The 492,657-nt window shown below is 49.9% G+C and overlaps 10 protein-coding genes and 3 pseudogenes across 19 annotated transcripts; 8 read left to right on the top strand and 5 right to left on the bottom strand.

Moving 5' to 3' along the window:
• Window positions 1–16,789: 16,789 nt before the first annotated feature.
• Window positions 16,790–18,756, top strand: LOC115831806 (translation initiation factor IF-2-like). Its single transcript, XM_030801110.1, has 3 exons — window positions 16,790–16,821; window positions 16,971–17,746; window positions 18,567–18,756. Exons 1-3 carry the CDS (start codon window positions 16,790–16,792, stop codon window positions 18,728–18,730), a joined length of 972 nt encoding a protein of 323 aa, XP_030656970.1. The 3' UTR covers window positions 18,731–18,756.
• On the top strand, window positions 18,673–20,770 carry C20H4orf48 (chromosome 20 C4orf48 homolog). Its single transcript, XM_030801367.1, has 4 exons — window positions 18,673–18,882; window positions 19,132–19,286; window positions 19,538–19,626; window positions 20,661–20,770. The coding sequence occupies exons 1-4, from the start codon at window positions 18,776–18,778 to the stop codon at window positions 20,724–20,726; spliced, it is 417 nt and encodes a 138-aa protein (XP_030657227.1). The 5' UTR covers window positions 18,673–18,775; the 3' UTR covers window positions 20,727–20,770.
• A 15,611-nt stretch (window positions 20,771–36,381) lies between these two features.
• NAT8L (N-acetyltransferase 8 like) lies at window positions 36,382–46,132 on the top strand. The gene is made up of 3 exons (XM_030801190.1): window positions 36,382–36,949; window positions 38,057–38,221; window positions 40,779–46,132. The coding sequence occupies exons 1-3, from the start codon at window positions 36,574–36,576 to the stop codon at window positions 41,144–41,146; spliced, it is 909 nt and encodes a 302-aa protein (XP_030657050.1). The 5' UTR covers window positions 36,382–36,573; the 3' UTR covers window positions 41,147–46,132.
• Window positions 46,133–48,945: 2,813 nt separating this feature from the next.
• Window positions 48,946–213,289, bottom strand: POLN (DNA polymerase nu). The gene is made up of 24 exons (XM_030801238.1): window positions 213,140–213,289; window positions 196,828–196,907; window positions 191,543–192,043; window positions 180,509–180,702; window positions 175,180–175,292; window positions 161,282–161,439; window positions 158,287–158,355; window positions 156,711–156,771; window positions 155,976–156,040; window positions 153,141–153,224; window positions 152,722–152,817; window positions 136,192–136,248; window positions 134,890–134,943; window positions 133,827–133,892; window positions 108,328–108,385; window positions 106,267–106,344; window positions 105,193–105,307; window positions 72,514–72,596; window positions 62,144–62,275; window positions 58,158–58,268; window positions 57,490–57,568; window positions 52,471–52,538; window positions 49,970–50,031; window positions 48,946–49,285 (listed from the first exon to the last, which is right to left on the bottom strand). The coding sequence occupies exons 1-24, from the start codon at window positions 213,270–213,272 to the stop codon at window positions 49,100–49,102; spliced, it is 2,703 nt and encodes a 900-aa protein (XP_030657098.1). The 5' UTR covers window positions 213,273–213,289; the 3' UTR covers window positions 48,946–49,099.
• LOC105738301 lies at window positions 65,339–67,261 on the bottom strand (annotated as a pseudogene).
• HAUS3 (HAUS augmin like complex subunit 3) lies at window positions 212,411–226,126 on the bottom strand. Its single transcript, XM_030801239.1, has 6 exons — window positions 226,056–226,126; window positions 225,526–225,787; window positions 224,041–225,095; window positions 222,604–223,043; window positions 220,235–220,463; window positions 212,411–216,208 (listed from the first exon to the last, which is right to left on the bottom strand). Exons 3-6 carry the CDS (start codon window positions 224,947–224,949, stop codon window positions 215,975–215,977), a joined length of 1,812 nt encoding a protein of 603 aa, XP_030657099.1. The 5' UTR covers window positions 224,950–225,095; window positions 225,526–225,787; window positions 226,056–226,126; the 3' UTR covers window positions 212,411–215,974.
• On the top strand, window positions 218,302–218,549 carry LOC115831852 (annotated as a pseudogene).
• A 5,264-nt stretch (window positions 226,127–231,390) lies between the features above and the next one.
• On the bottom strand, window positions 231,391–246,058 carry MXD4 (MAX dimerization protein 4). Its single transcript, XM_030801023.1, has 6 exons — window positions 245,833–246,058; window positions 245,641–245,740; window positions 241,891–241,920; window positions 236,328–236,442; window positions 235,000–235,162; window positions 231,391–234,640 (listed from the first exon to the last, which is right to left on the bottom strand). Exons 1-6 carry the CDS (start codon window positions 245,894–245,896, stop codon window positions 234,483–234,485), a joined length of 630 nt encoding a protein of 209 aa, XP_030656883.1. The 5' UTR covers window positions 245,897–246,058; the 3' UTR covers window positions 231,391–234,482.
• Window positions 246,059–253,510: 7,452 nt separating this feature from the next.
• Window positions 253,511–393,484, bottom strand: ZFYVE28 (zinc finger FYVE-type containing 28). 6 transcript variants are annotated; one of them, XM_030801015.1, is made up of 13 exons: window positions 393,111–393,484; window positions 336,392–336,532; window positions 324,303–324,440; window positions 322,286–322,488; window positions 320,207–320,296; window positions 318,842–318,931; window positions 303,677–303,778; window positions 287,839–289,086; window positions 257,981–258,135; window positions 257,089–257,205; window positions 255,587–255,691; window positions 255,224–255,327; window positions 253,511–254,769 (listed from the first exon to the last, which is right to left on the bottom strand). In XM_030801015.1, the coding sequence occupies exons 1-13, from the start codon at window positions 393,147–393,149 to the stop codon at window positions 254,638–254,640; spliced, it is 2,664 nt and encodes an 887-aa protein (XP_030656875.1). In that variant the 5' UTR covers window positions 393,150–393,484; the 3' UTR covers window positions 253,511–254,637. The 6 variants fall into 6 exon arrangements, 5 of the variants coding, with proteins under 5 accessions (XP_030656875.1, XP_030656876.1, XP_030656877.1 ...); XM_030801016.1 differs by lacking the exon at window positions 336,392–336,532; XR_004027268.1 differs by lacking the exons at window positions 253,511–254,769; window positions 255,224–255,327; window positions 255,587–255,691; window positions 257,089–257,205 and adding an exon at window positions 259,146–260,396 and having other exon boundaries at window positions 258,097–258,684; window positions 393,111–393,171.
• On the top strand, window positions 307,216–308,828 carry LOC115831773 (annotated as a pseudogene).
• A 317-nt stretch (window positions 393,485–393,801) lies between the features above and the next one.
• Window positions 393,802–437,805, top strand: CFAP99 (cilia and flagella associated protein 99). Of its 2 annotated transcripts, XM_030801020.1 has the most exons (16): window positions 393,802–393,910; window positions 401,133–401,260; window positions 411,294–411,438; window positions 412,489–412,583; window positions 417,161–417,273; window positions 419,168–419,345; window positions 423,098–423,178; window positions 423,362–423,433; window positions 424,374–424,445; window positions 424,691–424,779; window positions 425,569–425,773; window positions 432,220–432,361; window positions 432,604–432,755; window positions 433,521–433,726; window positions 435,883–436,045; window positions 436,304–437,805. In XM_030801020.1, exons 2-16 carry the CDS (start codon window positions 401,150–401,152, stop codon window positions 436,418–436,420), a joined length of 1,941 nt encoding a protein of 646 aa, XP_030656880.1. In that variant the 5' UTR covers window positions 393,802–393,910; window positions 401,133–401,149; the 3' UTR covers window positions 436,421–437,805. The 2 variants fall into 2 exon arrangements, 1 of the variants encoding a protein (XP_030656880.1); XR_004027270.1 differs by lacking the exons at window positions 424,374–424,445; window positions 436,304–437,805 and having other exon boundaries at window positions 432,220–432,755; window positions 435,883–435,968.
• RNF4 (ring finger protein 4) lies at window positions 435,883–487,331 on the top strand. Of its 4 annotated transcripts, none has more exons than XM_030801021.1 (8): window positions 435,883–436,045; window positions 462,073–462,238; window positions 469,355–469,469; window positions 472,979–473,058; window positions 483,539–483,548; window positions 484,021–484,180; window positions 484,614–484,662; window positions 485,197–487,331. In XM_030801021.1, the coding sequence occupies exons 2-8, from the start codon at window positions 462,230–462,232 to the stop codon at window positions 485,344–485,346; spliced, it is 573 nt and encodes a 190-aa protein (XP_030656881.1). In that variant the 5' UTR covers window positions 435,883–436,045; window positions 462,073–462,229; the 3' UTR covers window positions 485,347–487,331. The 4 variants fall into 4 exon arrangements, with proteins under 4 accessions (XP_030656881.1, XP_012355229.1, XP_012355230.1 ...); XM_012499775.2 differs by lacking the exon at window positions 435,883–436,045 and adding an exon at window positions 442,453–442,699; XM_012499776.2 differs by lacking the exon at window positions 435,883–436,045 and adding an exon at window positions 442,538–442,670.
• Window positions 452,925–457,652, top strand: LOC105738283. Its single transcript, XM_030801109.1, has 3 exons — window positions 452,925–453,034; window positions 455,943–455,983; window positions 457,308–457,652. Exons 1-3 carry the CDS (start codon window positions 452,925–452,927, stop codon window positions 457,583–457,585), a joined length of 429 nt encoding a protein of 142 aa, XP_030656969.1. The 3' UTR covers window positions 457,586–457,652.
• Window positions 487,332–492,657: the final 5,326 nt, after the last annotated feature.

Genomic DNA, 492,657 nt, shown 5'->3' with positions numbered 1-492,657 from the left:
AGACTTCTGCCTGGACATCCAGGTGTTTCTGCACATCCTCTGATATCTAGGTGGAGGCTCCCAAGCCTCAACTCTTGCCGTCTATGCACCTGCAGGCTTAACACCACATGGAAACCTTGGTGGCTTCTGGCTTGCACTCTCTGGAGCAGCAGCCCGAGATGTATCTTGGCCCATTTTAGCCATAGCTGGGGCTGGAGTGGCTAGGATGCAGGGTGCTGCGTCCTGAGGCTGCACAGAGCAGTGGGGCCCTGGGCATGGCCAACAAAACCATTTTTCCCTTCTAGGCCTCCAGACCTGTGATGGGAGGGGCTGCCATAAGGATCTCTAAATGCTTTGGAGACATATTCTCTATTTTCTTGACCATTAACATTCGGCTCCTCTTATGCAAATTTTTGCAGCAGACTTGCTTTAATTCCTCCCCCAGAAAATGGGTTTTTCTTTTCTTTCATATGGTCAGGCTGCAAATTTTCCAAACTTTTATGCTCTGCTTCTCTTTTTTTTCCTTTTTCTTTTATTTTAGGTTCTGGGGTACATGTGCAGGATGTTCATGTTTTTTACGTAAGTAAATGTGTGCCATGGTGGTTTGCTGCACCTATCAACCCATCATCTAGGTATTAAGCCCAGCATGCGTTAGCTATTTTTCCTGATGCTCTAAACACCCCCCCCTCCCCCAGCAGGCCCCAGTGTGTGTTTTTCCCCTTCCCGTGTCCATGTGTTCTCATTGTTTGGCTCCCACTTCTAAGTCAGAACATGCGGTGTTTGGTTTTTGTTCCTGCATTAGTTTGCTGAGGATAATGGCTTCCAGCTTCATCCACATCCCTGCAAATGACATGCTCTCATTCCTTTTTATGACTGTGTAGTATTTCATGGTGTACATGTACCACATTTTCTTTATCATGTCTATCATTGATGGGCATTTGGGTTGATTCCATATCTTTGCTATTGTGAATAGTGCTGCAATGAACATACACGTGCATGTATCTTTATAACAGAATGATTCATATTCCTTTGGGTATATACCCAGTAATGGGATTGCTGGGTCAAATGGTATTTCCCATTCTAAATCTTTGAGGAATTGCCACACTGTCTTCCACAATGGTTGAACTAATTTACATTCCCACCAACAGTGTAAAAAGTGTTCCCATTTCTCTGCAACCTTGCCAGCATCTGTTGTTTGTTGACTTTTTAATAATCGCCATTCTGACTAGCATGAAATGGTATCTCATTGTGGTTTTGATTTGCATTTCTCTGATGATCAGTGATGTTGAGTTTTTTTCATGTTTGTTGGCTGCTTGTGTGTCTTCTTTTGAGAAGTGTCTGTTCATGTCTTTTGCCCACTTTTTAACTTTTTTTTTTCTTGTAAATTTGCTTAAGCTCGTTGTAGATTCTGGATATTAGACTTTCGTCAGACTGATAGATTGCAAAATTTTTCTCCCATTCTGTAGATTGTCTGTTTGCTCTGATGATAGTTACTTTTGCTGTGCAGAAGTGCTTTAGTTTGATTAGATCCCATTTGTCAATTTTCCTTTTGTTGTAATTGCTTTTGGCAATTTCATCATAAAATCTTTGCCTGTGCCTATGTCCTGAATGATATTGCCTAGATTTCCTTCTAAGGTTTTTACAGTTTGGGTCTTACATTTCAGTCTTAAATCCATCTTGAATTAATTTTTATATAAGGTGTAAGGAAGGGTCCAGTTTCAATTTCTGCATATGTCTACCCAGTTCTCCCAGCACCATTTATTAAATAGGGAATCCTTTCCCCATTGCTTATTTCTGTCAGGTTTGTCAAAGATCAAATGGTTGTAGATGTGCCGTTTTATTTCTGAGTTTTCTATTCTGTTCCATTGGTCTATGTGCCTGTTTTTGTACCAGTACCATGCTGTTTTGGCTACTGTAGCCTTGTAGAATAGTTTGAAGCCGGGTAGTGTGATGCCTCCAGCTTTGTTCTCTTTGCTTAGAATTGTCCTGGCTCTACAAGCTCTTTTATGGTTCCACATGAATTTTAAAATAGTTATTTCTAATTCTGTGAGCAATGTCAATGGTAGTTTAATGGGAATAGCATTAAATATATAAATTGCTTTGGGCAATATGGCCATTTTCATGATATTGATTCTTCCTATCCATGAACATACAATGTTTTTACATCTATGTCCTCTCTGATTTCCTTGAGCAGTGGTTTGTAGTTCTCCTTGAAGAGGTCCTTCACATCCCTTGTTAGCTGTATTCCTAGGTATTTTACTATCTTTGAGGCAATTGTAAATGGAAATTCATTCATGATTTGGCTCTCTGCTTGTCTGTTGTTGATGTATAAGAATGCTTGTGATTTATGCACATTGATTTTGTATCTTGAGACTTTGCTGAAGTTGTTCATCAGCTTAAGAAGCTTTTGAGCTGAATCAAGGGGGTTTTCTAGATATAAGATCATGTCATCTGCAAACAAAGACAATTTGACTTCCTCTCTTTCTATTTGAATATGCTTTATTTCTTTCTCTTGCCTGATTGCCCTGTCCAGAACTTCCAATTCTATGTTGAATAAGAGTGATGAGAGAGGGCATCCTTGTCTTGTGCCAGTTTTCAAGGGGAATGCTTCCAGCTTTTGCCCATTCAGTATGATATTGGTTGTGGGTTTGTCATAAACGGCTCTTATTATTTTGAGGTATGTTCCTTCAATTCCTAGTTTATTACATTTTTTACATGAAGGGATGTTGAATTTTACTGAAGGCCTTTTCTGTATCTGTTGAGATAATCATGTGATTTTTGTCTTTAGTTCTGTTTATGTGATGAATTACATTTATTGACTTGTGTATGTTGAACCAGCTTTGCACCCCGGAGATGAAGCTGACTTGATCATGGTGGACAAGCTTTTTGATGTGCTCCTAGATTCGGTTTGCCAGTATTTTATTGAGGGTATTTGCATTGATGTTCATCAGGGATGTTGTCCTGAAGTTTTCTTTTTTTGTTTTATCTCTGCCAGGTTTTGGTATCAGTATGATGCTGGCCCCATAAAATTAGTTAGGGAGGAGTCCCTCCCTTTCCATTGTTTGGAATAGCTTCAGAAAAAATGGTACCAGCTCCTCTTTGTACCTCCAGTAGAATTCAGCTGTGAATCCACCTGGTCCTGGGCTTTTTTTGGTTGGTAGACTATTTATTTATTTATTTGAGATGGAGTTTCACCCTTGTCGCCCAGGCTGGAGTGCAATGGCACAATCTTGGCTCACTGCAACCTCTGCCTCCCAGGTTCAGGCGATTCTCCTGCCTCAGCCTCCCAAGTAGCTGGGATTACAGGCACCCGCCACCACGCCCAGCTAATTTTTGTGTTTTTGGTAGAGATGGGGTTTCACCATGTTGGCCAGGCTGGTCTGGAACTCCTGACCTCAGGTCATCCGCCTGCCTCAGCCTCCCAAAGTGCTGGGATTACAGGTGTGAGGCACTGTACCCGGCCAGCAGGGTATTTATTACTGCCTCAATTTCAGAACTTGTTATTGGTCTATTCAGGGATTCAACTTCTTCCTGGTTCAGTCTTGGGATGGTGTATGTGTTCAGGAATTTATCCATTTCTTCTAGATTTTATAGTTTATTTGCATAGAGGTGTTGATAGTATTCTCTGATGGTTGTTTGTATTTCTGTGGGGTCAGTGGTAGTATCTCCCTTATCATTTCTGATTGTGTTTACTTGAATCTTCTCTCTTTTCTTCTTTATTAGTCTAGCGAGCAGTCTATCTATTTTATTGATTAAAAAAATCCAGCTCCTGGATTCGTTGATATTTTGAAGGGTTTTCCGTGTCTCTATCTCCTTCAGTTCCATTCTGAGCTTGGTTATTTCTTGTCTTCTGCTAGCTCTGAGGTTTGTTTTGTACCTAGGAATACAGCTAACAAGGGATGTGAAGGACCTCTTCAAGGAGAACTACAAACCACTGCTCAAAGAAATCAGAGAGGACACAAACAGATGTAAAAACATTTTATGTTCATGGATAGGAAGAATCAATATCACGAAAATGGCCATACTGCCCAAAGCAACTTATATATTTAATGCTCTTGGTTCTTTAGTTCTTCTAGTTGTGATGTTAGTAGGTTGATTTGAAATCTTTCTTGGTTTTTGATGTGGTAATTTAGTGCTATAACTTTCCCTCCTAACATTGCTTTAGCTGCATCCCAGAGATTCTGGTAAGTTGTCTCTTTGTTCTCATTAGTTTCAAAGAACTTCTTGATTTTTGCTTTAATTTCATTATTTGCCCAGAAGTCATTCAGGAGCAGGTTGTTCAATTTCCATGTAGTTGCATGGTTTTGAGTGAATTTCTTAATCTTGAGCTCTAATTTGATTATGTTATGGTCTGAGAGACTGTTATAATGTCTGTTCTTTTGCATTTGCTGAGGGGGTATTTTACTTCCAATTATATGCTCAATTTTAGAGTAAGTTCCATGTGGCACCAGGAAAAATGTATGTTCTGTTTTTTGGGGGGTGGAGAGTTCCTTAGGTATCTACCAGGTCCACTTGATTCAGAGCTGAGTTCAAGTCATGAATATCTTTGTTAATTTTCAGTCTTGATGATCTGTCTAATATTGACAGTGAGGTATTAAACTGTTCTACTATTATTGTATGAGTGTCTAAGTGTCTTTGTAGGTCTTTAAGAATGTATTGCCAGGTGCGGTGGCTCACGCCTGTAATCCCAGCACTTTGGGAGGCCAAGGCGGGTGGATCATGAAGTCAAGAGATCGGGACCATCCTGGCCAATATGATGAAACCCGTCTCTACTAAAAATACAAACATTAGCTGGGCGTGGTGATGCGCACCTGTAGTCCCAGCTACTCAGGAGGCTGAGGCAGAAGAATTGCTTGAGCCAGGAGGCAGAGGTTGCAGTGAGCCAAGATTGCGCCACTGCACTTCAGCCTGGGTGACAGAGCAAGACTCTGTCTCAAAAAAAAAAAAAAAAAAACCCACAAAAAACAAAAAACCGTGTTTTATGAATCTGGGTGCTCCTGTATTGGGTGCATATATATTTAGAATAGTTAGGTCTTCTTGTTGAATTGAACCCTTTACCATCATGTAATTCCCATCTTTGTCTTTTTTGACCTGTGTTGGTTTAAAGTCTATTTTGTCAGAAACTAGGATTGCAACTCCTGCTTTTCTCTGCTTTCCATTTGCTTGGTAAATATTCCTCCATCCCTTTATTTCTAGCCTATGTGTGTCTTTGCATATGAGTTGTGACTCTAGAATACAGCACACTGATGGATTTTGTCTTTTTATCTAGCTTCCCATTCTGTGTCTTTTAATTGGGGCATTTAGCCCATTTACGATTAAGGTTGATATTGGTATGTGTGAATTTGATCCTGTCATCGTGATGCTGGCTGGTTAATTTTGCAGACTTGTTAATGTAGTTGCTTCATAGTGTCATTGGTCTGTGTACTTCAGTGTGTTTTTACAGTGGCTTGTAACAGTTTTTCCTTTCCATGTTCAGTGCTTCCTTCAGGAGCTCTTGCAAGGCAGGCCTGGTGGTGATGAAATCCTTCAGCATTTCATTGTCTGAAAAGGATTTTATTTCTCCTTCACCTATGAAGCTTAGTTTGGCCAGATTTGAAATTCTGGGTTGGAAAATTTTTTTTTTTGAGATGGAGTCTCGCTCTGTAGCCCAGGCTGGAGTGCAGTGGCGTGATCTCAGCTCACTGCAACCTCCGCCTCCTGAGTCCCAGTTCAACCAGTTCTCCTGCCTCAGCCTCCCAGGCAGCTGGGATTACAGGCACGCACCACCCTGTCCAGCTAATTTTTGTATTTTTAGTAAAGACAGGGTTTCACCATGTTGGCCATGCTGTTCTTGAACTCCTGATCTTGTGATCCACCCACCTCGGCCTCCCAAAGTGCTGGGATTACAGGTGTGAGCTACTGCACCTGGCCTGGAAATTCTTTAAGAATATTGAATATTGGCCGGGTGCGGTGGCTCACAGCACTTTGGGAGGCCAAGGCAGGTGGATCACGAGGTCAGGAGATCAAGACCATCTTGGCCAACATGGTGAAACCCCATCTCTACTAAAATACAAAAAATTATCCAGTCGTGGTTGCATGTGCCTATAATCCCAGCTACTTGGGAGGCTGAGGTTGCAGCGAGCTGAGATTGCACCACTGCACTCCAGCCTGGCGACAGAGCAAGACTCTGTCTCAAAAAAAAAAAAAAAAAAAAAGAATGTTGAATATTGGCCCCCAATCTCTTCTGTCTTGAAGGGCTTCCACTGAGAGGTCCACTGTTAGTCTAATGGGCTTCCCTTTGTAGGTGACCTGGCCTTTCTCTCTGGCTGCCCTTAACATTTTTTACTTCATTTTAACCTTAGAGAATCTGATGATTATGTGCCTTAGGGTTGACCTTCTCATGGAGTATCTTATTGGGGTTCTCTGGATTTCCTGGATTTGAATGTTGGCCTGTCCTGCTAGGTTGGGGAAGTTCTCCTGGATGATATCCTGAAGTGTATTTTCCAACTTGGCTCCATTCTCCCCGTCTCTTTCAGGTACTCCAATCAGTTGTAGGTTCAATCTTTTTACATAGTCCGATAGTTCTCGGAGGTTTTGTTCATTCCTCTTCATTATTTTTTCTCTAATCTTGTCTGCCTGCCTTATTTCAGCAAGATAGTCTTCAAGCTCTGATATTCTTTCTTCTGTTTGGTTGATTTGGCTATTGATACTTGTGTTTGCCTCGTGAAGTTCTTGTGCTGTGTTTTTCAGCTCCATCAGGTCATTTATGTTTCTCTCTAAACTGGTTATTCTAGTTAACACCATCTGTAATGTTTTATCCTGGTTCTTAGCTTCTTTACATTGGGTTAAAACATAATCCTTTAGCTCAGTGAAGTATATTGCTACCCACTTTCTGAAGCCTACTTCTGTCAGTTCATCCATCTCAGCTTCAGCTCACTGCTGTGCCCTTGATGGAGAGGTATTTTGATCATTCGGAGGAGAAGAGGCTTTCTGGCTTTCGGAAGTTTCAGCATTTTTGCATTGGTTTTTCCTCATCGTGGATTTATCTACCTTTCATCTTTGAGGCTGTTGACCTTTAGATGAAGTTTTTGTGGGGTCTTTTTTGTTGATGTTGTTGTTGTTGCTTTCTGTTTGTTTTTCTTTTTTTTTGAGATGGAGTCTCGCTTTGTCACCAAGGCTGGAGTGCAGTGGCGTGATCTTGGCTCACTCACTGCAACCTCCATCTTCCGGGTTCAAGCGATTCTCCTGCAGCCTCCCAAGTAGCTGGAACTACAGGCGTCCACCACCACGCCTGGATAATTTTTGTATTTTTAGTAGAGACAGGGTTTCACCATATTGGCCAGGCTGGTCTCGAACTCCTGACCTCGTGATCTGCCCTCCTCAGCCTCCCAAAGTGCTGGGATTACAGGCGTGAGCCACTGCGCCCGGCTGTTTTTCTTTTAACAGTCAGGACTCTCTTCTGCAGGTCTGCTGCAGTTTGCTGGGGGTCCACTCCATACCCTGTTTGCCTGGGTATCACCAGTGAAGGCTGCAGAACAGCCAAGATTGCTGCCTGCTCCTTCCTCTGGAAGCTTTGTCTCAGAGGGGCACTGACCTGATGCCAGCCGCAGCTCTCCTGAATGAAGTGTCTGGTGGCCCCTGTTGGGAGGTCTCACCTAGTCAGGAGGCACGGGATCAGGGACCTGCTTAAGGAAGCAGTCTGGCTGTCCCTTACCAGTGCGGGTGTGCTGTGCTGGGGGGATCCCTCCTTGTCCAGGTCACTGGGACTCTTGGGAGCCAGCAGGCAGGAAAGATTAAGTCTGCCCAACCTGAGACTGCGGCCACCGCTCTCCCCGGGTGCTCTGACCCAGGGAGATGAAAGTTCTGTCTGTAAACCCCTGGCTGGAGTTGCTGGAACTCCTGCAGGGAGGCACTGCCCGGGTGAGAAGGGATGGGTCTGGTTCCCAGCTAAAGAGGCAGTCTGGCCATGATCTGCCACAGCTGCTGTGCTGCGCTGTGGGGAATTCTGCCCAGTCCAAACTTCACAATCTCCCTAGCACTGGCCAAGGAAAACCGCCTCCCAGGTTCAAACGATTCTCCTCTCTCAGCCTCTCAAGTATCCAGGATTACAGGCACGCACCACCACACCTGGCTAATTTCTTTTTCTATTTTTAGTAGAGATGGAGTTTTACTGTGTTAGCTAGGCTGGTCTTGAACTCCCGAACTCGTGATCCACCCACCTCAGCCTCCCAAAGTGCTGGGATTACAAGTGTGAGCCACCACGCCCGGCCTTGTAAGCCCATCTGTTCTGCGCATTTACTTTCCTCAGGAGTATAGTAGGGTGCTGCTGGCATGGATGCAGTACCCGGCGTTAGTCCGTGGCCTGGAGCACTGGTGTTCTTTACCTGTGGCTTTGGCTGTTCTGTCCATCAGGGCATTTCCTCTGGGATAACAGAGGTGTCCCCCTTTTGGTGTCCCCTGCAGTGAGTAACTGCCACCTCCCTTGGGAGCTGGACAGCATCTATAATTCCAAGATCTCAGAGCAATGCTGTATGGGGGATTCCTTGGCTGTTAGTGGTCCCTTTTCTTTCCATATGGCGTCATGAGCATGGAGCACCAGGCACCCATATTTGGAATCAGTAAATATGTTGATTCTTTAGTCTTTTCTCAGTTGGAGGACCCTGATTAGACCAATTAATTCCACTTTTTGAGCAGATGTCTGCGGAGGTCAAGCTTTGGCCTCAGTGCCTTCTTGTTGGCTAACTACTGCATAACCTATCTTTCTTTCTCCCTTATGAATAAAACCACTTCCATCTCTGAGCCACTCAACGTCGGGGTTATGCAGGGGCTCAGGGGCTCAACTTTGAGGTCAGGCCTGCTAGAGTAGGTCTGTTCTATGGTTTTTACACAGGAGTGAATGAGTTGGGGATCTGTTTCCTGGGACATGAAGTCCAGCAACAAGGGAGCAGAGTTTAAAACTCACATACTTTCAGGGTAGTGTCCGGGGTGTCATGCAGAGGGGCCTGATATTCAAGTAACAAGCCCTTGTTAGCTATTGGTGTCCCTTTGCCTCTAGGACTCCCTATACTTCATGGGGGGATCATGACATCTGATGGTTGTCCCAAGGTAAACTTACTGGCTTCTGTCAATAGAGTGGTGGCGGCTACAGCTCGCAAGTGTCCTGGCCACCCAGCCACCACCTGGTCTAGTTTAGAAAAGTAAGCCACTGGTATAGGGTCATTCCTGAGCCTCTGGTTAGGATGCCCAAAGCTACCCTTTGTTTTTCAGCCAAGGGGAAAGGGTGGAGCTGGACAGCATCTAAAAGTTCATCTAAAGGGTGAAAAGTTTTTCTTTTTTTTTTTTTTTTGAGACAGAGTCTCGCTCTGTCGCCTAGGCTGGAGTGCAATGGCATGATCTTGGCTCACTGCAAGCTCTGCCTCCCGGGTTCACACCATTCTCCTGCCTCAGCCTCCCGAGTAGCTGGGACTACAAGCGCCCACCACCACGCCCGGCTAATTTTTTGTATTTTTAGTAGAGACGGGTTTCACCGTGTTAGCCAGGATGGTCTCGATCTCCTGACCTCGTGATCCGCCCACCTCGGACTCCCAAAGTGCTGGGATTACAGGCGTGAGACACCGCACCCGGCCTAAAGGGTGAAAAGTTTTTCTATGTTTGGGAGTCCCAAAGTAGGGGCTGTTCCCAGCTTTTCTTCCAATGTTAGGAATACCTGTTGGCAGGTTCCATCCCAATTTAAAGGCTCGTGATCACGTCCTTTCAGAGCTTCATAAAGTAGTTCTGCTATGAGCCCAAACCCAGTAGAATCCAGCCATTCCCTCAAAGGCCTGTTTCTTAGTCTGAGGGGACTGGAGTGCCAGGGTGGCCTCTTTTCACTCCTGAGTCAAAGTTCTGTCCCAGGAGTGAGCACATACCCCAAATACTTAGCCTTCTGTACAGAGAGCTGGGCCTTGCTGGGGATACCTGATACCCTCGTTTTTCCAGAAAATTAAGGGGCTGGATTGTGTTCCTGTCAGAGCCTTCCCTAGAAGGGCTGGGAATTAATAGGTCATCACATATTACAAAAGGGACCCACAGTTAACGGTAGCTCCTTTAACTCTTTTGCCAGAGACGGGGAGTGTCTCTAAAACCTTGAGAAAGGATGGTTCAGTTAAGCTAAGAGGCAGCATGAGTGTCTGGATGAGTTCATTCAAAAGCGAAAATACGCTGGGAGTCCAGGTGTAAAGGCATACACAAGAAAACATCCTTAATCAGGCATTAAGTCTAATACTGTGAACCAATGAGCATCTTTAGGGACTTAGCTCCATATTGTGTAAGGATTAGGAACTATTAGGAGGATTGAGGTAACTGCCTAAGAGTCTGAGCTGACCACTATATGTCAGGCTCCCCCCCAGCTTGGCCATCAGGAACTCTTTTGCTACAATACAGTTGATGGGCTGATACAGGCTGATACGGTTCGCATGGATCTGATGTTCGGTTCTATGTCGCCACTCAAATCTCGTGTGGAGCTCTGATCCCCAGTGTTGGAGGAGGGGGCCTGGTGGGAGGCGACTGGATCACGGAGGCCGACTTCCCCCTTGCTGTTCTCATGATAGTGATGAGTTCTCGCGAGATCTTGTTTAAAAGTGTGTAGCACTTCCCCCTTTGCTGTCTTTCTCCTGCTCTGCCATATGAAGAAGGTGCTTGCTTGCCCTTTGCCCTTCTGCCATGATTGTAAGTTTCCTGAAGCTCCCCAACTATGATTATGTATGTCCTGCAGAACTGTGAGTCAAGGAAACCTCTTTCTTCATAAATTACCCAGTCTTAGTAGAGATGGGGTTTCGCCATGTTGGTCAGGCCGGTCTTGAACTCCTGACCTCAAGTGATCCACCTGCCTCGGCCTCCCAAAGTGCTGGGATTGCAGGCTTGAGCCACTGCGCTCAGCCAAGACACTTCTAAATAACTTCTTAATCAAGGAAGAATCACAGTAAAATTAGAAAGCATTTTGAAATAAATTAAGATGAGAACTCATCAATATTTGTGTGATGCATTGAAAACATTAAATGCTTATATTAGAATATAAGAAAGGTATCTTCTAGAAGTGTTTCTTCATATGAAAAAAATAAATAAAAATAGTTAATCAGGAAATAACTTGATGACTTCTAATATCTCAGTTTTCATAAATCATCTAGGTGAATTGTTAAAAATAAATTAGGTAAATGTAAATAGGATGAACATTTATAAATTAACTTTTCATGTAATTTGAAATCTTAAAGTTATGATAAATTAAATGATATTCATAAATGTCTGGTTCATTTCCAAATAAGAAAAAATTGAAACAAATTGCTGAACATAAATATGTTTGTTCTTGGTTTCCTACATTTCACAAAAGACTACATATATTTAGGTCTATTAATACACATAAAAATTATGTTATGCATTCTTTTGATACATAAGTTTTCAGCATTTTTACATTTATAATTATATTACACTATAAATTTTACTACAAATACTATTTTACCATTATATTGCAAGTTTTATAGGATGCTATTTTTGTTATCATTCTAATTCTAAATATTTTATAATTTCCCTTGCGATTTATTTGACCTATGTGTTATTAAATTTGTGCATTTAAATTTCCAAACATATGGAAGTTTTCACTTATATTTTTGTTGTTATAAGTAATAATTACATTGATTTGTAGTTAAAAAAGATCTGTATGATTATTTGACATGTTTAAATTATTTGACATGTTTAAAGACTTTATTAAGTTATCAGTGTATATATATATGTATATATATAAAAAACATTAAAATTTTTTTTTCTAGAGACAGGATCTCACTCTGTTGCCCAGGCTGGAGTGCAGTGGCACAACCATGACTCACTGCAGCCTCGAACTCCTAGGCTAAAGGGATTGATCCTCCTGCCTCAGCCTCCCAACTAGATGGGATTACAGGCATGCACCACCACATTCAGATACTTTTTAAAATTTTCAAATATTTTGTAGAGTTAGGGTCTTGCTATGTTGTCCAGGCTGGTTTCAAATTCCTGGCCTCAAGTGATCCTCTCATCTCTTATAAGCACAAGCCACTGTGCCTGGCCTAATTTTTTAAAAATAAAATATTCTGCATATGCTTAAACAGAATGCATTCTGAGGATACAGTGTTCAATATGTGTACTCAATTAGATAATGTTTTGTGAAGTGTTCAAATCTATATCCTTACCAACTTATTTTCTGTTTGAATAATTATCAGAAAAAGCACGTTAAAATATTACACTATAATGGTAAAATTAATTATTTCTTCTGTACTTCTGTCAACTGTTGCTTTCAATATTTTGAAGCTTTGTTATTTAGTGTCTTGCTATATCATAACCCCTTTTGACATCAGTACCTAGAACTGAGTTAAAATATTTGCCTGGATTAGGGTTAATTTTCAATGAAAAATCCTCAGCTCTGTCAATGATCTTTTCATCGCCTAGGAGTTTATATCAACATACAGTTTTAGTATCAAAATCAAAGAAAGCATTAAATAAGTGAAATGTGTGAATAACACAAGTGAGATTTGTGCAAATTCTCTTTTTTTTTTATGATGGGGAGCGTTATGCTTGTCCTCTTGTTGGATTCACAAAATAGAGTCACTATGAAAAAAATACATTATGGCTGAGCTCGGTGGCTCACGCCTGTAGTCCCAGTACTTCGGGAGGCCGAGGCGGGTGGATCGCTTAAGGTCAGGAGTTCGAGACCAGCCTGACCAACATGGTGAAACCCTGTGTCTACTAAAAATACAAAAATCAGCTGGGTGTGGTGGTGGGCACCTGTAATCTCAGCTACTCGGGAGGCTGAGGCAGGGGAATCGCTTGAACCAGGGAAACAGAGGTTGCAGTGAGCCAAGGTTGCACCACTGCACTCTAGCCTGGGCGACAGAGCAAGATTGCGTCTCAAAAAAAAAAAAAAAAAAAAAAAAAACTTACGGAGAGAACTGTTTCTAAAAATTACAAAATCGTTCTCATCTATAAAATACTGACATGATAGTTCAAAACTGCTTGCTAGAAATTAAAATTACTAAGAGTTAAACTTAGGCCGGGTGCAGTGGCTCATGCCTGGATTCCCAACACTTTGGGAGGCTGAGGCAAGTGGATCACTTGAGGTCAGGAGTTCGAGACCAGCCTGCCCAACATGGCAAACCCTGTCTCTACCAAAGAAAAAAATACAAAAATTAGCCAGGTGTGGTGGCACGCACCTGTAGTCCCAGCTACTGGGGAGGCTGAGACAGGAGAATCACTTGAACCCGGGAGATAGAGGTCGCAGTGAGCCTAGATCATGCCACTGCACTCCAGACTGGGTGACAGAGTAAGACTGTCTGAAAAAAAGAGTTAAACTTCTAATTAATATATATAATTCTGTACATAAAGTGCACCAGAAAGATGTGTTTTATGAGAAAAATTATAAGAAAGGCACAAATATGTGTTATTTATTGAGAAAAAGGAATAATTTTAAGGTTATTTCAAAATATGGATTTAGGAAGGAAACAGAAACAAGATAAAAAGGAACCAGCAAGTATGAGAGAGAGAGAGAGAGAGAGAGACATGAAGAGAGTCATGGGAGTGAAGGTGAAGATGCATTTTTGGTAAGAAAGATTTTTTTTGTTTTGAGATGGAATCTCACTCTGTGGCCCAGGCTGGAGTGCAGTGGTGTGATCTCAGCTCACTGCAACCTCCGCTTCCTGGGTTCAAACGATTCTCCTGCCTCAGCCTCCCCAGTAGCTGGGATTACAGGTGCGTGCCACCATACCCGGCTAATTTTTGTATTTTTAGTAGACACGGGGTTTTGCCATGTTGGCCAGGCTGGTCTTGAACTCCTGATCCCAGGTGATCCACCAGCCTCGGCCTCCCAAAGTGCTGGGATTACGGGCATGAGCCACTGCGCCTGGTCCGTAAGAAAGATTTTTAAAAGAGAATAATTTTGCATGAGAAAGAATCTGATATGTTCATTTTTGTCCTAAAGTAGAATCACTGGTTATTTAAGAAAGAGAGGCTGGGCATGGTGGCTCATGCCTGTAGTCTCAGCTGCTTGGGAGGCTGAGGAGGGAGGATTGCTTGAGCCTGCAAGGTCCAGGCTGCAGTGAGCCATGATCCCACCACTGCACTCCAGCCTGGGTGACAGAGCGAGACCTGTTTAAAAAAAGAAAAAAAGGAACAAAATAAAAGAAAAAGAAAGACAAGGCAGAAAGTTGCAGGATGTCATCAAGGCTCTCAGAAGTCGTGATAAGGTTCATAAGGGATGAATTTATGAAAGGAATTTGTGTGTGTTCCAGTTGGATATAATTAAGAGAATTATTTCTAAGTTTTTCTGAAGATTGAGCTTTTCATCCCCTATGTTATTTATTTTTATTTACTTTTTAATTTTGTTTGAGATGGAGTCTCACTCTGTCGCCCAGTGGAGTGGAGTGAAGTGGCATGATCTAGGTTCACTGCAACCTCCGCCTCCCAGGTTCAAGTGATTCTCCTGCCTCAGCCTCTCGAGTAGCTGGGACTACAGGCATGCACCACGACTCCTGGCTAATTTTTTAAATTTATTATTATTTTTAAATTTTTTTTATTTTTAGTAGAGATGGGGTTTCACCACGTTGGCCAGGCTGGTCTATAACTCCTGACCGCAAATGATCTGCCCACCTCATCCTTTCAAAGTGCTGGGATTATAGGCGTGAGCCACCGTGCCTGGGCACATACCCTATGGTATTTATTTGTTTATTAAATTTTTAAAAGTTGGCTGAAGTGCCTGGGCTTCAGTGATCCTCTCGCCTCAGCCTCCTGAGTAGCTGGGATTACAGGCACACGCCACCACATCTGGCTTGGTCCCCTGCGTTAGAACAAAGTTTTCTTGAGCTAATGGTCTGCTCATAGTGAAACTGCAAGAGGTTTAGATTTTTAATTCTCCACAGCACTTTTCTGTTTTATTTTCTCCACTGAATTTCCCTTGTTTCAGGTCAGAAATGCTGTCTTCTTCATTTAGAGGGAAATTTCATTCCCTGAGGCAGAGCTTTCCTCTTAGAGCGTCTCAGACTCGTGTTTCAGAAGTTCAGCTTTTACTACGTCTTGCAGCCTGTGATTCTCAGGACATGCACCACTGCCTCCAGCTCTTTCTCCCCATCAGAAGGCCTGGGATTATAATGCTGTCCTTCAGCCTTTTTGTCAGCTCCTGTATTTCTCTGCCCTCTGGTTCTAACTCTGTCGTTATGAGCTGATGCTAAAATGTCTGTCTTGAAGACCTGGAAAAACAATGTTTTCTTCCCGTGTAATTTCACCCGTATTCCTGGCTTTTCTTGATGTGACTGAATTGTCCGTGTAACCAGGAAACTTCTCACGCTTTTGCTGTTCCCAAGAGCCACGTATTCTCCTGCTCAAGCTACTAACTGTCTCGTTTACATTCCTCTCTAATATGGTGTGTGCTCAAAACCTTGGACACACACACACTCTTCCCGTGTCTGGTTAAATCAAGTACCTTTTCATCAGGTTTGACTTTCAGGTAAACTAAATGGGGGTCCCATAAGCAGAAGAAATCACACGGCAGGAGGTTCTTCTTTACCTTTTGGTAATTGGCTTAAAAAACCAAAGATTTTAAAAATATTTTATCAAGATAATTTCCTGAGTTGCCTTTCTTTTTTTAATTACTTAGGAAAACTGAGCTTTGAAAGGGTTAAGTTTTTTTAATCCATATATCTTTCTGTATTGCTTTTGAAGTCTTTGACTATCACTCTGGTTAAATAAATGACTGTTACTTCACAGTGACTTGTGATCCTGTTTTGATGAAGTGTTTTGAACCTTTTGACATCTTTGGCAGCTGGAGGACTCAGGGTGGGAAGAAGCGAGCCGGGAGGTGGAGAGAAGCCCTGGCTATCTGCAGAACAGGGCAGGTCTCAGCTGAGGGAGGCTCGTGGCCCAGCAGGAGGCCTAGCAGCTGGCGGGAGTGGGCAGGGGAATGGGTAGGGGAAGTTGGGAGGGGGACAGGGGACCTTGAGGGCCTCAGCTGCATCAGGACTTGCACTTCCATTGGAGGTGAGACGGGAGCTGTGAATCCTCATGCGTGGCGGCAGCGTCTGATGTGATCCCAAAGGCCCCTCTGCCACTCATAGCTGCCAGGAGGCTCATCCACAGCCCAGTGGTGCCTGTGCTGCCCACAGAGGCAGGAGGATTGCTCGAGTCCAGGAGTTCGAGACCAGCCTGGGCAACATAGAGAGACCCTGTCTCTAAAAAAATCTAAAAATTAGCCAGGCATGGGGGCACGTACCTATAGTCCTAGCTATGTGGGAGGCCAAGGCACCCTGTCTCTCCAAAAAACAAACAAACACACAAACAAAAACCAAGGAGAGGACACTAAGCTAAGTGAAATAGGCCAGTCGAGCCACAAAAGGACAAACATTGTGAGATCCCACTTAAGTGAGGCCCCAGAGTGGCCACATTCATAGAGAGAGAAAGTAGAGGCTGTGGTAAGCGGAGGGACGACTGGGGAGTTACTGCTTAAATGAGAACATTTTACCAACATTTTAAAGTAAAGTTCCCTCTGACTGCCTTGTGGAGACTGGACCACAGGGAGCTGGAGACAGGGAGACAGTGATGAGGCGATTGATTCTCCAAGCCCAGGTGAGGGGCTGGGACCAGGGGCAGAGAGGCGTGGGGTGGAGAGAAGAATTCCCAGGGCTCTGGGGATGGAGCTGACAGGATTTCTGGAAGGATTGTTGTGGGGTTAGGGAAGGGGACATGGAAAGGTGGGGGACAGGTATCGCCTAGCAACACCCAGGAGCAGGAGCAGGCAAAAATGAGAGGGAGGGGACCCAGACCCGACAGGAGCGGGCTCCAGATGGAAAGGGTAGGCACTGGACGGGTGGAGAGGTGCGGGCCGCCGGGGGCAGGGCGCCAGGTTTGTTTGTTTGGATCTGAGGGAATCTCAGCCTGTTTGCTGGAGAGAACCCTAGGGTGGGGAGGCTAGGAGGCAGCGAAGGTGCAAGGGCGGCCTGAGGGCGCAGCGAGGTCCCCATTAGAGGAGGGGGAGAGGGAGTGTGGCCAGATTGGATCGTGGGACGAAATTGGTCCTCAGGCCCTGGGTGCCCGGGACGTGGGAGAGGGTGCTCGAGGGGTGTACGTGGAGGGGGGTGCGGTGAGGCCGAAGGCAGCCAGGGGCCATCCAGACCCTGGGGGCGCAGCAAGCCCGAGACTCCTGGCGACCCAACGGCACCGCCGACCGAAGCCCAGCCCACCTCGCTTCTGGGGAGGCGTTTCCCTTCCCCGCATGGACGCGGCTGTCTGTGGGCGCTAGGGGCAGGGGTGACAAGAGCAGGTCGCGAGCCGGCGCAGCGTGGGACCGAAGGGGAGAAGGACGCCTGCGGCCCGGCGCGTCCCCGGAGGCACGTTCCCCGCCAGGGCTCCGCGGCCCCGGCGACCGCGCGGGGCTCCCCCTCTACGGCTCCCGCCCCACTGGGGGACCGCGACGGCCTGCTCCCGGGCTCGGGGCTCCGGGTGGAGAAGAGCGCGGAAGTGCGCACTAGCCCGACACGGGAGGGCCGCTGCCTCCCCAGGCGCCTGAGACACCGGCCCGCAGCCCCCACCCGGGCCCTCGGGCCCCGCCTGCGTTTCAGCGCGCTGAGGATGCAGCACCCCCGAGGCGCGACCAGGTCCCCGAAGCCCGGCGTCGGCCCAACCCGGAGGAGGCAGCAGCAGTCACGGGCACGCTTCCCCAACCCACACTCCCACTCCAGCTCAGGGTCAGGACACCCACGTCCGGCCGGGGCAGGGGCGGCTCCGACCACGGGAGAAGCAGGTGCGTCCGCAGTCCCAGCTTGTGCCGGGAAGACCACTGGCCAGAAGCCCAGGGGTTGGGAGTAGAGGTCGGCTAGACTGGGGAGGGGGGTGCCCGAGGCTGGGGGTCCTGCACGGCGAGCGGGGCGTCCTCCAGGTAGGGGTGCGGCTCCGCCCACCAAGAAGAGGGTCTGGCGGGAGGTGTGGTTCGTCCCTGAGCTCCCGGCCACAGCGCGGGCTGCTGGGTGGGTGGGGGTGGGGGGCGCCAGCACCCACGTGGGCCTGGGGCGCCTTCTGCGGAGGCCACGGCCTGTGTCGGTGTCGGCGTGGGGGCCTGGCTCCGACGGCTGGGACCATCCCTCCCAGGGCGTCCGCGGCCCAGATTCGCACTTGCCGGGCGCCCCCGGGGGCCACTGGCTGCACCGCGCTCTTTAAGGCCAACAGCCCTGAGTTCACCGGGCTGAAATCGGCACAGAGAGGCCGGGAACCTGTGGTCGGAGCTTCCCGCAAGCGGTTCTCCGGGCTCCGAGGACACCGAGAGGCGGAGAGGAGGACCCTGGGGAGGGGGTGGGTAGCCGGGAGGGACCGAGCAGGCTGGTGCCCACCCTGACGCCCGAGGAGAGGCTGGGCCAGGGAAAGGCCGGGCGAGGGCGGATCCCCCAAGCTGATCCCCCAGGCCAGCTCTCTCCGGGAGGTGCGATCCCACACTGGACCCCACCCGCCCGGGGTCGGAGGCCAAGCGTTTGCATGCACCACTCCCCGCGCCTCGCGAGCATCGAGCGGCTCCCTCAGGATCGCCCCTGACCTGCTGAGCTCCAGCCACAGATTTCCCACTTCCTCAGCTTTTCTTCCGCCGGCGGTGCTCTCTGGAGGTCTCGCCCCGGCGCCGCCTCCTCCAGGCAGTCCTCTAGATTGCATTGGCCGTGGGCCTGGACGCTGCTCCCGGGGGCAGCCCCCGGCCAGGGCCAGGCACACCCGATTCCTGGAGCTTCCTAGGTGCCTCTAAGCCCGCGGCCAGCGCACTCTCGGGTTTCCATGACGACGACGTCGGATGGGGAACCCGGGCGGGGTCGGGTCGGAGCGCATGCGCGGTGCGCGCCGGACGCGGAACATCTGCGGGTGTCCCCGCGCTGCTGGTCCCGGGGTCCCTGAACCGCGGTAAGGGCGGGGGTGCGGGCGCCCGAATGGGGGTTTTCTAGATATGGGGCGCGGACTAGAGGCTCGCTGGGCCCGGGGACGGGCGGACTGGAGTCGGGGAGCCGGAGGTGGGGCGGGGGCTCCCGGGCCCGGGGTGGGTGGGTCCAGGGCTCCCGGGCCTGGGGCGTGGACAAGGGTAGTGGGGCCCGCGGGAGGGGACGGGGGCTCACCGGCCCGGGGCGGGCGCCGCTGACCCCTCGCTGGCTTCAGGGCGGCTCCGCTCCCTTCGCTGGCCATGGCCCCCCCGCCCGCGTGCCCGTCCCCGATGTCACCGCCGCCGCCGCTGCTGCTGCTGCTGCTGAGTCTGGCGCTGCTGGGCGCCCGGGCCCGCGCCGAGCCCGCCGGGAGTGCCGTCCCCGCGCAGAGTAGGTGCCGGGGGCCGGGTTCCGGGGAGCGGGGCGGGGCTGGCTCCAGGGGCGTGCGGGGCCGAGGCTCTGCGGGGAGGACCGCGCCTCGCCTTTGTTCCCGGGAGCGGGTCCTCCCCTTCGCGGGAGATGGTGGCGTGGGGAGTGGGGACGTGCGCTCTTTGGCACTGGGTGGACGGGCCTAGAGTGCGTGGGGGCCTTGCGGGTGACCCCCCCTGCGCCCCCTCCACACTGACCCGCGCCCCCCGCAGGCCGCCCATGCGTGGACTGCCACGCCTTCGAGTTCATGCAGCGCGCCCTGCAGGACCTGCGGAAGACAGCCTACAGCCTGGACGCGCGGGTGAGCGCCCGCGGCGCGACGGTCCTCCCGGGCTTCCCAGGGGGTGGGGAGGGCACGGAGGATGAGGAAGAGGCCCCCCGGGGGAGAGGAGAGTCCCTCATCCTTCACCCCTGATTTAAGACGCCGCACCTACGCCCCCTTCCTCTGGCTCCAGTCATCCAAGGGACATTCTGGGCACCCGTCTCACCTATGAGACGCCCCTCTCTCCAGCATGCTGTGTTTCTAGCCCCTCCCCCAGAAGGCCCTCACTGGGCACTTTGTCCTGTGACCGCCACTCCTGAGGGCTGTGACAGACGTGGACCCTGGGGAAGGACTGTCAGCCCAATCCAGGATCCCCTAGGTGGCCGGGAAGGCCCCAGGGCAGAGGAGAAACTGAGGCCAGAGGATGTGGCGAAAGTGTCAGGAATGGGGGGTCAGGCTGGGCAGGGTGGTCTGGATCCTGGGTGGATGCACAGGTTGGTTAAGGCCCCTCCAAGCCTGGGTGAACAGGGAGCCCCCAGGCCATGGGGTGCAGCCAAGGAGTTTTTGTTTGTGCCGGGGCTCAAGCTTCTTCCTGGAAAGGGAGAATTCTAGGAAGGAGAAGGCAGAGAAGAACCTGCCTGGTCCCACCCCCCACCAGCCCTAGTGTCCTTCTTGGGAACACTCCAAAGGGCTCGGACTAAGACCTGGAGCCCTCTCCCCACTCACAGAGCCTGGAGCTGAGCTTTTGGGAGGAGCAGCCCCCATCTATCCTTAGGCATGAGGGTGGGAGTGGGGGACAGTGGACCCCTGCGGGTGGTGTGGGAGGTGGAAGAAGGCAGGTGGGCACTCTGGCATGGCGTGGGCACCAGCAGACCCCAGGCAGGCCCCACCAGTGGGAGCAACTGCAGAGGGAAGAGACGAGTCGGAGGCTCTGGGTGTGGGGGTTAGAGCCAGGGCCTGACCTTGTCTGTCTCAGGAGCCAGTGGAGATAGGGCTGCCTTGGGTAGGTGGAGGCCCAGGGGAATGCCAGTGGGCAGCTGGGCTGCACCCTCACGTCTCTTGTTGCTTTGCAGACGGAGACCCTACTGCTGCAGGCAGAGCGCCGTGCCCTGTGTGCCTGCTGGCCGGCGGGGCACTGAGGACCGTGCTGCTCCGTGTCAATAAATGCCCAGTGGCAAGTCTGTGTCCTGTCTCCCTGTTCTGGCCACCAGAGCCCCTGCGTCGCCCCTGGCAGTCCTGGGTTGGGCCCCTCTCTGGGCTTGGGTTTCCCCAGCTGTTCCACCTGGGTAAGCCCTCTTGGCTGCTGTCCCATACCAGTGCCCGTGTGGAGAGGTGGACACACACGTCCGACCTCAGTGACCTGTGCTTCCTTGGAACTGCTCCCCTGCCTGCCTGCCCTTGTTTTGAGGCTGGGGAAATGCAGAAATCGGCCTGACCCCCCTGAGTCCCCAGAGCAGCTGCACCAGGGCTGAGCCCCTCCAGGCTCCTGCACCACTGAACTGGTGGACCAGCTGCCTGAGACTGCGGGAGACAGAGGGTCCCAGGGAGAGAGGGCAGGGCCACCCCGCACAGCATCAGCTCCCCTGCCGGCTCCCACCTGCAGCCCTGAGCCTGGCCCCTGGTCACCAGGGAGCTCTGGATGGGAATTTGAGGCCGTACTGCCATCCATACACCTGTGCACCAGCGCCCAACAAGTGACCTCCAGCTGAAGTGGGCCCCTCCCTCTTTTCATTCATTCTGTAAATGCTTTTTCAGTAAAATTAGAGCCTTTTATCAAAGTAAGGCAGGAACATGGTTAGGAACAAATCCAGGTGAACAGTAGGCTGGAGGTGACTGCCAGGTGCCCTAGGTGGGACTCGGCCTCTGGGGCTTTGGTTCCCTGGCCCTGGGGCCTCAAGCCCCGCCCTGCCTCGGGCGGGTGGAGCTGGATGTGCGTGGTATCCAGTGAACAGAGTCCTCCTTTGGAGCTGGCACACGTGGAGAGACTGAGTCAGGTGTCCAGCTGGGAGGATGTCTGCGCCCTCTAATGCAGGCCAGGGAGAGCAGGGGCCTGAGGTCACTGCAGGCCCAGGCAAGGCAGGGTGTGGGGCAGGAACCAGTGCCAGCCAGCAGCACCTGCTCAGAGGCTGGGAGGCTGGGCCATGTCTTTGGGGGCATGGCCTGGGTGGTGCTCATGTCCCACTGGTAGGCCTTCCTCACGCCGCCTTTCTAGCTGCAAGGGAGGCCAGGAACGTAGCCGTATTTCTAGGCTTATATTGACAGATTTAGCCAATCAAGTCCAGGAACGGCCAGATTCTTGTTTATTCCTGCAGTGTTAGGGATTCCTCACACTAAATATTGTTTATCCAAAATTCAGATATAACTCAGTGTCCTGTGTTATGGGCAGCTGTGTGCCCTGGCATAGGGTGAGGTCTCCATTACTATAAAAGACGGGGTCTGGAGCACACTTGTCACAGAGCCCTGGGGAGGTGCCCTCTGGGATACAGTGGGGGCGTGAGCCAGGCTCGGCTGTTGGACACTGAGTGGAGAGGCCTCCTCCTAGGCCTTGCAGGGCTGGGGCAAGGACAAGGTTTGGTGACAGGAGCTTCTGGCTGCCGGTAGGGAAGGGACTCACGGGGCTTGTGAGGTGACGGCAGACTGAGGAGAACGGCCCCACGGCAGCAGAGGGTAAGAGACCACTGGATTCCAAGTGTGTTTGCAAGTAGAGCCTGTGGGATTTGGGTGGGGGTGGGAGTGGTCACGGGGGTCCGGGAGGCCACTGGGCAGGTATGCCTGTAAAAGGAGCTGGAGAGAGAAGCCTGGGATCCCCTGTGGCCTGTTTGGGGGCAGAGGAGAGAAGAGGGCCCCTAGGGATGATGAGCAGCTGAGGCAGGAAGAGAACCGAGCTGCGTCCCAGGCAGCCACAGGTGTGTCTCATGCCACCAAGGCCAAGCAAGTCTCCATGAGGAGCAGGGAAGGCCTGGGAGGAGCAGAGCGGAGGGAGCTTAGCCATAAGCGTGGGCAAGGTCCAGTGGCATTCACTCAGTCCTGGAGCCATGGCGCAGCTTTCCTGCCAGGGGCGCAGCAACTCAGGGATGAGTCAACCCTGGCATGGCCGAGCAGTGACCTGGCACTGCAGTCTCTTTCTGGGACACCTCTTTTCCTGGACCTGCTATTTCCCTGATCTTCCCTGTATTCCGCCCTTATATCTGTAGCTTCTCCAGCGTCAGGGCATCCCCTTGGTCCAGGGCCTCTCCCTGTGTTCCCTGTGGGCCCTGCCTTGTTCCCTGCCAGTTGGCATCCTCACTGCCCACCTGCACTCCAGCCCAGAGCCGCCTTTCTCTGGATCCTATGCCCTCCTCTCCCTGCTGCTGTGTAGAAAAGCGTGTGGGAGGGACACTCGTCCGCTTGTCTGGAAGGCGGCTGCTGCCACAGTCCGTCTGCAGGTCACCCTTCCCACCGCAGGGCCTGTGCACACGCCCTCTTCACTGAACGCACCCCTTGCCCCGGGACCGGCCTCACTTTGCAGCCCTGTGTCCCTCCTTAATTAATTTTCAAGAGAGGGCCTTGCTCTGTCGCCTAGGCTGGAATGCAGTGGCCCCATCACAGCTCCCTGCAGCCTCAACCTCCCAGGCTCAAGCAATCCTCCTCACTGGGCCTCCTGAGTAGCGGGGGCCACAGCGTGGGTACCAGCCCACAGAGCCCAGAGCCTGTAGCTGGGTCCCGAGCGCATGCCAACACACCCAGCGCTGCCTTTTCTTCTGAAGCGTTTGTCCCTAAGGGGTCCCGGGGTGTTTGTCTCTGTTTCTTTCCTGACACCCCGCCACCCCACACTGGATTGTGAAGCCCAGGAGGGTGAGATCTGCTCTTCCCAGGGGCCCCTGCAGGCCGCGCGCTCCCCCAGTGGAAGCTGCAGGGAGGCTGCCTGGGCCAGGGCTCTGGGAGGGCTCTCCCTTCCTCCTCTGGGGGTCGTTGGGACGCAGGGCTGCATGGGGTGTGGTTTTGGGCCATCTTCCCAAGGAAGATGCCGGGTAGGGCGAGCCGGGGGCCTGGGGCGCTTTTCTGCCACTCCCACCTCCCGGCCTCCTGTGGAGCCCCCGTTAGGCGCCCTGTGGGCCCGGGGACCGTTTTGCTTTTTCTCCTCCTCCTTCTGGCCTCTTGGTCTGTAGTTCTACTTCCTAAGAGACCCTGGCCCGCCCCCCGCCCCGTCTCACCCGCAGCTCCGTTCCACCCCGTCCTGCTCCCTCCCACCGTGGCCAGACCTGCGCCGTCCTGGGGTTCCCCTGGGCTGCTCGGCGGCTCCCCGCGCCCCTGTTCTTCCTCCCCAAGGACTCGGGCTCGGGGTGGCCGCGGCGGGATAGGAGCGCCCCGACGGCCTTGGAGGAGACCCCGCAAGTCCAGCCCGGGCGTGGGTTCGCGGGTCCCAGCTCCGCTGTGGGTGGGGCTGCACTGCCAATGTCCGCTGTGTTTGGTGTGCCCTCCTTGAACCTGAGTATCCAAGCGGCGGAGGCCGGGGTGCCTCTCATCTTGGCATCTGAAATCTGGACGGTCTCGGCCACCGCACTCCCAGGAAGGCGAGGCCAGCATGGGCCAGGCGGGGTGCGGGGGGAGCTGGGGCAGGGGTCTCCGGTGAGGAGGGCGCTCAGGGAAGCAGGAGCCACAGGCGGAGGTGGGCGGCCAGGGAGGACCCACAGGTCTGGGTTTCCGCTCTTGCCGCACAGGCTGACCTGACCAAGCCTCAGTTTCCTCCTCTGTAAAATGGGCCCTTGGCGCCAACCTGGGGCTGATATAAGCACTCTGCTGCTGGCCCTGGAAGTGTGTCTGGAATTGGTGGGTTCTTGGTCTCACTAACTTCAAGAACGAAGCTGCGGACCCTCGCGGTGAGTGTTACAGCTCTTAAAGTGACGCGTCTGGAGTTGTTGGTTCCTTCTGATGTTCAGATGTGTTCGGAGTTTCTTCCTTCTGGTGGGTTCGTGGTCTCGCTGGCTTCAGGAGTGAAGCTGCAGACCTTCATGGTGAGTGTTACAGCTCATAAAGGCAGTAAGGACCCAAACAGCAAAAGAACAAAGCCCTCACGGTGTGGAAGTGGACCAGAGCGGGTTGCCACTGCTGGCTCGGGCAGCCTGCTTTTATTCTCTTATCTGGCCCTCCCACATCCTGCTGATTGGTACTGCCGAGTGGTCTGTTTTGACAGGGCGCTGATTGGTGCATTTACAATCCCTGAGCTAGACGCAAAGGTTCTCCACATCCCCACCAGAGTAGCTAGATACAGAATGTCAATTGGTGCGTTCACAAACCCTGAGCTAGACACAGGGTGCTGATTGGTGTGTTTACAATCCCTGAGCTAGACATAAAGGCTCTCCACGTCTCCACCAGACTCAGGAGCCCAGCTGGCTTCACCCAGTGGATCCCGCACTGGGGCTGCAGGTGGAGCTGCCTGCCACTCCCGCGCCGTGCACCCGCACTCCTCAGCCCTTGGGTGGTCGATGGGACTGGGCGCCGTGGAGCAGGGGGCGGTGCTCATCTGGGAGGCTCGGGCCGCACAGGAGCCCACAGAGGGGGTGGGAGGCTCAGGCATGGCGGGCTGCGGGTCCCGAGCCCTGCCCCGCGGGAAGGCAGCTAAGCCCCGGTGAGAAATCAAGCGCAGTGCCGGTGGGCTGGCACTGCTGGGGGACCCAGTACACCCTCCGCAGCCGCTGGCCTGGGCGCTATGCCCCTCATTGCCCGGGGGCAGGGCCGGCCCGCTGCTCCGAGTACGGCCCGCCAAGCCCAGGCCCACTCGGAACTCCAGCTGGCCCGCAAGTGCCACGGGCAGCTCCACTTCCCAATCGTGCCTCTCCCTCCACACCTCCCTGCAAGCTGAGGGAGCTGGGTCCGGCCTTGGCCAGCCCAGAAAGGGGCTCCCACAGTGCAGCAGTGGGCTGAAGGGCTCCTCAAGTGCGGCCAAAGTGGGAGCCCAGGCAGAGGAGGCACCGAGAGCGAGCGAGGGCTGTGAGGACTGCCAGCACGCTGTCACCTCTCAGAAGCACCTTGTTGCCTACGGGGTTCTCCCTTTGTCATGGGGAGGGGGCTCTAGGCCCCCCAGCCCCCACCTAGAGCACGTGCCATGGCTCCCAGACCTTCCAGGCTGCTGCCTGGAGCCCAGCCCTGACCCTTCCAAGCTGACGGTGTTCTGGTGCCTTCCAGGTACCTGTGAACCCGGGGCTGGAGCACAGGCCTCAGCGGACCATCATGGCCACTGGGGGTCACATGGCCACAGGCTTTGGGTGACTTGTAGGGGGCTGGAGGGTGAGGCCAGGCAGGCTGCTGGGCGGGAGTCTGCAGATGCAGACTGGAGGGAACACCAAGGCCCTGCTGAGCAGGAGCCCAGGCCTGGCCTCTCCCTTAGGCCTGGTTGCTGGGGCCCAGCAGTGGCAGGCTCAGGCTCAGGCTGTGCGGATGAGGTGGAGAGAGCAGGGGCCAGCAGAGGCTGTGGCCCTGTAAGGGCTGGACCACTCTCCTCAGAGGTCACTAAGGCCTTGGGGTCTGGGTGGCGACACTGCTCAGGAGCTCCTGGACAGTGGCCATGGCTTCTCCCCTCTCCTGGCCCCCATCAGAAGCATGACAGCCTGTTCCCCCAGTCTCTGCTCTGGAGCCCCAGGCCCCCATTCAAAGCCCAGCCTCACCTTCCTCCAGCCCCCTGGCTCTCCAGGCACACCAGCCCCTCATTTGCCTCCAATGCCTGGTTTTTCCTGCCCAGACCCCTTGTGTGCTGATCCCTCTGCTGGGACGCTCTTCCTGCCGTCCACGTGGCCGCCCTTGGGAGGATACTGCGGAGCTGCCCCTGTGGCTGGGCGGGGACCCTGGTCAGCGCATGAGCGCTGGGTGCAGGGGTTGTTGAATGGATCAGCGAGTTCCTTCGAGATTTTCCATGACCCACGTTGCCTCCCTGGAAGGTGTGAACCTAAAGGGGTGCCCTGACCCTGTGCCCCAGGGCTGCAGTCCTCAAACCCGGCTCCAATAAACTCTCTACTTCACATTAACTTTGCCTCAGTTTTTTCCTTTAGGTCAACATATCTGGCGTAAGTCAGTGGCTTCAGCGACCCTCTTCCCTGACCACCCGGGGCTCCTTCCAGGACTTGGGGGTGGGATGACCAGGAACCCACCGTGCTCCCCTCACTCCAGAGGTTTCCTGGGTGCACAGGGGTGAGTCCTCCTGAATTCAGAGCTTTGTTTTCTTTTTGGTTGACATCTAGATTTTATTTGGAGTGTTTTTTAAACCTGCTTTTAACAGAAAGAGGGCTTCAGTCTCTGTCTTTGGACAGGGGACTCAGATAAAGAGAGAACTCTGCCTTCTGTGCCACTGCCTCAGGGCAACGGGTTTAGGGCATGGTATGGGCACCAGTCTGGCACTGGTGGTTTCACATCTTTGGGCCTGAAGTTACACAGCAAGCTTTAAAAATTGCAACTGTTGGGCTGGGCGCGGTGGCTCATGCCTATAATCCCAGCACTTTGAGAGGCCAAGGTGGATGAATCACCTGAGGTCAGGAGTTCAAGACCAGCCTAGCCAATATGGCGAAACCCCATCTTACCCAAAATAAAAAAATTAGCTAGGCACAGTGGCACGCACCTGTAATTCCAGCTATTCGGGAGGCTGAGACACGAGAATTGCTTCAACTCAGGAGGCAGAGGTTGCAGTGAGCCAAGATGGCACCATCGCACCCTAGCCCGGGCAACAGAGCAAGACTCCATCTCAAAATAATAATAATAATAATAATAACAACAATTTCAACTGCTCCCCATTGCCTGTAGTTTGGACTTGTCTTTTCATTTGGGGCCAGTTCCTGTCCATCCTACGTGGGAAGGTGCATGAGGGTGAGTTCCCTCACCCTGAAGAGAAGAGTCAGTTGCTCTCTGTGACCCATGCAGGTGCTCTGGGCAACTAGAGACTTTGCAGAGATGTCAGAACTGTTGTCCTGGGTGTGCAGTGGCCTCACAGGACACCCCTCACAGGAGAACATTTCTGGAACTCTCACTTACCTGGAAAGGTATAAATAAGGGACCGGTCACCCCACTACCTGGAGTACCTCTCAGTTGACACCCTGAGGAGTGGCTCATTAGCAGCACACTTCACCCCGAAACACATCCCCAGCCTTGGTCACTTTTGAAAAGTTCCTAAATTATGGGAAACCAAGCTTCAAAATCTGAGCATTCTTTTTCTTTTTTAAAACAATTTTTTTTTTTTTTTTGAGACAAGGTCTGGCTGTATCACCCAGGCTGGAGTGCAGTGGCACGATCTCAGCTCACTGCAACTTCCACCTTCCAGGCTCAAGCCATCCTCTCACCTGAGTAGCTGGGGCTACAGGCATGCGCCACCACACCTGGCTAATTTTTGTACTTTTTGTAGAGATGGGGTTTCGCCATGTTGCCCCGACTGGTCTTGAACTTGTGAGCTCAAGCGAGCTGCCCACTTTGGCCTCTCAAAGGGCTGGAATTCCAGGCATGAGCCACGGCGCCTGACCAAAAGCTGAGCACTGTTTTAAGGGACAACTGCCTTGAGAAACAGCAGCTGGTTTTATGTACAACACCTGTGAGGAATCCTTTTGTAACTATCTAGGGAAATGGACCCACCTAGCCCGGGACGGTGTCATCAGTAGTAATGGCTGAAACGGGGGTCCTTTGAAATGGCTAAAATAATTTATTTGTGTGCACAGCTGGAAAAGCTGATTTTAGAACCAGACTGATGGAAGACCTACTTTCTGTTTATCCTGACTGAAATCTGATAATAAGAGGTTTGAAGGAATTTTTTTTAAGAGCTCTATGGTCAGAAGTCAGCCTAATTAAAAGCTAATATTCAGCCACGTGGGCAATATAGCAAGACCCTGTCTCTACAAAAAATTTTTTAAAAGTTAGCCAGGCATGGTAGCACATGCCTGTCGTCTTGGCTACTCCGGGGGCGGAGGCAGGAGGACCACTTGAACCCAGAAGTTGGAGGCTGCGGTGAGTTATGTTTGTGCCACTGCACTCCAGCCTGGGCAACAGAGTGAGAGCCCATCTCTTAAAAAAATAATATTTGAGCTACACACACACACACACACATACACATTTTTAAAGGCCTTTCTGTATTTTTGTTTTGTTTTGTTTTGTTTTGGTAGACACAGAGTCTTGCTATGTTACCTAAGCTGGTCTCAAATTCTTCGGCTCAAGTGATCCTTCTGCCTCAGCTTCCCTAAGTGCTGACTCTTCTTTTCTGGATCCTGCTGCTGGGATTTTTTCAGTCGACTGAAACCCCTTTTAAAATGAGTTTGGTCCCTTTGTTTGCTTTTCTTGTCGGCATGATTTTGCTGCGAAAAATGTAAAACATCACTGACCTTTTAGAAAGCCTAAAATCTCTGAGAACCAGCTCCTCTGTGACGCCTTCCGTTTTCCTCCGCTTGTGCTTCTCCTGCCTTTTACCGTCTTCAGTACCACATAGGAGACTTCTGGCAACCTGAGACCTCTTGAGGAACACAGAAAACGGCCACGCACACCCCGTTTTGGGGGCCTTCTGCCTTTCTCACAGAGTCTCAAGAGTCCTGGGCAGGCCCCTCTCAGGCCGAAAGCTCTGCTGTCTTTTGCATTGCGTTACCTGACTTCTTTGGCTTTGCGGGTTCCAGGGATTACTTCGTACCATGAGAGAGAACTTGACCTTGGTGTGTGCCATGGCTGACAAGTCACTGGTGAAAGCCCATCCCCAAAGTCACTGGGAGGTAGCTGGCCGCGGCTGCAGTCAATGGTTATTATGGCAGGGGCTACTTGTTTCTCTGTGCATTTAGATAAGAAAGGTGCAGTTTGGGCCCCTGGAGGCTATGGGAAGGCTTGCCACCAAGGGGTAAGACTCCTGGGGGTGACGGGCTGATCACAGGCTGGGCTGATTGGTGTTGGGTCACCCGCCAGCCTTGGGAGAATGTCTTCGTAGCGCGGCACGCTGTGGAAACACCGTGTGACCCGGTCCCATAGGGTTTCTTCTCTTGGGGGACCGGGGATTTGGTGTAAAGATGGGATCCTGGATTCTTAAAGATCTGGATGCCTTCCAGCTGTGCCTGCTCTTCGCATATTTAAACATCAGGTCCTGAACACTGCAAATGCTTTCTGTGCCCTGTTCACTAAAGGGCTCTACCAGAATGCAACTCTCTGACGTTTAGCTGGCTATTTGGAGACTCTTCGTAAAAGACACGGACATCCATGAAGGAAACCTCCATTTCTAACGACATCTCTTTCTCTAAACCACTAGAAACTCTGAGGATGAGAAAGATGTTGACTTAACATTTACAGTTACATAACAAGTCTTACTTTTGTTTAAGATACTTTTCCTGGCATTTTTTAATTTTTTATTTCATTTTATTTTTTTTTTTTTGAGAGAGAGACGGGGCTTCACTCTGTCATGCAGGCTGGAGTGCAGTGGCACGATCATAGCTCACTGCAGCTTTGAACATGTAGGCTCAAGGGATCCTCCCACCTCAGCCTCCTGAGTAGCTACATACATGTGCCACCACACCTGGCTAATTAAAAACAAATTGTATTTTTTAGAGATGGGGTTTCACAATGTTGCCCAGGCTGGTCTCGAACTCCTGGCCTCAAGCAATGCAGTCTTGTCTTGACCTAATTATCTGTGCCCTTTTTTGTCTCAGGAAATAACAGTGTTTAGCTCTAAGTTCTGTGCCTTTGAGATATAAATTTTCTACCTTGTTTCACCTAAGAATCATGTCTGTGGAAATACAGGTTGAGGGTTTCTTAGCTAACAATTGTCAAGGGTAGTGGAACAGGTAATCAAGAGACTGATAGTCTAAAGGGGGGCGAGAAACAATTCGACAACTGGCAGATGAAGAATCTTATACCCCTACAGGATCTGCTTCTGTCTGTGTGTCTCTATGTCTCCATGTTTATGTGTCATATGCATGTGATATTTCACTACCAACAGGTATGAAGTTGCTCTAGTTAATTAACCAATTCACCAATTAGTTACTCAGTTTAAAGAAAAAGTAGGTGTTAAATAAAATATTTTATCAGAAAAATAGAAACCAACTCAACTGCCTTTGAGTTCACATGACTTGAGGAAATCTCTGGTAGGTAAGACTAGTTTGATATTGTTAGTTAGATGAAAATAATGGTGTCTTCTGATTGCTGAGATGCCTGTGTTTGAAACTTTGGGGTTCTCACTTATGTGGTCACTGCCTCACATTTTCAGGCTGTAAAAATTATTAACAAGGAAATGAGATGATGGCTAGCTTTGTTTAATGGACAAATCAAGCATAATTGGTAAGAATGAGTAAAGTTGGCCGGGCACGGTGGCTCACGCCTGTAATCCCAGCACTTTGGGAGGCCAAGGTGGGCGGATCACCTGAGGTAGGGAGTTCGAGACCAGCCTGACCAACATGGAGAAACCCCATCTCTACTAAAAATACAAAATTAGCTGGGTGTGGTGGCACATGCCTGTAACCCCAGCTACTCGGGAGGCTGAGGCAGGAGAATTTCTGGAACCCAGAAGGCAGAGGTTGCGGTGAGCTGAGATTGCACCATTGCACTCCAGACTGGGCAATAAGAGCGAAGCTCCGTGTCAAAAAAAAAAAAAATTTATAAATGAACTTTTCATAGTTACAAAAGTATTTTTACTTTTTTTTTTTTTTTTTTTTTGAGATGGAGTCTCGCTCTGTTGCCTAGGCTGCAGTGCAGTGGCACGATCTCAGCTCACTGCAAGCTCCGCCTCCCAGGTTCAGGACATTCTCCTGCCTCAGCCTCCCAAGTAGCTGGGACTACAGGTGTCCGCCACCACACCTGGCTAATTTTTTGTATTTTTAGTAGAGATGGGGTTTCACCATGTTAGCCAGGATGGTCTCGATCTCCTGACCTCATGATCCACCTGCCTCGGCCTCCCAAAGTGCTGGAATTACAGGTGTGAGCCACCGCGCCCAGCAGTATTTTTACTTTTTAAAAAATAGGATCTTGTGCTGTTGTCTAGGTTCGAAAGCAGTGGCGCAATCATAGCTCATTGCAGCCTTGAACTCCTGGGCTCAAGTGATCCTCCTGCCTCAGCCTTCTAAGTTGCCAGATTCGCAGGTCCCATTGCACCTGGCTTAAAAATCTTTTTCAGTAACTTAATATTAAAATCAGGTTATGTTAAATTAATAGGTAATAATTGTATTAGTCTGTTTTCACACTGCTGTAAAGAACTACCTGAGAATGGGAAATTTATGAAGAAAAGGGGTTTAATGGACTCACAGTTGTGCAGGCTGTACAGGAAGCATGACTGGGAGGCCTCAGGAAACTTACACTCATGGCAGAAGGTGAAGGGGAAGCAAGGCACATCTTCCCATGGCAGAGCGGGGGAGAGAGAGAGAGAGTGTGAAGGGGGAAGCACCATACACTTTAAACCAGCAGATCTCGTGAGAACTCCCTCACTATTGTGAGAACACCAACAGGGAAATCCACCCCCATGATCCAGTCACCTCCCACCAGGCCCCTCCTCTGACACATGCGGATCACAATTGAACATAAGATTTGGGTGGGGACACAGAGCCAAACCGTATCAATCACATGTCTGAGGATATTTTTTATTTTTATTTTATTTTTTGAGACAGTCTCACCAGGTTGGAGTGTAGTGGCACGATCTCGGCTCACTGCAATCTCTGCCTCCCAGGTTCAAGCGATTCTCCTTCCTCAGCCTCCTGGGTAGATGGTACTACAGGCGCACGCCACGACGCCCAGCTAATTTTTGTAGTTTTAGTAGAGACAGGGTTTCACCATGTTGGCCAGGATGGTCTCGAACTCCTGACCTCATGATCCGCCCGCCTCGGCCCCCCAAAGTGCTGGGATTACAGGCGTGAGCCACTGCGACCAGCCACAACATGTCTGAGGTTATTTTTAAGTGAGTTAAAATACTGAAACAATCATTAAACACAATTTTAAATTGATATACTTTGGCATTGTATTTTTACATGGTATAGAAAAGTTAAAAATATTTAGATCTGTTAATAAACAAAAAATTGAGGAAACATCTTCCTAAAAAGTTATTAAATGGGCCGGCCGCGGTGGCTCACGCCTGTAATCCCAGCACTTTGGGAGGCTGAGGTGGGCAGATCACGAGGTCAGGAGATTGAGACCATCCTGGCTAACACACTGAAACCCCATCTCTACTAAAAATACAAAAAAATTAGCCGGGTGTGGTGGCGGGCGCCTGTAGTCCCAGCTACTCAGGAGTCTGAGGCAGGAGAATGGTGTAAACCCGGGAGGCGGAGCTTGCAGTGAGCTGAGATCGTGCCACTGCACTCCAGCCTGGGTGACAGAGAGAGACTCTGTCTAAAAAAAAAAAAAAAAAAAAAATTATGAAATGGTTTTCATCTAAAAATACTGATATAAACAGTTCAAAACTCCTTCCTAGGTTTTTCACTAAACTTGAGGTTACCGACTTACAACTGTAGTTAATGCACTTTGGGAGACCAAGGCAGACAGATCACTTGAATTCAGGAGTTGGAGACCAGCCTGCGCAACGTGGTGAAACCCTGTCTCTACACAAAATACAAAAATTAGCCAGGCATGGTGGTGCAGGTCTGTAGTCCCATCTACTTGGGAGGCTGAGGCAGGAGGATTATTTGAGCTTGGGAGGCAGAGGCTGCAGTGAGCCAAGATCACACCGTTGCACTCCAGCCTGAGCAACAAGAGGGAGACCTTGTCGCAAAAAAAAAAAAAAAAAAAAAAAAAAAAGAAAAAGATTTATTGGCCGGGCATGGTGCCTCATGCCTGTAATCCCAGCACTTTTGGAGGCCGAGATAGGAGAGTCGCTTGTGGGACTTCCAGATCAGGAGTTCCAGATCAGCCTGGACAACATGAAGAAACCTCGTCTCTCTCTGAAAAAGAAAAAAGAAAAAAAGATTGATGGACATCTTACCTTGCATAGTGAAAGCTGGTTGAGATCGGAGGGATTGGCATTCCCATTGTGCTCGCAGCCCTCCTCCATCTTCCAGACTGTGGAATGCACAGGTGGGATAATAGAAAACCCATCTGCAAAGCTGAAACCAGCTTCTAACACTCCCTGGCCTAAGGTGTTTCCACTGTGGTGCTGAACTGGGGTTCTGCCCTGTTTGGAAAACATGAGCTTTCTCTCTTTGAAATAATACCAGCAAGGCCCTGTGCCTGGATGAAGGAGCCTCCAAACCAGCTCCCCTTAAAGGCAATATTCTTCATTATTGCCAAGACCCTAGCTTCTCACTGCACATTCTAAATTAATTAAGGATCCTGTTAACAGCAAGTTCTCAGGAGATGAAGACATGAAAGATCAAGGTCTCCAACCTGGAGATTTTATGAGAAAAGCATCAAATATAGGACTTCCTCCAACCACAATAGATGGGACCACACCCTGCAGCCTCGCCAGAGAGGACGTTTTCATCACTGGAGAACTTCAACATCTTGTTCTTCAGGCCAGGACCAGAAGGGGACAAAATAGGTACCTGGTTACCTTCAGAAATAGAAGCACTCTTCAGTTCTAGATTTCAAATTGTTAATACTTGCCCTTATTTGTGTCATATTTTTTCTTTTTTTTTTTTTTTTGAGGCAGAGTCTCGCTCTGTTGCCAGGCTGGAGTACAGTGGCACGATCTCAGCTCACTGCAACCTCCACCTCCCGAGTTCAAGCGATTCTCCTGCTTCAGCCTCCCAAGTAGCTGGGATTACAGGTGCCTGCCACCACACCCGGCTAATTTTTGTATTTTTAGTAGAGGTGCAGTTTCACGATGTTGCCCAGGCTGGTCTCAAACTCCTGACCTCAACGTGATCCACGCGCCTCGGCCTCCCAAAGTGCTGGGATTACAGGCATGAGCCACCACACCCGGCCCATATTTTTCATTCTTAAATTGATTAGACTTTGTGTTTCTAGATGTCCAAAGTCAACCAAAAAACCCCGAGGATGCTAGCTAGATGCTCAGAAGCCATCCGGCATGTGTGGCTCCTTCGTAGCAGACGGCCTGACAGACCCCGTGCCAATCAACCTTGGCCTTGAGGCCTCATGAAGTTCTTAAGCGCCCACCGCACCTGTCCTCTTTCCCCCTATGCGGGGTGAGATGGCCCGGGAATGAGCCTTCCCAGCAGAAAAACTTGCATCTAGAATGTCGATCATCACTGCTTTGAGAAGAGAAAGATTTTGATCAAACACGAGAAATGAGAAAAGAAAAACAGCCTAGAGCAGCCTGAGCTACGTGGGATACTCAAAGATTACCTCTGGCCCAGAGACACCTGAGTACGGGGCCTCAGTCCCGTCTCCCCACCCGCGCCCGGGGCAACTGCTGGAAGGCATTTTGTTCTTTCTTTTCTTTCCTATACTGTCCGCCTGGCCGCCTCAGCATCATCCTCATGTTCCTGGAATTTGTGACACAAATAATGTACACCGATCAATAGCTTATGCTATTTTAATGCAAATTCTTGGTGAATTTAGGAGCTGCGTCTTCATTTTTCCTTTAAAAACGCACTTGTACCTGCTGCGAATGACAGCGCATGTATTCAGACCAACCTGAGTCTGTGCTTCCACGCTGCAATCCTCAAACTTGGCCCCAACAAACTCTATTTCTATTCGTTTTGCCTGTTTTCTCCTTTAGGTTGAAAAGCTGACAGCGGGCCCCCGACACTGAGGGGGCGCCTTCTCATCTTGGCTTCCCCCACCCCACGCCCCCACCCCGTCCCCTGCCCCTCTCCAGGGCCCGTTCTCTGGCGGACGGGGCTGTGGACCAGTTCAGCCGCCCCTCCCCACCCTACCAGGGCGCTGTGGCCTCACGTTCCCACGTCCACGGGAAGGCCCAACACCTCCTGGCCTCCAGGTGACCTCAGCTGCCCGACTGGCCCCAACTCCACCGCACAACGCAGACTGCGGGTCCCCAGGCCTGGACCCCTGGCCCCGTCCCGCCCGCGCAGATCGTGGGAGCTCCGCTCGGGCAGCCCTCGGGGTGGTGCTGGGAGGTCGCGCAGAACTGAAGGGGGCTAGGTTCGAGACGCGCCGAGGGTAGGGTCTGCGACCTCCTCCCCGCACCTGAGCTCCTCCGCCCCAGCCTGCCGCGTCTGCAGGTCCTGCACGGCGCGGAGCCCTCGCTGCACCTGCACCGAGGCCACGGGGCGCATGCGCGGCCGCGGGGGGCGGGGGCCGGGCCGGGAGGGGTCCTTCGGGCCCCGCATCCCCGTGCCCACTGTGGGGCTCGGACAGGGGGGCGCCGCGCCAGGCCGCAGACCCCGCCCTTCCGCGTCCCCACTCCGGCTGCCCGTGCGGCTCCGGACGAGGCTTCCCGGGGGCTCCGGGCCGGGGCAGCCGCGGCGCCCCCACCCCAGGTCCACCGCGGGCGCTGCTTTCAGACAAAAGCAGGAGACGGAGCGGGAGACGCTGCCGTTACTGCTCCAGGCGGCCGCGGAGGAGGAGGAGGAGGAGGAGGAGGAGGACGTCGCGCCGCGGACGCCGGCGGCCGGGCCCGGGGTCGGGGCGCTCCCAGGCGCGCGGCGTGGGAGCGGGGGGGCGGGGCGGGCGGCGCCCATCACGCGCTCCGCGGCCGGATCCCGAGCCCCGCCGGGCGCCCCCGGGGCCAGGAGCCCCCGCCCGCGCCGCCGCCCCCGCCCGTGCCCGGCCCCTCGCGCTGCCCGGCCGCCCCGTCGCGCCCAGCGAGCCACCCGGCGGGGCGGGGGCGGTGTCTCCCCCACCCCCGCGATCACATGGTGACCCCCGGCAGCCAATGCAGTGGACGCTAGGACCCTGCGGGCCGCGGGCGCCGCGACTGCACCGGCGCCGCCGCATTATAAATACTTCTCCAAAATGCGGCGCAGCTCCCTGCGCGCGCCCCGGCCGCCCGCCGCCTCCGCCCCGCGCCCCTGAACCGCCGCCGCCGCCGCTGCTGCCGCCGCCGCCGCCGCCGCCGCCGCCGCCGCCGCCGCGGGTCCGAGGGCGCCGCGCCCTTGCCCTGGGCCCGGCCGTGCCCGCCGCCGCCCGGCCGCGTCCCCGCTGCCGCGCCGCCCGGCCGGGTGCATGCATTGTGGGCCTCCCGACATGGTCTGCGAGACGAAGATCGTGGCCGCCGAGGACCATGAGGCGCTGCCGGGGGCCAAGAAGGACGCGCTGCTCGCCGCCGCCGGCGCCATGTGGCCCCCGCTGCCCGCCGCGCCCGGGCCGGCCGCCGCGCCCCCCGCGCCCCCACCTGCCCCGGTGGCTCAGCCTCACGGCGGGGCGGGGGGCGCGGGGCCGCCGGGGGGGCGCGGCGTGTGCATCCGCGAGTTCCGTGCGGCCGAGCAGGAGGCGGCGCGCCGCATCTTCTACGACGGCATCATGGAGCGCATCCCTAACACGGCCTTCCGCGGCCTGCGGCAGCACCCGCGCGCGCAGCTGCTCTACGCCCTGCTGGCGGGTCAGTGCGCCGGGCCCCCGGCTGCCGCAGTCCCTCGGGCCGGCGCGGATCTCCCCCGCCCCGGCGTCCACGCGGACCCCGCGCCCGGCTCCCGGGGACCAGCCTGGGAAGCCTCCGCTTTCTGCCGCGCCGGGCCCCGCGCAGGGCTGGCCAGGGGCATGGGGATGGGCGCAGGGCCCCGAGCGGGCCGGAGCCGGGGAGGGTCCGGGGTCCGCACCTGCGTCCCCGCCGCGCATCCCCCCACCCCCACCGCCTCCCCTGTCCCCTCCTGGGCATCCTGGGTGGGGGCGGGTGCCAGGGCAGGTAGCGCCCGCCGCGGCTGGGCCCCGGCGAGTGCCTAAATATAATCTGCGGGCGGGGGAGGCCGCCTCCCGCTCGGTGCTAATTTATGAGGGGAAGACAGCCGGCGCCGCGGGGGGTGCGCGCGCCTGGCACAGCCGGGGCGGTCGCAGAGGGCGGCCCCTGCAGGGTCTTTGGGTGCCCTTCCCCTCGGAGCTTCCTGCCGGGGTGGGGGGTTCGCTCCCATTTTACAGATGAGGAGCCTGAGGCCGTGTGGGGAGGACGCGACTCCCCCAAGGTCATGGTAGCCGAAATGCGGCTGGAAGCAGTGTGGGGCCTCCCTGCCCTGTCCCTGCCCTCAGAACTCCCGGACGCTGTTCAGGAAGGGCTCTTGCTGGGGCTCTGGGAAGAGGGGGGCCTGGGGCCCGGCGCTGGAACGTGGGACCCCCCTCTCCCCCCTCCCCCTCCCCCTCCCCCGCGCGGGGCCTGGTCTGCGGGGCAGCTCCCTGGCAGGATCTGCCCACCTTGGCTTCAGTAGGCCAGCGTGAGCAGAGCTCTTCCCGGTCCGGCCATCCCGAGGGTGCCCTGCCGTGTTTGGAAGCTCAGAGAGCCGCCGAGGCTCGTTCCAGGCGGTGGGGGTGGGTGGGGTGGCTGTCTCTACCGCAGGAAGCTTGGAAATAGGGAGAAGTAGAAAGCACCCGAGATGACCCCGGCTCCTCCACCCGGAGCGCGGCCGGGCGCGGCGTCCCTAGCGGGCTTCGCCGGGGTGGTGTCTTCCGGGGCCTGGGGACCCCCGCCGCGCCGCTGACCCGCGCCCTCTGCCCGCAGCGCTGTGCTTCGCCGTGAGCCGCTCGCTGCTGCTGACGTGCCTGGTGCCGGCCGCGCTGCTGGGCCTGCGCTACTACTACAGCCGCAAGGTGATCCGCGCCTACCTGGAGTGCGCGCTGCACACGGACATGGCGGACATCGAGCAGTACTACATGAAGCCGCCTGGTGAGTCCCGCTCCTGCCCCTCCCCGACCTGCGCCCCAGACAGCCCTCGGGGGCACCCACTCCAGCAACCTCAGGGCAGGTCTGGCGAGGGCCAGCGTGGGTGGGCCTGGGCCGGGGCCCCTGTGACCTGAGCCTTCTGGGTGACCGAGGTCTCCGGTGTCAGCGGGGCTGGGGGAGGCAGAGCCGGCTCCTCCCGCCCGCTGAGTGACCTGAGCTGGCCCTGCGACGCAGTGGCTCCACCGTTCCCTGCTCTGGATGCATCTCCCTGGCGCCTGCTGTGGTGGGGCGAGGGCTGCTGGGCTCTGTGGGTCCCATCTGGTGTGCCTTGCGGGGCTGGGGTTGCCTGCAGTGCCAGGGCCCTGGGGGGAGAGGGCTTGTGTGGCAGGGGCCAGGGATCCTATTGGGGCACAGAGGATGGGGTGGGGGCAGGGGACCTGACCGTGAGCCTTGGCCTTCGCTTCTGGCCTGATCTCTGGGCTGCTTAGCTGGAGGGTTTTGTCCCAGCCCCTGTGGCCTTCTGTAGCTGGAGGAGCTGGGTCTGGGCTGTAGGGGGGCTGGGGGTTGCTCTCCACCCTCGGGCTGGCCCCCAGCCGCTGAGCCACACCGGTTCTCCATGCCGGATGCCGCAGGGGCGAAGACTCTGCTCTCTGGGGTAGGAGGCTCTCTGCGATCCTGGAGGGTGTGTAGGCCAATGAGAGGGACAGAGGGTGGCTCAAAGGGTTGGGCAGGGTCTGTCAGGAGCCCAGTCAGTGTCAGGGGAGGGACAGTGTCTGGCATCAATGGCTGCCATGCTCCACCCCCGCCCCACGGCCTTGGCGCCTGCTGCTCTCCTTGACCCTTTCCTAAACCCAAACAGAGCATCTGAGCAGCCCCTGAGTCCTGGCCAACCTCTGCTTGGGAGTGGAAACGGGCCACGAGGAAGCAGAGGCCACAGCAACAAAGGGGGCTCTGGTGGGCACACGGGGCATGGCCCTGCTCCCTCTGGGCCGTGGCCTCCCTGGTGTGAGGGAGTGGAGGGGTAGCTGGCAGGGCTGCAGGAACACCCCACGAGGGCAGAGGCTGGATAGCTGCTGACGGCCCATGCTGGATTCCTGGGAGCTGCTTGTGCACGTGGGGAAACCGAGTCCTGGGAGGAGTGAGGTGTGCCCAGGGTCACATGGTGCTGGGGTTGCTACTCCTGGGATGGCCCTGACCTCTGGTCTTGCCTGGGTGGGTAGAGGCAGAACCCCTGGGTGGTTGGCAGGCCAGCTGGTGGGAGGGGTACTGGTCCAGGATCCTCTCCTTGGAGGTGGAGAGGCTGTGTGGGTAGGGAGATGGGAGGTTGGGTGTGGGAGACCCCAGGGGCTCCAGGACGGGGGGCCGAGGAGGGGCAGCCCCCCTGGGAACCCTGGAGCTGCACGGAGCTTGGAGGGTCCAGCTGCTCGGGGCTGTGGCGCTGGCAGCGGTGCCCGGTGGCTCCCCCCTGGGCTGCTTCTCCTTGAAAGGCCCTCAGTACCCCCTCAGCCACTTGCCAGGCCTCAGCATCCAGCACTGAAGGAGACAAGAGGTCCTGCTCATGGAGCCAGCAGGCTGATGGCTGTGCAGAGGGGCAATGGGGAGGGATGGGAGGGCTTCCCGGGGCTCGGGGCAGGTGCAGAGCCTCCTTGAGGAGGAGGCTGGAGGGGCCACAGGCAGGCTGTGTGGCCCTCCACTGGCCAACCCCTTGGTCTTCAGAGAGGTCTCTGGGTGCCACCTCTGCCTTTGGCTGCTGGAGGTGGCTGGGCTTCCCCTGTGGCCGGTGCCTGCAGGTTCCCTCCCACAACCACCCCCACCTGCCCCTGCACCTCTCCTCCTCCCCTGCCGGTTCCCCTCCCCCGTGACCACCACCTCCTGGCTTCATGCCTGACTTGAGCCAAGAATTGGGCCGTGCTGTGGATGGGGTGGTGGCCTGGCCACTTGGCCCACTGCCAGGAGAGTCCGGGGCCAGAGGGGCCATCCCCTGTCCCCCACATGGATTTATAGGAAAGCTCCTCCTGGGCTGCAAGGAGCCTTCTGGATGCACTTTGCTGACCCCTGCCCTTCGCAGCTGTTTGGTGTGGGTGTTGGAGTTTGCCGTGATGGCCTGGGTGACTCTGGGTGGCCAGGAGCCACAGCAGCTTGGCTGTACCATGGCCTGTTCAGGGTGGCCCGGGCCATGGAGGCATTTGGTCTGGGAGTAGCTGGGCAGGTCAGGGGCCTGACTGGGCAAACCCTGCCTCAGCTCTTAGTCTCAGAGGAGGGACTCAGGCCTTTGACCTCCACTCTGAGCAACGCAGCCTCCAGGCTTGAGTGGGTTCTGGCTGTTGGCCTTTTGGGTAACAGGTATTGGGCTGGCTTTCTCCCTTGGCTCCAGCAGAGCTGGTAGCTAGGCCCCAGGGGCTGCCGGGATTGGGTGTCCCACTGCCCTGGCTTGGTGTCCGGCTGGAGGGGGCAGTGCCAAGGGGACCCCTACAAGCCCCTGGCCCTGTCTCACCCCAGAGGTGGAGGGGTCTCCCCAGCCTTCCTCACCGGGTATCCCTGACCGCCCTGTCCCCTGCAGGCTCCTGCTTCTGGGTGGCCGTGCTGGATGGCAACGTGGTGGGCATTGTGGCCGCGCGGGCCCACGAGGAGGACAACACGGTGGAGCTGCTGCGGATGTCTGTGGACTCACGTTTCCGAGGCAAGGGCATCGCCAAGGCGCTGGGCCGGAAGGTGCTGGAGTTCGCCGTGGTGCACAACTACTCCGCGGTGGTGCTGGGCACGACGGCCGTCAAGGTGGCCGCCCACAAGCTCTACGAGTCGCTGGGCTTCAGACACATGGGCGCCAGTGACCACTACGTGCTGCCTGGCATGACCCTCTCGCTGGCTGAGCGCCTCTTCTTCCAGGTCCGCTACCACCGCTACCGCCTGCAGCTGCGCGAGGAGTGACCGCCACCGCTCACCCGCCCGCCCCCCCGGCCGCCCTGTCCGCCTTGCCCGCCTGCCCGCCGCCCGGCGCGGCCCGCTTTCCGACGCTGACTTGGCGTTTGTGTTGGGTTTCCCCTTTTCAACATCCTGCGGTTGTCTGGCTGGTTCCCGGGGGGTGCGGGGCTGTTGCTCTTCGGGGACACTTTGGTGGGGGTGGGTTGTTTGTCGCCACAGCCCCTCGCCCTTCCCCACCTGCCCGGGCGGCTTGCCACCTGAAGAGTGGCATCTTGGACCACCGCGGCTGTCCACGACGCTGCCCTGCCCGCCGCCACTGGGGAAGGCCCAGCCTTGCTCACCAAGCACAGAACCTCTGCAACAGAGCCCGGGGCCAGGCTCCGGCCCCGCCTGCGGCCCCAGCGCCACTGCCCGTGGAGGCCCCGGCTGGCCACGGCGCTGCTTTGCTCCGCGCATGCCGAGGGTGTGGCCCGGCTGAGCATGCCGCATGCACACAGCCCCGCCCTGCTGCCCTGCCCAGACTGGACCCGGAGACCCGGGCTGGTGAGCGCCCCTGTCCCCGGCCCCGAGCTGGCCATGGGAGGGCCTGCCCCTGCCCCTGCCCCTGCCCCTGCCCCCACCCCCTGGAGGGCCTGGTCTGCCCTGCGCCGCCCGGCTCTGTCCACGCCTGCTTTGCTCTGACGTCCTCGTTTTCTCTGGCTCCGGCTCCTCCCCTGCCTGGGCTGGGCTGACTGGTGTCATCACCCAGGTGGCTCCCATGGCGTCCGTGGCACAGCCGGGGTGGGGGTCCATGGGACCTCTCTCCCCAGTGCCCACTGGTTCGCGGTGGCCTCTCCCAGACGTCCCCGGGGACCTCCTGCCTCTGGCTGACGGTCCACCTTGTGAATCTTACCAGCCCAGGCTGCTGCCAACAGCGCCCAGCCTACAGCTTCTCCCAGCCTGAAACCAACCCATTTTCTAATAAGTTATTTAGACAGAATAGCACTCTGCATGACTTTAATTCTTGGGACAAAACGGTAGTTTGTACCCTAAGACACAGTTTCTGGCCCAGTGTGATGGGGGTGGGTGGCCGGGTGGGTGGAGCATTTTGCTGTTGGAACCCTGGAGGGAAACCCTGATTGGGTGTCATTTCCCGCCATGGAGCACGCCTCCCAGCCCCGGCCTGCAGGGTGGGCAGGGTGGGGGGCAAGGGAGTCCGCAGCCTCCAGGAGGAGGGGCAGGGTGCTGCCTTGGGCTGGGTGGGAAGAGGGGTGGCCGCCTTGGCTCCCGCTGGCCATGCTCCTGGTCTCTCCTTCCTGAGGTCACAGGCAGGGGCTGCCCTGGACGGGGTGGGGGGGGGTGGCCTGGAAGGGGAGACAGAGGCGGAGGGTGGCACAGGCTGCACATTCAGCCTAGAGGTGCACCTGGCTTTGGTGGCAGGAGAAGAATAAACACTTGCCCAGATCCCTTTGTGTGGGGAATTGGGGAGGGGTCGTGGCAGGCAGGGTGGGCCATGGAACTGGGTCCCGGGCACCAAGGCCACGTGCAGGGCCATGGAGGGATGGTCCTCACGAGGCGCTTCAGAAGCGAGCAAGCGGACGGAGAAGCCCTGCGTCCAAGGGCCTTTTGTCCTATTAGCAATTGAGGTGTGCAGAGCACTGTACAAACCCCACTCCCCTGTACATTCCTCCCTGGAGGTGCCCGGACCCCGCTCGGGGATGAGAGTTTTGTAGACTGTACAGAAATCGGCACCCTATTTTCTTGCAGCTCAGATTTTGTTAATCTGGAATATACAGACAGACGTAAAGTGTTTTAGCAAAATGGAAACAAACAGTTGTGCCTTTTTCCTCTTTTGGTTTGGTTTGGGTTTGGCTTGGGGCTGGTCCCAGTTGGTGCGGGGCATGCTGGGGGCAGGAGGGGCAGGGCGGGCCAGGTGGAGTCAGGTCTTGGGGGTGTCGTGTTGGGGTGCCGCCAGCTTCCCTTGGTCCTGTGCCTTTGGAGCCTCGGGCTCCTGGGGTGCAGGGTGCTTGGGGGTGGCTGTTAGAGCCCACCGACGCCAGGGCGGGGCCTGGAGGCCCAGGGACTGCCAGTGTCCCCTTTATACTGATCCTAGCAGATCCCCTTCCTGGGGGTTCTGAGAGTCCTGGGCAGTGTGGCCTTCTCCCATTCTGGTGGCACCTGTGCCCATGAGTGACCTCTTCCCTGGCTGCACTGCCCTGTGGGTGGTGGGACGCTTGGCCTTTCTTTGTTGCTGCCAGGACTTGGTAGAGATGGCAGGAAGGGTGTGCGGGGTGGTTGTGTGCAGAACCCTGCCGCCCCTGAGGTGAGCGGAGTCACTGGTGTGCCTGCCAGGCTGGGGCGGAGCTGCCCGGAACCCTCGCCAGGCCAATGTGTAGCTTGGTGGGGCCCTTGAAGGCCACTGGGCGACAGGTGTATCCTCCCCCCCGGGCTGGAGGCCGGGTGCACTGGTGGGTGGGCCTGCCCTGGCCCGCCTCATCCCTCCAGCCTAGGATCTCACTGCTCTGCACATGTGCACTGACGTGAATTTTATACGTTTGTAGAAACTCTGATGTAACTTCTTCTACCTCTGAAGCGCCCTCCTGGGCCCTGCTGTCACGTGGCTGGTGCAGCTTCCCTGAGTGCTGGCCCCCTGTCCGCTCCGCATGGGCACCCACCACTCAGACTCTGCGTGGTGAGGCCCGGGGAAAGCCAGGCTGGGGCCTGGCACTGCCCAAGCGCCTGGGGCTCCTGGGATTTCTGTGTGTTTGGAAGCCTCTGTTTTTGGAGTGGGGGGCGTGGAAGGCAGGAGGGGCTGACAGTGCCCGGGGCCAGAGCTGGGCGAAGGAGGACATGCAGTGCAGGCCTGACGAGAGGCACCGGGCAAGTGAGGGCTGAGGCGCCTCGGGATGCCCCGCACTGCCCAGAGCCACGGGTCTTGCTGTGCCGGGGGTGGGGTGGCCCCGGGCAGCTGCCACTGCCCAGGTGTGAGTCGCTGCAGACCTGGCCCCTGAGAGTGGGAGGCCTGCTTGTGCTGAAGCTGCGGTCTGGCCCCCGGAAGGGCTCCTGAGCTTAGGGAGTTGAGCCCCGCAGCCATGGCGGCATCTCCTTCTCCTTCCTCCACCTCATGCCCAGCCTTGCTTCCAGCTGGTGTCATGCCTTGGGGCTGGGCAGCAGCTGAGAAGCTGCCCCCGGAGGGAGGGGCCGAGGGCTGGGTCAGTCTGGCCTGAGGGGTGGATGGCTGGCCCTGGGGGAAAGCTGGGCCTGGGAGGCCCTGTGGACAGCAGGCCTGAGGCCACGAGGTCCTAGGGCCACCCCTCTCCTGCTCTGGGTGTCCTTCTCAAAGATGGCAGAAGGCTGCAGGCCCTAGAGGGGACGGGCTGGGGATGCTCTGAGCTTCCTGGCTGTGTGGCAGGTGCTGAGGAAGCTCTGTGGGCCATAAGGACCTGGCTCCCCTCTGAGAGGCCCGCCTGCCCCAGGGCACCTAGGGCTGTGCCTGTGGCCTGAGGCCAGGAACTTGGGTTCCTGGGCTCTGCTGGCGCCTGGGCTTTGTGGGGGCCAAAGGTGGTTGCCCCGCCAGGCAGGGGGCTGTGTGGGCCCTCGTGGGGCCACCTTCCTGTCAGTGCCCGAGGGATGGTGGGACAGTTGCCCCTGCGCCGAGGGAGCCCACTGCCATCCCCCATGGGCTGGCACTGCAGCCGCGCACCCTGTATTGCCTGCTGACTTTCTTGTGTCTGTTTGGAAGCTGCTTCTGTTTGGCCACAGGCCTGTGTTCCCGGGCTGATGGCCACACAGCTGACACTTGGGGTTTGAGTTCCAGACTTGGCAGACCCTGGGATCCGCTTACTCCTCGGCGCCACGGCTGCTGTGCTTCCAGAGGTGGCACGATGCCTCCCGGGGCCACAGCGGGGTGAAGGAGGGCGAGCCGGACATACCATTGTTGGATGTATTTTTTTTAAAACAGCAATAATTAGCCATTTTAAAGGAGGGGTGTAGCTGTGTGCGTGCATGTGCACGTGTTTGAGCATGTGTGTGTGTGCAAGTGGGTTCTTGGATATGTGTAGTGTGAGCATGTGTGCATGTGTGAGTGCGTGCATGTGTGAGCGTGTGCACGTGTGAGTGCATGTTGTAGGTGCATAAGCATGTACACACGTGAGCATACATGTGCATGTGAGTACGTGTGTACAGGTGTACATGTGCATTTATTGTGTACATGCGTGAGCATGTGTATGGATGTAGGGTGTGTGTGCACATGCGTGAGTGTACATGTGTTTGTGTCTTGGGTATGCATAAGCATGCACGTGTATATGAATGTCCATGTGTATGCATGAGCACGTATGCATGTGTGATGCACATGTTCTTGTGTACTTCTCTGGGGGCACATATGTATGAATGTATGAGTGCATATGTATGCATATGGTGTACATGTGTGTACTTGTGTGTGTGTGGGCATGTATGCGTATGAGTACTTGTCTGTGGCTGGTGTATGGGTGAGCATGCACAGGTGTATGGATGTATATGTGAGCTGTACATGTAGAGTGTACATGTGTGTTGCATGAGCATGCATGTGTGTGAGTGCCTGTGTGTGTACTTGCATATATGTGGCTGTGCAGGTACCCGGCGGTGGTGGGCTGGCAGTGCCTGGGGAAGCAGATCCTGCCCACGGCTTCCCTGCTGGGCCCCTGGCCCCGGCCCGAGCCTCCCTGGCCCCTCTTGCCCCTCAGTGGGGCAGGGCCTGGGTGGAGGGCCTGGGCAGCTCCAGGGCAGGTCCAGGGAGGCCAGGCTTGGGGAGCACAGGGGGTGGGGTTCACCTGCTGCTGTTTGTTCCCGAAACTGTACTGTGAGCCCACAGCGGGGGCAGATTGTTCTGAGGCCCCAGATGTGCCAAAACAGCCCCCAGAGTGGGGGCGAGTGAGTTCTGAGGAGAGGGGCTGCGGGGGCCTGGGGTGGGTGTGCGCCCCTCCCCTGAATGGCCCCCAATGCTGCTGTTTTTCAATAAAACCAGAGTTGAAGGCACCTGGCTCCCGTGCTCTCTTGAGGCGCTTCCTGCCCACTGTGTGGCAGGGCTGGCTTTCAGGGATGTGGGCCCCCACCCTTGGTTGCCCAGTTTGGCCCCCGTCGCCTCCCTCTTCTCCCCTGGCCACCCCCTTTCCCCACCTCGGCTCCCCTACACCTGGCCAGGCTGCCCTGCAGCCAGCACTGCCCCCTGGAGGGAGTGTAATCTAGGAGGTGGGGCAGGGGGGCTTGGTGGCCCCATGGGCTGAGGCCCCTCCCCCAGCAGGCACCCAGCCGGGTGGGCTCTGCCCATTCACTCTCAGGCCTGGGATCCCCCTGAGCAGCTCCTGGGCCCTGCCCTCCCCCAGCTCTGTGCTTGGCCCTGGGCACTCTAACTCCTGGCAGAGAGCTTGTCCCCCAGCCCTTGCCCCCGCCCCATTTTTGCCACCCCAATGGGACCAGGCCCTGCTGCCCTGTCCTCCTGGGTCTGGGGTTCCCAGTTCCAGTGGTTATGTCGGCCCTTGCCCTGGCAGCCCTGGTGCCTGCCTGCCTGGCCCCTCGGAGGAACAGCAGTGCTGAGGGAGGGTGTGAGGCGAGTGGGCATTAGAGCCCACCAGGATGGGGGTGGACCCCCAGAGTCTGTGAGGGAGGATACCAGGTCTGGGGTCCAGGCCGAGGGTGCTGCAGCTCAGGGCTGTGGTGGGGAGCAGGGTGTTGGGGGGAGTCTCACAGACAGACATGGGGTGGACACAGATCCCTGCCCTGGCAGGTCCCCGTCAGGATGCCAGTCTTTTTTGGCAGAGGAACTCCTGGAGTCTGGGGGTCCCCCAGCTCCACAGCCCGGTCCCCTGGGCCGCTTTCCTGGTAGGGTTTCCTTGGCCCGGCTTCTGCCTTTCCCACCCTCCCAACCCGTGCTGCCAGGCCCTCCAGCCAGGACCCTGAAGGAACCCCAGGCTGCGAGTATCTTTCCAATGGCAAGGGGTTACGAACAGCAAAGCCCATAGGGGACATCCCACTGAAACTGCGGCAGGATGGAGGCCTGGGTGCGGTGGGTACATCAAGGCCTGGCGGGGCCTGTTTGGGCTCAGAGTGCTGCCCAGGAATGCAGGCAGGGGCAGCACTGTGCTGGCAGGAGGGCCCAGCAGTGGCTACAGGCAGCTCCCTGGATCACTGGGACGTCCCATCACACTGGGAGCAGGCCCGGCCACGCAGGACCCACACACATGGGAGGCGGTGAAAATGTTTTTGAAGCCAGGAGAAAATCAGGCCGTCTCGGCCAGAGTGGGTGTCCTCTTCCTGGGGAGAAACCAAATGCTTCCTTGAGCCACAGTATGGGCATCTGGCTCCCCCAGGGGGCAGGAAGCACCAAGAGGGGTGAGGCTGGTGTGGCATAGCAGCAGGACTGTGATCTGGACCCAGCTGTCCCTGCCTCCCCAGCACCGCACACGCTGTCAGGCAAATGCTGCCTAATTGAAGGGAAGAAGGAACAGACTTCCAGCACCCGCAGACCACAGCAGCAAGGTCCTGACCAATTCATTGTGATGACCCAGGTCACCCAGAAAAGATGAGCCATGTTCAATGGGCACAGGCAAGCCGCGTGGGTGACACAGCCACCATTTGAAAGAGGGCAGGGTGGCACACACGGTGGTGGGAGCCCACTGCTCAAACCCACAGCACCATCTGCACCCCATATACTCACCCCCCGCCGGCCTCCTGCAGTGGCACCAGGTGTCCCCACGAGCAGCCAGCACCTTGATGGTGAGCCTGAGTGCTGGCCGCTCAGTAGGTGGCAGCCAGAGGTGACAACTCTGAAGGGTGCAGGGGGCCCTGTGCCCCACTTGAAGGGGCGCTCTTGGAGCCCAGACCCAGACCCGGGTAAGGAAGTACATGGGAGGGGCTGAGGTACCGGGGTGGGGGGTGGCCTGAAAGCAGGACCCCGGGAGCACATTTCCAGGGGCCACCACAGAGACAGGGAACCATGGTACAGGGTGAGGATGCGGCTGAAATCCTGGCTGGCGCGCTTTTGAGCCCTGTGACCTTTTGGTGCCTCAGTTTCCTCACATGCAAAGGGGCGATGGTATTGGTGCCTCTGTCGCAGCCTGCTGTGAGGTGGAGGCGAGTCACAGGTGTCCTGCTGGGCTGGCAGTGAGGCCACTGTGCATGAGGGAAGGCAGAGGGGCACGTGGGACGGGAAGAGTCTAGAGGGGCTGCTTGGAGCACTGGCTGTCTCAGGGGAGCCAGCCTGTTTGCAGCCACTGGTCACTAGCCTGCAGGAGGCTCATGGGAGAGACCTTGTGGCCTGAGAGCATATGATCCCAGATGCCCGCGGGTCCTCGGTGGCCCCTAGGCTGCATCCATGGCGAAGGCCTGCAGTGGGTGGGCAGGTCTTCTCATAGAGGGGCCCCTCCGGTCCTCCTGAGGCATCAGTCGGGAACACAAGCTCCAGGGGCCTCAGTGCCTGCGGGGAGGCTGTGTTCTCTCCATCTCAGTACAGGGCTGCACGCTGGGCTGTCCTGGGAGGACGGTGCATGCCCTGGGCCATGGCTTCCTAAAGCGAAGGGAGCCAGCAGGGGGTGACACCATAGGGCATCAGAGCTGGTGGCTTCTTGGACACCTGCCAGGGGGGAGCAGCTGCTGAGCCATGAGGGAGCCCCCTCCCCTGGAATCCATGGGAGAGGGAGCCGGGAGTGCCTATACACTCTGGAGTGTCTGGCCCAGACCCAGCCTGGGTCACTCCCAACTGGGGGCACTCAGCCCTGCCCCAGCCAAGTGGCTGGGGATTGTGGACGGGGCACTTCCCACTCACAGGAAGAATTCACTCAGACAAGGATGAGGAGGGCTTTGTACAGGCATTTACTCCAGGGGATGACGGGCCATCCCAGCCCCAAAGGGTTAATGCGTCCTGGGGCGTACAGAGCTGGTGACCTTGGGGAAGGCCACACAATGGACTGTTGGAAACCAGTTCTCTCCTCCCACTGTTGCCTGGGGCTACAGACAAAATGAAGGCGAAAAATGCGGGGCTGGGGGGTGGGTGCTGACAGGGGCCCCGGGGGTAGCCAGGCTGTTGCTGGGAGACTCAGTGCGACATGGGCCTGGCGGAGGGCCCCAGGCCTCCTGCAGTGGCACCAGGTGTCCCCATGAGCGGCCGACACTCAGGCTCACCTTGAGGGGTACCTGCAGGTGGCAGCCAGAGGTGAGCCCCAGGCCTGGGCCAGCCACCCCCAGCCACCTCCCAGACCCCACACAGGGGGACAGGGCCTACAGCACACAGGTGCACACATCCAGACACATGATCAGACAGCCACACGCACACATGTGCATACACATGCACACTCACCACACTCGCCCAATAACAGGCTTATGCCACATCCACCTCCCAGTCACGACACCTCCATCTTGGCGGAGGTTCCCCCCCCTGCCAGGGCCTCTGTGCCAGTGGGTAGGCTACGGCCGGTAGACAAGGTGCCCTTGGGCAGGTGGGTGTGTCCTGGGGCATCCTGTGCTTGCCCCTCAGGGTCCTGCCCCAGGAGGATTGGTGGCTCCTAGAGGCCAGGAGAGCCCTCCCGGGGGTCCCTGACCTTGAGTGGACCAAACCTTCACAGCTCTTGACAGGGAGGGAGGGGTCCAACCCTGGCTGCCGTCCCTGTTCACTGAAGTGAGCGGAGTCGGGTGGGGCTTCCCGGGCTTCAGGGACCGCCCAGCCTCCACTGCTGTGCCTGCTGTGGAGTGGCCATCTCCGGGCCAAGGCCATCTCGGGGCTGGGGCTGCACCCTTTGGCCTGGCTCTTCTGCCCTGGGAGTGCTGGCCTCCCCTCACCCTGGGCTCCGGGAGACTGGGCAGGGTTAGGTGTCCCCTCACCTGAAGCCGCAGCTCCAATGCCTGCACCTGTTCCAAGGACTCCATGGTCCTCCTGACGAGAGCTAGAGTGCGGAAGAGAGAGGAGGCCCGGCTGTTCTCTTGGCCTTGGGGCCTGGGAGCCGAAGACAAGAGAACGCTCAGGCCCGAGTCCTGCCCCAGCCCCTGAGCCCCCTTGTTTCCTGTGTCCACTCGGTCACCTGAACCAGCTGTGGGACCTTAATGCCCACAAGCAGCCCCTGAGTGCCCAGCCCCTGAGGCTGAGTCCAGCTCCCCCTGGCCCTGTCCACAGTCCAGGATGCCTCTCGCAGGCCCCTTGGCCCTCACTGCAGCCACTCCTCCTGGCCTGGCCCACCACGCTGCACTGGCCCTCACCCCTACCCCTCCGGCTCTGCTCACCCCAGCTGGGGGCTGTGGGGTGGGGCAGGCGTCATGCCAGCTCTGTTCCAGAGCCACTGGGGCTGGGAGGATGGGGGAGACACAGGGAGCCCCCACCAGCCAGAGCCACCAGGCACACAAGAACCCCCCATTCCCACTACTGCCCAGTGAAGTTTGAGGCAACAGTGGCTTTGTGCCATGGGCAGGCTGGCCCCGTTGTGGGGGCCTGGATCACCATGCAGCAGTGGGGCTCAGAGCCCTACGAAAGGGAAGGCCTGGGCAGGGGCCGTGGGCGGGACCCGCAAGCTCAGGCTTTCTCAGGGCTTGCTCTGAACCCTCGAGCCCCTGGATAAACCATTCGTTCAGTCCTTTTGTGCTGTGTCACACCGCAATGCAAAGATGGCGGCAGGAGCCCCAAGCCGTGGTGGGCGCCACCTTACTTTCCAGCCCTAATGGCCCCAGCAGAGCGAGGGTCTCCCTGGGGACCTGTCCCTGGTGTGTTCTGATCAGGGCCAGCGGCCACTCAAGCTCTGTGGCCCTCAATGTCTTCTGTGCAGGAGCTGGTCACTGTCTGCAGGGAGCTGTCGGCCAGCAAGCAGGTGGGCACACGGCCCACGTGCATGGTGGGGAGCCCTGCAGAAGCACCTGGGCCTCCCTGGGGACCTTCTTATGGGGGCAAGGCTGGAGAGCCAGCCCAGGCCAAGCTGGACCGTTGGCTCCTCATGCTGGCTGGGGCTACCCTGAGTGTGCAGAGAACTGGTCCCTCTTCTGTGCCTGGTGGGGTGGTGCTGTTGACTGAGCACGTGATCCCAAGCAACTGCTGCTCAGAGAGGGGCAGCAAGCGTGGGACTGAGTTGGCACTCAGCTGGGGTGCTCCCTGTGGGACCCTCAGGAGGGCAGGCAGGGCAGAGATGCTGGGCGCTACACGCCGCCTGGGAGACATGACCTGACCCCCAGCCCTTCAGGGATGGTGCAGGCCCCACCTGACCCCCAGTTCCCCAGGCCCTGCAGTCCCTGGCCCCGAGTGCTCCTGAGAAAGCAGTGCACAGGCTGCAGCCTGCCTCAGGAGCTGCCAGGCCAGCTGGAGGAAGCTGCTCCCGGGAACAAGGCCGTTTGAGAACGTTTTCTTTCCTTTTTTAACCTACAGCTGAGCACACGTTATACTTGTTAAATGGTCACGTAAGATGGGTGTGTTTTCAAATGAGTGGCTGGACACAGTTTTCAAGTGGCAGAGCCCTGCTTTAGGATGGAGCAGGCTGGGTGGGCCCCACGGATGGGAGCCTCACACCCCTAAGAGTAAGGCCTGGAGAGGGTGGGGTCAGGAGGGCATGATGACCATCACTTGAGAGTTGGTGCCTGAAGCTTCCAGCCCTGACGCCCCCGTGCCTCTTCTCCCAACGCGTGAAGCTGCTCTGGCTGTTTACAGACCTGGCCTGGAGAACTGGGGGCACAGGTCCACATGGGCACCTGCTCTCACCTCTCCCCTGTGAGGCCAGAACGGGAGCCTCCATGGGACCAATGGCTGGGTGCTGTGGGGAGGTCCTGGCCCTCCCAAGGGAGAGAGAAAGAACCCCTTGGGCTGACCGCTGGCGGTGATTCTGCCTGAGCTCACTCATCTATGGGCCGTGTAGCTCAGCAGAGAGGGGTGGCCTGTGGGACAGGATGGGACCCAGGCCTGAAGTCTGTGCTGAGCCTAGGGGGCCTCAGTGACTCCAACACCCCAACAAGAACACCTGCTGCCAGCTCCGCAGCCCCCAGTCAGCCCAGGTGGCCCCAGTGCCCACTCCCCATCTTTCTAGACTCCCAAGACATAGAGGCCTTGGGCCTCAGACAAAGCAGCCTTGGGTGTCTGCAGCTGCTGTCCGGACTTCCAGTCAGCTAGAACACTTGGAGCTCTCTGAGGGGCTGGTGGCCCAGGGTGGAGCCCACTTGGGCCTTTCAAGGGTCCCCAAACCCAGGCTGGCCCCTATGCCTGCCAGGACCCAGGTGACACAGCAGCATGAGGTGGGGCAGGGGCCACAAAAGGGAAGACAGCTGGGGGGCTTTCCTGGGCTGTGCCCATGGGGCATGGAGCCTCCTCTTAGCTGTCTGTGACGTCCAAGCAACCCTGTGTTGCCCCAGGCTACCTGCACACTCCGGGATCTGCGGATCTTCCACTTCAAATAGCAGCTCATCATGGATCTGGGCCACCAGCCTGGCAGGGAGGGAAGGAGTCACCCTGGGAGGCCAGGACTGTGAGGGGGGGGCTCAGGGGCGCATGCAGAGGGGGGGCCCATCCCCAAGGTTTCTGAAAGGTGGTTCTGGCACTGCGGCCCAAGAGGATGTGGTTCCGTGAGGCATGGGGAGGACCCAGCCCATGGGCACCACGGCCTGAGGTCACCCACTGTCACCAGGACAGCTCTGGGGAGCTGGGAGAAGGGGCAATAGGGAGACAGGCTGGTTGGAAGTGACTGGTCAGCTGTGAGGAAGCAGGTGGCACAACCAGCAGGAGGGGCTGTGTCCGCCCCACGCAGGTTGGTCCCATCTGAAGTCCGGCCAGGGCTGGAAAAACAGCCCCTCGTGAACTGTTATGGGGGCCCTGACATGGGCCAAGCCTCGAACAACATCACAGGTTCTTGCGCCCTCAGGGCTTCTCGGAGACCTCGCTTTGGTGAGCATCCAGACAGCCCCAGCCAGGCTCCAGCCAAGCCCCACCCTTCCCCAGCCTCCTTCATGGAGCCCCTCAGGTGCCCCTCCCAGGGCGTCAGCAGGGAGAGCAAGTGGAACCTGAGTGGAGGAGATTCAGGGGAAATGCACTGCCAGGGGCAGGTCGCTGGGGCGGAGCTTACAGATTCAAGTGCAAGTGCAAGCATGCACAGGCGGATGGGTCACGGCTCCGGGCGATCATCTCTTAAGGGCCCGCGTCACGCTGGCCACACAGACCCCGCCGGGGCTGGATTCGGCCAGGGCGCTGCAGCTTCACATGCTCCTTGGAAATGGGTGACACACACCTTGGACAGATGATGCCTCAAATCTTGGTGATGTGAGACCTCTGCTGAGGCCTGCTGCCCCCAGACCTACTGCCAGCCTCTCCTGTGGGGTGGACACAGGCAGCTCACCTTGTGCCCTCGGGAGGGGACGTGCGGTGTGGGTAACTCACAGGATGAGCTGCTGGGAAGGATGGGGTGTCAGCGGGTCCCACACACTCTATCCTCTGTGTGACCTTGGCTCTGTCTCCTGGATCGAGCCTTCAGGGGCAGGGGTCATGTCCTATCTTCGCCCCTGCTGCCTGTCCTTGGCTGGCACAGACGGGCACAGTGGGCCCAGGGCCCTAGGGAGCTGGGCTGCATGGGAGCCCTCGCCAGGCAGTAGTCACGGGCATGTGACGGAGAGCCCCAGCTGGGATGAGGGGCAGCCTTCAAGCCCCAGGGTACAGGTGGGCTGTGCTGGCACTTTCCACAGGGGATGTGGACTTTGCAACAGAGATTTCCGGTGATCTGCCCCAATCTGCCCTTCCTCTCTTTCTTCATGTTGGCCCCTTTGTTGCTGGGTGGGGTGGAGATGGGGCTGTGTCCTCAGCTACAAAGGACATTTCCCAGGCTGTCTCTCAGGCAGGGTGGCCCAGGACTGCATTCCCTTCAACGTCCAAGGAGGCTATTTTTTTTTTTTTTTTCCCTTAGCAGGGAGCGAGGTAAGGAGTGGGATGGAAAAGGAGACTCCAGGAAAGCTCCTAAAAGGGAAGGCTCTTCAAAGGGCTGACTGTAAAGGGCTGCCAGGGGCAGATGCTCTTCTGACCGCCACTACTTTCTCCTTTTGCCTGCAAGGTGTGAGGGCTGGAGCAGCAACCTCCATCATAGCACCAGGAGGGAATGGCCAGGGAGCCAGAGGGACTTTGGTCCTGCTGCTTTGAGCCTCTGAAACAAAGCAACCACTGTTCTCTGGACTTCTCATGATGGGAGAAAAATCTGCTTTCTGGAGTCTGAGCTGCCGTAGCTTGGGCCTGTGTCCCTGATGACCAAGTGCGCGTCCTTCTGGGTGTACATCCACAGGACACTACGTGGGCCCAGACAGCAGTACAGTGGTGCTCACACCCTCAAGCAGGCTGCCCCCAGGGAGGGGGAGGTGGGCCTATGCTTTATGTGCAGCCTCTGGCTAGGGGCCGTGGGCACTGCCCTTCCAGAAGTCAGAGAGGAGACAGAGCCCCAGGCTGTCAGCACCAGCAAGCTTGTCTTAAACTAACTTCAAGGCCTCGGGCAGAAGTCTTTGTCTCCCAAGAGGACTTACTTTTCAAATGGGCAGAAACCTCAGAAAAGGCACTTGTAACTTTTTCCAGATTTAGCAGAAGCAGTTTTCACACTTCTTGAAATTACATTGTGAAATTCTGAGCTGCTGGTGTGGCAGAAACCTAAGAATAGGTGTAGTTGTCAGTCACTCACACATCATTCTTGCAGCCACTGAGACATGACCGTGCTTCTAACTGGGAAATGGGGCACAGGTGAAAGAAGAAGGACGTCTGTCGTCGTCTCCGTGTGGGGTGGATGAATGCAGGGCCTTGGATCCTGTTGTGTTCCGGAAGGGACTGGACCTCTGGTGCAACTTCTCATCCCTGTCCCTGAGAGGGGTCGGCCACAGAGCTGCCGTGTTCTGCATCTGGATGGCCTGAGATCACTGCACCAGTAGGAGAATGTTCCAGAAGAGCCTCACCGCGTTGCCTGTCTGGAGCCTGCAGGGGCAGCTCCCTTGCAAGGGATGGCCCCAGCCCTGCTGAACTGCTCTGTGGACTCATCCTGAGAGTGGGCGCATGGTGGCCTCATGCAGACCCGCCTTGAGAAGGCCCATGGGAGGGACCGTCACAGCACTGACACGTTCTGAAACCCAGGAAGGCCTTTTCATAAAGGGCCTGCATCAGAAGAGACAGACAGGACAGCCGAGCCATGGCACAGAGGCCTATGAACACTGGCCACCGGCCTCCTGCTCTGAGCCCGACCTCTCTGGTCTTTTTAGGATCTGCAGCAAGAGGCACGAATGAACGCCATTTCCCTGTCACAGGGACTGCAGGTGGTGAATGCGTACCGTCCTGTGGCCCCAGCCCACCTGGGCAGACCCTTGGGGTGGCCAGATGAATCTTCTTCTTCTTTTTTTTTTTTTTTGTTAGACAGAGTCTCGCTGTCGCCCAGGCTGGAGTGCAGTGGTGCGATCTCGGCTCACTGCAACCTCCACCTCCTGGGTTCATGCGATCCTCCTGCCTCAGCCTCCTGAGTAGCTGGGATTACAGGTGTGCGCCACCACACCTGGCTAATTTTTGTATTTTTAGTAGAGACGACGTTTGCCATGTTGGCCAGGTTGGTCTCAAACTCCTGACCTCAGGTGATCCACCCACCTGGGCCTCCCAAAGTGCTGGGATTACAGGCGTGAGCCACCGTGCCCAGCCAAGAGTGAATCTTCGAATGCCCCACTCCTGCCTCCTGACCACTTCAGTTACTGCAGAAAGCAGCACTGAGAGCCCACAGCCCAGTGAAGCTGTAAGCAGAACCCCTGGGGCAGTGCTTAGACCCCGTGGCTGGGGCAGCGCTTAGACCCTGTGGCTGGGGCAGCGCTCAGACCCCGTGGCTGGGGCAGCGCTCAGACCCCGTGGCTGGGGCAGCGCTCAGACCCCGTGGCTGGGGCAGCGCTCAGACCCCGTGGCTGGGGCAGCGCTTAGACCCCGTGGCTGGGGCGGGGCTTAGACCCTGTGGCTGGGGCGGGGCTTAGACCCCGTGAGGTCTCAGGTACCCTCCCTCTCTGGGATGACAGCCTGAGCTTCGGCCTGCTTCTGGGCTTCTTTTTCCTGAAGGTTTTGGGTGATTGTGGGCCAGAGGAAGTACCTAGAGGGGCTGCAAGGGGAGGAGCCAGCTGGGATTCGGTGGACTTAGGGACTACCCCCTCCTCTCCGTTGCTGGGCGTCACACCTTGGCCTGGGCAGGGCCATTGCTGGGGACACAGTTCTGCACAAAGTCGCAGAAATCATTGGAAGGGCACAGGCTTGAAAGCCACAGTGACAGGAGGGAGTTCGTGAAGACATCAGGAGGCCACTTTTAAAGAGAGATGAGGGATCTCTGATAAGGCAAAAAATCATGCCTTGAGAATGTAAAATAACATCAAAAGCCAAGAGAAAGTTGTAAAAGCTCAGATGGAAAAGAGCGGCCACCTGTAGGCAGGACCCACAACCCAAAGGCAGGGGCGTGCACACTGGGGAGGCCTGAGCCACATCTTCTAGAAGCCTCTGCCTCAGCCCACCCTGGGCTCCCCTCCTGGATGCATCTGCAGTGGCAGGTGCACCCTGGTCTGCAGAGGCTGCCCCCACGGGACTGGCGCCAAGAGCTTGAGGGCTCTTAGGGTGGGGGTAGGAAAACGTTCATGGTACGTCACAGGGCGAGAGGCCCTTCGAGGGCTGACACTGCGGGGGGCTGGGGCAGGTTAGCTCCCAGAAGGGGCTCCGGGACTCCTGAGGGGATCCCGCACAAGGAGAATGAGGAGAGGAGGTGTCTGGGTCACCACTTGCAGCACCCCCAGGCCTTGGCTGGCAAGGGGGAGGTGGCTGGGCGAGGGTTGCTTGTCCCCTGGCCACCCACACTCTTGAGGTATGTGCCCTGGGGGAATAACTGAGGCAGGAACAGAGGCCTGAGACAGCTGTGTCCTGGGGGGCAGCCACAGCAGAGCCCCCACCACCAAGGCACGTCTGAATGTTGGCTCTGGGCTCGGGGCTGCAGCCAGAGCTGGACGTGGGGCACACTGCCTGGCATTGGTGGCAGCAGCAGGTAGGAGTGGGGGCAGTTTGGAGTCCCCAGGGTCCTGCTCAAGGGGCTGAGGGGTTCGCCTGCCTCTGGGGTGGGCAGCCCCAAGGGGTGCCCCTGTGCTGTGCAGACACCCTGAGGAGGAGGGGTCTAGGGGAGACAGCATTTCTGTCTGGAGAGGCCTCATCTGCGCCCCACACGGGTGGATGGATAGTTGTTGTCTGCATGCCTGCTGTGAGTAGCTCCCAGGGCGTTCCACGGGCTGAGAGCCTCGGGAGGGGATGGGGGCCCGATAAACAGATGGTAAGCAGTCAGAATCGTGAGCCCCCAGGGGGTCTTCCCACAGAACACTAACCCTCCCATCCAAACCCTGGGAGACCACCACCCACTGACCTGGCTGTCAAGGTGCCGGAAGCAGCCACTGCAGTGAAGACATGGATCATGGCCAGCTTGCAGAGGTCAGCAGCGGAGCCTATGGGGCACGTGGGTGCTGTCTTGAGGTCCCATGGCATGCAGTTCATGGTGCACTCAGCATTTTGCACCATCGCCACAGCTCTCATGGTGCCTCCACACAGAGGTGCTGGCTCTGAGCTGTCTGAGTGCCAGGGCCACAGACGACTGCAGGCAGACACTTCGTCCTTGCTCCTCCCGCCCTCTTGCTTCTGCAGCGCACCTGGGTTTTGGGTGCCTTATTCCCGGAGGCCTCACCCCTGCCAGGCATGCATAGGGAGGATGGAAGGGCCTAGGCCAAGTGCCAAGGAACTGAGCTCCAGGTCTGCTAAACCCTTGAAGCCTCAGTTTCCCACCGCAGAGATATGGGGAACCGTAATGCCTGGGCCCAGCTCTTGCGGGAATCATCCTAGCTACAAAGATGACCATGTCCCGTCACGCCCCATAACAGTAACTGCCAGGCAGGACATGGGTAGTGTAAGCTCCTGCAAGGAGGTTTGTGATGAGCAGGAAATACCACAACAGTGATCGGTGGGTGCCACCCAGCCCTGCAGCTGCTAAAACCCAAGAAGCAAATGGACACAGAACTACAGGTAAAAGGCTTCTGGTACCTTGCACCACGAAGTTCACTGCCTGTCGCTCTGCTTGTGCCCGGAGTTGCTGGTCATGAGCGTGAATCCTTGGCAGGGGTCTCCTTCTGCCCATGATGGACACCACATAGCCTGAGTCACACACAGCAAAAGCAGATGAGGGACAGAAACAGGCACCACAGCAGGTGCAGCTCCCTCGGGCCAGGTCCAGAGGCCCCAGAGGGACAGCCGCACTGCAGTGCAGACTCCGAGCCTCTCCTGGGCCCTTCGGGTCTATCGCGGGGGCAAGTGGGCTCTGCAGTGGGAAAATGAGGGTCTGCTGCTGGGCACTCTGCGCTTTTTTTTTTTTTTTTTTTGAGACAGAGTGAGACTCTGTCACCTAGGCTGGAGTGCAGTGGTGCGATCTCGGCTCACTGCAGCCTCCTCCTTCTGGGTTTAAGCAATTCTCCTGCCTCAGCCTCCTGAGTAGCTGGGATTACAAGCACCTGCCACCATGCCCAGCTAATTTTTTGCATTTGTAGTAGAGATGGGGTTCCACCAAGTTGGCCAGGCTGGTCTTGAACTCCTGACCTCAGGTGATCCACCTGCCTCAGCCTCCAAAGCGCTGAGATTACAGTGGGGAGCCACTGCCCCTGGCCACACTCTGCACTCTCAGCTCTGCACTCTCCTGGTTTCCAGCTGCACCTGGATCTCACATAGGACGAGGGAGGGCAGCTTTTGCAAAGCCATGTGGGGGCCTTGGGCCCAGGAGTAACTCTGGACTGTGTGGGATGGAGGAGAAAGTGGTCAGCCCACATCCTCAAGGAGGAGGATGAGTCAGGTCCAGACTCTGCACTGGGCAGATCCAATCTTGAGTGGCCTGAAGTGTATGCAATTTGGGGGCTCTTTTAAAGAAAATGAACACAAACACACTGTGTTAGCTGACTATATTCCTGACCAGTGAGGACTTCTGCTTTAACTAGATGTGGGTGGGAAATAAATCCTCCACTTGTGACTGAGGATGAGAAGAATTTCCCACATCTATAATAATCATGAAAGTGACAAGGGATTGAGTACCTACTACATGCCAGGCAATATACAAGATTCTTAAGAGGGACTGGCAGTGAGGACACGAGAGATCTTCTGCTCTGACTTGGTCCCTTTCAGCTCCTGGTGCTTTGTCGGTCTAGTGACTTTTGACCGGATGCTGGGCATTGTGAATTTTATGTTGTTGAATGCTGGGGTGTGCTGTCTTCCTTTTGAGGGTGTTTTGGCAGGCTTAAGTTACTTGTCAATCATCTTGATCCTTTTGAGGTTTGCTTCTAAGCTCTGTTAGAGTGGATTTGGAATAGCCGTAATCTAGGGCTAGTCTAGAGCTGCCTCTGAAGTGTGGCCCTTCTGAGGCCTCTGCTGAATATCCCAGGTGTCTAACAAGGACTCTCTGTTCTGGATGGTCAGAACTCAAACATCTCCTAGTGCCACGTGAGCTCTGGAATCATCCAGATTACTGCTCCCAGCAGTTTTTGTGCCGAGTCCTGCAGTGTTTCACTCAATGTATGCATATCTTAGTGTTCAAAAACAGACACAAGGGGGAACTCCTTGAAGATTTACAAAGCACTCTCTCTCTCTAGCTCCCTCCTCTCTGACACTCTGGCTTGCAAAATCCAGCTGCATCTGCCTCCCAAGTCTGGATCCATGTCTCCTCCACTCATCGAGACCACTCTGCAGTCTGCTTGGCTCCCCCTCCACACGTGGGCTGTGCCTCCAGACACCGGGCATTCTTAGGACTCAGCTCATTTGCCTCTTTTCTTTCAGAGACAAGAGTAATACGCTACCCACTATCTAGTGTTGGAAACGGCTGCTCCAGATATTTTGCCCGGTTTTCTGGTTCTTCATGGTGGGTGCAAACCCTGAAGCCAGTGACTCCCTTGTGGCCTAAGGCAGAGGTCTCCTGACTCCATACATTTCAAACCTCATTTCTCCTCCACCCAGTGCTTCCAGTGCCAGTGCCTGTAGCTCCTGTTCATACTCGAGATGCCCTCCGGCCCTGGCCCTTTGTGGTGATGCTCGCATGGCACCAGTGCTCCTGGAAGCCACTCCTGTGCCAGGATGGCTAGCACGACACCACACAGAGAGAAAGCCGGGGGCCACAGGAACACTGGCAGGAAAATCCGCATTAAGTGAGCTGCCAGCTCAACTGGCTGCGGCCCCACTGATGCCACCTGGCATAGAAAGGTGTGTGGTGGAGAAAGAGTGGTGGAGGCAGCAGTCCTAGCCGAATGAAGCTGAAACACTTTGCTTTTGACATGTTTACAAAATGTAGAAGGACATGAGCACATTGCAGGGCCTCTCCCAGGGCCTTGGGACGGCCAGCACGAGTGAGTCTGCTCCAGCCGGGGCAGCCAAGTGCCCTGTGGAGAGCACTGACCCCTGAGGGCTGTGGCCAGAGGGGCATCTGAGATCCCAGCTGGCTCCTGAGCTTTTGATGCTTCCTTGACATCTCTTACCTGCCATTCTCTCTCCACCCCTCCTCAGTTACTGTATGAATGCCTGCATGCTTCTAGACTATTCTCAGGGGTGGCTTTGACTGCATCTCAAATCTCTTTCCCACATCGTGACTGGAATCATTTTTGAAGGACAAAGCTCGGGTTCTTTCTCTGTGGAGTGTCATGCATGGTCTGGGCTTACCCAGCCCTCCCTGTTCTCTGGCCCACCTGCCCATGCTGGCACTCCTCCTGGCCCTGTCTCTGCTCAGGTCGCCAGTTCCATGAGGTGGAGGCTGGCACAGCTCCCTTGGGGCCTCTGCTGCGGCTCTGTTCCTCTCACGCCTGGACGCCACCTTCCTGTCCTCGTCTGGATGCTTATGGGTTTACCATGTCCCCCAAGGACTGTAAGCTCCATGGGAGCAAGTGGCTTGTGTCTCAGGCGCTGTGGAGGCTCCCCTTCTGGGCTAGCGTGGGCTGTGGCACAGATGCTGCCCACCTGCCTGTCTGCTGTCAGACCAACAAGGAGCCTGTAGCAGGGCTGCCCGGAGCTCACGGGGCTTGGGCATGGGCCCCAGAGTGAAAAGTCATCAACAAGTCACTGGGAGAGGCTCACGGAGAGGGTCCACAAGGCTGCCACACAGACACTGCCGGCACCCAGAGGAAACAGGCCACAGCATCTAAGATGCTGGTCCTGCTGAGGCCAACTCTCCGGCTGATTTCCTCACTCACAGTGAGTGCTGAGTGCCGTGAGTGCTCTTCCTGTGCCTGTCATTCATCCTCCTCTTTGTTGTTTATTTCATTAATTTCTGCTGTCCCACTGATTTCTTCCCTTTTTTCCCTGCTGCTCTTTTCCAGATTTCTTGTGTAGCACACAACTCATTTATGCCCACAACCTCCTCTTTCTTTAAGAAATACTCCTTTAAAATATTCCTTTACTTCTAAGTGAGGCGTCAGCTTAGCCACATCCCAGTTTGTGATGAGATACTTTTACTGTAATTTATTTCTAATATTTTTTGTCATTTTATTAGGATTTCTTTTTTTAATCCTAAATTATCAGGAGTATAATCAATTTCCAAATAGGTAGGTGGGAGGATGGCTACATATACTCAGACATACATGTATGAAACCACCTTTTCATTGCACTGTGGTCACAGACTATGTCATACTTGATATTCTTTGAAATTTGTTTGGGTTTCCTTCGTGACCTGATTGTGGTGATATTTGTAAATATTCCAGTGCTTTTCATAAGAACCCATGTTTTCCCTTTCCAGGTGCAGGCTTGTATCTGTTTTTACCTATCTGCCCATCCACCATCTAGTCACTCAAGTTTGTTCACTGTGTTGCTTCAAGCCGCCCAGACTCTTGTCCCTTCTTGTGTGGAACCTTCAGCCCTATTTGTTCAACAAGAGCTGAGGATTCACCCAGGCCCCCAAAACAACCTCAGGACCCAGGGCCCGCCCGCACACCAACCACGCAGCTGTCCCCCCATCCTCCCACAGAGGGTGGGCAGGGAGCAGGGAGCTCTGGTTGTGGCCAACTCACCTGTCTGGTGACACTGGGCAATAGCTGCTCGGGCAAAGTCCTTGATTTTCTTGTACTTCTGCAAAAAACTCTCCAAAAACTGGGCAGCTTCCTGAACAGGAATTCCAAGGCAAGCAGCAAGCCGCTCCTTCCCTGTCAGTCAGAGAGACACATGTCAAAGCCTCACTCACACCAGCCATGACTGTGTGCATGGGCTCAGTGAGTCAGGTCCAGCTGGCAGCACTGGTCTTTTCTGATGAGTTGGGATGGAGTTGGCATTGGCTTTACAAGCCGGGTGCTAGGTGCCAATCAATCAGGACTGGGGCCTGTGAAACATGTATTTATTCAGTGATACTGACTCAGTGCCTGCCAGGAGTTTCAGGTGATGTGGTGATGAAGTAGACACGGTCCCTCCTCCCAGTGCGGCCAGTGGGAGACCCAGTTCCAGAACTGCGGAGGTTAGAGTGGGGCACAGAGGAAAAGAGGAAGGGGAAGTTCCATGGCCAAAGCACGAGAAAATGGTGCTCAGGAGTTCAGTATTTTGTTCTAGAAGATGCAGGTGATCTTGTGACGCTGCTGGTAGAAATGTCTCTGGTTGGGGCCAGGCATGGTGGCTCATGCCTATAATCCCAGCACTTTAGGAGGCTGAGGCAGGTGGATCACTTGAGGCCAGGAGTTCAAGATCAGCCTGGGCAACAAGTGAGGCCTAGTTTCTATTTATTAACAAGAAAAGAAAAGAAAAGAAAAAAAGGACTTTGGCTGGGCAGTGGCTGAGTTCCACAAGCATGTGAGCAGGTTCAATGACCACAGAAGCCTGGGTCTGGGCCCAGTCCCATCAGGAGGTTCTGTGTGGCACTAGGGATGTTGCCTGACCCACAGTAAAGCCCGTTTCTTCACTGTATATTAGGAACAAGAGCCCTATCCCCAGCTGGGAGCCCCATTAGCTAAGGCATGGGAAGCTCTAAACAGTGCGTGGTTCCTACTTGGTACTCAATATACACTCATTCCCTCCCATTTTCCTCCAGAAGAGAATAATAATGTAAGTAGAGAATGAGGAATCCATGAGGACATCACCCCTTGCTTGACAGTGGGATCCCAGGGAAGGCCTTGGCCCTGGGGAGTGCTGTATCCTTGGAAGGAACCCCAGGGAGACAAGCAGCCTGAGGACCTGCCTTCCTGGGGGAGCATGCCTGGGACCAGCAGTGGTCTTGGCTGTCCTCTGTGATAGGTAAACTCTGGGGTTGTACTAGAGGGTGCTCCAGGGACCTTTGGACAGGATGGTGCAGAAATATGGCCTGGGGGTGAATGTGTGGGGTCTGTGAAGACCAGGGAAGAACCCTCTGGAGGAATGGGACCAACCGGCCTCTCTGATCCAGCTCTCCTTTCAGCCAGGCCACTCCTGGCCCTGGCCAGCTGATGGCGCAGCAGCTCTGGACAGAGAATATTCAAGTCTTAGGAGAGTGAAGGGGCAGGTGTTTGCTTCCACTGCTTTGCCAGCAAGAGTGGGAAGGTCTGGGGTGCCCTGTTCTCCCAAAGTTTATCCCGGCAGAGAGGGATAAAGTCATAGTCCTTCTATGCCCAGGACTGCCTGATGAATTGGCACCATTTGGCTGGAAATGAAAAATCTCCAATATCTCTTTTAGGGCTTAAGACCTATTATTGCGATATCTTCATAAATAAGTTATGTGTTTTGCTACACTTTACTGAAATAATTCATCTATGACTCTTTCTTTCTGTCAAATTCCAACCACCACCCTCACCTAGTGCCTCAGCTATGGCACTGCAATGGAAAATTCCATTGGCTCTCAGAAAGAAATCAGATGGTGGCTAGATATACAAGGTTGGCCAGATGGGACTCTCTTTGAGTATCTTCTTAGACAAGTCTTTTCTCACCTCCAATCTGCTGTTAAGCCCATCTGGTGAATTTTTTATTTCGGATATACAGTTTTCAGTTCTAGAAATTCCATTTTAGAATTTTATTTCTTGAAGTTTTCTTTTTTTCATTTATTATGAGCATATTTTCTTTTACTTCCTTGAGCTTAGTTATTAATAGCAAGTTTAAAATCCTTGTCTGCTAATTTCAACATCTGGGTCATCTCGGGATCTGTTTCCATGATTGCCTTTTCTCTTGATTATGGTTAAGCTATTCTGTTTCTTCCTGTTAAGGAATTTGGGGTTATATGCTGGATATCATGTATGATATATGTAGAGTTTTCGATCCTATTATGTTCTTCTAAGGGGTGCTATTTTTTTTTTTTCTTTTGAGACAGTGTCTTACTCTGTTACCCAGGCTGGAGGGCAATGGTATGATCATAGCTCACTGCAGCTTTCAATTCCTGGGCTCAAGCAATCCTCCTGCCTCAGCCTTCTGAGTAGCTGGGACTATAGATGTATGCCCACCATGCCTCGTTAAGGAGTACTAATTTTTTGTTTACACTTTTTATATATTTATTTTGAAGTGTTTATTTAGGACAAATGGTTTTAAAAATGTATAAAAATAATTCACATATAAATCCAACTTCTGTATTTACATGGTCCCTTAAAAGATTTTCATTTTATTATCATTAAAAATGTATTTCAACAATCTCCACAGTACTCTCAAAAGTCAGGAATTTTAAGATTTTCTAATAGAAAAATTTTAGTATTTATCTACAGAAAATAATAAAACTAGGAATTATATCATATTTTAAAATATAATGTCTCAACTGTGCTGTGCCACATAAGAATAATCTTCACACTAAAGTATAATAATTCCAAGTGCTGGCATTTTTGTTTACGAACAAAGCACAAAAATATTTCATAGAAAAAAATATTTCATCATAAAAAACATAGAAAGTTGAATGCTTCAAACAAAAATATCTGAGGTCTGATTTCACAACATCCAATTTCCATATCCACTTTGTAAACATATACTCAGTATAGGTTACCAACTTAAATAAAGCCAGTTATCACTGAAAGAAGACATAGTTGGGAGCTGCTGTGGCTCAGGCCGGTTGACCTGGCACTCGGGGAGGTGAGGCTACACATTCGAGGCCAACCTGGTCAACATTGATTAAAAAAACAGAAAGAAGACATAGTTAAAAAAAAATTAAGTTCAAAAATATGCATCAACTAATCAACTGATCTACAACAACTTTCATGAAAACCACAATTTGAATCCCATAATGTAAAGTGATCCTCTGAAGACTTTAAAAATAAAAAGCTCTACAACAATAATCAAGTTTTCCTTTTGTTACTATTCTCTAGTAAATGCTTTTTTTGATTAGCTTTTACAATGTCATCAGGTGATGCTGATTTGAAGTCAAATGGTATTATCGCTACAAGAGGACTTATTTCTTTGTCCTTTACATCTTGAACTTGTCTACTATAAAGAAAAGTCTTATAGAGGTCAAGGGTGCGTCGCTTGCAGCTTTTCGGTGGGTAACGAGGACACAGTGTTGAGGCAAAAGCTGAAGGTCTAGCAGCAAGGGCCTTGGTCCAAGACAGAGAAAAAGGTGGTTTCCTAGTCAGACAGCCTTTATTCTTTTTCTTATTATCCTTAGCAAAATTGGAATTCTTCCCTAGCTTTGAACTTAAAACTTTAGTTCGTGATGATGGAGCAATGGATTGGTCTATTATAGGCTTTGGAACAAAATCTGGGTTTTTTTATAAGGACACTAAGATCAATATTTGAATCTACTCCAGGAGACCTCACTTCAGATAAACTGACCTCACAGGACTCTTTATTAATCTGAGAGTTGTCTACATCAATTGTTTCTGCAATCAATTCGGAAAGTGACAAATTCTCAAGGTCTCTTGTGGGAGAAGCTTTAGGAAATGCCAGTGACAACAGAGATCCTGTTATTCTGATATTCCGGGTGAAGACTGACAGCGATTTGCTAATTGTGACAGGGGAAAGGATCCCAAACTTAGATCTGTGAAACTGACACATGACTGGTTACAAAGGTCAGACAAAGTAAAGCACTGGTTTATATTGTTTTCTTTGTGTTCCTAAAACAGTTCAGTTAGGGATGGACTTTCACACTGAGAAAACTGCAAATTATCATTTTAAAAAATGTAATTCTTGGCACTTTGTTCAACTAAAGAAACACTTCCAACTTCAGTTTCTTTACTAGCATTTAAATTATCAACAGTCATATTTTCCGGCGAGCTAGTTAAGCCCAAAGGATTATCTGAACTTCCTAAACTGTCCTGTACTGGAATGTTTTAAAAATCAGATAGTGAATTACTTTAAATATATAAAGAATTATTCGGTGTTGTACTCTTTATCATTATGGACTTTAAATCTGGTATTTCTTTGAATGCAGAATCATCTTTGGAAGCACATTCAGATGCATGAAGTCTCAACAAATTAGCATCTAGCTTCTTTGAAAGTAGACTTTCCAGACTGTCTATAGATGATAATCTGACTGATGGCTGACTTTCACAGGAATCTCTTGACATATCATGAATTAGGTCAGCTAGTGAAAGTTCTTTTGTTAACCTACATGATTCTAGTTTCTTTTCACTTTTAAGTCTGTCAAGTTTCTTTTTCCTATGGAGTAAACAGTGACTTGGAACTGAAGAATTATAAGATAATCCATATTTTCCTACTGAGCTGGAAAAATCAAAGGGTTTGCTACTATAATCCAAACGATTTGCTGACTGAGGATAAGAACTTTGAACATTATCAGCTGAAACTTCAGAAGAAGAAAATAAGACTCCTTACCTTTTGCTATCTTTCCTGTAGATACTCTTCCCTCATTCTTGTCCTTCAAACTCTGCATGCTATCTTATTCCAGAACCTCTGACAAAGCCTTCTGCACATCAAACTTGTTCTTCAGAACTGATTCAATTAATATTTCATCTGGCACAGCATCTCCAATTACCTTCTCTCATGTGATCGAGGCATGAATAAAAACGAGCTTGATCAAATCCACTGAGCTGATGGTTCGAAACATAATTAAAAGATTCTTTCAGATCGTCATGATCATATTCTTCTACAGACTCAACGGAAGGTTTGTCACACTGTGAATAAATAAACTGAGCAGCTGTTGATGGCGAAATACAATAATCATCCTCTACAGACTGGCCATAGAGATCATCATCTTCAAAATCTTCATCGTAGGCATAGCCTCAAACATTCCGATGCCGGGCCATGACGGCAGAGAGGGCATTTGCTACAGCCCCTTAACTCCTTCCAAAACACTCCACCTAGATACTGATAAGGCACCAGCTCGGGAGTACTATTTTTGAAGGGGCACTGAGTTTGGCTAAAATCAAACTCTGTCTCCCTGCAGTGGGAAAACACTGAAATCTCAGGTCAGTCCTTTTTGCCTTGGCTTCTGGGTTGTTTGAAGTCTGTCCCATTCATGCATAGTTAGGGGTCAGCGAAGGATCTGAGCAGAGTTCAAACCTAGAATTTGGCCTCATTTCCTGGCTCTCTTCTTTCTAGAATTTCTCCTTTCACTTTCCAGATCCTCTGGTTGTCCAGAACTCTGTCCTCCTGTTCTTCAAGCTAGTAGGATTGTATGTTCCTAGCAGAGTTTCTGTCCCCATAGCATCAACTGAGGTTTGCCTTCAGGTGAGGGTCTATAGAATGAGAAATTCACCAGTGGCATTCCTTTCTTCCAAGTGTCAGCTGACCTCCAATTTCTGTTGCTCTGGTCACTTCCCAGTGCCTCTGGGTAGTTGTCTTTTTATACATTTTCCACAGTTTATAGTTAATCCCTGCGGGAGGGCTGCTCCAATGGGAGTGACTTGGCCATCACCAGAAGTCATGCCTTGCATTCTAAATACTTATGGCCAGGGAGAATCCCTTTCCTTTCTTCTATGGAGCTGTCAGGATCTCTGAAGGGCAGCAGGTGGCCCCGGTCCCCAGGCATAAAGAAAGCCCATCCACAAGAGAGTGGACGGTGTGGTGGCTCCACAAGCAGCAGGGACGAGAGACTGAGATGGAGCCTGAGGGTCTGGGAGGCCTTCCAGGCCCTGGATCCTTGCTCCTCACTCCTTGGACACCCTTAGCAGTGGGACTGTCACACTCAAAGGCCACTGTCCCTTCCCCAAGCAGGATAGCTTTTGGCTCTGTGGGGACTTCTCTGTCCCATGCTTCCTGTGGACTGCTCCTTCTTTTCATAGAACTTGTCCCCACACTGTGATTCCGTTGATCCTGTTTCACACACAGGCCCTGAGAGATCTGCATGCTGGGGGCACTAAGTACTCCCTACCTCTGAAATCCTACACAAACACACAATTTGACTCTTCCCACAGACAGCTAATCCTATCCAGTGGGTACGCGTGTGAGTCTATGTGTGTGTGTGTGTGTGTGTGTGTGTGTGCTACAATTTGACGTTTAGCAGGGACAATCTTCACTCCCTTTTCTCCAAGTGCTCTTCTGCCCCACTCATATTGCTAACAGGCTTTCACTCCTGTTTATGTCTCTAGGGCTGAGCAAGTGCCTGCACATAGTGGGCTTGTGGGAACGTGGGCTGGTCTAGCTGGAACAGACCTGACATTGACTCCTACACTGCTTTCAAAACTCAGCTCGGGTGTTGCTGCTCTGGGCCGGCTCCTGGACTCTCCCAACTCTCCCTGGGCTGGGTCCCTCCCCTGGCTCCCTTGACACCAGGGACTCCTGCAGATGTACTGATGGCACAGTGCTGTGTGCCCAGGCCTGCTCCTGTGTCTCCTCTGACAGGTGCGAGCCCCTTGGGAGCAGGCACTGAGCCAGGTGGCGTGCCCTCAGCACAGGCCTGTGGGTCACATGATGACTGGATGTGGAGGCAAGCTTCAGAGTCATGGAGTCATCTGAGAAGACTCAAGGGTTTGACTCTAGGAGCAATAAGCGCTCAGAGCAAGACCCGAGGAGTCAGGAGCTGCTTCCAGAAGAAGGCAGGCTCCTGCTGGGCTCAGCACCGGCTGTGAGCGGGGCTGTCAGGCTGGGGACGGACATTTGAATTCAGTTGACTGATGGAGGAGCAGTGAGCCTGTGAGCCAGCCTCTGGGGTCAAGGCTCCCGGACAGTGGCTGCTCTGTTACACCATGTGTTCCCTGCCAGCTCCCCCACAGTGGCTGCGGGGACTGAGCGCACAGACCCTGCACCCTCTGGGGCATCTCCCCTGCCTCTCACACAGTCCTGTCGCTTCCTCTGCTGTATTCATCACAGTCTTCACAACAGTCATGTCGCCGATTTCTCAAGAATGTGTAGGAATCATGCCTTTCCCCACACCCTCAGCGTTTGTGGGCCATTCGGAGGTGTGTTATGTGGAAACACATCACTACAATCCGCTGAAAGCTGGTAGGTGCAAAGCTCCTCTATGGAATTTTCACAGCGTCCCCAGCAGCCCGGGAGGCCTGGCAAGTTCCCTGACTTCCTCAGTCCCAGCTCATGTGACAAAGTTTCAAACACAAGGAGAACAGAGACCAGCCTAAGCCCACAGCAGCGGATACACAGTAATTCCAGCTGTCAAGCCAGACCGGAACAATGGGAACAGCAGAGCCGGAGGCTCAGGGTGGGAACTCGTGCCACTGTCACAGCTAAAAGCAGCCAAATTACCCTTTTCAACATTATGGCTAATGACTCAGTGCTTATTTACAAAATGTAGCTCTTTACAGAAAAAAAAAAAAAGTGAATCTTCCAGAAGGAGCCAAACGGGTGGCAGAGAAGCCCACCTTTTTCTGGGTAGGTGGGGGCATCCATCCTGCCGGAGCACAGCTGCCCCACGGCAGGTGCTCGGCACTCTCATTCTCCATTCCTCCCTCCTAGCTGGATTTGGGGTGGCTGCCCCAGCTTGGGACAAGGCCGGGGCTGCCACAGGAGACCTACAGAATCTGCTCAGTCACTTGGAGGCATTTATTGACATGGCACAGAAGTGAAGTAGGACTCAGACGTAATGGCAGATGACAGAGATGAGAGCTGACTGTGTGCCAGGTATGGCCCCATCCACCCTATGAAAGCATTTTCCCAGGAGCAGATGGCACAGGGAGGCAGAGGGCCTTGCACAAGGCCACACAGTCAGGAGGTGATAGGGTTGGGGATCAAGCCCAGGCTGCCTGGCCCAGGATTGGGGAGGTGATGTCCTGCCGGCAGAGCAGAAGCAAATGTTATGTTTGCAACACAAGATGCTGGAGCAGGATGCAAGGCAACAAACTCTCATATAATTTGGCAGAGTGATGCCTTCCCCGCAAGACAGAGGCCCCAGGGAGGTTCAGGGGTGCAGCACAGAAGAGGCTGAGAGGAGGAAGTGGACCAAGCAACTCTGAGGAGAATCCATCCAATGTCACACTACTGTCACTCACAGAATTTAGTTCTTTAAAACAAAGTTTCTCAGTCTATTTTCCAAAAACCATGTATACAATCAAAATGTTTTCAAAAGTGGAGCTGAGACCACCAAGTCCACTAATTTGTTCCTGTGTCTTCTCTGTGCCAGGCAGTGAGCTAAAGTGATGAGCTCCTATCTTTGAGGTACCCATGTTCGAGCTGGGGCATGAGACCATGAATAGGCGAGTGGGTACAGAGCTGGGGTCTCTTGCTCCTTTGCTGGTTTGAATAGCAGAGCTGCCAAGATGTAGGCTCTGCCCAAGGCGTGAGGCCCACGTGGCAAGGAGCTGAGACCATCTCTGGCTGACAGCCAGCAAGAAACAGAAGCCAGCCAGATGCAGTGGCTCACGCCTGTAATCCCAGCACTTTGGGAGGCCAAGACGGGCAGATCACTTGAGGTCGGGAGTTCAAGACCAGCCTGGCCAACATAGTGAAACCCCATCTCTACTAAAAATACAAAAACTAGCCGAATGTGGTAGCAGGTGCCTGTCATCCCAGCTACTCAGGAGGCTGAGGCAGGAGGCTTGAGCCCGGGAGGTGGAGGTTGCAGTGAGCTGAGATTGTGCCACTGCATTTCATCCTGGGGGACAGAGCAAGACTCTGTGTCCAAAAAAAAAAAAAAAAAAAGAAAGAGAAGCCAACAAAGTGGATCCTTCCCCAGTCAAGCCACAGATGCAATCACAGCCCCAGCCAACACCTTGACTGCAGCCCTGCACGGGACCCAGCTATGGCATGCCCACGCCCAGAGAAACTGTGAGATAATGTGTATTATTTTAAGTTACTACGTTTGTGGCAATTCGTTACCTAGAAATAGGTAACAAATACTGTGGTTGAGGAAGGTTGCAGAGGGGATAGTTGAGTGCAGGTCTGCAGAAGTGAGGGATGGGCTCTGGTGGTGCAGGGGCAGGCATTCCCGTAGAGGGAAGAGCAGTGCACAGCTCTGAGGTTGGAGCTGGCCTGGCTGATTGGCTGTGGTTCTAGACAAGCCAGCCATCCACAGTTTCAGGGTGGGGCACTCTGGACGCTTGTTCAACAGCACCACAGTCTCAATGCAGACTGTAGGGCAGCTCTTAGGGACAATCTACTATGTGCTTGCCCCGTTATTCTTCCACTGAAGCTTGTTTGGTTTTGCTGCCTTTCTGTGAATAAACAAAGGGTTTCCATGGCAGGATGGTGAATCTTCTTTTCAGGGTCTTTGCACAAGCCCTGCTGCTCAAAGAAGAACTGATCACAGGGAAAAGGAGGTCTGAACAGGCTTAAGAAGGAGCTGGCTGGCTGGGGAAATTAGGCCACACTGATTCAGCATGACCCAGGGCCAGAAAAGAATTAAAAAATCCCAGACAGCCCATGTCAGGGAGTCCAACGGAGAGGAGAAGAAGGGCGAGTGGAAGAGAGCAGAAGGCCTGCTCTGACATGGGTGTTGGGGCTGGGGGGTAGGGGGAAGGAGGGAGAGGAGCAGAAGCAGGAAAGGAAGCAAAAAGGGGAGGGGAGGGAGAGGCTTGCAGAAGAGGCCCCAGGCAGCCCAAACCTCCGGCCTCCAGTCCTTCCTAGCCTAGCTCCGCTTTCTTCCATCTGCTACCCCTGAGATTGGACCCCTACTGCTCTGCTCCCAGCCCAAGGCCTGGCTCTGCCCTCTGTGGGGTGCTCTGGCTGCATGGCCCAGCTGGGTGAGCTCTGCCCTAGGGAGATGGGGTGCATGTTGAGATGTGACAACAAGTCCAAGCGCTGCACACCTTGAGGCTGTCTAACTTTTTAATGCCCTGGTGTGTGTGTGGACGAGGGTCTCCTCGAAGGTTTCCAAGCACAGCAGTGGTGCCTAGCACAGTGGTATGGTGTAGGGGTGGAGCCAACGGCTTGGTCACACTTGACCTGCCCACCTCCATGACCTCCCCTGAGAGGCTGGATGTGACTCTGAGCAGGTCAAGACATGGGGTGGTCTGGCCAGTGTCTGGTGACTGCAGGTGTCATCAGAGCATAAACAACATCCAGGGACTCACAGATGATTTCTGAGGCACAGCCACATTTAAACACAGGCACACAGCTGCCAGCTTACAGGTGACCCTGAGACCCCAGCTCCCGGCCCACAGCCTACCTGCTCCATAGACCACCGCGTACACCACCTTCTTGGTTTGCTCTCTGTCTGCGTGTGTCACCTGTTCCACAGGCACGTCCTTCCTGCATGGAGAGACCATGTGTGTTCAGGCACAGGAGGCACTGTCAGTGCAGGGCAGACAGTCCAACCACACACCCCACCACTGTGCTTCCTCTGGAAATTCTTTACGGTTTCATGGTGGCCAGCACACAGGCAGGGAAGATATTCCATACCTGCGGTGTCAGCTTGGCAAGGGCCCCAGGCAGATGCCTTCGGCAGGGCGGCAGCAGCTGCTGCCAGCCAAGCACCACCCCACATTCCCAGGTGTCCACAAATCAAAACCCAAAACTGCTTTCACCAAAGGCATGCCCATCCAACTTCAGGAAAGCCCGTTCCCCACATTGGGGTGCCTGGGCCTGGGCCACATCTGTGTCTGCTGCAGTGGGGGAGCTGGTTTCCAGGCCTATCTAGTCCCACTGCTTGACTGGATGAGCAACTCTGTCCTGGCCTCCCACAGACAGAGGCCATGGGGGTGAGCCCTACCCTGGAGCTATAGCATTCTGATAGAATAAGGATCAACTCAGCATCTGACCGGCATCTGAACCACAGCAATCTCCAGAGATTAAAGCTGAGACATCTGAGTAGCACAGGAGCTCCAGGGCACTCCCAGCACCACCAAGAGTCCCTCCTCCTCCAAGAGCAACCCCAAAGGACAGGCAGCCTGTCATGTGCCCTGGGTGCCACCTCCTGCCTGCTGCTTTTATAAACATCCTTATCATCTACACCAGGCCTCCCTGATGGAGTGGGCATCTCAGATTCAGAAGCCGAGAGACAGAGAGAGAGAGAGAGAAACAGAGAGACACACAGAGAGAGAAACAGAAAAAGTAACAGAAACTTCTCCCAATCTGTTTTGTGGATGGCTTTGTGCTGGAGCCTCCTTCATTAGCCAGGTTGTTTCCAGCTCTACCTTAGCCTTCACTTCCTACTTGCACTGAGCATAGAGACCAGCCCCAGGTGAAAGCTCAGGTCTTCTTAGACCTTTTCTGAGCATGCAAGCTCCCTGCGCATGTATGGGGCTTTCTACATTTCCCGGTATCCACAGGTACTTTTGAATGCCCTAATTTCCAAAAGCATCTCTCTCCTCAGTTTTTTTCCAGAGCTTTCAGTGCTTCATTGTTTGCTTCAACTATAATTTTTAGCTCCAGGAAGCTGCAAGTTATTTGCCTTACAATGTTTCCAAGCAATGTCTGCCACTCTTCTGCAGCAAGTGGGTTCTGAGTTAGGTGAAACAAAGACAAGTGCCTGTGTCAGCCCTTCAGGCAGCCACCAGACTGGTGAGAATAAATACCCATTTCTTTTCAAGTAAGGTGTGCTCTGCCTCCAGAAGCAGGGACCAGGTCCCATGCTAGGAACATGCTGCTGCCTTCAAGATTGCAGGGGCGGGAGGAGGGCAAACAGAGTCATCACCAGGCTCTCCTACCATTTTTTTTTTTTTTTTGAGACAGAGTCTCACTCTGTCGCCCAGGCTGGAGGGCAGTGGTGTGATCTCGACTCACTGCAATCTCCGCCTTTTGGGGTCAAGTGATTCTCCTGTCTCGGCCTCCTGAGTAGCTGGGATTACAGGCACCTGCCACCACACCCAGCTAATTTTTGTATTTTTAGTAGAGACGGGGTTTTATCATGTTGGCCAGGCTGGTCTCAAACTCCTGACCTTGTGATCAGCCCACCTTGGCCTCCCAAAGTGCTGGGATTACAGGCGTGAGCCACCGCACCAGGCTCTCCTACCATTTTTAAGTTTTTTCTTATTTTTCTTTTTTTAGAGGTAGGGTCTTGCTTGTTCCCCAGACTGGTCTTGAACTCTTGGTCTCAAGGGATCCTTCTGCTTCAGCCTCTCAAAGTTGAAAAGCTGGGATTACAAGCGTGAGTCACCATACCCCACCTGCCTTTTTCTTGATTCAGCATTTGCTTGGTTGCTGTAAACCTTTGGCTATTTTTTCAAAGTTTTGATGAAGTTGGTTGAGACAGTTTTGTTAGATTTTTCAATGTTTCTTTGGGGAACGGGCCCATGGGGCTGTGTACCCCACCATTCTTGCTGACATCCCAGACTTCACTGATTTTTGCCACCTAATTTCTAAGTACCAATGCATTTCCAGTTTTCCCCCTTTTCCTGCTGTGTTAAGCTATTTTGCCACCTTGCTTAGCTACCCTTAAACTTGGCATTGTTAACAGCTATATTTAGATAAGAAGCAAAAAGCCAAAATGGGCTGGGTGCAGTGGCTCATGCCTGTAATCTTAGCACTTTGGGGGCCCAAGGTGGAAGGATCATTTGAGGCCAGGAATTCGAAACCAGCCTGGGCAACATAGCAAGACCCCATCTCTACAAAAATGAAAAATAAAAAATTAGTTGGGCATGATGATATGCCCCTGTGGTCCCAGCTACATGGGAGGCTGAGGTGGGAGGACTGCTTGAGCCTGGGAGGTTGAGGCTGCAGTGAGCCATGAGTTTGCCACTGCACTCCAGCCTGGGCAACAGAGTAAGACCCTGTCTAAATGAATAAACAACTACATGACATTTTTGTAGACTATTTTATAAAATATTTTTAAACTTAACCAAATGAAAACGTATCATAGAGGTCTTGGTAAGTTTAGATTGATGCCAGGTACATAAGCAAGAGAAGGAGCTAGAATGATCCACGGGTAATGGGTTAGCACTGGCGACATCAGTATGAACTCATGATAAGCTCCATGTTGATGCACATGGTTACACAGAGAAATATCTAAAGATGTGTGTATACACACAGGTTGGCATGCATGCACAACTTCTTGTTCTCTCAGCTGAGAGGGCCTAGAAGCAACCTGCTCAGTAGTAAAGAGCACCTAGCACCAGAACTTGGCCTTTAGTACCATTCTCCAATAAAAAATGGGGCTCCTTGGAGAAATGGCTGATTCCAGGACTGGGGCAGGAAACATACAAGATTAACCTGGAATATCTTTTAGTGCCAGAAAGTAAGGAAGTGATAAATGTGTGTGCACGTGCACACACACACACACACTGAAGAGGTTAAGTCAAGAGACACAGGAGCCAACTGAAAGAGGTCCCAATGGCCGAAGCTGGAACAATTTAAGCAAGAAAACAAAAAATAAATTGGATTATAGCCCAAAGTAAAAAATAAATATTCATGAATCCATACGAATTTGGATTCAAAGGATTAAATAAATAAATGGGGGAGAACACAGATCTCCCACACAGAAGAAATCCAAATAATGTATATAGATACCCTGTTCTTAGAAGACAAAGCGTAACCCCCAACTCCTTAATTAGAGGCTATGCTTAGTGACTTGCTCTCAAAGGGTACCATGTGGAATCGGAGTAGAAGAGAGTATCTTTATAGGAGAGAAACCTGACAAACACACCCTCAGCCAGGTGACCCAGGTCAGCATCAGCAGGGGTAAGTCCTATTGACAGTGCGTGTCCCTGATTCAGTGTGATGGGAACGGCCCTGCACCTCTGTGCTCTTCCTCCCTCAAACCCCAAATCCCAGTCTAGTCATGAGAAAAACATCGGACAAACACCAGCTGAGGGACATTCTACAAAACACCTGACCAGTCCTCCTCAAAACTGTCAGCGTCATTGAAAACAGGGCAAGTCCAAGAAAGTGTCGCCATCAAAAGGAGCCTATGGAGACTGTGACTAAAGGCAGTGTGGTGTCATGGAGGGGGTCCTAGAGCAGAAAGGGGACAGCAGGGAAAGACTGAGGAAATCCAAGTCATGTGTGGACTTCAGTTTATAATAACATACCAGTATTGGGTTCATTCATGTGACAAATGTACCATATTAATGGAAAACATTCATAACAGGGAAGCAGGGATGGGATATATGAGAACTCTTTGTACTATCCTTGCCATTTTTATGTCAATTTAAAACTGTTCTAAAATAAAAAGTTTATTTAAAAAAGTGACCCAGTTCAAGACCTGGGCAACATGATGAAATCTTGTCTCTACTAAAAATACAAAAAAATTAGCCAGATATGGTGATGTACACCTGTAGTCTCAGCTATATGGTAGGCTGAGGCAGGAGGATCACTGGAGCCTAGGAGGCTGAGGCTGCAGTGAGCTAAGATTGTGCCACTGCACTCTGTGACAAAGTGAGACCCTATCTCAAAAAAAACAAAAAAACAAAAGAGAGAGAGAGAGATCCAAAAATTATGGTAGGTTGCAAATCGTTTATATGGTATGACTCGATTTTAAGTCATAAAATTGCAGATAAATATGTGGGGGAAAGCCCACAAGTAAGTCTAGTGGGCTTATGGAAATTTGGTTTTTGTTATTTTGATAACTGGTATTTAAATATTTTCTAACCAATGAAAATTATAAAGAAAAAATTAGCCATAAAAAATTCCACAGTAAATACAGGAGAGTCAATAGCTTTCCTACTAGTAATAAACAGAAACTATAATAAAAGAAAAGGACCACACTCACAATAGCAATAAAAACCTCAACATACCTGACAATAAGTTTAAGAAATGCACCAGACTTTCATCAAGGAAGGGGGCATTAAAGGACACAGTGGAAGATGTGCTGTGCTCCTGGACAGGAGAAAACAACAGTGAAAAGACATCAACTTTGCCATATCCAGTTTTACCTTAGCACACTTTCAATTAAGGTATTGGGAGGACTGGGTGGTGAAAACTTAAGAAAGAAATTCTAAATTTCATCTGAAAAACAAAACAAATGAGAACAGTCAGGCCAAAGCTAAAAAGGGCGAGTAATGAGGAAGAACAGGGAAAGGTACACAAAGCTCAATACTGATGCAGGAGTAAAAACAGATAAATCAGGGGAAGCGAAGAAAAAGCCCCAAACAGGCTGTAGTATATTTTAAAATATGATTTGGCATTTTAAATCTACACTGGGTTGGAATTGACTAATTATTTGGGAAACTATGAAGTTAAATGCCTACTTCCTATCATATACAAAAATAAATTAGAAGCTCATTAATGTAAAAACAGTCGTGAAAGGATGATGTTGAAATACATATACAGAGTAGAACAGAGATCCCAGTGGCAGTGCTGGGGCTCATGGGCCTTGGTGTGTTGCAGAGGTGAAACACTGGACGTGGCCCCATGCATTGACCTGGGACAACTGGCTCACCATGGTGGAAAAAATCAAATTAGATCTTTGTTGCCACACAAATCACAAAAATGGGGTCCAGATTGAGTGCATGCCTAAACATGAAAAAAAATCAAAACTGAAATAAGGCTGAAGAAAACAAAGGAGAATACATAAGTCTCATAAATAGGAGTGTGTTGAAAAGAAACACAAACAATACAAACCATACTAAGAAATGTCTTTTTTTTCAAGGCAGCTGATTAGATGCATTTCAAGCATGCCTCATCCACTTAAAAGAACCAAAATGCTATGTAGACAATCACACTTTGAATACATCATCCAAGACGGAACACAGCAGTTCAACAGAAAAGCAAAAGAAAACTCCACAATCTAGGAAGAAGGAAAACAGGCAGCCTGCATGGCCAGGACGGGCTGGGAACCAGAGTGACTCCTCAGTACCGGAGGGGGTGATAGTCTTTCTGTGGTCCACTTTCCCACTGGGGGATCATACAATCCAGGCCATAGGAGAGCACCTTAACCCTCCCCAGTCCTGCTCCAGGGAGGGAACACGCCCTGGGTCCCACATCCTTCCTATGACCTAAGCAGCTACAGTAAGATGTCATTCTTGGTCCTAGCTTTTAACAGACTGTGTGGTGCCATGAAACAATGGCGTTAGGCCTAGGCATTAGGAAAACTTGGGCTGCTGCTTGTGGAACAAGGGTGTGAGCAGAGTGTGAGCTCCCACAACTAGAACTGGGAAGCAAGCATGGCATGGGCTGCAGCCACCAGCATTGAAAGTAGGCACTTCCCCTGGGAACTCAGCAGGACGAGAGTAGCTGTGGAGGCTTGGTCTTGAGCTGGGTAGGGGCTCTTATGGCTCAGGGCTGAGTTGTGGGTTAGGTGTGAGCCGCCAGGTCTGACTGAACAGTGAGTCAGCTGTGACAGCTGGGATGGGGGAGGATGCCTGGATTGGACTGGGGTGTGAGAGGGACACAAGTTGCCCACTCTCCAGCCAAGGCTGTGATCACTGGAACAGGCCCTAACTCCCATAGCAGGACCTCAGCATAGTGGCTATTGCCCTTCACTCAAACATTTCACCAGGGGCCTGGGGATTGCCATGCCCTCCCTAGCCCTTCACCAAGGCAGGTGCATGCACTTTCCACTGGGGGGCACTTAACACTGGGGGTCCAGCACAAGTTCACCTGGTCCGGCTGTGCCTGCCTTCATCCCCAACAGAGTGCAGGATCCAGGGTCCTGGGGGTTCCACAACCCAATTCACCACCTGGGACACTCAAGCACTTTTCCAGGGGGGCAGAGGTCAGGCATAAACACCCTACCACTACCATCTCAGCTGGCTCCTACCTGCAAGTGCTGCCTGCTGGCCTGGGGGCTGGCCTGCACAGCCCATTGCAACCACTGCCAACACAAATGCACAGCACTTGGGACCCAACAGAGCATCTCACAACCACTGCTACTACCATCACTCAAACCATCCTGGCTGCCCAGGAGCTCGAGAGCCCACTCACCCAACCAGGGCATCACTAGTACAAATAGCATCTGAGAAAGCCAACCAGAGGCCCAAGAACTGGTCTGCCTGGAACCGCCAATACAGGTGCCAGGGCACAAAGACAGACATGCTTAGCCCACAAAGAGAGAGTGGCTGAAACTGAAGAGAGGCCCATCTGGCATTTTAGTCCCCACACAACTTTACTACAGCCTCCACCAATACCTACACCCTAACATCCCAAAGAAACCACAAATGCCACTAATGCTATTCACAGCCAAAGAAATCATACAGAGTCATCACTACTGCATGCACTCAGAAACAAAGCCAAAGGGTCCTACCCAACCAACAGAGAGTCACATCTTCAGGAACCCCCACACCCAAATGAAAGTAAATTAAAAAATAAGAAGCAGCAACTGTTACACCAGATGTGCAGAAATCAATGTAAGGACACAGGAAACATGAAAAAGCAAAGTAATATGACACCCTCAAAGGAACACAATAATTCTCCAGCAATAGATCTTAACCAAAAAAGAAATCCTCAAAATCCCAGATAAATAATTCAAAACGCTGATTTTTAAAGAAGCTCAATGAGATGCAAGAGAAATCTGGAAATCAATACAAAGAACTCAGAAAATTAATTCAGGATGAATTAAAATTAATTCACAAACGAGAAACTTACCAAAGAGATAGATATCTCTAAAAACAAAACCAAAAAAACCAACTAAACAGACTTTCTGGAACTAAAAAATTCATTGAAAGGAATGTAAGATACATTTGAAAGCTCCAACAACAGACTGGGCCAAGCAGAAGAAAAAATTTCAGAACTTGAAGGCAGGTCTTTTGGAATCCAGTAGGAAAAATTAAAGAAAAAAGAATAAAAAGAATGAACAAAGCCTTTGAGAAGTTTGGGACTACATAAAACAGCCAAATTTATAAATTATTGGTATTCCTGAGGTTGAAGAGAGATCAAAAGGCTTAGAAAACCTATTTAATAAAATAGTATATGAAAAATTCCTGCCTAGCAAGAGATTTTGACATCCAAATACAGGAGGCTCAGCAATCCCCAGGAAAAAACAATGCAAAAAGGACTTTGCCACAGCACATTATAATCAGACTGTCTAAAGTTAAAGTTAAAGAGCAAATTCTAAAATCCACAAGAGAGAAGCGTCTAGTCATCTATAAAGGAAATCCCATTAGACTAACAGTAGACTTTTCAGCAGAAACCTTACAAGCCAGAAGAGAATGGGATGACATATTCAAAGTGCTGAAAGAAAAAGCAAACAAACAAAAATGCAGCCAGTCAAGAATTCTATATCCAGCCACACAACCTTCATAAATGAAGGAGAAATAAAGTTTTTCCCAGACAAGTAAATGATGACTGTATTTGTCACCACTAGACTGGCCCTTCAAGAAATGCTCAAGGGAGTCCTAAACTTGGAAGCAAAAGATGACATTCACCATCATGGAAACATACAAAAGTATAAAACTCACTGGTAAAGCAATCACACAAAGGAGGAAGTGAAAGCAATCAAATGGCACCACTACAGAATTTCACCAAACTACAACGACAAACAGAGAAAATGAAAGAAACAAATAATTTATAAAACAACTAGGAAACAATTAGCAATACGACAGGAACAGAACCTCACATATCAACATTAACCTTAAAGGTAAATGGATTAAATGTCTATGGCAGAATAACAATCCACTGTATGGATAGACCATATCTTGCTTACTTGTTCTGCTGATAGACAGTTAGGTGTTTCCACCTTTTGGCTATTATGACTAATACCACTATGAATGTCATGTACGAGTTTTTGTGTAGACATGTTTCCATTTCTCTTGGGTATGTACTAGGAGTGGAATTGCTGGGTCACATGGTAACTCTGTGTTTAACTTTTTGAAGAACTGCCAGACTGTTTTTCACAGTGGCTGCACCACCTACCAATGGCAATGTATGAGGCTTGATTACTTTTATTTTGTAGAAAAGCAGGAAAGAAGATCAGTCTTTGAGCTCTTTACCCAAACCTCCCCCAGTAAACACAACCCTGGAGCCCTTAACAAATAAATAAAACTCTCTGGAGGGATATTTGACTGAGCAACATGGGCCTATGCTGTCTCTGCACCCAGCAGAGAGCCTCACTTGCAAGTGGCGTCTCCCTCTTATAGTAAAAGCTGTCCCAGTCAGACCACGTGAGCCATGACAGCTGTATCCATGGCTGAAAGAGGAAGAGCCCCATGAATAGAGCCTCAGGTCATGGATCAGAGCTGTCCACTTCTCAATGTGAGTTTCTGCAAAGGTGTGCTGTTGCAGTCACTCACCCTCCAAGTGCTGCACACCTATCAGGGTGGCAGGGAATCAGACTGGCTCCCTTCAGAAGCGTGCACAGGTGGGGGGCACACACATGCACACAGTCATGTGCAGCCCAAGAGCAATCACGACAGCAGCTACCCTTTGTTGAGATCTGCCCCCCACCATCCCATCCGAGCTCCAGTCTCAACAACCTGTCTGTTTGTCCTCTCCACATGGGTGCAGCAGAGATGTCCCAGGCTCAACACGTTTGTGACTGAACTCTCGTTCTGACCTCCCCTCACATCTTGTGAAAGCACACCACCCACCCTGCTGCTGGCCCTCAATTGCCCCACTGGCACTCCCACGTCCAGTCCATCTCCAAACCTCATCACTTCCACTTCCTAATATTGCTGGAGCCTGGACCTTTTTATCATCTCTACTGATTGTTCCCTGGCCGTCATCTGGATGGCAGCAATAGTCTCCTCTGCCTTTTTTTCCCCTACAACCCATTCTCTGCTCAGCACCATGCAATTTGAAAACTTTCTTGCTGAAAACCATTCGACAGGCATCCAGTTAAAGGTGGCACATCTGTTTCTCTCTGCTCCTTACCAAGAACCCACTAAAATAAAGCAAAGGAATTAAGAGGAATAAATCTATAAGAAAAAAGAGATCAGGAGAGGGATTATCATCAGGCAAGAGAGCTCCATGTATTTATTAAAGTTCGGGAAGAGCTGGTGGTGAGAGGAGCTATGACACAGAAGACCCAAGAATGTGAGCTCAGAAATAGGGAGCACCTGGTATAACGCAAGGCAGAGAGGGGGAGCTGAAAGCAGGGAGGTGACACGAATCCAACACATGTACACAGAATGGTCAAGCATCCTCTCTGACTCACCACCCATCACTCCCTACCCCAAACATTCCACACAAGTCTGTCCAGGAGCCCACTCTCCCAGACAAATAGTGATGACGATGATGATGATGGTGATGATAAAATGGACCATGGGATTCTCTCTACAGAATCTGATGGTCTTGGCAAGCTCTCCAACACCCTCCATATTGCTGAACTTGACAGTCACTCCCTAGTCTTTGGCCTTCTTAAGACGCCCTTGAAGAAGAAAACCTGTTCTGCTTCACTCCACTCTTATTGAGCAAACTCAGGAAGAGTTTACTCAGGTACTTTTTTTTTTTCTAGCAAAAATGATCTCTATGGGCCTACTACATTTATAATGCTAGCTAATGAAATTCCAGAGTCTGTCTTTAAAATGCAAGTCTTCATAATGAAAAAAAAATGAATCTAAGAAAGAAATGAAGATGTTCTCTCTGTCCAGCAGCTGTGGAGAAAGAAACATCATTCACAGATCTAATCTGAAAAGTGTTAAATGGGGAACTTTCACGTGAATAGCCATCCTGGTTTCCTGGGAACTGCAAAAACTGGCATGAATATCCTTAACTACTGCACTCTTCTGTCTTCTGTTACCATAAAATTGCCTTTGGAGGTCTTGCAAGACTCCTAGACTTTAGAATGTATTGCCATGTCCTGTGACAATCATCTTGAGGAAGTCTTGTAATTTTGATAGACTGTCTTACTTGATATTTTTTTTGCTCAGGGAATAATGCTAAAATTGGCATGTGTGAATTCCTAACCCACATAAATACTTATAAAACTTAGCTGTTGAATAAGAAGAGTGTCACTGGCTGTCCCCTTTCAGCACACATAGGATCAGTAAACAGAAAGCCCAGGGCTCTTCCAGATGATTATTTAACAGATCCTTTGAGAGAGTTTTTCAGTTAAATTGCATTTATCTTTTATCATATACTAAATGCTTATACATATCCCAGTAGGTCTTTTTATGGACTTCATTTTTTTTCCATTGATCTTTTCTGGTTTTTATTCATACCACTGTGTTTTAGCAACTGTGACTTTAACATTAATATATTTTAGTGTCTGGCAGGACTTGGTCTTTTTTAGTGCTCCTCTTAAAAATTTTTAGGATTATTATGCATTATTTTTCCATCATAAACTGCAGATTAGTTTGTCTAATTACTAAAAAAACCTTATTAGTATTTTTTGGCATATTTGTTAGGACATTTCTATATTTACATATTAATGTAAGGAGAAGTAACATCTTCATAAAATTGAAGTTTCCAATCTGTCTTTTCTGTGCTGTTCTATTTTTCACATTTCTCAGATCTTGCACATTATCCATTATATTATTATATATATTTTCTTTTTCATTGCACCTTTTCTTCCAATACATTTTCTAACTGGTTGTTTATATTTAGGGAGGTAATTTCTGTATATTAATCTGTGCCTAGTCTTCTTCCAGGTCCTAGTTTTAATCGTTTTTACAAGTTTCCTTTTAGTTGATTCGCTTGGTTTCACAGGCAGATAATCATACCATCTTCACCAAATGATGGGTTTGCTTCCTCCTTTCCAGTTTTTAAGCTTGTTTCATTATTTCATCAACTAGAGTAACCATACATACTAGCAGCAATAGTATCTTTTCTCATCTCTGAGTCTCACAGGGGTGCTTTGGTGTTTCATGTGTGATCTTGCTGTTGTTTGTTGGCTTGCGGTGGGTAAATACTGTCAGCCATTGAAGGCTTGGAGGGGTTGCATGATCTGACTGAATCTTAGAGAGATAACGGGGGTATCATTAGGGCATGGATTGGGGTTGGGGAGTGGGGGACCAGCCAGGAAGTTATTACAAAGGTAGATGTGGGAGATAACAAAGGCCTGATCTGAGGCTGTGGAAACGTGAAGAGAGAAAAGGCCTAAGGCCAGGGGGACCACTGGCCTGGCTGGGATGTGAGGTGGGAGAGAGGAAGAGGGGAGGCAGGACCGCTGCCTGCAGGTACTGGCCATGGCACTGAGCTCCCTCCAGACCCACTGAGTTTGAAGTGTTTGTGGGACAGCCAGGGAAAACCACCGCTGGGGCCTGGAATGCTCGCCTGAGCTCAGGACAGAGAGGAGCTATAATGACCACAACAGCCACATATTGCCAACGATGGACACATCAACCACTCCTGAGGTCTTGCCATGAGCCAGGCACTGTGCCATTGCTTCTCCTCTGAGTGTCATCTGATCCCATGACACCTTTGCGATGGTCTTCATCTGAGCGCTTTGCACCTTTGCTCCTTTTGCCTGGTGAGCATTCCTTCCCTTCTTCTGCTGGATTTCTTCTGACTCCCAAACACTCAATCTCTCCTAACTTCTTCAAAGTAGCCTTCCTGACTCCAAGCAATCCCAGCTGAGGGGCCCTTCTATTTCCGGCCAGGGCTTGATTGTGATGATTCTAAACACAGGAGGCTAAGAGAAAGGTGCGAGGCACTGACTTGCCAAGACCCAAGGGCTCAGATCAAAGCTCCAGAATCAGACTACATGGGTAAGGAAGGCGGCTGCTTGCTCTTGCTGGACAACTGTGCCCCTCAGGCATGTTTCTTAAAGGCCCCAGGCCTCAGTTTCCTAATCCATAAGACAGGGACAATAGCAGCATCCTAAGTGTTGGTATTCAATCAGATGTGCTTAGACAAACCTAGACATATAGTAAGAACTCGATAAATATTAGCTATTTTTATTGTTAAAGGGATAGAATGCAGAATAAAAAGAGGGAGAGAACCCTTCTGGGTACAGAAAGGAGGATATCCACAAGGTGGTCAGAACAAAAGTGTAAATTTGGTGAATTTTTCTTCTAACTCTCGATTACAGCTCCAAATTAAGCATGCATTGCATCACATGTATTGATGCCCATTAAAATTGAAGAATACTTTTAGGGTAATTTTGTCGCAATTATTTTCTTCTTGCTTTCTCCCTGTAAAGCATGCAGTGTGATTCTTTGTGTGTTGCTCAAGCTCTGGAACTTGGCTGCAGCTAACCAGAGACACCCCAGACAGTGCCAGAAGTCTGTGGCTGACATTCACCCCTTCCCCCACAGGTGCCCCCTCAGTATGGCACACTAATCTTCAAAACCTTGATGGGAAATGACAAAATGGCCGTGGTCCTCAGGCATGCAAAGACACTTTCCTCATGGGCAATGAGGAAACAGTTAACCACGCTTTTCCACCGAGAGTGGTGGTTCTGCTCATTCACAGGAGTGGGCGTCTGCTCTGCCTGCTAAGCAGAGCTGCTGCTTTGGAGGGTTTGTAGCGCTAGGAGGCTTTGAGGGCTTGAGAAACACTAAATCATTAAAAATCATCAATGATTTATAGAAATATTGGAAGGAATTAGATGTGCCAGGGATCTGGCAAATTTTTTAGTAGAAGAATCTGAAAGATTAAGCAATATCATGTAGGAGGAAATGATTGAATATGAAAAACAAATGGAGCCTCTGAAGCAGAGTTAATCATGGGAGGAGTCCTTTGCTGTAATTAATCGTTATGGCATAACTTTCTTAAGGAAGCACCACACAGGGTCTAGGAAAAAATAATGTATGGTAATCAATGTTTAACAATGCAGACAGCCTGAAATCAGCAACATAAATTGTATCCTAAAAGACCAATAATCAAAATAACACAATATGGCATCTTAATTGCACATTTATTAAACTTTATTTAAATAGAAATTCCCCTTCTGAGAAAAGCAATGAGACTTTTTCAGGGAATGAATGATTGAATGAAATGTAAATTTGATTTCACTCTTTAGTTCTGTCAATTTTTGCTTTAGGTATTTTAAAGTTGTTTTAATAGGTGTATTAAAAATTTAGGATTACTATATCTTCTTGATGAATTGGCCCTTTTATCATTATGAAATGTCCCTTTTTATCCAGCAACATTTTCGTTTACACTGATAGTAATCTAGTAATCGGCTTTCTTATGCTTAGTGTTTGCATGGCGTATTTTTCCTTATCCTTTTATTTTCAACCTGTCTACACATGTATATTGATCAGTGTCTTATAAACAGCATTATAATTGGGTCTTGCCTCCATGTTGTTATTTAACTTTTATTTATCCCATCTGTATTTTGTTCTGTTTCTCTTTTCTTGGTTATTTTGGGAAAATCACATATTGTTATTAAATATCCGATTTTTTCTCCTTCATGGATATTTTAGCTTGACTTCTTTTGGTATTGTTTTAGAGGTTACCTTAGAAATTATAATATGCATCTTACTCTTCAGCAAATGTAAAAGAACAGAAATTATAACAAACTGTCTCTCAGACCACAGTGCAATCAAACTAGAACTCAGGATTAAGAAACTCACTCAAAACCACTCAACTACATGGAAACTGAACAACCTGCTCCTGAATGACTACCGGGTACATAACGAAATGAAGGCAGAAATAAAGATGTTCTTTGAAACCAATGAGAACAAAGACACAACATACCAGAATCTCTGGGACACATTCAAAGCAGTGTATAGAGGAAAATTTATACCACTAAATTCCCACAAGAGAAAGCAGGAAAGATCTAAAATTGACACCCTAACATCACAATTAAAAGAACTAGAGAAGCAAGAGCAAACACATTCAAAAGCTAGCAGAAGGCAAGAAATAACTAAGATCAGAGCAGAAATGAAGGCGATAGAGACAAAAAAACCCTTCAAAAAATCAATGAATCCAGGAGCTGGTTTTTTGAAAAGATCAACAAAATTGATAGACTGCTAGCAAGACTAATAAAGAAGAAAAGAGAGAAGAATCAAATAGACGCAATAAAAAATGACAAAGGGGATATCACCACTGATCCCACAGAAATACAAACTACCATCAGAGAATACCATAAACACCTCTATGCAAATAAACTAGAAAATCTATAAGAAATGGATAAATTCCTCGACACATACACTCTCCCAAGACTAAACCAGGAAGAAGTTGAATCTCTGAATAGACGAACAACAGGCTCTGAAATTGAGGCAATAATTAACAGCTTACCAACCAAAAAAAGTCCAGGACCAGATGGATTCACAGCCGAATTCTACCAGAGGTACAAGAAGGAGCTGGTACCATTCCTTCTGAAACTATTCCAATCGACAGAAAAAGAGGGAATCCTCCCTGACTCATTTTATGAGGCCAGCATCATCCTGATACCAAAGCCTGGCAGAGACACAACAAAAAAAGAGAATTTTAGACCAATATCCTTGATGAACATTGATGCAAAAATCCTCAATAAAATACTGGCAAACTGAATCCAGCAACACATCAAAAAGCTTATCCACCATGATCAAGTGGGCTTCATCCCTGGGATGCAAGGCTGGTTCAACATATGAAAATCAATAAACATTCAGCATATAAACAGAACCAAAGACAAAAACCACATGATTATCTCAATAGATGCAGAAAAGGCCTTTGACAAAATTCAACAACCCTTCATGCTAAAAACTCTCAATAAATTAGGTATTGATGGGACGTATCTCAAAATAATAACTATCTATGACAAACCCACAGCCAATATACTGAATGGACAAAAACTGGAAGCATTCCCTTTGAAAACTGGCACAAGACAGGGATGCCCTCTCTCACCACTCCTATTCAACATAGTGTTGGAAGTTCTGGCCAGGGCAATCAGGCAGGAGAAGGAAATAAAGGGCATTCAATTAGGAAAAGAGGAAGTCAAATTGTCCCTGTTTGCAGATGACATGATTGTGTATCTAGAAAACCCCACCATCTCAGCCCAAAATCTCCCTAAGCTGATAAGCAACTTCAGCAAAGTCTCAGGATAAATCAATGTGCAAAAATCACAGCATTCTTATACACTAATAACAGACAAACACAGAGCCAAATCATGAGTGAACTCCCATTCACAATTGCTTCAAACAGAATAAAATACCTAGGAATCCAACTTACAAGGAATGTGAAGGACCTCTTCAAGGAGAACTACAAACCATGGCTCAATGAAATAAAAGAGGATACAAACAAATGGAAGAACATTCCATGCTCATGGGTAGGAAGAATCAATATCATGAAAATGGCCCTACTGCCCAAGGTAATTTACAGATTCAGTCCCATCCCCATCAAGCTACCAATGACTTGCTTCACAGAATTGGAAAAAACTACTTTAAAGTTCATATGGAACCAAAAAAGAGCCCGCATCACCAAGTCAATCCTAAGCCAAAAGAACAAAGCTGGAGGCATCATGCTACTTGACTTCAAACTATACTACAAGGCTACAGTAACCAAAACAGCATGGTACTGGTACCAAAACAGAGATATAGACCAATGGAACAGAACAGAGCCCTCAGAACTAATGCTGCATATCTACAACTATCTGATCTTTGACAAACCTGACAAAAACAAGCAATGGGGAAAGGATTCCCTATTTAATAAATGGTGCTGGGAAAACTGGCTAGCCATATGTAGAAAGCTGAAACTGGATCCCTTCCTTACACCTTATACAAAAATTAATTCAAGATGGATTAAAGACTTACATGTTAGACCTAAAAACACAAAAACCCTAGAAGAAAACCTAGACAATACCATTCAGGACATAGGCATGGACAAGGACTTCATGTCTAAAACACCAAAAGCAATGGCAACAAAAGCCAAAATTGACAAATGGGATGTAATTAAACTAAAGAGCTTCTGCATAGCAAAAGAAACCACCATCAGAGTCAGCAGGCAACCTACAGAATAGGAGAAAATTTCTGCAACCTACTCATCTGACAAAAGGCTAATATCCAGAATCTACAATGAACTCAAACAAATTTACAAGGAAAAAACAAACAACCCCATCAAAAAGTGGGTGAAGGATATGAACAGACACTTCTCAAAAGAAAACATTTATGCAGCCAAAAAACACATGAAAAAAATGCTCATCATCACTGTCCATCAGAGAAATGCAAATCAAAACCACAATGAGATACCATCTCACACCAGTTAGAATGGCGATCATTAAAAAGTCAGGAAACAACAGGTGCTGGAGAGGATGCGGAGAAATAGGAACACTTTTACACTGTTGGTGGGACTGTAAACTAGTTCAACCATGGTGGAAGTCAGTGTGGCGATTCCTCAGGGATCTAGAACTAGAAATACCATTTGACCCAGCCATCCCATTACTGGGTATATACCCAAAGGATTATAAATCATGCTGCTATAAAGACACATGCGCACATATGTTTATTGTGGCACTATTCACAATAGCAAAGACTTGGAACCAACCCAAACATCCAACAATGATAGACTGGATTAAGAAAATGTGGCATATATACACCATGGAATACTATGCAGCCATAAAAAATGATGAGTTCATGTCCTTTGTAGGGACATGGATGAAGCTGGGAACCATCATTCTCAGCAAACTATAGCAAGGACAAAAAACCAAACACCACATGTTCTCACTCATGGGTGGGAATTGAACAAAGAGAACACATGGACACAGGAAGGGGAACATCACACACCGGGGACTGTTGTGGGATGGGGGGAGGGGGAGGGGGGAGGGATAGCATTAGGAGATATACCTAATGCTAAATGACGAGTTAATGGGTGCAGCACACCAACATGGCACATGTATACATATGTAACAAACCTGCACGTTGTGCACATGTACCCTAAAACTTAAAGTATAATAATAAAAAATAAATTATAATATGCATCTTTAAGTCATCACAATCTATCTTTACATGCCATTATAATATTTCAAGGACAGCATAAGTACTTTATAATAGTATAATTCCCCTTTCCCCTCTGTACTTTTGATGTCTTACATTTTACTTCTATCTATGCTATAAACCTTTTTTAAAAAAAAAAATGTCTAGGCATGGTGGTTCATGCCTGTAATCCCAGTACTTTGGGAGGCCGAGGCAGGTACATCACCTGAGGTCAGGAGTTTGAGGCCAGCCTGGCCAACATGGTGAAACCCCATCTCTACTAAAAATCCAAATATTAGCCAGGCGTGGCGGCACATGCCTGTAATCCCAGCTACTCGAGAGGCTGAGGCAGGATAATCGCTTGAACCCAGGAGGTGGAGGTTGTAGTGAGCTGAGATTGTGCCTCTGTGTGCTGGCCTGGGTGACAGAGCAGGACTCCACTTCAAAATAATAATAATAATAATAATGTCTTTTTTTTTTGAGACAGATTCTCACTCTGTCACCCAGTCTGGAGTGCAGTGGTGCGATCACAGCTCACTGCAGCCTCAACCTCCTGGGCTCAGGTGATCCTCCCACATCAGCCTCCCAAGTAGCCTGCACTACAGGCACACACATCACGCTCAGCTAATTTTTGTATTTTTTGTAGAGATGGTGTTTCTTCATGTTTCCAAGGCAAGTCTTGAACTCCTGGACTCAAGTGATCCTCCCACCTTGGCCTCTGAAAGTGCTGGGATTACAGGCATGAGCCACCATGCCCAGCCTGCTAATAGTCTTTTGAATAATTCAGAACTATATATAAACTACATACAGAACTATATAAAAATATATAAAATAAACTATGTAAAATAAAGATAAAATTAAAAAAAATTTACCCTGATATTTACCCATTGTGGTGCTCTTCCTTCCTGAAGATCCAGGGTTTTATGTGGTATAATTTCTCTTCAGCCTGAAGAACCTCTTTTACCATTTCTAGTAGTGCAGGTCTACTAAGACACATTCCTGTGGATTTTATATATCTGAAAATGTCTCTTTTGCATTAATTTTTGAAAGACAACTTTCTGGATACAGAGTTCTATATTCTACATTCTCTTAAGTGTTTCAGCACTTGAAGGAAGTTATTCCATCATCTTCTGGCCTCCACTGTGCCTGGTAAAAAGTCAGCTTTAATTTGTATTGTTATTCCTTTGTATACACGATGTGTCTTTTGTCCTCAGATGGCTTTCAAGATTTTATCTTTGGTTTTCATTAGCTTGATTTTACATTGTCTAATGTGTTGTGTTCTTTGCATTTAACCCATTTGGGATTTGGTGAGCTTTTTGGCTATGTAGATTGATATCTTTAATCAATTTTGGAAAATTCTCAGCCATCATACCTTCCAATATTTCTTTTACCTTATTCTTTCTCTTCTGCTTGTGAGATGCCAAATATACATAGGTTAGTCCATCTGATATTGTTGCATAGATCTTGGATTCTTTTGGGGGAGGGCTTCCACTTTTTTTTTTCCTTTGTATCTCATTTTGGACACTTTCTGTTGGCCTGTCTTCAGGTTCATGGATTCTTTCCTATGGTGAAATCTTGTCTCCTGTGAAGCTGATCTAATGAGTTCTTTAGTTTTTGTTTGTTTTTTGAGATGGAGTCTCACTCTGTAGCTCAGGCTGGAGTGCAATGGTGTGATCTTGGCTCACTGCAACCCCTCCACCTCCCGGGTTCCAGCAATTCTCCTGCCTCAGCCTCCCCAGTAGCTGGGATTACAGGTGTCTACCACCACAGCTATATATATATATATATATATATTTTTTTTTTTTTTTGTAGTTTTAGTAGAGATGGGGTTTCACCATGTTGGCCAGGCTGGTTTCAAACTCCTAACCTCAAGTGATCTGCCTGCCTCAGCCTCCCAAAGTGTTAGGATTACAGGCATGAGCCACTGTGCCTGGCCTCTTTTTTTTTTTTTTTTTTTTTTGAGATGGAGTCTCGCTCTGTCGCCCAGGCTGGAGTGCAGTGGCGCAATCTCGGCTCACTGCAAGCTCCACCTCCCGGGTTCACGCCATTCTCCTGCCTCAGCCTCTCCGAGTAGCTGGGACTACAGGCGCCCGCCACCACGCCCGGCTAATTTTTTGTATTTTTAGTAGAGACGGGGTTTCACCGTGGTCTTGATCTCCTGACCTCGTGATCCGCCCGCCTCGGCCTCCCAAAGTGCTGGGATTACAAGCGTGAGCCACCGCGCCCGGCCTCCTGGCCTCTTTTTTGATGTGGTATTTTTCATCTCTTTCAATCTATTTGATTCCTCTATGTAGTTTTCACTTGTCTATTGAAATTTATCAACTCTTAATACATATTATCTATTCATCTAAGACATATTAGCATTTTAATCCTAATTTTTGAAAGTCTCTTCTGAAAGTCCCAATACCTGGGCCATCTGTTTTGTTGATTTCCATTGGCTACTTACTCTCTTGGTCACAGTCACATGTTCTTGCTTCTTCTTAGGTCTCATAACTTAGAAAAATTATTATTATTATTATTTTTTTTTTTTTTTTTGAGACGGAGTCTCGCTCTGTCGCCCAGGCTGGAGTGCAGTAGCGCAATCTCAGCTCACTGCAAGCTCCGCCTCCCGGGTTCACACCATTCTCCTGCCTCAGCCTCTCTGAGTAGCTGGGACTACAGGCGCCCGCCACCACGCCCAGCTAATTTTTTGTATTTTTAGTAGAGACGGGGTTTCACCATGGTCTCGATCTCCTGACCTCGTGATCCGCCTGCCTCGGCCTCCCAAAGTGCTGGGATTACAAGCGTGAGCCACCGCGCCCGGCCTAGAAAAATTATTATATGCTAGACATTTTGCATAAAAGAATGGTAGAGACTGAAGTCAACATTTATTTCCTAAAAAGGACACACCACTTCTTATGTCAAGCCACTAGAGTTGGAAGCAAAGTCAATCTGACCCATAATTGGGCTGGGTCTGGACTTCATTGCAACTCTAGTTTTGATTCAGTTCACTACTGGTTTGAAATGTTTTGTGAATGGGATCAGAAATTTCCCTTCTGTGGGGTCTGGAGTCTAAGAACTGCACAATTTCAGGATTTCTTGGAGCTTTATAGCTTAGCTGTCAGCTTTTCAGATGATAGGAGACCCATGTGTTTCAGACCAGCTGCCAGCTTTTTGGGTTCACTTTGCCCTCTAGTCCCATCCCATTCCAGCTTTCTGCACCTTGATTTTTTTCCCTTCCAAAAGGCCTGGAGGAGTTTCTCTTGCTTTTTCTGCCTTATTCCAGCTCTCTGTAGCTGAAGGTCCGAAATACCTTAGTTGATTTCTCTCAGCTCTCCTACCCTGCTCCCAGCTTTGATGTCTGTCCCTAGACACTGTGGAAAGACTTGTGGGCAAGCTGATGAATGATGTGCTCTGGAGCTGGGGCTCTTTAGAATTCTAATCTGTCACACCACCCCACATGTTAATAAAAAGTTCAACTGGCTTCTTCTTCCCTCATCTATGGGAGATTCCTCCTCATCCTCCCCTTCCCTGGGCATGAGAAAATCCATGTTTTTTTCTTTTCTATGAAAAGCTCATCACTTTCTGGAGTTCTGTTCACTTAGCTATATCCCCAGCTCTCTGAGAAGTTCAGAAAACTCATTTTGTACTTTATTCATTTTGGTTTGATTGTTAGAGTTACAGCAAATGTCTCATGGTTTTTTCCACCTTAACTAGAAATTAATCCTTCTTCTCATGAATTACCAATTAAAAGAAAAAACCCAAACCCATGTTTCGGAACATCTAATCTAGTATAGGATGGGGTGTGCATACGGAGAAAGATGTAGGAGAACTCATGTTGCCTTACAAGGGCAAGTGGCCTGCAAACTTGGCTCCTCTATCATGTGGCAGTGTGACCCAGGACCCCAAACTATAAGGTCACAAAGGGACTTTTCTGCACCCATTCGTGGCACTCCAACAGAGCTCCCTTCCAAAGTTGTTCTTGGCCTTCCAGGCAGAAGACTTCTCAAATGGCCTCTGAAAGTCAGTCTAGAGTACCTAGAGGGCACATATTCTCTGCAACACAAATCTGCTGACTCAGATGCCTAGCAAAACTCATTAATGAAGCAGATAGAAAGTGGGATTTGATTTCATTTTTAATGGAGACATACCCAAATACTGACAAAACAAATAGCTGTACCTGTGCTATATGGTAAGGACAGCCTAAGTTATGCTCAAAGGCTTACACAAACAGGGCTTATTTCTTATTCATGCAACATGTCCATTACAGGTCCATTGCAGCTCTGTTCCATGTCATTGCTTTCTGTGATTCGGCATTGTGGCCCAGACTACATCTGGGACACTGGTGGTTGTCATGGCAGAAGAAGATAAAATGGGAACCATGTGTTGGCTCTTAAGTTTTCTATCCATCAGTGATACACATCATTTCTATTCACACCACTGGCTGAAGCAAGCTACGTGGCTAACCCTGAGTCAGTGGGACGAGGAAGTATACTCTTCCTTTAAAGAGGGGTAATAAATATTTTTAAATAATAATACAGTCTATTTGTGACCTTTCTGATTACAAATATTTGCTTTTCTCCCCCTTGTACACACAGAATATATTTATCCCCTCATCATGGGTGACAATCCAAAATTCCATCTTATCAGGGCATCAGGCTAGAAGTCCAGGATTTTGTGATCATCCTTATATCAGAAAATGATGTGGCCCCTTTGATCTGGAGACTAATGAACTAAGAAGGCAAGTCTATCTGTCACCCCATAAATGTGCTATGCAATGGTGGGACAGGGACATGACAACCACAATGAATACTCCATTTGGAAAGGGGAAGAATGGGAGACACACAGCAGTCACTGGGCCATGGCAGCTCTGAATCCTGACTGGGTAGGTGTTGAGGGAGGTCTTCTCTAGCTTGGGAAAAGGTCCTGGATTAGGCCCTTAATCTGCTCCCTTGGGAGTACCTTCCTAGTCCATTGTTCTCCATGGCCTTTTGCTCCACTTTCTGGGACTTCCTTTTCCCTTACCTTTCTTGGTTACATGTAAGAGAGCAGTGAAGAATTTGCTTTCCTTGGGGAATAAGCATATTTCCCAGACTGTTTCCTGCCTATAGAAGACCTGGAGCCCAAGGGTTGCTTTAAGTTTCAGGTAATCAGTCCCTTTGAGCCCAGATGGGTGGTTCTTTGGGCAGTGCAACTCTTATAAATGTGAACAGCTTCTTACCTATTTGACTTTAGTCAGCTCTATCTATGCACCAACAGACACATCCCCAGTTAATTGGGAGAGATGTATCCTTTGTCTAGACTTCACTGCAGGTACATTGAGTTTATCAGGAGCATAGGGGAGAGCCACAAATTTTTACCCTTTTTTACTCTCTTTTTGCCAGAGCTATGTTGCCCAACTGTAAGGATTTTGGGGTGTCACCCTAATTCTTTCTGGCATGTTGGCAGTAGGTATTGAAACCACATCTTTGATTTCTGTGTTTTAATTGGCCTTTGTTGCTCAAAGGTCTTTTCAGATTTTTCTTTTACTGGCTGGACATGAGAATCATTGATATATTTAAATGCGCAAGACTCCAACTTTCAGGAATCTCATTCTTCACTTTCATTCCTACTTGTACGTAGGCCAATTCTCTTCTGAGTTTGTCTCTTTCTTATAATACATTGTCACATGTAGACATAGCTCAAAGCATGTTCTAGCATTCTGTTGGCCCATCTCTGCCTAAAGCCGCAAGCTCGTTAGGGATATTATTTGCCTTACAAGTTATCCCAGGTGACAGTTTTACCAAATGTTATACTATTTACCAAGTGCCATCCTTCATTCTCCAATAAGCATCTCCTCACTGCCTGCCCTGGCCCTGAAGCCAGTGCCACACATTTCAGGATTTTTTATAGCATCTTACAGCACAGTTCCTGCAGATGCCATGATAGGCCAGGTTATGCTACCATGAGAAGTCACTCCCAAATCTCACTGCCTTACAGCAAGAATAGTTTATTTCTCATCCTCACTACCTTCCATCACAGGTTGGTCCACCATTTACAATGCAAGATGATGAAGCAACCTCTATCAAAAATTTTACCAGCAGTTGTAATAGAGGGAAAGAGATGAAGAGGAACCATGTGCAGACTCTTCAAGTCTTGCTTAGGAGTGACATGTCACTTTTACTCATGTTCCATTGCCAAGTCACATGGCCAAGTCTGACACCTACTGGGTATGGAAGCACCATCTTCCCTGGACAGGGAGCCACAGACAGCAATACTGTCTTCCACACTTGCCTGTACTTTTTCTGTATATTCCTTGGAATTTTCTATATTGACAATCATGTCATCTGCAAGTAGAGACAGTCTCAGAGAAGCACTCCAAAACCATCTTAAGCAGAAGAAAAAATGAACATATTCTGCAGTTAAAAGTTCTTCTAAGTTTCAGTCTGAAAATGCTGAGTTGAATGCACAGCTGATAAGAATTTTGTATTTGCATTTTATAAAACTTTTAGGAATTCACCTAATGAGCCAAAGACATGATGGTTCCTTGAAGAAGGCGCCTCAATGGCATGTCTTGGACTCCGCAGTGCATAATGGCTGTGTCTTTTGCTTGTATGTGTATGCATGTGTGTGCACAAGTGTGTGTGTGTGTGTGTGTGTGAAGCTGCTGGAGCTGCAGTAATCAGCTCTGAGGTCCTGTCTGATGTGCATTCCCTGGGCAAATCCCAGCTCTCTGGGTCTCAGCACCAGTCTCTCAAATTGTGGCTTTATAGTTGATTTCTTTGATTTCTTCCAAACTCCATTTATATAAGCTTAAAGGTTTTTCAAGGAAATTGTTATTCTTTGAAAACGTTACTAAGTATTTCAGAATATAACTTCAAATTGCCTTTTTGCTTTTTGTGTTTCAAACAATAAGGCATTTACATGAAACAAACATTTTTAAGAGTGTATTTGATCTTGCTGCTTTTTTACCACATGCTCTTCTAGTCCTCTGTTTGGAACATAAAAATTATTTCCACAGCAACTAATTATAGTATAAGTCACAAATGTTGGATTACTATTGCTGATGGGGAATTAGAAGCAACTGCCATGAAAATATTAAAAGCTTCTTATTTTTGAAGTTCTCCCAAGAACTAATACAAGCTAATAAAATGCAGGGAAGACATATGCTATATCCAAGGTAGATATGAACTTTTCAAGTTGGCTTTATGAGTGCTCAGCTTGACACAAATCTGAAGAGAATTATTTCCTGTCTAATACGTTACACCTTTGTCAAAAATCGGTTAAGCATATTTGTGTGGGTCTATTTCTGGTTTCTCTTTTCTGTTCCATTGATCTAGTGCCTATCCTTCTGTCAGCACCACACTCTCTTGATTACTATATATATAAAGTTTTAATATCAGGTGGAGTGATTCCTCTCATTTTATTCTTCTTCAAAACTGTTTTAGTTATTCTAAGCCCTGTGCCTTTTCATATACATTTTAGACTAAGCTTGTCCATGTCTACAAAAACCTTGTTTGGGTTTTAATAGGAATTGCACTATAAACCTATGGATCAATTTTGGGAGAATCGACATTATTTGTATGTTGAGTCTTCCACACCACGAACATGGTATTTCTCTTGAATTCTTTGATTCCTTTCATCAGCATTTTATACTTTTAGGCATACAGATCTTGTATATGTTTTGTTAACTGAAATTTAAATACTTTATTATCTTTGGAGTGATTTTTTTTTTTTTTTGAGACAGAGTCTTGCTCTGTCGCCCAGGCTGGAGTGTAGTGGCACGATCTCAGATCACTGCAACCTCTATCTCCCGGGTTCAAGTGATTCTCCTGCCTCAGTCTCTTGAGTAGTTGGGATTACAGGCGCTCGTCCCTACAACCGGCTAATTTTTTGTATTTTTAGTAGAGATGGGGTTTCATCATGTTGGCCAGGCTGGTCTCGAACTCCTGACCTCAGGTGATCCACCCACTTCGGCTTCCCAAAGTGCTGGGATTACAGGTGTGAGCCACCATGCATTACAGGTGTGAGCCACCATGCCTGGCCATCTTTGGAGTGATTATTAATGGCATTGTGTTTTTAATTTTGATTTCTGCATGTTCATTGTCAATTTATATAAATGTGACCAATTTTTGTAAGCTGATTTTAGGTCTTGCAACCTTGGTGAACATATTTATTAGTTCTAAGAGTTAAAAACAATTCCTTTTGTCTGTTCTTTGGGATTTTGCACATAGACAACCATGCCATCTGCCAAGAGAGACAGTTTTATTTCTTTCTTTCCAATCTATATGTCATTTCCTTTTTTAATCTTTTTTTATCTTGTGAACTTCAATATGCAATATTAACAAGTTGTTCCTGATCTTAGGGGGAAGGCATTCTTTCACCATTAAAATATGCTATTGGGGCTGGATGTGGTAGCTCATGCCTGTAATCCTAGCACTCTGGGAGGCCGAGGCGGGTGGATCACTTGAGGTCAGGAGCTCGAGGCCAGGCTGGCCAACATGCTGAAACCCCGTCTCTACTAAAAATACAAAAATTAGCTGGGCACGGTGGCAGGTGTCTGTAATCCCCGCTACTCTGGAGGCTGAGGCAGGAGAATCTCTTGAACCTGGGAGGCGGAGGTTGCAGTGAGCCGAGATTGCGCCACTGCACTCCAGCCTGGGTGACAGAGCAAGACTCTGTCTCAAAACAAAAACAAAAAAAAATCTCCAGGGAAGCCATCTGAGCCTGAAGGTTTCTTTTTCAGGAACTTTCAAGGGACAAACCCAATTTCTTTAATAGTTATAGGAATATTTAGGTTATCTATTTCATCTTAGTTAGATTTTGGTAGTTTGTGGTTTTCAAGAAATTGGTCCATTTCTTCTAAATTGTTGAATTGTTATAGTATTCCCTTTTTATCCTTTTGATGTCTGCAGAATCTATGGATGTATCTCCTATTTCATTCCTGATATTGATGATTTACATCATCTATTTTCATTTTTTGTCACCCTTGCTAGAGTTTATCAATTTTACTGATTTTTCAAAGAACCAACTTTTTTCATCGATTTCCTCTATTGTTTTCCTATTGTCTATTTCATTGATTTCTGCTGTTTATTACTTCATTCCTTCTGCTTGCTTTGGGTTTATTTTGCTCTTCTTTTTCAAGTTTCTTGAGATAGAAACTTTTAACTTGAGATCTTTCCTGATTTCTAATGTAAGCATTTCATGCTATACTTTCCCCACTTTACCCATATCCTTTTCCCAGTACTTTGACAAAAATGCTTTGCTGTAATATTTGGTTAGCAACAGCCAGAGTAGCTTTGGGCCCACTGAAGAAAGTAACATGCTTGTGATCTAATCACCAACACTCGCCTTGAATCGCAGGGATCCTCTCACACATTCTAAGGGAGGAAATCCGGGACACCTATTCCATCCAAGCACTAAGGTGGCAACAAAGCTCAAAGGTTAACCAAGAAGCAAAATAGTCTTCCTGCCTGAACTAAAACCATCTTCTAAGACTTCCCATATCTCTGGAGAGAGAGCAGGGGTGTTATTAAATTTATTACATACTTTAAAAATTCTATATTGTCTTATATCCTAACTGGAAGGAAAGCGAAAGTGAGAAAAAAGGACACCTTCTGGGAGGAGGGACACAGAGAAAGGCAGGCAAGTAAAACACCCCAGGGTGCCCCTGTGTTCAGGGGTAGAGGAGGGGCAGGGACAGAGAGTAAATGACAAGCCCACAAAACCGTGCTCAACATCCATCCCCATCAAGGAAATGCAAGTCAAAGCTCAATGAGACACCACTTCACACTCACCAGGATGGCTAGAATAAAAAAGACAGGTAATACAAAGTATTGGTGTGAATGCAGAGAAACTTGAACCCCATACACCTGTGGGGATGTAAAATGGTGCAGCATTTTTGGAAAATTGTTTAGCAGGTCATGGAAAAGTTAAATATGGGTACCACTGAATTGCACATTTTAAATGATTAAGATGGTAAATTTTATGGGACAGATATTTTACCACAATGAAAAAAAGTTAAACACAGAATTATTTTATGACCCAGCATGTCTACTCCTAGGTATATACTCAGGAGAAATTTAAATGTATGTCTGCACAAAAACTTGCACACAGACTGGGGCAGTAACTCACACCTGTAATCCCAGCACTTTGGGAGGCCAAGAACGCAGGATCGCTTTGAGCCCAGGAGTTTGAGGCCAGCCTAGGCAACACAGGAAGACAGAGCCTCTACCAAAAAGAAAAAAAATAATCTAGCCAGGCGTGGTGGCATGTGCCTGTGGTCTCAGGTACTCAGAAGGCTGAGGCAGGAGGATTGCTTGAGTCCAGCAGGAGGTCGAGGCTGCAGTGAGCTGTGAGTGGGAGTGAGCCACTGCACTCCCACTAAGGGTGACAGATCGAGATCTTATCTCAGAAACCAAACCAAACCAAACCAAACCAAACCTCAGCTGGGTGTGGTGGTTCACACCTGTAATCCCAGCACTTTGGGAGGCCGAGGCGGGCAGGTTGCTTTGTAATCAGGAGTTTGAGACCAGCCTGGCCAACATGGCGAAACCTCATCTCTACTAAGAATACAAAAATCAGGTTGGGCGCAGTGGCTCACACCTGTAATCCCAGCACTTTGGGAGGCCGAGGCAGGTGGATCATTTGAGGTCAGGAGTTCAAGACCAGCCTGGCCAACATAGTGAAACCCTCTCACTACTAAAATTACAAAAATTAGCTGGGCGGTAGTGGCACATACCTGTAATCCTAGCTACTCGGGAGGCTGAGGCAGGAATCGCTTGAGCCTGGGAGACGGAGGTTGCGGTGAGCCAAGATTGCACCACTGCACTCCAGTTTGGGCGACAGGGTGAGACCCTGTCTCAAAAAAAAAAAAAAAAAAATCAGCCAGGCATGGTGGCATGCACCTGTGGTCCCAGCTACTCGGGAGGCTAAGGCTGGAGAATCACTCAAACCTGGGAGGCAGAGGTTGCAGTGATCCAAGATCATGCCTCTGCTCTCCAGCCTAGGGGACAGAGTGTAACCTTGTCTCAAAAAAAAAACCCAAAACCGAAGCCAAAACCAAAACCAAACCTGTATATAAATGTGCATAATGCATTGTTCATAATTGACAAAAAGTGTAAACAACCCAAATGTCCATCGAAGGACATTTGATGAATAGATAAATACATGGATTATTTGCTTATTTATATTGAAATATATAGAATATATTATTCCATATAATAGAGTATTTTTCAGCCTTAAAAAGGAATGAAGTACTGTTACCTCCTACAGCATGGATAAACCTTGAAAATACTATGTTCAGTAAAAGAAGCCAGATACAAAAGGTTCCATGTTATACAACTTCATTAATGTGAAGTGTCAAGAATAGGTAAATCTAGAGACAGAAAGCAGATGAGTGGTTTCCAGGGCCGGGAGGCGGGGTGAATTGGGAGTGGTGGTTAATGGGCAAGAGGTTTCTTTTCAGGGTGATGGAAATATTCTGGAATTAGATAGTAGTGATTGTAACTTTATTTTTTGAGAGACAGGTTCTTGCTCTGTGGAGGCTGGAGCGCAGTGGTGCAATCACAGCTCACTGCAGCCTCAACCTGGGCTCGAGCAATCCTCTCTCCTTAGCCTCCCAAGCAGCCAGGACTACAGGATAGGCGTGTGCCACCTCATCTGGCTAATTAAAAAATTTTTTTTGTAGAGATGGGAGTCTTGCAATGTTGCCCAGGCTGGTCTCAGACTCCTGGCCACAAGTGATCCTCTCCTCTTTGCCTTCCCAAATGCTGGGATTATGGGCATGACACTGTGCCAGGCCAATTGTAACCTTAAAAGGGTGAATTTTGTGGTCTGTGAATTATATCTTGATTTTAAAAGATGGTGAGAGCTTAGGAGAAGGATGTTTTCCCAGGAGCAGGGGCACAGAGACCAGGAGAAAGCACCGGGACAGGCAGGGCCCAGGGATGCTGCACACCCACAAAGACCTGTGGAGCCTTTGACTTGTCCCTTGCTGGGGGTGGGGTCCTCGTTGCTGTTGCTGGCCCTGAACCTCGGAGCCAGGCACATCCTGGAGGCAATCATTGTCTTAGATGTGAGGAGCTCCAGGCTTCAAATACAAATAAAGGCCTATGTAGGTAAAATGAAAGTTTGTTTTAAGAAGCAAGAAAGAGCTGGCAGTGAGAAAGTAAAGGGAGTAAGTGTAGATTTCTTTTGTACCTAAGCAATAAATGAGGTCTTCAACCAGGTTGAAGATAGGATTTCTTTCTAGGGTTATATTTAGGGCAATCCTAAAGCAGGTTTTTTGTCCCCCAGTAGAGGGGAACGGGGAAATCAACAAAGGATATGTTAACAATGCTAGAGTAAAAATGGAAATTAAAAGGAACATGGATGAAGGCTGCCATGTAAGGCTGGGCTGGTTGTGCACTGCACAGCTGTAGGAGAAGCCAGGCACACAGGTCTAGACACGTGGACTCCTGGAGATGTGCACTGCACAGTTCTTATCCTGGCAATAGAGAAGCTCCCTCCTTTGAGACAGGAGCCATTGGAGAGAGGGAGGAGGGTACATGGAGACAGTGAGGTGGGGTGGAAGGGAGTTCAGGAGCCCCTGTCTTGCCTTCTGCTTTGTCACTTAAGTAAGAGGGGAGGTTCTTTTTGGAGATTAAGAGAGAATAGTAGTTATTTGTGGAAGATCAAAAAAGTCCGGAGCAACAAGAGAAGACAGGAAGTCAAGAATATTAAGGGCTTCTCTCAGTCCACATGGCCTGAATTTCTAGTGGACTCAGCTGCCACCACCTTGCAACTTCCTCCAGCACCTGGGGTGGGGTAAGAGGTGAGCAAGTAAATAATGGGGATCACTCAGGGCTGGAAACCAGAGAGCAGGGAGAAGTCGGAGTAGCACAGCTTCCTAAGGGGGCAGCTGATGCGCTGAGCGGAGAGAAGAATGGGTCTGTCTGTGTCCTGGGATCCATCCTGGGACCTTTTCTGAGTGCCCAGAAGGAGCCGGAGCTGACTGGGTCTCAGTGCTTTTGGAGCTCAGTGGGGTGCAGGCAAGACTGGCTAAGTGGCAGATCTGAACAGAGATGCCAGGAAGAAGGCCACTGGCAGAGCTGTGAGTGAGGCCAGCGAGGACCTGGTGTAGATCTGGGCATTCAGAGATGGAGAGCTTGGAGTCCTAGAGCGGGCCCCAATTGGGGTGGAGGCCACTCATGTGAAAGGACAGGGTCGCAGAAGGTAAGGTGCAGGGTCTGAGGAGGAGGGCAGAGGACAGGAGAGAACAACAAGAGGACACCCTGCATACTGGGTGGGAGGCAGGACTCCAGTGCTCAAGAGCTGGCCTTGGCTCCTGGTGCCCTGGACCCCACCATGTGCTGTGCTCGTCACATCCACCCGGTACAGTGCCTCTTCCTGTGCTGGGCAAACACTTCATTATTCTTTGCTTTTGTCACTTTCCCTGCTGTCACCATAAACACAATTTCACAGCTACTCCAAAGTCCAGGTGAGCGTAGAGTAACATTCTCAATCCTCTGCTCCCCGTATATAAAATATTTCTTCCTGAATTTTGTCATTCAAGTAAGAGTCCTATGGTGGTAGCCTTTTTGGAGAGATTTCCTGATTCAAACGCAAGTTTGAGTTCTATACTATTCATTCATTTACTTGACAAATGCTTTGTGAGTCCCCACCCTTTATGGAGCACAGTAGGGACGAGAGTGGGTGAGGTCTCGGCCCCTGGGCGCTGTCGCTGCAGCAGGATGAACAGTAGAGCAATACATGGGAATGTGCATCGGACCAGAGAGGAGCAGAGACCAGAGAGGAGCAGCGCCATGCCCAGCGTCAGGGGAGGGTGGTCAGGGGAGGGCCCTGAGGAGATGCCGGGAAGGCCAATTGGATGAGGTAGGGGAGGGAGACACACGGACATTTGGGGAAAGAGCTTCCTGAGCCCCAGGGCAGGAAAGGCCGGAGTGAGATGAGTAACTGGTGTGCTCAGGCCCAGCCAGGGCGGCTGAAGAGGGAGCACTGGGAGAGTGGGTGGCAACCAGGCCAGAGAGCAACCAGAGCCCTCGCAGGTCCCCCACCTTCAGCAAAGACAGAGGCGGAGACAGCACATGGGGAGGGGAATGCAGGGGTTTGAGAACGCAGGGGGCCAGCCTAGTGAGGGGCTGAAGGACAGACCCCCCACTCGCTTAGGACTCTGCTCCTCTGACTTCTCCCCTCTGGCTTCCACCCCGAGGGATCCCCACAATCTGCTTCCTCATCTCCCACCCCCCCGGTGCTGGGCAGCCTTTCTGTGTGACGTTGTGAGGGTGAACAGGTGGCAGGAGATGAGCTGGGACGGGAAGGGTAGGGAGGGGTGAGGGGGCTGTAGGGAGGGGTGAGGGGGCCGTAGGGGGAGCAGAAGAGGCCCAAGGTGATGGGGAGGTGGCACCTGCAGCTGCTGAGGGGACAGTGACTCAGACACAGGGACCTTCCAACAGCCAGCACACCCTTTCCCCTCCCCTTCCTCAAAGGGGGCACTGATGCACCCGGCCCGGTGAACACCTGTGATGTATAAGCCAAACACAATAATCCACTCCTCCTTTTTTCTGGAGTATAATCTCTCCACCTCCCTTGCAGCTGGTGCAGCTGCATGACCTGCTCTAGAAAGTGGAGTGTAGCTGTTGTCTGCACTGGGTTCTGCAAGAGCACCTTGACTTTTCTGGGCAGAGGAGAGGGATGAGAAGAGAGCCTTGCATCTGTCTCTCCATCCTGCTTTGGAGACTGGAGCAGGTATTCCACCAGGAGGAAGAGAAGCCAACCTCCTGAGAATATGATGCAGAAGGACGGGCCTGGGACGACACTGCCAAGCTGCCCAACAAAACCTGAGCCCATCTGCCTCTGGAATTCTCTGTGAGTGTAAGCCACTCAGGCAGGATCTTTCACCCACAGCTCAAGAAGCCCCTGGCCCACAGATGGGCTGGGGCGTGAGTACGCAGCAAGAACCTTGGCTCTCCTCGGAGGGCAGCGGCTCACAGCCAGCACCGCAGGCTTGCTCTTTCCGTGGTGCTCGCCTGCAGGGCGTGGGACTCGCTGGTGATTTTATCCTATCACATTCTCTAGGAATGGACTTCTTTTTCAGTGGAGAAGAACCATCACTTCTTTCACAATTGGGTAACTCATGGCATCCTAGTTATCTACTCCTCTTTTCAAAATGATTAACTATTAGCCACAAAAAAATATAATTTCTGCCTTATGAAAGTAGACTTGGAATAATTCCAGGCTTTTAAACTCATGTTGGCCTTCCTGCAGATCTGATAATATTGTGAGTTCATATATCTTACCACTGTGAAGTCAGAGTAGAAAATACATCATCTCTTTCAGATTCCTGGAATAACTTCAGAAGTTCTGGATCTCCAGATAAATGTGCAAGAATGCGCAATTCAATCTGTGAAAAGTCTGTGAGATACAGTTCTGCATTAATTTAGAATTTGTCAGCAATGTTCCTCGTGGTTGCTGCCCACCCCGGCCACCCTCAGACTCTCCTGACTCTGTAGCCTCAAGGTCCATGTCCCTGCCTCCCATTTCCCAGGGTCCCCTGGCCTCAGTTTCAGGAGGTGAGAAATGAAATGGGGAGGATTGTGCAAGGTGAGGAGGCTCAGGAGTGAGTGAGAATGTGTGCGTGGAGGGGAGTTGTTGTTATAAATAGGATGACCAGTTACCCTATTTATAGGCCCCATCAACAAAGTGACATTGAGCAAAGGCATGGAGGAGGCAAAGGAGGGCACCAAGATGGTCTCTGGGGAAGAGGAATGGCCTGGGCAAGGGCCTGGAGTGGAGCTGACTCTGAGCTGGGAGGAGTACGGCCCAGCAAGGCCACAGCGAGCAGGGCAGACAAAGCACGGGGGCAGGGGCCAAGGGTATCTGGGATTTAGATACGGTGATGTGACAGGACACTGCAAGAAAAACTTGTTATTATGTACTGTGCCTTAGAATTTATTTGAAAGAGGCCAGCCACAGTGGCTTATGCCTGTAATTCCAGCACTTTGAGAGGCCAAGGTTGGCGGATCACCTGAGGTCAGGAGTTCGAGACCAGCCCAATCAACACAGTGAAACCCTGTCTCTACTAAAAATACAAAAACTAGCCAGGCATGGTGGCATACGCTTGTAACCCCAGTTACTTGGGAGGTTGAGGCAGGAGAATTGCTTGAACCCAGGAGGCAGAGGTTGCAGTGAGCCAAGATCATGCCACTGCACTCCAGCCTGGGCCATAAGAGCGAGACTCTTGTCTCAAAAAAAAAAAAAAAAAAGAAGAATAATTTATTTGAAAGAATGAATTCCACAATTACCTTTAAATTGTTCAATTTCTAAACCTTTGAACCCTATGAAAATGCATAAAGCAAGCTACAGCAACGTACCTGCTGCTAGAAAGGTGTGGCCTTTGGATGAAACAAACATGGCCCTCGGGGAGATGGTGAGAATCTTGTCTTCTTTGCCTGAATTGTTATTTCAAGAGTATTTAGTGAATCTGGTCATGAACTGATGCACAGCTATTCCTCAATACAATATTATTTGAATATTATTCTAAAGTCCAGAGTTAAGATTTTAGATTTTTCTGATTTTTATTAATTTAATATTTTTAGAGATCGGGGTCTCACTTTGTTGCCCAGGCTGGAGTGTAGTGGCACAATCATAGCTCACTGCAGCCTCACACTCCAGGGCTTAAGCAATACTCCTGCCTCAGCTTCCCAAAGCAGCTGGGACTACAGGTGCACACTGCCATGACCAGCTAATTTTTAAATTTCTTGTAGAGACAGGGTGTCACTATGTTGCCCAAGCTAGTCTCAAACTCTTGGACTTAAGCAATCCTCCTGCCTTGGCCTCTCAAAGTGCTAGGATTACAGGTGTGAGCCATGGCGCCTGGCCTTATTAATGTAATTTAAAAATAACATATTACTACAGAAAGTTAACTAGGTTTCCTGCTTTTTTAAATTTTCTGTTCTGTCTAGAATTCTTAATGAAGAAAAGAAAAAGTCAAACGTTGACAACTGAATGCATTCCAGTAAAAGCAATCTTGGAACTCTCTGAGCCTCACTGATGGAAGGTCTATGTGGGAAGGGGCAGCAGGGGATGAAGCTGCTCAGGATCCCTCTCCATGGACCCTATTTCAGGACAGTCACATGTATTTTAGAAAGGACTGCTCACTGGGGCGGGGAGCAGTGGCTCACACCTGTAATCCCAGCACTTTGAGAGGCTGAGGTGGGAAGATCACTTGAGCCCAGGAGTTTGAGACCAGCCTGGGCAACATGATGAAACCCCATCTCTACTAAAAATACAAAAAATTAGCTGGCCGTGATGGTGCATGCCTGTAATCCCAGCTACTAGGGAGGCTGAGGCAGGAGAATCACTTGAACCCAGGAGGCGGAGGTTGCAGTGAGCTGAGATCACAACATTGCACTCCAGCCTGGGCAACAGAGTGAGACTCTGTCTCAAAAAAGAAAAGAGAAGAGAAAAGAGAAGGGAAGGGAAGGGAAGGGAAGGGAAGGGAAGGGAAGGGAAGGGAAGGGAAGAGAAGAGACAAGACTGCTCATTGGGCTTCATTGTTTTGCCAGGACCTTCCTGCACAGCAGGGCCCCCAGCAGAGGGGGCAGGAGTGCCCACTGCCAAGGGTAGGACGTGTACAGGGCATGGACAGCAGAGCTCTCATTTGCTCAGATTTGAACTTTTTCTTTTTTAGAAATGTACTCATCAGCATTACAGCAGAATAGCTTAAAAGAAAGAAGAGTGTTCATGTGCTTTATAATGTGCTCTTAAACTCTTTTTAAGAGTGTTAGTGTGCTTTTATAAACATTTCCAGTAATGTTCAGACTTTAATAAGTACCAGTGCTATTATATGTTTGTTTTTTCTTTATTGGGAGGCTGGTGGGGGAGAGATGGTAGGAGGAAAGCTGCTTTCCTGATATAATTATCATCTGTTTCCACTTGTAAACTGCTAACAGGGAGGTACCATATCACTTTAGCTGTTTTTTATTCTTTCAATGTATGTTTAAATCCTGGTCATACAAATACAGAGAACTTCAGGAAGGTGAAGCAGTTAGTTATATAGAAAATCAATGACAAGTAACTTTTCAAAAAATGTTAAAAAGGGCACAGTGGCTCACACCTGTAATCCCAGCACTTTGGGAGGCCGAGGTGGGAGGATCACTTGCGCCCAAGAGTTTGAGACCAGCCTTGGCAATATGGCAAAGCCTCATCTCTACAAAAAATATACATACATCCAAATTAGCCAAGTATGGTGGTGTGCGCCTGTAGGCCCAGCTACCCAGGAGATTGAGGTGGGAGAATCACCTGAGCCCAGGAGGTCAAGGCTGTAGTGAGCCGTAATCGCACAACTGCACTCTAGCCTGGGTGACAGGGTGACACCCTGTCTCAAAAAAGAGTTACCAGAGACTTCAGCAAGGTAGTAAGAAATGAGTTACCTTTAAAATTCTTAGGTGTAGTAATCTGAATTGGGTGCTTGGAGATACCTTGGATATTCTGTTAATAATAAGAGACTAGCTTTAGTTAAAATATCTACTCTTAATCTGTACTACTTAGGGTATTTAATGTATATCACATTTTATTAAACATTAAAACAAGTTAGCCAGTGTATCATGCACAAGCACATTAATACTTAATACAATTGTCTAATATCAAAACATAATTTTGGTGAATATACCACTAAATATACTTAGTAGATTTGAGAACAATTCCTTTTGACTCTAGCCTATGTGACTCTTAACATAATTATGTATAGTCATTCTTCTTACAGCAGCCCAAATTATGAACTCAGTTAACTTAAAAATTCCTACAACATATATTAATGGTAGGTTTATGTGAAATTTTTATATTGTACTTTTATTTTAGAACATATTTTAAGATGAAAATTCTGGTCTCTTTGATGCTGGTCATTCCCCTCCCCCACTGCTCCTGGCACTTGGTAACTGCCTCTGTCTTAGCCTGTCCTAAACTTGGTGGCTTGTGCTGTGGCCCCTGCAAACTCTTAGGGCCAACTGTTAAGCACCTTCACACTTTTACAACTTGGGCAATGTGCAATAGCTCACATGCTTCTAGCCTGTTTCAACTATTCAAATCATGAGAATTTCTGTCACAACATCTTTTGGATTCTTGGCAGTACCTTGAACAATAATACCCTGCTTTGTCTGGGAATAGAACTCACTGGGCATTATTAGTTGGTCTTGACTCCCTGGCTAAATCTGACGAATTGTGCCAAGCATCAAAATCCCGCAGTCTTACAGCGATGCTCCTTAGCTCCCCCTAGAAGCCCTGGGAAGTGGTAAGGCCACATTGTCATCCTCATTTTTTTAAGATGAGGACATGAAGGCCTTGGGGTATTAAGTCAGTGGCTCTCAAGTTTTCTATACATTAGAATCACATGATATCTCAAAAAATACCCAATATTTACAGGATAAGCTCAATAATAGTGTAGAGATGACAGAGAAAACAGCTATTGAATTTGAAGAGAGATCAATAGAAATGATCCAATCTAAAGAAGGGAAGAACAATAAACAAAGACTCAGGGACCTGTGTGCTAATATCAAAATACAATATCAAATTGTGTTCTCTTAGTTCCTAGAGAAAAGAAAGAGAATTATGCAGAAAAAAGTTTTCTTAAAGAAATAATGGCTTCAAATTCTGAAATTTAGTGAAAGACATACTTTTTCCAATTTGAGAAGCTGAACAACCCTAAATATGGTAAATTAAAAGATAACCAGGCCCAGAAACATCATAATCAAACTGCTGAAAAAACTGTGATTTAAAAACAATGTTGAAAGTAGCCAGGGTAAAATGATACTTTTCATGCGGAGGAACAGCAATGTGAGTGACTGCAGATTTCCTACCAGGGACCATGCAGACCAGATGACAATAGAGCCACAACTTCCACAGACTGAAAGAACTGCCAACTCAGAGCTCTTTATTCTATCCTCCAGGAATGAAGGTGAGTTAAAGGCATTCTCAGATGAATAAAAATTAAAGTACTCTGTCATCTGCAGACCTGCTCTAAAAGAAATGCTACAGGAAATTCTTCAGGCTGAAGGGAATTGCTTCCAAAGGGAAACCCAGAACTTCAGGAATGAAAGATGAGCAACAGAAACAGTCGATATCTGGGTAAATATAATAAATCAGCTTTTTTGAGTTCAATGGCTTTTGTAAGCCTTTTGCATCTTATTTGAAATGGTAGAATATGAAATATAAAAATAGCCTGTGGTTGGGCACAGTGGATCACACCTGTAATCCCAGCACTTTGGGAACCCAAGGCAGGAGGATCACTTGTGCCTAGGAGTTTGAGGCCAGCCTGACGTAAATTTACATGGCTATTATAAAAAATGGCAAAAAAAAAAAAAACATGCTGGCAACAATGCAAAGAAAGGGGGAACTCTGGTACACTGTTGGTGGGAAAGTAAATTAGTGCAGCCACTATGGAAAACAGTATGGAGTTTCCTCAAAAAAAGAAAAATTAAAATGCCATATGATCCAGCAATTCCACTGCAGGGGATGTACGGAAAAGAAAGGAAATCAGTATGACAAATAAGTATCTGTACTCCCATGTTTACTGCAGCCCCGTTCACAACAGTCAAGATATGGAATCAGCCTAAGTGCCCATCAATGGGTGAATAGATACAGAAAATGTGGTAAATATACACAATGAAATACTAGTCTGCTATAAAAAGAATGACATCCTGTCATTTGCAGCAACACAGATGAGCCTGAAGGCCATTATGCTAAGTGAAATAAAGCAGGTATAGACAGACAAATAATGCATGTTTAATTCCAGTATATGTACATAGTGGTAGCAGAATTGTTCACCTGTACCCCTGTGGAAAACAACTTTATCAACTAGAGTGCAATAATTGTGTTCAGTTGCTTCTGTCTTTTGTCTTTAAGACTCCATTTGTTTCACGTCAGCATCTTTTTCTTCCACCTGCCCCCCAACAACTTTCCCCAGTCAGGTTGTTTCACACAAATTTAATATAATTAGATTGGTATGTCACATTCTGTCTCCCATCCTGAGATCCCCCGACTTCATAAATGACTTTTAAAAATTTACATACATTATAATTCACTCTTGCTGTTGTACATTCTATTGGTTTTGACAAACGCATAGTGTCAGCTATCCACCATCATAGTATCATACAAAATAGTTTTACCACCCTAAACAATCCCCAGAGCTTTACTTATCCAACCTCATCCCCAAGTCCCAGCTCTGAACTTTTGGAAACCACTAATCTGTTTACTGTCTCTACAGTTTTACCTTTTCCAAAATGTCACATAATTTGGAATTGTATGGTATGTACCCTTTCCAGACTGATTTATTTCACTTGGCAATATGCATTTAAGATTCACCCATGCCTTTTTATGGCTTTATAGCTTATTCCTTTTTATCACTGAATAATATTTCTCAGTATGAATGTGTCACAGTTTATTTATCTATTCACCTCTAAAAAGACATCTTGATTGCTTCCAGTTTTTGGTGATTATGAATAAAGATGTCATAAGCATTTCTGTGCAGGTTCTTGTGTGGACATAAGTTTTCAGATTAATTTAGTGGATGCCTAGGTGTGTAATGGCTGGATCATACAGCATTTAGTTTTGAAAGAAACTGCCAAACTTGGAAAATGGCCGTACCATTTTTCATTCCCACCAGCAATGAACGAGTGCCTGTTGCTCCACACCCTCACCAATTAATAATGTAAGGGTTTTTTTGTTTGTTTGTTTGCTTTTTGATCTTAGTTGTTCTAATACGTATGTAGTGGGATCTCGTTATTGTTTTAACCTTCCCACCTTTTTGATACCACGACTTTTCCTCATCCTTCAAATCTGCACACAAGCAGACTTCCTCCTTTCCTTAAGGAAGAAACGTCCTCTAGCTCCTTAATCAAGCAAGCTGGGGGTCTGTCACAGTGCTCTGAAGAGCATCCTTGACATCTCTCAGTTCAGACCAAGTACTGATCACAACATTGAACAGCTGGGGACCTGGATCCCCCCTTCCAGGAGCACCTCACACATAGAAAGTATGTGATACGTGCATGTTTACTGAATGAGTGAGACAGAGAGGCATTGAAAGCATGTCAGTAATAAAAACTGAATACACGCAATGTACAAATTGCCACCTTTCACTAAACTCCTTCCTTCTGCTTGTGCCTTGTGCACGCATCCGCCCGATACTGATGATGTTCCGCTACACAGAAAGCACCACGATATGCAGCCCAGGGAGGGGCAGCAACGCAAAATGAACTCACACACAAATCTGGCCTTCTGGGAGTTATTGTCTGTCATGACGTGTGTATCACACATACAAGTCACATAACGCAGGGTTCAAATGAACAAAATGAAAGCATGTCACAGGAGACTCTCCGTGACACTCTGAGGGAAGGAGAGAGTACTTCAGGCCCCTGAGGAGTGAGGCTGGAGAAATCAGCCTCACTCATGGCAGAGTTCCAGGAAATCAGGAGACAGGAAGTGGCCACAAAACCACATGTGTTTCTTCTGTAACCAACCTTCATGGGCCTTCAGCAAGCCTCTCTGGAGGAGGTATCAGCCCGTGCCAAGCTTTCCATGGCCAACGCTCCCCACTGGTTGTGCCGCTGTGCGACAACCAGATCTGTGAATGTCTGTTCATGTGCACGGGTTCACATTTCCAAACACATGAAATGCTGCTGTACTTCTCTATGGGCCTCTGTGATGCAAGCAGCCATCAGACAGAGTGCCGTCCCTAACGCCTCATGAGCAAACGCATGTTCACAGGTGTCTACGTGAGCAATTAGCACATACAGCATGTGAACTACCAAAGACCAAGGGTGACCAAAGTGACTGTGGTGGGAAGCGACAACTAACGAGTCCGAACATCTGGGAGGAAGCTGGGTCCCACCGGGTGAGAGTCCGAATGTGGGAGAAGCCTGTGGGGGTCACCCAGCACACCGGGGGTGTGGATGAAAGCGTGGTTGTCACACGGCCATGAGAGCATCGAAGTCAGACATCACTCTAGCAAGCGGCTGCCGTCACAGACCAACACCAGGTGCTAGCATGCAGGGGAACCGTTGGCGGAAGAATAGAGAAGCAATCACTACCTGCAGGCATCCTCTGCCGGGAGGGGCTAGACTCCCCATTTCTCTCCTCGGGCGAGGAGCTGGCCACCCAGGCCGACAGCAAATGGTGATATCTGAATGTTTCTGCAGGTGAAAGCCTCAGAACCAGCACACTGCTAATTTGTTGGAGTCAACAATGTTATTTACATTACATAAGCTGGTCCCCTCGTGTTGACCACCCACGAACATTTCATCTCCCAGGTCCAACTGATGTCCAGGGGGCAGAGACCATGCCCATGTGTCTCCTAAGCCGAGCAGAGAGAGCACACAGTGACGCAATCACACAGCAGAATGACTGGTTTAAGTTCCTCAAACTACGGAAATGGAAGCAAACTGGAATAATTTTCTTACAATTTTAATCTCCTCTAGGGTATACGATTTTCTGCTGTTACTGTGGACATCAAAGTGTGTGGAGATCACTTCTCAGCTGCCTGTTAAATAAGCCCAGGCGAACCTCACAGAGGAAGGCACCTGTGCTCAGCCCTCATCGGTTGCTCTGGGCAGCCCAAGTCTCCCATGAGTGGTTGCAGGGGAAAGTGCCAGCCACGGGGATGGGGCAAACCCCAGCATGTTTTCATGGTGAACTTGGTATGTTTTTGCAAATAAGAGAACTGATCTAAAAAAATTGAATGTTAACAGCCTTTATTTAACATTCGGTGAAAGGCAAGGTGCTGAGATGACGTTTTAATTCTACAATGTGACATTTGTGAAAATCTCAGTAGCTGTAAGTGAAATGCTATGCAGGGAATAGTTTCAGCTGTAGGTGAAGGGGTTGCACCCAGGAGGTACATGAGCCCGTTGCTTTTCTCCCTAGTACTGTGTGGACCTGGGTATTTTCATCTGTCTACCTGACTGAAGCTCCAGATGGAAGGTGCCAAACTGGGGAGGTGGTGGAAGTAAGGAAAAGGTGATGGCAGCCCTGCTTTTAATGTGTCGACTATGTCCTTGCAGCCTCTGGATTGAAGCCAAAGGAAAGTGATAGTCATAGGGTCTCGGCCAGCCTGAGGGCACGCTGGCTCTCCTTGTCTTGAGAAAGCTGTGGCAGTCGCCCCACACGCGCCTTCCTGGGTGCCAGGCTGTGTGAGGCACCTGAGAGGTGCTGTGCAGAACAGCCACACGGCACTCCGCCCTCCGGACACAGCCTCCCAGGGCAGGGCCCACGGCATCTTCATTGTCTCCCCAGCACCTACTACACAGCCCAGCACACAGGGGCAATTCACAAATGGTGGCTGAATGAGTAAGATGAAAAATAAATAATTTTCACAATAACCTAGCAAAGAAGGTGCTACTTTTATCATTTCATGGATAAGAAAAGTGAGGTTTCCATTAAGTAACTTGCTAGAGTAACACATCTATTGACTGAGCTGAGATTTGAACTCAGTTCTGCCCTAAGCCAAGGTTCTGTTGCTCCAGAGTCTGCCAAACAAGGCCAGAGGTCTCCTGAAATAATTTTTCTTGATTAAAAAAAAAATCCAAGTGAAAACCACAACAAAAACACAGAAAAGGACAGCTGGCACAGAGCTCAGAGTGAGGGCCACAGCAGCACACCTGCTATGGCACCTGGGCCAGGCTGATGCTACTGCACTTGACCTAAGTAGCTAGTGGAGCCTGACCTGCAGTCTGAAGGGCAGTGTGGCCCTGACCCCATGTGGGATCTGGAACCCTTGAGTGGCTTGGATGGGCAGCCCCCTCTGCCTGCTCCGCCCTGACACACTCCCGTGGCCCCCCTCACCCACTAAAGCTTCTGCTCGGCTGCCCCCTCCCCAACCTCTTTAACACTGCTTTCCTGAGGCTGGTAATCCTCCCCCCACTACATACGTTCCACGCGTTTCACTCTACTCTGTATCGTTTCTCATTCCACATGCGTATTGGCTGTCTCATGCCCTCCATCCCCAAGCCTCCACGGAGCACAGGCATTTCTTCGGTGGGGGGAAGGGTCGGGGGGGACAGAGTCTTACTCTGTAACCCAGGCTGGAGTGCAGTGGTGTGATCTTGGCTCACTGAAACCTCCTCCTCCTGGGTTCAAATGATACTCCTGCCTCAGCCTCCCAAGTAGCTGGGATTATAGGTGCACGCCACCACGCCCAGCTAACTTTTGTGTTTTTGGTAAACACAAGGTTTCATCGTGTTGGCCAGGTTGGTCTTGAACTCCTGACCTTGTGATCCGCCCACCTCAGCCTCCCAAAGTGCTGGGATTATAGGCAGGAGCCACTGCGCCCGGCCAGGGCAGAGTTTTGATCCATACAGTGCAAGCACCCTGAACATCCTGGCACACAGGTGTTCAGAAAACATCTGTTGAATAAATGATGATGAATGGAGAGTGACAGGAAACGGGGTTGGAGAAGCAGGTGGGGTCAGACCACAGGAAGCCCTAAGAGCCAGGTGAGGAGACCAGACATTAGTTACCCCAAGAGCTCTGGTAGCCACTGGAGACTTTAGGGATTGGAGCTATGGAGCTGGGCTTGCATTTCTGATTCCCAGCTGGAGGGATGAGAGCAGGAAGGTGGGTGGGGAGCTGGAAGGCTGGCACCAAGATGTGCAGGCAACAGGGTGGGGACAGCTATACCAGGAAGCCCAAAGGCTTTGGTGGCCAGCCAGGACCCCTGGGCTCCAGCCTGTGTGACCAGTTGAGCTGAGGAATCACCATCCCCACAGGGTAGCTCAGAGGAGAAGCCAAAGATCTGGCTTAAAAATGGTGAAATCAGCCAGGCGCAGTGGCTCCTACCTGTAATCCCAGCACTTTGAGAGGTTGAGGTGGGCGGATCATTTGAGGTCAGCAGCTCGAGACCAGCCTGGCCAATAAGATGAAACCTGGTCTCTAGTAAAAATACAAAAATTAGCCAGGTGTGGTGGTGCATGTCTATAATTCCAGCTACTCGGGAGGCTAAGCTACTCTGAATCCGGGAGGCAGAGGTTACAGTGAGCCAAGAATGTGCCACTGCACTCCAGCCTGGGCAACAGAGTGAGACTCTGTCTCAAAAAAAAAAAAGAAAAAAGAAAAAAAGGTGAAATCACTGTGCCTTTTTTTTTTTTTTTTCTAAGATTTCTGAAGGAAAGCTGAATGAAGAGGGTTGAGACTCGTGAGCATCTGCGCAGGCGTGGAAGCTGCCAGGAAAGGAGGTGCTTGTGCAGTGGGCTCCGAGGAGCAAGGATGAGCACCCTTGACCACAATGAATGGGCAGAGGGAGTGGAGTCCCTCCTCTCGGAAGGGGACAAGCCCCAGGTTCAGAGGGGAAGGGCAGAGCCACACTGGGTCACCAGCAGGGCACAGTGGGGAGAGGGAGGAGCCACGGAAGCGGGCCAGGCCCCCAGCGGGGGAAGCGTGAGCCTCTGCCAAGCAGGGCTGGCTGGAGCCTGGGGCCCGCAGCTCCCCTGGGGTCAGCAAGGCTGTGGTCACTGTGCTGGGCAGCGTGACTCAAAGGGAGGCCAGGCTCCTCCACCTGCCAGCCTTTGGCCCTGATGATCCATTTTAAACTGCAGGTCCCAGTTCCTTAGTGGGTCACAAACAGCACTTTCAAAGGTGAACTGAATAGAAGAAAAAATAGCAATGTGCACTGCACACAGTGGAACCTGCTCTACATATGTCCCTGTCAAGAGGCAATGCACAGAAAGTACCAGAACGTTCCTCTTCCCACTGTGAGGTGATGGATGGAATGAGGGGATGGCTCAGTTTACTCTAGATAGAAATAGGAAAATATTAAATCACTCAAAATAATAAAGATTTTAAAAGTTCATTTGGGTTTCAAATAGTGCAGATTTAGTAGTAATTATGTGGTGTATGAACATCTTGCTAATAAATCTTTTGATAGGTATTTAAATTATATTATATGGGAGGAATATTCATCAGGAAAGCAGAAAAATAACATGGCAACAATGTAAAGGCCTTGATTAGAATTACTTCAAAATAGCACTTATATCATTTATGTGGGTCCTAATGAAAACAGAGCCTAAAGACTACATCAGGAAAGAAAGGCCTCTTCATCTGGGGTACAAGTCAGTGCCCTGAAGAAAATTTTATAAGAATCTCCAGGAAATAACAATTTACGAGTGGCTGGGGCTCTGGTTAGAACTCAAAAGGTAAGTAATAAATAACTCTTTCACTTTTTTTTTTTGTACATTCAAAGGGATTATTTATTTATTTATTTATTTATTTTGAGACAGAGTCTCACTCTGTCGCCCAGACTAGAGTGCAGTGGCACAACCTTGGCTCACTACAACCTCTGCCTGCCAGTTCAAGTGATTCTCCTGCCTCAGCCTCCTGAGTAGCTGGGATTACAGGCATGCGCCACCACACCTGGCTAATTTTTCTATTTTTAGTAGAGATGGGGTTTCACCTTGTTGGTCAGGCTGGTCTCGAACTCCTGAACTCATGATCCACCCGCCTCAGCCTCCCAAAGTGCTGGGATTACACGCGTGAGCCACCGTGCCTGGCCAGGATTTGTTAAATTGATGCAAGGAACAGGTTTAAAATTTGTAACTCTTATTTCTGCTGATGGTAGGAATAAAATAATTTGCCACTTGGGCTGGGCGCAGTGGCTCATGCCTGTAATCCTAGCACTTTGGGAGACCAAGGTGAGTGGATCACTTGACGCCAGGAGTTCAAGACCAGCCTGGCCACCATGGCAAAGCCCCATCTCTACTAAAAATACAAAAATTAGCCAGGTATGGTGGTTGTACATCTATAATCCCAGCTACTCGGGAGGCTAAGGCATGAGCATTGCTTGAACCAGGAAGGTGGAGGTTGCAGTGAGCCAAGATGACACCACTGCATTCCAGCCTGGACGACAGAGTGAGATTCTGTCTCAAAAAAAAAAAAAAAAAAAAAAAAAAAAATTGCCACTTGTGGAGGACACAGCTATTTGGGGCCACACAATACTTTCTTTTCCATTTTGTTTAGAAAATGGCACTCGGATCTTCATGACGGTGCCCACCACCCCCCTCCTTTAAGCCAACCAGCAGACTTCATTGTCAGGCCACAGAGACACAGGGAGGCACTTGCCAAGGCATCTGTGAGACGCGCTTCTCCATCCTTCTGTGAAGATGCATGAGGCGCTCTGCATCTCCACTGGAGAGAAACCCAGCAAGCACTGCCCAGGCCTGCTGGGACCCGTGGGGAGGCTGTGCAAGAGAGAGGCTGAGGAAAGGGCAGAGAGAAGCTGGGTGTGCCCATATAATGTAGGCTGCCAGATCAAACCTTGCCTGAAGCTAGCCCTTCTTCAGCCTTCTAGGTCAGGTAAGCTGAGACATACCCCTAATTGTTTAGGTCAGCTGAGTTTGGTTTTGTGTGATCTGCAACGGAAAGTCTGCCTGAACACATGGATTGTGGTATCTTAACCTCCAGTTTAGACATGTGGGGAAAGCACTTGGTCAGTGTGGCATTCACAGCTGGCGGATTCAGAGCCCAGCTGCTCTCCCCTCTCTGTCCTTCTCCTTCCACTCACACTGCTCCTTCCCAAGGTGGTATCTGGGGTGGTGGATGATGCTGGGAGCCTACATACGCCCCTGGCACCTGAAGAGAGGGTCCTGTGTCCCCAGCTGTGGCCACCCTGCCCTTGTGGACCTCGGCTGCCCGTGTCCTTGCCCTGTCTGCTCTGTTGGTGAAGTGTTCATGAAGGACTGTGGTGCATTCTGTGCTCTCAGCACGGCCAGCATCTGGCATATGTCCTCTGCCAACTGGGCCGTGGCGCTGGCTCTGGCAACACTGCTACCTCCTGAAGCTCAGTGGCATCCTCCCTGTGGACCTGGCCTTTGGCTGTCCATCTCACAGCTCTCCTCCATGGACCAGTGAGAACCCAGAAAACATGGGCAGCCTTGGTTTCCATACCAGGGGAGTGCAGGACCACAGGAGCTTCCAGCCCCCTCTCAGGCTCCTTGGAGAGCACTGCTTCCGGCCCCCTCGGCATGGCACTCCTGGAGACTGCGACCCAGCCTGTGCGGTGCTGCATTCCCTCCTCTGGCTTTCCACCCCCACTCAGAGTTTCTAACCCAGAGGGGCCAGAGGAAGTCAGAGCCTTTCAAAGACTCTTTCAAAGTGTGCTCAGCTCTTGGTTCTGCTCTCATGCTCTCCCCCTCAGCACCTCTTCCAAGCCAAGGAGGTACCCTCTCCCTCCTGTGAAGTGGGTCTCTTGCATCCTCTCTACTCAATGGCTTCCTTTATAATGTTAAACTCTAAAAATACAAGGCTTTGAGTCTTGATATTTAAAAGGAAGCTTCTGAAATTCAAAAATTAACAAAACAAAACATTTTTTGATCTCTCATGCCGATACTTTCCTTGTTTCTGCTGTGCCCTTTCACAAGTTCTAGTTGAAAGCCAGAGCTGAACACTGATTCCTTTATTCTCGGCTGTAACTCCCTCTCCCTCTGAAGTAACAGAGGCCTCAGCCCCACTGGGCAGGCAGTCTCTAAGTAGCAAGAGGTGCTGGGAACAAAATATGCACTGGAGGGTTTCTCAAAACTACCCCTGTGCTATCAAGTATTTTGTTCGATTACAGCTGCCAATAAGGAGACTTCTGCTTCCAGGAAGGTTGTGTAAACACGTTCCCTATCCCTGTCCCAAGAAACAACTAAAACCCTGGGCAAGTATAAGAGACTCAGAAAGGTGGAGAAAATAAGGCAGACTGGCTAGGGACCATGGGACCCAAAGAATCTCACAGAGGTGAGTCCCAGGTTTCTCTTTGCCTAATGTGTCCCAGACAAGCCAGTAGCCTGGAAATGCCAATAACCACAGACAAAAACAACAACAAAACAAAACAAAAAACAAAACCTAACAAAAGCCTGCTCTCATTAGCCAAAGGACCAGGAAAAGGACAGCCTAGCGAGAAAGAAAACCTTTAGACAATAACTATTCTACTCCAGCCAAACACCACACAAAAACCCGTGTTTGTGGTTTTTTTTTTTTTTATCCCCCATCCCCACCCCCGCCATCCTTGATACCTAGCCAAGATTTTTTTGGTAATTTTCCATCTACTGAACCCTCACCCCCTCTGTTGGCTATAAATCTCCAGCTGCCAGTGTGGTATTTGGAGTTGAGTTCAATCTCTCTCCCCTATTGCTATAATCTTAAATAAACTCCCCCTTGCATGTTTAACTCTGATGCAATTTTTTTTGGACAAACTATAACATGTCAAAATGTATGGGTTAAAGCTAGAGCAGTGCTGAGAGGAAAATTTATAGCACTAAAAATGCATACTTAAGAAAAAAGAAAAAGTCTCAAAGCAATAATCTAAGCTTATACCTAAAAAGCCTAGAAAAAGAAAAGCAAAATAAACTCAAATCAAGCAGAAACAGGAAATAATATGGAAACTGATAAATTGAAAATAGAAAAATAGTAGAGAAAATCAATGAAAAGATCAATAAAATTGACAAAACTCTCAGTAGATTGACAAAGAAAAAACAGAGAAGACACAAATTATCAATATCAGAAATGAAACCGGGAATATCACTACAGACCCTAAGACATCAAAAGGATAAGGAAATGTTATGAAAAACCACACACACGTGAATTTCACAACTTAGACAAAATGGACCAATTCTTCGAAAAGCATAAACAACTGAAATTCACCAAATATGAATGAGATAATATGAGCAACTGTATAACTATTAAGGAACTTGAACTCATAATTTTAAAACTCCCCAAAAATAAATATCTAGGCCTAGATGATTTCATTAGAGGATTCTATCAAATATTTAAAGGAGAATTAACACCAATTCCACATGATATCTCCCAAAAAGTACAAGAGGAAGGAACACTTCCCAGTTCATTTTATGAAACTAGTAGTACCCTGAAACCAAAACCAGATGAAGACAGATTAATATTCCTCATAAACATACACACAAAAACCTTTAATAAATATTAGCATATAGAATTAAGCAATATAATTAAAAATATATGATCCAACAATTGACTTGTGCACACTTATCCCAGAAAAATAAAGACAAGTACACACAAAAACCTGTATATGAATGTCTATGGCAACCTTATCTGAACAACCCAAAACTGGAAACAACCCGGATGTCCTTCAAAACTAAAGTGCAACTTATACCCAGGAACTTCAGGTGGTAATACATTGCCCATGGGAACTTAATATCTGTCTTCAAAATATCATATATTATTTTGAACAACTAATAACTTTCCTTAAAGTTGTAAAAAGGGTCTTTTATAAAATACATATTCACTGTTAAAATTTTTTTTTTTTTTTTTTTTTTTTTTTTGAGATGGAGTCTCGCTCTATCACCCAGGCTGGAGTGCAGTGGCGTGAACTCGGCTCACCACAACCTCTACCTCCTGGGTTCAAATGATTCTCCTGCCTCAGCCTCCCACGTAGCTGGGACTACAGGCATGTGCCACCACGCCCGGCTAATTTTTGTATTTTTAGTAGAGACGGGGTTTCACTGTGTTGGCCAGGCTGGTCTTGAACTCCTGACCTTGTGATCTGCCTGCCTTGGCCTCCCAAAGTGCTGGGATTACAGGTGTGAGCCACCGCCCCTGGCCCTAAAAATATTCTTAAGAAGACTCTTTTCTTAACTAGAAGAATTCATTCATTGTATTCATCAAAATCCTGCCACGTGCCAGCTATTATGAAAAATGCTAGTTCTTCAAACACATAACCTACAAATAATTAATATTTAAATAACATATAAACTACTGGAGGAAATTCCTTTACCTAGTGAATATAGGCTGTAAGAATGAATGCTATGTATTTTTCCTTAAAATTGCCCCCCCCCCATAATCAGTTAGCTATATTTAGCACTCGATAACTAAGATGTAAGTCCCTGGTTTTACTCTTTCCTTCAATAACATTTAGGGATTACCTATCAACTGGTAGACACTGTGCTTGTTTCTTGGAATAAAATATTGAAAAAATTCAAGGGGCCTACAGTAGAGGGAAGGCAATCACTAGCAATGGAACGATGACCATGGTAGGTAGTCGACACTCTGGGAATACACATCACACATCTGTAATGAAACTATAGGAAGTTAAGAGTGGTAAGAATATGGAAATAGACCAAAGGCACGGAATCGAGAGCCTAGAAACAGGCCCACGCATTTGTCAAAATTCACAAATGACAGAGGCATTACAAATTACTGTAGTTCTTACAATAACAAGTTATAACAAACAGTTGCCTAAATGGAAAAATACTCAGATTGCTACCTCAGACCTAAATAAAAACAAATTCCAAGGGAATTAAAGACCCAATGTAAAAAGTAACTTTATTAAGAGAGAATTTGCTATCATAGAACACACTATAGGCGAAAAAAAAAAGAGAATTTGAGTATCTTTATGATCTCCAAGTAAGAAAGGGTTCCTTAAACGAGACACAGAGAGGTATAAACCTTAAAGGAGAAGACTACAAATTTGACAATATTTTTTAAAAATCTGTAAATCAAAGACATAGAATCCAATCTGAGAAAAACAAACCAACCACAGAGTGGGAGAAGATATTTATATAAGTGCACAAGAGACTAGTATTCATAATACATAAAGAACTTTTACAAATTAATAAGAAAAAGACAAACCACTAAACTGAAAATGGGCAACAGAGAGAAACAAGTGAGTCACTGAAAAAACTCAAAAGACAAATAAACATAAAAATACACTGACCCTCATTAGTAATTAAAGTAATGTGAATTAAGTCACAATAAGATATTAATCCACACTCATCAAATTGGCAAAAACTTAAAAATGTGGTAATACCAAGTGCGGTGGTCTGTAGGGCGATGAGGTCTCTATCACACTGCAGGTGAGAATGTGAGTCGGTCCACTCATTTGGAGGGTGTTTAGTGATGTCAGGAGAGTTGAATACCAGCATGCCCTATCGTCAGGCAATACTGGTGAGGTGCTAAAGAAACCCTTGCACATGTTCAAAAATATTCTTCCCAGCATTTACTTTTTTTCTTGCGGCATTGTTTTTAATAGTGAAATATTGGAAACAACCTAGTATATCTGTACAATGACATACTATATAGCAGCCAAGATGAATAATTTAGAGCTACGTCTGTCAACACAGATAAATCTCAAAAACATAATGTTGAATGAAAACAGCGAATTTATAAGTACAATATGCTATAATTTATATAAACTTCAAAATAGCAAAAAAAATACAATCTATCATTTCAGGAAATATATATATTTAAGAAAATATAAATAAATAAATAAATGCAAGCATTAAAATGGGATGATAAAGACTAAATGTAGAATAGAAAAGGGAGCTGAATTGGGCAGAACACACTTGGGAAAGGATTAGCAGGGGCTTTAAATGTTGTCAAGTAGGCTGGGCGTGGTGGCTCACACCTGTAATCCCAGCACTTTGAGCGGCTGAGGCAGGCGAATCACCTGAGGTCAGGAGTTCCAGACCAGCCTGGCTAACATGACGAAACCCCGTTTCTACTAAAAATACAAAAAATTAGCCAGGCGTGGTGGCGCACACCTGTAATCCCAGCTACTTGGGAGGCTGAGGCAGGGGAATTGCTTGAACCTGGGAGGCGGAGGTTGCAGTGAGCCAAGATTGCGCCGTTGCACTCCAGCTTGGGCAACAAGAGCAAAAGTCCATCTCAACAACAACAACAAAAGTACTCAAGTAATGTTGAAGCTTTTAAGCTGAATGATGAATACACACATCACTATATCGGGCTCCATAGCTTGTTACTAGGAAAAGGGGTATCTCACTGAGCTCTGGTGTGGGGAGGGGCAGGCAGATAGGGGCACGGGGTTAAACAAGGCTTTTGAGGACATGTCGCCTGCACTGAAACCAGAAGAACTAACGGGCAGCAGCCAGGCCAAGACAGCTGGGCTGAAAGATGTGTTCATGGATCTAGGGGCATAAAAAGTATCTCGATAGAGGTAATAACAGCAATGGCTTGAAGGCAGGCGAGAGCATGAGGAATCAAGGAAACAAATTATATCAAAGTATTATCACCATAGGACAAAATGTTAATTTGGCTCCATCCCAGCTAGATACTAAAAAGCTAGTACCAACATGCTAAGGCAACAGTGAGCGTATATTTAGGAAAATTAAAAAAACTGAGGGGGAGAAAAACTCACCAACCAAGAAACCAAAGCAAATATCTACCAAATGATCCCTAGATTTTAACATTTCCAATTAATACAGTTATAACATTTTAAAAAATTAAATACTAAGCTGCAAGAAAAATGAGAACTCAAGATACTAAAGAATTCATAAGAATACAATGTGAAAGGTCAGATATTTTGAATTACATAATGTTGATAAATTCTGAGCCAGTATCGTGAGTGGCACTGTAGTGAAATGAGGACATTGACAAAAACTGGCTCTATTGATGTAGAAACATTAGGAGAGACCTCAAAGCCACGTGTGATAAGGAGGTATTAGATTTAAGAATGTGGCTCCTGGCAGTGCAACGAGAACAAAGGTCCTCAACACCTTCCCATGAGAAGGCCTTCGTAAAAAATGACAGTTCTAAGAGGGTCTTTCAAAACAATGATTGACAAGATGATCCCTAAGTATCCGAGCTGGGGAAAGAGGAGGATTTAGAAAAACAAGACTCCATGACCAATTCATGCCCAGAATGAAGAGGGTGACAGTCCAGCATGGAGAACAGGCTTGGCCCACATTGTCAACAGGCCATAATACTGATCATGACCCCAAACCAAATGATTTTGAGACACTGAAAGACAATTCAAGAGTAGATCAGACATCCAGTTTTTCTTTTCTTTTCTTCCTTTTTTTTTTTTTTTTTGAGACAAAGTTTCACTCTTGTTGCCCAGGCTGGAATACAATGGTGTGATCTCTGCTCACTGCAACCTGTGCCTCTCAGGTTCAAGCGATTCTCCTGCCTCAGCCTCCCAAGTAGCTGGGACTACAGGTGCACACCACCACGCCCAGCTAATTTTTGAATTTTTAGTAGAAATGGGGTTTCTCCATGTTGGTCAGGCTGGTCTCGATCTCCTGACCTCAGGTGATCTGCCTGCTTCGGCCTCCCAAAGTGCTGGGATTACAGGCGTGAGCCACCATGCCCGGCCCAGTTTTTCATTCAATACACACTTGGTGCCTACTGCATTCCAGGTACAGAGCCAGGCTTGGGGAAATGTCAGTGAAGTACACAGAAAAGGCTCCCATTCTCATGGAATTTACAATCCAGTGAGGTGAACAGAAGCGCAGGATGTTATAATACAGTATAACGAGCACTATGCTAGAGGAAGTACAGGGAATATCTAGGAGGACACCAGACTGAGGTTCTAATAAAGCAAATATTGAACTAGAGCAATCAGTGAACTAGACAATATAGCAATAGAAACTATCCAAATTGAAACAGAAAAAAATCCAAGGAAAAGAATAAAAGAGAGTTTCAGTGAGCTATGGACAAATTCAGTGAGCTATGGGACAAATTGACCTAATATATGTAATTATAAGTGGAGTCCCTGATGGAGAGGAGAGAAAAGGAGGTCCATAAAAAGTGTGTGAATAGGCCGGGTGCAGTGGCTCATGCCTGTAATCCCAGCACTTTGGGAGGCTGAGGCGGGTAGATCACGAGGTCAGGAGTTTGAGACCAGCCTGACCAACATGGCGAAACCCTGTCTCTATTAAAAATACAAAAATTAGCTGAGCATGGTGGCACGCACCTGTAATCTCAGCTACTCAGGAGGCTGAGGCAGAAGAATTGCTTGAACCCAGGAGGCGGAGGTTGCAGTGAGCCAAGATTGTGCCACGGCACTCCAGCCTGGGTGACAGAGCGAGACTCTGTCCCCCACCCCCCCTCAAAAAAAAGTATGTGAATAAATAATCACCAATACGTCTTCAGGTTTGATGAAAACCATAAACCAAAGATCCAAGAAACTCAATGAATCCCAAATACAAGAAACATGATGCTATATCATAATCAAATTTTTCAAAAATGGTGATAAGGTAAAAGCAGTAAAGAAAAAAGACACATTATATGAAGATAGTGATGAAAGACTTCCTATCAAACAATGTGAGAAGAAAGTAACATCTTCAAAGTATTGAAAAAAAAACCTTTTAACTGAGAATTTTACACCTCGCAAAAATAACTTTCAAAAACCAAAGGTGAGGGCTGGGCGCGGAGACCTGTCACTGTTACAGGCTGGATGTGGGCCTGTAATCCCAGAACTTTGGGAGGCTGAAGCAGGCAGATGGCTTGAGCTTAGGAGTTCAAGACCAGCCTGGGCAACATGGTGAAATCCCATCTCTACAAAAAATACAAAAATTAGCTGGGCGCAGTGGTATGCGCCTGTAGTCCCAGCTACTTGGGAGGCTGAGGCAGGAGAATTGCTTGCACCTGGGAAGCAGAAGTTGCCATGAGCTGAGATCACACCACTGCACTCCAGCCTGGGTGACAGGAGTGAAACCCTATCTCAAAAACAAACAAACAAACAAACAAAAACCCCAAACAAAAAACAAAACCAAAGATGAAACAAAGACATTTCCAGACCTACAAAAGCCAGGGGAATTCATCAATGGCAGACCTACAATGCAGGAAATGTTAAAGGATGTCCTTTAGGCAGAAGGAAAATGATGCCAAAAAGAAATCTGGTTGTAAACAGGGAAATGAGAGCACTGGAAACAGTAACTACATGGGTAGATAGGATTTTTCTTATTATTGAAATCTATGTTGCCCAGACTGATCTTGAACTCCTGGCCTAAAGGATATAGGATAGCAAGACCTATCTCTAAAAAAAATTAAGAAGTTAGCCAGGCCCAGTGGCATACATCTGTGGTCCTAGCTACTCTGAAGGATGAGGCAGAAGGATCACTTGAGCCCGGGAGTTGGAGGCTGCAGTGAGCTATGATTACACCACTGTACTCTAGCCTGGGCAACAGAGTGAGACCTGTGTCTAAAAAGACAGAGAGAGGGCCGGGCACGTTGACTCGCACCTGTAATCCTAGCACTTTGGGAGGCCGAGGCGGGCGGATCACGAGGTCAGGATTTTGAGACCAGCCTGGCCAATAGAGTGAAACCCCATCTTTACTAAAAATACCAAAAATTAGCTGGGCGTGGTGGTGGGCTCCTGTAATCCCAGCTACTCGGGAAGCTGAGGAAGGAGAATCGCTTGAACCCGGGAGGCAGAGGTTACAGTGGGCCAAGATCACGCCACTGCACTCCAGCCTGGGCAACAGTGTGAGATTCTGTCTCAAAAACAAAAACAAAAACAAAAAACAAAACAAAACAAAAAAAGAAGTGAGAGAGAGACACATACACACACACACACACACACACACACACACACACACACACACACACACACATAGTTTAAAAGTAAAAGAATAGAAAATACCATGCTAATATTCAAAGAAAACTGGAGTGGTTATTTAACATTAATATTAAATTATATTTTTATTAATTGTATTATTTCCAAAATTATTCTAACATTTTATTAGCTAATATTAAATTAATATTTTAATATTGGACAAAATAGATTTCAAAGCAGAGAACAATACCAGGGATAAAAAAGGTTATTTTATCAAAATAAAGTGATCAATTCTCCCCAGATTGAGTTTTCGATTCAAGGTAATCCCAATGAAAATCTCAGCAGGCTTTTTTGTAAAAATTGACAAACTGCTGATTTTAAAGTTCATATGGAAATGCAAAAGACCAAAGACCCAAAATAACCATTTTTTTAAAAAACAATGTTGGAGGACTTACATGCCCCAATTTAAAACCTTACTCAAAAGCTACAGTAATAAAGACAATGCATTGCTGGTAATGGTAGGTATATAGCTCAACTAGACCGAGTTCAGAGTATAGTATTAAACCCTTATATTGATAGTAAATGTATTTTAGACAAAGGCACCAAGGTAATTAAATGGGGGGGAAAGATGGTCTTTTCAAGAAACGGTGCTGGGACAACTGGATGTCCACTTGTAAGAAAGATGATGTTAAACACTTACTTTACACCATATACAACAGTCAATTCAAAATGGCTCATAGCTCTAAATGTAAAGCCCAAAACTATAATATGTCTAGAAAAAAATGTAGAAAAAACACTTGTGATCTTGGTTTAGGCAAAGGTTTCTTAGATACAATATCAAAAGCATGATCCATGTAAGAACTCATTGATAAATCAGAATTCATTGAAACTTAAAACTTCTGCTCTTCAAAAGATGGTGTCAAAAGAAGACAAGCCACAGATTGGAAGAAGATATCTGCCAAGAATATACCTGATAAAGGACTTGTATCTAGAATATATACAGAACTCTCAAAACTTAATGATAAGAAAATAAGCAGTCCCTTTAAAATACGCAGAAGATCTGACTAGACGCTTCCCTGAAAAGAAAAATGACTGGCAAATTAACACACGGAAGGACTCTCAGCAGTAGTGATTAGGGTAATGCAATGAAAACTGCAGTGAGACACCACAATATATCTAGAGGAATGGCTCAAATTAGAAAGACCGGCCAGATCAAATGCTGCTGGGAGTGTAAAAGAAGTAGAATTCATACACTGCTGGTAGGAATGTCAAATGGTATAACCACTCTGGAAAAACAGTTTGGCAGTTGGTTAAAAAGTGAAACCTACACCTACTGTATGACTAGCTACTTGACTCTTTGGTATTTAACCAAGAGAAAAAAAGTATCTATCCATGCAAGGACATGCAGTGAATGTGTGTAGTAATATCCCAAACTGAGTAATATCCCCAAACTGGAAAGGACCCAAATATTGATCAACAGGTGAACTGATAAACAAAGTGGGGTACACAGAGTCCATGGAACACGACTGAGCAATAAAAAGAAATGAGCTACTGAAACACAGAGCAACGTAGCTGAAGCTCATAGTAACAATGCTGTGAAAGGAGTCCGACAGGAGGAGTCCATGCTGTGTGGCTCCATTCACAGAGGTTTCCAGAAACTGCAAACAGCAAGTCAGTGGTTGCCAAGGGCATGGGTAAAAGTTGAGGAGTGGGGAGGGAGATATTACAAAGAGATACAAGGATACTTTTGCACAACTGGTAGCAATGACTCTTTTTTCCTTCCTTTTTTATTTCCAGATAAATGACCAGAGGCAGTAACTTTCTCTCAGGAGGGGGTGTGTGTGAGAAAATTAGCTTTCTGAAAATACTGAGAACCAGCTATAACCTAAACCTAATTCTCTTTTCTTTTTCTTTCTTTCTTTTTTTTTTTTTTTTGAGGTGGGATCTCACTCTGTCACCAGGCTGGAGTGCAGTGGTGTGATCTCAGCTCACTGTAACCTCCCCCTCTCGGGCTCAAGCAATCCTCCCACCTCAGCCTCTTGAGTAGCTGGGACCACAGACGTGCACCACCATGCCCAGCTAATCTAATTTTCTGTGGGGAGAGATGAGTTTCACCATGTTGTCCATCCTGGTCTCGAACTCCTGAGCTCAAGAGATCTGCCCACCTCAGACTCCTAAAGTGCTAGGATTACAGACATGAGCCATTATACCTGGCCTGCTTTTTTTTTTTTTTTTTTAGGAAACAAGATCTTGCTCTGTCACCTAGGGTGAAGTGCTGTGATGCTATCACAACTCACGGCAGCCTCAAACTCCTGGGCTCAAGTGATCCTCCTGCCTCAGCCTCCCAAGTAGCTACCATTCTCAGCTAATTTAAAACATCTTAAAATCTATGTAGAGATGGGGTCTTGCTATGCTGCCCAAGCTAATAATCTGATTTTTAAAAATATTAGTCAACTGTATTTTGTGCACTTTAAGCAAAAAAAAAGTAATTGAAATTCTAGCCATTTTATGGCATTATCATGTAACCTACATAGTATTTTCTTAAATAATGTGCAGCTGGATTCAAGTTTTATGTGTAAAAAAATGGAAGCACAAATGTTCTATCAGAAAACAGAGGTGAGTATTTAAATAATCTTGGAGCTGAGGACAGCCTGTCTAAGATGACACTAAGACAGAAACAATGAGGGATGTCAGTAGAGGGGAAAGTCACCATAGAGAGTGGGGAAAACTCTGCCACACATTGCTCAGGGCAGAGATGGGCTGAAAGCATTTTGGAAGGCAATCTAATAAAAGCTATTAAAAGTAAAAATGTAACATCCTCTGTACCCAGTACAGTAATTACTCAGTAATTCCATACCTGAAAATCTGTCCCACAAAAATACAAGTACCAATATAACGGGACATACGTGCATGGCATTCACTGCAGCTTTACTTTCAGAGGGCAACTGCACAACACACCCACGTGTGGAACACACGTAGCTAGAGTGGGACAGGCCTCTGTCAGGTGAGCTGCAGGGATCCCCACAAGCTGTTGCTGAGAGCAAAAAGCAAGAGGCAGGAAAGGAAAATTCTAAATCTGTAAAATAAATAATGACAAAGTACATGTCTCTCTGTGTATATGTACAGATATATATGGGCCTATATGAGATTGCATAATAAGTCAGAAGGAAAATATGGATATACAAGCTCTAGGCTGCTATCATGGGCTACCAAGAGCACTGGGATTGAGGGTGGAGGGCTGAGGTATGTAGGTGTGAGAGAAGCGTCTACAATAAAAACAACATATATAATGTGATCCCATTTATGTAAATATGTGTGTGCATAAAGAGATAAATTAGAGGACGGTTACCAAAATGTTAAAGATGGCTATTGCGGAGATATGGAGTTTTGAGTGACTTTTTACTTTGTTATTTACATTTTTATCTATTGTTTGAATTCTTTAGAAATATCATGTTATTTGTATAATTTTTTTTTTTTTTGAGACAGAGTCTCGCTCTGTCGCCCAGGCTGGAGTGCAGTGACGCGATCTCGGCTCACTGCAAGCTCTGCTCCCAGGTTCACGCCATTCTCCTGCCTCAGCCTCCGCAGTAGCTGGGACCACAGGTGCCCGCCACCATGCCTGGCTAATTTTTTTTGTATGTTTAGTAGAGACGGGGTTTCACTGTGTTAGCCAGGATGGTCTCGATCTCCTGACCTCTTAATCCACCCACCTCGGCCTCCCAGAGTGCTGGGATTACAGGTGTGAGCCACCGCGCCTGGCCGTTATTTATATAATTTTAAAAAGCCATTTTAAGGCCGGGCACAGTGGCTCATGCCTGTAATCCCAGCACTTTGGGAGGCCAAGGTGGGCGGATCACAAGGTCAGGAGATCAAGACCATCCTGGCTAACACGGTGAAACTCCATCTCTACTAAAAATACAAAAAAATTAGCCAGGTGTGGTGGTGGGCGCCTGTAGTCCCAGCTACTCGGGAGGCTGAGGCAGGAGAATGGCGTGAACTCAAGAGGCAGAGCTTGCAGTGAGCTGAGATTGTGCCACTGCACTCCAGCCTGGGCGACAGCGAGACTCCGTCTCAAAAAAAAAAAAAAAAGCCATTTTAAGTATGGCAAACCAGAATATATATCTTAAAAGTTAAAAGACAAAAGAAAATTGGAGGAAAATAATTCAACATTTTATAAAGGGTTAATCTTTATTATATAAAGAGCTTTTCCATACCAATAGGAAAAAATAAACACCCTCCAGAGAAATGGGCAAATGACATGAACAGGCAATTCAAAGAAGAATAATTGTTTCATGTAGTCAACCTCAACAAATATTTAAAGAAATGGAAATTAAAAAAATGAGTCAGGAAAGTAATAAAAATGAAAACTCCTTGTGTTGGCAAGGATTAAGGGACCAAGCATTTCACACACTATGTGGTGGGAATGTTATTTTTGACGGCGAGGCTAATTTGGCAACATAAAGCCTTAAAAATACATATATACTGTGACTCAGAAATTCTATCTCTAGGAATTTACGCTATAGAAATCAACGGAAAAAAAGTACCAAAAATGTTTATGGTATTGGTTATGGTATTGCTATTGAAGTTGGTATGGTATTGCTATGATAAAGTACAAGTATGTTTATGGTATTTCTATAAAATAATTAAAACTGCAAACAATCTAAATGACCATCAATGGGGGCAGCCATTAAATGGAATACAGTGCAGCTGTTAAAATGATGACACAAACTTGCAGTTAAAGGTCATGGCTGAATGCACATGTTATGTTTACATCTCATCTTTCCAAAAGTTCAACTGAAATAACAGAAAAATAAATAGGTAAAATTAGAGCTTCACTGAGAACCTGGGAGGAGTGCTACTCACAAACCAGACCCTTCAGAAATTTCTGGAAGAGAATAAAACACAGCAAGAGATTTACTGAAAATGTAATGGAAAAGGAAACTTATAACTCCATAAAAACAAAAGCAAGGACCTCCACAAAAAGTTTCTCAGCAGAATTCCTAAATAACTCCTAGATAAGAAGTCTCAACTAAGAGAAACTACAGCAGTTGTGGTTGGTTGAGAAATTAGCCCAAGGGTAACGTGGCAGCAGTGCCTGCATTCAGAGGAGATGCCACTGGTATTCATATGGATATTGGGGCTGGTATTGGTATTCACATTACTATTGCTATTACTACCACTCTTTGCTAGATAAAGACCCCAGAAGAGCTCCCTAAAGTGCAAGGCCAGAGACGGCTGGCAGCCCCAGAGCTGACTGACCAAGAGTGGGTGTCCATGCACCCAAGAGGCCACACGATCAGCACAAACTCACCTCATCCCAGCCTCTCTTCCTCTTCCTCACACAGTCACCCGAGTGTGTCCCTCTGCCTGCACACACTCAGTACACCATCTATGCAAATGCCTGGGTGAAGGCCTGACCATTAATGGAGGGAACCCACAGGACAGACACATGTTACAGAGGAAAGGGAAAGATGACTAACATTTGCTCATTCTTTAAACCTCCACATACTTGTATTTCTTTACCATAAATATATATTCATATTTATATATATATGTGTACTTAAATAATTCACATATTTAATTCATATATTTAAATTTAAATATAGATTCAAATCAATATTTATTAATGTAGAATGATATCAAGAGATGTTAAAATAAGAAAGCATAATATAAAATAGCATGGCTTTATTTTTGTAGAAAAGAATTGTATTTATTTTTTAGACAGAGTCTCGCTCTGTCACCCAGGCTGGAGTGCAGTGGTGTGATCTCGGCTCACTGCAAGCTCCACCTCCTGGGTTCACACCATTCTCCTGCCTCAGCCTCCCTAGTAGCTAGGACTACAGGCACCCGCCACCACGCCCAGCTAATTTTTGTATTTTTAGTAGAGACGGGGTTTCACCATATTGGCCAGGCTGGTCTCAAACTCCTGACCTCATGATCCACCACCTCGGCCTCCCAGAGTGCTGGGATTACAGGCATGAGCCACTGCGCCCGGCCTAAAAAATTGTATTTTATAAATATATGTGCTTAGCAAAAAGTGTGGAAAGATAGACCCCACAGTTCTGCATGGTGGATAACAAGTGACTTATTATTATTTTTATTTCTTTTCTGTATCTAAGGAATTTTCTATAATGAGAAATTAATCATGAGTCTTTTGTAGTTCAGAATACAGAGCCATTTAGAAAGTTAATTGCTTTAAGTGTGATGCAAGTTGCATCATAAGTTCAAGAGAATTTACAGCTGTCTTTTTTTTTCATCAGAGATATAGCTTCAACAACCACCAAAAAATGAAGCTGTTCATCATAGCATCAGGTATTTCCACACATTTCTGGAAATCAGAAGCCACCTGTCTGGCACAAATCTGAAAAGGAAGATGGGGTAGGGGTGTCCTTTTTGCCCGCACACTGGAGTGCATGGGTTTCTGGGTGTGAAGCCCCCCTTTTACTAACTCAGCACTTCACGAGAAGAGAACCCATCTGTCTTGTTCTCCTGCTATGTTCTCAGAATAAACAGAATAAAACACAACATATCAGTTTGAAGTCCCCTCTTGGAAACAGAAAGTGCACAGGCAAACACATATGGAGACAAAACTTCAATAGCAAGGCAGGAAAATGGCGTTTAACAAAGACAGTTGTTTAAACAACTTACAGGATGCTTGGCTGAAAGTCTTCCAGTCACAGTTCCAGTCTGATTCCATGTAGAGGAAATGGAGCCCTTTATTAGTTAAAAAGAATCAGTGTAAACTCTGGCAATGCTATGTGAAGTTAAGAATGTGGCGGAGCCTCCACTCACAACATACAATACACGCTGCTCCTCCAGAGGCCAACAAGCTGCTGGCCCTAAACTTCCAACCCTGAAATGTCCTTGGGATTACAAAACTCCTGACATGTGATCAGGGAAGGGTGAAGAAGGAGGTTTCCCCCAACCCCTGTAGGAACTGCCATAAGACTTTATGTCACTTACAAATCCCGCGCATGGGGAGAGGAAGGGCTGTTGGGCTGTGGGGAGCTTGGTGTGGGCTCGAGGTGGGACTGTGCGTCACAGACAAGCTCTGTCACTTGCTATGTGAACTTGAACGAGTCACAGAACATCTCCTGACTGCAGACTCCTCAAGTCTGAACAGTAACATCTTCTCAAATGAGTCCAGAACAGAGATGCAATCGTGGATGTGAAAGCAGGTCAGCTAGAGCTTCCTCATAAACAGAGGGTTTCAAGGCATAACATCAACCTATGCTGCAAGGGGACGTAAACGATGCCAATATCATGGCTCATAGTTTCAAGAATATTAGATTATTTCGGCCGGGCGTGGTGGCTCATGCCTGTAATCCCAGCACTTTGGGAGGCCGAGGCGGGTGGATCACGAGGTAAGAGTTTGAGACCAGCCTGGTCAACATAGTGAAACCCTGTCTCTACTAAAAATAGCAAAAATTAGCTGGGCGTGGTGGCGGACACCTGTAATCCCAGCTACTTGGGAGGCTGAGGCAGGAGAATTGCTTGGAGCCGGGAGGCGGAGGTTGCAGTGAGCCGAGATCCTAACACTGCACTCCAGCCCGGGCGACAGTGCAAGACTCTGTCTCAAAAAAAAAAAAAAAAAAAAAAAAGAATATTAGACTATTTCATCACTTACTAAAATTACAAAGGTTCTATATGTATCTGAACTCATACAAAAACCACAGTCCTAATCACAGTATCTTTTTGTAAAGCTTGTTACCTTTTTCATGCAAGCTAGTAATCCATCTACAAAGGTTGACTTGATCTTGTGAACCTAAGGTAGAAAGACAAGAATAATCATTTTCTTTAAGTCTTAAGTCTTTTTTTGTGGGGGGAAGGAGTCTCGCTCCATTGCCCAGGCTGGAGTGCAGTGGCATGATCTCAGCTCGCCGCAACTTCTGCCTCCTGGGTTCAAGCGATTCTCTTGCCTCAGTCTCCTGAGTAGCTGGGATTACAGGCATGCACCACCATGCTCGGCTAAGTTTTATATTTTTAGTAGAGACGGGGTTTCGCCATGTTGGCCAGGCTGGTCTCAAACCTCTGACCTCAGGTGATCCGCCCACCTCAGCCTCCCAAAGTGCTAGGATTACAGGCGTGAGCCACCGTGCCTGGCCTAAGTCTTTAAACAGGAATGGTGTGAGTGGTGTTTCACAGAGTGCCGGGCACGTGCTGCTACTATCACCTCAGATGACTCCGAGAGGCCCCGGAATGACCTTAGGTGGTACCAGGATTAAATAACACTGACCCACAGAGAAAGATGTCATTCCACTCTTTAAAAATAGATCTATTAATTCTAGAATCATTCCAGATTTACAGGAAATTTGCAAAGATAGACAGATAAACAAATACCCTGACACCGTGTCTCCTCTGGTGGCCCCTTTACATCGTTGCAGGGAGAAAGGGCCAGGCTGGAGCCAATGTGCTCCCTCACAGCTGCCAGGCCCTCAGGATAAAGTAGGCCACAGGCTCAGTGAATACTACGACCTATGCTGTGGGCAGTGGCAAAAGCTATAAACGTGGTTCAAAACCAAAAGAGAACTTTGGAAGGAAATGGCAGGTGTGTGAACAGAGAAAGGGAATCACCAGGGGAGGGAAGGGGGCCACTCATGAAATTCCTGGCAAATATAAATGCAAGATGACACAACACTGCTACGGTATGGTCTTGGCAGACCTAGAAGCCAGGGAGGGGTTGTGGGAGGCTTCGAGACTAGGTATTGCTGGACGTCTCCTGTACACCAACGACACACAGCCGTGGCATGCCACCTACTTCCTTCTGATTCCTCATTGTCTTCTTCCATTTTGGCTCCTGGGGTTCACGAGTGGGGCTGATTGCAGACTTGGGTAAAATCACATTGGGGTGCAAGTAAACAGTGCCAGTACAAGGTTAACCTGACAAAACTCTATTCCCCTGAGAACACTGGGAGGGCTACTTCAGCCATTATGGATTTCTGTTAACAGACACGGGGCCGTATGGTTCCCCTTCATCACCTTTTACCTTTTACGTACAAAAAAATTAACTTACCTGCCTGTATTCCAAAATTATCTTGGGTAATGGATGAAGGTCTCGCAGAGCATTTAACTAAACATGAAAATAAATAATACCAATGTAATTCGTTCATTTTAACATTTTAAACACTTATTTTCATCTGGAGAAAGTCCTCGTAATAAATGGTCTAATTGAGCATATTTTCCAAAATAAAGATGCATAATAAACTCAAGTTTATCAAATGTCTTAATCCTAACCCCTTACAAAACCATTCTGATGTCTACATGGGCACTAAAGACACCTCAGATAAGCTTGGAAATAAGATTCCTCTTGAGATTTAAATTAGTGAAATCTAAATCCAGGGTAGGTAAAATACCATGTCAGTGCCTACAAACGTATAGCTCGATAACTGCATAATTTCAGGGAGGGAGTAATGGATTACGAGTTTAAAAATTAACTTTAAAAATCAAAATATAACATACCTATAGGAAAGTGCAAGAGAGTAAGAAAAGTTAATTAATTATCACAAAGTGAGTACAGTTGTTCACCACCACCCACAGCAAGCGACGGAACAGTCCTATTTCCCCAGTAGGTACTGGCTTCTTCCCCAGAGCTAACCACCACCTGGACTTCTACCACAGGTTACCTGTTTCCTGTTGTTGGTCCAATATTATTTTTTTAGGGTTCATCAATATATGAAGCAGTATTTCATTTATTTGCACTGCTGTGTAGTATTCAAGCGCATGAATGTAGAACATCATCCATTCCACCTTTGATGCATATGTGTTTTTTTCCACCTTAGGGCTATTATGAATAATGCTGGTACAGAGATTTTAGTTAATGTATGTCCACAGTTCTGTGGAATACATACATTAAGAAGTGTGAAACTGCTGCATCAACTTTAGCAGAGATACTGCCAGTTGTCCAAAGTAAACGTACCTGTTTATACCCCTTTCAGCAAAACATAAAAGTTCAAGCTGATCCACATTTTTGCCAATGTATGTCATCACTGGTGTTAATTTTAGCTGTTCTGGTAAATGAGAAGTGATCTCTCACTGTAGTTTTAGTTTTTATTTCCCCAGTGACTAACGCTGTTGGACACTATTCATATAGGACTAATTGTATATCTTCTTTCATTAAGCCCGTTTGTGTCTTTTGCTCACTTAAAAAATTGGTTTGTGTGTCTTTTTCTCCATGGGTTGTAGAAATTTGTTATTCTGGACAGTTTTTTGGTCAGTTATATTTATTGGAAATATCTTCTCTCCTTCTGTGGCTAGCTTTTTTAACTTTTATTTTTTTTTTTACATAAGGTCTCGCTCTGTTGCCCAGGCTGGAGTGAAGTCATGCAATCATAACTCACTACAACCTTAAACTCCTGGGTTCAAGTGATCTTCCCCTACCTCAACCTCCCAAGTAGCTGGACTACAGGTGCACACGACCATGCCTGGCTAATTTTTTAAATTTTTGGCAGAGATGAGGTCTCGCCATGTTGCCCAGGCTGGTCTTAAACTCCTGGCCTCAAGTGATCCTCCTGCCTTGGCCTCCCAAGGTGTTGGTATTACAAGCATGAGCCACAGTACCTGGCGTTTTCACTTATTTAATGATGTCTTTTCATAATTAGAGATTTTTAATTTGATTGTTGTCCCGTTTATCAAGCTTTCCCTTTATGGTTGATGCATTTGCTGTCCTACATATGAATGTTTACCTACCTCAAGGCCTTAAAGATGTCCTCTTGTTATATTTCCTCCAATCTTTACTATTTTGCTTTTGATATTTAGATCCACAATTCACCTGGAATTTATGTTTGTGTGCTGCATGAAATGGGGGTCAAGATGCACTGGCCCTTTATGTAACAAGCCCTCCTTACTTAATGCTTTGCAGTGATGCCCTGTGAGACACACTCTCTCTCCCTTTCTTTCTTTTTGAGACAGGGTCTCGCTCTGTCACCCAGGCTGGAGTGCAGTGGTACCATCTTGGCTCACTGCAACTTCCACCTCTGGGGCTCAAGCTATCCTCCTGCCTCAACCTCCAGAGTAGCTGGGACTACAGGTGCATGCCACCATGCCCAGCTAATTTTTTTGTTTTTCGTAGGGATGAGGTTTTGCCATGTTGCCCAGGCTGGTCTTGAACTCCTGGACTCAAGCAATCCTCCTGCCTTGGCCTCCCAAAGTGCTGGAATTACAGGCATGAGCCACCATGCCCAGCCCAATTTTCTTTTTTTACCTTTAAGCTCTGTTGGACTTGATGTTTGTGGATTTTCTATCTTGGTCCATTGGCCTATTTACTGACCCTCAAGTCAACACCACATGGTATTGCTTAATTAATTCCTAGTAATTCCTATTCTTGTAAGTAGTCTTGATATTCAATAGACTATGTCCTTAAATAGTGATCCCCCCCTCCCAGATTATTTTGGCTCTTTTTAGTGTTTAGCATTTCCATAGAAATCTGAGAATCGACTTTTCAATTCCTACCAAAAAAAAAACTCCTGCCAGGATTTTCATTAAAATAGTTTAGAATCTATAAATCAACTTGGGGGAGAACTGATTATATTATTTTGATGTAATAGGTAAACCACTAAATCATAGTGCTCTCTGAATAAAGACTGAGAACACAAGAGTTGTGGCCATAAAACATTAACAATGGGAGGTATCTTGCCTCAGTATAATCCAGAATTGCAGTTTTTGTAGAAAAGCTATCCCTAGGGGGGTGAAAGTGCATGAAAATACTTAGCCAAGAAAACACCTTATGATCATCTAACTCTCCTTATCTTGATGCCTTACTCACAAAATAACTTTCTTTTTTTTTTTTTTTATTATACTTTAGGGTTTTAGGGTACATGTGCACAATGTGCAGGTTTGTTACATATGTATCCATGTGCCATGTTGATTTCCTGCACCCATTAACTCGTCATTTAGCATTAGGTGTATCTCCTAATGCTGTCCCTCCCCCCTCCCCCCACCCCACAACAGTCCCCGGAGTGTGATGTTCCCCTTCCTGTGTCCATGAGTTCTCATTGTTCAATTCCCACCTATGAGAGAGAACATGCGGTGTTTGGTTTTTTGTCCTTGCGATAGTTTACTGAGAATGATGTTTTCCAGTTTCATCCATGTCCCTACAAAGGACATGAACTCATCATTTTTTATGGCTGCATAGTATTCCATGGTGTATATGTGCCACATTTTCTTAATCCAGTCTATCGTTGTTGGACATTTGGGTTGGTTCCAACTCTTTGCTATTGTGAATAGTGCCGCAATAAACATACGTGTGCATGTGTCTTTATAGCAGCATGATTTATAGTCCTTTGGGTATATACCCAGTAATGGGATGGCTGGGTCAAATGGTATTTCTAGTTTGAGATCCCTGAGGAATCGCCACACTGACTTCCACAATGGTTGAACTAGTTTACAGTCCCACCAACAGTGTAAAAGTGTTCCTATTTCTCCACATCCTCTCCAGCACCTGTTGTTTCCTGATTTTTTAATGATGGCCATTCTAACTGGTGTGAGATGGTATCTCACTGTGGTTTTGATTTGCATTTCTCTGATGGCCAGTGATGATGAGCATTTCTTCATGTGTTTCTGGCTGCATAAATGTCTTCTTTTGAGAAGTGTCTGTTCATGTCCTCTGCCCACTTTTTGATGGGGTTGTTTGTTTTTTTCTTGTAAATTTGTTTGAGTTCATTGTAGATTCTGGATATTAGCCCTTTGTCAGATGAGTAGGTTGCAAAAATTTTCTCCCATTCTGTAGGTTGCCTGTTCATTCTGATGATAGTTTCTTTTGCTGTGCAGAAGCTCTTTAGTTTAATGAGATCCCATTTGTCGATTTTGGCTTTTGTTGCCATTGCTTTTGGTGTTTTAGACATGAAGTCCTTGCCCACGCCTATGTCCTGAATGGTATTGCCTAGGTTTTCTTGTAGGAATTTAAGGGTTTTACGTCTAACATATAAGTCTTTAATCCATCTTGAATTAATTTTTGTATAAGGTGTAAGGAAGGGATCCAGTTGCAGCTTTCTACATATGGCTAGCCAGTTTTCCCAGCACCATTTATTAAATAGGGAATCCTTTCCCCATTTCTTGTTTTTGTCAGGTTTGTCAAAGATCAGATAGTTGTAGCTATGCGGCATCATTTCTGAGGGCTCTGTTCTGTTCCATTGATCTATGTCTCTGTTGTGGTACCAGTACCATGCTGTTTTGGTTACTGTAGCCTTGTAGTATAGTTTAAAGTCAGGTAGCGTGATGCCTCCAGCTTTGTTCTTTTGGCTTAGGATTGACTTGGCGATGCGGGCTCTTTTTTGGTTCCATATGAACTTTAAAGTAGTTTTTTCCAATTCTGTGAAGAAAGTCATTGGTAGCTTGATGGGGATGGCATTGAATCTATAAATTACCTTGGGCAGTATGGCCATTTTCACGATATTGATTCTTCCAACCCATGAGCATGGAATGTTCTTCCATTTGTTTGTATCCTCTTTTATTTCATTGAGCAGTGGTTTGTAGTTCTCCTTGAAGAGGTCCTTCACATCCCTTGTAAGTTGGATTCCTAGGTATTTTATTCTCTTTGAAGCAATTGTGAATGGGAGTTCACTCATGATTTGGCTCTCTGTTTGTCTGTTATTGGTGTACAAGAATGCTTGTGATTTTTGTACATTAATTTTGTATCCTGAGACTTCGCTGAAGTTGCTAATCAGCTTAAGGAGATTTTGGGCTGAGACAATGGGGTTTTCTAGATATACAATCATGTCATCTGCAAACAGGGACAATTTGACTTCCTCTTTTCCTAATTGAATACCTTTTATTTCCTTCTCCTGCCTGATTGCTCTGGCCAGAACTTCCAGCACTATGTTGAATAGGAGCGGTGAGAGAGGGCATCCCTGTCTTGTGCCAGTTTTCAGAGGGAATGCTTCCAGTTTTTGCCCATTCAGTATGATATTGGCTGTGGGTTTGTCGTAGATAGCTCTTATTATTTTGAGATACGTCCCATCAATACCTAATTTATTGAGAGTTTTTAGCATGAAGGGTTGTTGAATTTTGTCAAAGGCCTTTTCTGCATCTATTGAGATAATCATGAGGTTTTTGTCTTTGGTTCTGTTTATATGCTGGATTACATTTATTGATTTGCGTATGTTGAACCAGCCTTGCATCCCAGGGATGAAGCCCACTTGATCATGGTGGACAAGCTTTTTGATGTGCTGCTGGATTCGGTTTGCCAGTATTTTATTGAGGATTTTTGCATCAATGTTCATCAAGGATATTGGTCTGAAATTCTCTTTTTTGGTTATGTCTCTGCCAGGTTTTGGTATCAGGACGATGCTGGCTTCATAAAATGTGTTAGGGAGGATTCCCTCTTTTTCTATCGATTGGAATAGTTTCAGAAGGAATGGTACCAGTTCCTCCTTGTACCTCTGGTAGAATTCAGCTGTGAATCCATCAGGTCCTGGACTCTTTTTGGTTGGTAAGCTATTGATTATTGCCACAATTTCAGAACCTGTTATTGGTCTATTCAGAGATTCAACTTCTTCCTGGTTTAGTCTTGGGAGGGTGTATTTGTCGAGGAATTTATCCATTTCTTCTAGATTTTCTAGTTTATTTGCATAGAGGTGTTTGTAGTATTCTCTGATGGTAGATTGTATTTCTGTGGGATCGGTGGTGATATCCCCTTTTTCGTTTTTTATTGCATCTATTTGATTCTTCTCTCTTTTCTTCTTTATTAGTCTTGCTAGCGGTCCATCAATTTTGTTGATCTTTTCAAAAAACCAGCTCCTGGATTCATTAATTTTTTGAAGGGTTTTTTGTGTCTCTATTTCCTTCAGTTCTGCTCTGATTTTAGTTATTTCTAGCCTTCTGCTAGCTTTTGAATGTGTTTGCTCTTGCTTTTCTAGTTCTTTTAATTGTGATGTTAGGGAGTCAATTTTGGATCTTTCCTGCTTTCTCTTGTGGGCATTTAGTGCTATAAATTTCCCTCTACACACTGCTTTGAATGTGTCCCAGAGATTCTGGTATGTTGTGTCTTTGTTCTCGTTGGTTTCAAAGAACATCTTTATTTCTGCCTTCATTTCATTATGTACCCAATAGTCATTCAGGAGCAGGTTGTTCAGTTTCCATGTAGTTGAGCGGTTTTGAGTGAGTTTCTTAATCCTGAGTTCTAGTTTGATTGCACTGTGGTCTGAGAGACAGTTTGTTATAATTTCTGTTCTTTTACATTTGCTGAGGAGAGCTTTACTTCCAACTATGTGGTCAATTTTGGAATAGGTGTGGTGTGGTGCTGAAAAAAATGTATATTCTGTTGACTTGGGGTGGAGAGTTCTGTAGATGTCTATTAGGTCCACTTTATGTAGAGCTGAGTTCAATTCCTGGATATCCTTGTTAACTTTCTGTCTCGTTGATCTGTCTAATGCTGACAGTGGGGTGTTAAAATCTCCCATTATTATTGTGTGGGAGTTTAAGTCCCTTTGTAGGTCACTCAGGACTTGCTTTATGAATCTGGGTGCTCCTGTGTTGGGTGCATATATATTTAGGATAGTTAGCTCTTCTTGTTGAATTGATCCCTTTACCATTATGTAATGGCCTTCTTTGTCTCTTTTGATCTTTGTTGGTTTAAAGTCTATTTTATCAGAGACTAGGATTGCAACCCCTGCCTTTTTTTGTTTTCCAGTTGCTTGATAGATCTTCCTCCATCCCTTTATTTTGAGTCTATGTGTGTCTCTGCACGTGAGATGGGTTTCCTGAATACAGCACACTGATGGGTCCTGACTCCTTATCCAGTTTGCCAGTCTGTGTCTTTTGATTGGAGCATTTAGCCCATTTACATTTAACGTTAATATTGTTATGTGTGAATCTGATCCTGTCATTATGATGTTAGTTGGTTATTTTGCTCGTTAGTTGCTATAGTTTCTTCCTAGTCTCGATGGTCTTTACAATTTGGCATGTTTTTGCAGTGGCTGGTACCGGTTGTTCCTTTCCATGTTTAGTGCTTCCTTCAGGAGCTCTTTTAGGGCAGGCCTGGTGGTGACAAAATCACTCAGCGTTTGCTTGTCTGTAAAGTGTTTTATTTCTCCTTCACTTATGAAGCTTAGTTTGGCGGGATAGGAGATTCTGGGTTGAAAATTCTTTCTTTAAGAATGTTGAATATCGGCCCCCACTCTCTTCTGGCTTGTAGAGTTTCTGCTGAGAGATCAGCTGTTAGTCTGATGGGCTTCCCTTTGTGGGTAACCCGACCTTTCTCTCTGGCTGCCCTTAACATTTTTTCTTTCATTTCAACTTTGGTGAATCTGACAATAATGTGTCTTGGAGTTGCCCTTCTCGAGGAGTATCTTTGTGGCGTTCTCTGTATTTCCTGAATCTGAATGCTGGCCTGCCTTGCTAGATTGGGGAAGTTCTCCTGGATAATATCTTGCAGAGTGTTTTCCAACTTGGTTCCATTCTCCCCATCATTTTCAGGTACACCAATCAGACGTAGGTTTGGTCTTTTCACATAGTCCCAAATTTCTTGGAGGCTTTGTTCATTTCTTTTTATCCATTTTTCTCTAAACTTCCCTTCTCTCTTCATTTCATTCATTTCGTCTTCCATCAGCGATACCCTTTCTTCCAGTTGATCGCATCTGCTACTGAGGCTTCTGCAATCTTCGCGTAGTTCTCGAAACTTGGCTTTCAGCTCCATCAGCTCCTTGAAGCCCTTCTCTCCATTGGTTATTCTAGTTATCCATTCTTCTAATTTTTTTTCAAAGTTTTTAACTTCTTTGCTGTTGTTTTGAATTTCCTCTCGTAGCTCAGAGTAGTTTGATCGTCTGAAGCCTTCTTCTCTCAACTCATCAAAGTCATCCTCCATCCAGCTTTGTTCCGTTGCTGGTGAGGAACTGCGTTCCTTTGGAGGAGGAGAGGTGCTCTGTTTTTTAGAGTTTCCAGTTTTTTTGGTCTGTTTTTTCCCCATCTTTGTGGTTTTATCTACTTTTTTGTCTTTGATGATGGTGATGTACAGATGGGTTTTTGGTGTGGATGTCCTTTCTGTTTGTTAGTTTTCCTTCTACCAGACAGGACCCTCAGCTGCAGGTCTGTTGGAGTTTACTAGAGATGCACTCCAGACCGTTTGGCTGGGTGTCAGCAGCGGTGGCTGCAGAACAGCGGATTTTCGTGAGACCACAAATTCCGCTGTCTGATAGTTCCTCTGAAAGTTTTGTCTCAGAGAAGTACCGGGTTGAATGAGGTGTCAGTCTGTCCCTACTGGGGGGGTGCCTCCCAGTTAGGCTGCTCAGGGGTGAGGGACCCACTTTAGGAGGCAGTCTGACCGTTCTCAGATCTCCAGCTGCGTGCTGGGAGAACCACTACTCTCTTCAAAGCTGTCAGTCAGACAGGGACATTTAAGTCTGTGGAAGTTCTTGCAGAGTTTTTGTTTGTGCCCTGCCCCCAGAGGTGGAGCCTACAGAGGCAGGCAGGCCTCCTTGAGCTGTGGTGGGCTCCACCCAGTTCGAGCTTCCGGCTGCTTTGTTTACCTAAGCAAGCCTGGGCAATGGCGGGCGCCCCTCCCCCAGCCTCGCTGCCGCCTCGCAGCTTGATCTCAGACTGCTGTGCTAGCAATTAGCGAGACTCTGTGGGCATAGGACCCTCCAAGCCAGGTGCGGGACACAATCTCCTAGTGTGCCGTTTTCCAGGCCCGTTGGAAAAGCGCAGTATTAGGATGGGACTGACCCGATATTCCAGGTGCCGTCTGCTTCCCCTTTCTTTGACTAGGAAAGGGAACTCCCTGACCCCTTGCGCTTCCCGAGTGAGGCAATGCCTCGCCCTGCTTTGGCTCGTGCACAGTGCGCTTCACCGACTGTCCTGCACCCACTATTAGGCACTCCCTAGTGAGATGAAACCGGTACCTCAAGCAGAAATGCAGAAATCACCCGTCTTCTGTGTCGCTGGGGCTGGGAGCTGGAGACCGGAGCTGTTCCTATTCGGCCATCTTGGCTCCACCCTCCACAAAATAACTTTCTAACCAATAGTCTCCCAGTATATCTTGACTTGAGCAGCCTGAGAACACTGAAAAGAAGTAGGTGTTTGCTCACACTAACCGTGTACAAGGCACTGAGAGTTGGCTGAGGGCCAGAGGTGGAGTGCCCTCAGCCACCCTGGCTCCGCAGGCTCACCCGCGCTCTGCGCTGGCTGCAGACACCACATTCTTCTGACCTCCCTTCTCACTCATTTCCCGCTGGTGCCTCTTCTCCCACTGACCTTTAAAGATCAGCTTCTCGGAGTTTAACTCTGTGGTTATCTATGCTGGCTGCGTACCGCAATCAACAGGGAGCTTCAAAAGCAGGCCCATCACTAGGATCCCCTGCCCAATTCTGACTCGGGAGATCATCTGTGGGCCTGGGCATCTGAGTTTTCCAAATCTCCAGGCAGGGCAGAGGACCATTGTCCCAGGGCGACTTCAGTAAAAATCAGCTGGCAGCTTCCAAGTGTGGGTTCCCAGCATGAGACTTGTCTTGAGCCCCATCCCACAGGCCCAACTGCTGTTTTGTGATGTGGCACATCAGTGTCTCACATGCACTTCTGTCCTAACATATCCAAGGCTGAACACTTGACTTCCCCCTCCATAAACAGTTCCTGTTCCAGTTTTCCCTGAGTAGTGGCTGTATCTATTTGCCCAAGTGCACAACTCAGAAAACTCAGAACTATTCCACATGCTGACTTTTGTTCACACTCACATGAACTTATCAGAAGGACCTTTCTGTTCTAAAAATCCTCTAAAAATCCATCTGCTTTGCTCCATTTTCATTGCCATGACCTGGACTGCAGTGACAGCCTACTAATGAGTATCCCCCATTCTCCAACCAGCTAAAAGACTGATATTGGCTGGGCACGGTGGCTCACACATGTAATCCCAGCACTTTGGGAGGCAGAGGCGGGCGGATCACCTGAGGTCAGGAGTTACAGACCAGCCTGACCAACATGGAGAAACTCTGTCTCTACTAAAAATACAAAATTAGCCAGGCGTGGTGGTGCATGCCTATAATCCCAGCTACTCAGGAGGCTGAGGCAGGAGAATCACTTGAACCCGGGAGGTGGAGGTTGCTGTGAGTCGATATTGCACCATTGCCCTCCAGCCTGGGCAACAAGAGCGAAACTCTGTCTCAAAAAAAAAAAAAAAAAAAAAAAAAAAAGGGCTGGGCATGGTGGCTCACGCCTGTAATACCAGCACTTTGGGAGGCCAAGGTGGGCGGATTACCTGAGGTCAGGAGTTTGAGACCAGCCTGGCCAACATGGTGAAATCCCACCTCTACTAAAAATACAAAAATTAGCTAGGCCTGGTGGCACACACCTGTAGTCCCAACTACTCAGGAGGCTGAGGCAAGAGAATTGCTTGAGCCTGGGAGGTGGAGGTTGCAGTGAGCTGAGATCATGCCACTGCACTCCAACCCAGCCGATGGAGCAAGACTCTGTCTCAAAAAAAAAAAAAAGAGTGATCTTATAAAAACATATCCAACACCTATTAGAATGGTGAAAATCCAGAACACCAACACCACCAAGTGCCAGCAAGGATGTGAAGCAACAGGAACTCTCACTCATTGTTGAACTCTCATTCACTGTTGGTGGGAATGCAAAATGGTGCAGCTAACCTGGAAGACAGTTTGGCGGTTTCTTACAAAACTAAACGTGCTCTTATCATTTCATCCAGCAATCATACTCTTTGGTGTTTGCCCAGATAAGTTGAAAATTTATGTCCACATAAAAACCTACACACAGATATTTATCGCTGCTTTATTCGTAATTGTCAAAACTTGGAAACAACCAAGATGTTCTTCGTAGGTAAATGGAAAATAAACTGTGATACATCCACGCAATGGAATATTATTCACTGCTAAAAAGAAATGAGCTATCAGGCTGTGAAAAGACATGGAAGAAACTTAAGTGCCTACCACTAAGTGAAATAAGTCAATCCGAAAAGGCTACATACTGTGATTCCAATTTTATAACATTCTGGGAAAGGCAAAACTGTGGCAACAGTAAAAAGCACAGTGGCTGTCGGGGGCTGGTGGGAGGGAGGGAGGAATAGGCAGAGCACAGGATTTTTAGGGCAGTGGTGCTGCTCTCTATGATGCTGTAATGGTAGATGTATGTCATCATACATTTGTCTAAACCTACAGAATGTCTAACACCAAGAGTGAACCCTACACCCAAGAGCAGTCCAAGAGTATATTGTGTAACTACGGACTCTGGGCCATAACGATGTGTCAGTGTGGGTTCACTGACTGTAACAATGGTACCATTCTGTCAAGGATGTTGATAGAGGGGGAGCCTGTGCATGTGTGAGAACAGGGAGTACAGAACAGGGAGTATGGGAACTCTCTGTAGTTTCTGCTCAATTTTACTGTGAACCTAAAACTAAAAAATAGTCTTTTTTTTTGAGACAGTGTCTCACTCTGTTGCACAGACTGGAGGGCAGTGGTATAATCACTGCTCAGTGCAGCCTTGAACTACTGAGCTCAAGTGATCCTGCTACCTCAACCTCACGAGTAGCTGGGACTACCAGCGTGCACCATTACACCTAGCTAATTTTTAAATTTTTTGTAGAGACATGGTCTCACTATGTTGCCAGGCTGGTCTTGAACTCCTGGCCTCAAGCGATCCTCCTGTCTCGGCCTCCCAAAGTGCTGGGATTACAGGTGTGAGCCACCATACGTGGCTATTAAAGTCTAATTTTTAAAAATCTAAGATCATAGTTGCTTCCTTACTTAAACAATTCCAAGGCTACCCATTTTTCTAAAAATCTACCTTCCTCCCCATGGCCTGCAAAGCACAGCAGAATTGGGTCCTTGTTCACCTCAACCCCATCCCTCCCATTCTTCTCAGTCACAAGGCTCCAGCCTCAGCCCCTGAGCAGCCTGAGCCTTTTCCCATTGCAAGGCCTTGTTCTTATTCCTTGCATAGGCACTTCCTGATCTTCGAGCTTCAGCTTACACATAATTCCTTAGGGTTCTCTCTGGACCTCTCAGTCTGGAGTGCGTCACTCTCCCTGTTATTACCTTAAGGGCTCTTATCCTGCTGGATGGTCCTTGTAATATCTAATTTTAGGTGTCAACTTGAGTGGGTTATGAGATAACCAGACAGCTGGTAAAGCATTATTTCTGGGTGTGTCCGTGCGAGTGTTTCCAGAGGAGGCTAGCATGTGAGTTGGTGGACTGAGCAGGGAAGATCTGCACTGATGTGGGCAGGGACTATCTAATCAGCTAGGGGACTAGTTAGAATAAAAAACAGAGGAAAGGTGAATTCACTTACTCTTCTGGATCTGGGACACCCTTCTCCTACCTTTGGACATCAGAACTCCAGACTCTCCAGTGTTTGGACTCTAATACACACACTGGCGACACTCAGCCTTGGACTGAGAGTTACACCATCAGCTTCCCTGTCCCAAGGCTTTCAGGCTTGGACTGAGCCACACTGTCAGCTTCCCTGGGTCTCCAGCTTGCAGATGGCCTATCGTGGGACTTCACAGCACCCCCAACTGCATGAACCAATGTCCCTAACAAATCCCTTCTCATATACCTATTATCTGTATCTATATCTGCATATATCCTACTGGTTCTGTTTCTCTAGAGAACCCTGCTATAGTTCCTCACTGGAATAGATATTCCATGATGATAAAGACATTTTCCCCACTAAATCATCAACACTGTCTAACACAGAGCCAGGGCCACAATAGTGTTTGCTGAATAAAACAGGAAGGATATCTGTCCTGCTCATGGCTGTATCCTACATACTGGACGTCCAGCAGTCATGCACACACATGAGCTGGAGACCCCATCACTTCAGTTAGTCAAGGGGTCTCAGAAGCAACTCCCAGAAATGATGAGTGGCTGGTCCAGGAATCCTAACTCCAAGGCTGGACCACCTTCCCAGAGTTTGAACTCCTTATGATGTTCTAAGAACATGTGACTTCACTGCAGAAAAAAAACACCAAAGCTTCCTTCAGTTCGTTAGGGAGGGACCCTTGTTTCCCACTCATCATGTGCCTGCTGAGGGGAGGGAATTCCCACTATACCCCAGCAGGAGTGAGCAGACCAGCTAGGCACCACAGCACTCTAAACTACACTGCAGAGGTACAAGGGGACATGTGTTCTTCAGCCCATGAGGAGCATCTGAGAACCCTGAGGTGAGTGTCAAAGAACTGACAGTGCATAGATTGTGTTCTCTTATCACACTTCATTTAATTTAGAAATCAAGGCCAGGCATGGTGACTCATGCCTGTAATCCTAGCACTTTGGGAGGCTGAGGTGGGTGGGTCACCTGAGGTCAGGAGTTTGAGACCAGCCTGGCCAACATGGTGAAACACCATCTCTACTGAAAATACAAAAATTAGCTTGGCATGGTGGCAGGTGCATGTAGTCCCAGCTATTCAGGAGGCTGAGGCAGGAGAATCGCTTGAATCTGGAAGTGGGAGGTTGCAGTGAGCTGAGATTACATCAGTGCACTCCAGCCTGGGTGACAGGAGCGAGACTCTGTCTCAAAAAAAAAAATGTTTTTTTAGAAATCAATAACAAAAACTATCTGGGAATACCCCACACATTTGGAAATGTTAAGACACACTTCCAAACAACTCGATGGTCAAAGAATTATAACAGAAATGAGAAAATATGTAGAGTCAAACAATGAGAAAAAAATAATACATCTCAAAACTTGAAGGGTCCATTAGTGACTTCCTGAGCAACCACTATGCCCCAGGCATTGTACTAAGCACTGGGAACATCCTAGGAACAAAAAAAAAGTCATGCACTGTTAGGGATACATGTAGTTGGGGGAGCTGAGCAGCAGCAAATCTGTGTGTGACACAGGGGATACCATCAGCTGGTTTCCCCGACATCAAACATGGATTTGTGGAGGAAAAGGGCAGGGAGGGGACAGGCGCTGGGGTGAGAGGAGCCGCAACGCTCACCAAGGCCTCCAGGAAGGGGGAAGGGAGGATGGAGAGAAGTCATGAGAAGAAATCTGAATCTTGAATTTGGCCATGTACCTGGCACAAGCCAATCTTTTCATATGCATGAATGAGCAACTTGACTTACTCAGTTAAATCAAAGAGTGAGGCTAATGTGATTTATGCTCATCATGTCTTTATGGGAGAAAAATAGCTCCTCGTGAAAGCTGTTAACAAGAGAGCACATCAGCACCAGAAGAGAGTGATGCTTCCTTTCCTGCATTGCTGGTTGTCTGGAGAGGGAAGGGAGCTGCAAAGGGAAGGGCAACAGTGCCAGCTGGTGCCAGGACAGAGGTGAGCTCAGGTGCAAGTGTGGGATGCGCGGCTTGCCCAGGCAGCGCCCCCTGCTGGAGCTCTGGGGCATGCTGCCCATGTCCACTGTGGTGTTGAGACCCAAGCCTTAGTCTCTGCTGCAAGACAGATGCTGCTTCCAGGAACCACCTGCTGACCCAGCGCTCCATGAACACACCGCAGATGCTGAGTTAGCACCAGGGGCTGGTTTGGTTCTGGGAACAAACTGAAGTCTTTGATCTGCACAACCTACATTCCAATGGAAAAGGCAAACACACACCTAAGATAAACTTTAGGTAGTGGTGAGTTGTGTGCAGAAAATAACTCAAGGTGAAGAAACAGCCGTGACTGGGGGCCTTACTGTAGTCTGGGTGACCAGAGGTCTCCCGAATGCAATGTTTAAGCTGACAATCAGAAGCAAGCAGGAGAAATTTGTGGCACGAGTCTGGGGACAGAGAAGGAGCTGGTGCACAGAGCTGCAGGCAGCTCAGCAGCCGCTGGAGTGGGGAGAGAGAGGAGGTGCCAGGCCACGAAGGCACAGCCAGAGCACGGGCCTGGGGATACACTCTGCAGCTCGGATTTGATGCTAAGTGCAACAGAAGCTACTGGAAATCCTAGGGCAGTAACGTGACTTTTCCAATGCTTTTAAAGGATCACTCTGCCTGGGTGTGAGGGATAAGCAGCACAGGCAAGAGTGGTTGGAGGGATCTAAGTGAGAAAGGTTTATGGTGGGGGGATGGGGAAAAGGAGGCACGCTCAGGACCTATTTTGTGGGTAGAGACCATGACACTTGCTGTGAGGGGAGGCAGAAGGAAAGTCAAGGACGACTGATAGGACTTTACTCGGAATGGCCAACGCTTACTGGTCTTTTGAGAGCTTTTATGTCAGGCACGGTCCTAAGTGCTGTTTCACACAGACACATGGGCACACACACATGCACACACACTGAATCCTCACAAGATTCCAGTAGGGAAAGTACTATTATTATCTTTCTTTTATAGATCAGGAAACTGAGGCACAGAGCAGTCAAGTAATGTTTTCTTTCTTTTTTTTTTTTTTTGAGACGGAGTCTCGCTCTGTCGCCCAGGCTGGAGTGCAGTGGCGCAATCTCAGCTCACTGCAAGCTCTGCCTCCCGGGTTCACGCCATTCTCCTGCCTCAGCCTCTCCGAGTAGCTGGGACTACAGGCGCCTGCCACTACGCCCGGCTAATTTTTTGTATTTTTTAGTAGAGACAGGGTTTCACTGTGGTCTCGATCTCCTGACCTCGTGATCCGCCCGCCTCGGCCTCCCAAAGTGCTGGGATTACAAGCGTGAGCCACCGCGCCCGGCCGAGTAACGTTTTCATGTTGTCCAAACCATGCTGGCCAGTGATGGCTGACCCCACTGCCCTTGTTCTTACCCACTACTCTGCACTGGCTCCCAAGGACCTGGAAGGAGGATGGGCCCTTCGATAAGGTGGAGGAAGCTTGAAGAAGAAGAGGATTTGGAAGAGGGCAGTTCCAAGTCCCTCCAGTGGAGCATCCTCTGCAGGAGTCCATTATTCACCCAGTAACTGCCCATTAAACCAGCAAAGGCCAAGTGCGGGCACAGTCAACAAGCTCAGGCTCCTTGAGGGTCTGTACTCTAAGACACCCTCACAGGGCGGAGACTGGAGGAATGCGGTGCTGGAGAGGGAATAGGGCCAGAGGAGACATCTTAGAAAGAAACCTCCTCTGTTACAAAGTCAAATGCTGGACAGAGCACAGAAAGCACAAACTGGAGCCTCAAAAGCTGGCTCTCACCACAATAACCAATATTCACAATAACATGAATTCACTTATTTACTGACTTCCACTCTGTGTCTTTTCAGTAAAAGTACTCACTGGCTTCTGAATATTGATGTATACTCTCCCACTCCAACACAGCACAATCTCACTACTCCTTGTCTTCCAAAAAATTGATTCCTCTCAAGAGAGGGGTAGGTAAAATTCTCTAAAATAAATCTTGGGAAAGGAGAAGACTGATGACCCGTTTCTAGTTCCTCTTGGGGACACGAAGCAAAGAGGTTGTGACTGGATTGTGAAGAAGTTGGTTTTAAGAACTCCACCAAATTCTGCTTTTCAGGAAGTCAAGCCAATTAACTGCTTCTGCAAAGGTGTACTGTCTGCCTCTCTCTCCTTGGTCCGTAGCGAGAAAAGCAACCTTGTGTGGGGAGCCCCTCTTCTGCAGAAACTGCTGCCAGCATGAGGGGACGGCCTAAGAGTCTCGGGTGGGTCTGAAGGTCAGCACACATATGGTGCAGACATGCTGTCATTCTAAAAAGAAAAAGGGTAACTCTGAAACCTTACCACTGCTTCTGATGTGGACGGGTATTTCTGCAGCCCCGTTCTGGGGAGACTGTTCCTTTGACTCAGCAGGTGCAGCTTTAACTTGCCAAAGAGGATCTTCAACAAAGCAATTTACACATGGTGAGGGAATCTCACATTTGAGAGAAATAGAACATTACTATAGCAGAGCCTATGCCACCAGCCAGAGAAGACACACCCAAACAGACATTACAACATGCTTAAATTCTCATTTAGTACTTTTCTTCAATTTAAAGGCTTTGAAGTAATGAATCTCAATGTGTTCATTACTTGTGAGAGAACATGAAAAACTTACTTTTCAGATAGTTGACATAAAATAATACTTATAAATTCAAAATAAATCTCCCTTTAACTCCTGAATAAGAAATACATTTTATGAAAGAACCAAAATTCAGCTTTACCTCTCGAAGCTGGTTATTGCTCATTATAAGAAACCGTTCTCCTGCAACAAAATGAGCTTCTTGCTCCAATTCCTTGAGACGAGCCTGAAAATATGATACACACAATTAATCTCATTCATAGTTTTCACAATTTAAGATTATTTAATTTGTTCATCAAACAATTCTCAACAGCGAGATGGGCACAGTGGTTTATGCCTGTAATACCAACCCTTTGGGAGGCTGAGGCAGGAGGATCACTTGAGACCAGGAGTTTGAGACCAGCCTGGGCAACATAGTGTGGCCCCACCACTAAAAAAAAAAAAAAAAAAAATTAGCTGGGCATGGTGGTGCACACCTGTAGTCCTAGCTACTTGGGAGGCTGAGGTGGGAGGACTGTATGAACCCAAGAGTTCAAGGGTGCAGTGAGTTATAACTGTGCCATTGCACTCCAGCCTGTGTGACAGGGAGACACTGTCTCAACAAACAAACACATACACACAAAATTCCCAAAGAAAGCTCTTAAGAGAGTAATAAATAATCTATAATTTATCAAAATAAGCATAAAAATACATATTTTGGCCAGGCACGGTGGTTCACACCTGTGATCCCAGCACTTTGGGAGGCTGAGGCAGGTGGGTATCTTGAGCCAAGGAGTTTGAGACCAGCCTGGGCAACATAGTGAGACCTCATCTCTACAAAAAAATAAAAAATAAATAAACATGTTTTGCCTCATGGTGAAATACCTAGGCTCATAGAGGCATCCTCTAACAAAGGTAAGAAAACAAACTTAAAGAAGCAAAAATAATGGGAAGGAAAGAATCAATTCTCCAACAATATTAAGACTAGAAAAGGGATCCAACATCACACAGAACAAGACAGAGGTAGAAAGTATAGGAAACAGGCTTGTATCCAGAATACATCAGGATATCCTATACATCAGTAAGAAGAAATATAAAAATGGGCAAAAGACTTGAGCAGATCCTTTACGAAAAGAAATTCCTAAAAGCTAATGATGCTATGAAAAGCTAATCAACCCCACTAATGTGAAATGTGACATACAAAATGATATCACTCTGGTCCAGAGCTCTAAAGTAGAGTCAGGGAGCCATTCTAAGGACCGCCTGCATGACCTGAAATGCTGAAAAACAAAAACAAAAAAACAAGAACTTGCATCGAACCTCTGAACTGGGCCAAACTGCAATGACCACAACAGCCTGGAAAACAGCTAGATTTTGCCAGTGCTGCACCTCCTGAAGAGCGACAACCAATGAGCTGAACGGACTCATGTACTAAGCCAACCGCCTCCACCAATGATAATTCTTTCACAACAACTGTGTATTCACCCTTAGCTTCCTTTTAAAAATCTCAACTCCCCTTCTTCTCTTCAGAACACATATTGGCCTTTAGCTGAACCTGTGTCTCCTGAATTGCAATTTCTAAGACCCCAGTAATGCCTTGTCTAACTGCTTTGCAGTCTGGTCTTTCACCTCTTCTTGGTTGACATTAGTAATCAGGAAAATAGAAACAAAACTCATAATGAGATATCATTATAGCCTCACCAAAATGGCTACAATGTAAAAGTCTGATGCAGCCAGGGGAAGTGAGGATGTGCAAAATGAGATCCCGTATGCATTCTCATGGGTGAGACTCTGGGAAGCCATTGGGCATTATTGATAAAACTAAGCAACAGCTTCCCTGTGTCCCAGCAGCACTAGTCACCTCATAGCCCACAGAAACCTGTGCCCACGGGCACGGGGAATGCACTCAGACGTACAGCGTGGTTTGTAATGACTGCCACTTGGAAACAACCACACGCCTATTGGCAGTGGGACAGAGACACCAAGGGCAGCACAGTCCACAACAGAAAACTCCACAGCACTGAGTGACACACAGAAATACAGGTGGAGCTGAGATGTAGAAGGCTGGGTGAAAGGCCACATGTAAATCACTGTTTACTTACAGTTCAAAAGCAAAGCTAAACTACATTGTTTAGGCTTTGAAGTGGGAAGGCTAGAAAGAAAAGCAACAATGAAAAGGCTACAAAAGTCAGGGTTGCAAGTTACTTTTGGCAGCGAGAAAGGGGTTCTGATAGGGAAAGCACACAGGCTCTGGAAATTCTATGCTTTGAGCCAGGTGATGGTTATATTGGGGTTTCCTTTAAACATTTTATTTTAAAGGTGCTCCTGGCATGTGGGTTAGCCTTTTTAAAAATTTGTGCAGATGTATGAGGTACATGAGAAAATGCATTACATGTATATAATATGTGGTGGTCAATTCAGGGTATTCAGAGCGCCCATCATTCAAGTTCAATACCTTTTGTTAAGTACAGTCATTCTACGCTGCTATCAAACACTGAATTTATTTCATTTTACTGTATGTTTGCACCCTTTAGCCCGCTTCTCTTCATCTTCGCCCTCCCCACTGCTCACCCTTCCCAGTCTCTGTGTCTATTTTCCCACTCTCTACCTACATGTGTTTTCTTAAGAAAACTGAAGTAGAGAGTTTTTAAGTATTTTTTCATGCATCTTTACACATCTCTGTATTTTTGTTTTTCAAGAAACCCAGGAATTCCTTCACCAAACTACAGGGGACAATGTCCCTGTAAGAAAAACGTAACTTCTGAGAAGGAGGCTGAGGAGCCATTAAAGAAGTCCCCAGACACACATGCACTAGATGCTGTTTAGGTCTTTTCAATGCTTGGTTCTCCCCTGCAGGAGTCAGAAAGAGGGAGAAACACTGTCAACATCAAACAAGGAAGAGAAGAAAAGGAGAATCTACTCTAGACCTGCCACTGGGAACAACTATCTCATGCACGAAAGAGATGGCCAGTACAAACCGTCTGGAATAATAACTTACCCCAAGAAGTGCTGACGTCTTCTCCATCTCCTCTTTGTTCACCTGAATGGCGTGGCTTTCCATCACTGTGATTCAAAACCCAAACCAGATCATATTTGCATTAATGTATCCTCTTTACTAAAGACTAAAATGCTTCGCTCCCTGATGAGGACAATAAGGACTGCAACTGCCATTTACTCAGCACCTGCTGCATGCCAACCTCTGCACAGGATCTGTCAGGATCCCTGTGTCATACAGGCAAATGGGCGCATTGACAGAGCTGGCCTTTGAGGTGGGAGTGGGCAAGGGGACCACACTGGCCAGCCTGGCCCTTCCCACACTGTGAATGCCCCCTGGCTGACGTGGTGCCCATCAGGACCTGCGTCAAAGGCAAAGGCAGAAGAGAGCCCTGGGTTGGTTCTTGCAGGAAGGTTCTCAAGGTTATAAGGACAGCAAACCAGAATGAGAGACAGCCACTAACACATAAAACATCTAGAGAAGCCTACTCCTCCTGGGCCAGGCAGCACAGCAGGGATCCCATATGACCAAGATGTCAGAACCTCTAGTCTTTCCACACCAAGAGGGAATGCAGTCCAACCCCTCACTACAGAAAGGGAAAATAATAGGCTTGCTACCTCTCTGGTGCCCATGAGATATACTATCCACTCCTAAGTAAGGTACGGAGAAATATTCATCCCAAACAATATGAAGAACCCTCTAGAAAAATGGCTGTACTTCATCTTTATGGTAACTTACCTGCCAAAATTGGTATCAGAGGAAGCTCCAAAGTACAAAATAGTTGCCATAAACCATAATCCTGTTTAATAGGAAGAAATAACATCAATGTCAATTTAAATATTATTGTATCTGCATTTTGTTGAAAAGCTTTTTTTTTTTTTTTTTTTGAGAGAGTCTTGCTCTGCTGCCCAGGTTGGAGTGCGGTGGCGCGATCTCAGCACACTGCAACCTCCATCTCCAGGGTTCAAGTGATTCTCCTGTCTCAGCCTCTTGAGTAGCTGGGACTACAGGCACCCCCCACCATGACAGGCTAATTTTAAAAATTTTTGGTAGAGATGGAGTTTCACCATGTAGGCCAGGCTGGTTTTGAACTCCTGACCTCAAGTGATCTGCCCATCTTGGCCTCCCGAAGTGCTGGGATTACAGGCATGAGCCACTGCGCCCAACCAAAAAGCCTACTTAATTTTGTTGAGCTAGAATTAAGGCGACCCCTATCATGGGCATGGCTGGTCTCCTACCCAACCTCTACTCCTCTTGCTTGCTCTTCCTAATAAACTCTTATTTCCCTTAAGTAGGCTATTTTATTACCAAGATCTGGTAGAGATATTTAGAAATATAGATAGGTTGAAGTCAAACATTGGAAGTGGAAAAAAAGAAATAAAAAGAAATATCTGATAGGCCAAGCCCCATTCTCAATTTTCTTCACTCTTTTTCATTTTTAAGATTGATTTAAGCATTTGTGGACTTTTAGTCTACCATTTTAATTTCAGAATAGGCTTATTGAATTCTCAAAATTTACCAATAATTCTCATTGATTTTTCACTGCCACTATGGATTAATTTGAGGAACATTAGAATCTTTATTCCAGGCCACCTCCCCTGAGAGCATGGAATCTCTATTTATCTGGGCCTTCCTGTGTTCTTCATGAGTCTCATCATTTTTATTTTTCCTGCTGCCATGAGAGAGTCCCAGGCTCCATCCTCCAACTCTTGCCCTCATGTTCCCTCCTGCCCCTCCAGACCCATTCTCTGCCCTGCCCTTGCCCATAAGGCGGGGCAGGCCCCTCCAGCTTACATCACCTGGGCCACTCCTCTGCCCTCAGATTTGGCATTGAAGGCAGAAGGGAGGGAAACAGGCTGAGCTACTGCCTGTCCCTGGAGGTTTTTCCTTCTGGCTGGTTCCCTTTGCTCTCCCTGGCCTCTGGACACAGTCCCTCCACTCAACTCTTCTTGGTGGTTCACTGCAGTGGCTGTCTACTTCCCAGGAAGACTCTGGTTGAGTGAAGCTATGTCCATCCCACCATTAATCAAAATCAATGCTCAGCTTTTACATTAACTATGGCATTGGAAACATCCCACTTGAAGAGGAGGCTTTAAAAAATATTACAATTGTTTTCAACCTACAGAAAGCGTTTTTAAAACTTCAGGTCTTATCATTCTAGACTGCCCTTTTCTGAGTAATGCACAGGTTAATTTGTTCTTAGAACTCAATGTTTCGTTTCCTTCACATTCAAACTCCCTGGGAGTGCGGGTGCGAATGAAAAGACATCTCTTGTGAGTCTCTGTCAGCCAGAAATTATAATAAAACGCCTTGCCTTCAGTTTAGAGCAAAGGTCCATTGTAAGTCTGTAGAGTATCTTCAGGTTCTCACGTACATTCTGATTCTTTAAAAGAGCAAAAGTATTTTTAAAAATCAGATAAACTTGGTGGCAGTGCTCATCACAGTCTGCAACTGACATGACTTGAAAAATGTTTCCTAGTAAAATCCCACGAGGTTTTCAATGGTAGATGTCATGTATGTGGTAGTATCACCAAACACCTCTACTAGACAAGTTCCCATCTATAGAAAGTGCTTCTACTGTGCAAGTGCAAGCTATCCATAGTTGGACACTTCCTCCCAACCTAGGGTATTTCTTTATTTTACAGATTGAGAAACAGAACCACAAAGAAGCCTAATGTCTCAGGTACAATGATTAAATGGTAGTAGGGAGGGGAGAATGCAGACCTGGCCTCTCTGGAGTCCACAGCTCCATTCTCTCAGCCTTACCACCTTGTACCCGCGCACAGCTGCTCCCACGTTCCACACTTACCCCTCCATTCTCACCCCAGGAGATGCACACAGAGGCCCTGGGAGATGACAAACAAGGGTCTGTGTTCAGCTGACAAAGAGGGAGATGGGATGAGATGTGTCCCTCAATACAGAGTCTAATTATCCTTCCCCTAACCTGGAGCACCAGGACCTCTTCAACACCCCATTCTGCCAAACAAATCCCCCCGCCTCCAGCCCACTCAGACTCAGTTCTCTGCTGAAGGCCTGAGATTAGAGTGAACATCCCATGGGACCAGCGGCTAACCGCACACACCCTGGCATTGTTTCCTAGTCATCTTGACTGTGGCTCTCCTGTGAATGTTGGGAGAACATCCTGTGGAAGAGTCCTTCCACGTCAAGTTCTTGACTGCCACCTGGCAGAATTCTACCTGGCTGCCTGCAGGAGCCTTCCACACCCCAAAGCTGACCATGTGACTCCTAGTTTGAATACCCCCAGGACAGGCCCAGCTCCCTGGTATGGCACAGCTGCATGAGGAGCCCCTACATCTTCTCTGGCTCCCCACAGCCATGCCTCCTTCTCCCCAGGTTGGTCTTGCTGTCCTCCACAGAGGCACCATGTTCTCTGAGAGTCTTACCGTATCCCTGCTGCTCCCTCTACCTGGAACTCTCTTCCATTTATCTGAACAATTCATGCCACCTCTTTGGAGAGAAGGGTGTAATCTGTGATCGTGTAGATTAATGGCTGGACTTCCATCTCCCACCCTCATCCATGCCCTGCATGGCTCAACTACAGAGACATATCTGGCTGATGAGACATAAACAGAACTGCATCTGAGGCTGCCTCTTTTCTGCCTGGAGTGTGGATGAGTTGAACCCTGGCCTCAATTTGACCCTGGGCAAGGTACATGTACGTTAACCTTTCTACACCTCAGTTTTCTCATCTGTAAACTGGGACTGATAATTCTGAGATGGACAACTCCTTCTTTCTAATATCTCAGCTTCTGTTTGGAGAAGTCTCCCTGCCTGATGGCATGAATTCTGGGTAGGGATACTAATCAAGATGCCCGGGCTCCCTGGTGGGGTGTAGACACATGGTACAAGGAGGGAAAGAAAACACTCTCCAAGTGCTGAAACTTTTACTTTTGGACACAGAAAAGGTCATGGCTCAGTGCTGCCACCATGCCTACCAGTTCCAGCTCCCTGGGACCCAGGGCTGCCTGGCTCCTGTTCTTCCCAAGGCCTGGTACTGCTTTTCCTCTGATTCTGTGGGCTACCCTATATCCTTCTGATAAATCTCTTTTTATATTAAGGGAGAGTGCATTTCTGCAACTTATAACCCCAAATCCCTATTGGTACAAATCTTCACATCACAGATGATCTGTGAGGATGAAGTACATGAGGCAAATATCCCCAGCTCAGTGCCCAGTGCCCGGCACGGGCTCATATCACCTCTTACCCCCAGCTCAGTGCCCAGTGCCCAGCATGGGCTCACATCACCTCTTACCCCCAGCTCAGTGCCCAGTACGTGGCGCGGGCTCACATCACCTCTTGCTTTGCTCTGATTGCTTGAGCTAGCTCAGTAGCCTGTGTGTTCTTCCAGCAGCGATTTTACCATGTAACTGTTCACTGACAGCTAACTAGAAAGCCTGAACAGGGTGGCCCCAACTGTGGCCACATTGCCACCACTAGACACCTCTCCTCTGGGGCCTGCTGAGAAGTCTCTCTCTCTGGGTTCTAGGCACAGTTCTAGAAGCTGTGAGTGCCTTTGTTTCTCCAGATGGTGCTTCCTGATAATGAGGGGCATCTCTAGCAGGGGAGGGCCTGGAGAGAGACCCAAGACAGTTTTTTTTTTTTTTTTTTTTTGAGACAGAGTCTTACTCTGTCACTCAGGCTGGAGTTCAGGGGCATGATCTCGGCTTACTGCAACCTCTGCCTCCCAGGTTCAAGCAATTCTCCTGCCTCAGCCTCCTGAGTAGCTGGAACTACAGGCACCTGTCACCATGATTGGCTAATTTTTATATTTTTAGTAGAGACGGGGTTTCACCAGGTTGGCTAGGTTGGTCTTGGACTCCTGGCCTCAAGTGATCAGCCCACCTCAGCCTCCCAAAGCGCTGTGATTACAGGCATGAGCTGCTGCACCAAGCCCAAGACCCAGGGCAGTTCTGACCATTCTCTCCACACAGACTGAAGAGTAGCCATCCCAGGACCTCTGGCACTGTGGCCACATCACCAGCACTAAGGATTTATCAATGAGTGGCATTGTGTTCATGGAGCAGGTGACACTGACACCAGAGAGTCGTCTGGAAGAGTCACACTATGGACAGATTTCTAGGAACAGATGCCATGGAAGAACAGCCATCACTCATTCTTATTCAACATCCTCCACCAGAAATGCCAAGGTCACAACTATTTGTGCTGAATAAGTGAAAATGAATGTTGACAAAGTTCTTTTTACTATTAGGCTATCAATAAAATAGAAAAAGCTTCCAGAAAAAATAGGATGTATTAAGGTTGATAAAACCTTATCTTAAACAACTCACCACAATATTTCTTGAGGAATTTCCATATGTGCTGTTCACTTTAACCGTAATGGATTTTTCACAGTATTTTTCTACTAAATCTTCAAAAGAGGGTGTGGCATCACTAGGATCTATAAGCCATGCAGCAATTCTGGGATCTAGCCCTACAAAATCAGCAACTGAAGAGAAAAATGTCATTCAATCATCCCAAGAAAAACCAATAGCTGTTTTTCCTGCTTTGACAAGGTTCTTAAGTTCAAACGAATAGTAGTAGTATTGTCATCCTCTCAAATTATAGAGCTAAGGACCAAAGTGACTTTCCATTATTCTCCAGAATTTACAACCTTTGATAAGGCAGCCTCGATGAACCCAAGTCCCACATGGCCCATCTCTGTGGGCGTCACATTAAAGAGGCAGATTTCGGCCAGGCGCGGTGGCTCACGCCTGTAATCCTAGCACTTTGGGAGGCCGAGGCGGGCGGATCACGAGGTCAGGAGATCGAGACCATGGTGAAACCCCGTCTCTACTAAAAATGCAAAAAATTAGCTGGGCGCAGTGGCGGGCGCCTGTAGTCCCAGCTACTCGGGAGGCTGAGGCAGGAGAATGGCGTGAACCCGGGAGGCGGAGCTTGCAGTGAGCTGAGATTGCACCACTGCACTCCAGCCTGGGCGACAGAGCGAGACTCCGTCTCAAAATAAATAAATAAATAAATAAATAAAAAATAAAGAGGCAGATTTCAAGTAGCCATAAAGGAGGGACTCCAAGCTCACTTGCAATTTGGATCTCTCAGAAACATGTTAAAAGCTGCTGAAGTCACAGTAGTGGGCCATGCTTCCTGCCTCCACTCCTCCTTGCTCCTCTTTCCCTCAGGCATCCTCTCTGCCAAGTCCTGCCCTCCTCCAGCCTCTCACTGGGCTGTCTGGCAGCATAGAGTCTGGAATCCAAGCCTCTTGAGCCAAAGGAAGAAGGGCGGGAGTTGCCTGAGCACACACGACACCCTCGTCACTGAGTGTTGAACAGGTAGTGTGTGCAAGGCAAAGACACTTTGGCATTCTCCCTGAAGTGCGGAAAATCCACAAGACAACTAATGTGTGGCGCTTTGGTGCTGTGGAAGGAACACCAGGCCTGGATTCTGAATCACCCTCTGAGCCTGGGAGGCCACCTTGCCCCTTCAGTGTTAGTTTCTTCATCCAAAATCTGGGGGGAAAGGTTACTGTAATTATCTGCGATATACATGAGAAAATGCTTTTTAAAAAGTAAACACGATATTTGCTAAACAAACAAGTTTTTATACCAGAACACTTTAGACATGAAGGGAGAGTCATAAAAGGCTGGAGAGGTGGGGTGGGCTATAAATCAATAGACAAACTAAATCCTAAAGTGACTGCTTTTTAAGTCACTTTAAAATTTTGAATTGTGCCATACAAAAATAGGGAGTTTGCCTTTAAATAAAACTATAGTCTTAGATCATATCACATTAAATATTATATGTTCAGGCATCTTTAAATTATACCAGTCTAAGAGATTTATATTTACCAAAGCAGCCAGTATTATGACTTTCTCACTTGATATCTAGGAAGTTTCTTACAGTGGCACATTTGGAGCTCTGGATAAGAGGAGTTAGTGGTCCTCTGGCTGCCTGCCACCTCTGCCAGCAGTACATGATTTTCTACAACACTGTCTGGTGATGCAGACTGACCCAATAGCACTGTTTCACTCCACTTCCCTTTTCAATGCTTTAATATTCCAAAAGTAATGGTTATCAACATATATTTTTTAAAATCCTTGGGGAAGCTCTGACAGTATAAGAATGCTCTGGGAGATGGTCCCTGTAATCTCTTGCAACTGACAAACTGAAGCCTGCCAGGACAAATCCCACACTAGGGAGAAAATGCCAGTAGCTGAAAAAGAAATGCTAACAAAATAAGATTTAAAACAAGCTCAGAAAATTAAGAAAGAGTAAAAGCTATAAAAAAGTAAGTAAATCCGAATTATATACTTAGAAATTAGGTGACTTAGAAAAAGAAAAATTATACAAAGAAATGACAGAATCTAGGAGAGAAAATTAAAAAAAAAAGATATTTCAGAAATAAAAACTAAACTGGCAAGACACAAAAGCAAATAAACATAATAGCTAACTACTTAAAGTAAAAAAAAGATTTTAAAAAAGGGAATTTTTTGTTTATTTTGTTTGTTTTTTTGAGACTGAGTCTTGCTCTGTTGATCAAGCTGGAGAGCAATGGCACGATCTCTGCTCACTGCAACCTCCGCCTCTCAGGATCAAGTGATTCTCCTGCCTCAGCCTCCCAAGTAGCTGGGATTATAGGCACCCACCACCACGCCCAGCTAATTTTTGTTTTTTTAGTAGAGATAGGGTTTCACCATGTTGGCCAGGCTGGTCTTGAACTCCTGACCTCAGTTGATCTGCCCACCTCAGCCTCCCAAAGTGCTGGGATTACAGGCATAAGCCACTGTGCCCAGCCAAAAAAGACAGATTTTTTTTTTAAATAAAAAAAGAATCAAGTCCAACAGAACTTAAAAATAAAATAAAATTTTAAAAAATCAAAAAGAAATTAAGAGACTGAAAATGGATTCTGGATAAAAAATGATAAATACGACAAAAAGATAAATATGAAAGACAAGAAGATTCAACATATGAAATAGGAAATCAAAGGAAAAAAACAAACGAACACAGCACTAAACACTGTAATTCAAGATGACTTTAGGCCGGGCGTGGTGGCTCACGCCTGTAATCCCAGCACTTTGGGAGGCTGAGGCAGATCACGAGGTCAGGAGAGGCAGATCACGAGATCAGGAGATCGAGCCCATCCTGGCTAACACGATGAAACCCTGTCTCTACTAAAAATACAAAAAATTAGCCGGGTGTGGTGGCGGGCACCTGCAGTCCCAGCTACTGGGGAGGCTGAGGCAGGAGGCTAGTGTGAACCCAGGAGGCGGAGCTTTCAGTGTGCCGAGATCACACCACTGCACTGCAGCCTGGGCAACAGAGCGAGACTCTGTCTCAAAAAAAAAAAGATGACTTTAAACTACATAAAGACATATACATAATCAATACAGTGTAGTATCAACAAAGAATAGACCTACAGATCAGTGGAACAGAATCGAGAGTCTAGAAATAAACCTATACATCAGTGGTTGATTGATTTTCAACAAAGGTACTAAGAACGGTGTTGGATACCAACAATGGGTTGAATTGTGGTCCTCAAAAGATAACTCCACCCAGAATCTCAGAATGGGAACTTACTGAAATAAGGGCCTTTGCAGATATAATTATGGTAGGAATCTTGAGATGAGATCATCTTAAGTTAGGGTGAGCCCTAAATCCAATGATGGGTGTCCTTATGAGAGACAGAAAAGAAGGTGACATATAGAGACATGCAGAGGGAAAAGGCCATACGAGGATGGAAGCAGAGACTGGAGGGATGTGTCTACAAGTCAAGGAGTGGAAAGGACTTCCAGCCACCACCAGGAGCTGGGGGAGAGTCACAGAATGGATTTTCCCTCAGAGACTCCAGAAGGAACTGCCAGCACCTTAATTTGGACTTCCAGCCTCCAGAACTGTAAGAAAATAAATTTTTGTTGTTTTAAGCACTCAGTTTATGGTAATGTTACAGCAGACCTAGGACACTAATACAGACCCCTACCCTCACACCATATGCAAAAATTAACCAAAAATGGATCATAAGCCTAACCTCAGAGAGAAAATGATTAAACTTATATGAAAAAAATGAGTAAATCTTTCTGACCTTGGATTAAACAATAGTTTCTTAGATTTGACACCCAAAACACAAACAACAAAAGAAAACACTAATAAATCGGATTTCCTTAAAAAAAAAAAAAGTGTGCTTCAAAGGACATCAAGAAACTAAAAAGACAAGTCACAGATTGGGAGAAAGTATTTGCAAATTGTATATCTGACAATAAACTCATATTAGAATATATAAATAATTCTTACAAATAATAAAAAGACAAATAACGCAATTTTAAAATGGGCAAAATATTTGAACAGACATTTCTCCAAAAAAAGATGTAAAAGTGGCCAATAAGCACATGAGAAGATGTCCAATATCATTAGGCATCAGTGTAATACAAACCAAAACCACAAGGATGTAACACTTCACATCCACTTGGATGACTAAAATAAAGATACACAAGAACATGTATTGGGCAAGGATGTGGGGAAATTACAATGCTATATACAGTGCTGGTTAAAATGGTGCAGACTTGTTGGAAACAAGTTTAACAGTTCCTCAGAATGTTAAATACAGAGTACCACATGACCCAGCAATTCTACTTCTTCTAGATATATACCCAAGCAAGTTGAAAATATGTCCATGCAAAGACCTGTACACCAAAGTTCATAGAAGCATTAATCATAACAGCCAAAAGTGAAAACAACTCAAATGTCCATCAACTGATGAATGAACAAACAAAATATGAATATTACTCAGCCATAAAAAAGAATAAAGTACTGATATATGCCACAACATGAATGAACCTTTAAAACCCTAGGTTAAAAACCAACAATGAAAAACTACATCAGGCTAAATGAAATAAGCCAGTGACAAAAGGCCGCATATGGTATGATTCTATTCATGTTAAATATTCAGAATACACAACTCCAGAGACAAAAATCAGCACATTAGTGCTTGCCAGAGTCTGAGAAAGGGGGCATGGGGAGTGGCTGCTAAGGAGTACAGGGTTTCTTTTTGGGGTGACAAAAATGTTCTGATATTATGTAGTGGTGATAGATGCACAATTCTGTGATTACTTTAAAAACCCCTGAATTAGAAAGTTAAAGAGTGAATTTTATGGTATGAAATTATATCTTAATAAAACTGCTATTTTTTAAAGCTATACCAAAAAGCTATTTACAAAGTGTTCTTTTTTCTTTTTTTTTGAGACAGAGTCTTGCGAGATCTCTGCCCACTGCAACCTCTGCCTCCCAGGTTCAAGTGATTCTTCTGCCTCAGCCTCCTGAGTAGCTGGAACTACAGGTGCATGCCTTCATGCCCGGCTAATTTTCATATTTTTAGTAGAGACAGGGTTTCACCATGTTGTCCAGGCTGGTCTTGAACTCCTGATCTCAGGTGATCTCTCGTCTCGGCCTCCCAAAGTGCCAGGATTACAGACGTGAGCCACCGTGCCCTGCCAAAGTTTTTTTTTTTTTTAAAGGTACATACATATCTTGGAAAATTGACCCAAAATAGCCAACACCAAGACACAGTCTAGTAAAACACTAGACTTTTTTTAAAAAAAAGGAAAACAAAACAAACAAAAAACCTTGGGCATTCAGACAAAAAGACCAAGTCACTATAATTAGGGAAAGAGAATCAGATTTTCACCACACTTTCTGAAAGCACCACTTTATACCAAAAAACAATAGTATAGCATATTTTAGAAACACAAAGAAAGATGTAAACCAGTGATCTTATATACAGCCAAACTGACCTCCAAGTACAAAGGATTCTTCAGTATGTTTTAAAGGAGATCAATAAGGTTAAGTAAAAACCATGTCATCCTGAACATGAATTAGAAGTATCAGTATGAATTCACGGTGTATTTTATCTTATAAAAAATACAAACATCTTAGCCTGGTAACAAAAGTCAACCTAATAGTGAGGTACATATCCAGTGACCAAACTCTGGTCTCTAAATGCCGTTTTCACTAAAGTAACAGGGCTCCTTGAAGAAATGGCTAATTTCAGGTCTAGAGCAGGAAATGCATAAGATGACCTGGAAACATCCTACTATACCACAAATCAAGGAAGATGCCCAGATTACTAGGTTTGTATGACAAAGACTCAGCTAACTCATCAAAGATCATTTGCAATGTGTCAAAACACATCAAATATATTTAAATCCATATGCTCATAATGATACTAAAATGAAAAGGCTTTTTTTGATCACCTTTTAGTGATTCTATGAAACAATTCATTATTTTGAAAATGGGTAAATAAAGGAAAATAATCAAATTTTATCTTGGCTTTTCTATATGAAGTGTACTTAGGGCAACCAAATAGATGATAAAGGGGGATTTCTCTTTATGTAAGTATTACAGCTAATAAATGAAGAAAACGTAATGGATCTTAAATATCACCATGTTACAATTAAAGAACCTAGACAATGACATGCAGTAGCTTCTAACATCACAAAAAAAGATAAACATCCAAACATTATATACCTCCTGACAAACGTATACAACACTTTATGTAGTCTTGCTCTCCCAAATCTAACCTGAATCTGATCAGGCATCTGGATCTAATTGCCAATTTACAGGAAATAGAAGAGAGAGAACATATTAAATGACAAGAAGGAGATGTGCTCAGTAAAATCCAGACTGTGAGAAATTCTACAGGACAAATAATCTGGTTTCTTCAACAACAAAACAACTGCAAGAATGTAAGACAGAGGAAGGGAGAACATATAGATGAAAAGAGGCTTAAGAAATACAAGCACACCTGGCTGGGCGCGGTAGCCCATGCCTGTAACCCCAGCACTTTGGGAGGCTGAGGCAGGTGGATCACTTGAGGTCAGGAGTTCAAGACCAGCCTGGCCAACATGGTAAAACCCCTCTCTACCAAAAATATAAAAAATTAGCCAGGCATGGTGGCACATGCCTGTAATCCCAGCTACTCAGGAGACTGAGGCAGGAGAATCGCTTGAACCCGGGAGGCAGAGGTTGCAGTGAGCCAAGATTGCGCCATTGCACTCTAGCCTGAGCGCCAGAGTGAGACTCCATCTCGAAAACAAACAAACAAACAAAAAGAAATACAAGTTATGGGCTTTGGGCCCCAGTTAAAACAAACTGTAAAAAACAAAAACAGTTATAGAACAACTAGGGAAGTGCAAACACTGACTAGACAGCTAATAATAAAGAGAGAGTATTGGTAATAGAGTGCTGTTACCAAAATGGTGGAATACAAGCAAGCTGGCTTCACTCTCCTTCACAGAAATGCAAAAACCAATACACAGCACCAAGATTATCACCAGCAATATCCCAGAACCCAAATATAAGGATGACACAGTTTCCAAGGCCACACAGAAGTGAAAAAACTCCATGCAGACAGTAAGAGAATCAGACTTTATGTCCCTTTCCCAATCTGCCAGTCACCAAACATGTAGAAAAATTTCTCCCAATTCAGTTATTAAACTGGAAAAAGTGAGACTGAGGTGGACGATTAACTTTCCCATCATTTTGGGCCCCCTGGCAGGAGACCCGTCCCTGCCACAATCCACAGGAAGCATCATGAGTGCCTGAAGGGAGAAATATCCCTGAGGACAGCCAGAAAGGGGCAGTGGTAGAGACTAGCAGACACTCTGCTCTGTACCATGGACAGAAGAGACACCAAATCAGAAAGGCTGGTCAGTAGGACCATGTTGTAGGAGGTACATCCTATAGGTCCCCTGGGCATGAACTCCCAGCTAGCCTTCCCATACTGCGAGGTATACCCTTAGGGACTTTCCTCATCAGGGATGGGGAGTGCTCTGAAGTTTGCTAGAGCCGAGGCACACCTGGGCTTAAGGTGCCATCTAGTGCTGAAAAGGAAGCAAAGACCTAGCAAAAACAAAAAGATATTTAACAGGTATATTGAAAAAAATTCTCTGAGCAAACATATCTAACAAAAAACCAAAACAAGCCAGAAAGAGAAGATTGGAACAAAAAACTAATCCTTCAATGCAAAGAAATAGAAGCACATTCACAAGAAATAATAGCAAGTGGGGAACCATGACCTCCTCAAACCAGACAAAGCAAGGAGCCAGTGACTGACCTTGACAGGATGGCGACAGAGAAGCTCTTTGATCAAGAATTCAAAATTGCAGTTTTAAGGAAACTCAGTGATCTCTAAAATAACACAGAAAAACCCAGAAATTAATCAGAAAAATTTAACAGAGGTTGACTTAATTTAAAAAATCAAACAGAAATCCTGGAACTGAGAAATATATTTGCTAAACTGAAAAATTCATTAGAGGCTCTCAACAGCAGAATGGATCAAGCAGAGAAAACAATCAGTGAGTCTGAAGATAGACTACTGGAAAAGACACAGAGGAGTAAAAAGAAAAGAGAGAAGAGAAATGAAGAACACCTATAAGATATAGAAAATTGCCTCAAAAGTGCAAATCTAAGAATTAGTGGTGTTCAAGATGAAGCAGAGCAAGAGCAAGGAGTAGAAAGCTTATTCAAAAAATAATAACAGAAAACTTCCCAAATCTTTTTTTTTTTTTTTTAGATGGAGTCTTGCTCTGTTGCTCAGGTGGGAGTGCAATGGTTTGATTGTGGCTCATTGCAACCTCTGCCTACTGGGTTAAAGTGATTCTCCTGTCTCAGCCTCCCGAGTATCTGGGATTACAGGTATGTGCCACCATGCCCGGTTCACTTTTGAAGTTTTAGTAGAGACAGGGTTTCACCATGTTGACCAGGCTGGTCTCGAACTCCTGACCTCAAGTGATCCACCCGCCTCAGTCTCCCAAAGTGCTGGGATTACAGGCATGAGCCACTGCGCCTGGCCCAAATCTTGAGAAAGATATAAATATCCAGGTAGAGGAAGGCCAGAGATCGCCAAACAGATTAAACCCAAATAAAACTACCCTATAATTACCCAAATATAACTACCCTATATTATACTACACATATAATAAACAAGCCCCCAAAAGTCAAGGACAAAGAAAGGACCCCAAAAACAGCAAGAGAAAAGAACAAATAACATATAAAGGAGCTCCAATTCATCTGGCAACAGGTTTCTCAACAGAAGGAGGGAGTGGGATAACCTATTCAAAGTGCTGAAAGAAAAGAAAACCGCCAGGCTTGGTGGCTGACACCTGTAATCCCAACACTTTGGGAGCCCAAGGCAGGAGGATTGCTCAGGCTAGGAGTTTAACAGCAGCCAGGACAACATAGTGAGACCCCTGTCTCTACAAAATAAAAATAAAAAAATTATCTGGGTGTGGTAGAACACACCTATAGTCCCAACTACTTGGAAGCCTGATGCAGGAGGATCACTTCAGCCCAGGAATTTGAGGTTACAGTGAGCTATGATCACACTACTGCATTCCAGCCTGGGTGACAGAGTAAGACCCCATCTCCCTGCCACCCTCTCCCCAATAAAAAGGAAAACAAAACAAAAGACAACTGTCACCCAAGAATTCTGTGCCCAGCAAAGCTATCTTTCACACATGAAAAAGAAATAAAGCCCCAGACAAACAAAAACTGAGGAAATTCATCACCACCAGACCGATCTTCCAAGATATGCTAAAAGGAGTTCTTCAATCTCAAAAAAAAAAAAAAAAAAACCACACAAACATACAAAAAGAAAACATTCGAAGGATTGAAACCCACTGGTAAAAGTAAATACACAGACAAACTCAGCATACTCTAACACTGAAATTGTGGTATGCAATCCATTCGTAACTCCAGTGTGAAGATTAAAAGATAAATCTATAAAAAACAGTAATAGCTATGGCAACCTGTTAAGAGATGGGCCATATAAAAACACATAAATTGAGGCAACAAAAAGTCAAAATGTGTGCAGGGGGTGGAATTAAAGTGTAGAGGTTTTTTAGTTTTTCCTTTATTTGTTTGTTTCTATTCTTTTCTTTGTAAATAAAGATAAGTTGTCATCTGTTTAAAACAACTTGTTATAACTATAAGTTTTTTTTGTAAGGCTCCTTTTTATTTTTAGTGTATTTATTATTGGTTTTTGTAACCACAAAGCAAAAACCTATAATAAATACACACACACACAAAAAAGCAACAAATTAAAAGATACTACCAGAGAAAATCACTTAACCACAAGTAACAAAATGGTAGTAATAAGTCCTCACATACCAACAACATTGAATGTAAATGGATTAAATTCTTCAATTAAAAGACATAGAATGGCTGAATGGATAAGGAAATAAGACACAACTATTTCCTGCTTACTAGAAACCCACTTTACTTATGCAGACTTACATAGAATAAAAGTGAGGAAATGCAAGAATTAATATTGTTAAAATATCAATGTTACCGGCCGGGCGCAGTGGCTCACGCCTGTAATCCCAGCACTTTGGGAGGCTGAGGCGGGTGGATCATGAGGTCAGGAGATCAAGACCATCCTGGCAAACAAGGTGAAACCCCATCTCTACTAAAAATACAAAAAATTAGCCAGGCATAGTGGCGGGCACCTGTAATCCCAGCTACTCAGGAGGCTGAGGCAGGAGAATGGCGTGAACCCAGGAGGCAGAGCTTGCAGTGAGCCAAGATTGTGCCACTGCACTCCAGCCTGGGCGACAGAGCAAGACTCCATCTCAAAAAAAAAAAAAAAAAAAGAAAAAAAAATCAATGTTACCTGAAGCAATCAAAGAGTCAATGCGATCTCTATCAAAATACCAACCAATGACATTCTTCACAGAAATAGGACAAAAAGGCCAGGCGTGGTGGCTCACGCCTGTAATCCTAGCACTTTAGGAGACCAAGGCGGGCGGATCACGAGGTCAGGAGATCAAGACCATCCTGGTCAACATGGTGAAACCCCATCTCTACTAAAAATACAAAAATTAGGTGTGGTGGTGGGTGCCTATAGTCCCAGCTACTTGGGAGGCTGCGGCACAAGAATCGCTTGAACCCAGGAAGTGGAGGTTGCAGTGAGCCGAGATTGCGCCACTGCACTCCAGCCTGGCAACAGAGCAAGACTCCATCTAAAAATAAATAAATAAATAAATAATTAAAAGAAATAGGACAAAAATGCCTAAAATCTGTATGGAACCAAACACCCTGAATAGCCAAAGCAATCATGGGCAAAAATAACAAAGCTGGAGGAATCTCCCACACTACCTGACTTCAAATTATACTACAAAGCTGTAGTAACCAAGATAGCATGGTACTGACATAAAACCGACACGCAGACCAATGGAACAGAATAGAGACCCCAGAAATAAATCAACACATTTACAGCCAATTCATTTTCACAGGCTCCAAGAATACATACTGGGGAAAGGTGCTGGGAAAATCACATGCAGAAGAATGAAACTAGACTCCTATATCTCACCATATACAAAAATCAAATCAAAATGGATTAAAGACTTAAATCTAAGACCCAAAACTATGAAACACCTGGAAGAAAACATTGGGAAAATGCTCCAGGGCATTTGTCTGGGCAATGATTTTTTTCGTTTACTACAACTTCAAAAGTATAGGCAACAAAAGCAAAAATAGACAAATGAAATTACATCAAGCAAAAGCTGTATGGCAAAGGAAACGATAGAGTGAAGAGACAACTCACAGAATGGAAGAAAATATTTGCAAACTATCCATCTGATAGGGGATTAACAACCAGGATATAAAAGGAACTCAAATAGCTCAAGAGGGGGAAACATGATTTAAAAATAGGCAAATGATTTGAATAGACGTTTCTGAAAAGAAGGTATACAAAAGGCCAATAAGAATATTTAAAATGTTCAACATCACTAATCATAAGAAAAATGCAAGGAAAATCACAATGAGATATAATCTCACCCCAATTTAAAATGACTTTCATCAAAAAGATAGGGAATAACAGATACTGGTGAGGATATGGAGAAAGGGGAACCCTCATACACTATTGGTAGGAAAGTAAATTAGTATAGCCACTATGGAAAACAGTATGTAGGTTCCTCAAAAAAAAACGAAATAGAACTACCATATGATCCAGCAATCCCAATTCTGGGTATATATTCAAAAGAATCAATATTTCAAAAGAATCAACACATCAGAGTGATATCTGCATTCCCATGTTACTGCAGCACTATTCACAATAGCCAAAATAAGGAATTAACCTGAGTGTCCATCGACAGATAAATGAAGAAAATGTGGTATATTGACGGAATGGAATTACTATTCAGCCATAAAAAAGGAATGAAATCCTGTCATTTGCAGCAACATGGATGGAACTGGAGGTCATTATGTTAAGTGAAATAAGCCAAGCACAGAAAGATAAATTTCGCTCATATGTAGGAGCTAAGAAAGCAGATCTCATGAAGGTAGAGTAGACTGGTGGTTACCAGAGGTCAGGAAGGGTAAGGGGGTGGTGGGTGGGTAAGAGTAGTTGATTAACAGTTATAAATATATAGTTAGGTAGAAGAAAGAAGACCTGGTGTTCAGTAAATCAGTAGAGCGACTATAGTAAACAATAATCTATTGTATATTTCAAAATAGCTAGTGAAGGAAAATTCAAATGTTCCCAGTATAAAGAAAAGATAAATGTTTAAGGTGATAGAGATCTCAATTACCCAGATTTGATTATTACACATTATATGAATGTATCAAAATATCACAAGTTCCCCCAAAATATGTATATCTATTATGATTCAGTAAAATTTTTAGAAGGAATAAAAGAAAAAAAATTGTTGGTTATTTTGCTCGGGGGTGGGCAGAGATGATGGTGTTGTCTTAAAAACGGATTCCCACATTTTAGTCATACAATTGAACTATTTAGAGATGAATCACATGATGTTTGGGTTTTGCTACAAAGAATCCAGGAGGTGGCAGTTTGGAAGTATGGGGAGTTATAGAGCAAAAGATTGGCTGGAGCCAGGCGCAGTGGGTCACTTTTGGAGGCCGAGGCGGGGAGATCACAAAGTCAAGAGTTCAAGACTAGCCTGGCCAGCATGGTGAAACCCCATCTCTACTAAAAATACAAAAATTAGCCACTCATGGTGGTGCACACCTGTAGTCCCAGCTACTCGGGAGGCTGAGGCAGGAGAATCACTTGAACCAGGGAGATAGAGGTTGCAGTGAGCCAAGATCATGCAACTGCACTCTAGCCTGGGTGACAGAGCGAGACTCCATCTCAAAAAAAAAAAAAAGATTGGCTGGAAATTGATAATTGTTGAAACTGGGTGATGGCTACTTTTGTATATGTTAGAAATTTTTGACAATAAAAAGGGCTTTTTCCAACCTTTTATTATGAACATTTTCAAATATATAATTTGAAAAGAATCATACAGTGAACACACATGTCCACCACCTAGATTCTACAATGAATATTTTTGCTATATTTGTTTTACCACTTATCTGTCCGTCTAGTTTTTTTATTTTTTCTCCTGAGATGGAATCTCACTCTGTCCCCCAGGCTGGAGTGCAGTGGCTCACTGCAACCTCCACCTCCTGGGCTCAAGCAATTCTCCTGCCTCAGCCTCCTGAGTAGCTAGGATTACAGGCATGAGCCACCACGCCTGGCTAATTTTTGTATTTTTAGTAGAGACAGGGTTTCACCATGTTGGCCAGGCTGGTCTCAAACTCCTGACCTCGTGATCTGCCTGCCTCAGCCTCCCAAAGTGCTGGGATTACAGGTGTGAGCCACTGCGCCCGGCCATGTCTATCTAGTTTTTAAAAAGTTATAAAAAAACTTTACTATTTTAGGCCCACTGCAGTAGCTCACGCCTATAATCCCAGCACTTTGGGAAGCTGAGACAGGAGGATGGCTTGAGGCCAGCAGTTTGAGACCAGCCTGGGCAATAAAGTTGGACCCCATCTCTAAAAAAATCAAAAAATAAAAAATATTTATATTTAAAATCTTTACATTTTAAATAAAAGGTAGGTCCTATATTGTTTTGATGTTAATTACTCTGGACTGTAGTTTAATTCTTAGAAAGTTTATAAGCTATTTGTGGTAACAAGAAATCTCACTGACCATGCTACATAAGTTAATTCTTTCCTATTTTAAATTATGAAAGTAATATATACTTGTAAAAATTCAAATAACCTAGAAACATGGAGGAAAACTTCCTCCCCATGCCTAGGGCCCATGAGGAGGCATATCAGTCTGTGTGGCCAGGTCCCCAGGAGTTGTGTGACATGGCTGCCCTCACCATTCTCCCATTCACAGGAGGAGTCACAGTTGAAGAGTTAAATTATAGACAGAATAAAAAATATAACTTACCATGCTTCCAACTGCCATCATTACCAAAAAACTGCAGCAGTATTCTCACAAAATCCTTAGCATTAAAACAAATAACAGGACATTTACATTTCAGTGTTTGAAACAGCACGTTCCTAGAAGATGAAAAGAAATTCACTGATTTAAACATTAATTTGGAACTTTCAACCGTGGAAAAATATTATTACTACACAACTAATAGCTATCACTTAGATAGCACATACACACATTAACTAAAGAATTCCAAGAGGTTAGTATTATTTATCATCTGCGCTTTACAGATGATGAAAGTGAGACACAGAGAGACGAGGTAAGGTACCCAAGGTCACACAGCTGTCAAGTGCTTATCCCTGGGTAACACCCCATTACCTGTAGATAAGACCTACATTCCTGAGCAAAGTACACCTACTCTGGGCTCTTTAGAGCCAGGCCCCAAGATGACTCTCTAGCCCGTTCTCCCAGAGCTCCCCTCAAACATTCTACCCTCTCGTCGCACTAAATTCCCTTTCCTCCACCACCAGGCTGTGCCACGTCCTGCTTTGCTCCTGGGCCACTGTATATACTGTATTCTTGACTACAATTCTCTTCCCACAGTTTTCACAAACTGTTCAAGGGCCATCTTCAGGAAGGTATGCCCTAATTCCCCAGGCAAGGGGCTGCTCCCTCTTCTCCCTCTTCTGTATCTCTTCTGTACTCCTGTCTACACATGTAGTACAGTGGGAAGTACACTTGCTGTATTATAATGTATCTTGAACGTTTGTCTCTCCATTATACCATGAGCACTTTGAATATGGGATTCACAATTGTTAAAATTGACTGAATACTTACCATGTGCCAGATACCACGCTGAACACTTCGCAGCATTGTGTGTGAAGTGATTGTTCCGCTGAAACCTCATCACAATCCTATCTGGCATGCACTAGAACCATTTTACAGATGAGAAAACTTAGTCTTGAAGAGGTTAAGCAATTTGGCCAGGGTTAAATGACTAACAAATGGCAATGCTGGGATCTGAGACCATATCTTCCTGCTGCCAGGGCCCAAACGCTTAAGCTACCAAAGCCATCAATCCCTCTTTATAGTAAATGTTCATTAACACATTAATGAGGTTCTTTGGTTAGAGCTGAGGAAGAAAGAAATCGAGAGCCTAATGAGCTTTGCACACTTAGCCAAACTGCAGTTAGATTTTGCTTGGATTTGTTCCACAGAAAGACATTTGTAGGCTTTTTGCACTTTATGTGATTTCACCTTGGTTTCCCTTGAAAAGGGCGGCCAGGATGGTAGGGAGGGTAAAGTGCCAATAACAGCTTCAGATCTTGGCTTGGTTGGACCGGTGAGGAGGGTGTCCAAGAGGGAGTAAAGAGCTTATGAAGGAGAAGAACTGGGGCCATGGAGCTCACTTCCCTTTGCTGCTCCTTCATCCTCGAAACTCAAGAGTTCCGTGATGAGGTAATCTACCAACTACTCTATCTTCCGCTAATAAGAGATTAATTGACTTTTATCTTGATAAAACAAACAGCAAAAAGAATACCTTGTAAGCTAAATGGCAATTAGCCAGGCGTGGTGGTGCATGCCTGTAGTCCTAAAGTCCTAGCTACTGGGGTGAGGTTGCTGAGGAGGGAGATCACTTGAGCCTGGGAGGTTGAGGCTGCAATGACTCGTGATCACAACCACTGCACTCCAACCCAGGCGACAAAGAGAGACTCTGGCTCTTAAAATAAAACATGTATTTATGTATATGTATATACATGAACACACACATATATATTTATATACATAAAAGCTAGATTTGAGGTTTTCTCATCTGTAAAATGGAGTGAATAAGGTATAACAAACATACAAAGAGAATGTGAAGGTGAAGGGAGAGTGTGTATGTGAAAGGCCTTGCACAGGTCATTTAATAAATGTTATTAAACATGTTTTTGTGCAAAAAAGTATGTGTGTTAATTTAAATGTGATTTATTTAAATGTATTTTGAATCTCAAAGATATAATCACAGGATTGGGATTATTATTTCCAATTTATGGTACTTGAGGCAATGTATTAATCTGATTGTCCTAGAACTTATAAAATTAAGCCTCAACATTCATTCATTCAATGATAATATTGAATAAATATTGATTAAGCACTTGGTTTGTAGCATTGCTCTTAGATATTGGGGATACATTAATGAACACACTACTGAACACAAACGAAAGTCATGTTCGTGGGGTTGGCAGTGGGGTACCATCTCATACAGGGTGGTCAAGGAAGGTCTGATAAGGTAATTCTTTTTTTTTTTTTAAGCTTGGTAATACTTTTTTTTTTTTTAGACAGGGCCCCACTCTGTCATCCAGGTTAGAGTGCAGTAGCGCAATCACAGCTCACTGCAGGCTCAAACTGCTGGACTCAAGTGATCCTCCAACATCAGCCTCTAGAGTAGCTGGAACTATAGGCACATGCCACTGTACCCAGGTAATTTTTAAATTTTTTGTAGAGATGGGGTCTCACTATGTTGCTCAGGCTAGTCTCAAACTCCAGCCTCAAGCCATCTTCCCACCTCAGCCTGAGCCACTGTTCCTAGCCAAGGTAACTCTTGAGGAAAGACATGAAGGATAAGGTAAACAAAAGCCTAGTTGGTAGAGGAAAGTTCTTTACAGAAAATTTTAGCCACTAAATGTGGAAGAAATGATAGAATTAGAAAAATCACCATCCTACTAGCTGGAATTAAATAAGTGATTTAGATGATCCTAATCAATGGACAAAATCATTAAGGGAAAGTTTGGGGGAGAATTTACAAGGAAGGGATCGTGCTGACACCACCAGAACCCACTGCTCCCTCTCAGCACCATGAAAACTGGGACAACCCAATTGCATCACTAAGGGAAGTCAGGAGGACACCAGTTAAGTCTGAATTTCAGAAAAATCATGAATAATTATTATCTGAAAAAAACTGAATATTTTTTAGGGATGTATTCTTCTAGTATAAGTATGTCCCACGCAATATTTGGGACATACGTATACTAAGAAATTAGTTATTTATCTGAAATTCAAATTTAGTGTCCTATATTTTAATTTGCTAAATCCGGCCATCCAACTGCATCACAGATGGAGTATGAAGCTTATGGCTCCACCTAGGAAGTGCTGCGCAAAACAAGTTGGACCCAAATAATCAAGCATTTAGAGCTACCTCCAGTTTACAGAAAATATGGAGAAGAGGAGACAGAACAAGTTAAAGAACTTCATGATGAGGCAAACAAATGAATCCAGGACACGGGACCTCCTCCAAGATAGGCAGAGGGGCTGAGGGACGCTCCAGATTAGAAAAAACTACAGACATGGCCACCCAATGCTATGTCCTGATCCCAACAAATTAACTGTAGAAGGACATTTTTGAGACAATCAGGTAGCTTCAAATTCGGACTGGGTACACAACTTGTTAAGTTTAAAAATGGCATTGTGGCTCTGAAAAAAAAAAAAAGACCATAGTTTTTAGAGTCATGAGAGGGCAAAACAATAGATTGGGAATTTCTTTAATCCCAGTCCTCTCCCCCTTCCCCAGGAAAGGGACAGAAGGAAGTAAGGAAAAATCTTTGATAATGTTGGCCTGGGTGGATGTATACACTACTCTGTACCTTTGTGTTTTCATAGTTTACTTTTAGTTTGTTCAGAGAAAAACATAAAGGAATGAGGCAGTAAACCATGCAGCTATTTGGGAGAGTGCTGCAGGGAGGGATAGTGGCACCAGGCCCTTGGGTAGAGGTACACACCACATGGTCAGGAACAGCAAGGAGGTGGGAATGCACTGAGAGGCCGGGAGAGAGGAGGGGGTGAGGTTGCACAGACAGCGGAGGGGCCAGAGTAAGCAGACCTTGGGGGCGAGGGCCTTCATAGGTCCTGTGGCTTTTCTACACTTGATCTTAGCCAGAAGACCAAGAAGCAGTGATTTGGGGTTTTCCTCAGAGTGAAGCAGGAGCTGTTTGAGGGTTTAGGGCAGGCAAGTGATGTCATCTGATTTATGCTTTAACAGGCCAGCTCTGGGTGCTGCACAGAAAACAGACTGAAGGGGCAGGTGGAAGCAGGAGTCCAATGTGGAAGTTCTTGTGATCCAGTAGGAACTAACAACTTGTGCCGAGTAACAGCAACACAGTGGATAAGCAGAGGGCAGATTCTATCTACACTTGAAGGCAGAGCCAATAGGACTTGCTGAGAGCTTGATATGGTTTGTGGAAAGTAGAGAGAAGTCAGGGATAACCCCAGGACTTTTTGCCCAAGCTCATGGAGGGCTGACACTGACTAAGACAGCCAGGCTACAGGAGGCAGGGTCCAGGGAAGACAGGAGTTCAGTTTGGACATGTTTGCCTAAAATGACCACTAGACGTCCAAGTGGAAAACGTCAACTAAATTCAGAAACATCATCCAGATATTAGGGCTCTGTCCTCACAAGGGCTCTCTGTACACTAGACCTGACCAGTTGTTCTTTAAAGAGAAAATTACATAAAAAGAAAATGAAGGGTTCTGTTGGGAGCTGAATGCTATGTTTGTCACACATCCCCCTTCTCCCCAAAAGTTACCTAAAATCACCCAGAGCCCAGTGAGCCTGTATGAAGCACGGAAGGGCTAGGAATGGGGCCCAGCTTCCTCCAGAGCTGCCTTGGTCGCCTCTTCCAGGGTAGCTAATTGGCCTTAAATCAGAGGGCTGGGAAGGCAGTGGATACCTCCATTTGAGGCAGAAGCCTAAGTCATGTGGATAACCTAAGCAAAGAAACAGTGAGGAAGAGTACAAGATCCATCCCAGAAAGGGCTTTTCAGAATCCAGAAGGGGTGGCAGGAGCAACCCCGCCTGCTCTAAAATTCTGTGATTCTAAGAGGGCTGGTCCAAAGAGGTGAGACAGGTCTTGCCTCTTTCCATAGACACGGAGCTTTGAAACTAGTCTCATCCTTGGTGGTATTAAGGACAATTTATTGTTTGCAGGCAGTGATAACTTTGTTTTCCAATGCTGTGAATGAATGAACAAGTATGATAAGGAAAATCATCTGGGACTCTGCCAGTGACAGGGGATTTTCAGGGTCTGGGGGTAATGCTTTTCTCCCTAGCTTCTCATTGTGAAGTTGCTTCAAGTCCTGGAGCAGGCTGCTCCCACAGAAGAACGGAACTCCATTCCGGATACTCTCTGGGAGAGAGAGGGCCAGTATTTGCAGAGATTTCTATCACTTGGATCCATTTTATTTTCATGTGCCCATACAAAACTTCTAAAAGTTTAAACTATTAAAACTGGACCTTGAGAAAGTTTTCATTAGTATAAAGCAGGCATGTAAGTAGGGTGTGAGTCCATGCGTGAAGATTTCTTACCGGGCAAATTGTTGATGTGCCTCCTCTTCTTGGTCCCAGATAGCAGAGTGCTCTACTTGAATGTAGATGCATGGATCATCTGACACAAAGCCCTCCAGAACAGGACCACAGGCCGGGGCATCTGGACAACCATGGCCACCCTCTGCTTGGCATTTTAGTAACACCACAATTCCTCTAACAGAAGAAACGGGGGTCTGTGGAAACACAACAAAATAAATTAAACCTAGACAATATATCTGTTGTAGAAAGATATACATTTTAAAATTAAGCAGAGAGAAAGAGAAAAGGCCTACAATTAAACTTGTAAATGAATGGCTTTTTAATGACAATCAAGGGCCAAAAGCCAAACCCATGACCTTACGCCCAAATCTAGTCTCTACCCTGTCCAACATCATAATGGAAGTCTCATCCAGGGCAATATGATAGGAGAAAGGAATAAAAGGCAAACACATCAGAAAGGAAGCATCATACTTTCCCTATTAACACATGGCATGAATGTCTATGTAGAAAATCTAAAGGAACCTATAAAAAATGAATCCTGGAGCTAATATGTGAATTTAGCAAGGTTGCAGGACACAAGATCAAAGCACAGAAATTTAATATATTTTTATATTCTAGCAATAAACATGTGAAAATAAAATTTTTTAAAACGACCATTTATAAAACTCTAAAAAATGAAATAAGTATAAATGAACGAAATACATACAGGATATGTATGCTGAAAACTATAAAATGCTGATGAAAGAAATCAGAGAAGACCTAAATAACGAAGACATATAATACTCAAGGATTTAAAAACTCAACATAATAATAAGTTTGTCCTTTATCCCCAAGTTAATCATTAGAACCAAGAAGATCAATAAACCTCAAGTACAAGGAACATGAAGAAAACTACACCAAGAAAAATGCATCAACATCATTTGCTTAAAACCAGTGATAAAAGGGGGGGTGGCGAGAGAACACACTACTAGATAGAAACAAAGATAAGGATGACAGCAGATTTCTTGTGGGAAATAAAGCAACTCAGAAGATGGTACATATATACTTTTTTTTTTTTTTTTTTTTTTTTTTTAAGAGATGGAGTCTTGCTCTGTCGCCCAGGCTGGAGTGCAGTGGCGCAATCTCAGCTCACCACAACCTCCGCCTCCCAGGTTCAAGCAATTCTCCTGCCTCAGCCTCCAGAGTAGCTGGGACTACAGGTGCACACTGCCACGCCCAGCTAAATTTTTTTGTATTTTAGTAGAGACGGGGTTTCGCTGTGTTGCCCAGGCTGGTCTCGAACTCCTGAGCTCAGGCAATCTGCCCATCTTGCTCTCCCAAAGTGCTAGGATTACAGGCGTGAGCCACCACACCCAGCCAACAGTTGTGTAATGTTATGAAACTACTGGAAGAAAATAAACTATCAACTTACATTCTTTAACCAGCAAAATGCCTTTAAAAAAATGAAAGGTAAAGCAAAACTTGCATACTACACTAAAAACTATAAAACATTCCTTTATTCCTATAAAGTTTTAAATAAATGGAGATACCCCATGTTTATGAATCAGAAAACTCAATACTATTATATTAAGATGGCAAGACTCACAAAATTAATCTACAGATTTAACACAATTTATATCAAAATTCCAGTTGGATTTTTGCATAAATTGACAAACTGATCCTAAAACTGACAAGCAAAGGAAGCACAATACCCAAAAGAATCTTGAAAAAGACAAAGTTGAAGGACTCACTCTTCTTGATTTCAAGACTTACTACAAAGCACCAATAATCAGAGAGAATTAGGAGATCATGGCAGATGGGAGGCAGGACTAGATTGCAGCTCCCACTGGGACGGACGGAGCAGAGTGTGGAGGCTTGCATCGTGAACTTTTGCTCTAGAATGACTACAAGAATAAATCAGGAAAGCAGAGAGAACCCACAGATCCTCTGAAGGAAGCAGATTGCTCCTGCTCCCAGGAGACACCCCAAATACTGTGTTGGTATCCACGGCCGACAGACCCACAGACGGTTCACATCACAGGACTCTGTGCAGACAAGCCCCAGGACAGCCTGGAGCCTGGTAGACTTGCTGGGTGGCTAGATCCAGAAGACAGATAACAATCATTACAGCTCAGCTCTCAGGAAGCCACATCCCTAGGAAAATGGCGAGAGGACTACATCAAGGGAACGCCCCATGGGATAAAAGAATCTGAACAACAGCCTTGAGTCCTAGACCTTCCCTCTGACAGAGCCTACCCAAATGAGAAGGAACCAGAAAACCAACTCTGGTAATATGACAAAACAAGGTTCTTTAGCACGCCCAAAAAATCATACTAGCTCACCAGCAATGGATCCAAACCAAGAAGAAATCCCTGATTTACCTGAAAAAGAATTCAGAAGGTTAGTTATTAAGTTAATCAGGGAGGCACCAGACAAAGGCAAAGCCCAGTTTAAGGAAGTCAAAAAAATGATACAAGAAATGAGGGGAGGCCGGGCGCTGTGGCTCACGCCTGTAATCCCAACACTTTGGGAGGCCAAGGCAGGCGGATCACGAGGTCAGGAGATTGAGACCATCCTGGCTAACACAGTGAAACTCCATCTCTACTAAAAATACAAAAAATTAGCCGGGCGTGGCGGCACATGCCTATAGTCCCAGCTACTCGGGAGGCTGAGGCAGGAGAATCGCCTGAACCCAGGAGGTGGAGGAGGTTACAGTGAGCCCAGATCATGCCACTGCACTCCAGCCTGGGTGACAGAGTGAGACTCTGTCCCCCCCACCACTCCAAAAAAAAAAAAAAAAAAAAGAAATGAGGGGAGAAATTTTCAATGAAATAAATATAGATAGCATATATTAAAAAAACAGTCAAAACTTCAGGCAACAATAGATGCACTTATAGAAATGCAAAATGCTCTGGAAAATCTCAGCATTAGAATCAAACAAGCAGAAGAAAGAACTTCAGAGCTCAAAGACAAGGTTTTCGAATTAACCCAATCCAACAAAGATAAAGAATAAAGAACAAGAAAACATGAACAAAGCCTCCAAGAAGTCTCAGATTATGTTAAACAACCAAACCTAAGAATAATTGGCGTTCCTGAGGAAGAAGAGAAATCTAAAAGTTTGGAAAACATATTTGGGGGAATAATCAAGGAAAACTTCCCTGGCCTTGCTAGAGACCTAGACATCCAAATATAAGAAGCACAAAGAACACCTGGGAAATTCATTGCAAAAAGATCATTGCCTAGACACACTGTCATCAGGTTATCTAAAGTTAAGACAAAGGAAAGAATCTTAAGAGCTATGAGGCAAAAACACCAGGTAACCTATAAAGGAAAACCTATCAGATTAACAGCAGAAACCCTCCAAGCTAGAAGGGACTGCGACCCTATCTTCAGCCTCCTTAAGGCAATTGTATCCAGCGAAACTAAGCTTCATAAATGAAGGAAGGCTACAGTCCTTTTCAGACAAACAAATGCTGAGAGAATTCGCCACTACCAAGCCAGCACTACAACAGCTGTTAAAAGGAGTTCTAAACCTTGAAACAAATCCTGGAAACACATCAAAACAGAATCTCTTTAAAGCATACATTTCACAGGCCCTATAAAGCAAAAATACAACTAAAAAAAAGAAAACAAAAAAAACCCAACATATACAGGCAACAAATAGTACGATGAATGGAATGGTACCTCACATCTCAATACTAACGTTGAATGTAAATGGCCTAAATGCTCCACTTAAAAGATACAGAATTGCGGAATGGATAAGAATTCACCAACCAACCATCTGCTGCCTTCAAGAGACTCACCTAACACATAAGGACTCACATAAACTTAAGGTAAGGGTGGAAAAAGACATTCCATGAAAAGGGAGACCAAAAGCAAGTAAGAGTAGCTATTCTTATATCAGACAAACAAACTTTAAAGCAACAGCAGTTAAAAAAGACAAAGAGGAGGCCAGACTCATGCCTGTAATCCCAGCACTTTGGGAGGCCCACACGAGCAGATCACTTGAGGTCAGGAGTTCAAGACCAGCCTGGCCAACATGATGAAACCCCATCTCTACTAAAAATACAAAAATTAGCCAGGTGTGGTGGCTTGCTCCTATAGTCCCAGCTACTTGGGAGGCTGAGACAGGAGAATTGCTTGAACCTGGGAGGCAGAGGTTGCAGTGAGCCAAGATTGTACCACTGCACTCCAGCTTGGGTGACACAGCAAGACTCTGTCTCAAAAAAAAAAAAAAAAAAAAAAAAGACAAACAGTAAGATGATATAATAACAAAAGGCCTTGTCCAACAGGAAAATACCACAATCCTAAATATATATGCACCTAACACTGGAGCGCCCAAATTTCTAAAACAATTAATAGACCTAAGAAATGAGATAGACAGCAACACAGTAATAATGGGGGACTTCAGTACTCCACTGACAGCACCAGACAGGTCATCACGACAGAAAGTCAACAAAGAAACAATGGATTTAAACTGTACCCTGGAACAAATGGACTTAACAGATATTTACAGAGCATGCTACTCAACAACTACAGAATATACATTCTATTCATCAGTGCATGGAAGTTTCTCCAAGATAGACCATATGATAGGCCACAAAATGAGCCTCAATAAACTTAAGAAAATTGAACTTATATCAAGCACTCTCTCAGACCACAGTGGAATAAAACTGTAAATCAACGCCAAAAGGAACCTTCAAAACCATACAAATGTGTGCGGAATTGGTGGGTTCTTGGTCTCACTGACTTCAAGAATGAAGCCGCAGACCCTCGCGGTGAGTGTTACAGTTCTAAAGGCAGCGTGTCCGGAGTTTGTTCCTTCTGATGTTCGAATGTGTTCGGAGTTTCTTCCTTCTGGTGGGTTCGTGGTCTCGCTGGCTCAGGAATGAAGCTGCAGACCTTCGCAGTGAGTGTTACAGCTCTTAAGGCGGCACGTCTAGAGTTGTTCGTTCCTCCCAGCAGGCTCGTGGTCTCCCTGGCTTCAGCATGAAGCTGCAGACCTTCGCGGTGAGTGTTACAGCTCATAAAAGCAGTGTGGACCCAAAGAGTGAGCAGTAGCAAGATTTATTACAAAGAGCGAAAGAACAAAGCTTCCGCAATGTGGAAGGGGACCTGAGCGGGTTGCCACTGCTGGCTCGGGCAGCCTGCTTTTATTCTCTTATCTGGCCCCACCCACGTCCTGCTGATTGGTAGAGCCGAGTGGTCTGTTTTTACAGGGCGCTGATTGGTGCGTTTACAATCCCTGAGCTAGACACAAAGGTTCTCCACGTCCCCATCAGATCAGTTAGATACCGAGTATTTACACAAAGGTTCTCCAAGGCCCCACCAGAGCAGCTAGATACAGAGTGTTGATTGGTGCATCCACAAACCTCAAGCTAGACACAGGGTGCTGATTGGTGTGTTTACAAACCTTGAGCTAGATACAGAGTGCCGATTGGTGTATTTACAATCCTTGAGCTAGACATAAAGGTTCTCCAAGGCCCCACCAGAGCAGCTAGATACAGAGTGTCGACTGGTGCATTCACAAACCCTGAGCTAGACACAGGGTGCTGATTGGTGTATTTACAATCCCTGAGCTAGACATAAAGGTTCTCCACATCTCCACCAGACTCAGGAGCCCAGCTGGCTTCACCCAGTGGATCCTGCACCGGGGCTGCAGGTGGAGCTGCCTGCCAGTCCCGTGCCATGCGCTTGCACTCCTCAGCCCTTGGGTGGTCAATGGGACTGGGCGCCATGGAGCAGGGGGTGGCGCTCGTCGGGGAGGCTCAGGCCGCACAGGAGCCCATGGAGGGTGGATTGGCTCAGGCATGGCGGGCTGCAGGTCCCAAGCCCTGCCCCGTGGGAAGGCAGCTAAGGCCCGGTGAGAAATCGAGTGCAGCGCCGGTGGGCTGGCACTGCTGGGGGACCCAGTACACCCTCCGCAGCCGCTGGCCTGGGTGCTAAGCCCCTCATTGCTCAGGGCCGGCAGGGCCTGCCGGCTGCTCTGAGTGAGGGGCCTGCCAAGCCTACGCCCACCCGGAACTCCAGCTGGCCCGCAAGCACCGCGCGCAGCCCCGGTTCCCGCTCGCGCCTCTCCCTCCACACCTCCCTGCAAGCTGAGGGAGCCAGCTCCCACCTTGGCCAGCCCATAGTGCAGTGGTGGGCTGAAGGGCTCCTCAAGTGCCACCAAAGTGGGAGCCCAGGCAGAGGAGGTGCCAAGAGCAAGCGAGGGCTGTGAGGACTGCTAGCACACTGTCACCTCTCACAAATACATGGAAATTAAATAAACTGCTCCTGAATGATCATTGGCTCAAAAATGAAATCAAGATGGAAATTGAACAATTCTTCAAACTGGGCCGGGTGCAGTGGCTCATGCTGTAATCCCAGCACTTTGGGAAGCTGAAGCAGGTGGATCACGAGGTCAGGAGATCGAGACCATCCTGGCCAACATGGTGAAATCCCATCTCTACTAAAAATACAAAAATCAGCCAGGTGTGGTGGCTTGCTCCTATAGTCCCAGCTACTTGGGAGGCTGAAACAGGAGAATTGCTTGAACCTGGGAGGCAGAGGTTGCAGTGAGCCAAGATTGTACCACTGCACTCCAGCCTGGGTGGCACAGCAAGACTCTGTCTAAAAAAAAAAAAAATTCTTCAAACTGAACAATAGTGACACAACCTATCAAAACCTCTGGGGTACAGCAAAGGTGGTACTAAGAGGAAAGTTCATAGCCCTACACATCTACATCAGAAAGTCTGAAAGAGCACAATCTAAGGTCACACCTCAAGGAACTAGAGAAACAAGAACAAACCAAACCCAAACCCAGCAGAAGAAAGAAAATGACCACGATCAGAGCAGAACTCAATGATATCGAAACAAACAAACAAACAAAATACAAAAGATAAATAAAGCAAATGCCAGGCACAGTGGCTCACGCCTGTAATCCCAGTCCTTTGGGTGGCAGACGAGGGTGGATCACCTGAGGTCAGGAGTTCGAGACCAGTCTGACCAATATGGTGAAACCCCATCTCTACTAAATACAAAACATTAGCCAGGTATGGTGGCGCATGCCTGTAATCCCAGCTACTTGGGAGGCTGAGACAGGAGAATCACTTGAACCCGGGAGGCAGAGGTTGCAGTGAGCTGAGATTGCACCATTACACTCCAGCCTGGGCAACAAGAGCAAAACTCTATCACAAAAAAAAAAAAAAAAAAAAAAAAAGATAAATGAAACAAAAAGCTGGTTCTTTGAAAAGATAAATAAAATTGATAGACCATTACCAAGATTAACCAAGAAAAGAAGAGAAAAAATCCAAATAAGCTCAATTAGAAGCAAAATGGGAGATATAACAACTGACACCACAAAAATGCAAAAGATCACTCAAGGCTACTATGAACAACTTTACACACATAAACTCAAAAACCTAGAGGATATGGATAAATTCCTGGAAAGATACAACCTTTCTAGTTTAAATCAGGAAGAATTAGATGTCCTGAACAAACCAATAACAAGCAGTGAGATTGAAATGGTAACAAAAAAATTACCAACAAAAAAAGTCCAGGACCAGACAGATTCACAGCAGAATTCTACCAGACATTCAAAGAAGAATCAGTACTGATCCTATTGACACTATTCCACAAGATAGAGAAAGAGGGAAACCTCACTAAATCATTCTGTGAAGTCAGTATCACCCTAATACCAATACCAGGAAAGGATACCACCAAAAGAGAAAACTACAGACCAATATCCCTGATGAACATAAATGCAAAAGTCCTTAACAAAATACTAGCTAACCAAATCCAACAACACATCAAAAAGATAATCCACCATGATCAAGTGGGTTTCATACCAGGGATGCAGGGTTGGTCTAACATACGCAAGTCAATAAATGTGATACACCACATAAACAGAATTTAAAACAAACATTACATGATCACCTCAATAGATGCAGAAAAAGCATTCAACAAAATCCAGCATTGCTTTATTATTAAAACTCTCAGCACAACTGGCATACAAGGGACATACCTTAATGTAATAAAGCCATCTATTATAAACCCACAGCCAACATAATACTGAATGGAGAAAAGTTGAAAGCACTCACCCTGAGAACTGGAACAAGACAAGGATGCCCACTCTCACAACTTCCCTTCAATATAGTATTGAAAGTCCTAGCCAGAGCAATCAGACAAAAGAAAGAAATAAAAAGCATCCGAATCGATAAAGAGGAAGTCAACTGTCACTATTTGCTGATTATATGATTGTTTGCCTAGAAAACCCTAAAGATTCCTCCAGAAAGCTCCTAGAACTGATGGAAGAATTCAGCCAAGTTTCTGGATACAAAATTAAGGTACACAAATCAGTAGCTCTTCTATACACTAACAGTGACTAAGCTGAGAATCAAATCAAGAACTCAACCCCTTTTACAATAGCTGCAAAAAAATAAAATACTTAAGAATATACCTAACCAAGGAGGTGAAAGACCTCTGCGTGGAAAACTCCAAAACACTGCTGAAAGAAATCACAGATGACACAAACAAATGGAAGCACATCCCATGCTCATGTTAGGGTAGAATCAATATTGTGAAAATGACCATACTGCCAAAAGCAATCTACAAATTCAAAGCAATTCCCGTCAAAATACCACCATCATTCTTCACAGAACTATAAAAAACAATCCTAGGCCAGGCACAGTGGCTGACACCTGTAATCCCAAAACTTTGGGAGGCCAGGGCGGGTGGATCACAAGGTCAGGAGTTCGAGACCAGCCTGGTCAATATGGTGAAACCTCGTCTCTACTAAAAATACAAAAATTAGCCGGGCGTGGTGGCACACACCTGTAGTCCCAGCTACTTTGGAGGCTGAGGCAGAAGAATCACTTGAACCCAGGAGGCAGAGGTTGCAGTGAGCTGAGATTGCGCCACTGCACTCCAGCTTGGGTGACAGAGTGAGACTCTTACTCAAAAAAAAAAAAAAATCCTAAAATTCATATGGAACAACAACAAAAAAGCTGACATAGCCAAAGCAAGACTAGGCAAAAAGAGCAAATATGGAGGTATCACAGTACCTGATTTCAAACTATACTACAAGGCCACTGTTACCAAAACAGCATGGTACTGGTATAAAAATAGGCACACAGACCAATTGAACCAAATAGAGAACCCAGAAATAAACCCAAATACTTACAGCCAACTGATCTTTGACAAAGCAAACAAATACATAAAGTGGGGAAAGGACACCCTATTCAACAAATGGTGCTGAGATAATTGGCAAGCCACATGTAAAATGAAACTGGATCCTCATCTCTCACCTTATACAAACATCGGCTCAAGATGGATCAAGGACTTAAATTTAATACCTGAAACTATAAAAATTCTAGAAGACAACATTGGAAAAACCCTTCCAGAAATTGGCTTAGGCAAGGATTTCATGACCAAGAACCCAAAAGCAAATGTAATAAAAACAAAGATAAATAGCTGGGACTTAATTAAACTAAAAAGCTTTTGCGTAGCAAAGGGAATAGTCAGCAGACTAAACAGACAACCTACACGGTGGGAGAAAATTTTCACAATCCATACATCTGACAAAGGACTAATATCCAGAATCTACAATGAACTCAAACAAATTAGCAAGAAAAAAACAAACAATCCCATCAAAAAGTGGGCTAAAGACATGAATAGACAATTCTCCAAAGAAGATATACAACTGGCCAACGAATATATGAAAAAATGCTCACCATCACTAATGATCATGGAAATGCAAATCAAAACCACAATGCAATACCATCTTACTCCTGCAAGAATGGGCACAATCAAAAAGTCAAAAAATAATAGATATTGGCATGGACGCAGTGAACAGGGAACACTTCTATACTTCTGGTGGGAATGTAAACTAGTACAATCACTACGGCAAACAGTGTGGAAATTCCTTAAAGAACTAAAAGTAGAACTACCTTTTGATCCAGCAATCCCACTACTGGGTATCTACCCAGAGGAAAAGAAGTCATTATACGAAAAGGATACTTGCACATGCATGGTTATAGCAGCACAATTGGCAATTGCAAAAACGTGGAACCAACCCAAATGCCCATCAATCAAGGAGTGAATAAAGAAACTGTGGTATATACATATGATGGAATACTACTCAGCCATAAAAGTGAATGAATTAATGGCATTCACAGTGACCTGGATGAGATTGGAGACTACTATTCTAAGTGAAGTAACTCAGGAATGGAAAGCCAAACATTGTATATTCTTACTTATAAATGGGAGCTAAGCTATGAGGATGCAAAGGCATAAGAATGACACAATGGACTGTGGGGACTCAGGAGGAAAGGGTGGGAAGGGGGTGAGGGATAAAATACTACAAATTGTGTGCAGTGCATACTACTTGGGTGATAGGCGCAGGAAAGTAGAGGAAAGGAAAGGAAAGGAAAAGGAAAAGGAAAAGGAAAAGGAAAGGTTTTTAAAAAAATCAATAGAGATCAAATTTAAAAATGTGCTTCGAAAGACACCCTCAATAAATTTTTTTAAAAAGATGACAGAAATTGGGAGAAGTATAAATAATATATCTTACAAGAGACTTGTATCAGAATATATAAAGAATGCTTACAGATCCAGAATAAAACACAAATAACCCAATTTTAAAATGGGCAAAAAATTTGAACAGACATTTCATCAAAGAAGATATATGAATGGCCAATAAGCACATGAAAAGATACTCAATGTCACTAGATAATAAGGAAATACAATTTGAAACCACTATGAAATACCACTTCACAATCACTGGAATGGCTAAAATAAAAAAAACAGACAACAACATGTGTTGACAAGGAGGTGGAGAATTTGAAACCCTAGTACACTGCTGGTGGAAGGTAAAATGGTACACCCACTCTGGAGAACAGTTTTACAGTTTCCTAAGAAACTGATGGGAGCTATACATTGTCAATCACTTACCACTGGAGGGGAGGGAAAGCCTTAAAATCTTGTTTCTAGCTCTCCTATCAGAATCAGACACTAAGAAAATGGGCTTCTTTTATGGTGTCAAGACAGCAAACAAAAACATCACTGTTTACTAACCTGGTCAGCTCCTAGCTGGGTGGAACCATCAGTATACATCACAGTTACCACCAGGGCTGCTGCCTGTTTGAGCATTTCAATCAGCTGGCTTTTTGCCCAATCATCCAAATGCCTAATATCACAAAAATGTTTTTTCAATGCTCCTGAGTTCCCAGAATTTAGGTAGGCTTCAGCCTCATCAGTATCTTCTTCCAATGCCATTTGTTTACTTGTTTTCGCTGATGAATTATTATATGTAATATGTTTTCTTTTAAGATTAATGTTTCCTTTATTTTCATTATTTATATTCTCCGTTAGGAAATGCTTTCTTTTATGCCCCTTTTTCTGTAGAACTGAAGCCTCTTGATTATACTGTGGAATTAAACAACTTGAAAGAGTCAATAAGCTGATACTCTTCTGTTTTTGGTCAGTAGACAGCTGATCTGTGAGCCTGACACTGAAGGACTGAGGAGAGAGCTTGGCAGAACCTCTTGATGTCTGACTTCTTAAAGATTTAAGATCCTACAGAAAAATGGAAAATATTTCATTAGAATATGGACTCATAAGACAGATCTATAAACCAAACTAATTTCTGGTAAAAACTTGTCTAAGGTAATACGGAGACACAATCTTCATATTATCTATGATCAAACCTTCTAAGGAAACCATATAGTGTCTTCTAGAGCAGTGATTTTTCTCAACCAAGGTAGGCATGCATATCTGGATCAAGAGCTCAAAAGCCAGCCAGGCCTGGTGGCTCACGCCTGTAATCACAGCACTTTGGGAGGCCGAGGTGGGTGGATCACTTGAGGTCAGGAATTCGAGATGAGTCTGGCCAACATGGTGAAACTTCGTCTCTACTAAAAATACAAAAATTAGCTGGGCATGGTGGTGGGTGCCTGTAATTCCAGCTACTCGGGAGGCTGAGGCAGGAGAATCACTTGAATCCAGGAGGTGGAGGCTGAAGTGAGCTGGGATTGCACCATCGCACTCCAGCTTGGGTGACAAGAGCGGAACTCTGTCTCAAAAAAAAAACTCAAAAGCCTCCAACTGGCCCCTGTTCTGGGAATCAATGCATGTAATGAGACATGTCATGGATAGGAGTATGTTGCATATGTGCATAAGAGAGAAGATTAATAATTTACAACTTCCAAGTAAAAGCCATTTATAGAGAAAATGAAATCACCAAAACTATTTAATAATATGTTAATCTATCTACTAAAAACATGTTTTTGGGCCAGGGGCAGTGGCTCACACCTGTAATCCCAATACTTTGGGAGGCTGAGGCTGGCGGATCATGGGGTCAAGAGTTCAAGACCATCCTGGCCAACATGGAGAAACCTCGTCTCTACTAAGAATACAAAAGTTAGCTGGGCATGGTGGAGCACGCCTGTAATCCCAGCTACTCAGGAGGCTGAGGCAAGAGAATCACTTGAACGCAGAAGGCGGAGGTTGCAGTGAGCTGAGATCATGCCATTGCACTCCAGCTTGAGCGACAGAGCAAGACTCTGTCTCGAAAAAAAAAAAAAAAATTAAACCCAGCCCAATAGCAGTTCTCTACCTGTCTCATTCCATCAATGTGCAATATACATTCATAGATCCACAAACTAATCAAGGTGGGGAAAGCAATCCTATCCATTTCATTATAGGACTTATTTACGATAACACTTTATTTTTAAGGTTTCTTTCTTTTCCTTTTTTTTGAGACAGGGTCTTGCTCTGTTGCCCAGGCTGAAGTGCAGTGGCACAATCTCAGCTCACTGCAACCTCCATGTCCCCGGCTCAAGTGATCCTCCCACCTCAGCCTCCCATGTAGCTGTGACTACAGGGGTTCACCACCACACCCAGTGAATTTTTCTATTTTTAGTAGAGATGGGGTTTCACCATGTTCCCCAGGCGGGTCTCAAACTCCTAGACTCGCAATCTGCCCGCCTTGGCCTCCCAAAGTGTTGGGATTACAGGTATGAGCCAACATACCCAGCCAAGGCTTATTTTCAAATTTACTTTATACATATATATATATATATGGCTTTGAATAACTATATTAATATTACCTTTAAAATAATTTTGAAAGAAAATGTTTTAACACTTGGTCACATGTTATGAAAATTTTAAATTTATACTTGTATTTTTATTGCAGAGAAATATATGGTTTCGAAGAGTAGGCTTTCAAGCATAAAATTACATTAAAAATTCCATGGAGGGCCGGGCGCGGTGGCTCACGCTTGTAATCCCAGCACTTTGGGAGGCCAAGGCGGGTGGATCACGAGGTCAGGAGATCGAGACCATGGTGAAACCCCGTCTCTACTAAAAAATACAAAAAATTAGCCGGCTGTGGTGGCGGGCGCCTGTAGTCCCAGCTACTCGGAGAGGCTGAGGCAGGAGAATGGCGTGAACCCGGGAGGCGAAGCTTGCAGTGAGCCGAGATTGTGCCACTGCACTCCAGCCTGGGTGAGAAAGTGAGACTCTGTCTCAAAAAAAAAAAAAAAAAAAAAAAAAAAAAAAAAAAAAAATTCCATGGAGGAGTAAACAAGAAAAGGAATTCAAGGAGAAAAAGAAAAATATAAAATTTCAAACTGTTGAAGATCTTGCTCTGTCTTTTTTAAGGGGATGATTGTGAGCTGGGCACAGTGGCTCACACCTGTAATCCTGGCACTTTGGGAGGCTGTGGCAGGAGGACTGCTTGAGCCCAGGAGTTCAAGACCAGTCTGGGCAAAATAGCAAAACCCTGTCTTTTTACAAAGAATACAAAAATTAGCTGGGCGTGGTGTCATGTGCCTACAGTCCCAGCTACTCAGGAGGCTGAGGTGGGAGGATCGCCTGAGCCCAGGAGGTCAAGGCTACAGTGAGCCGTGGTCATACCACACTGCACTTCAGCCTGTGCAACAGAGTGAGAAAGTCGCAAAACAATAATAATAACAACAACAACAACAACAATAATAAAAAGAGGCTGGGCATGGTGGCTCACGCCTGTAATCCCAACACTTTGGGAGGCCCAGGCAGGCGGATCACGAGGTCAGGAGTTCAAGATCAGCCTAGCCAATATGGTGAAACCCTGTCTCTACTAAAAATACAAAAATTAGCTGGGCATGGTGGCACGCACGTGTAACCCCAGCTGCTTGGGAGGCTGAGGCAGGAGAATCGCTTAAACCCAGGAGACGCAGGTTGCGGTGAGCCGAGATCGCGCCACTGCACTCCCACCTTGGTGACAGAGTGAGATTCCATCTCAAAAAATTATAAATAAATAAATAAATAAATAAAATAGGCCAGGCACAGTGGCTCATGCCTGTAATCCCAACATTTTGGGGGGCTGAGGTGGGCAGATCACCTGAGGTCAGGAGTTCGAGACCAGCCTGGCCAACATGGTGAAACCCCATCTCTATTAAAAATACAAAAATCAGCCGGGTGTGGTGGTGGGTGCCTGTAATCCCAGCTACTCAGAGGCTGAGGCAGGAGAATCGCTTAACCCAGGAGGTGGAGGTTGCAGTGAGCCGAGATCGCACCACTGCACTCCAGTGCAGGTGACAGAGCAAGACTCCATCTCCAAATAATAATAATAATAATGATAATGATAATAATAATAATGAGAGGATTGTGGATATCAAGTTGTCAAAGTGCAGTATTTAATTTTTGTGAATGTATTTTAAATGGTAATGTAACAGTAAAAATGTCAATATTAACAATAGAGCAGAAATCATGTACTTTGCAATTTTTTAAACTTGTGATAAACATTTTAAATTTCAACTTTAATATATGTCAGGCAGTACATATAGTTTGAGAAGGCCAGGTATGGGGGCTCATATCTGTAATCCCAGCACTTTGGGAGGCCGAGGTGGGAGGATCGCTTGAGCCCGGGCAACATGGTGAAACTCTGTCTCTACCAAAAATACAAAAATTAGCTGGGCAATGATGGTATGTGCCTGTAGTCTCAGCTAGTTGGGAGGCTGAGTTGGGAGGATCACTTGATTCCAGGACTCAATTAATTAGCTGGGCATGGTTGCGGAGGTGGAGGTGGAGATTGCAGTGAGCTGTGATCACACCACTGCATTCCACCCTCGGCGACAGAGTGAGGGCCTGTCTTGAACAAACAAACAAAAACAACAAAATTCTTTTGAGAGAAAGGGAGCAAAAAGTTTGTAGACCCCTGCCTTCGGGAGCCAAGGAGCACAGTTTGTTCACCACTGAGAGATACAATTTCCATTCATTTACAGAGGGAAGAAGAGAAGAGTCCCTTCTCTGTGGAAGATGCCTCTTCCCTCCACTCCAAGGGCAGATAATCATCCTATGAACCCAGGGGCAAATAATCATCCCATCAACCCAAGAGACAGGTCCTAGTATCTCACTTTACTATAGGGAGTTTAGGTTTAAATTTAATTAGGTTGGGACTTGAACACAGGTAGTTTACTCCAAAGTCCGTTCTCTCAACCACTATGTTGCCTCCACCACTTTCATACACAAGGTCTTTGGTGATACAACCTCTGTAGCCCATACCACATAACTCACCCATTGTGAATGTTATAGCCCTGCCTTTCTGAAATTCTATTATTTCCACTACCCAAAGCTCCAAGCTTTCTTCCCTTATCTGAAAATTTTCTCCGTGTCTTACCCCTACTCCCTTAAAGATGGGGATCTTTTTATTTTTTATTTCTATTTTTTAGAGACTGAGTCTTGCTCTGTTGCCCAGGCTGGAGTGCTGTGGTGCAATCACAGCTCACTGCAGCCTCAAAATCCTTGGCTCAAGTGATCCTCCAGCCTCAGCCTCCTGAGTAGCTGGGACTACAGAAGCATGCCACCACGCCAGTTAATTTTTTTGTTGTTTAATTTTTTGTAGAGACAGGTTCTCTTTATGTTGCCCAAGCTGGTCTCAAATGCCTGGCCTCAAGTTGTCCAGCCTGCTCAGCTTCCCAGCGTGCTGGGATTACCTGTGTGAGCCACCGCATCCAGCCTAGCTTGATCAACTCCTAATTATCCAATAGATCTCAACTCAGATACAATTTTCATACTGCAGAAAGACATCCCTGATTCTTCTCCTCAGCACCCAGAAGGGCAAAATGAAATAGCACGAAAACTGAGTTAGATGTTCCTCCTATTGTCCCCAAAGCACTCTGAACTAACTTCTCTCATGGCACTTACTTGCCCCTCCCCACATCCAAATTAAACTATAAGCTCTTGGAGAGCAAAAACACCTTTTTTTTTTTTACGGTGTTGTATCTACAGTGCCTAGCACGTAGTAGAACACTTAATAAGTATCTATTGAACAAATAAGTGTTATCTGTTTAAAATTACTCATATTTGCAATGATTTACCTTTTTTTCTGGTGATTGATTCTTCCCATCTTCAAGTTGTACTGAATACTTAACACTGGACTTGTTTATCACTTCCATAGCTTTTAAAAACAACAAAAAAGAAACATGGGGCATTAGAGAAACATTGATATCTGAGTCACACAGTTAACTAAACACTGAAATAACCTCTATAATCATGCTTATTTATTCATTATTAACTTACTTAAAACAATGTAATAAAATTCACAAGTAAAATGCTTAGTACCATTGCAATAAATATTTATGTAAAGTACCTTCAAGTTAACTGAAGATAGCGCTATATAATCATAGAACATTTATTAAAAATCATTATTTGGCATTTGCATTTGAATACATGACTCTAAAAACCTAAGGTCAACATTTATAGAAACCTTAAAAGTATTAAAGGTTTGGGGAAATTCTTAGACTGAATACTGCAGTGGAACAATTAAAGGTTCAGTAAAACATCATTAAAACAAACTTCTAATTTAGATTTTGATTTAATTTCAATAAGCCTGGGCTGAACAGTAAGTGACAGAACCAGCATCCAATCCCAGGCAATATGATTTGAGAGTCTGTGCCCTTAACCACTGTGACATACATTTCCTCTGCAGGAACAATAACAACCTAGAAATGCAAATAGGGGAAAATATTTCACTTACAATATAAAAACATTATACTTAGGATAAATATAACAAAAAAGATACAAGGCCCTCAATGATGAAAATGTAAAATCTTATTAAATGGCATTAAAAAAGATCTGCACAAATGAAAAGACACAGCATTAGGATATAGATCACAAAATGTTTAATTCTTCCAAATTTAAGGCAATTCCAATTGGTGACGCTATAGGGATATTTTAATTTAATAAAATAATTTCAAAGTACGAAAAGACAAGAAATGTAAGCTTAGGTCGGGCGTGGTGACTCACGCCTGTAATCCCAGCACTTTGGGAGGCTGAGGTGGGTGGATCACCTCAGGTCAGGAGCTCAAGACCAGCTTGGCCGAAATGGTGAAATCCCACCTCTACTAAAAATACAAAAATTAGCCAGGTGTGGTGGTGAGCAGCTGCAATCCCATCTACTCGGGAGGCTGAGGCAGGAGAATTGCTTGAACCCAGGAGGTGGAGGTTGCAGTGAGCCAAGACTGCACCACTGCACTCCAGCCTGGGTTACAGGGCAAGACTCTGTCTTGGAAAAAAATAAAGAGTAAGCTTAAAAAAGAGAGAGAGAAAAGACCTCTAGAACAGAACAGACAACTCAGAGACTGATCAATCCCAAGACTTTATATACAGCAAAGATAGTATTTCAATTCAATAGAAAAGGATAGATTAATTAATAGGGCTGGTACAACTAGCACCACATCGGAAAGAAAATAAATGCATTGGGAAAACTATTTGGAACAAAAATGACAAAGGGTTAATTGCTATATCATACAACAAGTTCTCATACATTTACAAGATAAGACAAACAATTCAACAGAAAAATGAGCAAAGAATAGGAAGAGGCAATACACAAAACAGAAAACCCAAACAGGAAACAAATACGATACTCAGGGAAATGCAAATTAACTATAACTGGAAACATGGGGAAGAGGTAGTCTCATGTATTGCTGGTAAAAATGTAAATAGACTCTTTCTAGAAGGCAAACTGTCAAGACTTATTAAAATTAATAATGCATACATCACTCTTGGGAGTTGGGTGGAGAAAGTGACCCACAGGGAGCTCAAGATGGGCCTCTGGGAATGCTAGTTATGCTTCCTGAACTGGGTTTGGGTTTGTGAAATTTTGACCTAAACTTAGGATATGTGTGCTGTTTTATATATATATGTACACACACATATACACATATATATACACATATATATATATACCTCAGCCATATATATATGAGAGACAGAGTGCTCTTGACTCAACAAAAACAGAGAGAAAATAATATCAATCATCTAACCAAATAATCTCTAACCAAATAATCTCACTCTTGGCTGTTTCACAGAAATATATGCAACAGTAAACAGGTTTAAACCAAAATGTTTATAGCAGTATTGCTCATTATGGCAAAGGACTGAAAATAAAGTAGATACCAATTAGAAGAAAACTGAGGAATAAATTACATAATATCCACATCATGAAATACATAGCCACTAAAAAGAATGACCTTGTTAAAACATAGATTGCAGGGGGAAAATGACTCCAGCTATAGTGGTTGACTGAAGATGATGACCTCATTTTTAAAAATAATGACCAAATCTCCCCACTTACGCACACGAAGATGTTACGGACATAACACTGGCACAGGTCGGGTACCCTAGGAGACCACCTCTGTGATTAAGGCTTGCATTTGAAAAGGTGACTGGAGAGTGAAAGAGGCAGAACCCAACCAAGGAAGACGATGGCTAAGATGCAGTCACTCAAAAGCCTGCCCTGGGCTGAGCACGGTCCTGCAGAGGTGTCTCCCAATGCGTCAAGACAGCTGGGCTTTTATACGCCTACACAAACTAGTCACTGGACCAGTCACTCCTGGGGAAGAGGGGGGCCCGCGGGCAAAGAAGTTCTTTGCAGCCAGGCAGTCGGGGAGGGGCTGTCCCAGGAGCAGGGACAGTGCTTCAGTACTAAAGGGGCATATGGGCACCACAGTGCTTGCTAAAGTCCACACTGCGCTGCTCATAGCCACTTGCTTCAGAGACGTTCTGGAAGCAGCTCCTGTAGGATTCTGGTGGGCCTTTTCCTGGGGAAATTTATAAAAGGAAGGTACTGGGATGAACTACCTCGTTGCTGCAGCTGGCCTCAAGGTTGCAAATTACGTTCATCTCCCTCCTCTACTGCCCATGCTAGGGTCTCCTCACCCTTGCCTATCTCCTCTACTGCTCTAGGTGGCTTAGCTTACCTGATCAGATAACCCAAACCCTCATCCCTGAGAGGTAAGCCCCTGGCCACCATGCCCTTCTCTGGCCATAGCCCCTGCATTTGCCATCACATTTGGGCAGGGGACCATGAGGTAGCCAATCACATCACCTGGGTGCTTCCCTGCCCCAAGTTACGTAGTAACAGCTCTACCTCCACCTGATGCCCACGGTCAGTCACCCCAGAAGATGGAAATTACATTCCTTGCCAGTCAGTCTCTTGGCACAAGGAGCTCGAAATGACCAGACAGCAGCCACAGCTGGAAATTAAATGGCGTTCTTCCTGTGCCCCTGCTGGAAAGGTTTTCCCTTTGCGAGTCAAGACCTTTAAATCTTAAGAACCCAGAGGAGTGTGGGGGAGAAATACAGATTTCTAAGTGGGTCAGTGGGAGTGAAGACTTTCACCTTTTGGTTCCCAGACCCATTTATTACACAAACCAAGGACACTGCACCACGTACTGGTCAGTGACTTGCAGTGCACACTGCACCCTGGAGGTGACTGCTTCATCGCAGGTGTCACCTCCAGGCTGCACACGAGGTGAGCTGTGCCTTCCACAGACCATCCTGCTGCTCCATCAGGCTGGCAGCCTCTTGGTGTGTGGCTGTGAGGGAGCCAGTGGGTCCCACTCTCATGTGCCCACTGCGCTGAGTGCAGGATCCTGCGGATCAAACACTCTATGAAACTTGGGTGATGGAGCTGACTGAATCCATGAGAATGGGAAAGGCAAACCCATGCCTGTAACATGTGTTGGTTCCAGCCAAGATGAATCACTGTATCTTCTAGGGCACAAGGGGTTCAGTGTTGTCAAATGACTGTTTCCCTCCAAGGAAGGTGCAACTGGGGACTCAGCGTTTGGTCTCTGTTGCGGGAAGATTGGATGTTCTGCAGAGAAATAGCTAGGTCAGCTCTGGTGAGGGGCAGCCCCATGCTATGGGCCATGCACAGCATCTACCCACCCCAGTATTACTCCATGAGAGAGCCCAGTGTGCCAGCATGGGCGCAGCAGATGGCAGAGGCTACATGTCAACTGGCCAAGTCATCCTATTAATGTGGTGGTTTGGTGTGTCCTCATGGTGAATGTTCTTGGGTGGGATGTACTTCATGACTGTTCCCACAGATCCCTCCACATGCCTTACTCCAGGAACTCCCTGATCTTCCAATCTTTCTCATTCCAGGTACCTGAGCAACCTGTCAAGCCACTAACCATTGCCCAAGAGTTCCAAATGTGTTAACATTGGGGCCACTTCTCCTTCCACACAAAGTAGATAGTCAAGGGCACCACCCAACGTTCTACCCATTGGGTTTCCCTTGAGCACTCTCTTCCAGGGCTGCCTAAATCAGGCTGTTCAGAGCCCACCCACCATGAACCAAGCTCTAACTTTTCCTGCCTCCATCAGCTGGTCTTAAGGCTGCCCCCTTTAGAAGTACCAGTGCCAGCACCAATGATGTCATGGGTTCTGGGCCACACGAGAAGCTTGGTTATGCCTGCTTGTACCTAGTACTAAATGAGCCACTTCCAACTTGCAATGGACAGCTGCACGCCCACCTCTCGGTGGGTCTGACAGAACCAGCTCATGCTGGCAGTTCTGGCTCATGGTCACTTGATGTCACCATGGCCTCATGCTCCACCTCTACCAGGGCTCAGTAGCATGACAGTTTTGTTTTTGAAAAATTTATCATTCTTTTCTGCAGATAGCATTGCCTTGCTCCAGAGTTCTAGGAGTCTGCATTGAGATTCTTCTTTTGGGGCTTTGCCTTAAGCTTCACATGGCATCTTTCCCCACTACAGACACCTCTAACATCACAAGGTCTGTTGAGTTGGAAGTCCAAGTAGCTGGGCCACTTGCTTCACAGCCTAGGCCTCTTACAGGATGCTTTCCTATGCAGTATTCCCAATGTGGAATATGCTGCCTCCACTCCCTAAACCCAGAGATGCCTATCAGGTGTTATGGTTCACTCTTAATGGTTAATGTGGTTAACCACGTTGCAGGATGACTCCACCAGTTGACATCTTCATTCTCAACGCTTCATTCTTTAAAATGCAGTAATTTAGCCAGGCGTGCACTTGTAGTCCCAGCTATTCGGGAGATTGAAGCAGATCACTTTGACCCCAAGAGTTTGAGGCCAGCCTGAGCAACATAGTGAGACCCAGTCTCTTGGGAAAAAAAAAAAAAAAAAAAAAAAAAAAAGGTGGCTGGGCGCAGTGGCTCACACCTGTAATCCCAGCACTTTGGGAGGCCAAGGCGGGTGGATCACCTAAGGTCGGGAGTTCGAGACCAGCCTGACCAACATGGAGAAAGCCCGTCTCTACTAAAAATACAAAAAAAAAATTAGCCGGGCATGGTGACGCATCCCTGTGATCCCAGCTACTTGGGAGGCTGAGGCAGGAGAATCGCTTGAACCTGGAAGGCGGAGGTTGTGGTGAGCTGAGATTGTGCCATTGCACTCCAGCCTGGGCAACAAGAGTGAAACTCTGTCCAAAAAAAAAAAAAAAAAAAAAGGGCACTAATTTGTCCTTTACTTGCAAGGGGATATCCTACCTATCCTCAGACCACCGAACTTCCAAAAACTTGATGGTTGTGGTGGGCCCCAGAATATCTGTGTGCTTATCTCCCATGTTTTGGATAGCAAGACAGCTAACAAACTTGCCATTTCTTGCTTATGCTGATTGGCATGATGTCATCAAAACAGTGGGTGGCTGGATAACATAGTACTGGGGCAAGGTGCAAATTTATATTGTCCACTCAGAGTGACTATTTCTGTAGGGATGGAAAAGACTGTGTTCACCAAATCAATAATTGCATTTCATATACCTGAGGCCTTGTTAATTGCATATGCCACATCCAGCCCACCAGCTGTCATTAGGGCTATAACTTGGTCACAACTATTTGCGGTGTCAATTGTTATTCTCCAGGATCTGACTTATGTGAGCACCTACCTGGTGAATTAAATGAATATATGACAGGGACCACCCTGTGCCCTGAGTCCTGTAGGTGTTTAAGGATGGCACTAACTTCTGCCATTTCTCCTAGGTTGCCATATTGCTATACTAATTCACTATCTTTGCTGGGAAGGCAGTTTCAGCGTCATCCACTTGAGCTTACTCACTATGAGGGCTCTCATCCTCAGGCCAAGGAGCCAGTACCTGAGGGTTCTTCCAACAGTCTGTTCATTCCAAGTAACATTTGGGGACTTGGAAAATGGCTTCGGAGTGAGCCCTCCCATTATGGTGTAATCTGGGCCAAGGTTCCATTTATTGCTTGAGTCCTTGCACCTCTGACAGAGAAACCATGATGATACTTTAGGTCTCCAGGTATCAATATCATATCAATGTTTCAGTATCCCCTTCCCCCTTGTATAAGTTCCCAGAGTAAATGGCCATAGGTTTCCCTGGCGGAAAGACAGGAGGAATAACTGCCATATACACTTACTATGGTGTTGCATAGTCCTTCCTCCAGGGGACCTGGCCTCTCCTTCAGTCAGTCGGTTCCAGGTCTGAAGTCACTTTATGAGAACTGTGCCTACCCTGCTTCTGACAGGCACCACCACATGGCCTCTATGTCAGGATCCTGTCTCCCTGACTGTTATCAGGAGGCATCTCCTATTATCAGCCCTGGTCTATAGAGGACACCACTGAGATTCTCAGTGAAGCTGATGCTCCCTACTCCCTCATCAGCTTTCATTATTGCTTCGGTAAATAGAGCATCCAGAGCGCCCTTCTGCACAGCGTTACCTGCTGAGTTTCCCAGCCCTCCACAATATGGCCATTCTAGCATGTCCACCGCTCCTGGGTTTTCATGCCTTCTTTTACCATCTGCCCTGGCAGTTCTAACCTTTCTATTTCACTTAGTGTGAACCCTCTCCTACAAGGAACTAAAAGCCGTCCTAGCAGTATGTTGGCACCACCTCTTGGAATCTTCATTGGGTTGTCAAATCCAGTGTCTCTGAAGTGATCCCGCATAAACTCTCCCTTATCCAATCTTAGTTCCACCTGCCTTGATCCAGCACCCTCAGACCCAGCCCACCACAGGTACTCTCCCAGGCCTGCTTGTATATGGCCAGTTAGGTCCCGCAGTTCCTTTGGAGTAGAATCTCTTTCGTCCCTGTGCCAGTTATCAATGTACTGCCTTCCAGCTACAAATTCACCCCTCATCGCACCGCATGACCTACAGAAAATACACCTCCTTTGCCACCTGGCACGATGTTAAGCTCCGTCAGCAGAGGGTGCTAGAGGGACGCTGCCAAAGAAGAGGCCTCTGGCTGCTGTGCTTTGCTTTCCTTTCTTCTTGCTCCTGCAGCTCTTAACCAGTGTACTAGACACCCATGAGCAGCCCCACTGGCCACTTCCCAGCTACTTCTGCAGACATTCTAGCCAGCCTTCCAGCAAGTTTCAGTCGATCCCTGTGGGCAGCTTCCTACTGAGTTTCACAGGCACCCCTACCAACTTCTCGGTGAGTTCAGTGATACCCCATAGGTGGGTTCCCACTTGCCAGACTGACGCTGGCACTTCAGCCAACTTCTTGGCCACCCAGTGGGCTACATCCACAACCTCTGACAATCTGAATCTCAGCCTTGAGGGGAGAGATTCTACTAAATTTGTCCCTTCCTTCAGCACCCCACTTCAGCCCTAGCGGGGGAAGCTGCTCCCTGTGTCTGCTATTGCTGGATTCTTTAGAGTTTTCTCTAAAGCTAATCCTGCTAGTTAGTAATGCCTTAAACATTCCCTGTTCAAATTACTCTACGGTTTCTGTCCCCTGACTGGACTGTAACAGGCCCAGTACTTTTCGGCAGGGTTATTTTGTGACTTAATGACCAGGAGAGGAGGAGGAGGGGGCAGCAAAAAAGAAAAAGCCTAAACAATACATTTATGAATCTTTTCACAATTTCTTATGAAATGACATATGTATGCGTGTGTATAACTATACAAAAAGATCTGGGGAATTATGAACTTTGTTTGGTTTTTCTGTTTCTCCCTCCCCACCCCAAAAACTTTTCCTAAAGTATTATTAAATAATGAGGGAGCATGTCTTATTTTTCAAGACAGAAGCTCTCCATTGTTTTCCAGCAAAGCTGGGGGAAGCGATCAGGGTGGGGCCATTTCTGTAGGTCTCAGAGGTATCTGATACTCAAGATTTATTTTTTAAATAAAATTTATTATTATTTATTTTTTTGAAACAGGCTCTCACTCTGTTACCCAGGCTGGAGTGCAGTGGCACAATCTCAGCTCCCTGCAACCTCCACCTCCCAAGCTCAAGCGACAATCCCCCTTCCTCAGCCATCCAAATAGCTGGGATTACGTGCCACCATGCCCCACTAATTTTTTGCAGAGATGAGTGTGAAACGAAAATAAATCTTGGGAATCCCAAGTCACTAAGCTAAAGGGAAAAGTCAAGGTGGGAACTGCTTAGGGCAAACCTGCCTCCCATTCTATTCAAAGTGAAATTCTATGCCTCTGAGGTTCACCTGAGACAAATGGGGATCTGATTGCTTCCTCTCCCATACTGTTTATGTAAAAATACAGATTCACTAAATTGTGTATTCAGTGGAAGGCTGATCAAGGACTCAAAAGAATGCAACCTTTTGTCTCTTACCTACTTTTTGTTTGTTTTTGAAACAGAGTCTCATTTGAAACAGAGTCGCATTCTATCCTTCAGGCTGGAGTGCAGTGGTGCGATCTTGGCTCACTGCAACTTCTGCTTCCTGATTCAAGCGATTCTCCCGCCTCATCTTCCCGAGTAGCTGGGATTACAGGCACCTGCCACCATGCTCGGCTAATTTTCGATTTTTAGTAGAGACAGGGTTCCACCACGTTGGCCAGTCTGGTCTTGAACTCCTGACCTCAAGGGATCCACCCGCCTCGGCCTCCCAAAATACTGGGATTACAGGGGTGAGCTATCGCACCTGGCCTCTCTTATCTAATTCTAACCTGGAAGCCCCCTCTTCGAGTTGTCCCGCCTTACCAGACCGAACCAATTACATCTTACACATATTGATGTTTCATGTCTTCCTAAAATGTTTAAAAGCAAACTACCCCCAACCACCTTGGGCATGTCTCAGGACTTCCTAAGGCTGTGTCATAGGCATGTCCTTAACTTAGGCAAAATAAACTTCCTAAATTGAGACCTGCCTGATATTTTGCATTCACACGGGTTTTGCCGTGTTGCCCAAGCTGGTCTGATACTCAAGATTTTTTTTTCTTGGCTCCCTGTGGTATTTCAATCAAGATTAAAATATACCAATCCAAACGTTCCCATCCTGTATCTCAGGGTCTGGTCCCTCTTTCTTCAGATCAAGACCTTAATCTTGGCCCGGTGGAGGTGGCTCATGCCTGTAATCCCAGCACTTTGGTACGCTCAAGACGCCCAGGAAATCGAGACCAGTCTGGGCAACATGGGGAAACCCCATGTGTACTTAAAAAACAAACAAACAAACTAGCCGAGCGTGCACGCCTGTATTCCCAGCTACTTGGGAGAATCACCTGAGCCCCAGAGGTAGAGGTTAAAGTGAGCTGGGACTGGACCTCCAGCCTAGGTATCACCAAAAAACAAAAAAACACAACAAAACAAAAACCCCTAGCCCACCACCAGGGCTGAAAATTCAAGTTTCTCTGGAGCAATCAGGACTAAGTCTTGGGTCTATCGCTACAGGCTGTCACTTTATAGGCTGCCCAGGAAGCCCTCTGGCTTTCACATTTAGCCTTTAATTGCTTATAACCCACAGCCTTTTTTTTTTTTTTTTTTTTGTATTTTTCCAAAGGATCTACTATTCCCAGCCACAGCCATCTAATTCCTTTGTCTTCAACTGTCTTGTACTTCTCAGATGTGCAGTGTTGTCCCAGCTGGTGCAGCTGCTCCCACCGGTAAGCCAGACAAACCCACCTCGAGCCAAAGTTTTAACTCCACTGCTACCATTTGTATTCCACCCACAACTTGTGATGAGGTCATCAGTGCCAGCTTACCTGCGGGAGACCAAACTCCAAAATCACATGCCTACTTTCTCAGACCACTCCTGCCACCAACTGTAGCAGATAAGGTTCCCTCAGACTGAGATTTGTCAGCAGAAAGTTTACTGGGGAGGGGCCTTGGAGATCAGAAGAATTGAGCCTGGGGAAGCTGAAATGTGATACATTGCAACAAATGCCTCAATCAATACCACCTGATGAGGGGGGTTGGGTTGGCACAGATATATACAAGCTATAATTACAGTCATGCAGGGATATGTTCTGAGAAATGCATCATTAGGCGATTTCATTGTTATGAAAACATCATAGATCAAGGGTCCCCAGCTCCTGAGTTGAGGACCAGTACCTGTCTGTAGTCTGTTAGGAACCAGGCCACACAGCAGGAGATGAGCAGCAGGTGAGTGAGCATTCCCACCTGAGCTCCGCCTCCTATCAGATCAGCAGCAGCATTAGATTCTCATAGGAGCAAGAACTGTACTGTGAACTGCACATGCGAGGAATAGGTTGCGAGCTCCTTTTGAGAATCTAACGCCTGATGATCTTAGGCAGAACAGTTTCATCCCGAAAGCACCTATCCGACCCCCATCCTGTGGAAAAATGGTCTTCCATGAAACCAGTCCCTGGTGCCAAAAGGTTGGGGACTGCTGTCATACAGTGAACTTACACAAACCTAGATGGCATAGCTTACTACACTCCTAGGCTGTATGGTCTAGCCTGTAGCTCCTAGGCTACAAACCTGTACAGCATGTTACTGTACTGAATACTGTAGGCAACTGTAACACAACAGTAAGTATTTGTGTATCTAAACATAGGTAAAAATACAGTATAAAAGATTAAAAAATGGTACTTACATAGGGCACTTACCATAAATGGAGTTTGCAGGACTGGCAGTTGCTCTGGGTGAATCAGTGAGTGGGGAGTAAGTGTGAAACCTTAGTGCATTACTGTACACTAATGTAGACTTCACAAACACTATACACTTAGGACACACTAATTTTTAAAAATTTTCTTTCTTCAATAATAAATTAACCTCAGTGTACTTTAACATTTTTTACTTTATACACTTTTAAACTTTTTAAACTTTTGAACTCCTTTATAACATTTACCTTAAGACAAAAACACATTGTACGGCTGAACAAAAATATTTTTTCTTCATATCTTGATTCCATAACCTTTTCTCTATTAAGATATTTAACTATTTAAAAAATGTTCTTAACTTTCTCGCTTAAAACTAAGACACACACACACATTAGCCTAGGCCTACACAGGGTAAAAAGCATCAGTATCACTGTCTTCTACTTCTGTATCTTGTCCCCCTGGAAGGTCTTCAGAGGCACTAATACATATAGAGCTGTCACTTCCTATGATAAGAGTACCTTCTTCTGGATACCTCCTGAAGGACCTGCCTGGAGCTGTTTTACAATTAGCTTTTTTTCCATAAGTAGGAGTACATCCTAAAATAATGATAAAAGTATATACAGTATTGTAAACATATAAACCAGTAACACAGTCATTTTTTTCAAGTACTCTGTACTACATATAATTGTATATACAATTATACATAGTACAGTACAGTGTAGTAGGCTGTGCCATCTAGGTTTGTGTAAGTTGACTGTATGACATAGCTATATACTATATACAGAGTGCTATACTTTTCTACATCTGGTAGTGCAGTAGGTTTGTTTACGCCAGCATCACAACAAAAACATAACGCGGCCGGGTGCGGTGGCTCATGCCTGTAATCTCAGCACTTTGGGAGGCCGAGGCGGGCGGATCACCTGAGGTCAGGAGTTCAAGATCAGCCTGGCCAACATGGTGAAACCCTGCCTCTACTAAAAATACAAAAATTAGCCGGGTGTGGTGGCAGGCACCTGTAATGCCAGCTACTCAGGAGGCTGAGACAGGAGAATCACTTGAACTGGGAGGTGGAGGTTGCAGTGAGCCGAGATTGCACCACTGCACTCCAGCCTGGGTGACAAGAGTGAAACTCTGTCTCGGGAAAAAAAAAAAATGTAATGCATTGTGCTATGATAACAGGACAGCTACGATGTCACTAGGAGACAGGAATTTTTCAGATCCATTATAATCTTATGGGACCACCAACATATATGCGGTCTGTCGTTGACCAAAACATCATTCATTATGCAGTGCATGACTGTCCAGCCATATAAATTATAATCATAGAAAAAATTTAACAAAAATATAAAAGGCACATACTAAGTTGTTAACACAGGTTAACAATAAGGGAGAGGGTTCAACAAGCAAAAAAGAACTTGAACCTTCTCACAATTTTATATTAAAACGATGTATGTATGCATGTATATAAATATGTAAAAAAAATTTTAAGAAAAATGTCTTTGGGAGGCCGAGATGGGTGGATCACTTGAGGTCAGGAGTTTAAGACCAACCTAACCAATATGGTGAAACCCCATTTCTACTAAAAATGCAAAAATTAGCCAGGCATGGTGGTAGGCGCCTGTAATACCGGCTACTCAGGAGTCTGTGGCAGGAGAATCCCTTGAACCCAGGAGGGGGAGGTTGCAGTGAGCCGAGATCGCACCACTGCACTCCAGCTTGGGTGACAGGGTGAGACTCCGTCTCAAAAAAAAGAAAGAAAAGAAAATTGTGTGGAATTACAGATTTTAGGTTTTTTTGTTTTTTTTTAAAAAAAAAAAAAAAAAAAAAAACACTTTTCCTAATGTATTACAAAGACACTCCCCAAAAATGTTGTGGAAAAAATTTATAATACTAAAAAAATAGTAGGCCAGGCACAGTGGCTCATGTCTGTAATCCCAGCACTTTGAGAGGCTAAGGCAGGAGAATCGTGTGAGCCCAGGAGTTTGAAACCAGCCTGGGCAACATAGCAAGACCTTGTCTCCATAAAAAAACAAAAAATTAGCCAGACACAGTGGTAAGTGCCTGTAGTCCCAGCTACTCAGCAGGCTGAGGTGGGAAGATTGCTTGAACCTGGGAGGTTTAGGCTGCAATGAGCTGTGAACTCCAACCTGGGCGACAGAGCAAGACCCTGTTTCAAAAAAAAAAAAAAAGGAAGTTTATCTCTTTCTCATGTTCTGAGGTGAATGGTCTCAGTAGGTGGTATAGCTGTTTTTTAAAGTCACTCAGGGGCCCAGGATCCTTCTAGCATGTTGTTCCACAATCCTCTAGGACACTGTTACAATTTGCAGGGTTGGAGAAGAATCATTTCAGCTCCAACTGATGGGAAGCAAAGAGGCCACAGAAGCAGGCAGGCTGTCTTGGAGCCTCCCTTGGAAATGGCACCCGCTTGAGCTCACAACTCACTGACAGGCACCTGGCCACTTGGTCAAACCTGACTGCAACAAGACTGAGCCATGTAGTATAATTGTGTGCCTCAGAAAACAAGGATGGATTCAACGTGGTAAGAAATCAGTAATCGCTGACAAAAAGTTATCTGGAATAATTTAAAACGCCCATGATTATGAAGTGGTTGCCATAAAAGGCAGGATAATTAATGGTTACATTTGAGCAGGGAGAGATTTTAATTGAGAAGTAAATTTTGAGGTGTTGGCAATGTAAGTGGTAGTTACACGGATGTTCTCTTACATTAATTTAAGTTTTGCATTTTTAGTGTTTTTCATGACAAAGTGTTTTTACATAAAGATCTATACTTGTTTCAAAAAGATGTAACAGTCCAATCTTTACTGAATGTGTATCTTGAGTCACCTCAGTCAGTCTAGCAGATAAGAAAATTAGACCCCAAAATGACAAGTATCACAGGTTTAATACAGTTTGGTGTGACTCAGTGTTTGTAAAAGTAAATATTTGTAGTTTACTTCCATTAATTTCTGAGTTTAATTTCGATACTTATTTGGTATGAAATAGGCTCATGGAAATGAAACGCTAATTTACAATATTTTTCTTAGAAGAATTTGACATAATGACAGCTCAGTATTTGACAAGAATCCAGAGTCAATTAAAACTTTAGGTCTGGCCAGGTGCGGTGGCTCACGCCTGTAATCCCAGCACTTTGAGAGGCCAAGGCGGGCGGATCGCGAGGTCAGGAGATCGAGATCATCCTGGCTAGCACGGTGAAACCCCGTCTCTGCTAAAAATACAAAAAATTAGCTGGGCGAGGTGGCGGGCGCCTGTAGTCCCAGCTACGCGGGAGGCTGAGGCAGGAGAATGGCGTGAACCCCAAGGGGCGGAGCCTGCAGTGAGCCAAGATCGTGCCACTGCACTCCAGCCTGGGTGATGGCGAGACTCTGTCTCAAAAAAAAAAAAAAAAAAAACTTTAGGTCCAGCATCACTCATCAATAATCCACCAGCAATCCAACTTTAATTTGGATTCATGTGATGAAGGAATAAAACTGGTGAGAATCTGTGGTGGAAAGACTCCAAAGTGGCCCTATGATCCCTGCCTCTTGGTATCATGTCCTCACATAACCCCAAACCGCTTTGTGTGTGAATGGGACTATTGATTAGCTTCTAACCAATAGAACCCACCAAAGGCAGCAGCATGTATGTGATCACATTATATAAAACTGTGATGTCAGTCTTGCTAGGGAAAGTGAGCTGCCATACTGTAGGTTGCCCACATAGAGGATCACATGACAGGAACTGGGGATGCCTTCCAGACACCAGCCGGTGAGAAACTGAGACCCTTGGTCTGAAAGTCTATAAGAAACTGAATTCTGTCAACAACCATGTGAGCTTAGAAGAGAATGCTTCCCCACTGCAGCCTCAGGAGAGACACCAGACCTGGCTGACACCTGGAGTCCACCCTTGCAGAGGACCTAGCAGAGTCAGGTCCAGGCTCCTGACACACAGAAACTGTATAACAATAATTGTGTTTTTTAAGCCAGTAAGTTTGTAGTAATAATGTTATACAGCAATAGAAAATACAAAATCCTTATGAAAATTCCACTATTTTTCCAAATCCAAGAGAGAAAAGTAGTATCATCTCATTTTCTATTATCTTCTCAATAACCTTAACAAACAAAAGCCAGAATTTTAACGGGGTATTTTATTTTCAGAGACGAGCTCTTGCTATGTTGCCTAGGCTGGACTCGAACTCCTGGGCTGAAGTGATCGTCCCAGGCATTAACAACGTATTTTAGGACAACAATAAGAGCTTATATGAGATGGACTGACTGTCATAAATTTTTCATCAGAGCCTCATATTATAGCTGCCAGAGGCATTTCATTATTCTTACCAGTTTTTGAAGGGGAGTATATTTCCACCTCTATCAAGTATGCACCCCTCTATTATTCAAAAAAATATGGAATAATGTGATTATGGTAGTGTCTTACACTATCAATTGCTAGGCATGTAATTCACACTCAAAAATTCTTACCAGTTTATTACTGACTTCTACTATAATAAAGTATATAAGCAACAGATGCCTGAATATGAATGGATCAAAACATTAACTGCAAATGTATCTTAATCAAGAAGATGTGTTTATAAGAGCTTTTGTACTAATATTTGGCAATACTCTCAATTATTTCAATTCAATTTCATTACTCAATTATATCTCACTCACTTATACCTTATTTTGTAGAAAGAGAAACCAACCACAAATTATTGGCCCAGACTTGCAAATTTAAAATAAAAACTGCTTGCTAGTAGCAAAAAAAAAAAAACAAAAAAAACAAAACAAAACACCAAAACCCCTGATGTTACAAACATTTCAGTGATATTTGTGAGCATATCACTGCTTTTACTGTTTTGTTTTTTTTTTTTGAGATAGTCTCGCTCTGTTGCCCAGGCTGGAGATCTCAGCTCACTGCAAGCTCTGTCTCCTGGGTTCATGCCATTCTCCTGCCTCAGCCTTCTGAGTAGCTGGGACTACAGGCACCTGCCACCACTCCTGGCTAATTTTTTGTATTTTTAGTAGAGACAGTGTTTCACCGTGTTAGCCAGGATGGTCTCGATCTCCTGACTTCATGATCGCCCGCCTCGGCCTCCCAAAGTGCTGGGATTACAGGCGTGAGCCACCACGCCCGGCCCCACTGCTTTTACTATTATACCACATCATGAACCCATATACACTGATCCAATAATCCTTGCCACCTAAGAGTTTACATTTCTATAGCAGTATAATACACATATTGTCAAAAACATATCTCTTGTTCACCACACACAATAGCAAATGCTATGTACAGGTTTGATGACCTGAGAACCAAGATTAAAGCATCTCTTTCGAAGATACTAAAATGCCTGATCCAGATTATAAGGGAATGTTTGACAGAAATACCTGGAATAAGGAAGAGAGTGTTACATTTTTAAAGCAATGAAGGTTAAGGGAACATGAAAGTTAGCAAGCAGAAGCTCAGTCTGCACTGAATGAGTGTAAAAGGGGCAGGAGCTGGGCTTCATCTGTCTACATGCATTCCATTTTCAATTCTTAGTCTTTAGAACAATTAACATTCAAAGTATCAAGAGAAAGAAAGGTTCATAAAAATTACTTACTCTCTGTCCTCTTTCCCCAAGTCTTAGAATCCACTAAATCACCCGAATGCATAGCAGACATAATCTTCTGAGCAACACTGGAGAGCGGTGTATTACAGAGATCAAAGCCTACCAATGCCTCATAATTTTCCATTTTCACAAAATCCTAAATGTAAGATTAACATAAGATAAATCCCATATATTCATTCTAAGACTATAAAACAGGAAATACAATTATTTTGAAAAATTTATATACCAACTTTCATTTAAAATGTCTATATTCATAACCACAGAAAATAGGCATCAATCATCCAATAATATAGAAATAAAAAAGCAAAATAGCTAGAGGCTTAATCCAGGTATCATAGTTAAATAGATAAAGAACTTATTTTCTAGGTAATCAATTTAGAAGCAATCTACTCAAATACTTCCTGAGGTTTGAAAAATGGTATTAAATCTTCAAATAGGCTGAGCGTGGCGGCTCATGCCTGTAATCCCTGCACTTTGGTAGACTGAGGCGGGTGGATCACCTGAGGTCAGGAGTTCGAGACCAATCTGGCCAACATGATGAAACCCCGTCTCTACTAAAAATACAAAAAATTAACTGGGCATAGTGGCGCCTGTAATCCCAGCTACTCGGGAGGCCTGAGGCAGGAGAACCACTTGAACCCAGGAGGCGGAGGTTGCAGTGAGCTGAGATCATGCCGCTGCACTCCAGCCTGGGCAACAAGAATGAAACTCCGTCTCAAAAATAAATAAATAAATAAATAAATAAATAAATCTTCAAATAAACATATCTGGTAACACGATTATAACTAACTTGGGTAATTATGGTAGACACCCAACTACCATCCGTGCCTTGATCCGCCCTGCTGGCCCCCTGGGCTGAGCAAGTGAAGGTTTGGGTGGGGACAGTATAAATCAAGCATCTGGGCAGGGGCATGGTGACTTACACCTGTAATGCCAGCACTCTGGAAGGCCAAGGTGGGTAGATCACTTGAGGTCAGGAGGTAGAGACCAGCCTGACCAACATGGTGAAACCCCGTCTCTACTGAAAATACAAAAATTAGCCAGGTGCAGTGGTGCACGCCTACAATCCCATCTACTCAGGAGGCTGAAGCAGGAGAATCACCTGAACCTGGGAGGCAGAGGTTGCAGTGAGCTGAGATCATTCCGCTGAACTCCAGCCTGAGTGACAGAGTTAGACTCTGTCTCAAAAATTAACTAATTGAATAAATCAAGCATCTGGCCACACATCTAAATATGTGACACTAATTTAAACAGAATATGCTACCATAAACCAGGAACCAGGTGACATATTTTCCACATTTTTGAAGAAAAGAAAAATTTTAAGTAAATTCTCTATCCCAAGATAGAATAGAAAAAAAAGTTGCTCAGGTGATAGGGAGCTGACAGCAAAATCTTAAACAAAATTTATTGCTACAAAATTAAGGTTTACATAAAATTTTAAATAACATAAACACAGTAATTGGCAAAATATTTTTGTTCAATGGGTTTCAAAAATCAAGAAGGTTCATCTGTCATCTAGGTATGCCTGTTTTCTGACGGTTATAGCTAAAAAGTTCCATAAAGACCACCCAAAACACGTAGTTTTTAGATTGGCATTCTATATTACAAACAGATGAGGAATATTCTTAAAGGTATTCCTACAAAGCTCACATGGTATTTATCACAGGCCATGTATAAATTGGGCACTCAAGAAGCATCTGATGTAGTAACAGATGAGCTACTTCAAATTATTTTAGAGCAATGCTTAAAATATTTTCTGGTTGCCCAAATACCACTGTTAAATACAATGAAACATTTTTGCTCTTAAACTGATTAAAATAGTATCATACATCTTTTGAGCAACCACTTTTACAGAATTTTGAAATTCAAATTTCATTTGAAAGTCATTTATGATGTGTAAGTCACATTAAAGTCAAAGCACTGCTGAGCAGTCTTGTAGAAACTTTTGAGTCCCCAGAATTCAGACTCTAAAATGAATGAAAGAAGGCCAAGGAAGTCCTAATACTCTGTGGTACAAGTAGGGACATTAAAACAGCCTAAAGGTCTATAGCAGGGAATTATGGAGGAATACAATTTGAGCAGCAGAATTTCATTTGACAGTCAAACATGAGGGGACTTGGCTATTTCACATATTAAGGTCTACAGATTTAAAAATGCTGACTAGAAGTTCTACACATTTTAAAATATTTAATAGCGGCTGAGCGTGGTGGCTCATGCCTGTAATTCCAGCACTTTGGGAGGCCAGGAGAGGGGATCGAGGTCAAGAGATTGAGACATCCTGGCCAACATGGTGAAACCCCCTTTCTACTAAAAATACAAAAAAATTAGCAGGGCGTGGCGGTGCGCGCCTATAGTCCCAGCTACTCGGGAGGCTGAGGCAGGAGAATCGCTTGAACCCGGCAGGCAGAGGTTGCAGTGAGCCAAGATCGTGCCACTGCACTCCAGCCTGGAGACAGAGTGAGACTCTGTCTCAAAAAAAAAAAAAAAAAAAAAAATTTAACAGCAGAAAATTTCTATTTCTAAAAAGAAAGTAAAGGAGAGCAATAACTATATTAAAAAATATTTGCATTATGTAATAATGCTTTTTCCCTGTAAGTAAAAAATTACCAGAACTAAGTACCACTAAACACATGCTCAAGTCATAAAAAGCACTGGTATTCTGAATGTACTACATGAGAAAAAAAGCCAAATTAATATAATACTTGAATTCATCAAATGAAATTGTTCCATTGACCTCAAATTTTAAAAATTTAGTAGTGTTTATTATACACAGTCTTCTAATAAATAAAAGAGGACATGTAATAAAGATTCAGTTTTCAGTAATTTTCAATCTTCAAGACTAACAGCCTTAATCTTTGATTGAGTTTCTAAATTCTCCACAATATCTTTCAGATAATCTTCATCTTTTAAAAAATATACATAGAATTCTCTTTCCATTTGATGTAATTTATTATTTGCCAAAGTTTTTCTTTTTGTCTTCACATCAGCAAGAATATCAGTGAGGAGATGATTTAGCTTATTCAGTTGAGATTCAACTTGATGAAACTGCTCTGTTAACTCCTAAAAAAGGAAAATAAAAATAAAAATTCAAACACTTCATTCCTAACACCAATTATAAAATTAAAATATAATTTACATGGAAAGACTTTAAAGGACTTAATAACTTCCCGCAATTTTAGCAATAAATAAACCTAAATTTAAAATCCATAACAGGTTTAATATAAATTCTAAGTAAGATTAATTGCAACAACTTCTGATAGGTAATTTTAAGTGATTCAAAGGAAACTCTTCCTGAAGTGTACTTGATATGTAAGCTGTTCTGCGCATTCATATATTCAACAAATACTATTGTGCCAAGTACTGTTTTAGAGATTACTGATATAAGAATAAACAAAATCTCCCTCATGGAGCTAATATTCTGCTTAATAAATCAAACCTTGTTTTAGCCTATTCTCTGTTTATTCTAGACAGAAAGTACAGAGAAAGTTGAAATGAAGACCAATAAAAGAGAATTATCTCAACACAAATCTCCATTTTTCATTTTTTCGTATTGTCTTACCAAATAGAATTACCCATGACATTCCACGAAAACCATCCTGACTCATCATATCATTTTCCTGCTCAAGAATCCAGCCATGCCGACCCTTCATATTTATTACAGTAAATTCAAATTCCTCAGTGTCTAGCATTTAAACCAGATTATTAACAAGTTTCCATAGCTTTCTAATCAAGCATTCTACTTATAAATTTTAGCCAGTATCACCAAAGAGGTTCTCTGAAAAATCTGTTGCTGTAACTATCCTCAATATTCCACAGCTTCTAGGCATGGTCCACAAATATCATAATTATCTGAGGTACTTGTTATGAAGACAGATTCCTGTACCCCCTCACTAGACTAAATTACTTAATCTCTGTACAGGGCTAGGAACCTGCATTTTGATATGCTCCCTGATGATTCTAATGTACAAGTTCAAGAATGACTACTTAAGACCTGTCATAAATGCCAATTCACAGAGCAGTACTTCTTAAAATACATACTTTTGAAAATCAAGTAATTTCGACATTATATCTACATTTAGTGATCTCCTCTAAGACAAACTTGGTAAACTTAAATATACTGAGAAACAACAATCTCACCTTTACCTTCAATTAAATACTAAAGATCATACAGTTGCTAAAACAATATTGCTACAGATACTGAAGTTCAGCTTCATTAATAATAGAAACACAAGTTAAAATTGATATGGCATTTTATATCACATTGAGCTAGGGAAAAACACTAATAATACCCACTGATAAGATTAGAGTGAAATTACCATATTTTAGTGATTCTTGGATGCATTTTTTTTTCACATTTTAACATATCTGAAATGAAGATGCATCTTAATCAAGAACATCATATGATTGTTTCTGGCCAGGTACTCTTAAGAAATACTTTCTCATCAACATTCTTGATATACAGTGTGGAAAATTACAGACAACTCTGAGTCAAAAAATAAGAGCAGAATTGAACATTGAAATGTGATGCTTTAGAACTACCCTAACCATTTAAATTGACTTATTTTTTTCCTTTTAACATATGTCCAAGAGTGGTATGATAAAAATCTATGTCTACCTACATCTAAAAAGATCTTTTCTAGTAAGTATGAAAAACAAAAATTCTTAATAAGAAAACATTGTGTCGGTTTAACTAAGAGTTTTTCTTTTTTGGCAATTCATAAAATGATGGTGTGCCATATGGTCAATGGTGTCTAGTAGACACTTAAATAGTACTGGTAGCATTATAAACTCCTTTAAAAAGCAATCTGACCGTATCAAAGGCAAAAAATGTGTATATACTACCCTGGCACAAAAAACCCCAATGATCCTATTTCCAAGAATTTATCCAGATAAAAGTATCCAACAACAAAAAGCTATATACACAAAGATACACATGATATTGTTCAAGAGCAAACAAAAGAAAAAAATGAAGACTATCAAAATGCCCAATAACAATAACCAGCTACAAAATTGATGGCATAGTAATTAAATCAAGACAGTATAGTTAACATTAAAAGTTAAGAAAACTATTTAGAGAGTAAAAATGTTTATTTCATCATGCTAAGTAAAAACAAAACTATGGTCTTTGCTGAGGGTCTTTAGAAGTTAGCAACATGGCAGAAGACATGAAGGTCAAAATTAAGAACTACAGGACTGTCCCATTTGACAGCCACTTTGTCAACTAGAACCAGAACATGAACTGCTGGCAGAACTACCTGGACTTCTACCACTCCAAGACGGCAATGACTGCTAAAGGGGGTGATGTCTCTGTGTGCAAATGGTACTGGCATGTGTACAAGTCCCTCTGCCCATATCCCTGGTCTTAACCTGGGACAAAGGCACGTTTCCTGGGAAAATCTGAACTGGCTCCACCCCACCTTTCCTCTGTTCTCCATCCTTCTCCCAGGGTGGTAAAGGGGGACCTGGGTACATGATGATCCCTACCCTGGGTCCATGAATCAAGACTTAACTAATAATAAAAACTTACTGGAAAAGCGTAAAGAAAACTATATGCCTTACATTACTAAGCAAAAGAAAAATGGCAAAGGAATATTAATATTAGACAAAACATATCAAGATAAAAAGCATGACCAGGAATAGTCATTATGTAATGCTAAATGCTTTGATTCACTGCAATTTAAAATGACCAGGATAATTATTCACTGCAATTTTAAACCTGGATATAACTTATAAAATAGACTCAAAATACGTAGAGAAAAAAATGATATACAACAACATGGAGAAATTTTCTTCTTTTTTGAGACCGAGTCTTGCTCTGTCAGGCTGGAGTGCAGTGGCATGATCTTGGCTCACTGCAACCTTTGCCTCCCGGGTTCAAGGGATTCTCCTACGTCAGCCTCCCAAGTAGCTGGGATTACAGTCACCCGCCACCACGCTCAGCTAATTTTTGTATTTTTAGTAGAGACGGGGTTTCACCATCTTGGCCAGGCTGGTCTTGAACTCCTGACCTTGTGATCCACCCGCCTCGGCCTCCCGAAGTGCTGGGATTATAGGCGTGAGCCACCGCGCCTGGCCTATGTGGAGAAATTTTCAAATCCACCATCACAGTGGAAATTTTTACACAATTCTCAATAGATCAAGAAGACAAAAATCAGTAATGGGAGACCTTTCAAAAAACAAATCACAGATACCACTTCACACCCATTGGGATGGCTACTATTTTAAAAACCACAGGAAATAACAAGTGTTGGCAAAGATGTGGAGAAACTGGAAATGTGCAGCTGTGAGACATGACTATCATAGCAGAATGATCTATAGTAACAAAAACTGTAAATAACCTAAATGTCTGTCAATCTAACAGATAATTTCATTGTGGAATATCATATAATGGAATACTAACTATACAAAAGAGAAAACTATGAATGAACTATACAGCTTTACGTGTATCAACATGAGTGAGTCTCAAAAACATGTTAAGCCATTGAAAAAGCAAGCAAGTCATTGAAGGATACATACCTTCAATATACATGCCTTTGGTATAACACCACTAGTATAATAACAGCATATAAAGTTCAGCAACATATAAAACTAAATACACAGTCTAGGAATATATATATATGTGTGTATGTGTGTGTGTGTGTAATAAAACTATACATAAAAGCAAGAAAATAATGAACAAAATTAAGCATGGTAGTTACTCTTTGAAGATGAGAGAGGAATTATATTAGGAGGAGCATGTACCATTAAGTGTACACAAAGGATTTTAAAGATAATAAAGGCAATCCTGTGTTTGCTAAGATGAGTGAAAAAAATACAGAGGCGATTTTATTTTTTAACACTAATATAAACATTACATATCCTTTTGTGTCTGAAAAATTATATACATTTTTAAATTTCTGTGCACACTCATCAAAACTATCTGAAAAACATTTATATGTGAACAAAAATTAGGAGATATAGAAATATACTTTATATTAAGGCAATGAAATTGGGGTAATATTTTCCTCATGTTAACATTTTCTTTAATATCTTCTACAACAAGCATTTTTTTAAAAAGCATTTTTAACTACTATGGCAAATACCCACCTGATCACTAAGCAAAAGCTGATTTCCTCCTTGATACAAAGTATCACAAAGCATGTCCACATCCTTATTCCGTTTGGACAGAAAGAAAGAGTGTTCTTGAGCAGATACTGCCAACTGATCTTGTACTAAAGAAACATTCTGTTTCAATTTCTCAGCCACCTCCTCAAGGTTTCCATGAGTTAGAAACAAGTCTTTTTTCTTATTCTCTCCCTCTAAAAGTTGGTAAAGCCTAAAATGTAAAAATTAAAATTTTAGGGAAAAATTATCAAGTCAGTATCATTTTCAAAATTACAATCCACTGTATTGGAGCATTTGTGGGGATAGCTAAGTAACAACTTATAAAAATATTGGCTGGGTACGGTAGCTCACGCTTGTAATCCTAGCACTTTGGGAGGCCAAGGCAGGCGGATTGCCTGAGCTCAGGAGTTCGAGACTAGCCTGGGCAACACAGTGAAACCCCATCTCCACTAAAATACAAAAAAAAAAAAAGTTAGCCGGGCATGGCAGCATGCACCTATAGTCCCAGCTACTCGGGAGGCTGAGGCAGGAGGATTGCTTGAACCCGGGAGGCAGAGGTTGCAGTGAACCAAGATCACGCCACTGCACTCCAGCCTGGGTGACAGAGTGAGACTCCGTCTCCAAAAAATAATAATAATAATAATAATAATAATAATAATAATAATTTGTGTGCCTGCAAAAATCAAGCAACTGAAACCATTCTAACTGTAATACTATTTCAGTACAGAAATATATATTCTAACTACTACATTAGATAAAGTCTATTACTGAATTCCCAATTTCCCCACCATCCAAGTTTTAGATATAAAATTCTCCTTAACTTTAACTGCCACTAACGTACTTCAAAGTGCACTTCAGAGACAACCTCCGAAGAAAACACTTGTCTCATAGAATATAACTATGATGTAGTAGAAACAACAACAGGCTATGGCTCATGCCTGTAATCCCAGCATTGTGGGAGGGTTACTTGAGCCCAAGAGTTCAAGACCAAACTTGGCAACATATTGAAGCCCTATCTCTACAAAATTTTTTTTTTTAATTAGCCAGGCATGGTGGCACGTGCCTGTAGTCCTAACTACTCCGGAAGTTGAGGCAGGAGGATCACTTGAGCCCAGGAGCCGGAGGCTGCAGTGAGCTATCATCACATCACTGTACTCCCACCTAGGCAAGAGAGTGAGACCTTGTTTTAAAAGGAAAGAAAAGGAAGGAAAGGAAGGGAAAGAAGAGAGAAAGAGAGAGAGAGGAAGGGAAAGGAAGGGAAAGGAAGGAAAGGAAGAAGGGAAGGAAGGAAAAAACAAGCAAGCAAGCAAGCAAACAAGCAATGAATTTGAAACGGAAGACCTAGGTCTAGGTCTGAGTTTTCTGTTACGTGAAACCTAGGGCAAATCAATCTCTGAGACTTATTTCCACATCTTAACTACTACACATCTTAACCTACCTATATTACAGGATTGTGGTGGGGTTAAAAGAGAAAAACTAAAATTGTTAAACAATGTAAAATATAAAAATAAATGTAAAATTTAAACAATGTAAAATGTAAATAGTTACATAAATAGCTATAATAGTAAACTTTTGCTCAGAATTTTTTAAATAGTTATTTTATCAAGTTGTAACAGACTTCCTAAAACTGGTTCAATCCCAAAGCTGCCAATTAGTCTTATAGATGCAACTACACAATTCCAGGGGTATCATTCACATAGATCATGATGTCAATGGTACCCCCTGAAATTGTGCAATGAGGCAACTCTATCCAGGCCCCTCATTTTTTTAACAAGAAAACAAAAAGATTAGATGCTTTTACCCTAGTCCTGGAGAAAAATGAGGAGTAGGAGCCACATTTTTGAGGTCTTAAGACTACTTTAGCCCTCCAATTTTCAGTATCCCTCTGCCATCAATTGCTCAGACATCCAGATGAAGCTTGGCAGCTAGCATTCATTCTCAATGATTCTCCTGACTACACACAGAAATGAAGTCTAACCTCTCTACTGCTACCTTCTCCAAATGCAGTCAATCCCCTGCCCAGCAATACCTACTATGCTGAGCTGTATTCAAACTTCCTGCCCCAAATCTAAAATAAGGTATATAAATAATGATGCCTAAAGGGGAATAAACCCATTCATTCCTCCAACTCATCCACTTAAGCTATAAAGTAGCTATTTTCCGATCTAACATAAATGGAAAAGGCAGCAAAAAAACTAAAAATGAAAAAAAAAGGCATATGAAAATGGAAAAAAAAAGGCCAAAGTGAAATGCAAAGATTAAAAACTTCTGAAATTTTAGCTCAAACTCTCTCCAGTATTTTGCAAAAACAAAAGGAAATATTTGCTAAAGAAACAATGAAGCATACGTACCTATGAGTAGAGTAATCCTTAGTATCAATGGTATTCCTTGGATTTATCTGCTGAGAAACTGACGGATCTGTTAACATTTCTAATTGCTTGTAGAGCATCATGTTACTTTGACTAAGTTCTTGAACCAAATTTTCAAGTTGACGATATATGTCCCGATGCTTTCTTAATTCAATTTCATATGATAACTGTAGAAGTTCAAATGATGCCTTTTGTTTTATTAATTGATTTAAAACTAACTCTTGTCTTGCTGTATAATAATCTTGTTTAGCAATCTGCAGATCAAAATCTCCCTTTACCACTGGCATATTCAATAACTGGGCATTCTCTCTTACCACAGTAGGTAAACTTCTGTCCTTTATTTGAGTGATCTGTTTTTCAAGTTTCATAATCTCACTGGTCAAGCTAGAAATTTTAGCATCCAAATTTTCTTTGTCCACAGCCTATTCAAAGGAAAGCAATTACATGTCAAACTGTATGCCTAAATTTGAAATCATCTTAAGATTATTTCCACTTTCCATTTTAAGTGACCAGATAATAAGCTCAATGAATGAAAACTAATTTAATATTCATATAAACAAAAATTACAGTTTAAAAGGGAAAAATGTGGACTAAGTCAAGGGTATGAACTACTAAATTTTACTGCTATTACTACCATATATATAGTAACGGCTACCAAAATAGAGATCTTATTATACTTGTTTTAATCAGAATCATTATTAATAGCACACTATTCACTGAATGCAAGTATATGTTACTAGTTTTTCTTAAGTTAAAATTACCTAAATAGGTCCTAGTCAGCCAGTTGATTTCAGCACTTCTACATAATTATTGGATTTCCTATATCATTCAAATTTTTTGTCAGCTAATAGAAACTAACTTGGTGCTGATATTCAGATTCAGAAAAGTTACATTTTTACTCAAGTATCTAGCAGTTATATTACCAAGAAAACAAGCTCTCCAAGAGTGCAGACAGACATCTGCAATACATCTATCCATATATTCTCAAAAAGAAATCAGTTTCAGTCTACTGAACCTGGACCTCTGACTTCATTAGCACTATGCTCTGGTTGGAGCAAACGAGGCAGAATACCCGTAATAAAGCAATTAGTTTCTAGCCACATCTTAAAAAGAAAATCTCAGTCTAGTCTGTATCTGCATTACACAAACTTAAAATTCAGAATGCAAATTAAAGCACTTTTGTTTAAAATAAACTAGATAATGTGGTTGAGATTATAATTACTATTGCTGCCCTCCATTAACGTATGGATCTATTTCTATGAAACATTGACACAGATCACAAATAAGCACTGAACAAAGAGAAAATAAAATGTAATCTCTTATTAGATGCACCATTCTAAAGTACTTTAACAGCAGTATTATATCCTCTATTCCTAACAATAATTACAACGTGAATCCAATCTCATTTCTTATGCTTACCTTGCTGGTTAGGCTATGAAGACTCTCCTCTGCCCATTTTATACTTGACTTCATGCTCGAATTACTTGCTTTCAAGTGAATTAACTGATGTTGAGCACAAATGTATGCAAGCTGCAGTCTAGCCATCTCTAGTCGTCTCTCCTCAAGGATTTCTTGATTATCACAAATAGATGGTGTCTGTATATCTAAAAGTTGAAAATTGTCTTCATTTGAACTTTCAACTACTTCATGTATACCCTGAAAGAACTGTTTTTTGGTATACAAAGTTAATGCTGCTGTGCTTTGCTCTTCCTGACTTAAGTATTTTTCCAAGGAAAATTGTGATAAAAATACCAGTGGATTTGTCCCTTGACCTAAATTAGAATGTCTGAAGAACATCATCAATTGTGTAACTTCATCAGTAAGAGCCTGAAGTTCATTACTGATCTTAGTGATCACTGCATTTAGAATTCCTTGACTCTGCTTCAGCTTCTTAGTGGCTTCTTCTTCTTTAGCATTTAACCTCAGAGATTTGTGGCTAGTTACTGAAGCCATCAATTGACATTTATTACGTCGCTGAATTTTTAGGTTCTTTAATTTCAGTAGAGTTTGAACCTCATCCTCTAATTTCTCCAGCTCTTTACCATCCAGTCTAGGTGTCTTCAAATCAGAAGTTTTACACGTTTTAAGAGCTTCATCCAATGCCGCCCCTTCTAGGATAGGCTTGCCTGATTTCTGAAGAATGCTAAAAGCTTCCAATTCTCTTTCAGACAACACGTTCTGTTCATTCACATTCCCACAAAACCACTTCAGAAACGATTCATCTTCAACGCCGTCAAACAACCAGTCAAAGTCTTCTCCATTAAGATTATCAGCTTTGGGATAACCAATTTTTTTTAACGTTTCTACAAACTCATTTCCACAACTCATGGTTTAACTACCCCAATTTTGTTGTATCTGATATGGGTTTACGGTGTTGATTTTTAGAAAATAAATCCAAATAGAAAAAAAGCTACGTTTTATACCAAGTCCACATAGAAGGGAAAATATATTTTTAGAATCTATAATGATTCCTCCTAGGGGGGAAGAAAACAAGTATTAGACCACAAATATGACGACAGTGTTTTTAAAAAGAAGACACAGACAAATATCACATGATATCTGAGAGCGGGATAACTGACAGGTAGTCGTGGCTGCAATGTTTGATGATGATAAAGAGAAACAGAAACAATTAGGCTAGTTCTCAGAAAACCGCAACAGTAACGAAAATTAATTAAGAAAGTGGATCTATTTGGATCCATTTTATCTTTTTTTCCAAAGATAAAATGGTTTAAAATGCATTACACTTTATAGAGCAACATTTGTTTTTAATTCGAAATTCAAAATAAATGGATCCAAACAAACCCAAGCCACCAGGAGGCTAGGCAGCCTCTCTTCCCTGCCCTCCGTACGTAAGAAAACGCAAATAAGTATGGCACATCTTCTGAAAATCAACTAAATATTTACCTCAACGACTCGTCGGGCAAGGCTCCACCTCCAGAGTCCACCACTGCGACGCGGAGAACAGCAGGAGCAGCAGGGAAGCGCGCGGCCACAATTAAGGGTGCTGCGGACCGGCCTTCAGCCAGCGCTGAGGCAGCCCCGACGCCGCGGCCGCGCGAACCCCAGAGGCGGCGGCAGGCCCCAGGGATCCGCGACCCCAAGGCCGCGATACACCTGACGCACCAGCGGCAAAACTTTCCTTCCGAGGGTCACCCAGCTGTGACACCTAAGCACGGTAACAAAACAAACGCACAAGCCCACCGAATCGCCGTCGACACCGAGCTGCAGAAGCCGGGGGTGACAGGCCCCGCGCAGCCCCTGCCCCAGCTCCTCGCCCAGCGGACCGGGCCGTGATCCCCGGGCAGCTGCTGGAGCACCTGGAAGGAGCCCCCAGGAGCGCAGGAAAAAAAGAGGCAGCTGGGTGCATACGGGGATCGCGGCCACTCCTCCAGCCCCACACCCCGGCGCCCAGAACCGAGGCCCCCGTCAGTCACCTCAGGAAGCTCCGCTCGCTTCTCACAGGAGCCCGGCGCCACCGCCCTCCGTACCCCGCGCGCCTCGCACTGCCTGACGGGAGCGCCTGGACGCGCGCACGCGCACAAGGGGGCGGCGGGGTCGTGGGGATGACTGCGCAGGCGTAGTGTAAAAAGAGGCGGAGTCGGCGAGGCTGGACTATGGGGTGGAGCTGAACAGGCGGCGCTCCGCCCCCTGCCGCTGCGGGCATCCTGCCTCCTGGGCGGGGCGCAGGGCAGAGAGAGGCGGGGTCTGGGCCGAGCAGGGCGGGGACAGGGCCTGGACAGGGGCGGGGACTGGGCAGGGGGCGGGGACTGGGCAAGAAATGGGGTGCAGAGGGGTGCGGTGGGGCGCCCTCTGGGGAGCTGAAGCTGCGGGCCTGCTCTCAACGGAGCCGTCAGTTGTGCTTCAGGCCTGCCCTGCCCCGTACTTCAATCTAGACCCTCTGAAGGCACTTTTGAGGGCTACAAAGAGCAGCACAGGTTGGTGGTTGGGAGACAGGCTGGAGCCCGGCGGTGATAGCGCTCGCCCCCGAGAGAGACGAGTTCCCACATCCACAGCAGCCCGAGCAGTGCCTGGTAGATTTTAAGGGTTTAGGGGTTGTTCGCTTAGAATCTTTTACAATGAACTTTATTTTGCAAAAACACTTCATTTCCAATCCCTCACCTGACCACTATGTAAAAGCTGACTTCCGGCCAGGCGCGGTGGCTCATGCCTGGAATCCCAGTACTTTGGGAGGCCGAGGCGGGTGGATCATGAAGTCAGGAGTTCAAGACCAGCCTGGCCAAGATGGTGAAACCCCATCTCTACTAAAAAATACAAAAATTAGCCGGGCGCGGTGGTGGGCGCCTGTAATCCCAGCTACTCGGGAGGCTGAGGCAGGAGAATTGCTTGAACCCAGGAGGTGGAGGTTGCAGTGAGCCGAGATCACGCCACTGCACTCTAGCCTGGGCGACAGGGCAAGACTCCGACTCAAAAAAAAAGAAAAAAAAAAAGCTGACTTCCTCCACAATTCCCTTTTCAAAATGTTAGAAATAAACGGAGTGGCCTGAGTTAAATACATCGATGTATTTAACTCAGGGAGGATGGTACACTATTTCCAAAAAGGATGGCAGCCAGTGAAAGATGACTGAAACGAGATTGCTAAATTTCATGTGAATCTGGCTGATGCCCTACAGCCCAGTGAAACCAGACCTCTCTATTGGACAGAATTCGTTTGCATCTCTACCAAACAAAAATCCTTTGCCACTCCTCAGTCTTCCACAGGTTAGCAGGGGCTTTGGTCATGGGTAAATATAATAGTACTCCCTCCCTTCAGCGTCGAATGACCTTAAAGGTGGCTTGTTAGACAATGTTCTAGCCCTGGGTGACTAGGTAGAAGTCGTTTGGATAGTTTTTCTTAATATTTTTAAGGAGAGAAATAAGAATGTTCTAAGGCAAATATTGTAATCTGATCGAGTCAAAGATATTTCCTATTCATTCTTCACTTGTTTTACATTTTTTTTCCTCCTCTTTTAAAAGTCAGTAAGGCCTAAAATGATCTGAAAAACAAACATGATGGGAAAAAATTCACAGAGTGGTGCCCAATCTGCAGGCAGGGAACCAGGGATGCTGGAACGGGGAGGCCTGCTGGGAGGACCCTTGCAGCCCAGGGTTGGAGGTCGGACGTGTGCATCAGGGGACAGAGTTGAGCCAGTTTGGACAGGAGGAAGTGGGAGCTGTGCAGGCAATGCCTTCCAGAAATGTTGCTGATGAGGCAAAGACTGGGTGGGAGGAGTGTGACAGAGAGAGAGAGAGAGATACAGAGAGACAGAGAGAGATACAGAGAGATAGAGAGAGACAGAGACAGAGAGACACAGAGACAGAGACAGAGAGACACAGAGACAGAGACACAGAGAGACAGAGACAGAGAGACACAGACAGAGACAGAGAGACACAGAGACAGAGACACAGAGAGACAGAGACAGAGAGACACAGAGACAGAGAGACAGAGACAGACAGAGACAGAGAGACACAGAGAGAGACAGACAGAGGAGAGAGAGAGAGAGCATGCAAAACAACACAAGCTGAGCGGGTAGGAATGCAGGGCTGAAGGGAGGATTTTTTATTTTGTTTTGTTTGAAAATGAGAGGAACTCAGGGATATTTATAGACTGCAAGGAGGAACTCTGAGGAGATAGCATTAAAGATGGCAGAAAGACAAGGGGCTCCTTTATAGAAAGAGATCCCTGGAGGGCAGGAGGGGTGTACTCCAGAGCCCTGGAGGCCATTCTAGAAACCCACTTTCCTAGTGACTCCTGGATGGTTTCTTGGGCCACAAATTAATTCTCCATCTGATTTTGAATTGCTGACCATAGTTATTTGTTGGAAAGGTGTTTATGAGACCATAAAAGCCATAAAACCATTAAGTAAAAATTACAACAGTATCAGCCCCTGGAGTACAAATGACAAACACAATAGTTTTAACTATACAGACATGGAAAGTTTTCTTCAGCTTGCCTTGGGAATTTAAGAAAGCAAGTATGTTACACTTATTTCCAGGGTAAGCTTTCTTTTCAGCAGTCAAAATTATTTGGGGTTTTAGTAAGGTCAAAAGATAAATGGAACCCAGGAATTAATCCTCCCTGAGAAAGCCCATGAGAATATAATGGACTAAACAGACCTAGAGACAGAGCTGTGAGGATCAAGTGTTTTTGCTGTTTGCTTTTTCTCCTTGCTGTGGAAGCGATTTTCTCCTATTAGTATTAAAAAATATTTTAGGTTTTGGACAGTATCTTTGCAGACTATTTTTAAACTTCAGAAGTAACAGTCAGATGCTAAAGATTATTTCTTTTAGATGTAGTTTTCCATGAATTTTGTGGGACTCTATTCTGCAAGCAATGGAGAACGGGGGCCGTTTTCAAGCAGGAGAGTGAATTCTCAGATGTGTGTTTGAAGCATAATTCTGCAAGACGAAAAATGACAAAAGGTGGTAAGAGACATGATACAGGCCCACTCTTGCAGCATGTAGGGGAGGAGGAGAGAGCTGGACAGAGAGAGCTACAGGAGCTGGCAGAGCCTGGGGCCTGATGACTAGCCTGGGTCCAAGAGACTCCGGGGTTTCCAGCCGAGTAGGGAGTGGCATTTCTTCCTATTCTTCCTACTAATCTTCCCTATTAAGAAGAAAGTAGAAGACTATAGGTTGGGAAAGAGTTTGTTTTCCATCCTGTTGACATTCATGTGACAAAGTGAGAACTCAGTCCCCAAACTCAGGAGCAGGTTTGGGTCAGCACAAGCCCAAAGGAGGTGACAGAGTTCATTCACCAAGGTGGCCATATGGAGAGGGCCTTTGAAGTGGGAAGGAATGGGAACCACAAGGGCTGGCAGCGCCTGGGACTGGTGGGGTGTCAGAAAGGGCCTCAGGACAGGAAGAGGAGTTGTGAGCCCCTGAGGCTCAGCAGGCCAGTGGCATAACCGTTTACATTCTAGAAAGATCCCCATGAGGCTGGTGTGTACACGGCTGACCTGGCCAGGGACTAGGAAAGGCGGAAGGAGCAATGCGAGAAGGCCCTGTGGCGATTAGCCCAGATGATTCCAGCGCCTAATTTGGGTGGCCATAATCTCAGCAAAAATGTGGTGGGAAGGGATACAGGGGGATCAGGGCCCCCTTCCCAGAGTAGGCTGTGCCTGAGCTGGTGAATGCAGGGAGCAGGTGGGAGTGGGGGCTGAAGCCAGGGCAGGGGTGGGCCAGATTGAGCTGAAGGACAAAACGCGGTGTTTCAGTTTAATCTGGAGGCCATGGGGACCCAGAGGAGGACTTTAGGGAGGTGAGCAAGGAGACCTTTGAGGTCATTCAGGCTGCCAAGAAGATGGTGGGCGGGAGGCTGCAGGCAGGGTCCTACTTGGAGGAGGACTTGCTGTAACCCAACAAGCACGAAGATGAAAAGCAGAGATGGACTCCACTGGGAGAATCAAGGGCTTCCCAAAGGACAGGGGTCCTGTCTCAGGTATCCCACCCTCCAGCCTGGTGAGCAGGGGAGGGTGCGTCTCCACATCTCAGTGTGCCACCTGTGAGAAGGGCCTAGCATGATGATACCAGGCACCAATCATACATGGAACTGGGCACAGCCCCTGGTACCGGCATGCCCTCAACAGAAAATGTTAGTTGTGATCCCAAATCCTAATATTTGGGATTTAAATGTCCACATTTACATGAATGGCCAAATCTTGGTGTCTTTGAGGCCCCAGCCACATTCCCAGGAGGAACTGCTTTCTTTCCTGAGGTGCCCCCACTAATGGCCTCAAGGGCCCTGGGCCCCACACAGGTTCAATGATCCGGACTCTGCTGCTGGGGGTTGGGGGAGCTCAGATTCCTCCCTGAGGCCCCCAGCAGTTACCCTCCATGGCCACCCCACAACCTGCTGGCGGGTCCCACTGGGCCATCTCCAGTGCATAGCTGCCGTGTGCACAGTGTGGTGACCTCACACTCAGGAGCCTCCGTATAACCACCCAGCTCCAATTCTCCAGCACTCAAGGCAGGCATGTCCTCTCTCAGCTGCCCACTGCTGGGACCCCCAGGACTCCTCCCTCTGCACCAGGGTAGCTGGGCCCACACCCCCACCAACCCTGGCCCTCGGCAGATCAGAGGTCTCTGCTTCCAGGGGGGTTCCCTCCAAAAGGCCTCCCTGTGGGGGAGCAGGCAGCCAGCCCGGCTTGCTTGGGTGAGAACAAGGCCTCTTCTCGCCACTGCGTGAAGTCTCATTGCCTCACAACCACCCCGTGATGGGCACGACAGGATCCTGTGATGTCCCCTTGTCACCACCAGCACAAGGGAACAGCTGGCTACGCCATCTTGCTTCACCTCAGCACGGCAGGTCCGCATGACAGGAAGCAGAAGCCGTGCCCAGGTAGTTCTGGGAACAGGTACAGGGGGATTCTCACAGTGCAGCACCCCAGGGGGCGGGCTGTCCTCAGCCAGCAGGGCCCCAGCACAAGGGCCAGAGGCAAAGCCCCAGTGCCTCTGGGACAAGAGCAACAAGAGCATCCAAGTGGCCAACAGGCCCGTGGGGGCGCCCACCTCAACCCCGCCTTCACCCAGCTCCAGGTGCCACAGCATCCAGGGACACAGCTGTGATGGCAGGCCCAGTGTGGTTGGCGGCATGGGGTGCCGTGCTCCGTCAGGCCTCCCAGGAAAGAGGCTTTGGTAGGGCAACGAGGGCCACAGCCCGAAGGCCACATGGCGTGGTGCCATTGGGCCAGGCTTTCTGCTTAGAGGCCGAGGGCAGGGCGCGAAGCACAGTGACAGTGACAATCACAGAAAGAGCCGGAGCCAGCAGGGTGAGATATAAAAATCTGTATTTATATTACAATGACATAAGGACACAGCACGGCCCACACGGTGGACAGGTGGCCGGGGGCCCCTTTCCCCCTCTAGCGCACACCCCCCTCACCGGCACCAGGCCGTGTGCCCCCCGACTCTGGCACGGAACCTGCCCTAGTGCCCAACATGGACCTGGGGCCACCCTGCTGGCCGAGGGTCAGGGTCCTCTGTGCAGACAGTGGGGAGGCGGTCCCAGGTTCCCTGACAGAGGGAGGCAGGGCACCCGGGAGCCTATCTCGCCCAGCAGACGGCATGTGCCGGAGCAGACAGCAGAGCGGGGCCCCTAGGGCCACAGACCGGTACAGGGTTCCACCACTTGGGACACAGGCCCAAGCACTGTGCCACTAAGATGGGGTCTGCAAAGGCAAAGCCGTGCTGCAGCCTCTCCCACTCTGCGAGGATGGCGGGGGTCTGCTACGTGGTTTGCGGGAATTATCCTGGTATGCGGGAGCTGCCTTCCAGTAAGGCTGGGGAACCCAAGCCTGAGTCTGGGTGCTCAGTGGCCGAGAGCACCGGTGTGTGCTGGGAGAGCACATGCAGAGGAGCAGGAGCCCCCGGCTCTGTTCTGCTTCTGTCTGCTCTCTATACACACGGTGATGGCCTCTTGGTCCCTGCAGCCTCCAGTGATGGCAGCCTGGGCCCCTGGCAGGGAGCAGTGGGAGGCTGGGGCATGTGGTGACTCCTAGCACAGGCCCCCACCCAGTGGGCCACCCCTCGCCCACCTGCTGGTGGCAGGGAGGGGCAGCTGAACAGCACCCCAGGTGGCTGTGAGACTGCCTCCCAGTCCACGTGGGAACCACGGCCTCAAGAGCCACAGGCTGAGCTGCCGCGAGGGTGGGCCGAGGGGCCACCACTGGTCACCGGGTGGATTCTGCTGGTCAGAGATGAGAGCAGAAGCCCCCGGCTGCCCCAGGCACTGGAGGGTGGGGCAGGGAGCTGGTGCTTCAAGAATTGAGGGCAGGGACATGACCACCTCAGGGCCCTGCAGTGCCGGCTGGGGAAGCAAGCTTTTACACACGGCCCGCCTTGCTCGGAGGTGCCACGGTGTTTGACATGAAGCCTGGGGGGACAGACTCAGGCAGGCAGGGGAAGCTCCTTTCTGGGCACCCCTGGACCCCAGTGGAGCCGGAAGGAGATGCAGACAGGCCTCCTCACAACCACCCGCAACGCGTTCGGATGCCCCTCAGCTCCAGGCACCATGCCCCCTACAGCCTGCAGGACAGGTTCTGTGCCAGAGTTGTTTCCAGGGACCCCCTTCTGCCACAACGGGCCCCCCCATCCTGGGGCGTCTATGTGTACGACTGAAAGTAGACACGAATTTTCCCCATGATATGGAAATTGGCTATAGATGTACCAGAGGCACGGCAGGCACTGCTGTGGGCCAGCCCCAAGGACAGGGGACGTCAGGAAGGAAAGGCGGGTGCAAGCCTCCTGGTGCCAGGCCTGCGCCACCCAGTGAGCAGTCTTCATTGGCTGCCAGTGTCTGAATCCTGGAACCCTCGCCTAGGCCAGGAAGCAGGGGGCTCGAGTCAGGTGACAGGCGAGAATCCATCTCTCTAGTGAGCAAGCAGGCCCCTGCCAGCCATTGGGGAGGGCAACACTAGGAACCAGGTCACAGCCCCTCTGTGCCACCCACAGGGGCCTGGCTGCATCGCCTCCAGGAAGCCCTGGCTGCTGGGAGGGGCTGCCCACAGGAGATGGGAGGACAGCACTAGCTGGGCAGGCCTGGGGCACCCTGAGCCACGAGGGACATGCTGGTGGGAAGGGCAAGGCCAGACACAAGACACAAGGCACACTTTGACGACATGACAGAGGGACAGGTCCCTGAGACGCTGGGTGGCTCCCACCCCTCAGCAAACAAGGACGCAACAACAGCTAGGAAAATAGAGTACAAAAATCTGGTACAGGAAACAGAGGCAGCACACACGGACGTCCCTAGGCCGAGAGTCTTTAGGCTTTCTTCTTTTTAAAAATGGTTCTGTTTTTTTGTTTTGTTTTGTTTTTTCTGGGAAAGCCTCTCTGCCAGCTGAGGCTGCCACAGCAGAACTCATGAGAAGCCCTAACCGGGCTGCTGGGCAGTGCAGCATTTTACTTTTTTGCTTTTTGTTTAAAAAAGGGAGATGAGTAAGCCCCCGAGGACCCAGCGGCTTCAACTTAACCAGCCTCCAGCTCACCCCAGCCCCAGCCAGGAAGAGAAGCCCCTCTCCTGTGCAGACAGGCAGGACTATTGGGTGGGCATGGGTGAGCGGGAGCTGGAGGGGGATCCAGGCACAGCCCAGGGGCTGTTTGCCAGATGACCCCTGAAGGCCATCATCCCCAGAACATGTGACCTCGGGACGCCGTGTCTGTGTGTGAGCATGTACATGAGTGCATGTCTAGGTGCGTGCGTGTGTGCGTCTAACAGTCCTACCAGAACAGACGCTGCCCAGCTCGGTGTGGGCTGGGCTGGCCTGGCCGGCCCCGAGAGCCCAGTCCTAGGTTCTGACACCTGCAAGGTGGGAAGGACCTTGACCACCCACCTGCCCCAGGTGCTCACCCAGGTCCCGCCCTTCACAGATCCCGTGTCCACGCCAGGAGCCTACGTGGACGACAAGTAGGTGGACAGACGGACGGATGGACAGACAGCCTTGCCTTCCTTCCTTCCTCGGTCCACTCCTTTCTCCTGGGATCCAGGGTTGGGGTCAGAGCTCCCTGTGGTGGTCATTAAGCCCCTCACACGGCACCTGCCGAGGTTTGCAGCAATGACGTTTAATACTTCTGGAATGATTAGGAATTTGAGAACAGACCGTGGGCGGCTATGCTGACCAGGGCTCCGGATGTGGAAGCTGGGCCCTGCCTCCTTGCAGGGGACTCTGCCCAGCTGGAAGGGGCAGGCAGCTCGGCAGGCCCTGACCGGCAAGCGGGCAGTGCCAGGCAGCCCAGAGGCAGCTGGAGCTTCCAGAATGGCACAGCAGTGGGCCTGTGGAGAGGCTGGCATCAACTGAAGGAGAACTGGAGGGCTGACACGCGTGGCTGGCGGGCAGGCAGGCCAAGGAGCAGAGGGCACGGGCCTACGAGAGGGCAGGGCGGCCCAGCCGCCGGCAGTGGGGCCCGAAGCCACTGTCGCCGCCGGTGCCACTCTGCAGGCTGTAGTGGTCGTCCGCGTCACTGCTGCTGCCAACACTGTCCAGCTCACCAGGGCCAAACTCCATGCCCTCTATGTCCACTTCTGGGGAGAACAGAGTGGGGATGGGGTCAGGCCACTCCGAGGGTGACAGCCCATTTCTCCCTTTTCTGGAAGCAGAAGCTCTGGGCAGAGGGGCAGAAGTGCAGAGGGCGCTGTCTGGGCCCTGGGGCAGCAGACGCCAGGAGGGCTCTGGCTAAGAAGCACCAGTCCTCAGCGGGCCACACGGCCTCTGCATCCCACCCTCCCTGTCCAGTCCCTTTGCACTTAGACAAACACACACTCCAGTGCAGCAGGGAGCTGGGAGGGCTCTCCCCAACCCCAGCACCAGGCACCTCCTCTCCACCCAGGGAGCTGCACCACTGCGCACCCAGAGGCCCAGGTGAGGCTGCCCCATGCCCCACCTTGCTCTGAGTCGTCCGTGGACACAGCAGAGCCCGTGCTATCTGTGCGCACGCGCTCCATGCTCTGCACCGACAGCTGCTCCAGGCGCCGCTTCAGGAAGCGATGCTCCTGCTGCAGCTGCTCCTTGATGCTCAGTGCCCGGCGGTCCTGCTCCTCAAGTTTCTGGGGGCAAGGGGGACTGTGAGCCCACAGCGGGAAGGGGAGTCCCCCCTTCCCCCTGGCCAGGCACCGGGGCACCCAGGCCTGGGCCCGGGAGGTTCCCCCTTCCCTGACAAGACCTAGCCAGGCTACGGGCCACAGGGTGCCCAGTCTCCACCGGCCCCACAGCCTGACGTGGGTCCCTCCCTGTCCCAGCCAGGCGGTCACAGTCAGATGCCACCTCCCAGCCCTGTGGTTTCCGTCTACGGCCCAGCTCTAATACCCACAGCCACCAGGCAGCCTTGGCCAAGCTGAGCCACGTGTGGTAGCGGGTCAGTGCTACCCGATCTTTGGCTGACACCGTCTCCAGGACAATCCTGCTTACAGCGGGTCTCCTCACACACTCCCAGCCCTGCCCGCCCCCATGGGGCTGTGGCCTATGCCATGCCTGTCCCTGCAACACCTGCGCCCTGCCCTCTCTAAACCTTCCTGTGGGCCCCACTGAGACAATGCTTGCTCTGTGAGGGCCCCCAGGGCTCTGGTTGTGCCCCTCTCAAAGCTCTTGACACCCCAGCCTGGAGGTGGCCATGCCTATGCAGGCAGAGGAGGCCCTCAGAGCAGATAGAGATTTGCCCTGGTTGGTCCAAATGTCACAAGGCCCCCAAACCAACAGGGCTGTCAAAAGTCCTTTGGGGGGCTGCCCCAGGGAATGTCTCCCTGAGCCCAGACCCACTGCCAGCTCCCGCTGCCCCAACCTCCACCCTGGCACCCCCACCAGGCTGCCTCCTTTTAGTCTGCCTTCTGATGGCACCCAGGAAACCCTGGCCCCCTCTCTCCTTCCAGCAGCTGCCTCTTCACAGCCCAGGGCCCCAGAGAGCAATCTGTCCCCCGACCTCCTCCTCTCTATCCCAGCCTATGCTGCAATGCACCTTCTTATGCCATCAGCACCCAACAAACCCGACACAAGCCACGGAACAGCCTCGACCCCTTGGCAGCTCCTGTTGCTGCTCCTCCACCCTGGCAAAACCCACCAGGCCCCCCCCGACACACACCCGCCAGATGGCTCCCCACCCACCTTCAGGCCCTCTGATCCAAGGGCTGCCCAGGGTCCCCTGTGAGCACACCCCCAGGGCATGCAGGAACACTGAGGCAGCCAGACAGGGCAGGGTGGAGAGCAAGGCCCACTCACCTTGATGTGCACCTTGGCCCGCTTCAGGAGGCTCAGCGTGGTGTGGCGGGTGCTGTCGGGGCCCAGGGGCACCAGTTGCTTGAGCTGCTCAAGGTACAGCCTGAGTTTGGCTCGTCTGAAAGAGCCAGAGACAGAACCATCAGGCTGGGGTGGGGGAGGGCAGGAAGCAGTTCGCAGGGCCCTGCACAGACCCACCCCCACCATCCACTGCTGCAGATGTGCTGAGGGTCCCTCTCTGAGGATCCCCTCCTGGCCTGGCTGGGAACCCCCGCCCCCCGCCCCCAGGAGGAGCCCAACACCCATAGCCCCCAGACACACGGCAGAAGCGCCCAGCTCACCATGGCCTGCCTGCAAAGCCTCAGCGTGTCACTGCCAGGCACTGCCTAGGAGCCCCAGCTCGCCCCCCTGCCATCCCCCATCCCCGCCCTGGAGTCCACATGCAGGGAGGGGTGGGGTGAGGCGGGGGGGTGCTGCTCAGGCTGCACCCGGAGATCTGGAGGGACCCAGACAAGATTCACGTCTCTCCACCTCATGGTGCACAACGTGCTGTCACTTTTGTGACCATGGAAACACGATCAGCCTAGGTCAAGGGAGGGCCAGGGACCAGGCCCTTCCAACCCAAGTTTCATATCCCCTTGGAAACTGCCTCATTCCAGATTCTGTCCCCGTATCCACAGATGAATCCACTTTCCACAAAACTGGAGCCATGACACCCAGTGGTGCTTGCTTGCTTATTCACACTCAAGGGTACTTGCTCACATGCCACAATCCTCCAGGACACATTCATCGGGCACCTCAAGAGAGGGGCCCTGGCTTCATCCTAGGCCTGCCCCTGTGGAAACACCGCCTTCCTTGCTGGCCTGCTTGTCTGCGGGGGAGGCTGGTGGAGCTCACGGGGTGCGGGGAGCCCAGCTCACCCAGAGGCATCAACTCGGCCTGGGACCCTGGCCAGGTCCACATGCACCTGCCTGGCAGTGCAGGGCACCCGGAGGTTTTGTCACTGCCACGTTCAACCACAGACTCACCCATCCCGTGCAGGCCACAGAGGCTGCTTCCAAATATAGGACACTTTGCTTTGGGTAAATCCTTACGAGTGGAATGACCAGGTCAAGGGGTAGGAATATTTTTTTGTCTTTTGAAAACCTGCCGCCCAACTGCCCTGCCACAGCTGATGCCTACACACGTGACTTTCCCCACGTGGTGCCAACACTGAGCACCCCAGCCTTGGCATGTCTGCTCCTGCCTTTCCCAAGCCCAGCAAATCTTGTCCCCCTAGAAGTAACGTCGGCAGGGACAGCCATTTCCTCTGGGCAGAGGAGGAGCCTGAAGAAGGAGGGGGCTGCTGGGTGCAGTGGTAACAGCCCCGCCAGTCAGGAGGTCTGCCTGGAGGTGGCCTGAACAGGGCCAAGATCCTCAACATCTCCCACGCTGTCTCCCCGTGCACAGGTGGAGGGAAAGGGGTCTCAGGCTGCCGCTCTGTGACTACCCCAGTGCCTGGAAGCTCAGCCTCCCCACCTCCAACAGGAGTGAGCGCCCTGCCACCCCCCACCCCAGGAACTGTGTAGGCAAGAGGCCACAGCGTGCTCTCTCTGCTCAGGGAGGGGTCCTTTCCCGAGGCACGTCGCCACTGTACTGCAGCCACCACTGGGACTAGGTTTGTAAGTGGGGACGTTGCCAGGGGCCTCCTTCCCTGGTCCACTCTAGCAAATGACTTTCCATCACACCATGTAATTACATCAGCACTACATGACCTCTGCAGAACAATTTAAAAGTGCAAATCAACAAAAAGGAAAAGAAATTAAAAGTACCCCCAAATTCCACCACCCCAAAACAACCTCATTATCATTTCAGTGTGTTACACATGCACATCATGAATGTTAAGTGAAAAATTAGAATACGGAACCACATAGGTGACAAGTGACCCAATTTTGTTTAAAAAATAAAAGAGCAGACGCACACAAGAGACGACAGAATAAAACAAGGCACAGGGAGCGTGCGTCTCCAGGCGATGCGCCTGGCAATTTTATTTCTTTAGCTTTGTGCTTTTCTGTATTTTCCAGGTTTTCTATGCTAAAACAAAAAACAAAAAAAAACACACATTGCTGTGACAATCAGAGAAAGACATGTTTGCACAAGAAAGAAAAACACAGCTAAGAGACAAATAACAAGTAGAAAAATCTTTGCAATACATATAAAAGACAAATGGTTAGTATTTGTGGTATTTTGAGCTCATACACATCAAAAATTAAAAGCAGAATGCCTCGATGTCACAACGGGTGAAGGACACAAACAGGCTGCAGGACACGAGGGCCAACCTAACCTAACGCCCGGCTCCATCTCACCAGAGCTAGGAAATGCACACACAAACAAGGAGGTACAACTTGCACCCTCCGACGGGCTGACGTGAGAAGGGATGGCTCCTGTGCCAGCCAACTCGAGGGGTCGCTGATGGTTTGCTGGTGGGAGAGCAAAAGGGGACACAGGTCTGAAGGGCCATCGGCACAGTTATCACTGACCGCCAACCAGCATCTCTACTTTTAGGGCCTTGGTCCTACAAAACTATCCCCCCAGATCCACAAAGGTCTGCGCTCACCAAGGCACATCGCAGGACTGTCCGGAAGTCCCTGTGTAAACCAGAGGGTCATCACTAAGAACACTGGTGGCACAGCCAAGTGTCCTGTGCAGTCATCAGGGATGAGGAGGTGGAGGAGTGTGCCCTGACGCAGGCGGACAGGACTTACGTACGTGGTGTCAGGTGAAAGATCAAGTGAGGAAATGGAGAACAAGGTCCCCTCCTTATCCAAGTCTCATCGGCAATGTTAGTGCCCGCGGGGAGCAGTGGAGGATGTGGCTCAGCCTCCGAGTGCCTGGGATGCGGTCTCTGGGGTGGGGTGCAGGGGAGGTCCGTGAACAGACCGCTTTAGAAATCACGGAACACCTTTCTCGAGAGACAAACAGAAGCCATCTGACCACACACACGCACTGTCCAAAACCCGGTAACAGGTCCACCTGGCCCAGGAGGGTGGGCGCCAGGGCTGGAGGCCACAGAAATTCCTGCCCTGGGCAGCGGCAGTGGCCTGGAGCCAACTCTACCAGTGGCTGGTTGTGGGACCCCAGGAAGATCCCCACCCACCCCTCTGAGCCATGAAGCCCCTCGGCACTGGGCTCCTGCTGAGCCCTCCCCTCCTGAAGCTGCTGCAGTGCCCCAGGGCCCCCTGCCAGCACCCCACGGCTGTCCCTGGGCATCCAAAGGGCTTTTAAAACCTCCACTTCCTGAAGGAACCCTGTGTGGATTCAGGAGGTAGAACCCGCCTGCAGGACTAGCGCGTTGGGCTGGTATCAACAGCAGCCCCACCTCTGACGCAGCACTTCCAGCTCCCCCAAAAACCCCCATGCCCAGAGTGGGACTCAGGGCACCAAGAGGGCATGGCTCCATGCCAGCGTCCCGGCCAACCAGAGAGCCTGGCTGCCACTGACGGGGAGCTGGGGGTGGCCCAGGAGCAAGCGTGCCTCCCACTCCCTCTGTCTGCGTTTTCTAGATGTTGCCAACAGAACTTCCCGAGGTATGTGAAAGCCGTGTGAGGCTGCATCAGCACATGAGGCTGGGCTGCAGGGGGCTCCTGGGGACCTCCTGGACATGCTTGGGGGAATGTGGTGCAGGGACTCAGCTGAGGACTCTGGACTGGCCTTTGGGATGGGCCCTGCCATCCAGGGGCTGCCAAGGGCCAGGAAAGAAGGCTGGGACCTTCCCCCAAAACACACTAAGACCAGAGCCTGGAGTGGGGCCAGTGAGGTCAGCAGCCAAGAAGGCGAGGCCTCCACGGTCCCCAGGACCCTGGGGTTGGCAACGGCCTCAGACCTGCTGGAGCTGCCTCTCTACAAAGGGAGGAGGAGCAGGGCTGGGCAGGCTTGGCTCAGAGCACCCACAAGGGGAAGTCCCACAGGCCCTGCCCAGTCCCCAGTAAGGGGACACCTCTGGGCAAAGCGATGTCCAGGGCCTGCCTCCCGGGGATGGCTGGGTGGCCCAGCCAGGGCCTTCCTTCCTTTCTCAAGACAGCACGCAGTCCTTCCTGCAGCCAAGAGCAGCTGGCATCAGGTAGGCTGTGATCCAGGGCCCCAAGCTCCAGGCCTGTAGGTGCTTGGGGCTGTCCACATCCACCTCTTGGCCAGCCAGAGACAGAGACCCCCTGCACTGCGGTGGGGGTGTCCACAGAGACACGCTGGCTGCCCACCCATCCCTCCTCTGTGTCTCAAGAAGGCCCCATGAGGCCCTGGCTAAATGCAGCCTCTGGGAGGAGAGGACAGAGGGCAAAGCCAGGTCAAAGGGCAGCTGCAGGGGTCCCCTGTCCTCCCCAAGGGCTGCCACGCCCTTGCCACCCACCCTCCCCCAATGTCACTGCCCCTTGGTCTGTCCCCACTGGGGGGCTGTCCTCCCAGGGACCGCCTCCAGGAAGCCTTCCCTGAACACCCCCACGTGCCTGCCCTGGCTCCTGGGTCCTGGTCAAGGCTAGGCTGGTCTCCTTAAGCCTGGAACAACTCCAGGCCTGCCTGGTTCTCTTGGGCCCTGTACCTGCCCCCACCTCTGTGGCCTCTAGGGAACCCCCTGAAACACACATGACCTGTCCAGGAAGTGCAGTTCCTCAGAGAACACTGCGTTCTGTCCCTGCCCAGCTGCCCGCCCCAGCCAGCAGCCTGAATCCCAGGAGAACGGAAGTTGGTGCTGCTGTGGGGGTAGACACGGAGGGGAGGTGGAGAACTGGCTGAGCACCAAATCTTTCTAGAGCCGACTGTGGGGGGCGCTCAACCAGCACGCAGACCTGCCCCACCAGGAAAGGAGGAAAGAGCTGACCCATTTCACAGACAGGATCACAAGTCAGGAGACAGCGATGGCCCAGCATCCCTCAGGGGACTCTTCCTGGTCCTGGCATGGGGGCTTCTGCCTCTAGGGATGCCTCTGCACTCACCCAGGGCTCCTGCTGCCAGCCCCTAGGCCCCTGAGCTCACCTGCACCTCATCCCCACCAGCAGAGCTGGGCCTGCAGCCCTAGCTGCCTTCGGCTGTCACCAGGGGGAATGAACACCCCGCAGCTTTACTCGAGAGCTCGCCTGAATCCTGCCCTGGGCTGGAGCTTCCCACGAGGCCAAGGACTGGCTGCCCTCCATCTGCCCCTCGGACAAGACTCTAGCATGGCTCCTCGGAAGGCAGACCCCAGAATGCACAGGGCAGAGAGCCAAACCCTCCTGATTGGAGACCACTGTCCTGAAAGCTAAGGGCCCTGACTGTCACACAGCACAAGGGGCCCTGCTCCACGTCTCTGACGCCCCACCTGGATGAGCTCCGGAAAGCAGGGCCTGGGCCTCCTGCCATCTCCTGCCTCTAGTACAGAGTGCCTAATACAGACCTCAGCCTTCTCTTCCAAGCCTGACCATTCCCAAGACAAGGACACAACCTGGCAGCACAGTTGGCCATGCCCGGGACAGGGGCAGGCACAGTGCAACACACACCCTCAGTAGAAGGGTGGGCCAGGTGGTGGGCTCATGTGGGCGACTGCGGGGTCACTTACCTGTGCTTTTCTAGCTCGTTGTGTGAAGACCTGTTTAGAAAGACAGAAAGACAGAGCTCACTCGGCTGCCTGACCGCCAGGGCACAGAGAGCAGCGCCCTCCTCGGGGGCCAGGACCTGCAGACAGTGGCTGGCTGTGTCTGGGTCCCGGAATGGCCCAGAACAGTGAGGGCTGGGGCAGGTGAACAGCTGCCCACCCAGGGTGGGGGGAACCACGTGCTAAGGGTGGGCGCTGGTTGTCAGCTTTGGGTACTCCGTGCTGGGGGAGCCCCAGCTCACGCCCTGGAGTTCTCCACGGGTCAGGGACGTGGTTTGGTGAGAAGCAGCAGCAGGGGCCAGCCTTGCTCACAGGGAGGCCCAGAGCTGCAGGCAGGTCCAGGGCGCCCAGGGCCACCAGCCCACCTAGCAAGGCCCGTGGGGAATCTGGCTGACAGGAGGACCCAGACCCCCTTCCAGAGGGATGGGGGAGGCCCAGGTAGCAGCAGCAGGTCCTGGCACTGACCCCCACCAGCCACCTGCCTTCCCTGCTCCCCAATCCCTAAGGCCAGCTGTGTCCTTGGAGCCAAAGCAGCCTAGCAGCCGGGACAAACAGCAGGTGGAGACAGAGCCCAGAGACCAGGCCCTCAGGACGCGGGTGGTCCTGTCCTGACACCACCACTCTGTCGGGCTCACACACCTGCGTGACCACAGCCCACCTTACCAATGGGGACCAGGGACACAGCAGCGTCAGCCAGGTCAGCCCATGAGGCGGCTTCTGAGATGTAGGATGCTTCCCAGGCCAGTAGGCACAGGGGGACACTGAGGCCAGCCCCTCCCACTTCCTTCAGGGGCTGTGTGCTAGCAGGATGGGCCGCCCTGGAGGCCCGGGCTCAGCCTCTCTGGGGACAGCGGCCCCACCTGCTGCTCACCTGTCTTGCCCATTCAGATGCGAGCACGCAATTCCGAGCACCACAGTGTGTGCCACGGCATCTGCCTGGAGGATAACGAGGCAGGAGGACCTCGCTCCCAGCTCCAGGCCACCTTCCCAGTCCAGGCAGGACCCCACAGGCCAGTCAGGGCTCCCAGGCCTCCCAGGATGCTGCTGCACAGGTGAGCAGAGAGCTCAGACCACCTTGGGCACCTCCAGACTCAGCCCTGAGGCCTCTCCCTGCCCTCAGGACCTGGCTCCTTCCTGAAGCTTCTTGCTGACCACTGCCTGCTTCAGGAACTTGGGATCTGGCGTCTCCTGTCCCAACCACTCAGGCCAAGGGCCTGCCCCTCTCACCCACTGCACCAACAGGCCCTGGGCCTCCCTATATAGCCTCAGCAGAGCCTCCAAACCCAGGTCTCAGGGTCCGGGAGGGCCTGCTGGTCACATGGGCTGGACAAGGAGCCTCAGAATCACTGCCAGGGCCAGCCAGGGCCGACCAGAGCCAGCAGAGGCCACAGCCATATGCTCCTCACTGGCCTCACAGAGATGGGCCCCTGCGCCAGCGTTTCTGCTTCCCCAGAACAGGCAGGCCGCAGGAATGAGCCGTACTCTCTGTCCTCAGCCCAAACTGCAGCCTGGCCACATGGGTCTGTAGTCAACAGGGAGATTGGGGTCAGCAGGTACCCTTCAACGTAAAAGCCTACCTGCCTACCCCTTGAAGGGTGGCCTGGGGCTGGACTCCACCCTGGAGGCAGGGGGCCCTCCTCCTGCAGCCAGGGCCCCTCCTGCAGCTCCTCCTGGGCCCAGAGACCCTTGGGGTCCATTGAGGCGGATGTTTGCGACATGTGTCCCAGGAGCACTCTATCCCTCAGGAAAGGTGGGACCCGTCCCCGCTGAGGCCAGGCCAAGTGCGTTCCCAGCATTCCCGTGACCCCAGGAGACAAGCACACTTCCCACAGAATGGAACTCCTGCAGGCTGGCCCCAGTGCCCTGCCGCCTCCCTCAACCCTGACACTGTCCTCCGGCCCCACTCCCTACTCCTTGCCCCAGCCTCATTGTGCCATGTCCCCTCCCTCACCTTGGCAAAGCATGGAAGCCTCACAGGTGGGGACAAGTCAGGGGCTCGGAGATCCTCTGGCCTCCTGCTCTGCCCAGCTACGTGTCTGGGCTGGCTGAGGAAACCTCCAGGGCAGTGCTGCCTACCCAAGGAAGGGGCCAAGCCACCAGCCCTGGGCTGCCTCAGGCCCCGGGGGAGCGGGGCTCGGCCCAGAGGAGCCAGGGGGAGATGCACGAGAGCTGGGGAGCCCTCTGTCTCCCTCACCAGTGCCCCCATGGTCTCTGTCCCAGCAGAATGTGGACAGCTAGGACCCCATCTCAGGAACAGGCATCATCAGAGGTGGGTGAGTGGCAGGCAAGTAACCAAATCTCTCCTTGCCTCATTTTCCTTGGCCATAGAGATAAAAATCACATCGCCTCTCTGAGCCTGGGGTGAAGATGAACTGGCTGTGTGTGTGAAACGCTCAGCACAGAGGCAGGGTTCGGGCAGCCTTGGCCAGGACGCTGGTTGTCAGCTTTGGGTACTCCACGCGGGGGGAGCCCCAGCTCACGCCCCAGAGTTCTCCACGGGTCAGGGACTTGGTTTGGTGAGAAGCAGCAGCGGGGGAGGGACTTGCTCACTGAGGAGGCCTGAGGCAATGGTTCCCTCGTCACACTCCTGTCCTTCCCCAAACTGTCCCCAATGGGGGACCAGGGGCTGGGACTCAGGGACGGGTCCCAGCCAGGGCAGCTGGAGACTCAACCAATTCCTCGCCTGGCTCAGGATGCCACAGAAATGGGTCCCTGAACCAGCCTTTCTGATTCCCCAGAACAGGCAGGCCACAGGAATGAGCCGTGTCCTGGGGCTCTGAAGCCCCCTACAAATGCAGCTCCCAGTCAGCTCACACGGAATGGCCGGGCCAAGGTGGGCCCAGACAGGGCCAGATGTGCTATGGTCCTCACAGCAGCCAGGAGGGTGGAAATCCCCCCGGGGGGGGGGCCCGGCCTAGGGTCCCCACTCCCCACGCAGGGGACCTGCACGCACCCCAGCTTCAGGGCTTCTGCTGCCTGAACACGAGGTCAAGGTATGGAGGGCGCAGCTGGCACCAGGAGTAGCTTCATGGGGCCCCTGCCCTGCAGCCTGCCCCCTCCTCCCGCCCCTTTAAAAGGCCTCTTTATTAAAAAAGAGGACCCCCACACTGGTGGCAGGAGTTTCGCTGTGTCAGGAGGCTGGGCAGGAGCGGTGGGCACCCTGAGAGGAGTGGGGGCACAGGACAGTGCCTCCATTCGCCTTCTCTGTCTAGGCTCCTGGGGGTAGGGGGAGGTCGCCGAGCAGCAGAGTTCGGCTGGCAGAGCCAGTCGAAAGGAGGCCGCCCACCCACCCGCGGAGAGAAGGGGTTAGGGCCGGCAGCCCCCCGAGACCCTGACTGAGCCTGTTTCCCCAGACTCACGGGGCACCGGCCAGCGCACGCTGACAACTTTTCTACCGCCTGGAAAAGTCCAGAACAACTCGGGGGCGGAGAGCGGGCGCGAGAGCGGACCCCGGCGGCGGGCGCTGTACGCGTGGCACTGTTTACGCGAGCGGCCCGGGAGGCGCGGCCGCGGGAAGATGGCGACGGCGAGGGCGGGGCCGGCCGGGCGGGGCTGCGGCCGCGGCCTGCGCGCCTCCTCCTCCAGGCTGGCCGCCGGGGCGCGCGGCGGCGGCGCTGAGGGCCGCGGGCCGGGAATCGGGGCCCGGGGAGCACGCTCCGGGCGGGGGCGGGGGTTCGGACCGGGTCGGGCGGGGTCGGGAGCGGGGGGCGGTACCTGTTGTTCGGGGCCTTGCGCACCAGGCCGGCCGCCTTTGTTTTCTCCCTGGCGAAGTCGCCGTCGAAGGGCAGCACCGAGGCGTAGCCGTGCTCGGCCTCTGCGGACACACGGCGCAGTCAGCGGCCCCCGCCCGGCCCGGCCCCGCCGCCCGCCCACCGCCGCGGGCGCACAATGGGGCGCGAGCGCTACCTCGATCCCTGCGCTCCAGGTACTCGGCCGCCTCCAACAGGATCAGCAGGGAGTTCAGCTCCATCCTCCCGCCCGCGCCCGTCCGCCCCGGGACGGCGGCGGCCGCTGCCCGGCCCGCTCCGGCCGGCTCCGCTCGCCGCCCGCCCCGCGCGCCCGGCCGCCGCACTTCCAGACTCCGCGGACTCCGGCGCTCGGCCGCCACCCTCCGCCTCAGGCCCTCAAATTGACACATAAGGGAGAGCGGCGGCCCGCAGAGCCAATGGGAGGCGGCGTTCGGGCTCCGGGGGCGGGCGCCGGGCCGGGCCGGGGCCAATGGGGACGGGTCGAGCGCCTCGGGCCGGGCCGAGAATGTTGACAGATGCGGAGCTGGGCTGGGATAGGCCGGCCGCGCTAGTAACAATTTAGAAGCCCGAGCTTAGCAACAGCACGTGGTGGCCCGGCCCCCGCGCTAGCTGACTGGCGGCCGCCGTGCATGTTAAGTAGGCGCCGCGCGCCGATTGGCCAGAGCGGCCTATGTAAAACAGGCACTGCGAGCCAATGGCCGGTGGCAGGGCGCGCGGCCAATGAGGGCGCCGCGGCCGGACGCGTTGCCGAGAGGAAGCGCAGCGCGCGGGGACCGCCCGCCGGCGTGGGGGCCCGTTAGGACGCAGGAGCGTCTCGGCTACGCGGGCGCAGCGGGGCGCTCCGGGGCGTGCGCCGGGACGGGCCGCCGGGTCTTAGCACGACGAAAGCAGTGGCTCCGCGGGGGGACGAGGCCTCGCGCTCTGCCCGGCGCTCTCGCGTGGGGCCGTGAACGACTTCCCTCCCCGCAGGGCGCAGAGTGGCCCCGGGAAAGCCGGGACTTCGGAGAGGGACGCAGACGCTCTGAGCCTAAGAGCCAGGCCTCTCTGAGGGTGTCAGTGGGGAAACGGGCCCAGAGCGGGCGGACTCGTCAGATCGCCCAGTGGACGCCGGAGCTGAGGGAGGGCCCAGGTCTGGGGAAGGGACACAAACGTGCGGCCAGAGTGGAGAGGCTCCCCGGAGTGGGGGGCTGCATGCTCTGTGTCTGGCCTGAGGGGCAGGGACGTTCCCAGAGGCAGGCGCTGGCCACCTCTGGCCGAGGACGCTCTTTCTTGAGAGGGAAGTTGCCCTAAGTGGGGACGGGAATGAACCCTTTATCAAATCCCGGCTGGCGGGTCTCCCTAGTGACCCCTGACCCTAAGGCTGGCCCAGGAGGTGGCAGGACTGGCAGCCCAGGACTGGCCTCTGCACCCCCCACCCTCTCGCTGATTTTTTTTTTTTTTTTTTTTTTTTTGAGATGGCTCTGTTGCCCAGGCTGGAGTGCAGTGGCTTGATGTCAGTTCACTGCAACCTCCGCCTCCCGGGTTCAAGCGATTCCCCTGCCTCAGCCTCCCAAGTAGCTGGGACTACAGGTGCGTGCCACTACGCCCAGCTAATTTTTGTATTTTTAGTAGAGACGGGGTTTCACCATAGATGGTCTCGATCTCCTGACCTCGTGATCCACCCGCCTCAGCCTCCCAAAGTTCTGGGACTACAGGTGTGAGCCACCTCGCCCGACCCATCTCACTGATTTGACTTTGAGGTTGGTGGCCTGCATGTGCCAAGGGCCAGGCCCCGCAGACTGGGAGAGTGTGGAGACATAAGGTGGCTGGACCCCTCCAGAAGTACTCAGTGGGGCACAGGGGCTGCTGCTGCCAACGAAACTGAACAAAAAATTCAAAACCTCAGCACCAGGACTTACGTGAAGGTTCGTGTGCATCTCCCTGTGTCTTGCATGCCCCGCTTACAGATCAGGACATGGGACTTGAGGCTCGGGGATTTGCTAGGGTATCCCAGAAATCTCAGCCGAATGGGATTAGTGCTGCCACACACGTCCCAGGGCTATAGGAATGCAGAGGCCAGAGCCTCCTGGCCTGGCTGGTCCTGCTGGGTGTAAGCCTGTGGTGTGGGCTTCAGAATAATGTGTGTTCCCACAGAGCCCTGCAGGACCCAGTGGGGAACTTGGACACTGCGATGAGACAGCCCTGCACTGACATTGAAACAACCCCCTTGATGTTAGCAGAGGCCCTTCCTGCTCCTGCCCCACAGTCACGCGCAGGGCCCAAGGCAGAGCCCCTCACGAGAATTCAGCACCGAGGCCCTCCAGGTTAGTCTGCACGGCTGCTCAGAGCTGTGCATGGTAAAGAAAGGTGCCCAGGTCTGGGGAGGAGCAGGGTGTGTTTGGGCTCTGGGGACCCAGCTCTCCACTTGGGGGTGAGCATTTTGCAAAGTTGCCCCATCCCTGCTTTGGCCGCTGGGTGAGTTGCTGCCGACAGCTAAAGCGGACACCTGGCCCAGTACAAGTGCCCCTGCTGGGCATAGTGCACGCCCCCTTCCTGCCATGGGCCAAGAGGTTTGTTCTGTGTGGCAGTGGGCAGCACAGGTGTGCAGGTGTGTCTATGGGGAGCCACCTGCATGCTGCCCCAATCTAAGAGATTTTTAGCCTCAATTTAGGCCATTTATGGAATCACTCTCGCCTCCCCACCACACTGAGGACCAAGCACTTCCCTGGTGTCCCCGGGCTCAACCTTGCCTGGGAGTGTGGGCACCACTGCCTGGGGGAGCAGGAAGGAGTTGGGGTTGGGAGGAGAAGCTGCAGGAGGCGATGGATGACTGAGGGCTGAGCTGCAGCCAGGGAGGGAGGTACTGGAGGCATCGGCCAGCAATGGCAGCAGGAGAAGGAAGGGGAGGCAGCAGCCAGGAGAGGCCTGGAGGTGAGGTTGGCCTGGCCCAGACAGCTGCAGGTGGGCCTGGAGCCCCTGGGGGATAGGGGCACTGGTCCCACCTGCAGTTGGTAGGGTCTCTACACCCACAGGTCTCAACTTGTCCTTCACAAGATGGGCAGGGGCACCGGTGCCCATGCAGCCTCGGGCAGTTGAGGAGTGAGGAGGACGTGGCTCAGGTCAGCCAGTTGGACCCAAGCCCTGCAGGGCATGGGCCATGCCCCCTTCTGTAGGGCAGGTCCCCCGCAGGGGGTGGCATCTCCCAGGAGCTCTCCGTGGGCACAAGCTGCCGCGAGAGGCTCCTGCCCTACCCTGCCCTTCCCCAGAGCCAGGACCTGTCCAATGGGCACCAATGAAAGCTAGGAGGGAGGGGGCAGACATCTCCAGCCTCCTTCCCTGGGGAGCCCAGTCCCCCCACCCTACTCTGGGAGGACCTCTCTATGCCACTCTGGGACCCCCAGGGTGCATCCCATTCCTGCCCCATCCTCTGAGCCCCACCCAGCCTTGCATTCTCCCTGGGTTGTTCGCCTTCTGTCTCCTTTCCCTCACGACGGCCCTCCCCAGCCCACCCCAGGCAGGGGCTCCCAGGGAAGGGACAGGGCCTGCAGGCAGAAGGGCTTCCCCGATTTTGGGTGGAAGGCCACGGCAGGCTTGTCTTCCGCTGCCTGGATTTCCTGAGTTTTCTTGCCCCAGCTGCCACAGCCTCAGCTTCCCTGGCTGTGAACGGGGCTGGCAGTGCTGCCTCTTGGGACATGTGGAGGACGGTAGGAATAAAGGATTCCTGGTTTGGCTTGGGAAAGGCTACTGGGCTGACTCCCCACCGCCAGGATCTGTGAGAGTATCTAAGGCCGGCCCCAAAGAGACCTCCAGAAGACAGCTTCCTGGGCTTCCTGCACCCACTGGGCTCCAACTTCCTTTCTCTGAACTCAGGATCCACAGACTCCTCATGGCCACCACACACACACGACTTTGCGGGGTGTCTGAGTTTCGGCACAGCCTCAGGGAGCACCCCTCACACACCCAGGGAGGGAAGCTTGGTGAGGCCCCGCAGCTGCAGAGCCTCTTTCCCACACTTCCAGGCTGACCAGGCCCTGCTCCCCCCAACTTGGCCACTGACACCCTGCGCCTCCCACCTTGGGCCTCCTGTCACTGGGTGGACTGCCCCAGCATTCTGGGCAGGAGGCTGCCCTGCCTCCACTGCATCAGAATCCTCCTGCAGCGCAGTCCCCATCTCCACAGCCCTGAGGGTTGGCGGGTTCTAGGTCTGTGGGGTGGCCTGGGTCAGGGCTGCAGAGCTGTGACCAGCTCAGCATGCGCCCAGTCCCCGAAGCCTTGGCTCCCCTGCACCGAGAGGCCTGGTTGTGTGCCGACACCAGGGGGAATCCTATGGTGCCTCTCCTTGAAGCCACCCTGGATTCTAGTCCTGTCAACTTCCCTGAGCCTGTTTCCTGGGCTGTAAAATCAGGGTGACAGTACTTGCCTCCTGGGTGGTTGGGGTGTGTCATGGAGGCTGCACACAAAGCCCTGCGCAGCAGCGGGCTGGGCACTAAGGGGTGCCCAGGAAGTGCCAGGAATATGAACATCAGCTCCAAATCAGCAACAGCCTCCAACCCCTCGGCCCTGCCCACGGAGAGACAGGGCTTAGGAGAGACAGGGCCTGCCCAGTCTCAGCCGGTCAGTAGCAGAGTCTCGCTCAGAACCTGGGTGGAGCTTTGGCTGCCCGGCTGGCCAGCCACGGGCACCAGGCCAGGCCTCTTGGGGGCCTTCCAAAAAGTTTGACACTCAGGAAAACACTGTCTCCAGAATACAAAAAGAAGACGACACAATCAAAATGCATGGAGATGTAATTAAATGTTTACATAACCTAACATAATGTCAGCGTTATTTTTAAATTTAAAATAAGATACTTCTATTTGTGAACAATTGGTGGGGTAGATTTTTTTTTCTCACTTTAAAAGGTTTTCCCAGGATGCAGATGACCCCCAGACAACTCAGACAACTATAAATTAAATGAATTTCCTATGGCCCAAAATGTCCAAAAGGAAAAGAGTAAATTTTCCTTTCGAACACTTTTACAAGAGAAAAACAAGTTTATGAAAGAGGCTGTGGCTGCAGATTCAAGGCACTTGCTGTGGTGTCTGGGGGTGGCCTCTAAAAGTGGGAGGGCCAGGACCTCTGAAGCTGGACAGGCCCTGCCTGGCCCTGCTGCTGTTCCGGGACCCCCTTTCTTCCCTGAGGCCTGGGGTAGAAGAGCAGGTCCTCCTCTCATGAATGGTAGGGGTGCTGCTATCTGGGAAGGCTTCCTGGAGGAGGTGGGTCTTTGGGGCCTGGGAGCACCTCCAGGACTCTGGGGCATAGGGGTAGTGTGGGTGGGCACTTTGAGGCCTGCCTGCCTCCCCTGAGCTCCCACTGCAGAGTCCAGAGGGTGGGAAGAGCAGGGGCTGGGCGCTGGTGGAGGCATCAGTGCACAGATGCCACAAAGCTGCCTGCCCAGGGTTCTGCCAGCTCCCCACCTAGCCCTGGTGGTACAGGCGTCCAGCTCCGACCAGGACCACTGGGGGCATGGTGTGTCCTGCCCTTGGTCATTGCTGTACTAGCCAGGGCCTCTCTGGATCTTCCTTCCAGGTGTAGGACCCTGAGGACTACGGCCTGGCTACTGGATCAGGCTGCGCTGGGGTCTCTGTCCAGACTTAGGGTGCCTGGCCATGGTGGGGGGACCCCAACACAGGCAGGACCTCAGGTTGCGCTGCTTTGAGGAGGCAGTGGAGTTGGGCGGGCCCTGGTGGCCATTAGGGGCAAAACCAGGACTCCTGAAGATAAGCAAGGGCTGCGGTGGGGGGTGGGGTCGGGCCTGGGCCGCAGGATGGGAGGGGACGGTCCCTGCTTCAGACCGGCTCCCTGGCCCAGCAAGGACGCCCACCACTTCTGAGCCTCCCTGCATTCTCGCCCCAGGCCTCCCCAGAGCCACCTGCCCCTTTGCTCACGGCCTCCTTATCCCCATCGGCCCAGGAACCAGCACAGCCAGTGTGGGTGGGGAGCTTGCTGCCTGAGGAAGGGCCGCTGTACAGATGAGCCACAGGGGACCCACCACAGTGCAGGTGGGTGAGGGCCTCGGGAGACGCCTCAGCCTGCAGTGGGCAGGGCAGGACAGGGTGGGGCTTCTCCCTTCTCCCCCACCTCGTCCCACCTCCCCAAGATCGGGTATGGCAATGGTCTCTCTGCCCCAGGCTTCCTCCTGAGCCCCTTGGACACAGCGAGCTTGGGGGATCCTCCCAGTCCTGTGCACAGCCCGGGCAGCGCAGGGAGGCCTGGCCCAGGCAGCCCCAGCCTTTCTGCAGCTGCTGGGACCAGGAACCCGGGTGCTCGGGTGGGGACGCCCCTGCCTCTGCAGCAGCCTTCCCTGGAAATGGCCTACAGACACCATCCAGGCACCATCAGCCACAGCCAGTGCTTCCTGGAGCACCTCCCATCACAGGAAGAAGTGTCTGCCTCTTGGAGACCCTCCTAGATGCCCACAACCCAGTTCTGTCACAGGCCTCCTCGAGCCTCAGTTTTCCCATCTACAACATGAGGATGCTGCTCCCTCGAGGGGCTGAGGGAGGAGAGGAGACAGCCCTGCTCAGGAAACAACAGCAATGATGGTGATGGTGGAGAAACTGAGGCTCACAAGGGCTGACCCCACAACCAGACCCCATGGCACTCTCCTGCCCCCAACCCAGAGACTGCGGTCCCCAGCCCCACCTGTGGGTGGGCAACAGGCCATCCCTTCTGGAGCCTTCCAGAGCTGGTTCTGCCTTGGCCCAGCCCCTCTCACCCCCAGGTCCTGGCTCTGCCCATGGGGTGGGAATAGCCCTGTGGGTGGGTGGTGACCACATGTCCTGCCTTTAGTATAGAAAGTCCCGCAGCCCAGAAAACCGCTCATTCCTGGGGGAACAAGACAGTTGGTCACCCTTTCTGGGGGGATCCTGCGACCCCAGGCTTTCCTGCAGGGCAGCTCTTAGAGGGGCTGCCCTCTCCCCTCCCCCCTGCACAAGGCAGGCCAAGGCTGGTCTGGAGGGCTGCCGGGGACACAGGCCACATCCAGATCTCTGAGGGGAAGACCCTTCTTCTTGGTCTCTACTCCCTCTGCCACTACTGACCTGGTGGACGAGGAGGACCCCCTTGCCTTAGCCTGGAAGGCGGCCACCATGGGTGCCTGTGAGGAGCCAAGGGATGTGGTGCAGCTTCGTGCAGCACAGCTGTCTGCTGGGGTGGGCGTGGGGGCAGGCAGGCCATCTCAGAGTTCCCCGGATGTCCCCTCTCCTCTGCTCCCGAATAACTCAGCCCTGCTCAGACAGGGCCCCACATTCCAAAACACTTTCTCCCTTGCCAGAAAGAAAGCACGCCCAGTATCTGACTACCCACCAGTGCCCACCTCCAAAGGGCAGGGTACCCGAGTCCCGTGGGCACAGGCCCATCGTCGAGGCAAACCCGGGCTGCAAACCCGGGCTGTCCTCCCGAGTTCTCTCCAGGACACTCCAGAAGGCAGCCGCTCCAGGCGCGAGCAGCACGGCCCTACAACCAGGGCCACCAAGTAGGGCAGGCCCCAAGTCGGGGTGGCTATGAGCACTAACCCTGCCCCCCCACAGGCCAGAGGGCTGAGCTGAAGATGCCTGTGAGAAGACGAGCTGGGCAGGTAGATGGGCAGGTGGGGATGGGCGTCGCGGGGGCAGAGCCCTAGAAGGTGGGAAGGAGCTTGCAGGAAGCAGGGGGTGGCCACTGCTCCTGAGGGCTGGTGGGAGCCAAGTACCACCCTTCAATTGTCCCAAGAGTCCAGGAGCCTCCAGCTTCTTAGAGGAGAATGCATGTTAGCACCAACACCATCGCTTTCCAGACAGAAAAAAAAGATCCGCGTTCATGGAAGAAAGGAGAGCGTCTGCAATCCTTAAATAGATTTATGGAAATGGCTTCAAATTACAGCATTTAGAAAATAAATATAATCTCAATACATAATATTTCCTCCATTATATACTCTCCCCCCGACAGAAGCCATTTCTATGCATATGTACTCCACCAGTAAATAGTAATTAGATTTATCCTAGAAAAGAAGCAGTAGGTGTGTCATCTCCAAAAATAAAACTGCAATCGTCATTGCAACGTGAAGCCTGAGATTTAAGCCTGAGGAGGTGTCCGCTGGGGCCACTCGGCTGCGGCAGCTTGGGTCCCAGGCCACTCTGGGGTCTGAGGAATTGGGCCAGAGTTCCAGGGGGTGCAGAGGGAAGGGGAAGTGGTGGCCGAGCTGGTGGCCCCAGGTGTCCTGGCTGATTGGTAAGCCCGACCCAACGTCCGGAGCAACCTCTGCCTGCGGTGTCAGTGCCTGGTCGGACCCCCGCACCATCAGCAGGGGGACAGTGGCAGGCAGACACCGGGAGCACCCTGCCTGCCTAGAGGACCACTGGGTCGGCTTCCTGCATCTCCCCACTCCAAGAAGAAATGAGATGCATGTTGTTTAGCCAAGTCCTGAGGATGGATGGCGAGGGGTGAGGGCTGGGGAACGAGGTGGGCAGCTGACGGGGAGAGCGGGCAGCCTGCATTTTGGGTTTGGGAGGCACATGGGGAGCCCTGCTGTGCCGCAGAGCCTGTGGAGTGGCCCTTGCTCCGGCTTCCAGATTCACCACAACAGCAGAGGCGGCAGAGTGGCCCCACTCTTGTACACCTCCAAGATCCCGCCCCGATTCCCGTAGCCCCAGCAGAGCTCTGAGGGACCAGTGGGAGGGCCCAGCCCTTCTCTGCCAGGCACCCTGACCTGAGGCAGCCACTAGGCTCCTCCGGGTCCCCTGCTGGGCAAAGCTGACCTCTTGTTGGCCCCTGCAGCTGGCCCAGGGTCCCTGCGGGGAGGCCAGGGTTGGCAGGACAGAGGCTCTGGATGTTCCGGAGGCCTGGGGTGGCCCTGCAGCAGCAGGGGCAGAGGCCTCACGAGACGCAGTGAGACCCGCCTGCAGTGTGGCCCCACCTTCCTGGGGGTTCCTGGCCCGGGTGGGTTGGGGCTGCCCCTGGCACCACATCACAGGCCGGCCTTGTCGCTGTAGAAGGGCGTGACGTGGAACATGTAGCAGTGGGTGCACACCCGGACTGGCTTCACCTGCCCGTAGCGGGGCAGCGGTGCTGAGTGCGAGGAGCAGCGAGAGCAGAAGATCTGGAATGGGGTTGGGGCAGTGAGGGTCTGCGGCAGGCCAGCCCCAACCACCCTGGCTCCTCGCCCTCCCACACACCTACCCACCCAGCTCAGGCCACATTGGTGGGTGGGGACTGCCCAGCCCCGGGGGCCAGGGGTTGCGACCTTCAGGAGGCTGGACTCTATGAGGGGTCCACGTCCTGCACCAAGGCTGCTGCAGGCTCGTGTTCACACTCGGTGTCCCCTCTCTGTGGCTGGCTCTGCAGCAGCCGGGACTGGACATGGGCACCATCCAGGTTCCCGTGGTCAAATGCCTGGAGTCAGAGCAGGGCCCGGGACCTCCGGGGGCCTCTGCACAAGGTCCCACGGGCCTCGCTGGCGTCCCTGAGCATCGGTTCTGACTTCCAGACCTCAGGCTGTGTCCGTGGATGCCCTTGGATGCTGAGGGACCCTCCGTGCATGGGGTCTCACCCACCTTCCCACAGCTGCGGCAGTGGTGCTTCCGGCGGATGACAGTGAAGGGTGCTTTGCATGCCGTACAGAAGCCACAGGCCTCGTCTGGTACCCACTCCGGGGGGTCTGTCACAACAACAGCAGCGTCACATCAGCAACAGCAGGGGCAGATGGGCTGGGCCGGGACTCTCAACCTGCCCTGGGCCCTCCTTTCCAGACTGCCAAGCCGCCTGGCCTCCAGCCAGCTTCCCAGGGGCGGTCTCCCAGCTCCTACATGCCCGGACAGGGTGGCCTGCAGCCCCTCCCCCAGGAGGAAGGCTCCCGTGGCTCCCACAGCCCCCACTGGTATCTAGTGCAGTGTCCTGACCCACAGCCTCCCACACACCTTCGAAGTCCCCGTCGCGGGTCTTGGCTGCCAGTTCAGAGGATGACAGGGTCTCCTGGCACAGTGCACAGTCCTCCAAGGCCGCACTCCGCAGAGTCTGGGTGACTGGTGGAGAAGGGGGTCCGTCGGGGTGTGGTGAGGGAGGTGGGCAATCGATGCAGGGTCACCTGCACTTGCTGGGCACAACTGGGGGCTTCCAGCAGTGGGCCAGCTACCCAAGCCCACTGGCAGTCTCATGGCAGGTGGCACCACAGCGGGTTGGGTGCTGATCCTAGCTGGGGGTCTTCCCGAGCAGGGGCCTCTCCTTTGCACAGCATGGGGGCCCAGAAGCCTGTGGATGCTCCCCCGACAGGGGCATCCAGCCCTGGGGCCCCTGCATGGCACGTGTGTAGCCAGGACTGCAGCCCACAACCTCTGTGTGCACAACAGGGCCATGTCACCTGCCGTCTCTGAATCATGATTTCCAGAAGGCAGCCCTGCCAACCTCCCTGGTAGAATGCAGCCTGGCGGTGTGGATTCTGCAGGGCAGAGCTGGGTCGGCACATGGGCTCCTCCCTGCTGGCAAGGGTATGCCCTGCTGGGACAGGGCTCCAGGACCAGGCGGGCTGCCCCATGTGCCCAGACACCCCATGAGCAGAAGCCTCTGTGGTGAGGGGCGGCTCTGCTGGAACAAGTGCCCCAGCTCAGCACCAGAGCACCAGGGGTGGTGAGCAGGGGCTTAGCCCCCTTTCCCGCCCTGGATCCTACAGGGACTAAAGGCCAGACTCCCTGTGCCTAGCCAGTCCCTGCCCTGATGCCTTCTCCCTCCCAGATAATGTGTGCACATGTGTGAGTGGGAGCGTATGTGCACATGTGTGCGTGTGTGGGTGTGGGTATGCATGAGTACATGTGTGCACGTGTATGTGCACGTGTCTGTGCGTGGCTATGGCTGTGAGAGCATGCCTGTGTGCTTGTGCTATGTCAAGCATGTGTGACACCTCAGCAGCTCATGGGCAGCAGTGGACTCCTTTCCACTCCCATAGAGAGGTGGGTTCGGGGTGGGCAGCCTCGAGCTGCTCTGAGAGGCAGCACTCAGTAGAAGTGATGCAGCACCACAGCCGAGTCTCATCCTTAAGAGGGAGGGTTTGGGCTCTCCCAGCCTCCATCAGACCCAGAATTGCAGTCACCTTGCTGCTGAGCATGCAGGGGACAGAAGCCGGGGCTGTGGGCATGAGCCAGGGGCCCTGGCCCATCTGCTCGTTTGCAGGGGTGGAGTGACTTCCTGGGCAGGCAGCCCATCTGGGCACTTCCTGGGCCTGCTGCTGTGCCCCTTGGCTCCCCAGCAGGAAGGGCAGCCTGGCACATTTGGAGTGCGGAAGTCAGGGGATCCTGGAGTCAATGATCGCTTGGTCGGGACCCTATTTCCCCAGGGCCAGAGGTGTGGATTTCTGAGCACCCCTCCCTGTGGGCAGGGACATGGCCACCAGTGCAGGCCTCAGAGCCCGTCCTGAGTGGGCACTCACCCTTCCTTAACTTTTCCTTGTCGTCTGTTTCAGGCTTGGTGGCCATGACCTCAAACAGTGTTTTAAGAATACTTCTCAGGTCACTGGCGTAGTTCGTCTGCAGCTGGTCAGCCACACCTGAGGAAGGAAGACCACAGTAACAGCGACAGAAGGACGGATGGAAGGAACTGCGGAGGTCGGTGCTGTGGGCTGGACGAACCCAGCCAGAGCTCACAGCCCCGGCCACTGTGTTCTCAGATCAGTCAGGGAGGGAGGAGGCCCACACCCTCGGGGGAGGATTCTCTTGAGAAGAATAAAAACTCGGGAGTCGAGAGAGAGCAGGGGAAGGGAGAGGACCAGACAGACAGCCTCGCCACAGTCCGTCTGCCACTGACATTCACGCCTTTTATGCACAGGTCACAGCCATCACCACTAAGCTGGCCAGGCTATGCACTGAGGGACACTTACAGAGCCCCTGCACTGTGCCCACCCCCAGGCCAGTGCTCGTGACTGTCACAGCCACTCAGGCATCCAGATGTGTCTACCTGCAAAGCATGTCCACCCCGCGCAGGCACAGCCCCCCAGCAGCCTACGTGGCTGGGAGCCCAGGGTGGACCGTGCCCAGAGGTGGTGCCTAGCGCCTGGCTCCTCTGCCCCCACACCCCACTGCCCCCGCCGCCACTCCCTGCAGGAAAACACCTCCTGCCCTCACCCGCAGCTCCCCTCCTCCTCCTGCCTGTATGGGGTCAGTCCAGCCTTCTCCATGAACAGGAGTGCTGCCTCCTTAGGGGCGGAGTGGGCTGCTGTTTACAGGAAAGTGAGCGGGAGGCTGCACACGCCCCGCCTGACCTCCCCTAAAGCACAGCCCGTGTGTCCTCAAGCCATGCACCGGTCCCAGGCCCTGACATGACACCTGAAATGCAGACGAACAGGCGGTGGATGAGGTCGTGGCTGCCGTGGAACCTGGACCGGATCTTCTCTCTTGTGGCCTGTGGGGCAACATGCGTGGCTGCTGGGGCCGCCTCTGGCCCCGTCTTGTCTGAGGAGCAGGACCCAGCCGTGGAGCTGCTGCATGGAGAAGGAGATACTGGCGTGTGGGGTGGGGCATGGTAACAGGCCGTGGAGCCCGAAGGTCACTGGTCAAGACAGAAGTCTGTGTCCTCGCAGATGCCCACCCCACAGGCGCGTATCTGTTGCCCAGATACACAACTTTCCTGTAACTTCACCTAAAACGTCCTCAGTGTAACACGCTCACCACATACACCAGGTGGTGCAACAGGGCTCTGAGCCAGTCCCAGGCCTGTTCTGGGCCTTTGATTTCTGCTGGGCCTCCTGGAATTGACAGCTGGTGGCGACTCACCCAGAGGCTGCACTCCTCCTGGCTTAATATCCACCGACTTCCCCTATGGAAGCGTCAACTCACCTTTCACGCCTTTTCTAATGGCCTGAGTGTCAGGCAGCCCCCACAAATCTCTCTCCCCACCCTAGCCCCTGAAACCTGTGAACGTGGCCTCATTTGGAAAAGGGGTCTCGGCAGGAGTAATTAAGTGAGGCATCTGGAGATGAAGAGATCGTCCTGAATGATCCGGATGGGCCATAAGTCCAACGACAAGAGTCCTTATAAGAGACAGAAGAGGACACAGACACAGAGGGCAGGGAGCCCATGTGACCACGGAGGCCGAGGCCGGAGACGTGGCCCCAACCCAAGGAACACCTGGACCCCCAGAAGCAGGGAGAGGCGGGAGGAGCCTGCCCTGGAGCCTGCAGACGGAGTGAGGCTCTGCCAGAGTTTGCACCTCCGGCCTCCGACTGCGAGACAGTTTCTAGGGCTTAAGCCAGTTTGTGGTGACAGCAGCCTCAAGAAACGAATACAGGATCCCTCGCCCCCACCTACACTTCCAGTCTCCATCTTCCCAGCAGCTGCATCCTCGGCTTTCACCAGATTTGCTGTTCAGGGGTTCCATGGTGACCCTATAAATTGTTCACAGCTGGGCCTGTACTAACTCTGGGGGTTCACCTCGCCCAACTCTAGGGGTGCACCCACTGGCCCTCTCATTTTAAAATAATTTATCTCCTACCTTTTTGTCCCATTTTCTGGGAAATTTCCCCAACTCGTTCTTCTAATTTTACTCTTGACTTTTAAATTTCTGCTATCAAGTTTTAAATTTACTGCTGTTACTGTCGTTTCATGGATGCAAAATCTTTTCTCTACCTAGAAATATTCGTGATAATTTTTTTTGGTTGCTGTTGGCATCCTGCACAGCCTCTTTTGGACCACTTGGCTCATTTATTTGGCCGTGTCTCATGCCGAGCCTTGCCCCAAATGTTCGGGGATCCTTGGCGACTTGTGCAAAAATAAGAAGAGTGTGGGTGGAACAACAGGAGCCTTCACCTTGCTGGTGGGAGTGTCAGCTGGTGCAACCACTTTGGAAAAAATGCTCGCACCATTTCAGTAAAACCAGGCCTGTCTACACTCCGGACCCCGGTGGCCTCTGTTACCCGCACACACTGGCAACGCGCATCTGCGTCTGTCTGCAGACATGCAGGGTCTTAGATGCAGTGCTGGAGGGGTTCCAGTGAAACGCTGGACAGGATCCCAAGTCCGCCAGCAATGGAATGGAGGACCCACCGTGATCTAATCACTCACCGGCAGAGGCCACGGAGGCGGAGGCAGGCCAGCCACAGCCCCGCCAACGCGCACGAATCCCACATGGCGTGAGTCTCTTCACACACCGTGGGAAACACGCACAACTGCCTGGTATCTAATTTAGGGACACAGCCTCGTGACGTAAACCCTGCAGAAGCACAGAGGCATGACGCACGTGAGAATTCAGGGCAGCGGGCTGCGGCAGAGTGGGGGAGGAGGCTGGAAGCGTACCCGGAGCTGCACGGGGCCCCCTCCCTCATGGCGATGTGCTAACAAGCTGAATATTTACCGGAACGTGGGAGCACGGCAGGAGGCTTAGGGGGCCTGGGCCCCTGGGACGGGATCCTCTGCTGGGACCCCAACAATGCTCCGTGACTCTCCCCTCCCAGGTGGTCCAGGTTCCACAGATGAAGCCCCTACCTTCAGCTTGGGGGTGTGGGCCTTGCTGCCCTCTGCCCTGGGAGCTGAATAAGGAAGGGACCTTCACTGTCCAGGATGTCAGCTTCCACTCAGTACCCCCAGCCTCATCAGAGCCTTACCCAAAGGAACTGAAATTTGGGACTCGGACAGATACTTGCACGCCCACATTCGTAGCGGCCAAGAGACGGCAGCAACTCAGGTGTCTGTTGGCAGAGGCGTAAAACCAAATGTGGTCCATCCAGACAACCGAATATTATTCAGCCTTAAAAAGAAAGGAAATTCGGATCTAGGCTACAGCACGGATGAATGTTGGGAAGATCATGCTGAGTGAAATAACCCAGCTACCAAAGGATGCGTCCTGCTTGAGTCCCCAACACGAGGTCCTGAGAGCCGTCACGTTCGTACAGACGGAAAGTAGAACGGTGGGCACCAGGGTGGGCAGAGGTCGGGGAGTCAGGGGGAGTGAGTGATGGGGAAACAGTTTCAGTTTGGGAAGATGAGGAGGTTCCGGAGATGATGTTGGTGATGGTTGCACAGCACTGAGTGTGTTCAATGCCACGAAATTGTACATTTAGGAAGGGCTAAATAGTAAACTTTATGTTACATATATTTTACAAAAATTAAAAATACGAAAAAAAGGCCGGGCGCGGTGGCTCACGCCTGTAATCCTAGCACTTTGGGAGGCCAAGGCGGGCGGATCACGAGGTCAGGAGATCGAGACCACGGTGAAACCCCGTCTCTACTAAAAATACAAAAAATTAGCCGGGCGTGGTGGCGGGCGCCTGTGGTCCCAGCTACTCGGAGAGGCTGAGGCAGGAGAATGGCGGGAACCCGGGAGGCGGAGCTTGCAGTGAGCCGAGATCGCGCCACTGCACTCCAGCCTGGGCGACAGAGCGAGACTCCGCCTCAAAAAAAAAAAAAAAAGAGAAATGAGAGAAAAAAAAGAATTGGGGCAGGGAGAGAGCAGAGGCAAGGGAACGGAGGTGGCAAGTACATGGCAGAAGGCCGGACTGGCATGGCGCCTGACGCAGAAACCTCGGGGGTGTTATTACCCAAAGCCACTGAGCTGTGTGCTTTAGAAAGGTGAATTTTGTGGTATGTATGTTACATATCAATAAAGGCTTGTTTTAAAGATCACTTGTGTTTAGATATGGTAGCAATAAACTGAAAGTGAAATGAAGAAAACAATCCTTAGTCCTTTACAATAGCATAAAAAAGATTAAAATACTTAGAATAAATTTAACAAAAGAAGTACAAGAATCATACACTGAAAACAACAAAACATTGTTGAAGAACATTAGAAGACCTACATAAATGGGAAGACATCTCACGTTCACAGATCGGAAGACAATATTGTTGAGATGGCATGACTCCCCAAATCGATCTACAGATTCAATGCAATCCATACGAAAGTGTCAGCAGCCTTTTTTTCTTGCAGAAATTGACAATCTGATCCTAAAATTAATATGGAAGTGACTGGAGGGACCCAGAATAGCCAAAAGAAAAAAAACAGGTTGGAGGACTCACACTTGTGATTTGCAATGTGGCATGAAAGAGCAGGAATCAAGACTGTGCGGCACCAGCATAGGACCAACACACAGACCAATGAGACTGAGAGTCTGCAAAGAAACCCATACGCTCATGGGCAGTGGATTCTCATCAAGGGTGCCAAGACCACCCATGAGGAAAGAATAGTCTTTTCAACAAATGCTGCCGGAAAACCGGAGACACACATGCAAAAGGATGAAGCTGAACTGTGACCTTATACCACATACAAAAATTCACTCGAAATGAATCAAATATCTAGATGTCAGAGCTACAACTCTAAGATTCTCTCTTTTTTTTTTTTGAGATGGTGTCTCACTCTGTCACCCACGCTGGAGTGCAGTGGCACAATCATGGCTTACTGCAGCTTTGACTTCCCTGGGCTCAAGTGAGCCTCCCATCTCAGCCTCCCGAGTAGCTGAGACCACAGGCGTGCGCCAGAATGCCCGGCTAATTTTTGCATTTTTAGCAAAGATGGGGTCTCACCATGTTGCCCAGGCTGTTCTTGAACTCCTGGGCTCGAGCGATCCACCCACCTCAGCCTCCCAAAGTGCTGGGATTACAGGCGTGAGCCACGGCGCCCAGGCTTAAAATTCCTAAAAGAAAACAGTGGAGTAATCCTTTGTGGCGCTGGGCTAGGCCACAGTTTCCTAGACATGACACCTAAAGCATAGGCAACACAAGAGAAAACAGATAACTGGACTTCATCAAATTGAAGACTTTCTGCTTCATAGGACACCACCGAGAAAGTGAAGAGAAAACCCACAGAATAATTTTTGCAAATCGTGTCTGATAAGGACATAGTATCTGCAATATAGAAAGAACTTTTACAATCCAACAACAAAAAGACAAAAAAACACCACTACTGAACAAATGGATAACGGATTTGAATAGACATTTTCCCAAAGAAGATACACAAACGGCTAATAAACACATGAACAGACGCCCAACATCACTGTCAGTCAGGAAGTGCCAAAAAAAATTACAATTAAATACCATTTTATCTATTAGGATGATTAGAATGTTCCCCCCCCCCAAAAAAACCCAGAAAATATGAAGTTGTGGTGAGGAAGGTGAGGATGTGAAGGAACTGGAATCCTCATCTCTTCCTTACGAGAATATAAAATGGCACAGACACTTTGGAAAACAGTTGAATGGATAGACAAAATGTCCATCTATATAATGGAATAAGTTTTCAGCCATAGAAAGGAACGCAGCACTTATACATGCTATCGTGTGGATGAACATTGAACACATCATTTCATCATCCCAGCCCTATGGGAGGCCGAGGCGGGCGGATCACTTGACATCAGGAGTTTGAGACCAGCCTGGCCAACTTGGTGAAACCCTGTCTCTACTGAAAATACAAAAATTAACTGGGTGTGGTGGTGCATGCCTTAAATCCCAGCTACCCGGGAGGCTGAGCAGGAGAATTGCTTGAACCCAAGAGGCGGAGGTGCAGTGAGCCAAGATCCTGCCATTGCACTCCAGCCTGACGACAGAGCCAGACTCCATCTAAAAAAACAAAAACAAAAACACACCCATCGTGCTGAGTGAAAGAAGCCGGTCACAAAAGATCACAAACTGGCCAGGTGTGGTGGCTCACGCCTGTAATCCCAGCACTTTGGGAGGCCAAGGCGGGTGGATCACGAGGTCAGGAGATCGAGACCATCCTGGCTAACACGATGAAAACCTGTCTCTACTAAAAATACAAAAAAAATTAGCCAGGCATGGTGGCAGGCACCTGTAGTCCCAGCTACTCAGGAGGCTGAGGCAGAAGAATGGCGTGAACCCGGGAGGCGGAGCTTGCAGTGAGCCGAGATCGCGCCACTGCACTCCAGCCTGACAACAGAGTGAGACTCCTTCAAAAAACAAAATAAAATCACATACTGTATGATTGATTCCATTCACATGAAATGTCTAGAACAGGCAAAACCCATAGGGGCAGAAAGCAGATCTGTGGTCACAACACCTGAAGGGGGAGGGGAACAGGATGACTGCTAACGGGGAGGGGTTTTCTTTATGGGGTGATGAAAATGTTTTGAATTAGACAGTGATATTGGCTGTACAGCCTCATGGATGTACCAAAAATTACTGAGCTGTACATCTAACAAACAACAGAAGAGAATGTTTTTCTTGTAATCGCCCAGCAAACTCATATGCAAGAAATAGCTTATAAGCTAAATGTCCATCAACAGTGGGTTGACTCAATACATTAGGTCATATCCCTATGGTGAAACGATCTGCAGAAGGATAGTCCACTGGAAATGTTAAAATATGAGATGAAAAATGTAGCATTTAAAAAATTAGAGGCCAGGTGTAGTGGCTCATGCCTGTGATCCCAACACTTATTGGGAGGCTGAGGCGGGAGGATCACTTGAGGCCAGGAGTTCAAGACCAGTCTGGGCAACATGAGAAGACCCCTGTCTCTACAAAAAATACAAAAATTAGCCAGGCATGATGGTGTGCACCTGTAGTCCCAGCTACTCTGGAAGCTGAGGTGGGAGGATCGCTTGAGCCCAGGAGTTCAAGGGTACAGTGAGCTGTGATGACACCACTGCACTCTGCTCCAGCCTGGGCAATGAGCAAGACCCTGTCTCTTAAAATAAATAAATAAAATAATAAAAATAAAAATTAGAGATATGATATGTACATAAATGACACACTGGGGAAGATACTCAAGGTAAGGCATTAATCTTACATTTACTTGAGTAGTAAGATTACAGGTAAATTATTTTCTAAAGTCTCATCTCAGATCAAGTATTGCTTTTGTGATCAGAAGAGATGCCATTTCAAGAAGAAAGGAAAGCGCCTGCTGGCAGCAGATGGCACCCTCGGGCCCTGCCTGTGGCGAGGAAGTTGTTTCCCTGTGACAGGAGAAGCCCTTGGGAAGTATTCAGCCCCGCAGCTCCAGCCCCTTGGACCAACACCCTGCAGCTGGGAAGGCTGTCTGGAGAAGCATCCTGCTGCTGAAGCACTCCTGGAGATGAGAAATCAGGGGAAGGGCCCTGACGTTCAATAGAGTTGAGTGTGGCATAAGAACAATGGCTTCTACCAGCAGGCTGAGACCGAGGCGAGGCCAAGGCTGGCCGACTGCCCGTGTGTGGGTCAGATCACTGACAGCCATCTCAACCCCAGACACCCTTCACTTGCCACAGGAAAGGCCCTCTCCTGCCTCCCTGCCCTGGTCGGCTGGAAGCTCTGGTGGCGCGGGAGGGGGAATGGGCGGACAGAGAGAGCCAAGGGGCCCCATACAGAGATGTCACAGGCAGAAAAACCGACGAGGTACTGTTCAAGGGAACCGGCTGGGCTTGGAAGGGCCAAAGGGAACAAGAGAGCAGAGTGGGGAGGTAGAACCCAGGATTTCACCGACAGCATGAGCCTGGGTCCTTCTGGGTCAGCCATTCCTGAGGCCTTGTGGATGGGTGTCTTCTTTGCTTCCTGCTGCTATAACAGAGTGCCACAGTCTAGGTAATTTATAATGAACAGACATGTTTTGGGCTCACAGTCTGGAGGCTGGGAAGCCCATGGTGGAGGGGCCCCATCTGACGAGGGCCTTCTTGCTGTGTCACCACATGGAGGAAGGCACCACATGGGCAAGAGAGAGGGGAAGGGGGCCATGCTCACCCTGTATAAGGACTCCACTGCAGCAGTAACAAACCCACTCTTGCAATAACATCAATCTGCTCAGGAGGGCAAAGCCTTCAGGACCTAATCACCTCTTAAAGGTCGCACCTCTCAGCGCTGTTGCAGTGGGGATTAAGTTACCAACACATGAGCTTTGGGGCACACACTCAAACCACAGCAGGGGGCACTGTTTGGATGCCAGCGGCCCAAGAACCCTGCCTTTGGAAGGGTGTTGATCCCCTGTGGCCAGTTGCTGAACAGAGAGGGTAGGGCCATGAGGAGGACCTCAGGGGTAGATCAGACGCTACGTGTCTCCCAAAAGCCAAGTCCAGTGGGGGAGTCACACGCATTAACAAGACAGAGCCGAGAAGTGGGCTGGTGCCCAGCGGGTCCATCCCTGTGGTGAGGAAGGGAACAGTACAGGTGAGATGCGGCCACAGCTCAAGTCACAGAAAGACAGTGAGCCATGAGAAGCAGACGCTAGAAGAGTGAAGGGCACCCACCCTGCCAACAGCTTCCTGTGTCTCACCACAGAGTCTGAACCCTTGTCACTGACGTTCTCAAGTCAGTGGATCAACGTCACTTCAGCATGTCACCCGGATGTCTAAAGGTCCAGCCACCTTCTGCAGCTGCTAGACACTCCCGCACCGGCTGCCCGAATGTTGCTTCCTGCCACTCTCTTACAGAAGGCAGCACAAACTCCCTGCAACAGCCCCACTTCGGTTTGAACTACTATAAAATGTCATTCTCTGCTAAAGAAAGGCAGTGCAATTCTAAACAGTCACATCGATACCAAAGGCTGACCAGCCTGTGTCTTCAGCTGTGTCACAGTTAGGCCACAGGACAGTGGCCAGGTTTCCAAAGTGCTCCTCTTGAACAGCACACAGGGAGGATAAATGGCTGATGTCATCATTGGGGTGGGAAAAGCGGTGAGGGCAGCCTCTGAGATGTTGGGAACATACAACATGTCTGAATTCAGCAATTGGATAGAGCAGAAGAGGGAAGTTTACTGAACTTATAATTTTAATTCCAATTACTATGGAAAAGAAAGACCATCACAAAGCCCAAATGAATCTGATGCAGCAGAGAATTTAGCAAGTGAGTATGCAAATGGAAAGACAGGACTTTGCCACCTTGAACCTCTAGGAGTCTGTGAAAGAAAAGAATGCCAACTTTGGAAAAACTAATAGCATCACAGGATGTTTCTCATTATGATATCAGATACATTAATTTTTGAACTCTTGAAACCATTCACAAAGGCTAATGATGAGAAAAACAGCCTGTACTCCCAGCTACAGGGAGGCTGAGGCAAGAGGATCCCATGAGCCCAGGAATTCAAGGCTAGCCTGGGTAACATAGCAAGACTCTATCTCTAAAGAAAAACAAATAAAAAAGAGAAAAACAAAGAACAACAAGAGTGACTGGTAGGCTCCAGAGGCAAGGTTTAATTGTGCTTGGATGTGGGAAAATTGGCAGCTCGGGCATTTGCACAACCACATACCAATTCTAATGAGCCACCTTGGGCCCTGATGCAAATGGTGGGCTGGCTGCTTCTTGTAAAAGTCATCCATCCATCTATCTATCTATCCATCCATCCATCCATCCATCCATCCATCCATCCTTCCATCCATCCATCCACCCACCCACCCACTCATCCATTTACCCATCCATATATTTACCTATCCATCCATCCACCCACCCATTCATCTACTCATCCACCAATCCATGCATCCATCCATCCATCCACCTATCCATCCACCCAACTAATCATCCATCCATCTATCCACCCATGTACCCACCTGTCCACCCACCAATCCGTCTACCCATCCAATCTTCCACTCATCCTCCCACACATCTACCCATCCACCCATCCATTTATCTATCCATCCATCCATCCATCCATCCATCCAATCATCCATCCACCCATCCGCTCATCCATCCACCCATCCACCCACCCATCCATCTACCCATCCACTCATTCATTTGCCATCCATCCATCCACCCACCCATCCATCCAATCATCAGTCCATCCATCCATCCATCCATCCATCCACCCATCCACCCATCCATCCACCCATCCATCTAACCACCATCCATCCATCCAACCATCTGCCCTACAAACATGGACTAAGCACCAACTATGATCCAGGAACTGCACACTCTAGCCCTTAGGGGCTCACAATTTGATGGCAGAGATCAACAGGTGAACAGTTAATTATCACACACGGAAAGTGTAACGGAGGAACCATCAAGGGTGTTGTTGCGGAAGGTCAGAGGGGAGACTCCTCACTCAGGCTAGAGAGAGGTCTGGAGTGCCAGGGAGGGTTCCTGGAAGGCGCAGCATGAGGACAGCTTGAATGAAGGCCAAGAGGTGGGAAGCAGCCGACAGACTGTAGGGAACCCCCTGGTGTTGCTGGGAGAGGCCAGGCAGAGACTGAGGCTAAGCGGAGGCCCACTGGGGGGGCTGGGCAGTTCGGACCTTGGCCTGTTGGTCAATGCCCCCAGAGGATGCTCCACAGAACGCAATTCCTGTAGGCTACACTTGAGGGAAAGAGAGTTTGAGGAACAGAGCACAGGTGCTCTCTTTCTTGGAGCCCCCGCATCCACATTCATTGACATCAATCAACAGTTCAGGCTCACTGTGGAGGATGTGGCCACACAAGACCTGACTCATGTGTGTATGCAGTGGAGGCAGTCAGCCAGCCTGCAAATGAGTGTTCAGAAATGAGACCATTTCCCACCGTGCTAAAGGCCGTGTCACCCAGGCTGGAGCACAGTGGCGTGACCACGGCTCACTGTAACCTCAAGCTCCGGGCCCCACAGGATCCTCCAACCTCAGCCTCCCAAAGTACTGAGATTACAGGTATAGGCCACCGTGCCTGGCCTGGGGCTTTAGGGACCATGATGGGGAGGAGGAGAGCGTGACGGGGCACAGTGGTGGATAGCCCAGCTTTCAGAGGAAGCATTTTCGTGGAGATTTCTCCAATGAGATGGAGAGGACCTCAGTAGCAGGAGCTGGGGATGGGGTGAGCACAGCCTCCCAGGAGTCCGAGGTGAAGGCCTTGCTGCCCGGTCACACTGGCCACCAGGCCAGGATAATCCCACAGTCCTGCATGCCTCTGGTTCCCCAGAGGAGTTGGAGCCTGCTGGGATATCTTGTCTCCTCTTATGGTGCCCCACAAAGACCTCCACGGGGCTGAGTCTGCAATGCACAAGGCCTGGCTTTGACTTCCTTTGTGAGTCCTGGGATCAGGGAGGGCTCAGACACCCTTCCAGGAATCGGCTGTGGAATTGTCTGCCGAAGTTGTAGCAGCTCGGCTCAGGCCACAGCGGAAAGCAGCAGCAGGTAGATCCCTCTTCTTGGCAGGTGCCCTCAGAGTCTATCACGGCAAGGATTTAGCAGGGAGGCGTGAGTGTGCTGTTTGGGGTTGAATTGGGGACCCCACCAAGCTCATATGTTGAAGTCCTAACCCCCAATACCTTAAAATGTGACCTTATTTGGAAATAGGGTCATTGCAGCTGTAACTAAAGTTAAGATAAGGTCATACAGGAGTAGGGTGGGCCCTAAGCCAACTTGACTGGTGTCCTTACCCATGGGGAAAATTTGGGTGCAGGCCCACACGTGGGCAGAACCCCACGTGGACTGAAGGCGGGGGCTGCAGTGATGCTTCTGTAAGCCAAGGAACACCCAAGATGGCCAGCAAACCCCCCCGAGGCTGGAAGGCAGCCTGGGACAGAGTCTCCCTTATGGCCCCAGGAGGAACCAGTCCTGCTGACACCTTGATCTCGACTTCTGGCCTCCAGAACTGCAAGACAACAAACGCCCTGGTGATTTAACCCACCTTGCTCGCGGTGCTTCGTCACAGCAGCCGGGGGAACTAACACGTGGCGCTGACCCCACCGTGGCGCCGACCCCACAGTGGCTGCCAGGCCTTTGCACTGGTGTCAGCCCTAATAACTTCCCGCAGCAAGTAAGCTGATTTCTTCTGAACAGGCTGGAATCTTCCTGCTACCTGTCCTCTCCAGCCCCTCGCAAAGTCATTCTCTCTCGTGGTTTTCCTGTGTGACTCGCGTTCCCAAGGAAGTCGGTCTTCTCACCACAGCTCCTGACTGCAGCTCCACAGCCCCTGGGTTGAGCACAGGCTGGGACTGAGAAGGAGACGAATGCTGCTGCGTGACCAGGGCATCCTCAGAAGGGCCACTGCCACTGTGGGCCAGAACGAAGGACAGAACCGAGGGACAGGAAGGAGGACTGGGCCAGTCCAGGAGGGCAGGCGCCCATCCCGGAAACAGCTCAGCGGGGAGGGAGGGAAATCGAAGCCGGGATCCCAGGGCTGCCCTGCCCTGGTCAGCTGGCCGGGGTCTGCCCAGGCTGCCATCCCTGTGGTCCCCACAGGCAGGCACTAGCTTGGTCTGCAGGCCTCTCTCCTGGACGTGTCATCTGGTCTTGGCGCATTCTCTTGGAGCACCCTCCAATGTCCACACTCCTCCGGTCCCAGGGTGTGGGCACAGGTCCAGGGGTCCTTCCAGACACTCTGGGCCCAGTCACTGTCCCCCCACCCATCGCCAAACCTGTCCCACGCAGGCACTCTAGGGGGTGCAGGGACAGTGGCCTGAGATTTGCTGCTGCAGGACTTTGGTCCCCGTGGGGAGCATGGGGTCAGCGGCCAGAGCAGTGGCGAGAGGACAGCCCCCTGCACGGGCACTGGCTCACTCGCTCTCCCAGGGTGGGCTGCACGGTCCCCACCCCTCAGCTTCTCCCTCCCGGCCCCCAGGCCAGCCCTGCTTCCTGCTAATGAGACCTAAGGGACCTCAGCGGGAGGATGCCCAAAAGGCAGCAGGTCAGAGGTCAGTCCCGAGGCCTGCCCTTTGCGGGGGTGAGGATGGGGGTGTGGGAGGGGGCATCAGGCATGGACGGGGATGCTGCCTCCGTGGATGTCAAGTGCTAAGCTCCACACCCGCCACAACTCCATCTCAGTCTCTTCTCAATCAACAAGAAGCGATCAAATAAACGTCAGCGGCTCCAGACGAGAGTGCAGCCCACGGCACCTGGATTTCAGCCTGGGGAGACCCTGAGCAGAGAACCCAGTCGTGCTGAGACAGGCATCCGACCCATGGACGCTGCAAGACGCCTACTCGGCATTGCTTATACACAGCCCAGCTAGCTGATGCAAAGCTGAGACGTGGGCTCTTGGTGGAGCAAATGCAGTCTCCAGTTCACCTACGCCAGGTGGCATTAGGGAAGGAGCTCAGCCTTTGCCTGCTGACTCTCCAGCCCCTGCTCTCTGCTGTGTCCTGAAGACAGGGTGGGGGATGACGGGAGGGGTGAGGGGCTGGAGGCACAGGATTCAGACGTCACGGTGGACTGAATGCGCCCCTCAAAATGTGAATCTGTGACTGTGACCTTTTTTAGAAAAAGGTTGTTTGCAGATGTAATTAAGCATCTTGAGATGAGACCATTCTGGACTATCTGGATGGGCACCAACTCCAATAAGTGTCCTTACAAGAGACAGACACAGGGAGAGGCCAAGAGAAGACGGAGGCAGAGCTTGGAGTGACTTGGCCACAAGGCAAGGAAGTGCCAGGAGCCACCAGAAGCTGGAAGCGGCAGGAGGATCGTCCCCTAGAACCTTGGGCTGCAGTGCCACCCCACCAGCGCCCTCATCTCAGATGCCTGCCTCCAGAACTGTAAACCAGCAAATCCCCATGGTTTTAAGCCTCCCAGCTCATGGGCGTTCTGTTACAGCAGCCCCAGACAGGCATCTAGAGGTGGAATCTGTCATCTGATCCTAAGAGCATCTCTCACCCGCTGGGCGACCCTGGGCAGGTTACGTGGCCCAGAGCTTTGCTGCCTGAGCCACAGACCAGGACAGTAAGATAGCCACTGACGGGTCAGACAAGTGAGATCCTCTCAGCGGTGTGGGTGCAGCGCAGATGCAGCAACGGCCTTGGGCCTCACGTGCAGCGGCCGTAGGACAGACTGAACGAATCCTGGCTTAAGCCCCTGAAGGGCCTCTAAGTTTGCAGTCACTGTTTCAACATCCAGGGAAAGTGCTTTGCGAGGAGGCGTTGATTTGCTGTATTCCTTCCACAAATCTTCCTTTCTCTGCGGTGACTGACGTGGAGGTGGCTGTGGCTGGTGTTCCCTGTACAGAGGCCGGCAGACATCACAGATCTCCAGGACGTCTGGAGCTACGGGGAGGAAGGGGTGTCCCAGGCGCCCTTGGGATCTCTTTAGGTCTCTGGAAGGGAGACAGCCCCTCCCTGCCCCCACCCTCCCAGTGCCTTTTGTGATGTGGACACCGCTGTGCTTCAGTAGTGGGGGCTGCAGGGCGAGGGGGGCACTCTGAGGGGGCAGGGGGAGTCACCGTAGGACCCGCAGTTTGTTTCCAAAGTACTGAACATAAGGAGACACTGGATATGGATGTGTGAATGCTCTGAAAATTAGCTATTTTCCCATCTCCTCTAATGCAGCAGCATTGCCTTGATGTCTCTTGGGATTCAATCAGGAACACGAATTCCTTTATGTTTTTCACACTCCCCCCACCCCCACTCCTGTCTGGCCGGGCCCTATCGAGGTGCAGGGGGCCTAGAAAGGCAGAAGCAACTGGCCTGTGATCAGATGCCCAACACTCCCACGACAGCAAGGCACAGTCACCATACAGCAGGGAGGGCTTCCTGGAGGAGGAGGCCTGGCCTGAGCAGAGATATGGCCCTACCCAGCCCTGAGTCCATGAAGTCCCAAGGACCTGCATCACCTCCCAGCCATGATCACTGGGTACAGGGCCTCCATCTCCTAAGCCCCCTTGTGGCCCCAGAGCTGGCTCCCAGGAAAACCAACAGGTGCGACTAGAACGGCACCTCATCTCTAATGAGGGCAAGTCCTGATCTGTGCAGTGAGGGGGTGGGCCAGGTGAGCACCTGCAACACAGTGGGGGAGAACCGGGCCCTGGGCTGGGTGCTGGGGCCACAGTGGAGCAGCAGTGCCTACCTCCGAGGGGCTCTGGGCTAGCAGTAAGAGGAGACCCCCGAGGGGACCTGGGCACATGGCTGCTGCTCCAAGGGGAGGTCCTGCCGTGGGGAGGGTGTCCCCAAGCTGGGCTGGGGAGTCACAGGTTAGGCAGTGTGAGCTGAAGGCCCTTGGGCATCACCACCTCTGCCATGTGGGCAGGGAACTTAACTTCCCAGGGCCTTAGTTTACTTGTCTGTAAAATGGGAAAGCGAGGCTGGGCGCAATGGCTCACGCCTTTAATCCCAGTACTTTGGGAGGCCAAGGCAGGAGGATCATTTGAGTCCAGGAGTTTGAGATCAGCCTGGGTAACACAGTGAGACCCTGTCTCTACTACAAATTTAAAAAAAGATAGCTGGGCATGGCAGCACAGGCCTGTGGTCCCAGCTACTCAGGAGGATCACTTGAGCCCGGGAATCCTAGGCGGCAGTGAGCCATGATTGCACCACTGCACTCCAGCCTGGGTGGCAGAGTGAGACCCTGCCTCAAAAATTAAATTAAATTAACAAAATAGGAGTGCTAAGGCTGGGCATGGTGGCTCATGCCTGTAATCCCAACACTTTGGGAGGCCAAGGTGGGAGGATCACTTGAGGCCAAGAGTTCAAGACCAGCCTGGCCGACATGGCAAAACCTAGTCTCTTCTAAAAATACAAAAATTAGCTTTGGGGGTGGCAGGTGCCTGTGGTCCCAGCTAGTCTGGTGGCTGAGGCATGAGAAATTGCTTTAACCTGGGAGGCAGAGGTTACAGCGAGCCAAGATCGTGCCATTGCACTCCAGCCTGGGAGACAGTAGGACCCTGCCTCAATAATTAAATTAAATAAAAACAGGAGCACGATACTGCCCACACAGGGTCCTTCGAACAAGGGTGCCCCTCAGCACATACAATGCAGGGGTGGGGTAAGTGGGCACTCAGGTCCTGGGTGTGGCCCTGAGCCGTGTAACACGGGCTGGAGCACAGCCTCCCCAAAGTGAGGGGGGTGGTGTGTGACAGAGGCTGAGGCCACTGGGCCAGACCTCAGGGCCACAGCCTCCTGCCACCTGCTGTCATCAAAGAGGCTAGCCCTCTGGAGGGTCAGGCAGGGGGTGGGTATGGAGCCAGGTGCAGCCCCACACTGTCAGCAGCCCCATCACCCCCTGGGGTGATCCTCCTCCCTCCCTCCCTCCAAAGCAATGGGATTATAGGTGTGAGCCACAGCATCTGGCCTCACCTTCCCATTTTACAGACAAGTAAACTGAGGTGCTGGGAGGTTAAGTTCCCTGCCCAGATGGCAGAGGTGACACAGCTTACCACAGCCTGCGGGGGCCTGTGCATCATGCCCCAGGACGCTTGTGGACTTGGGGCTCGGGAGTTCCCGGAGATGTCTCTGGTCAGTCATCATGGTGGTGTCCAGAAGAACTCGGCGAACCTGAGTTCCCCTGAGCCCCCCGATCCTCATCACCCACGGGGGAGAGCCAGGCTGTGGTCAGTACTGCTCACCCCAGGGATACTCTGCAGAGGCTAAGGGGGAGGACAGACACAGACAGACAGTGGACAGGCCCAGGGAGCCGCTGTCCTCGCGGAGGCCAGCCCAGCTCAACAATTGACAGACGGCCAGGCCTCAGCCAGCAGCGTGATGACAGGCCCAGTCAGAGCCACCCCCCAGTCACCGGGCCCCCAGGCTGTGCCCCAGGGGACTCGTGCAAGATCTCCTCAGGGGCCAAGGCCGCCCGTGCTGGCAACCCGGAGCCCAGAGACAGCAGCCCATATGGGGATGGCCATGCAGTCCCCAGGCCCATCCCACCTGGAAGGTGTGTGACCACAAGCCTGCCTGCCTCCTCCGAGGACGTGGGGTCTCCTCAGCTACAGAACAGGGTCTCAAACTCTTGGCCTCCCAAAGTGTGATCCTTCAGAGGATCAGGTGCAACGGTGCCTGGTGAGACAGGCAGGTTGCACGCCCCAAGGGCCACTTTGCCAGTCGTCATGGTGACCCCTCTATGATCCCGTAGGTACCCTGACAGCTCCTGTCTGTCGGCCCTCTCCAGCTTTGTCCTCTCGTGAGGATGCAACGCTGCTCACTGATGGCCCCTAGGAGATGTCTCCAAAAGCCAGGGCCATAGGGGCAGGTGCAGCAGAGCAGGACACGACCGCACCTGCCCCCTGGCCCCACAGCAGCTGCTGACGTCCACGGCTCACCAGGTCCTTCAAGAAGTCAGCTCCTCTGGGGCGGCCTCACCCCTCTCCTACTGTGGGGCAAAGGCCAGGCCAGGGCTGGGCCAGGGGCCGGGCATCACCTTGGGTGCTCACCTGGCCCCTTGCTTCCCCTGTTAAGTCCAAGCACAGGCCGAGCAGTGGTGGGGAGGGGTGGGGGCCATAATCTGTTCCCTCCCGGCCCAGCCCTGCCTGGCCAAGATCTGGGCTCTGGGGACACAGTGAGGCCCAGGCTTAGACACGGCCCATCTCTTGAAAAGATCCCACTATTATTATGGTCTGGGAAGCTATTCTTTATGTTTTTCTTCGTAATTACAGAAGCAATACATGTGCACCCTAAAAAATGAGGAAATGCAGATTAGCGAAGAGTGCCTGCACGTGTGCTCCTGCCCCCGGCACACGAGCGGGAGGAGCTCCTGTCGCCCTTCTCGTCTCGCACCTTGCAGGCGCTTTCGCTGCTTTAAAAAGCTCTCTGAACAGAAGCCGCCACAACTCGGCTGAGGACGGCGTCCTGGTCTCCGGCTGCAGCATCACCGCGGTTCAAACCCGCTTCCTCTTGCTTTCGGCTCAGTGAAGGTGGGAGGAGATGCTTGGCTTTCGGGAAGGGGCTGTTCCCCCTGGAATTTTCCCGGTCCCATGGCGCAGAGGAAAACGACCCTTGAGGATGCTTCCTGGAGCCACTGGGAGCAGGAGGCTGGCACCCTCTCACCTCCTCGGGCTCACAGGGAGGCCCCATCCCCTTCCAGGCTCCCTGAGGAGGGGCTAATGCTTACCAAGCAGGCTCCGCTCCAGCCAAAGCCCCCGCTTCCACCCCTTGACGGGCTCCCTGATGCTGCCAGGAGCAGGGAGTAGGGCTGGAAGTGGCCCTAGGTCCCCACTGTCTCCGCCTCAGACACTGCTGTGTGCCTCACTGAGACCTGTCCTGAGGGACAGGGGTGGGGGCCCCGGGGTCAGGAGAGCGGCAACTGAGAGCCGCACCTCAAGGGGCAGCACTACAGGCCTGGACTCTGCCCAGCTCCTTCTCCTGGAGCCCTCCCAGAATGGCAGCCCCCCAACACCTGCCGATGCCCATCCCACTCCCCACACGCCTGGCTGGTGGAGGACACAAACCCTGCCTTGGTGGGGCATCTGTGCCCTGGGAGGCTGAGGCTGGACAGCCACCTGCCAGTCCACGGGGCTGCACTGGGCCAAGGAGCTGGGGTGGGGAGCAGAGGGTGCCGGGCTGCAGGGCAGGAGTTGCAGGGAGAGTCAGGGATGTGAGTGTCTCAATGGGCCAGGCTCCAGCACGTCCTCCCAGGCCTTACTGCCTTCCAGCCCTCAGTGCCACCTCCTTTCCACTTAGCCTAGAGCCAGCACGTCCCCCAACCAGGCTCCTCAGTCACATCCAGGTGCTCTGGGACACGGCATGGGGGGCTGGGAGGGCACCATGCTGCAGAGTCTGAGAGGCACAGCCTGAACCCCGGGAGGGGTCCTGCAGGCGGCCGGAGAGCTGGGTTGGAAGGGACGGCCCAGCCATGAAGTGAACAGGAATGCCACAGACATGGAGATGCCCACCTTGAAGGCAGCTGTGGGACTCAGTGAGACCCAGCTGGCACAGCTCCCTACAGCTTTGTCCAGGCAGCCATGGGCTGAACGATGGTGGCTCCATGCCAAAGGGACAGGGAGGGAGGCCAACATAGGGCAACACTAGGCCAAAGGGGAGGCAGGGACAGGAATAGAAGGGCACAAGGGATCCAGAAGCAGGTCCCCTGGTTTGGCAGGGACGAGGGAAGCCGATTGCAGGGTCAGGGCTGTGGCGAGGGCCAGGTCAGGTCATCGAGGGCCTGATAACAAGTCAGTGCCTCCAAGGGGATGTCAGGAGGATGGAGCGGGGTCGACGGATTACTCGACACTGCAGCAAAGAAACTCCATTCACGGAATAAGATGATAATTCAACAGACAGTCTGCTAGAAAGACGTTGATTTTGTAGTCAAAAATCTTCCCACAAAGAAAACTCCAGGCCCAGATGGCTTCCCTGGTGAAGTCTATCTCACATTTCAGGCAGAAATAATGCCAGTGCTACACAAGCTCTTCCAGAAACCTGAAGAGGAGGAGCACTCCCCAACTCATCCTAGACAGCCATGCTCCTGCACCAGAAAAAGGCAGGACAAGAAGACAGCTGCCTGACAGTCCTCTCAGACAGATGCAAAATCCTTCTGCAGTTTATCAAATCAAAGCCAACAGTAAATTCAAAGGATAATACCTCATGACCATGTACAGTTTGCCCCAGGATTGCAAGGCTGGCCGAACATCTGAACATCAATCATTGTGACTTATCACATTAACAGGCTAAACAGGAAAACCACGTGATTATGTCAAAGAATGCAGAAAAAGCATTTGAGAAAATCCCACATCTGTTCTTGATAAAAAAACAAACAACAAAAAACCTCTTAGCAAATTAGCAATAGGAGAGAACTCCTTTTTTATTTTAGAAGATGAAGGGCATCTGTGAAAATCCTACAGCTCAAATCACACTTAACAGTAGATACGGAATGCTTGGGAATAAGGCAGAATCATCCTGTTTCATTGTTTTCATTCGACGTTATACTGGAGGTTCTGGCTGGTTAAAAAACACAAGAAAAAGAAATACATATAGGACACACAATTGAAAACAAGCAAAACTGTTTTTCTTCTCAGATGACAAGATCATCTATGTAAGAAAACTGATGAAATCTTTGAAAAAACCATAACTAATAAAGTGAGTTTAGCAAGATCAATCTAGAATATTAATCTTCTAGAAGATCGGCCAAGCATGGTGGCTCAAGCCTGTAATCCCAGCACTTTGGGAGGCCGAGGCAGGTGGATCACAAGGTCAGGAGATCGAGACCATCCTGGCTAACACAGTGAAACCCCATCTCTACTAAAAATACAAAAAAATTAGCTGGGCGTGGTGGCGGACGCCTGTAGTCCCAGCTACTTGGGAGGCTGAGGCAGGAGAATGGCATGAACCCAGGAGGCGGAGCTTGCAGTGAGCCGAGATCACGCCACTGCACTCCAGCCTGGGTGACAGAGCAAGATTCCGTCTCAAAAAAAAAAAAAATCTTCTAGAAGATCTACAAAAATCAGTTATAGCCATATATATTACCAATGAACAATTACAACTTAAAATTATAAAATAAACCAATTTACAATGGCATCACAAAATATAGAATACTTGAGGATTAATCTGACAAAAGATGTGCAAGACCTGTACAGTTAAAAACCATAAAACTTTGCTGAGATAAATTAAAGGCCTAAATAAATAGATATACTATGTTCATGAACCAGAAGTATTATTAAGATGCTAATTCTTTCCAAATTACTACATAGATTCTACATAATCCCAATCAAAATCCCAGCAGGCTTTTTTTTTTTTTTTTTTGGCAAAAGTTGACAACCTTAAAATTCATATGGAAACAGAAAGGAGACAGAATAGCCAAAACAACCTTGCAAAAGAAGATAAAGCTGGGCACTTGCACTTCCAACTAAGGCTTATTATAAAGCTACCATATTTAGGACGGTGTGGCATTGGTGTCAATACAGGCAAATAGATCAATAGAACAGACAGGAGAGTTCAGATGTGAACCCACCCCATGTGGTCAGCTGAAGACAAAAATGCAAAGGCAATCCAGTGGAGAAGGAATAGTCTTTCCCAACAAATAATTCTGGAATCATTGACTTTCCTTATGCAAAACAAAAATTGACCCATGCCTCACACCATATACATGAATTAATTCAAATGGAATACTGTATAGATCTAAATGTAAAACCTAAAAGCATAAGACTTCCAGAAGAAAACATAGAAAAAACTCTCTGTGACTTTGGGTTATGAAAATAATTCTTAGATATGGCACCAAAATCACAATTCATAAAATAAAAAATTGATAAATTGTACTTCATCAAAATTAAAAAGTTTTGCTCTTCAAAAGATACTGTTAGAATGAAAAGACAAGCCACAGATTGGGAGAAAATATTTGAAAATCACATAACAGACTTATATCCAGAATATATAAAGAACTCTCAATACTCAATATGGATAAACAACCCAAGTGAAAGAAACAGCAAAAGATGTCAACAGACGCTTCACCAAACAACCAATGACAAATAGCACATGAAGTGACGCTCGAGTCGATGAGGTGGCGTGCCTGTAGTTCCAGCTACTTGGGAGGCTGAAGTGAAGGAGGAGGATTGCTTGAGCCCAGGAGTTCAAGGCAGCCTGGGCAACATAGCGAGACCCTGTCTCTAAAAAAAATACTTAAAAAAAAAAGATTTTCAACATTATTATTCCTTAGAGAAATGCAAATTAAAACTACAATGAGGTACCACTTCACACCTATCAGAATGGCTAAAAAGTCCACCATACCAAGTGTTGACAAGGACACGAAGGAACTGAACTCTCATATGCTGTTGTTTATCATATGCCAATCACATTTCAATAAAGCCATTTACAACAATTTTTTGGTTTTGTTTTTTGAGATGGAGTGTTGCTCTGTCGCCTAGGCTGGAGTGCAGTGATGCAATCTTGGCTCACTGCAACCTCTGTCTCCCAGGTTCAAGTGATTCTCCTGCCTTAGCCTCCCAAGTAGCTGGGATTACAGGCACCTGCCATAATGCCCCGCTAATTGTTGGGTTTTTTTTTTGTTTTTAGTAAAGACGGGGTTTTACCATGTTGGCCAGGCTGGTCTCGAACTCCTGACCTCAAGTGATCCGCCTGCCTTGGCCTCCCAAAATGCTGGGATTACAGGCATGAGCCACCACACCCAGCATTTACAACAATTTTTAAACCACCAGACCACTTCACCACCATGCTCACGTTACCGCCTCTGATGCCGTTCCTTCTCTCAGAAAAGTCTTTCTTGCCCACCCTGCCCACAAAGCTCTCTGAGATTTCCCTCCTCCCCGACCTCCTTCTGCTCTGCTCCCTGTCCCCTCTGCTCCTTCCCATCACCTCCGCCCTCACAGGTCCTGACACCTGGGCACCTTTCCTCCAGCCCCTTCCCTTCATTCAGGCCTCAGCAAATGTCAGCGCCTGCAGGAGGCCTCCCCCGATTGCCCTCACAAAAGGAGCTGCCTCACTGGCACCCTTCACCTCATGAAACAATTCTAATTTCTTCCCAGCACTGGCCAGAGGACCAGGTGGGGGGTGTGAGCGAGAGAGGATGGTGAGGGTCCCCTTCCATGTAGCTGCAGCTGCTTGCAGGTGGTGCCCTTGAGGTGGATGGTGATGGTGGGGAAGGAGCAGGGTGGCGGATATCGCAAGAGGTGCAGTGAGAGCAAGAACCCAGCCCTGCCCTCTCACCTGGGCCTGTGCACAGCGGACCAGCCCTGTCTTATCCCTGACTCACCATGTCAGCCCAGGAGGCCCCATCACTTATAAACGATTGACTTAATGACAGTCATTACACCTAATCTGTTTTTCAAGAGTCTAATTAATTCCAAGTCCTCCTCTATTTTTAAACCACTCAATCATTCTTGCTTTTCCTGCCAGGGGCATGAAGTGGGTGGAAGGTCTTGGTGTTCCCTGCAGGGCCTCGGGACACCTGCTTTAGGGACCGATGGCTGCAGCAGCCTAGCGGTCACCTGCCACCGGGCCCCAGACAGTCTGGGGGAAACGGCAGCCATGTAAGCATCCCAGTGATGGGGAGGGGAGGACTGCGGGGCGGCACCTGCTGCCCAAGGTCACAGGCACTGGAGCAAGGCCGGGCTGCCTCAGTCCCAGACCTGTCACTCCGTCCCCTTGTCCTGCAGTGGGTCCACTGGGGAGCCCCCGGAGCCAGGAAGCCCCCACAGCCTGGCAGCTCAGCCTTCCACCTGGAGGCTGCCTGTGTCCTCTGAGCCCCCAGAATAGCTCCACAGTAGGGCCGGGCCACTGAAGGCTCTGTCAGCCCTGACCGTGCTGCAGAGAGGGAAGCATGGCCTTCTGGGCCACCGAGGCCAGAGCACCGCATGGCCCTTGGGTGAGGCCCCACCCAGGGAAGGGGCTGACGCCTGTCTGCTGGTGGGAAAGCCGAATGCGGGATGTGGGAAAGCCGAATGCGGGATGTGGGAACGAAGCATATCAGAAGTGCCACCCAGCAGCAGGTGACTCCCCACGCAGCGGCACCTTCACTGATGTGCCAGCTACAACCTGCCCTCCTCTGGGCTGGGCACTGGGGGCCAGGCTAGGGGCCGCAGGACCATCTGTGTCATGGCCTGGAGGGGCCCAGGAGGATTTGCAGCAGCGACCTCACCACAGGGCAGAGGGTCAGTAGGCCTGGGAGAGCTGGAGCCGTCTCGGGATAGACCCGCTGCACGCTCTCCTCCATGACACCCCTGAGCCCTGTCCTCACACTGGCAGACGGCAGAGGAGCTCGGTGGAATGACCCCAGGCCACAGCGGAGAAGGAGCCAGGTGGGGCGCGGTGGGTGGATGTTCAAGCTGGAGGCCGGGACCCACTGTCTGGGAGTGAAGTCATGAAGTGCCACTGCAATGCCTGATGTCACCCGGGACAGCTGTCACCGCCAGGAGAGTGGGGGATGGAGATGTGAATCCAGGAAACAATGAAATCCAGAGGCAAAGCCAAGATGGATCATGGCAAAGATGGCTACGAACGGCTGCAAGAGCAATCCAGGAGCAAGGTGAGCAGTGACAGTGGGGTGACACGGTGACACAGTGACATGGCGGGCTGTGCTGGAACTGCAGAGGACGAGCAGTGACAGTGGGGTGACACGGTGACACAGTGACATGGCGGGCTGTGCTGGGAGGAACGGCAGAGGACGAGCAGTGACAGTGGGGTGACACGGTGACACAGTGACATGGCGGGCTGTGCTGGGAGGAACGGCAGAGGACGAGCAGTGACAGTGGGGTGACATGGTGACACAGTGACACGGCGGGCTGTGCTGGGAGGAACAGCAGAGGACAAGAGGTGATGCGTGAGGAGCGCATCTTGCCATGTGGCTGGGGCCTGCTGTTGGTCCATTTTGCAGATGACAAAACTGAAGCTCAGGCCGAGCAGTCAGTTCACCAGGCACTGCCTTTCCCCTCACATCTGCATATGGAGCAGGGCACTCCCCACTGTGACTCCAGCGATTCCCCTAAAAGGGATATCCCTCAATATCTGTCATCTGTCTGCCACTGCCAAGTTCCGGAAGGAAGGCGCACACAGTCGGGGCATGTGCCGCAGGCTTGGGGCAGAGGCTTGGCCACTGTCTGTCCCGAGAAGCCTGTGAGACTCCTATCATTCTACCTAGAGCAACGGCCAGAGACGATGCTGAGCACGGTGGACAAGTGGCAGGGGAGTGAGGTCACCAGCAGGACTCAAGTACAGTCACAGAGGCACTCGACTGCACGACGGAGCAGGCCTGGCCTTCCCCCCCGGGACGGATAGTGACAGGCTCTGAGACCTCCCTAAGCCAGCGCCCGGGCAGCCTTGACCGTGTGTCAGGACGGCCACAGCCTCCGTCAGGCCCACTCTGATGCACAGAGGCCCCTGACACTGGTTCCAGCCTCCTCCCGCCTAGTCATCAGGGCTGCAGGATTGATGGCAAAAAATAAAACCCAGGCCACCAGAGATGAGAAAAATGTTCCCCAGCCCTGCCACAGAGGAGCAGCGCGCCTCGCACCACATGCAATCAACCAGAAAGGCAGAGGAACAAACTTGTTTCTAGATTTTCTATAAACTTAATTACACAAGATAAAATTGAGGACATCTGCAAATCAAAAGACATCCAAAAACAAAGTCAAAGGGCAAGAACAACTTGGAGAAAGCCACAAACAGACCAGACGGAACGTTTTCAAGTCCAAAAAGCATGACATCCCAGCTGAAAAACAGCAGAAAACACAGTCACCTCACAGAACAAAAAACACAGGCGCTAACAGAACAACTGCCCAGGTTGGCAGTCATCAGAGGGGGTGAACCTCAGGAACCGCGAAGGGTACTCCGTTTTTTCCCACTCAAGTTGGAGTTGGAAGTGTCGGCGAGGGATCACACTGCTGGGGGTAATCAGCTCTTTCTGGAAAGCAGTTTGACAGTGAGTGGCGGAGCTTTAAAAGGCTTCATACCTTTGCTGTGGTGATTCTACTTCTAAGGACCAATTCTAAAGAAACAATCCAAGGCTGGGCACAGCGGCCCACACCTGTAATCTCAGCACCTTGGGAGGCTAACGCAGGAGGACAGCTTGAGCCCAGGCAGGGAGCCGTGTTTGTGTCACTGCACTCCAGCCTGGGCAACCAAGGGAGACCCTGTGGTTGAAAAGAGAAAAGAGAAGGAAGGGAAGGGAAGGGAAGGGAGGGGAGGGAGGGAGGAAGGGAAAGGGAGGGAGGGGAGGGAGGGAGGGGGGAAAGGGAAGGGAGAGGAAGGAGGGAGGGAGGAAAGGGAAGGGAGGGGAGGGTAGGAGGAGGGAAGAGAGGGGAGGGGAGGGTGTGGGGAGGGTAGGAGGGAGGGAAGGGATGGGAGGGGGGAGGGAGGGAGGGAGGGAAGGGAGGGGAGGGGGAAGGGGGGAGGGAGGGAAGGGAAGGGAGGTGAGGGTGAGAGGAGGAGAAGGAAGAGAAGGGAAGGGAAGGGGAGAGTGGGAGGGAGGAAAGGAAGGGAAGGGAAGGGAAGGGAGGGAAGGGTGGGAGGAAGGAAATGGAAAGAAAGGAGAAAGAAAAGGGAAAAAGGAAGGAAATGGAAAGAAAGGAGAAAGAAAAGGGAAAAAGGAAGGAAAGGAAAAAAGAAGAAAGAAAAGGAAGAAAAGAAAGAAAAAAGAAAAGAAAAGAGAATCCAAGAGGCAGACAAAAAACTGTAGAGGAAACTATAAAACCATGTTCAGTGGAAAAAAAAGAATAAAACTGTTCAGAAGAATTGGGGTGATATTTATTTCCTTATTTGTTTTGTTTTTTAAAAAGAGAGGGTCTCACTCTGTCACCCAGGCTGCACTACAGTGGTACGGTCATAGGTCACTGCAGTCTCCACCTTCTGGGCTCAAGCGATTCTCCTGCTTCAGCCTCCAAAGCAGCTGGGACTACAGGCCCACGCCACTGCACCTGGCTAATTTACTTTTACTTTTCATGAGATGGGGTCTTGCTATGTTGTCCACGCTGGTCTTGAATTCCTGGCCTCAAGCGATCCGCCTGCCTCAGCCCGCAAAGTGCTGGGAATACAAGCATGAACCACCAGACCCAGTCTCTCCTTCTTATGTTTTCCGAAGTTTCTACAATGAACAGGACCATGTTTATAATTAGCAAACAGGGAGTCAGTGTGACTTTTCGAAGAAGGCAGAGCTGGAAATCCACTTCTTGGTGTCCCTGGAAGGAACGGACAACCAACCTGAGCAGACTTTCTGTCATCTAGACAAGTAACTTATAAGGGTGACTTCAAGAGGATGGAAGGTTCTAGATCAAAGAGGTGAGGCTAGTTGAAGGGAAAATAAGCTTTTAAAAAACATCAACTCCTCCAAAAGGATTCATTGACCACTGAGGTCGGAAAGAAGCCGGTAAAATGAAAAGAGCTGAAGGGCGTAGGTTCCAGAACATTCACATGCGCAAGGCTGATTCACCGCCGTCTGTCGAGGACGATGTCCGGACTCCCAGGTGACAGCACCTGAGGAAACGCCCCAGAGAGGGGCCCCTCCTGGCTGGGACCCTCATGCCAGGACCCCAGCGGGCCGTGTGCCAACCCACCTCCTGCGTGCATCTGTCCCCTGGCTGGTGGCGGGAAGCCCTGTCCTTCCTCCTGGAGGCTGTTGTCTGCCTGGCCAGAAACACAGGCTCCAGGGGCCTCAGGGGAATCTCACAGGCTGGTCAGCCACGGCTCCATGCATTTCCTTCATTTGCAGCACACGGAGGTCTGACTCAGTCAGGGCCGTGCCCGCTGTTCCCTCTGAACCTTCCACGCCACAACCACAGGGGCTGCAGGGGCACCTGCCGGGTGAGCGGGTCTCACAGCCAAACAGGCCTGGGCTTTTCCAGATGTTCTCAGCTAAGGCAAATACCACCCTCTCCGTCTCAGTCTTTCCCGCTGCAGAATGGGAGGAGTAACCAAATGCAGCCACACCTGTGCACGCGACCGGCCTCGCACAAACGTTACTTAACACCAGCCAGGCTTCCTGACACGAGGCTGTTTGAATTTGGGTGAACTTTCTGTGTGTGTGGAGCTGGTCTCCTGTGTCTGTTTAAAAACCCCCACTGCGTTATCACCTCCGTATTTGTGTGAGGTGATACCTGGGAGGACAGGCCATGTCTCTTGTTCCTTGGTGGGTCTCCGGTGCTTGGCCCAGCCACCCCGGAACGTGCTTGAGACACAGATGAGTGGGGGAGTGAATGGTGCTCCCAGGGTGCACACCGCCTGCGCCTTGGGCGGGACAGCTGCCACGTACTGCTGCCCGCTCACCTGATTTCCAGCTACCTCCGGGCACAGTGCTAAATTGAACCAGACATGACTGTCCTGATCACCCCATGATGTGCTTGCTCTCTCGGATCCTCAGCACCTGCCAGAAACACTTCCCTGGAGGATGACACCACCTCCTGGGCTCCTTCCCTGTCCTCAGCTGAGCCTCAGCATCTGTGCTGAGCTGCGTAAGGCCTGGGAAGCTGAGGCCGCCTAAGACGCCGTGTACCATGATGGGGCACAGGGGTCACGCCAGGAAGGTGGGAGGAGCTTCCGGAGGGGATGGGCGTCCACTGGCTGTCAGCTGGACAACCCCCACCACCCCCAGCAGCAAAAGATGGGCAGGCCCCAAACCAAAATCTCCACCCCCCCCCCCCCCCGCTTATCCTGTCAAAGAATTTCTGATGGTTTCATGTCAAACTCGGAGAAAAAGGATCCATTGCCAATGAACTGGGTCTGAGCCCCTGAGGAAAGCATCCAGTAGTGGGCAAAAGGTGCTCTGGCTGACACAGCCATGAGGCTCAGCCTGCATCTCAAAAATGGCCTCACCCACAAGAAAGAGGAGTGGCTGTTTGCGCGAGGCTGTTCATCATGGCACGTCTGTGACAGCAAAAGCCTGGAAACAAGCCCAAGCCAGCACCGAGGTCCGAGTGCACGCCAGGCCAGCCTCGCATGGGGCCCAACCCCGCGGTGAAGGGAAGCAGGACATCTCTAGGAAGCACTGGAGTGGCTCGGGCAGAAGGCCAGGAGAGCGAGGTGGGGGCGAGTGCCTGTAGCAGGAGGCCCTTCACCAAATACGGGGATCGGGAATATGCGGGTGTGTATCTGAACATCTACTCATGTGCCTTTGCTTACATTTTTGAAAATTGAAGGATATACTATAAAACATTCTTAAACTGTTCCCTTTGGGGGCAGGGGAGAAAAAGGTTCCTTCAGACAGACTTCTCTGGGTCTATCTTATTTATAGATTTGACCGGGAACCACACAAATATAAAGTTGAATCAGCTGTCAGTGGCAAGCTCTACACATGTAATGCTGAATGAGACCAATGAACCTGCTGTGAGGAAATGGTGTCCAGTGGCCTTAGAGACATCAGCTGACTGCTGACGAGTGGGGCGTGCCCTAAGGACAAAACAAAGACAATGACCAGTGTAAGGAAGGACGCGGGAAACTGGAACCCCCATCCACAGCTGCCTGGATGCCAACTGCAGCCACACTGGAAAGTAGTCTGGCAGCTCCTCAAAATGCCACACACAGAGTGACCACATGATCCGCAATTCCGCTCACAGGGATCCACCCAGATGAGCCGAAGACCCGTGTCCACACAAAAACTTGGATGAAAATTTTCATCACAGCCAAAACATAGAAACAACACATCCACCATCCACTGGTGAATGAAGAAATGAAAGACGGTCTCCCCATGCAGTGAGCGTGATTCAGTCATAAAAAGGAACGGCGTGCCGCTGTGTGCCTCTACATGGTGGCCCTTACAGACGTTTCGCTCAGTGGAGGAAGCCGGACCCTGGAGGTCACACACCACAGATGCTTCTCGACTTAACCCATCGTATCCTAAGTCAGAAATGCATCTGACCCTCCTAGCCTTCAAAACGCGGAGGACGGTTCCCACTGGGTTCACGTCACTTTCACGCCCTTGTTAAGCCGAGCCATCGTAAGTCGGGAACCACCTGTACGTGAATGTGTTCACAGGAAATGTCCAGAAGAGGCAAATCCATCGATGGGAAGTGACTGAGGCTGCCAGGGCCTGGTGGGGAGTGGGGACGGACGCTGGGAACCAGGCCCAGCCCACCCAGCCCGCAGCACAGGAAAGAGCTACAGGGAGGCCCTGAGTCCTGAGTGGGCAGCGGAAAGGAAGAACGGCCTGACCGTCACGGGACCCTGGCCACTCCTACTCCTCCAGCGAGCACACGACCTGGGAGGCCCCAGCATAGGAAGAAGGAGGCATCTGCCCTGCACCAAGAAGCCCCTTCCCCAGTGTGAGGACCCTCTCCTGGGCCTGCCTGCCATCCTTCAACACAGCCCCTCACTCCTGCACCTGTGCCCCCCACCTTCATCCCCATCTGCTGCCCAGCTCCCACGGCTCCTGGTGGGGCTTTTCTGGTCTCCAGTTGAACCTCGTCCCCTCCCTATCCTCCCTGTCTCTTCCCGTTAGCAAGGCCTATAGACACAGCCACAGCCAGAGTGGGAGCCCTGCAGGGCGGGGTCCTGGCAAGGGGGTCAATGGCCCTGACAACGCAGCCATGAGTGACCCTGGGCTGGGCCCAGCCCCTGCCTTTCCCTCCCTGTCTCCAGTGTGGGGGATGGGAGCCCATGAGAAGAGACAGGAGACTTCCCCACCTCCCCCCAGTGCAAGGAAACGAGGAGAGGGTCCCGGGAGGGGCAGAGGCCCTGGGAACACCCCTGAGGATTTGCCCGTGGGTGGTCTCAGCACCCCTCATGGCCGCCAGTCTCCACGCCCATGGCCACGGGTCCGCGTCTTGTTTCAGCCTGGTGTGAGCCAGGCGGCCGCAGTGGTCAGCAAAGAGAAGTGGGCAGTGTGCTTGGATGTGGCTCAGGGTAAGGGGCCAGGCACTGGCACAGCCCACTCCCACTGCCCCACGCAGGCACATGTGGCTCACACCAGGGGCGGGATGGGCCGGGGCTGCAGCAGGTGAGCTGAGGGCTTGGCACTGTGCCCATGTCACCTGAAAGGCACCTGGAACATCAGAAACAGGGAAGCGGATCCGCTGGCACACATTTCCTGGTGCATGACGCCCCACAGGGCAGGTGCCTCCACAGCCAGCCCCTGCCCCTGCCCCTCCTCACACACAGACCCCACACCTGGCCAGGGCCCAGCACCTGTCGGTGGCCAGAATGGCTCAGGTGGAAACACTGCAACGCTTGGAGAACGCGCCAGCCCCTACGCCCCAGTGCAGAGAGGACAAACCCAGTCTCTGGGCCAGACTGGGTCTTACCTGGAGTCAGACAGGGGCTGAGGCGCCTCATGAGCCGGGGGACTCCCAGCACGCAGCTCTCTGGCCTCCGGCTCCTGCTGACCTGCAACCCCAGCCTCTCCTTGCAGCCCACTCGCTGGGTCCACCTGGGAACCTGACGTGTGAGGCAGGCACTTGTTGGAAGTGGGGGCTTTGGGCTCCCGCCCGTTGGAGGCGTCTTCTGAGGGCGGGGGCGCCTCCTCCTGTCTCTCAGGGGCCCTGTCGCTGGCCTTGGCTAAGCCGGCAGCGTACGAGGCACCAATGACGCCTCCCGGGCTGCACTTCTCCCGCAGACGCTCCACCACGTCCTCCCTGCTGTCCCCGCAGCTCCCACAGCACACGCAGGAATGCAGAAGGCAGTTGGTGGCCGCAGTGCTAAGCTTGTGGGGGCCGCCATCCATCCCCTCGGCCACGGGCTCCGAGGCGGCCTCCTGGGTGGCGACCGCAGAGTCCAGGGAAGTGGGCGATTTGGGGTTGAAGATGACCGTGGCTGAGAGCTTCATGCCCCCTGTCCGGTGGGCGATCATCTCGGCCGTCTCTGCGTCATCCGCACCCACCTCCCAGCCGTCCAGGTGCAGCCGCGAGTCGAGGCAGCTGCAGGAGCTGGTGCCCGCGAGGCTGGCCCCACCTGTGCCCTCGCCCTCGAGGTTGTTGTTGTTGCTCAAGTCCTCCTTTTCCGAGGCGGGCACGCTGACCCCCACCGCTCCGCCTGGCCCACCCTGCCCTTTCTCCTGGGGGTCGGCCCGGGTACTGCCTGCCCACCCAAATGGGCCACCCGGAGACTCGGGCCTGGCCAGGGCTTCTGCCGTCCCCTCCACGTCATCCATGAAGAACACGCGCTCCTCCTCGTCACTGCCCGACCGCAGGCGCGCTCTACCTGGAGACGCCTCCCCGCCTGGGCTGCCCTCTGCTCCCGGTCTGTGCGCTGGGGACTGGCAGGCGCTGGGCGGTGAAAGCAAAGAGGACATCTCGTCCCCTGCCCTGTGGACCATGCGGCTGAGCTGCTCCAGCTCCTGGTCGTCGTACTGCATGGAGCAGGCCAGCTCTGCATCCGGGTCTTTGGCCTTGGCTGAGAGTGGCCCCTCAGGGGGGAGAGGGGCAGAGAGGGCGGGCGCCAGGGCAGCGGGTCCTGGCACGTCTGCGCGGATGGGGAACTCCACGTCTTGGGAAATGCAGAGGTTCCGTTCCAGCGTGTGCAGCTCCTCCTCCGTCAGCGTCTGCAGCAAATCCCTACGAATCAAGACAAAACCCAAGGGTGAGGGTCCCAAAAGCCACACCAGCCTTCTCGGCCAGGAGTGGACGCAGCACCCTGGAGTCTGCACCAGCAGAACAACAGCCAGGCACTGAACGCTTGCAACTGAATTCACAAGGCACCAGCACGTCTCCTCCACCACGGAACAAGGCTCGGGTCTCGCCGGCCAGGACAACAGTGTTCAAGGTGGCCGGCTGGGATTCTAGTACGGTTTCTTTTTTAAAACAAGATTCTGGAACCTTTTGCTGAAAATAAGAAAGCCGTGATTGTTAGGCATGTGTTAGCTGCATGAATAGAAACTCTAAGGAGTGAAAAAATACATGCTGGTTTACACATAGACCTTCATCCCTTCATTCCGCAAATACCACTGGGCACTGGCTAGGCAGCAGGAACTGGGCACTAGGACACGAGGAAGAAGGCAGGCATGCTCCTGCCCTCGTGAACTTAGCCTGCAGTTGGGTGAGGCAGATGATAAACAAGCATTTATACAATGACTGAACTACAATAATGACAGCTGCAACCAAAGACAATGCAAGCCATGAAGGAGGGTGCAGCAGGGCACCTGGCTGAGGCCAGGAAGGCTTCCTGGAGGAAGAGGCATTGAGGCGGAGACCCAAAGGTGCAGTTAATTCAGTGATGCTGAGCAGGAAGCTCCTGGAGCAGGCTCCTACAGGCCGACTGTGGGCTACTCTCTGCTGGGAGAAGCTCCAGCTATGTCTGTGGTCTGAGTCCCACATGGGACATTCCAGCACAGCCGTGGCTATTGTGAGGAAGTGTGCTTTGCAGAGCTGGGCAGAACTTTCCTAAGCTGAATCCACCCATGTGAATAGCACCCAGATTTAGAAGTGAAACTCCAACCAGGCCCCTGGCGCCCTGGCTCTCGCATGACACCATCCTGACTCCATAGGCCGAGGTGCGCACCTGCTCTTCTTCTCTGGAGAAATGGGAATTTTCAGTCTACACTCTCTTGTGGCAGGATTTGTTTGCTGATGTTATATTTGTGTAGAATCTCCAGGATTCTACCCAGTTAAATTTCAATTTCAGATAAACAACAAATAAGTACTTTTAAAATGTCATTAGAAATAGTTGTAAGTGTAAGTGTACTCCAAATGCTGCCCATTTGGGACATACACTAAAAAGAGTTTGTTGTTTATCTGAAATTCTAACTGAACTGGGCTTTCTGCTGTTGTATTGCTAGATCTGGCAATGCCATTTCGTAAGATTCACCCATCATAAAGCACGTTGCCATAGGTCATTCATTCTTGTGGCTGCACCATCTTCCATGGGGTAAATATATGTAGTTCCTTTATCTGTTACACCCGACAGGTTTTGGCTGCTGTGACCCAGCATCTTCGTGCATCTCTCTTGAAGAACACACGAGGGCACTTCTGCTGAATGCACACATGGGGTGGGACTGCTGAGCCAGACAGTGGGGAGCAGCCAGGATCCAGGCACGCCTGCCCACAGCTTGGCTGACAGCATGGCTTGCCCCAGGCCCTCGAAAGCACTACTGTCTTTAACTGAATCCTTCCTGGTGAGTAAGTAATAGTATCTTATTATGGCTTTCCATTGTTTTAGCCTGATGACCAATGAAGTCGGTCACAGTTTATCTACTTATCAACCCTTAGATCTTCTCTATACAAAGTTTCTGTTCAAGCCTTTTGCCCATTATTAATTGGGTGTCTGCCTTTTTCTTATTGATTGACAGGAGTTCTTTTCTTTATTAGATATATTCTCCAACTCTTTGGCTTGCCTTTTCATTCTCTTAATGGTGCTTTTGAGGAAGTTTTAAAGTTTAATAAAGTCCAATTATAACATTTTTTCTTTATGGTTAGTGCTTTGTGTCCTGTTTAAGAAATCTCTTCCCACTCCATGGTCACAAAGATGTTCTCCTTGATATTTTCCTCTAAAAGCTTTTTATTATTTTTTAAGTCACGGTCTTGCTCTGTGGCCCAGATCCGGGGTGATCATGGCCCAGTGGAGACTCAAACTCCTCGGCTCAAATTATTCTTCTGCCTCAGCCTCCTGAGCAGCTGGTACTACAGGTGCAGACCACCGTACCTGGCTAATTATTTTTAATTAAAAAAAATTTTTCTTAGAGACAGGGTCTCACTATGTTGCCCAGGCTGGTCTTGAACTCCTGGCCTCAAGTGATCCTCCCGCCTTGGCCTCCCAAAGTGCTGGGATTACGGCATGAGCCACCATGCCTGGATTTTATTGTTTTACTTTTTATATTTATATCTCTACACTCTGTCTGGAGTTGATTTTTGTGTACAACAGTGGTAAGAACCCAGACACTAATAGATAACCATATGAGACACTTTTCCTCATGTGGTCTTCTATTGACTCAGCCCATTTATTGGAAAGAAAAACAACTGTTCCCGCTGTTCTGTAATGTCACGTTGTCATAAATCAGAGACATATATATGCATTGGTCAGTTCTAGACTTTCTATTCTATTGAATGGGTCTCAAGTCCATCCTTGTACTATATCTGTCAGGATTACTATAGCTTTACAATAAAAGATGTCTCCAATTTTCTTTTCTTTTTTTTTTTTTTAAAGAAATGGGGTCTTGTTCTGTCACCTAGGCTGGAGTTCAGTGATGTAAACACAGCTCACTGTAGCCTCGACCTCCTGGGCTCAAGAGCTCCTCCCACCTCAGCCTCCCAAAGTGTTGGGATTATAGGCATGAGCCACTGTGTCTGGCCTTTGTTCTTTTTTTATGAAGTACACACAGCAGAAAAGCATACATATGTTCACCTGGAGACACACACAGGGGTAGTCACAGCAGCACTATTTGTGGAAACTGCCCAAAGCCCATCGAGAGTAGAACAGATAACGTTCTGCTGCTGCTTGGCTATTCCAGGCCCCTTGCATCTCCACATGCATTTTAGTATTAGTTTGTCAATTTCTACAAAGAAGGAAGGAAGGGAGGGAGGGAGTGAGGGAGGGGAGGGGGAGGAGAGAATGCAGAAAGAAAGAAAGAGAAAGAAAGAAAGAAGGAAAGCAAGGAAGGAAGGAAGAAGAGAGAGAGAAAGAAAAAGAAAGAGAAAGAAAGAAAGAGAAAGAGAGAGAGAGAAAGAAAGAAAAAGAAAGAAAAGAAAGAGAAAGAAAAGAAAGAAAAAAGAAAGAGAAAAGAAAGAAAGAAAAAGAAAGAAAGAAAGAAAGAGAAAGAAAGAAAAAGGAAGGAGGCTGGGCGTGGTGGCTCACACCTGTAATCCCAGCACTTTGGGAGGCCGAGGCGGGCGGATCATGAGGTCAGGAGATTGAGACCATCCTGGTTAACACGGTGAAACCCTGTCTCTACTAAAAATACAAAAAATTAGCTGGACGTGGTGGCCCGGGCGCCTGTAGTACCAGCTACTTGGGAGGCTGAGGCAGGAGAATGGCATGAACCGGGGAGGCAAAGCTTGCAGTGAGCCGAGATTGTGCCACTGCACTCCAGCCTGGGCAACCGAGTAAGACTCTGTCTCAAAAAAAAAAAAAAAAGAAAAAGGAAGGAAAGAAAAGAGAGAAAGAGGGAGGGAGGAAGGAAGGAAGGAAGCTAGCTAGCTTCTGGGATTTTGATTGAGACTGCATTGAACTCATAGATTAATTTGAGAACAACTGATATCTTCATAACATCAGGGGTTCCTCTCTCTGAATGGAATTGCTGTCCAGGGCTTTAAAAATTTATGGTAATAACATTTTATAACTTTCAATGGAGGTCTTGGACATCGTTAATTTGATTTATGCTTACATATTTGATATTTACTGGTACTACCATAGATGGTATTTGCTATGGTTTGGGGGTGGTTTGTCCCCATCAAAACTCAGGTTGAACTTTAGTTCCCGATGTGGTGGTGTTTAGAGGTGGTGTCTTTAAGAGGTGATTAGGTTGTTAAGGAGATTAATGCCTGTCTCATGAGACCAAATTAGTTACCACAAGAGTGGGTTGTCATGAAGTGAGGCTGCCTCTTGTGTTTGGCCTCTTTGCACATGCCCCCTTCCCCTCCTGCTTCTCTGACACATTATGACAGAGCACGAGGTCTGCACCAGAAGTTAACCAGACGCAGCCACTGGATCTTGGACCTCCCAACCTCCAGAATCATGAGCTAAATGAACCTCCTTCCTTTATAAATTACTGAGTCTTAGGTATTCTGTGATAGCAACACAAAATTGACTAAGACAGTATTTTGATTTCATTTCGCATTTATTTATTGCTGGCATACAGAAAGACCATTTATTTTTGTATATTGATCTTTCATCTAGTGACCTTGCTAAATCTACTTATTATTTCTAATAGCTTGAAGATGCTCCTGAGTTTCCTAGGTACTTGATCACATTATCTACATAATGGCAGTTTTAGTCCTTCATTTCCAATGCTATGTAACTTCCTAATTTTCCTTTTATTTTTGCCTTATTGCACTTGCTAGGCCAGAAAACAATGTTAAATGGAGACAGTGAATAGTAGACATCTTCTTCCCAATCTCAGGGATGTGTGCTGCAGTACACACACAACAGACAACACACACACAGGGATACGCACGGACGAAATCTGTATCTATATCTATCTGTGACCGGGTTAAGGAAATTCCCTCCTATTCCTAGTTTGCTAAGAGATGCTTTTTTTGTTCTGTTTTGTCTATTGCTAAGCCATGTTTTCACCATAAATTGGTGTGAAATTTTTTCAAATGCTTTTCTTGAATCTTTCAAAATTATATGATTTTTCTTCCAATTTTTAAAATTAATGTGGCAAAACATCAATTTGATTTTCTAATGTTAAGCCAATCTTGCATATCTGGAATACATTTCTTTTTTTTTTAATTTTGAGACAATGTCTTGCTCTGTCACCCAGGCTGGAGTGCAGTGGTCTGATCACAGCTCACTGCAGCCTCTGCCTCCCTGGCTCAAGCAGTCATCCCATCTCGCCTCCCAAGTAGCTGTCAGTACAGATGTGTACCACCATGCTCGACTAATTTGTAAATTTTTTGTAGAGATGAGGTCTTACTATATTGCCCAGGTTGGTCCCAAACTCCTGGGCTCAAGTGATCCTCCTGCCGCAGCCTCCCAAAGTCCTGGGATTACAAGTGTGAGCCACTGTGCCCAGATATATTTATCTTGGTCATGATCTATCTTATTTATATATGGTTGAGTTTTATTTGTCTGTATCTTTTTAAGGGTATTTGCATCTATGTTCATGAGAGATTGGTGTAGTTGTTGTTTCTTGTAATACCTTGGTCAGGTTTAAATGTCTAGATTATACTCTTATTGGAAAAAAAAAAGAGTTAGGGCTGGGTATGGTGGCTCATGCCTGTAATCCCAGCATTTTGGAAGGCCAAGACAGTCGGATTGCTTGAGCCCAGGAGTTTGAGACCAGCCGGGGCAACATAGTAAAACCGTCTCTACAAAAAATACAAAAATTAGCTGGGCATGGTGGTGCATGCCTGTGGTCCCAGCTACTCAGGAGGCTGAGGTGGGAGGATCTCTTGAGCCTGGGAGGCAGAGGTTGCAGTGAGTCTAGATTGTGCCACCACACTCCAGCCTGCGTGACAAAGTGAGAGTCTGTCTCAATAATAATAAAAAAGACTTAGAAAAATGTCTTTTTTTTCTATTCCCTGAAATAATTTATATAAGATTTGTGCTATTTCTTCTTTAAATGTTTAGAAGAATACATAAGGAAAGCCATCTGTGCCTGATGTTTTCTCTGTGGGAAGGTTTTAAAATAATGAATTCAACTTCTTTAATAGATACTGGATTAAAAGGTTTTCTATTTCTTCTTCTGTTAGCTTTAATTGCTTTTTTGACGAATTTGTCCAATTAATTCAAATTGTCAAATTTAGTGATATAAAGTTGTTTATAATATCCTCTTACTATCATTTTAATATCTGTAAGGTCTGTGGTGATGTCTCCTTTCCATCTATATTATTAGTGATTTATGTTTTATCTTTTTTTTTCTTGAACTAGTCCAGCTAGGAATTTATCAATTTTATTAATCTTTTAAAATAACTAACTTTTTGGGCCAGGCATGATGGCTCACGCTTGTAATCCCAGCACTTTGCGAGGCCAAGGTGGGTGGATCACGAGGTCAGGAGTTCGAGACCAGCCTGGCCAACACAGTGAAACCCTGTCTTTACTAAAAATACAAAAAAAATAGCTGGGTGTGGTGGCAGGTGTCTGTAATCCCAGCTACTTGGGAGGCTGAGGCAGAAGAATCGTTTAAACCTGGGAGGCAGAGGCTGCAGTGAGCCGAGATCATGCCACTGTACTCCAGTCTGGGTGACAGAGCGAGACTCCGTCTCAAACAAACAAAAAAACCTAACTTTTGGGTTTGTCTTTCCCCTACTATACATTTGTTTTGCATTTCATTGACATCTGTTCTTATTATTTCTTTTCTCCTGCTTTCTTGAGGTATGATCAACTTATCATTTCCTAGCTTCTTTAGATAAAATTTTACATAATTGAATTCATCCTTTATTCTGTTCTAATTGATAGCATTTAGTGCTATAAATTTCCTTCAAAGCACTGCTTAGGCCTCATCTTAATTTTCCTTTTTTTTTTTTTGAGATGAGGTCTTACTCTGTTGCCCAGACTGGAATACAGTGGTGGGATCATAGCTCACTGCACTCTCAAACTCCTGGGTTCAAGCAATCCTCCTATCGCAGCCTCCCAAGTAGCTGGGACTATAGGCATGTGCCACAATGCCCAACTAAGCATTTTATTGTTGCTGTTTTAATATGTTAAGGAAAATTGAAGGGGGCAAATTAGATAAGAAGATGAAGAATTTAAACAGATAACTGGAATCTATACAAAAAGAAACAGCCAAGTGTGGTGGCTCACACCTGTAGTCCTAGCTACTCAGGAGGCTGAGGTGGGAGAATTGCCTCACCCAGGCTGGTCTCGAACTCCTGGGCTCAAGTGATCCTCCCATCTCAGCCTCCCAAAATGCTGAGATTACAGGCATGAGCCATTGGGCCTGGCCACATGGATATATCATATCTTTATTATCAAGTAGTTAAAACTATTTTTAAATTTTGGCCAGGCACAGTGGCTCATGCCCAACATTTTGGAAGGCCAAGGAAGGCAGATGGCTTGAGCACAGGAGTTCAAGACCAGCCTGGGCAACACAGTGCAATCCCATCTATATTACAAAAGAAAAAAAAATTTCCATTGACTTCTGCAATGAACAATGAATTATTTAGAAGTGTTTTGGGCCAGGTACAGTGGCTTACACCTGTAATCCCAGCAGTTTGGGAGGCCAAGGTGGGCAGATCACTTGAGACCAGGAGTTTCAGACCAGCCTGGCCAACATGGTGAAACCCCATTTCTACTAAAGATACAAAAATTAGCCATGCGTGGTAACTCATGCCTATGGTTGTAGCTACTCAGGAGGCTGAGGCACAAGAATCGCTTGAACTCAGGAAGTGGAGGTTGCAGTGAGCCAAGATCATGCCAGCTGCACTCCAGCCTGGGTGACAGAGTAAGACTCTGTCTCAAATAAATAAATAAATAGAAATGTTTTGCCTAATTTATTATGTAATTGGGGATTTTTCCAGGTTTTTCCAGGTTTTTTTTTTTTTTTTTTTTTTGATACCTGGCTCACTAAAGTCAGAGTACATACTATGAATACTTTCTGTCTTTTGAGGTTCACTGGGGGTTTCTTTATGGTCTGTCATATAATCAATTCTGATAAATGGTCCACATGCTATTTATTTATTTATTTATTTATTTATTTATTTATTTAGATAGGGTCTGGCTCTGTGGTGCAGGCTGGAGTGCAGTGGGATGACCTTAGCTCATTGCAACTTCTGCCTCCTGGGCTCATGCCATCCTCCTACCTCAGCCTCCCAAGTAGCTGGGACCACAGGTATGTGCCACCACACCCATTTTTTTGCATTTTTTGTAGAGACAGTGTTTCGTCATGTTGCCCGGGCTGGTCTCAAACTCCTGGGCTCAAACAATCCATCCACCTGGGCCTCCCAAAGTGCTCGGACTACAGGTATGAACCACTGCACTCAGCCTCCACATACTTTTAAGAACATAAGGGTGGGCCTGGTGGCTCATGTGTGTAATCCCAGCACTTTGGGAGGCCGAGGTGGGTGGATCATTTGAGGTCAGGAGTTCAAGACCAGCCTGGCCAAAATGGTGAAACCCAGTCTGTACTGCAAATACAAAAATTAGCCAGGCAGTAATGGCACGTGCCTGTAATCAGGAGAATCGCTTGAGCCTGGGAGGCAGAGGTTGCAACGAGCCGAGATCGCACCACTGCACTCCAGCCTGGGTGACAGAGTGAGACTCTATCTCAAAAAAAAAGAACTTGAATTCTGGCAATTGTTGGATGTAACTTACACATGTAAGTTAGGTCAAGTTTGTTAGTTTTGTTATTGAGATTTCTTACATCCTCAAGGGTTTTCCTGTTAGTTCCATCGGTTATAGAGAGGTAAATTAAAGTATCCTGCTGGTTTTGGATTTGTCTATTTCACCTTATATTTCTGTTATTTGCTTTACATAAGTTTTACAGCTGTGTTATTCAGCCCATACATGCAGATTTGGGATTGTCACATCTTCCTACTGAATTGCCTGTTTATCAGCATGAAATATTTCTCTTTATCTCCAGTGATCTTTCTTGCCTTAAAGTTTACTTTGATAAATATAACTACAGCAACTTTCTTTGGGTGGTGTCTGCATGATTTATGTTGTCTATTTACTCTCAACCTTGTTTATGTACTTGCATCAGGACTGGGTCTCTCGTCAGCCAAGTTCAGTTGTTGTCGCTGTTTCAACCCAGACTGGTAATCATAGTTTTATACTTGAATATTTAGTCCATTTGTATTTAATGTAATCACTGATGTGGCTGGGTTTGTATCTTTCATCTTATTATTTTTTTCTATTTGGTCCATTTGTTGTATCTTCCCTTTCTCTGTCTTTACCTTATTTTGGGTGTTTTTCCTTCTATGAATTTGCTAGTTATTCATCTTTATTATTTTAGTGTTATCCTAATATTATAATAGCAATCCTTGATTGATCACATTCTAATATAAATAATTTATTCAATCACATTTCCAATACAACTCTAAAATTCCATTTACCCCTTTCTGTCTTTCCTGCTACTTGTATCATGAATTTTAGTACTATGTATAATTTAAACTCCACAGACACTACATTATTTTGTACAGTTAATATTCACTTATATTAACCCACACCATGTTCTTCAGTCTCTCTTGCATTACTTGTTTTAAGACAGGGCCTCACTGTCACCCAAGCTGGAGTGCAGTGGCACAATCATAGCTCACCGCAACCTCAAACTCCTGGGCTCAAATGATCCTCCCACCTTAGCCTCCTGAGTAAGATGGAACTACAGGCATGCCACCATGCCCAGCTAATTTTTTTTTTTTTTTTAGTAGAGAGCCTCACTATGTTGTCCAGGCTGGTCTCAAATTCCTGAGGTCAAGGAATCCTCCTGCCTTGGCCTCCCAAAGTACTGGGATTACAGGCAGGAGCCACCGCGCCTGGCCTCTCTAGCATTTCTACATTTCCATCTGATACAATTTTTTTTTTCTGAAGACTCCAATTAATTGTTTTTTTGTGCAGGTTGCTGATAATAAATTCCTTCAGTTCTATGTTTTGGAATAATTCATGACGGCAAAATATCACCTTCATTTTTGAAGGATATTATTGCTGGTTATAAAACTCTGGTTGTCAGCTATTTTCCTTCAGCAATTTTTTTTGTTTTGTTTTCTTTTTGAAACAGAGTCTCACTCTGCTGCCCAGGCTGGAGAGTGGTGGCCTGATCTCTGCTCACTGCAACCCCCGTCTCCCAGGTTCAAGTGATTTTCATGTCTCAGCTGGGATTACAGGCACCCGCCACCACACCTGGCTGATTTTTGACTTTTTAGTAGAGATGAGGTTTCACCATGCTGGCCAGGCTGGTCTCCAACTCCTGGCTCAAGTGATCCTCCCGCTTCAGCCTCCCAAAGTGCTGGGATCACAGGCGTGAGCCACCGCGCCTGACCTCCTTCAGCAGTTTAAATATACGTTATTTCACTGCTTGTCGGCTTCCACTGTTTTTGTTCGTTTGTTGAGAAGACAGCTATCCATCTTATGTTCGTTTCAAAGTAGTATGTCCTTTTTCTCTTGCTGCTTGTCAAACGTTTTGTCTTTGTTTTTGGCAATTTCACTATGATATACCCAGGTATGCTGGTTGGTTTTTTGTTTGTAGTTTTCTTGCTGAATCTGTGGCTAGAGATTTTTGTCTTTTGGAATTTGGGGAAATGTTTAGCCATTACTTCTTTGAATATTGCTTCTGCCCCTTCTCTCTCTCTTTCTGGGATTCCAATTATGTATTTTAGGCCTTTTGAGTTTGTTACACATGTCTCTTATGCTCTATTCTGGTTTTCTGTTGTTGTTTCTTGCTGTTTTTCCCCTCTTTTTTCCTGCCTGAGCTTCGGTTTGGGTATCTTCTATTGAGCTATCCTCAAGCTGACTACTTCTGTGTTCTGCTTCTGCTGGGTCTAATCTGCTATTAAACCCATCTACTGTGTCCTTATTGTCAAATTGTGAATTTTCTTAGATTTAGAATGTTATTTTTTTCTTCCTTCCTTTCCTTTCTTTCCTTCCGCTCTTTCTTTCTTTCTTTAGAGATGGAGTCTTGCTATGTTGTCCTGGCTGGAGTGCAGTGGCTATTCACACTGCACTGTAATAGTGCAATCCCACTACTGATCAGCACGGGAGTTTTGACCTACTCCATTTCTGACCTGGGCCGGTCCACCACTCCTTAAGCAACCTGGTGGTTCCCTGCTGCAGGAGGTCACCATATTGATGCCAAAGTTTAGTGCAGACACCTGATCAGCATAGCACACTAGAATTTAGAACTCCTGGGCTCAAGTGACCCTCTGGCCTCAGCCTCCTGAGCAGCTGGGACTACAGGTGCATGCCACCACACTTGGTTGTGTCACTCTGTATAGATTCCAATTCTCTGTTAAATTCTCTATCCTCTTATCTAATTTGCCCCCTTCTATTTTCTTTAACATATTAATCAGCACTGTGTTCACATCCTTGGGAGTAGTATCTGGATCATCAGCAGTCTGCATCCACTTTCTGGCTCTTCTCTGAACTATCAGATATATTTTCTTGTCTCTCTCTTTTTTTTTTTTTTTTTTGAGACGGAGTCTCGCTCTGTAGCCCAGGCTGGAGTACAGTGGTGCCATCTCAGCTCACTGCAACCTGCGCCTCCCAGGTTTAGGCGATTCTCCTGCCTCAGCCTCCCAAGTAGCTGGGACTACAGGTGCGCACCACCATGCCTGGCTGATTTTTTATATTTTTAGTAGAGATGGGGGTATCACTGTTTTAGCCAGGATGGTCTCGATCTCCTGACCTTGTGATCTGCCCGCCTTGGCCTCCTAAAGTGCTGGGATTACAGTATTTTCATGTCTCTTTAACTTTTTTTTTTTTGAGACCGAGTCTCGCTCTGTAGCCCAGGCTGGAGTACAGTGGCATGATCTTGGTTCACTGCAACCTCCACCTCTTGGGTTCAAGCGATTCTCTGGTTTCAGCCTCTCGAGTAGCTGGGATTACAGGCATGCACCACCATGTCTGGCTAATTTTTGTATTCTTGTAGAGATGGGGTTTTGCCACGTTGGCCGGGCTGGTCTCAAACTCCTGACCTCAGGTGATCTGCTCGCCTTGGCCTCCCGAAGTGCTGGGATTACAGCAGTGAGCCACTGTGCCCGGCCAACATTTTAAGCAATTTTGGATTATATGACAGACATTGGATACAAAAGAATCATAAAGGTTACAGATGACGCTTTTTCCACCAGAGGGGACTGCCCCTTTCTCTGTTAGGCTGACCGCACGAGGCCCATTGTTGCATTCCCTTCGGACACGGAGTAGGTTGAGGCTTGGCTGCAGCTTAGGTCTGGTTACTGCAGTTCTGAGCCTGCTGGGCTCTCTGTCTTCTCAAACCCCAAAGTCTGCAGGAGACCGAGTTCTGTCCTTCCAAGTTCCAGCTCAGCCTCCAGCCACATGCAACTTCAAAATCTGGCAAATGTTTCTAGCAGTGTGCTCACGGCATGCTTTTTGTTTCTTTGTTTGTTTTTTGAGACAGAGTCTTGCTCTGTTGCCCAGGCTGGAATTTAGTGGTGCAATCTCAGCTCACTGCAGACTCTGCCTCCCGGGTTCAAATGATTCTCCTGACCCAGCCTCCCAAATAGCTGGGATTACAGGCGTCCACCACCACGCCCAGCTAATTTTTATATTTTTAGTACAGACAGGGTTTCACCATGTTGGGCAGGCTGGTCTCAAACTCCTGACCTCAGGTGATCCATCCGCCTGGGCCTCCCAAGGTGCCTAGATTACAGGCGTGAGCCCCTGCGACCTGGCCTCAAGGCATGCTTTTGTTCCTAAGCACCTGGGAACTGTAGGAAGCCTGTTGTCAGGGGGCTTTCTGCCTGGATTTCCTGCTTCCCCAGGACTGGCGGGCGTGCTGCTTGAATGCCCCCAAGCTGCCAGCCTGTTCCACCAGCCCTTGTGATTAGATGTTCTTTCCCCAGCAGAGCTTCTCTGCCTGGGAAGCCTGGGCCCTGGACAAGCCTGAAATCATCACATCTTCGCTGGGGAAAAACAGCCAAGCAGACTGCAGCTCACCTTCAAACGCTGCCTTCCCTGGAGTCTTAGTTCATTCACCTAGTTCTCACTTCCACAGTTCAGTTACCTTTAAAAGCATGATCTTTTGGCTGGGCACAGGGGTTCACGCCTGTAATCCCAGCACTTTGGGAGGCCGAGGTGGGTGGATCACCTGAGGTCAGGAGTTCAAGACCAGCCTGACCGACATGGTGAAACCCTGGCTCTACTAAAAATATAAAAATTAGCCAGGCGTGGTGGCGCGCACCTGTAATCCCAGCTACTCAGGAGGCTAAGGCAGGACAATCTCTTGAACCCGGAGGCGGAGACTGCAGTGAGCTGGGATCACACCACTACACGTGGACAGTAACAGATAAGTCCTAAAACCCTGACACTGGAGGAGGTGCAGGCTCATCTGTGGATTCTCGCTATTTTCCGTGGGTGGGCGGGGGGCACAAGCAGCAGTTCCATCGGGGCAGCAGGGCCAGCCTGTGGGTGCACACCTGGGTCCCAGCTGCCCTACCCATGGGTGAGTTTCCCACATCAGTGCCCCAGGGTGGGCAGCAGGGGCACGTTCCATCCACACTGCTTTCTGCAAGGTGAGATGACTCACACCTGTAATCCCAACCCTTTGGAAGACCAAGGCGGGAGGAAAGCTTAAGTCTAGGAGTTCAAGACCAGCCTGGGCAACATGGCAAGACCTCATCTTTACAAAAAAAATTATTTTTTATTAGCTGGGCATGGTGGTCCACCTGTAATCCTAGCATTAATCCCTTGACAGCATTCTGCCTTCAGCCCGTTCAGCTTCATCCTCCTCTCCATCGCCCGTGCAGGCCAAGGGCGGATATGCTCCCACTCTATTCCTGTGTGGCCTGGGCCCCCTTCCAGCCCCACAATGCCCAGGAGGCTCCTTCTCCAGCCACGGCCCGGCACCTGCGCCACCTTTCCTGTAAGACCCCCATATGTGGGGCGGGGGGTGCATGTGCCTTCCTGGTCTAGGTGGTGTCTGTCTCCTCTCCTCGCTGTGGTCTCCTCCACGTCACCTGAGGAAGGATGGGACTGCGACCTCCAGGTCCAGGGGTCACATCCCCCCAAGCAGGAGGGAAGCAGCGACAGCCATCTCCCAGATGAAACATGTACTGAACCAAGCACCCCTGCCCCTGAGTCCACTGACGCCAAGGACCACCTGCCAAGGCCCCAAGAGCTCACAACGCCATCTGCAAGGGTGACGGGGAGCCCATAGCCCACGGGGTCACTTTTCACTGTCTGGACTCACAGCACCTCTGGCCCTCATGGGGCAGAGTTCTAGGCTTCTGGGTTCCCGAAGGAAGCCTGGTTGCAGTGATCAGGGGCCATGGTAGGAAATACCGAGCTGTCCCAGGCCATAGAGCTGGGGTGGCACGCAGAGGACATGTGGCCATGGGCTTCACGTGGCCCCTGTCCCTCCAGGAAGCCACAGCTGGGCTCTGTCGGCTCAGGCCACCCAGCAAAGCCCTTGGCCCATATGAAGGGAAGGCGTTGTGTTTTAAAAGGGGGTCCCCCATGTGGACACAGACGTAAACCAGTAACTAAAGACAAACGGCACAGGTGAAGCACCAAGACTCCAACAGAAGCGAGCACTTTGGGGACGGTGGGGACGGTGGGGATGGTGGGGACGGTGGGGACAATGGGAATGGCGGGGACAGTGGGACACTTAGCTGTTGCTGCACCATGTCAGGAAGTGTGAGGTTCACTCCCCCAGCTCAGCCCAAGAGAGCGCCCACCCCATGCGATGCCCAGCGGGGGGCAAAAGCCAGGACTCTGTGACCCCCATGGGTCGTTCGTGACCCCCCTGCCAAGGAATATTAACCGGCCCATCTTTCCTCGCAGAGAGGAGGAGGACCTGGAGGCAGCAGCTAAACATGACTTCAGCGCCCACCTGTGGCCCTCCTGTCCCCTGCCCTCCCCCACCTCCTCCGTCTCCATCCCCACCTGATTTTCCGCAGCAACGTGTGGAAGGGCCGGAACAGCTCGGACATGTCTTCCACCTTGCGGTCCAAGTTCAGGGGTCCGTCCGCGTAGACCACGAGGCCACTGCATTTGAGACACAAAAGCCAGGATGTCAGGCCCTGTGGCCCCCTGGGTGCAGTGGACGGCCCAACTTAACCACCTGCGAAAACCACGGCCACTAGGACTCTGCAGTGTCACTGTCCCAGCACGGCCGCCGCCTCATGCTTTGCCTTGTGTGACTGCATCGTAAATAAGTTTAGAAAAAAGCAGTGAAAATTATTACCCAGACTTCATCCTCTTTTGCAGTTGATTAGCTTGTGTTCATTGGAGGGGGTCGTAATCAGAAAAGTGTATCTGCACACATCGGTGCTGCAATCAGATAAATTAGCCTCAAGGTTTGTTACCAAAATCTACCTTCTTGCAAGTAATAAAAACTGGATTTGTGGTTAAATTTATCTGCAGAGCCTTATGAGAATTGGACCTGGAACCATCATCTCCAAAAGCAAAACCAGCTGGAGGTGTGAGCTGAGGCCCACACGGATTCCCTTCCTGCAGCCTGGCCAGTGCTCCACCACGCCACGAGACCAAAGCAGCCTCCCCTCATCCCCCACTCAGGACCCACCTCCCTTGTAGTGCCTGCCATGCCCGAGAAGCTCCCCTCCCCAGGACTGGGGCCCCATGTGGCTGAGGCCGGCTTTCCTCACTGTCCCTACCCTAGAGTCCGGCTCAAGGCCTGCTGAAGGACAAGCTTCCCAGATGCCACCTCCGACGCCCCCCACTCCTCTCCGTGCACCGTCCAGCCCTGCCCAGCTCCGAGTGCGCCCTGATCATCCATCTCAGCCCGTCTCTCCTTGAGGGCACTCATCCCAGAGGACCTTCTCCGGGTGCCTCCTCCTGGGTCTCTTGGGACCAGACCATGTCTCAGGTGCCTGGGGAGTGTCCGCCCACGAATTCGTCCCCTGTCCCTCATATTCTTCCTCATCAGAGCACAAACAAGGGCCATGTGGGCTTGTCTGTGTACATGGAGCACCACCGGCCTGTCTCTTTCAGCAGATGTGACACCAGGGTCCAGTCCAGCCAACACCGAGTCCCTGGCCGCTCAGGCAGTCTCCCTGTCTAACACACCCAGCTCAGTGAGAAAGGCTGATAAACAGAATTGAACAAACGGAATGTTTTTCCCTAAAAATCGTTGGGTTTCATGTGCAACAAGAAAGATTTGAAAGTCACAGGAAAAGTATGTGCAGTGCTGCCTCCGGGGCCCCTGTGGAGTGGCCAGCTCAGCTGGGCAGGGGGCTGTGTCCTGACCACCTGTGGGTGAGGGGACAGCACAGCCAGCCTTCCGTTCTGCTTGGTCTCCTTTGTGGCTCTTACATGAGCTGCCTGTCCTGATTAAATGAACAGTATTCAGGGGACAATTACCCAAATAGAGCCTTAACTTGATGGGCGAATCAGGCAGTCTCAGGACAAAGGCAGAGTGAAAGAGAGCAGGGAAGGGGCAGCCCTGGCTCCAGCGGCCAAGCCTCAGGGAAGCCATCCCCAACCCCAGTAGAGCACCCTCCCCTGCTGGGCGTAGGACTCAGCCCCGCAATGACCCGTGTACCCAACGTCTGCCCCTCTGGAAACCTCGCTCCTGCCTGTGCCGGGCAGCAGCGTGGCCGAGGGAGGACCCAGCTGCCCCCCAGGGCGGTCAGCAAGAGTGGGGGGACGAGGCCTGCCCATGAGAGCTGCTGGCCCAGGACCTCAGAAAAGAACTCGTCCATCAGGAGGCTCAGACCCCGAGGCTGCTGTGCCACCTCCTCCTGGGAGCCTGCAGGGACCCAAGGACACCCTTGGCTATACCGCCGCATCCAGCCGTGTGTTGGCTTTCGTGTGCTGGACGCAGGGCCATGCACTCCACAGTGGCCGAGCCCTGCTGCTCAGTGGCTCTGCAGGTGCCCGAGCTACAGAGAGAAGGCCCGTGGGACAGGAGATCAGGTGCTGAAGTAATGGGGTGTGGGGGCCAGAGGTGGGGAGAGGTGGGGAGCGGCCCCCGGGCGGCAGCCTGAGGCTCAGCATCTGTCTCTGCACCTGGCCTGGCACTTGCAGGAATGTGGCTGAAGGGGCTCAGAATGAGGCCTGGGAATGAGCTATTGACGGAAACAGTGGGTCCGATGTAGCCGCTGCCCGTGGCTACAGCCCGACAGGTCACCCAGGTCTGTGTCCGTGCTGCCATAAGCAGGGGTAAGCAGCACCCACCGGTGAGCCTGGCAGGCTGGATCCCAGGGTCTCGGTGTGGCCAGGGGTGTGGGGGCACCGTGAGGGGCTTGGCCCAGGTCCAGCTAAGGTGAGCAGGAGAGAGGACGCCCTGCACAGTGGAGAAAGCTGGGCCCTGCTAGAAGCGGGGGTGACCAGTCTTCCCTTTTCTTTTTTCAAAGAAATTCATATAACAAACAATTAACTGTTTTAAAGGGTACGATTCTGAGGCATCTTCTGCATTCGCGGTGCTGTGCACCCATCACCTCTCTAGTTTCAAAAGGTCTTTATCACCCCAGAAAACACCCTTTTAATAATCACCACTGACTTCCTCGCCTCAGCCACTGGCAATCCCTCATCTGCTTTCTGTCTCTATGACTTGGCCTATTCTGGGTGTTTCATATAAACGGAATCACGTAATACGTGACCTTTGTGACCGGTTTTCACCTCGCACCACGTTTTCAAGGCTCACCATGCTGTGGCACGTGGCGAATGTTCCCGCGCGTACATTTCTGCATTCACCCACGGGTGGACGTTTGGATTGTTTCTGCCTTTGGGCTATTATGAATAATGCTGCCATAAACATTCGTGTAGAAGTTTGTTCACGGACATATGTTTTCATTTCTCTTGGGTACATGCCTAGAAGGGTATGTGGTATGACCATATGGATCCTATAATTCTATGTTTAACTTTTTAAGGAACCACCAACTGTTTTCCGTAGCAGCTGCGGCATTTTACACTCCCGCCAGCAATCCAAGGGTTCTGACTTCTCCACGCTCTCCCCACATATTCTTTTCTTTTGTTGATTACAGCCATCCTGGTGGGTGTGAAGTGGCATCTCATCATGGTTTTGATTCGCATTTCCTTAGTAACCAACGATGTGAAGCATCTTTTCATGTGCCTGTTGGCCATGTGTATATCTTCTTGGAAGAAATGTCTATTCAAGTCTTGCCTCATTTTTAAATTGGGTTGTTTGTTGATTTGTTGTTGAGTTGTAAGGGTTCTTTTTATGTTCTGGACATTAAATCTTTATCAGATACATGATTTGCAAATATTCTTTAGGTTATCTTTTCATTTTCTTTATAATGTCCTTTGATGCATCACAATTTTTAATTTTGATGAAGTCCAGTTTCTCTTTTTATCTTTTTATGGTGGTGCTTTTGATGTCAAATCCATTGCAAAATCTGATAACGGAAGATTTACCCTCTGTATCAAAGTTCTCTAGAGAAACAGAACAAGAGAGAAATATTTATTTTAAGGAATCGTTTCATGCAATTGTGGGGGCTGGCAAGTCCAAATTCTGCTGGAGACCCAGAGAAGAGTTGACGTGGCAGCTCCAATCCAAGCAGTCTGGAAGCCAGATTCCCCCTTACTTGGGGATCTCAGTCTATTTCTCTCAGGGCCTTCCACTAATTGGATGAGGCCCACCCACATCACGGAGGGTCATCAGCTGTACTCAGAGTCTACTGATTTAAATGCTAATCTCATCTTTAAAATACCTCACAGCAGGGTGGTGCTGACATGTGTTTCAGAGGACAGGGAAGGTTATATCCACATTGTACAGTGGATGCTACATTGGACACGGATGGGTAGAATCATCCATTCAATGCAGCATGACTTGTGTTGAACAAGAGAAGCTGGGTGAAGCATTCGAAGGTGCTTTTGAGGTACTGAGGTAACATTCAACTGATCTTCAGTCCTCCCCAGATGACAAAAATTACCTGGCTTTCATCAGCCACTGTCCTCATGTCAGAGGAAATTCCATCTGCTAAGAAGTGTTGCCCACAGAGGAACCTGTGTATAACTGGAGAACCATAGTAGCAGGAAGAAGCTCTGACCGTTTTAATACCTTCACAAATCCCCACGTAATGCCAAAATGGCATCTTGTATCCAGGAGTAGATAAAACCAAAGTTATCTTTCCGTTTGTATTGAAAAATAAAGAAAAACTTTAGGGAAAATCTTTAGGGAAAAAGAAAAGTCAACCGGAACCCCATGGCTTACTCAGAAAATTGCCAGGGCCCTGAGGAATTATGGAAGAACTGGAGAAATTACCAAAATCCAGAGGAAGCTGACTTACCAAATTACCAAGGCCATCCTCCAAAGACTCTATCTTATTTATTGGGGAAAGCAATCTTCTACTCACAGTATGTTCAGCCTGATCAAGAATATCTCAGTTTAAATAACTAGAATGCAAATTATAACTATACATGTGCCAATTACCATGAGCTAAGTCACCCTGATTGCTAAATATACTCTCACGTTTCATGGTTTCCTGGCATCAGAAATCCCTGCAAGCTTCAGGATTTTTCTCTTAAAGCAAATGCTGAAGAGAAAAAAAAAATTAACTTTATTATTGCTATCTTTTACCAAATAGCATAGAATCTATACTAACTTGGTGGGAAATCCTGCCAACGAACAAATTTATGGTTGCCAATGACCAAGCCCTATGTGAAAGTACAGACTAAATGGCCTTGCTCTTACTATTCTCTATTCAACCACTTTCGGATTCCAGATTCATACTGGCAGTACAGGCAACTAACAATGATTCAAACATTTTTCTGTCATATACTCAGGTGAAAAATCACTCTAACCTATATCTGCTGGCTTTACAAAAAATCATTTACAAAAACAATTGCATATGATAAAAGCATTTGTGCAAAAATACATTCATGGCTCCAAAAACTTCAGTGGAAATGTATATTCAGTTCCCTTCTCACATTTTTTCCTTTACCCCTTGTCTTTAAATCTTACTTTTTTTTTTTTTTTTTTTTTTTGCTTTGAAGAGACAGAGTCTCATTTCGTTGCCCAGACTGTAATTCAACAGCGTGATCATAGCTTACTGCAAACTCAAACCCCTGGGCTCAAGTAATCCTCTTGCCTTAGCCTCCTAAGTGGCTGGGACTACAGGCACACACCACCACACCTGGCTTTTTGCTGTTGGGATGAGGTTTCACTATGTTGCCTAAGCTGGACTCAAACTCCTGGCCTCAAGCAATCCTCTTGCCTCAGCATCCCAAAGTGTCAGCATTACAGGCATGAGCCACCATGCCCAGTCTCTTACCCATATTTTTTTTATTGTTTTCTTGCTGTTGAATTTTTTGAGTTCTTTATATATGTTGGATATTAACCCATCAGATGTATGAATTGTAAATATTTTCTCCCAATCCATAGGTTGTCTTTGCACCCTGTTGTTTCTTTTGCTGTGCAGAAGCTTTTCAGTTTGATGTAATCCAATTTATCTATATTTGCTTCTGTTACCTGCACTTTGGGGCCAAATCCAAAAAGTCACTACCCAGACTAATGTTGTGTAGTCTTTCTCCTATGTTTTCTTCTAGTAGTTTTAGAGTTTATGGTCTTAGATTTAGCTCTTTAATCCATTTCGAGTTGATTTTTTATATGGTGTGAGATAAGGCTCTAGCTTCATTTTTTGACATGTGAAAATTCAGATTTCCCAACACCATTTATTGAAGAGGCTGTCCTTGTCTTCTTGGCACCTTTGTTGAAAATTAGTTGGATTCATTTCTGGGCTCTTTATTCTGTTCCACTGGTATTTGTGTCCTGTTGTTTTGTTTTTGCCAATTCCAAGCTGTTTTAAAATTACTATAGCTTTGTAGTACAGTTTAAAATCAGGTAGTGTGATATCTCCAGCTTTGTCCTTTTTGCTCATGATTGCCTTGGCTATTCGTGGGTTTTTATGGTTCTATATGAATTTTAGGATTTTTTTCTCTTTCCATAAATAAAATGATGTTGGGCTTTTGAAAGGGATTACATTAAACATGTAGATTTATTTGGGTAGTATGGACATTTTAACAATATTAATTCTTCCAATCCATGAACATGGAATATCTTTAATTTGTCTTCTTGAATTGATTTCATTGATGTTTTATAGTTTTCAGTGCACAGGTTTTTCACCTCTGTGATAAAAATTATTCCTTAGTATCTTATTTTTTTGTAGCTATTGTAAATGAGATTATTCTCTTGATTTCTTTTTTCAGATAATGTATTGTTATTGTATAAAAATGCTACTAATTTTTGTGTGTTGATTTTGTGTCCTGGAACTTTACTATATTCATTATTAGTCCTAACAGTTTTTTTGGTGGAGTCTGTAGGGTTTTCCACATATAAGTTAAGGTTGCTGGCCGGGTGCAGTGACTCACGCCTATAATCCCAGCACTTTGGGAGGCCAAGGCAGGTGGATCACCAGATCAGGAGTTCAAGACCAGCCTGGCCAATATGGTGAAACCCCATCTCTACTAAAAATACAAAAATTAGCTGGGCATGGTGGCGGGTGCCTGTAGTCCCAGCTGCTCAGGAGGCTGATGCAGGAGAATCGCTTGAACCCAGTAGGTGGAGGTTGTACTGAGCTGAGATCACGCCACTGCACTCCAGCCTGGGTGACAGAGCAAGACTCCGTCTCAAATATATATATATATATAAAATAAAGTTGCCAGCAAACAGTAACAATTTCACTTCTTTTCCTATTTGGATGCCTTTTCTTTCTTTCTCTTGCCTAATTGCTTTGGCAAGGACTTCCAATACTATATTTAATAGAAGTGGCAAGAGTAGGCATCGTTGCCTTGTTCCATATCTTAGAGGAAAGGCTTGCAATTTTTCACCATTGAGTATAATGTTAGCTGTGGGCTTCTCATTAAATATGGCCTTTATTGTGTTAAGGCACATTCTTTCTTTTTTTGTTGTTTTACATTTTCACTCAATGGTACCCTTGAAGGGATACATTCCTTCTACATCTAATTTGCGGAGTTTTTCATCATAAAAGGATGTTGAATTTTATCAAATGCTTTTTCTGCATCTAATGAGATGATCATATGGGTTTTTTTCATTCTATTAATGTGATGTATCACAATTATCGATTTGTGTATATTGAACCATCCTTGCATTTCAGGGATAAAAACATTTCTCAAAAGAAGACATACAAATGACCAACATCACTAGTCATTAGAGAAAAGCAAACTAAAGCCACAGTGAGAAATCATTTCTCATTTGTCTGAATATCTTTTATCAAGAAGATGAAAGATACATGTTACCAAGGATGTGGAGAAAAGGGAACCCTTGCACACCATTGGTAGGAATGTAAACTGGTACAGCCATTATGGAAAACAGTATAGAGGTTCCTCATAAAAACTACAAATATAATTACCATATGATCCAGCAATCGCACTTCTGGGTATTTACCCCAAACATCTGAAATCAGTTTGTGGAAGGGATGTCTGTAGTCTCATGTTCATTGCAGCATTATTCACAATAGCTAAGATATGAAATCAACCTAAGCATTTAACAGATGAATAAAGAAAATGTGGTATATATACACAATAGAATACTATTCAGCCTTAAAAACAAAAGAGATTCCGATATTTGTGAAAAATTGGATGGAATTTCAGAACATTATGCTAAGTGAAATAAGTAAGGCCCAGAAAGACAAATACCATATGTTCTCACTTACATGTGGAATCTCAAACAATTGAACTTATAGAATCAGAGAGCAGAACAGTGGTTATAGAGGCTGGGGCTGTGGGGAATGGCCAAAGAGTATAAAATCTCAGACTAGAAGAATTTTTTTTCTTTTTTTGAGTTCTTTGCACATCATGGTGAATACAGTTAATAATAGAGTGTTGTACATTTCCAAATTGTAAGAGAGTAAATTTAAAATGTTCTCATTCAAAAAATGTTAAATATTTGAGGTGATGGATATGTTAACCAGCTTGATTTAATTATTCCACACTGCATTCATAGATTATAACACAACTTTGCACTCTATAAATCTGCACAATTATAAATTGCCAGTTTATCATTATAAAAAGAAAAAAAATACCTTCACAGCAACATTCAGACTGGTATTTTACCAAATATCTGGGTAATGTGGCCTACCCAAGATGATGCATGAAGTTAACCATCGCAGGGTCCACCTTTGTTCTTTTGCATGTGGTTATCCAGTTGCTCCAGGAACATTCATTGAAGAGACTGTTCTTTCCTTATTGAATGATCTTGGCCCCCTTGTTGATAATCAGTTCACCATAGATGTTTGGGTTATTTATGGCCTCTCAATTTTATTCCATTGGTCTATACATCTATCTTTATGCCAGTACCATAAGGTTTTGACTTGTAGTAAGTTTTGAAATCAGGATGTATGAATCTTCCAACTTTGTTTTTGTTTTTCAATACTGTTTTGGCTACTTAGGGCCCATTGCAGTTCCATATGAATTTTAGAACACCTTTTCCATTTCTGCAAAACAAAAAGGCCAATGGAGTTTTGACAGCAATTGCACTGAATCTGTAGATCACTTTATGGAGTATTGCCATTCCAAGTATATTGAGTCTTCCCATCCATGAACATGGAATGTCTTTCTCTTTAATTATGTCTTTAATTTTTTCAGCAACGTTTTTTAGTTTTCAGCATCCATATCTTTCACCTTCTTGATTAAATTTATTCCTAGGCATTTTACTCTTTTGAATGTTATCACAAATTTCTTATTTAAAATAACACCTAATTACATACAATGGAATATTATTCAGCCCTGAAAAGGAAGGAAATTCTGACACATGCTACAACATGGAGGAAGCTTGAAAACATTATGTGAAGTGAAATAAGACAGTCACAAAAGGGTAAATCCTATATATTAGGTTGGTGCAAAAGTAATTGCAATTTTTGCCATTAAAACCCTAAGAAAGGGTCAAAATGGCGAATTTTGTTATGTATATTTTACCACAATAAAGAAGAACGTTTATTTCTTTAATTTCTGTTTACAAAAGTTTTACCTATCAATGCTAAGAAACTCTGTAAAATAGAGACATACTATTTGATAACAATTTTTGTACTTAATACACTGGGGATGTTTTTGCATAGCATTAGGAGATTTTTCTCTGTCATTATTTAAATGGCTAGAGTATTGTTTTTAACCAATCCCTTAATTCTGGATATCCATCCTTTCTCAAATTTTTATGATTACAAGTAATACTTCAGGGACAATCTTTGTGGATATATATATTTGTGCCCCCTCTTATCAATGCAACAAAATTCTGCAAAAGTCCACCATGCTACAACATGCCAGGTACTCGGTGCATTCGTGAATAAGTTATGGTCTAGTGGGGGAGACACAAAAATAACAGAAATCCCATTTATATGAATAGCCCAATAGGCAAATCTATAGAAACAGAAATAGATTTGTGGTTCCCTAGGGTTAAGGGGCAGGATGAAAGATAATAGGGGGTGCAGGTGACCACTCAGGAGTAAGAGACATCTTTGTGAGTAATGAAAATGTTATGAAATTTGTGGTGATGGCTGCACAATTCTGAATGTACCAAAAACGACTGTGCACTTTAGATGGGTGAGTCATAGGGTAATGAATTTTTTTTTTTTTTTTTTTGAGACGAGTCTCGCTCTGTCGCCAGGCTGGAGTGCAGTGGCGCAATCTCGGCTCACTGCAAGCTCCGCCTCCCGGTTCACGCCATTCTCCTGCCTCAGCCCTCCGAGTAGCGGACTACAGCGCCCCCACCACGCCCGCTAATTTTTTTGTATTTTTAGTAGAGACGGGGTTTCACCGTGGTCTCGATCTCCTGACCTCGTGATCCGCCCGCCTCGGCCTCCCAAAGTGCTGGGATTACAAGCGTGAGCCACCGCGCCCGGCCAGGGTAATGAATTTTATCTCAATAACATGGAAAAATAAATAACAGAGTAAGTCACGCAACATGCTGGTGGGAGAGGGCTTGGGTGAGTGGTGCAGTGGTGGGGACATTGCAGAGGGAGGGACAGCAGGGAGGAGGGGACAGTGCAGAGGAGGGGACAGCACGGACGAAGGGACAGCATAGAGGAGGGGACAGCATGGAGGAGGCGACATCATAGAGGAGGGGACAGCATGGAGGAGGGGACAGTGCAGAGGAGCATGGGGGAGGGGACACTGCAGAGGAAGGGACAGCATGGAGGAGGGGACATCATAGAGGAGGAGACAGCATGGAGAATGGGACAGCATAGAGGAGGGGCCAGTATGGAGGAGGGGACAGCATAGAGGAGGGGACAGCATAGAGGAGGGGACAGCATAGAGGAGGGGACAGTGCAGTGGAGGGGACAGCATGGCCAAGAGGACACTGGAGCAGAGGGAACAGCGTGGAGGAGAAAACATCATGGAAAAGGGGACAGTGCGGTGGAGGGGACAGTGCGACAGTAGGGATAGGACAGCCAAGGGGACCCTGGAGCGAAGGGGACAGCGTGGTGGAGACCCAGGGCAGCGGGTGTGTGGGGACTGGGGAGAGAGGCCGGGTGTGGGCACGGTGCAGGCAGACCACGGTGGGAGCTCCTGCAAGGGTCTGAGCAGGGCCAAGGTGACACCTTGTTTTGACACAGGTGGATCGGCGAGGGCCCCTGAAGAGGATCCGGCGACCATCCCACAGGCCACATGGGCGGTGGCTCCTGCACACGTTCTGGGATGGCCTGGAAGGAGGGGGCTAGGGAGGGAGGAAGGGGTAGATTCTGGATGGGCTGGAAGGAGGGGCTGGGGAGGGAGGGAGGAAGGGGTGGAGGAGAGGGGCCTGGGCTCTGCACAGGTCTGGTCTGGGAAGCACCGCAAGCACAGCTGTGAGTGTAGTCGGCAGAAGCTGCAGCGAGGGGGGCAGGCAGGTCTGTGCTGATGGGGACTGGGAAGTGACCACTGGGTCTAGAGGTTTTATTTCATTTCTTCCTTTAAAGGAACTGTTTTAAGGCTGGGGCTGGGCACGGTAATCCTAGCACTTTAGGAGGCCAAGGCAGGAAGATTGCTAGAACCCAGGAACTCGAGACCAGCCTGGACAACATAGGAAGATCCTGTCTCTATTTTTTTTAATTAAAAAAAAAAAGTTAAAAAAAAAAAGAACTGTTTTAAGATAAATCCCCAAAAGTAAAACCAGTTTGTCGAAGAGTCTGAGCCTCGTGGAGACACTCTCCCCAGGACACTTGTCTCCACCGGCAGGAGGGACTGACTGGATGCAGGTCTGAGGGAGGGGACAGGCTGAGGGGTGCAGCGCAAGTGGGGCCCCTCCCCTATGGCTCAGAGCAAGTCCCCACAGGAGCGACCCCCAGTTTTTGTCCTCACTGCCTGGTAAGGCCAGACCCCGCCAGGCTGGGGACACCCTAAACAGGAGGCAGGGTCCCACCCAGCCCTCCCCTCCACTGAAGGCTCAGTTTACCACTGCCTCTGCCCCAGTCAGCCCTCCTCTGCCGGCCACAGAGCTAGAGTTTTCTGCTTTCTTGTGTCACAGATGAACAGCAGGCTCTGACCCTCGGCTGGGCTTGGTTCTGCCACCTCCAGCTGTTGACCCCCAGCAGTGCCTTTGCCACTGGGAGCCCCTCAGAAGGGGGCAGGAGCCTGGCCCGCAGCTTGGTAAGTGTGGCATCACTTCTGTGACACTGTGTACTGGAAAAGGGACTGGGGCTCCCGGGCAGCAGCGGAGTCCCGGGCAGGAGCCACAGAGGAGCTCCACCCTCAGCTCCTGCCCTGCTCAGCGCCCCTGCCTCCCCCCTGCCTCCCCCCTGCTGTCAGTGTTCCCTGGGGGTCACCTGGGGGTCCCAGGATGCCCACTTCACAGAGGCAGGATCCTGCGAGGGTGTGAGCCCAGGAATACAGGCTACAGGGGTCTTCATTTCTGCAGAAGTTCCTGTAGTCCCTGGTCCTTGCTTGAGCCCTGGACACGCCGCTGAGCACGCACCACCTGAGCCAACGTGCCCCTGCCTGCCACCTTCACGGCTCCCACCTCTGGGCCGGCTGCCCTGGGGAGCCTCTCCCTCACGCCTCCAGCTCCTGTCCACCCCATGGGGTCCCCGCACTGAGTCCCCCTTCCAGCATCCAGAACATTCCACAGCACTGTGTGTCAGCCCATCTGTCCATCTCCCTGGTACAAGCACAGGGCGAGGTATGCAGTAGGCACTCAATACTTGCTCACTGAGTGAACACAAGAAGGAGCAGGTTCTGCCCCCCCTTCCCCCACCCGGCAGCTGTGGCCTCTGCCTGTCCGGCTCAAAGCGGTCGCTGTGGATGATGAGGAACAAGACGGGAGCCACTGTGGTGCGGGGCTACAGGGCCCCAGTGAGCAGCCCAGAGGGGCGGCCTTAGGAACAGCTGCCCACTCAGCACTCGCCCGCCCAGCACTCACCCGCCCAGCACTCACCCGCCCAGCACTCACCCCCCAGCACTCACCCGCCCTGCTCAAGGCTCGCTGCACAGAGGGTTGCAGTGGCAGCCTGGTGCACCCCACGGTTCCTCGTATCCATAGCCTGGCTCCGCGGCTACATGCCTGCCTCTGGGGGGGCTCGCAGCTGGCCACCCCCCCGGACAGGCCTGCTCCCTGGACTCCTATGCCTGCTCGCCCTTCCTCCCTCCTTCGCTCCAAGCTCCCTTCACCTCCTGGGGGTCCCTCACTCCCTTTCTAGGCTCTCCCTCTGTCCTGACTGAGGGGACCCCAGGCCAGTGCCTCCAGGAGGGGACCCGCGGGACAAACCCTCTGCCAACAGGAGCCCCAGCCTCTCTCCCCCACCTCCCTCCCTCGGCCTCCCCCCCAGCACTGGCCTCCCCTGCTGCCCTTCCCTGACCCCCCACACTCTCTCACCTCCCTCCCCGAGCTGCCCCCCAACCTCCCCCCACCTCCCTCCTCTGGCCTCCCCTACTCCCCGCCTCCCCTTGCCTCCCAGGATGAGAGCCTAGGACAGAAGGAGGAGCAGAGGTTTGGCCACCAGCAGGTGGACTGAGGTCGGCAAGCATGACACAGATGATACTGGTTGGGGAAAGTGGCTGCTGTTCTGCGGTTGCCTGTACTTCGGCAAACACGGGCAGCAGACTCAGTGTGAAAGTCCAGAAACACAGTGTGCCTGGGGTGCGGCCTGCGGGGAGGGTCACCTGGGGTCACCTGCACACGCCAGGCCTGACCTTTAAGAGGAAGTCCAGCCAGGGCCCCACCAGCGCGTGGACACGGGCAAGAGTGGGCAGGTGGCTTGATGCCACACCTCAAAGCACTCGCGGAGAACTTTTTACAAGGACAGCAGAGCTCTTCATTTGCTGTGAGTGCCCTTGGGACAAGGAGACAACCTGTACCTGAGGGAAAGGCTCACAGCGCCCTGCGCCCTGGCGGGAACAAGGCCGGCTTGCAGGATCTTTGCTGTTCTGCTTTTTAAACAAAGAGAAGAATAAGGACCAAAATTGCCTGTCATTTTCTTCAAAGTGAGTTTGGCCACAGAGAGACACTTGTCTAGAAAAGAAAAACAATGTCACCAAATCCTGTGGCCCATGGGAAGGGGTGCTCTGTGCTCCAGGGTGGCCTCTCCCCGCCAGGACACTTCCCTCCAAGCCACCTTGTCGCTGGCCACTGGGGACACCCTCCCCTCCAGCCCTGAGGTCTTCAGGTGAAGGAAGTTCCCTGACTAACGGCAGGAGGATTTCCGAGCCTCCCTCCGAGCCTCCCTCTGGCGCAATGTGAGGCTCACTCTCTCTGGTTTGCTAACTTCGTGAAAGACGCAACTTCTGTGAGGACAGGGGAAGAACAGCGCAGGAAACAGGCCAGGCCCTGAGCTATTGGAGGGGACTCTGGGGAGCCAGGGCCCAGCAGATAAAGACCACGTTGGAGCTGTCCCTGAGGAGGTGGCGCCCAGGACCTAGGTGAGTGCGCGGCTTGGCCCAGGGGAGTCCAGACTGGCCCCGGCAGCAGCCCCCATTGCTCCCCTCTCCAACAAGCGGTGTTTGGCGCACCCCGGGGTTAAGCCCCTCTGTCCCCTGCAGGCCCCGCCGCCGGCCCCAGCCCACTGCACTGCCACCGCCCTGCGTGCTCCCACCTCTGCACCCCCATTTCCCACGGGAGGGGTATCCATGCCCAACCCAGCACACTGCCACGTGCGCCTGTGCCCCGGGGTCCCCTGGGGCTCCTCAGCACAGCCTCAGTGAGGTCTCTCCACAGCCTGAGCCTGGACCAGTCCTGGCCTCTGTGCCCACCCCCCACTCCCTGACCACTTCACTGACATCCACATCTCCACGGGCATCTCTCTCAAGGGCTCCCCATCCCCTACTCTGCCCAGTCCCACACCTGCTGGCCGCTGCCCACTGGACCCTTTCCCCCTTCCCCCCAGCTGCAAGCTCCACTAAGCTCTCTGTGGCCCACTCACTCCTCCGCCCCTGTGAGCACCCGCCTGGCAGGGGCACGGGGAATCCCCATCAGGAGTCAGGGTGTGGCTGAGCAGCATTTATGGGCCAAGCAGCTCAGAGACGCTGAGCAGGTGACCCCACGCATCCTGCCTCAGTGGATTTCAGGCCTGAGCTTCCATGTGCTGTGTTCATGTCCTCGAGCCCCACAGGACCCTACAGGCTGCCCTGAGTTCCCTGCTCTCCCAGATGGGCCCCGCTGGCAGGAAAGGCTCCACACAGGTACTCCCGTCAGCCAGACCAACGGCCCCCACCTGCCCTTCAACCCAATGTGCTTCACCTCCCTGCCAGCCCCCAAATTATTCAAACAAGCCAATCACATCCTCCTGAGGGACCCGGGGGGCACCTCGTCCTCTTGTTACCACCAAGTCTGCCTCCCACAGCCCCTGCGTGGCCACTCTGCTCCAAGCATGACCGCTGTGTGACCCTCATGGTCTCCTGTGACTAATGAGCTCACCTGTCAATCTCACCTGTCCAGTGGCAGGTGGCAGGTGTTAGGCCACCTTGCCCTATCTAGGGTGACAGAGCCTCCCTCACCAGCAAGGTGAACGGGGGCACTCACGACACATGGCCCCTGGTCTGCTGAGGGCCAACCGCAGGCCTGCCTGGTCACTGACCTGGGACAGCTGAGCGGCCACTGTGCGGTGGAGATGCCGTGGACCAGCGCCCATGCAGGACCTGGCACCGTCAGCTCTGCCCGTCCCGCAGGTTTCTGCAGAGGGCCTGGGCACAGGAGGCACTCACCACACGATGGCCAGCCTGGGGATGCTGAACATGAGGGCCGGCTCGTAGTCATCAATCATGTCCTGGGTCAGGTACCCGAAGTCCAGGGCCCTGTCCGGGGAGAGGGACAGTGAACAGCGTGAGGGCTGGCCCGCCACAGCCACAGGTCGGACCCCAGCAGGGACGGGCAGTGAACTCAATCTGCACCTGCAGCCACGTGTGGTGGCCACGTCAAGAGGTGACACATGCCACCCCCAGTCCTCATATGTGCAAGGGGCTGGAGCTGCAGGAAAAGGCCACGCAGTTCCCTGAATGCCCTGGCAGGTGGCTCCAGCTTGGCCTTCTCATCTGCCAGTCCCCACCTCTGCCCCAGGAGACAGGGGCAGGGAGGATGTGTGAGGACAGCTATGATGCCCAGCAAAGACAGTAAGGCAACACCGAGGACGGCTCTGCTCAGCCAGGAAACCAAAATGACTCCAGTGTCAAGAATGAACACAGGACAAAAATACTGCCCCAAACAATTCAACACTTCCCTGAGAAACCAGCTTCATTTCTCCTCCCCGGGGCTTGCGGAGGGCTTTTCCTGCACCTCGTGAGCAGGCCTGCTGGCATCGTGACTTTTCAAAATAAAAGGAATTTCCTGTCATCTTATTTTCTGATAATTTGAAATATCTTTCAAAGCATAAATAGTAAAAATTTGCTTTTTAAAAATAACGAACATACAATGTGATATTAGTCAATTTCAAATCTTCCAAACACCATAGTACCACTCGAACAAGAGAAACATCAAGGTTAAATCTTAGCCCCAAAGTCCATTGAGAAAACCAGACTCCAAATTACTGTACAAAGCCTGATAAGAATATTGACAGCTTCCCCCCGCCCTCCCCCCAAAGAAAAGAAACACTTGTACAGCAGACTTAAAACCCAGCAAAAACTCATTCCTGGACTGGGGAGGTGAGGAGTGAGGATTGAAGAGTGAGGATGTGAGGATTGAAGAGGTGAGGAGTATGGAGGTGAGGAGGTGAGGAGTGAGGGAGTGAGGAAGGTGACAAGGTTTGGACGTCCAACCCATCATGCCGGAGCCTTCCAGCTTTTGTCCTCTGACACGTGACTTCACCTACAGGATCTGACCTTTTGGCCAACAGAAAATCGGCCATGGGGCAGTGGAAGGAGGCCGGGCAGAGGTGAAGGCAGGGGTGGCCTCTACCCTCTGCCCACCTGTGAGGAGAAGCCGGATGCAGTGTGGGAAGACACGGCTGGTGCCTTCCATCTGGGGCACTCCCGAGACACAGCAGGTTCCCCCAGAGCTGCCCGTTGCCCCAGGCCTGGAGTGAGGCAGGGACTCCCCAAATGCTGCCCCCAGCCCCGAAGCATCCCCGTCCTCACCTCTCCACCGTCTCGCAGAAGAGCACGATGACCTCCTGCTGCACATAGTACTCCCTGGGAGACTTCACAGGCACCATGGCCGAGACGTAGCTGCAAACACAGGGAGACCTGTGAGGCCGCACCTGGGCTGTGGCGGGGCCTCTCCAAAACAGAGCCGGGGGGGCATCTTCATTAAAGCTGCAATACTGGGCAAGGTGGGGGCGGGGGACCTCACGCCTGTAATCCCAGCACTTTGGGAGTCTGAGGTGGGAGGATTGCTTGAACCCAGGAGTTCAAGGCAACACAGCAAGACCTCATCTCTACAAAAAATTAAAAAGTGGGGTGTGGTGGTGGCATGCACCTACAGTTTCTGCTACTTGGGAGGCTGAGGTGGGAGGGCCACTTGCACCCAGGAGTTGGAGGCTGCAGTGAATGGTGATGGTGCCGCTGCATTCCAGGCTGGGTGACAAAGCAAGACCTTGTCTCTTAAAATACACACACACACACACACACACACACTCTCACCCTACACCAGCACCCCATTTCGGCAGTTTCATAGTACACAGCTCCTGCCAACCAGGCCTACTCCAGGCCTTCCCTTGAAACCCCAGCCCTGCCCATGCAGGACGGTTGTGCCAGCCCTCAGAGCTCACCCTGGAGCCTGACCACCCTGGACCCAGTGCTGCCCATGTGCGGGACCATCCATCACCTTGGCACCAGCCTTAATGGGCGAGAGAGAAACGAATGAACGCGTGCACGGGTGGGTGAACAACCCGCAGCCCCACGTGGACCTCTGCACGTGGACCTCCACAGCCACAGAAGCCAGCCCAGGCTGGGCACAGCGGCTTGCAGGAGGTCTGTGAGTGGCTGTGAGAGGTGACGGCTTGTCCAACCCTTCCCCGGATGAGAGCACTTTCTTGCCTTCTAAATCACTAACTCTAGGCCAGGTGTGGTAGCTCACGCCTGTAATCCCAGCACTTTGGGAGGCCGAGGCCAGCAGATCACTTGAGATCAGGCATATTTGAGACCAGCCCGGCCAACATGGTAAAACCTCGTCTCTACTAAAAACACAAAAAAATTAGCCAGGTGTGCTGGCGGCCACCTATAATCCCAGCTACTTGGGAGGCCGTGGCAGGAGAATGGCTTGAACTCAGGAGGCGGAGGTTGCGGTGAGCTGAGATCGTGCCACTGCACTCAGCCTGGGCAACTGAGTGAGACTCCGTCTCAGAAAATAAATAAATAAATAAATAAATAAATAAATAAATAAATACATCACTAACTCTAATTTTTTCTTATAGAAGCTGATTTAGAAAATCTGGGGAAGACGAGAAAATAAAACTCGATTGTCCATGCTCTTGCTTCCTGGAGAGGGCCGCCCTTAATGCATTGGTTGATCTCCTTCTAGGGGCCAGTAGATTACAAGATGAAAAATTTTTATTAACTGGAACCTCCGCAGACACCATCTGCCTCCGTTTTTTGTTTTTTGTTGTTGTTGTTGTGAGATGGAGTCTCGCTCTGTCGCCCAGGCTGGAATGCAGTGGCCGGATCTCAGCTCACTGCAGCCTCTGCCTCCAGGGTTCAAGCGATTCTCTTGCCTCAGCCTCCCGAGTAATGCGCCACCACGCCCGGCTAATTTTTTGTATTTTTTTTTTTTTTTTTTAGTAAAGACGGGGTTTCACAGTGTTAGCCAGGATGGTCTGAATCTTCTGACCTCGTGATCCGCCTGCCTCGGCCTCCCAAAGTGCTGGAATTACAGGCGTGAGCCACCGCACCTGCCTGGCTGCCTCCCTTTTCTTCTCACCTCCTGTGACGCCTCCGCATCTTCAGAGGCATCATTCATGTCTGGCCTCTTGGGCCTCTCCAAAGCCCTTCCCCTGGAGGCCCACGGCGGCCAGATCCACACCTGTGTCCTCTGTGCTCCCCCACCTCACCTCCACCTGTGCTCTCCAGGGTTTAACCCCACCCACAGGCGGCCCCGAACCCGCCCGGCTCCTCCCTCTGCGGAATTTTCCAGCTTGAAGTACCAGGGTGAGCCCCGGCAGCTGGCACAACCGTCCCCCAGCTCATACAGCCCGGGCTGTGGACCCACAGCCGCAGTACCTGAGCTCGAACTCGGCGAACAGGACGTCGAAGTGCCTCAGCGCCTCCCTCATCTTCTCTGTGTAGGTGTTCAGGTCCCGCAGCGCCTGGTCGCGGAGGGCGCCCCGCACGTCCTCCAGGCTGCGCGTCAGCTCCTTGGCCAGCGGGCGCATGGCCATGCTCTCCAGCTCCCGGTTCATGATGATGGAGCCGGCGGCCAGGCACTGCGGGAGGGGACGCACTCAGGGAGGGGCCCGGGTGAGGGCCAGGCTCTCAGGGGTCACCGTCCCAGGGAACCTGACTGCGCACCTCGGGGCCCCTCTTCTCACCCCAGAGCACAGGCCAGCTCGTGTTCCCGGTCCCCGCAGGAGGTTTTTGTTACATTCAGAGCAATCGTGAGGGCGATAACCAATGTCCCTCAATGTGACCCACGGGGTCCTCACAGGGCCCCAGGAGCAAGGAGGGCAGGGCATGGCAGGGCAGGTAAGGGCAGGGGAGGGGAGCGGAGGGGAGGGTGGACTGAGGCCCTTGGGTGTGGGGGCTCCGTGCAGGAGGAACCCTGGTCATGTGACTCTTTTCCCCTCCCTGTCCAGGCCACAGGGATGAAGGTCAGGGAGCTTGGAGCTTCCAGGCTCCACATTCACCTCTGTGCTCCCACGGATGAAGCAGCCGGGCTGATCCCGGCCCGAGGCCCCCAGCCTATCTAGGGAGCCACAGACACCACCTGTCAACTTGCTCACCGCCGGAGAAACGCAACCTTCCCCGGAACGGAGACTCATCAGTGTGAGTCCGTGGGCTCCTGGGCAGGTAAGGAGGGCTCCTCCGCACCCACAAACCCACCCATGTCTGCCCTGGGCGCTGCGAGGCAGCTCCCCAGTGTGTGCTCAGCAACTGGGAATTTCGCCAAGCTGCCCTCTTGCACAGGGGCTGAGTCCAGGCCCTGGTGGACCTGTTGTCACAGGGAGGCTTGTCTAGAGGCCGGGGCCTCACCAGGTTTAGGACAGAACCAATCCACCTGCTGTCCCCTCAGGGATGATCAAATGATGCAGGACAAGAAGCCATTTCCCAGGTGACAGAATGAGATGGCTGCTGATCTCCAAGGCCCACGCTGCGGGTGGGCACAGAGCTTGGGGCACCAGGACCACACAAGGAGCTGTGCCCGCCCCTGTGCATGCATGCCCCTGCCAGGCCAGCCGGGCACAGAACCCGCTCCATCTCATGACTGCCCCACTCACAGAGGTGGAAACTGAGGCTGGGGTGGAGGGAGAACCTGCCTGCGGGCCCCTGTAACTAACCCAAGCCTCAGCAGAGGACACCCCAACCAGGTGGTTCAGAAGGTGGGGTGGGCAGGGTGGACATAGGGACGGGGCCGTGTGGGATGAAGACTCCGCATCCCAGGGATTCCTACAGAGGGGAGGCGGGGAGGATGGGGACGGCACAACAGAGAGGGCAGCCGTGTCCGGGCTGAGGTCAAGCTCGGGAGCACGGCAAGGGGAGGAGGCTGGGGGGTCCACATGGTGGGGGCCTGGGGGAGACTGTTCCCGCCACCTCGAAGGGCACCTTCCTCTCAGTGCCTCAGTTTCCTGATTGGGAGATGAAGGTGAAGGTGACAGGCTATTGCCACATGTGGTCCCCACATGGGCTGCAGCACAGCTCCCCAGCCCCCGCCGCTGCCCCTGCTGCAGGGTGGGAGGGGAACGCTTGTTCCTGATGTGGGCGTTCCTGATGTGGGCATTACTGCCATTAAGAACCACTTTTAGGTCCTGGCTGTCTGGGGGCCTGAGAACCTCATAAAAACCACATGGGAAATTTCATTTGTATGTATAGTTTTGGGGGCACCAGTTCATGGCTTTTCCAGATCCTCCAAGGGTGCACGGCCTACCAGGCTCAGACCACACCACGTAACCCAGAGTGGACGGAGCTCTTGGAGGAGACACCAGGTCCTGGCACCTGCAGGCGCCCATGCACAAGGTTCGCAGGGACACGGCTAGATGCCACCCCACATCAGGACCTCCGAACCCAGGTGGCCACCCGCTACCTCGGCACCGAACCACAGCTGGCCGGCCAGGTTGTCATGCCGGATCTCCTCAGGGAACTTGACGCAGAAATCTCTGGGGGCGCGGTCCTGGGGGATGCACTCATCCATGATCTGGTTAATGATGTTCAACACATTGTCCTGAAACAGAAGACAGGAGAAAGTGCGCCAATCGCTGTGTCCAGCTGGCGGCCGCCACGTACTGCTGGAAAACACGCACGGTGCACGTGACTGTTTTTTAGGATTATTAAAGTGATAGAGGAAGCTATGCACGGTGACTCATGCCTATAATGCACTTTGGGAGGCTGAGGCAGGTGGTTTACCTGAGGTCAGGAATTCAAGACCAGCCTGGCCAACATGGCAAAACTCCATCTCTACTAAAAATACAAAAATTAGCTGGGCGTGGTAGCGCACACCTGTAATCCCAGATATTAGGGAGGCTGAGGCAGGAGAATCACTTGAACCAGGGAGGCAGAGGTTGCAGTGAGCCGAGATCGTGCCATCGCACTCCAGCCAGGGCAATAAAGAGCAGCAATCACAGGAGCCATGGGCTCCGATGGACTCTCAGCTGGCTGGAGACCTGCAAAGCCCTCGTATTCCCTGAAGCTCACTGCACTCCTCTTAGAGTCAGGGACACAGACCACGTCTTAGGGTCAGAAGAGTGCAGTTACGTCAAGGCCAGGCACAGCTGGGGCCTGCTCCTCCATCCAGGTGGCATGCCCTCTCACCTCCTCTGGAACCAGCGGATCAATTACAGCAACACATAAGTCAGTCTGCACTGGAGGCGGGTGCTGCTTGCACAACATGGAGACCCTGACTCCATCCCTCATGGCTGTTCAACCAGGGACAGGTCACTTCGCCTCTCCGATCAGCCAGGTCCCCTTCTGCAAGCCTCAATACACAGCAACTTCTGGCGTTTTGTTTATTTTTAGAGACACGGTCTGGCTTTGTCACTCAGGCTGGAGTGAAGTGGCGCAATCATAGCTTACCACAGCCTCAAACCCCAGGGCTCCAGCCATCCTCCAGCCTCAGCCTCCCGAGCGGCTGGGATTACCAGAGTGAGCCAGCATCCCTGGAAGCAGCTTCTATTTTAAAAACTCTTTAAAAGTATTTTACTTTATTTCCTTATGTTCAAAATATAAAGTATAACAGACTGTTTTGAACACTTTGTGTATATGAGGAAAAGAAGCCCATTTTTTTACATCTTAAATTGCATTCCATCCTTTTCTGTAAACTTGTCCTGTTCTTTAAACATTGACTATTCATTCTGTAGATTACAAAAACACTGGAAGCTTAACTTTTGCCTCTAATTTGTTAAATATGAAATCAATACACATTCATCCTAGGAAAACTAGAACCAACGGGAAAGGAGAGAAGTGGGGAAAATGTCCTTGGGGAAATATGACTGCAGGTGGGACATAGTTCCTTCTAATTCTCATCTTCCGAGGGCCTGTTTTCAGCCAACATTGAGACGATCCATGTACATAATACTGCATTCTGCTGTTGTTGCTGCTGCAACATGTTATTACATCTGTCACAAATCCAATTTTTGATGGATGGTGACATGCAATTCCAGCATATGGACCATCCTGTTAACTCACTCCTTTGTCTTCTGCTGGACACTGATGACGTGTCTAATCCTCCACCTCCACGCAGTGCTGCCCTCACTACTGTGGTGCACGACGCTCTGAGTGTGGATTACTTCCTTAGGACCCACTGATTGCTAGAGATGGAATTACAATGTCAAAAGTGTAAACTGCATTTCCATGCTCTAATGAGATACTGCCAAATGGCTTTCCAGAAAGAGCACACTAATTGACACTCTCACCTTGGCAATTTTTAATCTTGACCATCCCTCCTTTCTGCCCTCTGAGACTTGACTTTCATTTTTCTTAGGAAGAGATAAGAAAACTCACTATGAGTGGGGAAGCATGACCCTTCTCAGGCAAGAGAAATCAGTGCACTAAACTCTGAAGGAAATTCTGCAGTGTAAGAAAAATGTTAAGCCTTTATAATACAAAAAAATAAAAATAAAATTCAACCAACAAGTGGGACTGCCGTCACTTCTTTTTAAAAGGTTTTCTGGGTAGGAAGGTCCCTTGCTCATGATTCAACGAACAAATGAGCAAACAATGGCAATCACAGCGACAGGCGGTGCACAGTCAACCCCGGCTGTGATGATGAAGAGTCCAGGATCTGAGGCTCAGCCAGGTGGCACGGCTTGTCTAAGGCTGAGGAGCCTTTCATGGCCGTGCTTGGATTCATTACCCAGCCTTCCTGGTCTGCCAGAACACAGCTGCCCGAGGGAAGGGGCTTCTGTTATTCACGATGAGTCTCCAGTGCCTAGAACAGTACCTCACACACAGTGTGCTGCAAGAGACACTTGCTAGGACTCCTAACTCCAGGCAAGATGGAGCAACAGGAACCCAGTGTACCCCACTCCCAACAACAACAGTGATTTCCATGACACTGGACATCAGGCCACAAAGGACAGTGATCCCCAAGAGACAGGAAACAAACAAGGTGAGCCCCACGAATACCCCAGCTCACTGCCTTGAGGAAAGTTTCAAGTCACGGAACAGGGAGAGGGAACTCGGATGGAACCAAGGCAGTTAGGATTCAGAGAGCAGGGGGCAGAGAAGACAGAGCTGGACAGAGAGAACTCTGGAGATCTGGGGAAGGTCTCAGGGTTCAGCCGAGAAGTGATCAACACATGCCTATACGGGGGAGATGACCTAAGGTCGGGAAAGACGCACCTGAAGGATTCGAGGAGCAGTGACAGGAGCTCTCCAGGAGGCTGGAGTAGCAGGAGCACTCACAATTCACAAAGTATTGAGTAGAGTACCCAAAAGTGTCCTGCCTCCATGTGAACAGCAGTTAACTCTAGACTAAACACAGCTCTGGTCCTGCCTAACACCTTAAAAAATAAGACCCAAAGGAATAAACTGTTTCTAAGTAACTAAACTGCATCACAGAACAACCAAAAATATTTACAGTAATACAAAAATAGCCCCCAGCAGGGTGAAATTCACTATGTCAGGTACCCAATTAAAAAATTACCAAGTTTGGCCGGGTGCAGTGGCTCACACCTGTAATCCCAGCACTTTGGGAGGCTGAGGCGGGTGGATCACCTGAGGTCGGGAGTTCGAGACCAGCCAGGCCAACATGGAAAAACCCCGTCTCTACTCGTCTCTACTAAAAATACACAATTAGCCAGGCGTGGTGGCGAATGTCTGTAATCCCAACTATTCAGGAGGCTGAGGCAGGAGAATCGCTTGAACCTGGGAGGTAGAGATTGTGGTGAGCTGAGATCATGCCATTGCACTCCAGCCTGGGCAATATGAGCAAAAAAAAAAACTCTGTCTCAAAAACAAAAAAACAAAAACAAAACAAAATGGCTGGGCGCGGTGGCTCACGCCTGTAATCCCAGCACTTTGGGAAGACGAGGTGGGCGGATCATGAGGTCAGGAGATTGAGACCATCCTGGCTAACACAGTGAAACCCCGTCTCTACAAAAATACAAAAAAAATAGCCAGGCGCCTGTAGTCCCAGCTACTTGGGAGGCTGAGGCAGGAGAATGGCGTGAACCCGGGAGACACAGCTTGCAGTGAGCCAAGATCACACCACTGCAGATCACAACAGAGCGAGACTCCATCTCAAAAAAAAAAAAAAAAAATTACCAAGCTTGCAAAGAATGAAGAAAATATGACCCATGACTAAAAGGAAAAGCAATCAATCAAAATCAAGCCAGACTTGACAAAGATGATCAGGGACATTAAGATGGTTGTTATAACTGATTCTCATGTGTTCAAAAAGTTAACCAGAGACAATGAAGAAACTAAAAGTCCCTAACTGATTTAGAGATGAAAATTACAGTGTCTGAGATGAAAAAATATACTGCATGAGATTAACCTCAGATTCGATATTTCAGAGAAAAAGAACAGTAAACTTGAAGACAGCAACTGAAACTATCCCAACGATTCAGAAATAATAATAGATCATCAATGAACAGTTGGACAACTTCAAAGGTCAAATATGAATGTAATTCAAGTCCCAAAATGAGGAGGAATGAGATAGAAAAAAATATTTGAAGGAATAATGGCCAAAATTTTTCCAAATTTAATAAATATAAACTCACAAAACCAAGTAAATGAACCCCAAGCAGAAGACACATTTTTAAAAACTATACCAAATTACAGCATAATCAAATTGATCAAAACCAATAAAAAGAGAAAATCTTTAAAGTAGCAAGAGAAAAAAGATGTGTTACATACAAGGAACAAAGACAAAAATGGCATTAGATTTTTCATCCGAAATAATACAAGTGAGAAGAGAATGAAACAACATCTTTAAAGTATTGAGGGGAAAAAAAAATATCAACCAAGAATTCTGTACCCAGCAAAAGTATCTTTCAAAATCAAAGGTAGAATAATTTTTCATTCAAACAAAGGCTGAAAGAATTCATGACCAGTAGACTTGCACCGTAACAAATGCTAAAGAAATTCTTGGCTGGGCGCGGTGGCTCACTCCTGTAATCCCAGCACTTTGGGAGGCTGAGGCGAGTGGATCACAAGGTCAGGAGATCGAGACCATCCTGGCTAACACGGTGAAACCCCGTCTCTACTAAAAAAAAAAAAAATACAAAAAATTAGCCAGGCGTGGTGATGGGCGCCTGTAGTCCCAGCTACACGGGAGGGCTGAGGCAGGAGAATGGCGTGAACCCAGGAGGCAGAGCTTGCAGTGAGCCGAGATCATGCCACTGCACTCCAGCCTGGGTGACTGAGTGAGACTCCATCTCAAAAAAAAAAAGAAATTCTTTCAAGCAAAAAGAACATGACACCAGATGAAAACAGGGATCTATACAAGGGAAAAGAGAGTGCTGGAAATGGTGACTACACGGTAAATATACAAGATCCTTTTTTACTATTTAATTTTCTAAATCTTTAATTTAAAAAATTGACCATTTAAATGAAAAAAATACCCTAACAACGTAGTGTGAGTCTGTAACATACAAGAGTAAAATGTATGGCAACAATAGCACAAGGTCCAGTGGGAGAAATGGAAGTGAACTATTGGAAGGTCTTTATGTGAAGTTGTACAATGTCATTTGAAGGTATCTGTAATTAAAGATGATTATTATAAACCCTAAAGCAACCACTAAAATAACAAAACAAAGAGTTCTGGCTAATGAGCCAACAAAGGAGACAAAGCAGAATCATAAAAAATATATAGAATACATAAAAATTAAGAGAGGAAATCACTGAAACCAATTAATAAAAAAGAAGGAAAAAAAAGAGGACTGGGAATAAAAAAAAGACGGGACAAACAGAAAACAAATAGCAAAATGATTCTTAAATCTAACTATATCAAAGATATATTAAACAAAAATGACATAAAAACACCAAATAAAAGACAGAGATTTTCAGATTGCATAATAAAATGAGACCCAACTATATGCTGCCTACAAGATAGCCACTTTACACATAAAGACACAAATAAGCTAAAAGTTATATCCTGTTCACACCAATCAAAAGAAAGCTGGAGTGGCCACATGAATACTGAAGTAGGTTTCAGAGCAACGAGTACTACCAAGGACAAAAAAAGTCATTTCATAATAATAAAGGGTTCAATTTATTAGGAGCACATAACAATCATTAACATTTATCAACCTAATAATAGACCTTCAAGCGGCATGAAGTAAGACGACATAAACAAATCCACAATTATGGTCAGAAGCTTCAGTACCTTTCTCAACTGATAAGACATAGAAAGTAAACAGAAAACCAGCAAGGATATAGTACATCTTAGCAATGCTGTTAAAACAACCTGACATGGTTGACATTTACAGAACATTCCACCCAACCACAGCCAGATGCACATGATTCCCAATTGTATATGGAACATATACCAAGAAAGACCAAATTCTGGGCCATAAATCAAGCTTCAATACATGTAAAAATAATCCAAGTCACACAAAGTATATCCTCTGACCACATTGGAATTAAATTAGAAATCATTAACAGAAAGATCTCTAGAAAAATCCGTAAATATCTGAAAACTAAATTACACACTTTTAAATAACTCATGAATCAAACATGAAATCAAAGAGGAAATCACAAAGTATTTTGAATGAAATGAAAGTAAAAATACAACGTATCAAAATTTATGGAATACCACTAAAGCGGCAATTACAGAGAAATTTAAACCACTAAATGCCTAAATTAGAAAAGAAGAAAGGCATTCATTCTCTAACCTCAGTTGCCATATTAAGAAACTATAAAGGTTCTGTTTTGAAGTCTACTATATAAAAATAAAAAAAGAAATGAGAGAGAGAAGAGTAAATGAAACCCAACGCAAACAGAAGAAAGGAATAGCAACAATCAGAGCAGAAATTCAATGAAAGAGAAAAGATTAAAGCAATAGAGAAAATCAATGCAGCTAAAAATAGTTCCTTTGAGAATATCAGTAAAATTGATAAAACTCTATCAACACAGTTCAGAATGAAAACAGAAGATACAACAATAACAGGAATGAGAGAGGTGACATCACTGTGGATCCTACATATATTAAAAGGATTATAAGGAAATATTATGAACAACTTATGCCAATAAATTCAACAACTTAGATGAAATTTCTTAAAAGGCATAAACTACCAAATCTCTCTCAAGAAGAAATTTCTGAAATAATGTGAAAATCCTATATCTATTCAAGAAATTAAATTTGTAGTTAAAAATCTTCCTACAAAGAAAACTCCAGTTCCAGATAGATTAATAGTGAATTCTACCAGGTCCAGATAGATTAATAGTGAATTCTACCAAACATTTAAGAAGTTTACATAAACTCTTCCAAAAAACTGAAGAGGACAGAATCCTTCTCATCTATGACACTGTCTTGATACCAAAATGAGACAAAGACTATGGGCCCATATCCCTAATGAATATTGATCCAAAAATTCCTGACAAAATTTTAGGAAACTGAATTCAATAATGCGTAAAAGGATAATGTACCATGAACAAGTAGGATTTATCCCAGGAATGCAGGAGTAATTTTTTTAACATTCAAAAATCAATCGATGTATGCTTATGCTCTTCCTGGACCAAGTAAGGCAGAATCTCTGGGATTGGGTCCTGGCATCTATATTTTTTAAGCTCTCGCAAGGACTGTGAACCATGGATATGATCTAACATCTGCATTTTCTTAGCAACATGTCTGATCTCTTCTGTGTTTTTAAAAATCTATTTTTATTTAGGGCCAAATTCTGTCTTTTATCTTTGTGGCATATTTGTGATATCCAATTGGTTCTCTTGATCCTCTTTCTACCAGAGAACTAAAATGATACGTCTTCCATCATTTTGTAAGACAAGAAGACACCAAGAGTTCCAGCTACCCTGACCTTTGAATGCTATGGCATCCGGCAAACAACCCCTTGTTTTCTGTTTATTGCATGTTCTGACAGACGAGTCACCCAGTCTGAGTGGATTTAGTGTTCTAGTTCATGAAATAAGAGACTCGGACCAGATGAGCCCAAAGTTTCTTTCAGTGCTATAGATAATTATAACTCTCAAATAGCTATGGTGAGAAGCCTGAATGTATATACTGGCATGAGATTCAAACTTCTGGCAGCTCGACACAGTTTACAATTGTTTTTGTGATACCATAGCTATCATATGCAAAAAAGAGTAAGTCACACTATTCAAAAAGAAAATAAATTAAAATTTAAATGAATCAGCCAAGTGTTCCCTGTTTCAATGATATAACTGAGTGCCTACTATATACTAGGCACTGGGATGTACTGGTGAATGTTGTGTGTACACACAGCCCTGCCCTCATGGCATCTGCATGCTGCTATTGTTGAGTGATGGAGTGGATACTAACAAAAAGTCAATATTTATTGAGTAAAAAAAACCATCAATGTAATTTACCATAATAAAAATAACACAATAATCTCCGCTGACACAAAAAAAAGCATCTGAAAACAATATATAACATCCATTCCTAATAAGAACTCTCAGCAAGCTATGAGTAGGTGGCAACTGCCTTGGCCTGACAAAGGGTAGCTACGAAAATCCTACAGCTAACATCACGCTTATCTTTGGGGAGAAAGCATTCAGTCTTCCATCATTAACAAAAGATGTCTGCTCTCACCACTTCTATTCAACTTTGTACTAGAATTCTAGCTAGTTCAATAGGGTGACACACACACACACACACACACACACACACACACACACTCACTCATGGCATCCAGAGAGAAAAGGAAGAAGTGAAGATTATCTTTATTGGCAAAAAATTTAACAGAATCTACAAAAAGCTGCCACAAATAATTAGTGAATTTAGAAAGTATGATATTGTAGGCCAGGCGCGGTGGCTCACGCCTGTAATCCCAGCACTTTGGGAGGCCGAGGCGGGCGGATCACGAGGTCAGGAGATTGAGACCATCCTGGCTAATACGGTGAAACCCCATCTCTACTAAAAATACAAAAAATTAGCTGGGCATGCTGGCGGGCGCCTGTAGTCCCAGCTACTTGGGAGGCTGAGGCAGGAGAATGGTGTGAACCTGGAAGGTGGAACTTGGAATGAGCCGAGATCGTGCCACTGCACTCCAGCCTGGGCAACAGAGTGAGACTCCGTCTCAAAAAAAAAAAAGAAAGTATGATATTGTAAAATATATGTCTGGTCTTCTTCCCATTTCCTGACATATAGCTCCTAAAAAGCCTTGGACTCTCCAGAGTGATATGAGTTCACTGGTGGCTGGGGGGCCCTAGGCAGCTTCAGGATGGGGGGCCGGTCCCTGGGAAGATCAAGGCATGTTAGAGGGTTAGGACTTTCAGCCCCCACCCTCAACTTCTGGGGAGGGGAGAGGCACTGAAGAATTGGGAAGTGTTCTCACCAATAGCCAATGATATATAATCAATCATGGCTCTATAATGAAGCTTCCAAGAACACCCAAAAGGACTGGTTCAGAAAGCTTCCTTCGGGCTGGCGAACACGTCCGCCTGCCAGGAGAAAGGCACACCCCAACTCCATGGGACAGAAGCTCCTGCCCTTGGGACCCTTGACGACCTTGGCCTGTGCACCTCTTCATCTGGCTGTTCATCTGTACCTGTTACTACATCCTTTATTCATAAGCCAGAACCATAAATGAAGTGTTTCCTGAGTTCTGTGAGCCACTCTACAAATTTATCCAACCCAGAAGGGGGCCATGGGAGCCCCGATTTATAGCCAGCTGGACAGAAGCACAGACCACACCTGGACTTGGGATTGGCATCTGAATGGGGGGCCATCTTGTGGGACTGAGCCCTCACCCTGTGGGGTCTGAGGTCACTCTGGGTGGAGAATGTCAAGATGGGGTTGAATAGAGGACCCCCACTGCTGTCCCCTGCAGAACCTGCTGGGGAATGACTCGGTGTGTGGGGAAAACCCCACTCATCTGGTCATGGAGTGTTGAGTGACTGTGTGAGAGTAGAGAGTAGAAAGTAGGAAAAACCTATTATCTAGATTCCCACAGAAAGATTTTAGGATACAAGATCTATATACAAAAGTTAATTGTATTTCCATATAGTAGCACCAAACAATAAAAAATTGACATTTAGGGCCAGGCACGGTGACTCACGCCTGTAATCCCAGGACTTTGGGAGGCCAGGACAGGTGGATCACTTGAGTTCAGGAGTTTGAGACCAGCCTGGCCAACATGGTGAAACCCCGTCTCTACTAAAAATACAAAAATTAGCCGGGGGTGGTGGCGCATGCCTGTAATCCCAGCTACTCAGGAGGCTAATGCAGGAGAATCGCTTGAACCTGGGAGGTAGAGTTTGCAGTGAGCCGAGATCGTATGACTGCACTCCAGCCTGGGCGACAGAGTGACACCCCACTGGGTGAGGGCTCAGTCCCACAAGACGGCACCCCTTCAGATGCTGATCCCAAGTCCAGGCGTGGTCTGTGCTTCTGCCCAGCTGGCTATAAACTGGGGCTTCCATGACCCCCTTCTGGGGTTGGATTAATTTGTAGAGTGGCTCACAGAACTCAGGGAAACACTTCATTTATGGTTCTGGCTTATTTTAAAAAATTGACATGTAATAAGCAGTATCACTTATAATGTCATAAAAAGACATGAAATACAATCATCCCTCAGTACACGCAGGGGACAGGTTCCAGGACCCCCAGCGTATATCGTATCTACACATACCCAAGTCCCACAGCTGGACCAGCGGAACCCGCACAGCCCTCCGTATATGCGGGTTTTGTGTCCTGAGAATACTGTATTTTAGATCCGAGTTAGATTGAAACAATGCATGTATAAATGGAACTGTGCAGTTCAAACCATGTTGTTCAATGTCCAGCTGTGCTGGGGGTAAGGTGGGCCCTGTGAGATGCCCCCAGGGAGCTGGGAGGAACACCGGGAGCACACCTGGATCTGGGAGGAGAAGCTGAGAGGCTTCCCCGGGGGTGCTCAGCACAGACATGGTGCAGGATGGGGCCGCCATGCCGGGGGGCGGACAGGAAGAGGCCACGGACTGGGCGTGGGACCTATATGGAGGAGGCTGGGGGAGGAAGGGGAGATAGGAGGAGGGAGGAAGAGGAAGAGGCGTGGAAGAGGGAAGAAGGGCCACAAAGGAACCAGTGGGATATGAGATGAGCCATAGGCAGGGCCCTGGAGCTGAGTGGATGGAAGTGAGCCCGAATCAGATGATGCTCAGGGGCCTGGACAGTGTCCATACCCTCTCAGTGCCTTCAAAGACCCCAGCAGCAAGGAGAACAATGTGAGTGTTTAAGCCCCTAACTGTACTGGGAGCACCCCCCTCCAGATCCTTCTCACAGGGCAGTTCTCACGGTGACACATCCCAATTAAAGCCTGTGGCAGCGGGAAGCCTGAGAAAGGCCACCTAGCTTGGCGGCCCCCACCTCTCAAACTCACTTAAAACCAGGCCTTATCATCAACTCTGTCAGTCAACAAAAAAGCACATAGGTCACAGAGCATGTGAAGGGAACAGAGCCCTTCCCCAAAGGTTGCCATGAGGAACAGCATCTGATCCCCCTTCCTCATCGGTGGGGCCGGGGGGCAGGTCCAGCACCTCTCCTCCGTGGCACTTTCCTCCTCCAGGCTCCAGGGCCCCCAGCACCTGTCCCCTGGGCAGAAGCTCTTTCTAACCTGAGCTCCTGGGGGCGGGGACTCTCCCCACCCATAGAGGCTGTCCCTGGAGGGGCCAGGACATCTGTTGGAACATCTGAACACACAGAAGGTGGAGGCTGCCACAGAACAGCCCAAAAAAGAGCCCAGAGCCTGATCCGGCCAGAAAAGCTGTGCTGGCCACACACACAGGGCCCTAACGCTGCTGAGTTCCCACCGCAGCAGGGCCAGGCCCAGAGCCAGGGCTGGGGTGCAGCCAGCTTGGCCACTTTGCAGGAGCCCCACAGGGTGGGACCCTCAGGACCACGGTGACACAGCGATGGACTCCCCCCTGTTGCAGGAGCATGTGTCAGGCCCCACCTCCCACGGCCGCAAGGATTCAGCAAGACCCTGTGGGAACAGTACACCAAGAACATTCCGGAACTTTGTGAAAACTCCTCATCATTACTTGATAAAACTTTGCACCATGCCGTTTGCTATTGTGCTGGAAATGCCTCTGAGTGCTTGGTGCACTGAGAAGAAAACCTCGGCCAGGGTATTTTTAGCAGCAGCTTCCAGGGCCATCTCTCAATTATGCAGCAGATGCCGGCAGCACCATGAGTCAGCGGCAGAGTGTGACCACTGCATGGTACCCAAGCTCTGCACAAGCACCTGGGCAGGCCCACCCCTCCCACACTGGCTGCCCCTTGCCTCAGAAGCCTGCTAACTCCACACCCCCTGCCCCCGCTCTCCGAGCCTCTGCTCCCCCAAGTGTCCCGTGCGGTTTCTCACTTCCAGCTCGGCTACCCACCCCACGCATCCATCCCGGGATGGTCCCTCTTCCTGGGCCTGGCTTCTCTAGCACCTGACCCTGAGAACGCCACCACAGGGGGCCAGCAGGTGACAAAGCCTTGGTCTACTGAGGACAGGCCACTCTGTCCAATGCCTAGCGGGGCCAGCCAGCTTCTGCTGCCCCGTGGCTCACCTGACAGGAGCGGAACTGGCTGACCAGCAGCGTGCACCGCTGGGGGTCCTTCCGCCCATCCAGGCTGTCCAGCTCCGCGGCCACCTGGTTCAGCTCCTCGTCGGCATAGTAGAACCGGGCAAGCAGCTGCGGATCCGACCTCTGCAGGAGAGAGGGGCCAGGGCCGTGAGTGGGTGGGGAACTGGAGGGGACGCCTCGGCTGGTTGCCTTGTCCCCAGGCCTTGTGTGGGCTCAGGCTGGGACCTTCCAACCTGAGCAGTAGCCGGCTCTTTCATCAGCTTTCCACGCCAGGATCTAGAGGGAAACAGCTAACGCTGAGGCTCAGGCTGCCAGCTCAACCCCTGATTCGAGGGTCCCCAGGCCCCCTGCATTTCACCCCAGGACTGTGGGGAATCCAGACCCTTTGCTGCACCCCAGACACAAGGTCCTCACGCTCCCTCTGGTGGACAGCCCACAGAAAAGGGACTCTGGGAAGAGGGGGTTCCCCGGCGCTCCAGGCGACGAAAGCGGCTCTTAGGAATTTTTTTTTTTTTTTTTTTTTTGAGATGGAGTTTCGCTCTTGTTGCCCAGGCCGGAGTGCGATGGCGCGATCCCAACTCACTGCAACCTCCGCCTCCTGGGTTCAAGCGATTCTACTGTCTCAGCCTCCCGAGTAGCTGGGACTACAGGCGTGTGCTACCACGCCCAGCTAATTTTTGTATTTTTAGTAGAGACGGGGTTTTGCCATGTTGGCCGGGTGGTCTTGAACTCCTGACCTCAGGCGATCCACCTGCCTCAGCCTCCCAAAGTGCTGGGATTACAAACATGAACCACCGTGCCCGGCCAGGAAATTTTTTTTTATTCACAAAACCAAAATATGAAATGGCCCAGAATAACAATAAAATTTACTCCACTTAAGTGAAGAATGATTGACAGTGCATCATAAACCATTTCCCATGATTCATAAACAATTTGCCACACACCCCCCACTTCTCTAGAAACTTCACAGCATCTCAGTTTCCACACCAGTGCACTGTGGCAGGAAACCCTACGCTCAGAGGCTCCCCTCCCACCAAGCACGCGGGGGCTCAGAAGCTGGTCTTCAACCGCAGCCACCACACGCCCCAACCCCGGCTGGTCTCCTTGGTGCTCTACGCACACAGCACGGCCACCCTCCCTTAGCACGTGAGGTCCCCACTGCCCCAGGATGCAAACGGCTTGTTCCTCTGGATCAGAGTTTCAAGAATTCAAAGAAGCCCCTTAGAAAAGTGAAGTCCTTGAATATATATATATGTTTCTTTTCTTTTCTTTTTTTTTTTTTTTTTTTGAGACAGAGTCTCGCTCTGTCACCCAGGCTGGAGTGCAGTGGCATGATCTCAGGTCACTGCGACCTCTGCCTCCCGGGTTCAAGTGATTATCCTGCCTCAGCCTCCCGAATAGCTGGGATTATAGGCGTCCATCACCACGCCCGGCTAATTTTTGTATTTTCTGTAGAGATGGGGTTTCACTATGTTGGCCAGGCTGGTCTCAAACTCCTGACCTCGTGATCCACCTGCCTCGGCCTCCCAAAGTGCTGGGATTACAGGTGTGAGCCACTGTGCCCAGCCTATATATGTGTTTTTTGAGACAGGGTCTCGCTGTGTTGCCCAGGCTGGAGTACAGTGGCATGAGTATGGCTCACTGCAACCTCCGCCTCCTGGGCTCAAGAGCTCCTCCTGCCTCAGCCTCACAAGTAGCTGAGACTATAGGTGCACATCACTATGTTCAGCTAATTTTACATTTTTTCTAGGGATGGCGTCTCCCTGTGTTGCCCAGCCTGGTCTTGAACTCCTGGCCTCAAGCCATCCTCCCACCTTGGCCTCGCAAAGTTGCTGAGATTATAGAAGTGAGTCACTGTGCCTGGCCTCAACCTATTTTTATAAAAGGGACTCTTCATAATCACAGAGAGAAAGACAGAGGAGAGGGGAATATACCAAATCACACACAGTTCGAATGTGCTGGCAGTGTTCCCCACAGACTCCCATCTCCGTCGGGGCCATTTCCTCCGTGTGCTCTGGCCTGCCGCCCCTCCCCTCTGTGTGGCCTTAGCCAGGGTCACTCTGTCCTGACTCTTTCCTGGTCCTCCAGTCCTCACTCTCTGGATCAGCTCAAGACGCTGGCCCAGACCCCTCAGGTGGGGAGAGCAAACCCCAGTGAGGCTGAGCAGAGCCACATAAGGCCATCCACTGCCCCCCTGCCTGGGCTCCGGCGATGGCTGCATGCACCTGTGACCTGGGCAGCCAATGGGAAGCCTTCCCTGGGACTGTTCACAGGAGGCTGACGGAGCCTCTGCACCCACTCGCTCCCCGGCAGCTGCTGCCTGAGCGTCCACTTTGCTAGGAGCGGATCTGGACCTGGGACACAGCCCAGCGCAAGACAGACCCAGACCCCGCCCCCCCGGCCGTTGATGTGCCCGCCCGGCCCAACCGTTGGTGTGCCCGCCCCCCCGGCCGTTGATGTGCTCACAGATGCCAGAGACACAGAGATGGACAGTGGGCACTGGCTGCCATCTGCTCCCACCCTCTCCGCACCACTGCTGTGTCCCTGCACCTCGTGCCTTTCTGGAAGTAAACACATCCCCTCCACGGGCCCAGCCAACCCCAGAGAGCCACAAGGTCGCAGTCGCCCAGCGACCCCTCTGTGATGAAGTGGGAAGAAGAGTGGGATTGGGAGGCAGAAGACACTCTTAACCTCGTTCCTGCTCTACTGCCTGGAAGGAAAGCAGGGGAGGCGGGGTAAGTGAGGCCCAAAAGGCCCCTCCTGGGCCTTCCCCAAGGCCCGAGCTCCAGGGAGTGCTGCACTTTCGAAGCCTTGTGGCTGTCAACTTACAGATGAGCAACGGGGCCCTTGACCTTTGCTTCAGATGCAGAGGTCATTTTTTTTTTGAGATGGAGTCTCACTCTGCTGCCCAGGCTGGTGTGATCTCAGCTCACTGCAACCTCCATCTCCCAGGCTCAAGCAATCATCCCACCTCAGCCTCCCAAGTAGCTGGGATTACAGGTGTAATCCCACCACCACATCCAGCTAATGTTTGTATTTTCAGTAGAGACAGGGTTTCACTATGTTGCCTGGGCTGGTCTCGAGCTCCTGACCTCAAATGATCCATCCGCCTCGGCCTCCCAAAGTGCTGGGATTACAGGTGTGAGCCACCACACCCAGCACAGTCCCCAGAATTCTGACTGGGCTTATGGGGTGACCGCCAGCTTCCCCTCCCTTAGAATTCTGACCCGGCTCCTGGGGTGGCCACCAGCTTCCTCACCTGCGCACGGGGCCTGCCAATGCCCCTCCTCGCTCCCAAGGAAGAGGGGAAGAGCCAAGACCAGCACCTTCCTACCAGAGGGCAGAGGAGCCTTCCTGCCACTTCCCGAACCAGGAGGGAGCATGGCCCCTTTTCGGGGTGGGGCTGAGCTCGCAGCCTGCCCAAGGCCTGCAGGAGACCCGCTGGGCCTGACACCCAGCTCAGGCATTAGTCCAGGTCAGCAGAGCCACCGGCTCCCTTCTGGCCCCAAACCTGCCAGCTCCCCTTCAGAGCCGTAGGTATGGGAGGGTGGGAGAAGCAGGGGCCTGGTGCGGACGGTCCCACAGCAGACACCTGGCTGTGACTGAGCTGGACCGGAGCCCTCACAGTCCCTCTCCACGTGCGTCCCGCAGCCCCGACCGCAGCTCGCTGACGAGACACCATCTGGCCCAGCAAACAGGCCAGGTACTGAATTTAGGGCACTAAATGACAACCTCCTAGAAGCTAAATCTCGGCTCTGAGAAAGAGGACACGACAAGGGGCCACGCAGAAACCCCCAGAAAGGAACCCAGAATCATTCTCTGCCCTGGCACCAAAAACCTTACAACTCTAGTGCAAGGAGCTCCCAGCAACACCAGGTCCACACGGGCCCCTCGCTGCTTGGTAAGCGGAGGAGACGGCTCAGCCACGACGCGGGTGCATGAAAGGCTGATGGCAGCGTGGTGCTGGCACACAAAGCCCCAGTCATCACACAAAGCCCCAGACCAAAGAGGGGACTGAGCCTCTGAGCAAAGAATGGGGTACATGCACGTCCCCTTGGCTCACTCACACACCTTCTCTCCTGTGCTCTGGAGAGGCCAAGAACCACTGCTGTGTGTGTGCAAGTGTGTACATGTACACACATGCACCTGTCCATGGCTGTGTGCGTGTGAATCTGTGCATTGTGCATAAGTGTGTACATGCATGTGCGTCCATGTATCTGTGTGCATGTGAATATATGTGCAGGCATGGATGTGCATGCGTGTGTGATGTGAGACCAGTACAGCAAGTGTCAAGATGAGCTCCCACAGGGGTGACATGCCTGTCTACTTGGCAGGGTAAATGCTAGAAAGGGGCCCTCATCACCAAAATAAAAGGCATGGGAGGTAGGGAACCCTTCAGGGACGGGCCTGATACTCCATCCCTCCTGGCCCTGGCTCCAGTTAGCGCGGATGCTTGGTGCCCTGCAGGGAAGCCGACTCCCACCTGCAGAAGGCAGCCTGTGTGCCTCAGGGCTCCCTGCCTTCCTCTTGGGGCAGCTGAAGCCTCTGAATGGTCTCCCATGGAGCTGAGGTGTTACTGAGCACACAGAATGCACTACCAGGCCTGCTCACTGGTGGGGTGGGCCTGGTGGGGTTGGATGAGGCAGATTTGCTGTGTGACCTTATCATGGGCTAAACTGTGACCACGCCCCCCATATTCAAACATTGAAGTTCTAACCCCCAGGACTCAGAATGTCAGAATGTGACTGTGTTTGGAAACAGTATCTCCTCCCTTTTTTCTTTTTTTTTGAGACAGGGTCTTGCTCTATCCCCCAGGCTAGAGTGCAGTGGTGTGATCTCAGCTCACTGCAACCTCCGCCTCCTGGGTTCAAGTAATCCTCCCACCTCAGCCTCCTGAGTAGCTAGGAAGACAGTGGGGTGCCACTACGGCCAGCCAATTTTTTTTTTTTTTTTTGAGATGGAGTCTCGCTGTGTCGCCCAGGCTGGAGTGCAGTGGTACAATCTCAGCTCACTGCAAGCTCTGCCTCCCAGGTTCACACCATTCTCCTGCCTCAGCCTCCCAAGTAGCTGGGACTACAGGCGCCCGCCACCACGCCCGGCTAATTTTTTTTTTTTTTTTTTTTTTTTGTATTTTTAGTAGAGATGGGGTTTCATTGTGTTAGCCAGGATGGTCTCGATCTCCTGATCTCATGATCTTCCGGCCTCCGCCTCCCAAAGTGCTGGGATTACAGGGGTGAGCCACCATGCCCAGCCAAGGCCAGCCAATTTTTGTATTTTTTGTAGAGACGGGGTTTTGCCATGTTGCCCGGGCTGGTCTGGAACTCCTGGGCTCAAGAGATTCATCTGCCTCAGCCTCCTAAAGTACTGGGATTACAGGCATGAGCCACCTAGCCCAGCCCAGAGATAGGATATTTAAAGAGGTCATTAAGGTTAAATGAGGTCGTCAGGGCGGGCCCTAATCCAATATACCTGGTGTCCTTATAAGAAGAGGAAATATGGACACAGGCAGGTAGAGGGCCGACCTTGTGGAGACACGGGCCAAAGGCGGCATCTGCAAGCCAAGGAGAGACCCAGCCTCAGAGGGACCCAGCCCTGCCACGCAGTAGTATTGGACTTTTGGCCTCCAGGACTGAGAGAAAATAAATTCCTACCGTTCCGGCGACCGAGTCTGGAGTCCTTTGTTGCGGCCGCCTGACCTGTGCGGAAGGCCCAGAAGCAGGCTGGGGAGCCAGCCCCTGGCCTGACCCCTCCGTGCTGCAGTGCCATGCAGGAGGGCCTGGGAACCCTGACATCCACTTAGCAATTCCCACCAGGTAACCCTCCTCCAGGGTAAAACCCCAAATCTGTGGGCCTGTACAAGTCTGAGGAAGCTGCTCTTAAGGTGGGTTCAAGCTTCCCTGAAAGACCCTCGGGACCCCCATCCACCTGGCCCTGGACCTGCGCCGCGGAGCCTTCACCCACCCTGAGCGAGCGCACGGCGTCTGCAACAACCTGCGAGGCCATCTGTGGTTCTCTGTGATTTGAGGAGGCCTCCATGATGTCTAGGGGCCGTGGGCTCTGATGGTAAAATTGCCTGCGCGTGGGAAAGGGGCATCCCGAACAGCGTGTCCAAAGCCACCGCCCCTGAGAACAGGGAAGCGCCGAGTGTCTCCATGACCACGAGGAACAATACTCGCCACACCCTGCCCCATGCCATGCCATGACGGGCACCACAGTCACACTGTTGACTTGGCATCGGTGCCCACAAGCAAACACCCTGCCGCTGTACCTTGATTTCAGTAAAGACTTTAAAACCAGACCTACAAAGGTGTTGACCATCTGCAAAAAGAGAGCTGTCATCACACACACACACCACACACACACACACACACACAGAGGCACACATGCACACACCCACACACAGAAACCCTGTGCTATTTGAAAAGCTGAGTTAGCCCCTGAGCTAGCGTCCCGGCCCTTCTGGACCAGTATTTCAGAGGAAGAGGCCAAGGTTTCCGCGAGGTCCTGGCGGTGCCTGGGGCGGGAGCAGGAGGGGTCTTTATTCATTGTGTCAGTCATCCCACCCAGACCCCTCACTGTGAGCAGAGACCTCTAGGCAGGGGTCCCAGGAAATGAATGAACACAGCTTACAAAAGTCTGTCCTGATTAACAGAATCCAGAAGAAAATTTGGGGTTCTAAATTTCCATTTCTAAGTATGCAGAGTATAAAGCAAACAATGATCATCTCAACCTACTCATCACTTAGTGCTAAATCTGTCCAGCATGACAGGGCTCATCCTCAAGTGAGCCTGCGGGCAGGACAGATAAATGGGGAGTGGGGGTTCATGTTCCAGCACTGACAAATCATCTCCCTTTGATTTGAATCCACCAGCTTTATTCAACGACATTTTACAATTTCATTTTAAATTCAGTTTTTAAATGTCCTTAAATACAATCAATGTCCACAATAAAGGGAATCAATTGATATAAATAGGAAGTACTCACTTGTTAAAATTTTTGAAATAAAAATTGTAAAAGAATAAATTAGAACCTAACCTAGTAGGAATCTCTTTTAAAATCACACTGTGTCAATATTTTCTCAAAGATAAATTCATAGCAGTGAAAGCGTTCACTGTTAAAAGGAGTCAGAAACCCGTAAAGAAGGCATTTCGTTCAGGAGGTCAGATGACTACCGAACAGACATCCCCCAAAAAAGCAGGAGAAAATACGCACGAACAAAGCAGCTCTCAGTTCAAAAATACAAGGATGTACTGATTCAGGGCTAATTTTGTAAAGCTGATTAAACTGTTAATTCACTCAAGCCCCTGGTCCCTAATGTGAGCTGTGGCTGCAGGTGGGAGGTGCGGGATGGAGGCACGTGCGGGATGAGAGACGCAGTGCGCACGTGTGAGCTCGGCCTGTCTGACCCAGTGTGATGGCCCTGGAGTGTTTCCCAGCAGTTACGAGGGCTGGCCACCAGGCTCAGAGTTTACACGCACTACACCACCCACTGGGGCAGGCCCCAGCCACCTTGAGGCCCAGGGGCTCCAAGCCCTGCACAGGGCACGGAAGCACAGCCCATCACACCACGCCTTCCACCCAGACAAGGAGACTGACGCTCCTGAAGGTAACTCATGGCCAAGGCCACATCGCTGGATGCCAAGGAGCCAGATCTCAGCCCAGGTGTCACTAGGACCCTCTGGCATCTGTGTGGGGAAAGGGGGTAAGGGCCCAGGACTGGATCCCTTTCACACTCTTGTTTGCCAAATATGACATAAATCCTGCAGGTGGGGACCTTAAAGAGACACCTTGTCACTCCAGGGCAGCAGCATCACAGTCTTGGCCGAGCTGCGGCAGGGAGGATGGGAGCAGGCAGCAGGTGGCGGGACAGATGGGAGGACAGGCAGCACGGCCAGGCCAGAGAGGATCAGGCCTGCCCCATGGGCCCCAGCAAGGGACGGAAGCCCAGTCCAGCTCCTACTGCCTCCCTCCCCCACACAGCTGAACCCAGGACGTAAGCTGGGCTCTAAGCTCCAGTTCCCAAGACAGACCACCCCAGGCAGCCAGCTCCCTACCCCCACAGCCCCCACACTCAGCCATGGAGACCCAGGTGCATTTGCCTCCAGGAGACAGCGGCCACATGCAGACTTTAGCTGGACAGAGGCTGGAGCGTGCAGGGGTGAGGACCAGGTGTCTGAGGCGCCGCCCCGGGCCTCTCCAGGGTCAGCTTCCCATTAAAGCCTGAGACTTCCCGCTCCAGCACCAGGAATCCAAGAGCATCGCGAAGAAGCCAGGGAAGAGCCTCTGCCAGGGACATCCAAATGCGGCCCCATAGCTGTGACCCCCCACACCAGCTGTTCCTCAGCCCTCACCGTGACCAACTAATGGCCAAGGAAGCCCCTCCACCCCTCCACCACTGGGGCTAGAACTGTTCACTGCCGCCAATCACAGGCCCAGCCCCTCCTGCAGATCCCCAACCCCTCCTGTCCGCACTGAGGCCTGGCGTCCCTGGGCAGCCGTGACCCATGTCCCCAAGGCAGGCCTCATCCACAGCAGACACCCCAGGGGCTGCCAGGCTGGGGCCCCACTGACCTGGCAGCACCACCAGCCACCGGCAGCAGATCTGGGGCCCCAGACAGGCACACACTCCTGTGGTCCCAGGCACAGCCCTGCTGCCACACCCACCCCAATGCTACTATTGTTGCTACTGTCTCCCTCCCCATCCATCTGTCCCCCTTCTCTGCCCTGCCCTGGGGTCGGGGAGCTGCAGTGGGCATGCTGGGTCAGCAGGAGGCCTGGCAGGGAGTGAGATTGGGATGGTCCTGCCCCCTTCCTGCCTTGGCCTCCTGCGGTCCCCACCCACCCCTGCTCTCTCTCAGGACTCGGTACTGGCCCTCCCTGTGGCCTTCGGGCCCACATGTGGCACCAAGCCCTGGGCTCATCACCATCCCCGTGGTCCCCTCAACCCCATTACATGGTGAGTGTCCCCAGCACAGCCTGACCAGGGAACTGCTGAGACTGCCGGCTACTTCCTCCGAGACTCAGAAGACCCTGGCTGTTCTAGGGCTTGGTGGGCAGGGGCTGGACACAGTTTAATCCCTCATATGACCGTTGACCGGTCACCTGTGAAAGTGGCATATATGCCACCCAGCTCAGGTCACCTGTGGGAGTGGCATAGATGCCACATAGCTCAGATAATCCCTGCAGGAACGTTCTCCAGGGGGCCTTGGACCAACCCAGCACTCCCAGCTTTCTTGCTTGCTGGTAGAACGTGCTGAGGACGCGGCATCCAGAGATAGGGAGGGACTGCCCAGAACAGCCTGGGCCTTGGTCTTGACCCTCCCAGGGACTGTAACAGCTTGAGTTAGGGAGGAACCGCCTGGGCTTTGCTTCTTTCTCCCTGGAAGCAGAGTGTCCTTCAAAGCTTTGCCCTGGGGGTCACGTGGCCCCTGAGGTCTCTAACCTGGGCGGCTGCTTGCAGGGCCCTTTAGCCCTGGTGCAAAGAGAAGCATGTGCGGTCAGCAATCCATCTGCCCTGGGCAGCCTTCCCGACGCTGGGGACTGGCTCTGTCCCTTGCTTCCTATCTGTAAGTAATCAACCTGCTTTGCGTAACTTGTATGTGAGCATGTAGGTCACCAGTGCATGGAGGACTAAACAGTAGCCCAGGATGCGGTGCCCACAGGCAGAAGTTTCTGGTATTTGGCTATGACGATCTTTGCTATTCTCCACGAAGTAGGAGTCTTCTCTTGGGACTGGTAATCAGCAAATCTGCTTTGAAATCCCCACCACCCCAGAGGAGGTGAGGGGCTGTGCCCCAATTTACAGAGGGAAGAACCAAGGCTCAGAGAGGTTCACAAATCCACCCAGGATCCCACTTCCAATAAGCAAGGAGGCCTTCATTTCAAAGCCACTCACCCTGCCTGACGGTGGAAGACTTATCCTGTGACTCGGTTTCCCTGCTTGCTCCTGCTAGGTAATAAGGGTGAAAACAGCACAAAGCCACCACCGATAATGGTGCCACAGCCCCAGGGCAGGCGCTGTGCCCTGTGAAGGGAAGGCCTCCCCAGGCCTCAGGTCACAGTTCCAGGTTCACTGTGGCCTTCTGGCCCAGTGGGGCATAGGGTGCCTGACGCCAGCTGGGAAGGTGTTGCCTGGGACGTCCAAGCCTGTGCCCACTCGGGACAGCCTGCACGTCAACTCTGTCCACCCCGCCTGGCTGCAGACCAGGGCTCGGTGCTGAGCCCCCAGTCCCACACAGTCCTCCAGCCTGACCTGGAACCACAGGCTGCGCGTCCTCGGTGTTGTGGGGCCAGCCAGACCACTGAACGCCCTGCCCGCCCCAAGGGCACAGCACCCCACCTCTCCAAGACCTTCAAAGCAAACTGCCAGGAAAGGCTGGCAGCTTTACGTTCAATTCACATCAATAAGTACTTTACCCAGAGGGCGGCTGTGCCTGTTTAGAGGAATCCTCCGCAGCCCGGACGCGACAGGAGCCACGTGGGAAGGGAATTTAGAGGGTCGGCACTGGGCACAGACGCCCCGGTGGGCTCCAGGTTCTTGGCCGCCTGTCCCCTCTGATTAGCATCTGCGAAGTGGGCTTAAGGACGAAGAGAACCCGCTTAGCCTGGACAAGCCCTTAGCACCTCGCGTCTCGCCGTCAGGAGTGACAGTGGTGGACGCAGGTGATGAGGATAACGTTCTGCATTCCCGCCGCCGAGCCCTCGCCAAGGCGCCCACGGCCTCCGAGCGGGTGACTGGGAATGGCAGGGGCTGTGTTCCGCGATACCGCGATAAAACCCCCACGTCGCGGCGGCAAAGTCGGGAGAGTACCGTGGACCCCGGAGGAGGCGGCGCGGAGGGACAGCGGGGGCGGGGGCGGGCCCGGCAGGGGCGGCGCAGCCACAGGGCCCGGGTGTTCCGGGCGCACGCGGGGGTCACTCCCTAGGCGTCAGGCCCCGCACGCGGAAGTGGGGGAGGGAGGTGGACGGGGGCGGGTGGTCCAGGCCGAAGGGCGAGCAGTGGAGCTGGGCCGCCCCGCCCCGCAGGCAGTGGGCAGCGGGCAGCGTTGGAAGAGAGGGGCCGGGTGTCCCTGAATGCGGCGGGGGGAAGGGGAGGGGGCAGGGGAGGCGCAGGCGGCAGGGGTCAGGGTCTCCACATCTCCCCGGGTGGGCCACGCGGGGTGGGCTTCGAGAGCGCAATGTGCGGAGGCCACAGGCAGCAACCGGGACAGCAGGGGACAAGGGCGGGAGGAGGGGCCGCGCGGCGCCTGTCACTCGAGCCTGGAGCGCTGCCTCTGGGCCCGCACGTGCACTCACAAAGGGCGTGTCCCCCCCAACTGCCTGCACGCAGCAGGGGCCTCTCAGTGCACGCAGGGTAATAAGGGTAACGACGACGCCAGCCTCCCCAGGGTCTGGGCCGGTCACCCGGGCCCACCTTCCCACCTGCAGAAATGCCCCCGGCCCTGCCTGCTGCCTCCCTGGCCCACAGACTCTCTCCTGTCCCTTCTTCAGGTCCACTCCCAAATCTCCCACCCTTTGGGGGGAGCCGTGAGCCCTGGCCCAACCTGGGGACAAAGGCTCCCGCTCCGGCCTGGGTGGAACAGCTCGCCCCACTCAGGATGGAAGACGGCCTGCACTGGCTGGGCCTTGGTTCTGTGCCTGGAGCTGGGCTACACGGGGAGGATGCCTCCCAGGCCCTCCAGCTCACCCTCAGCTGGACTTTGGGTTATCAAGCTCTGAGAGTCACCCCTGATACCAGAAGGCCCCAACTGGACCACCTGCAGAATAAATTCTGAAGGAAAAGGGAGCACACAAGCACGCATGTTTGTTTCCCAGGCCCTGAGGTTCAGACACTGGGGACTGGGGGCTCCCCTCTACCTACAGGAGGGGTGGAGGTGGCAGAGCACAGCCCCTGCTCCCTAAGGGCAAGGCAAAGGCTGACCCATGTGACCTGCTCATAGGAAGCCAGGGCAAGATCCAGCCGGCCTCACTGTGAACTCAGATGGCCCCAGCACGGCTCCCCCAGCGCAGCCAGTGAAGGAAGGACCCTGAGGCTGAATGTGGATGTCCCCAGGAGGCCACCTCTCAAAGAGACTTAGTGGGGGAGTGCGGCACAGAATTACAGCACCCAGTTATTCCAGCAAAAAACATAGGCACGAACTCTACACACACCAAAAACATTCACGTGTACATTCTGAGATGGAATTTTTAACCTCACTAAATTTTTGTTTAAAATGCTTTTACAGCTGTTACCAGTGCTCATGTTTCATAAGAACCTGCTTATGCAAAGCTGCACGTGGGCCTCCCTGAGGCAAACCCAGGCCTCTGCAGTTTCCCAGATGGTCTGGTAAATCGGTGCCCTGGGAAGCTTTAGATTGGGGAACTGGTTTAGACACCCCAACAAATCAGTCCCCTGCACCTGCTGTCTCACCGAGCAGCACCCGTCTCCCGGCCAAGTTGCTCTCACTTGCAGCAGAAGCCACAACCAGCTCGGAGGGCAGGTGATGGGTGGAAGAGCTGGCAGCCTTCCCCACAGCCACCGTCTACTCAGCTCAGTGGAGTGGTCAGTGGCCCCAGAGAAAACCCTCCAATTGCAGAGGGTACAGTTCCACGCAGCTAGAGGCCTCTGCCCCTTGGGGCATGGCAAAGGGCCCCTTTATCACCTCAGTGTAGTCTCTGATGTGGAAACAGACCCCCTGCTACCCACAGAAGAAGATGCTCCCCAGAAGCCGGACCCTGGCTCTAGGAGGAGGCTGGGTTGGCCCCCTGAGGATGAGGCATCCCCTGTCATGCAAAGACATCCTCCTTACAGGAGAAACAGCTGGGCATGGCGCCACGCAAACCCCAGGTGATAATGCTGGCCTTGACCGTGGCATTTGTTCTGCAAGCCAAGCCAGACACAAAGCTGGGAGATAATTGTACATCTAGCAAAGTGTTTTCAAAGGGAAAATGAATTTTCAAATCAAACTCTGTCAAGTACTGCCTATACCAATGATGTGATTGCAGAAAATTTAACCAGAGTAGCTGCAGCGGGATCCTAAACAAACGAACGAACTGCACAGCCCCTCTGTCTCTGCCGAGGAAGAGAATGGGTGGTGAGAGAGCTCCGGAGAGAAGGGTGCTGCGTCACCAAATGGAATAAGCCTGTATCTGACAGCTGGGTATTTAAACTGCCAGAGATCTCATTTTGAACTCCATAGGTTTAAAGATTCTTTAAAATGCATTTTATATTTAAAACTACTAAATAGCAAACTTGCTAGGAAGACAATCAATTCCATTCCCACTGTGCTAGCAGAGTGCCCCCGGGGTGTCCCCTGCTCAAGCCCCCAGTTGCAGGGGCTGAGCCTCAGGCTCTGCCTGGCTCAGGGCAGCTCAAGAAACTCTGAAAGGGTGGTGGGGATGGGAGAACGCAGTCCGGTCAACTCCTAGGATGCATGGAAATTTGCTTGTGGAAAATGGAAACTTAAGCTGCTTATTTATGAATTATTCCTCTCCTTCAAAAATGATTTGAGGTAATTTGCTAAGAGCTCACAAGAACTGGGCTTGTTCTTTTAACAGAGGAGCAATTCAAACACCCAGACAGGGGTCCAAGGTTGTGGGCCAAGAGAACTATTGCAGTGGGGCCGCAACAGCCAGCCCAGGATGCTCTGGCCTCTGCTTTGTTGGCTCAGGCCTGGGGGGGCATGGGTATCCCACACTCCTGGGCACACTGGAAGCCATACTCAAGGAGGCCTCACCGGCCCAGGCAGGTGGACTGATGCTCAGTCCTGGACCAGCTCCCCTTGAAGGACCTAATGGACTTAAGACACCCAGGGTGGTTGCTCCTCTAATCACGGAGCCCCCGACTCTGACCCAACATGCCAGGTGCCCTCCCCTCACCCAGGGTGACTTGGTGTGTGCCAGTCGCGGCAGGTCTGTGTCCAGGTGGCTCCGGCCAGCAGAGACAAGCCCAGCCTCTGCTGCCCAAAAGAGAGCAATCATTGCTTTCTGAAACTGTTTTATTGAGATGGAACTCACATGCCATAAAATTCTACCAAAGTGTGCAGTTCAAAGGCCAGGCACGATGGCAATTTGGTGCTTTGGGAGGCTGAGATGGGAGGATCACTTGAGGCCAGGAGTTCAAGGCCAGCCTGGGCAACAAAGCAATACCCCGTCTCTACAAAACAAAAACAAACGAACACAAACAAACAAAAAAACCCACTGTATCTACATGCAAAATATTAGTCAGGTGTGGTGGTTTGCACCTGTAGTCCCAGCTACTCAGGAGGCTGAAGCGGGAAGATCGCTTGAGCCCAGGAGGTGGACATTAGAGTGAGCTGAGATCATACCACTGCACTCCAGCCTGGGTGACAGCGTGAGAACCTGCCTCTACAGTATGCGATTCAGCAGTTTTTAGGGTATTCTCAGAGCTGTGCAACCATCACATGATCTAGTTTCAGAACATTTTCATTACCTCCAAAAGAAACCACACCCATTAGCAGTCATCCCCCTACCCCTATGTTGACTTTTTATCTCTGGATTTGCATGTCTGGACATTTCCTGTGCATAGAATCATACAAAATGGGGCATTTTGTGTCTGCTACTTTCACAGAGCAGTGTTTTCAAGGTTCATCCACATTACAGCATAAATCGGTGCTTCCTGTGTGCCACTGTGTGGATGGACAGACCACATTTTGTTCATCCAGGCATCTGTCGATGAACACTTGCACTGCTCCCACCTTTTGGCTACTATGAATAGTGCTGCTATAAGCAAGTTTTTGTGGGGACATATGTTTTCAGCTCTCTGGGTATATATCTAGAAGTGAAATTCTGGGGTCATATGGCACTTTTTTTTTTTTTTTTTTTTGAGATGGAGTCTCGCTCTTTAGCCCAGGCTGGACTGCAGTGGCACAATCTCAGCTCACTGCAAGTTCCGCCTCCCAGGCTCACGCCATTCTCCTGCCTCAGCCTCCCAAGTAGCTGGGACTACAGGCGCCCGCCACCACGCCCAGCTAATTTTTTGTATTTTTAGTAGAGATGAGGTTTCACCGTGTTAGCCAGGATGGTCTCGATCTCCTGACCTCGTGATCCGCCCGCCTCGGCCTCCCAAAGTGCTGGGATTGTAGGCGTGAGCCACTGCGCCCAGCCTAGGGCCTTACTTTTATCTCTACTTTAGGACACACATGATTTTTTAAACAATTATGAGCTAAACTCACTGACATTTTATCAGTTTCCACCCTTGTGGCTGTTTCTTTTATCCCATCATCTTTCCTCCGAGTTCCCTTTTCTTGCTGATGTACATACTACAATAGGAAACGTTACAATGAGCATCTGTAAATGGTTAAAAATGTTTGCCTGAAAAATGTCTTGATCTTGCCTTCTGCCCCTTCACTAGCAGTTCATTTGGGTATAAAATTCGGGGCTGCCAGTCGCCTTCCCGCCGCACTGTGGGCTCATTCTCTATCTTGCAGCACTTGGGGTTGCTGAGAAGAAACCTGCAGGGCTTTTTCCATTTCTCCATAGTTACTCTGTCTTTTCTGTTAATTCTAAAGATTTTCTCTTCATCTTTGACATTCTGCAGCTTTAACCACAATACATCTCAGCATGGATTTACTCCCAGGTATTTCTGAACGATGTGAATATGTTCTGAGAACGGTGTTGTCAATTGACTTCGTTATTGTGCAAACATCAGAGAATGGACTTCCACAAGCCTAGATGGCCCTGCCTCTGACAGACCTAGGCTACATGGTAGAGCCTGTTGCTCCTGGGCCACAAACCTGTACAGCACGTTACTGTGCTGATCAGTATACTGTAGACAATTGTAACACAATGGGAAGTATTTGTGTACCTAAACAGAATACGTACAGTCAAATATGGTTATCATAACAGGCTGGGCACGGTGGCTCACGCCTGTAATCCCACCACTTTGGAGGCTGAGGGGGGTGGATCACTTGAGGTCAGGAGTTCGAGACCAGCCTGGCCAACGTGGTGAAAACCCCATCTCTACTAAAAATGCAAAAATTAACCAGGCATGGTAGTGCACGCCTGCAGTCCCAGCTGCTGGGGAGGCTGAGGCGTGAGAATTGCTTGAACCCGGGAGGCAGAGGTTGCAGTGAACTGAGATCACACTACTGCACTCCAACCTGGGTGACAGAGCGAGACCCTGTCTCAAAAAAAAAAAAAAAAATGGCCGGGCGTGGTGGCTCACGCTTGTAATCCCAGCACTTTGGGAGGTCAAGGCGGGCGGATCACGAGGTCAGGAGATCGAGACCACGATGAAACCCCATCTCTACTAAAAATACAAAAAATTAGCCGGGTGTGGTGGCGGGCGCCTGTAGTCCCAGCTACTCGGAGAGGCTGAGGCAGGAGAATGGTGTGAACCCGGGAGGCGGAGCTTGCAGTGAGCCGAGATTGTGCCACTGCACTCCAGCCTGGGCGACACAGCGAGACTCCGTCTCAAAAAAAAAAAAAAATACAGTTATCATAACTTATGGGACCACCGTTGTATATGTGGCCTGTCACGTGGTCCATGACTGCATGTTTCTTTATCCTACTTGGAACTCATTTTATCTCAGAACTCATGTTTTTCTTCAATATCAGGAAACTCAGCTACCATTTCTTCAAATACAGCTTTTCCATCATTCTTTCCTCTCCACTCTCTCCCTGGGACTCCTATGAGACACTTTTTGGAACTTCTCCACTGCCCTTTGATGCTTTTTCCTTCTTTCTTAGGGAAGCTGCCCGACTCCCGGCTGGGGCCGGTCCTCCTGTGGACTGTGAGGCAGCACCCTGTCATTCCCTCTGCACTGCTTTCCTGGATTGAAACTAGGTATTGATCCACCCCCGCTCCATCCACCCACCCAACCACGAATTTTGGAGCCAGCCAAAACGACTACTTGTTTTTGTTTCAGACCCTACACCCAGCCTTTCATTCTCCCAGGGCCTGCCACAGATCTTGATTATTCCCAAAGAAAGAAGAGGCAAACTGAAGCCAAATCAGAATCAAGGTCCACCTGTCCCTTCCCAAACCACCTTAGACTCCCACGAAGGTGGGAGCTGGTGCCAGAGGCTCCGAGCAGAGGGCTCTTTCTCTACAGGGCAGATCTGCACCTGGATGTCTCTGGGCTCCAGGCATCCTGGTGAGCCACTGGGAAGGTGTCCAGAACTCCAGGGGCCTGCCTGCCTGGCACACCCAGCAAAGCCTGGCTGTCTCATGACAGCAGGGGGTGGAGGGGGGCTGGTCACATGGACAGACAGCATCTGAGAGTGCCCAAGCCCCCCAGTCTGCACCATGCTGGCAGCAGAACCTGTGCCAGAGAGCAAGCAGGTGTGGGCATTGGGGGGACCGCTCTAGGGAGAGACAGAGCCCTCAACAATCAAAGAAAGCAATGGGAGGGACTTACAGTTTCCTCGTCTACCAAGAAAAGGAAACATCAGAACCCCAGCTTCTGTCCAGACCCAGGAGCAGGTGGGCAGCCCTCCAAGGCCAGGAGCCGTCCCCCTATGCCGGGACCTCAAATTTAAAGCTCTCTCCTCTTAACAGAATAAGGAAAAACCAAGCTGACAGCTAAAATGTTCAGCCAAAGTTTACAAAAATGTAGAGGCTCAGATTGTCAGCACATTATAATCATTGACATTTAGCAACAAAATTGGCCCGTTACTCCTGGACGACAAATCGCCCCCCAATCTGACTGCCCCTCCTTAATAAATAGGGCAGGACTCCTCCTCCCGTGCAGCGATGGCACACGCACCTCTGCCATCTCGAATTCACATTGCCACCCCACTTCCCTCCTGTAATTTTATCCTCATGGGATACATTTCTATGCTTCAAAGTCCTTACTGATCACCTGTCAAATTTCTCTGCAACATATATATCAATATTACATATTTATAAATCTATAAATGGGATTTAAATTTTTAAATTTTCACACTTCTTTTTTTTTGAGACAGAGTCTTTCTCTGTCACCCAGGCTGGAGTGCAGTCGCGCGATCTCAGCTCACTGCAGCTTCCATCTCCCGGATTCAAGTGATTCTTGTGCCTCAGCCTCCCAAGTATCTGGGATTACAGGCATGAGTCACCACGCCCAGCTAATTTTTGCATTTTTAGTAGAGACGGCGCGTTTTGCCATGTTGCCCGGGCTGGTCAAATTTTTAAACTTTCTGTGAGGCTCTGAGTGTTAGCATTTTCTCTACACTGAGTCGACAATGTAAAAACCGCAATTACTTTTGAAACAACCTAATAGTGTTAGTATACAATCCATCAAACAACATAAACACGTGACACCATCATTTCACAGAAAGGCGTCTAATAGAAATGTAGTTCTTGATGGGGTGGATGCATCTGGGGCTTTCTGACTAGCTGATATCTCTTTGGGTAACTCACTCATTGCCAAAGTAGGCTGGCCTCAGCTACAAGGCTGTTCCTGCGTTTTGACTTAGGTGAGTGCCAAGAAACCTGCTCTCATGGCTGAGTCAGCAGGAGCGGGGAGAGCAATAGAGGAACTTCCTGCCACTCCGAAAACAACTGCCGAGTTATCGGCTAAGAATCATTGCTTCACAACCAAAAGTCATTCTTAACGCCCTGTCAGCTGCAACTCAACCAAGTCCTCCTTCAATTTTATTGAAGTCAAAGCAGCAGAAACCACCTGGTTTGAAGGATTTGTCATTGGCATTGTCTGCTCCTTGGTCCTGCGGGCCACCTTTTGATATGGTTTGGCTGTGTCCCCACCCAAATCTCATCTTGAATTATACTCTTGTAATTCCCACGTGTTGTGGGAGGGACCCAGTGGGAGATAATTTGAATCATGGGGGTGGTTCCCCCATACTGTTCTCGTGATAGTGAATAAGTCTCACAAGGACTGATGGTTTTATCAGGGGTTTTTGCTTTTGCATCTTCCTCATTTTTTTCTTGCCACTGCCATGTAAGAAGTGCCTTTTGCCTCCTGCTGCGATTCTGAGGCCTCCCCAGCCACGTGGAAATGTAAGTCCAATTAAACCTCTTTTTCATTCCAGTCTCAAGTATGTCTTTATCAGCAGGGTGAAAATGGACTAATACAGTAAACTGGTACCAGTAGAGTGGGGTGTTGCTGAAAAGACACCTGAAAATGTGGAAGCAACTTTGGAAGAGAATAACAGGCAGAAGTTGGAACAGTTTGGAGGGTTCAGAAGAAGACAGAAAAATTGGGAAAATTTGGAACTTCCCAGAGACTTGTTGAATGGCTTTGACCAGATGCCTGACGGCAATGTGGACAAGGAGGTCCAGGCTGAGGTGGTCTCAGATGGAGATGAGGAACTTGTTGGGAACTGAAGCAAAGGTGACTCTTGTTATGTTTTAGCAAAGAGACTGACAGCATTTTGCCCCTGCCCTAGAGATCTGTGGAACTCTGAACTTGAGAGGGATGATTTAGGGTATCTGGTGGAAGAAATTTCTAAGAAGCAAAGCATTCAAGAAGTGACTTGGGTGCTGTTAAAGGCATTCAGTTTTATAAGGGAAGCCAAGCATAAAAGTTCGGAAAATTTTCAGCCTGACAGTTTTTGTTGTTGTTGTTGTTGTTTTTGAGACGGAGTCTCGCTGTGACACCCAGGCTGGAGTGCAATGGTGTGACCTTGGCTCATTGCAACCTCTGCTTCCCAGGTTCAAGCAATTCGCCTGACTCAGCCTCCTGAGTAGCTGGGACTACAGGCACGCACCACCACGCCCGACTAATTTTTGTATTTTTAGTAGAGATGGGGTTCCACCATATTGGCCAGGCTGGTCTCAAGCTCCTGACCTCAAGTGATCTTCCCACCTCAGCCTCCCAAAGTGCTGGGGTTATAGGCGTGACCCACTACGCCCAGCTGTGACAGTGTGACAGGAGAGAAAAACCCATTTTCTGAGGAGAAATTCAAGCCAGCTGCAGAAATTTGCTTAAGTAATGAGGAGCTGAACGTTAATCCCCAAGACAACTGGGAAAATGTCTCCAAAGCATGTCAGAGGTCTTCAGGGCAGCCCCTCCTGCCACAAGCCCAGAGGCCTAGGGAAAAATGGTTTCATGGGCCAGGCCCAGGGTCCCCGTGCTGTGTGCAGCCTAGGGACTTGGTGCCCTGTGTCCCAGCTGTTCCAGCCATGGCTGAAAGGGGTCAATGCAGAACTCAGGCCGTGGCTTCAGAGGGTGCAAGCCCCAAACTTTGGCAGCTTCCATGTGGTATTGAGCCTGCGAGTGCACAGAAGTCAAGAAATGGGGTTTGGGAACCTCGTCTAGATTTCAGAGGATGTATGGAAACACCCGGATGCCCAGGCAGAAGTTTGCTGCAGGGGCGGGGCCCTCATGGAGAACCTCTGCTAGGGCGGTGCGGAAGGGAAATGTGGGGTTGGAGCCCCCACACAGAGTCCCTACTGGGCAACGCCTAGTGGAGCTGTGAGAAGAGAGCCACTGTCCTCCAGACCCCAGAATGGTAGATCCACCAACAGCTTGCACCGTTTGCCTGGAAAAGCTGTAGACACTCAATGCCAGCCTGTGAAAGCAGCTCGGAGGGAGGCTGTACCCTGCAAAGTCACAGGGGTGGAGCTGCCCAAGACCATGGGAACCCACCTCTTGCACCAGGTTGACCTGGATGTGAGACCTGGAGTCAAAGGAGATCATTTTGGAGCTTTAAGATTTGACTGTCCTGCTGGATTTCGGACTTGCATGGGGCCTGTAACCCCTTTGTTTTGGCTAATTTCTCCCATTTGGAATGGCTATATGTACCAAATACCTGTACCCCCATTGTATCTAGGAAGTAACTAGCTTGCTTTTGATTTTACAGGCTCATAGGCAGAAGGGTACTTGCCTTGTCTTAGATGAGACTTTGGACTGTGGACTTTTTCGTTAATGCTGAAAGACCTTGGGGGGATGTATTAGTCCATTTTCATGCTGCTCATAAAGACACACCCGAGACTGGGAAGAAAAAGAAGTTTAATTGGACTTACAGTTCCACATGGCTGGGGAGGCCTCAGAATCATGGCAGGAGGCAAAAGGCACTTCTTACATGGCAGCAGCAGGAGAAAATGAGGAAGAAGCAAAAGCAGAAACCCCTGATAAACCCATCAGATCTCCTGAGACTTATTCACTATCACGAGAAAAGCATGGGAAAGGCTGGCCCCCATGATTCAATTACCTCCCCCTGGGTCCCTCTCACAACATGTGGGAATTCTGGGAGATATAATTCAAGTTGCAATTTTGGCGGGGAAACAGCCAAGCCATATCAGGGACTGTTGGGAAAGCATGATTGGTTTTGAAATGTGAGGACATGAGATTTGAAGGGGCCAGGGATGGAATTATAAGGTTTGGCTGTGTCTCTACCCAAATCTCATCTTGAATTCTCACATGTTGTGGGAAGGACCTGGTGGGAGATAATTGAATCATGGGGGCGGTTCCCCCATACTGTTCTCATGGTAGTGACTAAGTCTCATGAGATCTGATGGTTTTATCAGGGGTTTTCACTTTTGCATCTTCCTCATTTTTCTCTTGCCACCTCTATGTAGGAAGTGCCTTTCACCCTCCCCCCCCAACAGCCACGTGGAACTGTAAGTCTAATTAAACCTCTTTTTCTTCCTAGTCTCAGGTATGTCTTTATCAGCAGCATGAAAACAGACTAATACACCTTTCCCTTAGTGGCAGCGTGCTTATCCCGATACCCAGGATGACCTGGGGAATCAAATGCTTTCAGTTCACCTCCACTGACCCAGTATCTTCTGTTAAAATGCCTTTATCTTTTCATATCACGTTTCAAATGTCAAAGCCTTGGCACCATCAATGCAGACTCAAGTGAATGGCAGGCCACACACTGGGCTCATGGCCATTATGGAAGGAGGAGGTACGCTTCACATTGGTTGGGATTCTCCAGCAGGCCTTCCACAGATCTAGAATATTCTATTTCTAAGAGACCCTGACAGACAAGGCTAAGGGCCTTTCTGTGTGTGTGGCATCGCTGGCATGTGTTACAGACACTCACTCTCCAGGGCCATCTCCAGGAGCCATTCTTTCACAAAACTGGAGAAAGTGAGGTCGTCACACAGGGTCATCACTCACAGTCTCTCTCAATGATGCCTTGATGACCTAAGATGTCCCCATCACCCTGAAGTGTCTCCACTGGGGCTGTTCTGCAAAGAAGGGCCTTGAGGAAGGAGGCAAGAGGGTAGGGCACGTGTCCCACTCAGGCAGAATGATTTTTGCACAGGGGCACACAGAGTAGATGCAGTGTTGGGTTCCCACATTCTACCCACAGGGAAGAGGCCCCTGGGACTGTCAGCCAAAGTCAATGCCACAGAGCCCTCTCCTCCCTGGGTACTTCGAGAAACGCTGAGGAACTGAGACTGCACTGCTGACAGAAAAAAACTTTCTGGAATGAATTCCCTTTATCTGAGAAGAGGAAACTGGTTTTGTGGGAAAGTGTGAGAGCTTCTGTACCCTACAGATTAAGTTATTCAAGAAGGGTCAGATGGAAGTGACCACACGCCAAGAGAGTGAACAAGTGCTCAGGGCTGCCCAGGGTCACCCCAGCTGCCTGGTTTCCCAGGAGAGGGCTGTGACTGACCACTGGAGGGGGCACAGGCAGGCCACCAGGACCATGACAAATGCAGTTTTGGAGCAGGAGTGAGTTTAAGCAAGAATGAGAGGAGGGGAATGGACCAGGGAGCACCCAGGCAGGAATCTCCTCCTCAGGGAGTGCTGGATGGGGTGGGGGAGCAAAGCACGGAGGGATAACCCCTCAGGGCCCAGTGGGAGGGTAGGTGGGGCGGGAAACAGCCTTACCTGCCAGGATCACAGGGGGAGCATGGAAACACAGCCAAGACTTGTGAACAAATGAATGACTGAATTACTTCAGAAAAATCTTTATTTAATTCAGCAGAGGCAAAGGAGACAAAGGCCAGAAGCCACCTCACTCACCTGGTGTATGAGACACCTGCCCAAGCTTCAGCCCACTCTGCACCAGGAGTCACACAGAACTCTTGCCTTTTCAAGATGTGACGGAGACAGGCTCAGGTCCTAGACTTGGGGGGAGGGGAGTGTAGGGCAATCATCTGTCCTGATTTTAAGGATTATCATAAACACACCAATCCTGTATGCCCTCAAAAAGTGCAGAAAAATGATAAAACAGACTTTTTTTTTTTTTTTTTGAGACAGAGTCTCACTCTGTTGCCCAGGCTGGAGTGCAGTGGCGCGATCTTGGCTCACTGCAAACTCCGCCTCCTGGGTGCACACCATTCTCCTGCCTCAGCCTCCTGAGTATCTGGGACTACAGGTGTCCGCCACCACGCCCGGCTAATTTTTTGTATTTTTAGTAGAGGCAGGGTTTCACCGTGTTAACCAGGATGGTCTTGATCTCCTGACCTCATGATCCGCCCACCTCGGCCTCCCAAAGTGCTGGGATTACAGGCATGAGCCACCACACCCGGCCGATAAAACAGAGTTTCTAAAAGGCCTCACCTTTGGAGCCATGCATAAAACCATCTAAGCAAACCTAGCTGGCCTGACCTGCCCAGGACTGGCGAGAAGGGGGACCAGACTGGAAGGCCAAGTCACTTAAGGACCCACAGATGCATCCCATCACATCTGCAGAGGCTCTCTGGGAATACACCCGCACTGCTGCCACCCCTTCCCGTCAGTGGCTTCAGGACAGACAGACCCGGGCCATGGAGGAGCACAGTGATGACCCTGGCCTGTATGGTGGCTACTTATGGTAAGGGAGTGGGCCAAGAACAGCAGCAGAAAAAGGTGAGACCCACCGGAAGCAGGCCCCAGCCCTGAGAGAGCACCTGCTGCCCCTACAGAGCTGCTGTCTCCTGACCCCGGCCTGCTGAAGTTGGGATTTGAGACTAGGTCTCTGGACTGTGAGCTGGGACCCTGAGCAACGCCAAGCAGCGAAGCGCTCCTTTGTTTCTGCAGCAGGTCAGCACCCAGCAGCACGGGGGTTGCCTACATGGCCTCCCACAGGCTTTGGACAGCAGAGGGGGCACCCACTGCCTGCATCTGAGCCTCTGCCCTCAGGGCTGACCTCTGACCTCCTGCATAGATTCCCTCCAGCCCGATTGGGTTGCCTTCCTCAGGACAGCATGGGGCAGATTTCCCTTCTCACAAAACAGAAAGACAAAAAACACACCAGGCTTTCACAAGGCGGGACTTGACACCCTCTCACACCCCCACTCCAGTGCTCCCAACTCCTTGCTTAAGAGCCGCAGACAGGCGCCCTCACAGGGGACCCATCTGGTTCTCCAGGAAGTTAAAATCACAATTCGGCTTTGTCAGTGGGTCCTGAGGTCACAAAGCGGAGTCTTTGAGGGTCCCTCACAAACACTGCACGGGGCTCGCTCTCATCCCAGGGCAGAGTCAGCACAGAATTTAATTTTCCACTTGCAGACTAATCCCAAATGTCTCTTTTCTGTTCCCACCAAAAACCTCATAATTTCTTCCCTTCCCTTCCCTGCTGGTGTTCACTCCCACGGCTGCAGCAGCCGGCTTTCCACCCAGGCAGGGCTATGGTTTCAATGTCCCCTCCCAAATGCATATGTGCTGCCGAAGCGAGCACGTCCCCTCCCAAATGCACATGGAAGTGAATCCCCAGCAGAACAGTATTAAGACGTGGGGCTGGCTGCACGCAGTGGCTCATGCCTGTAATCCCAGCACTCTGAGAGGCCAAGGAGGGTGGATCACCTGAGGTCAGGACTTCGAGACCTGCCTGGCCAACATGGTGAAACCTCGTCTCTACTAAAAATACAAAAATTAGCTGGGTGTGGTGGCGGGCACCTGTAATCCTAGCTACTCGGGAGGCTGAGGCAGGAGAATGGCGTCAACAAAGGAGGCGGAGGTTGCGGTGAGCCGAGATCACACCACTGCAATCCAGCCTGGGCAACAGAGGGAGACTCCATCTCAAAAAAAAAAGAGGTGGGGCCTTTAAGAGGTGACTGACTCTGTCCTCATGAATGAATCCAGCCGTTTGTGGACTGAGGGTCAATGGGCCATCACAGAGCGGGGCTGTCATAAAAGCTACCTTGGCTGTCTCTCCTAAGCCCCCTAGCCACGTGATGCCCTGGGACGCCTGGGGTCTCCAGAGTCCCTCCAGACAAGCAGGCCCTCACCAGACCATCCCTGTGACCTGGGACATCCCAGCCTCCAGGACTGTAAGAACCCCAAATGCCTTTTCTTTATAAATGACCCAATCTCAGCTATTTCATTAAAGCAACAGAAAACAGACTAAGACAGGCGCTTTCAGCAGTAAAGCCCCACTTCGCGCCAGCTGAGGCCATGCCCGCCCGCCTGAGACCCCAGCCAAGCTCGCTGCCCTCAGCTCGCCTCCCGGAGCAGCCTCTGAGTCCAGTCTTGTCTGGAAAGAAACCCCGCTGTCCCCCGGCAGTCAGGTAGCACGGGCAGTAGGGCTGAGGCCCCAGAATGGAGATCTCTGGACACAGCCAGGGGGCTGGACGGCTCCGCACGCTGCAGGAGACTCCGGGGCCGGGGCCGCTCCCTGGAGGAGGGGGCTGAGCCAGGAGGGAGAGCGGTGCCACAGTCCGCCTGCCTGCAGGAGGAGGCTGGCCCTCCCCAGAGCTCGCCACCAGCGGCCTGGGGTCCCCCAAGGCTCCTGGCAGCCCACTGGGAACCCAGAAGCACAGTCTAGCCTAGGGCTGCGTGGCTCTTCCCTACCCATCCCCTCAGTCAGGGCCACCTCTGCACCTCAGTCTCATTGAAGAGGAAAACTGAGCTTCAGGGCCGGAAGTGATGCGACTCTGCTTGCCCGTCATTGGCCAGAACCCATCATGTGGCCTGCTTGCCCTCCTGCCGGCCGGAAGCAGGAGACAAAAGTCCAGGCGGACGTGACGTCCTTGTCATCGTGCTGTGCCTGGGGGGAATCTGCCTGTCAGGGATGTGCCACCCCACTTGGCGAGCAGCTGGGGACACGGGATATGAGGCCAGGGGCAGTGCTGCCTTTCCAGGGAGAGCCCAGAGGAGGCCTGGGCAGGGAGCAGGGACCCTCGCCAGAGCTTGGCAGGGCCATCTTCTAAGCACACCCAGATCCTAGGGATGCTTGGGTGGGGAGGTTCTAGAAGGTTCCGGAATACTGGTTGAACAAGTGTCCTGTGCTTCTCCTGCCAAAAGAGCACCTAACAAAAAGAAGGGGGAAGTTACTGTTCTGGGGGAATGGTGGCCATCATGACGGGCTGTGGCATCAGGGATCACCTGGCTCCCTTATCACCTCCAGAAAGAACTGCCCAATAAGGAACTGGGAATGTGGGCTTCACAGCAAGGCGATGCCTGGCCAAAGACTGCTGGACAGCAGGACCCCTGAGCCTGGGAAGCCCTGGAAGCCCGCAGGAAAAGTGCCCCACATTCACGCTGCCTGAACACAAGTCTGCAGCCCTGTGTCTGGAGTCGCCATCCTCAGGCATAGCCAAGACAGGTCCTATGACGGGCGGCTGGCCTCCCATGGTCTGCGGGAACTCACTGAGCAGATAGTGAGCTCCCATAATGCAGCAATCATCCAAGGGAGAGGACGCAGCACACGCTGCCTACCCAGTCCCCGTGCGAACGAACCTAAGGGTTTATCCCATGGGGCTGCTCTCCTAAATTGTCTTCAAAGCCGGGGCATAAATTCAAGACACATAAAAACTGGCAATTACGACCATATTAAACATGGATCCCATCAGGAGAAGCAAATTAAAAGCTCTCACAATGTCAATTTCCCAATTAGCTCCTCAAGGTCATCCCTAATAATGTCGACCCCTAGCACAATTACCCCGTGGAAGAAAATCCTAGAGGCAAAGAAAAATAGTCATGGACTATCAACAGCACAGCGAGGGCTCCCATATCTGCTTGGAAATACCGTTTTCCACAAGGGCTCACCTCCCATCCCACTGCTGCACAAGAAGGGAAGTACCAGGGCCTTTCTAGAGCATCCCAGGACGGTGTCACCCCAAAGCCCTAAGACCCACCCAGGCAGCCTCTTTCCTGCCCATGTGATGACTTTATTTAGAGAAAGGCTTTCAGAGGAAGGAATATAGGAGAGCTTAGGAGAACATAAGGAGCTTAGGAGAACGAACAGGGTGGATGACGGTGGTGCTTCTCTCGATGTTCACTGCATTTAGGTGAAGGGCTCAGCTCCACTTCCGATGGCTGGGTCTAACAGGATCCCTCCCCTACCAAACTGAGAAAGCTGCACAAGACTGAGGCAGTGAGGATAGGAGGGACCAGACCACCCAGACCCCCTCCCCTGCTGGGCTGGAGGAGTCACCCTGGTGGGAAGCAGAGGAGGGAGCTTAACAATTTCAACCCGAAATCTAGGAACACAGCTTACCCTTTTAAAATAAGCACTGATGGCAAAGGAAGAGTCCCACCCACAGAGAGGGAGTGGCCAAGGCAGCTGAATGCCCCCACTGCCAGTAGCTGTGGCTGGTTTGCATTTCTACCATTCTCCATTGTGGGGGAAGAACCTGGGAGGCTGATGAGTCCCTCCTCTGGGACCCCAGATTCTCTCCTCCACCCATCTGCACTGTCCCAGCTCCCTCAGAACATGGCTCCTGCCCCCTAGATCCACCCCATTCCCCCACAATTCTAATGGCTACAGCCCAACCCCACTCACACCCATGGCCAGTCAGGCCATCCAGCCAGGTTCTGCCCACACAGCCAGGGGGTGTTCCGGCCTCCATGGATTTGGAGCACCCAGAGCCCACCTGGATCTCACACCAGCTTGATAGGGCTGCAGGGGCCAGCATCTGTGATGTGAGAGGCCAGCCTGCCTGAGGCTATCCCCATGCCCCACCCTGCTGACCCTGTGAGCCACAGACACACTGCCCAGCCCTTTCCTGGGCCTCAGTGTCCACCACATGAGGAGGCTCAGCCCGCTAGAGCCCCATGGTCTCCTATGGCCCAACTCAAGGCCAGAAGAAGCTGTAGAGTGCTTCCTGCTACACCCAAGGGACACATGTAAGGCCAGGCGGCTTCTGATAGATTAGGGACAAGCTGCTCAAAATCTCACCTAGAAAAAGGCTTTGCATTCCCCAGGACACAGGGCAATGATAGCCCTGCGTCGGAAGCATCCATTCCCCCATCCGGCTCCTCTGTCTTTCTCAGATGTGCCTGCAGTTTGGGACATGTCCATTCTGCAGAGAGCCCCAGAATGAGGGTGACAAAGCAGCCCCAAAGCCCCTAAGGAGAGGTGGCCCTGCAGAGGTCCCAGCACCAATTTGGGAAGGGAGTGGCCTGCTGCTAGCTCCCTACCTACTCTCGGCAGGAAAACACACCACGTGCTCACCCCTGCATGCTGACACAGCTTCCCCTCACGGCGTCCCCTCACGGCGTCCCCTCACGGCGTCCCCTCCGGCCTCAGAGCTGCCTCCTGCCTGGCTTGGACACCCAACCCCTCCCTTCCTCCCTCCCACCAGACTGCTATTGTGGGTTGAATGGCGGCCCCCAAAGATAGGTCTACCTGGAACTTGTGAATGTGACCATATGTGGCAAAAGGGTCCTTGCAGATATGATTAAGGATCTTGTGATAAGATCCTAAATTATCTGGGTGGGCACCAAATCCAATGACAAGCGTCCTTAATAGAGACAGAAGGAGGCAGCCGTGTGAAGATGGAGGTGGAGACTGGAGCAAGGCAGACAGAGCCAGCAAATGCCAAGGTGGCCGGCAGCCACCAGAGGCTGCAGGGGCACAGAGCAGGTCCTCCCTCAGAGGTTCCAAGAGGAACTAGCCCTGCCGACACTGACACCCTGATTGTGGACTTCTGGCCTCAGACTCTGCGGGGGTGCATTTCTGTGGTCCAGCCGCTCTGTTTGTAGTAATTTGTTGGTGACGGCCACAGGAAACGAATACGGGCAGGGCCACCACAGGGAGCCCCATGTCTCACTGGAGAAGCAGCTGTGCCTCACCAGGAAGATGACGGGGAGCCAGGACCCCGTGTTGGGGGCTCAGGAGTTCAATTTTCCTGAAGCTGACAGAAGCTGGAGAAGCCATCGGGCAGCAAGGTGACCCGGCCAGGTTTGTGTTCCAGAAATGTCCCCAGAATACTCATATAAATTATACATAGGCATGGATATGTAAAGAGAAAGATCTGGAAAAAACAAACCAAATTATCAACACAGTTTTTCTTCTGAATGGGTTTTCCTTTTGCCTCTCTAGCTGCCTGAAGTTTAAGTTTAGTTTATGATAGGCATGTATTGCATTTTTAGACATTACTACCACAATCAGAATATAATTAAGTTGTTTTCTTTTTGTAAGAAAACAAGGCCTATGGCTGGCCTGGCAGTGTGGCCAGGGCTCATCCTGCATGCTGCCTTGGTGCTGGCATGCCCCGGTTGAGGAATCCCTGTCTGGTCGGGGTCCTCCAGCTGGATTCTTTCCCACTACTCAGAAATCCTGTCCTCTGGCTGCCGAGCTTCACAGCTGAAAGTCATTTCATAGAAGACAGCAGCCGCTGTGGGGCGGGGAGCAGACACTCAGGCTGTCTGCAAGACGCCAGAGACCTGCCTGTGGGCACGCAGCCTCCCCCGACCCCAAGCGCCCTCCTAAATGACCGACAAGGGGCCGTGCCCTCAGCCCTCCCTCTGTGTCTCCTGATTTTCCCAGGTGTTCTCTCTCCCCTTCTGCTCCATCCCTGACTTCTGGATTTAGTGCCTTTTTACAATTCCACATCATCCCCACGGCTGCTCAGTCACTGTTCCTTCCTCTTTCATGTCCTGGTGGTCACAGCCCACCTTGAGCTCTCCCAACCCGCACTAATGTGTGTCGGAAGAGCCTTGTTCCCTCCCTCCCATCCTGGGGCCACTGTTCCCATACGTTTACCTCTACGTACATAACAGACCCCACAATGCGAGGTCACTGTCTTAGGTCAGCTAGCACTTAGGAGGTCAATTTTTTTTTTTTTTTTTTTTACTGTGGTAAAATCCAAATAACATAAAATTTGCCATTTTCACCATTTTTAAGTGTACAGCTCAGTGGCATTAAGCACATTCACGTTGTTGTACAACCATCACCACCATCCCTCCCCAGAACTTTCTCACCTTCCCAAACTGAAATGTCCCATTAAACTCTCCTCCCATTCCACCCCCAGACCTGCACCCACTCTTTTTTTTTTTTTTTTTTTTTTTTTTTTTTTTTTTTTTTTTTTTTTTTTTTTTTTTTGTAATCCAATAAATAAATTTGCCATTTTCACCATTTTTAAGTGTACAGCTCAGTGGCATTAAGCACATTCACGTTGTTGTACAACCATCACCACCATCCCTCCCCAGAACTTTCTCACCTTCCCAAACTGAAATGTCCCCATTAAACTCTCCCTCCCCATTCCACCTCCCCCAGACCCTGGCACCCACCACTCTCCTTTCTGTATCTATAAATTTGACAGTTCTATGGCTTCCTGTAAGTCAATTCTCTCTCTCTTTTTTTTTTTTTTTTTTTTTTTTTTTTGAGACCGAGTCTTGCTCTGTTTCCCAGCCTGGAGTGCAGTGGCGCGATCTCAGCTCACTACAACCTCTGCCTCCTGGGTTCAAGCGATTCTCCCGCCTCAGCCTGGGATTACAGGTGCCCACCACCACACCCAGCTAATTTTTGTATTTTTAGTAAAGCTGGGGATTCACCAAGCTGGTCAGGAGTTTGAGACCAGCCTGGCCAACATGGCAAAACCCCACCACTACAAAAATACAAAAATTAGCCTGGTATGGTGGTGAGTGCCTGTAATCCTGGCTACTAGGGAGGCTGAGGCGGGAGGATCACTTGAACCCAGGAGGCAGAGGTTGCAGTGAGCCGAGATTGCGCCATTGCACTCCATCCTGGGCGACAAAGCAAGAATCCATCCCCCCCCAAAAAAAGGGCGGGTGGGCATATTTTATGTTACCTGAATTCCACTTAATTACAAAATATGGCCTGGGGGGAGTAAAGCAGCTCCCTGGGGTGGTGCATCCCAGGGAGAAACCATCCCCTCCACGGCCAGCCAGGCTGGATGGCACCAACTCCTCTCCCGCAGACCCTGAGCTTCTCCCTAAACAAGTAGAGCCCAGTGATCACTCTCCAGCCCATCATAATCCAATGTGTAAATACATCCTACATCAGAACAAACATGACAACTACAAATGGGACAAAAAGTATTAATAGGTGGGACTCTCTAAAAGGAAAGTACAATCATGTTACATTACGTCTTCTTTCATCCACGCTTAGCATGCATGGAATTTGGGAACGAACTCATTTAAAGCCAGTGTCTGCAAGCAGGTCTGGATACATTCATCCTCTACAGTGAATAAAAATAAATTAAGGGTCGATAATAGGACCATCCCACTGCATCTTAGTGACTCTTAAATCGTATTAAATTATTTAAACACAACTAAATTTTGCAGCTCACAATGAATTGTTTATATCCTTTCTTACTGTCACCCAATTCTTCATGTAACTCCAAGGAAAAGTTATCAAAGGAAACATTACGTTCTCTTCGTTCTTCTGTCAAACTCCCACCTCCCAGCTCTTCCCATACCCAATATTTAAACTGACATCAGTCGAGAGGCTCAGCTCTGGCCCTGTGAATTTAATGAGAATCGTGCTTCACACACCTCAGCTGTAAGGAATTTACAAAAATGCAGAAAAATATGCCCATGTAGAATCGACCCTGGCTGGACTTACAAGAAAAGAAAAAAGCTTTTATCTCTTTCCAGATTCAGGCAAATAAATAGGATCTTTTGCTCCTGTCTTGGAAGGAATTGGATTCACAAAGCTCCCTGTGAAAGGGCCGCAGGCTGCGTCTGCCCCTCCTTTGGGGACACTGTCATATTGATCATGGCCAGTCAATCCCATCTCATCTGCAGAGCCCCAGAGGAGACCCCCACAGCTCCTCCACCCATGGAATGCAGGTTGTTGGCGGCACCTGAAATCTCACCGCATCCACTGCATAAACGATCACTCCATTCACCTTTTCCTTTTCTAGACACAGAACACCTGCCTTCCCCTTGTCAAACACAGAGTAATTCCAATACCTGAAACGCTCGCTGTTTTACACATAATGCCACAGGCAGCACTAATTTAAAACTCCTGGGCTGGGAATTCCTTGGAAGGCAGGCCACACAGGTCTGGAGACAGCTAATTCCCAACTATGCAAAAAAGTTAAAGGGTGTGCTAGTTATTTTCGCTCATGCCATGAGTCCCTGGAAGCTCACCACCTACTGTGCAGGTGAGACCTGCCATAACCACCCCTGCCCGACCCTTGGCCGCTTGCACACCTCCCACAGTCCCTAAGCCTGGCTCTCGTGGCCCCTTCCAAAAGCTAGGTGGCAGCCAAATGTAGCCCTGAAGTGTATTTTTGGTTGTTTTTGACTCTATAAAAAGGACATCATGCATATGCAGTATTTCGAAACTGGCTTTTTTCACTCCACATTAAGCCGCTGAGACTCCCGCCAGCCCCTTGCCGCTGCCCCTCCTCCCGTAACTGGACACCCCCAGTTCACTCGGCCACGCCTGCGGCCTGGGGGATGGGCTTCCGGGCTTTAGTGTTGTGAGCAGAGCTGGCTGTGTGTGTCCCCAGGGGGCGTGTGCTAGTTCCCGTGGCTGCCGCAACAAATCACTACAAACTCCGTGGCTTAAGATGACAACATTCACATCTTACAGTTCTGGAGGACAGAATTCCAGCCTGGGTCTCACTGCGCTGGAACCAGGTGTCGGCAGGACCACGTGCCTCCTGGAGACTCCAGGGAAGAGTCTGTTTCCTTCCCTTTTCCAGCTTGCACAGCTACTTCCAGACGCGCGGCTGCCTCCCGGACCTTCAGAGCCAGCGGCATTGCATGTCTACAGCCTTCTTCCCAGGCCCGGCTCCTCTGACCCTCCTGCCCCCTTCTCCACTACTGAGAACTCCTGTGGTTCCACTGGGGCCACCCAGATAATCCAGGAAAATCTCATGATCGGAAGGTCAACTGATGAGCAGGCGTAGTTCCATCTGCAACCTTCATTTCCCCTTTGCCACACACCTCATAGATTCATGGGTTCCAGGGATTCACACATGGACACCTTTGGGGGCCATTATTCTGCCTGCCACAGGTGGCACAGCTGGGTCACCCACCCCAGCAGCCACGTATGCGATCCCACGGCCACACCTGCTCCAATGCCTGGACCTGGAGGGCTCCTTCACGTCGCCAGCTGACTGGCAAAGGTGCTCTCTCACCGTGGACTTGAGTCACAGTTCCTGGACCCCTAGGCTGGCTGCGTTTCTCTCCATGGGGTGGTTGACCGCATGAGAAGGGTCATGAACCACAAGTTATGATGGCTCTGGCTCTGTGTACATAAGGTCCTGAAACATCAACGCCTCCTTTCTAACAAGGCACATGCTTCCAGCTGCTCGGTCACAGGCGGGGGCCTGGGTGTCGTGTCACACAGGTCTGTGATCCAATCCTGTGAGCAGGCACCATTCTGCGCAGCTGCATCGATGCTTGACTGCACATGCGCGTGCTTCCATTACACTGTCGGCAGTGAGAGGCATCCTCGTCCTTGCAGCAACCCTGGTGCCAGCGGCAGATGCCAGCACCCAGCAGAGTGGGTGGCACAGGGCAGGTGCCTCTCAAATTCAAGGGACTATCATTCAATCTCTTCCCTGCAAAGGGCAAGGCCAGCCCTAATGATGCTCTCTCACTTCCCATTAAAAGTCCCACCACATTAAGCCAGGAGAAGTTTCTGTCTTCTTTCCAGGAGATGAAATGAAATGGCACAGGGTGTAGTAAAGGTGGCCTACAGTGAAACCCCTTTTCTTCAAGACTGAAAAGAATCGTACCCAATAAGATAATTGGCCATCCTCTCCTCAGCTTGAATTGCCAAGGTCACTGGTGTCCGATCCTGGCAGCTCCCCATCACTGCCACGCCAGTCATACGATACCGGGGCCTCCCCCATCTCGGTTCCTTCTGCAGAGCAGACAGTGAGGGCACTGAGCCTCAGGAAGGCACTGAACTCAAGTTCTATGTTTTCTTTACTCGACTAATAAGAGAGGAATTCAGACACGCTACCTAACATTTCATAATCCCTAACATACTTAACCACACTTTTTCTCATCCAAGAGCAGGCGAGTGTGCAAGGCGAAGCCTTTGCTTTACCGCAGACAGCACTGCTCCATCCAAGTAGGCCCCTTCATAAGCCCCAGGGGGATCCCAACACTCTCCCCACACACAGGCACCAGGTCCAGGTCCAGGTCCCAACAGTGTGAGGGGTGGGGACTCCGGCCCCTGCTCAGCACAGCCTGGCTGTCACACTCAGGTGCAATGCACACCAGTCGTGAACCAGAGTCCCCAAAGCTCCCTTGGTGACATCCCATAGCACTGGCCTGGAATTTTCAACCTGGGAGCAGGAAACAGGGGTTTCCTGAGATTCCTTCCCCACTCCCAGCTCTTCTCCAACCAAGGTCACCAGGAACACCAGGCCAGAAGAGGTGGCTGGACCCAACACACCAGGGACAGCCTCTGACCACGGTGCTGCCGTCACACCCAGATAATGGTCCAAGATAGCAGAAGGGAGGCTCACAGGAGGCAGCGGGACTCCGGATTAGGGCCGGGCTCTTTCTCACCCAAGGCAGTGCTGACACTTGACGCCAGGGGGTTTCTTGTCAGGGGCTCTCCTGTGCATTATGGGATGGCTAGCAGCACCCCCCATACTGCATGACATTGCCCATGTCCCCTGAGGGTCCAAATCAGCCTGGGTGAGACCCACTGGGTGAGTCTCTGCTAAGGCAGGATTTAAGGGGAGCTGATGGGACGAGCTATCCTGCAAAGGGGACCCAAGGCGGGGGTGTCTGAGCTGATGGGACCAGCCATCCCGCAGAGGTGACCCAAGGCGGGGGTGTCTGAGCTGATGGGACGAGCCATCCCGCAGAGGGGACCCAAGGCGGGGGTGTCTGAGCTGATGGGACGAGCCATCCCGCAGAGGGGACCCAAGGCAGGGGTGTCTGAGCTGATGGGACGAGCCATCTCATAGAGGGGACCTAAGGCAGGGGTGTCTGAGCTGATGGGATGAGCCATCCTGCAGAGGGGACCCAAGGCAGGGGTGTCTGAGCTGATGGGACCAGCCATCCTGCAGAGGGGACACAAGGCGGGGTGTCTGGGAAGCCGCAAGGAGCCCCGGGTGGCTGAAAGGGAGGGCGGACAGCTGGGGGAGGGTACCTGACCCTAAAGGGGCTTAACTCCGACTGACACGGAGTCACTGGGGGGTCCTGAGCAGCGAGGCATGACTCGAATTGAACTGTGTGTTTCAACGATCACTCTGGCTGCTGTGCTGAGAACAGCCAAGTGGGGCAGGACAGGAGCCAGGGCAGAAGGAAGGACGCCGGCTCAGAGGCAACTGCCGCAGCTGGGAATCAGGGAGGCATCAGAAGGGGTCATCTCCTGCAAACATTTTTCTATTATTTATTATGTAAATTGCAGTGATGTAAACATAACAGGAAATCTACCTTTTAACCTTTTATGAGTGTACAACTCAGTGGCATTAAATGCTATTGCTGGCCTGGGCACAGTAGCTCACGCCTATAATCCTAGCACTTTGGGAGGCCAAGGTGGGCAGATCACCTGAGGTCAGGTCAGGAGTTCAAGACCAGCCTGGCTAACATGGTGAAATCCCATCTCTACTAAAAATACAAAAAATTAGCCTGACGTGGTGGCAGGTGCCTGTAATCCCAGTTACTCAGGAGGCTGAGGCAGGAGAATCACTTGAACCCAGGAGGTGGAGCTTGCAGTGAGCTGAGAGTGCACCACTTCACTCCAGCCTGGGAGCCAGACTCGGTCTCAAAAAAAAAAAAAATGTATTCACATTGCTGTGCAACCATCACCACCATCCCTTCTCCACAAGTTTTTCACCTTCCCAAACTCTGTCCCCATTAAACACTCACGCCCGCTCCCCTCCCCTGGCCCCCACCAGACTACTTTCCATATCTATGAACGTCATGCCTCTAGGGACCTCATGTCGGTGGAATCAGACAGTATTAGTCCTTTTTTGATTTAGTCTTTTTCAGCAGAGTGTCCTCACGGGTCATCCACGCCATAGTATGTGTCGGAATGTCCTTCCTTTTTAAGGCTGAATAATATTCCACCGCGTGAATACACCACATCTTGTTCATTTATTCGCCCACTGATGGACATGTGGCTATTCGGAATGACACTGCTGCAAACAAACATGTGCTCCTGGAGACACTCTGGAGGCCACGCCTACAGGATGTGCGGAGGGATGTGTGGTGAGAAACGAGGAGGAGAGCTGAGGCGGGTTTCCAGGTGTGAGGCCCCGGCACCCGTAGAAACAGAGATAGAGGAGAATGGAGGGGGCGGGGTGGGGGCAGGTGAGACGGGGGGCGGCGCCAGGCAGACATCCACATGGAGATGCTAAGGGGGCAGCTGTCCTGACAAGTGCAGCGTCAGGGCAGAGGTCCCGGCTGGAGATACAAGCGTGAGGCACCAAGGGCAAGGGACCTAGAGCTGGTGCCAGTGGATGGCCTGGCTCCACAGGAGGCCGCGTGGGTGGGGAAGGCCAGCGCCCATGCCGGGGTGCAGGGCACCAACACGGGAGGCCACTGGTGACCCGATGGGTGGTCATGGTGTGCTGCTTGGGGGAGTGACCAGAACACAGAGCAGTGGGCTTGCATGAGGGCACCCAGACAGCTTCTTCAAGCACTGCTGCTGAAAAGAGGGCCAGGAGCTATGGAGTGGCAGCTCGAGAGATGGCAGCCAAGCGTGGCTGCTACATGGTTGCTGCTTTAGAGACAGGAGAGGTCATGGCAGGTTTTCACCTATATGGGAGTCACAGACTGGGAGAGACCAGTACAAGAGAGAGAGCACTGCAGGAAGCTCTTGAGAAGGAAAATAGGTGAGATCCAGCACAAGGTGGGGCAAGATCCAGGGCACAAGGTGGGGACCAAGATCTAGGACACAAGAGTGGGGCAAGATCCAGCACACAAGGTGGGGGCGAGATCGAGGGCACAAGGAGGGACGAGATCCAGGGCACAAGGTGGGGGCCAAGATCCAGCGCACAATAGGTGGTGAATCCAGGGCACAATAGGTGGTGAATCCAGGGCACAATGGGGGGTCGAGATCCAGGGCACAAGCGGGGGCAAGATCGAGGGCACAAGGGGGGTGTGAGATCCAGCGCACAAGGTCGGTGGTGAGATCGAGGGCACAAGGAGGGGCGAGATCCAGGGCACAAGGAGGGGCGAGATCGAGGGCACAAGCGGGGGCAAGATCGAGGGCACAGGCCGGGGGTGAGATCCAGCGCACAAGGTCGGGGGCGAGATCTAAGGCACAAGGTGGGGTGAGATCGAGGGGACAAGGGTGGAGGTGAGATCCAGCGCACAGAGTGGGGTGATACCCAGTGTGCAATGTGGGGAGTTGAGATCCAGCCCTGCACTGGGGGGTGCAGCAGGGGTGTGGCTAACTACAAAGCTGCACCAACAGCCCGTCCGTCCGTCCAGTCCTGTGTGTTCACCACGCCTCTCCTCCTGTCCAGAGGTGAAATCTCTGCCCCTCTTTGCGGACCTGGGCTGGCCCGTGACTTGCCTAGACTGTGAGAATGCCAGCATTCCCCTACCACGCCCCTGACCATGCCGCCCCCAACCATGTCCCCAAGCCAGCTATACCCTCGCAAGAAAGTACCCAGGAAGGCCGGAGCCTCTGACATCTGGTTCTCTGCCAAGTCCCAAGCTCAAAGCCTGGCACATCATACATACCCAGTTCATGTTTGTTGAATGAATACGTGACTGCTTTAACTCTGTGCCTATTTTGAGAGGGTCAGGGAGGGGCTCACTGCCTCCTTCCGTTGCACCAGGTGGCCTGCGGGGAAGCCGCCTGCCTCCCGCCCAGCAAGTGGTGACACTCGGATCCCAAGCGCAGAGCAGAGCGGAAGAAACAGTGCAGGCCCCTGACTTGGAGCAGAGCTCGGAGCAGGGCCCGGGACACCATCTGGACCCAAACCCTGCTGGGCGTGAGCCGTACCAGTCACGTGGGCCACATGGGGCTCGGTGCCCTGTCACCCACGTCAAAGCTTCCTCAGCACAAGGTGGAGGAACAGGGCAGGGCGCCCACTGTGGCCACTAAGAGGCACCGCCATGTCCCTCCTCCTCAGAAAGGGGAGCCTGAGGAAGTGCCGGCACCACGCAGCACGCACAGGGCGGGGACGGCCCCTGCTGACGCTTCAGATGCTGCCTCTCCACATGGAGGGTCCTTCCCCGGAGCTCCTCAGGGTGGGCACAGAACCCTGACCCTCCACAGAGCTCCTGTGACATCAAGAGCCTGGAACATGCCTCGGGGAGCCACAGGTCAGGGGGAACACATTTTTTTACTTGATTGCGCTTAATTCATCTACATGAAAGGTCTTAGGGTTACCCACTTTTATACATAGCTGGTCTGGTCCATCGCAGAATGTTTGGAAGTACTAAGTGCCATCGATGATGTCCATCAAGTTACTGTGTCATGACACACACACTGATTTCATCAAGTGACGTCCTTAAGTTAACTCTGTGACAGCACACGCACAACACTGACCTCCTCACACATTACCGGTCTCGGCCCCTAAAATACAGGCATCTGTGCCACCACAATTCGATAGTAGCCCGGGTCCCAAGCCACCACCGGAGTGAGTGTCACGAAGCCCCCAGACACCCCCGTTTGCCTGGGTATATTAGTCAGGGCTCTCTAGAGGGAGAACTAATAGGATAGACAAATATAAAGAGGAGTTCATTAAGTATTAACTCACACAACCACAAGGTCCCACAATAAACTGTCTGCAAGCTGAGGAGCAAGGAGAGCCGAGTCCCAAACGGAAGAACCTGGAGGCCAACGTTCGAAGGCAGGAAGCATCCAGCACGGGAGAAAGCTGTAGGCTGGGAGGCGAGGCCAGTCTAGGCTTTTCATGTTCTTCTGCCTGCTTTACATTCCAGCTGTGCTGGCAGCTGATTAGTTTATGCCCACCAAATTAAGGGTGGGTCTGCCTTTCCCAGCCCACTGACTCAGATGTTAATATCCTTTGGCAGCACCCACAGACACACCCAGGATCAATACTTTGTACCCTCCAATCCAATCAGGTTGGCAGTATTAACCATCACACAGGGTGAAAAACTCTAGACCAACAGGATTCAGCTACTGACTGTGGTTGACTTACACTCTCTTTGTCCACAAGGACTGGAGGTGGCAGACGTCACACACACCCTGAGAATGTCCCCAGGTGAGTACAGTGGGGGATGGAAACTGGCGCCCGGGGAGGAAGGCTGGGCAGGTGGGCCGTCACGAGCCTCTCCCCAGTCCCCAGGGGAAAGAAACACCAGCTCCATGGAACTAAGGGGGGCCTGAAGGGGACGGCCAGTGGGAGGTGAAGGCACTGACACTGCAGGGCCCTGCCACCTTGCACTGGTCACAGCTCACATGCAGCGACACATGGCCCAAAGGGGAGGTGCTGATTCATCCAATGCAGAGCCACCCCAGGGGTGCCCCGGTTTCCGGGGGCAGGGAAGCACTACCACCTCCATCTCAGGCAGGCAGCTGGGGCTAGGGCAGGAGTCCCGGTGCCCGTGTCCCACCCTCACAGCCTGTACAGTGGGTGGCCCAGGGCCCGGGTTGCAGGGACACACCCTCCCGGCCAGGCAGCACTCAGAAGCTGTCCTAGCCACAGGATGCTTTCACTCTGACACCAGACGGTGCTACCTGCCCCACCCCGCGCCCTCCCCCTCCTCCTTCTGGCTCTGTGAGTTCTGAGCCAAGGAAAAGAGTGTCTACAGAGAGGTTTTTCAGAGGATAAAACTGCCTTCTCCATGGACCTGCCTTTATGGTCAAAGTTGCCAGGAGCCAAAAGGAGGGCCTCCTTGCGGTCCCCTCGCTGCCCCGCACCGCAGTCTACCCCAAGAACCTCTCCGACCCCCGGGGCTCAGTGCAGAGCGGAGGCCACAGCTCCACAGGAGCCTCTTCATTCATCAGCAGCAAAACCCTCGGGGGTCCCAGTGGTGGTGGGGGTCCTGGCCCAAGACCTGGGCTGCATCCTCTCCTCGAGCCTCTCATGAGAAAGACCTTTCACACAAAACCAGCTCACTTGGCCCTCCCAGCGCTCCCTGAAGCCCCGTGTGCGTGGTGGTGGCCAGCCTGAGGGATTCGGGGCGGGCAGCTCACGACGACCCTGAGGCTTTTTCATGCTGCAGTCTCTGCTGTCAAGAGACACAGAGGAAGAAATCCCGGTCCTGCCAGCTGTGGAGGGACAGCGGTAGCAGCTTTTAAAATCCTCTCCCCGGCACTGGAGGAGGGACTTGCTCAGCTGGGTCCCCAATGAGCATGGAGCTCCGCTGCCACCACTCCCCTCATGGCACCAGGCACCACACAGACAGCGCTGCATCTAGGAGCTCGTTTCAACCTGGGGACAGCCCTGCAGGGTGGGCGGGGCCCCTCCTCCCCAACTCCTCCCAAGGTCAGCTGCTCCAGGGCTTGGATCCGGTAAGTCGGCCAGGCAAGCTGGCACCGCCCCCGCCATCAGACACCATCCCCCGCCCCGCCTGCCGCAGGAGCAGAAGGTGCTGGAGGGCCGTGTCCTGCAGCCTCTGCTTGGCTACAGTCCCCAGAGGTCCTGATGGGTCAGCAAGAACTGAATTAAGCAGAGCAAGTAACAACGGCAAAAACTAGCAGAACATCCTCAAGCCAGGACTGCATGTGAGGAAGACAGCGCCAGCATCACTGTTTCATAGTTGGATCCACAAAGCCCACGGAAGTGGCCGGCAGAAGACAACACGGAAGCCACACAACAGAGAGCGGGCAGGGAACGCGGTAGACAGTCGCACAACAACACTCAGACAGACGCCAAGAAAAAGGCTTAGAAGGGAATATTAAAAACCGTAGCAGCTGTACCAGACTAATAAGCTTAGGTGCGTTTGTGCTCTATCTACCCACCCACATCTAATGATACACCAATGCTGGAATTTAAGCTCACTCTGCTCTCAATCAGCCTCTCACTGCATGAAAACCGGGACAGCACTGACCCATCCCTGCAGGGCCAAGCCTGCCCTCTCCACCAAGGCCCCTCCTCCTAGCTCAGGATGCGGTCAGCTAACACCAGCATGGTCTCCAGGGGACGTGCCCCCCACCGCCCATCCAGCACCCTCAGAAACAGGATCCCCATTTGGGAGTCTCCATGAGGCTGGCGTGCCATTACCCATGTTTGAGGAAAGTCAAAGTACAATGCTGACCTCTCTGACAACGCAGGGCACACAGAACAATACACATCCTTTCCCCGTGGCCGCCCGATGACCCCGCTGGGCTGTGGCCCAAGCCTGTGTGGCCCCAGCTGCCTTCTCCTCGGCTGCCAGGGCTGCCCTGAGCCCCAGCTCCTCACAGATGCCCCCACACTTCCAGGGCTGCAGCCCAGGAGGGGACAAAGCCTGTACCCCAGCGTCGAGTCTGCAGAGGGATCTGAGATGGGCAAAGGACTCAGGGGACCTTGTCACTGCCACTCAAGTGGGGGTGTGGGAAGCAGTGCGTGGGACCTTCCATTGAGAGAAAGATGCAGTCACACACACGAGTGTCAACACGCAATATGAGCCCTCCAGAATTCTCGGAGCACGGCCCTGGCCAGCCCTGGATTGTGGCAGGAGGATATAGCCCAACTTCTGAAGCCCTCCCCAGGCCTGTGGTTTCAAGGGGTTTGACTTGATTTACAAGCACAAGAAATGTGGGAGTCCTATCAGGAGACTCCACTCACCGGGGCTGGGGCAGCCCAAAGCCATGGCACACAGCGGGGCCACAGATTCCCTCTCAGGCCCCTTGCAGCACTCACCGACCCCGCCTCCGATGACCCACTCTCTGTCAAGAACCACAGTGGAAGCCAGCTGTAATCCCAGCACTTTGGGAGGCCGAGGCAGGCGAATCACCTGAGGTCAGGAATTTGACACCAGCCTGGCCAACATGGTGAAACCCCGTCTCTACTAAAAATACAAAAAAAAAGTAGCTGGGTGTGGTGGTGCACATCTGTGGTCCCAGCTACTCAGGAGGCTGAGGCAGAAGAATAGCTTGAAACCGAGAGGCAAAGGTTGCAGTGAGCAGATATTGCGCCATCGCACTCCAGCCTGGGTGACAAGAGGGAAATTCCATTTCTAAAAAAAAAAAAAAAGAATCACAATGGGGAAAGCAGTTGGCAGTTCCTCAAAAAGCTGAAGATCGGCCAGGCACAGTGGCTCACGCCTGTAATCCCAGCACTTTGGGAGGCCAAGACGGGTGGATCACGAGGTCAGGGGATCGAGACCATCCTGGCTAACACAGTGAAACCCCGTCTCTACTAAAAATACAAAAAATTAGCCGGGCGTGGTGGCGGGCGCCTATACTCCCAGCTACTCAGGAGGCTGAGGCAGGAGAATGGCGTGAACCCGGGAGGCGGAGCTTGCAGTGAGCCGAGATCGCGCCACTGCACTCCAGCCTGGGGGACAGGGCGAGACTCCGCCTCAAAAAAAAAAAAAAGCTGAAGATGGAGGTACACAGTAATTCCACGCGAGCACCTCCCCAAGAGAATCAAATTACAAAGACTCGAACACACACGCTCATGCCAGCGTCATTCATGACAGCCAAAAATGGAGACTACAAATGTCCATCAGCAGGTGAATGGAAAACTAAAAGTGGTCTGTCCACTAATGGAATATTATTCAGCCATAAAAATGAAATGCTAACACATGCTACAACATGGATGAAGCTGGAAGAAGCCAGACACAAAAGGCCCCACAGCGTATGACTCCTTTTACACAAAACGTCCAGAACAGGAAAATCTGCAGAGACGGAAAAGCCGACTAGAGGTTCCGGGGGCCGGGGACAGGGTGAGTGAAGAGTGACTACATGATAGAAACAGGGTGTTCATATGGGATGATGGAAAAGCTTTGAAATCAGAGACAGCCAGTGACTGCACCACGTTGTGAATACAGGAAATATCACTGATGGTTTGCTTTCAATGGTTACCTATATATTCAGTGCATTTCACCCTCTCAGTCTCGCTCTTTTTTTTTTTTTTTTTTTTGAGACAAGGTCTTGCTCTGTCACCCTTGGCCAGGCTGGAGTGCAGTGGCACAGTCATAGCTCACTGCAGCTTCAAACTCCTGGGCTCAAGCGATCTGTCCCCCTTGGCCACCCAAAGTAGCTGGGATTATAGGCGTATGCCACCATATCCAGCCACTCTTCAATCTCTTAAAAGATTAAAATATATATATAACAACAAAAATGAACCATAACTAAGCTCATCCACAAGCCGAATTTGTCCCCAAAGGCATATCCTTGGATAGTTCCAAAGTGAGCCCCAGATACCCCCAGAGAGTGGCCTGGGCAAAGCGGTGCCGGGCCTGGGGCCTTCAGGAGAGAAGCCATGTGTATTCCCCATACTCCAAGCAGCACCGCAAAGGGAAGATGGGGTGTACCGCCACCTGCTTTTCTGTTCTCTCCCCACAGTGAGCTTTGAGGCAGGCCTTACCACCCACAGTCCTTGGCCTTTTCAGAGGTGTCTGGAGCACACCAATTGGACCAAGTTTGAGAAGACCAATGGGACTTCCTTGGATTTCAAACGCTGTGGGCGGCTGCAGATCGACTGTGCTGATGGTCTACTGATGGGTGCGCTGAGCAGCCTTACGGTTTGCCAACATTCCCTACAGTGCCCTGCTCCCACTGCGCCCAGCCACATGGCCGAGCTATAACCTCAAGCAGGGCCAGGCTCTGAGATCTGCAGGCCAGGAAGCCTTCCCTAGGTCAGAGGGAAGGGGCCGGGGCACAGGAGAGTGGTCCCAGTGCCCATTGTCCCTGAGACCTCCCAGCCTTTGGAGTGGTCAGGAGGGGGCCAGGCGAGGCCAACAGCCAGCGCTCCTGTCACTGTCCCTCGGGTTCTCTTGGTTCTTTCAACAGTTTCAAAATGCCCACTGGCCGGGCACAGTGGCTCACGCCTGTAATCCCAGCACTTTGGGAGGCCAAGGCAGGGAGATCATCTGAGGTCAGGAGTTCAAGACCACCCTGGCCAACATGGTAAAACCCCATCTCTACTAAAAATATAAAAATTAGCTGGGCATGGTGGCAGGTGCCTGTAATCTCAACTACTCAGGAGGCTGAGGCAGGAGAATGTCTTGAACTCGGGAGGCGGAGGTTGCAGTGGGCCAAGACTGTGCCACTACACTCCAGCCTGGGCCACAGAATCTCAAGGAAGGAAGGAAGGAAGGAAGGACGGACGGACGGACGGACGGAAGGAAGGATGGAAGGAAGGAAGGAAGGGAGGGAAGGGAAGGAAAGAAAGAAGGAAAGAAAGAAGGAAAGAAGGAAAGAGAGAAAGAGAGAGAGAGAGAAAGAGAGAAAGAAAGAAGGAAAGAAAGAAAGGAAAGAAAGGAAGGAAGGGAAAAGGAAGGAAGGAAGGAAAGGGAAGGGAAGAAGGAAGGAAGGAAAGAAAGGAAAGAAAGAGAAAGAAAGAAAAAGAAAGAAAGAAAGAAAGAAAGAAAGAAAGAAAGAAAGAAAGAAAGAAAGAAAGAAAATTAGCCGGGCATGGTGGCACATGCCTATAATCCCAGCACTTTGGGAGGCCGAGGCAGGTGAATCACTTGAGGTCAGGAATTCAAGACCAGCCTGGCCAACATGATGAAACCCCATCTCTGTCAAAAATACAAAAATTAGCTGGGTGTGGTGGTGCACCCCTGTAATCCCAGCTACTCGAGAGGCTGAGGCAGGAGAATTGCTTGAACCCAGGAGGCAGAGGTAGCAGTGAGCCAAGATCGTGCCACTGTACTCTAGCCTGGGCCACAGAACAAGGCTCTGTCTCAAAAAAAAAAAGAAAAAGAAAAGAACACTGGGAAGGGGCTGCCCGAGAGCTCCTGTGACTGAGACCAGGATTAAAGAGGTGGGGCAGCGAGGCCTGGGAGCCGCTGGTGTGCAGCAGGAAGCCATCCCCTCCCTGTGGGGAAACATGCTGTCACTCTGCTTTGAGCTCCGTGCTTACCTGATGCAGGGAGAAAGAACCTCACCTCCTTGCTTTTGGTAAACGCCTGGTTCACCTTTTCTGCCCCTTTCTTTTCAGCCTTTCTGCGGAAGCTGTCTCGTGGACATCTCTCGTCAACAGCACAAGGCTGGATTGTTCAACGCACAGGTGCACTCTCAGTCTCTGTCTGGGAGGTGGGTTTGCTCCACTCCCTGTGATTCCTGACTTATGTGCAATTATTTCTACAGCTTTATTTTTTGCTTTTTGTTTGTTGTGCTTTTGCTTTGCCACCCTCTTCTCATCCTTTCCTGCTTTGATTGGATTATTTCCTTTATTCTCTTTTCTCCCTCTCCTGGTTTAGAAGTTATCCCTTCTCTTCGACTGTTACCCTAGTGCCTACCCCGTGGTAATTCATACACTTAGCTCATGGCCTCAAATCCAGCCTTACCGCAAACCATCAAAGACCTCAGCGCCAGCTCTGATTGCTGTCCAGGCATATTTCCACTCCCCCTTGCCAGGAGCACGGATGCTCATGCTTCCCACGGTGACTGCTGCTCCCATCTACCCACTCCCTCCCCGACTCCTGGGCCTACCATTGCACCTTGCCTCCCACTCCTTCCTTCTGACTTTGATTTTCCTCTTGGAGTACATTTTCCAGTACTTCTTCAGCAATGATTTGGAGGCGGTTACTTTTTTATCTTCATCTAAAACTGTCTTCCATTTTGCTCTCCTCCACGAACGACAGCTTAGCTAAGCCCAGAACTCTACTCTGACTTTGCTCCCTGTAGCCCTTGAAAGATTTCGCTCCACAGTCCTCCAGGCCTCCAGTATTCAGCCAGTCCAGCAGAGGCCCCTGTGAGATTGCAGCCTGTCCCCTTAGGCCCCTCAGATGCTGTGTTCTGAGCATCTGAGGGGCCTGCTGTGCCACTGATTCCCATCTGGGGTGTGGGCTTATGAACCTGATGATTCAACTTGGGAAGATTCTCAGCCGTGAGCAGAAAACAGCCTCCTCTCTCCCCCTGCTCTCACTCCTGAAGTCCCAGGAGTTGCATCTTGAACCTTCTCATCCCTCTGTGCCTCAGAAGCTCCCACAATTGCACAGGCTGGAGTGTAGTGGTAGGATCTCTGCTCACTGCAACCTCTGCCTCCCAGATTCAAGTGATTCTCCTGCCTCAGCCTCTCGAGTAGCTGGGATTACAGACGCACCCCACGCCCAGTTAATTTTGTATTTTTAGCAGAAACAGGGTTTCACCATGTTGGCCAGGCTGGTCTCGACCTCCTGACCTTGTGATCCACCTGCCTTGGCCTCACAAAGTGCTGGGATTACAGGCTTGAGCCACCGTGCCTGGCCTGCCTTGTGGTTTCTATCCTCAGTCTCTTGTCTTGGTTTGACCTTATGCAAGCCAGAGAGTGCGCTCATGGGGAACCCCTTTCTCCTCTGTCTTGTAACTTTCTACTGTGAACTCCACTTCAGAGGTGTGGCAGGAGGGCTCCTCCAGAACACCACATACCTCACTCGGCCAGGCTGCCCAGATGACCCTGCGCTGAAGTGGCATATGGGGCTTTCCTGGCCGCCTGGCCTCCAGGCCTCAAGGCCACAGATTCCTGTCTGACCCTTGCTCCAACCTGCCCCCACTGAAGAGCAATGCTTCACCCAGTTCTGGACCAACATGTCTCCCCTAACCCCCACCATGCCCTGGGCCTCCCTGTGAGTGCTCCCAGGAACATCACCAAGGCAGCATTTTCCTGCATCCCCAAACCTGCCCTTTGAGATGTGACTCTGCTACTCCCCGCACCGAGAAGTGGAGGTGACAGCCCCCCCCTTTAATGGGGGCTGGCCCTATGGACACTGTGGATGTGATGCCATGTGACACCATGTGACTTCCAGGCTGGGCCTCAGGATCACCTTGCCACTCTGCTTCACTGCCCTGAGACTCAGCATCAGGGAGAAAGCCTGGAGGGGGCCTGCCCAAAAGCTGCACCAGCCCAGGTGGACCAAAGGCCGCAGATGGTTCAGCTGGCTGACCCTGCCCAACTGAAGCCCCGCCTAGATGAGCCCAGTCCAGGTAAGCCCCATCTAGATGAAGCCCCACCCAGGTAAGCCCACCTAGATGATGGCGCCCCACCCAGATAGAGCCCTGCCCAGATGAGTACCACCCAGGTAAGCCTGCCTAGATGATGAAGCCCCACCCAGATGCCACCCCGCCCAGATGCAGCCCTATCCAGATGGCCCCACACTCTGAGCCCTGCCCACATAAGCCCCACCTAGATGAAGCCGCGCCCAGGTGAGCCCCACCCAGATGAGCCCCGCCCCACGGGCCAATCCGCCCAATCCTGACGTGGGGCAGCAGTGATGGTTTGAAGCTCTCAGTTCTGGGCGGTATCTAAGTGGACCTTCCCATGCGCTCAGGTTTAGGTTTTAGTTTCCTCTTATTTCTGGCACTAGGGGTTACACCTTCTCTCTTGCCAGCTCAGTACTTTTAAAAGTGTTTTTGTGATTTTATCCAACATTCCTGGGCACCTCGCAGTGGGGAAGGCCTGCCTTTACCGTGGTCTGTGACACAGCCCTGAACGCCCCTGGCCCCCCACCCTCACATTCCCCGTGGAGTTGCATGGCCATCAAACACACTGTCCAAACGCCGACTCCTGCACCCCCATCCCCACCCTCCACCCCGCAGCTCCTCTCCTGAGCTCCCCATCCCCAAACAGCACCTCTCCCCCAGCCAGGTCCCACCCTCTCCATGGCCCAGATCCATCTACTTTCTCCATCCAGAGTCGCCTGCTGCCATCCTCTCACTGGAATCCCCGCCACCCACCAGTCCCAGCTTCCAATCTCGTCTCTCCCACAGCAGGCCTGGAAGGACCCCGCAAACAGCAGTGCTGACCCCATCATGCTCCCCACCTTCCTTGCCTGTGACCCACCCCCAGGCGACCTCCCAACCCCATCTGCAGTGACCCCACCTTGTCCCCTGTGCTCCAACTGCACCGAGCCTTTCAGGCTCCCCAACCCACACTCCCTTGCCATTCACATCTCAGCAGCCCCCTCGCCCCAACTCCGCGGGCTGCCTGCTGTCCCTCCGATCCCTGGCTCAGGCAAGGCCCACATGGCCTGACAGCCTTGGAGCTTCCCACTGGGCGGCCCGTGCTGGCGCTGTGAGAAGGCTGAGTCCAGCACACCCATGGTAGGGTTGGGGGCTCAGCCCTGCAGGCAGCTCTATGGGAGGAGGTCGATTTGAGAAATTTGTCAGAACTACGCAACCACGATCAATCCCAGACACAGAACTCCTTCACGCTGTCTTCTGGAAGCCCCAGGACAAACGCCCTGGCAGCAGCCCAGGGTGGGAGGAGAGGCTGGGCTGGGACTTGACGATCCACCTTCAGAGGCCAGGAAGATGCCCCTGCCAGGTAGCCTCAGTCAGCGGGCCAGGCTGGCAGGGTGCTTTCCAAGGCCTGCAAGTCAGCTGTCTACCCAGAAAGCCAAACTCAGGAACCATGGCCCTGGGCCTATTTTCCTATTTTTTTTTACTGAGGGGCAAAACACCTTTTCCCTTGATTATCTATTAACCTCAAAAAGTGCTACAATTCCTTTTTTTTAAATTGAGGTGAAATCCACACAACATACAATCAGCCATCTTAGAGGGTACAATACAATGGCATTTACTGCATTCACAATGCTGCCCAACCACCACCTCTCGCTGCGTCAAAACCTTTTCATCACCCCAAAAGGAAACCCCAGGCCCTTTAAATCATCACTCCCCATTTCCACTTCCACTCTCCAGCCCCTGGCAACTGCCAATCTGCTTTCTGTCTCAATGGATTTGCCTCTTCTGGACATTTCGTAGAAATGGAATCATACAAGATGCAAGCTTTCGTGACTGGCTTCTTTTGATTATCATCCTGTCTTCCAGGCTCGTGGCGATGGCTTGTATCAGAACATCCTCCCTTTCTTTTTAAAAAAATTTTATTTATTTATTTTTATTTTTTTGAGATGGAGTCTCGTTCTGTCACCCAGGCTGGAGTGCAGTGGCACCATGTCAGCTCACCGCAAGCTCTGCCTCCTGGGTTCACGCCATTCTCCTGCCTCAGCCTCCGCAGTGGCTGGGACTACAGGTACCCACCACCATGCCCAGCTAATTTTCTGTATTTTTAGTAGAGACGGGGTTTCACCGCGTTAGCCAGGATGGTCTCAATCTCCTGACCTCGTGATCCGCCCACCTCGGTTCCCCAAAGTGCTGGGATTACAGGTGTGAGCCACTGCGCCCCGGCCAGAAGATCCTCCCTTTCTAATGCTAATGTCACACCGTGGTGCGGAGGGACCACATTTATCTGTTCTTCCTTCCATGGACGTTTGGGTTGATTCCCCCTTTTGGCTGTTACGTATAAAGCTGCTGTGAACATGAGTGTACAATTCTTAAATGTATCTGACATTTAAGTAGTTGATTCTGCTTTTAGGTATTTTTTGTAATCATGATATCCCTAAAAATAATTGGAAACATTCTCAAAAACTGAAATCCAAAGAAAAACACGTTGCCCTAAGGACCCCATCCTAAGCCGGGTGTGCTAGCCCAGTCTCCCCAGGAAGCCGGTGTAAAATACCACCTATCTGGTGGGGAACAGCCAGGGGCAGCACAGCCGGAGCAAAACCCCACCCGTGGCAGAGACTTAGAGAGCCAGCCGTGCAGTTTGGACCCATGCTCCTGGGCCATGGAGGGGCCCCCCACTTGATGTGCCCCCTACACCCCCTGCCTCCCTCCAGCAGGAAAACAATGAGAAATGGAAGAGCTTCAGAATACTTACTGTAAGAAGGAAAAAATCATTCCATTCATCTTATCCAACTATTCTACATTAATTACCATAACATAAAATGTTCTATTCTACTTGCGCTTAATCTATTCAGATCAGTCAAAAAATATAAATTCACTTTTGTCTTCCTCCTTCAAACACTTGACTTGCCCATCAATATCTAAGGTTTTTTTTGCAATCCAACTGAAAAAAGACAAAAGTAATCGTTTCCCCAAATGGGACTCATGTAAAATCCGATGACAGTCCAGTTCCTTCCTGCAGGAAACGAGACTTTGCCTGATGCATACAGGTGCCAGCTCTGGGGTCCCATGGACCCAAGTGTAAATCCCAGCCCTGCTTCCTCCTGGCTGTAGAGGTTCGAGCAAGGTGACTTGTCCTGAGACCCCATTTGTAAAACAGGGTGCATCAGCATAGTTTAAACATTCACAAATGACCCTCAAACCTCAGTGCCTCAACGGATAGAAGTTTATCCCCCTTGCATCACAGTGCAGCGTGAGTACACCCCAGCCCCTTCCCCGCTGCCACCCGAGCCCTGGAGTCCTCTCCTAGGTCCTGAGCATCCAGACAACAAAAGGGGGGCACAGGCCATGGGAGGACAGCATGAGAGGTTTGGGGGCCAGTCCGACATGGTGAACCCCATTGCTGCCCACACCAGCTGCAGTCAGTCCTGGTCCTGGCAACCATAGAGGAGGCAGGTGCTCATGTGGTGGGCGAGCACGTGGCAGCATCTCTCCCCTGGGGCGCAGGCAGGGGCAGGGCGCATCCTTCATCCTCAGGGGGACCTGTAACCAGGCCCGCAGGGATGCCTGGGGTGCAGGCAGGGGCAGGGAGCATCCTTCATCCTCAGGGGGACCTGTAACCAGGCCCACGGGGATGCCTGAGGTGTACTAAGTCAGGGTCTGTTCCCAGCAACCAAGCACCTGCCACCTACCAGAAAAAGGCGCAGGGGTGGCAGGCCCCCACTGAGACCCTTTCACTCTCAGAATGGCCTGGCTGGAGGAACTGGAAGCTGTGATGACCTCTGGGACTCCAAGAAATACTGACATGAAACCCTAAGGTAGCTAAACGTTGGTTCTGTGGAAGTCCCCACCTGCTTACACCACCCACTGGTTCTGTCAGTATTGACTGGGGTCACTGGTTGAGCTGTTACTGTGAGTCTTGGACACAGATGGTTTCCTCACATGCTCCCAACAATTCCACAAGGCAGGTCTCGGCATCCCCACCTGACACTAGGGAAACTGAGGCACAGGTGTGGGAGGGACGAGAATTCCCAGCCAGGCCCTGGAGCTCCAGTGCTATTTAGACACATGGCTGGCAACCACTGAAGACAAGAAAACACTGGGGAAGCCCACAACAGCCTGCTCAGCATTTATTTTTCTCTGAACTGGAATCAGCTCATCATGATTCACCTTTGCACCCAACACACCCTGTAGCTGCACAAGGCTGCCAACTCAAACAAAACCACATCCTGGCCGTCACCTACCAGCTCTCAGATGTGCACCTTCCCACATTTAGAGCAAGCGCACCCGGTATTCTGGGAATTCTTGGTGGCTGAAACTGGCCACTGAAGCCTCCTTAAATTACCCATTTCTCCTCTTAAGGTCGAACGAAATGACCTGAAAACACTCAGCCTGTGGGGCAGGACACTGAGGCCCTACTTCCCTCCCCCGTCCGCCCTGCCTGCTGAGTCCAAATATCAATTCCGTGAAGCTCTCGACTCCCTGCCTCTGACTCGCCCATTTAACAGAAACCATACCAGACATTTCCAGTAAGCGCCCTGCCCTGCTCTGCCGGGGAAGGAGAGCCTTGAGTGATGACAGTCAGCGCAGGGAGTGATGCTCGCCCTCTGTCTGCAGCCCAGGCTCTTAATTGCCCTGCAAATGCCGCTGGCACAAGGCAAGGCATGTGAGGTCCCACACTCCCCCAACCACAAACAGAAACCTCAGCAAAGCGCAGGAAATGAGATGTGAGCTGCCCGCTGAGAGTCACTTCCTCGGAGGCCAGGGAGTAGGTTCTACGAAGCCACCTTAAGAGCAGATGGACTCTCAGGCGTCCGCACTGCACTCCCGCTGACCACGGCCTGAGTGCTGATGTGGAAAAGAAGGCTTTCTGGGAGGGGTGGCATGACCTGGATGCAGAGCCGGGGGAGCCCCAGAGCCTTCTGAATTTAGAGAACCCCATGCAGCAGAGAGAGACCGGTGCGCAGGGCCAGCCACGCCTGCTCTGACTCAGCACTGCCAAGCATCCTCCCAGGACTTCCCGAGCCCCCTCCGTGCCAGGCGCCCGCCAGGAGAGGGAGCACCGCCGGGCTCAGCCTGTGCAGCATCCGGAACACTGGCTTTCCAGCAGCTCACCTCAGAGAGAAATGTGCCAGGCCAAGGACAACCCCCTGCCACAGCTGGGCACTTAGAGTTTATCAGCTGAAAACTAATTCATCAGTAGCCTGGCTAGAAGCTGTCACTCAAATCCCAAGTCCCTGGAACAGGGTCTGTGCTTGGCATGTGGCAAAGATGCAGTGCTGTAGGGACAGCCATTCATTTCCCAGGTGATGCAAAGCAGGGAAGTTGAGGCACATGCCAGCGACTGCCCTCTCATAGGCCCCACTCGTGCCAGGCCCCAGTCTCCACCAAGACCCCTCCCACAGCATTCCAAGACCCAGCTGTGTACTTCTGGGGGGTCTCTGTCATCAACCCTCACCCTCAGCTACCAGTGGGGAGCCCCAAAAGGAGGATCGGGCTGTGCCTCATCTCCGTACATCGGGACCAAACAGATATATCCAGACCTTGCCCCACCCCCCACTCTGGGGCCCGCCCCCATCTGCCACTTCGTTTCCAGGGTGCCGCCCCTCTCAGCCAGGTGGCCAAGGTACAAAGTGCTGGCCACCAATGGGCAGCTCTCCTCAAGGGCCCATGACCAAGTGGGCTGGAACCCTGGAAATCCTCGGGTGACTGAGGCTGGGTTAACACAAGAGCCGAAGGGCAGGAAGTCTCATGCTCAGTACTGCTCAGTCCTAGCAGATTCCCACGAAACATGCCAGTGGGGTTGGCCCCCAGGCAGACTTTACCAAACCCAAAGGGTTCTTCTTTTATAAAGCACACACACCCAGCAAGTCACTCAAGCTTCTCTTGGCAAAGGCCATGTCATCGCTAATCTGGGCCTGGAATGTTTACAGGAAGTTGCCAAATACACATCACTCAGTAAGGGAGATTTATAAGGAATGTTCTACAAAGCAGGGGGACAAGAAAGGTTAATAGCCCCCACTCTGAAAACGGTCTGGGGGTGCAGACAAGCGAGCTCTTCTCGGAATGCAAGGTTGAGCATGGTAACCAGCCACACGGGAACTACCCCATCCACCCGGCCAGCATAACCCACCGAGGATCGATTCCTCCTCAAAGATGGAAAACACAAATTCATCCTGAGTGATATTAATATGCTCTTTGGTGATGGCCAGGAAATCTCTCCCAGGTCCAGGTAAGTGTCCAGGTCCCTTTCCCCCTTGCCGGGAGTTCTCACCTCCTAGTGACCAGGAACTTCCAGCCAGGTCAATCAATAGAAAGTCATAACCAAGCAAGAAACACAGCACTGACACTTTTGTTTCAAATGAAGACACCAACCATGCGAAAATGGTTCGCCTTTCTAAAGCATAAACTCTCTTGAAAACACTAAAGAAAAGCAAGAAAGTATTTCACCAACATCAATAAAGCAGGAAAGCTGACGAGTTTTCCTGCACCATCTCTTTCAGGGAGTGTTCAAAGTCAGGATAATACTTACAAGATCTGAACACTTTATACCAAGAAAAATCATATTGGTGTTTAAAAGACTGATTAAGAAAGTGAACAGAAATATAATTTGCAAATGTCATTTTAATGTTAAACTTTTGTATTATTCATCAGGCACTCTTACTCAACTTAGGTAGCTAATGTAGTAGCTAATTTTTATTCACATATCAAAATTTATGTCACGCAGGAATATTTTTAAGCATTTCCAATGGCTTTTTAGAACTATAAGAACAGTGAATAATATTTTCATTTCAGAATATTTTCCACCATATTGTAACGAACAAGAAGCTCAATGTTGGCCAGGCACAATGGCTCACACCTGTAATCCCAGTGCTTCGGGAGGCTGAGGCAGGAGGATTGCTTGAGGCCAGGAATTTGAGTCCAGCCTGGGCAACATAGTGAGACCCTGTGTCTACAAACAGACACACACACACACACACACACACACACACACACACACATTTAAAAATTTATAAAAAGAAGCTCACTGTGCAGTTTGAAACCAAAGCTGGAATTCAATTAAAAATTCAGTTTGAATTGTACATCTATCTAAATACAAAGTGGGAAAAAAAAATCCTAACTGCAGGCAACAGTCTCCCCCAGACACATCCTCCCACAGCTAATGTTTAACACTTCAATCTTCCAGGCCCAGAATCTTCCCAGGACTGACTTTGTGCTTATTGGTGCCAAAATGTGTTAAATTAGACAGGAAGGAGAAGCATAAAATTCAATTCATAATCCAAGGCAAGAATCTGAGCTTTGGTTTGAAAAATGAAAAGCTATGAAGTGACATAACATACTCCAACCCTTCAAACAATCAAGATATTTAACTCCAAAGACATTTCTCAAATAAGAGACAGCCCAAGTTCAGACTGCCCACAGGGCACCGGCTCCCAGAAAATGCTATGGCCAGAGACAGATCTGAGATGGAGATACGTTTCAAGTCCAGAGCTCTGGAGCTAGTACCAGACAGCATGCCAGGAGAAGACAACGAGAAGAAAGAGATCCACATCAATCCTGTTCCATCCCTTCTCCGGAGGCACACAGCTCTGTGCTGATCCCTGGGATCAGCTGATTCACTGGCTGTGCCCTCTTGGTGCCTGCCCCCTGCCTGGAAAGGCAGCTGCCTGCTTAAGAGGAAAAGTTAGGAACACAATTCCTAATCCTAGGGACAACCTCTAGTTTCATGTTCTACCTTTAAAGTGTCTTCCCTAAATGGAAACAGACAAGGCCATCCTGCAATTACTCAGCTACTCATGAAACAGAGTCTACAATTATTTTTCCTTCCTTTTCAACACGATTAGAAGGGTGATCCCCCAAAGGCGGCCTCTTCCACAGCCATGTCCGGAGGGGCATCCCCTAGTGTCCCAGCAAGTGCCTTCAGCGACACCAGAATATTAGTTAAGACCTGAGACACATTTCTCCAGCTGCCTCCCGCCATTTGTCACAGAAAATAATGCTGCTGCACGCCCGCAAAACGCCGTTTTACAAGCAGACTTGGTTTTCAGTAGCTGGTGAGGAAAAGTCACTGGAACCAAACACCACTCACACAGCTATCCAGAGCGGAGGCCACCGCCCTCCCCCGGCAGAGGCGCATGGGGGCAGCAGGCAGGACCGAGAGGGGCTCGAAGGCGCCGCAGTTGGAGAGGCTGGACGCAGACGGCTCGGCCCCAAACCACACCCAGCGCCAGGAAACGCAAGGCTCCGGACGAACCCTTAAGAAGTCGCTGCTAGGGACAGGGAGGTTGGGAGCAGGGAGTGCCTCCACAGGAAACCTGAATTCCCCGAGTCCCCTCCTGGTCAAGCCAAGGCCGAGCAAGGGGCGCCCCATGTACCGTAAGCCCTCAACCCAGCACTCCTGCAACGACAAACAGAATTCCCCGACCTCAAAGGCCGTGAAGCACACGCCCTTCGGGGCCCTGAGTGCGCCCTGAAACCTCCGTGCCGATCTTCCAGACCCATCTCCCGCCTTCCTGGAATGGGCGCACGCGAGGCACGGATTTCAGGAAACCTCCGCCGTGACAGCTCACCCACGGTGGAGGCGGCGGCCGGGGACACTGGACGGAGAAAGGCGGACAGCGGAGAGAGGAGGGGTAGGTCGGCAACGCGGTGGCCTCGGACGTCCGAGCTGACCGGACGCAGCCCTGGCCCCACTCCCGCCCTTGGTAGCCGCGGTGACCCCACCCACGCCGTGCCCTCCCCCAAGATCTCAGGGCCCGGGCCTCCCCGCTGCGCCGGCCCCAGGGTGCCACCCTCGGACGTCCAGATGCGCCCTGGACCCTGCGCCGGGATCCCGAACACCGCCGCGCCTTGACCCCGCGCCGAGCGCGCCCGGCCCTGCTCCGGCTGCAGCGGACACGAGCCCCAGGCGGGCGGCGGGGACGCAGCGCCCGCAGTGCGACTGGCGCAGCCGCCGAGGCACGGGGCGCGCCGCCCGGACCCCGACCCCGCGGCGCTAGGAGGGGCGCGGGCGCCGGCTGGAGAGCCGCACCTCCCGCCCCGCCGAGGCTGCTGGCCACGGGCGCGCTCGCCCCAAGGGCCGGGCGGAGGACCTGTCCCGGATTCCAGAGGACGTGGGTGGGGAAGGGACAAGGATGGGGACAAGGGAGGGGACGCGAACTGGGCCGAGGTGTGGGTCAGTCCTGGTTCGGGAAGGGAGGCCGTTGGCAGCTCCATCAGGATCCTCTCTGGACATGGAAGGACGGGTCTGCCCTGGACCCAGGGATTGGGAAATGTGGGTTCTCTCAGAACCTGGGGAAGTGGGGAGAGGGTCTGTTCTGGGGTGCGGAGGGAGGTCTATTCCGGGCCCAGGACAATGGAGGTGGGGGCAGGAGGGGAATGAGGGGGCATCCCTGGTGCAGGGAGGGGAGACGAAGTAGTAGGGGGTCTGCTCCGGGCCCGCGGGCTGGGGACCACGAAGTGTAGGAGGGCACCGTCCAGGACCGGGATGAGGAGGGAGAGGGGCCGTTGTGGCCCAGGATAGAGGGGGAGGGAAAGTGCGCCCCGGCCCGAGAGGAGGAGCAGGAGGGTCAGTCCTGGACCCGGGCTTAGGAAGCGGGGAGGGAGGTTCGGATCCGCCCCAGGAACAGGGCGATGAAGATCTGTCCAAGTCTTGGAGTGGAGGGAAGGATGTCGGCTGTGGGGGAAGAGGCCGGCCACCGACAGGGAAAGGGAGTCCGTCTCGTAGGGCGGACGGGCGGTCCTGGGGAGGGGAGAGGCCGCGACGCGGGGGGCGTCCGGCCCAAGCGGGGCCGCTCACCTTGGGTTTGTAGAGCCACTTTCGGAACCTGTTCATCATCGCCGCGCCGGCCCTGGCCGGACTCCGGGCGGCCCTCGCCCTCCGCAGCGCTGCGCCCGGGCCCGGCTGAGGCGCGGGGCGGACGCGGAGGCACGGCCGGAGTCCCCGCTCTGTCGCAGGGAGGCTGGGGAGCGGAGCCTGGAGCGCCGAGCGGGCGGCGGGCAGGTGCGCGGGGCAGGTGCGCGGCCCTGAGGATGCTCTGCAAGCAGCGCGCCGGGCAGACCTCAGACCCGGGAGTGGGCTCTCGGGCGCACGAACAGACGCGGGCACGGGGGCGCGCGGCTCCTCGCTGCTCACTGACACCCCGCGCTCCGCTGGTCACGGCCGCCCCGCGCCGCACATGCGCCTAGGGCGCCGCGAGCCCCGGGCCCACCGCGAGCTGCGGGCGGGGCGGAGGCGGCCCAATCCCCGCGCGGGCGCCGCACCCCGCCCGAGGCGCGCTCCCTGCCGGCGGGACGACCCGCCGCGCCCGGGGGTCCAAGAAACTACAAGTCCCGAAAGGCATGACGGGGAGGCGGCGCCCAGGGCTTGGCGTCCCGGGCCCCGCCGCGGCGCTATGCATTGTGGGAGTTGTAGTCCGCCCGATGGCGCCGGATCGTGCATCTGGTTGCTAGGTGACGACGCCAAGCAGACGCGGCGTCCTGCCTACCAGGAGCTGACAGACTACGACTGCCGACACCTTAGCCCCAGCTGGCCCAGGAAACTGCTGCGGTAGCAGGTGGCGGCGGCAGGAGGGCGCGGCTGCCCCGAGCGCCCGCCAGGTACGGGGGCGGGACAGGTGCGGGGCGACGCGCCGCCGACTTTCATGACGTGCCGGCCGGTTCCCTCTCACTCTCCTCTCATCTTGCTTCTCCCAAACACCTCTTCTGTCTTCTTCCCAGCTCCCCGATGAAAGTAAACGGTGCCTCTTTTTTTTTTTAATCACCACTATCAGCGGTGCGTTCTAAAAAGATACTCTTCCGCCCTCGCTACTCCCCCCAGTGGTGCCCTAATTTGTACCTTAAAACGCTCACCTCAATCTGAGTACCTGCTATGTGTCAAGCAGAGAGCTAAAAACCCACGCGTGGCCTCACTTAAACTTCCCATTGACAGCCAGAGAAGCAGGCACAACGAGGCCGGCGTGCCCTGACTGTGGGGGTTGCATCCAGATCACGGCGGATCTGGGTCGGCCTGACCCCACAGCGCTGCACTTTTCCCTGCCGCACCAGCACCATGTCTCTGGCTTGTTGTGAAACGTGCAGATGTGAGACACAGGAGATGGAGGTCATGCCCCTCTCGGTTCAGAATTGAGAAGTATGACCTGTTCCTGCTTGTCCTCACTGGCCAGGGCCAGGTGCTCAGAAAGGTCCGTGGACTCCATGACCACTGTATTCCATCAGACTCAATGTGAGCCTAGGCGCGCTGGCATCTAAGGTTTCTCTTAGGTAGGGGTGGGGTCCGTGTTCGTTTTTGAGTAACTCATTGATTTTCCCTACTCTCCTCTTCCTGCCACCCAGTCGACCCTCTGAAGGGCAAAACCCCTCTGGAGTTGCCCCTTATCTCCAATTCCCACCTGTTCTTTCTGGAACCTACTCCAATCAGATTTTCACCCAACCACTCCTCTGAAGCTCTTTATCAAAGTCATCCTTGACCTTGATGTTGCAAAATCCGATGATCAGGGGTCAGCGCTCATCACTTCCTTGAACTGTCACCACCGGGTGACCCAGCCGACTGTGCCCTCTCTGTGACACACCGTCCTCACTTGGCTGAAACAGATCACACTGTCCACCTCTCCTCCTCGTTCCTGGCCACTCCTGCTTGATCTCGTTGGCTGGGTGCCTCCCCTGCTCACCGACCTCTCAATACTGGAGACGCTGGACTCAGTCCTTGGAAGCTACTCTATCCACTCCCTCCCTGGGGGATTTCCTACAGTCACGTGGTTTTATAAACAACCATTTTCTCCCAAACTTCTCAAAACCTATGTCTCTAACCTCAACCCTGAAACTCCAGACCTGTTTACCTGTTCTTCACCATTTGGACGCCTAACAGATGCTCTCAAATTTAACGGGTCCCAAACCGCACTCTCAGTCTTCCCCCGTAAAACCTGCCGCTCCCAAAGCCGTCATTTCTTCAGCACAGGATCTCGGGGCACACACTTGATGGGCTTGTCCACTGAGTGAATGGCTGTTCTCTGTGGGTCTATCCTTGGCCAACTCCAAGGTCTGGAGCAGTTGTATCTGCTCAGAGGCTCCCTTCCTATGTTTTACAGTTTGAAATTGTGCATGGGATGAAGGCTGAACTTGGGGAAGTGGGGTATCAGTTAGGTTTAGCTGCATGTATTGAAAAATCCCAACATCACAGTGGCCTAAACAAGAATATTACTCATATTTTTATAAAAGAGGTCCATGGAGAGGCAATCATGGTTGGTATGGCAACCCCAAAGTCCTCAAGGATCAGCTTTTCTAGCTGCCATTCACGTTTCTTCATGATCCCGGGTGGCTGCCCACATTCCTGCCATCACCTCCTCAGCCCAGGTACCAGCTGCAAAAGAGAAGACGGATATGCCCCTCTCGTTCAGGGAGGCTTTCCAGAAGCCTCACACCTTTCCACTTCTTGAAGGTGGTGGGAGAACTTAGCCACACGACCATGCCCCAGCTGCCAGGGAGGCTGGGAAATGCCATCTTTCAGTTGGGCAGCAGTAGACCCAGCTAAAAATCAGAGTTTTCTTATTTTGGAGGAAAGGGGGAGTGGAGATTAAAAAGCAACTAGCAAAACCTGCCACGTGGGGTTGCGCTTTAAGCACAAGCCATAGGGGCATGACTTGGCAGCAACCCTTAGGAGACTGGCTTTAATCAGGAGAAAAGACTGTATTTTAATTAACATACATTTGAGATCTTAGGTAAATGAGTTATCTCCTAGTGGTTGACAGTGTTGAGCTGTTTTGTGTCTGACGGAATTTAAACCTCCTCATATAATCTCATTTGTGTCTATAAAATATTTCCCAAGGAAAGAGAAGCTTTAGTCTGCCGCCCACACTTTTTTTTTTTGAGACGGAGTCTCGCTCTGTCACCCAGGCAGATCTCAGCTCACTGCAACCTCTGCCTCCCGGGTTCAAGCAATTCTCTGCCTCAGCCTCCCGAGTAGCTAGGATTACAGGCGCCTGCCACCACGCCTGGCTAATTTTTGTAGTTTTAGTAGAGATGTGTTTTCACCATGTTGGCTGGTCTGGAACTCCTGATCTCAAGTGATCTGCCCGCCTTGGCTTCCCAAAGTGCTGGGATTACAGGCATGAGCCACCGCGCCCAGCCTAGTCCAGCCCACCTTTAAAGCTGCCTTAAATATAAGATAGTCAAGTCCTGATCAATGGAGTTAAAATCAATATGAGAGAAAAATCATTAAGCTTGGGAATTAAATCCCACCTCCCACATAGATGGTACTTCACTATTAAAGCTGAACTTTGGAATGCTCAGGTGGGAGGATCGCTTGAGGCCAGGAGTTCAAGACCAGCCTGGGCAACATAGTAAGACCCCTGTCTCTACAAAAAAAAAAAAAAAATTAAGTACAAAATTAGTCAGGCGTGGTAGTGCACGCCTAGAGTCCCAGCTACTCAGGAGGCTGAGGCAGGAGGATCACTTGAGCTGCAGTGAGCTATCATCCAGCCACTGCACTCCAGCCTGGATGACAGAGTGAGACCCTAAATCAGGAAAAAAATAAAATCAGGCTGAGAATTTGAGAATGAATGAATGCATGAATATAGCTGAGATGCTGAAAGCAGGCATCAGAATTGGATGAATTTTAGTACCTATTTCCTCCCCAAAGATGTGATTGTTTTGATGAAGTTCTTAGGCTAATTTCAGTGGGATTCAGAATTCGAGCATCTCTTTTCCTTACATTCACCTTCACATACACCTGCTCTGGGCCCGATTCAGGGGTACAGAGGCCCCGCCCCAGGGATCTTCAGGCCCAACAGTGAACCAGGGTTCCAGGGGCAGGGCAGGACAATTTGAGTCAGGCTGGACTCCAATGGGGCTCTTCACCCCCCGTCCCCATCTTCGACTTGGTTTGTCCGTTTATTCCTTCCAGTTCATTCCTACCAGGTCCGCCCTGGGTTGGGGGGCGGGCTTGACATGGCCCTCTTGCTCCTCCTCGACTTGCATCACCAAAGGGTGCCTAGGATCATCCTTTCTCCAGAATGCTCCAGCTCCAGGATAGGGGAGATGGCAGGGAAAGTGTTCCACCCTGGGGGCAGCTCCCACCACGCACGTGCAGACCACCCACTCTCACCGCCCGCACCAGGCGCAGGAAGGGGCCCTTTTCCTGGGTGTATACCCTGTTCCTCCAGGCAGAGCTGTATCCAGAGCAGATTCAAAAAGCCTGGGGCAAAGGGACCCCATCCCAGGGCAGCCTGACCCACAACGTGACGTGGAGGCACGGCAAGAAAACTCACTCTTTCACATTGTTTCTCTAAAAGTAGACTTTTACATGTATTTATTATTTATTTATTTGACAGGATCTCAATGTGTCACCCAACCTAGAGCATGGTAGCACAGACATAGCCCAAAGCACCTTCGACCTCCTGGGGTCAAGGGATCCTCCCACCTCAGCCCCCCGAGGAGCTAGGACTACAGGCCGGCCACCACACCTGAGTCATTCTTTAATTTTTTTGTAGAGAAGTCCCCAGTTACGCTATGGAGTTTTAAAAAACGCCTCAGTGTGGCTGACCCTGGCGAAGATGGGGAGTGGGATTTGTGAGCTGGGAGCTCACTGCCTACAGGGAGCCCCCACTGCTCTCAGCAATGCCTGGAGTGAAAGCCACAGGTCCCCCCTCCCCAACGAGCAATGCCCCAGAAAAGTGCTTCCTGCTGCCAGCAGCCTATTGCCCCCTGGCTGTGTTATGGCTGCCTAGATCCACCTACCCACCAGGGTTGGCCACCAGGCCCACACTGCACCACACCGCACTGCACCCCTGCCATACTGGTGGCCTGGCCTGCTGGGACCCTCCTGAGGAGAGGGCCTGAATTCAGAGAGAGCAGGGACTTAGGGCGAGCTTAAGGCCCCGCCCTGAGTGTTCCTGCCTTGGCAGGCTGGAGGGAGGGTGCTCACTGGGCCTCCTGGGCCTTTCTGCTCACAGCTGTCGAAATCCCCACCCGAGACTCAGCTAGAGGGGATGAGAGGAGAGTGAAAGGACCTGAGGCCGGGGTGGGGTGTGGGCGGTCTCTCTCCCATGGCCCAGCCTTCCAAGAAGCAAAGGTTTCCCACAGGGTGGGCTGAGGCAGCTTAGGTGGCAGGTCCCCAGGGGCAGGCCATGGAGGGGGTGGGAACTCTCAGAGGGTCTGGGCAGCCTCACCCACAAACCTCTCTCATCTTGCCCAGGCAAGCCTGGCTGCAGCATCTACAGCTCAGCATCTGTGGATTTGCAGGTTTAATGGCTTCTCATCTGGTGTCCTCCAAGCCAGCAGCATCACCGTCTCTTCCCTTGCCCTGAGTCATCAGGACCGCACTGGCAGAGGAACGCACAGCCAGGCAGCCTTGCTGGTCTCCAGACACGGGGTGGGGGGAAGGTGACCCAGCCGGGGCCCAGGGCAGGCTCCTGGGCAGTGACGGTCCTGGCCATGCCAGAGGCTCATGTTCACTTTGTTCTGGGAGGCCTGGTCTCCAGGGCCTGTTTCCAGCACCAGGGCTTCAAGCCAGATTTCCAAATTCCAAGCGGCCTTTCTTCTGGCCTCCTTAGAGAGAGGCTCCTGCTGGCCTCTGTGTCCATGCACAGCCAGGCTGGTCCCTAAAGCAGCCCCTAAAAGGACAGCTTGGCGTGGTGGCTCACGCCTGTAATCCCAGCACTTTGGGAGGCTGAGGCGGGCAGATCACCTGAGGTCAGGAGTTCGAGACCAGCCTGGCCAACATGGTGAAATCCCGTCTCTCCTAAAAAAATACAAAAATTAGCCCAGCATGGTGGTGGGTGCCTGTAATCCCAGCTACTCAGGAGGCTGAGGTAGGAGAGTTGCTTGAACCTGGGAGATGGAGGTTGCAGTGAGCCAAGAGCACGCCACTGCACTCCAGCCTGGAGAACAAGAGTGAAACTCCAACTCAAAAAAAAAAAACAGCCCATGTCAGGCCTCAGGTGGTGCAGCCAGCAGGGAGGTGGGGACACAGGCCCTGGGCTGATGCCATCCCTGGCCAGGGCCAGCATCACAGCCTCTTTCCCTAACTGTACAGTTAAACCCACTCGCAGAACATGCCAGGTGCTCCTACTGGAGACACCCCCGGGAGCCCCTGCCCTCCCGCTCTGTCCTTGTCCTGCCAGCCAATGTCACCTTGGGGCTACCTGCATCACAGCCTGGAAATTCCCCACGATGACACTCCCAGGGGCGTCCCTGGCTCTGAAATACCACGACTCATTCCCTGTGCTGAGCTGCCAGGGGGCCCCGTCCGTCCAGAAGACCGCATCCTTCAGTTCTAGGGCATTTTCTTGTTATTTCTCTCTCTTGTCTTTCTGGAACTCCTGTTAATTGGGGTTTGGACCTTCAGGAATCATTCCCTGATTTTCTTAGTGTTTTCCCTGACTTTCTACAGCTTCATCTTTTTCTACTCAGGGAGATTTCCTCACTTTACCTTCCGTCTCCTCTGCTTATGTTTTTCGTTCTGCCATTGTATTTTGGTTTTCACGAGCCCTCTCTTTTTCTCCAGCCATTGCTTGTTCCTTGGACGCTGTATCTCCTCTTCTCTTGCACGGCAGTGCCTGGTTTCTGGGCTTTTTCCTGCCTTGTGCATCATTTTCTCCTGGTTCTTTTCTTACGGTTTCTATGTTTCATGTCAGAGGTTTCTCTAAAGTGTCTGGTGACACCTGGCCTCCCCTTTTCTCTGAGTCTTGGCCAGGGAGAGAGGCAAGGGGCAGGTCAACATGGACCTTTAGCATGGCCAGGACTGGCATCTCACCGAGGACCCTGCAGTGTCAGTGGTGGTTGGGGAGGGTCGTTTGCATTTTTTTAGTCAGTCTCCAGCCTGGAGGGTCCAGGTCTGGGGACTGCTACCTGGGGCTGTTCTAGCTTGTTGCAGGGTAGAGGCGAGGTGCTCCCACTGTCCCCAAGCTTGGTGGCCCTGCAAGCCCAGCCTGGCCCAGAGTGGCTGGTCAGTCACAGAGCAAGAGGAGGGTGAGAAGGGCCCCCTCTGCCCTGTGCTGCCCTACTGTCCTGCGTAGTCCAGCCGGAGCCCAGGCATGCGCCACAGCCGAGGATGACAGCCTTTGCTGACAGGCCTTGCCTCTTCTGAGGATAGTTTGGGGGCCACATATTGTCCTTAGAGCTGGTTCCCAGGGTCCCAGCCTCACCCTAGGCAGCTTCTCCAAGGTCCCCTGGGAGGGGCTCTGGGCGAGCCCGTCCCCTGGAACTGCTGCATCTCTCGAGTGTTCAGCGCCCCCGCGAGCCCTCCCCAGGGCCCTGTCCCCCCATTGTCAGGATGGCGGTCTTGACCCCAGGGACCCTAGGCTCCTTCTTACTCCAACCATGTGTGATGAGGTCACCCTCACCCAGGACCTTCTGCTCCCCGGCAGGGCCTGACGAAGAAACCGTCACCTTCCCGGGCAAAGCTGAGGGACTTTGCTCAGAGGCTGGTTCGAGAGGTGCCTGTGTTCTCTGCCGCGGGCCCCTTGCAGGGGTCACCGCATCAAGGAGGCATGGCTATGGGGCCTGAGGGGCACTCGGCCGGCTTGGGTCTGTGGTGATGGGGGGACCTGAGGGTGAACTCGCCCAGGCCAGCCTGGGCCCCTGAGCTGCAGAGGCCTGCAGGAGACAGTGCACGACATGAACCTTGGGGTACCTGTCAGGGCCCTCACTCACATCCGGCCCTCCCCACTGCTGCAGGCCCAGCACCCTAGCCAGGGCCCCCAGTCACATCCGGCCTCCCTGCTGCTGCAGGGCCAGCACCCTGGTGGACTCCTGTCGCTGCTGGGGAGGGTCCTGCGGCCACATCCGAGGTCTGGAGGGCGTGACCTGCACGGTTTGTTCTTAGGCTCCTGCCCTGAGAAGATGGCCTACTATGGAAAATGCATTGAAACTGTGATCGAGCAACTCGACAAATTTACACCCAAGAGGGATAACCCCGAGCAGTTCCTGGAGGCTGCGGCCACCTCCCTGCAGGTAGGATCTGCTGGGGGCTCCTGGGAGGCCGCGCCAGTGGCACCTGTCATGCAGCTGTTCTAGTGAACGGCATCAAATGCCTTCCTAACGACTGCCTTCCTTCCAAATGGAGAAGCTGACAGTGTTTTCCACAGAGACCTGCTCTTTGTATAGGGAGGTGCTCCTGGCACCCAGAATGTGTGTCAGGCCAGGCTCTGGTGAAAAGAAGCCTTGGCCGGAACCCGGGATATGACATCCACACTGCGGTTCCATCCTCAGTTAACACTGACGAGAAGGGTCAACCCTGGAGTGCCCCCATGCCCCACCCCCACTCTGGGGGGCATCTTATCTCAGGAAATGGGTCCTCCATCCCCCAGGCGCCCCAGGGCTGTAGCAGTGAGGGTGCGCAAGGCCACAACTTGTGCTGTATTTGTGGTAACCGAGACTTGGAAATCACTGACCGGGTCTCCGACGGAGGCAGGGGCTGGCCTGGGCAGTGAGGCACCCGGGGAGCCGAGGGCTGCAGGCGTCCGTACATACCTCCTTCATCTTCCTACCCACACCTGGAAGAAGTCACAGGCCCACCTGGAGGCTGCCCAACTCCTCAGCTCCTGTCCTCCCGTCCTTGGGTTTTCCTCACAGCTCCATCCAGGTCCTGGCACCCCCTGCAACCTTGGCAGCCCCGCCCCACTCAGGGGCCTCCCTGTCACGCAGTCTCAGCTCCCACCCCCAGGTGCTGATCTCACATCCACCAACTGTCAGTGGCAGGTGCCTGGGGAACAGGATCTTGGATTGCAGGGCCCCCGCCTCCAGGAATGTGGGACTTGGGCTCCATTGGATGGGGCCTCCAGAGGAAGCTGAGCCCACCAGGGGAAATCCTGGGCGGCTGTCACATGGGCCATCACCAACCCATCATTGCCCAGGAGCAGGGAGAGGGCACTCACTCCCTGGAAAGAGGGCGCTCATAGCAAGTGTGCTAATTCAGGCCGCCTGCCTGTCCTTGCAGGCCACAGCCCTCTGTGCCGCTTCGCTCTGGATGAACTTGGCCTATGTGTGCTGCTTTTCTGCGTGGCCCCTCGGGGCTGCCCTGGCCATACTCCAGCCCCCGTTCTCACTACCTGCTCAGGTGCACCTGTGCTGTTCCCCCAGGCCACAGTCTGAGCCCACCTTCCCTTGGGGTAGAATGAGGGGTTCATCCTTCATTAGCTACCTCTGGGGCAGCCTCAAGAAAGCCCAGAGGAGAGGTGGTGTGAGTGGGTTACAAAGGCTGCAGGGGTTGGGGCCAAGGCCTCTGCCATAAGAGAAGGCCTGGGGCCCTGATCCATCCCTGCTCCCAGCTTCTGGAGGAGGCGCCTCCTCCGGCTGGGGCCTGGCAGCCAGCAGGGACTGGAGAGGGGAGCAGGGCCTGTGCGCAGAGCTACAGGCCTCCGTGGGCACCTCTCCCTCCGCTTCAGCACCCTCCGGCCCCCAGCTCTTTCCCTGAGCCCCTAAGCACCGTGGGGAAGTGACGCAAACAGCTCGGGCCCAGGTTCATCCATACTCCTCTTCCCAGCTAAGGCCTCAGCACAGCAGGCACACCTCTCATCCCGCCGGCCTGCCCTCGCTGTGCCCATCCAAAACAGACAATAGCGAAGGCCCAGGTCCCCTTGGCCAGAAGCCCGTCCTGGGAGCTGGCATCACTCACCCCACTGCCTGGGCCCTCCTGTAGCCTGGCCCCTCTGGCCGGCCCCAGAGCAGCTCCAGCAGCTCGCCCTGTCTGTCCCCTCATTTCCCTCAGGATCTTTCCCATCAGCCACCCGTGCTGCTATGTCTCTCACCCTAAAAACATTTTTTTTAAGTCCTCTGTACTCCCCTGTGGCTCCCGCGGTCCTTGCCTTCTATCTAACAGATTCCTCAAAGTCCCTGCCATCAGCGGCAGCTCTTCCTCCATCCTCCCTCACGCCCCTCCCGGCGGACTTCCCCCACCCCTCCACCCACGGCGCCAGTCTGGGTCACCCCCCACCTCCTTGTTGCCAAATCCAGTGGTGCCGCCTCAGCTCCTCTGACCCAGCTGACCCTGCCCCCAGCTCCGGGCCCTTCCGATCAGCTTCCTGGGTACCCCTGCGCCAGGTCTGCCTCTCACCTGGCAGCCACTCCTTCTTGGGCTCGGGCCTCCCCTGTCGGGTGTGCAGGGTACACAGGCTCAGCGGCTTCTCTCTGCTCTCCTTGCTATACACACTCCTGGTCCCCTTGCCTGCTGACAGCTCCTGCTCCTCCCTCCATCCTTGACCTCTCCCGAGCCTGGACTCACATCTCCTTGGGTGTCCAATGGGCACCTCCCATGTGACACGTCAGTAGGTGAATGAATCCATGTGACCTCCCCCAGAGCTGCTGATCCTGGCATCCCCAGTTCAGCCGGCGGCCACTCCGTCTCCCCTTGCTCCAGTGGGAACCCTGGCGCCTCCTGGGCACCCCCATTCCTCTAGCCCACGTCTGTCCATCATCAGCTCTGCCTTCAACTCTGCCACTCGTACACTCTGCTCCACCTGCACTGGTCTCCTAGTGTTTCTGGAACATTCCACGTGCTCCCTGCTGCACTAGCTGTTGCCTCCATGTGGAAACTTTCCCCCTGACGCTGTCTTGGCCTGCACAGCCACACAGCACCTTGGCAGGGAAAGGGGTGTGTTTACCCCTTCCTCAAGCAAAAAGTGGTAAAGTTCATGTCTATTTCTTGATAATCATCATTACCAAAAAAATGAGTTTGTTACAACAAATAGTTTGGGTTTGGGTTTGTTTTCTATAACCCACAGATTATTAATGGTAGATGAGACTAGTTGTTACCTGGCAAGTCACAACGTGACGATCACAGGTGTGCATTTCCACGGGGAGCCTGGCACACCAATCCTACCGGCAAACTGGCAGTGGCAGACACAACGGATACCCAGGGGGCTGCCCAGCACGGATCTGCACAGATGCCCCCATTGGTGGCAAGGAGGCTTGTTCCTCAGAGGCACTGGTTTTTCAGATCCTTTCTTTCTTTCTTTTTTTTTTTTTTGAGACGGAGTCTCGCTCTGTCACCCAGGCTGGAGTGCGGTGGCGCCATCTCAGCTCACTGCAAGCTCCGCTCCCAGGTTCACGACATTCTCCTGCCTCAGCCTCCCGAATAGCCAGGACTACAAGCGCCCGCCACCACGCCCGGCTAATTTTTTGTATTTTTAGTAGAGATGGGGTATCACCGTGTTAGCCAGGATGGTCTCGATCTCCTGACCTTGTGATCCACCCGCCTCGGCCTCCCAAAGTCCTGGGATTACAGGTGCGAGCCACCGCACCCAGCCTTTTCAGATCCTTTCAAAGGCCCCTCACAAGTCCGAGAGGAATGGTGGTGCATTGGATCCTGATCCAGTTTGGACAACTCGCTTTCCTCTCCAGCTATCAAGAAATTGTTGCAATTCACTGATTTTGCTAGGCCAAGGCTCAAGGCTGCCACTTGCCAGAAAATTATACAATACATAAACCAAATGGCAGACTCTGGACAGCAGACTGCGGTGAAAGGCAGTGTTTTGGGTTAAATTGTGCCCCCCCACCGCAAAAAAAATACTAAGCCAGGCATGGTGGCATGTACCTAGTCCCAGTTACTAGGATGCCTGGGGAAGGAAGATCCACTTGAGCCTAGGAGTTCGTGTCCAGCTTGGGCAACATAGCAAGATCCCATTTCTCTCTAAAAGCAAAAAAATGAGTCAGGCATGGTGGCTCATGCCTGTAATCTCAGCACTTTGGGAGGCTGAGGTAGGAGGATTGCTTGAGGCCAGGAGTTTGAGACCAGCCTAGGCCACATAGTGAGAACTTTTCTCTATAAAAAATGTAAAAATTAGCCAAACATAGTGGCACATGCTTGTAGTCCCAGCTACTCGGGGGCTGAGGAAGGAGGATTGCTTGAGTCCAGAAGTTGAAGGCTACGATGAGCTATGATTGCACCACTGCACTCCAGCCTGGGCAACAGAGTAAGATCCTGGCTCTTAAAAAAAAATGTTGGCCAGGCGCGGTGGCTCATGCCTGTAATCCCAGCACTTTGAGAGGCCAAGGAGGGCAGATCACGAGGTCAGGAGATCGAGACCATCCTGGCTAACACGGTGAAACCCCATTTCTACTAAAAATACAAAAAATTAGCCAGGCGTGGTGGTGGGCGCCTATAGTCCCAGCTACACGGGAGGCTGAGGTAGGAGAATGGTGTGAACCTGGGAGGCGGAGGTTGCAGTGAGCCAAGATCACGCCACTGCACTCAAGCCTGGGCGACAGAGCAAGACTCTGTCTCAAAAAAAAAAGAAAAATGTTGAAATTCTAACCCCTGGTTACTTATGAATTTGACTTTAGAAATACGGTCTGTGCAGATGTAATTAAGTTAAGGATCTAGAGATGAGATCTGTTACAAACCACTGTGGGACTGACTGGCCACCTGTCCCTTTGCATCTTGGGTGCACCCAAGGTCAAGTCCAAGAAGACGCAGGTTCTTGCTGTGAGAGTAATTGGCTCTCATGCTTTCAGTGTGGATTGCCAGTTGGCTCTCCACGGAGATCCACTGCTGCTCTCCTGGGCAGGTAGGGAGCACTTGTTCCCCTACACCCTCCCCAGCCTCGTGTGCAGGCAAAAATTATTATCTTTGCCAGTCAAATAGGTGGGAAAAGTCACTTTATGTATTTTTTTTTTTTTGAGACACTCCCTCACCTAGGCTGCAGTGTAGCTCATGGCCACTTCCACCTCCCAGGTTCAAGCAGTTCTCGTGCCTGAGCCTCCCAAGTAGCTGGAATTACAGGCATGAGCCACCGCACGTGGCAAGCTTTGTGTATTTATAATCATCGTTTCTCTTGTTATATTTTCCTAAGTTTTGAAGCAATATGTATTTCACTTTGAACCATCTGTTCGGACCTGTGTCTGTTAGGAAACTGTGTTTGGATACAACAAAATCCAGAAAAGCAGTAGCTTTAATCAATTAAAGGTATCTTTGCTCATATGAGAAGCAGTCTGCAGACAGGCAGTCTAGAGTGGGTTCAGCAGCTCTATGATGCCATGAAGAACTCATTCCGTTCCTCTCCACACAGCCATCCTTAACACGTACTGTTGCCTCATAGTCACTAAATAGCTGCCCTACCTCCAGCATTGCATCTATATCCCAGGTGAGGAGTGGGGAAAGGCAAACAGTATAAGGCATGTGCCAGCTGAATCTACCTTCCTTTCAAGGTGCTTTCTTGGAGGCCACACCTAGCAATTTGTCATTACATTTTACTGATTAAAACTGTCACGTGGCTGTATCATCAAGGAGAGTTGCAAAATATGGTTTTAGCTGGACATATTACCATGCCCGGCCGGGCGCGGTGGCTCACGCTTGTAATCCCAGCACTTTAGGAGGCCGAGGCGGGCGGATCACGAGGTCAGGAGATCGAGACCACAGTGAAACCCCGTCTCTACTAAAAATACAAAAAAATTAGCCGGGCGTGGTGGCGGGCGCCTGTAGTCCCAGCTACTTGGAGAGGCTGAGGCAGGAGAATGGCGTGAACCCGGGAGGCGGAGCTTGCAGTGAGCCGAGATCGCGCCACTGCACTCCAGCCTGGGCGACAGGGCGAGACTCCGTCTCAAAAAAAAAAAAAAAAATATTACCATGCCCAACAGGACGGCATTCTTTCTGCCAAGTGAGAAGGAGGAGAGAAGGGATGCTTTATGGCCCTGCAGCCTCCGTTTCCTTTGCCTACTTTTCTAACTGACTTCAGGCTTTGCATTACTGATGAGCAGGTATTGGTGACATGAATCACAAATCCTGTTGTTAATCAGCCTCCTGGCCCCACACCCCCTCCCCCCACCTGCCCCAGCCTGGACCTGGTCTAGCTCTTCCCCAACCCTGTGAGTCCAGCAGACAAGTGCACTTCTGGAGGTGCTGAGAGACCGCTGCAGCAGTCTCTAGCGATTGTGAATGCCGGACCCTTCGTTATTGAGTGCCTGCTGCTCTCCCTGGTTGGGGACTGAGGAGCCCTGAGCTTGACCAAGGCCCAAGATTTTATCACAAACTCAGAGACCCTTGGGCAGCCACAGGCCGGTCTCAGCAGCTGAGGCTGGTTCCCCATTAGGAGCCCACTCCTGTAGCAAGGGCCTCTCCTGCCTCCTCTGGGAGAGAGAGCCCACCCGGCCTAGGCCCAGCTCTGCTGGCCTGGTCAGAAGGACCTGGTCCAGCGCCCCGAGGCATGTGTCACCCCTTGCCCCCACCCCCAGGCCCCAGGCCCCTCTCCGTGAATAGGCTGGACACCACATGTCCCGTAGGCCGCCAGCCCAGCATCAGTGGCAAGGACCTGGCTGTGGGCCCGGCCCAGCCTGGCGTGGACTGGGATGTCATTTACTGGCTCTTCACTCAGCACTGCAGCTTCCAGGACCCTCTGGCCCAGCGTGGCCCTGCCCAGCCCCCCTTGCCTGGGGCTGATGGCATAGGGCTCAAGGCTCTGACCTTATTAAAAATGCATGCTCACACTTCCCGAACACAGACGTCATTGATGAGAAGCGGAGTCGCGGTGCCTGAGCCGGGGAGGCCAGAGGAGGTTGTCAGCAGCGTCCCGCAAAGTCATCACCCTCAGCGGCCATGCTGACTCACTGCTCTCGGAAGGGTCTGTCCTGGCTCCTGGGCTCCTCTGACAAGATGTCGTCAGTTACATGGCGGGGGGGGGAGGGGGGGTACCAGTGCCCTCGGTGTGGGTACAGCCTGGCAACTGCAGGAAGCTGAGAGGGAAACTGAGGTGCCAGCCTGGCTATTGAGATCAGAGCCAGCCCCCAGCAGGAGCCCCTCCCGGCATCTCAGCGGGGGAGCCCTCACCCACTGAGCCCCCTCTCTGTGCCCAGCCTCACTCACAGGATGTCAGTGGGTCCCCGCAATCTATGTGGAGGCAGGGCATTCCCTTTCCTCTCTGGCGAGTGCCCAGGTGGCCATCTAGCCAAGAAAGGGACAGTAAACAAGCCATGCCGCGACTGGGACAGGCCATGTCCTGCAAGGGCTGGTCGGAAGCACAGTCCTCACAGCCATGGGGCAAGTATGCTGGGAGGAGGTCGCAGGCAGAGGGAACAGCCAGTTCCCTGATGAGGAAACAGGAGGCCAGTGTGACTGGAACAGAGCCAGGGGACTCTGAGGGAGCTGGGCATCTCCATGCAGGGCCTCGCTGGCCACAGTGAGGAAAGACGCCTGACCCGACATCCATCTGAGAAGCCTCGCCCTGACTGCTGGGTCAAAAAGAGACTTGAAGGGGAGCAAGAGGAGAGGCAGGGAGAGCAGCCGGGGTCACCCAGCCAAAGGGCCGGGAAGAGACCGAGAGACACGCTGGGAGTAAGGAACCGCGTTTACTGCGCCACGAGGTTGGCGGGGGCAGGCTTGGGCCAAGCCCAGCAGGCTGGTTTCAGACGCATTCATGTGATGTCCGCCCTGGTATTGGGGAGAGGCCCAGCGGCAGCAGGATGGAGGTTTCTGAGTTCAGGGAGCAGGGCCGGCTGGGGGATCCGTTTGGCAATCAGAATGTGGCAGCCTGGAAGCTGGCTGAGATCACTCAGAAAGTGGATAATGAACAAACCTCACCACAGGGGAACTGCACCCTGACCCCCTCCAATATGTGGAGGTTGAGAAGATAAAGAGGCACCCGCAACGGAGCCCTAGAACGAAGGGCTGTCCCCGGGAGAATGTTGCTACCAGCTGGCATTCCAGCAGGAGCCCAAAAGCCAGTCCTGGCGCTCCCAAGAGAAAGGGATTTAAATTTAACACGGGGAACCTTGTGCTTAAAGCTGTTACAAGGGCTGGAGGAACTCATGCTGAGTCAGTCCCGGCTCCCAGCTGGTCAGGGCACCGCAGGGAGCAGCTCCCCACCACATGGGGGGGGACAGGCAGGGGCGAGCAGAAGGGAAGCCCAGCATCTACCAGCTCTGGGGAGCTGAGGAAAAGGGGCATCCCCCAACCTTGCCCCTACCATTTCTCCCATAAGTGTATATCTTGTTAGCAGAGCCCAGGCTGCACCCAGAACCCCAGAGGCAGAGCTGCTGAAGCCTGTAGTTCTCAGGCCTCCAGCCCCTGCACTCCAGGGGCGACGCTAGAAGGGCGTGGGAATGGCCCTATTTGCAGAGCAGTACCCAGATTGTTCTCGTTCACTTGTGTGGAAACTGAAGCCACATGTGGCTTGTGCAGAATGCCTCAGGTTAGCTCGTTACCCTCTTGTTGTTTTAGTATAAAAGCAGCTGAAGGGCTGGATGGGGTGGCTCACACCTGTAATCCCAGCACTTTGGGAGGTCGAGGCAGGCAGATCACCTGAGGTCAGGAATTCGAGACCAGCCTGGCCAACATGGTGAAACCCCATCTCTACTAAATATACAAAAAATTAGCCCGGCATGGGTGGCTGGAGCCTGTAGTCCCAGCTACTCGGGGGGCTGAGGCAGGAAATTGCTTGAACCCAGGAGGCAGAGGTTGCAGTGAGCTGAGATGGCGCCACTGCACTCCAGCCTGGGCGACAGAGCAAGACTCCATCTCAGAAAAAAAAAAAAGCAACTGAAGAAATCACAAAGGAAAAGATAGATTTGATCTAAAATAAAAGTAAAATTCCTACATGCTCTATATGCCCAAAAATATTTTATACAAAGTTAAAAGGCAAATTAAAAACTTACAACACATAACTATCATATTTTTGGCTGTGTTAATAGCCTTAGCATAGAGACCTTATAAAAATGACTAAGAAAAATGTTATCCCAATAAAAAAAGTTTAGCCAATTATATTTAATAATTTACAGTATCATAGAACACATTGTAAGTGAAATTAATTATTAAATAATTATAATTCACAGAAAAATACAAGTGTTCAGAAAACATATGAGGCTGGACGCAATGGCTCACGCCTGTAATCCCAACACTTTGGGAGGCCAAGGCAGGAGGATTGCTTGAGCCCGGGTGTTAGAGGCCAGCCTGAGGAACATGGTGAGATCCCGTCTTTACAAAAAATTCAAAAACGAGCCAAGCATGGTGGTGTGCATCTGTAGTCCCAGCTACTCAGGAAGCCGAGGTGGGAAGCAGCTACTCAGGAGGCCGAGGTGGGAAGCAGCTACTCAGGAGGCCGAGGTGGGAAGCAGCTACTCAGGAGGCCGAGGTGGGAAGCAGCTACTCAGGAGGCTGAGGTGGGAAGCAGCTACTCAGGAGGCCGAGGTGGGAAGGCAGCCCGAGAGTGAGCAGTGATTCTGCCACTGCACTCCAACCTGGACGACAGAGTGAGACCCTGTCTCAAAAACTTCAAAAAAAAAAAATATATATATATATATATATATTATATATGAAATTTTCACTGCTAATTTAAAAATCCAGAATAAAACAATGAGATTCCTTCTGCTTTGTGAGACGGGGTCCCACTCCATTGCCCCACCTCGAACTCCAGGCATGCACCACCACACCCAGCTAAGATTACGCTTGACAGGCTCTTGCAGAGATGTTCCTTGCTCATGCATCATTCATCGTGGTTATTTTTTAATTCATTCATTTGAAAACCTTTATGAGTTCATTTGAAAATATTATCGTGGTAAAATACACATGACATGAAATGTGCCACTGTAGCCATTTTTCAGTGTAGAGTTCTGTGGGGTTAGGCACATTCCCACTGCTGTGCATCCGTCACCGCCCTCTATCTGCAGAAGCTTTTCATCTGAGCAAGCTGAAGCTCTGTCTGCATTAGACGACTCTCATGCCCGCCGGCCCCTGGCGCTCTCTGCTCTGCCTTGATGCGGCGGCCTGTTCTCATTAGCTGGAACCGCACAGTACTTGTCCCTTGTGGCATTCCTTGCACTGCCTCATCATCTTCGTTTATTTCTGTCTTTGCCCTGACCTCACCTGGAAAGCCCAGGAGAATCTGGGGACCAGTTCCTGAGTGGGGAGGCACTGCCGGCTGCCCTGGGGGCCCCACTAACGGGCCCTTCGCAGCCCCGGGGCCACTCCCCCCCTGCCTTTGCCCAAGTTTCCCACCCCCCACCGCCGCCCTCTCCTCCCGGCCCAGCCAGGGCCCCCCACCGGCTGTTTCTCTTCCAGGCTCTGAGCCCCCAGAAGCAGGGCTTTGTTTTGGAGGTGCTGTCTGGGTGCCTCGAGTACCGGAAGCTGCTGACCATTGTGGTGGATGCCTTCTACGTGGAGGATGGCCGACTCTGCCTGCGGGCTGACCACAGCCGCTTCGAGGGTAGGTGCCCGGCTGGTCCCCGGGGCCAGGCCGCAGAGACGCAGAGACGGTTCACTCAGGCTCTCTGCGGAAAGGCCGGGCAGGCAGGCAGCGGGTGGGCAGGGCCAGCTCCTCGTTCCTGCCCTTGCACTGGAGGCTTCCCGACTCCTTGCCTCACTTGGTCCTTACAGGCCAGGACCTAGCAGACAGGAAACTGATGCCCCAGGGCAGAGGGACCTGGCTCTGCCACCCCAGTTTAGGGCATCCAGCTCCCAAAGGCAGCCTGGACAACACGAGAGCCTTCCGTAGGCTGACCCCTAGCCACCACTGACCCCGAGGCCTTTGGACAAGATGGACCCTGTGGCTGGGGTCTGGACAGTCCTGTGGGGGATTAAATACAAGAGACTCGCTGCCTGGGCTTCCCGCAGCCTCTGACAGCCGTCTGCTTTCATGGGGCGGGGCGACCATTGCAAGCCAGGTGGCCAGTGCTGCTGGGGGGAAGATGGGAGCAGCCCTGAGACCCTGCACAGGGTCTTGCTGCCCCCTCCAGGAAGGGAGAGGAGTGGGGCGAGCGCTGTAGGGTACTGGGAGACTGAGCTGATCAGCTGGTGCCAGTCCTGAGCTAGGCTCCTGTCCCGACCCCTCTCCACCCAGTTGGAGCCTTACGATGGGCAGCGCGTCCAGACCGCAGGCTAGGGGCCTGTTACAGTTCCTGCCTTGGAGGAAACTCGGGCCCAGGTTTATTCACATTCTAGCCGGCTTGAGGTGACGATTCAGCTGCTCAGAATTGACAAGTCCAAAATGATTTCACTTTTACCTGGGGAGTCTTTGCAAATTCTGAGAACTTATCAGATGGGATTATTTGTTAAAGTGCTTTGAAACCACAAATGCGTTGCCCTCTAAGACAATGTTGTTTGTGTTCACTTGTCATTTTCAGGTGGGCGCCAGAAGGGTGGGGGTTTTCCTGTGGCTGTGTACCCCGACACGGTGGAGGCCTTCGGCTCCGGTCCCGCCATGCCCCTGGTGCCCCTGTGATGTCCCTTAGCCTCTGACTGACCCCCTGTTTTCTAGTGATCTGCTACCTAGCCACATTCCTGCTGGAGGAACTCGGCTTCCAGCTGTTCTGTAACATCATCAAGTCCCAGCCCGTGGATAAGATGTGCAAGGTGAGCCACCCCTACCTGCCCACCAGGCCACGAGGCCCACGGGTGAGGTCCGTCTGATCCTCGCCCACCTTTCGTCGTTCTGGTTGGTTCTTTTTTTTTTTTTTTTTTTTTTTGAGACGGAGTCTCGCTCTGCCACCCAGGCTGGAGTGCAGTGACGAGATCTCGGCTCATGCAAGCTCCTTCTCCCGGGTTCACGCCATTCTCCTGCGTCAGCCTCCCGAGTAGCTGGGACTACAGGCGCCTGCCGCCATGCCTGGCTATTTTTTTGTATTTTTAGTAGAGACAGGGTTTCACCATGTTATCCAGGATGGTCTCAATCTCCTGACCTCGTGATCCGCCTGCCTCGGCCTCCCAAAGTGCTGGGATTACAGGCGTGAGCCACCGCGCCCGACCTCTGGTTGGTTTTAATGAAAGAAACTCTGGTGGTTTTCTTCTGTATTTCAAAGAAGTAGCAAGCTGGGCATGCTGGCGCCTGTCTGTAGTCCCATCTGCTTGGGAGGCTGAAGCGGGAGGATCACTTGAGTCCAGGAGTTTGAGGCTGCAGTGAGCAATGATTGAACCACTGCACTTGGGCCTGGGTGAAGGAGCAAGACTCTGTCTCTAAAAAACAAAGAAACAACAACAACAACAACAAAACCCAATGCACACCGACTAATGTGGGTGAATGCGCTGCTTTCGTCCTGGGGAAATCCGATTCTGCTCCTGGGGGGCCTCTTCTGACTCACAATCAAACCCCAGGCCCAGAACAGCCTCTCCTCCCTGTGCATCGTCAGGGGTCCAGGGGAATGGGTTCAGGGCCAGTTACGAGGATTGGCACCCCGAGGGGGAGCCTGCAGGAGCCCACGCCCCTGACTGCCTGGGGCCGCTTGCGTGGGAAGCTGGCACACACAGGCCTCTGGGCCGAAATGTCTGGGCCTGGGCCTGCTGCTCGCTGCTGGCTGCTGCCCGCTCACCCTGACTGCCAGGTTTCCCCGGACTCATGGTGCCTGTTCTTGCTCCATTCTTACAATGACCCAGTGAGGTTGCTCCTACATGGGACTCATCCCAGGGTTGCGGAAACTGGGGCACAGAGAGGATAAGTAATCTGCCCAATGTCACACAGCAAGAGGGTAGCGCAGCCAATTCCCAGACTAGGCTTTTAGCCACTGGCTTGCTCCTCCATACTCTGCTTGGAGGGGACAGTTTCCAATCAAGGAGATCCACTCCCTGGAGAAGTGAGTGGGAAAGTCCTTGGGCCCAGATCTTTGAGGTCTCTCTTAAAGGAAGCAGCTAGCTCTTCAGGGGGTGTTCCAAGCCTGGAGAAGTGGGAGACCTGGAGTGGCAGAGCCCACTGGGATTGCAGCCCCAGAGATCTGGGACCGGCAACTCACACAGCACCTCGGCCAACCTAACAGGTGAAGGGAGGGAGAGTGCGGCCCCGAGCCAGCACTGTACACATCAATGACACGTTTTCCATCTACACGGAAACGTAAGTAATTCATGACACATACACATTTGTATAGTTAGCTTAAGCAAGGCCTTCATTTTAATGAAAAAGCAGCAAAACTGATGGCATTTTCTGGGAGATACCTGGAGACTGAGCTGGGGCCAGCTTCCCTGGAAACCAGAAACCAAACCCCAGAAACCAGAAACCAAACCCTGGAAACAAGAGGGCACTGGTGTCTGCTCTTTTATTACTATCTTGACATTCTTTTTTTTTTTTTAAGACGGGGTCTCGCTCTGTTGCCCAGGCTGGAGTGCAGTGGTGCAATCTCGGCTCACTGCAACCTCTGCCTCCTGGGTTCAAGTGATTCTCCTGCCTCAGCCTCCCAAGTAGCTGGGATTACAGGCATGTGCCATCATGCCTGGCTAATTTTTGTATTTTAGTAGAGACAGGGTTTTACCATGTTGGCCAGGCTGGTCTCGAACTCCTGACCTCAGGTGATCTGCCTGCCTTGGCCTCCCAAAGTGCTGGGATTACAGGCATGAGTCAATGCGCCCAGCTTATCTTGACATTCTTAATAATTGCTAAACAGGCAGGGCATGGTGGCTCACGCCTGTAATCCCAAAACTTTGGGAGGCCAAAGCTGGAAGTTTACTTGAGTCCAGGAGATTGAGACCAGCCTGGGCAACATAGCAAAACCCCATCTCTACAAAAAAAAAATTTTTTTTTTTTTTGAGATTGAGTCTTGCTCTGTCACCCAGGCGGGAGTGCAGCGGCGTGATCTTGGCTCACTGCAAGCTCCACCTCCTGGGTTCATGCCATTCTCCTGCCTCAGCCTCCCAAGTAGCTGGGACTACAGGCGCCCACCACCATGCCCAGCTAATTTTTTTTGTATTTTTAGTAGAGACGAGGTTTCACCATGTTAGCCAGGATGATCTTGATCTCCTGACCTCGTGATCTGCTCGCCTCAGCCTCCCAAAGTGCTGGGATTACAGGCATGAGCCACTGCACCCAACCAAAAATTTTTTTTAAATTAGCCTTGCATGGTGGTGCTTACCTGTAATTCCAGCCACTCCAGAGGTTGAAGCAGGAGGATCACTTGAGCCCAGGAGTTTGAGGCTGCAGTGAGCCGTGATTGTGCCACTGCACTCCAGCCTGGGTGACAGAGCAAGACCCCCTCCAAAATAATAATAATAATAATAATAATAATTGAGGTCGGGCGCAGTAATCCCAGCACTTTGGGAGGCCGAAGTGGGTGGATCACTTGAGGTCAGGAGTTCAAGACCAGCCTGACCAACGGAACCATGTCTCTATTAAAAATAGAAAAAAATTAGCCGGTTGTGGTGGCACGTGCCTATAATCCCAGCTACTCAGGAGGCTGAGGCAGGAGAATCGCTTGAACCTGGGAGGCGGAGGTTGCAGTGAGGTGAGATCACGCCATTGCACTCCAGCCTGGGCTACAGAGCGAGACTCCATCTCAAAAAAAAAAAAATGAACAAAGATCCATGTTTTGTCTTGCCCTGGGTCCCACAGTGGTGGAGGTGGCCCTGGATCAATCTCGGCCCGCAGAGCCTCAAAGCGCCAGCCCAGGACAGAGTGCTCAGGGGCTGCTGCAGGGACTCCCTAGGAATTCGGGGCGCTGGCCGCACAGCACCCTTGGGGTCAGGGTGGTGCCCCCAACACTGGTGCCTGCACACTTACCAACTCAGACAGCCTCTGGAGGCAGGTCCATGGGAACAGCCCACATAAATCTCCAAGGGAGCTGCCCAAGAGACTGCCTCCCTCCATCCCATACCCCATGCCCTGCTGGGCCAAGCACATCCCATTGGGGTCCTGCTTCCCGATTCCAGGAAGAGGCCAGCCTGGGCCTTGAAGAAGGGGAGCAAGCTACTGGGATGCCACCCTGTGGCCTCTCCAGGGAAGCCCCTGGGCCACACCTTGGGTGCTGTCACCACCATGGTCAGGAGTGGTGGGCGGTGACATGGTGTGGCTCCCAGGAGGTGGCGCTCCTCACTCTGCAGGGAGTGGCCCTGAGGCACCTGTGGGGGGCTGATGGCCCCGCTGGCTCCAGGGAATCTGCCAGCTGGCAGAGGGGGAGTCAGACCCACCGCAAAGCCGCACCCCAACTCCAGCAGGTTCCGGGTAGGGCTGCCCCACCACACCCCAGTGAGGATGGGGGCCTCAATACAGGGCTGTGTCCTGGTGGGAGCAGCCCAGCTGAGACGCTGAGTGTGGGGATGGGGTTTGGAGATGGAGGGATTGGGTGGGGGCAGGGACCAGTGCTGAGTCTGTCCCAGGGGACTCAGGAAAGCACAAAAGGTCTGCTCCCAAATGGGTGTGGCCAGAAGGAAGGCAAGTAGAGACCCCAGCCTCGGGGCAAGTAGAGACGCCAGCCTCGGGGTGGGGAAAATGGCCCCCTTGAGGCGGGAAGCAGTAGCAGCGTGGAGCTGAAATGGGAAGGGGTGGGAAAGGGGGTGGAAGAAGCTGCGGAAGGCTCTAGAAGGATCACTGGTTTCCTCTGCATGGAGAAGGGCGTGGAGGCCCAAGGGGAGGCTGCTGGGGAGGTTGGCCACCCTGGGGAGACACAGCAGTGACTGCAGGCCCTGCCTGGCCAGCACACAGAAGCTGCCATCCTGCCCACCATTACCCCCGCTCAGCCCGTGCCTCCTCGGCCACCTCCCAAGTCAACTCCCTGCCCCCAAGACCACCGTTCAGGATGTGCTTCTGGGGTCGTCACCATGGAGCCCTGGACCCTCAGCTCCCCGTCCAGCTGGCTTTCGGGAAGTTGACTGGACAAGGCCCTCCAAGCTGAAGATGTGCTGCCAGCTTCTCAGGCACCCCCCCTCCCCATGGCAGCCCACCCAGGGACCCCGGGGGGCTGTTCTCCTCCCAGCTGGAAGGGGAGCCAAGATCCAGGCCTCCAGCACCAGCACCAGCATCAGAGCGCCAGGAGAGCTCCATAGTGACAGTCCCAGAAGCACATCCTGCGCAGTGGCCTTGGGGGCAGGGAGCCACTGGGGGTGCTGAGGGCCTTGGGGGCAGGGAGCCACTGGGGGCCTTGCGGGCAGGGAGCTCACTGGGGGTGCTGGGGGCTTTGCCTGGTGAGGGGTTGGGCCCACGGCTCCGGCCCCCTGACAGCCCCCCTCCACCCCAGTTCCTCAGGTTCTTCTTCAACCCCCTGCACCTGTGCTCATGGATCAAGGATGAGTGGAGCCTCATCTACGAGCCGGCCCACGTGAAGGAGAACTGGATCGACCCCCTGATGAAGTAGGCTGGATGGGGGGGGGCCCTGAATGGCATCTGCACCCCACTCCAGGTGCCTCCACGGACATGGGAGCTCCACGTTCCCCTTCCTGCTCCCAGAAGCTCTATGAGCGTCAGTAATCACCCCATGTTGGGATGAGAGCTTCAGAGAAGCCCCAAGTCCCAGGCTGGCCCCACAGCCTCGGGGAGAGGAACGAACATGGTCCAGCTGCCCAAGCCCCAGCCTGGGCTCCCTCCATGCCAGGCAGCTGACCCGTGGCGGGTGGCTGAAGGCCATTTCAGGACTGGCTGAGTGAATGGGGCGGAGCCGACCCTTCTGCGCTGGAGCCTACGTGCTGGCTGGGGCTGTGTCAGTGGTTCTAGTCCTGTAGGGACCCTGCAGGGCCCTTGGCCTCTCTGCAGATCCCAAGAGTGCGGAGTAGGGGTAGGGGTGGAGGGAGCTGAGAAAGCCACAGATCAGTTCCTGGTAGATTCTGGGGTCTAGATCTCTCTTGGGGTCCCCAGGGCTGTGTCGAGGCCTGCTGCCATCATGCTGCCCTTGCTGCCTTCTCCTGCCTCCCCAGCAGACCTGGGGCAAACTCCAGGGCAGGCCAGAACCCCCAGGCAGAGGGGTCAGCACAGTCACTAGGGCCCTGCCTTGTGCTCCATGGAGAGGCCTGCTGGGGCCTGAGTGCAGCTGAGGGGCCCCCCAGTTTTTTCCCCTCTGATAGGACTTGAAGGGATCCACTTTGTCTTCCTAAGGACAGACAGACAGGCTGTTTTGGCACAAGCAGATCACTTAGGTACCAGCTGTGTGCAGAAGACCTGGAGGCCCAGGGGAGATGGAAGCCGTTCCTGTGGGGAGAGGAGGCCCTGGAGATGTTCCTTTACCAAGGGGAAGTCCCCAGTCCCAGCCAGCCCACTCCTGGCAATCAAGATAAACCTCCAAAGGAAGGAGTAGCAGCGGCCCTGCTGGTGCCCCTACCTTATGCCCCAGGCTGGACTCACTGCCCACCCAGGGGCCCCCATGGCCTGGGCCTGCAGGGTTGCCTCTGGGAAGCTGCTCAGCTCAGTTCCCGTGAGCCCCTCTTCCTGCGCCACTACCCCCATTCAGGCTTCCTCTGACTACTCTAAGACCAGCCCCTCTCCCCCACCTGCCTCAAGTTGGGAGCACTGGGGCCTGGCCCTGGCGAGACCCCCAAGACCCCACTTGCTATGGGCCCCGGACCATGGCTTTTAAGGTGAGGGAGGAGCTATTTCAAGCCATGCCCTCTGCCCCCTGGGAGCCCACACAAGAGGACACTTGATAGGCTGATGATGGTGGGCTGTGCCCATGCTGGGTGTGGGACATGGAAGGGGGAGCCCCAGACTTGGGCGGCCTGGCAAGGCCCTTCCCAAACCCCTGCTCGAGAGCACCCCCATCCAGAGGCTGTACCAAGAACAACTGGGCTCCTGCCCAGCCTGACGCCACAGCTCCATTTCCAGGAGTCACCAACAGTGTAGTTCCAGAATGTTCCTTTCCAAAAAGCTCCTTTCTCCACTGCTGGCTTCCATCTGCTCCAGCCCAGATTGGCTTCCTGTGTCCTGGCTACTGCTTGTCCTCAGAGCCCCTGGATTCCTGCAGCAGGGCTGTCCCTGTCCTCCCAGCTCCCCATTCACCAGCATGGCCCAATGCCTCTGGGCCTGTTTCCTGTATCTGTACAAGGGGACTGCGTCTGTATATGTTTCAGGGGTTTAGTTGACAGTATGTGTGCCTACAAGTAGAAGGCACTTCGTGAAGTGAGGCCATCCATCCCACTATCACCTCCACCCCAAGGTGGACCCAATCGCTTGGGGAGCCCTTTGGATCTAAAGGCCATCGCCTTATTGAACACCTTAGGGAGTGACCATAAGAGGCATTTCCACTTTTGCCTTCAAGATGGCAGCCAGAGGTCCAGGAGCTGATCAACCACCTGGAGGGTGTGTCTGCCAGTCAATCCTCTCCTTTAAAGACCAAGGCCAAGGTCACAGAGCCCAAGGAATTCAACCTGACTGCCCCCAGGCCCCGCACCATTCCAGCGCCCGAACCAGTCCCAGTCATGGCCAAGCCAAGACCAGTGAGTGTGGGCATTCTCAGCGGGTACCAGCTTGCAGGCATCAGGGTGGCCAAGCTAGGAGAGTGGACTGTGTGGGCCTGTGGGGGACTGGGCTCCCCCCAGGGCTGAGGGTGCACTGGACCAGATCAGGAACACTAAATGACCCCACCCCACCCCCACTCCCCACAGAGAGGGAAACCCAGCTGACCCGGAGCCCACCCAGTGGGTTCCCACACTCCACGCACTGTGGTCCTATAAGTAGGTGTTGAGTGGAGCTGTCAGGCCATGGGGCTCCGACCTATCTGGAGTTGGAGCTTGGAGCCCACTTTTAACTCTGGTGTAATGCAACACCCCCTCCCCATTAAGTATGATGTGTAGATGACAGCATAGTCTTTGGGCAGGCCAAGAGACTCTTCCTCTCTCTTTCTTTCTCTCCCCACTGCTGACTTATCAGTCAGGATGCTTTGTATTGCAAATAACAGAAAAATGCAGTTCAAACTGGCTTAGACAATAGAGCATGGGCTGACCCTCATGAGTGAAGTAGGATAGGCTTCAGGCATACGTGACCAGTGTTCCAGCTCTGCCTCTCTGTGGCTCTCTGTCCTAGTCTCCTCTGTAAGTCTAATTCATCTTTGGGCTGACTTCCCTGATTATAGCAAAATATTCTCATTTGCCACCACCTATACCATCATGGTATACATGCATGAGAGGACACCTGGCGCCAAGAATTCTTTGGAAAAGTCTGACTGGACCAGCTTAGGTCTCATGCCTGCCTTGAATTGATCACTGTGATCAGAAATATAATGTCCTGACTGGTCATGGGGTCTATCCCAAGCACCAGCAATGGACTGAGCTTCCCAGAACCAACATGGTTCTGCAACAGGACTAAGGGCTATATGGGAGGGGAAGGGGATGGTGCTGGGAGGCCCCAGAGTCCTGCCCCACTCCCACCATCCTTCAGGTCTCATTAAAATCCCTCTTCCCAGAGAGGCTTTTCATGAACCCCTCAGATATGTCAGGTCCTTCACTTAGTTTACTTCTCACTGATCCTGGCTCCTTTTCTTCACCGAATTGGAGTTTAGAGTTGTTTAGTAATTTGTGGGCCTGCCTATTGTCTGCCTACTCCAGCAGACATCATCCATCTTATTTGTCCCATATTCTCTTTTTATTTCATTTTATTATATTATTATTATTATTATTATTATTTGAGACAGAGTCTCGCTCTGTCACCCAGGCTGGAGGGCAGTGGCACGATCTTGGCTCACTGCAACCTCTGCCTCCTGGATTTAAGTGATTCTCCTGCCTCAGCCTCCCAAGTAGCTGGGATTACAGGTACTGGCCACCACGCCTGGCTAATTTTTATATTTTTAGTAGAGGTAGAGTTTTGTCATGTTGGCCGGGCTGGTCCCTAACTGACCTCAGGTGATCTGCCCACCTCGGCCTCCCAAAGTGCTGGGATTACAGGCGTAAGCCTCCGCACCTGGCCATTATTTGTCCCATATTCTCAATGCCTAACCTAGTCATGGCTCAAAGCAGAACCTCAATAAATACCTGTTGGATGGATGGATGGATGGATGGATGGATGGATGGATGGAGTTCAGATGGATGGATGGATGATAGATGGTGAATGGATGGATGGATAGATGATCAGATGGGTAGATGGATGAACAGATGGGTGAGTAGATGGATGGGTGAGTGAATGAATGAATGAGTTGGTAGATAGATGGACGCATGGAAGGATATGTGGATGGATAGATGGATGACTGGATGGATGGATGGATGGATGGATGGATGGATGATTAGATTATGGATAGATAGATGGATGATCACATGGGTAAGTAGATGAATGAGTGGGTGAATGAATGGATGGGTGGGTGGGTGGATGGATGGATGGATGGATGGATGGATGGATGGATGGATGGTGGGATGGCTTCATGGAAGGATAAGTAGATAGATGAGTGGATGAATAGATGGATGGATAGATGGATGGATGGATGATCAGAGGGATGGATAGATGGATAGACAGATGGATGGGTGGGTGAGTGAGTGGATGATCAGATGGATGGATGATTAGATGGAGGTGGATGATGGATGGATGATCAGAGACCTTGTTGCTGAGCAACCCCACAGTTGCTCCATCTGTATAATCTTCAGCATTTCTGACCCCATCTCCTCAGGGCTCAGTGTGTTTGTCTCAGGTCATACTGCTAGCTTCATCTCTCTCTCTCTCTCTCTGTCTCTGCCAGGCACAGCCCCTGCCTGGGCCCTCACCATGCCCTCCCATGCTCTATAGCTGTGTGCCTCTCGGTACAATCTGTGAGATATTTGTGGACATGTACCTTCTCTGCATCCACAGGGTGGCTGTGCTAAAACTATCCTCTACCCTCCCTGACCTGCCCCATGCCTAATACATCCTTCCCCTTCAGGGTTGAGGGCCCATTGTAATTCACTCATTCATTCATCCAACAGATAGTTACAGAGTACCAAGTATATGCCAGGCACTGTGACCTTATGAAGCATGCACTTCAGTGGGGGACGCAGACAAAATCAGGATGAGTAAAACATATGTTGCGTTAGCTGGCGATAAATGCTGAGGAGACAAAAGGATGCAGACAAAGGAGATAAGAAGTGTTGGAGCAGTTGTGATTCTGGATTGTGTGGCCTAGAAAGGCCTCCTGAGAAATGCCATGCAGTGAAAAACCAGAAGTGAGCAAGTCGGCCACGGGGTGTCTCAGGCAAGAGCATCCCGGGCAGGAGCAAGGTGCAGGCAAAGGCCCTGGGGCGGTGCCCACCCTCCCTCAAGTGTTTGAGGGCAGCCAGGAGGGGCTGGAGTGGAGTGAAGCAGGGAAGAGGGAAGATGGGGTACTGGTCTGGTCACACATCCACTGGAGGGAGCAGAGACAGGACACATTGAGGCAGGCTGGCACCAACACAGGGTCCCTCCAGCTGCCATGGCCAAGGAGGGCGGTGAGAGGCAGTCTGTGGAGATGTCTTGAAGCAGGTGGGCAGGAGATGGATGTGGGTGTGAGAGACAGAGGTGACAAGGAGGACTCTGAGGCATGGGTGAGGATTGGACAGCCGTCGTGGTCAGTGAGGCTGAGGGAGGGCTGGTTTGAGGAAGATGAGGGTTTCAGGTTTGGACGAGTTGATTTGCCATGACTGTTAGAGGTGCAGGGAAGAAGACATGGAGTTAGGAGGGTAGACACAGCAGTCTGGAGCTCAGGGGTATCTAGGCTGGCCCCTCCTGCTCCTCCATGGACACAGCTCCGGCCATGTTATCGGAGCCTCCTGTGACTGGACTTGGGGATATGGTCCAGCCGCCCTGGCCTCTGCAGTGTCGCCTCCCGACAGCTTACTTTGCAGGGGTCCGTGATATTCTCCCAGCCTCTCCTGCCCAGGCAGCCACCTTCTGCCTGTCTCCCAGTGTCAAGGGAGCTGGCTGCCTCCCCCTCTTGCTCCTACCCACCCTGGCCATCCCATGCTGGCCGATGGTGCACCCTCAGTACTGCGAGCTCATGTCTTACCCCACCCACCCCATCCCAGGCCAAGCTCCAGACCCCACGCCAATGACCAGCCTGACCTCCTTCCCTTTACTTCCAACGCTGACCCACCAGCACCCAGTGGTGTTAGCTCCAGCCCTGTTTCTCCTCCAGTGCAGGCCGCCACCACCCTCCCCTTCACCCACATGCCCCAAGCTGTCAGCCCTGACATTTCTAGGCCCCCTCCCCCTCGCAGCTTCTGACCACAGGCTTTTCCTCCCACCACTTCAACAGGTCCCCCAGAGCACCTACCAGCCACCCAAGGAGCAGCAGCAGCTGGAGACGGTCAAGAGGTACAACCGCCGAAAGGCCGAGGTGAGCTGTGTGCGACCCCTGCCTTCCTAGACACCCCATGTGGGGGATGTGTGAAGGGAAGGTGAGGTGGGGAGAGGGAGGAGGAGGCAAGAGGGGGAGGCTGGGTGGAAGTTCGTCCTCTCACGGCCTGGAGGACACTGGGCAGAGGCTGGTGGGACTGGAACCGCCGTGTCACTGTGGCAGGAGCTGCTGCTGAGGGCAAACATTGAGGAACTGCGCTGCGCCATGCCCAGGTCCTGCAGGGAGCCAGTGCAGGTACCGCCCACCTCTCTCAAGACCCATCATCGAGGTGCCATCTTTCAAGCCATCAGAAAGTTCCTCCCAACGGCATCACAGTGACCACTTATGTAGCCTTTTACCACTGAGGGCCGGGGAGGGGCGGGTTCCCAGTAGCACTGGGAAAGTGCGCCTTGAGCCCACTGCGGTGTGGTCCCTAAGCGGGCGGGTGTAGACGCGCACCCACATCCCCCGGGAGGAAGCTCACGGGAAAGCACCTGCAGGTGCTGCCTCTGGGTGTCTCCAGATGTTCCGTGACGAGCATTTCATGCCTCTGTAAGACAAAAACAAACCCAGGTATGTTTGCCAATAAAGAAAAAGCAAAGTGACGAAGACAGGAGAGACTGTGCCTGGTGGGGCTCACTCAGAAGCACAGCCCCGCTGGGTGGCAAGGGTCCCACCGTGAGGGCAGGCCCGGGGTGGGCAGCCTGTATGGTGCATGCCGCCGGGCTGCAATGGCCAAGTGCTCAGAGGGGTGGCCTTTGCAGCCACTCCCCTCACTGCAGCTTGCGGTGCCCACCCTGGGGTGTGTTGGCAAAGCAGCTGGAGGCTGAGCCGGGAGCAGACAGGCTTGGGGAGAGGCCATGGGGGACAACCAGACCCCAGCTCTGGGGGTGGCTGAGGAGATGGTCACTGAGCCCTGAGGCCAAGTTGTCTTGACTGGGAACCACTGTTCCCAGGCCTACAGGCCCTGCACCCTCCCTGTTCCAGCCTGGGTGGAACCACAGCAAGGCTTGGGGGGCATTGGAAGACAGAGATCCTGACCTGGGGTGGTGGTATGAATAGGCAGCTGGGGGGAGGATAAAGAGGGGTGAGCCAGGCCTCCCCAGGGTGCTGGGCCAGCATCCACCTGGTGTGTGTCTGGGGGCACCCAGCAGGCACAGGTGCCAGGCGGCCAGCTCTGCCCTGACTCCTGCAGGGCTCCAAGCAGCAGCTGCAGCTTCAATTCCCACCCCGAATCCGAAAGACTCCGAAGCTGACCTTCTATAGGGTGAGGGGTGCTCCTGGATGGTCAGGCTGCTCTCCCTGGGCACCCACCCCTCCAGACCTTTTCTGCCCCTAGAGGCTCAGATGACCTGAGCTGGGGGACCTAGAGTCCCAAGGACGGCCCCACCCTGGGGCAGAGGGAAGCACCTGGGCAGGGGGCAGGTGTGAAGGGCACGAGGGCAGGAGGGGCACTTGCTGCTCCCAAGGGTCTTCTCAAGCCCCCACAACAGCCAGTCCCCAATCCCGCAGCCCAACAACGTCCTGGTCAAGCTGAACACCACAGCCATCCTGCGAGAAGGGGCCTTGTACCAGCGGCAGGTGGAGCAGGAGCTGCAGAGGTGAAGGGCGGCAGGCCCCCCCACCTGCCTTCCACAGCATCACCCTTGGGAGCAAAGGCCCAGAGGAGGGGCCTGGGGGCTGGGCAGCTCAGTGGAGAGGGACTCGGGGGTCACAACAGGCTGTGGTCCTGCAGCGGCAGGGGCGACAAGCAGGACTGTGTCAGGGTCCCAGGTGCATCTTACAAAGATCATGCCGGCTCAGTGAGGGGCATGAATGGGGGTGGAGGGACTTAGCAAAGGCCCGACCCACCCCAAACCTCCCTTGGGGTTACCTCCTCCCTGGACCCCTTCCTGATGACCCCATCTCCTAGACCACCAGGGCTGCAAACCCCTGTGCGTATCCCACACGGTGTGGTCGTGTCTTTCCTTGTCTGCAAGTCAGGCTGTGGGGGGAGCATGGGTGCCTGAACAGATGGTGGAGTGGACGCACAGATGGTGCACAGGGGCAATGGTGGCCAGGCCAGCAGAGGACAGAAGGTTGATGCATGGGCAGATGATGGACACAGGGTTGGTGGATGGACAGACAGTTGGACAGAGTGAGGGTAGACAAACAAGTAAATGAAGGGAGGGGTGGGTGATTGGGGATGATGGGTGGATGCACAGGAAGAGGGACCAGGGGATGGGTGGACGGCAGGTTGGGGGTAGGAGTAAGGGCAGGCCACGCAGCTGGGTGTCAGGAGTAGCAGCCCACGCCTGTGCAGCCACGGGCCCCCAGGAAAACCTGTGGCCACCCAGCAGCCTCTGTCACGGGAGGAACCCCAAGCTGTGCTTCTGTCCCTCTTTGCCCAGGGTTGATAAGCTCGTGGACGGGGCTGGGGACTTCTCTGAGTTCTTCGAGTGGCAGAAGAAGATGCAGGCGAAGGACCGGGAGGAGCAGCTGGCTGCAAGCGAGTGCCGGCGGTTGCAAGGGAAGCTTAGCCATGAGGAGGCCATCCTGGCCCGGCAGAGCCTGATGCAAGAGAACAAGCAGAGAGTGGAGCAGCAGAAGGAGCAGGTGGGTGCCATGCAGGGCAGCCGGGCATGGGGCAGCCAGCTGAGCTGTGTGCCCACTGGGAGCTGCAGGACCAGGGCTGGCAGTGGAGCCGAGTGTCCACAGCACCCCCGTAGAAGCTACTGATGTGTCGGTCCCGGCTCCTCTTCCTCCTCGAAGGACACACTGCCTAGGTGGGCACGCTCAGCCTGTGTTCCCCGAGAGTGTCTGCTCCTTCCAGTGGGCCTCCCAGTGGCCTGGACCAGCGGGGAGCCTCAGCCCCAGGAGGCCGGCCTGTACACTCTCTCCTGGGACGTTTCCCTTTGCAGGCCTGAGGTCAGGGACTGGATCAAAGGTCACTCAGATTGCTTCTTTTGATAGTTTCATCTGTGTCTGTATTCAATTTTAAGGTTTGCCTTTTCTTTCCTTTTTACTTTTTTAAAAAAATATGAAGCCCAGGCCAGGCATGGTGGCTCACACCTGTAATCCCAGCACTATAGGAGGCCAAGGGCAGAAGATCACTTGAGCCTAGAAGTTCAAGATCAGCCTGAGCAACATAGCAAACTTCCGTCTCTATAAAAAATACAAAAATTAGCCGGGCATGGTGGTGCGTGCCCGTAGTCCCAGCTACTCAGGAGGCTGAGGTGGGAGGATCACTTGAGCCCGGAAGGTCAGTGAGGGATCATGCACCATCCTGGCAAGGCGTAACTCCAAAAAAAAAAAAAGGCGGCGCGTGGTCACGCTGTCCAGCTGGAGCCGGGCGGATCAGATCAGAATGGCCACATACCTGCCACCTGGTCCCAGTACTCGAAGCTGGGCAGAATGCAGAGGAGCGGTGAGACGTGGACTGCCTCCAAAAGAGAAAAAAAAAAAAAAAAAAAAAAAAAAACAAACAAAAATGAAGTCTAAACAATATGAAAAGTTAGACTCAGAGAAGTCTCACCTCTTGTAAGTCTGTAACTTACAACCCATTTCCACCTTCCTTTGTCGGTCCTTCCTTTCATTAATTTCTGGATTACCTTTCCCCGTCTTTCGAAGCAAATAACACACTTGTATATACATACTTTTTCCTTCCCTTTTTTGTTATGTAAAAGGTCACACCTTGCTTTATCTGCAAAGAATAATGTGCAAGGCTTTCACCTTTGCAGAGCCGGATTTTCAGGGTAAACTTCTAGAGGAAGTTACATTTTCAAATGTCACACCAAAGAGTAACTGGATACGCAGGAGTCCTTGCCATTTGGGATGCGTGGTTTTACTGAATATGGCCAATCATCTGCCTGGTACTTTTACCATCTTCACTACCCCAAAGTGTGAGAGGGGTCTGATCCGCATGCCCCGCCACAGAGTGTACCAGGCAGAATTCGTGAATTTGTGCCAATTTCATGGGTGAGAAATAGTATCTTGGTATAGTTCTGATTTGCATCTCATTTATTTATCAGTGAATTTGGGCAAATGTCCACATATATAAGTGATTTCTGTGTCTATTTCTATGAACCGTCTGTCCATGTCTTTTGTCCATTTTCTATTGCACTTTTGACCTCCATTTCCCTGACATTTTTTTTTTTTGGTTCTTTATTTATTTAACTTAACAAATGCAATTGAATATATTTATGATATATAACTTTTTTTTTTTTTTAAGATGGAAGCTTGCTCTGTCACCCAGGCTGGAGTGCAGTGGTATGATCTTGGCTCACTGCAACCTCCACCTCCCGGGTTCAAGCAATTCTCCTGCCTCAGCCTCCCGAGTAGCTGGGACTACAGGCGAGCACCACCACACCTGGCTAATTTTTGTTTTTTGTTTTTTGTTTTTTTCTTCTTAAGGCAGAGTCTCGCTGTGTCGCCCAGGCTGGAGTGCAGTGGCATGATCATGGCTCACTGCAACCTCCACCTCCTGGGTTTAAGAAATTCTCTGCCTCAGCCTCCTGAATAGCTGGTATTATAGGCGCGTGCCACAATGCCCAGCTATTTCTTTTTATGTATTTTTAGTAGAGATGAGGTTTCACCATCTTGGTGAAGCTGGTCTTGAACTCCTGACCTCGTGATCCACCCACCTCGGCCTCCCAAAGTGTTGGGATTACAGGCGTGAGCCACCACGCCCAGCCTACTTTTTGTATTTTTAGTAGACATGGGTTTTCACCATGTTGGTCAGGCTGGTCTCAAACTCCTGACCTCAAGTGATCCACCTGTCTCAGACTCCCAAAGTGCTGGAATTACAGGTGTGAACCACCATGCCCGGCCTAACGTGATTTTTGGAATACAAATACATTGTGGAATGGCTAAATCAAGCTAAGTAACATATGCATTATCTCACATACATATTCCTGATAAGAACACTTAGAATCTACTCTCTTAGCAATTTTTCTTTTTTTGTTGTTTTTTCTTTGTTTTGTTTTTGTTTTTGAGACGGAGTCTCACTCTGTCGCCCAGGCTGGAGTGCAGTGGGTTGATCTCAGCTCAGTGCAACCTCTGCCTCCCAGGGTCAGGCGGTTATCCTGCCTCAGTCTCCTGCATAGCTGGGACTACAGATGCACAACACCATGCCTGGATAATTTTTGTATTTTTAATAGAGACGAGGTTTCACCATGTTGGCCAGGCTGGTCTCAAACTTCTGACCTCAAGTGATCTGCCCACTTCGGCCTCCCAAAGTGCTGGGATTATAGGCGTGAGCCACTGCGCCCGGCCACAGTTTTTCTTTTTAGAGATAGGGTCTCACTCTGTCGCCCAGGCTGGAGTGCAGTGGCATGATCTCAGCTCACTGCAACCTCTGCCTCCCAGGCTCAAACCATCCTCCCATCTCAGCCTCCCAAGTAGTTGAAACTACAGGCATGCACCACCTTTTTAGGAGAGACACGGTTTCGCCATGTTGCCCAGGCTAGTCTCTAACTCCTGGGCTCAAGTGATTCACCTGCCTCAGTCTCCCAAAATGCTGGGATTATGGAGATGCGCCTCTGCGCCCAGCCTAATGTTCTTTATATGTTAGGAAAAATAATCCTTTATAATAGATTGTTGCAGATTGCTTCTTTTCCAGTTTGTCATTTGACTTTGTATATGAGGTTTATGATGTGTGTTTGCCATGCAAATATTCTTTTTATGTCTTCAAATTTAAGTCTTTTCTTGTGTTGTGTTTGGAGTTAGAAAATGCCACTCTTGGCTGGGTGTGGTGGCTCACACCTGTAATCTCAGCACTTTGGGAGGCCAAGGCAGGCCGATCACCTGAGGTCAGGCATTCGAGACCAGCCTGGCCAACATGGTGAAACCCCATGTCTACTAAAAAACAAACAGACGAACAAACAAAAATTAGCTGGGTGTGGTGGCACACCCACGTAATCCCACCAACTCAGGAGGCTGAGGCACAAGAATCACTTGAACCCAGGAGGTGGAGATTGCAGTGGGCCAAGATCATGTCATTGCATTCCAGCCTGGGTGACAGAGTGAGATTCTGTCTCAAATTAAAAAAAGAAAATGCCACTCTTCTCACACCAGGTTACACAGGGATTCTCAGGCTTCTCTCCTGGTCTAGATGTCTAGCTACATGCATTCATGTGACTAATATTTTTTCTTACTAAATTAACTAGATTAGATGGCACTAAATATTTGAAGTAAAAAGAATTTTAGTTTTTCTTATGCAGCTCATATTGGACTGATTGCTTTTACAGCCTCAATGTGTTTTAATGAACTATAACTTTTGTTTCTGCTTGAGGTCCTAGTACCACAACCCGACCCATGGGCACCCTTTCAGCTCCTCCTCTGAACTTTGGGCACTGCTTGAGAGCCTTTGGAAGCATCTTTTCCATTGAGAGGAGAGATGTTTGGGGTCTGCCTGAATGTTCTCTGCTTAAGACACAGACTCAGTTATTCTCCAAGGAACCTCTGTGCCTCATAGAAGCCAGTATCGAGTTCCCTATCTGGGTGCTTCTCTGTTTTTTCCAACAGTTACCTGTTTTGTTTTGTTTTGTTTTTGGAGATGGGGTTTTGCCATGTTAGCCAGGCTGGTCTCAAACTCCCAGCCTTACGTGATCCACCTGCCTCGGCCTCCCAAAGTGCTGGAATTATAGGCATAAGCCACCATGTCTGGCCTACAGTCACCAGTTTTAAGGTACTCTAGCAATGGGGCTGGAAAAGGATATATTTTAAAATTATGGCTGGATGCGGTTGCTCACACCCGTAATCATGGCACTTTGGGAGGCCAAGGCGGCTAGATCACTTGAACCCAGGAGTTTGAGACCAGCCTGAACAACATAGTGAGACCCCGTGTCTACAAAAAAATGTTTGTTTGTTTTTGAGACGGAGTTTCACTCTAGTTGCCTAGGCTGGAGTGCAATGGTGCGATCTCAGCTCACCATAACCTCTGCCTCCTGGGTTCAAGCTATTCTACTGCCTCAGCCTCCTGAGTAGCTGGGATTACAGGCATGCACCAGCACGCCTGGCTAATTTTGTATTTTTAGTAGAGATGGGGTTTCTCCATGTTGATCAGGCTGGTCTCCAACTCCCAACCTCAGGTGATCTGCCTGCCTTGGCCCCCCAAAATGCTGGGATTACAGGCGTGAGCCACCGTGCCCGGCCAATAACTTGTTTTTTAATCTGTTGTCACTGTGAAATTTACCCAGAATAGCTGTACTAGTATCATCACTAAACTCCTGGGTGAGGAATGACATTTCATGTTTTGGTTGTCATGGGTAATCATTCTTTGAATACTTTTTTTTTTTTTGAGATAGGGTCTTGCTCTGTTTCCCAGGCTGGAATGCAGTGGCATAATCATGGCTCCCTGCAACCTCAACCTCCTGGACTCAAATGATCCTCCCACCTCAGCCTCCTGAGTAGCTGGGACCACAGGCATGAGCCACCAGGCCTGGCTAGTTTTGTATTTTTTGTAGAGACAGGGTCTCACTATGTTGGTCTCAAACTCCTGGGCTGAAGCAATCCTCCCCCCTCAGCCTCCCCATGTGCTGGGATTACAAGTGTTGGCCGCTGCAGCTGGCCCTGAGTACATTTTACCGAAGTCTTCAGGCAGATTGTTTCATCAGGCAGCACTTGCATCTTTTTTCCACTTGACTCTGGCCACAGAAATGCTGTTCCATGTGTTCTACCTTCATTTTAATTTTGAAGGTGCCAGTGCAGGTAACTGAAAGCATGGGCTTGGTGCGAGCTCAGTGAGCAGCCGGTGTGAGCCATGCTCTGTGGCAGGAAGGAGGAGGGGATGTGTAGGAAACCTGGTGGGACGTTCACAGCAGGCCCAAGGATGCATGTGGCTGCCCCTGGCCCCTGAGTGACGGCAGGCAGGACCGCGGGTCCAAGGTTGATGTCTGAGTGGACCCAGCCAGGCATGTGACCCTGGACTCAGGCCCTCAGGCTGCTCTCTCTGCTGCTTACTGCCTGGGAACCCTCTCCTTACTGTGAGCCTGGCCAGGTGACCACACACTCATCGCTTGCCAAACACCTATCCCTGTCCACCTCTCCCCGCCTGTGGGCCTCTTTTCCTTCTTCCCCTGCTCATTCCTCTCTGCCGACTCCCTATTCCGTGCCGAGGCTGGTGCTGTGGCTGATGGGGACACTGTTTCTTGGGCCCTTGCTAGGTGCTGGCCCTGCACCCAGTGCACCTGAGGAGGTGGGCGTGGCCATCTTCATTTCCCCGCAAAGAAACTGAAACCCAGAGAGGCCCGAGACTTGTCCGCTGCCAGGGAGCTGCCAGGGAGCTGCCAGGGTGGCAGAGGCAGAACTTAGCATCCTGTGTGTCTCACTCCCAAGCGGGAGCCTTTTCTGTGGACTGCTGCTGCCTCCCTGGTTCCACGTTCCCAAAGAGCCAGGAGGCACTGCCGCCCTCTTCTGCACTCCCGGCCCGAGGCGCCCAGCCGTCTCCTTGCCATGGCCCCTGCCGCTGTGGCTGGCGGGGAGGGCCGGTGTGGACCGCCTCTTTGCTCTCTTTGCTCATTGTCTGGTTGACTCAGACGGGACTTTTGGTATTTTTTGGTGCCCACTTTCTTCACCTCGTATTTCCACACAACGTATTACCAAGTTTTTAAAGAAACTTTTAAAGTAATTTTTTTATTTCAGAACAATTTTTAAATTTACTGAAAAGCCGTAAAGATAGTACAGGGTATTCCATGTCCCCCCTACCCCGGGCCCCCTACCCTGGTTCCCTCCACTGTGAACAGCTTACGTTGCTACTGGATGCACTGGGTCACTAGGGCTACCACAGCAAAGTACCACAAACTGGGTGGCTTCAAATGCAAGAAGGTTCCCCCCAAGACCACGCTGGGAGGAAGGGAGGGGACGTAAGGTGGAAGTTCCCCGCAGGCCCCACTTCCAGAGCACCGCCAGGAGCAAATGGGCTTAGACCTGGGTTCTGGGGTGATTCAAGGGCAGGGACTGGGTCCACCTTCAGACCTCATGCTGCGCCCTGGGCCGGGGCGGGACCAGGCAGGGAAGCCGGAGCAGCCCCACTCACCGTGGCAGGTCCACTGTCTGAGCAGATGGCCAAGCTGATGCTGCAGCGCGCAGAGAGACGGCTCCAGGAGGACAGGTCCAGGAAGGAGCTGGTGGAGCAGGTGATAGAGGGGCAGAAGAACGCCAAGGCGGCCCAGACGAAGCTCGTGAAGGGCCGACAGCAGACAGGTAGTCAGGAGCCAGATGTCACTGGCCCGGCCCCACTCTTCCCCACTCGGGTGCTGGGCTGCCACCCTTTCCTGAGTGAGCTACTATGGCTGTCCAGGGTCAGGGGCCCCTTGAGGGAGGCACTCCCAGGTGGCCGCACTGAGGCCAGAGTCCTGGCTAGGGAACCCCGGGGGAGATGCCTCCCTGTCCAGTGCCTGCCCTGCCACCCACCGGCCACCTCAGCTCCTGGCTTGGCCCCCAAGTTCAGGAGGCGATCGAGGAGAGTAGGGGGCTGCTGCAGCGCAGGGCGCAGGCGGCCCAGGAGGAGCACCAGCGCCGTCGTGAACTCATCTCCCAGCTGCGCGCACTCGAGACGCAGCCCACGCGCAAGGGCAAGCTCGTGGACCTGACCCAGGTGAGGACGCAGTCCCGGACGGGCCCATGCCTCAGGGGCCTCCACGCTGGCACTGCCATGAGAGGCAGTTTTCAGGGTTCCCACCAGAGCCACAGGTGGGTCCTGCACCACCTGAAACCTGGCCCGCCACCCTCCGTGACTCAACGCCCACGTGCCACGGGCCTGGGTCCGGCTCTAAGAGTTCACAGTCCTGCGGGCGAGGCAGACGCTTAGCCAGTCCTCTGTAACTCCTGGGGGTGGCCAAGGTGGGCTTCACAGAGGAGACCACTTAGGAGCTGCCTGTTGAGAGAGGGCCAGGGTGGAAAGGGCAGTGTAGGGAGAACGCAGGTGTTCAAAGGCTGGATGGAGCAGGAGGTTGAGGAGGGCCTGCCGGAAGCCCGTGTGAGAAGGCATGATGAGGGGCCAGGCCTCAGAGGAGTGTGGGGAGCCAGCTGCAGGGCCTGGCCCAGCCCCAAGGCCATGGGGAGCGCAAACAGCTGTCTGCCCTGGGCCCAGAAGCCTGGCTGGGGAGATAGTCATGAGCTCCATCTGGGACTTGCCACAGTGGAGGGGCTTCAGTCCAGCTGAGATGTGCAGACCCACACAAGGTGTAGCGTTGCAGAGCGGAGCCCAGGCTGGAGAGGCTGGAGGCATGTTTCATAAGCAGTGTTGAAGCAGAGGGAAGGTGGGCAAGGGGTGGGCCCATGGAACAGGGGAGGGATCCTGGTGGGAAGCATCAGGGCCCAGCACAGCTCCCAGCTTGGGGCCTCCCCTACCACCCCACAGATCCCTGGCTACGGCCTGGAAGGAGAGATGTCCGTAGTGGAGCTGCGAGAGCGGCTGGCCCTGCTCAAAGAGAATCAGCGGCGCAAGGAGGAAGAAAAGCGGGATCAAATCATTCAGGGCAAGCGCATGAAGAGCCAGGAACTGCAGAACACGGTGGAGCAGATCTCGCTGTGCCGTGCAGCCATGGGGAGATCCACAGCCTTGAGGTTGGTCCTGAGTTCGGGGAGGGTGCCTCTGGGTGGGCAGGGAGCAGTAAGCCTGCCTTGCACCCTCCTGGGTGGGTTTTCTAGAAACCACCACCACCCTCCTGCCCAGGAACTTCCCTTGCCGGAACTCCCCGACCCCTATTATTGTATTAGGTGACTTCCAGGCACATGGGAATGGTGCAAAATTCTGCATCCATGGCTCAGATGCCATGACCTAGATGCAGTCATTTTTGCACCCAGCTCATGGGTCCAACCTTTCACCATATGTGCTTCACGTAGCCAGCTACCTATTTATGTCTGCAGAAGCATTAGGAAGTAGTTGCAGGAATCAGACACTTTACACTTCAGCATACAGCTTCTAAAAAACAGATCGTCCTAAATAAAACCACAGCACCCTGACACCAATAGAAAATGGAACAAAAATTCCCAATGTCATCTAAATATCTCATCTTTTTTCACGTTTCTCCAGGTGTCCAAAGACTGTTGGCCAACTGTTTTGTTTTTTTTGTTTTTGTTTTTTGAGACGGAGTCTTGCTCTGTCACCAGGCTGGAGTGCAGTGGCGCAATCTCAGCTCTGCAACCTCTGCCTCCCAGGTTCAAGCCTCAACCGCCCGAGTAGCTGGGACTACAGGCGCACGCCACCACGCCCAGCTAACTTTTTGTATTTTAGTAGAGTTGGGGTTTCACCATGTTGGCCAAGATGGTCTCGAACTCCTGACCTCGTGATCCGCCTGCCTTGGCCTCCCAAAGTGCTGGATTACAGGTGTGAGCCCAGCCTGGCTAACATTTTTAAAAGACTGTTGCTGTAACTTTTTGTTTTCGTTTTAAACCAGGATCCAGTTGAGGGTTGCAGATAGCTCGTGTGCATGCACACACATGCAGATGCCTTTTTACTTGTTTAGGGGACAGTCTGGTGATGTTTTTTAGCCCCTTGTGGCTGTCCCCTGGCAGCCAGGTCAGACATGGGCAGGCATGTCCCCTGGACCCTGGCCTAGTTCCCAGGGAGGCCCAGCTGTTGTAGTAGAGCCTTGTTCAGAGCCTGGCATACAGGGCTCCGGAGAAAGTTTCTGAGTGGGACTGGGTGGGATGGATGACGGGGCGGACAGAAGGAAGGACTAATCATTGCTGATGGAAGAGAACCCTTCACTGTTGGTCTTTGGAGGGTCTGCTGCTCTGGCTGCAATTCAGAGGAGGCACAGGGCAACCGCTGCTGGTGCTGTTCAGGGCTGGCTGGCTGCCCACCAGCTCCCCAAGGTGGCACACACCTGGACAGCTCATCACTTCTAGCTGCTGGCCATGGCCTGGCAGAGCTCAGATGCAGCCTGGTTGGTGTCAGGGTGCCTCCAAAGGTCTACCTCCTGCTAAAAAAGTTAGAGCGGGCTCAGGCATGCACTCAAGCCCCGGGCCACAAATTCAGGGGCAACCTGGACAGTCAGACAAGAGTGGTGGAGACAGGGAACAGCACATGCAAATACCCTAAGGCTATGAGGTCCACGGATGCCAAAGCCAGCAGGGAACAATACATACAATCAGAAGGATCAAGGGCCATGTCTGCAGTTACCTGTGGAGATGCACGCCACAGCATCACAGCGTTAGCAGGGGGTGCCTCCAGGCAAGAGACAAAAGAGTGTGAGGTCAAAGGAGGCTTTCACATTTCTACTCCAGTTATGCATATAGTTAGTACACCTGTAATACTTTTTTTAAAAAAATGTTAAGTTTAAAAAAAAAGAGCTGCCCGGCGCCGTGGCTCACGCCTATAATCCCAGAATTTGGGGAGGCTGAGGTGGGAGGATTGCTTGAGCCTGGGAGGTCAAGGCTGCAGTAAGCCATGATCGCGCCACTGCACTCCAGCCTGGGCGACAGAGACCCTGCCTCAAACAAACAAACAACAACAACAAAAATTAAAGAAAAGAAAAAAGAGCAAAAGGGTAGATAGAAGTGCTGGAGACTGCCCCACCCCCTCCAGCCCCTGCGCGGTGGTACTGTCTAGGAGCGCGCCGCGGCCCCTGGGCCTCGCTGTCTGTCCTAAATCATTCCGGTGAACCTCTCCGGCTGCGTAGCTCCTTGCCCACGCGTCACTTGGACACGGGTGGCATCCTGGGTCTGGCCTGGGCCTCCCACCGGCCTGCTCCTGAGCCCGCCGCGTCGCCCGCCAGGTGCGAGGAGAAGAAGGCCCTTGCGGCGGCCCCGGCGGCGCCCTCGCAGGACGACCGCGTGCAGCAGCTGCGGCGCAGGATCTCGGAGAGGGCGGCCGAGCGCAGCAGGCAGGCGGCCTTGCTGCACGTGTCGGTGCCGCGGGCCGCGCGCCCCAAGCCCCGGGTGAGTCCGGGTTGGTGGGAGGAGCCCGGGGGACGGAAAGCCGGGGCCGGGTGGGGATGGTGGGCGCGGCGCGCAGGGACCGGCGTCCCGGGGCGGGGATGGCGGGGATGGCGGGGATGGCGGGGATGGCGGGGATGGCGGGGATGGCGGGGATGGCGGGGAGATCGGGTCCGGGCCGCGGCCGGGAGCTACGCAGCGGCGGGCGCGGGAGGCGGTGGGGGCGTCCCTGCCCGCGCCGACGCGTTCCCCGGCCTGCAGGCGCAGCTAGAGGCGCAGCACTGGCTGGAGCTGGAGCGGAGCCGCGAGCGCAGGCTGCAGGCGCTGCAGCAGGGAGGCTCAGGACCCGGGCCCGCGCGCCGCCTGGAGGCCGCCTGAGCCGGGCCGAGGGCGCCCCACCCGCTTGCGGGCCACCCCCCACACCCACCGCCCCCAATAAAGCGTGGCGGCCCGCGGTGCGCGCCTCCTCTTCCTTGGCCGGGACCCCCTCGGCCCTGGCCCCCGTGCCTCCGCACCCCGACCGCACCCCTCTCCCTCCCTAGTCCCCGTCTGCCCAGAAAAGGATTGCCGGATAAAAGGCAGGACGCCCAGTTACTGCGTGGGGACAAACTCAGGCTAAAAATGTATCCTCTCCTTATCGGGAATTCAACTTAACTGGGCATCCTGCATTTTTATAAGCGAAATCTGGCCACCCCGGCCCAGGTCCTAGCACTTCCCTACAGCCTAGCATAAGGCATTCCTGGTGCGCACCCCTTCGAAACTCCCAGAACCCCTTCAGATGTGGAAATTTGGAACCCCCACCCTTTGCCGGCATCCAGGTGGCTTCACCTAGGGAACCCCCAAGACTGAGTGGCGACTGTGAGTGTGCGTTTGGCTGGGGAAGTGGCCAGGATTCTTGAGCGCCAACATTGCACTGGCCCTGCACGCGCCTCCACCATCCTCACTGCGGTCCAGGGACGTAGGAACTGGCCTGCCCCTGTTCTGCTGATGAAGTCACAGGTGCTCAAAGAGGCGATGTGACCTGCCTAGAGGGCCAAAACCCAGAGCTGCGCCTGGGTGACTTTAGAGCACCCCCTCCTCCCCTTTCTCTAGCATCAGAAGCAGCCTGGATCCAACAAGATCAGGGCCAATGGAGGCAGGACTTCACCCAGGGCAGGGACCAAGATGGATTGGTTCTGCAGTGTCCCAGGACTCCGTGGGCTAGAGAAGGCTCCACCTTGAGGACAGGCTTGCTGAGTGAATGCCTGCTGGTGACAGCCTCAAGAAGAAAGTACATTAAGCCACCTTCTTCCCAGGAAAGAGAGAAAAGCGTCAAGTCCGTGGGTTGGTGAACAGAGCAGTAAGGGGTTGGGGAGTGGAAACTGACAGATAAGATAGATGTCCAGGGGAGATATATTTCCGTCCCCAACTCCCAATATCCTCCTTGGGCCTGCAGAGGAGATGGCGCCTCAGATGAGGAGGCTGAGTCCCAGGGTACACTCAGACCAGGAAGGCAGGCATCTCAGCAGTGACAAGAACAGGCTAAAGGACCAGAGCCCTACTCCAATATTCTGAGTTTGTGAGAACCCCAGGATTTTACCACCCAGGTGGGTAAGGAGAAGAATTTCCACATCTCTGTAGAATTACAGCTGGGAGCAGATTCCATTTCATTTAAAGAAACAAACATTGGCCAGGCAAGGGGGCTCAAACCTGAATCCCAGCATTTTGGGAGGCTGAGGCAGGTGGATCACCTGAGGTCAGGAGTTTAAGACCAGCCTGGCCAACATGGTGAAACCCCGTCGCTACTAAAAATACAAAAATTAGCTGGGCGTAGTGGCAGGTGCCTATAATCCCAGCTGCTAGGAAAGCTGAGGCAAGAGAATGGAATCGCTTGAACCCAGGAGACGGAGGTTGCAGTGAGCTGAGATCGCACCACTCCAGCCTGGTGACAAGAGCCAAACTCCATCTCAGAAAAAAAGATAAACATTGCTCACATCCTGTGTTGTGTGATCCAAACCCATTTAATTTGATATTGACGGAATACATTGATGATGCCTCGCCCAGAAAGCCCCTCTGAGCTCTGGGGGTTTCAAAGGGGGATTTATTAGCTCTCATAATGCCAATCCAAAGGCAGCAGACTCCAGGATGTATCCGATCCAGAAGCTCAGTCTCCAGTCTGGTAGCAGTTCCAGCCTGAGGAACAAAGAACAGTTGCCCCAGTCTCATTGGCCTGAATTGAACATACTTGTGCTGAGCCAGTTCCTGCAGTGGGGGGAGGTCTGTATGGGTGCCTGAAGCAAGCACAGTGGCAAGGTGGGGGAATTACCCTTCACCTAGGAGGTTGGCCTCTGGAGCAGAGGGGAGATGTGGCAGCTAACAAATTGAGGGTACTATTGGCAACACTGTTGGTTGGCAGGTAACAAGGTCCTCCCCTGCCCCCTCCTGGACTGAGCAGCCGCTTAGAGCTAGCTTGAGAGCACCTGGGGCCTCTCCTCATACAAACCTAGGGGGGAGCAGGCCTGGGACCATTCCCTAAAGCTGTGGCCTGGCAGTAGGCATTGTGTGATGGAGTGATGGCAAAATGTCTGTGTATCCCTGCCCCCTTGCCTTGTGACTTTACACCTCCCATCAAGAGGTGGAGTCTATTTCCCCCAGCCCTTGCATCTGGTCTGGCCTAGTGACTTTCTTTGGCTAATAGGGTGCAACAGAAGTGACCATGTGCCAGTTCTGAGTCTGGGCCTCAGGTGGCCTTGGAGCTTCCACTTGTTCTCTTGGAACCTTACCCAGGCCCCATGTGAGCATGACTAGGGTGGCCTGCTGGGATCAGACACCATGTGGAGGACAGCCAGTTATCTCAGAGGCCATCCTAGACCAGTGTAGCACAAAATGAGAGGGCGGCCGGACAAGAACCTCCCCCCACCCCGCTGTCTTGTAGATTCATGGGCAACAATAAATGTCTGTCGTTCAAAGTATCAAGCTTTGGGGTGGTTTGTTCCAGAGCAACAACTAAGGGGCACACCCTTAAGAGCCCAGGGCCTTCACACTGGGGGCCCCTGCCTCCCCTCCCTGCATAGGCTCTTTACAGAGAATCAAGCTACTCCCCCAAAGGGGGCCAGCCAGAGTGAGATATGGCCCAGCTAGTGCTGACAATCCCTCTCTGAACCTTTCCTGGCTGGACTGCCTGGGGAGTGGACATTTTGCCTGAGTACAGGCTAGTCAGAAGATCCTTGTTGATATATCATCTGAGACCCACTTGGGCAGGGGCTTTCTTTGGAAATAGTGAACAAACAGATTCAGTATCTGGTGTGAGGCCCAGGAACCTGCATTCAGCTGGTTTCGACTTGTGGGACTATGGGAGCACCAAGGTGCCGGTCTTTTCTCTAAGCTGCGGGCGTTCAGGGCCCAAGGGAAGCGCTATTTGTGAAGGAACAAGTTCAGTGCAAGTGAGGCTTGGAGAAGACTTGAAGGCAGCTTTTGTTTTTGTTTTTGAGGCAGGGTCTCACTTTGTCACCCAGGCTGGAGTGCAGTGACGTGATGATAGCTCATACAGCCTTAAACTCCCAGGCTCAAGTGATCCTCTTGCCTCATCCTCCCTACTAGCTGGGACTGCATGCACTTACCACCACACCCAGCTAATTTTTTATTTTTAGTAGAGATGAGGTCTCACTATGTTGCCCTGGCTGAAGGCAGTCTTTGAGCATGAAACTGGTATTTATAGAGACTTTTTCAACATCACATCTTCAATATATTACAGTTACAAACAGAAAACCCTAACTTTTCCTTAGGCTGTAAAATACAAATTACTAATATTACTTTTTCTAAATCTGATTTTTTTTTTTTTTTTGAGGGAGGGTCTCATTCTGTCAATCAGGCTGACGTGCAATCACAGCTAACTGCAGCCATGACCTCCTGGGCTCAAGCAATCCTGCTGCCTCAGCCTCCTGAGTAGCTGGGACCACAGGGACATGCCACCACACCGGGCTAATTATTATTATTTTTTTTGTGGAGACGGGGTTTTACCACGTTACCCAGGCTCATCTATAAACTTCTCAGCTCAAGCAATCCTCCCACCTCAGCCTCCGAAAGTGTTAAGATTACAGGCGAGAGCCACCATGCCCAGCCTAAATCTGATCATTTTTAACCACCATTTTGATTAATCATGTACGGCCCCATTTACGAACTGAAATTCTCTTAAAATTTTTAACTGCATTTATACATGTAGAATCTAATTTTATTTTTTAGCATTTCAGTTGTCTGCCTTATCAAGTATTAATATTTAAATAATTCTCATAGATATATTAAATGTCTACATTTCTCTTAAACTTTTAAGTTCTCTTTTTTCCAATTATAATCACAAACTTCGGAAAATCTTATACCTTTCAACTTACGATCACTATCAAAAATCAAATACTTAGGGCAGGGTGTGATGGCTCATGCCTGTAATCCCAACACTTTGGGAGGTCGAGGCCCGGGACTTCAAGACAAGACTGAGGAACACGGCAAAAGCCAGTGTCTACAAAAAAAAAAAAAAAAAAAAAATTAGCCAGGCCGGCCGGGCGCGGTGGTTCACGCTTGTAATCCCAGCACTTTGGTAGGCCAAGGCAGGCGGATCACGAGGTCAGGAGATCGAGACCACGGTGAAACCCCGTCTCTACTAAAAATACGAAAAAATTAGCCGGGCGTGGTGGCGGGCGCCTGTAGTCCCAGCTACTCGAAGAAACTGAGGCAGGAGAATGGCGTGAACCCGGGGAGTGAGCCGAGATTGTGCCACTGCACTCCAGCCTGGGCGACAGAGCGAGACTCCGTCTCAAAAAAAAAAAAAAATTAGCCAGGCATAGTGGCACACACCTGTGGTCCCAGCTACTCGGGAGGCCAAGGTGGGTTGATCATCTAAACCTGGGGAGGTCGAGGCTGCAGTGAGGCATGATTGTGCCACCGCACTCCAGCCTGGGTGACAGAGTGACACCTCGTCTCAAAAAAAACAAACACACAAATACTTAGATATTTTATATGAGAATTACATTTATCAGATACTCTACCATGCCAGATTTCCTTACAATTACAAAAAATAGCATATTGTTTGTAAACTGTTTGTAAAACACATATTGTTTGTAAATGCAACACAAAAACGTTAATGCTCTGGTTTCTATCTGCCTTATCATTCCGTTATTTGACTCCATTTTCGAGGTTAGAAACTCACTGTAAGGTGGCCGGGCGAGGTGACTCACACCAGTAATCCCAGCACTTTCGGAGGCCAAGGAGGGTGGATCACCTGAGGTCAGGAGTTCGAGACCAGCCTGGCCAACATGATGGAACTCCGTCTTTACTAAAAATACAAAGAAAATTAGCCGGGTGTGGTGGCAGGCGCCTGTAATCCCAGCTACTCGGGAGGCTGAGGCAGGAGAATCACGTGAACCCGGGAGGTTAGAGGTTGCAGTGAGCCGAGATCGCGCCACTAAAACAAATAGAAACTCACTGTAAGGAAACAATGTAACCCAAGGCATTTGGGGTGACCTTCACGTTGCCTGAGGGTGCCGAGGGACCAGAGATGCTGGCCATGGACTAAGGTCTGGGTATTCTCAGGCAGCAGGGACAAGGTGGGCTTTTTTCCTGGTTGCTAAACCCATGTCAAAGTCGAGCTCAGGGACTGGAGCTCAAGAAACCCACCACCCATTCTCCAGTCCAGGGTTCAGTTTTACCTGTGAGATTGAGTAGAAATAGGGACATTCGAGTAGCAAGATATATTGCTGGCTTTTGTATTGCCGGAATTTGAGCTTCCAAAAATCTTACTTTAATACATCGTTTATTGGACATTCTGCATGCATCTCTGCCGTGCTGCCCTGAGTCCTCCAATCCTCCACACTCTTCCTCTGCTAGGTACACGTCTCCACCCTAGCCTGCAAAAGTCCCAGCTTCCTCGCAGGGGCAGGGACCCGCAAGCTGGCCCAGGGCTTTGGCTCGCGGGGATGCTGAAACAGGGCCAGGCCTGGTTTCCAGCCGATCGTCATTGTCCCCAGGCCCAGCAACCTTCCTCACAAAGGCCTAGTTAAGAGGCGAGGAAACAAGAGCTGGGAGAGGGGCGCGGAACGGCGGGCGGGACGAACGACCAGCTCCGCGCCTCCGGCCAGCTGCGTCGAGCCAGGGGCACGGCGGCTGTTGTACGGCTGGAAATCTAGGAATGGGAAGGTTCAGGGCCCGCTCGGCTCCGGAGGCAGCTGGCAGGCCGTCCCTGGCGGCCTTGGGGCGGTCAGTGGCAGCCGGGCACAGGCGCTCGGGTCGCCCTCAGAACGTGACTCCCGAAAAGCCTTGCGGGCGGGGCCGCGCCTCCGCCGTCTCTTGCCGGAAAGTGCCAGTTAGGGCGCTCGATTGTGGGCGGGGGCGGAAAGAGGCGCGTTTTAAAGTGGTAACAGATGGTTTTCTTATCCAATAAGATTAAAAAAATTTGTCCTTACCCGGCCGACCGCGGAAGTAGAGTAGGCGGGCGGCCAATGGGAACAAGACGGGGGGCGGAGCCGAGGCCTCCGAAGCGGAAGTGGTTTGCTGTTGAGGCAGCGGCATCTTTCTCGAGGGGCTCTCCCGGGCGGCTGAAGAAGGAGCTTCTTCTCTGGAGTGCGCCGGCGGCGGCGCCTGCGGACCTAACTAGCTCCCGGTTAGGCCAGGCTGTGCCGGAAAGCAGCGGTAAGTCAGGGCCTTTGCAGATGCGAGGTTTAGGCGGCTTCGCGGCCTACAGAGGCCTCGGCCCGCGCCGCTTGGGGAGCCGCGCTGCGCGGCTTGACCCGGCGGAGGCTTTGCAGCCTGGGACTTCGAGCCAGCTCTGGCGGCTCACACTGCCTTCCGCGCGGGTTCACCGAGCCCGACTTGGCGCGGGCAACAGAAGTTAGGAGGCCTGCGTCTGGGTCTCGGCTCACCCTGGCGGGCCGCGGTCATGGGGCTTAGTCCATAGCCTAGGAAGGGAAACTGAGGCTCTGGGAGGGGCAGGAACGCCCCCAAGGTCACGCGGAGAGTCGGGCAGGGTACGCTGTTAGGGGGAAGACCTGGGCAGGGTTTTTGTTCCCCGCTGACGACGCCTCCTTTGTGTGTTCGCGCCGCCGCCCCGCCATCGTGGGGCCTGCGAGTTTGCCGGGGTGCCCGGGCCGCGTGGCGGGGCCTTTTGTAGGTCGGGAGGATCTGAGTACGGGTGCGGGCCTGACCGTGGGGGCGCCTGGGTCGCAGTCTAAAACTTCGTAGGGCCTCGACTTCCGGGCGCGCTTCCGGGCCCCGGCTGGTGGTTGGTGGAACGTGTGACTGTGAGGCTTGAGGCCCAGCCCTGCACCGCTCGGGCTCTCACCGCTCTGGCGCGCCCATAGACAGTTGTATGAAGATTCTCACGACCGAAACAGAGTTGCTAGTAAACACCGCTTTTCCGCCTTTGATTCATCGAGGAAAGAGGGAAAAGGATAGAGCTTGGGCAGGCCGTTTTGGTAGGGATTTCAGCTTTGTCTTTTACTTGTCGGTTCCCGTAGACGTTCACAAACTTAATAATCTTCGTTCTGTTTCTGCACCAAGTTCTTGAGCCAGACGTAGGGTCTCAGCTCTGGAGCCTGGCTTAGACTGTCCAACTGATTGGGGAGACTGAGGTCCAGAAAAGTGAAGTGGTCTGCCCAAGGTCACACAGCCAGCTCTTTGGCAGCGGATGAGGTTAAGTCCTAACTGCAGGATTTGGGTTTTGAATTCATTGACCAGGAGTTTTGGGACCGATGACAATAAAAGAGACATTGAAGGGAATCTTTTGTTACTTTCTTGGTGATTTGCTTTTTAATGGACAAGGACATATTAGGTTCAGTTTTACCTGTGAGTTTGAGTTGAAATAGGGACATTCGAGTAGCAAGATATATTGCTGGCTTTTGTATTGCCTGAATTTGAGCTTCCAAAAATCTTACTTTAATACATTGTTTATTGATCTTTTCTTAAATTACTACCTTTGTAAGGACCTTTTGTAAACATTGTTTTTCTGATCTTCATGAAATCTTAATGCCATACGTAAACTATTTCTTTTTATATAATGTATGCACGTCTGTGCTTTGTACATAAAATGAGTACGATTTTTCACTCTCCTCAAGATCAAAGTAGCGTATTTTTGAGGTCTCCTATATGCCAACCTTTCTGCTTGGAATACAGCAGTAAACAGTCGTGGTGATGGCCCTCCCGTAGCTGGGTGAGGATGGAGGGAATAAGAGATAACTCATTGTATTGTGCTTTGCAAATACTGCCTTTTTTTTTGCAAGGTGAAGGTTTATAGCAAGTATTCATGGAGCAAGTCTGTAAGTGCCAGCCATTTTTCCAACAGCATGTGCTCACTTCGTGTCTCTTGTGTCACGTTTTGGTAATTCACAATATTTCAAACTTTCTTTGTTTGTTTGTTTTTTTGAGATGGAATCTCACTCTGTCACCCAGGATGGAGTGCAATGGTGTGTTCTCGGTCTCACTGTAACCTCTGCCGTCTGGGCTCAAGTGATTCTCCTGCCTCAGCCTCCGGAGTAGCTGGGATTACAGGCATGTACTACCACACCCAGTTAATTTTTGTATTTTTAGTGGAGATGGGGTTTCACCATATTGGCCAGGCTGGTCTCGAATGCCTGACCTCAAGTGATCCGCCTGCCTCGGCCTCCCAAAGTGCTGGGATTACAGGCATAAGCCACCGTGCCCAGCCCCAAACCTTTTCATTATTACATCTGTTATAGTGACCTGTGATCAGTGTTTTGGGTTACCATGAATAGCACTTTTATATAAGACAGTGAACTTAATTGGTAAAAGTTGGGTGTGTACTAACAGCTCCACTGACTGGCAGTTCCCAGTCTCTCTCCTCAGGCCTCTCTATTCCTTGAGACACAATATTGAAATTAGGCCAGTCAGTGACCCTACAGTGTCCAGGCAAAAGGAGCAGTCAGTTGAATCTCTTACTTTAAGTCAAGTTAAGAAATGATTATCCTTAGTGAGAAAGGCATATCAAAAGTTGAGATAGGCCAAAAGCTAGGCCTCTTGTGCTGAATGACAATTAGCCAAGTTGTGAATGCAAAGGAAGAGTTCTTGAAATTAAAATGCTGCTCCAGTGAACACATGAGTGATAAGCCAAACAGCCTTATTACTGATAGGGAGAAAGTTTTAGTGGTCTGCATAGAAGATCAAACCATCCGTGACATTCCCTTAAGCGAAAGCCTAATCCGGAGCAAGGCCCTAACTCTCTTCAATTCTGTGAAGAGTGAGAAAGGCGAGGAAGCTGCAGAAGAAAAGTTTGAAACTGGCAGAGGTTGGTTCATGAGGTTTAAGGGAAGAAGCCACCTCTGTAATGTAAAAGTGTAAGGTGAGGCAGTAAGTGTTGATGAAGAAGCTGCAGCAAGTTATGCAGAACATATAGCTAAAATAATTGATGAAGGTGGCCACACTAAACAACAGACTTTCAGTGTAAATGAAACAACCTTATATGGAAAAAAAAAATACTATCTAGCACTTTCATAGCTAGAGAAAGGTCAATGCATGGCTTCAAAGGACAGGCTGATTCTCTTGTTAGGGGCTAATGTGGCCAGTGACTTAAGTTGTAACCAGTGCTCATTTACCATTCTGAAAATCCTAGGGCCCTTAAGAATTATGTAGAAATCTACTGTGTGCTGATCAGTGAAACAGGAAAGCCTGTATAGTAGCATAACTGTTTACAGTATGTTTTACTGAATATTTTAAGCCCACTATTGATATCTACAGCTCAGAAAAAAAGGTTTCTTTCAAAATATTACTGCTCATTGAGAATGTGCTTAGTCACCAAAGAGATCTCATGGAGATGAGTAAGATTAATGTTAACATCTGTTCTGCAGCCCATGGATCAAGGAGTGATTTCAACTCTCAAATCTTACTTAAGAAATGCATTTTGAGGCTGAGCACAGTGGCTCATGCCTGTACTCGCAGCGCTTTGGGAGGCCAAAGCAGGTGGATCGCTTGAGCTCAGGAGTTAGAGACCAGCCTGGGCAGCATAGTGAGACCACCCCCTCCACTGCCAATCTTTAAAAAAAAAAAAAAAAAAAAAAAAAAAGGGCAGCAGGGGGAAAGAAAGAAATGCATTTTGTAAGGTTATAGCTACATAGATTGTGATTCCTCTGATGGGTCTCAACAATGTAAATTAAAAACCTCCTGAAAGGATACACTATTCCAGATACCATTAAGAATATTTGTCGCCAGGCGCGGTGGCTCACCCGTGTAATCCCAGCACTTTGGGAGGCGAAGTAGGTGGATCACAGGGTCAGGAGATCAAGACCATCCTGGCTAACATGGTGAAACCCCATCTCTACTAAAAATACAAAAAATTAACCAGGCTTGGCAGCAGGCACCTGTAGTCCCAGCTACTCGGGAGGCTGAAGCAGGAGAATGGTGTGAACCCGGGAAGAGGAGCTTGCAGTGAGCCGAGATCGCACCACTGCACTCCAGCCTGGGCAACAGAGCAAGACTCCATCTCAAAAAAGAAAAAAAAAAGAATATTTGTGATTCATGGGAGGAGGTCAAAATATCAACTTCAGCAGGTCACGGTGGTTCATGCCTGTAATCCCAGCACTTTGGGAGGCTGGGGCAGGCAGATACCTGAGGTCAGGAGTTCAAGACCAGCCTGCCCAACATGGCGAAACCCCGTCTCTACCAAGAAAATACAAAAATTAGCCAGGCATGGTGGCACGTTCCTGTAGTCCCAGCTACTTGGGGGGCTGAGGTAGGATAATCGCTTGGGCCCAGGAGGCGGAGGCTGCAGTGAGCCGAGATTGCGCCTCTGCACTACAGCCTGGGCGACAGATTCCGCCTTTAAAAAAAAAAAATCAACACAACAAGAACTTGGAAAAAGTTGATTCTGACCCTCACGGATGAATTCGAGGGGTTCTAGACTTCAATGGAAAAAGTAACTGTAGATGTGGTGGCAATAGCAAGAGGGCTAGAATTAAAAGTACAGCCTGGCCGGGCGCGGTGGCTCACACCTGTAATCCCAGCACTTTGGGAGGCCTAGGCGGGTGGATCACGAGGTCAGGAGTTCAAGACCAGCCTGGCCAAGATGGTGAAACCCTGTCTCTACTAAAAATTAGCCAGGCGTGATGGCGCATGCCTGTAATCCTAGCCACACCAGAGGCTGAGGCAGAGGCAGAGAACTGCTTAAACCTGGAGGGGCAGAGGTTGCAGTGAGCCAAGATCACACCACTGCACTCCAGCCTGGGCGACAGAGTGAGACTCCGTCTAGAAAAAAAAAAAAAGTAGAGCCTGAAGGCTGGGCCTGATGGATCACTTGAGGTCAGGAGTTCGAGACCAGCCTGGCCAACATGGAGAAACCTTGTCTCTACTAAAAATACAAAAATTAGCTGGGCGTGGTGGTGGGATTGTTACTTCGTAGTAATCCCGGCCACTCCAGAGGCTGAGGCAGGAGAATTGCTTGAACCCAGGAAGCAGAGGTTGCAGTGAGCCAAGATCGGGCCACTGCACTCCAGCGTGGACAACAGAGTGAGACTCTGTCTCAAAAAAATTAAAGGGCCGGGTAAGGTGGCTCACACCTGTAATCCCAGCACTTTGGGAGGACAAGGCAGGTGGATCACGAGGTCAGGAGATTGAGACCATCCTGGCTAACATGGTGAAACACTGTCTCTACTAAAAACACAAAAAAATTAGCCAGGTGTGGTGGCACGCACCTGTAATCCCAGCTATTCAGGAGGCTGAGGCAGGAGAATCGCTTGAACCCAGGAGGTGGAGGTTGCAGCGAGCCGAAATCATGCCACTGCACTCCATCCAGCCTGGTTGACAGAACGAGACTCCGTCTCAAAAAAAAAAAAAAAAAAAAAAAAAAAAAAAAAAAAGTAGAATCTGAAGGTGTGACTGAATTGCTGCAATTTGTTAATAAAACTTGAACAGATGGAGAGTTGCTTCCTGTGGACAGGCAAAGAAAGTGGTTTCTTGAGGTGGAATTTACTGCTGAAGGTGCAGTGAACATTGTTGAAATTATAACAAAGGATTTAGAGTATTTTATAAACTTAGTTAATAAAGCAGTGGCAGGGTTTGAAAGGATCGACTCCAATTTTGAAGGAAGTTCCATTGTGGGTAAAATGCTATCACACAGCATTGCATGCTACAGAGAAATCTTTCATGAAAGGAAGAGACAACTGATGCAGCAAACCTCATTTTAAGAAATTGTCACAATTGGCCCAGTGCGATGGCTCACTCCTGTAATCCCAGCACTTTAGGAGGCCAAGGCAGGCGGATCACCTCAGGTTGGGACTTCCAGACCAGCCTGGCCAACATGGAGAAACCCTGTCTCGACTAAAAATACAAAAAAATTAGCTGGGCATGGTGGGGCATGCCTGTAATCCCAGCTACTCGGGAAGCTGAGACAGGAGAATTGCTTGAACCAGGGAGGCAGAGGTTGCGGTGAGCCAAGATTACGCCCTTGTACTCCAGCCTGGGCAACAAGAGCGAAACTCCATCTCAAAAAAAAAAAAAAAAAAAAGAATTGTCACAGCTGCCCCAACCTTCATCAGCCACCGCCCTGATCCATCAGCAGCCATCATCAGGGCAAGACCCTTCACCGGCAGAAAGATTACAACTTTGTGAAGACTCAAATGATGGTTAGCATTTTTTATTTATTTTTTAAGAGAATATCTCCCTGTTGCCCCAGTTGGAGTGCATTGGTGCAATCGTAACTCACTGCAGCCTCTGACTTCTGGGTTCAAGGGATCCTCTCACCTCAGCCTCCCAAGTAGCTGGGACTACAGTCGCACGCCACCACACCTGGCTTTTTTTTTTTTTTTTTTTTTTTTTTTTGTGAGACGGAGTCTCGCTCTGTCGCCCAGGCTGGAGTGCAGTGGCATGATCTTGGCTCATTGCAAGCTCTGCCTCCCGGGTTCACACCATTCTCCTGCCTCAGCCGCCCGAGTAGCTAGGACTACAGGCATGTGCCACCATGCCCAGTTAATTTTTTGTATTTTTGGTAGAGGTGGGGTTTCACCGTGTTAGCCAGGATGGTCTCGATCTCCTGCTGCGTTCCAGCTGCCCAAGCAGTGGCTGAAAGGGGCCAACATAGAGTAGAACCCAGGCCGTGGTTTCAGAGGGTACAGGCCCCAAACCTTGGCAGCTTCCACATGGTGTTGAGCCTGCGAGTGCACAGAAGTGAAGAATCAGGGTTTGGGAACCTCCACTAGATTTCAGAGGATGTATGGAAATACCTGGATGCCCAGGCAGAACTTGGATGCCCATGAGGGGCAGGGGTCTCATGGAGAACCTCTGCTAGGGCAGTGTGGAAGGGAAATGTGGGGTCTGAGTCCCCAAGCAGAGTCCCTACTGGAGCACCACCTGGTTGAGCTGTGGGAAGACAGCCACTGTCCTCCAGACCCCAGAATGATAGATTCACTGACAGCTTGCACTGTGCACCTGGAAAAGCTGCAGACACTCAACACCACCCCGTGAAAACAGCTGGGAGGGAGGCTGTACCCTGCAAAGCCACAGGGGTGGAGCTGCCTAAGGCCATGGGAACTCACCTCTTGGATCAGCGTGACCTGGATGCGAGACATGGAGTCAAAGGAGATCATTTTGGAGCTTTGAGATTTGGACTGCTCTGCTAGATTTCAGACTTGCATGGGGCCTGTGGCCCCTTTGTTTTGGCCAATTTCTCCCATTTGGAATGGCTGTATTTACCCAATGCCTGCACCCCCATTGTATCTAAGAAGTAACTAAATTGCTTTTGATTTACAGGCTCATAGGTGGAAGGGACTTGCCTTGTCTCAGATGAGACTTTGGACTTTTGAGTTAATGCTGAAATGAGTTAAGACTTTGGGACTGTGGGAAGGCATGATTGGTTTCAAAATGTGAGGACATAAGATTTGGGAGGGGCCAAGGGTGGAATGATATGGTTTGGCTGTGTCCCCCACCCAATCTTATCTTGAATTTCCACATGTGGGAGGGACCCGGTAGGAGGTAATTGAATTATGGGGGCAGGTCTTTCCCATGTTGTTGATGGTGAATAAGTGCCATGAGATCTGATAGTTTTATAAGGGGGAGTTTCCGTGCACAAGCTCTCTTTGCCTGCCTCCATCCACATAAGATGTGACTTGCTCCTCCTTGCCTTCCACCATGACTGTGAGGCTTCCCCAGCCATGTGGAACTGTTAAGTTCATTAAACCTCTTTCTTTTGTAAATTGACCATTCTCAAGTATGTCTTTATCAGCAGCGTGAAAAGGGACTAATCCAGGTGCACACCGCTGCACTGGCCCCAGTCCTGCTTTTAAGGCTCCCTTTGTTTCCTAATTGTGACTGTTTTTACTTGCAATGTAAAGGCTTCATTTCCCCCATCTCTGAAAATTTTTTTTTTTTCCAAAAACACTCTGCCATCTTTTCAAGCTATCTGCCATCTCTTTCAAGCATGTGATGAGCTTGATAACTTTTGTTGGGGGTCGGTGTTCAGAATGACAAGGGTCTTGCCCAGGCTGGAGTGCAGTAGCACAGTCATAACTCACTTTAGTCTCAACCTCCCTGGGCACAGCAATCCTCCCATCTTAGCCTCCTGAGTAACTGGGACTACAGGTGCGTGCCACCACACCCTGCTAATTTTTTTTTTTTTGTATTAATATTTTGTAGAGAAGGAGTTTCACCATGTTGCCCAGGCTGGTCCAGAACTCCTGGGCTCAAGCAATCCTGCCTTGGCCTCCCAAAGTGCTGGGATTATAGGCATGAGCCACCATGCCTGGCCCTAGAGCTTGATAATTTCATTCTTTTTTTTTTTTTTTTTTTTTTTTTTTTTGAGACAGAGTCTGACTGTCACCCAGGCTGGAGTGCCATGGTGCAGTCTTGGCTCACTGCACTTCTGCCTCCCGAGTTCAAGGGGTTCTCCTGCCTCAGCCTCCTGAGTAGCGGGGATTACAGATGCCCGTCACCATGCCTGGCTAATTTTGTACTTTTAGTAGAGATGGGGTTTCACCATGTTGGCCAGGTTAGTCTCAAACTCCCAACCTCAGGTGATCTGCCCACCTCAGCCTCCCAAAGTGCTGGGATTACAGGCGTGAGCCCAGACCTTGATAATTTCAGTGAGGAAAAAAAAATCTTCATTTACATGTTTGTGCCAAGTGCTGTGCTAATGGGTGGGGACACCGTGATAAGTATTTGATAAGTTATGTTTCTTGACTTAAGGGAGTATAGAAGAAATGGTTAAGTCAGGACTGGGAGGAGTGAGAGAAATGGAAGCAACCTTTGAGGTAGGCCTTGAAGAATGAGCAGAAATTCCCTAAAGCGGGGTGGGAGTGGCGGGACCAACCTGGCCAACTTCGGACCTTCTTTGAGGTCCAAAGTCAGGTACTTTGAACTGACTTCCAGGATACCTGGAGTAAAGTACAGTTCTGCTTGAAGTGTTTGTTTGGATACATGAGTTTGTTCCAGTGAGGTTGCTGTATTAGAGAACCACTTGAGAGTTTGCTGTACACAGCGTCATCTGTGAGAAATATTAGGTGAACGCGAAAAGTTGAGGCCAGCTGAACCAAGCCAGGTGATATACACACCTTCAACACAGATCAGTCACCTCAGTTGCCTTGTATGTGAGCCACATTCGTGTGCATCTGATGTTACAGCATTCACTCTCTTTCCCTCCACTTCTCAATAACTCACAAGCGTAAACCATCTGAGGCCCACTTCCACAGAGCAAGCTTCAGGCCTTTTTCAAGGTAAAGTATCACAGTTACTTGTATTTGTTAACCATTTAACATGTGTAGAACTTTACTGCTATTTTCACTAGATTGTTTTGTGTATGTTTGTCGCTGACAAAATTTTTTAGTGTTGTGCCCCTAATTCCATTTTTCCTCACAAACGGTGGGTTTTTGCATAGCAAGATGCTTTTTTATTTTTTTTAAGGAACACATATGTCTGTAACTGCAGGTTAACCCAGAAGAGTGAGGATGAGTTGGGAGGGGAGGTTGGCTATATGATATGAAGACTTTGGCCTCTGTTCCGTAGGCAATGCTTGTGATTATTTGGGAGCACTTGCAATATTCTTGGATATTTTGGAGCCTGGTGATTCTTTGCATTACCTTGTGGCGCTTTTAACTTCCTTGGACCTCCTCCACCTGCTCTCTTCTGCCTTTCTGTCTCCTTCAGAGCATTCCTGTTGTGCGTGCCTGCTTTTATCTTCCCTGGGAGCCAGTGATTTTTTTTGACTTGCATGTGTTTTTTTTTTTTTTTTTTAAGACAGAGTCTTGGCCGGGCTCGGTGGCTCATGCCTGTAATCCCAGCACTTTGGGAAGCCGAGGCGGGTGGATCACGAGGTCAGGAGATCGAGACCGGCCTGGCCAACAAGGTGAAACCCCGTCTCTACTAAAAATACAAAAAATTAGCTGGGCATGGTGGCGGGTGCCTGTAGTCCCTGGGGAGGCTGAGGCAGGAGAATGGCGTGAACCTGGGCGGCGGAGGTTGCAGTGAGCTGAGATCATGCCACTGCACTCCAGCCTGGGCAACAGAGCGAGACTCCGTCTCAAAAAAAAAAGAGACAGAGTCTGGCTCTGTCGTCGAGGCAGGAGTGCAGTGGCATGGTCATGGATCACTGCAGCTTCAACCTCCCAGTCTCAAGCGAGCCTCCCACCTCAGTCTCCCAAGTAGGTGGGACTACAGTCGTACACCACTATGCCCGGCTAAGTTTTTGTATTTTTTTGTAGAAATGGGGTTTCCCCATGTTGCCCAGGCTGGGACACTGACTTGTTAGTTTACTTTCCAGGTAAAGTGTTGAAGGAGAGTGGAAGAGGGTCTAGATTAGGGCTTCTGGGTGCTGGATTTCTCCACCAAGATGCAAGCCCCTAGAGAGTTGGATTTGGCTAGCCCTTTGGTGACAGCTTGTATTGTCCTTTAGCCAACAGATGCATCTGACTAAGAGTAGGAGAACATGTCTCTGTTGAGCCCGGAACCGGAGACAGTGCCGTTTGAGATTAGGCCCCCTCTGGTGTGCCCTTCGAGAATTCCCATTGTGGGGCACTGCTCAGTTGCTCCCATCTGGTATGGATCAAATAATCAGATTTGTGAGCATCTCACAACCATCCCTATACCCCAACCAACCCTGGGTTCTGGATACAGTAGAGGCAGCTGCTAGCTGGTCTCCAGCAGGCTCTGTGCTCAGTGGCCATCAACACCAGGTAGCTTGGCAAGCCTGCCTTTTGTGCTGACTGTGGGCCCTGGAGAAGTGTCGAGGATGTTGACGGCCTCTAGCATCTGAGGTACATCTGCCCATCGGCCTCCGGAGGAGTGGATCCTTAGGTTTCCTTCATTATCTTACCCTTTCTCCTGGCCCCCAGAAATTACCTTGTTTTTGTATGAGGCCCCAAAGCCTAGGCCATCTTGGCTGAAAGATGTGAAAGCCCTTTGCTCCTTTCAGGCCCCTGGGGATTTTGGTTGCAGCCTGGTTGCTGGTGGCAGCTTAATCGGGGCCATAAGATAATTTTATGGAAGACCTGGTTACTTGGCATCTGAACAAGCCTCATTGCCTCTCTGAGCATAGTCTGCTGCATTCTGTTTTGATCAAATTCATTCCTCTTGTCCCTGCAAACCTTCAGGGGGAGGCCAATGTTCAAGGCCCCTTAGCCTTAGGAATAAATAACTCTGGGTGAGAACTGCCTGTCATTGGCTCTGCCGGCTTTCTTCAACCTCCTCTGAGTCCTCCTCTAAGTCTAAGCCGTTGTGATTAGCTACATCCTGCCAAGTCTCTTCTGGAAATGAATAAAGCCCTTGCTGAGAGCTGGAAACATTGGTTCCAATTCCTCCTGGGGTGAAGGTTGGTTTTGCCTTTATTTAATAGCACTCATATCTGTAAGAAGAGACATGCTCTCCAGCCCTTCTGATATAATGCCTATTTATTACTTGATTTGTGGATCATCTTTCCAGCTAGGATATATGCTCCATGGGTGGTTTTTTGTTGCTGTTTCCCATTCCATTCCTAGCCCCTGGAGCAGTGCCTTACCCAGACTAGGCACATGTGAATAGTTAGCGAATTAGTTGACAGAGCTGCCTTCTGGGTGCTACGAACCGTACTGGGTGTTTCATTCAGCAGTCACTGGTTCCACAGAGATGAGGTGTTCTACTCAATTAAAGATGTGGACACTGAGGCACAGAGGGCAAGTATTTGTCCAAGGCTGTAGGGCTTATTGGCCAGCCACATCATTGCTGACCACTTAACCACGTACCCCTCATTTGTATAATGAGCAAGAGGCTCATATTTCTCTTGCGTATTAAGGCGTGGTTATTGATATGACTGAGGGTATCAAAGTTCCGTTTAAGAGGTGTTTGTGACCAGGTGCGGTGGCTCACACCTATAATCCCAGAACTTTGGGAAGCCAAGGTGGGCAGATCACTTGAGGTCAGGAGTTGAAGACCAGGCTGGCTAACACGGCAAAACCCCATCTCTACTAAAAATACAAAAATTAGCCAGGCATGGTGATGGGTTCCTGTAATCCCAGCTAGTTGGGAGGCTGAGGCACGAGAATTGCTTGAACTTGGGAGGTGGAGGCTGCAGTCAGCCGAGATCACACCACTGCACTCCAGCCTGGGTGACAGAACAAGACTGTGTCTGAGGCCGGGCGCGGTGGCTCACGCTTGTAATCCCAGCACTTTGGGAGGCCGAGGAAGGCGGATCACAAGGTCAGGAGATCGAGACCACGGTGAAACCCCGTCTCTACTAAAAATACAAAAAAAAAAAAAAAATTAGCCGGGCGTGGTGGCGGGTGCCTGTAGTCCCAGCTACTCGGAGAGGCTGAGGCAGGAGAATGGCGTGAACCCGGGAGGCGGAGCTTGCAGTGAGCCAAGATCGCGCCACTGCACTCCAGCCTGGGCGACGGAGCAAGACTCCGTCTCAAAAAAAAAAAAAAGACTGAAAAAAAATTTTTTTTGTTTTTATTTATTTATTTTAAGACTGAGTTTCACTTGTCGCCCAGGCTGGAGTGCAATGGTGCGATCTCGGCTCACCTCCACCTCTTGGGTTCAAGCAATTTTCCTGCCTCAGCCTCCTGAGTAGCTGGGATTACAGGCGCCCACCACCACACCCAGCTAATTGTTGTATTTTTAGTGGGGGGTGGGTTTCACCATATTGGTCAGGCTGGTCTCAAACTCCTGACCTCAGATGATCCCCGCCACCTCGGCCTCCCAAAGTTCTGGGATTACAGGCGTGAGCCACCATGCCCGACCCAGGTCTCTTATTTTCAGTGGGTAATTGTATCAGACTCTGCCTCCCAGGTGGGATTTGAGGGTTCTGTGTACCTGATGTAGGGCTGGGCTAAACAGAAGAGCTTCTCATTAGAGCGTCTCCCTGTGGACTGGCTGCAGAGTTACGATATCATTCTGGTTCTGGTGTGCTCCCCACTGCCCCTTTTCTGCTGACTCTTTGCTCATAGGAATACAGTGGTATGAGATAGGGTCATAGAATTTGGTTCCAGTCTAACGCTCTTCCTGTTTCCTGCCTGCCTAACACTCTGTCTCTATCCATTAGCAGACTCCTTTATATATGATAGAGACATATGCACTTATGCATACACAGACAGTCCCTGACTTACAGTGTTTTATTTAGGATTTTTCAACTTATGATTTATTGAGTTAGCCCCATTGTAAGTCAAGGAGCATCTGCACATCATATACATATATACCATAAATACACATAATTATATGTCACACTGCTGCTAGAGTGGGGGGGTCAATATCTGAAGTGCTTATAATAGCTTTGTTGTGGGGTGGGGCCTTTAAGAATAACAGAATAATTACGTAGACCTTAAATAATAAAGCCGTAAGAACGAAGAAAGCCCCGAAGCCCTCCCAGCTTCCATCCCGTCAGTCACCTCTCTGTCCTATAGTGGGCCACTACCCCGAGCCTCATGGCTTTCTTCTCACCTGCGCTACCCTGAATCTCCTCCTTGGTCTACAGTCTGGCTTGTTCAGTCTCCCATCTGTTCTCACCGGACACAGGTAACATGGTCTCTAAATGCAGATCTCAGCATGTCATCTCTATCCCAAAACCCTCCATGGCCCTGTCCTGAGCGTGTAGTCGATGAGGCTTGTTACGAACCCTCGGCACCTTTGTTGTCATCAGTTCTCTCCCCACCTCCACACAGTGCTTGTGTGGGACATCCCTCTTCCCTTCCACCCACCCACCCACATACATTGTTTCTTGACTAACTAAACTCCTCTTGTCACTTTAGGCCCCATTCAGTGCCGCTTGCTCTGGACAGCCCAGCTTGATCCTCAGTGCGGTTAGGCTGGGACTGCGACTCCTTTGCTGCTGCTTCCACTTGCTTATGTCACCAGTGTCCCACTTCCGTGTCTGAGCTCACTGGCCGCCTTTTAGTTCCCCATTGCAGCTGTTCACTGCTTCTTCCTCCTTGAAGAAGGAGGTTTTGTCTAAGTGACAGCTCCAGGTTCTCCTAGCTTTGTTTCTTTTAAATTCTCTTTCACAGATTCTATCTACCTGCCTCCCCAAGTTTTCACACATTCTGAAATCTCTACGTCCGTCCCAGTTCTCTTAGTTTCCAGCTACCTTCAGCCCTTTCTCCCTGGGTATCTCACACCCCGCTTTTCTAAAACTACACTCAGCACCTGTTTCTGTTCTCCCTTCCCTCATTGGGTTTTATGGCATCACTCTTGCAGAGTAAGAAGCTAGATACCTTGGCATGAGTTGTTTCTCCTTTCATCTTGGAAGCTTTAGGAATACCTAGCATCTGGCTCTCCTGACCATCCCCACTTAGGAATGACCACTTCTCTACCCCAGCTCCTCTTTTTTTAGTGGCGGGGGCGCCATCAACACCCCACTCTTACCCTCATTTATTCCTTCAGTAAATATGAGCATCTGCTTTGTGTAAGGTCTTAGCTAGGTACAAAGTAAATAGAGCCCTGTCCTCGCAGCACTTACGTAAGTGAGAGCGTACTGGACGAGAGACTGGAGGATGGTGGGGCCCTTTCCTGAAATGGAGTATATTTTGGCAGAAGGAGGAGGCAAGGGTTCCTTTTGGAACACACTAAATTTGAGAAATCTGAAAAATCCCCGTCAGTGTTCCTGCTAGTTTCTAAAATTGATGTATTCGATTCTGGCGCTAACATACCTATTTGAGGGTGTGGGTTTTGGTGTCATACTGCCCTGGTTTAAGTCTAGGCTCTGTTTACTAGGTGTGGACAACTTTGGGCAAGTTACTTAACTTTAATCCTTAGCTGCTTCATGTGTAAAATGGGGACCATAACAGTGCTTATTTCCTTACTGGGTGATGTGAGGAGCACATGTGGTGATATTAATATTTAGGAAGCACACCTCTAGGGTGGTACGCGGGTCCCGGTTCGCGCCAGCGCCCACCGCGCCTCGTTGCCACGCCTCAGAAAATTGAGGAAATCAAGGACTTCCTTCTCACAGCCCGACGAAAGGATGCCAAATCTGTCAAGATCAAGAAAAATAAGGACAACGTGAAGTTTAAAGTTCGATGCAGCAGATACCTTTACACTCTGGTCATCACTGACAAAGAGAAGGCAGAGAAACTGAAGCAGTCCCTGCCCCCTGGTTTGGCAGTGAAGGAACTGAAATGAACCAGACACACTGATTGGAACTGTATTAAAATAATAAAAATCCTAAAAAAAAAAAAAAAAAAAAAAATTTTTGGAAGCACAGTGTCTCGTGCAGATGCATAGAAGGCAGCTCTCAGCTGTTGTTAGTTTTCCTATTCCATTGGACTCTCACCTGCATGATCCAGAACCCTTTGTAGTTGGTGAGGGCTACTTTCCCATGACCCCTAAGGTCTCCATTCACTCTGCATTTCTACGTCCCCACCATGCTGGGGATGCTTTGCCAGGAATGCTCCTGTCTCACCTCAGTGCCCTGGTGAAATCCAGCCTCTTGGTGGATTTCCCTAAGGCCAGCCTTCCAAATTCCTTCAAACTCTGACTCCTGACCCTTACTAAACTCAAAAGAGAGAGAAAAACAACCAGATTTGGAATGAATTGCTGTATGGGCCAGGGCATGGAGAATGAGGAGGCTCCGGAAAGCTTCCCAGGGAAGTAATAATGGTCTAGCTGGGCCTGTAGGGATGCAGGAGGCTGGTTTCAGAGTGGTGAGGGGTGTGCAGGCCAGGACAGCCACAAGACATCTTCAGCAGCCGTATTTGGAAGCCTCAATATCAATAAAATGGGAGGAGAGAGGCTTAGAACAGCCTGGGTGTGGACATCAGGTGTTTCCCTTTGCTCTGCAGGCTGATTTCTCCGTCTTCCTTTGTCACTAGCTTCTCTTTTCTAAATTCTAAGACACACTATTGATGTGGCGGGGAAAACAAGCCGCTATATCATAGACGTGCACCCAAATGTAAGATATTTCTTGAGATCAGAAACATTCGTGGATATTAGAACCCAGGACAAGGCCGGACGCGGTGGCTCACGCTTGTAATCCCAGCACTTTGGGAGGCCAAGGCGGGCGGATCACGAGATCAGGAGATCGAGACCACGGTGAAACCCCGTCTCTACTAAAAATACAAAAAAATTAGCCGGGCGTGGTGGCGGGCGCCTGTAGTCCCAGCTACTCGGAGAGGCTGAGGCAGGAGAATGGCGTGAACCTGGGAGGCAGAGCTTGCAGTGAGCCGAGATTGCGCCACTGCACTCCAGCCTGGGCGACAGAGCGAGACTCTGTCTCAAAAAAAAAAAAAAAGAACCCAGGACATATGGTGAATCTGGGACTGTCATGTGGTCTGAATAATCTTGTGAGTCCTAAGGTGATGTCGGAGCACCTCCCACCTCTGTTCAAACCAACTAGACAGTCTTTGTCTTAGCCAGAGCCTCTTCCCTGAATGTCTGTTTAAAGTTGAACACCCACCAGGTGAGGTGTTGCTTTGAGAAGCGTTTGTGCTTCCGGGCTGGAGTGCAGTGGTGCAGTCATGGTTCACTGCAGTCTTGACCTCCTGGGCTCAAGTAATCTTCCTGTCTCAGCCCCTCGAGTAGCTGGGACTACAAGTGTGCACCACCACATCTGGCTATTTTTTTAATGTGTTTTTATTTTTATTTTTTGAGACAGAGTCTCTCACTGTTGGCCAGGCTGGAGTGCAGTGGTGCCATCTTGGCTCATTGCAACCTCCAGCCTCCCGGGTTCAAGTGATTCTTGTGCCTTAGCCTCCTATGTAGCTGGGATTACAGGCATGCACCACCACACCGGGCTAATTTTTATATTTTTAGTAGAGACGGGGTTTCGCCATGTTGGCCAAGTTGGTCTTGAACTCCTGACCTCAAGTGATCCGCCTGCCTCAGCCTCCCAGAGTGCTGGGATTACAGGCATGAGCCACTGCCCAGCCTCATTATTTTAATTTTTTTTGTAGAGACAGGATCTCGCCATGTTAACCAAGCTGGCTTCCAATTCCTGTGCTCAAGAGATCTCCCCCTTCAACCTCCCAAAGTGCTGGGGTTACAGGGCATGAGCCACGCTGCCTGGCCCATTTGTGCATTCTGGTGAGAGCACCTGTAGTCCCATAGTACGGGCTAGCCTAAGGAGATGCAAGTCACCCTTTATTAGAGTGACACAGTGAAGGGGATTTCCCCTCTAAACCATTGAGGTCAAGCTAGAGAATGAGGCGCTCGGGGAGTGAGATACAGTGTGCCATTTTCTCAGAAGCAGACCACCAAGTGCAGAAGAAAATGCTGAGCTCAGCTGGGACGGGCAGTCCCTTTGAGCATCTCCTGAAAAACCTACTCTGGCCTCCGTTTCTCCTCCTGTACTTCTTGCACACTTAATTCCTAACTCAGTTATAGCTGCCTGCCAGCACCCTCCTCACCCTTCTCCCCGCACTAGATTCTGCACAGAGGCTGTGTTGACTCATTGCTGTATTCCCAGGGCAGGGGCTGTACTGTGAATGAGGCGGGCAGCCTTTCTTAAAGCTGGGTGGGAGGCCGGGCGCGGTGGCTCATTCTTGTAATCCCAGCACTTTGGGAAGCCAAGGCAGGTGGATCACCTGAGGTCAGAAGTTCGAGACCAGCCTGGCCAACCTGGTGAAACCCCATCTCTACTAAAAGTAGAAAAATTAGCCGGGTGTGGTGGCACATGCCTGTAGTCCCAGCTACCTGGGAGGCTGAGGCAGGAGAATCACTTGAACCCGGGAGGTGGAGGTTGCAGTGAGCTGCGATCGCACCACTGCACTCCAGCCTGGGCAACAGAGCGAGACTCCGTCTCAAAAAAAAAAAAAAACAAAAACCGGGTGGGATGTGATATCACGCAGCATTTTAGGGCTTGAGCAGAAGGTTGGAGCTGGGCACTGGGAAGGTTGGGAAGGTGTATTTGGAGAGACCGCCCACCTGGTGCTGTGGGGCTGAGTATGGTGATGGGTATGTTGTCAGCCCACAGACACTGAGCCTTTACAGTGTGCCTGCACTGTTCCAAACACTCTCTCGTAATAACTTCCGGAATCCTCACACACCATTGAGGTAGGTGCAGTTCTGTTCTATAGATAAGGAAAAGTTCAGTGCCATGCCCCAGGGTCAAGGTTGGGGTTTGCAGGTGCCTGGATTTTATTTTAGTTTTTCATTTTTTATTGTTTTTGAGACGGAGTTTTGCTCTCGTTGGCCAGAGTGGAGTGTAATGGCATAATCTCGGCTCCTCCACCTCCCAGGTTCAAGAGATTCTCCTGCCTTGGCCTCCCAAGTAGCTGGAATTACAGGCATCCACCACCACTCCTGGCTAATTTTTTGTATTTTCTAGTCGAGATGGGGTTTCACCATGTTGGCCAGGCTAGTCTCGAACTCCTGACCTCAGGTGATCTACCCGCCTCGGCCTCCCAGAGTGCTGAGATTACAGGTGTGAGCCACTACACCCAGCCAATGCCTAGATTTCAATCTTAGTTGCCTGGCTCAAGAGATGTGCCTTAATTGCAATGCCAGCTTGGCTCCACACACCATGCTCTAAGTTAGGCCTTGATAAGGAGCCAGGGAAAGTTGCTGCGGCAAATGTTTTGGAAAGATGGCCTGGCAGTAGGGTAGATGGACAACCAGGGACAGGAGACCCAGCATGAGCAGGCATGATAATGGTGCACAGAAGGATGACACGGCGGCAGCGCTGGGGATGCACAGAAGGGTGCATGTGAGAGCGTTCCTGTCGTTTCCGCCACCTGGATCCCTCTCACCTGTGTCTGCTTTGCAAGTCCATCTCATTATGCTACTTCAGTACGTTCCATGGTGTGGTCTCTGGAACAGCAGCACCTGGGAACTTGTTAGACATGTAAATTGGAGGGCCTAGCAGCCTGTGCTTAACGAGCCCTCTGTGGGGGAGCCTGATACAGGCTCATGCTTGAGAAGCACTCTCTTAATCTAAGCCACTAGCACCCAGTAGTGGGTGACCACAAGGGTCTTGTCCTTGCTTTGGCTCTCTCTTAATCCTCAGCCTTGCCCTGTGCTTAGGGCTTGTGGCTCCATTAACCACTGCATGGCTGACACTGAGTTTACCGTGGTCAGCCTCACTTCTCAGTGAAATCCAAGGGCCTCACAGCCTTTGCACCTGGTGATTTCTCTACCTTTCCTCAAAGCTTCTACTTGGCTGCCCAGTCCACAGTCTCCCGATTCACCATTCACCTGGTCCCAGCAACAGAAGTCTCAGCTGGACACACAACGTGCTTTAGAGTGAGTGGCTCTTGTCTCCTCAACTCTGGACGGTGACAGTGAAATTGTGGGAAGAGCCTGAGGCTCTGAGCTCTGGCCTCAGAAGCTCCGTCCCTTCCCTTCCGGTTACTGAGGAGTTGGTGTGGTCACGTGTGGCAGTCCTGACTAGCACTTCTTCCTGGCAGTTAGCACAGTACCTTGCCAAGATGGCAGGAGCCAGAAAGAAGGGTAGGAGGTGGCATAATAATTACACTTGAAGGCTTTGGGATCAGGAAGTCCTATATGCGACAAGAATGCTTACTTCCTAAGGTGAATATAGGATTAAGGATGTCATTGCGTAAAATATTCAGCAAATAACCTAGAGACAGAAAGGACCAGTTCATTATTGAGCAGAGCTTTGTTTCAGTGATGTAAGTGGCAGTATTTATCAAATCAATATCTTTGTTTTTCAGGACTTGAAAATACTGGAAATCTGTCCGGATCCAAATTCTTTTGCAAGCCAGATGAGTAACCAGAGGGCATGAAAGGTTGAGAACATTTGACTTCCCTGCAAACCTTGGTATAGATCACTTCCTTTTCTGTAGGAAAGGAAAGGCACCAAAGAGCACAATGAGTACAGTAAGTTTTATCATCTCTTGAATTTTTAATTTTTTAGGGCTAATTAACCACCTTGTTCCTTGTAGCACATGAATGAAAGTGAGTTCCATAATGTCACTTCTAAGTAACGCCACTTCTTGAAGGAGTATGTATAGGAGCTTTCTGGTAGTTACATCAGCTTACTTATCGACATTGAGCTAAATTCCAGTCATAAAGGGCAGTGCCCTGAAGACAGAAGGCTGAGAAGGAATAGCTTAGGGTTTGGTAATCTCAGACCTTCACAGCAGTTGTCAGTGTCATAGAAATACTAAGACTTTTTGCTTTTTAAAATTATTTGTAGACTGGGAATGGTGGCTCATGCCTGTAATCTCAACACTTGGACGCGTTAAGGTAAAAAGATTACTTGAGCCTAGGACCAACCAGGGCAACATAGGCCCCATCTCTACAAACAAAATTTAGCCAGGCGTGGCGGGGCATACCTGTAGTGCCAGCCACTTGGGAGGCTGAGGCAGGAAGATTCCTTGAGCCCAAGAGTTCAAGGCTAGCTATGATCATACCACTGCATTCCGGCTGGATGACAGAGTGAGACTCTATAAAAGTATTTGCAACCCAGTTTTCCGTTTTCCCTTCTATTTTGTTTCCCTGTGACATTCTTGGTTCATTCAGTGTGAGCATGGTAGTAATAATCCATAGTGAGAAGTTTCTTATATTCAGTGACCAAAGTTGATTCATCATTACAATTACTGTTCAGCGCTTTTGTTTGTTTGTTTTTGAAACAGAGTCTTGCTCTGTCACCCAGCCTGGAGTGCAGTGGCCCGACCTCGGCTCACTGCAACCTCCACCTTCTGGGTTCAAGTGAATCTTGTGCCTCAGCCTCCCACATAGCTGGGATTACGGGCGTGCACCTCCCCACCCAGCTAATTTTTGTATTTTTAATAGAGACCAGTTTTTGCCATGTTGGCCAGGCTATTTTGGTTTGTTTTTTGAGATGGAGTCTCTGTCGCCCAGGTTGGAGTACAGTGGTACCATCTCGGCTCACTGCAACTTCCACCTCCCAGGTTCAAGCGACTCTCCTGCCTCAGCCTCCCGAGTGTCTTGGATTACAGGCACCTACCACCACGCCCAGCTGATTTTGTATTTTTAGTAGAGACGTGATTTCACCATGTTGGCTGGGCTGGTCTCAAACTCCTGACCTCAAGTGATCTTGGCCTCCCAAAGTGCTAGGATGACAGGCATGAGCCACCGCACCCAGCCGTTTTTATTTGTTTTTAAGAGACAGGGTCTCTCTCAGTCTCCCAGTCTGGAGTGCAGTGGTGTGATCATAGCTCACTGCAGTCTCCAACTCCTGGAGTCAAGCAATCCTTTCACCTCAGCGTCCTGAGTAGCTGGGATCATAGGCATGCACTGCCACACCTGGCTAATTTTTAAGAAAAAATTGGCCAGGTGCGGTGGCTTACGTAATCCCAGCACTTTGGGAGGCTGAGGCGGGCGGATCATGAGGTCAGGAGATCAAGACCATCCTGGCTAACAAGGTGAAACCCCATCTCTACTAAAAATACAAAAAATTAGCCAGGCGTAGTTGGCAGGCGATTGTAGTCCTGGCTATTCAGGAGGCTGAGGCAGGAGAATGGCGTGAACCTGGGAGGCGGAGCTTGCAGTGAGCTGAGATCGTGCCACTGCACTCCAGCCTGGGGGACAGAGCAAGACTCCATCTCAAAAAAGAAAAGAAAAGAAAAATCATTTTTGTAGGCATGGGGTCCCCCCCCAGGCTGATCTTGAACTCCTGACTTCAAGCAGTCCTCCCACCTAGGCTCCCAAAGTGAGTGACTATACCCAGACTGTTTAGAGCTTTTTTTTTTTTTTTTTTGAGACGGAGTCTCGCTCTGTCACCCAGGCTGGAGTGCAGTGGCGCGATCTCGGCTCACTGCAAGCTCCGCCTCCTGGGTTCACGCCATTCTCCTGCCTCAGCCTCCAGAGTAGCTGGGACTTCAGGCGCCCGCCACCACGCCCGGCTAATTTTTTGTATTTTTTTTTTTTTAGTAGAGACGGGGTTTCACCGTGGTCTCAATCTCCTGACCTTGTGATCCGCCCGCCGCGGCCTCCCAAAGTGCTGGGATTACAAGCGTGAGCCACCGCACCCAGCCCTGTTTAGAGCATTTATCACATCTGTGAGGCAGCTCTGGTTTGGTGTAATTCAGGTGTCTCCTGGAACCCCTTGAGCTCTAGAGGAGATTACCTGAAGGTCCCCCTGTGTCAGTTTATTCCCTGCTGACAGAGTTCTCACAGCAAGGTTGTTCAAATGATTTAAACTCAAGACATCCGTTGTCTGAGATCCTGAATTCCTTGTCAGACCAGATGTGAAATAGCCTGCTGATTTCTTCCAGTGCTCCAGAAGTGCCGTGAATGGTATGGGAAGACGGATGGTGGGGACAGGTGAGGCTGAACAAACAGCCGTCAGAGGGAACAGTGATGGAAATGCTGGTCACACCCTCTGAGCCTTTTGGGTCCTCACCCTCTTCTGTTACTTCCTGGCCGCCATTGTGCTCCAGGGCCCACTTTTGATGGTAACACACAAAAAAGCCCGCTTCTTTGACCTCCCACCTTGGTGTTTCACCTGCAGGTTACCACGTAGCTCACCTACAGGGAAACAGGTGCTCTAAGCCTTACCTCATCTCTGCTTAGGCCAGATCAGAACAGGCAAAACAATGTAGCCTTTTGTGCGTGTGTGTGTGTGAAGAAACTGGTTAAAATTCCTGAAAGTTATGGTGTGGTTATAGCTTATGTGGTTGTGATTGGATGGTCAGTTTTCACCAAAAGCTATGGACCTCTGAGGGCCCTGCTAGTAAAAAGGAATAGAGTTATGACCAGAATTATGGGAAGGTGAGAGGGGAGAGCTCTGCAGATATTCCTGGATTTAATGAGCCTGTCTTGAGTGGTGCAGGGAAGCTACTTGGGAGGAGGAGGCTCAGAGATAGCAGAGTGGGAGGGTGAAGAATATCCTCAGGAAGGAGGTGACATTTGAGTGGGTTCTGGAAAGCTGTGCAAGAATTGGCCAAGTGAAGAGGGATGGGCACTCCAGGCGCAGGGAAAAAGCTCTGGTTAAAGGCATGGAGGGGTCGATAGAGCAGGCAGGAAAGAGGATTCCTGAGGTTAGGGAGGGGTGGGGACATTCCTATAATTATCCGTGAGGGGAGATTTTGGGTCCAGGACCCATGGCTGCTTTCTTGGCTCCCTCAGTGGGGCCCAGAAACCACACAGGTAGCTGTGGGGTATGCAGGTCTGCCTAGCAGTGTCTAGTAAGAAAGACTTGGTCTGCTACAGGCTGGGCATGGTGGATCACAAGGTTAGGAGTTCGAGACCAGCCTGGCCAACATGGTGAAACCCCGTCTCCACTAAAAATACAAAAAAATTAGCTAGGCACGGTGGCGGGTGACTGTAATCCCAGCTACTCGAGAGGCTGAGGCAGGAGAATCGCTTGAACCCGGGAGGCAGAGGTTGCAGTGAGCCGAGATCGTGCCACTGCACTCCTGCCTGGGCGACAGAGTGAGACTCCGTCAAAAAACAAAAAAAGACTTGGTTGGCTACAAGGGAAGGAGGCTATACAAGGACAAAGGACATTGTCAAAGAGAATGGGGTGAATATTTTCATTTATTTATTATTATTATTATTATTATTTTGAGACAGAGTCTTGCTGTGTCACCCAGGCTGGAGTGCAGTGGGTGCAATATTCTCTCACTGCAACCTCTGCCGCCCGGGTTCAAGCGATTCTCCTGCCTCAGCCTCCCTAGTAGCTGGGACTTCAGGTGCGTGCCTCCACGCCCAGCTGCTTTTCGTGTTATTAGTAGAGACGGGGTTTCAGCATCTTGACCAGGCTGGTCTTGAACTCCTGACCTTGTGATCCACGAGAATGGGGTAAATATTGAAGAGTCCCAAGTGTTTGAAATGCTTGTTTTCCGGTGCTGTAAAGAAATAGCATTTCAACATAAATTTAATGTTTTTAGCAAGGCCATTTTTGTACTTTCTGCAGAAAGGGTACACTCACTGGTAGTTTTGCCATGAGAGTACATTGAATAAAGGAAACAGGGTTATTTATAACTTGATGTGTTTACCCTACTGCTGTGTCCGGTTTTTATTGGCTGGAACAGGACCTCACATTCTGTATTTGTCCCAATTGGCAACTTAGAACTGTTTTTTTTTTTTTTTTTTTTGAGACGGAGTCTCACTCTGTCACCCAGGCTGGAGTGCAGTGGCACGATCTTGGGCTCACTGCAAGCTCCACCCCCTGGGTTCACACCATTCTCCTGCCGCAGCCTCCCGAGTAGCTGGGACTACAGGTGCCCGCGACCACGCCAGGCTAATTTTTTTTGTATTTTTTAGTAGAGACAGGGTTTCACCGTGTTAGCCAGGATGGTCTCGATCTTCTGACCTTGTGATCTGCCCACCTCAGCCCCCCTCCCAAAGTGCTGGGATTACAGGCGTGAGCCACCACACCTGGCCAGAACTTTTTAAAAGAGGCAAAGGCAGAGGAGAATAAAGGAAGGAGGAAGTAACTTGTGGACTGCTGAAAAAGTTAAAAATAACCTTTAAATAAGGAAGAGGAACAGGCTATGATCTAATGCTTGCTTGGACTAATACAAGCATGCCAGGGTAAATATTTAGGCTAAATTGTGGGAGCTAGGCCGGGTGCGGTGGCTCACGCCTGTAATCCTAGCACTTCGGCACTTTGGGAGGCCGAGGCGGGCGGATCACAAGGTCAAGAGATCGAGACCATCCTGGCTAACACAGTGAAACCCCGTCTCTACTAAAAATACAAAAATTAGCCGGGCATGGTGGCGGGCGCCTCTAGTCCCAGCTGCTGGGGAGGCTGAGGCAGGAGAATGGCGTGAACCCGGGAGGCAGAGCTTGCAGTGAGCTGAGATCCCGCCACTGCACTCCAGTCTGGGCGACAGAGCAAGACTCCGTGTCATTTAAAAAAAAAAAAATTGTGGGAGCTAAGAATATAAAGTACATTGATTTCTTTATTATGGCTAGCAGATATTTAAGAATGTTAGTACAGGTCTTTGAATAAATTTTGCTTTTAAGAGAAGTTAGTATTTATTTCTAATTAGATGGGGAGGAAAGTCTTTGAAGAGGAACCTCTACTTTACTTTTTACATAAGTAACCTGGTGGCTGCTGGGGAAACCCTTAAAACACTGGGCAGTAGAACTCCCCTGAGGTTAGTGTCAGCTCCCTTGAGGCCAAGAGCAGCTGTTCACTTGGGAGTTTTGGCTGCTGTCGTTTGGCCTCTGGGCCCTCCTGGGGCTGGTTCTGTGCTCCTTAGTCCGTGGGAAGTTACTAGACCCAGCTTCATTTCCAAAACATCTCTAGCTGCCATTTGATAAGAGTAGCATTGGAACACAGAATTAGGCTTATCCCTGTGGCCTAGCGAGGGCTTGGCCAGGTGATGGGTGTTCCTGGATCTTATATGAATCTCACCTGCAATATCTGGTCCTTTCAGAGTTTCCTGGGACAGACTGACCCTAGTAAGGCTAAGGAATTGGGATAGTAGTAGCATCCTCCGTCTCTGCGCAGTACTTTACATACATGATCTCATTTACACCTTATAACAGCTCTGCAAAGCTGGTACTGGTGAGGAACTTGAGACTTAGTAGTGCAGTACTTGTCCCAGGTCGTCCAGTGCGAAGGATAGCAGGACATGGCACGGGGAGGAGAGCACAGAAACACCAGTGGGAATGACAAGGTGACAGGCTGTGTTGGGAAGCTCTTTTTTTTTTTTTTTTTTTTTTTTTTTTGGTGAGATGGGGATTTACTCTTGTTGCCCAGGCTGGAGTGCAATGGCACAATCTTGGCTCACTGCATCCTCCGCCTCCCAGGTTCAAGCGATTCTCCTGCCTCAGCCTCCCAAGTAGCTGGGATTACAGGCATGTGCCACCACACCCGGCTAATTTTGTATTTTTAGTAGAGACAGGGTTTCACCGTGTTGCCCAGGCTGATCTCGAACTCCTGACCTCAGGTGATCCGCCCGCCTCTGCCTCCCAAAGTGCTGGGATTACAGGCGTGAGCCACTGTGCCTGGCCAGCTCTGTCTCTTGATTAAGGTGGAGGATATTCTTAGCTCGTCTTTTGGGACCAGCCAGACCAGAAATGTGGAGCATATTGGCAAACCAGCAGCCTAAGGATTTGGAAGAAAGGCTGGTCAGAGTGTCAGTTGCATATCAACCAGCTGAGAGCCTGAACTTTCCGGAAGACATGGCTCTTGGGTAGCCACTGGAAGCAGGCTTAAAACAGCTTTGGTTCTTTGAGTTCTTTGTGGGGGCTGATTGTCTGGTGTAAATCACAGTTGATAGTACCCTGAAAGGTTCAAGGCCACATTTCCCAGGGGAAGATAATCTTTCCACAATGTATAGAAACTCAGAAAACTCCAAGTTCCTTAGAAAGGCTGAAGACAAAGTCAAGGAAGAGAAATTGATAACTTTTGGTTAAAGGGAAGGGTTTCCAGCCTTTTGGCCAGGGCATCCACTACCAAGTCCAAATCCTGACTTGGCCTCAGGCTTTTGTAAAGGGATATATCGTGTGTGTCCCTTTTTGACCTGCCGATAGTTTTTTTTGAGATGGAGTCTCACACTGTCACCCAGGCTAGCATACAGTGACGCGATATCGCCTCACTGCAACCTCTGCCTCCCAGGTTCAAGTGATTCTCCTGCCTCAGCCTCCGGAGTAGCTGGGATTACAGGTGCCTGCCACCACACCCAGCTAACTTTTTGTATTTTTAGTAGTGATGGGGTTTCACCATGTTGGCCAGGCTGACCTTGAACTCCTGACCTCATGATTTGCCCACCTCAGCCTCCCAAAGTGCTGGGATTACAGGCGTGAGCCACCATGCCCAGGTGACCTGCTGATAGTTTGATAAAACAGAAGTTTTACTTTCTAGAATTTCTACTCATTGTATGTTTTGGATGGTTTCTCTCTCTGTAGGCATTCAGTATTCTTGAATCTCAAGTTTTGAAAGGAGCCCTAACTTCAGGTCTACTCTCTGACCTCTTAATGAAGTGAACCGTTTCTATTGCCCTTTTAGTTCTTCCTGAGACCCTGACATTCTGGTGTTCATGTGACTATTCTTTCCCCCTTGTTACTCAGAGAAAGCGTCGTGGTGGAGCAATAAATTCTAGACAAGCCCAGAAGCGAACTCGGGAAGCAACCTCCACCCCCGAGATTTCCTTGGAAGCAGAACCCATAGAACTCGTGGAAACTGGTAAGATTGCCAGGGACACTACAACTGTGGGGTGTTAAAGTGGAGAGAGAACACAGTACCAGGGTGAGCTAGTAGAAGGTGCTTTCAGTGTCTTTAGAAGGCCTATGCAGTCTCATACTCACCATTTACAACTCAAAGCTTCACAGATTCTGAAATAGCCTCTCAACTGGGCTAACTGTTCAACTCTGGTAATGTGCAGCAGTGGGGTAGGACCCATTTAAAAAAAAAAAAAAATCTCTAGTGCAAATGAGATGGCCTACCTTTTCTATTTGAAACTGCATCCTCAGTTTGCTTGACCTTGTAAAGTACTTCGCTTTCCTCTTCTGTTTTTCATTAAGACACGAAATAACCTCGGAAGGTAAACTTGTCCACAGAGTTCCCTGTGTTGGAGCTTGGTGTAGGCAGTGGCCATATTGGATTTCCGCTTTCTGCTTGCTCCAGAAGTGATTGATGGCTGGCCTAAGTCTCTTTGCTCTGCATATATTGTTTTTATAACTAGGATACCTGCAAACTGGCATTTATTTTTATTTATTTATTTTTTTGAGATGGAGTGTTGCTCTGTCGCCCAAGCTGGAGTGTAGTGGTGCAATCTCGGCTCACTGCAATCTCCATGTCCTGGGTTCACACCATTCTCCTGCCTCAGCCTCCTGAGTAGCTGGGACTACAAGCGCCCGCCACCACACCCGGCTAATTTTTTGTATTTTTAGTAGAGACAGGGTTTCACCGTGTTAGCCAGGATGGTCTCGATCTCCTGACCTTGTGATCTGCCCGTCTCGGCCTCCCGAAGTGCTGGGATTACAAGCGTGAGCCACCGCGCCCAGCCATGCAGACTGGCATTTTAAACAACAGTGCAAGATAAATTTCATGGGCCCCGCAGGAGAAGTGAAGTTCTCTATGTGGTCTCTGAGTTTCACTTCTACAAATGAGTTCTTGAAAGCCTTGACTTGAGGCTAGGATCCTGGCTGTAGACCAAAAAGGAACCAACTGCTTTCCATCATGGCACTTGTCATCCTCTAGGCAGTCTTACCCCGTGTGTGCTTAGCGTTGCCCATTAGAGCACTGTTTTGTTTTTGTTTCTGTTTGAGACAGTTTCGCTCTGTCACCCAGGTTGGAGTGCAGTCACACGATCTCAGCTCACTGCAACCTCTGCCTCCCAGGTTTAAGCAAGTCTCCTGCCTCAGCTTCCCAAGTAGCTGGGATCACAGGCGCCCACCACCACGCCCGGCTAATTTTTTTTGTATTTTTAGTAGAGACGGAGTTTCACCATGTCAGTCAGGCTGGTCTCAAACTCCTGACCTCAGATTATCCACCTGCCTTGGCCTCCCAAAGTGCTGGGATCACAGGCGTGAGCCACCGCTCCCAGCCTAGAGCACTGTTTTTGTAAAAGCCCAGAATTGTGTTCACCAGAAAGAGAATGGTTCAATAAATTGTTGTATATCAGTATATGGACTGTTGGGCAGCCCTTCTTTTTAATAAAGAATGCAGTAATTTTATATAAATTATATTGGTATATCTAAGATTATCATGGTTTTTATTCTTGTGAAACTTTATGATACAAGAAAATAAAACAGGCCAGCCAGATTGCTTGAGCCCAGGAGTTCCAGAGCAGCCTGGACAACATAGAGAGACCCTGTCTCTATAATTAAAAAAATTAGCCAAGTGTGGGAGGCTGAGGTAGGAGGATCACTTGAGCCTGGAACATTGGGGCTGCAGTGAGCCGTGATCATGCCACTGCACTCTAGCCTGGGCAACAGCAAGACCCCACCTAAAAAATAAAGAAGTTACGTTGGGTTGGGCACCGTGGCTCGTGCCTTTAATCCCAGCACTTTGGGAGGCCGAGGCGTGCAGATCACCTGAGGTCAGGAGTTCGAGACCAGCCTGGCCAACATGGCGAAACCCCGTCTCTACTAAAAATACAAAGATTAGACGGGCGTGGTGGCGGGCGCCTGTAATCCCAGCTACTTGGGAGGTTAATGCAGGAGAATCGCTTGAACCTGGGAGATGGAGGTTGCAGTGAGCCAAGATCGTGCCACTGTACTCCTGCCTGGATGACAGAGCGAGACTCCGTCTCAAAAAAAAAAAAAAATGTTAAATGCATTACAAGACACTTTCCCCAAATATTAGACCAATACTATTTCTAAGAAAACTTCATTTAGTGTTTTGTTGTTGTTGTTTGTTTTTGAGATGGAGTTTTGCTCTTGTTGCCCAGGCTGGGGTGCATTGGCGTGATCTCTGCATCCCGGGTTCAAGTGATTCTCCTGCCTCAGCGTCCCGAGTAGCTGGGATTACAGGCATGTGCCACCATGCTTGGCTAATTTTGTATTTTTAGTAGAAACGGAGTTCCTCTGTGTTGGTCAGGCTAGTCTCGAACTCTCGACCTCAGGTGATCCGCCCACCTCCCAAAGTGCTGGAATTACAGGTGTGAGCCACTGCACCTGGCCCATTTAGTGCTTTTTAATATTAATAGTAATCAGAAATAAAAATGGTTGTGCATCATTTTTTACTTTATATAGATGGAAGTTGTACATTAACTGGTCCATGTCCTTCTCACCTTTATCCTGTGCTCACGTAGACATCACAGTATACCCTAAGGGCTGAAAGGCAAGCTTCACAACAGATGCAACCCATTTTGTATGTTGAGGTTCTAGGGATCAGTATGTATCACCGTTATTCTCCATCCAACTAGGGAGACAAACTTGAGAGATAAATGGAAATTAAAAGTTTGTCCTTGGCCGGGCACGGTGGCTCACGCCTGTAATCCCAACACTTTGGGAGACTGAAGCGGGTGGATCACGAGGTCGGGAGTTCAAGACCAGCCTGGCCAAGATGGTGAAACCCCATCTCTACTAAAAATACAAAAAAAATTAGCCAGGCGTGCTGCCAGGCGCCTGTAATCCGAACTACTCGGGAGGCTGAGACAGAATTGCTTGAACCTGGGAGGCGGAGGTTGCAGTGAGCCAAGATCGCACCACTGCACTCCAGCCTTGGCGACAGAGCAAGACTCTGTCTCAAAAAAAAAAAAAAAAGAGTTTGCTCTAAATTAACCGATGAAGTTACTAAGCTAAGCCTGACTTTTGGTCCTTGGGCCAAGTGAGAGTGGTCAACTTCTCCTGCTGGGAGGAGCAGAGGTTTCAGGCTGGTCCATCCCAAAGAGAAAGGCCCGGGGCTGGGCATGCACGGTGCCTTCTCCCAGATGGGGCACAGAGGCATAGCCGTGTGGAAGTGGGATGCCGTGGAATAGAGGTATGCACATGCGCACACATACATAACCCCCCAGGTACATTTGTAAAAGTCATACCTCCCCACTCAGAGCAGAATTCTGGAAGGGCATTTACTGGCTTTCCCTCCTGAGGGAGGTGTTGGTCCTGGTGCTCTTTGCAGTGTGTACTTCAGGATTGTTTTAGTTTGGGGTAAGCCTATATTACATTAGCAGTCATACTAAAGTGTAGAGGGATGCAACCTTACTTTCTTCTTAATCTTAATGCTTGTTGAAATACTTTCTTTTGAAGCTGGAGATGAAATTGTGGACCTCACTTGTGAATCTTTAGAGCCTGTGGTGGTTGATCTGACTCACAATGACTCTGTTGTGGTAAGTGTTGGAGTGTGAGAGTCGGCTGTTTCTTGGGTGTGGGTGGGTCCCTGGCCAGTGCCAGCATCTGACAGCCTTGGTCACAGACTCCAAGTCAGGGTTACAGCTTATGCTAAGGAAGTTCATGCATCTTGTGGAATTGAGCTTTTAGAAAGAAAATAAACAGTAACAATAATAATAATAAAGAAGTTCATGCATTCAGTGACGAGAGCCCAAAATGAAAAATGTTTCTGGAAAATCATTTGTTATAGCCTTGTTGCCTATAGAGTAGGTCTGTGTAACCTGACCTTGCCACACCTGGGCACAAAAGTGGTTTGGGGAGAATCTCAAGGCCCCCACATCTGTCTTCAGTCCCTGATTCCACAGTTTACACCAGCTGTGTGACCTTGGGCATGTGACTTAGCCTCATTCACTTTCCATGAAATGGGGACAGGTCACTCATGTCAGTAGAGCATGGTGTAAGAGATCTTAGAAGAGATGCCATGTTTGAGTGCCTGACACCTAGAATGGTGCCCAGTCACTGTGAGTTTATGCTGTCCCAGCTGAAAGGAAAGGGAATGTTGGCTCAGCACTGCCAGTGGGAAATCTCTCAAGTTCCAAAAGCGCCTGCTGCTTAGCATGGCCTCAGGGGATGCAGGCTCCCTGCGTTGCCACCTGATGCCTGCTGCGTCCTGATGCCAGGGAGGCTGGAGTCCAGGAGGCTGCCTGTGTCCCTGTCTCATGGCACCGGTTACAGACTGCAGGGGATGTGTGTGTGCGTGTCCTGCCTGCCAGGAGGGAGGCCTTGTCTGGTCAGAGGACACATGGAGAAGCTATTTTTGATAGATCTGTTTCATGGTGCATGCAGGTCTGGGAATCTGGTCAGCATCTTAAGAGCAGGTTTGCCTCTGTAAGATGCCACTTGAGCGTTTTCTGACAGTGTGCTCGGAACGCAGGTCAGGGGTGGGGGCGGTGGCACACTTGGCAGCATTGGCAGTGGGGTGGTAAGTGCTGCTGAGGATGACTGTGGTTTGTGGGGGCTGCTAGTAGCTGAGTCTTCACCTTGGCCCTGGGCTCACTGGTGTTGGGGTTATCCTGTTTGGCTGATGCCTGGGTATGTGAACAGGGACACCCCATAGGTGTTGCTTCTTAGCTGTGCTGAGAACTTCAGAATAGGGTTGTACTGAGAAGTTTCAAGACTTCAATGCAAAGAAAAGGGCAGGGATGGAAAACCATCTGAGATAAGCAGCGGTGGGTTTAGTTGCAAGTGGTCCCTGCTGAGGTCTCATTAGTGTGTTTTCTGAGGTACATACACACATAAGACTTTGCTTATCGTCCCTTTGTGCTCCATGGAGTTCTGGAAAGATAACTAATTTGGTATGTTAGCTGACAGCTACAGCACCGTCACTGATTTTTTTCCCTCTTTCTTTTTCCCAGCTGACACCTTGGTTTCACCAGTTGTTCATTAAAGCTGGAAAGTGGTGTCTGCAGAAGTTTTTTTTTTTTTTTCTTGAATACTCAGTGTTCACCACAGTCTTCTTGGCCTTCTGTCTGCCAGACTCTGAGGAGAGAGCTAGGATTCTGACTGCAAGAAAACAATGATTGATTGGCTCTTGTTGGCTGACAAACCAACATCGTTTCCCCTTTCACACTTGTGTTTTCTTTTGCTTTAGAAACAGGATCTCAGGCTGGGCGCAGTGGCTCACGCCTGTAATCCCAGCACTTTGGGAGGCCGAGGTGAGTGGACCACGAGGTCAGGAGTTTGAGATCAGCCTGGCCAACATGGTGAAACCCTGTCTCTACTAAAAATACAAAAATTATGGCAGACTCCTGTAGTCCCAGCTACTCAGGAGGCTGAGGCAGGAGAATCGCTTGAACCCGATTGGTTCAAGGAATCAGAGGTTGCAGTGAGCTGAGGTTACGCCACTGCACTCCAGCCCGGGTGACAGAGTGAGACTCTATCTCAAAAACAACAACAACCACAAAAAAAAAAAAAAAAAAAAATACAAAAATTAGCCAGACATGATGATGCATACCTGTAATCCAAGCCACTCAGGAGGCTAAGGCAGGAGAATTGCTTGAACCCAGGAGACAGAGGTTGCAGTGAGCCAAGATCGTGCCACTGCACTCCAGCCCGGGCGACAGAGCAAGACTCTGTCTCAAAAAAAAAAAAAACAGGGTCTCACTCTGTTGCCCAGGCTAGAGAGCAATGGCATGATCATACCTTACTGCAGCCTCCAACCCCTGAGCTTAAGTGATTCTCCCACATGATCCTCCTGAGTAGCTGAGGCTACAGGTGCATGCCACCATACCCTAGTAAATTTGGGTGGGGTGGTGGTGGTGATTTTTTAATATTTTTGTAGAGACCCAGGCTGGTCTTGAACTCCTGGGCTCAAGCAGTCACCCACCTCAGCCTCCCAAAGCACTAGGATTACAGGCGTGAGCCACCACACTGGCCAGCTTTGTTTTGTTTTGATGACTAAGCTGCTCTTGCTACAAGGGCTTCCTCTCTGAACTTCCCTACCTTCCTTCTCTTCCCCGGGCTAGGGCTCCATGTTGGCAGTCCTACTCCCAATTAACCTGGGGCTGCCTGGTTAACCTTTATAAGATCTGCAGTCATTGGGAGACCCAGGGACCAGGAATATTGGCGTTGAGGGAGCTGCCCTGGAAAATGGATGGGTGGCCAGAGGGAGAGCTGACAGGTAAAAGGGAGGCGCTCCTGACTTGGGAAGCAGGAGTCCTAGGTTCTGGTCTCAGATCTATGGGTCATTTTGATCAGTGGATTTATCTCACACTCCTCAGTGTTCTCAGCCACAAAATAATTGTTTTGGACTTGATAGCTCTTGCTAATCATTCTCTACTTGTTTTTGATTTTAATAAGTCCAAATGCCAGTTTATGAATTTACACTGAGACATATACTTGAGTTTGGAATTCTGCCTCTGAGCAAATCTGTTTGGGAGGCCTCTAATGCTATTCACTGAGGATAAGGGGCATCTATAGATGGATCATGTGTTCAGGGTGACCCTAGACTCCACCTGCAGGAGAGTATAAAATGGATAAATGTATTCATTCTAGAAGTGGGGTAACCTTCCTTACCAGTTCCACCAGGACCTGTCGAATAGTTTGAGTGCACTCCTTTAGCTGCAGTAGCTCTGTACCTGTAAGATAGGAATCCCTGGATACCAGGATCCAGAGGTAGCCGTCAGAACATCAGGGAACCCTCTAAATTTTGTGCCTGTGCTCCCAGCTACTGGGGAGGCTGCGCAAGGAGGATCACTTGAGCTCAGGAGTTCAAGGCAAGCCTGGGCAACATAGACTCTGTCTTCTTCAAAAAAGAAAAAAAGACTGGAAACTTTGCATGCAGGTGTGCACATTCTTCCAACTTTCGAAGGAATTCAAAGCCCCTGAAAAATGAAGGGAAATGAAAAATGCAGTAAGATGCAGTGAGAGACTTTGTTCCTCTCATTTGATTAGTTTCCCTCAAAATGAACTTTCATTTTTGGCATTGCATAGCCTAGAAAAGGCATCACCGCTGTGTCCCGAGGTGTGAGTGTCTTTGATTTTTACTGGATAAATGCCAGACTGTTTTATAAAGAGTGAGCAGTTCACATTCATGCCAGTGTTTGAGGTTCTCTGCATTCCCATGGCCACTTTTAATTTTAGCCATTCCGATGCTTGTCCAGTGGTGTCTCGTTGTGGTTTTAATTTGTGCTTTTTGATTACAAATGGGATCAAACACCTTTTCATGTTAATTTTTCTCTTTTGTGAAGTGCCTGTTTAAAACTTTTTTGTTTTATAGCTTTTTTTTTTTTTTTTTTTTTTTTTTGAGATGGAGTCTTACTCTGTCACCCAGGCTGGAGTGCAGTGGCGCGATCTCAGTTCACTCAGTTCACCTCCGCCTCCCGGGTTCAAGCGATTCTCCTGCCTCAGCCTATTGAGTAGCTGGGATTTACAGGCACGCGCCACCATGCCAGGCTAATTTTTTGTATTTTTAGTAGAGATGGGGTTTCACCATGTTGCCCAGGCTGTTCTTGAACTCCTGACCTCAGGTGATCCACTCACCTTGGCCTCCCAAAGTGCTGGGATTATAGACAGGAGCCACTGCACCTGGCTGTTGTATAGCTTTTTTTTCCATATATAAACTTTTTTCGTCATAAACAGGACTTTTCGCTTTAGCATCTGTCTCATCCCAGTAGCTTTTCCAGAACTGCTGTCTTCACCACAAAACTCCTTACGTTTTCCCAATGCACACCTGAGTGTTTTTAGCATTTTAACTTTTCTAGCAGAGACATCATGGAGGGGATAAATAGATTTGTAGGCCCTTCTCTGTCTTTTCCAGTGCTGTCTGGAATAATTTTCTCCACCACTTCTTTCAAGTTATTTGTCTGCCCTTTTTTTTTTTGAGACAATCTCGCTCTATCACCCAGGCTGGAGTGCAGTGGCGCAATCTCGGCTCACTGCAAGCTCCGCCTCCTGGGTTCACGCCATTCTCCTGCCTCAGCCTCTCTGAGTAGCTGGGACTACAGGCGCCCGCCACCACACCCGGCTAATTTTTTGTATTTTTAGTAGAGATGGAGTTTCACCGTGTTAGCCCAGATGGTCTTGATCTCCCGACCTCGTGATCCACCCACCTCAGCTCCCAAAGTGCTGGGATTACAGGCGTGAGCCACTGTGCCCGGCCTTGTCTGCATCTCTTGGGTCATGATTTCCATCATCTTAGACCTGTTGGTGCTGAGATTTTCTCTAACCATTGGTAGTCTTCTAGACATCAACATGAGCTTCAATCATGGTCTGCCCTTTTTTTTTTTTTTTTGAGACAGTGTCTCGCTGTCACTCAGGCTAGAATGCAGTGGCGTGATCTCAGCTCACTGCAGCCTCTGCCTCCTGGGTTCAATTATCCTGCCTCAGCCTCCCGAGTAGCTGGGACTGTAAGCATGCACCACCACGCCCAGCTAATTTTTGTATTTCTTGTTGAGACAGGATTTCGCCATGTTGTCCAGGCTGGTCTTGAACTCCTGACCTCAAGTGATCCGCCCGGGTAGTCTGCCATTTTTAAATCACAGAACATATTTTGTCATGGGTAAGACCCATGCATGGAAGCTGGGCAGTTTTTGCCCTGAACATCTTGAACAGTCAACTTGAGTTTTCTGCAAATCAGCAAGCCTTCAGACATGACCCTTGAGGCCATCAGATACAATTTTGGTTCCTTGAGTCCTATAAACTTTTTAAATAGTTGAAGAAATTGAACTAGAACAAAGCAAACCAATAGTTGTTTTCCTCCCCACCCGCCCCCTGAGACAGTCTCGCTCTGTTGCCCAGGCTGGTGTGCAGTGGCACAATCTTGGCTCACTGTAACCTCCATCTCCAGGGTGCCAGCGATTCCCATGTCTCATCCTCCTGAGTAGCTGGGATTACAGGTGCATGCCACCACCAGCTAATTTTTGTATTTTTAGTAGAGACAGAGTTTCGCCATGTTGACCAGGCTGGTCTCAAACTCCTGGCCTCAAGTGATATACCTGACTCAGCCTCCCAAGGTGCTAGGATTACAGATGGGAGCCACCATGCCCGGCCTCCTTGGTTGCCTTTTAACAGCAAATAATCTTTTTTTTTTTTTTTCCATTTTGTGTGCCTTCTCCAAATTTGTTGATTTTTTTTCTTCTTTTTTTTTCCCCTTGAAACAGGGTCTCACTTTGTTACCCAGGCTGGAGTGCAGTGGTGCCATCACGGCTCACTGCAGCCTGTACCTCCTGGGCTCAATTAAGCTTCCTGCCTCAGCCTCCTAAGTAGCTGGGACTGTAGGGGTGTGCCACCATCCCTGGCTGATTTTTTATATTTTTTTGTAGAGACAAGGTCTTACTGTGTTGCCCAGGGTGGTCTCAAACTCCTGGGCTCAAGCGATCCTCCCACCTTGGTCTCCCAAAGTGCTGGGATTATAGTTGTGAGCCACTGAGCCTGGCCTTGGGTCACTTTTCATGAGCATTTTCAGTATGCCAGTCTCTACTCTGGCTAGAAGCAGTGCAGTGGTAGAAAAGAGACTGGCACCTCTCTTTAAGGAATCGAGATTTTTAAAGAGGGAGGTTATTAAAAATGTTACTTAGGCTGTTTTTCTTAAATTTCCAAAGATTGTCTCTTAGTAAGGTTGATTTTTCTGGAATTTTTTTTGGTCTGTTTCTATAATGTATTAATAAGTCACGCTATTTGTGTTTGATTCTGTATCCTGACTGGTTTTCCATTTATGAGACTCTGTAGAAAGGATATTTGATAAAGGCTTTTCTGGAAGGAAAGGAAGCGGTGGGGGAGGGGAGGGGAGGACCCTGTAGATCTCTGGGTGTAAAGGACACAGGAGGCACACCGTTGGAATAAGTGAGCCAGCCCAATTCCATAGAAAGGAAGAAAGATGAGCTCAGAAAAGCCCAAACATCATATCCAGGAATTAGCCAAGATGAATTGGCTGCTCAACTAGAACGTGATTGTCTGCACCAGTCTTCCCGACTCTCCTGCCAGTGCTCCAAGTAACAGGCATCAGTAACTGCATGATGTGTGTAGCTGTTGGACATTGAGTAGCCTTTTGTGTGCACAGTGCTTGGAGATGGCTGTTTTTCCAGTGGAGCAATGTGCAGTGCTGTGAGCTGTAAAGTTGTCTAAAGCAAGTGTGTCTCGGTGCTCTTGGCTGGGTGAACATTCCTAGAAATGCCATGCGCCAGCCTGAGTGCACGGGACCCAGTGATTCCTCTACTTGCTTCTTTCATGAGGAGGTGTTCTGAGGCTCACCTGTGCTTTTAGAAGCACAAAGGGGCTTTGAGTGACCAATCAGATGTGCTTGCTGCAGTTCCACTCGTCTCCAAATGCTCTGACCCGTGGACTGTTCTCCATAGTTGAGAAGAAGCTAGAGTGAAATAAAATGCACGAGTGAGTGAATCTTTTTTTTCCTTTCTCTTTTTGAGACAGAGTCTTGCTCTGTTGCCCAGGCTGGAAGGCAGGGGCCCGATCTCAGCTCACTGTAGCCTCAACCTCTTGCCTCAGCCCCAGGAGTACTGGGACTACAGGCATGCACTGCCATGCCCAGCTTATTTTTTGTATTGATGGGGTCTCACCATGTTGCCCAGGATGGTCTCGACCTCCTGAGCTCAAGCGATTCAGCCCGCCTTGGCCTCCCAGGGTGCTGGGATTGCAGGTATGGGACGCCATGCCCAGCCCAGGAAGTGTGAATTTCTGATCTTGGGCTAGCTTACCACAGTACTAATTAAACTATTCAGTTCAGGGAATTAGTTAATTGTTGTTATTTCAGTTTTGGTTTTTCACTTATCTTAAAAGCCTCTCAAATAGATTAGAGGCCCCAGAGCTTGTGTTACCTCTATCTATCTCTCAACTCATCCAGTAAGCGTTTATAAAGCGCTGGTACTCTTCCCTCTGCACCCATCTTCTGTGCTGGGCAAGCACTGAGCCACCTGCAGGGCCATAGCTGTGAGTTAGGTTCATTACAGAGTTCTTGAGATGTTTACAGGGATTCTGGAATTTGATGTGACTCGGCCACTGGGTGGAGGGAACACCAGTGATCAATACTGTATTGTCCACCAGCTGAGAGGCCAGGCTGTAGTGTTTGGTTTTGTTTTGTTTTTTGGTTTTGTTTTGTTTTTGAGACGGAGTTTCACTCTTGTTGCCCAGGCTAGGGTGCAATGGTGCAATCTCAGCTCACCACAACCTGTGCCTCCCAGGTTCAAGTGAGTCTTCTGCCTCAGCCTCTCGAGTAGCTGGGATTACAGACATGAGCCACCACATGCCTGGCTAATTTTGTTCTTAGTAGAGGCGAGGTTTCTCCACGTTGGTCAGGCTGGTCTCAAACTCCCCACCTCAGGTGATCTGCCTGCCTTGGCCTCCCAGAGTGCTGGGATTACAGGCATGAGCCACTCAGCCAGGCTTTTTTTTTTTGACAGGTTCACTGTTGTCGCCTAGGCTGGAGTGCAATGGCACGATCTCGGCTCACTGCAGCCTCCACTTCCCGGGCCCAAGTGATTCTCCTGCCTCAGCCTCCCAAGTAGCTGGGATTACAGGTGCCCACCACCACACTAGCTAATTTTTGTAGTTTTAGTAGAGACAGTGTTTCACCATGTTGGCCAGGCTGGTCTCAAACTCCTGACCTCAGGTGTTCTGCCTGCCTCTGCTTCCCAAAGTGCTGGGATTGCAGGCGTGAGCCACCAGGCCCGGGCTTTTCTTTTTTTCTTTTTGAGACAGTTTCGCTATTGTTGTCTAGGCTGGAGTGCAATGGTGCGACCTCGGCTCACTGCCTCCTCCACCTCCCGGGTTCAAGTGATTCTCCTGCCTCAGCCTCCCAAGTAGCTGGGACTACAGCCACGCACCACCACACCCAGCTAATTTTTGTAGTTTTAGTAGAGACAGGGTTTCACCATGTTGGCCACGCTGGCCTCGAACTCCTGATGACTCCTCGAGTGATCCGCCCGTCTCGGCCTCCCAAAGTGCTGGAATTCCAGGTGTGAGCCACCGCACCCAGCCCATGGTGTCATTCTTATACTGAAGACTCATCTGTAAGCTGTTTTTTTCTTATTGAGAGTGGGGACAGTCAGAATTGTTACCAGTGAGGAAACACTCTGGCCACCCTGTTCTTATGCACCCCAGTAGTTGTGTGTGTATCACCTGCTGCTTGCCAGCAGCTCCTGGGCTCAGTGCTCAGGACAGGCTCAGTTTGGCACGATCCAGAGGCAAGCTGGGTATGACTCACAGGAGACCATAAAGACTCAGTCCCCACAGTGTCATGGCTGGGGCACTGGGAGTAGCATACCTTTTCCAGGTGTCCACACTTAATTAGTGGGTCGTCTTGGCAGAGGGTGGGGGCATGTTGGAACTGTAGAAAGCTGGCGTCATTTCTAGCCACAGAAGAATTTGCTTCTGCTCCCAGCTAAACCCAAGGCTTTCCCCAAGGGCCAGCACTGTTACTAGAGCCTCCTTTTCTAGATTTCATGCGGACAGTATATTGTGCCGGCCCTGGTAAGTTTGGTCCTGATGGTGAGGTTGACTGATGTCCCCAGATTTCCCTTTTCACCATCTGCAGTCTCCTCTAAGAGGAAAGGGGAGCACTTTCAGTGGTTCCACGTGTGTGGATTATATTCTGATCCGCAAATCAAAGACCTTTATACTCAATCCTGCATTCTTCCTGCATGGCCATTTGTGTATGTCAGGATGCCATTTGGAAAACAAAATCCATTCTAATTATTCCTAAGCTTAGTGGATTTTAACATGGAAGGAGAAGCCTAAATCAGCAGTCTCCGGGCTGGGTCTCCAGGAATAACTCTTGACCTCGAAGCATTGACCCACCTAGGGAGCTGCTATGTCTGCTCCACGAAGAAGGTCTGGAGGCGAGATCCACCCCCTGCACTCATATCTTTGGGTTCGAGTAGACAGTACTGCAGACCCTTTCTAGGGAGGAGAGGCTGGGCTCAAGACATAGCAGCCTCTGCCAGAACTGTTTCTTCATGATGCAGCTGTGCCCGCCAGTGCCAACACCCTCAGCAGCTCAAATCGGCCTCCACCCCCTGCCCTGCCAGCAGCATGAGTGTGTCTGTTTGAGGGAACTCGGTTCACGTCCAGGATCCTGGCTGCACAGGAGTCAGAGTAGAGGATTAGAGCTTCTTGTCACTGTAGGGACAGGGAGGGTGAGGTGAGCAGTAGGGCTTTGGCGGTGAGAACTTTCCTGAAGCAGTCCCTCCTATGTGCTGAGCAAGAGGGAAAGGGCGTTCCACTGGCCCCCCTAGATGGGTAAGAGCACTTGGCCAGAAGGCGGGAGGAGCCAAGTTTGAAACTGTTGGAGCAGAAATTGTCTAGATGTAAGTTCTGAGCTGGCAGGTGAGAGGCTTGTCAGGTTCTTAGGCCCCCAGGACACAGGATTGGATTGTGTTCAGTCCTTGGTGTGTGTCACACGCATTGGTCATGCATAGCCTGCTTTTCTCTGTTAGTTATTTGTAACAACCTACTGAGCAATGCAAATCCTCCTCCACATGAAAGCTCCACCTTGGCAGTGGCCTACATTGGCTGTGTCAGCTTGAGAGAGCATCATGACCCTAGTGCTGTCTGAATGTTCACTGCCTCATGTAACCCTCACAACAGCACAGTCAGATGTGGGCTCTGGTGACTCTGTTTTTCAGAAGAGAAAGCTGCAGCCCCCAGATAGTAAGTAAGGTCCCCAGGTCTTGCAGCCAGCACATGGTGTGGCTATGGCTGTGTTCACGCTCCCAGAGACTCCACTAAACGGCCAGCAGGGAGAGACACAGCACATCAGCTGGGAGGTGGAGTGACCTGGGAAGTGGGCTTGACTGACTGGGAGAGGTGCACAGATCCGCTGTGGGTGGGAGGAGGGTGGGGCCTCTGCTGCTCACCAGAGGCTTCCACAGAGGGTGTCACACGTCAGAAAAAAGAAATGCCTTCATTTATCACTTATATCAAACTGATTGCTTCTTTCTCTTTTGTTTTTCTCCCTCTTTTTACAAGATTGTTGACGGTGAGTGGTTTTGTTTCCTTTATCACTGGGTTTGGAGAGGAAACTGGCATAGGTGAGAGCCACGGTGCTGCAGGTCTTGCCAGACCATCCCCAAGGGCTTGGAGCACTCCAAGCAGGAAGATGCCTTCGCAGATGCTGTGGTCAGACCCGCACAGCCAGTCCCCCTTGTGCCTGCTGAAGAAACTTCACCACTATCACTGAGCACTGAGCTATAGTCCTTTCTTGTGGCCTACCAGATTTTGGAGAAGGCTGGTAGCTCACAGCAGGGGTTGGGGCGTTTTTCCTGGGAAGATACGATAGTGGCCTCCAGAGCTGGGCAGAACCTTCTGAGTTATTGCTGAGCATGGCAGCAGTTTCTCTCTGGGGGTCCCAGGCAGGGAAGGAAGAGGGTCTTAAGAGGCGTCAGGATGGGAGTGGTGAGGATGGTAAGAGTAGAGAGCCTCCAACCTGAAAATGTGACCTCTTACCTTAGAAAGAAGAAGACCAAGGAGGAATGCTAGGAGGCTGCCCCAGGACCATGCTGACAGCTGCGTGGTGAGCAGTGACGACGAGGAGTTGTCCAGGGACAGAGACGTGTATGTGACGACCCACACTCCCAGAAACGCCAGGGACGAGGGCACTACAGGCCTCAGGTACCAGCGTGCCCCCAGCTCTGCTGCCGCCATGCTAGGGTGTGGGGCCAGGGCATAGGGATACTTTTCAGCAAATCTGTGAGCCCTTGGCCCTGGAAGGGCTTGACCAAGCCTCTACCCAGCATCTGGATACAGTGGGAACTGGGTCCAGAACTGAGTCCAGCTATTCCCACTGTAACCAGAGTATGCCGAGCGCTGACAGAGTGGGCGCAGACAGTCCCAGTGGGCCCAGACGGGGATCTTGGGGGAGGGCAGGGTGACTCAGGTTGTCTGCACCTTCTCATGCTCACCCTGCCACACGCCTTGGGGCAGTTGGCTTTCCTGAAAGTCTCTCAGATGCCTATGCTAAGGCAGAGTCAGAGAAGGCCACTCACATGACAGGGTATAATGTTTGCGTTGACTGAAAAACTAACGTGAAGCACTGTGCTCTTAGGCCCTCGGGTACTGTCAGTTGTCCTATCTGCATGGACGGATACTCAGAGGTAGGTAAACCAAGCTGTACCTTCGCTGCTTCTGGTTTCTAAACTTCATTGAAAGAATTGGATGAGACAGGATCTTCTCCCTTGGTGGGACTGGACACCCCTACTCAGTCATGCCTGGGCCGTCACTTGTTGCAGATCTGCCTGTGAGGGGAGAATGTGCCAGTTTCTCCTTGGACCCTATAACTTTCACCTTCAGCCCCTGTACTCTTGTATGCCCTGAGCTTCCGGGTGCAAATGCGTCCTTTTTTGTCCCCCATCCTGGCTCCAACTGGAAGCTGCTAGTGTGTACTGGGATCCCTCGTAACCCTCTTGGGCTGTCACACTGCTAAGATGCCATGGCCCCTGCCTCCTGCTCTCCAGCTGAGAGAGAGCACAGCAGGCACAGTTAGCTCTCCAGACCCCTTCCCTGTGGCAGCCTGGCCCTTGCTTTCCTTTAATTAGTCATCTTAGGCATAGATGGGTGGGATTCTCTGGGGACCATGGCTGCTCTAGGACAAGGGCAAACTCGGAGCTCTTCTTTTTAATGCTTTCTAGATCGTGCAGAATGGACGTCTCATCGTTTCCACAGAATGCGGCCATGTCTTCTGTAGCCAGTGCCTCCGTGATTCCCTGAAGAATGCTAATACTTGCCCAACTTGTAGGAAAAAGATCAACCACAAACGATACCACCCCATTTATATATGAAGTATTCAGAGACCCCCCAGGAGAGACGGATGGACAGACAGCCAGCCAGGTTCTCCAGTGGTATCTGCCTCCATTTTCCTGAGCTCAAAAAGACTGTTTTGAAACCAACGTCTGATATGTAAACTGCTCTTTTGTTTCCAACCCCTTCCTTTTGTTATCTGCAGTTTGATGCTAGAGTGGGAGAAAGGGAGTCAGGCACATTGGGAATCGTGGTTCCAGTCTGGTTGCAGAATCTGCACATTTGCCAAGAAATTTTCCCTGTTTGGAAAGTTTGCCCCAGCTTTCCCGGGCACACCACCTTTTGTCCCAAGTGTCTGCCGGTCGACCAATCTGCCTGCCACACATTGACCAAGCCAGACCTGGTTCACCCAGCTCGAGGATCCCAGGTACAAGAGTGGCCCCTTGAGGCCCTGGAAAGACCAATCACTGGACTTCTTCCCTTGAGAGTCAGAGGTCACCCGTGATTCTGCCTGCACCTTATCATTGATCTGCAGTGATTTCTGCAAATCAAGAGAAACTGCAGGGCAATCCCCTGTTTCCTAAGAACGAAAAAGTGCAATAAAGGCCATTCGTTACCTACTTTTCAGCAGCCCACAAGATGTAGCACTATTAGCATCCCCTTCAGAGGCTTAATGTTGCTTGTGGAGCAGTGCCCATCCAAACCCGTTTCTGCCCACCAGTTGTTCTCAGGAACCTTACCCATGCTCCAGCATCCTTCACCTGGCACAGAACATGCAAGATAAATAGGGCAGGCACGTGTTTGGGTGTCCTCTCTTTGATAAAATCCATCCTGTGTTTGCCACATGCCCTCCAGTCCTCAGTTCCTCAGTTCCCACTGCCTAACGCCTGCCCCCGCATAGATACTGAGAGGTGGTGGCAGTAATTGTGGCCTTATCAGCCGCTCAGTTCCAGGCTTTTGCCCAGGTCACTGTTGCTCCGTGTTTCGGAGAACCTGGCCCACCTGACTTGGCTTTCTCATCCTTCCCAACCCAGCGCCGTTTATTTCAGAAGCTCCTCTGGCCACTGGGCTTGGATGCTTTGGGCTTCTGACTGCTCCATAGGTTTTGATTGGTGAAACGGGGGCCCAGATGACAACCTCTCCTTCCACTCCACAGGTAGGCAGGAGCCTCACATTCGCTCAGGGGCAGCAAAGTGGCCCAAGCTGCCCCTGACAGCACAGGGCCTGGGGGTGGCTAACGAGAGAGGCCTTATAGTGCCAGCCTGCCTCCTCTTCCGCTGTCCTCCTTCCTCAGAGGGCTTTACGCCAAACAAATGGCCTTTTCGTGTGAAACATCTTCAGGGTGGGAAAGGGGCCACTTCTGGCTTTGTTAGCAATAACTGACCTTCAGTTTACCCTTCTGAAGGAGCAGGGACTCAGCACAGAATTCACTTTAGACGGGGCTGAAGGAGTGTCCCTCCTCTATGTGAAAAGAAAATTGTTTTATTCTTCATTCTGACTTTATAACTGTTTGGCTCACTTCCAGTTAGTTTGAATGAAAGTAATAATTTTCTACTTGGAGTTGAAGAGGGCAGAATCCTCAGCTCTCATCATTGTGATGTGTAGCGTGTCTGCCCTCTGACTGGACATCATTGCCATTAACTTTCTTCTGGGCATCACGGGAATGTCACGATGCCCGGACTTGGAGCAAGGCAACCTTGGAGTCAGTCCACTAATAAGATATGGTAACACCCATTTTAAAATTTGTTTAAGTTTTATCCTTAAAGACAACTTCAGTGGTTATATAAAAGTTGTGTTACTTCGTCCTAAATTAAATTGATAAAAAGATTTAAAAATGTGTTTTGTTTCTACTATTCAGAAACTGCAAACTAGGGAAAGGTTGGTATGAAAAAATGTCTTTCCTTTTTTCAATGTACATAGTTCAACTCTTTCTTTGTTACATTTAAACTATATCCATGGATATCAGTCTGCTTTGGACTCCTCTGCTAGTGTTAAGATGGAAATAAAACCATTAATTTGAACCAAATATCTTTTACACATTCATTTGCTCTTTGGAATTGGAATCAGTTTCCCCCCTTTTTGCCAAGGTGCGGGGTTCTTACCTGCCTCACGTTGAGTGTATTTTGCATTGGTGTGTGTTCAGGAAGTTTCCATGTCCTAAGTCCAGCAAGCATGTGAGAGGCTGTTCTTGGAGCACAGCCACAAGCCCAAGCCCTGGAGTCCCTAAGAGAGCAGAGTCTACTCTGAGAGGCAAGGTTGACCGAGGAGCTGTCTGCTCAGCTCGGCCAGTCTCTCAGAGGTGCTGGGGGTGCTGCTCTGAGTGGGACAGACTGAGATTGCCCTGGAAACCTTGCACTGCAGTGCCCCCCTTTGCCCCTGGCCACCTAGATACAAAATTTGCCCTCTGAGTGGGAGTCAGCACTGGGAGTGCATGGATATGCCAGCCACTGCCACAGGCGAGCAGTGCCAGCAAAGCCACAAGGAGGGAATGGGCTTGGCAGTGTGGCCAAGCTCTCCCTTTGCCTCTGCCCTCTGTACCTATCCAGCTGTCCCCAGGGACTAGAAAGGCTAACATGCTGGCTGCCTGGGTCCCAAAGGCCTACCATCCAGTGCAGTTTGCTTACCATGCTCCTGGCACTGCACTTTTGGCTCTGTGGGCAGTGAGACGACATCATGGAACATGTTTACAGAGGATACAGTCCCCCAGGCCAGTGGAAAATTGAAACTGATTGAGGGTGAGGTACGGGAAACCAGGAGATCCGGCAGGAAGAAGTTGAACCTGTCCAGAAAGCTCTCTCTGAATAGGGCTGCTAAGTTGCCATCCTCAAGGTGCAGAAAGCTCTCTAGGGAAAGAGGAGAGGAAAGAATTCCAGAGACCCCAGGCCAGGCCTGTGAAAGTTAGAGAAAGACCTTCTTGCTGGCATACAGTAGGGTCTGCAGGCCCCCTGATACCTAAAGGCATTGGACCAGACACTTCTGGTGGCTACCCAGGGCCTGGCAATTCTTTACCCCAGGAATAAGCCCAGGGGAGGCAGGGAGCAGTGTATCCCTGAGACTGGTACTGCTGGAGTGCTTCTGATCCTGGAAAGGAGGGAGCCCCCAAGGCTGACTCAAAAGATGTCGGTATTAACTTTTTTTGGGGGGGTGGGGGTTGTTTTGTTTTGGCAGCGTAGAAACAATTGATTTTTGTGTATTGTGTATCCAGAATCCTTGCTATTTTTTTTTTTTTTCTAAGATGGAGTCTGGCTCTGTCGCCCAGGCTGGAGTACAGTGGGTCGATCTCAGCTCACTGCAACCTCTGCCTCCCGGGTTCAAGCGATTCTCTTGCCTCAGCCACCCAAGCAGCTGGGATTACAGGGACACGTCACCATGTCCAGCTAATTTTTGTAGTTTTAGTAGACACGGGGTTTCACCATGTTGGCCAGGCTGGTGTCAAACTCCTGATCTCAAGTGATCAGCGTGCCTCAGCCTCCCAAAGTGTTGGGATTAGAGGCGTGAGTCACCACTCCCGGCCCCAACTCTACTTTTTTTGTCTTTTTTTCTATTTTTGTAGAGATGGGGTTCTCACCATGTTGCCCAGCCTGGTCTTTAACTCCTCGCCTCAGGCAATACTCCTACCTCAGCCTCCCAAAGGTGCTGGAATTAAAGGTGTGTGCCACCCCGCCCAGCCTAGCCCAGTACATTATTATTACACACAAATGGTGTTGGTGGACACCTTTATGTTTTAGTGTTTCATCAAGAAAGATGTTTGCTGTAGGTTCTTGTTAGACGACTGTCAGGTGAGGGAGGTTGTTTTTCCTACCATGAGGTAAGCATTTGTGGGTTTTTTTTTTTTTTTTTGTTTTTTTTTTTTGAGATGGGGTTTCGCTCTTATTGTGCAGACGGGAGTGCAATGGTGCAATCTCTGCTCACTGCAATCTCCACCTCCTGGGTTCAAGCAATTCTCCAGCCTCAGCCTCCCAAGTAGCCAGGATTACAGGCGTGCCACCACCATGCCCGGCTAATTTTTGTATTTTTAGTAGAGATGGGATGTTACCATGTTAGCCAGGCTGCCCTCGAGCCCCTGACCTCAGGTGATCCGCCTGCCTCGGCCTCCTCAAAGTGCTAGGATTACAGACATGAGCCATCACACCTAGCGACATTTGTCTTCTATTTCTGTTTTGGTTTTTTGTTGTTGTTTTTTTTTTAACGAGACAGATTCTTGCTGTCTCCAAGGCTGGAGTGCAGTGGCACGATCTCGGCTCACTGCAGCCTCCACCTCGGGGTTCAAGCGATTCTCCTGCCTCAGCCTCCTGAGTAGCTAGGTACGCACCACCACGCCCGGCTAGTTTCTGTATTTTTAGTAGAGACAGAGTTTCTCTATTTTTGTTTTTGGTCACAAGTGAATGTTCAATCTTACCAGTCCTTTTTCTGCTTCTATTGAGACAAGATTTGTTTGCCTCTCTAATCAGTTAATGTATTGTGTAACATAGTTTATGTTGTTTAACTACAGGGATATGTTTTTGTTTTTTTTTCCAGAGACAGATTCTCACTCTGTCGCCCAGGCTGGAGTGCAGTGGCATGATCTCACCTCACTGCAGCCTTCACCTCCCATGTTCAAGCAATTCTCCTGCCTCAGCCTCCAGAGTATAGCTAGGATTACAGGTGTGCACCACCATGCCCAGCTAATTTTTTCTGTTTCTAGTAGAGACAGAGTTTCACCATGTTGGCCAGGCTGGTCTCGAACTCCTGACTGCAAGTGATCCACCCACCTCAGCCTGCCAAAGTGCCGGGATTACAAGCGTGAGCCACTGCGCCCCACCTTACAGGGATATGTTCTGAGAAATGTGTTGTTAGGCTGGGCGCTGTGGCTCATGCCTGTAGTCCCAGCTACTCGGGAGGCTGAGGCAGGAGAATAGCTTGAACCCGGGAGGCGGAGCTTGCAGTGAGCCGAGATCACACCACTGCACTCCAGCCTGGAGGACAAGAGCGAAACCCCATCTCAAAAAGTAACAACAATAATAATAATAGAAGGACTACAGTCTTAAAATACAATGAATATATAAGCTAATAATAGAAGGACTACAATCTTAAAATATAATGAATATGTAAGCCAGTAACAGTCATTTAGTATGTACTGCACATAAATTATATGTGCTATACCTTTATACAAGTGGTGGCACCACATGTAACAATGTACTACTACATGACAGCTAAGCCGTCACTAGGCAATAGGCATTTTTCAGCTCCATTATACTCAACGGGACTACCATTGTGTATGTGGTCTGCTGACTAAAAGGTCTACAGCAGCACGTGACTGTATTTGATTTTCTAGCATACACTATACTTGCATTTCTCTGATAACTTCACCATATTCATGATACTTTGTCCTTCTATATGTGTTTTTTTTTTTTTTTTTTTAGATGGAGTAGCTGGGATTACAAGCACCCGCTGCCATGCCCGGCTAATTTTTGTATTTTCAGTAGAAACGGGGTTTCACCATGTTGGCCAGGCTACTCTTGAACTCCTGACCTCAGATGATCTGCCGTCCTTGGCCTCCAAAAGTGCTGGGCTTATAGGCGTGAGCCACCATGCCCGGTCACTACTGTACATTTCAAGACCCCCAGTGGATGCCTGAAACCTCAGTACCAAATTGTATATATATTGTTTTTTTCTTATACGTATATACTTACATATGATAAAGTTTAATTTACAAATTAGGCACAGTAAGAGGTTAGCAACTAATAAAATATTGTATATGTAGTACTTTTTTTTTTTTTTGAGATGGAGTCTTGCTCTGTCACCCAGGCTGGAGTGCAGTAGCACTATCTCTGCTCACTGCAAACTCTGCCTCCCAGGTTCAAGCGATTCTCCTGTCAGCCTCCTGAGTAGTTGGGATTACAGGAGTGCACCACTGTGCCCGGCTAATTTTTGTATTTATAGTAGAGATAGGGTTTCACCATGTTGGTCAGGCTGGTCTTGAATCCCTGACCTCGTGATCCACCTGCCTCGGCCTCCCAAAGTGCTAGGATTACAGGCATGAGTCACTGTGCCCAGCGCAGTACTTTCTTTTCCAGTTTTTTCTCCTGTCTCAGCCTCCCGAGTAGCTGGGATTACAGGTGCGTGCCACCACGCCCAGCTAAATTTTTTGTGTTTTGTAGAGACAGGGTCTCACTATGTTGCCCAGGCTGAGCTCCTGGCCTCCAGCAATCCTCCTGAATATGGTCTGAAAATATTTCATTGTGTGTGCTGTGGGTAACTGTTCTCAAAGCCAAAACACAGAAAAGGGTGTACTACTGTATTATATTGTAAGATTTATTGATGTTTGTAGTTCATTTTTCTCACTGCATATTATTTTATTAGATGGATATGCTTCAATTTATCCACTATTTGGGTCTTTTAAGTTTTGGGGCTATTAATAGCCAAAAAATGAACATTCTGTGTGTCTCTTTTGGTGCAATTTTGCTCACATATCTAATGGACATATATTTAAAAGTGAAATTAGGCCGGGCGCGGTGCCTCACGCTTGTAATCCCAGCACTTTGGGAGGCCAAGGCGGGCCGATCACGAGGTCAGGAGATCGAGACCATGGTGAAACCCCGTCTCTACTAAAAATACAAAAAATTAGCCGGGCGTGGTGGCGGGCGCCTGTAGTCCCAGCTACTCGGAGAGGCTGAGGCAGGAGAATGGCGTGAACCCGGGAGGCGGAGCTTGCAGTGAGCCGAGATCGTGCCACTGCACTCCAGCCTGGGCGACAGAGCGAGACTCCGTCTCAAAAAAAAAAAAAAAAAAAAAAAAGTGAAATTACTGGACTATAGAGTACGAACATACTGAAAAGCTCACAAATATATGGAAATTAAATTAAATAGAACGCTTAACCAATGGGTCAAAGAAGAAATCACAAGAGAAATTAGGAAATACCTTGAGAAGGGTGAAAATAAAAACATACCAAAATTTATGCAGCAGAAGCTCTGCTCAGGGGAATATTTGTAGCTATGAACAACTACATCAAAACATCTCGGCTGGGCGCGGTGGCTCACGCCTGTAATCCCAGCACTTTGGGAGGCCAAGGCAGGCAGATCACAAGGTCAGGAAATTGAGACCATCTTAGCTAATGCAGTGAAATCTCATCTCTACTAAAAATACAAAAAATTAGCCAGGCGTGGTGGCACGAGCCTGTAGTCCCAGCTATTCGGCAGGCTGTGGTGGCGTGCACCTGTAATCCCAGCTGCTAGGGAGGCTGAGGCAGGAGAATTGGTTGAATCCAGGAGGTGGAGGTTGCAGTGAGTAGAGATTGTGCTGCTGCACTGCAGCGTGGGCAACAGAGGAAGACTCCAGCTAAAAAAAAAAAAAGTTTTGGCTGGATGCCGTGG

This window comes from Nomascus leucogenys, chromosome 20, assembly GCF_006542625.1.
Source record: "Nomascus leucogenys isolate Asia chromosome 20, Asia_NLE_v1, whole genome shotgun sequence".
NCBI lineage: Eukaryota > Metazoa > Chordata > Mammalia > Primates > Hylobatidae > Nomascus > Nomascus leucogenys.
This window is presented reverse-complemented; position numbering and strand designations above follow the sequence as displayed.

Coding starts and splice junctions, on each gene's coding strand:
- LOC115831806 (XM_030801110.1), top strand. CDS start 16,790: ATGGAAAGGGTAGGCACTGGACGGGTGGAGAG. Junction 16,822..16,970: donor GGCACTGGACGGGTGGAGAG/GTGCGGGCCGCC, acceptor GGTCCCCATTAG/AGGAGGGGGAGAGGGAGTGT. Junction 17,747..18,566: donor TCCGACCACGGGAGAAGCAG/GTGCGTCCGCAG, acceptor CCACTTCCTCAG/CTTTTCTTCCGCCGGCGGTG.
- C20H4orf48 (XM_030801367.1), top strand. CDS start 18,776: ATGGGGAACCCGGGCGGGGTCGGGTCGGAGCGCATGCGCGGTGCGCGC. Junction 18,883..19,131: donor CCCGGGGTCCCTGAACCGCG/GTAAGGGCGGGG, acceptor CGCTGGCTTCAG/GGCGGCTCCGCTCCCTTCGC. Junction 19,287..19,537: donor GAGTGCCGTCCCCGCGCAGA/GTAGGTGCCGGG, acceptor CGCCCCCCGCAG/GCCGCCCATGCGTGGACTGC.
- NAT8L (XM_030801190.1), top strand. CDS start 36,574: ATGCATTGTGGGCCTCCCGACATGGTCTGCGAGACGAAGATCGTGGCC. Junction 36,950..38,056: donor GCTCTACGCCCTGCTGGCGG/GTCAGTGCGCCG, acceptor CTCTGCCCGCAG/CGCTGTGCTTCGCCGTGAGC. Junction 38,222..40,778: donor GTACTACATGAAGCCGCCTG/GTGAGTCCCGCT, acceptor TGTCCCCTGCAG/GCTCCTGCTTCTGGGTGGCC.
- POLN (XM_030801238.1), bottom strand. CDS start 213,272: ATGGAAAATTATGAGGCATTGGTAGGCTTTGATCTCTGTAATACACCG. Junction 175,293..180,508: donor GCACATCAACAATTTGCCCG/GTAAGAAATCTT, acceptor TTCATCTTCTAG/GAACGTGCTGTTTCAAACAC. Junction 156,041..156,710: donor TCTGATACCAATTTTGGCAG/GTAAGTTACCAT, acceptor TTTGAATCACAG/TGATGGAAAGCCACGCCATT.
- HAUS3 (XM_030801239.1), bottom strand. CDS start 224,949: ATGAGTTGTGGAAATGAGTTTGTAGAAACGTTAAAAAAAATTGGTTAT. Junction 223,044..224,040: donor TTCATAGCCTAACCAGCAAG/GTAAGCATAAGA, acceptor TCCTTTGAATAG/GCTGTGGACAAAGAAAATTT. Junction 216,209..220,234: donor AGCTTTTGCTTAGTGATCAG/GTGGGTATTTGC, acceptor TTCCTTTTTTAG/GAGTTAACAGAGCAGTTTCA.
- MXD4 (XM_030801023.1), bottom strand. CDS start 245,896: ATGGAGCTGAACTCCCTGCTGATCCTGTTGGAGGCGGCCGAGTACCTG. Junction 236,443..241,890: donor AACGAGCTAGAAAAGCACAG/GTAAGTGACCCC, acceptor TGGCTCTTTCAG/ACGAGCCAAACTCAGGCTGT. Junction 235,163..236,327: donor GGGCCAAGGTGCACATCAAG/GTGAGTGGGCCT, acceptor CCTTGCCCCCAG/AAACTTGAGGAGCAGGACCG.
- ZFYVE28 (XM_030801015.1), bottom strand. CDS start 393,149: ATGATGAACAGGTTCCGAAAGTGGCTCTACAAACCCAAG. Junction 318,932..320,206: donor TTCTGCGAGACGGTGGAGAG/GTGAGGACGGGG, acceptor CTCCCCGGACAG/GGCCCTGGACTTCGGGTACC. Junction 303,779..318,841: donor CCCAGGCTGGCCATCGTGTG/GTGAGTGCCTCC, acceptor TCTCAAATGCAG/TGGCCTCGTGGTCTACGCGG.
- CFAP99 (XM_030801020.1), top strand. CDS start 401,150: ATGGCCTACTATGGAAAATGCATTGAAACTGTGATCGAGCAACTCGAC. Junction 401,261..411,293: donor CTGCGGCCACCTCCCTGCAG/GTAGGATCTGCT, acceptor TTTCTCTTCCAG/GCTCTGAGCCCCCAGAAGCA. Junction 432,362..432,603: donor GAAGGGCCGACAGCAGACAG/GTAGTCAGGAGC, acceptor TTGGCCCCCAAG/TTCAGGAGGCGATCGAGGAG.
- LOC105738283 (XM_030801109.1), top strand. CDS start 452,925: ATGTCTCTGTTGAGCCCGGAACCGGAGACAGTGCCGTTTGAGATTAGG. Junction 453,035..455,942: donor TGCTCAGTTGCTCCCATCTG/GTATGGATCAAA, acceptor CTTGGTCTACAG/TCTGGCTTGTTCAGTCTCCC. Junction 455,984..457,307: donor TCTGTTCTCACCGGACACAG/GTAACATGGTCT, acceptor ATTAATATTTAG/GAAGCACACCTCTAGGGTGG.
- RNF4 (XM_030801021.1), top strand. Junction 469,470..472,978: donor CATAGAACTCGTGGAAACTG/GTAAGATTGCCA, acceptor TTTCTTTTGAAG/CTGGAGATGAAATTGTGGAC. Junction 484,663..485,196: donor GCATGGACGGATACTCAGAG/GTAGGTAAACCA, acceptor AATGCTTTCTAG/ATCGTGCAGAATGGACGTCT.